This window comes from Pseudonaja textilis, chromosome 2 (assembly GCF_049901715.1).
Source record: "Pseudonaja textilis isolate UNSWEBS1 chromosome 2, rPseTex1.2, whole genome shotgun sequence".
NCBI classification, from domain to species: Eukaryota; Metazoa; Chordata; class Lepidosauria; order Squamata; family Elapidae; genus Pseudonaja; species Pseudonaja textilis.
Genome location: NC_141991.1, coordinates 120,965,582 through 121,542,297, shown reverse-complemented (window position 1 = coordinate 121,542,297; position 576,716 = coordinate 120,965,582). Strand labels below are relative to the sequence as shown.

At 40.9% G+C, this 576,716-nt stretch overlaps 12 protein-coding genes, 1 long non-coding RNA gene, 1 other non-coding gene and 1 pseudogene across 26 annotated transcripts in view; 7 read left to right on the top strand and 8 right to left on the bottom strand.

Moving 5' to 3' along the window:
• LMBR1L (limb development membrane protein 1 like) overlaps window positions 1-23,805 on the top strand; it is a 35,550-nt gene extending 11,745 nt beyond the window's left edge. Inside the window, exons 2-17 of the mRNA XM_026711116.2 lie at window positions 4,258-4,342; window positions 7,213-7,243; window positions 8,275-8,414; window positions 9,252-9,355; window positions 9,792-9,918; window positions 11,447-11,515; window positions 12,489-12,553; window positions 12,951-13,026; window positions 13,874-13,957; window positions 14,988-15,064; window positions 16,423-16,500; window positions 17,477-17,550; window positions 18,005-18,095; window positions 19,724-19,790; window positions 20,603-20,764; window positions 21,705-23,805. Coding sequence (XP_026566901.1) covers window positions 4,258-4,342; window positions 7,213-7,243; window positions 8,275-8,414; window positions 9,252-9,355; window positions 9,792-9,918; window positions 11,447-11,515; window positions 12,489-12,553; window positions 12,951-13,026; window positions 13,874-13,957; window positions 14,988-15,064; window positions 16,423-16,500; window positions 17,477-17,550; window positions 18,005-18,095; window positions 19,724-19,790; window positions 20,603-20,764; window positions 21,705-21,763 — 1,389 coding nt within the window. The 3' untranslated portion in view covers window positions 21,764-23,805. The remainder of the gene's footprint in view (window positions 1-4,257; window positions 4,343-7,212; window positions 7,244-8,274; window positions 8,415-9,251; window positions 9,356-9,791; window positions 9,919-11,446; window positions 11,516-12,488; window positions 12,554-12,950; window positions 13,027-13,873; window positions 13,958-14,987; window positions 15,065-16,422; window positions 16,501-17,476; window positions 17,551-18,004; window positions 18,096-19,723; window positions 19,791-20,602; window positions 20,765-21,704) is intronic.
• Window positions 23,806-25,192: 1,387 nt separating this feature from the next.
• On the top strand, window positions 25,193-50,516 carry DHH (desert hedgehog signaling molecule). Of its 3 annotated transcripts, none has more exons than XM_087925104.1 (5): window positions 25,193-25,866; window positions 41,747-42,008; window positions 42,795-46,434; window positions 47,868-47,921; window positions 49,744-50,516. In XM_087925104.1, the coding sequence occupies exons 1-3, from the start codon at window positions 25,750-25,752 to the stop codon at window positions 43,460-43,462; spliced, it is 1,047 nt and encodes a 348-aa protein (XP_087781230.1). In that variant the 5' UTR covers window positions 25,193-25,749; the 3' UTR covers window positions 43,463-46,434; window positions 47,868-47,921; window positions 49,744-50,516. The 3 variants fall into 3 exon arrangements, with proteins under 3 accessions (XP_087781230.1, XP_087781229.1, XP_026566950.1); XM_087925103.1 differs by lacking the exon at window positions 25,193-25,866 and adding an exon at window positions 25,996-26,887 and having other exon boundaries at window positions 42,819-46,434; XM_026711165.2 differs by lacking the exon at window positions 25,193-25,866 and adding an exon at window positions 25,996-26,887.
• A 2,986-nt stretch (window positions 50,517-53,502) lies between these two features.
• On the top strand, window positions 53,503-72,239 carry RHEBL1 (RHEB like 1). Its single transcript, XM_026711215.2, has 8 exons — window positions 53,503-53,624; window positions 58,244-58,315; window positions 62,186-62,253; window positions 62,833-62,915; window positions 63,957-64,013; window positions 65,703-65,750; window positions 67,485-67,569; window positions 70,683-72,239. Exons 1-8 carry the CDS (start codon window positions 53,573-53,575, stop codon window positions 70,770-70,772), a joined length of 555 nt encoding a protein of 184 aa, XP_026567000.1. The 5' UTR covers window positions 53,503-53,572; the 3' UTR covers window positions 70,773-72,239.
• Window positions 72,240-91,859: 19,620 nt separating this feature from the next.
• Window positions 91,860-205,214, top strand: KMT2D (lysine methyltransferase 2D). Of its 6 annotated transcripts, none has more exons than XM_087925099.1 (54): window positions 91,860-92,721; window positions 117,044-117,108; window positions 118,809-118,953; window positions 119,450-119,667; window positions 120,434-120,543; window positions 125,490-125,652; window positions 125,925-126,090; window positions 126,191-126,305; window positions 128,464-128,612; window positions 130,993-131,159; window positions 132,337-133,250; window positions 133,440-133,553; window positions 135,008-135,118; window positions 136,175-136,279; window positions 137,351-137,532; window positions 138,372-138,536; window positions 139,849-139,958; window positions 141,075-141,122; window positions 141,217-141,456; window positions 142,805-142,951; window positions 143,052-143,168; window positions 144,025-144,161; window positions 145,518-145,701; window positions 146,048-146,128; window positions 149,637-149,681; window positions 150,078-150,239; window positions 150,693-150,780; window positions 150,898-151,133; window positions 153,339-153,412; window positions 154,805-154,855; window positions 155,241-156,971; window positions 157,227-157,403; window positions 160,457-160,605; window positions 161,231-163,398; window positions 164,941-165,064; window positions 166,874-166,964; window positions 167,524-167,587; window positions 169,838-170,070; window positions 170,865-173,939; window positions 175,972-176,115; window positions 178,499-178,663; window positions 181,771-181,927; window positions 185,871-185,952; window positions 186,430-186,605; window positions 188,277-188,404; window positions 188,907-189,033; window positions 189,142-189,266; window positions 190,113-191,256; window positions 193,821-193,957; window positions 195,398-195,528; window positions 196,725-197,010; window positions 198,489-198,562; window positions 198,760-198,868; window positions 202,013-205,214. In XM_087925099.1, exons 2-54 carry the CDS (start codon window positions 117,060-117,062, stop codon window positions 202,103-202,105), a joined length of 15,483 nt encoding a protein of 5,160 aa, XP_087781225.1. In that variant the 5' UTR covers window positions 91,860-92,721; window positions 117,044-117,059; the 3' UTR covers window positions 202,106-205,214. The 6 variants fall into 6 exon arrangements, with proteins under 6 accessions (XP_087781225.1, XP_087781228.1, XP_087781226.1 ...); XM_087925100.1 differs by having other exon boundaries at window positions 91,862-92,721; window positions 128,464-128,525; window positions 149,637-149,753; XM_087925098.1 differs by having other exon boundaries at window positions 91,862-92,721; window positions 149,637-149,753.
• LOC113443194 (small ribosomal subunit protein uS4 pseudogene) lies at window positions 180,484-181,059 on the bottom strand (annotated as a pseudogene).
• Window positions 205,215-211,715: 6,501 nt separating the features above from the next.
• On the bottom strand, window positions 211,716-217,639 carry ORMDL2 (ORMDL sphingolipid biosynthesis regulator 2). The gene is made up of 4 exons (XM_026711252.2): window positions 217,508-217,639; window positions 215,018-215,192; window positions 214,509-214,660; window positions 211,716-213,988 (listed from the first exon to the last, which is right to left on the bottom strand). The coding sequence occupies exons 2-4, from the start codon at window positions 215,189-215,191 to the stop codon at window positions 213,853-213,855; spliced, it is 462 nt and encodes a 153-aa protein (XP_026567037.1). The 5' UTR covers window position 215,192; window positions 217,508-217,639; the 3' UTR covers window positions 211,716-213,852.
• LOC113443204 (U6 spliceosomal RNA) lies at window positions 212,703-212,809 on the bottom strand. The gene has a single exon (XR_003375079.1). It is a non-coding gene; the product is annotated as a U6 spliceosomal RNA (small nuclear RNA).
• A 218-nt stretch (window positions 217,640-217,857) lies between the features above and the next one.
• SARNP (SAP domain containing ribonucleoprotein) lies at window positions 217,858-279,533 on the top strand. 2 transcript variants are annotated; one of them, XM_026711250.2, is made up of 12 exons: window positions 217,858-217,919; window positions 218,845-218,944; window positions 224,231-224,277; window positions 230,199-230,266; window positions 234,944-234,995; window positions 237,698-237,787; window positions 239,418-239,491; window positions 240,501-240,529; window positions 242,731-242,756; window positions 244,877-244,945; window positions 276,870-276,959; window positions 278,486-279,533. In XM_026711250.2, exons 1-12 carry the CDS (start codon window positions 217,884-217,886, stop codon window positions 278,525-278,527), a joined length of 723 nt encoding a protein of 240 aa, XP_026567035.1. In that variant the 5' UTR covers window positions 217,858-217,883; the 3' UTR covers window positions 278,528-279,533. The 2 variants fall into 2 exon arrangements, with proteins under 2 accessions (XP_026567035.1, XP_026567036.1); XM_026711251.2 differs by lacking the exon at window positions 237,698-237,787.
• Window positions 279,534-298,408: 18,875 nt separating this feature from the next.
• Window positions 298,409-324,768, bottom strand: GDF11 (growth differentiation factor 11). Its single transcript, XM_026711214.2, has 3 exons — window positions 324,203-324,768; window positions 300,735-301,108; window positions 298,409-298,929 (listed from the first exon to the last, which is right to left on the bottom strand). Exons 1-3 carry the CDS (start codon window positions 324,591-324,593, stop codon window positions 298,549-298,551), a joined length of 1,146 nt encoding a protein of 381 aa, XP_026566999.1. The 5' UTR covers window positions 324,594-324,768; the 3' UTR covers window positions 298,409-298,548.
• Window positions 324,769-354,312: 29,544 nt separating this feature from the next.
• Window positions 354,313-366,025, bottom strand: DNAJC14 (DnaJ heat shock protein family (Hsp40) member C14). The gene is made up of 6 exons (XM_026711130.2): window positions 364,580-366,025; window positions 363,452-363,558; window positions 361,637-361,756; window positions 360,435-360,595; window positions 358,819-358,915; window positions 354,313-355,650 (listed from the first exon to the last, which is right to left on the bottom strand). The coding sequence occupies exons 1-6, from the start codon at window positions 365,735-365,737 to the stop codon at window positions 355,413-355,415; spliced, it is 1,881 nt and encodes a 626-aa protein (XP_026566915.1). The 5' UTR covers window positions 365,738-366,025; the 3' UTR covers window positions 354,313-355,412.
• A 13,965-nt stretch (window positions 366,026-379,990) lies between these two features.
• On the top strand, window positions 379,991-392,568 carry LOC113443152 (transmembrane protein 198-like). Of its 3 annotated transcripts, none has more exons than XM_026711185.2 (5): window positions 379,991-380,231; window positions 384,668-384,913; window positions 387,057-387,632; window positions 389,641-389,789; window positions 392,188-392,568. In XM_026711185.2, exons 2-5 carry the CDS (start codon window positions 384,727-384,729, stop codon window positions 392,332-392,334), a joined length of 1,059 nt encoding a protein of 352 aa, XP_026566970.1. In that variant the 5' UTR covers window positions 379,991-380,231; window positions 384,668-384,726; the 3' UTR covers window positions 392,335-392,568. The 3 variants fall into 3 exon arrangements, with proteins under 3 accessions (XP_026566970.1, XP_087781221.1, XP_087781222.1); XM_087925095.1 differs by lacking the exon at window positions 379,991-380,231 and adding an exon at window positions 380,584-380,685; XM_087925096.1 differs by lacking the exon at window positions 379,991-380,231 and adding an exon at window positions 381,147-381,238.
• Window positions 392,569-397,831: 5,263 nt separating this feature from the next.
• On the bottom strand, window positions 397,832-415,112 carry MMP19 (matrix metallopeptidase 19). Its single transcript, XM_026711216.2, has 9 exons — window positions 414,763-415,112; window positions 412,281-412,369; window positions 411,868-411,998; window positions 406,518-406,733; window positions 404,511-404,756; window positions 402,075-402,200; window positions 401,171-401,335; window positions 400,584-400,711; window positions 397,832-398,826 (listed from the first exon to the last, which is right to left on the bottom strand). Exons 1-9 carry the CDS (start codon window positions 414,859-414,861, stop codon window positions 398,599-398,601), a joined length of 1,428 nt encoding a protein of 475 aa, XP_026567001.2. The 5' UTR covers window positions 414,862-415,112; the 3' UTR covers window positions 397,832-398,598.
• A 20,905-nt stretch (window positions 415,113-436,017) lies between these two features.
• LOC148127048 (uncharacterized) lies at window positions 436,018-438,278 on the bottom strand. The gene is made up of 3 exons (XR_015741452.1): window positions 436,936-438,278; window positions 436,651-436,820; window positions 436,018-436,227 (listed from the first exon to the last, which is right to left on the bottom strand). It is a non-coding gene; the product is annotated as an uncharacterized LOC148127048 (long non-coding RNA).
• Window positions 438,279-439,329: 1,051 nt separating this feature from the next.
• PYM1 (PYM1 exon junction complex associated factor) lies at window positions 439,330-450,711 on the bottom strand. Of its 3 annotated transcripts, XR_015741880.1 has the most exons (5): window positions 450,600-450,711; window positions 448,040-448,133; window positions 445,297-445,911; window positions 441,977-442,068; window positions 439,330-439,928 (listed from the first exon to the last, which is right to left on the bottom strand). XR_015741880.1 is itself a non-coding variant. In XM_026711212.2 (3 exons), exons 1-3 carry the CDS (start codon window positions 450,709-450,711, stop codon window positions 445,392-445,394), a joined length of 726 nt encoding a protein of 241 aa, XP_026566997.2. In that variant the 3' UTR covers window positions 443,725-445,391. The 3 variants fall into 3 exon arrangements, 1 of the variants encoding a protein (XP_026566997.2); XR_015741879.1 differs by lacking the exon at window positions 439,330-439,928 and having other exon boundaries at window positions 440,212-442,068; XM_026711212.2 differs by lacking the exons at window positions 439,330-439,928; window positions 441,977-442,068 and having other exon boundaries at window positions 443,725-445,911.
• Window positions 450,712-492,632: 41,921 nt separating this feature from the next.
• Window positions 492,633-575,604, top strand: DGKA (diacylglycerol kinase alpha). The gene is made up of 24 exons (XM_026711145.2): window positions 492,633-492,964; window positions 543,083-543,178; window positions 543,869-543,945; window positions 546,451-546,580; window positions 546,771-546,851; window positions 548,057-548,106; window positions 549,008-549,082; window positions 550,294-550,413; window positions 552,072-552,189; window positions 555,640-555,728; window positions 557,152-557,271; window positions 558,088-558,186; window positions 559,958-560,041; window positions 562,549-562,622; window positions 563,384-563,458; window positions 563,567-563,652; window positions 565,996-566,085; window positions 567,999-568,159; window positions 568,783-568,847; window positions 569,231-569,321; window positions 569,754-569,952; window positions 570,209-570,329; window positions 571,073-571,133; window positions 572,684-575,604. The coding sequence occupies exons 2-24, from the start codon at window positions 543,109-543,111 to the stop codon at window positions 572,780-572,782; spliced, it is 2,235 nt and encodes a 744-aa protein (XP_026566930.1). The 5' UTR covers window positions 492,633-492,964; window positions 543,083-543,108; the 3' UTR covers window positions 572,783-575,604.
• The last annotated feature ends 1,112 nt before the right edge of the window (window positions 575,605-576,716 follow it).

The window sequence follows — 576,716 nt, the reverse complement described above, 5'->3', positions numbered from 1 at the left end:
TGGAAATCAAGAGACGGGATAAAAAGGCTAGATTGGAGAAGAAAGGAAGGGAAAAAGGGAAGAGAAGTTACAAAGCTTTGAAATAAGATGTAAAGAAACAGGATTCATTCAGAGATAATAGGTAAAAATATAATTAAAAAAGAGATTCTGCAAAAGTACATAAGACTGCATTGTTGTATTTGATATAATGTTAGAAAATTGTAATATTATATGATTATAAAATGGGATAAAATATTAAAAGGAAGATGTAAAATGCTTAAGACTTAACAATAGAGTTTAACTTGCTATGGATTATTGATTTAATTATATTATAAACTTATTATTCTTTCTTATTTTAAAATATAGTACGTAGCTTTAGAATGTACTAAGCAGAAGCAGAATGAACATTATATATTATTTTAAGTGTTAAATTTAGGGGAAAGATATAAAGACGTCATACTTCAATCAGTGATTACAGGAAAAATTTTGTGTTAATGAGAAAAGATAATAGATAAATGAAACAGAACAGACAAAAGATATAAGCATAATGATTTAAATTGAGATGAAATAAATAAAACAGAATTAAGAGAGTGAAAAGAGGGGAGAAGCTATATAGAAAATGTAGAATGGTAAATAAGATATGAAATGGTATATAAAGTGAGCATGAATTCGAATTTATTTCTGTACAAAAAGATGTAACCTGGCATTAAGCCGCTTTCCAAAAAGAAGTTTTATGTTTTTATGTTTTGTGTTTTGTTTGTGTATGTTTGTTTATTGAAAATTAATAAAAAAATTATAAAAAAAAAAGAAGTAATTAAGTTCTCTTAAAGTGAGTGATTAGACTTGACTTATGACCACAATTGAGCCCAAAATTTCTGTTGCTAAGCCAAATGGTTAATAAATGAGTTTTGCTGCATTTTACGACCTTTCTTGCCACAGTTGTTAAGTGAATCACCGGAGTTGTTGAGGTTGTTAAATGAATCGGGCTTCCCGATTGACCTTGCTTGTCAGAAGGCCGTAAAAGGTGATCACTTGGGGCCTTGCAGTCATCATAAATATGAGTCACTTGCCAAGCATCTGAATTTTGCTCACATGACTACGGTCGTAAGTGTGAAAAGCCACCATAAGTCACTTTTTCCAGTGCCAGTGTAACTTCAAGCAGTCACTAAAACGAACACTTGTAAGTCGAGGTCCTCCCTGTACCCTGTGAGATATATCGGCTCCAGAGCCCGTGGAAGAAATTCTGAAAGGCGCAATAGTTTCATGCTCCCATTGAAGATGACTTCATAAATTGTGATTAAGCAAGCTGTGGGGATGGCATAGTGTGAGAGCCAGCCTATGATTTAGGGATCATAATGCGGATTACAAGGATTAGTGCAGTAATTAGTTAGAAATACCTGGCACGGCCTCCAGCTTTTGGAGTCTGTCTCTTCCGGGGGTTTGAACCCTCCAGGTTTCTTGTCGACTGGCCTATACAGCTTTCATCTTCCTCTCTTAATAAAGCTCCATCTGTGTTTACCTTAGAGCAGCCCATTAAGGGAAACCTTTTAAGAAAGGCTGCCTGCTCTCCTTGGCTAGGGGTACTTTAATCTGGTAATGAAGACATGAAATAAAAAGCTACCCGGGTCATTTGGTTTGGAACTCAGGATGCTCCTTTTCTGTTTGAAGGTTAATTTTGGGGCATCGTAGAGGAGGTGGAAAAAAAACAACCACTTCTTCCTGCCTGACTGCATAACACTCTGCTAGGTCATCTCTCAGGCGGCAACGCCAAAGCACATCATACTACAGGATGCCAGCTGGCTTGGAACAATTTTGTTTTGCTCTCCTGCTTCCCTTTTGGGCGAGAAGAGGCTGTAACCCCACAAGCTGTTTGTTCCTCTTTTCAGACAGAACAGGGCAATGGGAGTGGGATTGATATGAAATTGAAGTCGTGGCTTCCTGCTTTAAAAAGAAACTTCTTGCCTGCCTCTTCCTTGCTTTCTCCCAGCCTTTGTTCTTCCCCTGCTTTCACTGTGGTTTCAGTAAAAAAAATTATTAAGAATTTTGAAAAGAAGGTAAAACAAGAACTAACATAAAGTAAAGAAAGGGGAAAAAATGAAATGAAAAATAGAAGCAGCTTCCAATTTTTTTTTGCAGCAAACATAACTTACAATGGAGTATTTGGCAGTGTCTCAGGCTTGATTGGTTTTTTGCAAACATTTCATTACTCAAACTAACAGTATCATCATCCTCATCATCATGTGTTTACACTGATTATGTTACCTAGTTTGGATAATGAGCTGTCTGCAAAAAAAATCACGCTCAGAGAGTACTAAGGATCTCACAGTTCAACCCATGAGCTACAGATATTCTCTTATAAATATATCTACAATTACAAAATTACCTCTTACTCAAAGCTTTTTATTTTTTTCAGTTTCATACAAAAAGTCTATATGGGTGAACAATAAACTCAGATTATTGCCTTTTCCCTAACCAAGGAAATTAGTTTGGCCTTCTTTACAGCATTCATCGTTTTCAGTATACTTCTGTATTTCTAAAGACTGGAACCTTGTTTCTGATGTAAAACTGAGATGCTACATATTTGTGGTCATCTTTTTTACTGTTGAAATTCCCTGAAGGGGATTGGTTACTTTTTGGTAGCAGTCTCTTTTTTATAACTTCAATTCTTTGATATGGTTAATCAGGGATTGGCAAATACTCTGGAATAGATTCTGTGAGAATTCAGCTCTATTGGCTAGTACGGCGGAGGGATTTTGGAAATCCATCCTATCTGGATAGCACCAGATTGAAAAAGGATAGTGTGTAACTTTTGTCACATTTTAAAATAGGTTTATACTCTAGAGTGTACGGTGGGTTAGGAGCCTGCAACATTTAATCATCTCACAGAAGGTTGCTTTCTTTCTTGAAGAACAAAATTTTGGAACCTAAGAATGCAAAAAGATGAACCTTTAAATTAAACCTGGTATGTTTTCAGGAGCATCACCTGAATGTCCTTGGCAGCCCAGTAAGCCTATCATGTGGCAGATGAAACATCCGGATTTTCTTTTTATATAACTACTACATGTTGGGGCTGGAGAGCAATTTAATGCTCATTCCACAAAAAAATAGCTGGAGGATTATTTTGCAATGTTTCTTTGCCTGGAGAGCTCTGACCCTTCAATTTTCAGATTTAGGCTCGTTTTGTTTACATAGCTTTACTGATGGGACCTTCTTTTCATGCTTTGTTTTGTTGTTTTAACTTCTAAATCCTGTTCTCAGAAATGCACGTATTTGAGAGGGTGTGTTTTCCATTTTATGCGAAGTTACTAGAGGAGGCAATGTGGCTTCAACTGGAAGAATGTCTGACCAGGGGAAATCATCATTTTTCACTCTCAAATCTTTTAATCGGAGGTGTATTTATTTTTTAAAAAATACTGCTGGGCTTCCTTCCCTTGATTATAATATTCTGAATATTGAGAATGAGCTGGCAATGGAATAGCTAAGATATTAAAAAAAAATCAGAAATAGAGCAGTCAGACTAGAAGAAAGGATGAAACTTGTTGATCCACTCTTCTTCCCACTTCACTTTTCCGTTCACTCTTTTCAGTTGTAAGCTTGACTTGAGGGGGATGGGATGACTTCAAAATCTCCTTTAGAAGTCACATTTCTTTCCTCTAATTTCATCTGGGTTCCCTAACATACTTTTAAACAATACCTGGGAAGGGGCGATGATTTAAAAGCTGGAGAGAGCAAAACAAAACAAGGAAATATTAAAGCAGGAAATTGTCAGCCTTTTCCTGCAAATGCAGCCCACGTGCTTACATACCAGATCTAGACTGGATTCAAAGATACATAAAGCAAAGATGGTGGTAGAGATGGCAGCAGTAATGGGATAGGTTTGAAGAGCACCAAAACTGGAAAATCTGGGAAACCACACTTATGACTGAGGGAAACATCAACGTGGGTGACAAGAGAGAATAATTGCAACAGAGAAACCGTTTCAGGAAAGTGTTGAAAACGCCAGTTTTTCTCAACCTGCTGGCTGCTTGTATTTTGAAGTAATTTCATAAGGAAATGTTGATAAAGGAAAATGAGAGAAAAATTGAATACAGTGATGGGAATAGAATGGTTTTGCTAAGCAACTAGGATAGAGAAGATGATCCTACAGTATCCCAAATTATGTTCTATTTGCCCTGGATGAAGTGGGTTGCATATCCTCAAGAATGCAAGTCACTGGGAAGAGATAAGGATGACTCATGACCAACATCTCATAACCAGTTTTTCCTTCTCCTCCCACAGATCTGCACCCTTCTTTTTGGCAGCCTCTACATCCTGTGCTACTTCATCTTAACCTATTTCAAAAGGCACACAGACTTCACTACAGGTAACTGGGAAGGCAGGCAAATCAAGGTCATTTCTCCCCTACCTGAGTGGGTGGATTTCAGTGCCAAGAATTCTCAACAAAGGCCAGATCTACTGGGAGCCGAAAATCATCTGTCCAGGTGGTGTCTAGGCTTGGGAAAGCTGTTCTAGATACATGGTTTCAGAAGGCAGATTTATTTATTTATTTGTTAGATTCCAATTTTGTTAGGTGCCTTTTCTTCAGTTTTTCTCATTTTTCCCAGGAGCAACACCCCTATGATGTGGGCTGGGTTGAGGAAGAGGGATTGGCCCAAAATCACTCAGGGATTTGAAGATAGCCTAGAACCTGAGTCTCCCCTTTGTCCTTCCTAGTCCTGAACCACTATACTACACCACCACTGAAGTTGTGGAAGCCATACAGCAGGGGTCCCCAACCACCGGTCCCCGGAATAATTTCTACCGGGCCGCCGGTTTGCTGGGCGCCGCCATCTTGTTTTGATGAAAAAGTGCTTCCGGTGAGCTTTTCTGGGTAGAAAGCAGCGTTTGGGTGCTGAAAGAATCCTCGCCTTGCCATGCGTGCTGATGCCGGTACCGGGCCGCGGATGATTTTGTGATGCCGGTACCGGGCCATGGCACAAAAAAGGTTGGGGACCACTGCCATACAGGACATGACCTTTTAGAGTTTAGGGGAGAATGAAGCTAGCAGTTTCCCTTGATTTTAAGATTTCCAAAATATGTGTCCTGCTCAATTATCACAAATCAGCGGAGTTCACATTGCACTAAATGCTCTTGTTTAATCCTGGTTTTGCTGAACAATCCGCAATTTAAACTCACCAAGGTTGAAACACTACAGTGGCTGAGTTCACATGTAGTATTACATTATGTCAAAATAAGGCAGATTGCTTCATGCCTTAGTGCACTGTGGGAATCCAGCCTTCTGGTATGCATGTGTTCAAAGTGAACATCTCTGCTGCAACAGCATTTGCATTGGCAAAGGTTTGGCCTTTCCAGGCAAACCTCTCTCAGCTAGATGAATGCCAGAAAATCATTGGCTGGATTATTGCTTCTACAATTCCCAGAAGGAAAAACCAGTCCTAGGTCAGCATAATCATAGCTGTAATTTTGATAGATCCAGGAGGACATCAGATTGAGCGAAGGTTGTACTGTCATAAAGTCTTGGATGCTTCTGTAACAATCCCATTAATAAATTAAGATTCTTCCCTTCCAGCAGAGAAGAACTTATTTGTTTGATTATTAACATCTCTATCAGCCAGTGTGAAACTGGATGATCTTCCATAACTTTTGTCAACTGCTTTGTATGAGCCTCGGAGCATCTATGTCAAACTTGCAACTAAGCCAGTTGATTTTAGCAGGATTGGCAAATGTCCCTTTGCAACCACTTGGGAGTCTATAAATTGTTCACAAAACAATGGAAGAGTGGACTCTGTGGGCTCCCTCTGGTTAGCTCCCTCAGGCTTCAACTCTTGAGTAACTTCTGTGCAGAATGCCTGCAAATGAAGCTTTGAGAGACAATACACCCTTTCTGCTCCAAATGGAAAGATTTCGTCCCCAGAGTTCTCCTGCTTTGTACCAGCGCTGAGGTCTCTGGACCCAGTCCCTGTAGAAGGGCTTTTTGTCTTTTAAATTAAAGTTTGTTTATGCTGCTGCTAGTTTAGTTGCCCTGACAGCAGTTGGCTTAGGGAATATAGCTCTTTTTCCAGCTTAGCAATTTTCCTATTGCTGGGCTTATAGTTTGATGCTGATTGGGCATAAGGGATATGAGGAAACAGTGGGACTTTTAAGATCAAATTGCAGAGAGAGTCTGGTTTTGCTCCTATACCATAACAAAACATTTTTCCTAGATAGATAACTACAGCATAGGGATCCCCACAAAACTTTCCTTGTGCTACTGAAGCCTACACGATTGGGCATCAGATTCATAAGGAAATTTTTTTATATGTGCAGTTCTAACCACCCAGTCTGTTGTCCTATGGCTGGAGAGAGGCATTGTTCACCGCAGTTCCCTAGGGCAGGGATCTCCAACCTTGGCAACTTTAAGCCTGGCAGACTTCAACTCCCAGAATTCCCCAGCCAGCTTTGCCTTAGGGAGCTGTATACAGAACACAACTCCTGGATATTCTACTTTGTATTCTGAATTTCAAGGAAACCACCTTCTCTGAGGAGGGTTGAATTTATCTGCAGAGGATGGAGGAGAAGGAAAAACTATACCATCTCTTTGTGATAGTGAAGACAGAGTACCAGAAACTTCTCTATAAGGGGTTTTTCCCTAACTGAATTGAACAGTAGATTCTGACATCCCTGGTCAACCAGCCTGTTCAGATTGATTGGACGAGTTCTTGTCTTCAGCTGCATATTTTATAATTGATAATACTGGACAAGAAGTAAGTTCTGCTAATCCCAGAGAATTCCTCTCCTAGCCTTCTGTGTTTTCACTGTATTTATGCTGTGTATTACATTTTTCCCTTGCATAAAGTCATGGTTTTGCAATGAGCTAGGGGGACACTTTGTATAAAAGTGAACTGAGGTGGGTTTAAAAGTTGCCTTTGTTTCACTGGGATTCAAGTAGGTCTTATATAAAATGTCCTGTCACCAACATGGAATATAGTAAAGACTAAATGCCATCATTACACTTCCTGTCAGGAATATCCCATGCATTTGGCAATTAAAAGTTTGTCATTGGATGACACAAATTCAGATCTCCACTCCTCCATGGTAGCTGGCGGTAATAGAAGTTTAGAATGATGACTAATCTACCTCACTAGACTGGCAAAGCAAACCATATATATTATTTTGGGTTCTTTGATAGAAAAGTAGCTTTAGGCACGTAGTTTAATAACAGTAATAATACAATTTTTTTTTCTATTCTTTTAGTTGATGAAGATGCTGCGGTCAATCGGATTGCGTAAGTTCCCTCCTTTTTCCTCTTAAGATATTCATAACTTCCCTCTCCCCTGTCTTCTTCCCACTTCTGTGTTTTCCTTTTTAACATTTTATGAATTATTTTTTAAAAATTGAAATGTCCAATAAAAATGCATCCAATTTGGATTTCCCTATCCCACTTTTTGTGTGATTAGGGACACCATTCAAAGGTATTTTCGGAATATGGCCCAGGTAAACAAATATGAGGGGGAATTTTGTATTTCTCTTGGATCCAGGCATTAATGGTAGAGAATGTATTATAGGCAGCCCTGGATACCCCTTCAGGCTTTCAGGAATTCTTGTCCTCTTCAGACATTATTTTTCAGTTGTTTGATAGTAAGATGGGCAGCATATAAATTTAATAAATAAATTAGAAAAGGCATGCTTTTGCATATGTTTATATAAAAGTAAAGCATGCATGTTTTTTCAGATCCACATACATAAGGCATTCATGTGGCATGTTAAGGATACCACAGTATCATACCACCCCGTTAAAGGTTGCATCTAATCCAGAAAGTTAGATTTTAGCTGCCTACCAAGCCTGAAAGGACTTGGGATAAATTAAAATTTGAAAGCCTTATTTATGACTTCAGGCTTCCCTTCATTGGAACTGCTCTAGATTTTGATAAGACTCTTGTGAAAAGAACTGATCCAACAGATGTGTGTGTGAGAAAGAGAGGTGGGGGGGGGAGAGAGACAGATAGACAGACAGGCAGTCAAGCAGACAGACAGAGAGAGAGAGACAGACACACAGAGAGAGAGAGAGAGAGAGACAGAGACTCTTGTCAAACTTTTAGCTTCCTGTGTGAGGTAAACACAGCTTCTCTCTCTTTTCATGCTCAAGTGTCTTATCCTTCTCGTCCTTTGAACATGGAGGCCCAAGAGAGAATGTCTTTCTATTTGGGGAAGAAAATGATAAATATGAGGTATAGGCTCTGGCTTCACTATGGAGCAAGCAGTGTCAGATGGTTGTGGACAAGCATCTTACCCTTTCTTTTGTGCCCTTTTGCTCAGGCTGTGGCTGTGCACCTTCACTCTGGCTGTGTCCCTGGGGGCAGTACTTCTGCTGCCTTTCTCCATCATTGGCAATGAAGTTCTGCTTTCCTTCCCTCAAAATTACTACATCCAGTGGTTGAACGGCTCCCTCATCCATGGTGAGCTCCTTGCAATGCTTCCTCTGTGGGTATCTGTCTCTGTGGGGAGAAGGAAGGAACGTGCCCCTCCCCTTTCTGTGTACTTTCGTAATGGAGAAAACGTGAATAGTAAGAGGGATTAGAACTCTCGGGCGAGTTGTAAAACCAAGTCTCAGCACATGATAGCCCTGAGGTGACTTTGGTTGATCAGAAGGCACCTGAATGGGAGACCAGGGATGGTAAGGTGGACTGGTACATCAGAAAAGCATTTGGGGACATAAGGATGGGAACTCTCTTGTGTAAAACTGCCAGAGAAGGCAGTTTCAATTTAAGGGAGTCTTTCCCTCTTTTTTTTAAAAAAAAAGAAAAGAAAAAAGAAAGCAAAATTAGCACCAACTTTTCTTCTTCAGAGTTCTCTGTGTCTCCCAAATCCTAGCTTCTCTCCTTTGAAAATCCCACAATCACCAACATTTGGGCTGTAGAAGCAAGACCCTGCAGGGTGAATCCTCCCATTGTCTGGAATTGACCCAGTCTGAAAGAAGCCACCTCAGAGCAGGGGCGGCTTAGGGAGAGAACATCACTTTAAACTCTGTACCAAGCCTTTGTGGTCAGTGCATCCTTTCTGCAAAGGTGGATGGGATTTTCAGCTTTGATAGGGCTCTAGGATCTAGCTTGGAGAGGAAATGGGTGTTCCCCACTAGAGTTGGGCCCTTGTGAATCATTCCAGGAGTGGCCCAAATCAAGGAGGCTAGCAGGAGTCCAACAGCAGGAGAGGGAGCAGGGATATATATACCTTTGAGGAGCTGGAGCAGAGGCATAAGGGAATCTCTTTCCTTTTTTTTTTTTTTTTGTTCCTAGGACTCTGGAATCTTGTCTTCCTCTTCTCCAACCTCTCCCTTGTCTTCCTCATGCCCTTTGCCTACTTCTTCACGGAGTCAGAAGGCTTTGCCGGATCAAAGAAGGTACCAGCTGTCTCTTTTTATTTATTTTATTTTATTTAGACACTCACATACACATATGCACACACTTGAATTCCTACACAAAATAAAATTAAAAAAAAACACTTTAAAAAAAGTAGGGTATGAAAAGTGCAAAGCATAAAAGAAAAAAGAAAAATAATAGAATAAAAGTAACTTCCACCTTTCTTCAGTGCAGTTACAAATACAAAAAATAACCTTTTGCTCTAAAATTTAATAGTGTGCAGTATTTCTATATCGTGTACGGTATTTTGAATCGTCAAATTAAAATTTCACTTGATTTCTGTTTCAAGCAAAAAAAAAGTCCAAAAATGGTTTCCACCTGGAAACCAAATAGTGCCAGCTGCCTTTTGAAGACATCTCCTCCTGTTCCCAGTTCTAGAGCGGAAATAACTCTCCCCACTTTTCTCCTTCTGTCCAGGGGATCATGGCTCGGGTGTATGAGACCTTTGTAGTCCTGCTGTTGCTAACCCTGTTGGTGCTGGGAATGGTCTGGGTCGCCTCTGCTATTTTGGACCAGGATGGGGCGAGCAGGGAAAGTCTCTATGGTGAGTTATGGTAGGGGAGGATACACCTCCCACTGCAAGGGGAGATTTGAGCCTCCGGTAGCAGGGAGGGCCCTTGAAGACTGATACCCTTGAATCTACATTGCCAGGCACAGCACTGGTTTCCAAGTTGCCCAAACTTTAGCCAGCAAGCATAAATAATCATCTTCTTATCCCTCATCCTCTCATCAGTGGAGCTGAGTTGTGAAGGAATTGTTTGGTCTGTTTGTCCAATTTTTGTTTGTTAGGCCAGTTTGGTCTAGCAGTTAAGCCTAGGAACCAGGATACGGTGAGTTTTAGCCCTGTCTTAAGCATCAAAAATTGGCTGGGTAGCTTTGGGTCGGTCACTCTCTCTCTCTCTCTCTCTCAGCCCAACCCACTTCACAGGGCTGCTGTTGTGGGGGAAATAGGAAGGAGTATTAGGTATGTTTGCTGGCTTGGGTTATTTATAAACAATGGAGGCAGGATACAAGTCAAATAAAACAAATAAATAAATTAACTGGGTGCTTCCAACCCAAGGTTTTTCATGTAGGCAAAATTCTCCACCACTGAATAAACAAACTTCTAATAGTCTAGCTTCCCTTGGTCATGCCTCATGAAAACCAAGCAGGAAATGAAACACACAACTGAACGGTTGGTCAGCTGCAGATTCAGAAGAACTAGTTCTGCCTAGCAGTGATGTTTGAGATGAGAACAACTCTTCGTATGATTTGTGGTGCATTGGAAATAATTTCTGGAGAGACAAAAGGACCTTCTTCTTTCTTTGCTCAATTCAAAAATGCTTGAGAGCAAGAACCAGTGGTAGTGTAGAGGTTAAGGAGTTTTATTAGAACAAGGGAGAGCCAAGATTCTAGTTCCCCCTCAGCCACAAAAGCTCAGTGGGTGATACTTTGGGTCTGTCATTCTCTCTCAGCTTATTCTACCTCACAGGATTGTTGTGGGGGGAAATGAGGAGGAGGGAATGACCAGAGCCATGGTAGTGCAGTGGTTAAAATGCAGTATCACTGGCTGTTCACTCCATCAGTTCGAATCTCACCAGGCTCAAGATTGACTCTGCCTTCCATCCTTCCAAGGTCAGTAAAATTAGGACCCAGATTGTTGGGGGCAATGTGCTGACTCTATTAAAACCGCTTAGAGGGGGCTGTAAAGCACTCTGAAGCGGTATCTCAATCTAAGTGCTATTGCTATATGCTTCCTTCAGCTCCTGAATAAAATCCATGATATACTGTAGATCTTAGAAGTAATAACTTGGGGTAAAGGTGATCACATGGCTCTTGTTCAATATTTTAATTCCTGCTTTCTGAGAAGTCTCTATTTTGTACGTAGTAGGATCTTCAGCTCAGTCATGGGCAATCTAGAAGCCTTCAGATATGTCTGAATTCAATTCCCAGCTTCCTCTTGTTCTTGGCTCTGATGATTGGGGACTGTTGGGTTTTGAAGTTCAGCAACATCCTTGATATTTCCTAGACCGAGAGGTCCATATTTCTTTCCACCTGGGATGTAACCCGATTGTATTCTTTTTCTCCCATAGATCTCTGGGAATACTACCTTCCCTATCTCTACTCCTGCATCTCCTTGTTTGGTGTCCTTCTGCTCCTGTGTAAGTTTTCCACTGAGTCATGCCTGCTGCTTCAGAGTTTGGAACAGAGAAGGGGTGTTTTTTATCATCTGCTGCAAAGTTCTTTGAATTGTCAATACTGGTAATGGACAATGTCTGTTGTAGATGTGGTCTATTATAGAAGTACAGTAGAACCTCTGGTCGCGAACACTTCCGTTTGCGAACAAATCGGATGACCAAAAGTTTTTACCTCTGCTCATGAATTGGTGCTTGGGTGGCAACCAACCGCAGCGATTTGCCCTTTCGTGGTAATTAGCCCTTCCATGCCACGTCTTTTTTTACGCATATGCACTTCTGGCGACAACCAAACTGGGTGATGACCGAATTCTCAGAACAGATTACGGTCATCACCCGAGGTTCTACTGTATTATGGTTTCCTAGAGGGTTGGTGTTCAACTGGTCAGTTGAGACCCAGCACAGCAACTTTTTCTAGCCTTCTCTGCCTGCATAGGGACTACAACTCCCAGAATTCCTAGTCAGCACAGTCATTACCTGATAGGTCAGAACCCCAACATTCATCCATGTTAGCTCCGAATTCTGAGGGTTGCAATTCTGAAGCATTTGGAAAGCGTTGGGGAATGTTGCTTTGTTGGCTCCCACCATCTAACCTTTTGAAAGAAAAAGTGCCTCACAATAGGAAAATGGTAGATAACAGGAATGTGAAGATAGTAACTTGAACAGCCCGAACCCAATAATCTGTTGCACTGTAGAAAGAGGTGACGGGTTCATTTTTTTTTTTAACCTGCTGGATTCCTTAAAATGGCACCTGTTTTCTCCAGCTGCTCTGTGCTGGACTCTGACATCAAATAATGGTGAAACAGCAAAACAAGCAGATCTGCTTTCCTGACAGAACTTTCCTAGATTGGAGGACAGTGCCACCTTCTGGCAAGAGATGACCATTTGGGGGTTATTTGCCGGGGCTAGTCACAACTGATCTTTCTCCAATTCTTTACAGTGTGTACACCCTTCGGCCTGTCACGGATGTTCACTGTCACAGGGACACTGTTGGTAAAGCCCAGGGTAAGTTAGCTTCAGCCTTTCTAGGGTCAGTTCCCCCAAAATGATTCGCATTACATAACTTGTTTCCCAAAATTGTTTTGATTGGTAGAATGAAATAAATGCCACCATTCTTGCACCTGAAAATCCATTGCCAATTATTTCTTCCTCCTCCCAAGCTGCTTTAAGCAATATACCATTGTTGCTGATGTTAAAACATTTGGCAGATAAAAATCCCTGCCATTATTGCCAAATCCCACAGATCTTTCAGTTAAACTCTTAACCACCCACTCTTCATCTTTGCCTAGTTGATTGGGAAAGAGAAAAGGCATAAGCTGTGGAAATACATTTTTCTGGAATGGTTAAAGCAAACAGCTTTATTCCCAGTAGGGTGTTGAGTGCATGTTTCCTGTCTTTTCAGCTCCTGGAGGACTTAGATGAGCAACTGAGCTGCACAGGATTCGAGGAAGCTGCCATTTCTCGCAAGATCAACTCTGGTAGGTGCCCATTTAAGGCTAGACAGAGCTGAGGCTTGGGAATCCTTATGCTTGGATTTAGCAGACAGCTGAAATGACTGTTCGATTACCTGTTTTCTATCCCATTGCAATCCATTAAGACTTTCAATGGTGTACAGCCCCATAGATCAACTAAATCATTAAGACTTCTACAATAATAAATAGTTCTACATAAAATCCATTCAGAAATGACAGCTAACATACAGCAGTCAGCATTGTGATTGTGTACATGCACCAGTCTACAAGGGATCTCCAGGGGAGCTTCATTTTTAATATGCTTTGAAAGGGCAGGTAATCCTCACTTAATGATAATTGGATCTGGCAACTCTGTTGCTAAGCAATGCAGTTGTAAAGCACAATATCGCATGACCATGACAACTTATGGTGGAAGTTGCAGCAGTCCCAGTTGCTATTGTTAGATAACTCCTGTATGGCTGCAGCATTCTGTAGTCGCATGATTGCTATTTGCAACCTCCTGCTGACTTCCCCATTGCCTTTGCTTGCCAGAGGCTACGTGGAAGGTTGCAAGGTGGTTGATCACATGACTGAAGGATGCCGTTTACTGTTGTAATTGCGAGGGTTTGCCATGCATCCAAATTATGATCATGCGATGGCTGCAATGACGAGGACCCATTGTAAATCCACCACATTCTCCTCCAGTGTAACTTCAAACAGTCACTATATAGTCACTCAACACGGATTGCCTGTATATAGGACTATACCCTGATGCCACGAGAAGTGGGTTGCTGCATGTGGGCATTGAGGCTGATCCAGGTTCTATCTCTTTTCTCTCTCTCTCTCTCTCTCTCTCTCTTTTGCTTTTGTTCAGGGAAAACATCCTGCTGGCTCAACTTTGATGTGGAAATGTTGAGACAACAATACCTAGCCATTCATGCACACAGGATAACACTGGGTAAGAATAAAATGTATGTGGAAAGGAGCTGGCTGTTCCTGCTCTTTTATCCGTGGAGATAACTCTGTTGCCCCTCTGCTGACTCCACATAACCAACATTTCTAAAAGCACGGATTTGCTCTATCAAAATAGTCCTATTTCCTGTCCCTTGTGTTCTGTCTATTATGGCACCAAGCACTACTTTTATTTTATGTTTTAAATTATGGATAAATTGAACATCTATGCAATGCTAGCCTGGGAGCGCTCAGATCAATTCCCCTCCTGCCATACAAATAGACATACTAAGATCTTCCCAGGTGTATTCACCTTCTCTATTATGCATACCTCCCATGCTTTTTCAGAAACCTGCCTTGGGTTTAAGAATTTATGATGGCAGAGAAGCCTTCGCCCTGGATTGCTATCCTAAATCTGCTTATGCTCTATTTAGAGTTAGAGCAGGAAATGGATGCCTTCCAGGTGTTAAGCTACATAACCTTGGTAATCTACAGCCTGTTGGGATCTGTATTAAAATTCTAGAGGGGAACAGATTACTTATCTTCATCTTCTAAACTTGACTCCAACCTAAGAACAAACATCACAAAGATGCTGGGTTATTAGCTTTGGAGAAATACCTGAGAAAAGCAAGACTGAATATCCTGGGATTGAGGCCTATAATTTTGAACAGCGTTTTTGCTTTTGATCACGATAGTTTCTTCTTCCTTTGGGGCCTTTCTTTCAGGCTTCTCTCCCTGGGATCCACATACTGTTTTTTTTTCTTTTAAGTAAGGAGATGCGGATGAATAAAACATGCATGTTAGTATTAGCTCCTTTTCTTTAGTAAGTTTGATTTTATTGGAGAAAAACATCTTATTGGAGGCTGACAGACCTCGCTCTATTGCAGTGAGGTTGTTCTCCATAGGAGAGAAGAAAGCTTGAATGGGGTTATCTTAGAAGTAAGAAGTTCCTCAGGAGGCCATGGAAAATTGTATCCTTCATCCAAGATAACTTCTCTGTGTTGTAAGTGTATGTTTTTCCCTTCCTTTTTTGGCAGAAACCCGCCGCAAAGCTTCCGCTTGGCAAAGGAACCTGGGCTATCCATTGGCTATGGTGTCTCTGCTGTCATTGACGGTAAATTCTGGGGCTGAAATTAATTGTAAATTTCTGTTTTTGTCTATATCAGTCTTTAAATAGCATTTTATAGCTCCAATAGTGTGTGGCCATCCAGATAACACTGGACAGTAATTCCTATTGTTCATCATCTCCATGTTGAAACACAATGTTTGCAAGGCAACCCCTTCCTTGTCCCTCATACAAATCAGCCTCTCCAACTTTTCTGCATTCCAGTTTTTGGGAATTTCAGTTCCCAATTTCCAGCCTTTTGACTTGCCATGTCAATGTCCTGAAGCCAGGAAATTAGTTTGAATATAAGTTTTTTTAAAAGTACTGTATATGTTTAGAACATTATTTACATCTACTCTATATGCCAAAGAACAGTGCATTGTTAAACTGTAAAGTAGCAGTAAGAGATACGTGTATATATTTTTATGTGTTTTAGTTAGCTTAATACAGTGTTTCTCAATCTCAGCAACTTTTAAGATGTGTAGACTTCCGTTCCCAGAATGCCTTCTGGCTGAGGAATTCTTGGAGTTGAAATCCGCAGGCCTTAAAGGTTAAATAAATGAGGTTAAATAACTGCTGTAATAGAACAAGTTATGCAGTATTATAGGTAATTCAGCCCTGAATGGAGTAGCCACTTGGGGGCAGCAAAGAGTTTCTCCAGAGAAAGTTATGGAAGCACTTTAGAATGGCTGACTACCTGTCCTGTTAAGTCCATCACACCAGGGTTTGGGCTTAGTTTGGGTGCAGTGCAGGGTTTTCTAAACTTTTTGCCATCACACCTCACCTCCTTTCATTGAAATCATAATTGCACACCAGAATAAACACAATGAGAGCAATATAAAGGAAACTTTGGGGAAAATGGAGTTATTCTAACAATGTAAACTAAAAGGTTCTTCACATCTTCCCTGAACTCTGCATACCCCTCCCAAAGCAAGGTGTTTGGGAAAACCAGGTTTAGTATAATGTGTGACTTCGGTCATTGTGATCTCTAAGCCATGGTTTATAGATTAAATCCAGCCGGTTATAGGACTTTATACCCCAAAGCCTGGTTATCAAATCATATCTTGGGCAGTAAAAGAACATGAATAGAATTCACTGAGGCAGAAAGACAAATAGTTGGTTATATTATGCTGAGTCTCTGTTAGGCAGCTGATGATATATGTATCCCTAAAAGAGATTCTTTCAGTGTTTATATCTAGGATCAATGTTTTGGCTTAGGAACCGAGTTTCAAAGGTACCTGAAATGTCCCTGCTATTATTTTCAAATGTTGCATGTAGCTCTTTAAGGTGCAAGCTCGGGACACAGCATGGAAACCTCTCTTCTCTTACCTTTCACCTAATACTCATGTTTACATGGTATTTCCTAGGGTATTTCTGTTCTGGTTGTCTGCTTCCATGTTCTGGAGCTGCTGTTGGATGATGCTGCAATGCCTCGAGGAATCCAGGTGAGGGTACAAAAAGCACCTCATCCCTCCTTGGTGCTTTTCTACTTTTCTCATGCCTGGTTTTCATTTGCAGCTTCATGAATGACTCTGTCAGATGTCTTTATTGATCATTCAGACGATACGCGATTGCTTTTAGTTGGGGCAAAATCCCTATTTCAGGAATCCAGCGTCTATCCTCCTTTCCCTAAGGAGAGCTGGTATTATATAAACCACAGATGGGCAATTTTCTCAAGGAGCCACATGAGAAATTAGGATTCTTGTGGAGGGCCAAAGCAATAGGCTGTGAAGGTGCATAGGTATGCACAGACACACATATGTAAATTAAAAAAAAAATAGCAGTTGCCTTCAAAATAAAAGCAACCTGTGCAGGCTGGACAGGGACAGCCAAAGGGCCAGATATGGCCCAGGGACCATACATTGCTCGGATCTGCTCTAAGCTTTTGCCCCAGAAGTGTAGTGGAGAACAACCTTTGTGCTCCAGAAAGTTATATTCTACGATTATACATATTGCATGGAGTAAGCAGGTTTCCTTGAGAGTGAAACTCAGCTGCCTGTGCCTTTTACCTCCTTTCCTTTCTGCGCCTTCTGATTTTTTTTTCCCTAGAGCCCCCCAATCATCCAGAACAGATGCAGGGGGTCTCTTATAGAGAACTCCAAGGAAAGGTGGTCATTGCCTTCCCTTCGTCCAGTTGATAGAAGCTTCTCCTTCCATGGGAGAGGCTACTGGGAGGCAAGCCATATATTCTGTTTCTTCTGATGATGGGAAAATGCAAAGAGCTAAGCAGGCGCTTACGCCCGCCAACCAATTTTAAAACCCAACTTTTATGACATTTTATAGAACATTTATAGAAAGGGAGTCCCCCAGCAAGAATTTGGATTGGGTTGCAGCCCTGAGCTTTTGATAATGCAGAAAAGCATAGATTTTGTAATGTTTCCCTCCCCAAAGTAAAACTGAATTCCTTTTCTCATTCTGCAGGACGCACCACTTGGAAAAGTTTCTTTCTCTGTCTTTGGCTCTTTTGGGGCAGCCATGCAGGTCATTCTGATATTGTATCCTTACTGGAATCGCCTTCATTGCTCTTGGTGCAGTTAATGCCATTCACGTTTTAGCAAGAAAACACTCGTTTTTTATCATCAGTCTGTTGCTGGATCCTCTCATAATTAATAATCTGCTCTAATTTTCTTTCATTCTGTCTCTCTTACTGAAAGCCAGCTACGTAACTACCATACTATACAGAGAGGTTTCTCTTCCATGAGTTGGTCTATTCCCTTTCGGAAGCCATCCAAATGGGCATCTCCCTGAACCCAGCACCATCATTTGCAATGAAATATTTCCTTTTTACTGTCCTGAATTTTCCAGCTTCCATTTTACTGTAAGGTTGCATAATCTGTGTATAATATGAGTATTGTGTTCTTTCTTTTCTCAATGACCCGTAACATAAAATTTAATTGATTTACATCAGCTGAAGATAACTCTGTTCTGTTCTTCCTTAATGTTTCTCAGTTATTTAATGATCTCCTCTGTTGTGGGATTCTATAGCTCCCCATTTTTCATCAAACTGCTGCCTGAGCAACACAACACAGCCATGACTAAGGTAGGTCTTTGTCCTACAACATTTTACTATTACATACTTTCACTGGTGAAACCTCCAAACCATTAGCTGAAATGTTGTTCATGGAATGCTAGAAATACAGCAAAAAGGAACGACCTTTTTAGCAGTTATTATATTTCAATAGGTCAGGAGTGTTAACCTTGGCAACTTTTAACACCTCTGGACTTCAACTTCCAGAATTCCCCAGCCAGCCAGCCATGCTGAAGTTGAAGTCCACATGTCTTTTTTTTTTTTAATTAAGTTTATAATATAAAATGCAAAAATACCAAAGAAAATAATAGGAAAAATAGGAGAGGGAAAAGGGAAGGGAAAAGTGAAGGGAAAAGGGGGGAAAGAAAGAAAAGGGAAATCCACAAGTCTTAAAGTTGCCAAGGTTGGACATCCCTGGAATAGATTGTTCCAGGAACGCTGGTTTACGGAATTGTATTAGCGAGAGAGCTTTGAATTTTGAAGCAAGATGGTGGAGCTTCTCTGGTAGATAATGGCATGTGGAGCAGCAAAGAGACCTAGTTGAGAAATGGGCTGAGTGAATTTTAGCAGAGACAGGCAAGGACTTCTAGTTTGAAAGAGGAACCCTTGTGTTTATTGCCTTATAATGATCTCTGTTCAAAGGCCAGTTATGCATCTGCATTATTTGAAAGACGCAGTTTCCTGACTTTCCATGGATCTGCTAGCTGTGCTTTAAAAATACTGAAATGGGGGTATCAGCCCTCTTTCCCCATCTTCCTAATTCCAAGGGTGAGAAGAGAAACTGGAGACTAATGAGTCTCCCTCCTATAATCTGACCCAGCCTTCAGAAATGTTCCCAAATCCCAGTTTGGGAATATTGTCACAGGATAACAGATATGAGCGGTTTGCCTTCCAGATATTTCTTGCTCCCCCTCCTACCCTTTAAATCTCCAAAGAATTCCAAAATCAGCCCTTGGGAGGAAATTTGCCACCGAGTCTGGCAGCCCAATCTCGTGGGGAACTGGCTGTGGTTTGCTGCAGTCCTGGATTAAGGAACAAATCCCCATGCATCACATGTAGCTATTTGACAAGCCAGATGTTGCTAGTGTTCAGACTGATGGAGAGACTGCCTTTTGGAGCAGAAGTATCATAGGGAGATGCTCTTTGCTAAAGACTTGGTCTCCGGATCTCCTCATGCAAGGTGAAAGATCTGTAAGATGCTGAAGACCCTCAAATTGAGAGATCAGTTGCAGTCTTTTCTGTCCCTTGGAGGGAACAAACTGAACCTGACAAAGAGAATCTATGGGTAAAGGAACAATTAGAGCCAGCTTGGTGTAGTGGTTAATGCACCGGACTAGATAGTGGGAGACGGTGAGTTCTAGTTCCACCTTTGACATGAAACCCGGCTGAGTGACTCTTTCTCAGCCAAAGCCTGGCCTGTCACTCAGCCAAAGCCACCACACAGGATTATTGCAATGGGGAAAATAGGAGGAAGAAGGAATATCGCGTATGTTTGCCACCTTGAGTTATTTATTTGTTAAAAAAAATAATAAAAGTGGGATACGTGAGTCAATAAATTACATATTCTTGATTGAATGATTGAATGTGTGAGATGAAAGCAGCCGGGGCAAGAAGCTACATCATTGTTTTTTTCTTGGCAGATCATTGGGAACTGTGTCTCCCTCTTGGTGTTGAGTTCTGCACTCCCTGTGTTGTCTCGCACGTTGGGTGAGTCTTGTTCTTTCTTATCCATACGGTTATCTATAGCTTCCTGGATCTACATATCAGATTGATCAAGTAAATTTATAGCCTCATTGTAAAAACTGGAGCTATAGTAATTACGAAAAGACCTGCACAGATGAAACCTAAACACTGTGGTAAATTTCCATACAGTATTGGAAAAATCAAAATATACCACCGAAAGGAGAGATAATAAGGAAAATAATGGCGTGTGCAGAATCCGATAGAGTAGACTAACTTTAGAATTGAAAAAGAAGGGGGATACAGAATATTACGATACTTGGAACAAGTTTTATACGTGGCTGCAAAAGAGAAGGGAAGGTCAGAACAAAAACAGCTAGGAGGGTTGGAAGCAAATGTAAATATTGTACCAATAATAGAAATGTTCATGGGTTTGACTACCTCTTTGGTATGTATGGCAAAGTAGTGCCAAAATGGCTGTGCTGTGTTTTGTATTTATAGTTATATATAAACAATAAAAATTACATATCAAAAGGGGGAAAAAGGTGAATATAATTATCCTGATTCTGCTAGTAGATCTTCTGAAAAGATTCAAGAAATGGTAACGCACTAAAATTCTGTTTCCCTGGAAAGCTTTTCAAAAATTTTTGGCGCCAAATAGGATTTTTCTTTTAAAAAAATGAAAGCCAAACTTGTTCCGATGCTCAATTCTGCCCCACATTCGAAGTGTCATGGTAGTAAGGCTGATCCTCCTACAAGAGCCAAGAGTAGGATTGGAAGACGGGTAAATTTCTGGTCCATGATTGTCAGCCTCTTTGCCTCTCTACTCTTTCTTTCAGGGATTACCAGATTTGACTTGCTAGGAGACTTTGGGAGGTTTAACTGGCTGGGAAACTTCTACATTGTTTTCCTCTATAATATGCTCTTTGCCGGACTCACAACTCTTTGCTTGGTGAAGAAGTTCACCTGGACTGTGCAGGCAGAACTCATCAGGGCAGTTGGTAAGTACGTCTGGGTGGTCTTCTGGGAATGGGGGAGACAGCGGGTGGCCTGATCAACCTGGAAAGGAGCACCTTTTGCGTAGCCTAGGGCTGGAAGCCTCCTCTTTTTGGATGGCCACTAGCTTGTCCACACATCACATTGAATCATAATACCCTTTTTTTTTTAAACTTAGTGTCTTATATGAACCCAGTTAATTGTTGTTTATACAGAAAGCTAGGGCTAAGCCAGTTGGGCTTAGTATACGTGTATACATCTGTGCGCGCCAAGGTTTTGAGTTTGGGAAAGGCTTGGAACGTCTGTTAAGTTGGCCTTTCCATTAAGAAGATCTTTCTGCCTTGATTGCATGCTGGCTTGTGTAAGAGTATGTTCATGAACTGGAATAGAGCTAGGTAACAAAGTCAGCCACTGAATAGGCATAGCAACTAAGTCAGCCAATGAGAACTGTTTGGAAACTGAAACAGCCTAGGTGTGGCTCTATATTAAGCTCTGCAGCTCTGAAGCTATGTTAAGCTCTGCGTCTGTCTATTGAAGATGAAACTGCTTCTCTCCTCTGCTGTGTGATTGCTTGCCTGCTGAAGTTGAGTTGCTGTTCTGCTTTGAACCTGTAACATGTCTGCTTCTGTTTGAATTTGCTCCATTCCATTGGAGAAATCTACAACTGGTATTGTAAAATTTACTTAGCATGTTTATAAAGATATTAAACGAAGCATCAGCCATCTGTGTTTACTTATCTGGCACTGAATTTACGCCGCAAAACTCTGAACAGCTTGTTCTGTTCGTTTTGCATGCTAAACCTGTTGGCCACTCTTAAATCACTTTTCGCAAGTGGCTTGCAACAAAGAACAAAATCGTCGTGTCACATTGGCTTTCTTGTTGCCTAAATAGCAAAGGACGAGACTGCAGGCTTGAGGTGTTCAACTACTTTTCTTTTCTCTTTAGGCCTCCACAAGCTGCCTCTGCCTGTGACCCGGTCTTACCAACCGAGCAAGCTCAGCTAAAACAAGAGTTGTGCCTAGATTGAGCTTGGCATGGACTATGGATAAACCTTTCTGACTTTGTGCTCGTGTTCTGAGCCAATCAGTGGAGGGGAAAGAGGTCAGGAACTTCCTTATTCTGATCCTTGTTTTAACTGACATCCTGACAGGACTGCGAGATGAAGAAGCCGCGTCCTTCAGTTGCGTGGCCTCTTCTTCCTGCCTTCCAGAAGCCTGAGGAACGACAGGCTTCAGCACAAGAAAGGCCTTTGGGATTTCGATTAAGGTGCTTTTCTGACAAGAGCAAGAGAATGTGCAGTTTGTTTAAAAAAAAAAAGCAAAACAGCAGCAGAAATAGGTTATGAAGAGAACAAAGGACTGAGACCGATAAATAAAATGAGCTGCTAGACCAATTTTTAGGGGGCAAGATGAAGGTTCAACCTGCTGGAGATAGAGCTTGTGTCCCTCATCACGTTAAGAGATGCTGCCGTTCTCTATTATTGGGGGCTTTCCCCTTCCCTTTTGTTTACATGTGTCTTAAAATTCATACCTACCCTGGCCTCCTTTCTCTCACAAAATCCTGTGGTCCAAAGAGGCCAAGTTCTGAGTGGTTTTTTTTTTTAAACTCGGTTTTGTACCTCACTCAAGTGCAATATAAGTTGGCACTATTGGGCCACATATTCCATTCAGCAGCCAACTTTGTATGTGTGTGAAGGGTGATTGTTTTGAGTTTTGAGTGTGTGTGTGTCATTCAGAATGACTACTGTAGTGCATTATGCTTCACTCTTTCATAGCAATAGGATTCCACATAGGATCCAATCAGTTTTTTCCTTGATGAATTTTTACAGTTTAGCCCAGCCAGGAGGAATCCACTGCCATACCATTATGGGGCAGCCAATCTTCTGAGTCTAAAGCTCAGACTTCAAGAATATTCATGCAGCCTTTCTGTCTCCTTCTCATTCGTGTCAGCTTTCGGGTAGTAAATTCCTCACTGGGTAGACTTCATAATTACTTTGCCTAATTTTCCCACTCAGATTCTAGGAAGGGCACCCCAGAGGCATTGTCCAGTTCTCGTAACAGGGCAATTAGTTCCCATTATTGGTAAATATTGGATGCTTTAGGCATATATGGATATTTATGCAATATGGTAGAGAAAATTATATTTTTCCTCCCCCAACTATTCATAATTGTTTGAGATATTTTTTTTATTAATGTCGTTGGGGCCATGGAATGCCACCCCTGCTCCAGAAGTTTTCAGCTTTCTTTTTTTTTTTTTTTTGCTGTAACTGGCATTCTAGCCTCATGTCTGTATCTACTGTGAATGCTTCCACTGGAAGTCTCTCAGCACTTGAATGTTTTTACCAGATTTCAGCTTTCATTGAAATAACATGAAGCTTAATCCTTCATTTTGTGGCGAAAAACAGTAAGCAGGTTGGCTACAAATGGGAAGACGGCCACCAGATGGGCCAGCATTGAACAGGAGGGTCATTTATCCCCATGTGGGCTTTTTGAATCGCAAGCATGGCTCTTTCCCAGCATCAAAGCTTCTGTTGTAGATAGGTAGGGTTATCAAGCCCCGCAGCTGCCCTGTCTATCGTTGCAGCATATCCCTTTGTGCATAACTCAGAGGATTGAAGATTACATGGTGATGACAGTGAGCCATTTGTCTCCATAGATGATAAAGCTGGAGCTGAAAAAAACTCCCAATGTTTCAGAGTCTGCATTCTCCACAGAGCCACCTTTAACCATGCTCAAAAAGATACTTTCAGATATGAATGTACTGCATTTCCCAGAATTTTCAATCAACATATTCAAAAGCTCTGCAGGCCATGAATTCTAGGACTTGCAGTCCCAATCAGCCAGAGGATGCCCAGTTGAATTAAAGGTGGCCTAAATTTGGATAGGAAAAAAAACTGTGTTAAACTATCTGTTGCAGGAAAATACTATAATGTTAAAGTTCAGCTCAGACAGGACCAACTGTCTTTGTTATGTAGTGAATGTCTGGTCTTATTATATGGGACACCTAGCTGTGTAAGCAATAAATTGTGTTTTTTTTAAAAACAAAACTCTTTCTCTGGATGTTGCCTTTATATTGTGGGAAATTGGAGAAAGATAATATTCTGCTAATAGATAATACAAATAACAGGACTCTGATATGTCTGCTGAACTTGATAAATGAGAAAACCTACTAGGGATGGAGGTCATATTTTGCTCTGGGCTACGGTTTGTTGATTCAACCATTATCAGCTAGGCTTATATATAAATCATGGCTAGGTTTGTACATCACTGTTTCAACCACTCCAGATTTTTACGTGATTTGATATGGATGTGAAAAATTCTGTACTTGGTCGCTCTGCCAATCAAATTAAGTCAAAGCTGTTTTCATTTGAACTATATGATGCAAATCAGGATTGTTCTTGTGTTGCAAAATGGGAGTTTTAATATTTTGGGAGTAGAGGAAACATTTTGTTTTTGAAACAATTATACTCCTGCATCATGCTTGTCCATAATGGGGTGACAACATTTTAGCTAATACGATTTGTCAAATGTGTTTCACAACCTAGTGTTAGGAGCCAGCTCACGGTGGAGATTTATGCAATCAATTTGGTGCAATATATGAATTTAATCATGTCAAAGAAGAAAACTGTCTAGTGGGTTCATGAAAGGACTTGAAAGGACAGGCCCAACCTGGTGGTCCTAAATAGCTGAATTAGAATTACAATTGTTATAATTCCAAGCCAAGCCTTCCAGTACAGATTAACATTTTTTCTAGGCCCCAAATAACACATACACAACCTATCAAATTTGAAGTGAGAAAGATGGGAGAGGAAGTAAGCCTAAGATTTAAAAAAAAAATCTGTTACAAAAATGCTATTTAGGTGGCCCTTCCTTGATAAGCTTTAGGAAGAATGGATTCCTAAGATTCTTTTTGTAATGGAAAGGCAGGAAAAAGGAACCTAAGGTTTAAGCCCGCATTTTGCATGCATGTGTGTTTAAACCTGTATTTACAGGTAGTCCTTGGCCTACAACCATTCATTTAGTGACCAGGGCCATGAGATTGCCATTTGCAACTTTCCTTGATGGCTTCAGACAAAGTCAATGGGCGAAGCCAGATTCGCTTAATAACTGTGTGATTCTCTTCATTCTACGGTAGTTATTCGCTTACTTGTGGCAAAAAAATTGGGTGCAACTCACTTAACAACCATCTTGCTTAGCAGTGGAAATTCTCCCACTTGTCAAAAGTTCAGGACTGCCTATATTCAAGCCCGAGTCCTAAGACTCCCAATAAGCGTAGCAAGTACAGGGGAAATTATTGCAGGCCTCGTGACACGAAGACCCCTTAATTCCATTCAGCTGCATCACCTTAGAAAGGGAAGGAAGCCATCATTTAGGCTCTTGTTATGAATGCCTTGCAGCAGCGCCCTAATTCAAGAAACTGATGGATTGGTGAGGTACCAAAGGTTGACCTTCCTCCTCCTTTCTCAGCAGGGACATAATTGAGGGTGAGGCCTTGGCAATAAAAATCCTTCCTTCCTCTTCCCCCACCTTAAGTCTGGTAGCAGAGGAAAAATAAGTTCTGGAAATGATCCGGCGTTTAGCTTTAATGTGGGCCAACCTACCATGTGAAGCAAAACCCAGGAGAGGAATCCACTTTTAAAATGTTGACACCTGGGGGCCAACTTCAGCCATCATCCAAGAAAGGGGGAAGAGAAGAGATTTCTCCTCTTTGGGGGCCATATCTCTGGGGCTAGGAAAGGTTCAAGTGCCTTGCTCTCTGCTCAGAAGGGGAGGAAAAGGGGCAGCTTCAGGCAGGGATATTCTGCCTTCCGGTTATTTATTTTCTCCTATCCTGGAAGGCAGGAAACAATGCTGAAAGTGCAGCTCTGTTTGATGCCTCTCAGCCTAATGACCTACAGACCGACTTCCTCTGAGGGAAACCAGGGTGTGGGAGGGGCGGGAATCTTCACTCAAAGGGCCCGAGGTGCGTCGACGGGCAGGGTCGTTAAAGAATGCTGGAACCGAGGCGGGGAGAGAGAGAAAAGGACTCCGAAAGTGAAATCTCTCTCCGAAAAGAAGCATTTCCTTCGCCGCGCGCCCCCTCCCCTCTCCTCCCCTCCCCGAGCAAGGTAAGTCGCGGGATCCCCGGCCTGGCCAGTAGAGGGCGCCAAGGATGCAGGCTGGCACGGCGAAGAGGCGACTGTCTAGTTTCCGAGAGTGGGCAGGGAGCGCCGCGGGAATTGCGCGCTAGGTTGGTATCCTTAGGGTGCGCCTCCTTCTCTCCCTCCGGGAATCGGCCCCCTGCCCCTTAAGGGAGAGGCGGCCCCGAGAAGGATGTGGCCGGCACAGCAACTCTTGGGGGCCGGGCTTCAAGGCGGGGCTGGGCAGCAGGAGCAACGTTTCCCCCGCGCCCGTAACCAGAAGGGTGGCATCGCTCGCCTCCGCGCCTGGGGCTCCTGTCGCCCGGTTGCCTGCCATTGGGGAAGGATGGCTTTGGGCAGGGAGAGACGCCAGGGGGCAGGAAGAGCCGGGCTGCTCTCTGGAAAGCGCGGGGAGCTGTGGTGGCGACTTTGAAAGGGCCACTGTGTCTTGGCACGGGGAGGGGCCAGAATCGCGTATGGGGGCCAGGCAGTGGCACTGCGGGGGGAGACGCGGGGCACAGCGAGACCTCCCTGCCAGCAGCGGCCTCCTGAAGGGATGGGAGCGTGGAGGAATCCTCTTGGCTTCCCAGCAGCCTGGTCAGGGTGATGCCCACCTCAGCTGACTGCGCTCCTGGAGACCAGCAGAGACTCACCCGTCTGAGGAGAGGGCCGGCTAGGCTGGCATCTGGCTGAGATGGCTTGGCGCAGGCTTACCCTGGTCAACCTGCTTGGGCTTTGCTTGACCAGCTGCCTCCTGTGCCCTGCTCAGGGCTGTGGCCCAGGCAGGGGGCCGGTGGGACGGAAGCAGTCCAGCCGCAGAAGCCTGGCCCCACTGCAGTACAAGCAGTTTGTGCCCAATGTGGCGGAACAGACCCTGGGAGCCAGTGGCAAAGCCGAGGGCAAAATCAGCCGCCACTCCGAGCGCTTCAAGGTCTTGGTGCCCAACTACAACCCTGACATCATCTTTAAGGATGAAGAGAATACAGGTGCTGACCGGTTGATGACAGAGGTGGGTGCTCCTCGGGGGGCAAGGGTGATGCCCGGCTGCCCAAGGGCCCTGCCAGCTTGGGGTGCCCGGTTCAGCCCTGGCAGGTGTGAGGCAGCAACAAAACAGCCTGTGATTCTGAGCATAGGATGATAGCCTCTTCTTTTAACTCTTGAGTAGCCGGAGCCAGTGCACCCAACAGATCAGAGGATTTAAGGGGTCTGCAGCCTTGGGCCCAAGTGCTTCTCTTTATACACATTAGCCCCTAGGCTTCCTCTCCGCCAGGTTGCTGGTCTTAAATGATAAAACGTTATCACTCCTGGTTTCTTTAGGCTTTGATCTGGGAAATAGCCCCTTGCAGAATGAGTCTAAACCTGCAGGTCTAGACAGAGCCATCTTTGGGAACTATTGCTAATTTCAGGAGGTTTCTTCAGTTCAGAGACGTTCTGAGATGCTGTGGGTTTAATTTTGGGGGATGGTGCTGGTGGTGTCTTGGTCTTTATGGCTGGGGACGGAACAGGATTGGCAAGCAAGGGCCAGTAGCAAATATCTAGGCTAATCCCAGGAGAAATGTGCCTACCAAATTTTATTAGAGCACCTAGCTAATATTTTCCATATCAGAGAAGGAGAAAATACTGCAGGACTCCATCAGCCCCTTCGTACTTCAAAGAGCCTGTTCTTTCTTCTTTTCTCAAGTCTTTAAGAAAGACCACCTTTTTTGCTTTGGTTTTTATACCAAAGCAAGATATGTCGCTACAATGACCAATCTTATGTGTGCACCTATAAAATGCTGGCCCTGGCATTTCTTTTTAAAATTTCTCCTGTGTTCTGCGGTGAAGTTACAATTTCTACTTGGGCCTCAGAGTATCATAGAAACTCAAAGGTACTTCAGTATTTTGATGGGAAATGGCCAAGGGCTTGCTTGGGTAGAAAAATGCTTGCCCTGAAGTAGACCAAACCATTGTCAATTGGATCTCAATTTGTTATTCAAGTGCACATACATTTTTCTGAGGAGTCTTGCATTGTTGCAGTTCTTAATTCCTTGGTTTAATTATTAGTGTGTTTTGTAGTGGCATGCTGTGTTGTCTTGAACATTTTAAATGGAAAAAATGGAAAAACATTTTATATATGGAATTAATCTCTGTGAGGGAAACGATGTTGCTTTAGTATTCTTTAGGGAGAAAAAAACACCCCTTATGAACTCTGCAAAAACAGGAGGAATCTTACAGAAGAGTTACATTTATTATCTTAACCAGCTTTCTTGGATCACAACCCACTTCAGGAAATGTGCAGAAAATAAAGTTGTGCAAGGATTATATGCACACATTGTGTGTTGTGGGGATAGGGAATAAAAAAAAAGGAATTGCTTCAGAACTACCCAAATGCAATTAGCAGTTACATGTGAGCCAAACATTAAGTTAGTTAATGTACATCAAGTGATATGTTAACCTGAAAGTAATAATAATAAAAAAGCTGGTACATTTACAAATAGAAATAATTAGGAATACCTTCAGGACCTCAAAAGCACCAGAAAAAGGAACAAGGCAATAACAAAGGCTCTGTAAACCACTTAGAGAGGTCTGCAAAGCCCTGTGAAGCTTATAAGTCTAAGTGTTATTGAAGTGCTATTGAAAGCCATTCCAAGTCTGAAATGAACATTTCTGAAGATCTGAATGGAGATCACAATCATTGTATAGTAAGATCAATTAACTTGCGATGCAGGTTGAGGAAGGTGATTGGTTTTACCAGCCTCCAAATCTAAGACAAAACACAGATGATAAGGAACTCAAATTTAGCCAAAGGCAGTTGAAGGATCCTTCTTTACTGTAAAGGAAAGGATTGGTAATTTTAATCCTCCTGCAGTAGGTCATTTCTAAACATTTCTAGCAATGAATGGAAGCAAGGAGATCCAACTTGGAACTAAGGTGGAATTTCCTGACAGTGAGAGCAATTAATCTATGGACAGTTTGCCACCCAGAGTTGTAAGTGATCCATTTCTGGAAGTTCAAGATAGTGTGAGGATTCCTGCCTTGGGCAGGGTGTTAGACAAGAAGATCTCTAAGATCCCTTCCAGCCCTATGATTCTATGATTATTTTGGTTTAGAAGTCCTCCATCTCTACCTGGGTCCCCTGATAACGCCCTCATCCTTTCTTGGGGAATATCTTGGGTCATGAGGCTGTTTATGCAATAGAGTCAAATCTCAGTTTTTCCCTTTGCTAAATATGCCTTTTTTAAAAATTTGGTTCTTTTCTTGCTCTTTCTCTCTATTTGGTCTCCGAATGTTCTTCCTGCTCCCTCCTGTGAAATAAGAATGTAACTGGCTTCAAAACCATCTCTCCATTTCTTAATCTAAAAGATTCAGATTCTCAGAAGCTATTATAACAATGGTCATAATGGATTGCTAATTGATGAATAACTTTTATTCTTGGTTACTTCACCACACTGTTGCTGTTCGTCTGATACATGGAACCTTACATTCACTCATGGGCTAGATTTGCATAGCCTGCTAAGAGAAAAATGTGTGGTTAGCTACTTTGTAGCTCAGTAGTTGGAGCCCTGGGGAGGGCAAGGGGGGGAAATCGGTCTCCCCCACTTCAAAGGCATTATTTGAAGTGCCTACAAGGCCAAAACCGATAGTGAAAAATAAGGGCTAATGCTCAGAACCAAAGGCAGATTATCCATTGATGGGTAGGAAGAATCCTGATGTTGGGGGATGCCACTATGCAGAGAAAGAGAAGAATCCATTGGCAAATGAAGTTGGCTGGCTTCTTCCCAGCAGGTCTAATGCCTGGGATCCTTTGATTATAATCTATCCTTTTATGTTGAGCACGGAAGGATTCTGGTCAGTGTTTCCCGTTATCTGTAGTCAAGGCGTGGTTGGAAGTTCATCTCATAGAGATGCCTGCGTGCTATCACAGCAGTATTGGCTTTTGTTTATTGTGGTAAAGCAAATTGTATTCTTGTCTTCGACATATGACTGTTCGTTCAGCAACTGTTCAAAATTACGATGCTGAAAGAAGGGATTTATGACTAGTGCTCAAAGTTATGGCTATTGCAGCGCCCCCACGGCCATGTCATTGTGACCTGGGCTCTTGGCAACCCGCTCACGCTTATGACAGGTTGCCAAGCCCTCCACGCTCAGAGGTGGTATTCAGCAGGTTCTGACCAGTTCTGGAGAACCGGTAGCGGAAATTTTCAGTAGTTTGGAGAACTGGCAAATACCACCTCTGACCTGACCCCGCCCCCATCTATTCTCTGCCTCCCAAGTCCCAGCTGATTGGCTGTGTCTTCTTTTGTTGCCTTGCACAGGAGAATGGAGCTGGAAAGCAGGTTAGTGGGGTGGGGAGGGAATGGAGATTTTGCAGTAACCTTCCCCTGCCACGCCCACCATGCCATGCCCACAGAACCGGTAGTAAATTTTTTTGAATCCCACCACTGATGTGTTTTGCAATCTTCCCTGATAGTTTGCTCAGAAAGTCAACAGGGAAGGTTGCAAGCCACTTTGTTTCTCTACGCAGGGTGCCACCTCCCCACCCTGCCCCATACCAGAGAAAAAAGTATTTCTCTCCGGCCCTGGGAAGGCAGGGCAGCTAGAGAGAAAGGCTAATTTTCTAGCATACAGTGGGGGGAGGGGAGCCAATGCGCTGGGTTGGAAGAAGGCAGCTGTGTGACCCATCACGATGGTTCGGTGCACTGAGAGGAACCGCCTCTTTTCTTTCGGAAGGCAGCTCCTTTGCTCCGTTCATTTAACCACCTGTGCGATCGCTTAGTAGCCACATAGGGGAGGACTGGGACAGCGGTCATTGAGTGAGGCAATCCTGCGAGTGTCTCCCTTAATAATTGTAGCCATTTAATGACTATAATAGGCAGGTTCCATTATGGTCATAAGTCAAGGACCACCTGGACTCTGTATGTCATCAATTTTTAAAAGAAGCCTGTCCCCAGACTTAATATACAAAAGAGAAAAGTTATGGGAGGGAAGAGGAAAAATAGCAAGTTCAGATCTATATTATAATGTTAAAAAAGGAGTTCTTTAATCATGGCCTGGAATATTTGATATAATTCTGGAAGAGGATGGTCCTTCTGGTAGCTGGTCCTTCTCCTTGCTTCCCATCTCATCTCTATCATCTAGTGTGACAAAATGGTTACTGTCTGATGAGGATTGCCCAAAACAGCTTCATGGACCAGGTAGTTCCCCAAGAAAGGTTCAGGCAGGGGACCCAGGAAGAGGTGGAGGACTTCTAACTGAGAAATCATAGAATCACAGGGCTGGAAGGTATCTTGAAGGACTTCTCATCCAACACCTGCCCCAGGCAGGAATTCTTACGTCATCTTGAACTTCCAGAAATGGATCACTTACAACTCTGGGTGGCAAGCTGTCCATAGATTAATTGCTCTCACTGTCAGGAAATTCCACCTTAGTTCTAAGTTGGATCTCTTTCTGAGGAGCTCCTACCTATTGCTAGAAATGTTTAGAAACTGCAGGAGGATTAAAATTATTAATTCTAATAGACAAATTGATTGAGGCTGGGATTTGGGTGGGTGGATGGGAAATTCCCATTTAATCTTAGATACATTGATCTGTTATAATGGAGCATTCTGAAGTGACCTCATTTTTTTCTTTCATTTTTTAAAACTGAGACACAACATTCATCTCCTTCAATATTGTCTTATTAAGACAGTGCTTAGTGCCACCAGAATTGTCAAATAAATAAAATTTGTTTATTTGGTTTATATTCTGCCTCTCTACTCAGAGTAACTAATGCATCTAAATTGTCAAATAGACTCTTTCTTCATATCATGCAACAATGAACGTATAGGATTTGTTGTCAGACAACACAGTGATGGCTAGCAGTTAAGATGCCTTCAAAAGCATTTAGATATGTGAAGGCTATTCTGACAGTGGAAATTAGTTGCGGTATCTGATGTTGAAATGCCATTTGGCTTAGCATGGATGAATCCACCATTGTAATTTCAAAGTCAAACATGATGGGTGAACCACAATATTCCAGCTTGCTTGTCAAATACGGCAACTATGATGATCAATTTGCTTGAAAAGATGCTATGGTACGTGCCCTTGAAATAAGAACAAATATTCAAAAGAACAATAGAAATAGAGGACAGGAGAGCTGAAATGCATTTAACAAATAATGGATAGATGGATCCAAAAGGGTGTGAAAAAAAAATATTGTATTCATCTGGGCAGCAAGAGAGAAAACACTACCAACTGCTATATTTACAGATCTTTAATACCATCTTTGTCACACATTGTTTCATTTGGCAGGAACATTTTCTACATGGATGTAGGCAGGCGTGGGCTTCAAAATTTTTAGCCACAGGTTCTCTGCCTGGTTGTTGGGTGGGTGTGGCCCTGGTGGGTGTGGTCTAGTTGGCCTTCTACATCATGGCGGAAGGGAGGGTGTTTTTGCCCTCCCAGGGCTCCAGCGGCTTTCCTCGAGGCTCTGGGAGTGAGGAAACAGCCTCCCCGGGCTCCCCTGTCTGAAGCCTTCGGATGGTAGAAAACGGTGGTGGTGAGGGAAAGAAGGGCATGGAAGGTGGGGGAGAAAGGCTGTACTTCTCTGGGACAATGACATTTTGCCTTTGGTGGGTAGAAAGCTGAGTTCTTTCCAGTTTCCTGCTGCTGAGTCATAGCATGCCATCTGAAGGCAGGGTGGGTTGGCAGCAGTCATTCAACTCTGAATAGCTAAGGGGGTGTGCAGAGAACAAAGAGAAGAATTACAGGAAGGTTTAATGGCTCCTCTGGGGCATTAGAGGCTGCTTTAAGGGGAGACAGGAAGCTGGGTGATGAAGGCTTAAACACCACCATCATAAATATTCCTTAGAATGACTTCAGGAATGCATTTTGTTCATGCGCAGGAGCTGACTAATAATCTTGCTCCCTTTGCTGTTAAAGTTTTGCAGCTGAAGGGAGGAGTGATTTATCCGTCTTAAATACAGCGGAGAAGGAGGCAAATTGGTGCCAATAACTAGATTGCCTAAAGATACTTCTACGCGCACTAACAAGGCTCCTTGCTCCACCTGACTCCTGCGTGGATATAACTATGTCCATAATTGAGGGTGGTTGGGTATAGATGGGGAGAATGTTTAAATCGATTGGAAATTCACAACTGCAAAGCAAAGCATTAACCTCTGTCATCATCTCCACTTGCAAAAAGGCCTCTGGACTTCAGAGAGACCCCGAGGCAGTTAGTAATGATAGCAAGTGACTGCACCTCATACAGAGGTGGTATTCAGCAGGTTCTGACCAGTTCTGGAGAACCGGCAGCAGAAATTTTCAGTAGTTCGGAGAACCAGCAAATACCACCTCTGACTGGAGATTTTATACTATCCTTCCCCTGCCATGCCCACCAAGCCACGCCCACAGAACCGGTAGTAAATTTTTTGGAATCCCACCACTGACCTCATACCTTGTTCATGCCTGCCACCATCCCTACCCAGAATATGTTTGAGGCAAAAAGCAAACACACTGATGATCAAGAAAGGATTTTGTGGAGATTGGTATCCCCGCTGCCATCAACTCTTTTTTTTAAACAATCCCTGAAAACCTTGTTCCTCCCCCAGGCCTGGGACTTGAGAGGCTGGTGGTGGATCCTTTATGGCAGGGGCGTCAAACTTATGTTGTCATGATGGCATCACATGACATATCGTGACATTCCCCTACTTCGCTAAACCCGATGCGGCCTGGCCAGTGTGTGATGCATCGGGCCTGTGGGCCACAAGTTTGTTTTAAGGGATCTTTATTTGGGTGGTGCTGGGATATTTTTGGGTGTGTTTTGTAGAATCTTTATATTATTCTATTTTTAATTGTTAGGTCGTATGCTACCCAAAACTAGGATGGAGCCAGGTCACCTGGAAACTACAGGCAATTATTCATTTAGTGACTATAACGGCACTGAAAAATGTGACTTATGACCAGTTTTCACATTTACAACCATTGCAGCATTCCTATGGTCACAAGATCAAAATTTGGGTGCTTGACAACTGCCACAAATGTATGACAGTTGCACTGTCATGAGATCATTTGTAACCTTCCCAGCCGGCTTCTGACAAGGTCAATGGGGGAAGCCAGATTCATTTAACTGTATGATTCACTTAACAACTGGAGTGATTCACTTAACAGCAGTGGCAAAAAGGTCATAAAATGGGGGCACAACTGACTTAACAATTGTCTTGCTAAGCAATGGAAATTTTGGGCTCCATTGTCATGTTAAGTTGAGGGTTACCTGTAACTAAAAACCTAACCATAACTACATGCAGTAGTTAATTTTGTGGAATTATGGCAAGTGCATGAAAGTATGTCCTTAGTACGTCCTCAAAATTCCAAATGTGCCCATGTCAAAATTTTGCCTGCTTTGGGGAAAGACAAAGAAGCTAAGAAAAGAATTTCCAGTATATTGAGGTTTGTGATAACAAATGATCTCAGTTGCCATAACTAGAGTCCACTTGGCTCCATCTTCTATTCCCATTTCCTCTTCTTCCTCTTCTTTTTATACATTTCATCCTATATTGCTATCCTTTCATTGCCTTTACCTTCCACCTTAAACCAAGAGCCGTGATTACTCTCAAATTCATTCTATATCAGGCCTAAAGTGCTACATATGTCTGTGCAGAAATAAGTGCAATTGTATTCTATAAGGATGATAAATTCTCTAAAATTGCAGGTTACGTTTTAAGAAAAACAAAAACATGGATCTTAACAGAGACTATATGCCTTTTGTAATAACGTTCGTTGCTTTTTTCCCCTGTTTTAACTTCTTATTTCAGTTTGTAAAAATCTTACCCTTTTTGGGGAGGGGTGTGAGATCTGTCCAATAATTCCTGCTGAACCAAGTTCTCTTTTATCAGCTTTGCTCTTCTGATATGAAAATAACTTCAAGGTTTCTTTGAACTGCTACTTACATGTTTATACAAAGCAAAACAAGCTTCTCTTTCAGTCTAAAAATGTGCAGTGAATTTTCTCGCACTCACATTGCCTTGCCAAGGCAAAAATTTATTAACTGGAGCTTTTTAAATCTTTCCTCTCCTATTCCACCCTATGTTTATTAAGGGACATTCAAGAAAGAAATGCAATTACCTTTGTCAGGAGATGAGGCAGAATCTTTTCAACAGGTTGAGTACAAATTAATTAGTTGAGCATCTTGCCTTCAGAAGTTGTGGATGCTTGAACATTGGAAGTTTTTAAGAAGAGATTGGGCAGTCATTTGTCTCAAATGGTATAGAGTTTCCTGCCTGAGCAGGGGGTTGGACTAGAAGACCTCCAAGGTCCCTTCCAACTCTGTTGTTCTGTATTCTGTAATTTTTTTTCACCAAGTATTCACTGAGACAAAAGCTGTAACAGAAAACTTTTCATTATCTTTGAGGAGTGGTTAAGTGAATTTACTTGACTCTTTTATGGATATTCAATTAAATTTTCCTGAATCTGTATTTTTTTTCTTGCATGTGTATTAAGCTTCTAGTCCTTTTACTTTAAAGGCTGGAGAGTAAAAAAAGCAAATGTAATCCTTCTTCTTGCTATTCTAGCTAGCAAGTGCAAAGGACATTGGGAGCAAGATATAAGGTTTTAAGATGGTTAAAATCAGGGGTCCCCAAACTTGCCAAGTTTAAGACTTGTGGACTTCAGCTCCCTTCAGCCAGCATAGCATAGCTGGTTAGAGAATTCTGGGAGTTGAAGTCCACAAGTTTTAAACTTGCCAAGTTTGGGGACCTCTGGTTAAAATTGACACTAATTTATGATGTTTCCTTAGTTTATTTAAGACTTGCCACCTCGAATCCTTTGGATTGCAGGCAGGGGTGGGATACGACAGGGTTAACTACTGGTTCGGGATTTACGAAGTTCATGATTTATGATGTGCTTCCCTGCACAGCTGCGAGAGCATGCCTGTAAATCGTCATCAGCACGCTGCGTGCAGAGAAGCAGCCTATGAAACAGCCCTCTTTTCCTGCTTTTTGAACTGCAGCTGTGCCTTGTTCGGCAGCTGAAGTTGAAAAATCAGGAAATAAAGATCAGGTAAGAGCCCGGGTGGGCGGTTGGGCAAAAACATCAGGTTCTATGTCTGCTGCTCTTCAGAGCTACCAGTTCTACAGAGGTGGACAGAACCGGTAGAAACCCATCCCTGATTGCAGGCTTAAGAATGAAGGTAAATTCCCCTTTTCAGTATATGAAAACTCCACGAGCAGCTAGATTAAATAACTTAAATTTAGCTACTCATCATAATGCGTGCTCCTTTCAAGAAGAACATTAAAAACAGACCCTTGAGATGTAAAACTGTGTTATACATTCTGAGAGGAAAGAGTGTGATAGCTTTTAGCTATCAAGCAGCTAGAAATATTGCTGCTGGAGTAGATTAGGGGATGATAGACTTCTGTCCTTTCTGTAGAGATTTTTGAACATCTCCCAGTAGCCCTAACCAGTGTGAACTGTGAGGAGTAATGCTGGGAGGTGTAGTTCAGCCACAAGCTTCACAATCTCCTCCTAGCGTAGCCCAAAGGAGTCATTGTAAGAGCCGTCAACCTCCTGCCTCAGTGCGAAGCTTCTAATTCCAGATGGGCAACTTCTAAGTTCCCCATCTTCCAACAGGAGCCCAGGAGCTTCCTACTTCCCTGCCACTCAAAGTCCACTGCAAGAAAGCAGCTGTTCGGTCTGAAGCCTGCTGGGTGCTGAGGGTCCTCCAGTGGGAGTCGCAAGGGGAGGGGAAAGACTGGCACCCAATGAGCTCCATCTATGACACATCCCATGGTGCCCTTTTTCCCCCTGCGTTGACACCAGTCCCGGGCCTGCGGAGTGACTGAAAGAGTCCTTTGTAGCAAAGTTGATGATTTTGCTGTTATTACCCGAGGAGTTTGAATTCTCGTCGAGTTAAGTAATTCTGGGCCTGGAAAACAGCTATTGTGTTCAGGCCCAGGAGCCCATGGGAAGCCTCTTGCATTCCTCTTTAGGCTTCTAGCTTGCTCCTTTCACTATAGACGAGACTGTTTTTTTTTTAATTTTATGAAATGCCTTTTTCTCCCACTCACTTCCTGTTCCCCCACCCTTTCACCACCTCTTTCCTCTTTTCGGCCATTTTATTCAGCCAGGTGTTCCAGTTGCTCATAGCTGGGTCTTAGAGAGCCAGGTAGCTTCATGTCATGACTGGATTGATCTACGTGACAGAATCAGACTTTTTTATTTTGAGTATCTGGGAACGAGGCACAGAGCAATCTCTGGCTTGGGAGGACAGTAGAAGTAGTCCTCAACTTATAACCATTCATTAGTTACTGTTTGAAGTTACGACGGCACTGAAAAAGTGACTTATGACCATTTCATGATGGTTGCAGCATCTCCATGGTCACAAGATCAGAATTCAAATGCTTGGCAACTTGTGTGTGTTTGTGATGGTGGCAATGTCCCGGGGGTCATGTGATCATCTTTTGTGATTTTCAGACAAGCAAAGTCAATAGGGAAGGTTCACTGAACAATTATGTTATTAATTTTACAACTCCAGTGATTCACTTAACAATGGTGGCAAGAAAGGTCATAAAATGGGGCAAACTGTTAAGTGAGTCTTGCTTAGCAACAAACATTTTGGGCTCAATTGTGCCCCTAAGTCAGAGACTACCTATAACTGTTTCTTCCTCTCAGAATTTCTAAGTCCTAAGATGATGTAAATGTTAAAGACAAAATAGGAGGCAGGGGTATTAGGTATATAGTGGTATGTTGGTAGTCCTTATTAATTGGTTCCTGGTGGTGTGATGAGTACCAAAAATGATGAGTACCAAAAATGATGAGTATCAAATAGATTTTTGCTATGAGGAGTAATATAGTGAGTCACAAGGCAGCTGACACTGACAATTTCTAATTGTGTGTTGAGTACCAAGCAAACAATGAGTACTGGGACAAAATTTTTGCATCAAAGTACATTGATTATCAAGTTCAGTAGAATACCAAGGTACCGTAGTATATATAAATGTAAACTAATATAATATTTATTAAAAAATTAAATAAATGTAAATATATACAATGTATTTATTTTCTTTATTACTTCATAAATAACTCAAGGCAGCAAAGGTACCTAATCCTCCTTCCTCCTCCTATTTTCCCCACAACAATAACCCTGTCAGGTGGGTTGGGCTGAGAGAGAGAGAGTGAGTGACTGGGCCAAAATCACCCAGCTGGGTTTCCTGAAGCGGCAAAATGAGAGATTTCATAGGAAACAGGAATCTGTATATAATTTCAGCAGCATAATGCATGTATTTATTTGAAGACACATTTTGTAAATGTTTTCATATGTATATTCATTGTACATAAATGCAGTATTCAGCACTCTGGGTACTTAGGAAAATAAAAGGAATTGTAATAAAAAAAGTGCCATATGTCAAGGAAAGACTTAAGTAACAAATAATTGCATTTGGAATATTTTGTTCCATTAAAACAGTTTAGTAACCTGCATAATTTATTTGAGGTTTGTATGCAGAGTGTATTGAAACAGGTCTCGCAGAATTGAATATATTGAAAAAAGTACCTTAGATATTTGAATTGGTTGCCATTTTCTTCTAAACACTTCTTTATTTGACACATAAATATTCCTAAGTATGGAATATTTTATCTGATGTTTGCAGATTTCCTTTAGATCATCTGTTGGACTATAGGACTTTATTGTTTGTTTGTTTGTTTGTTTATTTATTTAACACAGTGCCCACCTCACTATCAAGTAATTCTGGATGACTTTTGATGCAACCTGTATATTTAAACCATAACTCTTCTCTTTCAAGCCACAGGAGGTGTCTTTTGGGGAAAAGGGATGATGGAACCATGAATATTTGACTGACTCCTTATAAGGATTATGAGATAGACAGTTACTAATGAAGAGATAAGTCTAAAAATTGATGGAAGAAAGTAGAGGCAAGAAAATAGCCTAGGATTCAGGATTCAGGATTCAGTAGGAATAGCTCCTGAAGAAAAGCTGATTTCACCAGGGGGCATTCTTGGGAGCAGGATAAAACCCACTCCCATTTATCGTGAGAGAACATTGAACAGGATGTTATTCAGTCAAGTAATCTTTCATCTGTCTACCCCAATCTCCCTGGTCTAACTTCAGGTTAATTAAAAACCAGGTAATGAATTGGAATGTATTTTTCTCAGGGTGGTTGAGTTGGTGTTTTTTTCCACCTGACTGCTTCAGGAGAGAGATGGCCTAATTTCAAAGAATTAATGGTTAATTGTCAATGGCCAAGATCAAGCCCACCAATCCTCCCACTTTAAAAGTCACCTTTCCCCCTAGTTCTTCATAAACAGACTGTGCAGAAAATGGGGGTGAGAGACAGCATAAGGCTGTTCAAAAATTCCAAGGTTTTTTTCTGAAAAAGTACTTCAAAAGCAGAATATTTACACACACACACAAACACACACACACACACACACACATTCATGCAGGATTGGTTTTTTGCTTTCTCAGACATGCTGCATTTTTAATATTTTATTCTTGCCTTCATGCTTAGCTAATTATTTGCTTTCTTCTTGTCTGATTAACTATGTGATCTTTCTGATCATTTAATTTAACAAACATATGAACTAAATACAAGAAAAAACTATTATAGACTACTAAATACTTTTCTTAATTATCTGGGTTTCCAACTGGAAATGACCTCGGCAGATAGCTCCATTCCAATTCATAAGAAAGACGTGATTAATTATGTTTAAAGGATGTTTTGTTTTATTGGGGGTTTAATGTTCTGTTACATATATTAAATTCAGCCACTGGCAGCTAATAAGAGTGTGAATCTGAGAGCTTCTCGACTTATTCCAAAATTTTGCTGCCCATCAAACAGCAGGGCTGTCAAACTCATAGCCTGCGGACCAGGTGCGTCATGAACTGGCCACGCCCACACTCAGTTTAGTGAAGGGGGAAAAAGTCGCAATACAACACGTGATGCCGCCATGATGAAGCGAGTTTGATACCTCTGATCTACAGCATGATCATACAGTACAATATCAGCAATTTGCTCTGACAGACTTTGAATCTGGAACCATTTTTAGGCCAAATCTAAGTGTCATCACTGTGGTACAGGCCAGAGATGGTATTCAGCAGGTTCTGACCAGTTCTGGAGAACCGCTAGTGGAAATTATGAGTAGTTTGAAGAACTGGCTAATGCCACCTCTGACTGGCCCCGCCCCCATCTATTCTCTGCCTCCCAAGTCCAGTTGATCGGCTGGGTCTTCTTTTGTTGCCCTGCACAGGAGAACAGAGCTGGAAATCAGGTTAGTGGGGTGGGGACGGAATGGGATTTTGCAGTAACCTTTCCCCAGGAGTGGGGAAGGAATGGAGATTTTACAGTATCCTTCCCCTGCTATGCCCACGAAGCCACACCCACGAAGCCATACCACACCCACCAAGCTACACCCACAGAACCAGTAGTAAAAACATTTGAATTCCACCACTGGTACCCTAGCAGGTAAAGGATTGTGGCATTAACTGTTAAGTTGAAGTATCCTACACCAGTATTTTATTTCTATTTCTTTTGTTTTGCCAATTCTTTGCTAACAAGAAATAGATATAGGATACTATATTGCTGTAAGGAAAGCAAAGTCACACAGAGTCACCCTAGGATTGTCCAATTTTCCTGTGCAGATGAAATGAAGGTAAAAGAAATCTCACCAAAGGGAAAGCAGAAAATGTCAGTCCTGTGAGATCCTTGGTCCTCTCTGAGCTTGGTTGTGAAAATGCCAGTAATCCCAGGTAAACGAGACAGGAAACACAACCTAATTCTACTTTATTAGGCCAGTTGAACAGAATGTTGCAAGTCTAAAAGTATAAATCTCCCAACATCACTTTTACCAGCCTGATTCTTCCTAACAATTGACAGATTTGGAAGAACATTTGGGGTTGAGTGATTCAGGCACTCAAAGGATCACTGGAGATATAGGTTAATATGGGGGCAGTGCTACAACTTTCAGGGAGGCCTTGAAGTACATCTTTCAGTATGGACAACACTCCTTGGTGCTTCATCCTGATATGGAGAATAATTCATAAGCACAGTTTTGCATTTAATAAAAGAAGTATAGGTTATATATCACTGGGAGTTGAACGGCCTATACATTTTATTATTATTACATGGGCCATTATGCAGGAGAACTATTCGGTTGTTTAAACTATCACTTGCACCTCCACTTTGCTTCATAGATGTTGGAGGAGAGAGAAGTCCTGCCAGCCTGAAATGTCTTAACAAGTAGTTGATCCTCCTTGTACAGGTAGCCCTTGACTTACAACAGTTCATTTAGTGACTAATCAAAGTCACAACAGCAGTGAAAAAAGTGACTTATAACCATTTTTCACATGACTGTTGCAGCATCCCCATAGTCACATGATCAAAATTTAGACACTTGGCAACTGACTCATATTTATGAAAGTTTGCAATGTCCCGGGTCATGCGATTACCTTTTGCGACCTTCTGACAAGTGTCAATGGGGAAGCCAGATTCACTTAACAACCATGTTACTTACTTAACAGCTGCAGTGATAACTGTTGCAGCAAAGGTCATAAAAATGGGCCAAAACTCATTTAACAACTTCCTCATTTAGTGACGGAAATGTTGGGCTCAATTGAAGTCGTAAGTCGAGGATTACCTATATTATCCATGTGGGTAACATGGATAATGATCACGACCAAGATCTTTCTTTCCAGTCGCTTTGTGGTGCGCTAAGAATTAAAAAGGGGAAAAGTGAACAAGGGACAAAGTTGAACCTCAGAGCTTGAAAATGGCACTGGACTGGAGCTGCTTCAATTGCTGGCGCCTCGGAGCTGCTCCTCCAACTCCCAAGCCTCCTTTGAGCCTCTGTTTCAATGCAGCTTGAATCTTAATGCCGTCTACCTCTTTGCTTCCTGCAGCGTTGCAAAGACCGAGTGAATGCCTTGGCCATTGCCGTCATGAATATGTGGCCGGGCGTAAGACTGCGAGTGACGGAGGGCTGGGATGAAGACGGACACCACCTGCCTGACTCTCTGCACTATGAGGGCCGGGCGCTGGACATCACCACCTCTGACCGTGACAGGGAGAAGTACGGCATATTGGCCCGCTTAGCTGTGGAGGCTGGCTTTGACTGGGTGTACTACGAATCCAAGGCGCACATCCATGTTTCTGTGAAAGCAGGTACAGAGAGAACTTGGCTCCCCAGCTATAAAAAGGGGACGGAGGAACCAGTGAGATTTGCATGAAGCCATTTGAAGAGCAGGATTCCTACGCTCCATTACCTGCCTAGGCAGAGGAGAGGACCAGAGAATAATTTTTATGAAAGGGGGGTGGGGGCAGCAGCATCAGACTTGGCACTTTCCCAAATTAGGCAACATATTAATATTTGCAATGATTCTGTCTTATGTCCTTTGATATAAGATGAGCAGCAATATAAACGTTTTAAATAAATACTGTACGTTGAACTAGGTTGATTCTTCATCCAGGCCATAAATAGAGTTAAATCTGTTTATTTAAGTATCTCACCGCCCCTTTTTATCCCCAAGAATCCCAAAGCCAGACTTAAAATCGGTGTAACATCAGAATAAAGTCAGAGCAAAAATCAGAAGGAAACCATTATTATTCCCATTAAAAGATAAATATTGGCAAGGGAATACCATGATTAAAATACAGTTTTAAAAAGGTTGTTTCCCCTTCGTACATGATACATGACATCCAGGGTAGCAACGACCTTGGCACTTGGAGTCTTCCTTTCTCTTCTACCTACTGTTTGGTTTGAGGCCCAGTGCCTTTCCCACTGCCCATAGACTCCTCCGACCTTGGCATCAACACCTGGCAAGGAAATTAGATGCTCTAGTCTAGGAGGCTCCCAAATGCAGTCAAAGACAGGGAGCTCTCAACCTTGAGCCCAGGAGACCACAACCCAAATGCAGCCCATCTCATTATGTTGCCTGTTAAATTCCCTAGATAACTCCATGGCTATTCGTGCAGGCGGCTGCTTCCCTGGCGATGCGACTGTGACGCTGCGGAGTGGTGAGAAGAGGAGCCTCTCCAAGCTGCGCCACGGAGACTACGTCTTCAGCGTAGATCAGAACGGACAAATGGCGCTTAGCGAGGTTTTGCTCTTCCTCCACCGAGAGCCACACAAGCAGACCCTCTTCGTGGCCATTGAGACGGAAGAACCTGTTCGCCGGCTGCTGCTTACATCCTCTCATCTCATCTTCGTTGCACGGGACCGGGTCAACAGCACAATGGACTTCTCCCCTGTGTTTGCCAGCAGAGTGTGTGTGGGGGACTCCGTATTGACATACCAGGGGGGTGACCTTCCCTTGCATCCTGCCCGAGTCGTCCGGGTTTGGCAGGAAAAGGGCACTGGTGTCTATGCCCCCTTGACCACCCATGGCACAATCCTGGTCAATGGGGTGCTAGCATCCTGCTACGCAGTCCTTGAAAGTCACCACTGGGCTCACTATGCCTTCGCCCCGTTACGCTTTGTCTACGGCATCTTCTCACTACTGTCCCTGAAGGGGGAGTCCAGAAACTGCAGTGCTCAGGAAACAGGCGTGCACTGGTATTCACAGTTTCTGTATCATCTGGCATGGGACTTGCTGGGCCAGGATGTTCTTCACCCCTAAGAGGCTTGCTGGGCCGCTTGTTGGCCAGACAGAGTTAAAACTCATCAAATCTTTAGATAAAGGGAGACCCTTGAGCATTTGCTTGGCTCCATATCTCCTTGCCTTGGCTGGCTAGAGCTGAGGTCCCTTTAAAGTATCAACCTTTGCAACAGAGAAACTAGCCTGTGATCATGTAGGAGTTGGATTGAGGGATTAGGTCAACTGATACCAGTACTCCTGCTGTAGGTTGCATATCACAGGTGCTGGACTTCCTACAGATGTGTCTGGGGAGCTTAAAAATATCTGAGGCCATGCTGTGTTCTCCTAAATTTAGCTCAAAGTCAATAAGCCCACTGTCTTAATTTTTAGCAGGTGGAATGGATTTCCCATAGGTGACTTGATCGTCTGGGCTTATAAAACCAGCATAAGATCAGCTGTGGCTTTTTAAAAAAAATAAATAAATCCCCCTGCAGCTGCCTTAACAGGATAAGTCAGAAAAGAGCGAGGTATACAGTAGAAACAAGTGCTGATCATTTCTAGGTGACCAGAAGATTTTTCACCTTCCTCTAGCTTCAGAAATGTATTGGAGTGTTTCTGTCAAATGCATTCAAGGAAAAATAGCAAACAGGTTGGCTTGACCCTTCAATTTGGGCAGGTGATATGGAAACCTGCAGGGTCTGTCTAACCCAGTGCCAGTGAGGCTTTTCCAAGAAGGCCAAGAAACATGCTGGTGACCATATATGTATTAAGAATGGCTTATAGCAGAATGTAGGTAGCGTCTCTATAGCTTGGCGTCTCTTTCCTTACTGAGTTTCAGTACTGGGTTCAAGAAAGAAGCAAAAGAGGCAGTTCTAATCTTCTGCAGGGCAAGATCTCATAACTACCCAGGCTGGAATGATGATTGAATGGTGGTAGAGGTAGTCCTCAACTTACAACCATACGTTTAGTGGCTCCTTGTGGAATTAAAAGGGCACTGAAAAAAAAGTGTCTTATAACAGTTTTTCACATGACTGTTGCAGTATATCTGTGGTCTTGTGATCAAAATTTAGATGCTTGGCAACTGGCATGTATTTATGATGGTTCTGGTGTCCTGGAGTCACTTTTTGTGATCTCCTGACAAAGTCAATGTGGAACCTAGATTCACTTAACAACCATGTAACTAATTTAACAAGTGCAGTGATTCACTTAACAACTGTAGCAAGAAAGGTTGTAAAATAGAGCAAAATTCACTTAATTCTTTTGCTTAGCTATGGAAGTTTTAGGCTTAATTGTGGTCATACGTCAAGGACTACCTGTATGCTGCGAAGCCATGAGACTTACTGCCTCATCTCTTTCCTGACACTCCTGGATCTTAATCAAGATCGTACCGCATTTCCCTATTTGCCGCTATGAGCAAGGGGTGAACGGGAAATTAGCATTTCCTTATGAAGATTAAAATCCGTGCTACTCCCTTATGACTGCAGTACATTAGTGAGAGTAACATTTAACTGGCACTCCAGAGTTTTTATTTTTATATTTATGTAAGTAGTAAATTAAATGTGGTCTGCCATCTCTTGTCTTGTACTGTAGGAGATATTAATTGGATGTTTTTGACAGGGAAATGAATGGAGGGAGCAAACTGTTATTTCTGCAGGCTGTTTAACGTCTTCCTTTTTTTTTTTTTTTTGCAATATATTTTGTGTGTCTTTAACTAAAGAGAATTACTTTGACTCTGCTGTCTCGATATGTTTCATGAAGGATCTGTTTCAATATCCTGTTTAAGGATTGGGGAGGGGGAAGGTGAAAAATACAATATCTTGTCAATCAGAATTGGCTAGCAATCCCGTTATCTTTTAACTGATTGGGGCAAAACATTCTAGTAGCATTTTACACATGTGTCTATCCCAGAAGTTTGCACTGTTCACCTGGGATATAGAGCAATTTTTTATTTGCCATGCCTGCCCCATTCTTTTGATGTTCTGGCAGGGTAGGAGTTTTAAACTACATAGACATACATAGAGATTTTTCTGTTGTCAAGGGCCTTTTATATGCTCCTTGTTATATATAGATCCATTGCTCTAACAGAGTTAAGCAGTCTTCCATGCACACAGGTTTGTGGGGCAGGGGTGGCTTTGGGCTTTCTGCATCTTGGTCACCCATAGCCTTCCCAGAACAGCACTTGGGCCAGCTAAGTTTTCGATGGCATTTTCTGCATTTCTGCGACTATTGGCTTAGTGCCAGTGTGAGACTTATCTCTGATGCATTCACATATTTGTGGGCTCTACCCTCATTGCTGCTAGTGCAAAAAGTTATAACAGTTAATAGATAACAAATAACAGAACTGGGCATGGTTAGTCTAGTGAAGAGAAGGACCAGGGGAGACATGATAGCGGTCTTTCAATATTTGAGGGGCTGCCACAGAAAGGAAGGGTTCAAGCTATTTTCCAAAGCGCCTGAAGGCCAGACATGGAATAATGAATGGAAGCTGATCCAGGAGAGATTCAACATAGAAATAAGGAGGAACTTTATGACAGTGAGAGCAATCAACCAATGGAACAGCTCATCCTCAGAAGTTGTGGGAGTATCATCACTGGAGACTTTCAAGAGATTGGACTCCCATCTGTCAGAAATGGTGTAGGGTGTCCCGCTTGGACTAGATGACCTACGAGGTCCCTTTCAACTCTGATTATCTGTTATAACTATGAAGCTAACTCAGATTAGGGACGCAAGGAGCGCATCTGGCTAGAAAGATTGCTGGGAGGCCAATGGAATCCGCCAATTAACTCCCAGCCCTGTATCTTCCTGCAGGGCCACAACTTGCTTGCTGGCACAGCTAGTTCACGCCTGGGAGGGCATCCAGTTGCCTCCTGCTGGGATGTTTGACTTCGTGCCACCATTTCATACGCTTCTGATCCTGGTTCGCATTCCTGCTGCTGACATTTGTATAATGAAGGTCAAGAGAGAGCTGGGAGCTGACAGAGGCAACTGTTTACACTGGGGTGTGTGGGCGTGAGGTCTGGCTGATTCTATGTCCTCCCTATGTCTGTCTAGCCCCACTTCCCACTCTTCTTGAATTGCACACTTCACCCCATTGTGGGTTTCTGGCAAGGGAGCAATTGGGTGCCTTCTTAACAGGTGTGGATGGTGACAGACACCAAGTTGCTCAAAGCTTCTGTGGGAATGGGCAGCTATAATATATAACGTAATAATAATAACCTGGGCACTTCAGTAATTTTGGAACCAGGAACAAATTTTCTTCATAGGAAATTTGCATTAAAAAGTGCAATATCCCAGCATGTGTTCTCTTTGGTAAAACAGTGAATGAAAATACATGGTAAATGAGACTGCTAGATTCCCAATGTAAATGCATCGTCATACTTTCTGCACTGCTTTAACAAAATAATAATATCCAGCTTCATTACTTAATTTTAATTGGGATCTCTGCTATTAATCATGCCTGGGAAATTAAAATCAGACCTCGAATTTATATCCTTAGAATGCAAAGCTAATGATTCTCCTCTGTGCCTGGAGGTGGTGGTAGAAGGTGGATATGTTTATGTAGTCCTCACTGATTGGATTAATACATGAAATGAAAAGCTCTCATTTTTACATAAACATTGAGATTGCATAAATAGGCAGATAATATTTTTTGCAAGCGGAGAGGAGGAGGAGGAAAAATTCGAATAAGATATAAAAAATTCTAATAACGGTGATAGCCTACTCTTTTTATCAGATTTTCCCTGCCTGTTTTAAGCAATTCAAAGCTAAATGAATTCCCAGATAGGCAGGTTACTCTGCAGGTAAACTATATGTTACACTAAAACAAAAAGCAAACCTCTGGCAGTGGATATGCCACAACAAGGTTCAAATCCATGTTCGTGCACAGACAGAAAGATGTCAAATGTTTAGTGATGCCAGGAACCCAGAGTCCTGAAAGAAGTCTTAAATGGAGAATATGGCACCCATACCCGTCTGTGTGAGAGAGCAGGAAGATGGCTTTATTAATCCTCTCCCCATTTGCAGCAGAGGGTGGGATGATGTTGGGATGCAGCTGGCTCTATTCCCTTTGTGTTGCCTTGAGAGCTTTAGGAACCGCCTATCCATAGCACGTGAGATTAGAAAGATGGAAATAATGTGGAGGCCTAACAATGGTGCTCCACCTGCTTCTTTAATCTCCTGGGACTGGCTTGCCTGTGCAGTCTGTTCCCCAACTATAGTAATCACCAGACTGGATCAGGGCCCAGTTTTTATAGGAAAATCATTGGCTGATTATAGATCATTTTAGCTAGGTGTTAAATGCAGATGAAGTATAGAGACAGAATTCCCACAAGCAAATATTGACTGTGATGGAAGTGGATTAAAGCTTCAGGACATCCACATTCGCTTTACTTTGTACCTTGTCATGCACCATATTCTTATCAGAAGTGATTTATTTTTGATCTTCTAGATGCACTCTGAAGCAAGGGCTATGTCTCTGTTCACCAGTCAAATCCTAGAGGAGGTGAGGTCCATGATTCATCAAACACAGCAGAGATGGAAAAATCAGCTCCTGGGTATAGCTGAACTACAACTTCTGGAACCAATGGCTGTTCGTTGTAGTGACTGCGGCTGCTGGTAGTTGGAATTCGGGAACTTTGAGGTTTCTCACTCCAGAAAAATAGAGACAGGCATTTGTAACTTCTGTCAAGATGCTGTATTAGTGTAAATACAATAATGGGAAAAAAACCCAAGCTGAAACATTTGAATGAATAAATATTGCAGATTAGTAAAAGTGTCAGGTTAGTAAAACTATGGTCCAGATGTTCTTGAACTGCAATTCCCTTATTCCTGACTGTTGATTATGCAGGCTAGGTCGGGCTGATAAGAACTCCAGCTCCCTAATTTCAGATGGTCTTCATGTAGTTCAAGCCTTAGTATATCTCAAACTTCAGACAGACTTCATGTAATCCAATCCTTGTATATCTCGAACTGAGGACGGTGGGGTGCTGCTTACAGTTAGCTTTTTTTTTAATAGAAGATACTTACAAAAACTAAATGAATTCCAAGTGACATCTCATAAACATCACAGCAGATAAGCTGTAGGCTGCAATTAAGATAAATCATCTCTCATCTATGACACATTCATATGACATGTCTACTTCAGTCTGGCAATACTTGGCATGAATAAGAGATCTGCCAAAAAAAAACCCTGAAGATTGGAGGTACCCAGGCTAGTAGGTACTCTAAAGACTTGCAGGTTTACCCATTTATCCTAGTTAAAAAAAATATAAATAAAATCTATTTCCTGGTCTACTTTCAGGAAATGAAAAAGAGACAATTGGGAGAAAAAAATGTTGCAAAGCATGTTTCTGCCAGATGCAAAGGGGAAGGGCATTATAATTGTGTTCATGGCATACAATTAAATGTCAAATGTACCCACAACATAATTTAAGGGATTGTGCAAACCCAGCCTCCCTTGGTAAATTGGACTGAGTTAACCATGAGTAAAAATATCGAATAAAAGATCTAGAATTACATGCATGGTAAAATATTGATCTAAGAAGGTTAAAGTGCAGAGGTGAAAACCCATAAAAACACGTGTTGAATCTAATACTAAATTATATTAAGCCCCACAGATTTAAATGAAAGAGTAAAGGAGTTCTCTTCTACTCAAATCATCAGGGTCTCCAGGGTCTCTAATATGCTTAACAGGTATTCGATTTAAGTTTAAAGAAGACTTCTCCAATTTAATGTCGGCCAAAAGTACTGGAGTAATACCCTTGAAGGTCTACTGTTTGATTCTTGTCTTCCTGTAATGAGAATTCCAGGAAACTGGGACAATTTTTGATTGTGTGTCTTTTGCTGCCCTCTGGTGCTTTAGCCAAACAGAGCGAATATGCTGTGTTTAATTGGGAGAAACTTGGGACAAGAGAACATTTTGTAGCTCAGGACTGAAGTGTGGAGTCCTTGGGGTTCTCTGAGCTTGGTTGCTTTCTTGCAGACATTTCATTACCCAAATTAGATAACATCATCAGTACTTACGTGTTGATCAGAACACTGATGATGTTATCTAGTTTGGTAATGAAATATCTGCAAGAAAACCTCCGTGCTCAGAGAGCACGAAACCCCCCCAAAGACCTCACAATTGGGGGAAAAACTCATGTTAATTATTGTTGTTTTTTTTAAAAAAATAGAAATTTTATGTTAATATTTGCAAAGGATATTCCCAACATCATGCACAGCAGAATTATAATCCTGACCAAAAATAAAAATGAGGAAAGCTGTTTCTTCAAAGTGAGCCAGCAAACATTGCTCCAGAAGTGGTAATATTGTTTCTTTTCCAGATACCACATCTGCTGTGATTTTCATTGTGGTTCCAATGACACAATTGCTCCTTCTGCCATTTGTTGCCTTGTTTGTTGTTACACAAAACCAGGGCAAGGCCATCCATGAGGGATTTTTCAAGCGGCAAGTGTTTCATGAATGTCTGAGTCAACCTAGCAGTTCAAGAAGTAGCTATTGGCGTGTAGTATGTTTGCTGGCAGCCTCCTCACTCCCCTGACCTTGGGGATTCTTCCCCTCCCTCCAGTATTTTCTTCTCCAGGGCCTTTTGATAATTATTTAATAATTTAATACAATGCTGGGATATTCTTTTTTAGCTTTCCTACTGGCTTTTGTTCTGCTTTATGGTTCTTTCTATCTGGAATATAGAATTGTGTTTTGAATGTATGTGCTGTAATAGATTTGAGTTTAATCATTTTGAATGTTACCGTAACCTACTTTAGACTTCCAAGAGGAAACAATTATACCCGTATTTTGCACTAATATAAATAAATGAAGCTCTTGTGTTAAAAGTTTGAGAAGCCGTGTTCGGCTTGAGTGAAAGAACAGCATCCTAAAGAGTTAAGTTTGGCAGCCACTTTAAAACACTGACTAAACATTCCTGGATTGCAGCTCACTTCATCGGATGCGTTAAGCACAGTATTTCACAGGACAAGAAGTGATACACAGGCGCCTTCCTTGAACCCAACACCCTTCAGAAGGCTGATAGATTATGCAAATTGAAATTCCAGGTATACAAAGAAATCCAGGTTGAATAAAACACCACAGTACTTGATTGGAGCGTTATTTTTCTTTTCATTACTTGGAGGAAACATTGTGACTTTATTTGCTTTAAGGCAGGTATTGCCAAAAAGGATAATTGACTTTTCTTTTTAGCCATGTGGAAAAACCTAGTTAAGGCTCTCTTACAGCCTATCCAAGGGCCCTCTATCTTTATATAGGGCAAATGCAAGCTTTTGCATACCAATGGAAGATAGATACCTTGATAACATTTTAATGGCATCATTTGTATTTTTGCCTGAGGTGCATAAAGATCTTGGTTTCTCACTAAGATAAACTTTAGAGGAACTTCTGTCTCTAATTATTTCTCTAGTTTATTTCCTTTATAGTGTTTTATCTTGTTGTATTTCTGTTTGTTTTGCACTGAGAGCTGCTCAGATTATTCCAGAGTCTGGAAATTGGATTACATAATAAACCAAGATTGGCATGTTTAGCTAGAGGAAGAACCCTGCATCTACATAAGAATAAGTCAAGTGCTCCCAAGTGGACAGAGCAGGACTTTCATTTTGCAAAAGTGGAGTTGGGAAACCACACCCAGGTCCCACCAGATCCAAGATTTGCATGGGCCCAGAGTCTGCTGACCTTTCAGAAAAGTCTTAAAAACCTGGTTGTTCCCTAAGGTTGTAAAGATGGAGTGTTTTGGGGAACCCGGGGTTTGTGTTTTTTGCACTTCCTTGGTGGAATAATTGGTGGGATAATTATTTTTAATATACCATGGTGTCTTTTATTGCACTTTTTAATGCTTTTATATGTAGATTTTTGTTTGTATGCCTATTTACACCCCCCCCCAGAATTATTAGATTCAGATAGAAAAAAAAGAAAAGATCGGGTTAACATGTATACATGTATGTACTTGATAATTGAACACAACCAAAAAGCACATAGATCAACAATTACATCTTTCGTTAGTGTTGCTTCAAATAGTTACATTTAAAAGGGCTGTTCTTCCTAAAATGTTAGTTTCATTTCAAATCTATTCAGTTTCCTACCACTAGGTTTCATAGACTAAAAGGGAACTTTTATACATTAAAAATCTAGGTTCAGAGAAACAAAATAATTAAAAATAGCATTAGGCATGCCATCTTTGAAACAATGTTTTGATGCCTTTCAATTAAGATAACCTAATTAGGAGTTAACATGTTTACTGGATACAAATTTGTTAGTATTTGAATACCTAGCAGGGTAGTACCATTCCTAATATTAAGAAATTACCACCTCAAATTTTACTGAAAGCTTATTCGTTTGGAGAAGTAAAATATAATCTGATTTTTCTACCAATCTTTGTTCCTTTTTTAAGCATGAAGATGTTCTTACTCAGAACAACAAAGAGGAAGATAAGAGGATTTTATAAATATTAACTTGTGACTATAAACTCTTTTACTACTCAAGATATTAAGCAAAATATTTGATGAAAAATTCTAAATTGGTTTCCAGTAACTCAAGTCATCCCTCCTGAATATGTAAATCATCTTAAATTACTATTAACAGCATATGGATTTAAAAGCACCTTTTTTTCAAAACTATCTAAAATTCTTACATTAAGTCTTTTAAAACATGGGGTGAAAATTTGGGGTTGTCTTTGTTCCACATTCATATCTGGTCTCCTTTTACAGTGTTTGCTACTTTAAAATGTTAGGAACAAAAACATTTAATACTATAGGGCTGTGTGTGTACATTTGCCCCTATGGTCACATATAATACACATGCATATGATTAGTCCAGCCTGGCATATTTATTGGGAAGTAAATCATGCTGATCTCCAAGATGAAGGAAAAGGCACCTGTTCAGATAGCCTCGAAGAGATTTGGGGTTGAAACGGGGAAAACACAGAGACATCTAGGTTTATAGAGGGATCACAGCTGAATGGAGGAAAATTAACTTTGCACCAAAATGCGCACAGTGAAATCTTCTAGAGACTGGGAACCATTATTATTATTATTATTTTTGCTACACCAGAATTTTAAAAGATGGCTTGTTGAAGTAGCCATAATGACCTGCTTCCCACATCCTCTCACTATACCAAAAACAAAGAAACCACACCACGGTTTAATGCCTCGTTAAACGCAGCCAATGCTCTCTAACCTAATGAATGGCAGTTTTCCCCCCTGCAAGCGCTGAAGGTTTCGAAGCGGGCTGCGTTCTTAGGATGCTGTCGGGGGAAAAAGAAGCTACAAGCGCTCTTGAAAACAACCGGCAAGCTCGCTAAATGCAGGTCCTCGCATTTTCCCGACTTCTTGTTTTGCGCTGTTCGATAACACGGGAAAAAGGGTGTTGTTGCTTGCTTCGGAACGATCCGTTTTTAAAGGCACGTGAAGAACCGAAGCTCTTCGCTTTTTCAGGCAGCGCTCCACCTCTCCCATCCCCACCTTTAGGATCTCAGCAGTCACTTATTCGGCTTAGATGGGTTTATAGATTCGATCCGCTATTAAAGAGGATCGAAGAGCTGGGGGAGCGGGTCGGCGTGCCAAGCCACAAAAGGAAAGGACAATCGGGGAGAAGCCGAGCACATGGCCGAAAGAAACTCGCTGCGCATTTTTATTCGGGATTTAAATTTCACGTCCGTCCGTTCGGCGCCCACGCCCAAAGCAGGACACGTGCGTGCGGTACCGCAACCCCGAAGCCACGCAAGGCGCCAGCCAAGGCTGAAGTTTTAGCGCAAGAACCTCCCGACGCCTTTTCTTCCGCCCGCCCGAGGAGCAAAACAAGGGCGGGCGGGCGCGCGCGCCCGGAGCCGCGCGCTTACGCTCACTTGGATGTTTGGAACCCACGCGGCTCTCCATTCTAGCCGCTCGCACTTTTCATGAATGGAAGCGAGGCGTCCGCAAGGCGCACGCGCCTCTCTGCCCCGGGCCAATCAGGAGCGGCGGCTCTGAGGCCAGTGTTTTGGTCACGTGGGCGTTTGTAGTTGCGGCGTCCCCCCCGGCTCTAGTCGGGCGGGCTCTTTATCGCTCGGCCCGCCCGCCTTGCGGTACCCACCCTTTCCTCTTCTTCTCCCCCCACGCGCCGGCCGCCCCCCGCGCGCTCGGTTGGCCTTGGAGCCGCTGCTGGGCAATGCCGTTCGTGCGCTACCGAAAGGTCGTGATCCTGGGATACCGCTCGGTCGGTGAGTGGCGCTCCGCCCGGCCGGAGTGGGGGGTGGCGGTGGTGGCGGCGTCCGCTGTTTGTGTGTGTGTGCGTGTGTGTGTTGGGGGAGCACCACGTGGCAAGCAAGAGGTGCCGGGCGGCTGCTCTCCTGCGGGCGGGTTCCCCGAGAGCAGGGCCGGGAGGACGCGGGCGTGGACGGGGAGAGTTGTGTGGAAGTTCGGCGGAGGAAGAAAGTGAGCGCTGTGGAAAAGGGAGCCGGGCTTCGGGCGCACGCCGAAGCGACGGCTGGGAGGAGAGCGGGAGGAAAAAAGGGGGAGGCGAGGGGAAGGGCGGCGGGGTTTGCGCCGTTCCTTGAGCGCAGCAAGTCTGGAGGGGCGACGCGCGCGGCGTCTGGGGCTGGTGGGGGTCGCCAGGCTGGAGCGGGAGTTTGCAGGCGTGGGTGGCTGGGAGGCGGGCGAGCGCCAACAACGCCGGGGAGATTCCCACCTTTGGTTGCCCCGGTTGCTGGGCGGCGGCGCGGCGCGGCGCGAAGAGCAACGAGTTGCGCGTGTGAAGATGCCACCCTCGCACCTGGGGAGTGGATCCAGATGCAGGGACTTTGGAGCGGTCTTATTGTTGTAGGGTTGAGCTGCGAGAGGGTAGTGGTGGTGGTCGTCATCTGGTTGCAAGAGAGAGTAATAAAAAGAGTACTGTCGACCTCGGAGCATCCATATTTTGGCCGCCACAATAGGGCGTGCTCTTTTGATTTCAAATCCGGAGATTTTGAAGCCTCGATCGGATAAACCCTGATTACTTGGCTCTTCTATAAATTGCCCAGAATTAATACCCGTGGAAAGATCCGGTCAAGTAGGCAACAGAGCTCTTTGATGAAATGATACCCTTTGACTTAGGTATAGGTTTGGGTGTATAGGCTATGTGCTCTCTTGCTTTGTGGATTTCCTGTCTCTGAGCTTCCTGGGCTTGAACTTAGTGTATAGATGATTTATATCTCTCTGCTGCCTTCACGCGGTAGTGTGTGGATCAATTGTTTAAAAGGTGGAAATTTGCCTGATGAAAAAGTAGGGGGGAGGTATAAAAGGTTCCTGACAAAGCCACCCACTGGCTGCCCTGCTTTGCATTCTTGGAGAAACTAGATAAAGTCTTTGGGGGGAGGGAGTGGAATTAATTGGGAGGAGGAATGCGATTGAACAATGCACATGCTTGCATCCAGCTTTGCTCTTCTTATTAATGAACAGCTTACTTTTAAACAGTCTCTGGAGATAGATTTTCTGCTCTTTGGGCTAAGGTTTAGTATTAGTAGCACATGAGTAGGCAAAACTTGTAAGTAGTGGGCAGCTATTTCCTGACCTTTACTAGTTTGTCCTCAGGGAGCTATTTGTGCCTACCCAATTCCCAACCCATCTGATCTCCTCTTCCCCTGAAGAGAAATGCAAGGAGTCACCCGGCCTATGTTTTCTATTAATCCATGTGCAGTGGGAGGAAATGAGCAAGAGGGCAAAGGTTATTCACGGGTGTCTGGATTGTGAAATCATTTGTTTCCTTGGATTAAATTTGCAACAGCTTCCCCTCACCCCCCTTTTTAAAGTGATTATGTGAAACACTCATCTGGGTACCTCTGGTAGTATGAAAAGGTGCTTGAAAAGAAAGGAGATTTTTGCTCCTCCTGCCCCGATGGATGCCTAACTTATGGGCCCTGTTGAAAAGTGATGTGTATATTGAGCTGTAATGTATACACTTGGTTGATTAATCAACCATCTGTGCCTTGTTTGAACAGATCAGAATGGGGATTGAGATATATCAGAACTGCTGTTGTGAGTAATTGCAAAAGAAAACACTTCACATTTGGGCTAAGAATTTGAATTACAAACTTATTTAATTATACACTGGCCCTAATCTTTCTGAGTGATGCTGTCATTAGGATTGTTTTTGGTACCTATGTGTATAAGCAGAGATTGATGGAATCTCAGTATACACCAACTATTGTATGCCTATGTCATCTTTCCTACAGGAGCCGCTCCCCCTCCCCCCTCCCCCGCCCTGTGAAATAAGGTCAGTCTGGAAGATAATATCTGGATTAAAATCATTCAATAAAGTTCATACCTGAGAAAATATTTAAAATCTCCATTCTTTTTAACTTATTACTATGCTTTTTTCTTAAATTTTAGGCACCTCATTCATCTTCACTGCAACTGAGAAAAATATAACAGCACAGCATCCTAGCTTGTTATAGAGCAGGGTTGTCAAACTTGTGGCCCACGGGCCAGTTGCATCACTTGCTGCCCACGCCCACGCCCAGTTTAATGAAGTGGGGGAAGTCCCAATAGGTCACATGATGCCACAGTGACAATGCAAGTTTGATACCCCTCCTGTAGAGTGTAAAGCTCTAAAATAATGTACTGCTATCCTAAAAGAAAGCTTATAATATAAATACTAAGTTTGGTATTGATAGTTAGAAACTGAATACCGTGATTTCTTTGTATTTTGTACATGCTCCTCACTCAGATGTACAATCTGAGCCAAGAAGCTTAATATGGTAGAGGAACAGCATGCCAAGAACAGCCTTCTAAATTCAGCTGTTGTGAATCTTCCTAAACAGTTCCTTGGCTAAGTGTGACTAAGCTTTGCAAAATATACTTGCCTTCTCCTGATGGTCTCTTGGTATCTACAGCTGGAAACTGTTGGCTAAATTACAGTGATGGATAGCAAAACTGTGATCAGCTGTTAGGAGTACAGAGAGCTTCTGATTTGATTGGGAAGAGGGGCATTGGAATGAGCGTGAGTAGAAAAGCCTCCACTGTCCTTTCCTGGAAACATTCCCCTTAGTGACTGTCCAAACGGATAGGGCTGCTTTCATGAGTCACAAATAAGTTCACGCTCCTTACGGCTTCTGCAGACCTCTAAATCAAATCTCAAGCATGACAGGTCTTGTACTTGTACACTAGAATGGCACTGAGGAAATAATATTGGGATTTGCTTTCTTCCTCATCCTTAACCATATATATAGCCTGGAGACATGAATTATGTATGTGTGTGTCCTTTGTTGCTAATGTTTTTTTTAAAAATCCTGATTCATGACAGTTCATGAACAGACCTTGGATCTTCACCATTACAACCTTATCTAAGTAGAACATTAATTGTCTGATCTATTTTGTTTGGTGGATTTGCTAGCTGAGGGTAAAGCAAAGTTAAATAGTTTGTTGTTTAATATCAGATCCTAGCTGTGGCCTTATGTGAACTAGGCTATCATGATAAGAGAAACCAGGAGACTGAATCTAGTCCCACTTTAGGTATGAAAGCTGGCTAGGTGACTTGGGCCAACCATATTATCTCAATTCAACCCACCTCCCAGGATTGCTTTGGGGAAAATAGGAGAAGGAAGAAGTATTAGGAATGTTTGTTGCCTTGGGCTACTTATAAAGGAATAAATGCCTGATAAAAAACAATATCATATAGTAAATTCAGCAGTTGTATTTATTAATCTGGGATTTAGATTTAGCATGCTACATAAACCTCATCTACCTGTATTCAACTATGATATGTCCAAAACTAATTTTCCAGAGGGAGAGCAACACAGACTGCTTGGGGATATTCATATATAATACTGGTATGCAGCACAGTATAGTAGGGTACTTATCTATTACCAAGGAGCGATCAGTATTGGAAATGCAGCAAAGTATATGTAAAAAACTGTTTGACATATCCTTCATACTTATTTTGATGTTAAATCTTTGAAAATTGAAATTCCAAACATAATTCATGATATGACAGGATAGCTTAAGTGCTTCCTAAGAGAAATTAAAGGGGAAGATGTTATCAGTAAAAAAGTACACCATTATAGATGGCATGAAATTCCAAGTCACTGTAATATTGAGAGTTTTCCATTGGAAAAAGAAATTCCTTACCTTTGTTGGGTTGATACAATAGAATTATAAGACACAGCTCTATCTTCATTAAGTTTACTGTAATTTTTTTTTTTGCTTGATTGTTGTGAGCCAACAACATTGGCTCAGTCATTGGGATATGGGTAGCATGTTCTCTCTGCACGCTACAGCTTTTGAATTTCATGACTTTCTGGTCCCATTGTTTAAAATCAGAAATATGAAGGAGTGAGGACAGGAATAAACACAATTTTACCTATTAAATGATACAAATTGCCTGCATCTGATAAAATGGGCTCCAAGAGGTTTGAACTGGTGACGGATCTGGAACTGCTGGGATTGATTACCATTCTTTAAGCACAGTATGATTCCTTCTCCCGAGCTTAAGTTACACTACTGGAATACAACACTTGGGACAATTAATCATAGTTCTGCAGCCAAACCTCTGGGTTTTTCTCATTTCTGATACTCTAAATAAATTTAAAGCTTGTGGTTGTTTATATCTAGTAGAGATTTTTTTTAAAAAGCCTGTTCGTGGCAGACCCTCAAATCTGGTATGGAATGTACACAATTTTTTGTTTAATTCTCCCGTTTGGATATGTTAATCTTAATAATTGCAGTTTTATCCTGTTACCCTGAACGGGGCAGTTTTCATTGCTGTGATCAGAGTGAAATGAATGTTTTCTATTGTTTTAAATTATATTCTTCATCACCAATAAATCTCCACAGCAATAATTTTTTTGCCATCTTTCCTCTTCAGGTAAGACATCTCTTGCTCACCAGTTCATTGATGGGGAATTTCTGGAATGCTATGACCCCACTGTGGAAAGCAGTAAGTGTGCTATTGCTGTGCTTTTATTAGAAGTACGTCTCTCCTCTTCCTTACTGGGAAAAAAATATGTTAGGGAGAAGTAGGGCTTCTTCAGTAGTACAGCTGGCTTACATAACCTCGATTCTATGCCAAGGAAAGCTATATTGGCAAGTGTAAAGAAAATACATTCATGTTAGCATTGTGTTTGCTTGAAAGGAAGATGACCCTGATCCCCAAAGGGTTAATAAACAGGGAGAAATACACATATCTTCTGCATGCGCTACTTCCCTTCCACGCCAACCTACAATTGCCATCTCAAATCCAATTCTCAAGATTCCTTCTCCCAGTAAATGTCTCCAGCACACTTACATATGCGTTGGCAGGTGTATATCTGTATCTGCCAGCACCTGTTCTCCATAAATGAAAGCCGGGATTCAAAATAAGTATATGTACAGTGAATTAATAATTAATTTGTTTAATTAATTGTTTATAAAATAAGATGTCCCAATTATAAAGCAGTTTATGGGATCTCCTTCCAGCAGAGGCCATAAATGGAGTAAAACATTCCAATAAGAGAAGGGATATAGTGGTTTGGCAAAGGGAAGGGGAAAATGCATGTGGGTGGTGGAGATGAAAGGAAAACCAGTGGTAGTGGACAAGAGAAAAGAAAAACAAGAGAGGCTCTGTTTATGTCTTACACAAAATTCACAATGGAATCCCTCCCAAGGTTTTATGTTCAAACAAATGTACTACGTATATCCAGCAGAGGTGGGATGCTACCAGTTCGGCTTGGTTCTATAGAACCGGTAGCTCTGAAGAGCTGCAAACACCGAACCAGTTTGGTGGGACGACCTTTTGGTCGTCTCTTTGGCCCACCCCCCCACCCACCTGGACTCTTGGCTGTCCTTTATTTCCTGCTTTTTCAACCTCAGCTGCTTTGCGCGGTGCAGCTGAGGTGGAAAAAGCAGGAAAGAAGAGGATTTTCAAACACTGCGCAGAGCGCTTGTCAGCTGTCTGGGCGTCACAGCTGAGGTTTTGGGGGAACTGCTCTATACCGCATGTATGCGTAGCAGGTGCACACGCGCAAAACTCCTTCTCACCGAACCGGTAGTAACCGGTTGAATCCCACCCCTGATATCCAGACTTTGCAGCACCAGAGTCTGTAGCCACTTAAACCTCTACCCACTCACACCATATCTTCCTTCTATTGCTTGCAGGGAATTTTCCTTCTCTGCCTTGCAATTCACTGGTAATAGTTTACATATTCACAGGATAGAAATTTCTAGAGCTGCAGGTTCTGCAGATGATGAGTTCATGATGTTTTGACCCGGTTAAAGCAAAGAACATGTTTATAACGTTTAAGAATGATGGGAATGCATTTTTTTGTCTTTCCAATCTTTCTTAAGAATACCCAACCATCTCAGAACACCACATAATACTATTATCATATTCCATGACTATTTCTACAATTAGAAATTTTTATTCATACCATTAAAGTAACTTTCCATAACTGGATGCCTTCTAGATGTGTTAGATCCCAGACTTCCAGGTGGCTGGGACTATGGAAGGGAGACTTGAGGAAAACCGTGATGGGATGTGTGAAGGGAGAGCAGCTTTTGTCTAGTCCTTCAGACATTATTTCATTGAGCAGGAATTACTGTGGGCCTGTATCCATTAACTTGGAAGTGAGCAGAGTGAACTTAGTATTCTAGGATAGCTGATGTATGCCCAGGTAGAATGTCCTCAAAAGAGAGATTAAACTAGCTAATCTTTCATGCACATGAAATGGAATCTGTTGGGGACAGTCTGGTACTGATCACCGAGAAATAGGACATGTCCTGCCCTTTTATTCTTCTGCCAAGCCCCTGCATTCTCCCAATGTTTAAATTCTTAAGAGTCCGGCACGTAGGAAAGAAGAACTTTCTCTCTTCCTGCCCGATCAAAACAATTTTGAGCAGAGTCAAACAGAAAATTACTTAACACAGTTCTGAGTGTGAACTAATTTGATTGCTGAGACCAGGAAGGTATGAGGCTGGTTACAAGTATATACGACTCCAGCACAACCACATATATATCAGTATAGAACGTATCTGTCATTTCTCAAATTTTACTAAAATCAGAAAAAAAACTAATTTTTTTGAGGGGCAGGGTGTTAAACCCAGAGTATTTGTTTTCTTTTGATGAACAAAGATTCAGTAGTACCTCTGCACTCATTTCCTGCTTTGCCACAAACCTTTTCCCCTGCACACCAGTCCTTTCCTGTTTTTGTAGGGGGTTGCCCTTCCCGCCCATTTTATTCAAAGAACAAATTTAGGTGGCTGGAAAGCAGGTTTGCTTATAAATCTGTTGTTCTGTTCGCTGAAATAGTTAATTTAGTTTCTGGAGGCTTAAGGATCACAGGTGGAGAGGGGAAGGTTTAACTAATGAAAGCATTTACTGGAGCACAGCTAATTTAGCAATAAATTATTAAAAGAGTCGATGCGTGTGTACATTTGCCCAATTTCTCATAAATTGAATATTATTTATACAAGGGAAGTAGTTTCAGTCTACTTTCATTTCAGTCCCATTAGCTGCCTCTCCGCTGAATAGAGTCCCACATTGTAATTTTGATCCTCTCTTCTTATAAACATACGCTTATGTAGGTTTGCCAACCTGTTGCATTACAGTGGCTTCTCCAAATCCTTGAGTATGTCACTCAAGCCCCCTTAATTTTAATTAAATGGGACACCCTCTGGAGGTACTAGACAATTGCCCCATCATTTCACTTTGCAACCAGAATGTGTGGGCCTTCTTTCTTGCCAATATAAATTCTTACAACTGACACGTTGTCATGTCGGTTTCTGCTGAAGATTTATTGCAATTGCTTTGCCAACTTCGGAAACATCAGCTACAACTAAATGTAGCTGGTTTCTACCATGCTTTGCAAACAATAACTGCAACACAATTGCTTTGGCTTGTGAAGCAGCAAGAGGTATCAGCAAAACACTCTTTTAATTGGTATTTGTTTGTTTGCTTGTTTATTTGCTTGCTTGCTCTCTTTTGAGTGCCTCTGTTGGATGAGAGATTTCCTTCCAATGGCTCTCACTGGAAGAAGGGGATGATAGCTTCCCCCAGCCTGATATTGGTTGTAGAAAACAGAATGAGTGCAAACCTTAGGGAAGGAAAAAGCTGTCAAGCCTACAAGTAGACTTTGACTTATGACCAAATTGGACCTGGAATTTCAATTGTTGAGTGAAGTAGTCATTAAGTGAGACATCCACATGACCATTTCACTCAACTGCGATCACAGCTTTCCCTGTTGGGCGGGAGGAGGTCCTGGTACCCCAACTTGTTCCCTGGCTCATAAGGCCCTGCAAGAGTCATCAAGTCAAGCAAAACTGCTATGAAGCAGGAGAGACTTCTGCCGGTTACAGGCTCATTAGTATATACAAGTTTTCCATGGGCTGGAAGACCTTGACTGGTTACAGTGTGTAAAGGTATGTGCAAAGGTACCACAGACCAGGGGGCCTTGGTTGGCTTCAGGGCACAGCAATGTGTGTAAATTGCTCCACGTATATTTGTTTTCTCTAGCTGTTGATACACACACACACAGATGATGCTAGGCAGAACTCTTCTCCAAAAGCCATCTCACGCTATTTTGCAACTGGGCGTCATTCTTGTAATTATTTGGAAAGCTCTTCCAATTTACACATCTTAAACAAGTGGTCATAAGTCAAGAACTACCTGCAGTTCTAGGCCAAGGCTGGCTCTGGCTGAAGGAAAAAGTGAGAGGTAACAAAATAAAAATGACTCGTGCAGAGAAACTCAGGATGTTGCTGGCTTTTAGGAAGGGATCAGAAAAGCTCAAGTAACATCTGTATCGTCTACTTTCTTCCTTCTCTTCTTTTTAAGCTTACAACAAAATGTTGATGGTGGGAAAAGATGAATTCCACTTGCAGCTTGTGGACACTGCAGGACAGGTAATTTCTTTTTTTCTTCTTTCCATCGTTTCATGTGCAAATGGGAGTGTGGCCTTCCCTGCTCGTCATCTGTCATAAGAGATAAACAGTTTGCATCTTAATGCTGCTTGCTTGGGAGTTGTAGTTGGGCCATCCAACAGTTGGAGTGGTGATGTCTCTTTACGATTCATCAATCTGAACTTCGCTAATGTCCCTTGAGTGTCAAGCAATCACCTCAGAGCTTCAATATCCGCTGACATAAAACTCCGCTTTCACAAACTGCTTATTCAGAAAAGCATATATGCACTCGGCATTAGAAATGATCCATTCCTGAATTAAAATTTCCCCCTAGTTGGTATCTTTCAGCAATCTCACAGAGCAGCAGTGCCCAGCTTTTTTTGCACCAAAGACTGGTTTCATGGAAGACAATGATTCCATGCACTGGGGCGGGGGGAGGAGAGGGGAGTATAGTTTCGGTTTCACTTGCTTACCTGCCATTCACCAATAGCTGCGCAGCCCAATTCCCAACAGAGATTGGAGTACCCCTGTCATAGAGTGATAGAGACTTTTCTTCTTCTGTTTGTTTGTTTTTTTGTCCAGGATGAATACACTATCTTGCCTCACTCATTTATCATTGGCATCCATGGCTACGTGCTGGTCTATTCTGTCACATCCCTCAGAAGGTAAGAAGGCACAGATAGAGCCTGATTACGACACAAGGCAGTTGGACAATGAGGTAATGATGGAAACAAGGGAATTGCCTGAACTCTGTAAGGCAGTGGCCCCCAACCTTTTGAGCACCAGGGACTAGTGCCATGGAGAAAGATTTTTATCTCGACCAAAGGAGGCATGGTTTTGCATGCTACTTGCATATCCTGCAGATGCAGTTTTGCTTGTTGGCGTGGCCCACTTGCTGGCATGTTGCGGCCCAGAATCAATCCATGGACCAAGGGTTGGGGACCCCTGCTGTAAAGGTCTTGAAACAATGAAGTCCATCCCTTAATTTGGGTAGTCCTTGACGTCTAACCATTAGTTTAGTGATTTAGTTCGAAGTTTAGAACAGCACTGAAAAAAGTGACCTAGGAGCGTTTTTCACACTTATGACTGTTGCAGCATCCCCATAGTCAGATGATCAAAATTTGGACTCTTGGCAACTGGCATGTATTTATTATGGTTGCAGTGTCCCACGGTCATATGATTACCCTTTGCAATCTTCTGAAAAACAAACTCAGTGGGGGAAGTTAAATTCATTCAGCAATCGTGTTACTAACTTAACTGCCGTGATTCACTTATCAACTCTGGCAAGAAGCCGTAAAATGGGGCATAACTCATTTAACAATTATCTTGCTTATTAATGGAAATTTTGAGCCCAGTTGTCCTAAGTTGAGGACTACCTGTATTTGCAAGTCCACAGAAATGGGTTTGGGAAAGACATTAAAGGCTTGGAACAATAGCCTTACTAGTCTCTTTAAACCCAGGTTTGTCTAACTGGAATACTGTGTTCATATACCACCCTGTCTTGTTTTTCAGTCATCTTGAAATACTCATTTAGTATTTTTTTAAAATCTTCTAATCAAAAGCATTCAAATACACAAATACTGGGTAATGGCTTCCTATCCATAAGGGGCATTTTAGGGATAATGTTTTCCAATGTTTTCTAGTAATCCTTGGCTCCCACTAAAGATATAAAAAGCTCTTCTGGTCTTCTTTCTTGAATTTCCCAGTTTTCAGGTGGTGAAGTCCCTGCACAGCAAGTTACATGAAAGCAGAGGGAAGACAAGGTAAAGATTAGCATGGCAGGTCAGGAAGGGATGCAGCTGTTCAGGCAAGGTGTGCAAGCATATTACTAGGGAACTCTTGTCTGAAAGGACGGGGTAGGGAAGGGTTCGGTGGCTTGCCATATCTGTGTAAACATCTGGAAATGTTAACTTGTGTACTCCGGATTCTCTCCCAGAAATAGATTCCAGACTGAACAACATTAGTACAATAAGCCACCTCTAAATGATGACACTTTTTAGGTTTATATAACACAAAAGGTTTTGCATAGAATGTAGTGATACCAATAGAGAACTGGATTCCTCTGAGCATGTTCATGTGACATTTCTCTCTCCAGTGTTTTAGAACCTCTGCAAATTGCAGATGCGTGGACTTCAACTCCCAGAATCCCCCAGCCAGCCTGTTAGCTGGGGAACTCTGGGAGCTAAAGTCTGCATGTCTTAAAATGTGCAGAGGTTGTGAAACTTTTACATCAGGGAATAAGCGTAGAACAGTGATGGCGAACCTTTTTGTTGTGGTGTGCCAAAAGCGCGCGTGTGCCGGCACCCACAATGCAATGCTCTCCCCCCTGTGCATGCATGCGCAACCCGCCCCTTACCTGCACCGCGCATGTGTGCACCTCCCAGCTGATTTTGGGACCATTTGAGCCTTTTTCACCCTCCTGACGACTCAAGGGAAGCCTCTGCAGTTTCAGAAGGCCAAAAAATGGGCCCGTTTTGGCACTTCCAGTATTTCCGGAAGTGCCGAAACAGCCCCATTTTTTGGCCTCCAAAGACTGCAGAGGCTTCCCTCGAACCCTCAGGAGGGTGAAAATGGCCTCCCCCAGGCTCCAGAGGCCCTCCAGAGGATGAAAACGGGCACTTCCGGTATTTCCGGAAGGCTCATTTTTCAGCCTCCCAAAGCTGCAGAGGCTTCCCTTGAGCCTCTGGAACAGGCCGAAAATCAGCTGGGAGGTGCACGCATGCGCAGTGCAGGTAAGTTTGGCTGGGGCTCGCGTGTCCACACAAATGGCTCTGCGTGCGTGCCATGGGTTCGCCATCACGGGTGTAGAACATGTAAAATGACAGGTCTATTTTTTAAAAGTAGGTTCATTTTAGATGAAGGCAAGGTACATTGGAAAATGCAAATTGTCCTCAACTTATATTCATTTAGTGACAGTTGGATGTTACAACAAGACTGAAATAAGTGACTTACAATCTGTCCTTGCACAGAATTTGGGCATTTGGCAATCTGCATATATATTTTAAGATGGCTGCAATATCCTGGGTTCATGTGATCCCCATCTGTGACTTTCTCAGCCTGTTTCTGATAAGCATAGGTGGGGGAGGGAGGAGCCAGATTTGCTTAATGACCATGTCATTAATTTAACAATTGAAGTGATTCATTTAATAACTTTGGTAAAAACATCGCAAAATCTGGTGCATCTCAGTTAACAACTGCCTTGGTTAGCAACAGAAATTTTGGGTCCAACTGTGGTAGCAAGTCGAGGACTACCTGTGTTTTCAATTGCAACCCCATGCAACCAAAAATTCAGAACTATCCCAGCTATAGGCAGAATTATTGCATTAAGTTACAAGCAAGTGACCCCCCCCCCCTTTACATATGACTGTGGACGTTGTGAGTGAAGGGGGATGACTTTTCTGTTTAGCATTACAAGAAGCAACTTTTAGAAATGTTCCTTCTTCGTTTGGCAGGATGCCTGTAGTTCTTGTTGGCAATAAAGCTGATCTGTCCTTAGAAAGGTAAGAACTTTCATCTATTGCTTAATAAATGATAGCTGAGGTTTAAGAATAGAGGTATCTTCAATCTCTTTAAAAGATTGGCTGTAATCTGAGTCATTTTTTCTTTCTAAAGGAGTCTGCACTCTAGAATCATAGCAGATAAACTTACTTGGAAGAATTTTGGAAGTTTTGTAGCACGTTTGCAAAAAAATTTACATTGCTCGGGAACATGGGGGTGTAATTTTTGTTACTTATTCTTAAACGGGCTTCCTTCTTCCATTCCCTCACATAAGTTCTAATCTCTCCTGGCATTTTTAAAAGCAAACTTAGAACAAAGGTTGTCACTGCCTTCTCTCAGGATGTGCTTTGATTTCCTTAATAATCCTGAAAATCATTTCTCAAATTTTACATATTTTCTTTCGACTGGCATTCCTGTGCTTTTATGAATAGCACACTGTATGTACCAGTGGCTACATCCTCATTCCTGCCATTCCAAAGGAGAATTTTATCTTAATTGGCCCCTTTTGTAAATAATAATAAAAAACTCTGGTGGATCATGCTTTAGGGATAGGGCTGTGTGTTTCTGAAATGTTTATATCAAATCTTGTATCTAAAGAAAAAAAATAGGTACATTGCTTTTTTTAATTTATTTTATTCACAGAGTTAAGGTAAAATACAAACTTTTTTAAAAAAGAAAAAGAAATTTTACCAAAACAACAAAAATAGACAAAATATTAAACAGGAAAATATGCATTAAAAGAGCAAAAGGCAGAAACACACACATATCTTATCCACTCTAGTAGAATACTGATAAATATATTGCGTAATAGTTCCTCCCATCCCTGGGAAGCAGGCCCCAAATGTATAAACTTCTACATTTATTTACAACCAATTTGACCTGTCATCCATCTACTATGTATAAAAACAAACTGGTTAACAAACTATAAGAACCAACAACAAAGTTAAACTTCAAAGCCTTCTGTTAACAATCTATTATTGTATTTAACTCTCATGGCTTCTTATCTACCATAAGCTAGTGTGGTCATTATCTCTGCATTGTTTTTAACTCAATTCTTATGAATACAAGTTTTTTGAAAATTAGCATTGAGTGAAAGAATAGGATTTGGGTGTTTACAAACCGGCTTATGCTGAGTAGAAAATAGGGTAGGGAAGTCTTACAGTAGTGTTGATCTGTTATGATTTTTATGCTGTGATTCTTTTAAATTAAATTTTAACAAGCAATATCGGATAACTAAAAAGGTAAAGGTAAAAGTTTCCCCTTCCCAGTCAAGTCCGACTCTAGAGGGCAGCGCTCATCTTCGTTTCCTAGTCGAGGGAGCCAGCGTTGTCCAAAGATACTTTAATGGTCACATGGCCAACATGACTGTACACCAAGGAGCACGGATGTTAACATAACTCCAAGGAACATAGAGAAGAAAACAAGCAAGAAAAAGTACAGAAAATACAAAAGAAATTTACTGCAATAAGAATAAAGAGACAGTTATTGTACATGTGAAAACTTCCTATATACTGTATAAAGTATACCAGATTATAAGCTACTGCTGTTGTGGTTATAATGTGCCCGTAAAAGTTATAGAGTTGTCTTTGGTGAGAAGGGTATCATACAAGTTTGATAAATAAATAGAAACACACAGACAGCCTCGAAGTTGACTATAATATGACAGTGTTGGTGAGGTTTTGTTTTGTTTAATTACTCCCTTATTTTCTTTTGTTTAATTACTCCCTCATTTTTAGTCGTCAGGTAAAGACAGATGAAGGCCGGAAACTTGCTGATTCATGGGGTGCTGTGTTTTTGGAATCCTCAGCAAAAGAAAACCAGGTATGACTCTGATTTCACTTAAATTAAAGAGAGGGGGATAAGATCTAAAAGCCATAAAATGCCACTTCAAACGTCCATGTCAATCCATTGTGCTTTCTGCAACAGACTAAGGATTTTTCACAGGTTTAATTTCAAACAGAATGAGTGCATGGGTTGAGTTCCACCTTGAAGAAAAGAGTACCGTGTTTCTCCAACAATACAGCCTCCACCAATAGGAAGGCCCAGCATGATTTCTAGGCATGAGGTGAAATTAAGCCCTACCCCCAAAATTTAGGCCTATTTAATCCATGTGTTTCCCCGCCATTTCTCACATCGTTCGTTAAAACTACATGAGATGAAGAGAAATGGCGGGGAAGGGGGGGAGAAAACTTGCCTTTAGGAGTGCCCTGCATGTACCCCAGGCGAGAATACCACAATCTACTACCGATAGAACATTGGCTGGTAGAAGCTCCCCGAAGGCAGAGTCACCAGCCGCTTCTATCATCTGGTAGAAGTGGCCTCGGGGCGAATGCCCACGTGCACGCCCCTCGCCACAAAGCCCTTTCTGTTGGCCGATGGAAGCTCCCCAAAGGCAGAGTCACCAGCCGCTTCGGGGCGAGGTGTGGCTGCCCGCGGAGCGCTCCTGACAGGAGCGCCCCACGCACGCTCCCCTTGCCACAAAGCTGTTTCTATTAGCCGATGGAAGCTCCCCAAAGGCAAAATCACCAGCCGCTTCTATCAGCTGGTAGAAGCAGCCAGGGGCGAATGCCCACGTGCACTCCCCTTGCCACAAAGCTGTTTCTATTGGACAATGGAAGCTCTCCTAAGGCAGAGGCACCAGCTGCTTCTGTCGGCCGGTAGAAGTGGCCTCAGGGCGAGTGCCCCCCACACACTCCCTTCATCCCGAGACCGCTTCTACCGGCTGACAGAAGCAGCTGGTGACTCTGCCTTCGGGGAGCTTCCATCAGCCGATAGAAGTGGCCTTGTGGAGAGGTGACTGCGCATGGGGCACTCTAGGTTGGGGTGCGTGTGGGGGAGGAAATTAAGTTATCCCCCAAAAGACGTCCTAGCCATTCTTTGGGGGCTCAAAAAAATATAAGACCCGGCCTTATTTTATGAGAAACACGGTAGCTAAGAGTTTTCTTTGTCCCAATGTCTAAATACAAGCAGATAACCTTGTTCTTTTTTTAAATATTTCTTAGTAATTTCACCAATTAAAGGCAAACACAGGCACAAAACTAATGCCCTCTAATGCAGCGGTTGCCAACCAGTGGGCCTGAGCCCACTGGTGGGCCGTGAGAAAATTTTGGTGGGCTGCAGAGAAATCTCACCCCCAGAACACCCCCACAAAGCAATTAATCTAGGCTGCGCAGAAACACAAGGCTGCGCCACCCACATGGCCCGCGAGAACCCTCCCCACCCAGTTACTCCTTACCCAGTAAACTTGCATGCTAAATTGCTATTTTTCCTTTTTCTGACCATCATCTGTTCTGCTGTTCCGGGAGATTTAGATTAGCTAGGAAGCAGGAAATACTTGGATTTCTTGCTTTCTAGCTAGTCTTTAGATTTTCAGCTCAGCACAGCTGAGCCTCCCTTAGGACTAGCAAGCAAATTCAGTGCAGACTCAGGGCAAGCAAATTTGAGAGACTGAGCTAGCCGATGGCAGATAGATCACTGAATGATTCTGTAAGCAACTCAATCTGCCTGCTTTGCCTGATTTTGGGTAAAAGTTGCTCTTTTTTATAAAAAATTCAATATTTACATACATGATGTGTTGTGAATTAATTTTGTGAGTTTGCTTGCAAGCAAATTTTATGTGACAGACTGAGCTAGCCAATGGCAGATAGATAGATCTCTGAATGAATCTGTGATTCTGTGAGCAACTCAATCTGCCTGCCTGCTTTGCCTGATTTTGGGTAAAAGTTGCTCTTTTTATAAAAAATTCAATATTTATATAAATATTTATATTTACATACAAGCCATGCCCATCCAGTCACATGACCACCAAGCCACACCCACAAATTAGGCCACACCCACAAAACCAGTTAGTGGTCCCTGGGATCTAAAATTATGAGTTTGGTGGTTCCTGAGGTCCAAAAGGTTGGCGACCCCTGCTCTAAATGGATAAAAGAGGGAGATTGTTCTCTGTTGTCTCTTCAAAATAGGAGAGAAACTTAGTCTTCCCACCAAAATAGCAGAGCACCAACACAATACCACTCAGTGTGACAAGAGGTCAGTAATGTTATGAGTATTGTGGTTAAGGCACCAGGCTAGACACTGGGAGATGGTGAGTTCTACTCCTGCCTGAGCCATGAAAGTCAGTTGGGTGACTATGGGCCGATCACTCTCTCTCAACCCACCTCACCTCACCTCGTTGTTGTTGTAGTGAAAACAGGAGGAAGGAGTCCCAAAGGTGCTTTTTTCAAGAGGCAGCTGGACTTTCTTGTTTGGACTGGACCACTTCATAAATGCATGGCACAACAGAGGAGAACAAACCCATCAGGACAAGATTCAGCAGTCCATCTACATTTAAAAGACAAAGGCCACTCTTTTGAAGACAGCAAAGTCCACATTTTGGACAGAGAGGACTGTTAGTTTGAAAGAGGGGTCAAAGAGGCCATCTATGTCAAAATCGAACAGCCCCCTCAACAGATGGGAAGGGATACAACATCATCTATCTCCAGTTTACAACGCAGTCCTTTCAACAGTTCCAAGAAGCCTCTACACCTTCACACCCATTTGCATGACTCAAATGACCCCTGAGGACACATATGGCCTCAAAGACTCTTTAAAAGAATGTAAACGACAAGCTGTCTGCAAGGAGTATAAATCCTTCCATTCTCCATCATCCAGTCAGAACTGAAGAAGCTTCCTCGATAAGAAAGGTCTTCAAAGAAAAACAAAGTCCAATTGCTTCTTGAAAAAAGCACCTTTGAGACAACCATGACCTGGATGACTGAGAATCTCCATAGACAGGAGGTGGGAGGTATGTTGGGTACGTTCACCGCCTTGAGTTATTGGTAAAAACAACAAAGACAGGGTACAAATAAATAAAAAGTTCTTTGCTGCTTCTTAAACACAGTTGTAAAACTTTTCTCTTGGAGTGACTCTGGCACCATCTTTCTTCCCTGCAGATGACTCAAGGTATCTTCACAAAGGTCATTGAAGAAATTGATCGTGTGGACAATTCCTATGGTGAACAGCGCAATTGCACCATAATGTGATGCTGCTTTCCCCTACCTGTGATGCTGCTTGGCCAGTGGGCGGGTGGGGGTAAAGCACAGACCCAGGCCAATTTAGGGCAGGTATTGTGGCTACCTAGAGCCCTGATCAGCAGGTCTGAACTAACTTACGGGTAACTCACACACAGATACAATTATACCTCATCACTGGTCCTCCATGGGAGGCGGCCATGTTTTGCACATTAGTTTGCTGGAAGCAATCCATGTATGTATTTCCTGTACATATATGTATGTGTGTGTTTGTGTGTAACGTATTGCCAAATGTTTACAGAAGTGGGAGCCACAATAGGATCTAGTTATGATTTGTTATATAGGGATTCGTGTGTGTGTGTATATATATATATTTATAACAAAAGTTACAATCAGCTCACCTGTTTACAAAAGGAACTGTTCACAACTCAATGTAACAGAGAGGCAGCTGAATGTAACATTTTCCGAGCGGGATCTGCTAAAGGCCAGTAATTTTGTTTGATAGTTTTGTTTTGGTGATAGCTGAGCCTTGGACCCAGATGCGTAAGTTAGTTTTCAGTTGTAGCTCTTGCAACACGTGGCCTTATTTTATTTTTTTTTATCAGGGTGAAATTTTATGACGCAGCCTGGATCCAAAGTTGGGTTTTTCTTTGCTAGAAATCACAGTGTGGCTGAGGTCTTAGCGGTGCTTAGGCAACTTTTCTTTGGTTATATGCAAATAAATATAAATTTCTTTAAGAACAATATTTTTGTGGAGGAGGAGAGAACTTTTCGTTACACTTCAGTGCATTAAACACTGTCATAATTGCATCGAGCCTCTTTGTATAGCAGCTATCTAGTTTGGCTTAGTAGTATGCAGAAGAAAAAAAAAAAGGCAAGACAAAATGGATGTGCCCAAGCTTAACAAACATTTCCATGTCTTGCCTATAATTGTCGCCTCTTTTTGGAGGCTTTTTGAAATGCTGCAAAGGAGTTTGTAAGGCGGTAGCTGTAAAAGGGACTGTAAAAGCTGTAGCAGTGTTTGTCAGACTTGGCAAAATGAAGATGTGTGGATTTCAACTCCCAGAATTCCCCACTGGGGAATTTTGCAGTTGAAACCACACATCTTTAAAAAATGGCCACGTTTGGGAAATGCTGAGTTTACAGGATAGAATTATATTTCATTGTTCTTTGGTGGGGAAAAACTGGGAAGGGAGGTAGCTTTCGTGAATATTTTTCTATAAAATCCTGTGAAATCCTGTGATCATGCTGAGGTGCAGAAGCAAAGCTAAGAAAGAACAATTTGAGCTGAAGCTTACAGCTTTCAACTTCCCATTTGCGTAGCTGCCTTTTTGCCTTGAATTAGGCATGCTAGCTTAATATTGTGACATACATGCACACACGTGTGTGTGTTTGTGTAGATAGATGTATATATAAGAATGAAAAAAATGAAGATTTTTAAGTGGTTTCTTGCTGTCCACAACAGCGGACTCCAACTGTGGCAACTTTAAGCCTGGAGGACTTTAACTCCCAGAATTCCCCAGCCAACTGGCTGGGGAATTCTGGGAGTTGAAGTCCTCCAGGCTTAACGTTGCCATGTTTGGAGACCCCTGGTCTAGGAAATGGCCAGTCTCTCTGTTGATCACATGCTTAATCTGAGCCTAAATAGCATCGCTGTGATTTTCCTTTGGTTGACTTGGTTGGGCACACTCAAGCATTGCATTTAATGCTGGGAATGGGATTCCAGACTAGAGCTGAACACTGAAGGGAATGAGTGTGCCTAAGCTACATGGACTGCAGGGTGAGCCTTTGGAAACAAGCTCTCCAGTGAAGCCCAATAAACTTTAAACTAGAAAAAGTGGGGAGGATTGCTTTGATGTTGTGGAACATAGCATCTTGTCAAAAGCACATCCTTTATTTTCATAGTTCTTCCTGCCAAAAGCTGTCCCTCTGTGCTGAGGGGAACTTGAACCTTGGGCCCAATCTTCCTTTTTGTGCAGTCCCTACAAAGCTATTTTCCAGATGAAATATTTGTTGTTGTTGTTGTGCCAGTGCATGTGTTCATTTCGGTGATGCTATTTTTCAGAAAAGCTTCTCATTTTTAAAGATGTTCCCAGAGTGCTTTTCGCAAGGCCGCTAGGAATGCTTTTATGTATTCAGAATGAAATTGGATGCATAGATAGGGAAAGGGATGGCTATGAGATTTTTGTTGAAAATTCTGGTTTGGGAGGAATAGTCTCCTTGTACATGATCTTCAGTTGTAAAAATTGCTTTTTTGAAATGAGTGCTTTGAGCCAATAGATTTATTGCTCTCAGAATGAATCCACTTGATCCCTGTACTTGGTGGGTGGCCATTTCATAAGGAATTTATTTTGCATTTTATTGGGACTTCCAGGAATTACTGTTTCTGTGTGTTGTTGCTCCATTTCTATAGTGTTGACTATTTCCCCCAGATCTTGTTTTGAACTCTTAAAAACATTCACTCCAGATTTCTTCCCTTCCCATTAGGAATAAATGTGACTATTATTGCTAGCCCTAAAGGGAAATGTGTACAACTTTGTCCAAATCTTTGTCATCTCCTGATTCTTTTTCGACAGACTACAGCCAGGGCTGAAATATCTCACCCATCTTATTCTCTGGATCCTGTAACGTTTCCCCCATTAAACCAGATCGTGATGTTAGTATCTCAACAAACCCCTGTATTGTGTTATACATATTATTGGATAGAAAAGTAGCAGCTTGCAATCTGGCTGTCAGTTCAAATAGGAAGAGAGTTGTGGACTTCCATGCCAAAATATTTCAAATCGCACTGCAATAAACTAAAATAAATTGGCAAATTCTCTTCATGGAACAGATAGAAGGCATTTCTTGGCCAGATTTAGGATTTCTAATTGAAAGTGATCTTTACAAACGAGGCTTCGTTTTCCAGGAGCTGAGTTTTGAATTTAATTGTCCTTGCACCCATGAAGCCTTGCTTTCACATTGTAGGTCAGTTGAGGAGAGGAATGGAAGGTAAGCAATAGGCATGGCGGGAGGAAAAGAAAAGGGTGTTAGCAAATCCACAGTCTGCCATTCAGAACGTTGGCTGGCTTTGCCGGCCAGCAGCTCTCTCTCAAGGATATAGACGCTGAGGGCTTCTTTCCAGCAATATCTCTGGCTTGGAAAGTCTAGTCCAGGGCCCAGGGGAGATGCTTAACATAGTGCAGGCTGCCTCTATACACTCACTTAGTTGTAGAGTGCTTCCATTGCCCGTTTGAAGAGGTGTATGGTACAACTCTGTTACACAAGTTCCATGGTTGCTTGCATTCTTGGAGGAATCCCTGAACGGGGTGAACTTCAGCCTCCTTGTCTGCCCCAGAAACTAGTGTTACAAAGCTGTCTTGCTTTTGAATGCAAGTTCCCTTGGGGCTGTTTTAATGATGAAAATGTGCAGTATGTTTCCTATGAAATAACTGTTAATGCTAGCTGTGAATTACATCATTATCAGCAAACCTGGATACCTTTACACAGTTGGGTAAGTCTGTGTTACATTGGTATCTATACCTCTTTTACTGCCATGAACTGTATACTTGTGATTAACAGGGGTGCATCGTACAAGATTGAATTTGATAAATCCATGTTTAATTTTGACTCTAGTCTGCTTTGTATCAGTGAAAGGCAGCCTTGTAGATGTTCTTATGACTGGTAAGATAGAAGTTGGCTCTTCAAATGGCTGCTGTACTGGGCCAATCGGTTTTACCGTAGGATGTGATTTCACTTTAGCATCTCTTTCTGTAAAGGTGGATCTATATTTTTGTTTTGCAAATCCGTATGAGGCTTAGGCTGCATTGTAAGAAGCATTATGGAAATAAAGATGATGCCAGGGCTCGTGTCTTGCTTTACATCGTGTCAGCTTTCCATTTTACTTGCCCTGCTTTCAGTGTAAATACTCTATTAAAACAAATCAAGATTTTCCTTTAAATGAGATTTCTGTATTGAAATCAAGAACATGGCATCAGACAATAGAACAAGGATTTGAAGGAAATTTCCATGCTTTGCTTTGTTTCTGTAATTAAACTCTTGTTTTCCCTTACGACTTCAGCCTCCTAATTAAGGCTGCCTGTACATTCTGATTTATGTATATAAAAGAAGGAGGCAAGACATTCAAAATGGTTTAAGGTTGCAAGGAATAAATTTGCACATTATACATGTGTAACATGCAAATGTAACCATGTTTAACGATACACCATATGGCTTATGGCGGGGGTGTCAAACTGGATTTCTTCGAGGGTCAGATCAGCATTGTAGTTCTCTGCGGGGCTGGAGGCTGAGGCGGTAGGGCAGGCTGGATAACTCCTGTAGCACCCTGCCAGCCAAATCGGGCCACATGGCCCTTTTTTTGACCTGCAGAGTACTGCAGGAGGCCATGGAGGGCGAAAATGAGGTGTACCCCCCCGCATGCGGCCCGTTTTAGTCGCCAGAGGCACCGCAGGCTGGTCCTTTGGTATTTCCAGGCTGGCCTCACAGGCCGGATTTAAGCACCCTTGAGTTTGAAACCCCTTGCTTATGGGTTTAACAATCCCCACAATTTAACAAGAGACACACTATGGGTTAGCACAATATGTGGGTCTGGTCATTGATGCTACCTGAATTTGTTGGACATTGCAAAGGAGGTTTCCTTTACCATTGTGAGAACTGGAAGCAGCAACTTGGGCTTGATGGTTTCTATGAGTTCCAGCTAAAGGTTTTGTTCTGATATCTCACCGAGCATGGCCTATATAGAGGTATCCAGACTTGGCAACTTTAAGACCTATGGACTTAAATTCCCAGAATTCCTCAGCCAGCCATGCTGGGAGTTGAAATCCACAAGTCTTAAAAGTTGCCAAGATTGGATGTCCCTGACCTATATGATCAATGGCTCCCTGCCTATTTTAGCCATAGCACACTAGGCCTGTGTCTGGTGGAAAACACAAACACACTTCTACCTTTTATCAGCTGTGTTGGGAACTTAGCAATGATCTGTCTTGCTGAGCACCCAAAATTGAAGTGGCTTTGGTTTCCAGGCACTTGCTATGGTACTTGCTATGCTTTTTCCAAGGGTAAAACTAATGTTAATTGTGTCAATTATGTTATTAGCAACACAGGAGCAGTATTGAGCCACTGCCATCCTGGGTTTTGACTTGCTTTGAGGTAGCATTAACAGTCTTAAAGAATTTCCTGGGAACCAGCCTGAATCCCACTTGATTGCTTCCTCTTCTTTTCCCATATCTGACCGAAAGAGCTATGGGAGAGTAGATCACAGCCACCCATTTTTAGGGATGGTGAGGTCCCGCTCTTTCCCTGACATCTACCTTATACATTAGGCTGTGGATGCCGCACTCCGTGCTAAGTCAGGGGATAGCTTGTGCTCTCCCATAAATCAGGACACCAACGCTGATAGCTATTCTTTTGGGTCAAGAGGGGGCAACTGGTAACCCTCCAGATGGCCGAATTATAATTGCCAGCATTCCTCTCCACTGGCCCTGCTGGGAGTTGTACTTTAGCCTCTGGAGGTCCCTCCAGGTCTTGCACTGTTTTGGAATTGGATATTTCTCAAGGTGGTCTACCATCATGCCAGGAACTAGAGCTTAGGGCACCACAGGGATGCAAAATAGAGATAGTTTCATTCTAGATAGCAGCCATAGTAAAATAGGGGGAAGGGGCCTTGGGATGATACAAGACAGAGCAAGGCATGCCACATATCTCTGTGTCACTAAGGGCTTCCTTGTATGGGAGAGTTCATTATCAAACCCATGTTTGTATATGGAAAAATTGCTTCGATCCACTAACTGTACTGGGCCTTTGCTCCTGGAACTGTGATGCTCTTCTGTCATTCTGGCCAGCCTCATTGTTGTCTGCTTAGAATCCACTCTGCATTCCATAATAGAAAAATGTGTTTATTGTACTAATGCTCTGTTTGCAAGGATACGGGACCATCCATTGGCAACAAGCGTACAGCTTTTTAGAGGGCAAGTCCGCAAACTTTATACTTGGAAAAGTACAGCTAAAAAGTACAACTTCTGGGAACAAACATGTTCAGAAAGCCACGAACCCCCGTTATCTGAAACCATTCTTAAAATTTGTCACTGCAGTTGCAAGTGCAGGTGAGTTGCCGAAAATTTGATCATGTGACCCTCAGGGCTCTGCAACTGCCATAACTTTGAGAACAGTCATAAATACCATTTGTTCAGCACGGTCATAACTTTGAAGGGCCGTTAAATGAGGACAACCTGTGTGCTATATGGCACATTTCAAACATTTTTGAAACCATGTAATTTTTGTTTTGGGTTACATACATATATATATAATATATATGTATGTATGTATGTATGTATGTATGTATGTATGTATGCATCCTTAGGCTTGTGTACTGGGTTCTTTTTTAATCTTGGCAGCCGTTTTTTGTTTGAATTTGGTGCTGGCTTTCTGCTTTATTTGAATGGTTTTTTCCTCATCCTGATTGGCTGGGAGTCTAAGTCTGTTTTTATTGGTCTTCAAGTTGCTGTGTTCTTGATTAGTTGGCAACATTGTTTTGTGCATTGGGTTTTTTTAGTGCAACTTGGTTTCTTGTGAATTGCCAATAATTGTTAGGAAGCTAGGTTTTATTTGGGTAGCTGGCTGGGGCGTGTTTGGGCTGGAGGTATTAAGGGGGGTCTGTTTGTGTCCAGGTGCTTGCCTGGATTGTGGTATAGAGATTTTTTTGTTTGTGAGTTCAGGCTTCCAGATAATTGACAGTCCGGTGGTGTCATCTCTTCTATTTTACTATTAGGTCTTTTATCAATTTCTATGGCTTCTCTGATGATTCTGTAGCTGGGGTTTTCTATAATAGCTAGTGTTTTGGTGCCACTGAAGTCGATGCTATGACCTATGGCTTTCATATGTTGGACTAGTGAGGAAGTGTGTTCCAGCTTTTTTATTGCATTCTTGTGTTCTTCAAGGTGGGTACTTATCCTTCTGTTGGTTTGTCCTGCCACATACATAGTTGTATACACAATGTTGCCAACCAATCAAGAACACAGCAACTCGAAGACCAATAAAAACAGATGTAGACTCCCAGCCAATCAAGATGAGGAAAAAAACATTCAAATAAAGCAGAAAGCCAGCACCAAATTCAAACAAAAAACGGCTGCTAAGCCTGACACACAAGATTAAAAAGAACCCAATACACAAGCCTGAGGATGGCAGATGAGATTCTGCTGAAATGTTGCTAAAATAAAAGCACAAATATTAAGACGTGGGAAAATACCCGAAGAAACCTAAGTACCATACATACATACACACACACACACACACACACACACACACACACACACACACATATATATGGCATTCGGCTTTGTTCGGGTATTTTCCCACGTCATTGTAGTTGTGCTTTTAAAGTTGTAGCAAAGTTTCGGCAGAATCTCATCTGCCATCATCAGGCTTCTGTATAGTGTTCGTCTGTGAGTCAGACTTTCACAGCCGTTTCTGTTTTAAATTTGGGGCTAGCCTACTGCTGTGCCAGAATGGTTTTTTCTTCATCCTGATTGATTGGGAGTCTTGGTCTGTGTTTATTGGTTTTGGAATTTGCTGTGTTCTGCTTGATTGGTGTTTCTAATATCTTCTGTCAGTTTTGTGGCGTTTTTTGTCTTGATTGGCTGGCAATATTGTGTTCCTGTATTGGAGGCTTTTAGTGCAGCTTGGCTCTGAGTAAACGGACGGCTATCATTTGTTAGGAAGCTAGGTTTCATCTGGGTGCCTGGTTGGGGCGTGTTTGAGCTGGAGGTACAGGGGGAGTCTGTTTGTGCCCAGGTGTTTGCTTGGTTTGTGGTGTGGAGATTTTTTTGTTTGTGAGTGCAGGCTTCCAAATAATTGACAGTCCGGTGGTGTCATCTCTTCTATTCATGCTTTCAGGTCTTTTTTCATTTTGTGGCTAGGGTTTTGGTGTCATTGAAGTCGATGCTATGACCTGTTGCTTTCATGTGTTGGACTAGTGAGGAAGTGTGTTCCAGCTTTTTTACTGCATTTTTGTGTTCATCTAGGTGGGTACTTATTCTTCTATTGGTCTGTCCAACGTATGTGGCAGGGCATGATACACAGCGGACTTCATATATGCCTTGGTTTTCCAGGTCAATTTTATCTTTGCGGTTTCTTAGGATGGCTGCTATTTTTCTGTCTGTTTTGAAGGCAGTCTTGATGTGATGCCTGTGTAGTATCTTACTGATTTTGTCTGTAGTACCTCTGATGTAGGGCAGGACAGCTGTTCCATAGGTCTGTTCATCTTCTAGGTCTCCATTATGTCTCAGTGTGTTTTTGTGGATCAAGCCAGTGATTTTGCTTTTGTGGAAGCCGTTGGCTGTTAGTACTTTAGTCAGGGTGCATAGTTCAGTCTTTATGTGTGTCTTGTCTGCCAGGCGTTTGGTTCTGGCGATTAGTGTTTTGGCCACAGAGTTTATCTGTGCTGGGTGGTAGTGGGATTGGGCATTGAGGTAGCGGTTGGTGTGTGTTTTCTTCTGGTATATGGTGTGTCCTAGTGTGCCATCTGTTTTTTTGTAGATTAGTACATCTAGGAATGGTAGTTGTTTGTTTGTTTCCGTTTCCATGGTGAATTTGATTTGGGGGTATGTGCTGTTTAGGTGTGTAAGGAAATTGTTTAAGTTTTCTTTTCCATGGGGCCAAATAACAAATGTGTCATCGATGTATCTTAGCCATAGTTTGGGTTTGTGGGTGGCATTTTCGGGTATTTTCCCACGTCATTATAGTTGTGCTTTTAACGTTGTAGCAATGTTTCGGCGGAATCTCATCTGCCATCATCAGGCTTCTGTATAGTGTTTATACATACATACATACATATGTACATACATACATACGTACACATACACACACATTAAATATTGGAACCCACTACTTAACATCAGGTTTGCATTTTATGGTAAACCTACATGTCTACTGTGCAGACGTATAGGTCCTAAAGTACTCCCCGTTTGCCAATAGGCAACCAACTGGCAACCAAGAGAAAAGATTTAAGTAGCTTCTTTTTCTCTCATTGTACAATTTTGACTATTAACATTGACACTAAAATCAAATGGAACAAGAACGTGGAAATTTCCATTACTGGAAAGGTGTCATGAAAAGGAACAGATTGAGCCAAAACCAAATAACATTTGGTTGAATACAGTGTAGAAGCCAAACTTGTTGTGAAGGTTTATAGGTATCCAACAAGGGTACTTTTTTTTGCTTCTACAAGTTTTTGCACTCAAATTATGTTTCTGATAAATTTCACATTGAAATGATTGGTGGTATCTTGCTCCACATCAGTATTTACTACTCTACTGTATTGTTGTATACTGTAAATAAGAAACATGAGAAGATGTGGGTGGTTTTTTTTTTAAAATAATTGTGGATTAAAAGTTACACTTCTGATTTCACAGAAGTAAAACCATATTCCTTTCTCTTGGATTTGTAAGAATGGGCTGTTTTCAGATCGTGACATTCCTCAGTAAAGTTCAATAAATGCTTTCCTGACTATTTGAATAGCTACTACATCTATCTTCAGTAGGGAATTAAATGGAATTAGATATACTTAATGATTTCAAATACATTTCTCAGCAATAATCTCCCAGGGTTTTAGTCCTGCCCATGTTTGGAGTGTAGCCCTTGCCAGACTGCACCAAACCTGATCTGTACTTGACCCAGTGGAAATGGTATATTGTTACCCTGTAATATAGACGTTCCAGAAATAGGTATATGCTTTTTTAACTGGTAATCTGCATCTGAGCCCAAAGATGCTTTTATAAGAAGTGTTGCTGATGGTCAGAAAAATATCACCCTCTCCAGAGGTTTGGACACTCAGCTTCTATTATCTCCAGATATAGGCTATAGGCAAAAGAGACATTTACTCCAAAATATCTGAAGAGCAATAGGTTGCTTGTTTTCTGCACAGAGGAAAAAGAGTTGTACATAGTCTCTAATTACGCACATCACAGTCTATTTATTTTATGGCTTGATTTTTTTTAAACTTCAAATTTATGGTATTCTAATACTAATCAAGTATCAAGTCGATCTAGAAAGCTGCTAATCCTAAACAAAAACTGCAAGAGAATTTGGTCTTTTGGTATCCAATGAAGGATTTCTCCTAGGAAAGAGACAGCTTGTCTTAAAACAGATGTAGGCAGAGGTTTCACATCTGAAAGTTACACAGTGCCCTCTAGCGACCAAGTTCAATTTAGTATCAGTCTTGACATACTGAGCGTCCACCTCTTTTGGGTTTAATAAAGTCCAATCATTTGGGAATGGAAAAAAAAGTGGGTGGGGAAGGGGGAGGCTTGAAGAAGACTGATTTTCTTTTATCCTTACTCTGAAATCTATTCTTAACAAGTTAAGTCTTTTAGCTTTTGACAGACCGGTAGCCTTATTTCAGGCACTTTCAAATCCTGTGGAAATGTGCGTTAGTCTTGAATAAATGACCTTCACTTCAGATATAAATCTAGATCGGCTTCTTTAATCTGGTCCTTTTCAATCTAGTAGATTAAATTTACTGACTGGAAACTGATGAGTTTAAGCAGCACTAGTGATGAAACTGATGAATTTAAGCAATACATCATCGTGATAGTAATAAAATAAGCACAATAGCTTTTCCATATGCCTGCCACGTCTAGACAAATCCAGTGCAAATAATTTCACTACAAAATCAAATACCTTAAATATTCTGGAGACACATGTTTAAAGCTGGGCAATACAATTATAGCAATAGTACTTAGACTTAAAACACCTCTCTATAGTGCTTTACAGCACTCTGAGTGGTTTACAAATGTCAGCATATTGCCCCCAATAATCTGGATCCTCATTTTACTGACCACAGAAGGATGGAAGACAGTCAACCTTGAGCTGGTCAGGATTGAACTCCTGCTTGTGGGCACAGTTAGCCTGCAATACTACATTATAATTACAACACCACCACAACACAATGGATAGAGAATATTAATTCAATAAAAACAAACATGATATTGTAAGGAACTAAGTTAAGGCCGATTTGTTTACTATCCTTAACTTTGCTCACATGTAGATCCAGAATAGTAACAAAATTCTAGGCACTTGAAGCCTTGGAGGTTTCTGCCTCTTATACAGGTAGTCCTTGACTTACGACCACAACTGAGCCAGAATATTACTGAGAAATTTATTAAATGAGTTCTGTCTCATTTTACAACTTTTCTTGCCACATTTGTTAAGCGAATTACTGCAGTTGTTAAATTAGTAACACGGTTGTTAAGTGAATCTGGCTTCCCCTTTGACTTTGCTTATCAGAAGGTTGCAAAGGGTGGTCACATGACCTCAGGACCCAGCAACCGTCATAAATATGAACCAGTTGTCAGGCAGCCAAATGTAAATCACGTAACCATGGGGATGCTGCAATGATTGTAAGTTGAAAAATGGTCATAAGTCACTTTTTCCAGTGCTGTTGTAACTTTGAGCAGATACCTTAATGAACTGTTGTAAGTTGAGGATTACCTGTAGGTTTTTTTCCCCTCCTCATCCCTCCATTGATGTAGATGGAAAAGGGTAAAACCGGTATAGAAAAAAGGGCCTCTCTCCCTCCCTCCCTCTCTCTCACACACACACACAGAGCCCTACAACCAGACAGCCAAAATGTCTGTCTTGTTATAACCAGGGCAACTTTGGACTTTTCTAATCATTTGCTTCTTCAGTGTTAGGTAAGTCATTTATTAGGATGACCTAAGTCGGAAAGGCCATGTGAAAGCAGCAACGTTGAAAGACATGCTCATTTCATTTTCTAGGTAAAGCCTCTGTTTCATCAGATCAACAAATGCAATCAAATTTTCAAGACCCACATTAGGGTACTGTGACAGAGACATGCATACTATAGTTATATGTGGCGGGTAAGCTGTCAAATATAGTTGATTGTTTTCATAGCAAATAGGGAGCAGGAGCAGTTACGGCATTTTTGATATTCTGAACATCTGCACTGTTTAAAAATCTTTTCCCCCCTATTCCTAATTGCTCCCTGAATTAAAAAAAAAAAACAATATCTATACAATTTGGCAATTACTTGCTGCTGTTGCGGGACAGATTTCTGACTAGTTCTGGTTCCAGAATTCAAGTGCCTAAATCAGCCTTGTCCTTTCTGAAAAAGCTCTGGGACAGAGGTGCTTAGTGGTGTTTGGATCCTGAAATAATCCATGTATTAATATTTAAACAGGAGATCTAGGAGAACGGCAGATGTGGGGCTTGCTAATCTTTTTCCACTGAGAGCACCGAGGAAACTCATCCCATTTGCTAATCCTACTGTTTGTTGACCTAATGAGCAGAATAGTTCTATGGATGTCCTTTCAGCAGAAATGTGTTTCCTTTGAACACACTGGCCTTCCTGCTCAACTGCCTTACAGTTAGCAAATTACACCCAGTTGCCCAGGTAAGTTACACCCTCTGGACTCTTAAACCATCAGTTCTCACAATAGGCCTTAGAACTCACCCAGCAAAGAGAAGATTGCAGCTGTGATATTAATGCAAATTGGACTATCTAATTCTAAGAGACAGAAGTAAAATCAAATTCTTGTTCTTATAGAAGCTCTCCTTTTGTAGGAATCAATGTATGGTTAACTACTTTTAGAATACGATGTATTTATTCAAAATACTTCTAAGACAGCTTTAAAGGTAAAATGACTTCCAAACACAGGAAAATGGCAAATAATAAATAGAAAACACCAATAAAACAAATAACTCAGCCAAGAAATACACACAGCATCAACTATTCAGATAAAACAATCAACAAAACCTCCAAAAACAAGTCTAAGATTTTAGTAAAAACTTGGATCGATGGGGTTGTACATTAGAAACCTCTGTGTGTCTGTGTGTGTGTATAAATAAATATTAACTTATATTGCATTTGTTTATAAATACATATGCAAGGTTTCTGTTGTGGAAGTTGCATTAACTACTTCCCTCCCCAATTGCTTATTTTATGGAGCAAGACTGAACCAGAAAACACTAAAACATATACAATAGTTTTTAAAGGTCATATAGTATAAATTACATAGAAGCCACAAAGCTGTGATGAAGGTACTAGCTGCTTTTTATAAACTACAGCTTCAGATAAAACTAAATTGCTATCGCCCTTGACACGCTTAAAATTGGCCGCTTAAAAGGAAAGCAGTGATCTGCTTATCAGGCGGAATTATTGAATTAATTGAAGTTAAACATTTTAATTGACATTGTATATAAAGTGGACATTTTAACAGAACAAGAAATGCTGGTTCAACCTCCATTTTTGAACCCATATAAATCTAATTTTCATACAGAGGTTTGAAACTCTTTCCAGTTATAGCCCTGATGGATAATATATCAATTCAGGCCACAGAAAAAGGCCTATGAGGAGCTTACATCATCTTTAAAAAAAATAGCACGGGTCACCCTAGGAGGAAAGAGCAATTTTATAATAAAGATGGAAGATTCTGTCTCTACCTGTCAATCTTGTGAGGTAGTCCAGATAAGATGCATATTCAGGACAACTATTCTGTCTTTATTGTAAGGCTACATTAAGAGAATCTTACAAGTCTGAAAGTGCCATTCCCTCCCTTCTCTTTCACTCTCCTCCCTTGCAACAGGTGGTTAAGGCTCTATGATGCATATGCAGCCCCACTTTTGATATAGAGAGAATGGCTGCATCATCAGTAGCCATTGGGGTAAGAGGAGGAGTAATGCTTGAGTTGTCAAAAACAAGTCTCAACTATGTTGTTCATATAAAGATTGAAGAGAGACAAGAGAGAAAGATTGCTTGACTTCTTGACAGGTAGCAATAAGTTCTGTCCGGTCCCCATTACTATCACCATTGAGCTTTTATGACACCTGTAGTGTCTTCGTGTAATTGTATAATCAGTGCAAGTAGATGGTGATTTAATTGTTGAGGCTGTTAATTTTGTCATGTTTTTCTCTTGGGATATGGAATCAAATGCCACCTTTAGTTCTAGTAAGGTGATATAAAGGGCTCCGTTTGGGGGATTATCAATGGCAAAGCAAGGATGGGCAGCGAGAGGCCGTTCGCCCCAGGTGCAAGCAGTAAGGGGCTGCATTGTCTGCAACTTAGGGATTACAAAGAGACTATTCTGGAGGGTTGATGGTGGGGATGAAGTTGGGTTACTTTTGGCTGCATGTTGATCAGCTGTTTTAACAGTTGGCACTGTGGCATAGCAACACCAAAGGTGAGGGTGTTAAAAACAATCCCATTCCGGGTGTCAAACATGCTAGGTATGCTACTGTACAGCATTTCTTTGCTAAATGGTGCAGAATTATACACTTATTGTTATTGGGTTATTGTTTAATATGCAAACCTGAACCCGTCCTGCTTAGAAGCTGGGATATTCTCAGAAGGTGGAAAACATTTTTCTTGGGCCTTCAGAATCATATCCTAGTTATCACCGCCCTAAAGAATTTCTGAGATTTGCTGGTGCCTATTTTTAAGATTTGTTGCTTGGGATAGTGTAAGGAAACTCATTACATGTAGATGTGAGCTGCAAAAAATTATCTCCCTCTCCCCAAATAACGTTCATTGCTGCTTCAGTGATCAAGTTATGATATAAACACATACAGGTAGTCCTTGACTTGCAACCACAATTGAGCCCAAAATTTCTGTCGCTAAGCAAGACAATTGTTAAGTGAGTTTGGTCCCATTTTACTACCTTTTTTGCCACAGCTGCTAAGTGAATCATTGCAGTGGTTAAATCAGTAACACAGTTGCTATGTGGATCTGGCTTCCCATGGACTCTGCTTAGATCCCGGGATACTGCAACCGTCATAAATATGAGCCAGTTGCCAAGCATCAGGATTTTGATCATGCAATGGTTGTAAGGGTGAAAAACAGTCATAAGCCACTTCTTTTTTAAATGCTGTTGTATCATTGGTCACTACACGAATGGTTCTAAGTCAAGGACAATACGTATGCTGTAATTCTATATTATGAATCTTGAATAAGCAATCCAGACTGATGCACAACAGACAGCTTTCAGGAACACAATGTTTTTTGTGGACCATGATGTGAGTAGAGCTCAGTCAAGAATCCTGTGGGGTTCTCTTACCAGTTTTAAGTTCTCATAAAATGACTTGTTCAGATATAATTTCTAGATAGTTCTAATTTTTAATATCTCTAAAATACTCAGGGCCATTTTGAGGGAACCTGTTGAGTCGAATGTACATCTAATTGCCTGTGAATATATGGCTTAAATTGTTGCACCTTAATCTGATCCATTAAATCAAGAAGTCAGTCTCACTGAACAGAATAGGACTAAAGTATAAGTAGTCCTTGACGTACAACTAGGCACTCAATGACCATTCGAAGTTATGATGGACCATTGGACCATGAAAAAGATACTTAAAATGAAGATGAAGACTGCATTTTGGGCACTCAAGGCAACCCGCCTGCATTAACAACCATTTGTAGTGCCCTGCAGTCATGAGACTGCAGCTTACAATGCTTTTGCTGAAAACTGGCGTTTTCTTCCTCTTATCTGAAAAAAAAACACCCATATCGAACAATGGGTTTGTTAACAACTATAGCATTCTCTTATTGACTGCCACAAAAAATGTTGCAAAACTGGGTGCAGTCGTGTGATGACCCACTTAACGACTATCACAACTTACGAGTGCAACTGCAGACTCCATTCTGGTTGTAAGTCTGGAATAATAATATTCAGAGAGCCCAACCTCATAATGACAACAGTGCTAATAGGAACAGCCATATAAAATAAAGCAAACATCTTGAGTTCAGCTGATGGACACATTTCTCAATTTTCTCGACAAGAACACACAAGTAAATTGCCATTGCTGTCTTCCATAAAATGCATTTATTTTATTAAGTACTATCCCCAGGCTTCACCCCCACCCCCTGCAAATTCTAAACCCACAGATGCAGATCCCTTGGATCAAAGTTTCTTAATCAAACTCTGAGACTGACTGTGATGGAGCAGTCTGGGCCTGGCACAACCATTTAAGAATTTGAAAGCCAGAGGCTGATCAAACATTAGGTGGTGATCTTTTGGATCACTATGTCTATGTGTGCGTGTGTGGAGGTGCTTCATGGCTAAATATAGCTTAGTTGGATGAGTTCCCATTGTCCTTGGGAGGCCAACTGCCTGCAGTCCAACCAAAGACTCAGCATGGATAGCACCTGTAGTACACAGGATACACTAATCTGCTTGATGAGAGACCAAAATATTAGTGACATGGGAAATGCCATGTCAAGTCCTAGTGGTTGCTGAAGCTTGCCACTGTAGGGAGAGTGACAAGAAACATATTCAGAATCAGTGTAAAGTACCAGTCTGTTGCAGGTATTAAGTTTTTATCAACAACCCAATACTACAGATAACATAAGCAATAATAAAGAATATTAAGCATTGCAAAAACATGTTACAGGTAGCCCTGGACTAATAGTTCATTTAGTGACTGTTTGAAGTTACATCATCACTGAGAAAAGTGACTTATGACTGATTTTCAAACTTATGACCATTGCAACATCCTCAAGGTCATGTGATCAAAATTCGGAAGCTTGGCAGTTGGTTCATATTTATGACAGTTGCAATGTCCCAATCTATCATCCTAACCTCTAAAAGAGTCCTGTCTCATGCTGCAGAAAAACTTTTTTGAAGAATAATTGTTTATTATAGGAGGTGTGGGGTATACATCATTCTTCTTTAGGAGAAAATACACACATATAAAGCAAGTAGCTTCATACTCCTCTCCAAATGAAGTAAAAGTATAAGTATAAATAAAAAAAAGCAGCACTGTGAAATGAAAACTAATACTGTAATCATGAATAATAATTCAGTGGATTTCCAAAAACAGAACCAGCTCAGCTGAGACAAAACAATAAAATCATTTTATCCTATTCAGTCCTCACTTCTGAAAAGCAAAGGTTAATGACTCACGCCCATTTCACCACTTGGTTAGCCTTTTGCACCACTTGGTTAGCCTTTTGCAATGAACCATTCATTCATTCATTCATTCATTTATTCATTCATTACCCATCTCACCAAGGCGACCCCACATGGGATTATTTGTGAAGACCCCCTCAGAAAATGGCTGGTTCAAATTGGTGTAAACTCTTTTACAGATGAATTGTCAATAGAGGCAAATCATATTAATACATGTTGGAAATACCATTACAAAGGAGGAACAACTCATCCTCATGGTGGTGAAGTTAAAACAAAAATCCAGAAAAGTATTGGAAAAAATACATCAAAATATTCTGAAAATTCTCAAAATAAAATTGACATTGAAGTCACAAATATTTTATTAGACATAATTTCAGAAAACATAATAGAGAAACACAGTTGAATAAGACATGTGTAGTTCTTGTACAACTACAAGAACAAATATGGTACAACATTGGAAAAGAGGAACCAGGCCAATGGGAAACTAAAATGTAAAAATACGAGCAATAGCAAAATTAATAGTATCTAGCAGAGTTCCCCAATCTATGTGGCTTTGTGGATTGGGGGGGGGAGGGGATGATTCTGCACAAATAGAGCATGCTTTCCCACGTCTCATGAATGTGGGGATTGAGTGTGCACACATATACTCACCTGTCACTTCCACGGCCCGGTTCTGAAGGGCTCAAGGCCTGGTAGTGGGCCACGGCCTGGGGTTTGGGAGCCCCGGTATACAGGGTATAGCAAAAGTCAAGCTTCATAGAATATTTATTATTGATTACATTAAATGTTTGAATTGTCTGCCATTTTCTTTTAAATCATACTTGTTTGATGCATGAATCAACATTCCTAAGTACAGTACAGCAACATTTTCTCAGGAAAAAAATAATAAAATATATAGAATCTGACTTTCAGTATATCTTGCATATCTATAATATGATAGTATCCTGTGGTCCAATGGCTAAGGCAACCGGCAAGAAACTAGGAGACAGTGAGTTCTGTCCCACCTTAGGCATAACTGCTGGCTGGGTGACTTTAGCTAGTTATTGTCTCTCAGCCCAACTCACCTCACAGAGTTGTGGGGAAATAGGAGGAGGAGGAAGGAATATGAAGTATGCTCACTGCCTAGACCTGTTAATAATAAAGGTGGAATATGAACAAAGAATAGAAATTTAACCAAATTTATGGTTCACCATAAAGAATAATTATCTAGATGCAGTCACTGGTTGGCAAAACAAGAGAATGATTTATTAAAAAGTTGTCCATTGTCTGTCTGTCTATCTATCTTCTATTTATTTAAACCATTTATACAGCAGCCCATCTTTCAACCAATTCTAGGAGGTTTCTAATCAAAAATCATATAAAATCACTTACAACTATAAAACTCAACCAATTAAAACATTAAAAAACAAAATCCTTTATGTGTTTTATTCTACTGTCACTATCTAATGTAGACTTTCTTTTTTCATTGAATTTCACCAATCTAACAATCTTTTTAAAAAGATCCTGGTTCAAAATACAGTAGTCCACTTATTGACTGGCATTAATTGCTATGAGAATATTATACCTAAGAATCCCCTTCCAGCTCTATGATTTCAGTAACATTCACATTCTGTTATTCCAAAAATGTATGCACTGAAATTTATATATATTTTAATGGAAAATCTGTACAGAAAGCTGCTGTAATCCAAAATGAAGATTCCTAAAGCATAAAATTATTTGTGCATATGGTAGTAAGCCTAAGTTTTGCTAGAACTATATAGACATTTTCTTCATGGTTGGAAGTAAACCTTATGTTTTTGTTTCTTTGAAAAATTAAATGTCTTTGATCAAATCTATCATGTAAGATTTTTAAGAACACTAAAGATAGCCAAAGGATTAATCAAACTTTTATTTCCTCCCTTATATTTATATTCCACCTCATGACTGCAAACCGAACCATCACATTAATTTATATAAAACCAATTGATCAGAAACACACACAGCATCCAAAAAACAGAGATTAATCTATAAAATATATTTATGAATGAACCTCAATATATACTTTTTCAATTATGATAAAAGCAAAGCACGAGTTACAATGTTGCCCAACAGGCCTTCAAGCAATTCCTTACTAGAACTTCCTAAAATCACTACCCTGACATTACAAACGCTTCATAATATTTACATTTAAAAATTCCCAGAACCAAAAGGCTGAAGCTAATCCATAGGAGTAGGTTTTGACAATCTGAAAGGGCCTATTTACCAAAATATCTGGCTGCATCCAATTACTTCACAGGGGCCGCATGTGGAAAACAAAGGCATTCTAGTTTTTGATGACCGAATATGAATGCAGGGACGAGAGGGGACACTTTTGAAGGTGTTCTCAGAGACGATATTGGTGTGTAATATTAACATTAGAAGTGTGCAGCATTTTGGAAATAATTAGGAATGGAGGCTTTACAACGAGCAAAGGCCCAATAAGTGTATAAAATCTGCACCTCTTGAAAGCAGCTATGTCTTTTTCTGGGGTTGGGTGACAGCCTGCTGAGAAATAACCTGGCTGCACTAAGAAGCTACAACGAGGAGCTAACATTTAATGTCCGCACACTCTAAAGCGTCCATGCTGAGTCCAATCCACAACACTGCACCGCCTAACTACGTGTGCACACAGCACACACATACCCCATTCTGAAAGAGAACTTTTTTACAGCACGGTGCAAAGAAGAAAAAAAAAAAGCATGTTCTCTCCATGCGGAGATCTCCGATTGAATCGGTCCTGTCGGAAACTGTATAGATAAGAGCCTCGACCAGTCGGGGTCGAACTACCCGACCGAAAAGGGGTGGATTCAATCTAACGCAGCTCCTTACGTTGGGCATCCTCCTCCCAGATCTGAGCAGCCAAGATCCATAGAGATCGACTTGGATCCATTTCCTTGGAAAGGCGCCGGACAAATCGACGGGCAGAAATCGTTCGAAAGACAACTCCCAAGCGCCCCCCCCCCCAAAAAAAAAGCACCAGAGTCCCGGGGAAGAGTTGTATAAGCTACGACCGCTGGAGGGCGCAGCGGGACCTCGCTTGGAGAAGTCCCCGAGGCCGGCGTCTGAGCGAGCGAGCGCCCCCTTTGGGCCTCGGCAAAAAGGCTTTTTCCGTCCAGGGCTCGGGCCAAAGGGTGCCGGCTCTTCCCCTTTTTATTGTTGTGTTCCTCGGGACGTCCTTCGCGTGTGCGAGGAGGAAGCCGCGGCGCTGGCGTCTCCTGCGGGAGGTGCCCCTGTCCCGCTCCTCTCCCGCCAGCTCCCGGCCAGGGCGGAGAAAGGAGGAAGGGACCTCTGAACCCATCCCACGTGCTTTTGTAACCACCCGGCCCGGGCATCGGAGGGTTAAAGCCGGCGAAGTGATCCGCCCAACCGAAGCGTGCGCTGCGGCTCCGTACGGATGCGTTGCTCACTTCCCCCCCGCCCCCCGCGCCATTTCGGCGTCTCCTTCCGCCGAAGCCCGAGCTTCCAACACAAAATAAGTGCTCGGGGTTGCTTCCTTTCGCGAGGCCGTCGCAACCATCTCGCGCCGAAGGCGAGGGGCTGGAATTGGAGCAGGCCTTAAGCTGGTCCCTTCCCGTCCAACGGGGAGAGGAAGCGGAGCGAGAAAGGGGGCCGAAGAGGAGGGACAAGTCCCTAACTCCGGGATTCCACCCTCCCTTTTGCATACAAGGAGGAGGAGGAGGAGGAGGGAGGGGGAGCTTAAGCAAACCCGGAGCTGGCCCAGCAGGACCTACTTTCCTCTCTGAAAATGGCTGCCTCGGTGAACACTTTCTGTTCAATTCCTTAAAGCCCTTCGTTGGGTTGGGGGGCGAGCGGAGGGGGAGATAAAGCTCTGCCACCGATGCTTTTTTGACTCCCGTTCTCTGCTCGAGCTGAGGATTAGAGTGCGAAGGGAGCAGGTGAGAAGTTTAAAACAAAAACAAAAAAACAAAACAAAAAGGGAAGGAGAGAGCGAAACAGGAAAAGAAAGAGAAGAGGCCTGGAACAGAAGCTAGGGAGGAGATTAAAAGGGACGGGGGGGACCAAAAAAAAAAAAAAGAAGGGGAAATTTCCCCCGGCCGATAACACGGAGCAAAGCTTGGGTTGCAGCAGCTTTTTCTTCGCGAGAGAGAGAAAGAGAGAGAGAAGAGGTGGGGGGCGGCGATGAGGGCATTTAGCCTGCTGGGGGAAGGTTCAGGGGTGCAAATGGGGATGGTGATAAGCCGAGGCTCCGGGTTAGTTTGAGGCGGCGGCGGCAGCGGCGGGGGCCACATCGCGAGGGGGAGGCTTTGCAAGGCGGGGCGGGAGGCAAAAGTATGAACGTTCCAGCGGACGGGAAACTCTGAACGTTCGCTTTCCCTCCATTCGCTCCCCCTCCCTCGGAAAGACCTCAGCGTTCCATCCGGAGGGCTCCGGCGTTCCATCCGGCCTCCCAAGCGGTCTGTTTTGGGCGCCTCTCGTTTAGAACACGGGAGTGTGTGTGTGGGGGGGGGAGTGGGAGGTCTAGGAAGGGCGACCGAGGCAGCCCCGAAAGCAGGGATCTATCTCTTCCTCGGATGCGGCTGCTGGAAGATCAAAGGCAACCCCGGAGCTCCCTTTGTGTGCCGTCCTAGGAAGATCTGGCTCGTCGCTCTTTTCTTTTGCCTTATTTTGAAACTCCGAAGTATCGTGGTGGAAGGAAGCCGAAGCACCCTCTGCCTTGTGTAAGGGGGCTGGGCTGCCTGGCTTTTTTTGTTTTCCCCCCCCCGCCCCTCCGGGTGGAGAAAAATCTTCGGATATTTGGATTTCGCATCCTTTCTAACCCTTTTTTTTTAAATGTGTTTGCGGGTTTGTGTGTTGTTTTTTTTCCCCTGAGTGGCTATAAGTAAGCAACCAGCATCTTATTGGGCATCTTTTTTTTTCCTTTTTCTTTTTTCTTTTTGGAAAGGAGGGGACAAATGCAAAGCTTTCCTTTCCCCCCCTTTTCGATTTTTGGGATAATGATTTCTGCTGTATCTTGCCTATGGATTTTGGCGGGTGAGAATTTCTGGATCGTCTTGTAGAAGAGAGAGGTAGGTGAGGGTTTGCATTTTTTTTTTCTAACCCCAGTGTTGATTCCTTTAACTGTATTTGAATATCAATGCTCTTTGTATCTTGAGGCTGTATTTACTTCAGACTTTTCAATCTTTGTTGATTTATGTAACATTTTGCTGCATGAGAAGAAATCTGTTTAGAAAGCGTTCAGGAAGGATGCATGGTAAAAGGCCTTAGAATTAGATCGATCACAAGAAGCAAACTGAAAATATGTCTATGTACCCTTTAAAGCCTAGGCCTCATGTTTCCATTGGCTTATATAAATAAGTGACTGTGTGGTGGATGATGGTGGTGGTGGGAGGTATGGCTTCCTTTACATCCTTACTGAAATAATTGAGTTATATATTTTTCAGCAGGAGGATCTGTTAATTTATTTTCCTGTCCATTGCATATCTGCTGGTATGTTTTGCACAAAGAATTAAGCCAGGGGGGGGGGGGACACACTCTATTTGTGTGTGGGGTCAAAATGGTTGGTCCCATTGTATTATTCTAAAGGCGGGTGGGGAAGAATTAGAAAGCATTCAACACAGAGGTGGAAGTGTTCATTCCTCTCCCATTAATTTACATTTCTGTTTTGTTTGATTGGGGATTTGGATTAAAATGATAGGGTTAGTTTTTAATGTCTAACTGGATGTTTCTTAACTCAGCTGCATCTGTGTGATGGGGTTTGTTTAAATGGAGAGCTTAACTGCCCAAGAGGTTATGGCTGCTTCTGGATGGAGTAGCTCCCTTCTGCCCCTTGGATAGAACTGCCCTCTTAAAAGCAATGCTGTCCAGTTTAACAGAGTGAGCCAGAAGCCTGCTTTTTTCCAAAGCAAAGCAGCCAACTGGAAAGGCCTGCTTTACCCAGCAGTCCTTTAGCGATCAGTGCAGCCTGCATGGGATTATGGAGGACTCCAAAGAGATTTACCAAGAGAAGGTGGGTGGAGAGGAGAATTGCGTTGGCATTTTCTCTCTCCCTAAACCAGCGGACTCCTAGGTGGTTTCGTGCTTGGATATAAGACAGGATGGCGGGTTTTTTACTAGGTCTCTTGAAGTTCAGATTCTTCCCGTAGGTTATTCTAAATGCAGAGTTGCATGAACTGTGTGGACAGCTTGCCTGTTCTGGTTTAATGGGAGGAGGGTTACTGACTTTTGCCCCTCTGGCTGTCAAGGGGGACTTTGTGGGCCACACCTGTTGCATGGATATCAGATCACTCACAGTTGGACCTATGCTGCCTGGATGGAGAACTTTGATTTTTCTTAACAGTGGGTAGAGAGCAGCTGAACAACAACTGGTTTTTGAGAGTTAACAAGAAGGGACAGATTTCACTTGAGACTGCATTGGATGCTTAAAACCCCATTGCATACATAAATAGATTTGGCAATGTTATTACTAGTAGAAATGGCAATAGAGCTTTTCAGCCACCAGTATTTCCAAAGTGTGTATGAAAAAATGCAAAGGAGTTTGTAAGCGTAATATATACCTGTATGTAGGAATGCTTTTTGATTATACAAATGTACTTAGATTGACGCACACCCTTTTTGTATGACAGTATTAGACAAAGGTCTGGTGATGGTGTGAATTTTGTGTTCCGTTGGAAGGAGGTCAGGGTATAGACCTGGTGGGGCAAACTCCTCTCAGTGCTCTGAATCTTCCTTTGATATCAAGGTTTCGTGATATTCAAGCACATTGATTGCAGTGACTGTAGATATCAGATCTTTTCACTGTGACAGTTGTGCCTTGATTACATCCTGATGAGATACTAGTAGCATGTAGTGTGGAGCTGTCTTTGAAAAGTTTTTGGAAATTTCATGGGGTCCAGAGGATGCAACTAGGTTAGAGACTAAGGCTTCCTATACTGAAACAGTTCCATTGAGTATTATTGTTTTGAGGGATAATGTGAGTACTAGTTGTAAACTATGTATCTCTTCATTAAAGACCACAATAATTCCCTCTATACTTGCCCTGCCTTTAAAGTCTTGATAAAAGAACCTCCTTTCTCAGTTCTGGCACCATTTGAGGTGCACATGAGAGGAGTAGAAGGTCTTCACATGGACAGCTTCTAAATTTTGGGAGAAGTTTTCTCTGTTACTCTTTCCAGACTAAGCCAAAACATTTTAAATAGGGAGTCCCAAGACTAAATAGCTAAATCGTTACTTTCTGTTTTATTACAGGCATGTTTTAAAATGCTTTCGTTATTTGACAATGTGATTTGTAGGGTGCTTTCTATGTCACTTGTTAGCTATGTTGAGCACCAATAATTTCTGGAAATATGAATACAAATTAATAGAATGCAATAGTTTAAACTCTGTTGGTCATGAAACCAAGTTTATGAAGATATGGAAACCAGAAAAGAAATGGAAGACACCTTGCTGTCATTCTTCTGCTTTTTTCTAAATCCTCAAAGGAAGCAAAACCCGGATGAAAAAAGCCCAGTTGAAATGTCTCCTGAAGTTTCTTGAACAAAAATATATATTAAAGAAACATTCCATGGAAAATATGAACCTTTGCTTTGGGGATTTTAGCTATATCTGACTCCAGACCATTAAGTATAGTGTATTTTTCTATGTATACATACAATCCAGGGGTTCTGAGATCAGTTATGAACATATAATGTCAGTGAGTTTCTACTATTTATTGAAGTTTGGCCAGGTAGAGTTTTTAAGATGTTTGCTATTAGCAGAATTTGATGCTAATTACTTTATTTCTGCTGTATCTAAAGAGTGCTGCAATCTAAATGTGCATTGGTCCATGAAACTTGTTATGCAAAGTCCCAGCCTGAGGTTGTTGGTTTAAATCTGTAATCGTTTTATTATTGAGAGATCCTATAGAGAAAATTTGCTTTTGAGGAGTTCTTTGTTTTTTCACACTTGATAATTGCATATGCTTATTGCCAAATTTTGCATACCAGTCTCAGCCTATCCTATAAGCTGAGAACTATTCTTTTGGAATGACAGGTTGATACTTTATCTTTTCCACTTAAAAGTTTTGGGAGAGGAATGTTCTGTTAAGTTTTCAACATGACGTAGAATAACATATGTAATTTACACAGTATGGAATGAAGAGAGAAAGCAGTTTGATATAGCCTAATTGAATATAATGACATCAGAAGAATTTTTAGCATTTTATCTACTGACTCTACTTGTATATATTAATAGGAAGAGAGTAGAATTGTTATGTAGGCAGATGTGGGTGCTGGGACCTGTACAGATAGCCCTTGATTTGTGACCACAATTAAGATCAGAAACTGAGATCAGTTTATTTTGTAAGATATTTTTCATGGTGTCATTAAGCAAATAAATTACATGGTTGTTAAGCATATGGAACAGTTGTTAAATAAATTATTGTTCCGAGTGGGTGTTCTTTGCCCGAAATTGGCAAAATGTCGCAAATCAAGGTCATATGATTGTGGGACACCGCAACCAGTTGTAAAGGTAAGACGGTTGCCGGGCACTGAAAATACAGTCATGTGACCTCGGGGTTGATAACATGGTGGTCCGAAATGCTTTATGGGATGTAAAGCACCTGTTCTGAGAGAGTCCTAACTCCAAACAATTGTAAAATGACTGACCAGATCAATCAATCGTAAGTTGACTACCTGTAGTTCAGCATCTGGAGGGCCATAGGTTCTGTATTACTAGGCTAGACATGCAAGTGTAGTTGAAATTTGAAAATCGCTAAATTCTGTGATGCTTTCCACACTTAGTTTGGCAGAAGTAGAGAATTGAAGCCATATATGAATAGAAAAAAACTCTGTTAAAGATCTTCTCCCTGGAATCAAAGTTTCTGTACTGTAATTATAAATTGACAGTGTGAAATTAACCTTACTTGAATATGAAGTAGTAATGTGCTGTATAGGTTGTTAACTTTCTTCAATTTTAGATTCTACCTCTCAGTCCATTGAAATTTCGAAATAATAAAATAACTTTTAAGAAAAACTACAAATTCATATTAAAATAACGTATTGAAGAAGGAATATCTACATCAAGTTAGAGACTACAAGATGGTTGTAAAATGGCTCTGGGAGAGAGAAGGATAGCATGTAGAAAAGGGGCTCTGGGTATTTCCATGGTAGATTTGGGCAAGTTCATGCATGGGCAGAGTTTATTTAAATTTCCCAGGAAGCTTGAAATTTGCACTTTTAGCCTGGCAACCATAGAACTGCATCCTGGAGAACGCAAGGAATTCCATGCAAGTGACTGGGAGAGAAGAGGTTTAATACAGTATGGAAAGAAAACAGCTCCTCTGCCCACAATACAAGTGTTAGATTTCTCTGCCCCAAGTGTCTAGATTATTTTATTACATTTATGTGCCACTCATCACCCTGTCCAGTGATTTTTTTGAATAGCCTTCAAAGGCAGCTCCATGTGCAGATGACTGCATCAATGCAGCCTGGAAAATTTCAATTAATGGATAAGAGCAATTACAATTATGTCTAAATGGATTTATAGCTAGTCGTATTACCAATATTTCTCCTTCTATATTCAGAGTACAAGGAACTTTGTTTTTTATGGTGAGAGCCTTCAATATTTTGCGACATAGTTTGTGTGTTTAAAAAAGAAGTCTCAAATATTCAGTGCTTTAAAGCAACTTCAATATGGTTGGCTCTCTGGGTATGTAATATTTGGAATACAGGTAATCCTCAATTTACAACAGTTTGTCTAGTGGCAGTTCACAGTGAAAAAAGTATCTTATGACTCCTTTTTACACTTACGACCAATACAGCATTCCCTTGGTCATGTGATCAAAAGTCAGCTGCTTGGCAACTGACTCATATTTATAACGGTTGCAGCCTCCCAGGGTTACATGATCACCCTTTGCGACCTTCTGAAAAGCAAAGTCAATGGGGAAGTCAGATTCATTTAACAACACCGTTACTAATTTAACAGCTGCAGTGATTCGCTTAACAACTGTGGCAAAAGGGTCGTGAAATGGGGCAAAACTCACTTAACAAATGTCTCAGCATCACAAATTTTGGGCCCCACTTGTAGTTGTAAGTCGAATATCTGTACAATTTTAATCCTCTTGAATATAGAAGTGGGAGAATCTGGGAATATTATTTCAAAGGGTTCTGGAAGTTGAAGATTAGGAAGTGCTGGATGACTGGATTATAGTTGGTAATCTTTTGTTGAAAATGTCATAAGTGGTGTGCAGTCTAGAAGAAAATGTGTTCATGTATGTGTAAGAGCAGGGTGATGTGAAACAATTTTGACAGGATGGCTTGCTTAGCTTCTAAGAACAGGTATGGTTGATCAGATGGTATTAGATGCAGCGGTATTGTTGTTCTGTAAAAAATTATTAACTCGTTAATATTGTCTTGATTTTTGCCTAACTTTGCTATTGAGTGTTAATGGAGCTTCATTTGAATCCTACTGATGATATTTGAAGTGAGCTTGAGTGAACGGAAAACACGGTGCTTATTTTGTGAAGTCATCCAGCATATAATGTGCCAGTATGAAAACATAACTACCTCATTTAATTCAATAAAGGAGTTAACCAAGGGTCAGTTGTGTGATTGCTTAACAATTGGGGTTGGTTTGGGTAAATCTTGTTCTGTATAAGGCTCGTAAATGGCTCTTCATCACAGTGACATTCTTTTGTTTAATATAATTTTTATTGATTTTAATTACAGTAGTCAGAAGTAATAACTAAAACTAGGTGAGAGAAAAGAATGGAAATAAAGAATAAAGTGTAGGGGAAAAATATTATATACTAGTTCTATACCTGTGCTTCACTACGAAACTATGTGATCGGGCTTAGTTTTTGGGGAGGAAAATAAGGGGTGGGGGAATTGTGCCTCTGCCTACCAGCATCTGTCTACCTACCATTCATCTGGCTAGCATCCTGTCAGTGTGTGCGAGAGTTGAGGGCTTCTTTGGAAACTGAAGCAGTGTTTGCTGTGTGAGCAAGAAGGAGACAGCAAGGAGCCTGGACGTGGCTTAGCTGAACTGTTCTGTACTGAAGCTGGTTGCTGCTGTGAAAGTAAAACTGAAACTCCTTTCCTCTACTTGTGTTTTGCATTTAGAACAGATTTCTTTTCAGGTTGAGAGGGGGAGAACTCCTTAGCATCAGAGGATGTTAATAATAATATATGAAATACTAATGCTCTGATAGTCATTTCGAAAAATCCTTTCTTAGTGAGCACCTAGAAGCCAAGAGGAACATACGTGCCAAATTTCAGATTTGTAGGCTTTACGGGTTCTGGAGATTTTGTGATGATGCGTGAGTGGTATTTTGCTTTTATATAGATAGATATCTTCCAAACTATCACAAGTCCAAAAATACTTAATAACCCTTCGCTCTGTATAAGGTTAATTAGTTATCTCTTTCTCTCATTTCTCATTCCTTATCTTTAAGCAAATCCATAAACATCAACTTTTCAATTTTGCTCGTCAGCAAAAATGTTCATAAAGGGTTGCCAGAACATCGATAAAAATGTCTTGTTTTAACCCTGATCAGATAAATCAACTTTATATTCCTTCCGTTCACTTCTTAAATTTTGACTTTGATTTCTCTTCAATTCTTCATCTGCATAGATTTCTTCAAGGCTCTTTTGTAGATCCTTCAAGAAAAAAGTTTCCAATTCATTCTCTTGGTTTATTATTTGCATTTCTCTTTAAATTGTTAAAACTTCAACCAGTTTCTGTTGCCTATCCAACACAGGTAGTCCCTGATCTATGATCAGTGGAATGGCGCTCGCCTTCAGATGTTATGGCTGCTCCATCACTAGAGGGTTTTAAGAAGAGACTGGACAGCCATTTGTCTGAAATTGTTTAAGGTCTCCTGCTTGAGCAGGGGGGTGGACTACAAGACCTCCAAGGTCCCTTTTAACTCTGTTATTTTCTGTTCTATCAGTTGCCCAGTGACCATTTCAAATTATGATAGGGCCGGATGAATGGTGGTTATGAACTCCTTGGAGTTCCAGCCACTTCAGCACTTGTGGTCCTGTGGCATAGAACTGGTTGCAGTGTCCTGCAGTCATGTGATTGCCATTTGCTACTTTCCCTGCCAGCTTCCCCAGAAAGTCAGTGAGGCAGCTGGCACGGAAGGTTGCAAATTGTTAGGGGAAGTCTTCTCCATCTGCCCACCCACCCTGACCTGCCTCAGGCGTACCCTCTCGCGTACCCTCTCATATCTTTGCACATCTTCCCTGATCCTCACTGTCTCTCACACACAACCCTTTGCCCCCTTGTACACTCTCTCCAACCTTTGTGCCTCTCTCACATCCTCATGCACCCCTTTACACGCTTGGGCCTCCGCCCCATGCCTCTTGCACACTCCCAGGCACCTTCTCTCACCAATGTTGTGTCTCTTGCACAACTTTGCTCTCTCCTCTACCCAGAAGCAACCACTTACATGCCTGCCGGCCTGATACAAGTTCTTTCTGGCTTCTTCACTGATCTTGGTTGTGGGAAGCTGGCAGGAAGTTGCCTCGCCTAACAACTGTGGGATTCACTTAACAATGGCAACCAGGACTGTGGGGATTGCTGTTGCTAAGCGATGCTGCCGCGCTATCCGACCACATCACTCAATGATGGAAATTCCAGTTCCAATTGTTATATAATTGTTGAGGATTTTCTGTAAAATACCTTTTCTTCCAATTGTTATCTCAGCCTGTCATTTATAGTGTTACATTTTGTATTTTATCATACTAGGTAAAATTTGTTCCACATCTGTCATTCCTTCATTAATGTCTTTTAGACATAGTCTATTCATAGAGGTAGACTTCATGACTGGTAGTGTTGATATTATAGATACTAATTTCTGGCTCTGTTCTTCAAAGATCTCCTTTAATATTTCCAATGTTACAATGTTATAATATTTTGTTTTCTGCAAGTCCCAGTATATTAATTGACATCAGGCTTGTTATTTATCTAGCTAATCATCATTTATCTTTTATTATGACTTCCACTTGCCAGGATAACCAAAATAGGTCTGTTTCCCCCCAAAAGTTGTTCATTTTTAAAAATAATTAATTCAAAAATCATTATTTAAACATTTATCTGGTCCCTTTATCTGCTGATAACTTTTGGATCAAAACCTTATTTAATTTTTGCTGTTTATTTCAAGTTCTTTAAATTCTTAAGATTATAATTAATTTTTGTTCAGAGTTGAAGATGGACTCGTCGAATGAAGATTTTTTTCAAACCTGTAGTTATGAAGGTTCCTTAATACCTTTAGAGTAGTTTAGGCAACTTCCAAAAGTGATTAGAAAACGAGCTTTTTGAGCTTTGTGTTGTTTAAAAGATTCTGCCCCAATTGCAAAAAAAGATAGCTAATCCCTTCACCCAAAGGAGTCCATTACCCTATGGTCTGCTTATGAGAAGGAGCCATTAGGAACACATATGGGCGATCTCTTGTCTTCTCCTTATCCAGAGAGGTTAGAAAGAATTATCTACTCAGTGGTTCCTTAGTCTTTTCAGCAGTTGTCAGCTCCACTTTTGCAGAGTCACCTTCAGCTTGCCATACCATAGGGCATGCTAGAGGGTCCATTTGTGAGAGACCTACATTTGATAGGTCCCAGGAGTTGGGCCTTCTGTGCCTTGGGGGCATCTTATGGAACTCTTCTCTCTCCACCCCTCCCAGTTAGGATAGCTGTATCACTCTGAATGTTCAGGAGATCCCTCAGGACCTGCTTATGTCACCAGGCTTGGGGAAACTAATGACATTTTAAGGTGGCTCCTGTATTGTGGGTGACATGTGATTGCTATACTTTTCTTTCCATTTATGATTTGTATGTTTTTGATTATTTTAATAATTTTTAAATTGTTTATAATAATTGCTTTTATATTGTAGTTTTATTTGAGTTTTATACTCTGGCCCAGAGGTGGGCAACTATGGCCCCTTTATGACTTGTGGACTTCAACTCCCAAAATTCCTGAGCTAGCATGGCTTGCTCAGGAATTCTGGGAGTTGAAGTCCATAATTCATAAAAGGGCCATAGTTGCCCACCCCTGCTCTGGCCAGTCATTTCTGGTCAGATGGGTGGCTGTATAAATTTAATAAATAAAATGATACATAAATAAATACCTCTCTCAGAAGTTACCCATCTCAGGGACGTTTTCACCACAGAGATTCTAAAGGAATATCATACCTCACTGCCACGAGATATTTGAAGACCTCATTAAAGTAGTCATTAAAGGCTATTAATCCCAAGAAAGCTACAAACAATTTCTAATGCTCTGGAGCCCCACTAATCTACAGTCAAAAACAAACTTAGAATGGAAAAAAATTGGGGACAACAGTAAATCTTCTCAACAGTGACAACTCTCTGAAAATTACTCAAGTGCATGGCATAGAATTATCATGAAAATCACAACCCCAGACCAACATCCAGGAAATTGCAGGCCTTTCACCTAGTTTGTGAAGGGTTTATGATTCCATCAGCAAAAAAGAACTAGGTAAAAATGGGGTTACAGAATAGGAAAATGCAGATTCCCTGCTTCATTGGGGGAAAAAATATTAATTTTTGTCCCAAGTTTGTCAAAAAGCATCTAGATGAACCTCCAGACTTCTGGAGAAATGTTGTATAGATAGATATGTTCCAAATAGGGCAGGGGTCCCCAACCCACAGTCTGTGGATTAGCCTGGTCTGTGGCATGCCAGTAACCATGCCGCACAAACAAGCAAAGCCCCCTTTATGGAATTCAGGGAGCAGGCAAAACCATGCCCCCTCTGGTCTACAGAAAAACCTTCATGGAACTGGTCCCTGGTGCCCAAAAGATTGGGGGGCACTGATCTAAGGAGGCTATATGAATATTCCTATGCCTGGTGGAAGAAAACACTGCATTCCACAATGAGAATCTCATACTTATTATGACATTTGGAAATGGCTTGGCTTGGCTGCCTTAATTCCTGGATGACTTGCCATCATTGAAGGAAGCAGATTTTCACAGGAGAACATCATGCTACGTTTCCATCAGTGGAAAATGAGGCATAAGTGGGTTATGGAGCAAGACAATTCCAAGCACGTAAACAACTCTTCCTGTAGATGGCGGATGACAAAGTCAACCCCATAGAAAAAATTCTAACAGGATCTCAAATGACTACAGTAGTTCGTGTGAGAAAATTCTCAGATGTTAGTGAGTTGAAGCTCTTTGTCTTGGAGGAAATGGGCTATGTAGTGATGTGAAAGGCTAGTCACCGATTACTGCAGCTAAAAGTAATGAACCAGCCACTGAATTTAACAGGTAGGCTAATTACTTTTTCACAAAGGCAGATTGTACATTGGATGACTTTGTTTATAAAATAAATTCCAGACTTGGTATCATTTGTTCATTCAGGCTCCCTTTATATAGTATAGCTATAAGACTTGTAAAGCATTCACAGAAAACTGTCCAAAAATTCAGATAATCTGAAAAATGATTTTTTTAAAAAAGAACAGCATAGATTGTAAAGTTCCATAACTAACATCTGGTAATGAATGCTATTTAAGTATCTAAAATAGACAATATTGTGATTTACTATAATCACAATTCTGTGACACAGAAATTGTTTTCATAGATTTGATTTGCAATTGTAATGTGACAGAGCTCCAATTATTTTTATTAATTGAGATGCGTGAAAGTTTTACCTTTTGGTTAGAAGAAGGCATCAGTATAGAAAAATAATCACATTTGCTGTTAGTGAGTTGTAATGTTTAGCCAACTATCTGGTTCAAATAACTTACTTAAAAGCTTTAGTTAAAAATGTTAGGTGTGAACAGCCAGATCTACATATAAAGAGTTCAATTAGCTGTTTTATTGTTCAAGCCTATTATACACTCCTGTCTTCTCAGACTGACTATTTGTACCTGGGTAAGACTAGATAAGGTTCAACAGCATTCAAGGAAGTGTCAGAGTGTCCATCTAGGGATTCCAGACTAATTCTGCACTTGACTGCTTCCCCTGGCTCAGCCAGTCTCTCCAACAAAAACTCAATGATCCATCAGGTCATTGTTTCAGAGGTATTTCCTTGCCAGATCCCTCAATACCTTCAGCCATGGCAGAGCTTCTAATGCAGTGGTCACCAGCCGGTGGGCTGCAGACCACTGGTGGTCCGTGAGAAAATTTTGGTGCTCCACAGAGAAATGTCCCTCTCAAAACACCCCGCCCCAAGCAATTAATCCAGGCTGTGCAGGAACACAAGGCTGCGGCAGCCACTTGGCCCACCGACCTAGTGGCCCCCATCCTTCAGCCGAGTGCAAAACTTACCTTGACTAAAGCCACACAAGCTGGAACTGGAAGATAAGACCAATGGTGGGGGAGGGAAATCCCCCCCAGGGTTGCTTGCTGATGGTGGGAAAGTCGGTCCCATATTCCAGAGCTGCAGTAGTCACAGGACTGGCCCTTTGGTCATCCTGGAGCAGCTCCAGGATGACCAAAGGGCCAGTCCTGTGACTACTGCAGCTCTGGAATATGGGACCAGCCTGTGGTGGGGTGGGAAATCTGCTTGCCAGCCATGACTGAGGTAATGGTGCTGTTGCGGCAAGAGGAGGCCATAGTTAAACCACCACATCTCTGTTCCCAGCTGAGGGTAGCAGCCAAATTCCCTGCTCGGTTGGTGTTCTGGGAAGATGTGGCTCAGGGATAAAGGGGCTTCCCTCTGCATGAGCAGGCAAGTCGGCAGGGCACTGCCCGAACTGGTGCCTGGGACTCAAAGGCCCTCTTCCTCCAGCCTTGGGAGGGGTGCCGCTTCCTACCCTGCTCCCCTTCGGGTAAGCCCAGTCGGGCTCCACGTGTTAGGTCTGGCAGCGGACAGGGAAATGCTGCGCCCCCCCCACCTCTTGCAGGCCCTGCTGGCGAAGCACCCCTCTCGTGCACCCGCCACTGCAGTTTGGTACGTGAGGGGAACAGGCTTCATGTGGGGGAGGGAGACATGCTCCACGCCCATTGTGCTGAGCCAAAGGCACTGGTGGGCAGGGGAGCAGCGGCAGACAGCTGGTGAAGTGGTGATGCTGGTGGGTGGACTGCTGCATGCAGGGAGGGAAGCGCCGTGGGAGGTGGCAGCGTCAGAACCCTCCCTGGCTCTTCCGTGAAGCGCCTTGCACCAGCCGAGTTCCCTGCCCCGCTTCCCACCTTGCTTGGAATCCTTGTGGCGGCACATCGGATAGGACGGTGGCAGCAGTGGGGTGGGGGTGGGGGTGGGCTAACGAGGCTTCCCAGAATTCTCCCAGGCTCTTCCAAGCTATCTGCAAAAAAAAACCCTCTCTTTCTCCCTCTCTCCCTTTCTTCCTCCCACTCTCTCTTTCTGGCCATGCAGGAAAGTTCGGCCGAGTGAAAGAGGTCTGCGGGATTTAAAATTATGAGTTTGGTGGTCCCTGTGGTCCAAAAGTTTGGCAACCCTTGTACAAATGTACTGCCTTCACTGGAAAAGTTCTGAAAAATTCAGTGAGATATATTCAAAGATGAATGTGCCTTCAAAATAGCCCATGTTGAGTTGTATAGCCCAAACAAACTTCAGGAGTTGACCACAGGAAATGTGTTAGCACTTTCTATCTGCCATAAAATGTGTTATAATTTTAATGACATCAAATATTTTATAACATTAGCCAGATTTCAATTCCATGAGAGTCATGGCTTCCAAATTTTGGGCGTATTCTGTAAGTTAACCCAATTGTGGAAATGCCTGGTTCAAAAATCGTTACCCTGTAATGCACTGTTTCACCTAGTTGAAGGTTTACATACAGAGTTTTAGTAGTATTTAGATGTCTTTGGGTAGTGGGTCATTTTTATTACCATGATTGCTACAAATGTAAAGAGGAAGTCATATTACAAGGAAATACTTTAAATTTTTCCCCACATATAAGGGGGAATTGCTCTTTAGTTGTGTGAAATGTATCAAAAATAATGGGTGTTTTTCTTAAAATTATTTTAATGCAAATTTTTTGTTTTTGATGAAAAACAAAGATTTATTTAATTTATGTGACCTGGCTGTCGTAGAAAGTGTGGAGAAATGAAGAAGTCATCAGCCTAGAATCGTTATGTTCCTACACACGGTCTAAGTCCAATGCCTCTTGAATTGTATTGACACTTATCTAGCACCAGTTTAATATTGAACTTTGGTTGGCTAGATTCTTTTGTATAGGTTTGAGCAATAAGACTTGGGCTTAGAATAACTTTATTGTCACTTTGAATGTACACTAATCGGCATACATTACAATGAAATTTCGTTGCATACAGCTCTCAAAGGGTCACCACCTCCAATATGCACTACATAAATGTAAATAAATGAATGAATAAACAAATAAATAAAAAATTATGCACTCATATGATACAGAGAAACTGTCTAGTTCGGATTATACATGTACATGGCGAGAAAAACGAATCTTGCGAGTTTATAATAAATCTAAACTGCTACTTAATGTATGGTCCTGATTCTTTGTGCTGACACTGCCTTTATTTTAACAAAGGAAAAAAACAGTCGTGTTCCCCACCCTAGTGCCCTTCAGATGTATCGTCATTTTCTCTAGCCAAATTGGGATTGAAGTGGTGTGACTTCAGTTTGAACCAGAGTGAGCTACAGGTATACCTATGAACTTTATGGAGTCCTTGGTTATGGGGAAATTTATTTTACTTATTTATTATTTTTTCTTTTATACTGCTTCAGTCATCAGGATTCTGGGAAGCACCCCACAGCAGGAACACGTCGTAATGAAACCATAATAATACAATTTGTCATAGTTAATAATTACAAACCAATTAAGTAATTATATTAACTAACATGGCCTCAAACCATAGCGCAGGAGACATATAAATTTAATAAATAATTTTTAAAAAATTATATTGAATTCTTGAACCTGGATTTCAAAAGCAAGCCTGCTAACACTTTGAATTGGACTATCCCATAGAACTAAAAAGAGTGCACTATATCAAACTACATAAGAGTTTTACAAAGAGATCATTATTGACCCCCAAAGTTTGTTGTAATTATTGTGGTACTAGTTAAAGTTGTATTTATGAAATGATTTTCATATAAATATTTGGGAGTCAGTGAACAATCTGAAACTTCATGGTGGGTTTGGTGAACTGAAGAGTGAGGACTTATTGCTGCACACTAGACATGTCAAAAATGCGAGCCACATCCAGCCTGTGATAGGCCCAGACTTGTTCCAGAGACTGGCCTATGCGGCCTCATCCCATCCCACCCTGGCCATGCCTACCCAGTCAGCTGTGACAACCAGCCCCCCCCCCGGCCCCCCCAGGGGCAAACAAAATCCTGATATGACCTGCCATGGGATCGAGTTTGACACTCCTGCACTACACTGTCCACCGAGCGCAGGAGAGCAACAAGCACAGATAGCATCTGGGTTGCTTGTCAGTTTCAACTCATAAAGGAAAGTTCTTTTATGTTTTGTTTTCCCAAATGCTGCCTGCATGTTGCTGAACATTTGCTGAAAGCCTGAAAAGTTCCTGTTCCTTCAAAAAGAAAAGCATTGGGTTTTTTTGTTTTGTTTTTCTTAGTAGGGGGACTGGACTGTGCATTTTCTTGGCAATAATATTTGGTTAGTAACAACATTAAAACATGTAAAAAGAGCTTGTATCTACTTTTTAGGATATGGCCTTCATTTTGCTGCCCAAAACTCAAAAGCGCTCATCAAGTCAGCCAAAGTAGTGCAACCCTAAACTAGCCTAAAATGAGCTTCAGAAATTATTAGTCATCTCCAGGATTCAGGCTGATGGTTGGAGTCATCACACGATATTGATGTTTTAGTGGAAATGCCAGACTTTTTGATGGAGAACCAATTTGGTCTAGTGGTTAAGGCACTGAGGTAAAAAGCTCAGTGAGATTGTGAGTTCAAGTCCCGCCTTAGCCATGAAAGCTAGCTTGGTGACTTTGGCTAGTCACTCACTCTCAGTCTAATGCATCTCACAGGGTGGTGGTTGTGGGAAAAATTGGAAGGAATATTACATATGTTCACTGCCTTGAGTAATTTATAAAAATAAAGGCAGGATACAAATAAATAAACAAAGACTGCATTTAGAACTTTAAGTGTGCAAGTTATATGCTGGGTCACTAAGTTGTGGCTCTCTTCCTATCCCTATCCCATTTGTCAGCAAATATCCTGCTAGATATTGGATAGATTCATGCTGTGCTAAAAGTAGCTACTGAAGCCAGGCCATATCCTGGGTCTACAGTTTTCACTAAAAAGAGAATTAGGCTCCAGCTATCAAAACACTGGCTTTGGGCTAGATGTCTTTGGGCTTTATGTATTTGTCATGAGGTGTTGTGCTGGAAGAAGATTGGAGGAGAGTGTGTTGCTTTGACTTCCTGGAGGGGAAAAATGTGACATACAGTAATGTACGTACGTATGTATGTATGTATTTGATTCTGGCTTAGCATGTTGTGTTAAGTTGGCCAATTGTAATTAAGTCACAAGTTTTATTTAAAATGTACCCTGATCAACACAGCATCAGCATTGTCTGTTTCAGGGTGTTGGGAGTTGTGGGTTCTCATCATTGTGGGCGGACTTCTCGTTGCATACATTTTGGTGCTGCTATGTTGTTTCTGGAATTTTGATTTGGCGATGGTAGTGTAAAGGTTGGTTCTGATAGTCAGAGCCCAAACCATTAATTGTTTTTACGGAATTAGCTCTGTATTTTATACTCCCAACTGAAAATTGTGAACTTTGATTAATGTGTGTAGCTACATTTTCAAAGCAATCAAAGTAGCGTGATAAAACCACTTTACTCCTTATCCCGGAGCTGCAGTCCTTTTCAAAAAAAATTAACACAGACCCAGTAGCATTTGGGTGTAGCTGCAAATAATCAGAGAGAGAGAACTAGTCATTGGACGAGTAGTGACCTTTCCTATGACCTTTGACCCAGGAACAGAATTCAGTTCTGGTTCTCACCTTTTCCTCTGCTCCAATTCAAAAGTGTCCTTGATCCATCTTGAGCATCTTGAACACCTCTTGCCAAAAAAAAAATGACAAATAGTTTTTTTTGTTGCAGTACTCAATGAAGATGTTACTTGATTTATTTAAAGAAGCTCATAGCAGAAGTGAGCAGCAATCTTTTTATTCCAGTGCATGATGGGTGGGGACGGGGTGCAGCTAAAATGAAATGTAGCTAATGTGGTCCCAGTTTTCTTTCCTTCCAAATTCAGGGGAACTTGAATGATTCAGTGCGAGTGGTGATGTTCTATTTAATCACCCTGGGTCTTGTGTTTAGCTTTAAACTGCAGCATTCTTACAAACTGTATCTTTGTCCTCCTCTCCCTTTTCTCTTAAACTTCAGAAAAATAGCATTGCTGGGAAGACCCACTTCAGATTATTAAAGTATGGGATATGACCATTAACTAAAGATAAAACTATGGCATCTTTGGATATAGAGTAATGAATTTTAATATACTTGTCACCTACTATTTTTTCATTGGGAAATTATCATCCAAATAATTTTGGACGATAAGTTTGCATTAATCCAAATTATGCTGATTTGCATGTAGTGCTTATTTGTAGAATGAAATTGTTTACAGTGTTCTTTTTCTATTTCTCGCTAAGGTGTTTACTCTTACCGCAGTTAGTGGTATCTAGCTGAGTTTAGCTGATTTGAAAAAAAATTGAGCGGGGTTAGGCCTGCTTAAAACTTGGATGAAAGAACACCAAGAAATGTTATAGCTGTAGGCTAGGTTGGGAATTCAAAAAACATATTCTGACATAAGACAATAGCAAACAGTTGTCATGTTGTTGCCAGGAAAGTAAAGTAAATGGCTATGTCTATGAAGTTAAGGGACATCAAATTTGACTTAAGGGAGACCTGGCTCAATTCACTGGCTTTGTAAACACTGGTTGTATTGTGTCAGGCCATAATGTTGCTTGTTTGAACTCAGTTTCTCTTTTTAAATGTGACCTTCACCAATATGGCATAGTTATCAAGTTATATTAAAACTTCTGTTTGGCTCAGAGGTTCTATATAATAAACCTATTAACTAATGGGTCTGGATTTGTGAGGGTCTTGTCTTTCAAGCTAATTCTGAAAATAGTGACCTTACAAGATGAGTCTAGATTTGAACTGGCTTAGATATAGGTCAAAGCAATGAATTCTAGATTGATAGCGGTGACCTTTGTTTGCTTCTCACCCTCCTCTTAGTTTGAAAAGGTGCCCAGTTCAATCTTTCCTTCAAAATGGAGTTTCCTTTTGCAAGAGTCGAGGATTCCGCTGCTATGGCGATCGTGCAATTCAGGCCTAACAAAAAGCAAAACCAAACTTTTTCAGTAGGGCAAGAAAGAGGTATGGTGCAATTTGGACAGGAGAAAGGACAGAGAGCGACATACGTGTCTTTTTAGTCATCCTGGCATCAGGAAATAGGCCCGAGATAGCTGATGATTAAAGGAGTATTGGGTTCTCTTGAGCTACAAGGCCTTGCCTGGAACCTAGGCCCTAAAGTAAATGGCTTAGGAAAAGCCTCCTCTCCGTCACCACCCTCCATAAGGTTTTAAGCAGCTGCCTTCTAAGTTACATTTCAGGAGTGGTCCATGTTTGCAGCTACCACTTTGAAAAGTTCACAGGGCACTTAATCTAAACCAATACAAATGGCTTACCCCATACAAGCTTTTGTATGCTTTATTTTATGAAGTCACTATTATTAAGGGAGCATGTGACAAAATCTCTGTATCAATAAGAGGAGGATATCTTCTCAAGAAACTTCAGATTAATTCCCCGTTTGGTTTAATGTCCTTTGAAAAATGAAAAAAGGGGGGGGGGGTTTGAGGAGGCGGGCTAAGCTACTTTTTCTACACGAGGCCTACAGAATCTTGCCTGAACTGAAGTCTAAAGAGCACGGCTGGAAATAAAAATGAGGTGGGAACACAGCTTGGGTGTAACACTTTTGCAAAGTGATCAGAAGTATCTCAAAGGAACCAGTAGTGACTGGCCTCTTAGCTTTCTCCAAGTCCCTCTCCTGTCCTTCTCTCTGCCTGGCTCTGTATATATGCTTTTCCTTGCATGAATTAATTGCCCTCTCTATGCTGTTCATCCCGTTTGGCAGAGCTGTGCACATATCCAAATTTCAAGAGCCCTGTGTGATTTTTAGTGCGCACAGGCACTTTTTTGGCCCCGAGCCCAGGAAAAGTCACATCTGTTTTAAGATGCTACTGACAGATGTTACATGTGCACCCATACAGTCCCCAAGTCCCACTTTCACAGATCACTGCACAGTAGGACACTTGGCATTAGGGTGCTTCTGTGCTTTGCATATTATTTACACCATTTAAACAGCTAGTTTTCTTCCTTTTGTGTGTTTGTGTCTGTCTGTATATGCACGTTTTAGTCGTCTTCACTCCTGGTAACAACATGAAAGAAGTCTCTGCAGTTTTCTTAGTATTTTCAAAAATGGTTTCCTTTTGCTGCCTTCTTGGTGTTGAGAGTAAGTATCTGGCCCATCATCACCCAGCTGGCTTTCTGTCTAAGGTAGGACTAGAACTCCCATTCTTCTGTTTCTAGCCCAGTGCCTTTAACCACTTCACCATATCAACTCTTTAGTTACAATACTACCTTTGAATGTATCTCTAATACAGGGGTCAGGGAACTTTTTTACCTCTTACCCCCCAAAAAATTTATAAACGCAGACGTTACCCCCTTGATTTGAAAGTAAGGAAATCATACATCCAATAACATGGGGTGGTATATAGTGAGTAGTTAGGTGTCCAACATGCCTAGCAAGTTGCATTATATTTTTGCTATCTCACAGAGGATTTTATCATCATCATTATCAATGGCTGGCAGAGTGGTGTGGGCAATGATGTGCTTGCTAGAGACAGCCAAGGCAGAGTTGGGGGGCTTTTTTGTAGGTGGTGCGCAAACCAGGCTTAAGGTCATGTAGTTAGAGCTAGAGTGGGTAGCCATTGCTCATACCTTGACAGGACAGAACGGTGGAGACTTGGCAGACAGAAGATGGACCCACAATAGCAGTGCAGCGGCAGTACAGGAGATGGACTCTCAGTAGCAGTGCAGCGGCAGTACAGGAGATGGACCCTGATGGGGGGTGCAAGACACAGAAATACTCACCTTACCTCGATCCCACGTCGGTCGGCGCGGCTTTTCTTCTTCCTCCCGCTCACCGCATCTGAAGGTGAGCGGAAGGGAGCAGGGCAGCGGGCGGTGTGCACACAGCGCACCAGCCCGCTGCCGGCCCCCTGGAGCGGGTGGAGAGCGGGTGCGCTGACTCCCTCCGCTACCTCCCCGCCCGGCGCCCGCACACAGTTAGGTAAGGCAACCTTACCTATCGCTTCTTCGTCTGACACTCCTCGCAGGCAGACTGAAGATGGCGGCTCTGGATCAGGTGGTACCCGCTCTCTCTACAGCGCTTGCGCCATACACGTAAACGCTGGAGCAGTCCACTGAGAGAGCGGGGGGGGAGCAGAGCAGAGAAGGAGGATGCGGTGACACTGACACACACTGACACTGGCCGTCCGTGCTATAATGGACCGTAATAACTGCTGCTATGCCGATAGTTCCGCCATTGGCCAGCGCAACCTCCTCATTACCCCCAGATTTTCACTTTTACCCCATTTGGGGTAATTTACCCCTGTTCCCTGACCACTGCTCTAATATCTGCTGAGGTCCGTAAGGATCTGATAAAGATGGAAGCCGAGTTGCACTGTTAAGACACCATATTGTATCTTACCGTTTCTTGGATTCTCTATTTTTTATAGTCAAATGGCCAAAGAAAAAGTATAGATGAAGGTGACCCGCGGGGCGTTTGATTTCTAGTCCTTTCTCTAATTACTTTGGCTTAATGAGCTTCACAGATCTTCATTCTGTGGTAGATATCCTGCTAGTACAGCCAGAGGGTTTGGATCAGAGATGGTATTCAGCAGGTTCTGACCAGTTCTGGAGAACCGGTAGTGGACATTTTGAGTAGTTTGGAGAACGGGCAAATACCACCTCTGACTGGCCCCACCCCCACCTATTTTCTGCCTCCTGAGTCCCAGCTGATTGGCTGGGTGTTCTTTTGTTGCCCTGCACAGGAGAACGGAGCTGGAAAGCAGGTTAGTGGGGTGGGAAGGGAATGGGGATTTTACAGTATTCTTCCCCTGCCACGCCCACCAAGCTAGGCCCACAGAACCGATAGTAAATTTTTTTGAATCCGATCACTGGTTGGGATCCCTGCTTTTTCTACAATTTTCATCTCCTGCTCTTTCTCACCCCTGCCTCTTTTAGAGGGAACATCAGCTGAAATATTTTTTGTTGCTCTCTATGTTTTTTAGTTGAGGTCAGTCTGTATAAATGCCAAAGGACCTTCTACAACTTTGCCCACCTCTTCCTGATAATGGAGGGCTTCTTCCTGTCCCCTTAACAAGGCAGTTCTTCCATTGGGAATTATTGTTTTGAAGGAATTGCTGTGAGGCAGGTGTCACTTTCCTGGATTATAGCAATGAATCAGAACTACAGTATTATCTCTTCGCAGGTAGGGATGGAAGCTGTCTTAAACTGGCCAGTTGCTTGTGAATGGTTTTGCCTTGAGGTAATTTTCCTTGGTTGGGATTGCAGAATCTACTTTAGAGGCAATAATTAGAGAAGAACACAGAAGAGTAAAAATGTGGAGTGAAATTCAATAGCCGTGATCATGTTTGGGTACAATGTAATAATAGCTTTTCATTCTCCATAAATCCACTTTAATGTTATGCGCACAAGAGATCTTGGGAATTTTTAAGGCAATAAGGATTATTATTATTATTACTTTTCTTGTCAGAGTACAACATGTGTACAATGAGATTGGCTGAGCTTCCCTTCGTGCACCCCCCTCGTGCACCCTCCCCCCACAACACAACTCACAGTGAGAACAGAAATCCCTAACCCAGTCCCATTAGTTAGCTAGTTGTTTCCTGTTAGCTTTTTGTGTAGATTCTGGGTACCCAACTTGCCTTCCTGGACCATCTGATTTTATATTCCTATTTATTTTAATTAAATGATAAAATAGTATTACTGTAAAGCAACATGTCAGTTTTGATCATCATCTTTATGTAAATGACATAAGCATCTTAAAAAATTCTGTAGAAGCATGATCATCCTCTCCATAAAGTCAAAGACATGTTAAGGTGATAGACAGTTTTGAAAGCTTAGAACAGGGGTAGTCAACCTTTTTATACCTACCGCCCACTTTTGTATCTCTGTTAGTAAAATTTTCTAACTGCCCACTGGTTCCACAGTAATGGGGATTTATAAAGTAGGGGACAAAACCCCTTACCGCCCACCATGAAAGCTGGAATGCCCACTAGTGGGTGGTAGGGACCAGGTTGACTACCACTGGCTTAGAATGATGGAGAATTATAGAATAATGAAGACGAGATCACTGAATTCAACAGAGAGTAATCTCACCAGTTTGTCTTCTGGAAAATGGATGTACTATATATAATTGGCTGTGTTCTCCATGGCAATATTGTAAGAATGCCCATGTATTCCCATCAAAATTCCAGATGTTGCCATTGACTGAAAAATATTGTGAATTATACATTTCCACAACATGTGGATGGAGTAAAGGAATAAACCAGTTTGTTTTAGGATTGTACGCTTTTAATGTCCATTGCCTTACTGATTGCAATCGTAGTTTACTGTTTGGGTGATGGATAAATATAGCATGCATTTTATAGGTTTCCTGGTTTAATCCTAATTTATTTTTGTATCTTGCCCAAACCTGAAATGTTAAAAGAATGGAAACTAAATCAGAAATACTGCTTCTGCCAGAATGAATCTGGTTTGTTGAACAAAGTGTGTCCTGGTTTAAGTTACGATATTAGGATGAGCATAGAAATGGGAAAACCACAACACAAATGACTTTACTTAGGCATGCTGCACGGTTTTTATAGAAGACCTTTAAATGGTTCATTGAACAAACTGATTGCTCTAGTAATAGCAGGATGGTCTCTGAAGGTTACTTTCAGGTAATTTATGTGAACATACCTATCAGGGCAAATGGAACCCATTTCCTCATCCATTTTCTTGTTTGCCATAACAAATAGTATGGTTCTTATTTACTGAAGGGACATTAATTTGAGAGATGCAGACACTGCTTCTTAGTTTATGAGTCAGAATATATTTGGAACTGGCTAGGGATTTCAGGAGTTTTAATCTAACACATGGGATGTTATATGTTTCAGGTGATATTTCTAACTTTTAATATTGTTAGCTTTTTGCCTTTCATTTTTCTTTTTGTGGAAATAGTGTGATCTAAACTTGTTTCACTTGTGTTTAGCATTTGGGAGTTTTAGGGCTGAACATTTTGAGTTTCTGCTTTGGAAAACGTATATGTTTGGATTTATCTCATGCTGTTGTACTAAAAGATGGAGATGTTGTAAGGCAAAGACAAACATAATCTATTAAGATTACTGCAGTACTATATTATTATTAAATATATATTATTTAAAATCCATCTAAGAAGCCTAGTTACAATAAATTACATTCAGAAGCCTTTTAGCTAGGCTATATCTTTCCCACAGGGCCGTTATTACCTACTGCCCTTTGGGAAGATTCTTAGTTTTTTTTTAAAGTATGTTTTAAAAAACAAACAATTGGGGTTTTTTTCTTCATATTTGTTGCCTGTAGCCAATTCTTGGGTGATTGGGGAGTCATAATTTTTAGTAAATAAATAAAAGATTTGCGAGCTTGGGTGAAGATACCACTAGCAGTTTTACATATCTTGTGTTGGTTGCAGCGTAATGTTATTTTCATTTGTACATGACATCTAGTAGCAAGAATATCAAAATAAATATGCTGTGTTATACACAGTGGATGTTTGTGTTAATGCTTATTACAATTACTTACTACAATTACATTTAAGATAACATTTTTAAAAATGGTAAGTATCTCTGCACCGTAAGGATGAAAATATTACTTCTATGAAACTATCATAGCCTTTAGAATTTAACACTAAATTCAAAATAACACAAATACATTTAGTTGCATAAAGAATTTTACTTCTGCCTTGGATATGCTAAACTTTATAGCACCATTCCCTGCTTGGGACACTTTCAGATGTGTGGGCTTCAACTGAAGAATGCCCAGGTTGGACAAGGCTGCTTAATACTAAAATCTGATCGTGTTTTTCTTTCAATATAAATGTTTGAAATTAAGGGTTGCCATAGGTAAGATTTAAGGGATGGGGTTATTTTCTTAACATTTATGTTGATTAGGGTAGAATTACTGTAAAGGTAGTCCTCGACTTACAACCACAATTGAGTCCGAAATTTATGTTGCTAAGTGGGAAATTTGTTAAGTGAGTTTGCCCCATTTTAAAAGTTTTCTTGCCACATTTGTTAAGTGGATCACTGCAGTTGTTAAATTAGTAATGCCGTTGTTAAGTGAATCTGGCTTCCCCATTGACTTTGCTTGTGAGAAGATCACAAAAGTTGATCCCATGACCCCAGGACACTCCAACCATCATAAATATGAACCAGTTGTCAAACATCTGAATGTAAATCACATGACCACGGAGATTCTGTAACAATTATAAGTGTGAAAAATGGTCATAAGTGACTTTTTTCAATGCCGTTGTTTTCGAATGGTCACTAAACTAACTGTTGTAAGCCGAGCACTTTCTGTACTGAGTTTGTCGTCCACCATTTGTATCAACTACAGCTGCTTGGTAGGGCAAGCCTTAATTACTGAAAGGAGAACATTCTCTTGCAGAGTTCTTAATCCTAGGCAACTCTGATCCAATTGTTCTTTGATTCAGAACAGATGTTTACTCCTTTTGAATTATTGGGGTGGGGGGGACAGGACGGGACTCTTGCAAAACTCCCAGAAATCGGTACTGTTTTTGGTAATGTGCACACAGGCATGCTTGGATGTCATTGATCTGGGGTTTTCAATATCAGAGAGGTCAGTAACCTGATCTTTCTTTTTGTTCCCCCAGAGTTATTCTTTTCACATGGCTTATGCTGTCGCCCGGCCTTCCCCAATCCGATACCCTCTAGATGGGCGAGACTGTAACTCCTGAATATGGCAATCAGCATGGCAATGGACAAGGGGGTTGTAGTTCTCACAACTAACCAGATTCCAGATCAAGGAATGCTGCCCTAGTCCCAAGCTCATGCCATTCTTTGTTTTGTATCCTTACTTAATCGTTCAAATAGTAGACTATGGAAAACAAGTGGGCTATAAAAGTGCCTGTGTTAACATAGTCTTATTATATGAATGTTTTTATTATACATATACCTTACTGTAACCAAACAGTTCTCAGCAATCGACACAGTATAAGGAAAAATGATTTGAAGCATCCACTTTGCTCCATTAACACTCTGTTCAATAGCAGCACAAAGTGTGTAGCGTGAATTAGAGCAGTTTCTTAAGGGAACTGGTGAAAGAAAGTGAAATGAGCTGTTTTCTCTTGTTTTCTAGGTCTCTTTGAGACAGGATGGATGATCAGAAACCACCTGGTGAGGACCAATGCTCTGGTACACCAGGTAGGTATGCCCATTTTGGTCTTTTCTCTTGATGAGCAGTTTTAGGCAGATATATTACATCACACAGCATGAAGATGGGTGGATAGTAGTATTTAGAAAACATGCAAGCTGCAGTTATAGAACAAATGACATCCTCCTCCAAATTACACCAACAGTGGCTAGTCAGAATTTTTCTTTGATGCTGGCAAAATGGCAGTAGCATGTATCATACCTAAGGACCGCAGGCTAGTTTAGGGGGTAGGTTAGGGGTTCAGGATTTGCTGTCCGACAGAAATGACTACTTCACTCTGACTAATACCTGAGCTTACTCTGCTGTCACCAACAATTTTGTGCTTAAGAAGAGGGTGCATTTACGTATCTCTTGGACTACAGTTAATCCACTTTCTAGCATAGCCAAATAGTTGGGAGATGACATGGTGAGGGGGCATGTTTTAGCCTGAAGAAGATAAACAACCTGCTTTATACTTCAATACTGAAAAAAGACAGTTGAAAATAATTTATGCTTTACCCTCGTTAAAAAGTAAATTGCAGTGATTAACAGTTACTCTCAAATTATTTGACTGAGGCTGAATAGAATTCAGTTTGTTTTATCTCCAGACCAGTTCGGATGAGTAGGTTCTTAATATGCTTTTGTACAGGGACAGGTCATTTAGGGTATTTACTACCTGTTGTTTTTCCCAAGAAGGGGGATTCAGCTTATCAGAGGTTTGGCATATTTTATTTCTCTTTCCAAAGTAAAATGTCAAAAGGTTTAGATGTTCCAAGTCTGTGAAACTTTGATCTAAGTCACTTTCTCCTCATTTTCAAGCCAAGCTTTGTGCAGATGGCAGGGCTTCCTATCGGCATGCTAAGAGACTGCTTCCTGAGGGTGGTGGGGTGTTAATTGTTTCACTTTGAGAGAGAAATGGGCTTCTGTGAAATAGGACTGAATGGAATAGGAACATGAAGCACAATATATGTTATGTGATTCTTTGATCTAATTTCCCGAGCTAAAAAAAGGAGTTGTTTTGGTTTTTCATCTTGTGACAGGTCTCCCCAGCCTAGTGAGTTCTGGGTATGTTGGGACTGCAACGCCCACAATTTCCTATAAACACAGAAACTGTATGAGGATACTGAGGGCTACAGTCCCAACACTCCCAGAAGCTGTCTGGTTGGGAGAGGTCTTATGTGGGATGGTTCCAGTACTCTGCTGAAATAATTTGTAAAGGTGTATTTTATTCCACATTCATAACTGGGCAAAAATGGTAGTAGCTCATGTCCTCTCCTCATGAAAGGATCACCACAGAATTTTTATTTGCTACATGTGAGCATAGTCTCCATGTAAGTTTGCTTCTTTTTTGCAATTTGGAGAAAAAAAAAAACCAGGCTGCAAAGAACTTCTAGTGTGGTGGAATGCTGTGAAATGTCCTTTTGTTCTTTTTCTAAGATGCCACTCAGTCTGTCGTGCATCTGGTACCTCATCTGTGTAAGTTATATGTTATATACACCCTCCACTTTCAGATACTGGGTTCATAGTTTGGAACTGAGGGAATGCCCATCATTATTTGTCAGGATCCATTGAAATAGATATTGCACTTGCTGATTTGGAGGAAGATCCCCACATGCTTTGACATCCTCAGAGCAAGCAGTGTGGCAGAAATCATGAGGCTTATGCCAAGGTGCCACACACCAGAGTCTTAACAGATGTCCTCTTGCAGCAGCAGCAGCGGCAGCAGCAGATGGAATTGTGTCCTCAGAAGAGCAGGGCAGTGTGGAAGCTGATCCTCTGAAGCCGCCAGAAGAAGGCCTTGTGAGAGAAGCATTGGACACGGTGGATGTTAAAGAGGAATTGCTCCAGACTTGTAGGTGAGAAGTTGTTTGAAACCATGTAGTGTAGTTTTGACTCATTGATTAACTCTGAAACGTAGGAGGTAGGTAGGCCTGGATGAATGCCAGAGGTTCAACCTGACGTTTGTAGGATCTTGCTTGCACCATAGCACTGAATGTGAAGTGGAGTATACATGGTTCTGATAGCAGAGGACATTACTAGTGCAGGGTTGAACTGCGGGGTCCTTGGTGCTCTCCAAGTTTGGTGGGTTTTCTTTTTGCAGACAAAATGAAACACCTGCAAGAAAGCCACCAAGCTCGGAGAGCACCAAGGTTATACAAGGCTGTAACCAGGGATAATAGAAGCCTGGAGTGTTTATGTATTATGGAGAGTTGGTGGATTCCATTGATATTTTGATCTGGATGGCTCCTCTTAAGAAGGCTTGGCGTTTCAGTTGCTTAAGGAACCGGAGAGATTTTCATTCCTTTGCAGTGATGAGAGCTTTTTATTTTCTTCTCTGCTTGCCTCCTTCAGCCTCCCACCCAAACGCTGTGCGTTCTGTAACTGCAGCAAGTGGAGCTTGCACGGACAGCGAGAACTGCTGCGGTTTGATCCTGCACCTGGCTGGACGGCGGACCTTTCTGATTTGCCAGAAGGAAAGCAGCCTGCCTCTACAGAAGCTGGAAATGATGATCTCACCCTGATTGGCTTTGCAGACAGTGTGTCAGCAAGGGAGGTGTTTGAGCCAACAGGTGAGTGGTGGGTGTGGGGAAGCTTCCATGAAGGGAAGCCTGGTTTTTATATTCATTGTGAAGCGGTTCACTTGGAACACACGAGGCTCCTTAGGATCCATTGAAAGCCGCATCCTGTCTTAGGTGTAGACACCCCTGTCTTACTGGGTGCTGTCAGTAAAATGGAATGGCAATTCTTGCAGCTCCTTAACATATATTTTCTCCCTCCTTCCTTCCTTCCTTCCTTCCTTCTTTCCCTCCCTCCTTCTCCTACTTCTTACCTCTGTGTGTGTGTGCGTGTGTGTATCAGTTAAGGTAAATTAGGTAAGGAGAGGGAAGCCTGATGGGCTCAGCTTCCGATTAAATGGAATCCAAGGTCTCCATACTGGACTCGGATGACTTGGAACCATGTCTAAAGAAGCAGAACTTTGCCAGCATATACTCAGTCCCAGGGGTCTTCTTGGCCAGAACCAAGCTTTCAGTCTATTCACAAAAACACTTCTAAATTTCTCCCCTGTCCATTGTTTTGTGGAAGAGGTTTGGGAATAGCAGCTGTTTCTGAATGACTAGGGATTTGAAATGGTAGTTCCTGTATGGAGGTGCAGCAGCAGTCCTTGGAATAATACATTCCTCCTCTTCAATTATATCTCCTTGTTCATTCCAAATTCTCTTACCTTATCAGCTACCTCAAACCGTAGGTCCCTCTCCTTGGCTGAACTTCTTAATATCATAAGGGAAGGTTAACCTTTGCATTTACCTGTTGTTTTATTTGCCTTTCTTCTTCCAGGGCACTTCTGGGCTCATCACTGGTGTGTGGTGTGGTCAGCTGGAGTTGTACGTGCAGAAGGGACGTGGCTGAGCCTTGTGAACAAAGCTGTCATCTCAGGGATTGCACAGGTCTGTCCTGGGGGAGGGAGGGCGGGAGGGAGGGTTCCTTTCTAACGGCTAGTGAACAAGGACAGAGCTTTGCAGGCTCCTTGTTGAAGGGGTTCCACAGGATACAGTGTCATGTACCATCAATACAGGTAATCCTTAACGTATGACCATAATTGGGGCTAGAATAGCTGTTGCAAAGCAATGCAGTCATTATGTGAGTCATGCATGGTTGCTAAGCAAATTGCCATGGTTCTTCAGCAAATTATGTAGATGTGAAGCAAATCTGGCTTCCCCCCATCTACTTGTCAGAAGCCCCCTGGGAAGGTTGCTAATGGTGATCACATGCTATCATAAATACACACCAGTTGCCAGGTGGCCACATTTTGATCTTGTGATTTCAGGGATGCTGTAACAGTCCTAAAGGTGAGGACCAGTTGTACGCTCAGCATCATTGTAACTTTGAAAGGTCATTAAACAAATGCTTATAAATGGAAGAATACCTGTAGTTAAACTCGGAGAAACAAGAAATAAGGATATGCTCCTCTGAAATGCATAATCTAATCCTCAGTCATGTCTTTACACATAGAATAGAATAGAATAACAGTTGGAAGGAACCTTAAAGACCACCCCCTGCTCAGGCAGGAAACCCTATACCAGTGATGGCTGACATTTTCGGTACCAAGTGCCCAAAGCGTGTGCGTGTGCGCGAATCCCCAAAATGCAATGTGTGTGTGTCCGTGTCCCACGTCCCCACGCATGCATATGCGACCCCCCCACATCCCTGCGCATGCGCACGACCTCCATGCATGCGCCCCACTCCCATGCATGTGTGAGAGACCTCCATGTGTGTGCCCCGCCCCTGCACATGCATGCATGACCCCTGTGCGCCCCTGCCCCTGGTGCATGCATGGCAGAGACCCAAAGACCAGCTGGCCAGAAGGAGGCGCATGCACGCATACGCGTTAGAACTGAGCTGGGGCAATGGCTCACGTGCCCAGAGAGGGCTGTGTTTGCCACCTATGGCATGTGTGCCATAAGTTCACCATTATAGCCATATACTAATTCAGGCAAATGATTGTCCAATCTCTTCCTAGAAACTCCCAAATTTTTACATCTTATAGATATATTGGGAATCAGGACTTTAGATGGTTTTTGCATTTGCAAAGGAAGGGATCAAAATCAGAAGGGGTTCCTTTTTTCCTATCACAGGTGGCTTACATTTTATTTAATTAAATTTGTCTTGTCATAATATAACATCCTTCTCTTCAAATGCAAATCCTCTTTAAATTCATCTGAATTTGCCATCATGTCTAAAAAGGAAGACTTGAAAGGAATATACCCATTCTTCATTTAGCACAGGGGTGTCAAACTCAAGGCCCGGAGGCCAGATCCAGCCCGTAGGGTGCTTAGATCTGGCCTGCAGGATTGTCCTGGAAACAGTGAAGGCCCTCCCGAGCTCCGTTTTCAATGGCAGAGCGCTTGGGTCACCGGAGCCACTCCTGACATGAGTGACATAGAGCTGGCCATGCCCCCCCCAGGTCAAACACAACCCTGTTGCAGCCCTCAATGAAATCGAGTTTGACACCCCTGATTTAGCAACTTAGTTTCATTCCAGTGACCAGATCATTAGGCAGAATGGTTGCAAAGTGAACACATAAGACAGAGTGTATGTGCAACAGAGAGAGGCTATGAAGACCATTGGTGGCTACCCTCTCATTCAGATAAAGGTCTGTTGTACAGATTTGCCAGTGTTATTTCTTACTCCAAGTGTGCATTGTGTCAGACACATAAAATTTTGTCATAAATGCCCATCAGTCAAAAAACGATTTTTTTTTATTACTGTTGTACATTTGCAAATGGTCACTAAGATTGGGATAGTTACTAAAGGAGGAGTGAGTACAATATTGGAGTCAGGTGAACAAATCAAGTAGAACTCTCTGCTTGTTCTCTTAACTTTTCAACTCTTCCTGCAAACAATCTTGCCCCTAGCAAATTGTGTCCTTACATGCTTACCCTTTCCAGAATGAAACTGAACTTGGAACCAGATTGTGTTTAATGTATGCAAGTTAACTCGTTATAATAACAACATCCTGGATTTTTTTTTAATGCTTCCAAGCTTTTATCAAAAGAGTGTTATTCTCTTTTGAAGCAAATAAGATGGGAAAATGCCAGATTCTGGGAATTGTTTGCAGAATAATTAGGATGAATGTCCATACTTTTTTTGTTTGTTTGTTTGTTTTGATGCAGCCTAGAAAAAAGTGATCTAGCAGCTTTGGATGATTTCTTAGTACTGTAGATGAATTTTAGATTAATTAACCAATCAGAAGTCAGGCATCTGGTATCTTCCTGGGTTTTGGGTTTTTTAAAAAAAGATAATATCCTTACCATTGGCCATGCAGGAGATATATTAGAATCTTTGCAGCTTGTGTTGAGAATTTTCATGCAATGTCATGTGATGGCATAGGCTTAAGTAGTTGTTAATTTAAAATTTTTGATAGAATGGAGTTGCAGCTGTATCACTTGATGCTAGAAAGGTCTCTTAAAAGTTACAGCAATTTTTCAGCTAACATTTCAACTAGCTAAATTTGGATCATGTAAAGAATTTATAACTTTAATCTGGATTCTGCTACTCCTATATCTTGAGTGAAATTTAATGGATTTTTTTTCATTGAGTTCAAAAGGAAGAGACAAGAACATCCTTCCCGTTTAACTTTAAATATTTGTTTTAAACCTTAGTTGCTCTGTTAGACTCATAATTGCTTAGAATATAAATTAATGTTGTATGGTGGTGTTATTATTATTTATATCTATATTACAAACCTCAATTCCAGCCTTGTTAAATAATTATTAAATTGTTAATATTTAACAAATGTATTTGGGGAAATACATAGTTAACTGGTCCAAGTTGGAATTGATGCAAATTTTGACTCATTTGCATCTCTTTGTTAATTCGATCAGTGATCAGTTTCATTTTCCAATAACTATATTGACTCAGTTTCGACTTGATAACTTACATAGTTATTTGAACCAACAGATAACTATGTAAACTATCAGAATTCTTACTCCACGTGATTTTTTGCTCATATACACAAATAAAATATAAAAAGAAATATCTTTGGATCTTGATAGATGACAGGATCAAAATTTTATCCTTTGAGCAAGATTAGACTCTGGGAATGTATTTCTTAGAATATTATACATTTTGCGTAGAATTCCTATACTCTCTAAAATACTTTTTAAAAATTGATATACTGCTTTATAAATTTAAGGGAAGAATGTTTCAATTTCAGATTAGATAGATAGATAGATTAGATTGATAGATAAGATTGATAAGGTTGATAAAATAGATTGTAGAGTTGTTTATTAAAAAGAAGGGGTTAGGTTTTCCAAATTTTAGAACTGCATCATTCTGCATTTTCCTTAGCTAACCTCAAATTTTGGATGGCTCCCCCTGGTGGAAATTCTCCTTGGGTTCCTCTAGAATATTCATACATTATACCCTTAGTTAATTGGAATGCTCTGAGATGTAAATATAATAGATATAAAATAGTTTCTCTTATTATTATATCAATTTGAAGATTCTGGTACATTATTTATAGAAAATGACCTTTGGCTGCTTTTACTCATCCTAGGTTAGGACTGAATAAGTGAGATCTTGAAATTAATTTTAAAAAAATCTCCCAACCATGCAGAAAATTTAGATTGGGGCTAACATTTTATGTTAATTAGATGAAAATGATGAATTGAATTATCATGATCCAATTCAAGGACAAATCTTATCTGCCCAATATGATTCAGTGGCAATATATTACAACATCTGTTCACATCTCTGTTTGATCTGCAGCATTTTTGGCCTTGTAAATACTCATTCTATTACAAACAGTTATTACATCTAAGACATAATTTTCCTATAATTATTCTTCATAAAATTCTGTTGTAGTGAACCAATTTAGAATAAAGAATTGACATTCCTTTCTTTGCCATGGTAACGGCAAACAATGTTAATACCATTATCCAAAAAGATCTTGGATTATATTTCTTCAACCAACAATAATACTTGAAATTTATTAGATTTCACAGGACTCCAGTGTTTACATAGAAAAAGCTACATAAATCATTATGTTGAAAATGTAGAGAGGTAAAATAGAATAGAATTACAGAGTTGGAAGGAACCTTAGAAAGTCTTCTACTTCAACCCCCTGTTTAGGCAGGAAACCCTACACCACTTCAGACAAATGGTTATCCAATCTCCTCTTAAATATGTTAGATATGTTGTTTAATTCAAATATATGTGCAATATCCTATAATTGTTCAATTTTGGGAGGAAGTTGTTGCAGGTAAAATCATCTTTGAGGCAAGATTTAATGTTCAGACTTTCATATTACTATTGTGTGGAAATTGACATCTGGGCAAATAAAGTGGATTCTCCATGCACTATTTATTCTGTGCTGGAAACTTCACTATGGTCTGCTGAGTTAATGTCATTAGTAACTTATGAATGAACCCTTTGCCAATGTAGATTAGCTATGTATGATAATAATGGAATATGGTTATCATTCATTAAAATGCCCATGTAGCATGCATACTTGTAGATATATGCCCTGTATATTTTGGGTGTTTTGGCCCATCTTTTTTTTAAAATGCCATATTTTTTTTTATTTTTGTCTGTGTGTTTCTTGTTTGTATTTAATTAATAAATGCCAGTGCGAATATTGGTACTGTGTTCCCACCCCCAGTCTTCCCCCAGAGTGTCTTTAGATCACAGTTTATAAACCATGGCCAAAGTGAAATCATAATAGTATTATTCTAAATTATGTTTATACCTCATTCTTCCTTAAACACAATTGCCTGGCCCCAATTATTTCATCACTGGATATGTGACACATTTCTGGCTTGATATGGCTACTTTTCTGTGCAAGAATAGTGCTTTTGTCCTGCTAGCTATAATCTTACCTTGCTCTTTTCAGAAATGCGAACACTGTAAAAGGCAAGGTGCTACTATTCCATGCCACGCAGAAGGGTGCCAGCGCCACTATCACTTCCCCTGTGCCGCGGCTAGTGGCTGCTTCCAATCCATGAAGAGTTTGAAACTTCTGTGTCCAGAGCATCTCGATCAGGCTGTACAGATGGGTAAGTCTTTGCAGGATTGTGCCAAGAGCACTTGCTCTTCTGAGCGTTTAGCCATGGTTTCCTCCTGTGATTGTGACAGGGTCTACCCATTGAATTGTCTAGTGCCAAATCGAAGTCACTTGAATAGATTAGAACAAGAGAAGTCTGGAGTCAATGGGGTGTTTCTGGGTTTAGCTGTAAAGAGAGGGTTAGGATTAACAGGAGAGGAATTGACCTCAGTATCTTTTTTTTGTCTTTAGTGGTTTTCTTTTCTACTTCTTTTCTTTCTCCAGAGGATTCACGCTGCATGGTGTGCGATGCTCCAGGGGAGCTTCGTGATCTGCTCTTCTGCACTAGCTGTGGCTTGCACTATCATGGCACCTGCTTGGAGATCACGGTAACGCCGCGGAAACGCTCGGGCTGGCAGTGTCATGAATGCAAGGTTTGCCAAACCTGCAGGTGCGTGTGAAGGCCCCTGGCACGTGCTGAGTACCTCAGGAAGGACTGAGGAAGAGGACCCATTGATTTGACAGGGATGTGTGATGTCTCTTCCTTTCAGGCTGTCTGGTGAGGACAGCAAGATGCTAGTGTGCGAAGCCTGTGAAAAATGCTACCACACCTACTGCTTGAAACCTGCTATTGAGAGCCTCCCCACAGACTTCTGGAAGTGCAAAGTAAGCTATGTCTCTTTGAGCAGATAAGCAAAATGCGAGGGGACCACGTCTTGATTCTTTCTCTCCTCAATCTTGAATCTCCCAACCTCAGCCAGTCAGACAAAGAAATGTGCGTATTTGCTGATTTTGTTCAGGACAAGTACAGGTAGTCCTCGGCGTATGACCACAATTGAGCCCAAGATTTATGTTGCTAAGTGAGGCATTTGTTAAGTGAGTTTTGCCCCAATTTACAAACTTTCTTGCCCCAGTTTTTAAGTGAATCGTTGCAGTTTTAGTTCATAACATGTTTGTTAAGTGAAGCTGGCTTCCCCATTGACTTTGCTGGTCAGAAGTCACAAAAGATGATCACATGACCCCGGGACACTGCAACCGCTCCTAAATATGAACCCATTGCCAAGCATCCCACCTTTGATCACGTGACCATGGGGATGCTGCAGTGGTCGTAAGTGAAAAAAAGTCATAAGTCACTTTTTTCAATGCCGTTATAACTTTGAACGGACACTAAATGAATTGTTGTAAGTCAAGGATTATCTGTGTTTGATGAGATCAGTGGCAATGCTTCTCATTTTTTTCTGTCCATTGGCTGTCTGGAGGGAATCCCAAAATGTATCAGTGTGTTTGCTGGCTTAAGGATTAGAAACCATGTTCTTACACTGCTATGAATTTCTCCCTTAACTAAATACACTCCATGTAAATTACAGTCCTTAAGCTCCTGTCATGTTTATAGTCATGAACCTGTTCTGGATATGACATTAAACAATAGTTCAGTGTAAACAAGCCATCATTTCCTTCCTGCCTCCTTTTTTTCTGACATGGCTGCAAAAGGTGATTGTAGCATTTGTTTTCCAAGTTTTAAGTAAATAAAGCTCATGATTCCATTCAGAAAGAGAAGGTATTACTTAATATTGGTTAAAAATTATTCAAGGAAGCCAGGAACAAAATGGATTACAGTCCTGGCTCGTACAATGCCCTATTGTTAAAATTAACTGGAGTTATTACAATGATAAACTCTGCTTAGTTTAAAGTGTAAAGCAAATCCTTCTAGTTTCTTTTTCATGATAAGTTTGCAAGGGTATGAGAGATGTAAATGCAAGGCTGGAGCTTTCATGGATTATATTTGGGTGGCTTGGTGAGATGGTGCATATAAATTAATTGATTGATTAATTGATTGATTGATAATGTATATAAAGGAAAACACTGAAGGGATGTTGTATAGGTCGGTTTCACCAGGATTTCAAGTAATACTACTACAGTGACAAAGAGAATCATCTGTAAACATTCAGAAATTCTCTTTTCATAAAAACAAGCTGTGAATGTTACAATTTTCAATGGTCTAAAAGATTGTTCCAGTGACCAGCCTGGTTTGGGTTTAAAAGATTGTCCAGAATCCAGATCATTTCTTAATGTAAGGCAGTATACCATGTTTGGCTGTGATTCCTTACTTTAAGTGTTCTTATCTTCAGCCTGAGCAGAATTGATTTTCCTGTTGAAGTGTTGAAAAATGTTATATAACATTTAAGTTCCTGTCCTTTTACTGTGAGGCATTCTAGAAAACATTTCAAAAGTATATCGGTTTTCAAAGAGTGAGACTACAATTCTTTACATGGTTGGGATCTTGAAATTTGGCAAACCTCAATTTTTTACTGCATTACGTAGATTGAAAACATTTAGATAAATTAATCTCTCTGCTTGTGGGGAGGGAAGCCCATTTCATCGTGATTAGGCTAGGGAAATTGTTTCCTCACATAAGCATACCTGAAGTATTTTAGATTAGAATTCCCAACCTACTGTATATCACTTAACCAGGGATCAATTTACACAAATTCTGCAATGCTTATATAAGAAAAAGTCCCATGTACTATGGCTAGTCTTTCCCATCCAGTCAAATGGAATTGATTGCCCAAGTAAAAGAGATACACCCACACACTCACACACACCCAAGTAGGCCTACGTTTATTTTTTGGTGCTTCAGCGGGGTCTATTTACTTGCACAATCAAAATACACCTTACCCTGTCTTAGTTTATTAGTTACACTGTTACGAAAATCCAATGGAATCAGGCTGTCTGTGAAAGCCGCCCCCCGCTCCACCCAAATAAAAATAAATAAAATAAATGCTCTTTCCCCATTCAGAATGACTGTATTTCTCCTTTCTTCCAGAGCTGCCGTGTTTGTTCTGACTGCGGCTTCCGCCCATCCTCATTGGAGTCCAGCATTCAGTGGTACGAGAACTACTCTCTGTGTGAAGGATGCCGTGAGCAGCGCTGTAGCAAAGCTAACAGTACAGAGGCTGCGCAGCACAGTCCGGAGTGAGTTCCTTCAGCTGAACTCATCCCTCCATCTCTTTGGCTTCAGTTAAATGGGTTGTCTGCAGGGATGGCTTACCTTGTTTCCTGGTGGTGAGGGCGATGGCAGGATATGTTTGCACTGAAATTCGAAACCTCCTATAATAAGCCACAGGGCCATCTGTCCTTGCATTCACCACATTCATGCATCATGTCATATGTGATTGTTTCCTCTTAAGACTTTTCAACTTTTTCAACATCAATTCTGTCCAAGCCGCCTACTCAGCCGTTCACTCTTCCTTCATGTGTTGGCTTTGCAATTTGGTATACTTTCATTCTTTGTATATGAGACAAAACTACAGGTAGTCCTCCAACCTTACAACTACCATTGAGCCCAAAATTTATGTTGTTAAGTGAGACATTAGTTAAGCGAATGTTGTCCTATTTTATGACTTTTCTCGCCACATTTGTTAACCGAATCACTGCAGTTCTTAAATTAGTAACACGGTTAAGTGAATCTGGTTTCTCCATTGACTTTGCTCGTCAGAAGGTCGCAAAAAAAGATCACATGACCTTGGGATACTGCAACCGTCATAAAGGTGAGTCGGTTGTCAAGCATCCAAATGTAAATCACGTGACCATGGGGATGCTGCAACAGTCATCAGTGTGAAAAATGGTCATGCGTCACTTTTTCCCAGTGCCATTGTAAGTTCGAACGGGCATTGAATGAACTGTTGCAAGTTGAGGACTACCTGTATCTTAATTTGATTTTTGTATTTAATCTGTATTCTCTTAACCACCTTATTCTTGACCTTATCTCTTGCCCTGTTTTACTGCCCACTTCATTCCTACTACTGAACATTCAACATACTTTTATGTTTTCATCACTATATATAAGAGAGGAAGCAGGCGCATAACTTTTGCACCCAACCATTTTCAGTTCTTTTGGCAAACATACATTCTTCACAACATACCAAATGATTTCCACTGTGTTCTAGCGGTATTTACACATCATAAGGTACCTCACATCTTTAAGAAACGTTATGTCTGTTTTTGCTTTTCACATTGCATTTTTTAACTTGTAATCATTCGCTCTCTTTTCCCTGTCAAATATACCCACTTTATACATTACATTTTTAGATCCATGCTCACTGTTGCATCATACAGTTTAATATTCATGGCCAGTCATTTTGGGTTTGCAGCTGATGTTGTGGGGACAACTACCTATAAAAAGACAACCTGACATGTGATTCCTTGTATATTTGTCCACAAATATTTCATTAGATATTACCTAAGCTTAACTGATCTGGAAAGAATTGCTATTATTTGTACAGCTGAGAGAGATGTACTTCAATTCTGCCAAGGTTGATTAGGTGTCTGCTATTTGAACATCCTGTAAAGGGATATTTTTTACCCTTCTGTGTAAGCAGTGATGGAACACTGAACCTTCTGATAATGGCTCCTTTGGCCCATATGAAGTTGGGCATCCAGATGCTTCTGGCAGAAGTTATGTTTTGACATGTTTTCAGTTTATAAGTGGTTTTTTCACCTGGATTACTATTAAATTGAGAGAGTATCTCCCCCTGGTGGAAACTTAAAGCTCTTACAAGCTTTTCTTCCCTGGGTTATAGGAGCTCCCATATTGTAACTGAATTTCTTATGCTTTATGAGTACAAAAGACACTGATGATAAAGTTCAGGTTTTCAGACATTTTAGACTGGAGGGCTTTCAGGAGAATGGAACATTTCGCTCTTTTAAGATGAAATGTTAGATTTTACTAGATCAAGGAGAGCAGAAATTCAGTTTCCCCCATTCATATTGACGTAGATTTGTTGGATATTAGAGTTAGAGCAAATCACCAATGCCGTTCGATAAATAATACGGTAATACAAATGGGGAGGGTCTAAATCTCTGCTTTCCTTGACCTCCAAATGCGACTGTTGAGATCATACTTTGGACACATTAGGCAGCTCCCTTGAGAAGTGCATAATGCTGGAAAAGATGGAACAAAAGGGAAGAAGATGGCAACGAATAGCAAAGTGGATGTGCTCCGTTACAGTGATGATGGCTGGACTGGGGTGCACCAGGAAGAATTGAAGGCCCTGGTTCGGGACAGATCAAGCTGGAAAAAGTCTATATGTGGTTGTTAAAAATTGACACTGAGAGAAAATCAGTGTTGAGAGAAAATTTGGCAATAGGTTACAAGGCTGCGTTATAAACAGTCATTATTCTACCACGATATTTACGAAGTAGCCTTAGGCTACCACTCTCCATCCCTCTCAAGCTATAAGACAGAAGTAATTATAAAGGCATGCTTCATAGAATTATATGGAATATTTATAGAGTGAATGCAACTTCTAGCCTCAAACAATTCATTTCAAATGCTTCCTTTTGAACACCTTAGGCATATTCCCCCAGCAAACAGCATCCCCGCAACTGACGAGGTGATTTCCCCTCAACCCGCAGAAGAAGTTGATCTGGCCAGTCAGGGACAAGTAGAAGGTCACATCAGCCCTGTAAGCATGCAACAAGAAGAACCAGTGCCACTGGAGACTGGCCAGCAGCCCCTTGGTGAGTCAACACCTTTCTACTTTTGGAAGTAGGCGATATTGAATCTGAGAAGAGCCATCATATGTTCATGCTTTTTACAGCAGTTGGCTAGGCTGAAACAAATGACATGTGCCAGACTTATACATGAGGTCCAATACAAATCTTACTTGGAAAATAGTTTTTGTTTGTGGCCTTGGTGGCTTCAGGCCCCAAACTGTTGTGTGAGTAGGCTCAGAAATCATGGAACAACTCTAGAGCAAGAAACCTTTGCTGCATTACCCTGAATTCATTTACCCAGGAGTTGTAGGTCAGAAGAAACCTTGAAGTGCAGTTTTGTGAAGAGCTGGACAGGGAATTAGATTTGATCTGTGTGCAGATTCTTTTAAACAAAGTGCGTGTTTCTGTTCCAGATGCAGACAGACCTTTAGAACTGTGCAGTGAGGAGTTGGAGGCCGCTATAGGGCAGGAGCAAATGGAAGTGGAAACAGCATTAGAGCCTGAAAAAGCCCCTCCCCTCCACCCCCTCCCCCAGTACCACCAGGTGAGTTGCTTATCTTAGATACAGCGCTAAATTTTAGAACACAAAAAGCCTGCCCTGCAGTCCAGTATTTTAGAGATGAGGAGGACAGATTTAGTTCCTTGTTTTGATTCTGTTAGTGGGATTCAAGGTGCTGGTTGTCACCTTTAAAGCCGACATGGCTTGGAACCAGGTCACTTGAAAGACCCATCTTTTCCCAGTCCCGTCTACCTGACCTGATAGAATCAGAAGGCAAGGAAAATTGTGGGTCTTGTCTCCTAAGGAGATACATCTGGCGGGACCCAGAAGAAGAGCCTTCTCCATAGTGCTTCCCTCCCTTTGGAACATACCCCTTCAGAGATTAGACTGGCCCCCAATTTGACATTCTTCGACAGGGGTCCTGAAGATCTGGTTCTACTACGGGCCTGGGGGAACCCATAGTGGGATGGAGCCCATCAGATGGCTTATCTGATCGATTGTTGTTGTTGCCAGGGGCGTAGGAGTTATTGTTTTTATTGTTTGCATATTGGGTTTTTTTATTGTTTGTAAGCTGAGAGTGACTCTGGGCGGCCATGTAAAATCTTCTAAATAAATTATATTTCTTCCATGTGTGAGTTTGGCTCCTTTCTCCTCGGGGTTCCTTCTCTTACTCTCATCTTTCTTCCTATAAACATCCCTCAGATCCAGTGTTTTCTGCTCACCCGGAGGATCCCCCGCTTGGTGCCAAAGAGCATCCTGCCTTTGAATTGCTGCCCGCAGAGCCAGATCCCCCAGAAAGTCACCTTCCATCTGCACTCTTGGCCCAGGAAGCAGAGTCCTCTCCGAGGAGTCCTCCTCCGCTTGGTGTGCTCCAAGGCGAATCTTCAGAAACCGTTGAAGAAGAAGGCGAGCCCAGCGAAGAGCCCATGGACACAGAGATGGAAGCCTCGGCCCTTGCCAGCCCTGACAGGAATAGAATCCAGCCCAACCAAGAGGAGGAGGAGGTGGAGGAAGAGGAGGAGGAAGAGGTAGAGGAAGAGGTAGAGGCGACAGCAGAGCCCAAGATAGAACACGAACAGAGATTCTCCCCGCAGCTGAGTGAAGAGGAGGCATTAGATGAAGGGCATGTCACCGTTGAACCAGAACCCAGTGAGATTCACCTCAGCTTTACCAATGAATCCAAGAGCTCTCCTTCCCCCGTAGAGGCGGAATTGCTGGACAGAACGTCCCTTCCAATGGAAGCCTATGGATCTGCCACCCCACTTGAAGGAGGGGCTCTCGGAGAGGAGGAACTAGGGCCAGCATCCCCATCCCCAAGGCCTCACCACCTGGTGAAGTCGGATATTGTGAATGAGATTTCAAACTTGAGTCAGGGGGATGCCAGCGCCAGCAGTTTCCCAGGCTCAGAGCTCCCCTTCGCCTCCCCGTATCACGAAGGCGGAGGCTCGCTTTCCCTAGAGATGGGTGGCTTAACCTCCACAGACGTCAGTCTGCAGAGGGAGGACGGAGCCTCTTTGCCTCTGGGGGAAATGGAGGACTCTCTGCTATTTGATGTGAAAGGCGAATGTGAGAAGGGACGACGGCGTAGCTCCCCAGCCCGCTCTCGTGTCAAGCAGGTAACCAGATGCCTTCAGCCAGCTAATTTTGAATGTTGTTTGCTGTCTCCTTCATACACTATTGAAATCCCCCCTCCCCACCTGCATGTAGGGGGAGTCCTGGAGGAAGGGTGGTGAAATAGAGGATGTCTATAACTCCCCTATATCTCCAGCCATTATTCTCCCTCCCTTTTTTTCTTTTGGTCATAGGGTCGCAGCAGCAGTTTTCCTGGGAGGAGACGGCCTCGGGGAGGGTCTCACACGGGCCGAGGGCGGGGCCGATCACGTTTGAAATCCACCACTTCTTCCATCGAGACACTGGCGGTAGGGGCAGCTTTTAGAAGGCAGGATAATATTTGGGACTGGGATCGGATGGGATGAGTGGGATCCAGTCTAAGAGACCTTACGGTTCCCAGAAGTGGGAGGTTAGCTAACATAGAGAGCAAGTACGACCAAAATTGAGCCCAAGTTTTCTGTTGCTAGAAAGCAACAGAACGTGAGACAGTTGTGAAGTGAGGCTTGCCCCATTTTATGACTTTTCTTGCCATGGTTGTTAAGTGAATCACTTCCGTTGTTAAGTTGGTAACACGGTTGCTAAGTGAATCTGGCTTCCCCCCCATTGATTTCGCTTGTCAGAAGTTCTCAAAAGGTGATTGCATGACCCCAGGGACACTGCAGCTATCATAAATATTGAACCCGTTGCCAAACATCCAAAAATTTGGTCACATGACCATGGGGATGCTGCAACGGTTGCAAGTATGAAAAATGGGCCTAAAGTCACCTTTTTCAGTGCCGCTGTGTCTTCAAACAATCAGGAAATGAAAGGTTGTAAGTCAAAGAGGAGCTGTGAGGGCCTCCATTTTAATTCTTTGTATGGCTCAGACAGAGAGGCAGGTAGCAAAGCATTATCGGTCTGCCTACAGTTGACTGGTCCTGTAGTCCTTCCTGCTGGAGCCAGTGGTCTGAGTTTTCTTGTCTCCCTTATTTTAAATGGGTTTTCTAGGGGATTCCTCCTCGGTTGGACGGTTGTCTTCTAGCTACAATAGGATTTCTCTCCTTTTGGAGCAGTGCATTGTAAGGAGGTGGAGAAGGTCTATGTTGAAATTGCCTTCCTCTTGTGCTCTTTCAAGGGTAGGTTTGGGAACAGGGACATCCTACCAAGGCATCTTTCACTGTTATTGAGAGAGAAGAAGACAGATAGTTTGAGGAGTTGGTCAGCCTCCTCTTCTGTAGTATGGACAGGACTCAGGTGCATCATGAGCAGGCTGAAGCTACCTGTCCCATGTGCCCTCAGCTGGGAATGCTTAGTAAAATAGCAGCGCATAAGTTCTTCCTAAGTTTTGGGTCATTCCTAAGTGCCCCCATTCAAATCCAGGGGGGCAAGACTGCCAAAGGACCAGCTCTGGCAGCAAACACAGCAGAGGGTGAATAAGAGAAAAAGAAAGTCTCTCGCTCTTCAGCAGCCATCTTGGGGAGGAGTCCCAACAGTGCATAAGTTCTGTCAGCTGAAGGCCACCGCAGGTTCTGTCCAGCATGCCTAGGGACACATTCCCGAAATGCAGTGCATTTTGGGAGCAATGTCTTACGTGAATCTTAAGGGATAAAATGGGTACCTCAAACCCCATCTTGATCAGTTCCATTATGGGCAAAAGAAAAAAAACCTGAAAAAAAATGGCCCCCTTCCTGTTCTGGAAGTGGGATGCAGGCCACACTTTTTGCACGCGTGTTCTAAATGCCTTTCAACCCTTACTTTGTGCTTCTGCACTCTCTTCTACAAGCTGGCCGATATTGACAGCTCCCCAAGCAAAGAGGAGGAAGATGACGACGATGACACAATGCAAAACACAGTGGTGCTCTTCTCCAATACAGACAAGTTTGTGCTAATGCAGGTGGGTCAGCTAACTTCAGTTGGTTTCCAATTGAGTTAATTACATCGGTGGAAGGAAAGATTGATGTCTTTCATTTGTACGTGTAGGATGCGTAAGAGGGCTCAAAGAAATGCATTTTTTAAAAATGTAAACCTTATATCAGAGGTGTCAAGCTCGATTTCATTGAGGGCCGCCTCAGAGTTGTGTTTGACCTCGGGTGTGTTTGGGGGAGGGCAGGGGGGCGTGGCCAGCTCAACATCAGTCATGTCGGGGGCACCTGTGGTGGCCCGAGGACTCTGCCAGCAAAAATGGGCCCTCATGAGCTCCCTGTTCAGCTGCGACGGCCTCCTGCAACCCTCTGCCAGCGAAAATGGACCTCAGGAGGGCCGTTTTCGTTGGAAGAGGCACCATAGGTCTGGCCTCCGCTGGTTCCAGGGCTGCCCTGCAGGCCAGATTTAAGCACCCCTCAGGCCGGATCCAGCCCACGGACCTTGAATTTGACATCCCTGCCTTATACTATGCAAAGCTCCAGAACATTCTCTCTGCTTTAAAGAGGAAAGATGCTGCCCTGCAGGATGAGGCTCTGTCTGTTTCATATAAGACATCCTGTAGCTGACTGATAGCACCCAACTGAAGTCAGTATCGTTCTTTTTAAACTTAAGATTGCGCATAGTTCTGATAGCCTTCAAAATCATTGAGACATACTCAGTTTGTCACTTTATAATTGCTTGGGCACGTGTTCCATTTTGAGGCGATCTGCTTTGTTAGGAAACAAGCTTTTGTATTCTAGTGGCAAATGGCAGCTTTCACTTACTACTCTGAAATCAGAGTTATCCAGTTGAGATATGTTATACACTTGGAAATTGTGATTTAATCAGTTAAAAGCCAGGTTGCTATGCAACACCAGCTTTTTACAGCCAACTATCAGTGTGTTTATGGGAAGGGGTGGTAATAACCTACCTACCATAAATAGAGTAGGCAGAATAGCAGAAAAGTAAGGGTAGATATGTAGGAGCTTTCCCTAGGCTTGGAGAAACCTGATTGTTCTCATCGTGATTTTTCTTCTTTCCCGGACAGGACATGTGCGTAGTGTGTGGTAGTTTTGGCCGTGGTGCAGAGGGCCATCTCCTGGCTTGTTCTCAATGTTCTCAGTGTTACCATCCTTATTGTGTAAACAGCAAGGTAAGACCTGATTTTAGCTGCTCTTCTTCCCCAAAATTTAAAAAGCAGCTTCAGATGCTGCCCAACACATCCCTAGTTAGGCAATGCAATTAGATTTGCCAGTCTGTCTAAATATATTGTGGACTACAGTACCCTTCTTCCATAACTGACGTGGCAAACCAAGGATGAGGATTAGAATCCAGCAGTCTGGAGGACATCAGAGGAGGGAAGTTTTGAAAAATAGGATTCCACTTTTGAGGTGTGGTAGTTATCATTTGGTTTCTCGTGGGTTTGGGGATTGGTGTGTTTGGAGAGAATTAATACTGTACAGGAAAGATTGAGTTGGGTAACCAATAGAAGATAATATTTGTAGCTCAGGATTGAACTGTGGGGTCCTTGAGACCCTCTGAGCCTGGTTGTTTTGCTTTCCTTTCCTTTCAGTATCACACTAAGTAACATCATCAGCACCAAGCTCAGAAAGCACTAAGCAATCCCACATTGGGATGGGGATAATTTCTTTTTTTAAAAAAGAAGAAAACTCTGGGCACCTGTCACATATCCTGGCCTGTGGAAGTCCCATTAGATTTGAACTATCTATTGTGTCATTGGAATTGATTAGGAAATAACTTTTTTTAAAGAAAAATCCATTTCTATAGGATAAAATTATCCTGAGTTACCCTATGGTAATATGGGTGGCAAATTAAATTTATAAATAAACATAAATAGGTTTTTTTTTTGCCCTGTTTTCTATTGTCTTGCACAGTTAGCAAGCTTCAAGAGCTTATCTATGCTTATCTATAGTGTAGTGAAGCCTATGGGAGAATAGTCACACAACAAATTTACAAGCCGTGAGTCCCAAACTTCCCATCCCGTTGTTACTGTATTGCACTTTCCCTCACCAACACTCACGGGATGATAGATCATTTGTCTTACAATTAGCAGGCAAGGCTGAGAGCCACCGACACCAAGGATTGCCAGATGTTCTGCAATCCATATGCCTTGGGTCCCAGTAAAGCAACACGGCATGTTCTCAATAACTTCTCTCACGATGACCTCTCCTTTCCCCATGTCTGCCTCTCTTTCTGTGTTAAGATTACAAAGGTGATGTTGCTCAAGGGTTGGCGTTGTGTGGAATGCATTGTGTGCGAGGTGTGTGGCAAAGCATCTGATCCCTCCCGCCTTCTGCTCTGCGATGATTGTGACATCAGCTACCATACATATTGCCTGGATCCACCTCTCAACACTGTGCCCAAGGGCGGCTGGAAATGTAAATGGTGAGAGGCAGATCAAAATTTCTCTAGGGTGCTTCGAAGGGCAGATCACGCTGTATGTTAACCCATCATAGGATTTGTTTGGATTGTTGGCTTAGCACAATCCATGGGTTTCAGCCCTAGTATATGTAAGAACAACGCTTCAGGTTATTTAATGAATCATGCTTTAATAGTATTTCATTAACCCGATAGGCAAATTCATCTGATGCATTTTGCTGCAAATAAAGTGGAAATTAAGTATCATAATCAAACCCTTTTTTCTCCCAATCTTTGCACTTGCATTTGGATGATACACCGAATTCTCAACAAGAATCATTAGGAATTCTGGTTAGGTTAATTGAAAATGTACCTAACTCCCGGTTAAGTATATTTTCAGCTATACATAAAATCAGATGTTTCAAACTGCATAATAAAGTAATATCATATGTATTCCAATAACATGCCTCCAATATTCTAAAAACAGGATATTGCCTGCATGCATTATTTATTTACTAGGGCCATTTTTAAAAAACCATTCTGATATACTTATATAGTTGCACAATTTGTAGTGGCAAAGTATAATGAAAAATCAGATTTCCACAATGGTAATGCCCTCCAGATATTCTGCAATTACAACTCTTAGACATCCCCACTCTCACAATTACGAAATGTACTGACTGGCAATTCCCATCCAATAGAATTGGAAGACATGCACCTATAGAATGCTGAATGTAGAAGAAAAAATTCCTGAGCTCTTTTTGTCACTTTAAAGTATTTCTGGCTTTCTGCTCTTAGAGATGAGGAGGGAAATAAGTTGAATCTTACAGGCAGTAGTAATCGTTTGTCCATCTCTCTCTTATCAGGTGCGTGTGCTGTGTGCAGTGTGGAGCAGTTTCACCTGGCTTCCACTGTGAATGGCAGAGCAATTATACCCACTGTGCCCCCTGTGCTAGTCTTGTCATTTGTCCCATCTGTCACGTGAAGTACGTTGAGGATGACCTCCTAATCCAGTGTCAGCATTGTGAACGGTAAGCCCCAATCCCTTGACCCACCTGGTATTCCCATTTTATTGTGGTATTACATTTATGGAAATACTTTTGGATCCCAGCACCTGTTTTGTTTCCTGGAACATCTTTTTAGGGTAGTTTGTTTATTGCTATACTCGTGGACATTTCAACTTGCAAAAGGATAAAGTTCAAGGATGCTAATGTAGCCTAGAATTTTCTTTATTTCTTTTTCATTTTTCATGACAAATTCTTGCTGGCATTATTACATCGGCGAGTGACACAAGTGAGAGGGGGGGTATTGAAGCCATGAAAATCAGAAGGAAGAGAAATACCCTCTAGAAAGTTCAGTATGTGGCATTTATGTGAGCAAGGTTGATATAAGAGCCATGTTGGTGCAGTGGCTAGAATGAATGCAGTACTGCAGGCTAACTCACTGCTTACTCCAGGAGTTCGATCCTGACAGGCTCAGAGTTAACTCAGCCTTCCACCCTTCCGAGGTTGGTAAAAGGAGGACCCAGATTGTTGGGGGGAACATGCTGACTCTGTAAAACCGCTTAGAGAGGGCTGTAAAAGCACTGTGAGGAGGTATATGTCCAATTGCTGTTGTCCAATAGATAAGATACATTGGAGTTCCATCCTGGCTTAGGGATAATAGGAGCTAAAATCCACCACACCAGAAGAATTGCCAATAAAGGGAAGACAGATCTATAGCTCTTCACTAATATACTAATTATGACCAGTTCCCAAAGTTACAGCCATTACAGGGTCCCATGGTCGTTTGATCATCATTCATCACACTTAATGATTCGGTTCTCCCTGGCTGCCTCTCTTCTCTTGAGGACAACTTCTAATACTAGGGTTTATTTCATGGTATGATGTGTCCTGACATGGCGCCTAATTCTGGATTAATTCTAATCCCTTCGTAGTGTTCCCCTGTCTGGCAGTGGTCAAGGTCATCCTGGGAAAGGTGCAGAACATTTCCTTCACAGGTTTGTCCTTTGAGGACTTAGTGTTCTTCTCGGAGAACAGAGCGAGAACTAACCTGAATAATGAAAGATGTGAGTGGCAGTGTGTGGACTGGCAGCAATGGTCCAAACGTTTTAGCTTCCTCCCTTTTCTCTTAAAATGTACTAGGGTGCTTGAAGTGCATATGTGTGCTTCCCTTTGCCCTTTCCTTTTTACCTTGTACTTTCAAAAAGATAATTGTAGGAACAGTCTAACTGCTATAGAAGGACAAAATTTAAGGCAGGAGCAGCACCTACGTTTGGCATTTAACATCAGCAGCATCCACAAAAACAGGAGTGTGGGTGCTACTGCTCTCTGTCTTTCTCAGGTGGATGCATGCTGTCTGTGACAACCTTTTCAGCGAGGAAGAAGTAGAACAGGCTGCAGATGAGGGGTTTGATTGCAGTTCATGCCAGCCATATGTAGTCAAGCCTGTTGGTGAGTACTGCAACGGGTGTGAACCTTTTGAGCCTTCCTTTTTTCCAAAGGGAAGGCAGCATCTGTCGGACAGAGGACTGGGAGATGAGACTTCTGTAACATCCTTTTTAAAATGCTTGTGTACTGACATTCTGGCAAACCTATACAGATCCTTGCCTTGGCTGTGTTTTTGTTGTTGTTGTTGTACTTTGAAGACTGCCTGGAGGCTGAATCCAGGAATGGTTCCTATAATATAAATAGATATTTTTGAAATATTTGCAAGAAATTAAGAACATTGCTGCTAGAAGCAGCTGCCCGATGTGCTCACAGCTGTCACCATCTCTACCACCAGCTAAGCCCACCATGGACCATTTTGAGAGGATGGTTTATTAAAGTTCTCTCAAACCTGGAGCCATCCTAAGACAGAGACTTTGCTTCTTAGAGTTGGCAGAATGGATCTTATTTCGTGTGCAGTGTAACCCCATCTAGGTGATCGCCGGCTACTGTCCCTTCTGCAAAGTCTTTTTTAAGCCAGATGTTTCAGATGCAGGAGTAAGGACTACTGATGTCCTCTAGATCAGGGGTCTCCAACCTTGCCAACTTTTAAGTTAAAGTTGCCACGGCGGGAGACCCCTGCTCTAGATAACTGGCTTGAAGAGATTGGAGCACAGGAAGGAAAAAAGTAGATCATGGTTACATGATGGCTTCAGCAATATTATTTGGGGAGACCGTTTGCAGGGCGTGCATTGAATAAAAACACAGGTATAATAGGGCTGAAGCTGCAACACTGAAGCTGCTGTAGTCGGAAAGGAATAGAATGTGGTTGGGAGTTACTGATAGAGAATAGCGTGTGGCAGCAGAACAGGGGAGAGGCTGGGTATGAGGTTTGCTCTTAAATTATTTAAAATGGGATGTCTGAGTTTATTACATTTATCTAGGACAGAGGCTATGACCCTTTTATGGACCTTGTGGACTTCAACCCCCAGAATGCATAGCTGGTTGAGGAATTCTGGGAGTTGAAGTCCACAAGTCATAAAAGAGCCATAGTTCCCCACCCCTGCTCTAGAGGGACACAAGTCATATTAATAAATTGACTAACTGCCCCCAGCAATGATTTACCTTTTGCTTTCTTCCAAGTTCCAGTTCCCCCTCCAGAAATTATCCCAGTGAAGATCAAGGAACCAGGTAATTTGCTTCAATTTAAATCCCTTCAATTGCATGTATCTACTTTGCAGTCAGGTAGGTACAAGCAAGCTTTTCTTTTATCCTGTCCGTGCAGAGCCCCAATATTTTCGTTTTGAAGGTGTTTGGTTAACAGAGACAGGCATGGCCGTGCTACGGAACCTGTCTTTGTCACCACTGCACAAGCGTCGGCCGCGCAAAACCACACCGATGACACCAATGATGCCACGGCCAGGCGTTCTTAATGGTGAAGGTGGAATGGATTGCATTGGCTCTCTGGGTGCAGATGAAAAAAAGGACGGGGATGTGGAGGCGGATGAGATCCTGAAAGCTGAAGGTTCGTGTTTGTCCCACTGGTTCCTTGAGAAAGTAGGAGAATAGCCCCATTGTCTCTGTAATATAATACCGATCGAGATTACGTGCCACAGCTTCATACTTGAATTCTTGAAATCAGACCCTGTTAGTCTAGTCATCTGACTCTGCGAGGCAGTAGAAGCTAGGATGCAGTTGGATGGTTGCAAACTAGAAAAACTTGTTTTTCTTTTCTTTTTGTACTATGGAGAAAGATTTTTTTTCCCCAAGCGGTTAATTCTGAGTAGTGAGCTTGGGGCTTGTTATTTCAAGCAGAAGCTGGATAGGCATTTGTCCAGGATGATGCTTTAATTTGGATTCCTGACCCTGAGCAAGGGTTTGGGCTAGATGGCCTACAAGCAGGGGTGTCAAACTCAAGGCCCGCGGGCCTATGGGGTGCTTAGATCTGGCCTGCAGGGCCGCCCTGTAAACAGCAAAGGACGGCCTGCGGAGCCTCTTGCCAGCCCTCCTGGGCTCCGTTTTCGTTGGCAGACAGCTGCAGGACGTCGAGTTGGCCACGCCTACCTTGACTACACCCACCCCAGCCGTGCCCACTCATCCCCCCGAGGTCAAACACAACCCTGATGCGGCCCTCAATGAAATTGAGTTTGACACCCCTGCCCTACAGTTGTATGGCCTCAACTTTAGGACTCTAGGATAAGTTGATTTGTTTCCAAACACCATCTGATTTCTTGATTAAGGATTGTTACAGTTACCGTTTTAATCCTAATGGATTTGTGGTAGAGGGAAAACTGGGACCCCCAACCCTACACCTAACCCCCCCATCCCCAAATTAGCTCTGAGTGCATATGCATACTCCATTACAGTAAAACTTCATTTTGTAGGCTGACATTCAGCAGGCCTCGTGTGTAAGGGACAATTCTGTACCAGGATGTGCAGGTGGCTGGTGCGGTCTGTCACGAGCACGGAAGGGCTGTGGGGAGGGGGAGAGGGGGAAGACTTACCCAAGCAACTTGCAACCTTCCGTGCCTGCTTTTCCACTGACTTTGCTTGAGGGAATCTGACGGGGAAGGTTGCAAATTGCGATCCTGTAACCATAGGTTGCCACAGCGTCATAAGTGCAAGCTGGTTGCCCAGCAGCAAGATCGTGATTATATCACTGGTGGGACTGGGATGGTCTGAACTTTGTGGAAGAGTCCTAACCATCCCTCGTTTAGTGCTGTCATAATGAACACTGACGGAGTGGTCATAAACTGAGGACTACCTGTATGTAAATTATGTGGGTGTTTTGTTTTGTTTTTTTACACAAACTGTATACCTTTCCATATAAATGGGAGACTTTGAATGTGTTTTTGTTTTTGCTCCCATTGCAGTCAGCGTTGAGCACATGGAGTGTGAAATCAAACTGGAAGCCCCGCCTACTCCAGAGAGGGAAGCTGCAGCCGAGGCCGAAGCGGGAAAAGGCCTTCTGGAAGATTCTGAGGAGGTCAAGAAGCGGAAAAGGAAGCCCTATCGCCCGGGTAAGTCCTCCCCCTTTGGCCAAGCACCAAAGAGCCTGTATTCTTCCCACACCGATCCATTTTCTAGCTCTCAGCTTGTTTTTCCTTTGCCGTGGGATAGGTATTGGAGGTTTCATGGTGCGACAGCGGAAATCACACACGCGCTTGAAAAAGGGCTCAGTAGTCTTGGCCGAAGTCTCTCGGGAGCTGACAACTACGGAAGGGCAACCGGAAGAAGGTAAGTGCTACTTACCTGTAGTTGTACTTCTCCCTTGCTTCATCCAAACAGTTTGAATAAATGTGTGAGGGATTTCCTTCTAACCGAGAACAAACTCACCAACATGGCATCCTCCAGTCCTCAGTCATTGGAGGGTGCAAGTCTGGGAAGGCTGTAAAAATTCCCTTCATAGCCACAATCTTCTTTTTTAAAGGAGGAGGATTGCCACTCCTCAGATTCAGGAGAAGGTAATATTTGTAGTTCAGGATTGAATTGTGGAGTCTTTTCTAGCAAGGGCCTTTTAGGACTGATGATGTTACCTAGTTGGGTAATGAAACACCTGCAAGTACAAAGAATGAGGCTTAGAGAGCACCAAGGACCTCATGCCTCAGTTTGCTGGCTGGGTCATATACATCAGTGTTCTTTTTAAAGTTTAAAGTGTTTGCTTTAAATTGCAGTGCATATTCTAACTTACAGACCCGCATTCTCAAATTTGGAATGGGAGGGAGGGAGGGAGGGAGAGAGAGAGAGAGAGAGAGAGAGAGGTCAACACTTAGAAGAAAAATAGATGATGGAATCTAAGGCAGGAGTAGGGACTCTTTGGCCCTCCAGATGTTGTTGGGCTGAATGTTTATCATCTATGAATTTTGGTCTTGATGGATGGGGTTTCTTTCCCCCAGAATTTGCTGCTGGGAGAAAGATTATTAAGGAGCAATAGTCATCAGTGGCCTACGCACGTCCTCTTTTCTCCTTTCCTTTCCTAACTTGCTGCTCACCCCGAAAGTTACTGCAGCAAAGTCAGCAAACGTCCTTAGCATTCCTAGGCTTGGTTGGTTCATATAGGGCCGTGGTACATTCAGTCTTCTCTCTTTATCAGGGGTGCAACCTAACCCAGCTGCTGAAAACCCTGCTGAGACCTTGGCTGAACAGGGAGTGGTTGAAGCTGATGAAAAGAAGAAACGGCGGGGGCGGAAGAAGAGCAAGCTAGAAGACATGTTCCCTGCCTATCTTCAGGTAAGAGTGTTTTAGTGTCGTGCTCCTCAACCTTCCAGCTCTGTTGGGATACAGAATCCCATCATCCAAATGCTTGGTTAGCTGTGAATAATGTGAGTTTTAATCCCATGCACCTGAGAAAAAAAAGAAGCCCAGGAGAGGGCTAGCTTAATGAGAAATAAATGTCTCTGGGCAAAGATTTACCAAGTTTCTTTGAGCCCAGCTCTTGTTTTAGTAGCTGTGAGGAAGGACAGAGAAAAGGGATGTGGATCTCATGGGTAAAGGTGGAAGAAACAATGATGCTGTTGCAAGTAAAGATCTCTGTATGGACTTTTTAAAAAGGAAATCTGTGGGGGTTTGGATAGCTTGGCACATGGCAGGAAAAAAACAGATCCACAGGTGCAGGATAGGCAGTACCTAACTTGACAGTAGTGCCTGGGAAAGGGATCTAGGTGTCTTGGTGGATCACCACTTCTGAAACTGCCCAAAAAGCCAACACAGTCTTGGGCAGCATCCACAGAGGGATAGAATCAAGATCATGTGAAGTGTTAGTATAGTATTGCTCTTTACTGCACTAGTGAAGCCACACTTCGAATACTGTGTCCAGTTCTAATTGTCATGATAGAAAAAAGATGCTGAGGCCTAGAAAGACTGCAGAGAAGATCAACAACTATGATAAGGGGTCTGGAGGCTAAATTTGGTGATTTATGGCTAAGAGAGCTAAGTATGTTTAGCCTATGAAGAGAAGGCTTAGAGGTGACATGGCAGCTGTCTTCTGGTACTTGGGGGCAATCATAGAGATGAGGAGAGAGATGGAGACTTATTCTGCAAAATACCTCAGGTCAGGACAGCAAAGCAATAGATGCAAGCTCATTAAAGAGAGATCCTACCTAGAACTGAGGAGACATTTCCTGACAGTTGAGAATAATTAATCTATGGAACATAGATTAATTGTTCTTAACTGTCTCTTAAGAGTTGTGGGTACTCCATCGCTGGAGGTTTTAAAGAAAAGATTGGATATTATTCATTTATCTGGGATGATATAAGACTCCTGCCCTGGGTAGGGAGTTAAACTAGATTTCCTGGGTCCCTTCCAGCCCTATGATTCTATGTATATTGTTAGCTAAAGCAGGGGTCTCCAAACTTGGCAACTTTAAGACTTGTGGACTTCAACTCCCAGAATTCCAGCTATGCTGGCTGGAGAATTCTGGGAGTTGGTCCACAAGTCTTAAAGTTGCCAAGTTTGGAGACCTCTCTGAGTTAAAGCAATAGCCCCCAGACACTTGGAATGAGGGAATTTCCAGAAATTCATTCATTCATTCATCTGGGCCTTTATCATATTCCCTTCCCCCCTTTTCTTTCAACCTCTTTTGACAGGAAGCATTTTTTGGGAAAGCACTCCTAGACCTGAGCAGACAGGCTTTGTTGGCTGCTGCTGGTGTGGGTGGAGATGGAACTGCCCATCCTCCTGTTGGTCAGGGACCTCCCAGGCCCAAGGTGGATTCCAGCAGGCTCCAAAAAGGGCCAGAGGATGGAAAGGCAGCTCCAGTTCAGCCTAAAGGTAAGTGAAAGGCTGAGGGAAAATGGCGGGATTAGAGAAGGTAGAAATACTGGGATTTGGGGATCAGGCTTTGATTTGGATTCTGAGGGAGGGAAGGAAGGGCAAAATGTTTATGTTCTAAATACATTTGCTTGGGAATTTAGAAGAAAATTTTCATTTGATTTTGAAGAAGCATTGGCCAAATAAAATGTCCTCAGGCTAATAGGTGGAGGCAATTTATGAAGTGAAAATTGTTCTGTGCAGAAATAAGTAGTTGGCCCTCAGAAGCCGGAACCATTTTTTAAGCCAGTATTAGGACATTAGCTGTCTGTTCTAACAGATCAGCTTCTTGTCTTCCCATCTCCAGGGGATGAATGCCTTAGTAGCAGGGAAGCAGCAGCTCCCGAAAGCAACTTGAAAGCAGCTGATGCCAAGACTGAGAATACTGGTGGGTATCAGGATTTTTAAAACTGCATAGGAGGCTTTGGGGTCTAGAGCACCATGCTACGCATCCTTATTGAAATACATAGGTGGAAGGTTATCTCCCCGCTTTGAGTGGGGAATAACACTCCACCTATGTATTTCAATAAGGATGCGCATAGCATGGTGCTCTAGAATATTTGAAGTGATTACTTTTATTGCCTTTAACATATTTTCTGCCTATTAATCTGCACAATTTCTTATAGCTACATACCCAAACGTCTTTCTTTTGGGGAATTGGGAAAGTTATGTGACACGCACAAAAATCAATTCAGAATTAGTAAGCCGAAAAACCGGAAGACATAAGAAAGGAGAAAGAAATAGCTAAAATTGGTTTACTTCTAAACACCATGTCACATATTGTTGCTTGTTCTTTATAAACGTATTAGCTCTCTCTTGTTGTGGAATTCATTAAATCCATCCAACCACAATTTGCTTGTTTTTTCATCAGCTCTGCTATTCAGGATCAGATTACTTTTATTTTGATCTGTTACCTACTTTCCTTTTCAGCTAATTTCACAAAAACATAGCATATCTTTTTTTTCTCTGTATTTCAATTGATCTGTTTTCCTGCTCTTTATTCCTGTTACATTCTAAATTGCAGTCTTTCTTATATTATGGAAATCGGTAGATGGACCTGTATGTATTGATCATTCCCATGCATCGTGACTTCGATCTATTGGAGTTTTCAAATAACATTTTTTAGTAATTCTGAGAACATGGCACCTAGATTACCAATCTTAGTCATACTGGTGCCACATGCAGCATCCCTTGCTAGAGGTTATTATGGGGGTGGTCAGTTAGGACAAATCTAGACCACTGGAATTTTCAAAACCCAGTTTTATCCCTAAGCACAATCAGTCTCTTCTATGGAAGCTAAGTTGTCAAATCTGGAGATTAGTTTGCAATCAAACATTACAGCTTAAAAGCCTGCAGCCCACTAACTATAGAATGTATGGACATGCACTCAAGATGCTTAGGACATAGAATAGTTGCTTATAGTCTTACTTAAATCCAATACCTGTGGTAGTCGTACTTGATTCTTGAAAGTTTGTGCGTACGGTTGTAGCTCCTACAGTTGGTGCTTGTTAGTTGTAGCAGTAGCATTGGCTCTCATTAATGGACAGATAACATAAAATGGATTTCTTTGACATCTAAGGTGAAAGAAGATGGATTTGTTGTTGCTACTGCTGCTGCTCCTTCCTGGCATTTCTGTCCCAAAGTCTTAGGAATCAAATGGCAGGCTCCCAGTTTGTCTGCTAGTGCAATAAGATTTAACTGAAGCTTTTGAGGGTAGCCACAAGGTGGTCACAATGAGGGTCACTTTGTCAAGAAATGCTAAGTGTTCCCTCTTAATGCTTTTAAAAGGATAGATAAAGCCTAACATCTCTGCAGAGCTGAACGATAAAACCTTATTATCCATATAAGCCAACACACTAAAATGCTTAAGAAAGATAAAAACTCTCCCCAACAAGTATCTGAATTATAACGATCAGTACTTGTTTTATTTCCGAGGTATTGTTTTATTTCCGAGGTATTGTTTTATTTCCGAGGCATTCTTAGTGGCTGGTATTCACAATCGCTTGGACCTTAGGGTACCATCAAAACCCTTAAACCTTTTCCCGGTGGCAGTTCAGCATCCAATGTATATTTTTCAGATAATAGTGTTAGTTGGCAGTGCCCAAACATAAAGCATAGGAACTTTATTGTTACATTTTTCACTATCTACAGTAGCGCCCCTCAAACCTTTTGGGCACCAGGGACTGGTTCTGTGGAGAAAAGTTTTTCCATGGGCTTGAGGGGTCTTGGTTTTGTTGCTGCATGCATCCTGCAAATGGGGCTTGGCTTGTTTGCGCGGCCTGGTCGCTGGCATGTTACCAATCGGTGCCAGTCCAAGGACCAGCGGGGTTGGGGTCCCCGATCTACAGTAACTAGAGTGAGCATCAAAGCAGTCCATGGCGGCATATGAAGCAGGCATCAAGATTTACAATTTAAGTCTGGTCAGTGCACAGAACTGTAGTTCAGCTAACTCCCATAACCAGCCTTCTGAGTCAAGGTGGCAAAAAGCATTCCTTGTCATTACAGTCACTGGTCCCTGTTCTTTAACTCAGTCTGTGTCTTGCCTCCACAGCGAAGACATATAGATGCCTTTCAAGTTCCACTGAACAGAATGTTCAGCTGAGGGGAAAAAGAAAAAAAAAAGACATGCAAACACAATACCTGGCGTAGGCCCCAATTTAGGATACCTGACATTTGGTACTCTAGTACCAAAGGTGCTTTTTTCAAGAGGCAACTGGAAAAGAGAAAACTGGTTTTTCTTTGAAGACATCTCTCTTCTCATCGAAGAAGCTTTTTCAGCTCTGACTGAATGGTGGAGAATGGAAGGATTTGTAGACCTTGCTTGGTCATTTGCATTCTTTTAGAGCAGGTGTGTCAAATTCATGTCACGGCAGCGTCATGTGATGTATCCAGACATTTTTTCCCCTTCGCTAAACTGGGCATGGGCATGGCCAGTGTGTGATGCCTTTGGGCCGGGAGTTTGACAGCCCTGTTTTAGAGAGGTTTATCTTGGATGTTTATCTGTGTCATCAGGGTCACCTGAGTAGAGCAAATGGGTGTGGAGCCTTCTTGGAACTGTTGAAAGGATTGTGTTATAGATTGGAGATAGACTGGAGATAGATGAAGTCGTATCCCTCGGTTGATTGAAGGCCATTCAATTTTGACACAGATGGCTTCTTTGATCCCTCTTTCAAACTAGTGGTCCTCTCTGTCCAAAATGTGGGCTTTGCTATCTTCAAACAGAGGGGGAGGGATACGACATCTACTGTATTTCCAGTCTACAACTCAGTCCAAGAAGACTCCACACCCATTTGTTCTACTTGGGTGACCCTGAGGATACAGACAAACCTCCAAGGGGCCTTAACGATGCTCTAAAAGAATGCAAATGACCAGCTGTTAGCAAGGAATATAAATCCTTCCATTCCCCAGCATCCAGTCAGAGCTGAGGAAGCTTCTTGGATGAGAACTGAAACATCTTCAAAGAAAAACCAGAAAGTCCAGCTTTGCCTCTTGAAAAAGCACCTTTGGGACAACCATGACCTGGATGACTGAGAATCTCCATAGATATTTACTGTAGTATTTTTTTTAAATCTAGAGCAATTTTTATTTATTTATTAAATTTACATGCTGCCTATTTCCACATCCAAAGTGACCCTGGCTGGCTTTCTAGATGCCCAGAGTCATTCATTCATTCTTGCTTTCTAAATACCTAGTTATAGGAGATTTGGGCTACGCCTCTTTGACAAACTGACTTTGTTTCCATAAGAATGCAGCCAGCTAGGGGGCTTGACCTTTCATCTTAAGGAGTAAGCCACCCTTCCAAGATACAGAGGTTATACCTCTTCCCCACAGTCTGGCCACTTCGTACTGTAAGTAATGCCGTGTGCTGATTGACATGGTATGCTTGCTCTCTACAGGGACAGAAGAGCAGATGGTGCCCAAGACCTCTCCAGAACCTACAGGTGCCGAGAACCCAGCCACACCCCCGGGGGAGGGGGTGCTCAGCTCCGACCTTGACAAAATCCCCACTGAAGGTCAGGCGGGTCTTTGGACAGACCCTACTGTCCCCATCCCCCTGCCAAGTGTCTGCTCCGTGGAGAGCAGCAGAGAAGGAAAGCTAGGTTTCCCTCCTGGCTTCCCTTCCGACTGCTAGCGAAAGGCTTAAAATCGGTCTTAGGTGCTCTCGTTTCCCATGTTTCTTGTTTTTTGCTCTCCTCATTCCCCATCCATGTCTCACTTCCCTTGTAATTCAGCCTGCTGTTTATTGGAGACTCTCAGATTCCCTGCATTACTGAGCTTGCTCCAAATGAACTTCCCTGCCTTGTGATTTCACTATGACTTTCCCCGCTTTTTAACAGAGTTGCCGAAAATGGAGAGCAAGGATGTTCAGCAGCTCTTCAAAGATGTCCTGGGTTCTACTGAACGAGAGCAGCAGCTTAATTCTGTTGGGGTGGATGCTGAGGCCAGAGGCATGCGTGATCCAAACTGCTCCCAGCTTGCCCAGAGGCCTTTTCTTCAAGGTGAGCTGTGAATACTGAGATGGGGTATTACACATCTTACCTGCTTGCGATATTTTAGGTTTTCTACAGTTAAAAGTGTGCTTGTGTCTGGATTAGATCGTGGCGAAGTCTCTTGTGGCTAGAACTCAGTTAGAAAATGAATGTGCATGAATACTGGTTGATAAATGCTCACCGGGACAGTTAGCCGAATAAATATACTTCCCCCATAATAAAGGCCAAAGCAAAAACAACAACCCAACAACCATTATCTATTCTGTACATAGTACATATTTATGTATTCTTTTACCCTTGCTCCGTTAACTTTTAAAGTTTAATTTTTAAGATTACTTCAGACCTCACCTGCTTAAGCTCACACCTTCTTGCTTTTGGTGATGTTTGCCAGAATATTTGGATGGTGCTTTGTGTGTGAGCTCTTTTTGATTCAATCTCTGCAATGCCTTGACTCATTTATAGGTGGTGGTACATCTCTTGGGCCCCTGCAGCCTGCCATACCCATGGAGACTTACTCTGGAGTTTGCCAGTCCCCGTTCCTTGATAATAAGTAAGTCACCTACGTGTACAGCATGATCTCTGGGTTCAGCCCAGCCCCTTCCTTGACAATACCTCCATTATATCCTCCTGTTAATGTGTTCTCCTGTCTTCCCTCACCGCCGTGTAGGGAGAGGAGTGGCTTCTTCAGCCCTGAGCAGTGTGAACCAGAGAGTCCTTGGGCCAGCAGCTCTGCAGCTTCCACACCAACTACACCCACCACAGAGGGGGAGAGTGATGGACTCTCATATAACCAGCGGAGCCTGCAACGTTGGGAGAAGGACGAGGAATTGGGAGAGCTTTCCACCATCTCACCTGTCCTCTATGCCAACATGAATTTCCCCAGCCTGAAGCAGGATTACCCAGGTTATTTACTTACCTTTCCCTCCTTTCTTCCTTTGTGCTTGAGGTCCTTTTAATGACCTCTCAGTCAGATCTGTGGAGACAGAAACGATAGGCTTCCCTTTTGCTGTGGGCCTGCTACGCAACAGAAGTCAAAGTCAACAGCTCAAGGATCCCAATCATCTTCTTCAAGAAATCAAAGATTGTGTGATTCAAAGAATCCAAGTAATGCTGCTAGGATCAAATAAATCTAAGTGCATTACAACCCGAACCCTGACTTTGGGAGTCCTCTGCTTCCTTTGTTGGTATTATTGTTGTGTATTATCATTGTGTGACCCGCTGTTGCCAAAGGCTAGTAAATTCCATTTAGTTTTGTTATTATGGCACAGGGGTGGGCAACTATGTCCCATTTACAACCTGTGGACTTGAACTCCCAGAATTCCTGACCAGCCACAGCTCTACATTTGTTAGTTTGGATAAGCTGTCCTTAAGCTCTGTGTTCTCCTAGAATAGGGGTGTCAAACACAAGGTCTGCGGGCCAGATCCGGCCCACGGGGTGCTTAGATCTGGCCCGTGGAGCCACCCTCGAAGCAGTAAAGGACCAGCCTGTGGTGTCTCTGCCAGTGAAAATGGAGCTCAGGAGGGTTGTATGTGGCTCTCCCGAGCTCTGTTTTCACTAGTAGAAGTTTGGAGGAGGCCGTCAAAGCAGAAAACATTGCTCAGGAACCCATTTTTGCTGACAGAGCGCTCAGGCCAACGTCAGCACCCCCGACAGTAATGACATCGAGCTGGCCCTGACCACCCTGTCCTAGAATATATATGGAACTATTAATGTTGCCACTCAAGAAATCCTTGATTGAACCAGTTTTATGTGATGATAATACTAGATGAAAAATAAATCTCTGCCCAGTTCACCATATCCCAAATTTGTTTCCAAATGACCCACCTCACTTTCCCAGTTACTGTCTGTATGCTTTCCATTGAGCAGTTCTCTAGGAGATGATCTGTGAGCGACTTTAGAATTAACGATGGTGTTTTGTCTTGGAATATTTTTCATAAATACTGAGGTCTCTGCAATGTGGTTCTTTACGAAAGAGAACGTCCAGACGGGGTTCCATCTTAGTTTTATCCAGGTGATTGAAAAGCCAGTCCTAGGAGTTGTCCGTGGTTACTTGTAGCAATGTGCTCAGAAGAGCTGGTAATGGATATTTTTTTTCAGAAATTGTTGGAGCAGTGAAGGTTGGGAAGAAGCCTTGGACATTGACGGTTGTGCAGAGGGTAGGGAAGGAGGATAGGAAACATGCTGAGAAGATGAAGGAGGGTAGGCCTGTGGGATATGGTGTTCTGGGATATTGGTGGTAGCAGCTGAGGGAGGGCACAAGAATGCTCAATAACGGCAGGCAGACCTGGAGTGGTGGAATGGGCAGCAGCGGGGTGACGTGCAGCAATCTAGACCTACTGGATTTGTTCAGATTTTTTTTCCTGAAGTCTGAAATAACCAAAGTGTTCTGGATTTCAGTTGATGCAAAATCTATTTCCAGTTTCCAGACAAGAGATTTCCCATTTCATGCACAATGCTAGTGCTTCTCATAACCCGTGAAGCAAATTCTACTGTTTGACTCAGAGCTGAAGCCTTGTGTTACCTTTATGATTGCTCCTAAGAGATAGTGGTTCTAAACCCCGATTTGTCTTTTGCATTGTATTTTCTTATGCACTCTCCTCTCGTCTGTTGCTTTCCAGATAGGTTCAGCTTTAATACCATTACGGTAGTTAAAACCCCAACACATCTAGAAGCCACTGATTGAGAAAAATTAGCGTAGTCTAATATCTGCCTGTGGTAGGATACAGAATCTACTGTACTCCAGATGTTGCTGAGTATGGCCAATGATGAGGGATACTAGGCGACGCTGTATCCTGTAATATTCTTGGGTGAACAAAAAAGGGTTGGCTGTTTTTGTTTTCTGAAATGCGTTTAACAAAGCTGTTTAAAAATACATGGGTGGAATAAGCAGAGATCATGGAGGTACTGACTGGGAGACTAGGCAGATGTGTTGCAATAAGAATAGAATTCTGTCGCCAGGTGGAATACAGTGAACCTTTCCCTAAGTAGACTCCTACGCTGGCTTTATGATAAAATGTTTTTGTAGAATCCCTGGACAAAATTAACTGGCCTTGGCATATGAGTGTTTCCATTTCATTTCCATTTTATTGTTGTTGTTCTGCCTCCAGACTGGTCTAGCCGTTGCAAGCAGATCATGAAGCTTTGGCGAAAGGTGCCAGCTCCAGACAAAGCTCCATATTTGGTAAGTGGGCCACGTAAATATGAGTTTGGAATTGGATGTTTTGTGAAGCCTTTTTTTTAAAAAAAAAAACCCTGTTTATTTTTCTTTTATATTAAACAGAATTGATTAGATTTCTTAAGGGGGAGGGTGTGTACGTTCTTGGTATCCTTATATCAGTGCAACAACTCCTATGTTCTTAGCACAACCGCTACAGAATGTTGTAACGTGTGTGGAGTGTTTGTGTTCAGACACCCACTCTTGAATACACTCTTATTTCATTTTCTCCTAATTCTCATCATGCCCCAGACTTTGTTTTGGGGGGATTCCTTCTTTAATGTTTTTTAAAATACTTCTCCAGACTGAATGCGATGCCACCCTTGCTTTTAAGCAGATTGTGCAGAAATCCACATTTGGAAAATGAGATTGCCATTATGAGCCTGTGAGGGGAAAAGAATCATTTGTTCTGAGAGCGTGTTGCACTTCTCTCACAAGTAGAAGTAGCACACTTTGAGTTGCTTTAGGAGTGGGACACGTCAAGTTTCAGGATTTCTCTATGAATAAATGAAGAGAGTGACAGGCAAACTAAAAATCCTGGTGACAGTGTTTCACTCAAGAGTAACCAGAGGGATGCCATTCACATGAAGAATTTGAAACGAAGGGGGGGGGTTCTTCAAACTATAATAATCTAATTTTAGCATTTGGGGACTAGCAAGGATTAAAAGGGACGGGGAAGACAATTACTAACTTAAGAGAGGAGAAAAGAGGGAGGAGAAAGAGCAAAAGACCAAAAGAAAGGCAGAAGTCACAATTCTGTTCCTCCTTCCAATAGGCTGAAACCGCTTAGATAGAGCAGTAAAGCATTGTGAAGCAGTTTATCAGTCTAAGTCCAATTGCTAGAGAAATAAAAGTTTTGAGACAAAATATTTTATCTTTTTCTTTTTGGAAGGGTTTTGAATTGATAGCCATTAGCAATAGCCAATTATTTTATATTACGCGTATAAATATATTATACACAAATATATATTACACTATTATTATTTATTCGATTTGTAGCCTGCCTTTATTATTTTGACAAATAATTCAAGGCAGTGAATATATCCAACACATCTTCCTCCTCCTTTTTTCCCCACAACAACAATTCTGTGAGGTGGGTTAGGCACAGAGAGTATGACAGGCCCAAGGTCACCCAGTCAGCTTTCATGGCTACGGCTGGGTTAGAACTTAACAGTCTTCCTCTTTCTAGCCTTAACCACCAGCCCAAACTGTCTTTCATTGTATTAAAATACTATATATTTTGATGAATTGAAAATAACAAATTATGAAACTTGTTCAAAAGCATTGAGTGACTGGAGAGGGGTTGAATGGGAGGGATTTTGTTTTCCCCCTCTCATCTTATTCTTATTTCTCTGACAGCAAAAGGCCAAAGATAACCGGGCAGCCCATCGCATCAACAAGGTGCAGAAGGTAGGTAAGACAATAGATATGAAAAGGGATTGGTTGAAACTGGGACGGAGAAATTTGGGTGGGGAAACTAGGCCTGATATGCTGTGGTACCCGTATGGAATATGTTATTGCCAAGGTTGTATGTAAATTCTGTCCTGAGAAAAGCTGAAACCTATTTTTCAGTACACATTAACCAAATTTAGAGAGAGAAAGAACAGACCATTGACAGCGCCTGAGGGTTTTTCAAGGGCCACTTAGATACTCTTCTTCTCCCACCTCCCCAGGAATATCTGGCCTCCCGTGTCCCTTAAAACTTTAAACTCTTTGTATTTTGCCTTTGAGTCTGTTCTTCCGGCCTTGACGATGCCTTGTCCCTCTGGGGCACTTTCTTCTCCCTTTTCCACAGCAAGCTGAGAGCCAGATCAGCAAACAAACCAAAGTGGAGGTGCTGCGAAGGCCCGACCGCCCCACGCTTCATCTGCGCATGCCATCTCAGGCAGGGGTGCTGCCTGGAGCCCCTCAGCCGTTGCCACCTCCTTCCTCTGCTGCTTCAGCCTCGGGACAGCCCCTCTATATTAATCATGCTGCAGTTCTGCCAAGTGGGCCGGGTATTGAGTCGCCCAGTGAGCTCTTCCTTAAGCTTCCCTCTTCTGCCACCAGTGCCCAGCCCCCAGTGCAAGTGCCTTTGCACGAGCCCTACGGCATGGCCTCTGCTTGCCCCCCACCAGATCCAGGTTTTCCTTCCCCCTCCTTGGTGGGCCAGAGTCCTACAGTGCCTAGCGGCTTTGTCTCTTCCTCCTCTGCCTCCTCTGGACAATCTCCGCTCCTACCAAACCCTCGTCCGTCCCCGCAAGCTGGAGAGTTGCAGCCCACCCCGCCTGGAACCCCAAGGCATCAGCCCTCCACGCCGGACCCCTTCCTTAAGCCCCGCTGCCCCACTGGATCCTTGGAAAACTTGACGGTGCCTGGAAGTCCTCAGCGAGCTGCGCTTCTGCTTTCCCCCCCACCCTTTGGGGAGCAGCAAAAAAAGGGGTTGGATATCAAGAAGGAAGAGACCGGTCCAGGGATCAACTCTCCTAGTTACAGCTGCAGCTATAGCAACTCCCCTTCCAGTGCTCTCCCCTCCAGTGAAATGAAGGCCCCGGACGTTTTTAAAGCCCCGCTCACCCCACGCCAGTCTCAGGTGGAGCCACAAAGCCCGGGTTTAGGGCATCGCCCCCCAGATTCTCACCCTCTGGCTGCTTCCCCACCCAGCCAGGCTGATCTCTACAGGCAGTCACCTTACCCGGATCCCTATGCCCAGCCCCCACTCACCCCGAGGCCTCAGCCCCAACTCCCAGAGCCCTGCTGTGTTTTGCCTCCCCGGTCCCTGCCTTCGGACCCCTTCTCACGCATACCTGCCAGCCCACAGTCTCAATCAAGCTCCCAGTCCCCCCTCACTCCCCGTCCCCTCTCCACTGAGGCCTTCTGCCAGTCTCCCGTCACTCCTCGCTTTCAGTCCCCTGACCCCTACTCACGGCCCCCCTCCAGGCCCCAGTCCCGGGACCCCTTTGCCCCGCTGCACAAGCCCCCTCGGGCTCAAATTCCAGACGTTGGCTTCAAGCCGATGCCCGTCTCCCATAATACCCTGACAGTTGGGAATTTCTCAGCGGTGCCACCCCCATCTGAGTCCCACCCAAAGACCAGCCAGCAGTCTCAGTTTATTCGTTCCCCTGGTGCAGGTGTCTTTCCCAGTGCTCAGCCGCAGATGCGGTTCACCTTCCCTCCCAATGAGCCAGTCAAGAACTCTCCTTCCCAAGGGGTCAACAGCCATTTTGCTCCTGGCAAACCTCAAAGCACAAGTTATGTTTCTTCACCGGGCTTCCACCAGGTTGGGAGCCCTCTGGGCCCAAGCAAGAACACCCCAGACTCTTATACGATCTCCCCGTTACGACCTCCGTCGGTGCTGCCCCAGCAGCCACCTTCACAGCAAGATGGCGCTTTGTCCTTCCTGCCGCGAGGAGGCATGCCTTCAGGTGACAAGAGGGAGGAGGGGACCATAGGACCCCCCAGCAGGGAGCTGCAAGAACTGACGGCTGGCCAGGAGGGGGCCGCTGGCAGCAACGCTACTCAGACAGAGATGGAAAAACAGCGCCAGGTGAGTCGATTCCATCGGGGCAGGGAAGTTGGATTTCAGCTTAATGGGAACTAGAGCCGATGGGCCGAGGGACAGGAAGGGGCTTAATGGCCTTTTCCCAGTCCAGCTACCTGAATGTGTAGCAATGAGGTAAAGGAGGGCAGTAAAGAATTACGTGTGTCCTGAAGAAGGCAAGAAAGGCAGATTTGCTTAAAGGGCTTCTGAGCACGAGATATTCCTAACTGTCTGTGCCTTGTTCCTTTGGTCCTCTACTAGCGTCAGAGGCTCCGGGAGTTGCTTATCCGTCAGCAGATCCAGAGGAACAACTTGAGGCAAGAAAAAGAGAGCGCAGCAGCTGCGGCCACCGGGGTTCAGTCCTCCTGGAATGCCGAAGGCCCCGGACCAGCCTTTGAGCAGATCAACCGCAGCATGACTCCTTACCCATCGGCACAGGTAGGCCTGGAGCCACAGAGAGAGACCTGGATCCAACGGCACGGTGAACTGTGGAATCTGACTTTCCATACAGCTTTTGATATGTCACCAAAAAGATTCTGTCAGGCATGAAAGATAGGTTCCATGCTTGAAGGGTCAATTAAACCGATTTACTGGTGTTGGTAAGGAATCTTCTCAACGAGTTGTCAGCACCTGGGAAGAGTTAGATAAGGGTCAACAGCACCTAAGAGGGGAATGGGCTTAATTCACTTGTAGCTACGTAGGGGTTCTAGGATGCTCCCCCTTTTCACCCTGCCCTCAGGTTCTGCCCTTCCTTCTCCTACAGATTCCATTCAAAGACCTGAAAGAGATCCTCTTTCTGACATTCTGAACAGTATCAATGTCTAAATCTCCTCTATCTGTTGCATGCATAACCTTGTATGTGCCCTGGTGGGTTAAATGTGTAGTGCTAAATCTACAGTGCTACGTTGTGTTAAATCTAGTGAGATAAACGTTCAAATGAATACAATTGGGTGAGGGTCCTGAATGCACTAAATTTTGTACATTATTTATTTTATTTATTTTTAATTAAATTATTAAGTGTGTATGCCGCCCATCTCCCCTGTAAGGTGACTTTACATTATGGCTTTCCTGAAAGTATTTTACTCTACGTAGAACTCATACTAACAGAAGAGAATTATTTGTAGCTCAGGGTTGAATTGTGGGGTCCTTGGTGCTTTCTAAGCTTGGTTGTTTTCTTGCTGATGTTTCATTACCCAACATGGTAGCATCAACAGTGCTAGATGACTCCCAGAACTCAGACTGTTCTATCAAGCAGTAATAGGGGGGTGGGAGTTGGTTGGTTTTTGTTTTGTTTTGTTTGTTTTCCCAAATTTTGTTCTATTGTACTTCACTAATTTATTTGATTCTTTTTGTTAGTTCTTTTTTTAATAATTTTTTTTATTAATTTTCAATAAAAAAACATACACAAACAAAACACAAAACATGAAAAAATAAAACTTCTTTTTGGAAAGCGGCTTAGTCCTGGGTTACATCTTTTTGTACAGACATAAATTCAAATTCATGCTCACTTTATATACCATTTCATATCTTATTTACCATTCTACATTTTCTATATAGCTTCTCCGCTCTTTTCACTCTCTTAATTCTGTTTTAGTTATTTCATCTCAATTTAAATCATTATGCTTATATCTTTTGCCTGTTCTGTTTCAATTATCTATTATCTTTTCTCATTAACACAAAATTTCTGCTGTAATTACTGATTGAAGCATGACGCCTTTATATCTTTCCCCTAAATTTAACACTTAAAATAATATATAATTTTCATTCAGATTCTGCTTAGTACCTTTTTAAGCTATGTACTATATTTTAAAATAAGAAAGAATAATAAATGTATAATATAATTAAAACAATAACCCATAGCAAATTAAACTCTATCGTTAAGTCTTAAGCATTTTACACATTCCTTTTAATATTTCATCCCATTTTATAATCATAGAATGTTCCAGTTTTCTAACATTATTTCAAATACAAATACAACAATACAGTCTTATGTACTCTTGCAGAATCTCTTTTTTAATTATATTTTTACCCATTACCTCTGAATAAATCCTGTTTCTTTACATCTTATTTCAAACCTTTGTAAGTTTTCTTCCCTTTTTCCCTTCCTTTCTTCTCCAATCTAGCCTTTTTATCCCCCTGTCTCTTGATCTCCACCCTCTTCTGTATTCCTCTTTTCTGTTGCTTTCTGACATTGTATCGATTTTTCACCTTATTTTTCCCTTTTTTGGTTGTTTTTTTAAGTCTTAAATTCTCTATTCTCTTTCCCCGCTTTCCCTTTTCTTCCCCAATTAGAGTTGCTTGTTCATTAAAGATGGTTTCTTCTTCATCCCAATCTTCTTGTTCTTGTAGTTTCTGATAGGTTGAAATCGCAATTTCTAAGAAATGGAAAACAGATCCAGAAGCAGAAACAGATCCATTTTCCCTTCTTGTTCCTCTTCTTTTAGCTTTTTAAATTCCATTTTCAGTTCATCATCAAGTAATGCCATTGTGAAAATTTTTTTTAAACAACCCAAATATTTTTAGTCTTTCAAATAATAATTTCCGAAAGTCCCAAAGACACCAAGCAATCCAAATACACACAGACTGTTTCATTTAGCACTTTCTTCTTTTTCTACTTTCTCTTCCTGGGGTTATAGTTCATTTGCAAAGTTCCAATTAAAATATATCTTTTAGAAGTCTTGTTACAATTTAGCTCTATTCTTATAAATTCCAAGCAGCCTCCTCCAGCAAAATCTTAATATTAATTCTTTTCCTCTCCCACTTATAGCAAAAAAAGTTGTTTTTTCAATGTTCAGAAATCTTTATTGTCCCCTTGGCTTTACTTTAATTACCTGCTGATGCCAAAACGGGTTTTTCCGATTTCTCATTTATCTGCTATCACCGTAAGGAAGGAGAGTGAGAAAAAACAAACTTTCTCTTTTTACTTTCATTCGCCGCTTTTTCCAAATCTTCTTTGGGAGCGATGTATCTCTAATGAAATTTAAATTCCAGGGTATTTAAATGTTACTTGTTATCCTGGTCAGCCAAGAACTTTCACTTCTCAACTTCCTCCTGCGCATTCTTATCCGGATGAAAGCTTCTTTGTGGCGACCATTGCTGACCGCCGCTCCACCGCTTTCGGAAAAGGGAGTTAAGCCAGTTGAGGAGGGGGGTTGCGATTCCCCTGGACCCCTGCTGGATCTCCCCTGTCTTCAGTTACCTCTACGGGGTAACTATAGCCCCCAAATCCGGCTGGATTGGGGGCACTCCAGCGGCGAGCGCAGCAGAAACCGCACACGATCGCGGATTCCTGCACTGCCGAAGCCTTACCAGATTCTTTTTGTTAGTTCCTATTATTTTTGTTCTTATTTTTTGTTTTAAATATGATTTTACATTATGTAAGCTGCCTTGAGTCTCCATGGGCGAATAGGCGGTAATACAAATCAAATAAATAAGTAAGTAAGTAAGTAAATAAATAAATAATTTTGAATGTTGACTCTTCCTTTCCTTAGGACAAGGGATTACTTGGCAGCCTGGGGAGCGCTCCAGGAGGCAACAAGCTGCCCAGTGGTGTGATGGTACAGGCACCCTACATACAGGATGAACGAATGGTCCGGCCATCTCCAGCGGCAACACCCTCTGCCATGGATATTAATGGCAGGTAAGGCTCTAGCTGGTGTTAGAAAAGCCAGTCCAGTCACAACGGCAAGGTAGACTGAAGGAAAAAGGCAAATTATTGATCAGTAGAACTCGCTTTCCAGCCAACAGGAGGTATCTTGCTGTTTGTGACTCACTCCACCCACTTCTAGACACACACACACACACCAAAGCATCCTAGGATCGGGCCACAGAAATTCAGTGATAAAACTGATATCGAGTAGCCAGAAGGAAGCTGTTCATACTATTTATTTATTAAATTTACATTGCCCCCCCCCCCCAATTCTCAGCGACTGCGAGTGGTTTACAAATGGAACAGGAAAATATTTTTTAAAAATGTGGCAAACAAAAAAGGGAAGAGATGGCAGAATAATAAAACTGGATAAAAACAAACGCTGGTCACACAACTGCCACCTGGTAGGGAAAACTGTCCCCTATTTTTGAGGATTTCTTCATATTGGCACATTATATTACTGGGGCGGGGTGAGGTGGGATTACTCATAGTCATCTATTTCACAGATTTGTAAACTTCCCATCTCGCTGTTTGAGTCGACTCCAGAAAGCCTTTTAGAGTGAATGGTAATAGGTTACCTAACCCGTTTTTTTAAAAAAAATGTCTTCTTTTTCAGGCCATCGGTGACAGCAGCTGCCCAGCCCTTTTATCCCCGCAGTGTCTTCCAAACGCCACCTACACAGCAACAGATGTGGCAGCAGCAGCAGCAGCAGCAGCAGCAGCAACAAGCAGCATCCATGCGTCTCCCAATCTCCTCACGTTTCCCCCATCCCCCCACACAAGACCTAAGTCGACAAACTTTGGGAGGCCTGGCTCCACGCCTGCCTGGTCCTGGTGAACCATTTCAGACTTCCTCTGGCCCACTGGGAGCTCAGTTCATTGAGTTGCGGCACAACATCTCCAAGGGAGTGCTAGGAAGTGGAGCTGGCCCTCCCTTCATCCAGCAGAATCTGCAGGCTCGACCCAGATTCTTCCTGCCTGGGAACGACAGCACCAATCAGGCTTTGAAAGCTTCTGTTATGCCAGTGCAGGCCCCTGTCCTGGGAAACCAAGGCCTACAATCACAGAAGATCCCTATTTCATCCTCTCTTCAGGGTTCAGAGATGAGCAATAATCATCACTCTCATGCCAAGGCCATTCCCCAGTTGATTCTGCCTCCGGGCAACATGGAAGTGCGACACATGGCAGCTCGAACACCCTCCTCGTCTGTCCCTAAAGATGTACCCCTCACCTCAACTAACATTGATTCTACCCCAGCCGCTGGCAAGAATCAGCTAAGTCTGGTCAATAGGCCATTAGCTTGCGAGGTCCCAGTGGAACCCGATTTAGATGACGAGTTTGATTCTCACAAGGATCTTGTTGAAGATGATGATGACTTGGCCAACTTAAGCCTTGATCCAGACGTTGCCAAAGGTGATGATGATCTTGACAACCTGGATAACCTGGAAACCAATGACCCGCACCTCGATGATCTATTAAATGGTGATGAGTTTGATTTGCTTGCATATACAGACCCAGAGCTGGATACCGGTGATAAGAAGGATATCTTCAATGAGCATCTGCGGTTGGTGGAATCTGCCAACGAAAAGGCTGAACGTGAGGATCGGCTTAAAAAAGAACCCTCCGTAAGTCCCTACCTCAAGGATGCTCCTTCTGCTGGTATTGGCAAGCCCGATGAACAGAAGGCACCAATGCCCAGGGATGATGTTCCCAAAGTGAAAGAGGGACTTGGTCTTCTCCAGGTTCCCTGTTCATCTTCTGCAAGGGTGTCTCCATCTCCCATCCTTACAACCTTCAAGGCCCAAAGTGACCTGCTGGACAGCAAAATGGCTAGCCTGCCAGCTGATATCAAACCCAAGGTAGAGGAAGGGTGTTTAAAGTCTTCACCCTGCCAGTTTAACACTAGCACCGTAGAGAAACCTCCTGTGAAATCTGAAGGAGCAGAGAAAATGATTGCTACCTTAGGAGTCAACATCAAAACCAACCCGAATCTCATGAGTCCTGGCGGGGTGCAACTTGGCATGACTCAGTTCCACAGCAACAATCACCCTCCCATATCAGATAAGGTCCTCTACAGCACCCAAACCCGTCCATCGCTTATTCCCGTCTCGATGCCCAACAACACTAACTCCATCCTGGAAAAGTTTGAGCTAGATGGAGGACCCTTGAGTCTGAGTAGTAGCCAGCAGCATTCTCCGGCCGACGAACTAGACAAAATGGAAAGCTCCCTGGTGGCCAGCGAGCTGCCTCTCCTGATTGAAGATCTGCTGGAACACGAAAAGAAGGAACTGCAGAAGAAGCAGCAGATGTCTGCCCAAATACCAGGGGGTTCCCAACACCTCCAGCCCCACGCCGTATTGGCCCATCCTGCTCCCCCTTCCCAACCTCACGATGGGCAGCTGGTAAGCCCTCAGCAACAGCTTCAGTTGAGCATTGTGGCCAGACCACAGAGCATGGTGGGCAACCAGCAACTGATGCAGCAGCAGCAGCAGCAGCAGCAACGTCTGGCTGGTCCCCAGCAAAACCAAGGGCTAGCACCACACCTGGCAGTGCCTCAGAACCAATCTCAACTGCTTACCCCTCAGCATGGCATGCAGGCAAATCACAGCCAACAGAACCAACAGCAGCTCTTAGTCCAGAAAAATATGCAAGGAGTCCAGCAGCAGCAGCAGCAGCAGCAGATGATGGGACTTAAACCTCAGCAAATTGTAATGCAGCAGCAGCAGCAGCAACAACAACAACAGCAGCAGCAGCAGCTGGCTAACAGCTTCTTCCCTGATACTGGTATGTGTCAGGTGCAAAAGATCAGGACCACATGCGAAGTTCCGGTTAAACTTTATTACTAATCATGCCTGTATACAAGCATCTACTCAGCTAATGGTTAGCACTAACTCGGCATTAGATGAGGATCAATGAAATTCAAGAGAGTTGGATTTGGTCCATTTGTGGCTATAGAGAGACTCTAGGTCACGGGTGTGTCAAACTCACGTCGTCAGGGCATCATCACGTGATGTATTGGGACTTTATCTCCCTTCACTAAACCGGGCATAGACATGGCCAGTTTGTGACCCATCCGGCCTGCAGACTGGGAGTTTGACAGCCCTGCTTTAGGCTGATTCTTCTTTTGACTCCGCCCGCCCCCCGCCCCCCCCAAAATTCTGCCACTCTTTCTCCTACATGATGGGAACTATTATCAGCTTCTTTATTTCATTTTGTCCAGGATATGCCAAGTTCTTGATTGCCATTATGCAAATCCTGCTTTAATCGCAAGTTAAAATTTGTTATTCTAATTGCAGGGGCTAACAGAAAAGGAAACATTTGGGGAATTGAATCACAGGGCATTTTCAGTGCGGTTTCATCTAAATTCAAATGAAGTCTTCTTAATCTGCTAAGAAAAGCCACATAGTTTAACATGAATCACAACTATCCAAGAGTGCACTATATGTGTGGGTGGGTGCCTGCATTCTATTTTAAATGTGATATGAGCGAATCAGCCTAGATCACACCTGGCCTTTAATTTCATCTTATCACACCGATCTACTGCTGACTTAAATAATTTCAGCCAACTGAAACTGCAGCAGCACATCTGAGGAGTGTATCAAAATTCCATAGATCGTATGTGTAACTATGTGTACAGTGAGGATATATTGACCAGGTGTGATTTATATGCATGAAGGAGAGAAGACGTAGAAACGTGACTTTTACCATGTGATCTTAACTCTAAAAAATTAGTTCTCTCTGAATATGGAGCTGTCATATGGTGAGTTCAATTGAGTGGTGCGGTGACCTAGAGGTGGAGCTCTCGCCTCACAATCAGGAGGCTGTGAGTTCGATCATAGGTACAGGCAGGTATTTTTCTCTCTGGGCACACTGAAAATATACCTGCCGAACAAAACTCCGCACTGACGACAGGAAGAGCATCCAGCCATTAAAACACTCTGCTAGCTCCGTTCAGTTGCCCGGACTCCACCCCTCAAGGGATTATGGGGTCATTAAAAGAAGAAGATCAGTGAGTGAGTTAAATTCACTCCCGTATTAGAAATAATAGTTTGAAGTGGCTGTACATTGGTGATGATGCTTGTTTGAGTTTACTGTATAGTAAACAGTAGAAATCCGGGTGATCACTAAATGGCAGCAGAGAATAAGAGTTGACTATTTCCAGCAAGTGGTGGTTTTTTGGTCAACAAACTCTTCGTTTTAGTGGACTATGTGTTAGATCACAAATGCTTTAATGTTGAGATATCGGCAATGCATAGTCTCCTCACGTGTTGGTCTCTTTTCTCTCGTTTGTACCTCTCACCTCCTGTCACCCATGTGCCTGTAAAGATCTAGATAAATTTGCTACTGAGGACATAATGGATCCCATTGCCAAAGCCAAGATGGTAGCTCTAAAGGGTATCAAGAAGGTCATGGCGCAAGGGAGCATTGGGGTTGCTCCAGGCATGAACAGGTAAGCAGAAAACCAGAGAAGGGGCTACTCCTATCATATGAGGCAGAGTGTCTTTAATTTTCATTTTGATTGTTGAAGAGGTGATCATTATTATTAATATTACATGAATGTTCTGGAAGCAAAGACAGAGGCGTTCTAGCGATGGCTCCTAATGAGATACTTACATTGCAATAATGACAACATAAAAAGGCCATTTGTCCCTTCCTGTCTTTTGAAGGAAGTCCTTGCTTAACAACCAGTTGCTTAGTTGCTAAGCAAAATCGCTTAACGGTGATTAAAGATTCTGGCAGACCCCTCAAAAGCTACTTATGGCCCAATCCCAAAATCACAGCTGTTGCACCACTCCTGTGATGGTTTGTCACTATGACTGGCCATAGAAATGCTGCACCACCGGGTCCCTTCAGGCCTTTCCCCACCATCACTGGGGTCTCCACAGGCTTTTTTCTCCCCAGTTAGGTCCCTGCAGGGTTTGGGCCTCCTCTCACCCACCCTCTGTCACTGATTGCACACTTTGGAAATCTTTGGCGCTCTGGAGCTTTCTGTAACTTGGGTGGCCTCATGGCACATTTCCAGAAGCAGCAACCATTTTCCAAGTGATCAGAATTGAATGCAGCCACTTGGAAAATGGTGGCTGCTTCTGCATCACACCACGCAGCTGCCTGACAAAGCGGTTCCTTCCACTTCTGCACTGCACTGCATGTGCTTCCTCGAAAGCTTTCACCAATCAGGAAGGGCATCAATTGAATAAATAGGTGACTAAACTCACACCTTGTTTGCTTCCTTGGGGCCAAGGGGCTGCACCTGCACCCCAGACATCTCCACAGGTCCTGTTCCAAGGCTAGCATCAGTTGGAAAGGCTAGTGTCAGTTGGAAACAAATATTGTTTCCAAAGCTAGCATCAGATGGAAACAGATATTTTGTTCTCTCTTTTGGTTCGGTTGATGTGCCAACAATTTACCAGTGTTTTTCTAGATTCCCAATAATTTAACTTTATTCTCCTAAAAGCAGTTTAATCTGCTCTGCATAGAAATCAGTTAGCCCTGTTGGCTAACATAAAAGCATTATAAGTTTGTTTGGTTGGGGTTTTTTTTCCATCAAAAACTGAAAAACTTTCTTTAATTCCTGTTGATAATGAAGATTTTTAAATTTCCCTCACCAAGCAACATAAACAATGATCCAGGTCCTTCTGTTCACCTTACATGCATCCCTAATTATCTGAATATTAGTTGGATTACAATTATTTTTTAAAAAAATGATATTTGTTGTCTAATGTAAGTAGGATAATTATTATTACATTATAACAGAAATGTGAAAATTCGTTTTTAAATTGAAGTGTTTCTATGACTGAAGCTTCATCTGATACAACAGCCTTAGAATCTAAAACACAATCTAATAGAAGACAAAATAAAAAAATAATCACAAAAAAATGTGTGGCATGGGAAGTAAATATATAATCCATTGTGGTGAGATAAAGTTTATGACAAATATATACAGAATTAAGTGCATGGAAATAAGCATAAAACATTTTCTAATTCTGATTATAAGTACATTTTGGGTAGGATATTCCATAATAAAATCAAAGGCATAACCGAGATCACCACAAAAAATTATGAAGTTGTGTTGAATTATCTAGCTGCTATCAGTCCCAGACAATGTGGTCATTAGCGAAGGAAGATGGAAATTGCAGTCCAAAAACTTAACAGAGGTCCAAATGTTGCCCATCCAGTCCTAGGCTAACACTAGCAGTATCCGTTGCATTTTTGTGGTATCTTCCAATCACTCTGTGCCCTGCATCCTTCCTCCTTCTAGGCAACAAGTCTCCTTGCTGGCTCAGAGGTTATCTGGAGCTTCATCTTCATCTGAAATGACAAATCACATTTTACCTGTAACTGGAGGGCAGGTGAGCAGTGATTGGCAGGCCATGTGAGATTTTCTATTGGCGGGTTTGAGGGTTGTTGAGGTGATTCAGTTGGTGTCAGGCAATAATCAGACCCACATGTGCAGAGTTCAAGCTAATTACTTTATTTTATCCTGCCTATAATACAGGAATCTTCCCCTAGTCTGACAGCCTTCTCCTAGGAGCTATCACATCAGGCCCCAAGGAAACTTTGCGGGGTGGGTGGGGGAGGTGTTGGTCCTAGCCCTTTTGCAGTTGTACAGTGACTCCAGGCTGACTCCGTGCTTGATCCCTCCTCCCTGCCAGGCTGAATATTTCAACGCAATTGGCAGTAGAGAATAAGGGTTTTGGCTAGAGATGCTAGAGAGAGAATAGTAGGTCGAGATTCATTTTTAGCCATAAAAAATGTATTAGGTTACTTTAAGTTATCTCAAGGAATAAAGTGTAGGAGGGAGAAGGGTTTTCTTTATCCATTTTGAGGTAGTTTGGGCATAAATGAAATGGCTCCTGTAAAATATTTAAAAAAGATAAGACTGCTTGTATAATTTAATATTCCTTGCAGGAGCGCAACAATGATGCAGCACAGACTCGTCCAAACCCTCCAACCTTTGCTCAAGGTGTCATCAGTGAGTAGCTGGGTTCTGCTGGGTAGTGTTTTTCTTTAAAGTCTCTTCTTGCTCATCTTAACAGTCATTTTGGATTGCTTAATTTGGAATAACGATTGCTTTCTGGTTCTGAGTACAATTTCTCTGCTGCATAAATATTTCTGTTCATGAACATGTGGAAGGTTGACACCAAAGGCTAGTAACACAATTCTTACTTATATTGGTTTGTTGTGTTAAAACCAGGCATCCATGTTCTTTCAGCTGTACAAGGAAGGTGTGGGTAGAAATATCTAAGAAGGAACTTTTTCAAGGTCCCATATCAGTTCTCAGTAGAGCCTAAGCTATCTTCTGGGAAATTTACGAGTTTTGAAGTAATGGACCAAATTGGACATACTACATGCTAAAGAGAAAATTATTCAGAGTTTTGCAGTGTTAATCCAGCACCAGAAAAATAAACACCGATGGCTGAGGCTTCATTTAGCTGCTTTATAAACTTATGAAGTAAATTTTTTACAAACCAGTTGTAGATTTCTCCAACATGGAGCAAACTCAACCAGCAGCAAACAGGTTACAAGTTCAGAGCTTCAGCAGCAACTTCAGCAGCTCCGAAATAGACATCAGTTTCAGCAGGCAAGCATTATACACAGCAGAGGAGAGAAGCAGTTTCATTTTCAATAGACAGACTCAGAGCTCAACATAGCTTCAGAGCTTAATATAGAGCCACACCTAGGCTACTCTTAGTTTCAGTTTCCAAACAGTTCTCATTGGCTGACCTAGTTGCTATGCCTATTCATTGACTGACCTTGTTACCATGCTCTATTCCAGTTCATGAATATACTCTGACAAAAATAAGGAATCATTTGGAAGCATATACTTCCTAACCTTCATTTTTATGTACTGCGTCCTCAATTTCTATAAAAACAGACTGTGAATATTTTTTAAAACAGGCTGAAGTCTGCTAAAAAATAATGTGCAACCTTGAAAATGACGGTTGCCATTCAGTCATATTTTCTTTTTTTTTAGTCTACGTGCAATTGGTAGATCCAATAACTTTGTAAAGCACTTACTGGATGCCAGTTGGCTTGCTGAGAAAAGAAAGAGAAATGCCATCTTTAGCTCTATTGAATAAGTAGTCTGTTTTCCAATACAAATAAGCACCGTTAAAGGAAGTTACTGTATATACTCGAGTATAAGCCGAGTTTTTCAGCACATTTTTTGTGCTGAAAAAAAACCCCTCAGCTTATACTCGAGTCAGATCCCCCCCCCCCACACACACACTTATTTTCAGGCGGATAGATTTCGTGTCTGAGCACTCTCACATGATGGTGGGACTTCCCCCCCAAAAAAAACAGTTAAATAAAGAAAAAACAATACATCCTCATGCAAGAACTTTTCTGCTTCCTATTACCCCCATGCTTACAAGTTGCAAAGGAAACACGGAAGCAGGGAAGTGGCTGCCCAGCTCCGGAGCTCCACACCATTTTTTTTTTTTTCAGAGGGAATCTCACTTGAGTATAAGCCGAGGGGGGTTTTTTCAGCACAAAAAATGTGCTGAAAAACTCGACTTATACTCGAGGCAATAAGTTTTCCCAGTTTTTTGTGGCAAAATTAGGTGCCTCGGCTTATATTCGGGTCGACTTATACTCGAGTATATACGGTAATACTTTGTGATGTTTCTGGGGTACCTTAGTTACCCACAGATACACCTGATCAGGAGAATGGCTTTCACCCAAACTAGCCTGTCACATTGCAGTGCAATGTTGAATTCTGGCTTAGTGTAATGTGTGAAATCTGCCACTGTAGCTTGATATCGAGGCTTTATCATTAACCAGGTCATTATGATATTCAAGGAACCACGTTTTAACTAATAACATTAATATTAATAACAAATTAATATGAGGGAGGCAGAAGCAGCAGCAGCAGCACCTGATAAAGCACATTCGTAGCTTTTGTGTTCCTTCTTTCTGATCCTGCGATATTAGTCCCACAACTGTTTGGTCAGTGGCTTTTTCTTTATCCGTGTTCCTTACTGTTCCTTGCACACACCAAAAAAATAAATCCCGAAAATCTGGAGTAGAAGAAAAAAAAAAACCACGAAGATTTTAATATCAAACAAGCAGTTGTACCCATCTTGTGATGCTTCCTGCAGTGCTTGGTCTTGACCTGCTGCAGAGGTTAGCAATTTTTGGTTTTGGTTTTCCTACGCAAGGCATGATTTCTAGGCGTGGCTCTCCAGCTACCCAAATCTTCGTCTTCTGTTTCCATCTCCAGATGAGGCTGATCAGCGTCAGTATGAAGACTGGCTTTTCCACACCCAGCAGCTTCTCCAGATGCAGCTAAAGGTGCTGGAGGAGCAAATCGGGGTGCACCGCAAGTCCCGCAAGGCCCTGTGTGCCAAGCAGCGGACAGCTAAAAAAGCCGGCCGTGAATTCCCGGAGGCTGATGCTGAAAAGCTGAAGCTAGTAACTGAGCAACAGAGCAAGATCCAAAAGCAGCTGGATCAGGTATGTTCCGCTATCAGGGCTGTCTATACACCCCATTCCTGATTTGACCAAGAAAGTGGCCCACGGGCCTATGTCTCTGTGCACACATGTACAACGTTGGCAGGCCCTAGGTTATTTATTCATTTATCATTTAGTTCACCCGGTAGCCCAGAGCTGTATGTGCGGTTTTACCTGTGGCTAAAAGTTCCTAAAAGATAATTGCCACCTATGGAAACAGAACCAAAGTGATGTAAGAATGGGCAAGATGGGCAGCACACAAATTTAATGAATAAAATAACAACTAATAACCTGTAAGAACAAGAGACGTGTTGTTTCCTTTGGAGTGAGAGACACTAATGGAGGAAGAGGAAGAGTTTGAACAAATGAAGATCAGTCGATCAGAATAGAGTTTGGAGGTCTCCTAGTCCAACCCCCTACTTAAGAGGGAGACCTTATACCATTTCAGACAAGTGGTTGTCCTGTCTTGTCTTAAAAGCCTCCAGTGATGGGAGCACACACAACTTCTGAAGGCAAGCCGTTCCGTTGGTTAATTGTTCTCGCTATTAGGAAGTTTCTCCCTCATTCCGGGTTCCAGATTGAGATGTCCCCTGAGAACAAGGAGGGAGGGAATTGCCTAATGAACTGGGGCAAGAGCAGGCGGAGACGGTATATTTTCAGTGGGGAGGTTTGGGTTCAGAATGACGTAAATCTCCCTCCGTGGCACTTCAGAGCAAAGAGAGGCGCCCTCTCCTGGGGAAGAGTAAAAGGAGGTAAGCCACAGAGTTCCTTCTGACGTTCTCTTTCGCACTCAACAGGTCCGGAAACAGCAGAAGGAACACACCAACCTCATGGCTGAGTACCGCAACAAGCAGCAGCAGCACCAGCAACAAACCTCCACGGTCATGGCCCTCAGCCCCTCCCAAAGCCCTCGTCTCATGAATAAGCTTCCCAGCCAGTTGCTTTCTACTCACGGCCTCCAGCAGGGGACACAAGGCCTGCCTGGTCAGGCAGGGGGCCTGCGCCTCCCTCAGGCTGCGCCCATGGCCGTGCAACAGGGCTTACCATTCATGAGCCAGCAGCAGTCCCCGTTGCCGCCACCATCCGGGGCCACTCCCGCCAGCAATTTCTTCCCTGGCAACCGCCTGTTACAGGAGAGGCAGCTGCAGCAGCATAGGCTGCAGCTGGCTCAGAAGCTGCAGCAGCAGAACTTCATGGGGCAAATGACAATGCAGCAGCAGCAGCAGCAGCAAGGCATGATGGGACAGCTGTCTGTGCAACAACAGCAGCAGCAGCAGCAGCTTCAGCTTCAGCAGCAAAGCCTGATGGGACAGGTATCCGTGCAGCAGCAGCAGCAGCAGCAACAACAACAACAAAGCACAATGGGCCAGTCTGGTTTGATGGTTCAGCCGCCGCCGCCACCCCCCACCCCGCAGCCAAATCAGAACCTGCTCCCTAAGCAACAAGGGCTGCTGAACAGTCAGCCAGGAGCTGTGATCCAGCAACTCTCTCCACAGCAACAACAACAGCAGCAGCAACAGCAGCAGCAGCAGCAAGTCATACTAGGGCACTCCATGCTGCAGCAGCATCAGGGTGTGTTAAGCCACCAGGCTGTCCAGAGGCCAATGCTGTTGACTCCGCAGCAACATCGGACCCTGGGTTGTCCTCAGCAGCTGGCCCAGCAGACTCAGGGGATGATGGGGCACCGGCTTCTTTTGTCTCCTCCTCCTCCTCAGCAGCAGCAGCAGCAGCAGCCACCCCCACCGCCACTAACCCCACACCCGGCAGGGCTGCTTGGCCAGCAGAGGTTGCTAGGCCAGCAGCAGCAGCAGCAGCAGCAGAATTCCCTTGCCCAGCACCAGGCCCTCCTCAGCCAGGGGCCAGGCACGCAGCCAGGACTGTTGTCCCAGGCCCCTCCACCAAGTGCCCTTAGCCAAGGGCAGGGCATAGCCCCCGAGCCTATCCAGCACTTTGCGCAGCAGGGGTCTCTGAACCAGCCGCTGCACTCAAGTCAGGGAATGCAGCCTGCCCTGCCAGCACAGCAGCAGCAGCAGCAGCAGCAGCAGGGCTTGGCTGTGAAGGAACAGCAGGGAGGGCCGGAAGGCGCCAGCGTCCTTCCCCAGGAGGGAGCAGTCCTGCAGCAGCAACAGCTTCGGCCCCAGTTAGGAGGCCAGGAGCTGGGAGGGCAGATGAATCCCCCTGACCAGCAAGGGATGCCCAGCCACGGAGGCCCTTTGCAAGAGCAGTCCTCTCAGCTGATGCTCCAGCAGCATGGGGAACCCCAGAAGCAGCCGGCCGATCTGGGCCAAGCACAGCAGCTTCACCTGGACTCTCAGAAGAAGAGCCTGCTGGGCCCTCTGCAGATGCAGATGCAGCAACAGCAGCCCAACAATAACCTGCAGCAGCAGCAGCAGCAAGGCAGCCATCTTCAGCAGCCCCTGCGGACTCACCCGACGATGGATGGTATCTTGCAGCAAGAGGTGTCTCCTCAGCAACCGCCACACCACCACCATCAGCACCGGGAGGCCCCTCAGCCTCCCCACTTGCTCAGCCAACAGATGGAGCAGCAAAGCCAGGGGCAGAACCCCTTGGCTCCACAGCAAAGGATTGTGGGCCAAAACATGGAACCACCTTCCAAAGGCTTACCGGGCCAACTTGCGCAACAACAACAGCAGCAGCAGCAGCAGCAGCAGCGCCTACAAAGCCCAGCTGGACCTTCCAAAACCCCTGGGTTGATAATGTCCTTGCAGCAGCAGCAGCAGCAGCAGCAGCAAAGCATGATGGTTCCACAGTCATCCCCCCAAGGCCAAAACTTCCTGGCCAGCCCTGTAATGGGTCAGATCCGGGCTCAGCTTCAGGGAGTCATCTCTAAAAATCCACAGCTGCGGAACCTCACGCCTCAGCAGCAGCAGCAGCTTCAGGCTCTGCTCATGCAGCGGCATCAGCAGAATTTGCTGCAGCAGAACCAAGCCTTGCGGCAAGGCAGCCCTTACCCGGGGCAGGCCCAGGTGTCATTGGACCAGGGCCGGCCAGCTGCTCCACAGCTTCCCCTCCCCAGCTCCATGGGACAGCAGATCCCAAGGCAGCCGTCCCTCGCTGTATTCCAGTTTCGTTCAGAACAGGGATTTGCTGCCTCCGTTGAGCACCAGAGGGTCCCGGTCAACCAGCAGGTGGCCACCAGTCCTCACCAGCAGGGGGCACCAAGGCTTCCGACTCCTCCGACTCCCTCTGTCCCCTTGAGCGTTGCTGGTGTGGCCCCTCTACCACCGCAGCAGCCCAGCCCTTCAGAGCCAAAGAGACCATCCCCATTGCTTCTGGCTAAAAGCCCTGAACAGCAGCCGGCTCCCGCCCAGAAACACCAGCCAACCACTCCCAGTCCCCTGCTCTCCCCTAACCCAGCGCTTTTCATTCCAAACACAAAGGAAACGGCTCTCGGCCCCGGGAGCCTCAGAAACTCAGTGTCCCCCACCAAAGTGCCCACGGAGCCAGCCGCGGTCAATGGGCAGACGAGGGAATTGGCTTCCTCAGTCATGGGAAAAGCTTTGCCCCAGTCAGGAGACCCTCCCCTTGTTTGTATCAAACAGGAACCCAGGGAAGAGGTAGCCCAGTGTGCACTGATGAGTGGTCCCCAGCCAGTCAAGCGGGAAGCAAACGGGGAGCCTGTCTCGCAAGCAGCCACTGTGGTGGCAGCTGTTGCCGCTGCCGCTGTTGCGGTGCCCACTAACAATAACAGCCTCAGCCGCACTGAAGCCAGCCATCTCTTGCTGCAGAAATTGCTCCGTGCCAAGAACGTCACGCTGGGGACTCAGCGCTCAGGTGATGTCAACGGGCACGTGGATGGCAAATTTGCTGGGACGGAGGGCCGATTGCAGATGGCGCCAGATGTTCGGGAGGTGAGCATAAAGGGAAAGGGAATAGCGGCGGCTGCAGTTCAGCTTTTTGAGCCCACCTACTTTGGAGATATCTCTAGGACTAATGAATAGCCGATTGGAAAACTATACCTGAAAGCCAGTCCCCAATCCTACCCAATGGCAGAGAAGGTTTTTTTGGCTTGTGGAATGGATTTCGCTAAGAATCGATAGAAGCAGCTTAGGAGACCTTTTTGGAGAAGAAATCATTTATAAAAGAAGAGAGAGGCATGGCATAGCCATCCTCAGCTTTTGGCGAGCATTGCTTCTCTGCCTCTGGCTAGTTTGGGCCAAGCTTTTATTATTGAGTGGTCAACAGTCACAGTTGGGGGAGGGATAATGTCACTAAAAGGGGCTGAGTCAGAATGTCCAGAGTACCCCCAAGTCACCCCAAAATAACCCAGAAGGAAGTTTCTCATTTTATTTACTTACTTATTTATACCCGGCCTTTATAGTTTTCACAAAGAATTTCAAAGCGGCAAACAGATCCAACGTATCTTCCTCCTCCCGTTTTCCCCATAGCAACAACTCTGTGAGACGCGTTGGGCTGAGGGGGGGGGGGGGAGTGTGGGATGGCTCAGTAGTATAATTGCTGCAAATTCTAGGTACTCCCATGAGGCTGCAGGTGACCTCCTTTGGCCTCTTTAACAGGCTTCAAATGTCTACAGAGATTCTCAGTCATCCAGGTCCTGGTTGTCCCGGGGGTGTTTTTCCAAAAGGCAACCAGACTTCCAAAACATTTTCCTTCCATTTTCAAGCTTCTTGGACGAGAAGCAAAACGTTTTCAAGGGGGGAAAAAAAAAGTCCAGGTGCCTTTTGGAAAAGCACCTTTGGGACAACATTGCCTTTCATTCAGGTTTTGAAACAACGTATTTCTGCGCCTTATACCGGTAGTCCTTGACTTACAGCAGTTCATTTAGTAACCGTTCAAAGTTACGATGGCACCGAAAGAAGTGACCCACGGCCATTTTTCAGTTATGACCTTTGCAGCATCCCCAGGGGGTCACGTGATCAAAATTCAGACGTTTGGCAACTGGTTCGTATTTACGACGCTTGCGGTGTCCCAGGGTCATGTGATCACCTTTTGCGACCTTCTGACAAGCAGAGTCAAGTGAGGAAGCCAGATTCACTTAACAGTCGGGTTACTCAGTTAACAACTGAGACAAGAAAGGTCGTAACAGAAATTTGGGACTCAATTGTGGTCGTAAATCGAGGACTACCTGTAATGCTAACTGATTTCTGCCCTTCCCCTGCTACAACCATTGGAATGAGGAGTCTAAAAGAGAGACCTACCTCCTTATTCCATTTTTTAAAAAAGTATCTTCCCTGAATCTGGTTGAACGTGCAGGTAAAAGGTAAGGTTAAAGGCTCCCCTTGCACATATGTGCTAGCTCTAGGGGGCGGTGCTCATTTCCATTACAAAGCCGAAGAGCCAGCACTGTCCAAAGACGTCTCCATGGTCATGTGGCCGGCATGACTAAATGCCGAAGGCGCACATGGAACACTGTTACCTTCCCACCAAAGTGGTCCCTATTTTTCTACTTGCATTTTTACATGCTTTCGAACTGCTAGGTTGGCCGAAGCTGGGACAAGTAACGGGAGCTTACTCCGTGATGTGGCGCTAGGGATTCAAACCGCTGAACTGCTGATCTTTCTGATCGACAAGCTCAGCGTCTTAGCCACTGAGCCACTGCGTCCCTTTTTGAATGTGCAGATTCCGTAGTAAATCAGCAAACTGAGATGAGAGGTTTGGAATAGCCACCTGCAAGCCGCTGAACACATGGAGAAGTAACATTTAAAACACGTTCTCTTCATCTGCAGTGTAAAATAGGGCTGCCCATAATTCTGTCCCTCCTGCTCGGTCGTCTTGGTACTTTTTGCTTGTGTCTCACTTAGCCCCTCTAGGGCAGGAGGGTTGAGTGGGTGAGCTTTGATAACTCCATAAAATGACTCCACCGTGAAGCAAGTTTGCTGAGGAGGGACCATTCAAAGTTATGCTTGCCTCTCTCCTCACTAGGATGTCCTCGCAGCAAAGAAACTCCCCCCACCGAAGCCAAAGCGATCCCAAAAAGCTGGGGAGCGACTTGTCAATTCCCGCAAGAAACTGCGCAAGGAGGATGGAGTGAAGTCCAACGAAGCCCTCATGAAACAACTGAAGCAGGTAGAATGCTTTTGGATTTGTCTGGCTGAAAGGCTGAGTCAAAAATAAAGTGTGTGTGTTGTGTGAAAGAGTCCACAACAGTCTTAACTAGATAAATAGGGCTTTTATTTTTCTGATCATGGTCATGTAGTTTTTTTTTCCTGCAAGTATTTGTGTCTTCATTAATATTTGAATACATTGAATATACAACACTGAACATTGGATTTCCCACGTTATTAACCCTGGGAATACATTAATTTGTAAAATTTAGGAATGGTATTGTGCCCTCCCCCCTTTTGGGGAAGGTATTCCACTGCACGGAATGGAGTTATTCTTCTAAACTCATGCACACCTCATATTTTTCCTCACATTTTTAATCCATTTTATGAATCTAGTGAAACATGTCAGTTATTTTCTGTCTTTTCATTTGGGATTGATTTTTGGTTGGTCAGAAAACAAAAATAAGTGGATTGATACAATTGAAGCCATTTTACAAATCATGTTTGTTTTTCATTGCAAACTCATCAATTACACCAACTATCTGAAGCTATTTTCCCTTATTATTTTATTTATTATTTTATTAAAACAAGAAAACAAGGTGGCCTAATGGATCTTGTGTTAGACTGCATGCAGTTTTTTTCAGCATAATGAGGGCTTGTACACACTTGTTCTCTCATGGTTTTAATCTGATTTTAGGAATAATCCCCTACTTTTTGAAATTTAACTTCTGAATGCTGATGATGATACATTACCATTTCATTCAAAGACATTTGATTGAAATAATACATTTAGCAATTCTCACCGAGAATGATCACAGAGGCGGTTTTAATCCATATTTTTACTTATATTATCTCTACTTTAGTCATTACAAAAGATGGGGGACTAATTCAGAAGAGAAAAATATTTTTAAAAAAACTTGTGAGGTATTTACTACACCAAACTAATAAAGAGTCTATTTTTTCTTTCAACAAGCATAATTGCTTGTATTCAGATTATTATTATTTCCTTACCATAACTGATTGCTGCAAAGAAATAATGGCAGTATCTCTTCAACCCAAGTGGCTTCCTTATAAAGGTAGACCTTGCTTTAACGGCTGCCCTTTTAGTGACCATTCAAAGTTATGATGACGCTGAAAAAGTAACTTTACAATCAGCCCTTGCATTTATGACCATTACAACATTCCTGAAGTCACATGCTGTTTGCTTGCTTCATAACCGTCTTCCAATAAGCAGAATCAGTGTAGAAGCCGGCAGTAAAATTTCAAGTCACGGTCATGTGATGTCTCACTTACTAACCTGTGGTGATTCACTTAACCTAATGAGAAGTGACTTAAGTCCATCACCGTCACATGATATTTGCTTAGTCTCTGCATCATTTAGTGACAGAGTTGTGGGTCCCAAATGGGGTCGCTTAAGCAAGGGCTACCTTAGATGGAAACTTTTCTTAAAGAATACTTAGCGTTCAGATGCATTCTGGTTAAATTATGGTAATTTAATTTTTTAAAGCAAATGATTATATGCTTCAACAATATTATAATAACATTAAATGTATATAATGAATGTACACGTATTTATTCTCATGGTATTATTGAATGGATAGGATATATAAGACATATGAAAAAGAAAAGGGCATCTGCAAGATGAGGAATGAAACAGGAAATGGAAGCTTCTATTCTTTCCATTTGTTATTCATTCCTCCCCAGATATTTTACTGCCCTTTTGACTTAAAATAAATCAATACACATTTTTCATTCCTTCCAGATTTTCTTTTCGTATAGATTTCTATAAGTGCGGTCCATAATTTTATATACTTTTTTTGAAGACGAAAAGACATGGTGTTATGTCTCAACCTTATTTTCAGAAGAACGTTCTTCAACAGGGCGCTCTCCTTTTCTGTCTGTTTGTGCAGATACGTACTAGCAAGTGACACAAGTTGTTTTGTTTCCAGATGAGCTATTGGTGCTCATTCATAACCTTGAATCTTCCCTATCTTAATAAAATAGATTTTGTATCCTTTTCTGGGTATATTAGGAGTTCAGAAGCAGCACAAAGAAGTCCTAATTCAACTGCATTAACGCCCGCTGTCTTTGAGAAAAACCTGGGCTGGTTGGGGTTGGTCTAATGTAGCTTCTTCTTCTTGCCTTTAGCAAAGAATCCTACCAGTGTGGGATACAGAGAAATAATATATTTTCAAAAATCATGCAGGAGCTATGTAATCTTCAAGATTTTCCCACTAAAGTAATGGGAGAATAGGCCTAGATAGAAGTTCATGATTAGACCTTTAGGGCCCGTGAACTCATACTCTTCCCTTTCATTTATATCAGAGGATTCCTCTTAATACGCTTCTGCAGGATGTGTCGGTATATGAAGCAGCCTTGGTCTGATTCATTTCTTTTCTCCTCAGGAACTCTCTTTGCTGCCTCTGATGGAACCGGTAATCACAGCCAATTTCAACCTCTTCCCCCCCTTTGGAAGCAGCCCGATCAATGGCAAGAGCCAGTTGAAAGGCACATTTGGCAATGCGGCCTTGGACAGCATTCCAGATTACTACTCCCAGCTGCTCACCAAAGTAAGGCCAGCCCTGTGGCATTTTATTATTTTTTAGCTGACTGAATATAGAAAAAGAAAGAGAGAGAGAGAAAAAGAAAACATTAAATTATAAGAAAGAGGGAGAATAAGCTGGGGGAGGGGGGAGAAGAACACTCATTTCACCCATATATCAATACGTTGCATGTTTCATGGAGACGGGACAAATAAAGCTATATGATAAAATGGATACAGAAGTTCAAAGGAGCAAGAGCAGTGGATCAATGGGAAGTTTCATGGGGTGGGGGAAATCGAAATTTACACCAAGCTATCATCTGAGGGAAAACTGGTGCAACACGTTCTACAGATGGTATATAATTCCACTAACAATTGCTAGGATGGATAAATCCTGTAACAATAAATGTTGGGAATGCCACCACACAGAGGGAAAGTTTTTAGGGTCTAGGACAACACACTGTGGCCAATTCGCCACCACAAAGTTGCCGCCAGACACTTCCACATGTCCATCTAGCTGCGGTGACAACTTTCCGTTGGTGGCCAGAGGAAGGGTTGGGTGGGCAGAATGTGTAGGGCCCAGTGTGTGAGTGAGCAGGTGGCCAGAGCATGTGGGTGTGTGGCAGGCGAGCGGGGGAGGAGAGCGCATGGGATGCAGCGGGCAAGCGAGCAGGAGGACAGGGCGCAAGGTACCGCAAGCAAGTGGGAGGGCAGAATGCACAGGCTGCCACGAGAGGATGGATTGCGTGTGAGAGTCAAACAGGCGAGTGAACGGGTGGGCAGAGCCACTGCACCAGAGTCCAGGTGGAAGAGGCCTGGGGATGGTAGAGGTGACGGCATCGGGGTGGGCGGTGGGGAAGTGGCAGCAGTCGGGGGTGGCAGGGGGGTATGTGTCCATTGTGAAACAACCATTCTGGGAAAGAAGAACCCTCACACTTTCTATCACAATAAATTAGCTTGTTCGATGCCACGGATGCTTTGTTTTCAACTTCTATGTTGGCAAGAAGTCGAGCTGCTGAAAAGACATGTTCTGAGCAATGCCTCCACTGCTACCCATTGGGCCCATTCTCTACACCCGCACACTCTATCCACCCGCTCACTCACCCGCATGTGATCCATCCTCTTACCGCATCCAGTGAGCTCTGCCTACCACTTGCTTGCCTGCCACAGCATCCTGTGATATCTACCCTCCTGCCCGGCTCTTCCTCCGGCTGCCCGTGGTGAGTTGTCTCTGTGGCAAGTTGGCCACATAGAGGTATCCTGTGGCAAGCTGGCAGAGGCGAGTTCGTCATAGTAAGCTGGCTGTGGTGAGCAGGCCGTTGGCAAGTTGTTCCATTCGAACATTTTCCATCTATATGTGGTGGTTGTGTGAAGAAAACCCAAAAGTACTGGAAAGAAGTAAACCAGAACAATCTGAATATAAAATTTAAATTAAACTACAAATATTTTATTAGATATGATCTCAGAGAATATAAATGAAATGTATCATAATGTATTAAGATATATGCTGATAGCAGCAAGAATCAATCTGGAGCAACATTGGAAAAGACTTTACTATCAACATAGGATTGGGAGACTAAAATTGAAGATTATGTGGCAATGGAGAAAAAAAATGACTGTCTTCATTTATAGCAGAAATTAACCAAATTTAAGCAGAAAGAGGTCTCATATACAGCATGGCAAGCTAAGAAACAGTATGAGATTTTTTTTTTAAAAAAGAACTGTTTAAATAATAATAGTAGCAACAAAATAATATCCAAAGTAAAATATACAGATATTTAAGTAGTAATTAATAGCATTTGCCATGTGCTGGCTCAGTAATTTGTTTTAACTATTTAAATTTATTTATTTTTATTTTTTACCCACAAGTACTTTTTACTGGATGATGTAAGATAGGCTCAGTGGCCCACCGATTTATACAGTAGGAAAGCCTTATTCTACGTTTTAATCTTCCTCTTCATCATCTCACCGCCCTGGCCCTTCTTAGCATTATTCCTCTTGACGCGGCCTGGTCGGCCTCCACCATAAGGTGAATGGAGGGAGAAATCAATGTGCTTTTGGGAATCTAGCTGGACAATGAAGGAAGGGATGTTCAACACTTGCTTCCTTACATGGATGTGTCTCTGGCGGATAAGAACACGAGCATGATGGATGGACTTAGCCAGGCCCAGTTTGGAGACGACGCTCCAGGAAATCCTCAATTTTCAGACCCAGGATGTAATCCATTTTCATTTTCCCTTCATCCAGCACCCCAATTTTGACCAAACGGTGCAGCAAGGCATTGCCTTCAAAAAGGCGCCGTTGATCTTTCTCATCTATAGTGAGCAGCTCTTGGGCAGCTTTGCGGATCTTGGCCAAAGTGAACTTCACTCGCCATACCTCACGCTTGTTCCGCAGCCCATATTCACCAATAAGTTTCACCAATAAATATTTAAATTTGTTTATTTATTTGTGTGTGTACACACAGTTAGCAAAACAATCTTTAATCTAAAAATGATTTAAAATAAAATAAAAATACAAACTAAAACTATAAACTAGTTCTGCCTCATAATTATGAACTTTCAAGAGGTGTTTAATCTGCCCTATAACACCAGATTCTTTCTGTTTGTCAATAAAGGAAAATTGGTAGTCCTTCAGATGTGTCACACTGAAGTCACTAGCATCTTTTTTTCATTGGCTACAGTTTTGTTCTTTCCTAAACTTCTAACGTGATCTTGGGAAGATCAAAGAAAAGAAAGGAGTACTGTAGCACTTTTGTTGTGCTATGCTTGAATACATCAGTGCAGAGAAGGCTTGCATGTGTTTCCATTCAGAGGTAAATGTAATACAAATTTAGTAGATTTTTTTTTCAAGGCAGGGATGTAGAGTGGTAGACCAGGCCGCCAGAGAACAGTTGTAGGCAAATCTCCATGACCACAAAATCACTCTTAACACTTCAGTCATGTTCTAAGGAGGTGTTCATATTTTTGCATTACTTATAACACAATTTGGGGGCAGCTCAAACGGTAAAAGGAAGAATGTAAATGCAGCATGTGATGGAGTAGCCTGTCCGATTTGTGCAGCCTTGGAAATGAAGGGGGAAAAAAAGCAGGCAGGGGACTGTGGTGGGTGTTGATTCCTGTGTTCTCTGTCTAGAACAACTTGAGCAACCCTCCAACACCACCTTCCTCACTGCCCCCCACACCCCCACCCTCTGTGCAGCAGAAGCTGGTGAATGGCGTCCTGTCTTCTGAGGAGCTGACCGGGCAGTTCAAAGAGCCAGAGCTACCCCATGAGCCTGGAGGACAGAAGGGTGAGAGCCGTTGCTGAGCATGGATGTTAAGGTTATGGCCTAAAACACTCAGGGAGGCACCTGAATGCTGCAGTGTGGTGGATATTCAGCACGTGTTCTGTTCTGTATCTGGTGGGATAACACTGGAAGCTTCTGATTTTAGTCTTCGTAAGTGGAGGAGACGAGGGAATTAAATAAATCGGTTCAGTAGAAAGCGCTGTGATTCAGAAGGCTTTATCTTAGCAGTGAAATACATTATAAGCAATGCAGCTGATCCAACTTATGACCATCATTGAGGCCAAAATTTCCCTTGCTAAGCAAGACATTAGTTAAATGGCCCATTTTACAAGTTTTCTTGCCACAGTGGTTAAGTGAATCATGACAATTGTTAAGTTAGTAACACGGTTGTTAAGTGAATCTGGCTTCCCCCATTAATTTTGCCTGCCGGAAGATTGCAAAAGGTGATCAGACAGTTCTGGGACATTGGAACTGTCATAAATACATGCCAATTGCCAGGCCTTTGAATTTTGATCACCTGACCATGGGAATGCTGCAATAGTCATAAATATGAAAACCGATCGTAAACAGGGGTGGGATTCTACCAGTTTGCACCTATTCGCTAGAACCGGTTGTTAACATTCTAAGCAGTTCGGAGAACCGGTTGTTAGAAGAAATTACTGGCCTAATCCTGTAAGGAAGGCAGGAAGGAAACATTGTGGTGTTGCTTACAGAAACTGCCTCTCCGTTAACCCTTATTACATTCTTGGCAGGACTAGACTTCCTGTCTCTGGAACATCTCTGGAGTTTTTTCCCCCTCCTTTGCTGGTACTTTGCTTGTGTGGAGTGACCATTCAAAGTTACAATGGCACTGAAAAAAGTGACTTATGACCATTTTTCACACTTATGACTGTTGCAGCATCCCCACAGTCATGAGAGGCCAGACAAGGAGATGCATGCCTCAATGTGAGTGATATTGAGTTGGCCACACCCAGCCAATAACATGACCACCAAACCATGTCCACCCAGTCACATGACCACCAAGCCATGCCCACCACCTAAGCCATGCCTACAGAACCAGTTGTTAAAAAATTTGAATCCCACTCCTGATCGTAAGCCACTTTTTTCAGTGCCCTTGTACCTTGAAATGGTCATTAAATGAATGGTTGTATGTCAAGGACTACCTGTAGAGCAAACATTTAAGGCAAAGGATCACATATAGAGAAGGCAAAGAGGAAGAGCTTTGAGGAGGTCTCTGGAAATTATTTTTTTTGTAAAATTTTTATTTAGGTTTTCACAAGACATAATACAAATAAAATATCTTTTTTTGAGAATAGCATGGTCCCGGGTTATCACTTCTCCATACAGACACAAACTCAATTTCATATTCATCTTTGTGTTCTATTCCATATCTTATTACTATTTTAACATTTTCTCAATAATTTTTCCCTTCCCTTAGTTTTCTCAACCTTGCTTTTAATTATCTCATTCCTTTCTAAATACAATTATATATATCTTTTTCTAAGTTTCAATATGTTTCTAATCATTACATTTATACTTTTGTCTGTCCTGTTTCAATTTCATATTTTCTTTTCTCATTAAACAAAATTTTCCCCTATAGTTACTGATTGGAGTATTACACATTTGTATCTTTTAATTTTTGTCCATTCAACTCTTATTTAAACTTCAATTTATGCCTTTACAATTGTAACATTCAATATAACACATAACTTCCAGTCGAATTCTGCTTGGTACACACTAAGTTCTTAAAGAGAAACGATATATATAAAACAATAATAAATAAAATACTTATTATATTCCAATTCAGCTCTATCATTAATGTTACTTATAATCTTTAACATCTTTAACATTTCTTTTCAATGGGATATCATACTTCCTTAGGAACACTTATAATATTTCCATAATTTTTTCATATTTCTTCCATATTCCTCTTCACTTAAATTTTTATAACTCATTAATAATAATTAAAATGTTCCCATCCTTTCCTAATTTCATTCTCTCATTCTCTTTATTTCATTTATTTATTAACAAACATTCCATTCCATTACAATTAGTATTTTATCTATCATTTTAATCCCACTTGTTGCATATTTTCTAAGTTCATTTCTATTTCTAATATAACAATACTATCTTATGTACCCTTGCAGAATCCGTCTTTCAACTACATTTTCACCCATTATCTCTATGTCGTCTAAATAGGCTTATACCTTTAATCCTTGTACATTTTCCCTGTTTCTCTATTTCCCATTTCTGTCCTTTATAACTTTTTTTCCTTTCCCTCTTCCCCTTCTTCTTCTCTCTCCCCTTTTTGACCCATTGTCTCTCTAATTCTAATTCTCTCTTCTGTAGTCCTCTCTTCTATTTCTTTCTAATGTTGTAATTATTTTTCAAACTATTCTTTTTTTTGGTTGTTTTCTCAGATCTTACATTTTTCATTCTCTTTCTCCCCCTTCCCCCGTCCCCCCCCATAGAATTACTTGGTCATTGAAGATGGCTTCTTCTTTGTCTCACCCTTCTTGTTCTACAGGCATTTCTTGTTGTTTCTCATAGTTCAAGATCTCCATTTCTAAAAATTGAAATATGAAGCCAAAAAAAGCCTCTTCCTTCTTGTGCATCTTCTTTCTGTTTTTTTAAGTTCCTTTTTCAATTCTTCCAAGAGTGGTACCATTTAAAAACTTTTAAACAACCACCTGATTGATTTTAGTCCTTTAGATCCAATAACCCGAAATCCAAAAATCATCAAGTAATCAAAATAATCCAAGCTGTTTCGTCTTGCTTCTTTTTTCCACTTTCTCTTCCTGGGGTTCTATTATCTTGTTACAAAGTTTCAGTTGGAATGTATCTTTTAGGAATCTTGTAAAAGTTTGACTGTTAATTCCTTTTACTTCAGGTGCTCTCCATTTTTCCAGATCATACCCTTTTTTTTTCTTTTTCTCTCCTTTCCTTCTTTTAAAATTTTTTGAAAATCCAGAAGTCTTTATTATCCCTTTGACATTTTATTTTCAGTTTAAATGCCTATTAATGTCAAAGTGGATTTTGTTGGTTTCTTCCTTAAATCTCTTAGTTGTTAATATGGGGAAGGAAAGAAAAAAAAACACCAAATCCTTTCCCTTCCCTCTCTCATTCGCTGCTTCAAAATCTTCTTTGGGATCAATGTTATTCTTTATGGTTCAAATTCCAGGGTACCTTATGTTGTTGCTTTTTCAGTTCCACCTGGTCAGCCAAAACTTTCTCTTTTTATCTTCCTCCTGTACATTCTTTTCCGGTTGAGTTCTTCTTTGAGGTGACCATTTCTGACCACCGCTGCAACCGCCTTCGGGAAAGGGAGCAATGGCCAGCAGCTCTCCTCAACCCTGCTGGCAGTTTCCCCCCTCTTCACCACCTCTACGGGGTGGCATAGCCCTGAAACCAGCCGGCTCGGGGCGTTCCAGCGGCGAGCACAAATCAAAATCACGCATGATTGCAGATTTCGGTCCGTCGCCGAAGAAGCTCAAACCGGAAGTATCTGGAAATGATTTTTGTATGTGTTAAGCTCTGAGAAAAGTGGCAAATAAGGAATATTTATAAATTGCTGTTACAAAACTTTTTATACGCAGTTTATTCCCATCTTCTGGGGATTCTTCACATTTTTATTTTTATTTTATAAGAAATTTTAAAAGGAAATATTAAAAATGATAAAGAGTGGCCAAGAGGAAAATAGGAAATGATTGCAGATTTCTGAAACATAAATGATGATGATGATGATTTAATCTCTGAAAAGGCCTTGTCCTTACTTCCCACTGACCTCTTCTTTGCCAAGAATTGGGGGGAATATATAGAAAGAAAAGTCTTCTGGTGTATATTAGTGCAGAACCACAGGCTGTGAATTCTCATGCTGTAGGCATGGTTAACGGTACTCCTGGAGCATCTGATATTTCATCTTTTCTTTCTTATTCCATGTATGCAGATGCTCCCCCTGTGGAAGTGAAAAGCTTAGATCTGCTTGCAGCTCTGCCTACCCCACCACACAACCAGACTGAGGACGTCAGGTGAGAATAAAAGTCTGATTGAGCAGAAACACAGAAGTCAAACTGAAAAAGAAAAGTTTTGCCATCTGAAATCTTCCCCATCTTGTTTTCCTTCAGATGTGTTGATCATTAATTCACACCATCCCCAACTAGTGTACCAAAGACCATACATCTGAGCGGGGCATGAAATCAAGGGATATTGTTTAGTTTACAGGAAGCAAATGAGATCTAGCGCATAATCTTTTGAAATTGGAAAATATGAAGCTTCCTTTGGGGAGCGTTAGCCTTCTTTGTCTTGGTGTAGTTGGAGTCCATTGCTAACTTACTTCATTTCATCCTATTCCCAAATTTATATCCTGTCCACCTCTTAACTCTGGAAATGGCAAGATAAGTTGGTATTCACCAGCACCTCCATAATGCCCCTAAATCACTTTCACAAAAACCAGGCGGGAGCGGAAGCATCCTAAATTGTATAACCATTCTCCAATATCTCTGCAGGATGGAGAGTGATGAGGAGAGTGATTGCCCTGACTCCATTGTCCCAGCGTCGTCTCCAGAGAGTGTCTTGGGAGAAGAGATACCACGCTTCCCATTGCTGATTGGAGCCAAGTCTGAAGTGGAGGAGTGCCCCATGTCCCCTGTCATCCCCATAATTCCAAAGGGCAGCATCCCAGGTTCGTGAAAAGTAATAACTTGTATGGAAGATAACCCATGAGCTAGAACCGTGGTTCTCAACCTGTGGTCTGCGAACCCCTGGGGGGCGGCGGTGTCACAGGAGGTCTGGGAAGGCTTGAAGAAATGTTATGATTTAACTCTTGAATTAAATCTTGGGGTTCTGTGGCCACAAAAGGTACTTAAAGGGGGTCTGTGGTGAAGACAGAGCTAGAATAATCTTTAATCCTTGTTGCATCTCTGTCTCCCAGTTGAGAAGTAGTCTCTAATACAAACTGTGTCAATCTAAAAAGATTCTAAATGTTATATATCTCAGCAATGACAACAACATACCAATGTCTGTAATGACCATAATAAACTGTTGCATTATACATTATACATATTGTTAAATGTAACAGTAACAATTCCAGTTTGGTATAAACTCTATTTAAGACCTCTCAAAATAGCCAGGTCTTCCATAGGTTGTGAAAGTGGGAGCCACCTGTGGGTGTAGACAATAAGATAATCTAGAGCAGGGGTCCCCAACCTCTCAGGATTCAGATTGGTACCAGTCTGTAGCCCATTGGGAACCGGGCTGCATAAGTGTCAGGTAAGTGTGCAACGCTTCATTTGTGCATGTGCGGGAGTTATGTTGAATGTGCAAAACCATCCCCTATCCCAGGGGTCAGCAACCCTCGGCTCTGGAGCCGCATGTGGCTCTTTCATCCCTCTGCTGAGGCTTCCTGTCCCTGGTTGGTAAAAGGAAAAAGGACACCACGCTAGGAGGAGACTATGGTGGTGGAACTGAACTTCCGGTCAGCAAAAGAAAAAGGACGCCGCACTAGGAGGAGACTCTATGAAGGGGGAACTGGACTTCGGGTCGGCAGAAGAAAAAGGACGCAGTGCTAGGAGGAGACTCTATGATGGGAGAATCGGCTCCAGAATTGAACAGGGAGCTTCTGGTTAGGACCTTTGTGGCTCTTTGAGTGTTTAAGGTTGCTGACTCCTGCCCTACCCACTGCTGCTGCTGCCGCTGGTCCATGGAGCCAGAAAGGTTGGGGACTGCTGTTCTAGAGGAGAGGCACTTCTGTGATCCTTCCCACAATGTCCCATTACAGATGGAGAACTTCAGCAGGCATTCTATGGTTGCTCAGATGGATAGGCAGAATCTATCTGGGAAAAATAGTATGTTAGAAGCCAGGTGGGTAAGGTATAATCAATGTTTTGAATTGCACTTAGAAGCATACTAGCAATCAGTGCAGCCCCTGTAGCAGTAATAGTGTTAAATGATAGGAATACAACAACTCCCTGGGCAGACAGAGCATGGCATCATATGCTAGTTGAGGTTTCTGGATTGTCTTTAAGGGCAGCCCCAAGTAAAGTATAATATATTAAGTGAATGTGGTCAGTTAATGAGGTCTCCTAGATGTTGAGTTCACCTTCTTGCTCATTGCTGTTATCCTCCACTTCATCTCTGGCCTTCTGCTCTGCATAATTTATAATCTCCCAGACTGACACTGTGAGCCCCACCCTCAGGAAAATGCTGGCACTTGTATCGGTTGATCTGTGACTTAAGTCTATTCAGATACACGATTCCAGGTTGAGGGCTGAATTACCGTAACCTTAGATAAGTGGTTTGAATTCCTGGAATACGACCTTGAGCGGCAATTCTCCCTTTGCTTTCCTTCCTTCAGTTTTCCCAGATTCCAAATCCTATGGGACTGTAGAGCCAGTGGGAAAGGAGACGCCCGGCACTTCCTGGGAGAGAGCCAAAGGGAGTGAGGTCTCTGTCATGCTCACCGTGTCTGCAGCTGCTGCCAAGGTATGAAGTGAGCACCGAAAATCATCTTTTGAGCCTTGGGAATTATAGTCCAAGATATTTGAAGGCCATGAGTTGGCAAGAGTTGCTGTATCTTAGGCATGATAAAGTCCTCATGAAGTGACTTATCTGCCTTGTTTGTCTCAGAGCCCTATCAACTATTCCTGAACCATGGTCAATTTTCCACATTTGGTAGAAATGCAAGAAGTCTCTAGTTTTGTTTTGTGCCATAGCCATCGCCTATTCTGACAGCTCCTCCTGAGTCGGAGAACATCTTTTATTGTTGCTACTTTTCTGGGTCTCATTACTAAACAGCTGTCAAGCACTTGGTAGGTGTCCTCCACATCGACAAGAATGTGCTGACATTCTTCTGTCACAAAATGGATACTTTAAACAAAAAATTTATTTGGTGATTAGGCTATGCTAAAGGGCTTGGGGAGGGGAGTGTTTCCATTTCTCAATCTGCCAAAAATGCTTTCCTGACCATTCCCATCGTCTTCTCCAGAACTTGAACGGTGTCATGGTGGCAGTGGCAGAGCTTTTGAGCATGAAGATTCCCAGTTCTTATGAAGTACTGTTTCCAGAGCGAAATGTAACCGGTGAACCCAGGAAAGGTGAAACTGATGCACAAAGTGAGTATTCTAGTCAAGATGGCCTCTTGGCAGTACATCTTTTTCTGTTGTTTTTTTTTCCGGTCTTGTCTTTTATCGGTCCCTGTTTCTCTATCCCAACTTTCTTAGGTAAAGAGAAGCCGGTTGTTTCAAAGGGCCCTGAAGGAGGACCAGAGTGGCTGAAACAGTTTGACGCCATGTTGCCTGGCTACAGTCTCAAGAATGAACTGGACATCTTAACTTTGCTCAAACAGGTAAAGGAGGAGCCAGGAGCTTTTTTAAAAAAAAATTTCCTTTGTTACTGAACTACTTGCAATAAGCTTATTTGGAAGAAAATTGTTCAAGTTTTTGGCGTAATTCTTCTTCCTTTTTCATGTAAGAATAGATTACAGATTATCACCAGAACTTTGTATTTTGTTACTATTTTGTTCAAATTAGAAAAAAAAAGATCTTGAAAGAAGATAATGATACTTTACAATAGAGCCACATCCCCCCCTTTCATCTTTTGCACCCTATTGAGAGAAGATGTTGAATACCTCGAATAGAGCTTGTGATCTTTCACAGACTTCGTTGCTTTCGTTGCTTTTATTTCCTGTCTGAGGACACCCCTGCTCTCCTCTCATGACATTCAGCCAGTTCCCCTAGACAGCCATCTCTCTTAACCAAACTCTGAAGAAGGAAAAAAGGGAATATCAAATTTCTGATAGCCAACTGCCTTTGGTGGTGATGGAATAGTGCTCATATTAAAACCAGATGTTGTGCTGGGAGGATGTCTACTACTATCAAGCAAATTGGCTGGTAGCCTTAGTTGCTTCTTCTTCAAAGAAGTTTGTGATAGAATCTCTAGCTAGAGTGGGAGGAAAAGTGAAAAAAACTATCAAGCTTGGAGTCCTTGCAGGGAAGGAAGGCACAGAGGCCAGACTCCAGGCCACCCCTCCCTTAGAATTCCTGAAGCCTTTATCTGATGGTTCCCAAGGGAGTGTAGTCAGTCTGGCAAGAGTCTTGTCAATGGTCAAGCAGAATAAAGAAGCAACTCTGATCAGCTGATAGAGGTGTTCCGGTTCTTAGTACCTGATAAGCTTCTTGTTTCCCCTCTTTAGGAGACTTCAGTTCCAGAAAAAGCTGCTCAACACTGCTACATCAACAACGTCGCCAATCTGGATGTCCGGCAACTTTTGATGCTTCCTGAAGAACCGTCTCCTCCCCTGTCCCCGTTTGCACCCTCTCCACCAAGCCCGCCCAAGGTTCCCGAGCCGCCGCCTGAGCCCGAAGCACCACCTGCGCCCGTGGCCTCCCCTCCGCCCTCATCTCCTAAAGAAGAAGCTCCTCAGTCTCCCCCTAAAGCCAAGCCTCGCTCCAGGCCCCTGGAAGAGAATGAGGAGAGCAAGCCAAGGCTAAAAAAGTGGAAAGGGGTGCGTTGGAAACGATTACGCTTCCTCATTACCATTCAGAAGGGTGGTACCAAGCGTGACGGGGAGAGGGAGATTGCGGAGTTCATCGAGCGCTTGGCGACCACTCTTCGGCCCGAGAAAGTGCCACATGATTTACGGAAGTGCTGCTTTTGCCACGAGGAAGGAGATGGGGCCACAGATGGGCCAGCCCGCCTCCTTAATCTTGATCTGGACTTGTGGGTGCACCTCAACTGTGCCCTCTGGTCCACGGAGGTTTACGAGACTCAGGGCGGGGCCCTCATTAACGTGGAAGTGGCGCTGCACCGGGGCCTGCTCACCAAATGCTCACTTTGCCAGAAGACCGGTGCCACTAACAGTTGCAACCGTATCCGCTGCCCCAACGTCTATCACTTTGCTTGTGCTATCCGTGCCAAGTGCATGTTCTTCAAGGACAAGACGATGCTGTGCCCCCTGCACAAGCTCAAGGGTCCCTGCGACCAGGAGCTCAGCACCTTCACTGTCTTCCGGCGGGTTTACATCGAGCGGGACGAGGTCAAGCAGATCGCCAGCATCATCCAGCGCGGGGAGCGCCTCCACATGTTCCGAGTGGGAGGCCTGGTCTTCCATGCCATAGGGCAGCTCTTGCCCCACCAGATGGCAGACTTTCACAGCGCCACGGCACTCTACCCTGTGGGCTACGAGGCCACCCGCATCTACTGGAGTTTGCGGACCAACAACCGGCGTTGCTGCTACCGTTGTACCATTTGCGAGAACAACGGCCGGCCCGAGTTTGTGGTTCAAGTGATGGAGCATGGTTTGGAGGATTTGGTCTTCACAGATTCCTCGCCACAGGGTAGAGATCAGTTTGGGCTCCGTTGTCATGAGTGTGCTGGTTGTGAGCTTTTGGAGTAAAGCTAGAATTCTTCCTCTAAGATCCCGAGGGTCTTAATATTGTGCTGGGTTGACGTGCGAAAATCCACTTCCTCTGTGCAGAATTAATTCTTTGAAAAGCACAGCAGCTGAAGGCGTATGTTAAGATCAGTCTGTTTTCTGACCCATTGAGCTTATTTCATATTTGAAAGTAGGAGGAAGTCTTTTGGACCCTGCACAGCTTAGCAGAGACCTCCAAAGATGTCCTCTTGGGTAGCCTGTAAAATTAATAACACTTTAAAATAGTTGCTAAATCGTGCTTGTCAGCCAGTCTTTAAAAGTGGCTTGGAGGTGGGCTGTTTTTCATGTTTTCGGTCTAAAAAGAGCATAGGGAGGAGGAGGGAGGTTAGTTTTTCAAGATCAGGAAGACAAGGGAATAATACATTGGCACATAGAGGTAGTTCAGACTAGAGCAGGGGTGTCAAACTCGCATGCATCACGTGCTGGCCACGCCCACCTCCGATTTAGCGAAGGGGGTGGGGAAAGTCGCAATATATCACATGACAATAATGTGACACCATGAGTTTGACACCCCTGGACTAGAGTGACCATTTCTTTGTAAAGTATCTATGGAAATAACAACCCATGCCATCCTCGTTTCTTTGGCCCAGGCCTGAGGCCTGTGTATACAGACCTTCAGCCTTCTGACAAGGGGATAAGCGCATGGCAAGCTCCCTGAAGGAACTTTTGGTGAGGGTGGCGGCAAGACTGAGGATTTACTGGGGCTGGAACAATACAGGTAGTCCTCAACGTACGACCACAATTGAGCCCAGAATTTCTGTTGCTAAGCAAACCAGCTGCTAAGTGAATTTTGCCCCATTTTACTTTCTTTTTTGCCTCCGTTGTTAAGTGGATCGCTGAAGTTGTGAAGTCAGTAACACGATTGTTAATTGAATCTGGCTTCCCCCACTGGCTTTGCTTGTCAGAACTTCGCAAAAGGAGATCACATGACCCTAAGACACTGCAGTAGTCGTCATAAATACATGCCGGTTGCAGAGTGTCGGAATTTTCATCCCATGACTAGGGGGATGCTACAACAGTTGTAAGGGTGAAATACGGACATAAGTCACGTTTTTTCAGTGGCGTTATAACTTTGAACGGTCACTAAAGGGGTTTTTGTGAGTCGAAGACTACATGTATTTGCTGATATGGGAGCAATCTTTTCCCCAAGCCTAAACAAGCAAACAAACAATCCCCACCCAAATTAAAAGAGAGGTAACTAGTGCTTATGCTTTTTCTTTCTCTCTTTACTCTTTCCTAATTGAGAAGGGAGGTCACTTCCCCACCAGAAGGACACATACTACCAGTTGAGAAGCATAGCTGTATATTCATACATATCAAACCGTTGTTCCCCTTTTAGGGTCGGTTCATTTCCCAGAGAACGGGTTTCCTTAAAAGTAAAACAGCTTTCACTCAATGTTCCAAAATTTTTGGTCTTCTTCATGTCAGTAAACAGTACCTATTCCATTTCTACAGTTAGAAGACACGGTATAAATTATACGAGCATCCAGGTAGTTCTTGTTTAATGACGGCTCACTCGTTCAAAATTACAACCGCACTATATGAACGGTACTAAATGACCAGTCCTCGAAGTTCTGGTTGTCCCAGCATCCCTGTAGTCATGTGATCAAATCTGGATGCCTAGCAACCGACTCCCCCCTTTCAACAGTTGCAACATCCAAGGGTTACATGATCACCATTTGTGACCTTCTATGCCCGCTTCCCATAAGCAAAGTCAACTGGGAAGCTGGAAGGGAAGGTTGCAAGTTGCTCTGGTAAATCGCATGCACTCTCCCTCACCTGGCAACAGCCAACCCACCTATGCTCCTGTTGTGCCTCGTTGGCATCTGCTCACACTCCCCCACCCATCTGCAGCCACTTACCTGCCTGTCAGCCTGCTTGAGAGTCACCTGGCACTCATTTAATGACTTGTCATCCTTGCTCAACAGCAGTCACAGGGAGTGCAGAAATTTCTGTAACTCAGTGATGAAGTCATTGTGCTTTACGGCTGCATCAACTTAGCAATGGAAATTCCAGTCCCAATTTACCATTTTTAACTGAAGGACTACCTGTACTCTTTATATCAGGTGGAGTGTTAATATTGAGGTACAGAAAATAGGTAATAAGTAGAACAAATTGTTTTGGTGGAACAAACGCAGGGTGGATGCCTCTCGGCATGGACATTATAAGACAAGTCTTTTGCCCAATTCTGCCCCTGTTGTCAGTCAGTTTTTAGGGAGCTGGTTGCATGTATCTACTTAGCAGTTATTGAATGCACGTTTGTGCCATCTCTAGGTATTGCATTTTTATGCCTGAATTCCTGAACATTGTCTGAAACTATAGATGATTGTGTATTTGGCCAAGCATTTTGAGATATTTGGAATCTGGTTTCTGATTCTCTCCCTCGGCAAATGTGTACTTCACTGTCTCAGATGAATGAACTTGTCTCGTCTTCAATTCTTCTTCCTTTTTCCTCTCTTGTAACAGCCGTCTGGAACCGCATCATCGAACCGGTGGCTATGATGCGCAAGGAAGCTGACATGCTGCGACTTTTCCCTGAGTATCTAAAGGGAGAAGAGCTCTTTGGCTTGACAGTGCATGCTGTTCTGCGCATCGCGGAGTCCGTATGTACCAAATGCAAGAAATAGGAACCCTGAATCAGGAAGTAAAACTGGTGCCAGCAGCCAAATCTTGACAGGAAATGATCTGATCCTAAGGGGCATCATTCAACTCTTTTATGACAAGCTCAAATCTAACAACTAAATCAGATTGAGGATATATCCTGCCTTCTGTGTGGGCAGACTGATGAATAGGGATGTTCCCATGACTGTCATGGACACTGGGAAATGCCAAGTTAACAACAATCTTGGCATGGATATTGACACACACACACACACACACACACACACACACACACACACAAAGACTACAACTACCACCTCTAGGATTTTCCTGGCCATTTTTCAGGAATGAAGCTGTGAAGTAGAGTAGGTGGTAGATTAGCAGCATCTAAAATTTATCTATGTGACCCATCACTAGATATAGGCCACTCAGATTCTAACCCTAAGAAAAAAGAACTAGCAAGACTGATAGTCTTGGTGGACCATAGTAACTCCTCATTCATAAGTCCTCCAGTCTCTATTGACAGAGAACTTGGTGGCAGAACGGACTAACTTTCTATTACAAGTCTACCAAGACACATGGTCTTATTTAGCAAGCATGCTTGGTATAGTGTAAAGCAGATCATATTAATTTTGAATAAACTATATGTTTCCTTGGCTTAGAGTAACAAACTGAAGATGCCTTAAACTTAAGTCCTATCCTTGTTCCCTTTTTCAGTGGGGCTCACTCAATTAATGTGTCATCTTGGTAATGTTGTATTTGTCACAAAAACTTACACTCTCTGTGAGATGCTCTCATTGCTGTGTATAGGTTGATCCACAGCTCATAAAAATTTTAATAAAAAGCCACAGTCCCAGAAATACAACCTACAGCATGCTTCCCAGTTGATGCTGATAAACTGATTAATGAGACCAGTTCTGGAAGTGAGGCTACTATCATATTGATATCCCCTTGAATGTTATGCTCTGGGAACAGATTTGCTTTAGTGGGCTCATGTGAGGGACTGGCTTACTCTCCATTCATACCGTGTTTTCTCCAGGAGCCCTGGCAAGATTGTTTTTCCATACTGACCACCCTGTGGGATAGATTAAGGTGACAGTGAGTCACAAATAGTTACCGAGTCAGCCACTCTAATTAAGGGTAGACTTGACTCTGGGTCTTCCTATGTCTTACTCAGCACCAGGAGGAAGGACTGTTCATGCAGTAGAAATATTGATGATGTAGTCCATTCAATTGTGTCCGATTCTCAGAGATTCTATGGATCAGCTCACTAGACATTTTCCAGTCTTAGTTGGCTTCCGCTTATTGTTTTATGTTTGGTTTTGATGGTGTCTAGTCACAATGGTGTCTTTTCTTGTTATCACTGACCATTCTGAGCTTTACTGCCTTTTAAGTGAAACTCCCCCCCCCCGCCCCGCCCCCAAATCTTCTTCTCTTCCCAGCTGCCTGGTGTAGAGAGCTGCCAGAATTACCTGTTTCGCTATGGACGTCATCCACTCATGGAGCTGCCACTCATGATCAATCCCACCGGTTGTGCTCGATCAGAACCCAAAATCCTTACACACTACAAACGGTGAGTGAACGGCATTTATGTTGCTCCATCTTCAGTGAAGAACCCGCGTTGAGATATCAAGTTGAGAGAGTAAAATGTATGCAGAAGATTCTGGGACAGAATTCTATTTGATAGGAAAGAGCATAGCCAGCCACTTTTGATTTAAAACAAGAGAGCTTCCTGTGCTGTTTTTGTGGCCCTATTGTAATGGCAAGAGGAGCCACTTGAGAAGCTTTGCAAAGCGAAGAATGAATCCGGTGTTTCTTACCTTTTCTTCCAAATCTGTGGTACAACCGCATCTAACATACCATGTTCGGGTCCAGTCACCACCTTTGAAAAGGGATGTAGTACAGCTATAAAAGAGGACAACCAAAATGTTTAAAGGAAGCAAAGATTTTCTTTATTAAAAAAAAAAAAGCTAAAACGTTGGGTCTGTTCAGGTTAGGAAGAGGTGACATACTGTGTACAAAGCCACGAATGATATATAGGAAAATTACAGGAATATATGTTTCTTTTGTTACAGTCAATATATTAATACCAATAGCCACCCAGTGAAACTTATTAGGAGATTTAGAGTAGGTGAAAGAGGGCAAGTAGTGCAAAATTAAGTTGTGGAATTCATTGGCCCAAGATGTGGTGAGTGACCTCTAACTTAGATCAGGGGTCCCCAATCCCTGGTCTGTGGATGGGCACCAGTCCACAAAATGCCAGAAAACGCTCAGCACAAACAAGCAAAGCCCCATCTGCGGGATGCAGGCAGCATGTGATATCACACCCTCTCCGGTCTGCGGGGAAAAAAATATTTCCATGGAACTGGTTGCTGGTGCCCAAAAGGTTGGGGGCAGTTGACTTGGATGATTTTATAAGGACTGGATAAAGTCATAATGTTTGAAGATTCGTCTTCCAGCTGTGTGACGCAAGGTAAGCAAATTCTAAATGGTTTTGTTAGGGTTAAGGGTTGAGTTGTTCTTTTAAACTATATACCTATTTTACAGTTTATGGTTTAAAGGTCTTTTTTTCCACCTGGAAACAGCAAAGAACTTTATCAATTAATTTCAGCAATTAGGATCCGAAGAAGCTAAGTTCTACATATCCAACACAGTCCCAATGATAGTTGCATCGCAAAATCTCTGTATTTTATCCTAAGTCTTCACTACTTTTACTGATGGGCTTCATATCATTTGTTTTTCTCCCCTCTCCCCCTATGTAATTTGAAGGCCCCACACTCTGAACAGCACCAGCATGTCCAAAGCTTACCAGAGTACATTTACAGGTGAAACAAACACACCCTATAGCAAGCAGTTTGTGCACTCCAAGTCCTCACAGTATCGCCGTCTCAAGACCGAATGGAAGAACAATGTGTACCTGGCCCGATCCCGCATCCAGGGGCTTGGGCTTTATGCTGCCAAGGATCTTGAGAAGCACACAATGGTTATTGAATACATTGGCACCATCATCCGGAACGAGGTTGCTAATAGGCGGGAGAAGATCTATGAGGAGCAGGTAAGGGGTGGAATAAGGACTCTGTACTGGAATATAGTTGTGCTAAGGAAATAGAAACATCCACTTCTAATTACAGGAAGGATGGGTGGCCTTCACTTGGGTAATAGGTCTTTGTAGACAAGTATTTCCTGTGGCAACGTTAAGACATGTGGACTTCAAGTCCCAGAATTCCCAATCCAGCATGGATGACTCAGGAATCCTGGGAGTTGGAAGTCAACACATCTTAAAGTTGCCAAGGTGGGGAAAACCCTGTTATAAAGGGTATTCTAGGCTAACATTTATAGTGAGAAAGTTACTTGGCTTAGTTATTGCTTATGAAGAGTCCTCCATCAGAATCAGATTCTGATTGGATATTTGGTATTTCTAGATCTCTGATTGCCACTGAACTTGGATGATTCTCTCCCTGATTTCTGTTCTGTCCTTTAATTGGGGAAGAATAGTTTACAATGAAGATGTATAAGTCATTATCACATGAGTGGCATCGGTCCATGCCATCAAAACCCTATATCATTCTGTAGATTCATTCTACAAAAAAGGAAGCAGCTGCAATTTTTTGTGCGTGCTATTTCTTCTGAAGCTTTTCTATATTCTTTCATTGCAACATTTGCAATTTTAAGCTAGGCAAAGTTTTGAAGTGGGTGCTAGCAGGCTTTTAGCTTACCCAGATTCTGTTTTGAAAGAACTCGTATTTTGCAGTGCACTGCTTTCTGAAGGTGAAGAAACCAGCTGGTTTCTGTCTGTTTACATTTCCATGTGGTTCTCTACCAAGTGTGTTTGAGTTTTTCCCATATTCATATGGTAAAAGTATACACAGATAGTCCTTGCTCACTGGTCATTCTTTCAGCAACCATTTGAAATTACGATGGTGCTGAAAAAGAACACTTAGAACCAGTCCTTGAAGGTCCAGTTGTCACAGCACCCATGCAATCACATACAGGTAGCCCTTGATTTACGAGCACAATTAAACCCCAATTTTTTTTGCTAACTTGTTAAGTGAATTTTGCCCCATTTTACAACTTTTCTTGCCACAATTGTCAAACGGCCAGTCCCAGGTGCTGCACCTACCTGGGTCTTGCAAACTACCTGGAACTAATTCAACGACCTACAGTCCTCGCTTAGTAATGGCAACGGGGAGTGCCGCTGCTAAGTGATGTAGTCACATGATATTGCAGATTATAACTGTGTTGCAACTGAAATTCTAGTCCCAGTTACCATTTGTAATCAAGAATTACCTGTATACATTGATGTTTCTTCAGCCAGCGGATGAATACATTTCAATCTAAATATTTTGGTGCTGGATGTGGATGAAGTCAGCTGATGTTAAGAGTTTTTCAAAAGAGAGCGATCTCATGCCTGTCCCCTAGCATTTGTACTACCAAAGCAGTTAATCTAAATTCAGCTGAAATTGATGGTAAATCTGCGAAGCATGAAGGAAACGTGAAACTTGCTGTATAATTTCTCTTTTCATGCTTTTCCAGAACCGAGGCATCTACATGTTCCGTATCAATAATGAGCATGTGATTGATGCCACCCTAACAGGAGGCCCTGCCAGGTGAGTGAATTTGAATTTATAAGTATCCGTTTACAAAATTAAAAATTATTAGCTTTGTCGATCCATTTAAAGGCTTCATTGATTTTAAACGGGAATAGTTTCTTTACTCCTCAAGTCCTCATTTGAAATACAGGGAAAGCAAATTAGGTAAAGTTAGGTAAACCCTTGCATGATTTTCCTTCTTCATCCCCTCCAAGGTACATTAATCATTCGTGTGCACCGAATTGTGTGGCTGAGGTTGTGACTTTTGACAAGGAAGACAAGATCATCATCATCTCAAGTCGCCGAATACCTAAAGGAGAGGAGGTGAATATTGCATTATTGTACACACAAAGACAGCCCAAAAATGAACTTGCAGGTAGTCCTTGATCTACGACAGCAACCGATTCAGTCAGCAATCCGTTCCCAGTTATGACAGCATTGAACAAATGGCAATCAAGTCACAAGTACAGCTGGTTGCCAGGCGCCTCACGAACACGTGATTGCAACCTTTCCTGCTGACTTCTTTAGAAGTCAGTGGAGATGCTGGCAGGGAAGTCACGTGTTCCTGGGGCAAGCCTCCCCCTTCTGCCATAGCCCTTCTGCACTCCTGCCACAACAGCTATTAACGCACCCCCAGGCACTCGCCCTGATTTGCGCTGCAACTCTCGTAGGCTGCTGTGAACCCTTTCCCTGACCCCTCATGCAACCCCTCACACCTCTTGGGCATCCCCTTGCATCCTCCCCGACCCAGGTGACATCTCTCACACCTTTGCACACCCTTCCTGACAATCCGACCCAAGCTGCACCCCTCATGCACCCCCTTGCATCCATGCTGTATTTTGCCTCACATCCTTGCACCTTCCCTGCCTATGCAACTCCTCTCAGGCACACCCTTGCACACACTCCCTGGCCCACTCCAACTCTTCCCCTTGTCTCTTGCATACCCTCCCCAACCTATGCGGTGCCTCTTGCACACTCTCCCTCACCTTTCCCTGCACCCCCACACCTCCCCCCACACACCCCTTCGTTCTCTCCCTCACCTGGCAACAACCAGTTACCGGTCAGTGGACTTGGCGCTTATGACTTCCAGCCGACTTCCCCACTGCCTCTGGAAGTTGCCTCATCAAACTATTGTGGGATTCAGTTAACAATGGCAACCAGGACTGCAGGGCTTGCCGTCACTAAGCGATACAGTTATGCTCTACAACTACATCATTTAGTGATGGAAATGCCTCTCTCAATTGCCATTGTAAGTTGAGGACTATCTATATGGTGCACAATTTCTCTTAAAATGTTACAAGGAAAATGCCTGACTGATAATAAAAGGTTAGATTTCATGTTGTAATACACTTTGAGCGTATTTACTTAGAATGTTGTATTTTATCTATTCTTGTTCAACTCAAGCTAGAACATACAGTGATCTCTCACTTATCTATTGACAAAACTGATCTGCTAAGCTTCAACCAATTTTCTACATTATGTTCCCTTACTATTATGCTTTGGAGAAAGTTTTCTGCCTTTCTCCTGTAATGAATCCATTGCTTTAAAATGGTAAGTGCCATATGTATCCTAAATGAAAAAGAGAGTACACATTAAAAAAAAAGTTACAGCTTATTTCATTTTGGTTTTAATGCTACACAAAGGCTTTACTTGGCTTGCCTATTCTGGACAATGGGGCTATGAATATCTCGTTTTTACGTGTTTGCATTTGTTCCTTTCCTTGTCTGTACCAATGCCTGACAGGTGTTTGTATACAGTCATATGAAAAAGAAAATACATCCGTTGAAATATTGGGATTTTTTTTCAACATCTTAGGTATTCCTTGAGTTACGACCATTCGTTCAGCAACTGTTCAAAGTTACGATCACACTGAACAAAACAAACTTAAGCCCAGTCCCTGAAGTTACAGCTGTTGCAGCACCCCAGGGGTCATGTGATCAAAATATGGTTGCTTGCCTGCCTTTACGACTGAGGGATGTTTCAACTCCCCCCGTCCTGCATAGCAGTACTTTGTGGGGGGCTGTTGGGGCTGAAGGAGAAGTCTTGGGTCTTCAGCAGCCTCAGCTGGCCACCCCTGACCCCCCCTGACCCCAGACCTCAGCCCCACTGCCCCCACCCCAAAGGAGGGGCCACCTCAGGCTCTGTGCCACGGCCAGCAGTCATGCTGCAAAGCCAATTCCCCCATTGTCTTCGCTTGGTGGTGGAAGCCAGCTAGGAAGGTTTATACATGGGGAATCACATTGTGATGACCCAGAGTGGGATACAAAATAAACACAGTCATAAAAACAGGTGAAGCCCCTTTTATTCCTTCTCTTTGCTTCAAAGCTCCAAATGACTGGAGACAAAAAACTCACCCGCAAGCATTTACGAAAAGGAGGAAATGCCGTTTAAACTAAAAATGCCTATACATTATAAAGAGTAAAAACAACACAAACCACACTGAAGCAATTAAGGGAACCAGGCAAGATAAGGGCTTGAAGACGTCCACAGATATCGTAACACACACTGAGAAGGACGCCAAACTCAGAGAGGAACGACAGACTAGAGATACTTCCACGCTTTGTTTCCAGCACTGGCCCATACGCATGTCCGTCCTTTTAACCAGTGCTCACAGCTGCAGCCCATGAAGAGGATCAAGGCCCTTTCCTCCCCCGTAGACCATGACATTCACAATCTCTCCCTTATCCTCTCCTCCCTGCATGCCCTAGGATGGAGAGGGGATGGGCCTGGGTCTTCCTCTGACTGCCGATCTGGCCTCTGCCCTTCCCCAGCCTCCTCCACAACCTCCGGAGCCACACTCCCACTCCCTGTTGGCTGTTCCTCCTCTCCCTAGGAATCAGTCTCCACCAGGGGCATGACACACATGACCCTGGGACAGTGTGCCTATCATAAGCACATGCTGGTTGCCAAGGACCTGAATTTTGATCATGCAACTGCAGGGACGCTACGATGGTCGTAAGTGTGACAAACAGCCTTAAGTTTTTTTTTTTCCCCAATGCCGTTGTAACTTTGAACGGTTCAAAGTTAACAACGGCACTGAAAAAAAAAAATGACCCGTGGCCGTTTTTTCACCCTTGCTGACCATAGCAGCATTTCCCGTGGCCACGTGATCAAAATTCATCCACTTGGCAACAGATTCATATTTATTATGCTGGTTGCAGGGTCCCGAGAGTCATGTGGTCCCATTTTACGACCTTCTGACAAGCAAAGTCAATGGGGGAAGCCAGATTCACTTAACAACCGGGTTACTAACTTAACAACTTGTAGCGATTGACCGAACAGCTGTGGCAAGAAAGTTGATCAGATAGAGCATAATTCCCTTTACATACGTTTCGCTTAGCAAGAGAAATGTTGGGCTCAGTTGTGGTCATTAAGTCGAGGGCCACCTGCATTGTAAGTGGTCCCAGAAAAAAAAGGGGGGGCCGAATTAAGCCTGAGTTACCCTGTTCTCGTTTCTTTCTCCTGCAGCTGACGTATGATTACCAGTTTGACTTTGAAGATGATCAGCACAAAATCCCGTGCCATTGTGGAGCCTGGAACTGCAGGAAGTGGATGAATTAGCCCCCAGGGGCTCTTTGACGAGGCAGAGGCCAACCTGATAGCCTGGCACAGGTGGTGCCCTCGGCTGGGCGAGAGAGGCCTTTCCTGCCAACTCTCCCAACCAGCCAGCATGGCCGAGAGTCACCCCAGGAAAGCATGATTGGAACCTGCCATCCCAACATGCTCGTGGGGTAGCCGGGACCCAGATTTAAAAAAAGGGGGCGATGTCAGCCTGCCCGCCCCTGCAAGCCAATACTGTTGGTGGTTTACATCGAGTTGGTTCTTTTGGCAGTTGGGTTCGGTTGCCTCCTCCTTCTTGACAAGGCAAACCGACTTTTCCCCCAACAAAAAGGCAGCCGCCGCTAGCAACTCCACCCGGGGTGGGGAAACGGATAAACTGGAACTCAGGGTTTTCTTTTTAGTATTTTTCTTTTTGCGGGCAAAATGGGGGATCCTTCTACCCCGGTGCACCTGTATATAATGGACTATCTGAACGATACTGCGGTGGGGTGGGGGAGAGAGCCCTGGGGCATATTCTGTCTAGTGGAGCTGGGAAAAGAGGGCTGCAGCACGGCTAGGGAAGAATTGGTAGGGTTCCCCCCCCCGCACCCCCTTTGTGTGTGTGCGCGTGTTGGACGCAAGAAGAATTTAAAAAAGAACCCCTAATCTCTATTGCTTGCTAATCTACCAAGGTAACAAGAGACTTCAAAGAGACTTGTTTTAGCTTGACAATCCACTTTCCAGAGCACCTCCCTCTGGATTTTCTTTACTTTTTGGGTGTTGGATTTAAACTTTGTGTGTGAGTGCGGGTGTACATACGTGTGCTTTTAGGAATCGGTCTGTTTCCGAGAGAAAGCAGGCGCTGCCTTGCAGGAATTGGAAACAGAACGTCCCCTGTCTCTAGCCCTGCCCCCTCCCGAAATCTTCCATGTGCGAGGAGCATCTGCACTTGAACCTACCTCATTTGAAGCGTTAGATTTTGGTGTCTTTTTTCCCCCCCTCTCCCCTCCCTCTCTCTAATGTGAGCCCCTCGCTGTGCCGCCCTTCTTTCTGAGTCCCCCGAACACGGAGAGCCACAGTTGCCCTGTCATCCATGGGAAATGATTTGGAGGGGAGGGGAGAAATGTCTTCTTCTGGACTTTGCCTCTTCTCCTCTTCTCTCTTCCTCCCCCCCGCAACCCCAGGTAGCCCTCAGTCTCCTGGACCTCTTTGGAGGCTGAACCGCAGAGCTCTGGGAATCCCCATCCATCAACAGAAGAGCCGGACGCACTGCAAAACGAGGTGGCTTGACTATGCCAAGGAGGAGAGAGAACTTCAGGTCACCTGAGACCACCCCCAGCAGAGCTGCTTGGTTGGTAGACCCAGGCCCGAGAGATCCTTTTGCCTGTGGGCCAGAAGAGGGAAATGCTCACTGAATTAAGAAGGCCGGGGCGAACTCTTTGACCGTGTCAGGTGGCGGAGAGCTGGTTCACAGTGAGACTCGTCCCCTCCGGTAAAGAAGCAGTCGGTTCCCTCTCTCCTCTTCCCCTGATCAACTTGCTGCTCTGAAGGCTCACCGTGTGGATGCGTGCGAGTGTGGATGTATAATTATGTCTGTGTATATAAACAGAGGAGATTGAGAGATGTGGGCACATTGCAGAGTTTGGGATTATTTATCTATTTATATAAATAAATAAATATATATAAATATATATATAAATATATAAATATATTGTGTATATATTTGAAATAGCATGGGGAGCAGAACACCCTGCCTGCAGGGTTCTTCTGGACTGCTGGGTGGATCTCTGCAGAACCTTCCCCGCCCTCCCCCTCCATTGGGTGGGATGGGAGCTTCGGGAGAGAGAATGAGAGAGAGAGAGAGAGATACACTTGTTTATTTGCAGAATTTTGGGTAGGAAGCATGTAAAGAGCTTGTTTCTATGCTTCCTATGTGTATACATATATATTTTCCTTTTTTAAAAATAAGAAAAAAAAATCAATTTATAACCAGTATCTAAAGAGCCATCTGCCCAGCAGCATCTCCCTCCCCCCTTATAGGGAAATTTCTTATTAACCGAAGGCAAACTATGGGCATTATACAGGTGAGACAGTCAGAAATGCGTTTTCACCATTTAAAATATGTGTTCTCCCTGCTGTTGAACGAAACTTTGGAAGACTGCTGTACCCTTGAACTGAAGTTGACGTGCAAGAGGAGCATAATGTCAGAGGGTCTTGATGGAGAAGGCTCTCTCGACTGACAATGTTATCATTCAGATTGTTTAACGCACAATTACACCACTTCCCTTCTCCGGTTTCTAAACACACACATCCTCCAATACGCCTATAAGAGTGGCATCTAACCGACCACAGTTCACAGATGATCAATCAGACAGTGCAGAGAGAACGTGTGCATAGTCGAAGTCAGAAGAAGGACAAGAGGGGGTTTTTAAAATCAGGGTTAGCATGCAAAAGTGTCTTTAAAAAAAAACAAAAACTTGTGGCAAGATGAGAACCATGTTCTTGAGTGCAAAGCTGCTTCTGCAAAACCAATCTATGACGGTTACAAAACAGTAGGAGGTAATGACAGATTATTAAAGTAATTAAAACTGTATATAAGATGACATTTGTGTAGAGAAGGGGGGAATTTTTATCATTTACAAAACCACTGGACGTTGTTTTAAAATAAAGGTTTGAGTTAAAGCCAGTATACATTTTTTGTCTCTTTGGATTTTGTTTTTGTGTGTCTTTCCATTAATTTGGAAGGAAGGCTGTAAAGATGTAAAAAAAAATAAATTTTAAAGAATTGCTACAAAGGTTTAAAAGCTTGAGAGAGATTTTAAAGATGATAAAATGACTGAATATAATAGATTGTCAAGATTTTTTGGGATGACGGTTAGAGTTTAAGATAATTCTGTAGATTTTAGCTGATGAAGAAAAAGACTATACGATTTTTAATTTTTATATAAACTATAACCTGGTCTTGAAGCTAAAAATTTTTTTAAAGTTCTCTGCCTGTATAACCGCATTTGACGCCTTGTCCCATACATCTGTTTACAGTTGCACATATTATATATATTAAGTTTTAACCCTTTTATGAACCCAAATAATCACTTTTTTAAAAATAAAGTGTGGACTTTGTGAGGAATAATATTTTGTGTTGGGGATTTTGTTACTTTGTGTGTGTGAGTTCTGTATAGAAAAGTTATCTTTCATAATGAAAGAACTGAAAAGAAAATAGACCTATTCCCTAAAAATCATAAATAAAATCAAAAATCAAACCCCATCCTTGCTCCTTCCTTGTTCTGTATTTGGTATAGTTTTAAAATAGATACAATTTGGGTTCAAAGATGAAAAAAATATATTCTCATGATTGCTTTTTTGAGGCTTTGTAAATTTGAGATTTTTTTCCTCAAAAATGCTAAATGACAAGTTTGATTTTCTATGCCTAATATGTGCTGGTGGAAAATAGACTCACATCTGATGTTAAATACAGGTAAGTTATTTTCTTGCTAGTTCTCTTTCAGTCAGGAGAGCACATCAAGAGCAGGCCTGATTTGCCAATAAACATATATTTGGAGCAATATCCGAGTTTGGTGGCCAGTCAGCGGACACTTCCTGTTATTTCCTACTATTTGGTGTAAAAAACAAACCAACCCTGGGATGGCCTAGTTGCCAGTTGAATGAGAGCCATCATGAATGGTTGAATGTTTAATTTTAGTTTAATTTCTCTGCTGGGCTGCCAATGCCTAATCATCTGTAACAATAATCACTGCTCGGTTAATTGACACTGCCCCTATTCCCTCTGTTGAAGCAAGAGTGCACAGAGTGCAGCAAGATTAGTAATACTTAATGCTTAAGGACAGTCAGGAAATTAATTTAAAATAGAAATGTCCTTCAACCTCACCATTATAGGGCCGCTGTTTTTGGTGATCACCTTTGAAATAGTTTTCTGCATTTCTAGCACTATTTTCTTGTACAAAATAGTTTTAGCACCACAAGTACTTTTTGGGTGAGGGAATTTAAGCTAGCTGTGCAAAGAGTTTGTTAGAGCCAGAATAATCAGACATACATGGATTAAGATTTGTGGGCTACTTGGTACTCTCTGAACTTGATTGTTTGCTTGCAGATGTTTAGTTATCCAACTAGGTACGTCTTTGGTGTTAGAAAGGGGAGAGGCTTGCTCTCTGTTTATAAACAGTAGCTTACCCTGTCAGTATTGGTCAGGCAGTGTTTTCTTCTTGGTGGTTCTTTGATTACACTATTGTTTCCTGCTTGATGGTTGTTGCTGCTTGGGTGGGGAAGGGAGCAAGGGATTGCAAGACTGGTTGGCAAACTGTCACAGAATATTGAAAATAAAAACCCCGGGTGCTGTAGCACTGAAGCAGGTAGCTACAAATTTCCCAAATTGATCCCTTGAGAATCTTGGGTTCTGGATTTTGAGCACATTCTGTAAGTTAGCCATTTGAGGTACCTTGCCTCAAAAACCGTTGCTCTGCAATGCACCATTTCACCCAGTTAAAGATCAGGATGAGAGTTTTAGTATATGACAGCAGAGTGACATTTGTCTTCTCGATAGAAGATTTCTGGTTTGAACTCAGTGGATTTTTTTTTTTAATATTCACTAAGCGTGATCTTTTTTCCAGTCCAAGTAGAAGTGCTTCACCTGAATGGGGCTCTTGGATATATCACTAAACCAATGACAGAACTAAGTTAAACACACCACAAATTTACTGAGGATACACTCCTGAATAGAAGTTAACTGCCTGCTGTTGATAGTCAGGATAGACATGGGGGCAGATACTGGTGGTAGTTCCCAAAGATCATTCAGGGGAGTCTGATGATTTATATAGAGGCAACTTTAATGGACAGGTTTCAAGTCTCTTTGACTTAGACCAGTTAAAGGCAACTAGGAGGAGTTACCCAGAGTTACCTGACTACTTAAAGCAGGGATTCCTAATGGTGGTTGGTTTTTTTGCCATCATACCTCCCTTTGTGTAATCTAAATGTACATCTGTATCCTACGGTCAACTTTCAGCAGGGCGAAATGGGATATCATTGGGAAAAACATTTTGAACAAAGGTAGCTCAAATGGGCAAATTTACAGAATGTATCCAAAATCTGGTACCTACAAGTCCTGAGAGTTGAAATTAGGCAAATTTTATAAAACATTTTTGTGACATGAAATTATCGTTAAAATGTATGACATAATGACGCAAAACTTTTCCTGTGCTGTTTGTGCTGTACAGTTCAACACGGGTTATTTTCAAGGCAAGATAACTTCTCTGAATGCATCTCAACTTTTTCCAGGGAAGAGAGTACATTAGCTCTGCCACTGTTGAAGGCATTGAGGAATCTGGTATGACAGCAATCCCCAACTTTTGCAGGTTCTTGGACTGGCAGTAGCAACGGCAGTTTGGGAGTAGGGATGATTTTGAATACGCGTCCGCACAAGTGAAGCTTTGCGTGCTCCCCTGCCACTTGTGTGGCCCGGTTCTCAACAAGCCACAGATGGTACCGGTCCAGACTCCTGTGGTAAGGAAATAGCTGTGAAATGAGGACCCAATAGAGCACAGTGCGTAGCACCTCCCAAAAAATCTGAACACCAAAATAAACATAAATGAACAATGGAAACAATACAACAAAGTTTGGGGAAAGATGGATTTATTGTAACAATGTACAACTAAAGGGTCCCTCACACTCCCCTGGATTCTATGGACACCTCCCCAGTAGAAAGACAATTCATCATTTGGGAAACCCCCACTTAAAGCTATTCATTATAACAATGGTTGTGTCGGAAAGAGACTGGAGTGGCTCTGACTGAAACAGGAAGTGACCAACATCTGGTTTTGTACTTAGCAAAACATCAGAGAATCCCATTGGGACATTGCAGAATGGGAGCACTATAGCTTTGGTATGCTTTAGCGAAGCTGGGCCACAGATTCCTGTAAGAAAACACCTGTCTGATCTTGATGAATATAAATCACCAGGACCTGACTGATTACATCCCAGAGTTCTAAAGGAGCTGACAGATGTCATCTCAGAACCATTGTACCACATGTTTCAAAAATCCTGGAGAACTACGTGAGGATGTGAGCTGATGTGGTTTCCATGTTCAAAAAAGGGGGGGGAAAGCCCCACAAAACTATAAACCAATTAGCCTAACATCCAGTAGTGTTGTGATGACCCGGGGCGTGGCACAAAGGCAACGCAGTCAAATAAGCAAAAAGACTCCCCTTATTATCTCCAACTTTGCACCCAATGTCCAGGTTACCTTTGGCTGGAGAAAATTTTTTCCAGGAACAGCCTTTAACTAGAGAAAATTCAGTCCAAAGCAAGGTACATACAAGCTGTTAACTAAAAATCCAAACAAACCAAGCTGCGGTAATTAACTTGACAGGGCAGGAGAAGGAATTTCAGACTTGAAAGCAGGGCAAAACTCACACAATTGGGAAGATGCCAGGAACATAGATAAGCCACAACAAGACCAGATAAATTCATGATTTGCTCCCAATAGCTTGCTACACGCAGCTTCCCTTTTTAAACACTGTTCCCAGCTGCAGCTAATGAAGGGAATCAGGGCCTTTTCCTCCCCCCATAAGCCACGCAACTCACATTGCTCCCTTCCTGCGTGCCCTAGGATGAAGAGGGGGTGGGCCTGGGTCTTCCTCTGAATTCCCTCTCCCTTGCTCTACCTCTCCCCTGTTCTGCCCAGCTGGACTTTGCCCTTCCTGTTTCTTCCACAGCCAAAATGAAATTCAACATACAGAAAAGTAAAGTCTTAGACTTAGGCAAGAAAAACCAAAAGTACATGTACAGATCAGGTGAAATCTGGCTTAATAGCAGTAACTGAGAGGGATCTTGGGAATCCTAGTAGACAATAAATTAAATGAGCCAGCAGTGTGCAGCAGCAGCCAAAAAAGCCAATGCAATCCTAAATTGCATTAACAGATTGAATCACGATCACGTGAGGTACTAACACCCCTCTATAAAGTCTTATGTTGAGATTGAGGATAATTTTTATAGCAATAACGTGAGGCAGGTGTGGTGAGGGATTCAACAAATTACAAACCATCAACCGACCAATGTCATCCCTGCTGAGGGGATGCTTCATTGGAAGAGAAACTGAATCATTTCTTTGCTTGCTTTGAAGTGGAGACATCAGAGACAGATAAAATACAACCACGAGCCAATTGTAGCCCCCACCTCATTGTGGAGGAACAGGAGGTGAGGAGCATTCTGAGGGCTGTGGACCCTAGAAAGGCTGCCGGTCCTTACGGTATCTCTGGCCGAGTGCTTAAAGACTGTGCTGATCAGTTGGCTGGAGTCTTTAGAAGAATCTTCAATCGGTCTTTATCCCAGTCCACTATTCCATCTTGTTTGAAGGCTTCTATCATTGTTCCGCTGCCAAAGAAGTTCCCCTCAATAACCTCAACGATTACAGACCAGTGTCACTCACTCCTATCATCATGAAGTGCTTTGAAAAAATTGGTCTGTTGGCACTTCATTTCTAGTCTTCCGCATACATTTGATAAAGACCAGTTTACATACAGAAAAAATAAATCTACAGAGGTCGTTATAGCCATCACTCTTCAAACTGCTCTGATTCATCTAGAACAGCCGGGGGGCTATGTGAGAATGCTTTTTGTGGATTTTAGTTCTGTGTTTAACACAATTCTTCCACATAGACTAGTGTCTAAATTTCTGGACCTTGGCCTTTCTAATTCAATCTGCCTTTGGATTATGGATTTCCTATCTGGCTGCTTCACTGTTATATAAATACAACAGTGGTGGGACTTATCTCTGGGGGGATGAGTCTGCCTACTGAGATGCTTTCGTGGTGTGGAGACAATAACTTGGTCCTCAACACCAATAAGACTAAGGAGCTTATAGTGGATTATAGAAGGAACAGATCAGACATCCAGGCCTTGCTTATCAATGGAGACCGAGTGGAGCAAGTGGCCAGTTTTAAGTTTCTGGGTGTTACCCTAAAAGAGGACCTGACCTGGGGTGCTCACATTGCAGCACTGGTCAAAAGGGCCCAGCAGAGATTATACTACCTGAGACTTCTCAGAAAACACCAACTGAATGAGAAACTGCTGGTGACCTTCTGCCTCTGCACCATAGAGAGCATTTTTACTTACTGCACCTCTGTATGGTTTGCCAATTGCACAGTGGCAGATAGGAAAGCACTCCAGAGGGTTAATGTCGTTGCCCAGAGGATCATTGGTTGCCTTCTCCCCTCTTTGGAAGAGCTTTATAGATCCTGTTGCCTTAAGAAAGTTCAAAACATTTTAAAAAATCCATCTCATCCTGGGAACCCTTTTTTTGAACTATTACCATCTGGCAGATGGTACAGAATAATAAAAACAAGGTCAAATAGGCTGAAAAACAGCTTCTATCCCAGGATAGTAGCTCTTTTGAATTCTGTATAGTGCAGTATTGGTGCGGTGTCGTGGGTTTCCAGTTCAATGTGTGAAGGATGTGTGTTTGTGTTTATTTTCATGGTCATGGTCATGATGTGCACTGAAGATGGTATTTGATTTCATTGTACGAGGTGCAATGACAATAAAGTAAACTAAACTAAACTTAGTAAGGCCGCATCTAGAATACTGCATCCAGTTTTGGTCACCACTATAAAAAAGGTGTTGAGACTCTAGAAAGAGTGCAAATAAGAGCAACACAGATGATTAGGGGCCTGCAGGCTAAAACATATGAAGAATGGTTGCAAGAACTGGGCTTGGCTGGTCTAGTTGAGCAGGGGTTAGACTAGATAATCTATAAGGTACCTTCCAACTGTTATTCTGTATTCTGACTCAGAGAATTAATGCCCCTCATGGCTGAATGCATACCGAGATGTCTTGTTTCTCTGATTTGACAAGTTAGCTGAGATTAAAAACAGCAACACAAGGAGTCAAACACATTTTCTCTTTGGGTTTATATAAATAGCTGCTCTTATCAACTCTGAACAGCATACATTCCAACTATTATAAATTGGATTAAAAACATACAGTGCTAATTAGAGTAAAATAGCAATGATTACAATGCTTAAAATAGGACATAGTAAGATATAAACCAGAAATTAATTCAACCATCAAGCAAAAGATCATTTCTGTTGCTGGAGGGAACAGATTGTAACACTCCAGCCTCCAAGGCCTGTATCTTTTGAAAGTGTTCCTAAAATCCAGCTGGAAGGGAGCCATTTGGATATGCGGGCAAATACTGTTCCAAAATGGGGGAGCATCTAAAGAGACGTGTAATTGTTGCATGGGCATACTAAATGGGGAGAAATGTCTCCCCAAGCTCATCAAAATGCAAAATAGCCAATCCAGGAAGACAGAACAGGAACATTCTGCTTTTAAGATGGGCTGAGATGAAACAGGAAAGGGCAGCTTTATTCTGCCTTTTGCCTGCTTTCTCACATGAAGCAACTTTTCCAGAGGTGGCTCAAAGCAAGGCAGGCAGAAGCCTCCACAAAAATTTGGAGTTTTAAACCAGAAAAAAATACAGGGGCTAGTAGATTAGCTTTTATGGCAAATGATTTCAGCAGTGATGCTTTTGCTATGGTTAAGGTTGGTGTTAGGTTTTTATTCTATCTGTTCAGTATGTGTCTAGTCGAAGGAACACCAATTGAGATGATCATTTAAAAGTCATTATTGAATTTAATCCGGAAACTTTTTTATTAGGTATAATAACACAAAAATGCAATAAAACAGATAGATATATTATGTTACATATATTAACAGCTGCAAGGATTTCGTACGGACAACTATGGAAGGAAAAAAGGATTCCATCAGAAGGCATGGTTATTAAAAAAATAATAGATTGTATAGAGATGGACAGGCTAACGATGAAAGTAAAAGACAGAGAAGATTCAATTTATTATAGGGCCTGGGATGCCCGGTATGAGTGGTTTAGAAATAAAAAGAAAATAAAATGGCAATTAGGAAAAAAATGAATATGTAAATATACCATGGAGAAGATTGAGATGTAAGGATAAAAGATATTGATTTATAGTAAGAGTAAGATGTAATGGTAATGGAATAAGTAAATACATATACTGATAAATGTGAGGAAATGCAAAAGACGTCTTGATGTTGATAACAATGTATAAAGTTTTGTTTTATGTTTTTTTTAAAATTTGGAAAATTAATAAAAATTTTATTAAAAGTCATTATTTCCACTTTGGGTTTTCAACCCTGGTACAGTGAACTTCAACTGGCTGGGGAATTCCAGGAGTTGAGGTTCACATGTCTTAAGGCTACCCAGTTTGAGAGAGACCAATTTTCTAGATAACCCTATAAAAGCTGATCTAGTTTGGGAGGGTGCAAACATGCTTTACATGCTAATGTAATAGTAACACATCTAGTTCTTACTTAGACTTGTAACTACCTTGGATGCTTTTTTATTGGCCACTTCCACAGTTAATGGTAAGGAATGAGAGAGAATAAAGTATACAGTCCCTTGTGGATTTCTGAAGCAAATTTTAAACCACCATTTTAATATTTAGCACACACTTTGATCAGAAAAAAAATAGCTATAAAGCATGTTTGCTGATAACTATAAGCTTGTGTTTATTTTTTTACTTTTTAATGTTTATTGTAGTCAAAGAAAGCTGCAGAGAGGCCTGTTCTAGTTGCAAAATATGAAACGCTTCACGAATTTGCGTGTCATCCTTGTGCAGGGGCCATGCTAATCTTCTCTGTATCGTTCTAATTTTAGTATATGTGCTGCCGAAGTGAGCACATGCTTGTGTTTATTTGTTTTTGACTATCTTGCTCTTTTAAAGATGGCTATTTGAAATACCAGTAACCAGAGCACTCATCTTGTACTTCAAACATATTCCTTCGATGTAACATTGGATTGCTTTCATGGATGTGTGAAGAAACCTCATCAGAAATGAGATTCCTGTAGCCTGTAAACTGGTTAGAGATGTCTGCCCTATAAAAATAAGGACTTTTTTTCTAGTACTTTTTAAACAAACTGGGGAACTATGATAGAAACTAACAACAAATAAGGTTCATACACAGATTAAATGCCCATGTTTTTAGCTTTTTATGTTGACAACTTCATGGAGCTGATATAAGCAGGGTTGATAAAAGAACAAAAGCAGTACAGAACACTGACTAAATGTATAATTTAATTTGCATCTGCCAACTTCAATGTTGTGTTACATTGTCCTTTTATAACCAGAAAACCTACTTTAAAGGGGGAGGGAGTAGAGGGGCAGGGCAAAAGGGAGTACTCCATACCTTGCATTCAACCGGAATGAACAAAGTTATGCTAATACGTTCATACCACATGAGTATTTACAAAATATATTATCTGCACAGCTTAGAACCATAAGTATGAGACCTGACACAGCAGGCTAATTCACTTTCCTGAGTGGGAAAACTCTGGAAATTTATAACAGCACAACCACATTTGAAGAAAGACAAGGGATCCCAGTCCCCCACCACTAAGGACAAAAGCAGGAATTTTTTTACACAGGAGAGCTAGAGAACTCACGTTCGCATGGCCACTCAACTATTGTTTCATTCCTCCAGAGAATTCCACCCCTAGTATAGACTAGCCACAAGAAAAAATGGCTTAGATTTCCTTGCCAGAAATACCGAAGAATGCTCCATACAGCTCAGTCATTTGACCAGTGGCAACTCGGCCTGCCTCACCCAGCAAAACCTGGTTCCAGAGAGTCCGAGGTGATGCAACCACAGCTTTGCCCACACTTTCTTGGCAAAAGTTTTCCTTTGGAAGAATAACGTGTCAGCAGTGCCAAGATCCCTTCCACTTCAATACTGGTTGATACCGAAGAGACGGACCCCATGGAACAGGGGTAATTTGGGCAAGAGGACGCTTAGGAGTGAAGTGGTGTTGATTACGAAGTGCACAGGGTCATATTTTGTATAAAAGCTGGTTAAAATGTACCTGAAGGGTAAGAAATATACTCGATTAGTGACAGATGTGCGCTTGAGCCCCTTCAATAGCATTGAAATTCAAGTTGTACATGGCTGATAATCATTATGAGCTAAGGCTCCCAATTTCAAATGACTATGAAGACATTATATAACACATGGTACTAGGAGGCCCAATTCATACACATGCAAAATGTAAGAAATATTAATATTTAAAAGCCCTGGTGGTGCAGAGGTTAGAATGCAGTACTGCAGGCAAATTCTGCCCACAGCCTGGAGTTCGATCCTGACAAGACTCGAAGTTGACTCAGCCTTCCATCCTTCCGAGACTGATAAACTGAGAAGCCAGATTGTTGGGGGCAATATGCTGACATTGCAATCCACTCAGAGGGCTAAAGCACTGTGAAGCGGTATATAAGTCTAAGTGCTATTGCTATTATTGATTAAAAAATAATTAAAGTAATAAAACAATTAAATCAATTATAGCAGCAATTTTAATAGCAAGGCTGACCTGAGCAATACCCAACACTTACAGGATGATTGGGGAAATGCTTAAGAATTTGCGGGAGGATGTCCATTGTGTGCCATAGTCTATCTGCTCCCAATGTGTGAGTAAGCGATCCTTGCCCTGGTCAGGCGTTTCAAAGGGAGTCCCTTTCACTGTATGGAGAAACCAATACATCACCTGGAAGGAGCAAAAAAAAAAAAAAAAAAGAAGTAACAATCTCTTTCTTTCTTTCTTTCTTTCTTTCTTTCTTTCTTTCTTTCTTTCTTTCTTTCTTTCTTTCTTTTTCTCTCTCCCTCCCTCTCTCTCTCCCTTCCTCCCTCGCACTTTTCAGTAAATGTGTAAAATCACCTAGGGCAGGACAATTTTGAAAAAAAAAAATCCTAAATAAATTGTACAGTGAATGAAATCGCAGTGGGATTGTAATATGGGCATTGGCGGTATAGGAAGCTCCCAAGTTTAAAAGCTGTATCTTTGTATCCTAAATGCTTGGAACATGGCCAATAAATTGGTCAGGAATCAAGAGTTTTGACTTACCAGGTTATGGATAACATTAGTTAGAGTCCAGACCACAGGGACACTGAAGAAGGGAATGCTAAGAAAGATGATATGGAGCACAGCCACAGAAATGATGTAAGCTAACCAAATGCCTCGGCTGTTCATCACTCGCGTGTTGGGATTCATCTCACTGTGGGCTACTCCAACATTCATGCTGTTAAGAAAAATACATAGGTGTGTATATGTATAGACACCCAGATACTGGTATTGGTGTGTGAACGCACATCAGAAAACCTAGAACAGGCCCTCTTTAGGCTTGGTAGCTTGGGGTGTGGAAGAACAAACCTGAGCTCTATGGAGTCAAATCAAAATACTGCTCAGAATCACTCAGTTAATCCTTGCACATCCCCTAATTTCCTCATAAAAATGGGGGTAAGGATAGCTATTAAAATACTTGTACACTAGTTGACAGTAATCTTTACAATGCTCTTTTCCCACAAAAAAGGCAAGCATCTAAAATTGAACCAGAACCTTCACATCACCAGATCAGACCATAATAGTGGATATCATCAGGATCATCATACCTTATCCCAGGGGTCTCCAACCATGGCAACTTTATGACTTGTGGACCTCAACTCCCAGAATTCCATGGCTGTCTAGAGAATTCTGGCAACTGAACTCCACAGGTCTTAAAAGTTGCCAAAGTTAAGACACCCCTGCTTTATTCCATGCTGTAAGATGAACTTATCCAGGAGCTTCTTGTAGATGTAAAACAGGAATGGAACACTGTTGGCTAGATCAGTGCCCCCCCATCCTTTTGGGCACCATGGACTGATTCCACAGAGTGTTTTTTCCATGGACTGGAGGGGCATAGTTTTGCATGCTGCCTGCATCTCGTGGATGGGGCTTCACATGTTTGTGTGGCCTGGGTTCTGGCATGATGCAGCCCGGTGCTGCTCCATGGACTCGGGGTTGGGAACCCCGGCCTAGATGTCTCCCCACTATCAACTTCAACTGGAACAAGCCTAGAGGAGGGAGTCACTTGCTTTTATTATCAGAGCCATAACTGCCAGGCATAACAAAGCAAACAGTGACAAAACATCTAACTGTGATGACTTCATTATTGTTTCCCCAGCACAACTGTTTTCTTTTTAAAGATACTGTGGCATTTTTCATTGATTGGATATGAACAGCAGGATTTTTTAATGGACTATTTTAATGGATATAAACAGCTGTGGAAGAAAGAATATAAAGCATTGCCAGATAGCACAAACAGTCTGAGGTTGAGAAACTCCAGAGCTTCTTGCAATGGAACATTCACTAGCACTGATGTTACCTAGTTAGGCTAATGAAACATCTGCAAGAGAACGAACACGCTCAGAGAGCACCAAGGACCTCTCACATTCATGGATCTCAGCCTTCCTCAATCGGAGGTTAGGGCAACACCTTCTGGTCAGCAGGCTCTGTAGTAGCTCCATCTCATCTGAAGGGCTGGAAGTTGGGAAAGGAGAAGATATTCTACACCGCTCAGGTGTCTTGTTATTTTAGAAAGGGCACTGAAAACCTCCTTCACTGTGCAGAAGACCTGGATGTAGAATAAAGTGGAGGGCATTCTCGCTCCCCCTTCAGTCCCCAACCCCTGGTCCGTGTCATGCCAGCAATCCAGGCCACGCAAACAAGCAAAGCTCCATCCGTAAGATGCAAGCAGCATGCAAAACCAAGCCCACTCCAGTCTATGGTGAAATCTCTCTCCATGAAATTGATACCTGGTGCCCAAAAGGGTTTTTGGGGTGGAAGGTGAGGGGGAAGGGCTGATCTATGCCACAGTCTCCTGCTCCACATCTACAAGAGGCTGCTGGATGAGGTCATCCTTACAGCATGGACTAAAGCCGGGGTGTCCAACCTTGGCAACTTCCATTGCCTGAATTCCCCAGGCAGCCATAGAATTCTGGGAGTTGAGGTCCACCAGTCATCAAGTTGTCAGGGTTGGAGACACCCCCAACTCCCCCGGGATAAGGTACGACAGCAATTGCACTTCGACTTAGATACCGCTTGAAGGTGCTTTCCAGCCCCTCTCTCAGCGGTTCCTGGTGGCGATATCGAGCTTTGTATGCCCACTATGGGCTGACTTGGTGGTGTGATGTGAAGGCTCTGGTTCAACTTGAGATGTTTGCCTTTTGTGTGGGAAAAGAACACTGTAAAAGATGAACTGTCAACTAGTGCAGGCGTCCCCAACCGCTCAAACCTCACCCACACTCTTCCGTCCGTGGATCGGCATCGGTCCGCCGCGTGCCAGCAACCGGGCCACGCAAACAAGCGAAGCCCCATCCGTGGGATGCAAGGAGCACGTGAAACCATGCCCCCTCCGAGCCGCGGAGAAACCTCTATCCGCGGAATCGGTCCCCTGTACTCAAAAGGTTGGGGGCGGGAGGAGAGTTTCGCTGCGCCTGAAGGATCCTTTTTCTTCTCTTCTCCCCCGTTCTCTCGTCGTCCCCCCCGGTTCTACTCCGGCCCTCATCAGCTGCCTACCTGCCACCTTCCGCGACGGCTCCCGCCGCTACAACAAGAAGAAAATCCCCGCGGCAGCCTCCTTTTCCACCGTCTGATACGAGGCGGCAGGTTTCTTCCACGTCTCCTGTCTCCACTTCCTCCTCGCCAGTCAGCAGCCGCTCCGGCCGGCCGCTTCTTTCCTGTTGGTGGTTTCCTTTCCGCCCCTCTTTTCACCCTCCATCCGGTTCCTCACCCGCCAACCAATGGCGAGGGCCGACATTCGGAAGGGCAGGGTTCGAGTGAGAGCGCGGCTTCGGATTGGGCCAGGCGTTCGGCGAGGGTTCTCGGGGGCGTCGTGGGGTGGGGGCTGTTATTGTGAGCGGGGAGTTAGATTGTTGAGGGAGGCGAAGCTAAGATGGCGGCGGAGACGGTGGAGCTGCACAAGTTGAAGGTATGGAGGCTGCCTTGGGCGGAGGAGCGCGTCTTTCGTTTGCTCTGGGGAAGCGGCGCTCGGCCTTCTCCTCCCTCTCGACCGTAGGAAGAAGCTGCCTTCCTGTTTGGGTGGGTGGGTTAGCGGGCGGGCTTCTTTGTCAGCCTTTTCGAGAGCGCGGGAAAGAGATGATGGGATTCTCCTCACGTCGGCACGTCTGGAGTCTTGTCTCCCAGCCCGGACTGAATTCTTCTTGGCCGGTGGCCTTTCCCTTCCAGCGTGGTTCTTCTCTTTCCTTTTCAGAGAACAGCGCCCCTGTTTTCAACCTTTGCTTTCGGGAACTGTAAACCGCTTTGCAAGCGTGCTACGTGTTGCTTTTTGTCATCCTTTTCCCCCCTCTTTTTTTTGCGACTTTGCTCCAGGAGGCATTGAACAAGTAACGCTTTTTGGGATACAGTATGGGAAAATCGGAGGTTGCCTACTTGTCGGGCAGCTTGTTAAGCATGAACGTCATTAATGTATCGTTACCACGATCTAATACTTTTAAAATGATGGGTCCTAGTTGAGGTTCTTCATTGAACAGTCTTAATGATTTTTGAAGAAATTCTTCAGTTTTCTTGGTTTCAGACTCACACTGATGCTTTTCTTTCAAGGTCATCTTGATGTAAACATTGGAGAGTCCTCCTTAAACGACAGTGTCTACCTGCAGGAGTGTCAACTCTACAGGTAGACCAGATGAGGAAAACGGCTTCACAGGAAAATTAAAGCTATACTTTATTGAGATAGGCTATAGTAACATAATATTGCCTATTTCTTTGAAGGTCATGTCTTTCACTTGTTAAAAGGAGAATGATTCGGCTTCATTTTAAGAGCTTTGCTTTAATTTTTATATGTCTGTAGGAAATCACATGTTTGATTAAGGTTAAATCTTTTCTACTTTTAACAGCTTGCGGAGTTGAAACAAGAGTGTTTAGCCCGAGGATTGGAGGCAAAAGGAAACAAACAAGATCTCATCAATAGACTCCAGACATATCTAGAGCAGCATGGTAGGTTCCTTGCTATTCTTTGGTAAGATCTTCCTTGGTTGAAGTGTACGGTATGTTAATTTGTAGCATATGTAATCAGATATTCTGTAGAATAGGACAAGAAATGTTAATGTATTTACTTCTAGTGGAGGTATCACAGGCCTACATCCACTCTTAATTCTTTTTTTCTTAACTCCAGAATAGAAGTAATATAGTGTCATGAAGAAAGGCATGATGAGAGAAAGATGATGGTGACAGCTGCATTCTTAAGAATTAAGCTCATTAGAGATTGCTTGCTAGTATGATTAGAGTCTATGACAAATGTTTATTTTTCAGTAGGAAGAAAATTTTCTTTATAGCTTAATCTTGGGGTCTCCAGTCTAGTGCCTTTGACAGATCTCTTCATGTTTAGTTTACTTTACTTTATTGTCATTGCACCTCGTACAATGAAATTAAATACCATCTTCATTGTATATTATGACTGAAAATAAACACAACCACACATCCTTCACATTCTATACATTGAATTGAAACCCCTAATATTGCATTAATATTGCACTATACAGTAGAATTCAATAGAGTTACTGCCCTGGGATAGAAGCTGTTTTTCAGCCTATTTGTCCTTGTTTTTATTATCCTGTACCATCTGCCAGATGGTAATAGTTAAAAAAAGGCTGCCCAGGATGAGATGGATCTTTGAGAATGTTTTGAACTTTCTTAAGGCAGCAGGAGCTATAAAGCTCTTCCAAAGAGGGGAGAGGGCAACCAATTATCTTCTGGGCAATGACAGCCCTCTGGAGCAGCGGTCACCAACCTTTTGGACCTCAGGGATCACTAAACTCATAATTTTAAATCCCGCGGACCACAAATATGAATTTTTACTGACAGTGGCTAGCTGACATTTTTCCAGGGTCTCTGCAGAAAGCAGCAAAAACCCTGGGAAAATCCCCCAAAAAAGTCTGCAGGAAAATTCCCCACCCTGTTTTCCTACTGATTGACCATTCTTTATTTGGGATCGTAGGATATCTTCTCCAGCTCCATTCTCAGGGGGAGGAGAATGGCTTCATGCAAGGAAAGCAGCAGAAGTCTTTCTTTCTCTCCCCAAACTCCGCCAAAAATGAGTCTTCACGAAACTTTTTGCTGCAGCGCAGCCTCTTGGAGCAGGATGCTTTGCAGGGTCCCAAAGACTCATTTCTGGTGGAGTTTGGGAGAGAGAAAGAAAGACTTTTGCTCCTTTCCTTGCGTGCAGCCAAAAGCAGAAGAAGAAAAAAGCGGAAAGAAGCAGCCCAGTGGCCAGGCAAGGCGTGTTGGGTGAGTGGGCAAGTTTCCCCCCTCACTACTTTGTGTTGTTCGCAATGCAAGCGACGCAAGCCTTGTGTTCTTGCAGGCCATGTGGGTGGTGCAGCCTTGTGTTCCTGCATAGCCTGGATTAATTGCTTTGGGGTCACATTTCTCTGCAGACCACCAAAACTTTCTCGCAGACCACCAGTGATCCCCAGCCTTTGGTGACCACTGCTCTGGAGTGCTGTCCTATCTGACACTGTGCAATTGGCAAATCATACAGCGGTGTAGTAAGTTAAGATACCCTCTATGGTACAGTGATAGAAGATCACCAGCAGTTTTTCATTCAGTTGTTTTATGAGAAGCCTCGGCAGAGATTATATTACCTGCGACTTCTCAGAAAACAATATCTGAATGAAAAACTGCTGGTGACCTTCTACCGCTGCACCACAGAGAGTATCTTAACTTACTGCACACTCTGATATCCTCAGAGTTCTATGTTCTACCTGATATTTTTACTAATGTCATTGACTGCACTATCATGGCAGCTTTTTATAATTTGGATAGGTTTTCTAGCTGCTGTAGTGCCCAAGTATTGGTTTAATATTAATGTCTATGGAGATTCTCAGCCATCCATGTAATGGTTATCCCAAAGGTGCTTTTTCAAGTGGCAACTGGGCTTGTTTTTCTTTGAAGACATTTTGCTTCTCATCCAAGAGTTGTTGAGGCCACTTGGAGGCTTATCTGTGCTTCTCTGAAATTTCTTTTAAAATCTGATTTGAAAGTAGGCTCAAAGAGACCATCCGTGTCAAAATTGAACAGCCCTCTCTCAACAGAGAGGGAAGGATACGACATCATCTATCTCCAGTCTATAACATAATCCTTTCAGCAGTTCCAAGAATGTTCCACACCCGTTTGCACTATTTAGGTGACCCTGGCAAAGATAAACCTCCAAGTAGCATCAACTACTCTAAAGAATGCAAGAGAACAGCTGTCTGCAAGGAATATAAATCCTTCCGTCCTAAATTTGACCTTTAAGAATTGGAAACTAAAGGTGAAGTGAAGAAAAATAAATGAACATTTATCCAGGAAAGATAAAAGTGATTTTTTGTGTTTGTGTATGTATGTGTAGGGCAGATAATTTTTGAATTTTTCAAAAGAGAACTGAGCAAGTTAATGTGTATTCTAGTTATTGGCAAAAAAAAAAAGAGGCTGGATTCAGGTATCTGCCCATGGAAAATTTATCTGTGTAATATGTATTCTTAATTGTGGGTAATGGGTAGACCGATCTAGGAAATTACAGCCTGGATAGTTTAACAACTGGTCTAAGAAAATTGATCAAACAAAATTGCCAAGCATATTTAATAATACATGTTCTTGAAGAAAGAAGCAATACGATTGCTGCATGAAAAAAATGGCTTAATTCAAAAGATATGGTGGGCTGACTCTGAATGTGTCATTTAATTGAAACAGTATGTAGATTAATATAAAATCTATATTAATTTAAAATTCTTTATTTGGTAAACGGTATGTATTTTTAAGTAGCATTAATGCAATTCAAAATCATACTACATTTTTCCATTCAGCCAGAACACAGATCAGTAAACCTTTGCAGGTCTGTAAAGCAAAGCAAAGCAAAGCAAAGCAAAGCTGAAGTAAGATCACAAGAACAGTTACTGTTTCTGTTAGTAACTATTTCACTGAACAACTGTTGCCAGTCCCAATTAAAGTCACTAAACGAGGATTACCTGTATCTTTGTTATTACAGATTTATACAACAATAATACTTTATTGACTAGCCATTAGGTCATATTAGAATACAAAATACAAAACACAGATCAGTAATAAGACCATATGTTAGAAAATAGAGTAAAAGACATAAGTAAAAGAAAATGCAAATAATTCCTGTGTCATCCCCCTAATCTCAGAATAGTTAAAATAAACATGGAGGATATACTCATAATATATATACATATATACTCACAATAGTTGTTGAAGAACAAGTTTCCCCATCTTATCACATTGCAACATCATAAAATTAAGGTTTTTGAAAAAATATAACAAATTCTTCAACTGGACAAATCTGAATGCTGAGATCAATCTTGGGGCGACATAAATGTGACTCCAATGTGGCTGCTATCTATTATCATTGAATTTATAGAATTTATTATCTTTTTTGTGGTTGTAAACTAGACACTAACCTCAAAGGAGATATCTAATATTGGATTGATCTTTAGAGGAGAAATCATGGAGGAGCTGAAATTTTATTTTGCCAAGCTGACAAAAAATTCTGGCCAACTCTGACACTGATTTGTCTCCATTAAAATGTTGCCAAATAAAAACAAATATCCCTCCTTTTACGGTCTCCAATGCTGGCATCTGAGATTTAGGAATAATTGTATTTTCTTATAATTTGCATAAAATGTAATTGAATCATTTGTGTTCTAAAAGTAAGCATTAGTAAAACGACTGAATGAAGAACATGCTAGCTAAAAAAACCTTCTATACATGTATTTGTATATTTTAAACAATATACCAAATATGTTTCTGCTGTTATAGATGGGTTGCAAAATAGGTTTGGGTCATGTATAATGGGACTTTTTGATCTAATATATCTAGATTCATATATGACACCAAGGTATAACTTAATATGATTTGGCCTAGTTCCCTTTCTCACAGTAGAAGCCACAGAATATCTAAGCATCAAACCAGTTTTGGCTTGTTCAAACTAAAATTGAAAACTAATCAAATAGACTTGCTCTTAACTAAAAAATATAGGAATGTGGTGGCTCACATGGTTGGGACACAGGGCTGACAATTGGCAGGCTCGTGTTGAAGACCTTGTTGCTGCCCCATGATAGGGTGAGCTCCTGTCACTCGCTCCTGTGGGGAACTGCAAATAGATAGAGGGGTACTACATCAATGGGCAACTTAACAGGGACATGAAAGGAGCCCCCAAACCAGGCATCCCTTGGGCAATGGTGATGTTGCTGGCTAGTCCTTTCAACCCAGAAGCGCCTTGGTACTTCTGACATGAGTGAGCGAGCTAAATTATAGATTACCTTCCCAGATATAAAGAAAATATGCCCTTGAATTCAAGAAGACTATGGATACAATTGTATTGGTTTTTTTGCAACATTGTCATTTGCTGCTGCATTGTTTTGAAATGTTTTTGACTTTCCAATGTAGCCTACAGCCTCAATATTCCCTTCGGTACTGCAGTTTTCATCCAAGCACTATTTAGCTTCCAGGGTCAATCAGATAGGAAAACCATTTATGCACAGATAATTGACATTAAAAAAGCAGACCTTGCATCTGTGGGAAAACTCTAGGATGATGATGATGAATTGACATTAAAAAGATGACTTCTAGCTTTTATTATTTATTTATAACTGCTTTCATTTTAAACTTTCATTTTTAAAAATGTCAAAGCCACTCCATTGCATAATACATGTAAGAAAATGTAGAAGTAGCATGTTGTACAGTCAACACAATAAATCAGCTATCAGTGCAATTGTTGACATGTTAGATGGGAATTGAAAAGGGAGTATTGGCCAAAATACTTTTATTTAATGATAGAAGCCCTAAACTGTACAGGCCTTCCTATGTGTACAGTGTATAAATTAGTATTCCAGTTCAATTTACTACTTCTACTTTGAGGTGTTTTGGATAACTCTAAAAAGACAAATATGTTAAAACTGAAAAAATATATTTTAAGTAGAGACAGAATAGTATTTAAACATCTAGGGCAGACCACGGACTGGTACTGGTCTGTGGTCTATTAGGAACCAGACTGTGCAAGTGACAAGTAAGCAAGTGATGTTCCATCTGCATATGCACAGGATTTAGATTGAGCATGAAATCATTCCCCCTTCCCCTGCCCCAGGTCTGTAGAAAAATTGTGATCCATAAAACCAGTCCCTCATGCTAGAAAGGTTAGGGGCAACAGATCTAGGTTTCAATATGTCTTTGGTTTATAATAAAAATATTTTAATTAATAACTTCATTTTCCCCTGAATTATTTAGCCGAGGAAGAGGCAAATGAAGAAGACGTTTTGGGAGAAGAAACAGAGGTAAATCTATGTCATACTATCATAGCATCAATTCTTTAATCATATAACAGTGGATTGATTTGTGTAGGAATATGCTGTAAATGCTATATAATTTGTGTTAGCAGAATTCCTGTTCAGCAAGAATTTTTAATTTTTAATTTTGTTTCATTAAGGAGATCAATTTGCCTTCCATTTCTTTCATACCTGAAAAGCTTAATTAAGTGTTCTTCATATTATCTTTGAGTGAAGTAAACTTAGCCTGCAAATAACTTAGAAATATTTTTATAACAAGTATTTAGAGGTTCATTGTAAACCTCTGTGTTGTTTCCAGTACTAGTTTTAGATTAGTATTAATTATTTTAAAAATGTCTATGATACTGTCCAATAACAGTTTGGATACATACTATCTATTGGATCTGCTGAGCCCTCGACATTGATTTTGAAAATTTGAATAATATTCCAGATTCCTCTTGGTCATTTGGGTCTGAAAAGGTCAATTTTCATGTTTGTTGCCATGTATTTTGAGAATCAGGAAAGTCTGCAGAGCAGTCTGGCTACCAGCAGGATAGTATCCTCCCCTCAGTGTGACTGCAGGGTGTCATATCAAACTAGATTGTGCCCAGCTCTAATTGGAGGGCATATACCAGTCCAGTATCTGATTTATTTATTTTTAATATAAATGATGCTGTGCTTCAGTGGTTAGATGGCCTAGAGTAGACATTGGTATTCGAACAAAGGTCATTTTAACTTTTATATTTGATTGTATTTACTAATTTAGGTGAAATGTATATTGCTATTAATGTATATTGCTAGGCTGTGTATGATATGTTATACACTAAATAATAATATTTTTAAACGATGCAATTTTATCAGTGTTTTGTTATTTTTATAAATGTGTTAGGAATCATAACAAAATAACAAAGCATTATAATTCATGTAGCCTAGCCATTTCTAGTCTATATGGATTATAATAGGAAAAAAAATCTATTTATGATAATCAGAACAGTACTGTTTATATTGTCATGTTTAGTGTATCTGATTATTTGTCAGTACAATAAAAGATTCCTTTGTGCTCAGAAACAGAATAGTTTATGTACAGGTGAAACTCAAAAAATTAGACTATCGTGCAAAAGTTCATTTATTTCAGTAATGCAACTTAAAATGTGAAACTAATATATGAGATAGACTCATTACATGCAAAGCAAGATAGTTCAAGCCGTGATTTGTCGTAATTGTGATGATTATGGCTTACAGTTACAGTTCATGAAAACCCCAAATCCACAATCTCAGAAAATTAGAATATTACATGCAATCAATAAAACAAGGATTGTACATAGAACAATATCGGACCTCTGAAAGTTATAAGCATGCATATGTACTCAGTACTTGGTTTGGGTCCCTTTTGCAGCAATTACTGCCTCAATGTGGCGTGGCATGGAAGCTATCAGCCTGTGGCACTGCCAGGATGCTTCAATAACGGCCTTCAGCTCTTCTGCATTGTTCGGTCTCATGTCTCTCACCTTTCTCTTGACAATGCCCCATAGATTCTCTATGGGGTTCAGGTCAGGCAAGTGTGCTGGCCAATCAAGCACAGTAATCCCATGGTCATTGAACCAGGTTTTGGTGCTTTTGGCAGTGTGGGCAGGTGCCAAGTCCTGCATCCCCATAAAGCTCATCTGCGGAAGGAAGCATGAAGTGCTCCAAAATCTCCTGGTAGTCAGCTGCGTTGACCCTGGACTTAATGAAGCACAGTGGACCAACACCAGCAGATGACATGGTTCCCCAAATCAACACAGACTGTAAACTTCACACTGGACTTCAAGCATCTTGCAGTGTGTGCCTCTCCATTCTTCCTCCAGACTCTGGGTCCTTGGTTTCCAAATGAGATGCAAAAGTTGCTCTCATCAGAAAAGACGACCACTGAGCAACAGACCAGTTCTTTTTTCTTTAGCCCAGGTAAGATGCTTCTGACATTGTTTGTTGTTCAGGAGCGGCTTGACAAGAGGAATATGACATTTGAAGCCCATGTCCAGGATCCATCTGTGTGTGGTGGCTCTTGATGCACTGACTCCAACCTCAGTCCACTCCTTGTGAAAGTCCCCAACACTTTTGAATGGCCTTTTCCTGACAATCCTCTCCAGGCTGCAGGCATCCCTGCTGCTTGTGTACCTTTTTCTTCCACATTTTTCCCTTCCACATTACTTTCTATTAATGTGCTTTGATACAGCACTTTAGGAACATCCAACTTCTTTTGCAATTACCTTTTGAGGCTTTCCCTCCTTATGGAAGGTGTCAGTGGTGGTTTTCTGCACAACTGTCAGGTCAGCAGTCTTTCCCATGATTGTGATTCCTACTGAACCAGACTGAGAGACCATTTAAAGGCTCAGGGACCCTTTGCAGGTATCATGGCTTAATTAGCTGATTAAAGTGGGACACTTTAAGCCTAGAATATTGAATCTTTTCACAATATTCTAATTTTCTGAGATTATGGATTTGGGGTTTTCATGAGCTGTAAGCCATAATTATCTCAATTATGACACATCACGGCTTGAACTATCTTGCTTTGCATGTAATGCGTCTATCTCATATATTAGTTTCACCTTTTAAGTTGCATTACTGAAATAAATGAACTTTTGCACGATAGTCTAATTTTTTGAGTTTCACTTGTATCTTCAATTACTATAGTGGGGAAAATATGTTTTTTTTCTTCAAATATTTGAAAACACAGTTTAAGCTGTTTCCAGTCTGCTTTGAAAATTGATTTAGGTGTAGCTATTAACTTGCAATTTCCATATTACTAGCTTAAATAAGTTTTGGTTTTATGTAAAATCTTTGTGACAACTATTAGAAAGGGCTCTAAAAGTATTGAGGAATAATGATCAGCTAAAATGGAAGTAACATTTTTTATTTATAAATATTATAGATCTTTGTTATAGATAAGATTCCTAGATTACTTATTTTGCTTGTGCAAAATATAGAAATTTACTTTTTGTTATATATAACCAGACATTTTTAAAAAATCAACTTAAAGTAATCCATAAAAATATAACATGTTTTTAGGGTCTCATTTTCCAAAGTCAGCATCAATCAAAAAACTCTTAGGAAAGAATAAAAGGGAGAAAACATTTTATAACAGGGCTGATTGAACAGAATTGGATCAATCCATCTATCCCCTGCTACTTTTTTTCTATGGCTGGCATAGAAATCAAATGTTGCAATGATTTTTTTTAATAAGCTGGCACATTGCCTGAATTAAATTCTTAAATACCTTTGACTAGCAAGAAATCTGCTAAAGATATAAAAGCATAATTTTCCCAAAAATATCAAAAAGTTATAGAAGTCAAACTTCGTAAATTCACATAAAAGTAGTTATATTGGGGCATGAGTGGAAAAATTAACACTATATTGAACTGTAATTTTATATGGTCATCCCAAGTTTTTAAAAATAATCAGATAAGTTCTGACCTTTATGCTTCATTAGAGCTGTGGTGGCACAGTGATTAGAATGTAATATTGCAGGCTAACTCTGCTCATTACCAAGAGTTACTAGCTCAAGCCTTCTATCCTTCCGAGGTCAGTAAAATGAAGACCCAGATTGTTGAGGGCAATATGCAGATATCATAAACCATCCAGAGAATGCTGTAAGGCACTGTAAAACAGTGCATTCAGAAAGTATTCTGACCCCTTCACTTTTGTCAATTTTGTTATGCTGCAGTCTGATTTTACAGTTGGTGAAATTCACTCTTTTTTTCTGATTAATCTATACTCAGTATGCCATAATGACAAAGTGAAAACAGAAGACTAGAAATGTCTGTAAATGTATTAAAAAGAAAAACTGAAATATCACATTGGCATAAGTATTTAGACCCATTTGAAATTTAGCTCCAGTACCTCCCATTTCTTTTGATTGTTGCTGACATGTTTTCTACATCTTCATTGAAGTCCACCTGTGGTAAATAAAATTGTTTGGACATGATTTGAAAAGACATACACTGCTCTATAGAAGGCCTCACAGTTGGCAATGCATACTGTAGCAGAGCTAAAGACATGGGCTCAAAGGAACTGCCTGCAGAGCTCAGAGACAGGATTATTTCAAGGCACAGACCTGGGGAAGGCTGCAATAAAATTTCTGTTGCACTGAAGTTCCTAAGAGCACAGTGGCCTCTATCATTCTCCAATGGAAGAAATTTGGCACAACCAGGACTCTTCCAAGAGCTGGTCGCTCAATCAAACTGAGCAATTGGGGGAGAAGGGCCTTAAGAAGAGAGGTGACCAAGACTCCAGTGGTCACTGACTGAGATCCAAAGTGTTCCAGAAAAACAGCCATCACTGCAGTCCTCCACTGATCCGCGCTTTATGGCAGAGTGGCTAGATGAAAGCAAAACACATGAAAGCTTGTTTGGAGTTTACAGAAAAGCACCTGAAGGGCTCTCGGACTGTGAGGAACGAGATTCTTTGGTCTGATGAAACCAAGATTGAACTGTAGGGACTCAGTTCGAAACATTATGTCTGGAGGAAACCAGGCACCACATATCTCCTGCCCAATACCATCCCAACAGTGAAGCGTGGTGGCAGAATCATGCTTTGGGGATGTTTTTCAGCAGCAGGGACTGGGAGACTGGTCAGGGTTGAGGGAAAGCTGAATGGTACAAAAGCAAAGTACAAAGATATCCAGCGCTCAGGACCTCAGGCTAAGCTGAAGGATCATTTTCCAGCATGACGCTGATCCTAAGCACATAGCCAAGACAACACAGGAGTGGCTTAGGGACAACTCTGTGAATGTCCTTGAGTGGTCCAACCAGAGCCCTGACTTGAATCTTACTGAACATCTCTCGAGGGACCAGAAAATGTTGTTCACTGACAGTCACCATCCAACCTGACTGAGCTCGAGAGGAGTTACAAGGAAGAATGGCAGAAAATCCCCCAATCCAAATGTGCAAAGCTTGTCGCGTCATACCCAAAAAGACTTGAAGCTGTAATTGCTTCCAAAGGTGCTTCAACAAAGTACTGAGTGAAGGGTCTGAATACTTATGCCAATGTGATATTTCAGTTTTTTCTTTTTAATAAATTTACAGAAAAAAATTCTAAAATTCTGTTTTCACTTTGTCATTATGGCGTATTGAGTGTAGATAAATGAGGAAAAAATTAATTTCAAGAACTGTAGAATCAAGCTGCAGCATAGCAAAATTGACAAGTGAAGGGGGACTGAATGCTTTCTGAATGCACTGTAAGTCTAAATACTATTGCTAGGGCTATTGCATTTTTTCTTGATGACAGTTATTTTTGCTTTGAATGTGACTCGAAAAGCACCAAATTTGGCTCTTCAGTTCAATGAAGAAAATAGTAATAGTATTGTGATTCTATAGCATGAATGTATATATTCTTACATATTTCTTCAAATTATCCCCAGCTTTTCATTGCTGGTGTGTTCTCTCTTATGTTCTCCTACAAGAAAACTATGTATTTTACCTCAAGTTGGAAGCCATTCTGAGTCTTAAATGCAGGAATTATATTTCCAGAAATGGATAATACAGATGTATTTATCTTCCTTAAAGTCTTTCAGAAGAACATTGGTGCAGCTGAATGTCACTCTAGTTAAGAATAATTTTTAGGGCCCTGTCCGCACTCCACTCTCAAATGCTATCCAGTAGACGGAATTACAATACAGATTAAATACTGGGCATGGTGCCCCCAAAAAAAAAAAATAAAAAAAAATCTGTTAAATATTTCCAACCTCAAACTTGCAGGCTTGTCTTTTGACCAGTTGTGGTTGTGGATCGTTTCATAGGTGAAATTCTATGAATGTTTACTTTCACTCATAATTTTCTCATTAATGTTTACTTCAGTAAGGCCTATATGTAAGATTGGGCTGGAACTGTTTGTGCAGCCTATATATTCTGCTTTGTACATTCGCTCTCTAACTTTTAATATTTACATTGCAGGAAGAAGAACAGAAGCCTTTAGACAATCCCATTAAAGAGGAAATGACTACAGAGACCTCTCCTGAAATGTAATTTTACTTCAGAATATATATATTGGCCAAGTATCACTCATTTATGTACATTTTCAGAATTTATTTGCAATTTGTTTATTGCAACTCTCAATAAGCAAGTGGATTATTAATCTGGATTAGGAAGGATTAGTGATGGATTACATTTGAAATAGTGTGACATTTTGGAAATCTCAAGTGTGAGTACAAAGAAGCTAAATATAATTGACCTGAATAAAAAGCCAAATTTAATGAATCTTATTTAAAATAAGTATAGTCCAGAATTCTGTAATTTAACATCCAGTCCTCATGACTCTTTTGTACTTAAAACAGATTTACCTAATATCTAAGTTTGTAACACTGCATGTATTTTACCTTTGATTTTTAAAGAAATTAACATTCTTTTCCGAAGCATTTGGAATTGTGTTCTAGATAAAGGTCATTTATATCAAGTATATAACCAAAGCTGTTACAGTCCATTCTCCTTCCTTGAATGACATTGCCTTATTTTTCTGCATATACACTAAGTTTCCCTTTAGATAAAGATTTCAAATTTAGTTCTATCAAAACAAAGCTATTAGAAGTTACCCCTGTATTAACAAAGACAAAGCAAAGATACACAGTTTAGCTTGCAGTGCCCATTCTCATTGCACATCAAGGAACAGGCAAGTTGTAAAAGCAAATAGGGCCACCTGTGTCAACGACATGCTTTAAAAGCTAAAAGAGAGAGAACCAAATTGCCCATTTGGCCTTACTGCCATTCGTCAGCTGAACATTTGAAGTAAAACACAGGGTACTCCTGTGGCCCAGTCAAGCAAGCAGGCATTCAGATTGTGCTAAAAGAGGTCAAGGAGGGTGAACTTGTAGCTCGTCATGAAATTATCATGTATGACACATACTGAAAATTATGTTTAAGGTAGATAAACAATAGGCTTACTTGTGATTTTGTCATTTACTTGCTTTCCAAGCTTAGATTTTGACAGATAAAATAATTCTTGTAAAATAGTTTGGGTTATCTGAGAAGTTAAATTTTAATCCAGTTGTTTATGGGGCAATTTTGTACTACTCTTCAGACTAAAAGACTTTCAGATACATTAGGGGGAAAATATTTTTTAAATGCATTAAGAATACTAACTAAAACACAAATATGTAACACAAAAGTGATATGTTACAACACTAAAATAAGTATTTTAGTCTATTACACTTTCACACCATTTTTAGGTAAACAAGCTTTATATATATTGAAAGAATCTGCCTGTGTGTTTTACTTAAAAGCAAGGTAATAGTATATTTCCTTTTAAATTGTTACATTTATATAGCTACCTATCTCACTTCCATGTCTATTGGCATTTTACAAAATTAGCAAAACAGGATTTAGACCGTCAAAAATCTAATTCTTTCCAAATATAAATTTGGTAGCCTAGAATCCTACATGGATTTGCTCTTAGGTGTAATATAGCTGCATTTATAGTGCAATGCAATCAAATGCTGCAGTGAAACTGCCATATTCATTTTCTGTAACAGCATCAGATCTGTTATTTCTTGGTGACTGTGATTAAACCATTGTTTGTTCCAAAAAAATGGTTCTAAAACAAAATATGTTTGATTAAATCATAGCTAAACATTTAGTACAGTACCAGCTTGTTGACAGCAGGGGGTGCCATTTCTCTATATCTATTGCAGGTTGCAAACAGTGCTTGCAGGGACAACAAATCCCTGGTTCCTGTTTTGAATTGCTTCCTGTGAAAAAGTCATTAAACCATTACTACCCTTCAGGGCATAAAATAGAAAAACTGTCCAGGAATCTTGAACAAAAGCCATCCATTTATCTAAATGGGAGACCTTAATGAGTCAGGTTATGACCCACTGTTTTATGGGAGCTGTTTGGAGGAGGAGGATGCCGTTTCATTTAGCCTGGGAACTTCCGAACTTTGTGTCTTCCACTTTTGTTTTTTTTTCCAAATCTCAACCTTGTTTTTAGAGCATAAACTTCCAAGCACACCTACTCCATTATATTTTTGTTCAAGCGGTTAACTAGCTTCCATTGAACATTGTTAAAGAAATGTATATTTGATATGGAGATAGACCAAGCTAAAAGTCAGCCATAGCTATTTCATGAACTATAACTCGTTTGTTAATATAGAGTCATAAAAGGATAAAATTCTCAGGAGATGTAACATAGGTATTAGCTCTCTGGCTTGGATTGACTCCTTAGCATAAGTGATCTTTTCCCTTGTTTTGTTTTTGTATGGGTAATTATATGCTAAATGAAATCTCATTTATCTTCATATAGAAGGCATTCAAATATTTTAATATTCAGAAGTTCAAATGACAGTCCAGTTTACATTGACTTGTAGGAGAGAGAGAATGTGAATTTAAATAACTGTGGTTCAGGCAGATGGATTCTCTTATGTCTTTTGTCAGCTGTCTTCTTCACCAGTGTGCTGTTTTCCATGCTTTTGAGTTAAATAACATCTGTTTTCCTCAGAGTTGAAAATAATTTTATTTCTTTCAGTGTGGTCAGATAGCAGAACTAAATTAACTAACATACAAAAGCTATCACCATATAATTAAATGAAGAGTTACAATCAAGCCTCACATTCTTTGCTCATACACTTTGTTAAAGGAAACCTGGAATTCATGTGTTAAGTCAAAGCTTGCTTTTGTTAAAATAATATAGCTGTCTTCAAATTACTTTTTGTGCTAAGTTGCTTTTATTCCCAAGACTCTTATTGCCTTATAGAGTATGTTATTTCTCATGTCCATATCATTCTTTCATCTATCTCTTGGTTAGACATGAAAACTAAGAAAAATTAGTTTAGCATAAAGTCTAATTTTAATAACCTTTTTGAATTAGCATAAGGTTGCCTTCAAAATACGTTTCTACATATATTTTACCCATTTTACTAAATCTTTATCATCCTATGCACAGTGGTTAGAATGCAGTACTGCAAGCTGCTTTTGCTGCCTGCCAGCTGCTTGCAATTTGACAGTTCAAATCTCACCAGGCTCAAGGTTGACTCAGCCTTCCATCCTTCCAAGGTGGGTAAAATGAGAAGCCAGAATTGTTGGGGGCAATATGCTGACTCTAAACCGCCTAGAGAGGGCTGTAAAGCACTATAAATCGGTATATAAGTCTAAGTACTATTGCTATTATAGTAATATTTTAATTTGTAAAGCATAACATGATTGAGGTTGATATTTTTATAAATGATCCTCAAGTAAGGTTTAGGGAACAATTGTTCCAAGATAGAGTTTAAAGGGTTCTGGGGTTTTGCAGAGTAAATTGTTTATAAATAGAAATTTCTTTGAATGTTGTGTACTTACTCAAGATTTATAGGGAAACCTAGTAATGCTTTTGCAGGAATTTAACCACACAGAAGAGGCAACATGTAGAACCATTAAGTTGTAAGTGATGCTTTTAAGTAAATAGAATTCAGGCAAATAAGAACATTAAATGGAGTCCCTATGCTAGTTGATAAAAAGCTGTTGTGTAATAGATATACATCCAGCACCATGGATAGCACCAAGTGAAATTTATTATCTGAAATTCTCCCTTGCTCCAACAATGAGGATGTTGTCTCAGCAACAAGCTAAAGGTAGCCCAATCTATAATGTGGACAGTTCTTCATTCTCTGGAGAAGCCCAGTTAAAAGATCTTCGGCTGTTACTGTAGTTGTAGAATTAAACATTATTTGAGGGTTTATTCTCTGGATTCAGATACTGGTGGCAGGGCAGCTTCTCTGACTGGAAGAGACTTCATTTAAGATTGTCTTTCCTCTGAGAGTACAATTTCATCATTAGATTTTTCTGCAACATCTTGAAAGGGATATTTTTAAGAGCATGATAATGATACAACAGTGCTGCTTTTATAATTGTGGAGTCAAAAAACGGACTATTTTCAAAATATCTATGGTAATCCATAGATCCATATATTCTTATTTCTCAATGTACCAAAGCAGGGACTGGGAATTGTACCAGCTCTAAAATTAGTGGGGGTTTTTCATTTTATTATCAGAGAAAAATTAGGATAAATAGTTGTAGGAAGGTAAGATTACCAACAAAATATCTTTGGTGACAGCTGATTATACTTAGGCTTCAAAAGCTCATGATATATTTGTAACGCCTATGGTAACCTTTCTCAACTTGATATGGTTGAGAATGTTTGGACTTGCAGTTCTTATGTATCTTGCTTGCATCATGTTGGTGAAGTTTTAGCTATGAGAAATACAGTCGCATAGTAATAGTACTTATATACCACTCCACAGTGCTTTACAGCCCTCTCTGAGTGGTTTACAGAGTCAGCATATTGCCCCCAACAGTCTGGGTCCTCATTTTATCAACCTTGGAAGGGTGGAAGGCTGAGTCAGCCTTGAACCAGTCAGAATCAAACTCCTGATGTGTGGACAGTTATCCTGCCATATTGCATTCTAACTACCACACCACAATGCCACATAGCTTGAAGTATGAGCATATTGTGTTCCATAATAGCTGCAAGCAGGAAATAGCCCTGACTTAGTAACAGAACAAACATGGGATTTTACACATTCTAAAGTGAGGGCCTTTCAGTGTCCATGGCTTGCATTGCATCTCAAACCAGTAAGCCCCCATTATTCAGTAATATATTTTTATGTCCACCAAACTGTTTATGAAAGGCAATATCTTGTGTTCTGATCAATCTTTTTTGCTTTTATTTAGAAGTGCAGAAAAAAAAGTGGTGAAAATTACCTCAGAAATTCCTCAAATGGAGGTAAGTTGCCTTCTTGCAGTTTACGGATACAGCATCCAAATATGGGAAATGTTTTCTGCCCAAACCATAATTTTGTCAATCAGCAGAGGTTTAGCTAATATTTTAGAATGTAACAGACTTATGATTTTTAATTTTCTAGCATGTTGCTTATCTTGTATCAGGTTTCCCTGAAAATATGACCTGCCCCGAAAGTAAGTCCTAGCTTGATTTTTTTACATGTGCGCCGGATATAAGCCCTATCCCCAAAATAAGACCTTGCCCATGCCAGGGTGCATGGGGTGGGATGAAGCACATGGGTAAAAATTAAGCTAAGGGGGAATGGGGGTGTGGAGTTGCCCTACTTCCCAGGCCTTGCACACCCCAACGTTTTGCCTTGCAGACCCACTTCTGCAGATGCTTGCCACCACTCGCATGCGTCATCCCTGGGCTCCGTTTCACCGTCTGATCGATCCAGAGCTCTGTTATCGGTTGCAGAGGCCTTTCTTTAAGGCCTCTGACAACAAAACAGAGGTGAGAGAGACACGTGCGAGCGGCTTCAGAAGAAGTGGGCCGGCAGGGGGCTCCTGCTAGGTGGGGCTGTCAGTAATGCTGCTGTGAGATGAGTTAGTAATTAGACATCCCGGCAAATAAGACCTGGTGCCTTTTTTGCTGGTTAAAAGAAAATACAAGACCAGGTCTTATTTTTTGGAAAACACAGCAATATTAAGTTGAAAATAGTTCACATATTGGCTTCCAGTATGAATCATAACTGACTGAAGATGTATCCACCAATGTGAAGAATAAAAGACCTGTGGGTAGACTAGTCCTTCAAATCTCTTGAGAAGGAGAGATTGAAAGATTGCCCATTGGTTCTCTAATTGGTAGCTCCACACAAAGACACCCTAAAACAATGGTCTCCTGTGGGCTTAAGTGCCAAAAGCTAGGAGACATGACCTCTGCTATCAGCAGTGGCAGGGCCTTTCATAAGGACATTAAGCAAACTTAACTCACTTTCTAATCACATTTGGAAATGTTCAGTTTAACCATTTATGGATATTGGAGAGCTTCAAAATGGCAACTTAATTTGAGACCTGGCAACTTTTAAATGGAGACTTGGCAAATTGACAAAAAGCAAAAAAAGCAAGGGGGGGTGATTTAAGAAAGTTTTAAATGGATTAGGAGACCAGAGAAATTTAGTATAATGTATGCATATAAAATGACTGAAATGAATCTAGTTAGGAACCAAGTCTTGATGAAGTTTACAAATGGATACAAAAGGGATCTAAAGCAAAGGTGTCTTCAAACTTGGCAAGTTTAAGACTTGTGGACTTCAACTCCCAGAAATCCTGAGCTAACATGACTAGAGGAGGAATTCTGGGAGTTGAAGACTATAAGTCTTAAAGTTGTCAAGTTTGAAGACCCCTATCTAAAGGATTGGGCAGAAAAGAATTAAAATGGCTAAGCTGACTATAAGATTTCTGTATTTTAAGAGGTTTTTTTAAACATCTACTGAAATATTAATAACCAATATCTCAGAAAGAATATATATTTCAATGAATTAGCTTTCAGAAGATGAGGAGAAAAACTTTTACTGACACAGACATTGTAGAGTTTCAAGGCATGGAAGATTACAACATTGACATTACCAAAGTGGGAATACAAAAGACAAATCAAGGAAAAGGATCTGGACATGGAACAGCTTTGACAAGAAATCCCAGACAGTGTTTTTTTATGGGGTTTGCCAAGTAAGCTGGTAAAAGCTTTGAGAATTCTTAAATGTCAAAGTGATGAAAGATAAAATCCTGTGATGCCACAATAATGATTTAAAAGTCAAGATTGTGCAGAGCAAAAAGAAGGAATATAAAGTTGAACTACTTGTGCAGGGATAAATTATTTGTTTGATATTTCTTATAACTCCTAATGGCCTTTAGTGGACTGGGATTGAAAATTGATTTTGGGGTTGTATATAAGGTAGGCTATGGAGAGAAGCGTTTATTTGAAACTTTAAAAGAGGGTGAATACGCGAGATAAAAGAATCACCATACAACTCACATAACAAGAAACAATGGCTTTCTATTTTCTTTGAATGAGCTTTGTTGTTCTAACATTCTTTTTTGTTTGATGCTGTGCAATCACATTCTTGCTAATTCTTATGTAAACAATCTCACTTTTAATTTTTAAAGAATACATACATTTTCTTTTAAAAGTGCTTTGTGCCTGATTTCAAATAGTCTCTATGCTGATTAAGCTACAGCTTGCTTTGTGTAGATAGGACAGAAAGAACATTAGTCATTTTCTAATCATGCTAAGGCTGCTTTTGTGTCTTTTTATCATCCTTTTGTGATTGGGGTGTATAATATAGTATGCTGCATGCATAGCATTGAAACTTTGATCCAAGAATGAAGTACTCCTGTGTCAGTTTGTTGAAAGAAAATGTTCCTGTTTTTCACAGTAATTGATAAGCTGTTGCTGGCATGCAGATATTTTGTACTATAAAAAGTTGAGTCTTCAAAAGACTCTGTTGATAGAAGTATTGTTGAAGAGAGTGAAACAAGTGCTAGTATAGTGCTTTGAGGGCAATAATTAACTGCCCATACTGATTGATTTTGCTTGTGCAGCAAGTTCTCCTACCTTGATTATGTGGTATATTTAAACCAACAAAAAGTTTTTCTGACTGTTAATTTTTATTTGTTTATTAGTTTTGTATCTCTTCTTTCCCTCAGAAACTCAAGGCAGGGAGTATAGCAGTGAGGGAGGAAACTGTGGTGAACGCTTCTTTATGTAAGGAGGAGATGCTGCAGTCTTTGAAAAAGGTACTGCTGCGCTCCTTACTTTAAGCAGTCAGTCCTGCGTTCTGTCATTTTAAACCATTTCCAACTTACCCCTTTTGGGGTAGAAGTTGATGGGATATCACCTATAAAAGACTTTGGAAGACATAAATTTTCACCTTTTCTGTCCAAGGTGCTGCTTTTAACCTGAGAAGATCTATATGGCTTGGAGCCTGATTATTTTTAGGACTATTTATCTGAAGAGAGATCTACCTATCCAAAGCATCCTGAAAATTCCTACCTCCTGTAATATACCTCCTGGTCAGCAGACCTATTGAGGCCCAGGCTTTCGGCTATTGCTGCTTAGTGCCAGTTTAGTCAATAATAAAGTGCTCTTTATCTGTGATCTTATCAGGAATGACCATGCCAATCTGACATGCATTAGCAAGACCTGGCTGGAAAGGAAAGGAAAGAGGAAAGGAACGGTGGTGGAGGAGGAGGTGATTGCACTGTAGCTCCAGGGGATCCTGAATTATCTGGACCTCTTCCAGTCAGGTTTCAAACCCAGATACAGAATGCAAACAGCATTAGTAGCACCTTTGGATGACCTCTGGCAGGAGCAGGATGGAGGTAATACATCCACCCTGGCTGTCCTTGACCTTTCAGTGGCCTTTGATACCATTGACTAAAGATATCCTTTTTGTTTGACTCCAGGAGGTAGGGGTTGGTGACAAAATTTTACACTGGATCATTTCCCTCCTGGACCAGCCCCAGTCAGTGTTGATAGAGAACAAGAGGTCCAGCCCACAGCCTCTGCTTTGTGGGATACCACAAGATTTGGTATTATCTCCCTTCTTGTTTAACATCTACACGAAGCTTCTAAGTTAAATCACCTTTTGCAATGGGGTGAGGTACCATCGGTATGCAGATGATACCCAGATGTAGATCTCCATTTCAGGTGAAGTAAGCAATGCTATGGACGTCCTTTCTCAGTGCTTGGAGGCTGTGGAGGCCTGGATGGGGGACAACAGGTTTCAATGTAATCCTGGGAAGACAGAGTAGCTATGGGTAGGTGGATCCTCTGCAGTTTGGGGTTTACCATCTTTGGTCTTTGATGTGGTAATATTGATCCATAATCTGGGGGAGTCCTCCTGGATCCACAACTTCTGCTTAAGGAGCAGGTGGCAGTTGTGGCCTTTGCTCAACTTTGGCTTGTGCACCAGTTACTTCCCTTTCTGGATTGATAAGCTCTCCTTTCAGTCAGAATTATATTTTGAAAGGGCAAGCCTCACCCATCCTGGCAAAACTTCCAATTTGCTTCTTGCCTTTTATCCACTAGTGTTGTCTTTCTTGCTGTAAACATGTAGGAGATGAATTGGACCAAGCCTGGAATTTTCTGCAGTCATTCACAATTTAATTACTTTTAGTATCTAAACCCAGATAGGTGTGGCGGTACCATAGTTGAATAAAATTCATCCTTTCAGAAATATATATATAAATAGTACATCCTCTATTACTGCTTCTAATACATCTTGTTTTCCAAAATTAAGAATAGCCAAGACAGCACTAGTAATGAAAGTTTGAAATGTTAAAAAAATGCACTAAATAAGCAACAAAATTAAATGCATTTCTGTGTTGGCTATGTTAGATGGTTGTATTTTATTTTTAATCTTAGAGAATGCAGAAGCGGGCAGAGAGATTCAATGTTCCTGTGAGCTTGGAAAGTAAGAAAGCTGCACGAGCAGCTCGGTAAGTGTATTTCATTATTATTGTTCTTTCCATCTGTTTAGTCATATAAATAAAAGTGTATATTGGGTGCATCTTCTATTACCCTCTTAATTGGGGCAACTTCATCTAAGAACTTCTGGAACTTGAATTGTGGGCAACTATTATATTGAAGGGATGCTTGTGTAATATTGAAACCTCATAAATAACATTTTGCTTTCCAATGAACAACATTTGAAATTATTAGTTCTAAGGAGCCTAAGCCTATAGTGTCTGTTTTTTCTGGGCTCTTAATTCCAGTTACTGATTACTGGCCATGTGATCTGGGAATGATGACAATTTGAGCCAGAGTTTCACATCTAATTAAGAAATGGGTTTATTAATTAAATAAAAATCAAACACGAGATGGGATGTCCAGGACAGTATTACGGAAGATGTCGATGAGACAAACAGGTATTTCTTTTATTGCTTATTCAGTGCAGGAAGCTTTCCAGAAAAATGCCAAATTACTTTAAAATGTTAATTTCTAACAAATGTAAAAGTATTCCTAAATTACTAAAATAATTTTTTGTGAATTCTATGCTTTGATCTGTGCTGTTATCAGTGCCAAAGATGAAAGATTGCAACAAGTTAACATTGAATCAAATATTTAGTATTGAAAGTTTACATTATTCTGTCACTACCTGATAGGATAGCATGCATTACATATCTTAAATGTCCTGGATTTTGAGATGTACAAAGAATTTTAAGGATCCTGTCTTTAAAATAGAATGAAAAAGCAAGATAGGATTCTCTTTTAAGTATACTGTAGGCTGTTCATTCAGTTGGTAGTAGTACAGTATTTTAAATGGTAAAGATGAAACCTGGATTCACTGTTTCTTGCTCTTCTGATCAAGACTAGTTTTATATGCCAGGAAGGGCTTTGCTCTATTTTCAAATTATTCACAGTTCTGCTATTCAGACTAGTCTATTGCCTGTGTGGTTTCAAACTTAGATATTACAGCTGCTAATAGGACTATTTCCTTCTCCATAGGTTTGGTATGCCTACAGTTTCAAATAAAGGTATGTGATTATGCAATTTAAAATATATATTATTATGGTTGGTTGCCAATTAGCCATATGTTTAAACTGGAATTGGCATCGAGTCTTTCCCAAGAACCTGGGATAGGCAGATGTTGTTTGATAGCATTCAAGATATAGTTGCAGGATAGAAGGTGTTCCAAGTAAAGTTGCCTTCTGCAATTGACTGATGGTGATTTTGTCAATGCCAATGGTGTTCAAGTGGTGCTCCAAATTTTTATTATTATGGTTCATTGCACAGTCAGCCAGATGTTCAAATTGGATTTGGCATTTTTATCCACCTATTCAGTCCTTCCCAAGGACCCAGGGTAGGCAGATGTTATTTGCTGGTGTTAAAAGTTTCTTTGCAGGATAAAAGCTGTTCTGAGTATAAAGCTGACTTTTGCAATTGACTGATGGTGATTTTGTCATTATTATGGTTTGTCACAGTCAACCAGATGTTTAGACTGGATTTGGCATTTTTATCTACCCACCCAGTCTTTCCAAAAGACATGGTGTAAAAGGCAAATGTTGTTTGATGGTGTTAAAGGTATCTTCATAGGATGAAAGCTATTCCAAGTAAAGCTGCCTCTTGCTTGACGGTGATTTTGTCTTTGCTGATAGTGTTGATGTGCTCCAGATATTTTGGGATTTCACCCAAGGTATCCATTACAGTTGGTACCATCTTTGCTTTTTTGTGCCTCAATCATTCTTCTATTTGCAGGTCTTTGTATTTTGTAACTTTCTATCATTCTTTTTATTCTATTGTGCTGTCTACAGGTACTGCCACACCCACTATCTGGACTTTTTTGTCTTTCTTATCTACAGTTGTTAAATGGGGGAGGGGGGGTATGTGGCAGGTCCTTGTCTGAATTTTAAAGTCCCAGAACACTTCAGCATCTTCATTTTCTATCACTTTGTCTATTTTGTGGTCTCACCAATTCTTCTTTGCAGGCAAATGTTATTTCTTGCAGATATTCCAGTGCACGCCATTGCTGCTATTTGTAGTTCCAGCATCTTACTTTTGAGAAGAACTAATAAAAAGTATCGCAAAATTGGGATAGTTTCCACATAGTTATTTTAGTGACTACTTCAGATGGATAGTTTGTGGGGCATTGAAAAACTGACAGAGCCAATTTATCTGCCCATACTAATCTAAGATACCTACCTGCCTTGGGAAGGTAGTATATTAACATATTGCAAGTGGCTCTACTTAATTCCTACAGAGATGAAAAGACTTAGTAATTGTAGCTGATCACTCCCTGAATGAAAAAGTACTCTAATTCTTTGCTAAAAGGTATATAGCCACTCTGCATCTAAAAAGTGGATACTTCTCAAGATTTTCAAAAGGTGAGCTTGCTCTCAAAATCATCCCCAGGAATAAAACAAATTTGATTGTTAACAAAAACAGTCCCTAACCCCACCCCATGCTAATGGAAAGGTCTATGGCTTTCTGTGGACTCTTCCTAACTATGGAATAGTTGGCATCATGCCTTTTTAGAAGAGCCGTGTCACTAGATTCCACCTAGTATTAAAGTCACCAGCTCATAATTATTGACTCAGGAAATTGGGAGATTGAATTAGTGAGCCAGATTTTATAAAAAGTCTTAGCCATTATTACACTGAGCATTAAAACCTTTTGCTGGAAAGTACACCTTTTATTGTAGTGGTTAAGGAATCAGGCTAGAAACAGGGCCAAGCGGGGGAATGGAACCATGAGTTCTAGTCTCATCTTTGGCTCAAAGCCTTTCTCTCAGCCCTAGGAAGGAGGCAATGGAAAAGAGTCGCTGAAAACTCCTACCAATAAAATTGCAGGGACTTGCCCAGGCAGTCTCCAATAATTGACTTGATTGAATGGAAGAAAAATTAAAGACATTTAGCAATGTTAATTTTATGAGGATTACTGTAGCTAGTTCCACATGGAGAAAGACAGATCATATTTGTATATGGAATGAATCTGATAATGTTAAGTTGCCCTAAGGAGTGGTTGCCTTTCAAACCTAGGCTGGCTGGTAGGGAAAAGGAAGAGAAACTTGTATGATCTAAGGGGATTGAAGTATTAATATTGAGTTCTAGCAAAACCAGGGTTGAACATTCAATATATCAACATTATTAAATAAAAGTGATAGATTCTGATTTACTTAAGTAAATGAAAGGAGGCACTTTGGATTCAGTAATTTTTTTTTAAAAAAAATTTCTTTCAGGTCTGAACACAGAAAGTAAGACACCAGTAAGTAGCTGCTTTGTTTCCTTATATAGTTGGCATAGTTTTAAATGATACTTCTTTAAAGCAACTTGACATAGACAAGGGGTGTCAAACTCACGTCGTCACAGTGGCATCACATGATGTATTGGGACTTTTCCCCCCTTTGCTAAACCAGGCATGAGTGTGGCCAGCACATGACGCATCCGGCCTGTCGGCCGGGAGTTAGACAGCACTGACATAGATTTTAATATTTATTAACTCAATCTGATAATCAAATCTGTTGGGACTTAATATAACATTGTCCTCAACTGTAGCACTATTTTAGGTGCCTCTGCAACTTTCTGGTTTTGTTTATATGTCTAAAAAGCTGTTGCTCAAATAATTATTTTCTCTCAGTATTCACCTGATTTCACCTGTTTTAAACTATTGTCTTATTAATATCCTCTAAAACCATAATCAAACTATGGACCTTGTCTTGTTTTGTCTTGTCTTAGTTGCAGGATATATATTTTGGCATGTCATACATTTTTTTAACACTTCCTTCTTCATTACCCAAAAGTCTTATTTTTGTATTTTTTCTAAATATCCCTCCTTACCTCCTGATTTTAAACATCTCCTTCCTTCAAAGATCAGTTCTGCAAAGCATTTGTCTTAATCCCTTAGTGTTCCTTTCCAATCAAAATAAATATAAAATGTGTCCATACAGTATTCATCTCTGTTAAACCTTGTCTCCTTTATTGTCAGAATGTAGAATGTAAGTTCCTTGGATAGAAACATTCAGCAAACAAACGTGACTCTTCCCATGTTACATTTTGCTAAAGTTACTTTATAAAATGTCATGTACATGACTATTATCAATACAGCAGAAAAGTATTCAGTGATATCTATGGTCCATTATTATCAGTGGATCATTTGGTTTATACCTTACCTTTCATCCTCAAGGCTAAGTTTAGATTAAGCCCTCTTCTGATTTTTTTTTCCTCAACCTCTGTTGAAATAGTATGGCTGAGAGATAATACTGCTCCAAAGTTAGCAAGTAAGGTGAAAATTGACTTGAAGCTAGGTCTCCCCAGTCCTAACATAATATCTTTAACCATTGTGTCACACTTCCTGGCTAGATGTGAACTAAAGCAAGCATAGAGTTTTACACTGAAAGTAGTCAATTGCTTTAGGTGATCCTTAAAAAAGAAGCAGCACAAATATATTATACCTGTCTTCAAAGGTATCTGCAGGATTTCAGCAGTGAGTAATGTGAAACTTTTGAGTCCTTTCCCCCATCTTGGCAATTTTCCAAGAAGACTACAAGTGTATATATTGCTGCTCACACTCCTAAGAGCCATGGTGGTGCAGTGATTAGAATGCCATACTGCAGGCTACTTCTGCTGACTGGAGGCTGCCACTAGTTTGACAATTCGATTCTTATGGGCTCAAGGTTGACTTAGCCTTCCATCCTCCTGAGATTAGTAAAATGAGGATCCAGATTGTTGGGGGCAATATGCTGACTCTGTAAAACTGCTTAGTGAGGATTGTAAAGCACTGTGAAGCTGTATATAAGTCTAAGTGCTATTGCTAAACCTTGCAGCTACTTCAGAGATCAATCCTAGCAATAATATACTGTCTTTCCATTAGTATTATGCTAATAGAAAAGGATGAACTAACTTAGTAGCAAAAATTTGTTTTAGAGTGAAGGCTTCTTTTTTCTATATATCATTAAGATTAATTGGAGCCTATAATATTGGAATATGTTGAAGATATTTTCATCTGCTTATAGTTTAGTTGTTTCTATGTTAAGGAGCTTGATTGGTAAATACATAAAGAGTGCTAGACAGAGTATTGAGTTGAAAATAGTGGTTTCCACTTTTCCCATCCATGCATTATTGAAAACAAAAATAATTGGTACCGATTGATCTGCTAAAATAATATCTGAAAGTTTTCTCAGAAGTGATTTGCAATAAGCTACTGGTTCTGTGGATGCCATTTTCTTTTAATTCCATAATATGTTCAAAGTTTATTGCAGTTTCAGTACAGAAAGTAATGTTTTATTGTGTTTCAACAAATTTATCCATACTGGTATAATTTCAGCATTTATAATTTTGAAATCTTTAAATTTATATAAATATGCCCGTTTTCTATTGCTTTTCTAGGTAAATATGGACAAATTAAAGGAAAGAGCTCAAAGATTTGGTTTGAATGTTTCCACAATCTCCAGAAAGGTAAGATTTTAGGATAAGCTTTATATATAAAAAATGAGTATTTGAACTTTTAAAAAATGTCAACAATACATAAACTTGACATTTTTCTGATATGTATTCTGCTAGATCCACCAAGTTTCAAATTACAGATTTTAAAGGATTCACATTGATGATAAATAACAATATTCATCATTGATTAAGAATACTTAGCTATTTTAGCATGTATTTTGACTGTCATGTGGGTACATCCTTTCAGATAAGATAACTAAAATATTTTTCTATGGTTTAATCTTTTTCTTAGGAAAGCAAATCTGCAAATCCAGGTTTCTTTTCTCATCAAGGTGATAATCTTATGTGCCTCTTCAAATTAATTCAGAGTTTGAATTAAGTAGAAAAGTTAAGACATCAAGGAGAAGCCTAGGCTAGAAATCTTTTCTTTGTTTTCTAATTTTCCTTGTGGAAGGTTTTTTTATTGTTTTTTTGTTTTATAGAATATTTAGTGATATAAGCCCTTTCTTTATGTTGCCCAAACTTAAGTTTTGCCCCTTATCAAGAATAAACATTGATAAGATTCCTTCTTCCACTAGAAAAGTTCCCAAAATTGAATGTGAAGACTTTGAATTCATAAATATAAATATTGATTTTAATATTAAATATTAATTATTTTATGTTATAAATTTATAAATTTATAAATATTAATATTAAAAATATTTAAACATAAAAATAACAATATATAGAACAACATGTTCTTCAAGAAGTCCAGAAGAAGGTATGGCTGTGATTTAGCTGTGATTTCCCCCTAACCTTTAGCAAATGAACTGTTCCGTCCCTCTTGGGATGCATGGAACGTTTAATGCATTCCATTCTGTAGGAAGGCACTGAACCTGGCACCAGGGAATTCAACCATGTAGAAAATAACTGGAGGTGGAGGCCACTTTCCTTCCCATCCTTTTCTTGGAGGGGGTAGGGGTGAAATTGTGCAAGTGCATTAAAGCTAGAATATGTGGAGAGACAGGTCAGAGTGAGAGGCTGTTCAAATGTCATTAACCTTGTCACCAGGGGTGCACATTTTTCAGGAAAAATATATGCTTTGTCAGTATTTATGGGCAGGTTTCCTCTAAGTACAATCGTGTAGGTGAGACATTATATCAATTCTAAGGTTTCTTTAAGAGCTCCCCACAATTTAATCTTCCTAGAATTCAGTCAAACATAAGCATTGTTTAATTTCTGTTCTTATGTGTGTAGCTATTACATTAGCAAATTACTAACATGGTGAAAATACCAACAAGAGAATGACATGTTTGAGGGTTAAAAAAAATCAATTATGAAATGCATACATTTTTTAAACTATGTTTTATCTTTGTGATTGGCCTTGCATATATCAAGCAATAATTTCAGCCATTAGAACAATGATCAAAGACTTAATTTCTTTGTTCTACTGTTAAGTAGAATCCAGCTGCTTAGAAGTAGATTTCCTTTTTCTGAAGAGCATGCTCATGAATTTTATTGAGGAATATTATTGCTTGCTTCAATTAGCCTCTCATATAGAGTTGCCCACCTGGGTGTTCTTTATAGCTTTTCATCGCAGAATAGCCTGGTTGCATGGATCTTTGCAGATTTTTAATGCCATGCATTGCAGCAAAATCTTTACTGTAAACCAATGTCTCTCAGGAGCCACATTTCATTTCCTATTCAAATTGGTTTTGAAAAAGAAGGGGGGGGAGGAGGGAACATAGCCAAAGGCAATTTTAAACCTGCTGGGACTGGGGGAGTAAACTTAGATTGGAGTGAACCAGCTCTTCACCTAATCTGTAGCTTTGAATTTATTGCTAGTATAGATTCTATTAAGTTAAAAAAAAATCTTCTTCCTAAAAGATAACATTCATCCTCTTACAGTAAATTGTTACCGTTTGGTATAATAGAAGCAGGTGCTTATTTGTGTTTTTGTCAGGACGGAGCCATCAAATAAAATTTTAAAATAAATCAGGAAAGCATTTTTCTTTCCTGAACTAATCATACCGCTTCTCCTCTGTACTCGCATGGGAGGCCTCCTTTTAAAATTTACCCTCTGACCCAAGGCTGCTGTCCCTTGATTTCAGGGAGTTACACTTAAACTGCTCCCTTCCTTCCCTTGTAAATTTCCCCCAGTGTAGCAGCTGCTCTCAATACCACTCAACCCCTTGCTTCCCACTGGACGAGCTGATGGCTTGCAGGCTTCTGTGCTGTAAGAGGGCTACATTGTAACACAAAATCACATTCTCAGAGAGCTTGGTTGTTTTTTGTTGTTGTTTTTTGCATAAAACAACTTTGTAGATCAGTAGTTCCTCACCTTTTTGAAAGAATCGCCCCCTTGAGCCATTGAGGAAGTTATTGGCCCCCTCCCCCAACATAACCTCTCAATCACAACACAGTTGTAACATTTAATATAATACATACAGTCTAATTTATGTAGTATTGGATTATTTGTTCTTCTTGTGGTCTGAAATATTCTCAACAATTTTCTCCAACATTATAATTAAGAAGGATTCATATATCTTTGTTCAGCCTTTCTGAAGGCACAATTTTATTTATTCATTTATTTATTACTACCCATCTCACTATCCAAATCAACCCTGGCCTGCTTTCAATACAGTAAAAACAGAAATATAAAACATTAACATTAACAATATTTAGATAGAACTATGAACCAAGTACACTAATTAAATTCCACCAGCCACATCCAGGGTAAAGTGCCCCCTCATAGCCCCAAGCCAATTGGAAGAGCCAGGATTTGAGGCCCTTTCCGAAGGCCAAGAGGGTGGGGGTGGATCTCACCTCCAGCAGCAAGACGTTCCAAAGTTTGGAGGCGATGAAAGTAAAGGCTGTTCTCTTAGAACCTGCCAACTGAAATTCCTTGACTGATTGGGTCTGCACAGGCCCCTTTTGCAATAGGGAATGGCGTGGACCAATCCTATTGAGATGAGACAGAATCTGGTTCCATGACATGAGGACTTTAAAGATGATTACCAGCACCTTGAATTGGATCAAGAGCAAACCGGCAACCAGTGCAGCTTGTCTAATAACAGTATTTATATGCTCAACCCTAGGGCCTTCTAGAACGGTCTGTCTAGAACTGGTGGCCATGAATTCCTGAGCTATTTTGAAGTGATCCCCAGGGATAGCAGGTTGAAGTCCCCCAGACCTTAAGCCTGGGGAACTCCACCACCAACCCTGGGCTGGCCTCCCAACAGTTCCGCAACACGGAGGCTAATATAGTAGCAACAGTCCTGACTGATCCTGCAAAGCCAGTTTCAGAAACAGTGTCTTACAACTAAAAACATGGAGAACATTGCCCCTGAAGGTTAAGAGGTTTCGGGATGACCACTGCTACCCCCACTCCCTTGCCCTGAGGTCTTTGGCTAGTGAGAGGGGAGCTCTCCCCTCTGGTGTCAGACAGATCTTGGTGATGCACATCAGATTGGTTTGCTTCTTCCCAATAAGGTCACAAATAAGGAGTGCCTAATTATTGACCAACCCAACATTCAGCAGCAGCAGCTGAAGATCCAGGCCTCCGTGGGTTTACTGCCCAGAGTCTAGGCATGAATTCAGAAGGCCAAGAAAACACTACCAATATTAAACATTGGATGCTTCTTCCCCTGTAATAGCCTTCCCTCGGTTTCCCTTCTAAATTTCCCCATGTCCACCACTACTCAGATATGTTGCCCTGCTCTAAACCTCACCACATGGGTCCTCCCTCTCCAAGCTTAGCCTTCCTTCCCTATGAGCCAAGAACTCTGCTATCCCCCCAGCCTTCCACACTCATCCAAACTCTTGGTGGGGGAGGGCTGTCCCTTGATACTTAACTGTCAGCTCTCAGCACCAGCAGAGGTGCCCATTTCCCCCAGCCCCCACCCACAATGCTCTCCTCCCCCAAAGCTGGTCTCCCACCAGTCAGCTGAGAGAGGTCACATATATTCACCCTCTGCCTAATCTCACTTGGAGTGGAAGGTGGGGAAACTTCCAAAACCAGCACACAGCCCTCTTTAAATTGCCACCTAGGGGCTGGTTCCCCAAGTGCCTTGGGGAGCCCATCACTCTCATGCCACCAGAACTCAACTAATTTTTTCAGATAGAAATGCTTAAACTAAGGGAATGATGGTTTTGAAAATAAAAATCATTGTATTCCTTGTACTGTCTCAGCATTTTAATAATTTGTCTACCTGTATTTCAGACTTTGTCCTAAATAGAAATCATCTCTACTTCATTGCTATAGTATTATCTCTGTGATGTTTTGAGCCTATGAAAATAAAGCTTGTTAGTTCACCACCTATTTGCATTATATCAACACAATCTTGGGGTAGCATTAATAGTAAGCAGTAGATGAGCTTTAGCACTCACTTTCAACAAGACTATCTTTAAGTCTTCCTCCTTTACCACCATCACAGCATATCTGAGATCCTTGTTTCATCCACCAGTTTTAATTTCAATTTCTTCTAGTCCAACATTTGTGATGAAAAAAAATCTGAAGGTAATAAAGTAAATTGACAGTTATACTTTGGTGTTCCCCTTTCCCAATTTTGAACCATTTAATAGCTATATGTTTTGGTCTGTGGCTTCTTGGTAATCATACTGTTCTGACTAAGGCTTCCTGAGACAGTAACAATCACACCCTTAGTCCCCAGAAATCCTCTTTTTATTTCAATGGCTGTGAATTATATGCATTCACAACCCATAATGAGTCCCAAACAGTTTGTGATTAGTCCCAGCAGAAGTCTGCCACAGTATTTTCAGGATAAGGCAGATAAGCACCCACCTTTGAAATGCTGCCAACAACTAAATTGCCATTTAGCTGTAGAAGGCCAAACGGAGCACAAAGTCAACATGGAGCTTCAGAGTTTAAATCGATCAGAACAAAGTAAGTTTCTTCCTGCAAAGGTTCATGTCCCTTTGCTCCTCCTTTATGTCTTATGGGAGGGGCCAATCATCTCCAAGCCTTACTCCCTAGTCGCCCCTTTTGTCTTAACTGTTCTTACTTTCTGACAGCTCTGCGCAAGCGCGCACTGGGAACAGGTTCCCCCTGTTCCTCTGCCTCGCTGATGTCAGATTCTGGAGGCTCCAGAGTCAGCACATACTGTACCTCTCAGATGGCCCTGGCTCCATCTCTGTGTCAGATGCAGATCCTTCGTCCAAGCCCTCCCCAGACTCCAGGACCTCTCCGCTGTCCGACTCTGCTGCCAACTCTGCAGGCTGCTGACGGACCACAAGACATACATATTTTTAAGACATTTCAGTGATAAAAGCATTTTGACTTTAGCATTTTCAATTTTGGATACCACATATGCTCCATAAAAATACATTTAAATGTCTTAACATTTTGAATTTTCTACTTGACTTTTCAATATAAAATGTGAATGTTAGTTAATATATCTCTATATCTAGTGTAGTGATTGTCCTGTTACTGTTTTTTCCTCTCCCTACCCCCACTGTTTTGAAATGATGTCATCATGCTCCAAGTTTGGTTACCATGAATTTAGGCCTGTTGATTTTAGAATAATGAGAACTGACAAGATGAATAATAGTGCTGGCAGTCATGGCCATTTCAATACAGGGTTGCTGAAAGCAAGGCCACCACCTCCCCCATGCTGTTAGCTGTTCTGAAAAAAAAGTTTAATGGTCTGCAGCTCTGTGCTGTTGATGTACAGATAGCATGCAGGTCTGAATATCTCATATATCTGTTAAGGTGTATTTTAAGTTAGATTATTGAAAAATACATATATCTTTGCTTTCAGTAATAGGTTCATTTATATTTTATCTTTAGTTTTTAAGGCCATTTGATTTTTAATTATGTCAACTTAATTGAAAATAGCTTTTAGCACTTGAAAATTATACTTTTTATATTTTTATATATAACCTGCTGGAGAAAGCTTAGGCTGTAATAAAGTAGTTCTAAATGGGCAGATCAAAATCCACAAAATCCTCTGCATCTCATTATCTTGTGCTATTTCTCCCTTTCCCTCCACCTTAGAGTTCCTCCTCATTTTTTGCCTATTTCTTTAGTGTGTGTGTGTGTGTGTGTGTGTGTGTGTGTGTGTGTTTGTATTAGCATTAGATCCTACTATGCTCTGTAGCATATTAGGCAACAAGGGTTCCCCAACATTTTCGGTTTTGGGCAACTCCTTCAGCATCTTCCCATGTGGTATTTTGAATCTTTTAAGTCTTCCTTGAACATTCTTCGCCATGTATTTCGAAGGCATTTGATATCTGTGGGGCCATTTCATTGCCATCTTAGGGATTCGATCGTTCTCCATAGGGAAAATATGACCTGTAAGTTGGAGTCTTTTGCATGCAACAATGTTACGTAGTTTCAGGAGAAACTCTTTAGGAGGACTTCTTTGTTAGTAGCATGGTCAAAATAGCAACCCTAGGATTTGGTTAAAGCATTTGTTGCAAGACATCATGTCTTTTGCTAATACCTGCTGACGCCTTCCACTGACACAGTGGCTGTCAGAATCACTATAGGGGTGTGGGTATGTATCCACCCAACTCAAAACATTGTGACCCTGGGCAGCATACAAACACAAATAAAATAAATAAGAAGTACTTACAATTTTTAAAAGTGAATCAATGAAGTGGTAATCAGAGACTAAAATTTGTTATATCCTATAAATAGCAATTCTACTTATCCTGACCCAACTGACCTTGCTTTGATCTAAGTTTCAGGTTGTCTCTACTCCTTACCACATTTCTATAGTGATTCAAAAAATCAACAGTTTTTTTCACACATCAAACATTTTAATATAGTTTTCTGCCTTCATACATACATATTTTTTATATTTATTCTATTAGTTACTTTAATCTATTTTTGTTTCAGCTCAAAACTGTGTGTATAGCACTCCCTTTTTTCCCGTAAAGGATAAACATTATGTTGTCAGAAAATCTAAACATATTAAATATAGATAATTCTTGTTTATCAATCACAATAGGGATCAGCAACTCAGTCATTAAATGGTCACTAAGTGAAATAGCTATTGGGCTTACAAGTTTATTCTACCTATCCTTTAATTCACAAACTTGTGAAGGTCGTAAATGTGAGGATTGGTTGTAAAGTTACTTTTTCATCACTGTCTTAATTGTAAACAGTCACTAAACAAAACAGTCACTAACAAGAAGTAGCTGTAGTCTCTAGTATACTTTTATAATATTGGATCCCAATAAGAAAGCAAATAAAAATTCCAATTGTTTTGAAGAAACTCCAAGTTCCTTTAGCCTGATGTATAAAATTGGATACTTATATTGCTATGCATAATGTATGTGAATGAAGTCAGATTATCACTTCCAAGGGTCATAGCAATAGGGACATCAACCTGAACTGATTAAAGTACCATCATAATTAGTGACGCCACTTGTCCTATCAAATGCAATGTTGGATCCTGGAGTACTTCCCAATTGTCTACATGGATTCAAGAAAAGGCAGGCTTCTTCAGAACAAGATGATGATCGCCATTCAGCGCTACCCTGACATTTTAGAAATACATTACATTGCATCATGCGCTGTCTAATGTTCACTGCAAATGTTTTGGGTTTTCAGACAGCAATATAGCTCATTTGCATTTAAAAGAATATATACATACTGTATTTTTCAGAAACATTTCCTGTAGCCATTAAAGGGCTTTCTGTTTTTGTTTTTAGGAGTTTTTTCCCCCTCATTCCATCTTTAAGTATTCTTCTGTCTTTATTAGAATATTCTTAATTTCCTTTCATGTATGATACTGTAAATTTAAGATCCACTCACAGATCTTTAAATATATCCAAGTCTGGGGATATTTAAGGTCATTTCAGATTATTTTGTTTCCTTGTAAGTACTTCATGGTTGATTTAAAAGTAGGTTTTGGATCATCTTGTTAAAGTATTCAACTTCTTTTCATTTGGTTTGTATATTAAACAGCTAGGGGACCATCACATTTATTTGTTTTTCTTCATGTTTAATGTCGAACCATTCAGTAAGCACTCTATTTTTATCACTCCACTTTCATCAATTATTATATCATATTATTGCAAGCTTCACCTTTGTATTTGCATGAAGCTTTTTAGAGTTCAAGCCTATTCATATTATAATCTGCTTTCCCTAAATCAACAAGCATATAATAGCAATAGCACTTATATACTGCTTCATACTGCTTTACAGCCCTCTCTAAGCAGTTTACAGAGTCAGGTTATTGCCTCTAACAATTTGGATCCTCGTTTTACCAACCTTGAAATGTTGGAAGGGTGAGTCAACCTTGAGCCTGTCAGTATCAAACTCCTGGCAGCGGGCAGAGTTCTTCCTTACATTCAAATTTCCCAGTGATCTGCCGAAAAGCGGAAAGTTTATATGTACATCCAGCATAAACGTGTACTATGCATCCTAAATTTTGCTTATTCTTGCTTCTTTCAACCAGAATTTTGGTGAACTCCAAAATTGAAGCTGTAGTTTCAATAAAACATTTCTCTGTAGTTTAGGTATTGCTTCTTGTTATCTTTCCATTTGCATAGAGAACAAAAATGCATTATTTCAGTTGTCAGGAAAAGATGCAGTCTTCACAAATAGGTTAAACGCGTTACACAATTACTAAACATTAATTTATTGGATATAATGTTTACATTTCAGTTTTACTTTTTGACATATCATTTTCATGCAGATCTCTAATATATTCCTTCCAGTATTCCCTCACTGCAGTTTCATCCCAATTCTTTTTAATGTATTTAGTTTTAATTCCAGTCCTCGACTTACAAAAATTCATTTAATGATTATTCAAGGTTACAGTGGCACTGAAAAAAGCCACATGACCATTTTTCGCACTTATAACTGTTGAAGCATCCCTCGTGGACACTTGATCAGAATTCAGGCTTGGCAACTGACTCATAATAATGATGGTTGCACTGTCCCAGGGATCATGTGATCACCTTTTTGCAACCTTCTGATAAGCAACGTTAATGGGGAAGCCAGATTCACTTAACAAATTGTTACTAATTTAACAACTGCAATGATTCACTTAACAACCGAGGCAAGAAAGGTCGTAAAATAGGGCAAAACTCACTAAGCAAATATCTCACTTAACAGAAATTTTGGTCTCAGTTGTGGCCATATGTCAAGGGCTACCTGTATTTTTTTGTTTAGCTTTTTCTACCTTATTTTATACTTATCAAAATGATTTTGCATTTTCTATTTATCCTTCAATCTTAACTGTTTCTTGTATTTTTCTCACATCCTCACCTTGGGCAGCAATCATTCTCTTATACGCTTTGATTCTTCATCTACAGCCACTTTCAGTTTGGCACTATGCCAAGCACCCTTTCTGCTACTTCCTGTTAACATAGTTCTCCACACTTGTGTCAGTAATAGTTTTTTTTTCATTCTCTTCAAAGCAGCTGTCACATCTTCATTCCTTAATGTCTACTTTCCTTTCATTCTGTTGGAAGAGTTATCTGCATAAGACATCTTTAACAAAACTTGTATTTCCTGTTATTCTATTTTCATTCTTGCTTTTTTCACTTTGTTTCTACATTTTTTTCTTCTAAGATCCAGTGTTGACACTATCACAAAATTACATGTCTGGATTCAAAACTTTTCATTATCCAGCCTATTTTTTTCTTTTTATGACTCATTAACATCCAGACTATTATGTGTGCAAAAATGGACAGACTCTGAAATACCCACCACAGAGTAATGGCTTGTGAAGATGACAAAGCTAGCAGAGATGCTAAAATTAAACTGTTTGATTAGAGAAAGATCAACAGCTACATTTATTAGTGACTGGAAACCACTTATGGACTTCTTGTTGGAAAAAAGTAAAATTAAAATGAACCTGTAATTTATGGATATGAAGTTTCCTTTATTTTATTTCCTACTTTTATTTTCTTTCTTTTTTATTCTTTTCTATGCTTCTTTGTCTTCTTTATTTTCTCATTCTGTTTACTTTGTTAAAAATTATTTAGTAAAAGTTGCCAAAAATGCATTATCCTTATAACTAATCCTCTCCCTTGTTCCTCGTGAAGAAATAGATCAGTCATGGTTTTAATCTTATGTTTATTACTTTGCTGTGTCTTTGTATGAACAGACTTATTCTTGAAACATATATACAGAACAGGCCTTTGAGCAAATAATCATCAGTCAGCATTCTCATTTATCTGACGTTTCCCCCTTATATTCTTTTCATTTCATTCATTTTCACATAATCATTAGAATAGCTTTTTATCATGCGTTAGATCATAATATACAATTATTAATAGCCTATCAATTCCCAATTTCATTCATTCTTCCTTATATACTTCCCCTTTTCTTAGTTTCACAAGCATACAGTTTACTTGATTTCATGACACTTGTTCATTTGTGCTTTTAACAATTTAATAGTTTTTCATATGCTGTGATATATTGATTTGCACCCATAAGTATTGATTTCTGCTGCTTATCATGTCTGTAGTCAAGCAAGTCTTTTTAGTAAGATTATGGGTGGTAGGCTACATTACTAGCCTATCAGCCCTTGTTACATCAATGCTATGTTCAGCATTCTCTACTAACAGTGGCAATAATACCTGCCTGTTTGGACACATTTTGACCAATAGGCGACAAGCAGAGTCAAAGCACACTTCTACTCAAGCATGCTTTCATTCCTGCAGTCTAGCATCCCTAATTTAGAACCACCTTGCAAGCCAGCATGTCAACATAAAATAGTTCATGAATTTGAATAAAAAGTGAGATAAAGTAGATATATAAGGCAGTATTAAATAGTCCCATTCGGAACAAATATAGTCCTGTTGCAAGTACCAGTTTACATGGGAAAAAAAACCTTGTGCTTTTTTCAGTAGGAAATAGGGTAAAGGAAAACTTTAGGGTTGTACACAAAATGTATAAATCTTTTGTTCCAGATTTGAAACAGAACACCTCCATTTTATTTTTATTTTTTGTTTTAAATATGATTTTACATTCTGTAAGCCGCCTTGAGTCGCCATGGGCGAATAGGCGGCAATATAAATCAAATAAATGAATAAATTTGTTGATTATATTCTAGAGAAACAAAACACATATTCAACTATAGAGGCTAATAGGAATTTTTTGAAAAGCCACTTGTTTTCTCATTTTTCATCATAGGGCAACTATAATAGCTTATGCTAAGTACTAACAACTATATAAACTACATGCATTACTCTCTGGCTAAGAGGATGTTTAAAACATTAAGTCTGTAGCAAAGAATAGAAGCAACAATTGGCTGCACATTTTGCAACTGGCCCACTTTGCGTATATCAGCTGAACTGAGTGAGGCAAAGAAACAATAACAATGGATTTACTTTAATAATATGTTCCATAACAAGCTTAATAACCTAAATACATTTTTCCCAATTGTTTGAGTCTTTTTGCAAAACTAAACAATTAGATTTTCCTGTCCATATCCTGAAAGTTCAGTCTCATAGCAAAACTGTATTATATACATATACAGTGCATACTTATGCGTCCTGCCTTAAAGGAACAATGCATACAACATTACATCACAATGCACAAACTAAATCTGATAAAAATGATTGCTAGGTATTGAGAAATTATTTTTTGAAATCCCCATTTACTTTTTAAAATGATACCTAGGTTTGCTATTCATATAGAATGGGGTGTTTATTCTGTGCCACTTACTTTCTGATGCCTGGTTTGCATGTGCTTTCTGACAGACTCTTTGTGACTTATATAAATACAAGGTTCATTCAGATTCACAGAGCTATAATGGTCTGTGAATATAATTGGTATGTTAGTTCTAATTGGCTTAGATGTTATAGTTGTTGGTATATGAATACTTTCCTATATAATTTCTTTCTAAATTGTCATTGAAAATGTAAAAAATACATAATTGTTAATTCTTTAATTATTTTATTTAATATCAAATTGATCCTGGTAAGATACTCGAGAATAACACACACACACACACATACATACACACACACACACACAAATTTTTACTTGAGATAAAACATATCTAATGCTGAAGATAATTTTCAAAGCATTTTTTCCAGATTTTGGAAAGAGTGAAAAATAATGTCTCAAAATAGCATACTCTTCGTAATATCTGTAGCAAGTTTTAATGTTCTGCCTTTACTAAATCTGTAGTATAGGCACTACTAATATTTGTGAGAAGAATTAAATGTAAGAATAGTTAAAACATATTTGTTTCATTGATTTTTGTGCTTTCTAGCTTTCTTTTTCTCATAGATTGAATGTTTGTCATACTTCAGTGTTTAGGATTAAAATTACTATTAATGTTAAGTGTATATCATTGGCTGCACTTACATTACATGATGTTTTAAAAATAACAATAGGAGTGTTCCAGAGGGTCAGCAGGGTTCCTGATCTTTGCTTTCTACACAGTGTCATTTGAAAAGGATTTTGAGTCCACAATCTTAGGGAAAAGTGGAAGGGTTGCTTAAAGCAAAGACAATGGCAAGGGGTACTCTTCGACTTTACTTTGTCCAGTCATCTGGTTCTTCATTTATCCGTGCTGGGAAACAACTCACCTTTTGTCTGTAACACAAATCCATCTTTTTCTTCAACCCACCCCCATCCTTTGCCTTCTATTATAATTCAATCAATGATGTCATTATGTGTGCCATTCTGGGAACTGTTGAACCACATGGCTGCTGGAATTTGGAGGAGCAGCTAAAAGAAAAGAGAGAGCTGTGTGCTCTCTCTCTTGAGCTCTCTCTCTGTCCTCAAGAGATTATTCTGATTTTAACCAGAAAAACAAAAGTCAACCCCAAACTAATCTAAAGTAAAAAGAATAGAGTAGTTGTATATGAGATCAACTTCATTATTTTTCTTTAGAATGAATAAGCCTGTGAAGCCAATTCAACCCACAATCATTTTTCAAGAATTATTAGTGCTTTATCTGGCTTAACAAAAAAAGTCGCTATTGTAATTATTTTTGTATTTTCTTTTATTTCCTTTTATTTTTATAGTTTTGCTTATTTTCTTTGCTTATTACTTTCTGTACATTTTGTTTGATAAAATATTTGTCCAGTATTGCTAGAGAAAAGGTGCTTTGTTTATATAAAACAAGATCTTTAGATTTTGAATTATAACTAGTATTCCTGTGATATTTGGTGAGAATTCCTTCAATGTGTTGGTAACAATCAAGCAATCTCCTCTGTCATGTAACTAAAACTGCTCCAAAGAATTTCCTTGGTTACCTGAACTACAGGGAGGAATGGTGAGGTTGCACTTAGTGATGGCTTTTATTTTAGATTCTTTAAAAAATACTTAATACTTAAAGGTAAGCTACCTGTTGTAAACATATTTTAAAGGAACTAATTCAGAGCCTGTAAAATTATAAGGAATAAAATGCCTTGTAAAATAATACCATCCAGATTTTGATAGGACATGCTTTTAGAAATGAAAATAAGCAAAACTAAAGGAAATTAAGATGGGATAAGCAGAAGCATATAGATGGATTTGATTTTTCCCATTTGTTTACTGTAGATCCGTGATGGTGAACCTGTGGCATGCGTGCCACAAGTGGCACACAGAGCCATTTGTGCAGGCACATGAGCCCCAGTCAAACTTACCTGCACTGTGTGTGTGCGCACCTCCCAGCTGGTTTTCGGCCTGTTTGAGGCCTTTTTCGCCCTCCCAGAGGCTCGAGGAAAGCCTCTGCAGCCTTTGGAGGCCAAAAAATGGGCTGGTTTTGGCACTACTGGTATTTCCGGAAAGACTGCAGAGGCTTCCCTCGAGCCCCCGGGAGGGCGAAAACGGCCTCCCCCGGGCTCCAGAGGCCCTCCGAAGGCTGAAAACAGGCACTTCTGGTATTTCCAGAAGGCCCATTTTTCAGCCTCCCGAGGCTGCAGAGGTTTCCCTTGGGCCCCCAGGAGGGTGAAAAAGGCCTCAAATAGACCGAAAATCAGCTGTGAGATGTGCTCATGCGCAGTGCAGGTAAGGGTGGGTTGTGCACACATGCGCAGGGGGGCAGGGCACATTGTGGGTGCTGGCGCGTGCACGCTTTCGGCACGCCACAACAAAAAGGTTCATTATCATTGCTGTAGATCATTGGAAATCTTGTTCCCTATTTCTGACTTGACATTACTTAATATTGAAAGTTTGAAGTTGAGATGTCAAGTTGCTCTAAAGGTAATCTATATTTGATGTTTTATGTGCATGTGATCATTTCCCATTGTTGCAAATATAGCATCCTGATTAATTCACTACATATTAAAAGAAGAAAAAAATCTCTAAAAAAGATTTATATAGCTGTCCCTTTTACATATCATAATGCTGAAAAGATAAAACTATTAATAAAACAATTTTAAATCATAAAAACAACTTTAAAAAATCCTGATGCCCCTTTAGTGGGAAAAGGCAAGTCTCAGAGGCTTTTTCAGGGACCAGGAGATTAGAGGCCTGCCAGACCTCAGGGGGAAGGATGTTTCAAAGGACAGGAGCTGCTATCATGAAGTCACTCTGCCTAATCCCTTTAAATGGCAACATATTTTATAAATGTTTGCGTATGTTTGCCACTGAATCTTAGAATAATCTCATAGAGTTCCTATGAAGGTATCAAGAGATTCTGAATGAACGAAGAACACCAAAGTTGGGGCTCAGTGAATTTATTTCATAAAGTAATCCAACATGAAGTGTACCAGTTTGAAAAAAGAAAAGAACTTCTAAATGTCTCTGTAAGTCATTGATGACTATTAACCGGGAGAAAATTATAAAGTCATTTCTAAGGTCCTGGGGCTCCCAGACAGAGACATAGTAAACCTTCAAATCACTCCAAGAGTGCTGCCTAAAACATCCAGGAAGTCACAAGGAATCCAGAATAATACCCAGGAATCTGCAGAACTCTGTTACTTTGGCTCAAGTAGTTCATACCTCCACCAGCAGAAAGGCACTTGGTTAGAGTAGGATTTTTGGGAAGGAAAAAGGTAGACACTATTGTTTATGAAACCAGCTGCAGGAGACACTTGTTCCTCTCTTTGCTCCTGATCCTGATTGCTTCCTTGGTGCGTTGAGAACTTCTGGGAGAAAAAGCAGAACTGACATGTGGAATCTTGGTGGAGGAAGACCAGAAAGAAATATTACAAGTAGTCCTTTATTTACAACCTGTTGCTTAGTGACCATTCAGAGTTATGTTGGACCTCACCCCTTCCCAAAAAGTACTTATGATCCAGATTTGAAGTTCAGATGGCTGCTGCTGCCCCTGATTGTCATATGGTCACATTTTGAGAGCTGACAGCCCGCCTTTACTTCCCTTTTCAGCATCCTGTAGTCACATGACTGTGATTTACAGTCCAGCATTTACTTCCAGTTCCAGTTCCTGGGGAAAAAAACCCCCACCCATTGTAGATAATGGGTTATTTTAGCAACTGCAGCATTTGCTTAACGGCCACTGCAAAAAAGAAGTCGTACAATTGGGCATGGTCACATGATGGCCAGCACAAGTTAGGACAGTAATTCTGGGCTCAGTTATTCTAAAAACCAAAGACTACCTGTATCTGAACCCTTTTCAGTTGAGATTCAGACATAGTCATGAGATGGAAATTGCAATGGCTGCACTTGCACTGATTGATCATGTTTGTATATCCCTTCTGGACTTCTTATCTCTTATCTGCCTTTGTATCAAAGGCAGATAAGAGATAACAAGTCCAGAAGGGATGTACAAATATCTAGATTCTGTGATATCTTTCAGGATTGTTTGTTTGGGTTGGGGTCACTATACTCCATTGATTCCAGTCCTTCCTCAGTGGACGGCTCCAGTCAGTGACTGTAGATGCAAGTTGGTGGTTTCTAACAAGTAGAATATCTGAGGTTTGGTTCTCTTTCTCCTTCTTTTAATTCTTTCATGAAACCACTGGGGAGATCATTTATTGTTGCAGGATTCAAAATCATTAATATGCTGAAGATACCCAAATCTTTATATATTTTGTAATTATCTTTGAACATTGCCAAGAGATGCTTGATGGTAGTAATTAGAAATCTAATAAATATTAATGATTATCTTAGTATTCCCAAAAATGTAGATAATTTCTGATTTCTGGAGGAATGTGGACAGAAGACTCTAAAATAAATGTGAAAATAGAATCAAAATAAAGTTTAGTGTTATGGTTAAGGTACTGTAATAGAAACGGGGGGAGCATAAATTCTAGTTCTCAGATATAAAAGCTACCTTAGTGACTTAGGTCAGTCACTCTCTCTTAGACCAATCCACTTTACAATACTTTTTGTTGTAGAAGAAATAGGAATTGGAAGTATTATACATCCACCTCGAGTTGTACAAAATAAAGGTGGATATCAGTCCAATAAAAAATAACGAAATGTTTTGAGCTATATCAGAATAGCTAAACACTGCATTCTACAGTAAGACCTTTATATCAGCTATGAAGCACAAAAGTAGTAGTGTTCCACTGGGGATGATTTGTTATCCATAATGTTACTGAAAAACCATCATTAAGGAAGCACGCAGTTTAGTTTAATTTACTTTATTGTCATTGCACCTCATACAACGAAATCAAACACCATCTTTTGTTTTGTTTCATGGAATTCTGGAGGAGAATATCAAACTATTTGTTCTTAGAATTGCTGAAATGCAGGTGGATCACACAGTGAGATTATGACCCCAAGTATGAAACCAAATCCACAAGAGAATGTTTTGAAATAGCCAAATCCTAGATCTAAAGGCTATTGAAATATTGCAATAGAACCTGAAACAAGCAGTTTATACAATAACATGTTTGGTTGTCATAATAATAGCTAAAAATGATGCAGCCAATTATTAAATCTAGTGGGGGGGGGCTATTGTTCATACTACACATTGCTGATGGATGACTTTGTTTAAGAACTAAAAGGAACAAGCATGTAACATTAGTGTTATATTGTCTTATCTTTTTCTGATCAGTAGAACCTGCATGAAGCTCTGACAAAAGTTTGAGAGCAAAAGTTTATAAAATTTAAGAAATCTGAGGTGTATTTGTTTTGTTTTTTTACTTAGAAGTAAATGCTGCTGTTTCAGTGGACTGATTTTCCAGTTAATAGGACATAATGTTAAATTTGTTGGTTTGGGAAGAATGTATTCCAAAAAGCAAGAAAAGTATGCAGCTAGGATGTTAAATGAGAGTTTGGGAATAATATAACCTTTTTTAAAATTGTTCAGGAGAATATTGGATTGTATTTTATCAGCAGTGTATTGGCATCCAGGACTCTTAAAAGCCAAAATAGGCCTAGCTGGTTTATTTTTTGAAAACTAATTGATTTGCAAGTCTTCTTGAGAAATTAATTTTATTTTTTACAGGTTTTCTATCATATGAGAATATATTTCTTAGATATCATTGGCTGATCTAAGAAAACTAAAAATTGAAAGTTAATATTTCAATAGGAAATTTCCAGGAATTTTAAAAAAACTTGAAAAGGCAAGATGAGGTGGTTCGTATATTATTGCCATGAGGATAATGTGGATGTATTCATGCTATTGCCAGAAGTCAGGCTCAGGGAAGAACATTTTTATTTAGGTTCACTATGCTAGTAAAGATTACATATCAGGTTATAGCCGTGCAAAACTTTGAAGGGATGTTTCTCATATATGAAGCTACAGATCTGGCACACCCTCAAAGGGTTAGGCTTCTCCAAGTGAAATGGCCAGGTTGCTGTGACTTGCTCATTTTCTTGCAAACTAGCTCGAGTGTTTGTTTGGCTTTACCAAATCCTGTGGGATTGCTTGTAGTTGCCCTGAAGATGGCTATCCCTGAACAACTTCAGTGTGCATTGATAGTCTTCAAGCCTGGAAGACTTTGATAAAACGCTCAGGCAAGGTGTGTTGAAGCCAATCAACCTAGGTTGGGTGACATTGCCATGTACACAGAGTTCCCTGTGTACACATATACAGAGTCTGCTGGAGCTGCCTTTGCATATGACATGCATCATCCAGGCTGTAAGGACTCTTCCCCACCCTCCCCCAGCATTGGCCAAAGCATTTTGAGCCCACCAAAATAATTTCATTGAGGTGAATTGGGTGGACTCTCCCCTTTTGTGAATTAAACACATCTACACAGCCTGAATGGCTTTGTTCAAATGAATGTAATTTATTTCTCACTAATCTCTTACAATCTAGTCTCACTGGTTTCTTCTCTTTCTCTCTACTATTTTTTCATGCTTTTTCTAAATTAATAACTTTGTTTTCTTTTGGATTTTTTGGCAATGGAAAAAATCATGAAAACATAAGCTTAAATTTCTCTACCACATTAATGCTAAAAGCATCAAAGTGGGACCAAGAAATTAGGCAGCTCAAAATCAAAATTAGAATAAAGATTGAAAGTTCTAGTTTTATGTTGCATTTTGCACACATCAATTTTTGTGTAATATATTTAGTAGTGAAAGTTAAATGTAACACTTTCATTCTTGTAATAAAGGTAATTTGAAATATTAATCGAGATTTTATAATAGCTTCTTAATTTGTTAATTTCTCAAAAGTAAAAGATTGAAAACGTAAAATAAGAACATAAATGATACACATTTAACTGTACAAAACTAATCAAAGTTCTTTATGGCCATTTTTCTATTCTATTCTATCTCAAAATCAAAGCCTATTTAAAAGGTTATCTGGTATTTTTGTCAACAGCCACCTCAATGACATACTCATTTTTTAAAAAAAATTGTATCAGATATAATTGAAAAAAGACAACCGACTGAGAAGAATAAACAATATGCCACAACAGTTGTCAAACAATGCTTTCTTTACATTATAACTCCTGGCTGCATGATTTTTGATAACTGTGATTTTTATGACAAAACACTATATAGCTAGGACATCTGGAATGAAATAATTCGATAGCACAATTTTACATCTCAGTTGACCAATGCTTCTAATTTATAGGATCATTAACAGGTCCTCCCTCTATTGTCTCAATCAATCAATTCAATGGGATCAAGATAAAAGATGTGATGTGCATTTAAACTGAATCTCAGCATGTATTGACTACATGCAGGAAAGTTCAATTCTACATGTAATTTCTTTTGCTATGTCATGGTATTTTTGTATTGCATGACCCGTGATCCTGAAAAAGAAGACAGGTATTCAAGGAGTTATTGACAGGTGCTGTGCAGCATCCCCCCCACATGCCCCCAAAAAATTTTTCCTATTTGAATTTGAAGTTCTGCTCACCTTCAATATATCAATCCTATGACTATATGACCTGATCCTTTCTCTAATTACATCCTCAAATGTAAGACCAATAGTAATGGATATATACTAGCCCTGCAAAACATGTACAATCCTTATAAACTAACACACTTCACTTATTCATCTTTTCTGCACTGATGATGTTGCTTAGTCTGGTAATGAAATGTTTGCAACCTGCATATCTAAATCAGGCACTTTTTAACAGCAGAACATGGAAGTCGTAAGTATAACATATTTTCAAAAACATGGACTAATATTTGTCATGGTTACCCTGATCTGTACTAATATCTTTGGCAAATTAAATAACTGTGACAAAATTGAGTTCTTACCAAATAGAATATATTTTTAATTTTAAAATATTCCAAATACTATAAAAAGGCTTTGTTGTGCTTTCACCTGCACCTGAGATATATCTCTTTCACTGTTCCACATGGCATTCCTTATATATGTTTCATCCTCTGATGTCTAGGTCAAAGAATGCTTTTCAACTGCAGAATTAAACACTGGGAGTTGCAGGTGTGCTCTTAACACATGGCTGTGACTTTTTTTGTGCCTCACTCCCCTGCTGATCCTGTTTGGAGCAAGCATAAACTTTTATCTGTGAAGGCCTTGGTATTTTGACACAGAGAGCTTTCAGAACTGCTGACTCTCAGAACTTTGCCCTTTTACAAATCCAACACCTCAGACAATTTTGATCTTTTAAGCTTTCTGTTTTTCTTGGCTTATATTTTTGTCCTAAGTAGAGGGAGTTTAGGAAATAAAAGAAGGAATAATGAAGGTAATATTCATAATATTCAACTTCCTGTTTGAATAAATTCTTAATTTATATAACGCAATGATGAAATGTATTTGTGATTTAAGAGATCTGAATATTTTGTTGTACAATTACGTATCAAATTCTTGTACAGCAAACGTAGGTTGTACAATCATTTGTATACTACATAGATATATCTTTGTCCAACAAGCATTCAAAATTCTTAGGTTTAGTGAATAGGGCCGACATAGCAAATAAAGATGCTCTTTCAAATTGAGGTGGAATTGAATATTAATTATAGTGTCTTACCATCTTGAATTATGTAAGCAAATACTTTAATATTTCACATTTTAAAATCAAACTGTGATGTAAACTTGTCAGTTGTCTGCATAGAAACAAAGCCATGAGCTTCCTTAACACGGTTCCTAAATACAGCTTCATTTCCAAATATCTTTGAGTCCCAGAAAAGTTTATTTCAATGTAGATTCTTGTTCAGATACATAGAATTCTTGGTGAAACATACCTTATGAAAGAATAGAAATAACTGTGTAGTATTTTACTTTCTCCTGGTCTTTAAATTAAGAGCTTTGTTTGACTGATCCTAAAAGAGGAAAGGTAGTCACATATGGGCATTTCGTGGAACATAGTAGATATATCATAATAGCTTCTTGATTTTGCCTGTCCCATTGTTCATAGTGTATGTGCAGTGTGTAGTTCTTCATGAATATTTTGCAAAAGTATTCTACAACTAATTTCTGTCACTCCGGTTCCACCTACATATTTACCATTGACTATTGTTCATATAGCTGGTGCACATATACACAAAATAGTGTCCACTAGGGAAAAGAGCAAGAACATATATATATGTTGGGATGAATTTCAAAAAGATGGTGGGTGACAGCTGTGAATCTGAGGATTAGAGTGTTTTGAAGAACAAAACTATCAGTTGCTGTCATTCACCCTCCGGATATGAAATTGGAAGCCAGCTACTCGTGAGTGTTTCATAACCTTTACCTTTTGGAGGTCAAGGCCATGCCATCATTAATCTACCATCGCCTGAAAGCCTGGAGGCTCTGCTTTTCATCCTATCATCCGTCATGCTGCAGTGGAGATAGAGGAGTAGTGGCCAGAAGGGTTCATTTTTATATATATGCCCTCCCATTGGCCTGTAAAATTCAATTCTTAATAATGTCTTGTAGTTTTTTAAAGGGCACTTGAAAAAATTCATGGGCTGGAGCTCTCTCTCTCTCTCTCTCTTTTTTTTTTGCATTACCTATATTGCATATATTTACAGATTACACAACTGATATGTTGAAGTTGATTTTGTACTCTTGATTTGATACCAACTTATTATGGGGAAGAGCAAAATTTATCTCAGTGCTAACTAGAGTTTATTACTAAGAAATTACTAAGAAAGTGAATTTTTAAATCTGAATTTCTAAATCTTAATCTTTTGAATAGAGAGGAAATAATGTTGAGAGAGTAGAAATAATTCTGTATGATTTTACTACTGTATGATTATTTTACTATATACTACCTTGTCATCATAAAGTTGGGCAGCCTTATAAATTTCTATAAGAAATAATTCAGAATAACAAGCTATGCCAAACATTTATAAATTCTTACTGTTTATTTTTATGTTAACATTTAGAATAATACTTACATGGGGAGAGTGAGCTAATTTTACTATTATTTCTTTCAGTAGGCCTAACCTTAATTGAAAGGATGCTTTATCATTTGGATAGCTAAACTGAGAATCTGAATTGTGCAATTTATGACAAATAATTTTCCTAAATAACTATTAAATTTCTGTGTTTGGTAATTCTCTGTGCTGTAAGAACTGGAATTAGAACTCATCAAATTTGCAGGCAATACCAAGCTAGCAGGATTAGCCAACATTCCAGATTCCAGAAGATAGGCTTAAGACAAGGGTCTTCAAACTTGGCAAGTTTAAGACTAGTGGACTTCAACTCTCAGAATTCCTGAGCTAGCAGGACTGGAGGAGGAATTTTGGGAGTTGAAGTCCACAAGTCTTAAAACTGCCAAGTTTAAAGACCCCCTGGCTTAAGATACAGAAGGATCTTGACAGACTTGAACATTGGGCACTATCTAACAAAATGAAATTCAATGATGAAGAAAGTAAGGTTCTACATTTAGGCAAGAAAAACAAAATGCACAGGTAAAGTATATGTGGTACCTTGCTCAATAGTAATAACTGAGGGATCTTGGAGTCCTAGTGGACAATCACTTAAATATGAGCCAGCAGTGTGCTGCAGCTGCCAAAAAAGCCAATGCAGTTCTAGGCTGCATAAACAGAGGGTAGGAATCAAGATCACGTGAAGTATTAATACCACTTTATAATGCCTTGGTAAGGCCATGTTTGAAATACTGCATCCAGTTTTGGTCACCACAATGTAAAAAAAAAAAGATGTTCAAACTCTAGAAAGAGTGCAGAGAAGAGCAACAAACATGATTAGAGGACTGGAGGTTAAAAGGTATAAATAAATGTTGCTGGAACTGGATATGTCTAGTCTGATGAAAAGAAGGACTAGGGGTGACATGAGAGCAGTGTGCCAATATCTCAGGGGCTTCCACAAAGAAGAGGGAGTCAATCTATTCTCCAAAGCACCTGAGGTAGGACAAGAAGCAATGGGTGGAAACTAATCAAGGAGAGAAGCAACGTAGAACCAAGGAGAAATTTCCTGACAGAACAATTAATCAGTGGAATAACTTGCCTCCAGAAGTTGTAAATGGTCCAACACTGGAAGTTTTAAAGAAGAGATTGGATAACCATTTGTCTGAAGTAGTGCAGAGTTTCCTTCCTAAGCAGGGGGTTGGACTAGAAGACCTTCCAACTCTGTTATTCTATTCTATTCTATTTATTCAAGAATATTAATTTCATGTTTATATTGATTAAAACTGACTTTTTTTATGATGCCAAGTCAGTGTTCAAATCAAATCTTTATTATGATTAAGGACCAGTATAGAAGTCAGCATTGATACCTGGTGACTTCCTGGACCAGTTCCTGCAGTATTTTTTCTTGGCAAGATTTTTGAAGTGGTTTACCATTCCTGCTGAGAAAGAATGACTGTCCCAAGGTCACCCAGCCGGCTTTCTCCCTAAGAAAGGCAGGACTAGAACTCCTGGTCTCCCATTTTCCAAGCTAATGTATAACATCAAACACTGCTAGATTAAAAAAAAAACTCTTAAGATTTACATAAATTCTATGGAAGATGAATAATATTGTTACAGTTCCTGAATTCTCAAGGTTGATGAAAGCAACACTTTTATTACCCATCAACGCTAGGATATAGCTTTCCAGTGAGAAAAACACAGAATACAAGTGGGTAGCATCCTTTTTTCATTATATCATATTAACTAAAATAGATTGAGTATTTTAAATACATCACAGAGTCCTTTGAGCAGAAAAGGCACAATGTGAATTTAGCATGACTTGCTGGATTGTTAATGATATAGTATTTACATTCTCAATAACAAGAGAAACAAAAATTTTAAAACTATTATCACAGCATAAGGTGGGCATATATGATTTCTAAACTAAATCCTCAGCATACTAACCTGATCCTCAGATCAGAATTTTAAAAGTTCTTCAACTTTGTGTGTGTGACTGTGTGTGGGGTGGGGGATACACTTAAAGGGAAAAACTGATACTTGGGCCTTAGAAGATCTAAGTCCCTATTTTGCTTGTTAAACCCCACTCTAGAATTGTTGGGGGGGGGTGAAATCAGCCAATGTTGGATTAAAATAAAGTAGGTTCATTAAGACATTCATTCCAACCATATATTCTCCCAAATTATCACAACATTTTAGTTATAGCAATTTCAGGACTTCTTTGAAAGATGCAAATGTGTTGGATGGAGGCCACAACCGATTTGAAGCCAGTACAGGTGACAGAACAAGTCTCATTTGATTACTAGTCTTTGTTAGCTACCAAACTGTATTTAGAATACTGCAAAGTTGTGTATAACTGATGTCTTCTAGCAACTGGGGCCTCCTTTGATTTCATTGATAATGATGCATTTGAGAGCACTCCCCAATATTCTGACTCTTCCTGCTAGATACTATTCATCTAGGCAGTCAATTCACTATCATGTCAGCGTTTCAAGGTAGACAAGATATAAAACAAAGAAGCAGCACAGACTCCAGCAATGTTTATAAAATGAAATACTGTTGTAGAATAAGATAACAGATCTTAAAAGCCATTCAGAAATCTCTAGCCATCATATACCAAATAAAATCAAGATGGAGTTATTTGAAGTTTTTAAAAATCGTGTCCCACCTTTCTCAACTAGTTTGATTTGATTTGAGTAGAATATTGCTCTCTGTTTTTAATCTCTTACTTTGGTGTTGGCTGCTGGGAAGAATACATTGGGTTTTTTTTTTTACCCCTTCTTAAGCTTTTTCATTGCTTCCTTTGAATGATGTATAAATATAGTTTATCCCGATGTGTCTGTTGATGACCAATTTGACTACCAAGTTTCCATAAATTCTGTAGCATTTGGCTTAGTCTAGGATGCTTAATCTAGGATGCTCTAGTATGGTTGACTCTATTCATGTGTTGCAAAATTAAGAATTTCCACCATGTCTTCTGATTGCTAGTTGGTACCTTGTGTGACTTGTTTTTTCTTGGTTAGGTTGTTTAGTTTTCTCTTGATCAGGCCGTCTACTTTCTGTATTAAGTGGGTGTTTACTGTAGGTTTCTTTGTCTTCTTGTAATTCTATGCCGCATTTGTATATATTATATGATCTGTCCACAATAACTGTGATTTGCCTTGTGTCTGCTGAAGGATAATGATGGTTTGGTCCTTCTTTAGGCTTTTGAATAGCCAACACCCAGATGAACAGAATTAACACCAGACAAGCAATCCATAAAATAATACAGTACTCAAATCAAGGAACAAACCAGAGAGTAAACCACACCCCAACCAACTCTGGCAGGGCAAGCTTATTGTATATAAACAGGAAGCAAGCAAACACAGCCACACCAGCACTGATGATGTTATGTAGTCAGGTAATGAAACATACACAAGCAAATAATCAAGCTCAGAAAACATCAAAGGTGCCACAATTACAATCTTATAAAGAAACCAAATTCCAAGTTATGCATAGATAATTCAGGAACTGTTCATTATTTTGGTTGTGTCTGTTCTATAGTTAAGTCAGTTATGTGTATTTTAAGTACTTGCCTTGTAGAACTCAGAGAATAAATTATAATTATCAAAGATCATTTGAAATGTAAACCACCTACAAATAACTTTTGAAATGGAAGGCCTCCCAGGTGGTTAATGATTTATATATTAAAGCAGCAGCCTCCAACCTTTCTGACTTTGGGTGGCGGGGAACAGTAGGAGATGGTTCTGTGGACGCAAATTGAACCATGTGTGCTAACCCACCACTTAATGGCTTGGTTCTGAATGGGTCAGGGTCCAAAAGTTGGCTGTGGCCCAGGATTTGGGGACTTCTGTATTAAAGTACAAAACACAACTTTCCTCTGGATTACTAATTCCCCATCTATCCCCTCGTCCAAATCATTGATGAAGATGTTGAAGAGTACTGGGCCTAAAACAGAGCCTTGGGTTATCCCATTGCATACTTCCCTTCATGTTGATGCATTTCCATTGAGGACTATACATTGAGTCTGGTTGGTCAGCCAGTTACGAATCTATCTGGTGGTGATGCTGTTTAACTCACATTTTTCTCTTTTATCAAGTAGTAGGTTATGGTCTACTTTATCAGATGCCTTACTGAGGTCCAGGTAAATTATATCAACAGCATTACTCTGGCCCACTTTGTCAAAGAATGCAATAAGATTAGTCTGGCATGATCTGTTTTTGACATGTTGGCTTTTGGTTATTACTTTGTTTGCTTCTAGGTGTTCGCTGATTCACTGCTTGATTATCTTTTCAAGAATCTTCCCTGGTATTGAGGTCAGACTGATAGGTCTGTAATTTCCTGGATCTATTTTTTCCCTCTTTTGAAGATGGTAAAATGGTTAGGGAAAATGATTAGGGACGTGCAACATTTCAGTTCTGATTGGGCAGCAGTGCTGCAGAACACATGGGAGCACTAGTGCAAACTTTGGTCTATTATTACCCTACTTCTACTCTTCTAGCACTGATGATGTTGCCTTGTTTGGTAATGAGAGGTCTGCAAGACAACAACCAGAGAGAGAGCAGAGAATACCAAGGACCCCACAGTTATCCTGAGCTATAAATACTCTTCTATAGTTATTAAACAGTTGTGTTTGTTTCCAAGATCATGTAGCAACTCACACACACACACACACACACACACACACACACACACACACACCCCAATAACAACAACAACATCTTGGAGACATGTGGCAACTTTAATGAGTTGGAGGCTGTACTGCATTTGTGTCCCCCTCTGTTCTGAAACTTTTCTTCCCAATTGAATCCAAAACATTTTACAGCTTTCTTATATTAGCCTTCTCTGTCATTCAAAGTGCTTATGTTCTTTTGCAGATTCTTAAATATGCATACAAGGCTGTCTGAGTGTTTTCTTTGTGTTATTAGTACAACTCAGTAATGGGTTTCCTAGTTAATTTACTATTGTTTAAAATATATTTTGATCATACCCTACCTCACCCCCCAAAAACCAACAATATCAGCTCTTCCTGCTGACTTGTATGGTAAACTCTGCAGATTGAGAAGATGAAAAAAAGCAAAATTTGGGCACCAGTACTTGAAATTATGTTGAATAATTTCAGCAGAAGTAATGAAATGGCACTATTTTTCATCCCTCCTCCTGTTGCCTAATGGAATTGCCATTGCTTGTTAAAAATGATGGATGAACCAAAGGCAGTAGGTCTTTCAGCAGAGTTGATGGAATGATTCTGCTTCATCTGTTTTGCTTCTCTGCAGTCATAACCTAATAGCTTACAGAGAGCCAGTTTGGAGTAGTGGCCAGGCAACTAACTGTGAGTTCTAAGCCTCCTTTAGGCATAAAAGCCAACTGGATAATAGGGGTCAATCATTCACCCTCAAGCCAACCCACCTCACAAGGTTGTTCTGTGAAAAATAGGAGACAAGCATTACAGGTAGTCCATTTGTTCAGTGCCTGCTTGAAATTGTGTTAGTGTTGATGAAGGGACTAATGACCCATGCCTGAAATTATGGCTGTTATGGTTTCCCCATAATCATGTGATGATGATTTGGGCTCTTGGCAACAAATGCACACTTACTGGCAAAGTAGGAATTGGTTAGGATTTGAAACCCAAGCTCTAGAAGAAGATGGCAGCTTCTGTGTTGTCCTGATAATGGTCGTAAGGTTCAGAACAGCAGATTCCACTTGGATGCTAGGAAAAACTTTCTAAGGCATGATAATCGTAGCAGAGAAACAAGAGTCATGGAATAAACTATTATCTAGGAAATTGTATAGTTGAAGGAAGAGATCCTTGGCTGCTGAAATCCCATATCTGTCTCACATTTCATTATTAGGTTTCCATCAACTTTCAAGAATACTTACTTTTCCCAGAAAATATTTTTAAATAAAGAGGCTAAAGGTTGATTAATATACTTTATAATGCCAGTTGCCATACATATAATGCAAATGTGCAGCTTTTCTAACACATTGATTTTTTTAAAATAAAATGATGGAATAGCCTGGAGACTCTATGAATGCTAGGCTCTATGCCATATTTCGGGTTTCAGATTCCTATTAGAATAAATAGAATTGTTCTTCAAAGGTTTCTGCATGAACAGTACAAGAAGAAAACATGAATATCACAAGCTTCAAGAAATGTATCTATCATTTCAGAAGAAAGGTCAGCTTCCACCCCCACTTCTCAGGCACAAATAACCACGTGCACATTCAAGCGTGCCCCAGGCCTATGGCAAAGCTTGATAGATGCTGAGATAGAAGTGTTTTGGTAGAGGTAATTTTCCTCAGATGGGTTTCAGCACCCCATGAATCAAAACCTGTCAGTGAGGAGCTAAGGATGGAGTGAAGTTTATTGTAACATGTTTGCATCTGACACTAGTATGTAGGGGGTCAAGTGAGGGAGATCATTAGAACCATGTTGATTTAGTGGGATTGTTACGCACTTTCCCTTCAGGCAGTGAGTGGGGATGGGGTAATTATAAGGAGTCACTAGAAAAATAAATAAAAAGCTCTCTATAGCCCCTTCTGTGCCCCATTATATATGTTCATTCATTTAAAGTTGTGGTTTGGCTATTTTTTTTTCTTAAATGTTCTTTCGGCTTTAGCAATACAGACATGGTTACCATCATTGACCTAAACAATGTGGTTTGGGAAAGATTAATGCTTCAATACTGTATTGAAATATATGTAAATTACATGTTTAGTTTTGATAAGCATTTCCATGACATTATGCATATTTTCCTTGTAGAGTTGGAAATAACAGAAAACTGCGTGTGGGTGGGTTGGTTATACCTGCAGATTAATCTTTGTGGCGGAAATATATTTTATATTCAATATTTTAATGGCAGTACATATACAGTAGCTTTCTAAAATAAATAAAAAAGATGCTATATTTCACTTTTTATATTCATTTACAAGCAAACAGAAGTATGCTATATAAAACATCGCTTAGGAATGCCATTAAATACAGGCAGTGCATTTCCCCCTCCTTTGTTTCCTCTTTTTCCCTTTATTTTAAAGTACCATATGTCTTTGTTAACTTAAGTTATCAAATAGAAGAAGAAAACCCTTTAAGCAGGAAATATTGAAGTTAGATTTGTAGGTAAAGTAACAAGAACTTTGTCTGCATAAAACAGAGCTGCACAACCTGAGACCAAGAGTTGTATGCTTCTTCAACGGGTTCCGCAATTGAGAGATTAATTTTATTAGCCATATTTATTTTTAAAATAGGTTGAAATGTAAATCAAAAGAAACCAAATTTTGGGTTTTTCCTCCCCAATAAACTTACTAGTTTTCAGAATGATCTCCCTGCCCCCACATACCTCCCAACAATCTGTGTTTCCTGACTCAGAAGAAATCCTTTGGGATACATTGTCTAGCATAATGAAACCAAATGTACATCTTTTTGCCTTATCTTAAAATTAAAATAAGCAGTTTCTATTGTTTGGGCGGTTAGTTTTCTTTTAAGTCTAAATATAAAATATTTCATTATAATAGTTTGGCATTCTTAGCCAAACTATTATAGGTCCCAAAATATTCTATGTCATATCTAGAAAGGCTAGCCTAGAGATCTGTCTGCGTGGTCACTAAGCATTGATGCTGACTTGACAGCACATAGTCAAATCAATTAATCTATGAAAGTTAAATATTAAGGGTATGTACACAACAGAAAATACATTTTCCTTTAAACCTGGAACAAATAACTTCACTCTGGAATTTCAGCTAACCCCAGAGTATTTTGATAGTTCCTGGTTTGGGCCAGAACAAAATCTGCAGGGGTTTTGTAGGACAAGTAAGGCAAGACTGGTGTTTCACATATATCTTTCCCATTGTTTTCCACTTGGATTTTTCCTTTCTCTTTTAATTGCTATCAGTATTCTTGAATTCAAACACAACCTATCCAGTTGACTTCCAGCCACTTCCTTTCTCTACCTTCATCTAGCTGTTCCTGTTCCTCTTGATTTCAAGTATGGCACATCTAACCTATATAGATATCACTTTCCAGCAGCTTTATTTCCCTTATTTCCCCTTGGTTGCTATTACTATTGAATTCAAGAGTGGTATATCCAATCTATTTCTCTCCCCACCTTTCCATCTACTACATTTGCCTAGTTCTACTTCAGTACTGCTGCTAGCCTTGCTTACTTCCCATTGTTCCCCAACTCTAAAGCATTTGTGCCTAGAAGATATTTGTTTCAGTTCTGTGCCTGGACCGCATATGCATAATATTTCAATCCAGATTTGGATCTCCCCCTCACTATTTAATAATTTTTCTAAGATTGGAAAATAAAATCTGATGAAGATGTTGATACAGAGTTAGGCAGGAGCCATTCCAAAGATACAAGTGTATAGAAAGAATTTATAACTGTTCATATTCACTGTTGATATAGTCTGAAGCTCATAAGAAACTACTAGATTTTAATTTAAAATTTCAGTTGTTATTATTGCTGTGACTGATTAAGATGTTCTAGTTAACAAAGTTGAGCTTAATTGCTATAGTGTTATTTAAGGAAATGTCAACATAACAAAGACAATGCTGACTCTTGTTCATGATGTAATCAGCACAACTTTGATGACAAAAGTGGCATAATATATCAGTGGTGTGAGTGAGTTTATGAACGAAAAAGTTTGTTTTGCATTTGTATAAATAAAGCCAGTTGTCATTGCTTGGATGATTAAGTTTAATCAGAGAAGTTATTTGCATAGATGAAATATGAAACAAAGCAAGCTTTATATAGTCACCATAATCCTGATACTTCCTCAATGTTTAGTGATTTAGTGAAGACCTGGCTCTGTTGATTAAGGAGCCACTCTGTGAAATAGGCAGTCATATAAGTTTGATCAATAATAAATACATAAAATTGTAATATAACCTAGCCAGTGACAAAGTTCAGATTCCATTTGTCAAGGTCCTTAATGGATCCGGGAAGTTTTGCATTCAAGTGAGATTAATGATCCAGGCAAATAAAATTAAGTATTTTATGTAGTTACATTTCCATTTCCATTTTCATCCTTTTCTTTACTCTGCTTACTTCTGAGCCCCTCTTTACTAAATTATCAAATACGTCAAATAGGGAAGAGAGAAGATTAAAAATACACTGTATGAACTGGTGAGCAGAATTAGAGAAGGAAAGCAAAGTAATTGGACAATCTTGTAGAGCTGAAAATAGCATAAGAGAATTTATATGGCAAATGGATGACATAGAAGCTCTTAAAGGTTAATAAATGGCCTTGATTATTACTGTTAGGCCAAAGCCTCAAGCATGGTTAAAGGTTAAAAGAATAAAAAGCTCCAGGCTTACAGGAAAATCAGCTAAAGAAATCCAAAGAACCCACACCAAGTAGCATTTATTTGCTCACTCAGAGTGGAAAATAATTGAAACAGAATTTATGAAGGCAAGTTAAGTGCCATACAAGTCATCAAATGCAAATGCTTTCATTAATGGTAGCAAATGGATTACATTAAAAATATGACCTGCTCAGAAATAAATTTCAGGTGCACTATTTCTCTCATTTCTCTCATTATTACTTTCATCTGCTAAAAATCATAATGATTAGATTTTGTTCAGTAATTTCTAAAGTTCTGCAAGTTTTATTTGTACTGAAATAAAAAAAAAATACATCCTTTATTTTAGGGAGGGTTTTTTTCTGTAGTTCAAAATATTATAAAAAAAACAATCTTAAAATGCACATTATACTGTCCATTGCTATATATAATTCCTGATCTTTAACGAAGTCCTATAATTCCTTTATCCTGAAAAGAAAATGATACGCTTTTAGCTTAAGTTCTTAATTTTAGAGTAAAGAAAGTCTATATTTTTAAAATTATTAGTTCATAGGTCAAACTATTATCAACTTCTTCAGTTTAATAGGTGAGTAGTTTGGTCCTGCTGTTGCCTGTGGGTTAAAAGAAGGACAATAATATTAGATACGTGTGACATTCATTTCAATTTCTTTTCTTTTTTTCTTTTTTTCTTTTTTTAAAATGCCTTGCTACTGCAAAGAGCTAGGCAAGAGGAATTCAGAAAGATGACATACTGTACCTGTGTCCTACTAGCATTATATTGCACATCATTGTCTGTTTCCAGTAGCAGCTGCCATTTTAATTGATTCCGGATTTAACGTTAAGTTTTTAATTACTAGAAAGACAATCAAAGAAGAAGGAACTTGATTATTCAGCAACTCTGGCTGTTTCTGTGATCAGCTTCTTATAATTATATATTGTCTATATTGAGAATTATGTCTGTTCAATGCATGCAGTAATAGGTAGTTGTGAATATTTTTCTACCAATTCTTTGAGACTCCAGGTAGCAAAATAAGATGATAGGAATTAAAATTATTCTCTTGGCCTACATTCCAATATGTTACTCTCTTTCTATATAGACCGAAGATGATGAAAAACTGAAAAAAAGAAAGGAGAGGTTTGGCATTGTTACAAGTTCAGCTGGAGCAGGAACTACAGAAGACACAGAGGTAACATTTTTTATAACGTCTTGGGCTCTGAGACTTTCTGTAATTGAAATAATGTCAGGCACTCCACAAGATGGCACTGTGTGACTTTTATGCTTTTCTTTGCCCAGTCCCCATAGTCCCATTCAATTGTTGTATACTAGCTTAGATATAAATCATTTTATATTATGTCAGATTTTTTTTCTTTTTTCTCTTTAAAGATATTTTCAGATTGTTGCTCTGTGATAGGTTGGATAATTTTTGAAAAACAATAGTTGGACTTTTCTGTCATTAAATTATACAATAGATATAAAACTTGGAATTAGTTTAGTTTTATCTTGTATGTCTACCCTTCTGAGTTGTCCAGTATCATCCAGTTATCAACATAGTTGATTTCAAATTAGGGGTTGTAGATCCAGACTAATTTTTTAAATCTATTATAGAACTTTAAAAGTCTTTTTAAATGTGGGATGTATGTGTATCATGTGGTATGCATGCAACATTATTTTATTGTCTCTTCTTCCTCTGTTAGAAAAACAGTGCTGTTGCTTTAATCTTTTTGTAACTTCTTGATGACAGGCATCTGCCATTATGTTATCAGACCTATGATTCCGTCCCAATTTGATCTTTCTATTCCAAATATGCAGGGTTGTTGTTGTTTGGGTTCAGCAACTTTGTTTTTAAATTGATTACACTATTAAGATGTAATCTCAACCACAAGTAGTCCTCTTGCTAAAGTCTAATTTCACTTACAGAAGGGAACGATGTTTGGATATTGGATTGGACTGTGAGTGAGGAAGTATGTTTTCATTGGCATCTTCTGTGGGGTGCCTTTTGTTTTCCCTAGATGCAACGCTAGCATTGCTTCACAAAATGAAGTAGCAGCTGTAGAATGATCTGCCTGTTCAGTTGGAGTGAAAGGGGTGGTTGGTCTGAGGGATTCCATGCGTTTCCATTTGGACACTTAGTGAGTGTGCCTGAAACAAAAAGCTCTTTTTGTAGTAGTGTATATACTAAATGCACCTTTTCCTTGGAGATTCTTCATTAGGACTTCTGTTGCCCCCTAAGCTATTTATTGTGGTAAAAATTAAGTTTTATATGCCCCTGGTATATTGACTTAGAGGCATATCTCAAAGATGCATGAATGTATTCAATGCATTTGACTGTGTCCTACTCGCCTTCTCTGTGAATAGAAGAGTGTTAACCCTTTGGCCTTTTACATTTCTCACCTCCTATTGCCTAGAAGGCTTTCTAAGCCTGTAAATTGGTAATTGTTCCAAGTAGAACTTTCTCATATAAGCCAGCAGGATGAAGCAACTAACAGGTCACTGTATCTCATGCTTTATAGCTTAATTTCTGACTGTAGTTGGATGCCCCATTGCAATAGGAGTGCCTCTTGTGAAACCTGATATGAAAGATGCTTTCTTAGAGGTATACTGTTACACTCCTTATAGACTTTCTGCTTTTCTTTATGCTAAAACCCATACTCAGAGTTGCCATTCCCTTTGGTTTTGACTTTTTTTAATTCATCTTTTAATTCCTATTTACAGGCAAAGAAGAGAAAAAGAGCAGAACGTTTTGGCCTTGTCTGACGATCTTCCTCTTAGTATTTACTTGTTCAGGGTGTATGTTTTAAACATTCTTCATCTCTAAGGAAGAATACAGTTTCTCCCTCACACACGTCTTGACTTTGTATTTCAAAGCTAGCTATTGAGTTGTTTGCACCCTACCCCACACTCTTTCAGACCGGAAAAGTACAGAATAAAAGTATTCTGTTTATGTATGTTGTAATCAATTTGGATCTAGTGGTAATTTTTTTTAGCCATTTGTATCCAAAGTACACATTGCTGCTTCTTTTTGGAGTAGAGGCAGCTGTGCAAAGGGATTCCCCAACTAATAAGAATTGTCACCTTCAGCTCCATTTAAACTTAATCAGTAATAAATAAAGTTGTTTGAGCACTCCTTGTATTTTTAGGCATTCATTGCCTAGGTATTTCTAATTTTCTATTAATTTTAGCTAAGAAATATTTTTTCTTTCATTTATAAATTCCAATCATAAAGTCAATCAGTTTCTTCTTCAGTTAGTATTAAGTTTAGATTTTACTAAAAAGTAAAACATTTTCTCCTTGGAGTTATATGTTTACTAAATATTGAAGCTGATGAAGTTATGGAATCTTAAGATGGATCTTGCATTATCCTTCGCTAAAATAGAACTACTTTTTACGTATTGTTCAATTATATTATATGAGTGGCCCACGGAATAGAACAAATTGCATCCCAATGTACAGGTAGTAAAATTGTCATGTTCTTAGCTAGACAGCATCCTGCAGTAATATTTTAGAACTATGCCTCAAAACTTTTAAAATTCGTCATGAATACAGAATTTCCTCCGTTAAAAATAGTATCAAAAAGTTATAAAAAACAATAGGTATAAAACTATTACAAAATATTATATTCATGTTCAGCTTTTTTAAAAACAGCTTTAAATTCGCAGATGATTTTCAAATATAGTGTTCTATGTTTCTCTCTGAACTGAATGTACTTTAAATATCTGACACTTGTTGTTTCAATTTATTAAAGACAACTACTTGGAGAAAACTTCTTGCCTTTTACATTACTACATCCTATTTCCTCATAGACAAATTATTCATAGCAGCTATAGAAATTGAATGCAAGTGTAGGTGAGCAAGAATACATTTTTAGGCGATTTCATCTTTATCTAAATGTATATCAATCTCATTTTTTAACTAAGAATAGACTAAACAAATATTAATTTTTATTGCAGATCTTTATCATCCTTTATAGAAAGAAGTTGTTAGAACATTCTGTATTTTAAAAACAATCTTAATGATTTATCAGAGGTTTTATACTGTTACTGATTGACTTTTGCCTTGAATGGTAATCAGTTTGGTCTCTTTGGGATTTTTTTTACCCTAGTTTTTTTTTAAAAAAAACCATAATTTTCCCCCTATATCTCATAGTTAATTCCTTTTGTCCAAGCACAGATTAAACTATATATATAAAAATAACTTGAAGATTCTTCTTATTCTGAATTCATGCTTCATTTGTATTCTGAAATTAGTCTGTTTGACAGTATGCTTATGTTTTTCATTATTTAAGCCTTCTTTGAGCAACAGTCCAATGATTTATTTGCTATTTAGTATTAGCTAAATGTGTGTTATATATCCTAAAAATGTTGTTTATTTTTTGTGTGTTTTAATTTCATAACATTAAATTTTATTAATTACTTTTTTACAATTGGGTTACTTCCTTTGAAATGTTTTGTAGGTTGTGCTGAAACCAGTACAACATTTCATTTTTGATTTCATAATAAAACTGCTTAAGGAAATACATTCCCCGCTTCTTTGATGCAACAGAATTTGCTTTTTTGTTGTTGTTTATACCTGCTGTCATATATAACAGCTATAAAAGATGCATGTACTTGTTGTGTCTGGTTCTCATTAAGAGAACCCCTGTTTTTGTTGGATCAGAATATCCCCCTAGTTACTATAATTAGTTCCCTACATTTCTGTTTTAAAAAAAAAAACAGGCTTTATAATTGCATAATTGTTCTCCTAATTATGGAGCCGATTTTGTCACCAAATGAGGGAAGTGTGACTCTTAAAGTGTACAGTGGTATGAGGAAGTCAATCTGCATTGAAGGATTGGGTATCTTCTTGATCAAATACAGTAGTTTAAAAGAAATAGATGAGAGCACAGGGAATCATCCTGCTGTATGGATCTTTGGCTCTTTTGCTTTATCTTGTGCCTCTTACCTGACCTTGACTGATCCTAGAACCTAAATATGTTTGGTTCAAAATGAAAGACCGTCTGGGCATTTCAGGGCTGCAGACTAGACTAGAAGTTGAAAAAGTATTGTGGAAGTAGCAGACCATTTCCATGATACTGAGAAGAAAACTGCAAGCATATTGGTGAACCAATTTAGTGCAGTGATTGTGATGCTGGACTAGAAAGCAGAAGACCAGGTGTTCCAGCCCTCCCTTAGGCATAAATACAATAGTGAGTGTGGTTATCAGAATCAAGTTTGATTCAAGGATATCTTCACCTTTATATTCAATAGTGCATAATTATTATAGCATGAACTGTTTTTTCTATTGCTTCTTAAAAAATAAACTCCAAAAGTGCATTTATCTTCCTTAAAAAATTTTCAACTTTGCACATAAAAACTGGAATCCAGAGCAACTGCACTCCCCGCCCCCCCCCTTTTTTTCCTGATCAATTAATTCAAAAGGGGGACTTCTGGTTCTGTTAACAACCATAATGTGCATCAAAATTGCCACTCGAACTATAAATGCTTTAAGAATAGGTTATATTCATTTTACATGTTAATATCTGAGGCAGTTAGATGAAAAGAGCAGTTAAATATTATTGGGAGGACACAACGCATTCTGTAATAATAGTGATCACTGTTCTAGTTTTTCCCACTACCTAGCCACTGGTTTCTTCAAATGGTTTATATTTGGAATATTGCTACTTTAGCTTTAAATGGACTTTAATGAATTTAGTCTTTGTAGTTCATTGATGGATTTTCAGATTAGAAAATATAAATCCTGATTGAGAAATAATCAAATTAAACACTACCTTCCTGCAATACCGGATTACCAGTGGATTTCTTGAATGCTATCAGAATAAATTCTGATAACTCTCTCTACAATTGGGAGATTCATTTATGGTGACATGATCTCCTTTACATACATACATTTCATTTTTACCTAGTAGTTCAGATTTAATTAATACTATTTAATACTATGGAGTCAGAAGAATTTTTGCTTTCCTTTTCTATTACAGGATATTTATTTTTATTTATTTATTAAACGTATTTGCATACAATATAATTTTTGTTCCTTCCCTTCTATCATATCGAAGCAAACGATTATGGATACTCATGATCTCATTTTTTAAAGAAGAGAATAGGGGTCAGTGACAGGGGTATCTGAAAAGATAAATTGCAGACATTGTCAAATCAGAATGCCTTTGCAATTCATGGCAAGTTTCTCTTGGTAAGGATAAATCTACATGGCTAGATTCAGAACGATGTATGGTCAAGTGTTTGTTACGGTTGGGTATTTGTTTTCTTTATTATAAGTAAATTTTCATCTTACCACGACTGCATTTCTGTGTTTAAAATAAAATGTGTTGCTTAATGAAATTACCTATTTTGGCAGTAGTGCTATTATAGTAAACTCCAGTTCTATGTACTCGAAGTCTGTTCTGATTCTGTTAATTATAGTTCATAAAGGAATGATCTTTCAGAGCTCTTTCTTGCCTTCTGTACTACTTCTGCATTGGGGGAAAAATTATTAAAAAATGCTATCTTGTAAAGGGTGAGGATTATTCCATTCTTTAGCAGAAAAAAAGGAGGGGATCAATCTAATCAAACTGTGTTTAAAACACTACCTAATTTATTTTTCCTCTCTAAGCTGGGGGCCGCTCGTGACTAATTTGAGCTGAATAGAGAGATAAAAAAAGCAGTAGGCATACAATGAGCTGCAGAAAGTGTGGGAAAAGTAGGAAAAGAAAGGGATGTCCAAGACTTGCAGTGTGAGAGCTACGGAAGGGTATGTAGCACCCACGTTCAGCATGAAGTCACTTTTCAAAAATAGACACTAGGACTCTAAATGCAATAGGTCCGGACTATAGGTCAGAAAGGAGAATGATTGTAATTTGTCTTTCATAACAAAATACAAACATATGTTCTTCTTAATTGCAATGTTATATCTCTCCCCCCCCCCCCACCTCTTACCAATCCAGCTTTTGGTGGATGGGTTTGAAATGAACAAAAGAGAAAGGCATCTTAGATGCGTGCCAGGAAGGAGTTGGTTAAAAAGAAATATATTTCATTTGCCCCTACCCTTTTGCTGTTTACTGAGTTCTACACAATTTTATTTCTAGAAATAGGCAAAGAAGTGACTTCATACCCAAAATTCCGAACATTTGAAATTCAACTTAGTCCCTTCCCTTCTACCTTGGAAAGAACTAAAAGTTAATTTTATAGGTATATAACATAATATTAAGATCGCATGTAAAAACTACCTTTCCTCTCTTTAGGGGGAGAATATTTTGAAAAGCATGATAGGAAAAACACAACAATGATCAAGAACTATAGTGCAGAATTGTGGCATTAGTGCTAACAGATTTTAGAGAATGCAGCTCATTACACTGCACATTGTCCTAGGGCCATGATGGTGAACCTATGGCACACCAGCCATTGCCCATTGCTCTTTTGGGTGTGCTGGTCTTTGCATGCGTGGGAGTGGCAGAAACTGGACAGCAGCTCCCCGGCACACACGTGCACACTGGCCAGCTAGTCTTTGTGTGTGTATGCACACTGGTCAGATGGTTTTCATGTGCATGTTAGAAACCGGAAGACCAGGCTGGTGTGCATGCATGTGCCGGAGAGCTGGTCTTCCGGTTTCTGGTACATGCATGCATGTTTCGGCACTCGGTGCCTTTTTGGCATGTGATCACTCCTGTTTTGGCACTCGGCACCCTAGGGCAAGGAAGTGAGATTTGCCTTTAAGCCTGCAATGATAAATATGTGTATTGGAGAATGAGTCACATAGGACATAATTTATTTTTCCTGACAATACATACCCAGGATTATGTTGTATGTAACATGTTGATTCCACTGCAGAAGGAACTCAATTTTAACAATATAATTTAATTGGCATACTTGGCGTTCAAACGATTTTTTAGAAAAATATTCACAAGATGATTTCAGGACTGATTTTAACACTGAAACTACATTGGTTACTTTGATCTTGCATAGAGGATTGACAGAAATGTTTGATATTTTTAGGGACATGTATTTCATTTACTCTTAATCAGATTGCATTAAACAGGTATAAGTCTAGGAACATTTTTATTCAGCTGTATCAATGGAAACATGATATAAATATCTGTACAGTATTGTTCTGTGGTCTTGATGTTGTTATTCAAGTTTAAATAACTGTGAACTGTGTACTTGTATAGAGGTTACTTTCAAATATTTTACAATTCCTGCTATTTCAAAAATGTAAGTGCAAATTCATTTACTATAGGCCTGAGGATGTTGACAAGTTACAATTCCTAGTAGTCTATAATATTAGTGGTGACATATTTATGTAAAACATTTATATATAATCACCCATCTTTTGTCAAACTACACAGTTCCCAACCAACAATTAAAACAATGTCAATAATAATATAATACAGATATATATATTGAAACTATAAACATTGAAAAAATAACCCTGCCCTAAGTTAAGCTTCTAACATGAAGTTCTTCATTAAATCCTTTTGTCCGCTTTATCCTATTCCAGCCAGATCTTCAGAGCTTTTTGACCCAGGAAGGCAGAGCCTGCCAAACTTCAAGGGGACAGATGTTCCATAGGGCAGAGACTGCCATGGAAAAGACGTGCTTTCTAGATCCCATAAGATGGCAGTATTTAAAGGAAGAGACTAGGAGCATGCCCACCATAACTGACTTAGTGGGTAGATGTCTTTAGGGAGACATGGTCCCACAGAGTGCTCTGTGCCAGATAGGGCTTTTCACCTTGAAAAGTTGGTAGCTTGCAACTTTTCTCTCATATGCTGTACATATGCTGAGAGTTGCATAGAAAAATCTGTTAAGAATTTTTTTTAGCAGGGTGTGTGGGGAACACCAATTGATGAAGTTATATCTCACCAGTTTTAGTCTGCTGTTATACTGGCTGGTTTCCAAGCAGGATTCAAAACATGGGCCTTTTAATGAAACTTTGGTTTGTTGATGATGTGAAGAAATGTCAGCTTCCATATCAGTGTTTATATTACCATCAGAAACCCTCCTCCACATATCCTTGTCAAAGTAAGGAAATTTTCACCTGGAGTTGGATTTTTTTTCCTCCAAGGAGACTTATGTGCCATGTACTTACTTGCATCTTTTTTCAGCAAAAAATCGTCATCTTCTAGGGTTTTGCTTGTTAAAGTTGTAATTCAGCAGTTCAACTGTTTTTAACTTGGCTGTGTAATATCTGATCACAAAACTTTGCAGGTTTATTAGATGGCTCAGAAATGCCTTAACAAATAAATGAGAATTATAAATAATTAAGTAGATTGTGTCTGGTTTTTACATAAAGCAAATGAGAGTTTTTGTAATAAAATATTGCAAAATTTGATAAACATTGTGATTCACCCAGAATATACTTTTAATATTCATTGGCTTCTGTTGTTCCTTGCCCCAGCTCAAGAAGATGCATGGCCTGGGAAGCTCTGCATGATATGGAATTTGAGTCTTCATTTTTCAACATATGTAAATAACTTTAAATCACCAATAGAGTCCTTTTACCAAGTGTCTTTGTCTGTCAGAAATTTGAACAACAGTTACAGAAATGGGGGCATTCTCCATTTAAAATTCAATCAAACAAGGTCTTCCTCTCCTTAATTCTTGCTTCAGGGCTGGTAAGGGGGCACTTTGGGGCAATTTCCCAACCAAAGTGAAGCTCCTGCAGATCCAAGAAGGATTCTGAGGATTGAACATCAAAACTATTTCTTTGCTCTCCCAAAAAAAGCGCTTATAATTAGGAGGACTCTGTGATCTTCCTATTCCTAGGTGTTTGCTCTCAGGAATATTGCATTAATTATTCCAAGGTATTTAAAATAATTCAGGTTTCAAGTAAAATCTCACTTTGGAGCTAAGAGAAAGTATATGAGATTTTATTACAATTCCCTGAACAATTCTTAAACTTTTGCTGTGTTTACCATATTGTGGTAAAGAATCTTCATAATTGCCATTCATGCATATGATAATATTTGTATTAAAATCTAATGTCACTGAAATTCAGTCACTTTTAGTTTAGTTCCAACATTACTTATTAGTCATGGAAATGTGGCTCCTGACTTGATGGTCAGTGGTTAAATACACAGAAAAACCTGCACAAACCAGATTTAGAAAGATTTTTTCAAGCTACTTTTCTCTAGATGGAAATTCTCTAGATGCAAACACGTTTATATGATTCTTAGCATGCACCTCTGTTTAGGTGAAACTTCCAGACATTGCAATAAGCCAGAACTACAGGAAATTATAACTAAATTATGAAAGATCATCTTGCTGAAATATGGAACTTAGTTGGTCCTGTTTGCTCTTCCCAAAGACAACAGCAATAAACTTAGTTCCCACCCTGGTTTTTTGTACAAACTGGAAACCTGCTTGTTTCTGTGCTAATAAAATAGAGTTATAAGCCACGAATAAATTCACAAATATAGCTTTAGTCACTGCGTCTGGTTTTCTGGTATAGCTGAATGCAACTTCTTTTTTCTCTCGAAGTATTTTCAGTTTTCCCCTTTATTGAGTATTCTGCCTGCCTCCTGAGACTCTTCCTATTAATTATTCTAGAAGGTGTGTTTCATCTAGGTATTTGATTTAATCTAAAAGGTTTTTATAATGCTCGAAAGAGTTTTAACTTGAGTTGTTTTCTTTTGTTTGGGGCTTTGACTGCACTTATCGTACCTTGTGTGCCGTTCTTCCATTTCTTTATTATCTTCATAGTGAAAGCCACTAGGACATCTATAATCATCCCCCTACCCACCCACCACCCTCAGTATTTTCATTAACGTCTAATATCTTGAAGTCTTAAGATTTAACTTTTTTAATTGCTAAACTCTGGATTTCATTCTGTCACCTCTCAGTTTTAATTTTGACTTTGTGCTTTTTTGGTATCTTTCTTACTGAGGTTCTACCTACTTCTGGGGTTTGTTTCAGTTTTCTCTGAACACCTGTTTGTTCTGAATATGCAAAGTTCTGCTCAACAATTCTTGGCTCCTTTGGGAAGAAAGAGTGGCATAAAAATAAAATAATGAATAATAAACCATGTCTGCAGAGTAGCAGTGTTTTACCCTGAAATGTAAATTAAGTGATTTCTTCTTTCTGTTTTTTTTTTCTCATTTACTCACATAATTAATCACTGCTTCAGAATGAATTAAGCCCTGGATCAGATTATTTAGTTAAATTTGAGTATCTCCAGTTTCAAAAAAAGTATTCTGCCGCTGTAGCTGCTTGAATCAAGAAGGTAGTCTATTCTTTGCACCAGTGATCAGATGAAATTCACCCCCTGGACGTGAGTTCTTCAGTAAAAGACTTGTTAAAAAGGGTTGATTGTTGAATGAGAAGAGATTCACAAAGCAAAAAGTAATTAGCTATTCTGGAACACTAGCAATTTTTAAGTTGTGTTTGTTTATTATCCTTTTTATGGTCTGAACTAGTAACTAAAGAAAAACCCATAGATGCTAGTTTGTAGTGTCTAGTTTATGTTACTAAATAAGGGATAGCTGCAGGAAATTTTATTTATTATATTTATATACTACCCATTTCACTATTAAGCGACTCTTAACAAAACAGAAGCAAGGTTGATATAATGTAAATATGGACTTTCAAGAGAAGTAGCTTCTGGGGTCATTAATTCACATTTTTATATTAATGAATCTCTCAATTTGCCATAAGTATGTAACTCAGTTAATAGCCAGATAAATATTCATAAGAGAGGAGAAATGATGCTGTCTTGTCTTATTCCTTCTAATTAAAAGAATGCTATGCTACTTCTGTAACCATGGATAATAAATATATGATAAATGTGTTAGTAAACTATGTGTGAATCATGCAATTAATTACATATGCATGTTTTTCTATTTTGTTATTCAATTTTTTTAAAGATTACAGTAAGAAAAATCTTAGAAAACATTGAGAGAATATGTCTTAAACACCATTTTATGAGAACTGATTTTAAGTGTGTGTGATTATGTATGAGTGTGTGTGTGTGTGTGTGTGTGTGTGTGTGTGATAGCTTTTGACATAATTTTGTAGCTAAGTGCAATGATTTGTCAGTCATCTTTCAACTTCCTCAGATGGATCTGCCCAGGCAATTCATAATAATCTCAACAGATTGCAGCCTTTTTTTATTGAAGCAGTCAAAAGAATTATATAAACGCATAATATCTCATCAGCAAGATATCCTAGGATAGATTATTGAGCTCGAAGAATTGTTACGTGAGTTTTGCCCCATTTTACAATCTTTCTTGCCACAGTTGTTAGGTGAAACACTGTAGTTAAGTTAATAACATGGTTACTAAAGTGAATCTGGCTTCCCTGTTGACTTTTCTTGCCAGAAGGTTGCAAAGGGGGATCTCATGACCCTGGGATACAGCAACCATCATAAATATGAGTCAGTTACCAAGCGTCTTAATTTTGATCATGTGACCATGGGGATGCTGTAACAGTTGTAACTCTGGAAAATAGTCCTGTCACTTTTTTCAGTGCCATTGTAATAGTCATTAAATGAATTGTTATAAGTCAAGGACCAACTGTATAGTATTTCTTGCTGATATTCATTTGTGCATTCACAGTTCCGTTTACCTTAATATGCTACACAGATTCATTTTGTTGAACCTTGTCACTTTGATAACATACACAACCCAGCATTCTCAACATGCCTGTTGCCTTTTTATGAGGGCACCATAAAACAACATTCCATGATCTAGTTTCCTGTAGCACATCTGGCCAATTATAAATCTTAGCTTTTACAATTCGGGACAGCAAAACAAATGAAATAATTTGAGGTGGGCTTGAGAGTCCCTTTCAGGACAATATTGACTTGGTATAATTGGCAACCTTTTTTGCAATATAGGTATCACTCAATATATAATTGCTTTATCAATGCTGTGGTCAGTCCAAAGCATTATATTTTTGCCTGAAAGTTGCAGGGATAGAATAAAAGTAAAAGGAGAAAAAAAATTAGTGGAGCAAACAAGATGGATGGATAGGCTACAGTCTTGAATCATGTCTTTCCATTATGTATATGCCTGTGATTAATTACAAAGAGAGAGAATTAATAGATATACAATAGTGCCCCTGTATTAGCCAAGGTCAGCTGAAACAAATTGAGAGTATTTTGGGAATGATGTGAATTTCTAATCTTTTAAAAGTATATTTTAAGCATTTTTGGTTGTTCACAGTGTTTTCCCATTTTTAATTAATACTAAATACCTTTCAATTTGCATTATATTGATACTTGAGGTGCCTATTTATTATTTCAAGCTGTAAGTATGAGTTTTCTTGCCCTCCTAAATCTTTTTCTTCAGAAGTAGACGAATTCTACAGAAGTAATTGAACTATGGATTAAATTAATAACATCTACTTTTGTGTGTGCTCTGTTACCTCTCTGTACAACTCTGGACTTAATTATTCTTGGGCTCACTTATGAATTTCCCATCTAAATACCTTATTACAATAATTACTTTTTAAGATGGTAAGAAATTAAAATGAGACTAATGTTTTAATGTATATGTTGTGGCCATTTCTGTTTCTAAATATCCATCCATCCATCCTCCCCCCCCCCAAAAAAAAAAACTGCTTAAAAAGAAAAGAATGAAATTACAGTGGGAAAGAATTACATAAAAATAGTCAATTCAGTGGAAAGATTTTGAAATTTTCTTACAACATGATTACAATTTAATCATATGCAACTCAATACCTTTGTTATATTATTTTCACTTCTCAAGAAGTATGATTGGATAGTTTCAGATGGTTTTGAGATTAAGAGCATCCAGTAACAGTAATTTATATTCCAGCACATATTTTTCCTTCCTCGCAACAGAGCTGAGGCCTTAAGTTACACATTGAAATAAACATGCCAATCTTTTCATTAACATTGGAAACTCAAAACCAAGAACATCACGTTATATTCTTCTCAAGATTCCAAACTTGACACATTAAAGGAAGAAAATGTTTTTGCTATATATATTTATTGTACAAAAAAATCTATAAAAGGACAAAGAAATTGGAACAGAAGCAATGATTATGATATACTTAACAGACTAGAGCCAGTTACAGAACAAATTTAGTTTATACAACATTAAAGAGAAATAGCCAAGGCAGTATTTTTTCCTCTAGTTTTTTTTCTAATATGTGTATGAAAGAAGAGTTGTTAAAGTTACCGGTTCTGATTCCATCTTTTCATAAATGAGTGCCATCTCCATTTAATTCCTATGAGAAGAATTAGCATATTCCTGCTCATAAGCCATTTTTTGAACTGAATAATAGTTGGGAACTTTTTCCGGCTAAACCGGAAAATTGTTTTTCTAGTATAACTAACATTTGTCATATTAATTTCATAATGTCATTGTTTTAACTGAAATCAACAGGAATTTTATGCATTTCATAAATGCAATGAAGTCATTTAAGAAATAGATTTTCAACAGTGACAATAAGATGGAATTATGAAAAATGTAACTTAAAAATATCAGCAAGAGGTTAACAAGACTGTGGTGCTTTTTTAAAGTATAAATTGGTATTAAATCACATAATCCTTCTTATGCCTTTAGCGTTCCTTTCATTTGCAAATTCTTTAAAACTTTAAACATATCACTTAAAACTCGCAAGACCGATGAATGAGAAGCCTTCTTCTTTTAATGAGACACATAGGTAAACCAATGTAACTTAAAATTACACCAGAGTTGGTGAAGTCTGCAAAGGGTTTCAGGTGTCCTAAGTACTAGATGTATATTGAAATATTTTTTTTAAAAAAGTATAATTGCAAAGAAGGAAAGGGGTGCATTTTTTTTACTCCTGATTTCCTAATAACTTAGGAGCAGTTAGTTATTGTAAACGTTAGCTTTAGCCCTTTCTTCCAGACTAATGATTTCATAGAGTCTTCTCTCTCATCCATGACAACTCAGCAGAAGCAAAGCCTAGCTGGACATTAACTGACTATTCCTTTAATTATTTAGGGTTTTTAGAAAGATGTAATAGTATGGTTTACCTAAATACAATCTGTGGCGAACTAAAATATATCCTATTAAAGTTGGATTTAGTGGTAAAAAAACACTTGTGTGACTTGGAAGTTAGGTAAAACATATGATTGTTATATTTGCAGAACTACATAGTAAATTTCCTTCCTCAGAAAGGGAGCTACATCGAAATTCATACATACTAGTCCTCGCACACTGTCTTTACAAAAAGAGAAAATACTGACATAAAAGTATCTTTTCAGCTCTAGGGTGTATCATAAAAGGGGAAATCCCTCCTATCCTCTTAAAATTTTTCTTTAACCTTCCATAGTGCAAATGGTACCTTAGCCCAAAGCAGTCTCTCAATACAGAAATTTTTACAGTGAACATTCAACATTTTTAAGTCCAGGCGCTTTGCTTCACTCCTGCAAAGTCTCTGAGGCTTCCATATGTTCTGATGGGACTGCCTATATTACTTCCAAAGTGAACCAGCATCCAGTATGTAGAAAAAGGCAGCAGGTCAGGGTGATGGTGAAGAGGTGTGAATGAATTCACTGATCAAGTACAACAGTCCCTGTTGAATAATGTCCGCCATGGTCCAAAACCATCTTGCGCCTTTTCCCAACAAAACTTACTATATGGCACCATAACATGCTTTTGTAGAACCAGTTTTCCCTTGGAATCTCAGTTCTCCCTAGTTGGCAGCCTCTCCTGTTTAAGACAACCAATAAGCTTCTGCCTAGAAAGGTTAAAATGACAGTTATGTTTTTCTCAGGTGCTGGGCTGGAGTGAAAAGCTCTGAACTCTTTTTTTAATATATTTTTTTTAATATTTAAATTTTATTTTTGATGTTCAAGTGCTGTGTTTGGTCATGTCATCAAAACAAACAAACATAAACACAATCTTAACCAGTGAATGGCCTTTTGGTCATGTGATTAAAATGAACAAAACTTAGCCCATTTTATCATCTTCAGTCTCATTTCTTCAGCTCACACATGCAGGCACATTATGCATCCACTCACACACATACTTATTCTCACACAACCTATGACATTTATGGACACTAATATAAACAAAGTAAATAATAATATACTTGCAGGACTGATATTTACAAGCACACCTCCAGAAATAATTATGCCTGTCTGCCTTTTGTGAGCCAGATTACCCAAAGCAAAATATCCCATTGGAAAAACCTATTAATAGCAGATAAAGTTGGATCTTATCTTTCTAGTTTAGCACCATTGGGCAGTAGAAGAAGCAGGGAATCAAACCACCCAAATCCCAGAAAGAAAGCATCCATAATTCAGGAAAGACTTACCCAGCTATTCAGACTGTTATATTTAATGTGGCCGGTAAATGTTAGTCAGCATTGAATAGAAAATTACGATCTTTCAGATACAGAGTTCTTTTTATACAATAGTATGGGCTGTATCATTGTTGCCTAAGGCTATACACCTAAACACACTTATTGCATGTAAGTGCCACTGAAATAACATGGTTTGTATCTAAGTAAACATTTATAGGATCAATTTGCATGTCTCAAAAGAATCCCAAATGGCTTTGGACCTTTGCGCCAGTAGGGAACTATTACTAAAGAGACAGTAACTAATTGTACTAATAGATGGACAAAAGGGCAAATCATATTTGCTCCACTATGATGTGTATCTGTGTGTGTAAAATTCAAGTAAACTATTCTCTCTTCATCATGATGCACATAAGAGGTTGAAGTGGCTCAAAGCAATGCTACCTATAAGACAAAGCAAAGTCTTTGTTTTCAGTGCTTACAGTATCTTAACGGTCCCCTCTGATTAGGAGAATGTAAAGTTTGGGTATTTAATAAGCTATTTAGAATTATATCAGTCCAAGTAACTAGCTTCAAAAGATGGGCTTAAGAATGTAATTCAGTTCTTTCAGGTATTTTTTTTAATTGTTGTAGCAGAATACATTCATCCTCTTTCCCCTGCACTCCCAACAAAATAGGGCAGAACTTTTTCTTGATTGGACATTGGAAAATAATCATTTGTAAATCCTACTGTTAGAGGTCCAGTTTGATCATCACTATCTCAGTTTTCACAGGGCTGGGGTGTGTATGTATGTGTGTGTGTCTTCTATCCTTGCAACTTAGCAAAGCTACCAACAAGAAATTACAGGTATTAAAAAATAGCCTCTCATGCATTTCTGCTCTCTGTGTTTCTAGCAAGGAAGGACTTGTGTGTACTAAAGAATATGGCATTGTACCATATCTCTTCTTGAAGGAGTTAAGAATCTGATAACTATAGCCACAATTCAGTGCCTTCTCTGAATCAACAAATATTTTATTTTTTTAAATGTATTTATTAAATTGTTTGCCACCCATGTCCCTACGAGATATGGAGAGGTGGTTAAGGAAGGAGCATTTTGTTGGGCTTCTTGCTGAGATGTTCTTTGTCCTGGTGAATGATTGAAGCTAAGGCCTAGTAGATTATGTACACTGAGAGCATTTGCACCAAGACAAATTCCTCGTGTGTCCAATCACACTTGGCCATTAAAGAATTCTATTCTATATTAGATAGTAAGAAAAGTTACTACAATAGGAAGAATTTCTCTTAAGCAAATGTTATAGAGGTAGATTAATGAATTTCCTATCTCAGATAAATTTACATGTTGCTATTCCCATGATTCCATTATTGTTAAATTCCTTGTCTAGCATTTTAGTTTCATTTCCTGAAGAACTCCAGCATTCCTACTAATTTTTAAATGAAACTTCTCATAGCCCTATCCTTTTATTCCGCTTTTAGAGAATAACTTTAAGGCCAATGGTTTTATAGCTGGGTATTATTAATCACAGATCCATTCCTCCTATACGCGTCATATGCTTATTTTCCAACTGTAGAAAGACCTACTTAAATCCATGGTCAGGAAATACTATCTGCACTCTTTCAAACTTCAGCCAGGAAATGTGAAATCTCGAATGTTGTTTTCATGGATTCAAAATGAAAGATTGTATGTGCTATGTGCCCTGTCTGTAAAATATCAAAAGGCACCTTTTGTGAATGACAGTGCTGATAAAATATTAGAGGAAAATTGTTTGACTGAATAAAGTTTTGGAAGTCATTCATTTTTCATTTCTACATCAGATTTTCTAGACTTTTAGAGAGTGTGTTAATATGTGCACAAAAACACAAACATATTTAAAAACAGCAATTTTGGAGTGGGTAGTTGTGAGGAAGTTTTTTGTGTAACATATATTTGCAATCACTGCTAGAAAATTAAGAATATAATTTTTAAGGAAAAAAGTTGTGCATGGAGATATATATGTATGTATGTATGTATGTATGTATGTATATGTATATGTATATATGGATGGATTATTGCTTAGTAAAGAAAAGTAATTTCTGTTCTGTTGTTAATTCTTTACGGAGTACTATAGCTACTTGAATTACAAGCTATGCAACATGTACCTTGTTCCATTCAGAGAGAAAGCAGTACAGTATCTCTTAATATGCCATGTTTATTAAGAAAAGCCCTCTCACATTTTCTCTGAATTACCTGTTTCAATGCCAAGTCCAATAAGAGATGAAAGGTAAACTATGTGTTGCAAAACAAGAAGCTAAAATAAAGAGAATTTTACATGTTCGCAGGTTTGTTAGTTAAGTATGTCTTGCTATTTGTTGATATAAATTCCCAGAGCAATATAACACTTCAGAGGAGGGTGGAAATACCAGTTATTTTCAGATTTTTTTTTCATTCACAAAGATTGAAAAAAATGATAAGACAGGAATTGAAGAATAAATCAGTGATAGTATTCTACATTATTAAATAGCGAACACTCAGAATTCATATTCAGAAAAATACTGAGACAAATAATAAAGATTGCTAGGATCCAATTTTTTTGGACAGATCTCACATTTCAAGATTTATGTACATTTTTCCCTTTGTCTAAAATGTTAAAACTGTCGTATATATGTCATTCACACTGCTTGTAATCCAAATGTGGCAATTTGGCAGCACATTACAAAGGAAACTATTTAATTTGTTTCTCAAGAAGACTCTAAATCTTTGTATGGGCCTGATAAAGGACAAGAATGCAGACTAAACAATGACCAATGCAGGTAACAAATACTGAGATAAAAGATAACCCCCCCACCCCAACCAAACCCTATTAGCCATATTTTTAAAAAGATTCTAAGCTATTGAAAAATTAAGTATTCCAGCTATAAATGCCCTCATAGGCTACTAGTTACAGAACTGTTGTTCTCTGTGTGTTTAAAACTCTCCATTTCTGCGATTAATAAGTTAGGTTAACTTAGCGAGCGTTAAGAAGCTGAGAAGGCATGCTTGATGAGTGCTTTGAAAAAGAGCAAAGCGCTTCAGTCTATAAGTGCTAGAGGAGGAAAAGCAGTACAGCTCAGAAAGGGCCAGGAGAGTTTGTTCTCTGTGCCACCTTGGGTAAGCGACTGTTCCCTTCTTTTAAGATTTAGGATTTAACCCACGAGAAGTGCTAAGATTCTGCTCAACTTGAGCAGTGTTGAACTCCCTATCAATAGAATAGAGGTGGGAGTCTGTTTGGGGGGGGACGACAGAATTTCACCTTATATATCCTCAACCAAAAATCCATCCATGCCTTCTTTGCTGCTTTAGTATTTTGCAACTTTCAAGAGAGAAATCAAAGCTGTATGAGTTTGCCTACAAAAGAACCAAAGTTGTCATCTATATAGAAATCTATCTGAGTGCCGAGATCCTCAACTTAATATACAATAAGTGCTAGAACTAGAAAAATAATCTTTCTTCCTGACAATCTCGGTTGACTCTTCTTCCCCATTTATTAATACCCATCTTATCCAAAACTAGTACTTTTGTGGAAGGGACTTCAGAAAAATTCAAAGGGCATATTTTAGCTGTTTGATTACAATATAACAGCTGTTGTGTTGGCAAGCAAGTTGGTTGGCTCAAAATTGTCTATGCTGAAAATCTTGACTAAATTCTTGGCGCCAGACCTGCCAGACTCCCCTCCGGTCCATCACCTCAGCACTTGGGTTCCAGACCTATGACAGGCATTTCTGAAGGGTTGCATCATACAACACAGCAGCTCCCTAGACAGCCCAAGCCGAAAGTAGAGAAACAAGCCCTAAAGCAGCAGGAACAGTTGAACTCTGGAGAAACAGGGATCCTGACTTCATACTGTCAGGAAAATAGCAAAAGGGAAATCAAGACGCCACAATGGTATGAGCAGTCTAAGTCCCAGTGTTTTTCCAGTTTGATGCCGTAAGACTAAAGGCCTATTTAATTCTCACTTGCCTGTCACATATTTCCTTTTTCAGTTAAAGTAATTACAAAGTCTTCATTCCAATTTCATTGCACAAATATTATGAAAACTGCAACAGCAAAGTCTCACATTAATATAATCCTTACTTTGACCTCACAAATAGAAAGGAATTGGTCTACATTCCAAATGTGACAATGAATTAGGAGAGGGAAAGCTGATTCATTGCAAAGTTGCTTTTCATTGTTTTGCCTAATTTTTTACTTCTACTTAAGAAAAGAAAGTGATCCTTCCAAAAAATACAAAGTCTGTTAGATATGCCATCTCATCTGCCAAAGTGCTTCAGTCTTTGAAAATAATATTTTGGTGGTTCATTCATAATTTGACTACTGATAACCACAATTGGAAAAAATGGATTTTTCCTTTGCCAAACTTGTTAAACTTTTGTTTCTTGCGCAAATAGAGAATCAGCAGGGAGTGACTGGACACAGGTCATTGTCAAACAGCAATCCATTTTGTTTTCTAGTTCACATGCTGGATTACAACCTCTAATAATGGATCACTTATTTGTGGTCCAGGTTGCAACATTCCCAGTTGCCTGAAAAAAACCACCTTTGAATACTTTGACTCCATGATTATCACTAACGTAAATAATAATTAGTGTCTTAATAATGTTTAACCTTTACCTCCCCTTTACCTTTGATTCTGAGAATAATGAGATGTAATTAATCCTAATAGTAGGAAACAGCAAGTGCTAACATCTAGATGCAATTTGTTATCTTGGTCCCATTCAATTGTCTTGCTAGAGATTCTGACAAAAAGTTTCTATCTTGTGTCTGGAATCCTATCAGAGTTATTCAAACTTGAAGATGACGATTACTGTATTCTTGCTATATGGCTAATGCTTTGTCACTTGAAGGATAATCATCTTCTGTCTACTTTCAACAAACTCTTGAAAGCAGAACAGCAACACTTCCGTTAAATTAACTCAATATATGGCATCAACTTCAATAGAATTCTATTTGGAAAGCATTCCCTGTTAATTTAATTCTCTAATGTTACCTGGATTTTGCTGCTTTAGAAAGAATCGGAGGGTATTATTTGGTTAGGTGAAGGAAAGTCATACTACAGCGTCAAAGAAAGCTGGAAATTAAATCTCTATATAAGTGCATTTAAAATTAATTTAAAAAGGATTAAAATGTTAGGAGAGGGGGGGAAGAACAGTACAGAGCAACACATCCTATCATTCAAGGATTTTGATATGTCAATATTAGCCAGTGGAAAAAACGATTGTACATAACCAGAGTAACTGGATGGATCTAGTTGAGTCCTACAAATGATAAAGAAAGATTACTAATTCTATCATATATACATACATATATATGATTTTTTTTTTCCATTGGAATATAAAGCAAAAGCGACACAGAAAAAATATTCTATTGCCAGGAATAAATAAATAAATTTTCTATCTTAACTTCATCCTGCCTGGAAAGATTGTTCTGTAAGTAAAATTCTTTCTCCTCACATGAACCCTTTCTGTGGTACTTTTTTACACTATCTCAAAGGTGGGTTGAGGATGGAAATATGCAATTTAAATTCATTGAATTAGTTTCTCAATTTCCTAAAAAAAAAAAAAAAAAGCAGCTGAAGAATACTGACTTTTGGAGAAAGGTTGCTCAGGTTATATATGAAGACATTGAAAAGGAAAGAGTTGAATGTGAATACAAGGCAGCTAAAATTAACAGTTTATCCTCCATTTAGATAATTCCTCCATAACACCCCCCCCTCCCCATCTATGCCCCCATTTCATTTTTTTTTTCTTGCTATCATGCAGCTCGCAAAAGCATTCCAAATAATTCCAGTTTTCATTTCTTTGGAGCCTCCCGTTTCTTTAGGGATTCAGTCTCTCAAAAGGCAGGCAGGTTCAGCAATCCTCAACTTGTAAAATCATTCCTTCCCTCCCACCCACCTCCCCCAAATCCAGGGTGGCACGTATCCCTCATGCTGGCAGATTTCATTCATCTTCATCATATAAAATATTCATTTTAACACCTGCCCCCCTTTCCCCGTGCTTATTTCTATAACTTCATACAGCATTTTATTCCACATCACAACCTAAGGAAGCTTTCATTCTTGGGTTGAACAGCTTCTCTTTTTTTTCCTGATGGACTTTTCTCTTTATCACCACTTTCGCATCTCAGATCAAGAGAGAAAAGGTTGGGGTGGGGGGAGGGTTGTTGGGAAGAGAGAATACCAGCAAAAGTAAAGCTTGAGAAGTGTTGGGTCAAACAAAGAGTTTGAAGAGTAGAGAAGAATGCTTGTTTCAGATCTGACTCAGGAATGGAAGTATCGATCCAAGACAACTCATCCGCTCTTCATTAATGTGTGATGTCTGTTTTGATTATTGCACAGCTCATGTTGTCACTTCAGAGATTTTCGATACAATTCTGTTTGTTTTTGTTCTTTTCCCACAATTACTTTCTCTTCCAAAGTGTTTTAAAATGCTAATGAATGGATTCATCAATGTCAGGGTGCATCGTTGTCGAAAGCAAGAATCCGGCCGGGGTGGGGGAGGGAAACAGGAAAAAGAATAGAACAGAATAGGCTGGGAGTTTAAGAGCATCCACACCTGTCAACCACCATGCCAGGGATTTTGCCATAGATTATCTGCTGTTTGTCATTGAAATACAGCATGTTGATGGGAGACATCTTGGTGGGTGTACAGCATGGCCCTGCTGAGCCCCGGGGATTGGCTTGCTGCACCAAGTGGGTATGGGGATATTTCTGCATGAACATATATTCACACTGGCCTGAACAATAGTTGGCTTTGTACCGCTTTGGAGCAATTATCCAATCCCAGCCGAAGGCTTCAAAGTCAACAGTCAGGGGGTAACGGCAGCAGCGGGACTCTGTTGAGTGCTCATCACAGTCTAAGCCTAGATTCCTTCGGGACCGTTTGTTGTTCTCCAGTACACGCAGTTCCATGAATGGGTGCTGCAAATGACATACAAAAAGAGAAATCACAGAGATAGGCATTTAAGTAGAATAACTATTGGCTCCGTGATGAGATAACAGTTTCTAGCTGTGGAAAACAGCCTGTGACAAGAGTTTTGATGGGTATCAATCACACACACATCTATGCATAATCCGTCCGCAAGTTTAATCTATGGAACTTTAGCTATCGCTTTGTATCTCTTAAGTGAACTAATGCTATGAATATAGATTTACCTCCGCACACTTACCAAACCCAATACAATCTCTTGACCATCTTTCCAAGGTAGCCCACAGAAGTTGGAGTAATTTATTCAGTTATTTATTCAGTTTATAATAACAGTCCTGAGGTTTGCTCCTTTAAAAAAAAAAACCCCACTCCAGCCTGAGGATGAAATATGCCTTAAGCAAATGTAGGTCTACTATGAAAAAAAATTCCATGAAAAGGTGAAATATTGATCCATCAGTTGCTTCTAGGAAAAAAAGTATTCAGGCTAAAAGATCAGTTTGTACATAATGAACGAATAGTACTTTGAAAGAGAATTTTTTAAAATATATTTTATGTTATATTTTTTATTATATGTGGATTAGTTAAACTGTAAGAATTATTAGGTAATTATAATTAAAGGAGTAGATTCCAAGGAAATAATTCAGAATGAGAGAGATAATAAAAAAACATTCAAATAGGAAAGTTAAGATGAAACTCATATAAGTAATTTGCTAAATGTTTTTTGAAAGAAATAATTTGATGAATTATAAGATTAAATTAAATCATGAAATAATGCATAATACTATACTTTCTGTATAAAAAGAGCTTATTCTAATAAACTACTACTTTAAAACATATCCTGCTAAATTCTGGATTCCTAAGAAGGATATTTCATTGTTAGGTCTCTAATTAACACAAACTGAAATTACTTTCTCATTTTTCTATGTAAATAATATTAAACGGATATAAACTTATCTTAATTCTATATTTGAAAGCAATAATTATTGTGTCTAAATTCATGCCTGTGGCTGTAATAAGAATGTTGCGAGAATACTGATTGTGTTATTATCAAGCTGAATACTGATTGTATTATTATCAAGCAAAAGTCACCATTGTGCAACCAGCACAATGACTTTGCAATGCCATGACTGACATGTAAACAGCTTCTCTGAGTAGTAGCACTGCAGTCCCCAACTGACCATAGAAGTAGCAGGAACTCCGTCCTTAAGTCCTAGCCCTGACAATAGCACAAGCCTACTGCTAAGTTGAAACAGATAAAAGGAAAATACTTCCCATTCTCCAACCAGTGCATTTCACTGCATTTGATTATTACATGATACAATGATAGTATTGATTCTGAAAGGCAGAGCTCCCAAGGGAACACCCCCAACATGTTAAAACTAGGCCAGAGCTATATCATGGTTGTCAGCCCTTCAAGGTAGTCCAGACAGGAAACCATAACCATGAATCCTAACAGTACCTTTATCATAAGGTTACAGTAATGGACTCTTGCAAGTCTGAAATAACTTCTCCCTTCCCTTGCCTTTACTTTCCAAAGAAAGGGAGAGTCCCTTCCGAGACGCTTTCTCCACCCACATCCCACCTTTGGACTCAGATTTTGTTTATCAAATTATTGTCTAGGCTGCAGCTCTTTCTCCTGTGCTCCAAGGTTATTCTCACAGCTCATTGCAATGGCTGGAGAATGTTAACAGATATGAACTCAGCGGGCAATCAAAATATGTCACGGGCCTCTGGCTCCATTTTTAGAGCTAGGATCAAGAAAGAAGAGGATAGATAGCAAGTGTTCTCATTTACCCACCAGGCCTTCAGCACCAGGCCCAAGAGAAGTCACAGCCAGATCATTGCCATTGGGATCAAAAGCGTTGATCTCAATACCCCAGTTGTTCTGAGGCTGCTTGAACCAGTTCTGGAGCACATGCTTGAAATCAATGCTCTGCCAGTGGCCAATGCGTGAATTCAGGTCAATCTTGAGCGAGCGGATACGGATGTGTCGGCTCCCATCCTCTGTCACCGGCTTAAGACGCAGGATCTGTAGATAAACTGTGGATGTGTGTTGAACAGGCCTTAGGTACACCCAGAGCTGTGCCTTTACTACCTTGGTGAACATAATTTTGGGGCTGAAGTTGAAGAAACAACAATGTGGATTGCCTTCGATCTGTACCACTGGGTCCGCTGGCAGAGAAAGACAAAAAGAGAAACAGTGAACAGACCTTCTTCATACCCCCAGTTTCCCACACTCCTAATATGTTTCTGTCAAAGGTGCAATTACTGTAATGCCATTATGATTATCATATAAAGATCAGAGCTATTGCATAATAACTCTTAGCGGATAAATGTTTATTTTATGTAAATAAAAGTCATTAAGAAACCATTTACTGCATATCCAAATCATTTATTCCATATCCATGTTCTAAATGATGTAATATAGAAATAAAGAGGACACTGGTGAATTAGTAACCATTAAATTGGACTAGGTGTTCCATCACTGAAAGATGGAATCAAAAGGGGTAGAGCTAGAAAAATCAAAAATAATTATATTGTGTAGGATAAAATAAAATTGTAAAGATAAAAATTTTAAAAATTACATCTAGAGTTTTAGACATTAAAGTGATTATGCTGACTATTAAATTCACTGGTGAATTCACTGGTGCCAATGTAGTGTGTAATATGTATATACCATGATATAAGATCATACACCAGAGTTATATACATGTTGCACAGAATATCACGTACATATGGAAACGTATGACTAGGTTTTTTTCCTAATTACTTGTATAAGGATTATTCTTATATTATTCATGTTGTCTTGTATTCTTGTATGGACTGCACCAGTAGAGGCTAAACTAATTTCATTGTATACATGATGTACAATGACAATAAAGGCTTTGAACTTTGAACTAAATTCAATGCCCAGATCTGAATTCACAGAAAAGTGAATGGAAATCAAGATCCAAATCCATTTACGTATTATCCGTTCAAAATTAAACTAATTGAGTGTTTGAGTGAAATTTTCCAGATAGCATAGTATCTGGTTTTATAGGTTATCAGATAATTTGGGTGTATGGTATAAATAATGCCTAATCTTATATACGCTATATAAAAATAAAAAAAGCAGGATAGAATATGTAATAGGCAGGAAATAATAATAACAGATCTTTGGGAAGGACACAACAGGTGGATAAAATGCCAAATCTGGTCTAACCACCTGGCTGACTGTGTGACCAACCATAATAATAATAATAACCACTTATTTTCCTTGGTAGATAAGAGTCTGACAACATTGCTGCGTGGATAAAGGGCATGATCCTTGGGAAGGACTCAACAGATTAATAAAAATGCCAAATCCAGTCTGAATATCTGGCTAACTCTGTGATGAACCATAATAATCCCGAAAGAACTGGAGCACCACTTGAACACTATCGGCAAAATTCATCATCAGTCAATTGCAAAAGGTGGCTTTACTCTGAATTGTTTACATCCTGCAATGATACCTCTAACACTACCAAACATCAACATCTGCATATCCCAGGTCTTTGGGGAGGATTCAGTAAGTGGATAAAAAATGCCAAATCCAGTCTCAACATCGGGCTGACTATGCAACGAACAATAATAATCCTAATTTGGACCTAAACACCTTAATTTTACAAAACATACCCTGCTTGGAACTGCCAATAATAATAACCTGCCAATAATAATAATAATAATTTTTAGATCCTTGATTGGGTCTTGAATTATTAGATTTTTACCATCTTTGATGTGAATCTAATTGGAGATTAATCATATCATCATTATCATCTGTGATCAGCCATAACAGCAATAACAGACGGATTACAGAAAATGGGATAATGAAGTAATAAGAATGGTGTATTTGAATACCTGCAAGAAATATTACTTGTCTGAAAGCCAAAATTGATGGGGCCACAAAATAGACAAAGTAATAGAACACCAAGAAATTAAAGTGTCCTTGGATTTCAGAATTCAAACAGTCCATTTGTCACACACAACACCCTACAATTATTGATAAGAAAGACAAAAAAAGTTACCTTAAATGCCATGGAGAAGGGACAATGTAATGGTATGTAAAGCATATGTTTTATTTAGAAGCAAGTCCCCTGAGTTCAATGGGGTATTCTAGGTATATGTGCATAGGCTTGCAATGGTAATTCATAATGAATGCAGTAGCAATGCGTTGGGACAGGAAGCAGGAATAAATGAAGCTATTATCTGATTTCAATATAGAGCTCACCAAAAATGTGCTGGTAGAAGAGCTTTAAAAGAACTAAATATAGCTAGAAGATAGCCAAGCCTCTCTAAAGAATTTTGAGGAGTTTGCCAAAAGGATTTTTTAAAAAAAAAAATCAAGTCAATTAAATCTGTTATTCTCTTTGTAAGCATACACTCCTTTCAACAACCATTGTATTATTCTCCAGAGGGAATCCATCATGAACCCTCAAGATGATAATACAGGTAGACCTTGACTTAACAATTCATTTAGTAACTGTTCAAAAGTTACAACAGCATTGAAAAAAGTGACTTATGACCATTTTTTATACTTGTGATCTTTGCAACATCCCCATGGTCATCTGATCAAAATTTGGATGCTTGCAATGATTCATATTTATGATGGTTGCAATGTCCTAGAATCACCTTTTGCAACCTTTCGACAAGCAAAGTCAATGGGAAAGCCTAATTCACTTAACAAATGTGGCAAGAAAGGTTGTAAAGTGGGCCAAGACTCCCTTAACAAATGCCTCACTTAGCAACATAAATTTCAGGTTCAATTCTGGTCATAAGTTGAGGACTATCTGTATTGTATTGTTTAAATTAGAGAGTTTTAGCTCTTCTCTAATTTTTTGTAGTCGTAATGTTTTATCAAATTATATCACAATAAGCTTTTTATCTTTTTGTTGCTAAAACATGATAAATTGTTATCTTTTCTCAACAATATGAACTCACAGCTGCTGGTACTTTAGCTGGTTCTTGCCCTCATATACACTAAGTTCTTCCCAAGAATCCAGGATGCCATAATCTGTCCACGTAGTGTGTGTGTGTGTGTGTGTGTGTGTGTGTGTGTGTGTGGATCGAAGTGGTGTGGCCTTTTACAACTGACATGGAAATTTCTAAGTGCCATTGAATATCTTTTGGTGAAACACCTACTGTGCTGACTGAGACCACCACAGTTGGTTTATGCCATAATCTTTCAGTTTTAAGATCTTGGTATTTTCTGATCTTTTCCAGGTCTTTGTCTTTTATTCTACTATCCTCTGGTATTGCCACGTCAATTATCCACACTTTCTTCTTTCAAGCCACATCATATCTGCTGTGTTATGAGCCAAGACTTTATCAGTCTGTTGTTGCAGTTCGTCGCAAAGTCGGCCAGTTGTTCAGACGGGATTTGACATTTTTGTCCACCTCTTGAGTTATTATGATTCATCACACAGCCAGATGTGTGTAGACTGGGTTTGACATTTTTATCCACTTACTGAGTCCTTCCCAAGGATCTGGGATAGGCAAATGTTGTTGTTTAATGGTATTAAAGGTATCATCTCCAGGATGTAAGCTGTTCCAAGTTATAATTGACTGATAGGGATTTTGTCAATGCTGATGGTGTTCAAGTGGTGCTCCAGTTGTTTTGGGATTACACCCAAGCTGCTGTTGGTACTATCTTTGTTTGCTTTTTCCACAGTTGTTCTATTTCTATTTGCAAGAATTTGTGATTTTCTCCTATTCTTTCTCTCCTCTTCTGCTGCCTCTATGTACTGCCACATCCACTATTTAGACTTTTTTGTCTTTCTTATCTACAGTTGTTAAGTTTGGTGTGGTACTTGGTTCGAATTCTAAAGTCCCAGAACAATTTACCTTCTTCATTTTCTGTTACTTTGTCTATTTTGTGTCCCCATCAGTTCCTGCTTGCAAACAAGTAGTATTTTTTTGAAAATATTCTAATGTACCATTCTTTCTCCTTTGTCATACTCTTGTTTGTAGACTCTCTGTGCAATCTTCTTGCAGGAACAGACTGATGTAGAGCTCTGAATGCACTATTGCCTCTTGAATAAAGTCAGCTTAACAGCTACACAGCAATGCCGCTTAGCCCTATACATTAGCACAGTGAATAATAGCACTTATAAAAGAAACTGTAACAGACTGAAAAATATTGTGACAAAGGGCACTGGTTCTTCTAAGATAAAATCATAAAATCATATTCAGAACCCAGTTAATTTAATACAGTTGAAATAGTCCATTGCTTAGCCAGTAGAGTAGAAGATAGGTCTTCTTGAAAGGCTGAAGTTAATTCCACTATTCTTCCTGAGATCATAACCCTTTTTTAAGTGCAGCCTGCTTCCACTAAATAAAATATTTGACCATCATTGTGCAGCTTCAGAATGATGTAGAGCCAGATTTTTCTATACCAAAAGCATGAAATAACTCCTTAAATATCTGAGCACATGGCTACTTCTAAACCTAAATGGGTATTTCCTTCCTCATCCCCTGCCCCAGCAGAGAAACCTTTTTCAGCCCCCAACCCATCCCCACCCTCGACAAATAGTTTTAATGCTAGAGATTAAACTGAATTAGCAGTAGACTTTCCCTCTTTGATTAATCTCAAGCTTCTTCTCCTAATCAACATTAAACTTGAATTTGGGAGCAGAATTTCTCCCCATTTTAGCTTCCGTCGTGCAGCTAAAAGAACCAGTGGCACAAATATCCTTGTTGAACAATGATCAAAATTTACGACATCATTCATTACATTGATATTAATTCTGTAATATTAAAATAGTAATATTCTACATATTAATTCTACAATATTAAAATAGTAATATCCAACATACTAATCATAATATTTACTTATCTCTTTTAACATATCTTCTTTATTTTATTTCCCTGTTTCTAACTTCCATTTTTGTTAGCCATTGATAAAATAGATCCCATATCATATATTATTCAAGTTGCTCTTTCTCCCGAATTGCCAATGTTAATCTGTTCATTTCTGCACATTCTAATGTATTGCTAATTACATTCTGGTAGATATCTCTTCACTCATCCAACTTTGTGCAAATACAGTTCTAGCAGTAGTTAATATATGAATATCTAAATACGCATTTTCCTTACTATATTTTTCAGGTAGAATCCCCAATAGAAATATTTCTGATCTTAAATCAATATGCTATTTTATCATTTTTTTCCAACCATATATGTATTTTTGCTCAGTATGTTTTTGTTTTTGGGCAAGTCCACCACATATGATAATATGACCCAGGCAGGGGTGGGCTTCAAATAATTTAACAACCAATTCTCTCCCCGGTTGCTGGGGGGGCATGGCCATGGTGGGCGTGGACTAGTTGGCCCCCTGCACCGCCCTGGGAGTGAAAATGGGCCACGGGGGCTTTCCTCGAGGAAAGATCTCTCTGGAGCATTTCCAGAACTTCCAGGAGGCCCATTTTTTGCCCTCCACATGGGCCCTGCACTTACCTGCGATCCAAAATGGGCCACGGGGGGACTCCTGTGAGGGGAGGGGCAGGGTAGGCGGGGCCAGCCAGGGGTGGAATTTGCCAGTTCGCTGAAATGGCCATAAGATTAAAAACCGATTCACCCGAACCAGTGCAAACTGGTAGCAGCCCACTCCTGGACCCAGGTATGGTGGCACTTCCAGCATTTAGCCGATTTATCTTTAAACATCTTTGCCAACTGAAGATGGAATTATCATATTAAAATTTTTAAAAAAAATAAACAGTAAATAAACTGACTATCATAAACCCAGTGAGAAGGACAACAGATTCCTGGCCTCTCTCCTTTACTGAGAAAATTGATTTAGCTGGGAGAAATATCAAAATGCTGCAAGAGCCAAGGGAGATCATAAGGATTAATAAACTGAAGCAAAAGTCAAAAACAGATGTAGCAGTATTGAGATTAGGAAAAACATTGTTTCCAAAAACATAAAATAGTCTATAAGAAATATTTTTAGAGGCTTAGAGTAAAAAATTGATTTCATCCCAGCTTGGATAGAAATTTCAGATTGAACCTGGATTTTGCTCAATAACTAGCCAGCCAAAAGCTGGGCACTCAGAGGTTAGATGGTTTTCCATAATTAGTATTATGAACTTTGTTACAATGAAGAAGCAAGACAATGGATTGTTTAGAAAACAAGGAGTTAACTTTCTCCTAACAGTCCTCAGTTGGGATTGAAATGTCTGTCTGTCACTAAGTAATGCAGTTGTTAAGTGAATCACATCTAATTTTATGAGCTTTTTGCCATGGCAGTTAAGCAAATCACTGCAGTTGTTAAGCAATTCATGTGGTTGTTAAGCGGATCTGGTTTCCCCCATTGGTTTTGCTTCTTGGAAGTCTCCTGGGAAAATTCCAAATTATCATCATGTGACCCAGGGACACTGCAGCTATCATTAATACATACAAGTTCCCAAATTTTGATCACATGACTGCAGGGACACAACAGTTAAAATTGCAAGGACTGGTTATAAGTCTTTTTTTTTTCCAGCCATTAAATGAATGGTTGTGAGTCAAGGACTAACTGTAACTCTATTCTCTAAAACAGGATTGGTGGCAGCAGGGGGTATGAAAATAGGAAGCCCCCAGCTGCCACCCTCCACCCTAGTTCCTCACTGCCACCCCAATGGGCTCTGTGCTCTGCCCAGCTTCTTGCACGCCCACCTGCCCAGCTCTGCCTCTGGCCACCAGTGGAGAGGTGACCGTGGAGAGGTGCCCTGTGGTGAGTTGGCAGAGGCGACTTGATGATGGCGAGCTGATATCAATGATCCGGCCACGGTGAGCTGGCCAAGGCAAGTCGTCCCATTTCAGGGGGAATTGGTTTCAACTCAAAAGCAAAAAGATTGGGGACAATCAATCTGAAACCCAGAAATTCTGTGTGGTTTGGGATTCTGGCCGAGACGAAATCTGGAGGGAACTTACAAAAGCAGTCAGGACAAGACGGGTATACCTCTCTCTTCTTTGTCCACATGCCTTATACACCGCCAATGCCTTTCTTTTCTTATCTCCTCTTAGTAATGTGCCACTGCCTCTGATGGCCTCTGATGGCCCCGTTGTTCTCTATATTCTCCATTCTGAAATCCTCTGCTTGGAATGCATCATTGTGGGATTGCTTCCATGTCAAATATGCTTATTATAAAGAGCTTTAGATTACTTCAGTCAAAAGAAAATCCAAGCATTTTTTAGTCTAGAAACAGACAGCCCAGTGCTGGCTGTCTCGTGCATGGAACCTTTTGTACATCCTTCAAGGGGAGACCAATAAAATTTTGGAAATGTGCTGTGAAATATCCCTGTATTGTCTGCTGGCAATAAACTATTAACCCTACGGAGGTCTTGGCTGACCTATAGAATCCAGAGGCAGTCCCCCAATGACTGCTGCTAGGCACTCTCTTCTTCCTTCACAAAGCCAGAGCAGTGGAAAACGAACAGTGACAAAGCTGGAGGACGCACTGCAACTTGAACACAAGTAGAAAAAAAAAAAGATGAATCCGATGAACGTAGACTGGATGGCAAAGGAGATAATAACAAGTGTTTCTCTGCCTTTCAGTCTGGCTTGCAGGGCTGATTCCAACTGCAGCCCTATTACCCTTGACAGTGTTTGATGTTATTGGATAAATTCTCTTCCTGCAGCCCTGGAGACTCTTCTCTGTCACAGTACCAGTCTTTTCTGTCAAACCCTATCCAAAATGCGGCGAAGGGAGATCTCTGTTCAACATCTAACTTGTTAAAATGAATTATAGGGCCCCAGCTTCTTATTTATGCTATGGGTTTATATAAACCTCTGGAAAAGGTCATCCAGAGTTATGAAACAAGGTGTCTCTGGCATGCTGCTTGCTACTATACTCTATCGCTCTTGCCCCTTGGCTTCAAGCAACAACAAACGTTTTCTGGGTTCAGCAATGATCTGGATCAAAATGAACCAAATGAAGCTAAATCGAAACAGGATAGAGATGATAGCCATTTTGTATAGGATAAAAGCAGGGGTGGGATTCTACCGGTTCTGTCCTCCTCTGTAGAAGCGGTTGCTCTGAAGAGCAGCAGACAGAGAGCATACATAGAATCAGTTCTGTGTTTTCTGCTCTTTTGGGCCACCCACCCACCCACCCAGGCTCTTACCTGACCTTTATTTCCCGCTTTCTCAACCGCAGCTGCTTTGCACAACACAGCTGCGGTTGAAAAAGCAGGAAAAAGGTGCCTTTTCAACTGCTGCGCACCCGCGCACAGCACTGCTCAGCTGTCCAGGCAGCTGGCTGACAACAATATACACGTGTGCGCAGCAAAACGTAAAATCCCTGGATAAAAGCACCAAGCTAGTATTCAGAAAACCCCAAATTTTTATTCCTGTGAGTAGCTGTTGTAGGAGCCGCAGTACACTGCTTTGCCCGGGGCCCATAGTGCTGTTAAGACAGCCCTGGTGACCATGCTAATTTTAAGTTGACAATATTGCTACAATCATTAAGTAAATCACCCTAGATTGTTATGCATGTTGTCATATTAACTGCAATTTGGTCTTACTGCTGGCTTCTCCATTGACTACTTGTCAGAAGCCGGCTTTGAAACTTGTAAATTGTGATCATGTGATACTATGGCTGTTGTAAGTTTAAGGACTGGTTTTAAAACCACTCTTTCAGTGACGTTGTAAGTTCAGTCACTAAACAGCAGTCATTAACTGAGGGCTACCTGTATCAACACAGGTTTAACTCTTAAAAATCTCTAAAATTAGATGAGAATCCCTGAAAATCAGCTTCAACACAGAATTTGTGTACCATATCACTGAAGAAACTTACCCATATCTGTCTATTAACTCATACCTCATTACATTATGAATCCTATAATTTTACAATGTCTCATATATGTAATTTGGGGGGGAAAAACCCTGATTAATCATTAGTGCTGATTTAGATAAAATTATTTTTATTTAATTATTAAATTTATATGCCACCCATCTCACTATCAACGACTCTACAACAAAGACAACTCTACTGAAAAATGAATCAAGTATAAAGTATATATTAAATAGTCATTGCTTTCCATGCTGTCCTGTCCTTTCTCCAAGACTGCCTGTTCTCAACATTTTAAGGTAGATTTTAAAATAACTGGATGTTATTTGTCGATTTGGAAACAAAAGACAATATTGTAACTACTTGATATAGAGGATATTCTTGGAACAATCTGCTGCATGCTTCTATATATCATCAAATACACAGTTTAATCTTTTTCTCCGTTTGAATGTCTCCTTTAGCATGGTATTGAAATGCATTAAAAGCATGAGAGGCTTCTTCGCATAACTTTAAAAATATTAACAAAACTTTAATTACTGTCACTTCTTGGTCTGTGATCTATTTAGCAGTACAGTAGTCACTTCTCCTTAGGTGGTCTGGATTGTTCTGATTGAACCCAATCTATTGCTAATCCATGTCACATTTTAAATTTCTTCTGCTATATATTTATGTATTGCAGCCATAAATACAGACCACCTATAAAGGCAGTCTTTACTAGACTCTAATGAAGTTCTCTTTACTGGAGAAGCAATTTTCACTATAAATCCAAGCAAACTTTACTAGAGAAGCAGAATAAATAAAACAAACCATGCAAACATTAAAAGCCCTTTTAAGAATAGCGTAATGCATTCTCTGCGAAACAAACTGAGGGAGGAATCCTCTCATCCAAAGCCCAGCCATGATGGTTATCATCACTGCAGAGAGATCCCAAGATAGATGCCTCGTGTATAAGCCAAACTGGGAAAAATCAGAGGAGGAAACCTTGAGGACCAGATGCTCCAGACAGGAGATTCTCCACATTCTCTTGGCATAGCACAAATGACCAGGAAGAATGGAGAATCATTTCTATCAAGGCAGATGCACAGACAAGAAGAACAACTGGGATTGAATCTTCTTGTTATACAAATAGGCTGAGTGTGAGAAGGAGGCACTTCTTCCCTCCCTCCCAATATCAGCTAGCAACACCCAGTGGACAAGCTCCTTACCTTCCTCCTCTATTCACAGACATCTGGGTTACATTCAGTTAGGAGGGCCCCCTTGCCCCTGCCTGGTGCACCCCGCTCAGCTTAATCACCCCCAGCTGCATGTGCCATGAACCGCAAGGCCTGCTAACACACCAAGGTCATGACACCAGCCAGCCGCCTCTCCCGGTACAGCCAGCTAGGAGCAAAGGCCTCTGCTAACGAATGCCCAAGGCAATTTGCTGTGCACAAGTCCCAAATTAATGCTGTGTTCCCCTGAGAATTTCTCCCTGTCAGTTTCTGCCAGATCTTAAAGTGACAGAAAACCTTTCCTCCTTTTCTCTCTCTCTCTCTCTCCCCTGCCTCCATGCTTTAGGCCTAGCTATTTGAAATACACCAGATAGTTAAAAGACATTGCTGTGGCAAGAGGCTTGGAGACTAAAAGTTAGAAGATCCATTGAAGCCTTGAAAATAAACAATTGCTAACTCGTTCCATCTAAGTGCCCTAAACACCTACATGAGGCTCCTTATTTGTTACGTTGAAGTCTCCAAGGAAAAAAAGACTGTGGGCACCATGGAGTAACATCCGTATTGAACATTAACCAGCGCTCTCTTACTGCCAATCATCTATTCTCAATGGTATTGAATTTGTCCCCCATCTCCCCCAGGCGCTGTCCATGGTTCTGGGCCATGCCCCTGGCTATTTCCCCATTTGTTACTAAAAGAGGGAGGGAGAGAATGATAGCATAATGGAGGTCTAGGGTCGTGCTGTCAGCGGGTAATACAAGTTGTAGTTCTGCACATCCAGAATTCATCAGAATGGGGAACGCTGGAATACAGATAACCATTTTGAAACCCTGGAAATGTAGTTCCTGGTGAAAGATATTTTCAGAATGTGAATCTAGGCTTGATTTTTCTTTAACTAGGTCTTTATCACATGGATACCTAGCAACATGAAAACATGGAGGATTTTAATTTACTTCTCCATACATTTTAGGGTGACTCAATGAATTCAGGAGTGAATTTGGCGACCAAATTGTAGACCTGCAAGATTTACGTAGCATGTACTTCATGATTCCTATATTAAGGGAAGCTGGATTGGAAGATGTGTGGTTTTAAAACTGGAAGAAGAAGCACCAATAATCTATACTATGGTCATGACACTAATCTCGATAGCCAAAAATACAAAGTATCTGCAAGTTCTAGTAGATAAAAGTTAGGGGGCACAGTGAGAAAAATGGCACTACAATATAAAGAAGACCAAACTAATGACAACAGGCAGAACAACCAATCTTACAACTAGCAATGAAGGTGGTGGGTAATTTCTGCCTTTTAGGATCAACCATCAACAGCAAAGGAACAAGCAGTCAAGAAATGCCATATGTCACAGACTAGCTCTTGGTAGAGCAGCTATGAAGGCCTTGGAAAATGCTGGGAAAAGTGAAAGGAAAGAGAAGAAGAGGATGACTAGCGGAAGATGGATAGTTAACAATGGCGATGACTGCACCATTGAAAGACCTGAAAGACCAGGTTAGGGATAGATCGTCATGGAGAAAATCTTATCTATGTGGTCGCTACGAGTCAAAAACAATTTGTGGCACATAATGCCATGACTCAACTATACTAAACAGTTCAAAGATTTAGAATCTTAGTCATAGCACTATTTATAAAGAGAATTTAGCTTTTATATATTCCACATAAGAGTCTTAAAATTTCTATGGTACATAGATACAAGCTTCATGAAGTTTCCTTAGAAAGGTTTATCATGGCAGGTGCAACAATAGGAGATATTCAGAGAGTGAAAACCTTTAACCATCTCTACCAGTTGCTGAATGCCTTCTTATACTTCTTACTGCAGAAGCAAATCAACTAGAAATAGAGAGCTGGCTTTGCACCTCTGTCTGAGAAATCCTGTTCTCTTCTGACTTTGCTTAAGGACACCTGAATCTATCCAGCTTTTCTGAGTGTTTAACAGAGAAAGTGAATGTCCACATGTCCCAAAATAAGCAAAAGCAAATATGGTACATTCCAATGTTTTGAAAACTATCTCCTATTAACCCCAGAAAGGATGATAATGTGGGTGCTGTAATCCAAAACATCTAGAGCAGGAGTGTCGAACTCAAGGCCGGCTGGCTGGATCCGGCTCACTGAATGCTTAGACCTGATGCACGGGGCTGCCCTGGAAACAGCAAAGGACCAACCTTTGGTGCCTCTGCTAGCGAAAATGGAGCTTGGGAGGGCTGTGTGTGACCCTTCTGAGCTCCGTTTTCGCTGGCAGAGGGTTGCAGGAGGCCATTGTGGCCAAAAACAGAGCTTACAAGCCTGTTTTTGCTGGCAGAGTGCTCCAGGCACCACAGATGCCCCCAACCCGAGAGACTTCAAGCTGGTCACACCCACCCTGGCCACACCCACCTCGGCCCCTGGAGGTCAATCACAACCCTAATGCGGTCCTCTATGAAATCGAGTTTGACACCCTTGAACTAGAGGGTGCCAAATTGCCTACTCCTGTGCTAATAAATCCACATAAGTGAGAAGCAGCACATATTGGAATATTTGTTTTATATTCTCCATCTACCTGGAGAAGGCCTTCTTAGCAGATCTTAAAGTAAGCAGATTCATTCAGGAAGAGTTAATTATTGGAGGACCAGATTACACCATGCATTTCAGTGAATATGGCTGGACATGTTCCTTTCTATCTTGGCCCTTTTGTTTCCTTTCCAAACATGCACATGCACAATATACTTGGAAGACATATCATACTTGGAGAGAATATTTATATACTAAACTTGGATATAAGTATCTTTGCAAAGAGTTTCCAGTCCATAAATCCTACTTTCCTTATAATTAGTGTTATCAATTCTAGCATTCATCTGCATTCATAAAAAACAATCCCACTTCTTTGCAATAGATAGATGAGACTTTTTTGCTGGACTTTAGATCTAATCATTTTCTATGATTCCATCTTTATAGAATTTAAACCTTTTTGGCAGATATATAGATGGTCAATTATGTATATGTTCCTTTGATTAAAGCTCCAGTGGTAATCTAATATTCTCTCTCTCTCTCTCTCTCTCTCTCTCTCTCTCTCTCTCCTCCCTCCCTCCCTCTCTCCCTCCCTCTCCCTCTCTCTCTCTCCTTCTCTCCCCCTCTCTCTCCATTTGGAACTGTGTGGGAAGCTCTGTTCATAGGCACTCATATTTAATATTTTTTGTCTTCATACGGGCTAAATACATATGTTCTGGATTTCCCAAGAAGATGACAAGATGGCTTCTAGTCCTCGTGATGCCTGCTGTTAAAAACAATCAGATTCTCCCAAATCTATTACCTGGGGAATCAGCATGTAATTTATTACAGAAATAGGCTGTAGTATTTTACACAAAATACTAAACTACAACCCAAATTACATTTTAGCTTTCATATGCTCCATAAGCCAGTCCATCTAGTTATTTTATGGTTCATTGTTGTGCAACTTCAGAAATTAGATTGAGTGAACTTGAATTGACTATGAGTGTGCCATGAAAGCCAAGTGACAGAATATTCGTTGGGCTATAACTAATTTAACATGCTAATTTATCTGTGCCCTCCAGTGTGCTATGCAGTTCTACTAGTCAGTACTCAGGTGGGAGAAGGATAAAATTGTACCAGAGTAAATGTGAGCTTAATTAACCTCCCCTGGTCAGCTGTGTCTATCAAAATCTTTGTTAACCTTTGGGGAGTACCTAATCCTCAACTCATTAATCCTTAAAGCAGGGCTGTCAAACTCCCGGCCCATGGGCTGGATGGCTCATGTGACGCCCACGCCCTGTTTAGCAAAGAGGGGGAAAGTCCCGGTACGTCACTTGACGCTGATGTGATGACATGAGTTTGACACCCCTGCCTTAAAGGAAAGATGTGGTACTATAGATTGGCTAAAGACATAAAGTATCCCATTATGGAATTTACAATCCCCAGCCTCTTATTTTGTAGCCCACAGACTGTTCCCACAAAAGTTCATATGCCACTGAACTTTGGTGATACAATTTTATTTATTGTTTGGCTTCATGGAGACACACTTTGGTGTATTAAACTGAAAATATCTGATCCCATACCCTTCCCCACCTGTAACGTAGCTAGACTTCCAGACGTGGCTATTGTGATTTTTGTGGCATGATAATGGTGATTATGCTCTCCCAGTATAAAAGTGTTGCCCTGCTTATTTTATCAAATTAGTGTTGTTTACAAACAACAGTAATAACAACTTCAATTACTAACTAAGTGCTACTCGTAATATTGCATCGGAGACCCCCTTCACCGCCTCACGTTGAATATGCCAAGTTGTACCCATAGTTAAAGAATAAACTACTCCCTATATGTTTTTCCCAAAGAGATATATTGATGATATCACATACCTTGGCATAATTATTTCCATGCTACGGTTGGAATTACATTTCAGTTAAGGTACTCCATGAAAGCTCTATATGATGCATCTCTTTGGGGGGATGGAATGTACTATATATTTTCACAACGAAAGGGAAAGTATAATTAGCCCCAAATTGCAACTGCAGAGATATATTGGAAATACTATCTGGGCATAAATGGCTGATCATTACTAGGGATATGTTGTACGTACTTTGAAAACATCAGCATGACATTTTACTCCTATCCGTTTTGGAGATATTTCATTGCTTGTTAAAAATTGAAGTCTCATTTTTTCTAACACTTCACCATTCTTTCTATTAATATACTGTAATCAACATTGATAGCCTGATATTTCAGTCTCTTGATTCCTGGCCTCATACTTTTGAACAAAGTGTCAGCCTTGAAATTACCCCAATCCAGAAAACAATAATGCCTGCAAACAACTTGGTTTAAATCTACTCCTTGCAGTCGGAATGCTGGGCTGAGAGTAGCATTTGGTGGATTTCACACTGTCACACACATATACACACACCCTGAAAAAAACCTCCAAGATACTTCATTAACTTCCCTTCTCCACCTCCAGTGCTCAAACGAAAGGTCAGCAGGGGTCATGGCTAGCCAATAAATGGTTTAGAACCCAATTATCCTTTCCCAGTTTCTTGTCTATCAGTGGGAGAAATGTATGCTTTAGATTAAAAGGTGGGTGGTGGGGAGAGAACAGGACAGAAGGACTGAGAAGGGACCCAGAAAGTTTTATGGCCCCATTGCCTATAAAACCTTCTCTTCCTTCTGTTCAGGAACCATAAAAACACTGGCACACACAATTGCTTCGTGAAAGAATGTAAGCAGCAAAAATCATAATTGTCATCCAGAGAAAGGGAGATGAAGAAGAATGTCCAGGATTCCAGGGGATGAAACCTAAGAGTTGAGTGGATGAGCTCCAGCCAATCGGCGAGCCTGGGGCAAAGGGAACTTTTCCACATGGCTAATTAAAATCAGATTGGATTATTCTTGTCAGTGTTTGCATGCTGACTTTTTATTTTTTTTTATTTTTTATTTTTAGTTGGGAGGAGGAGAAGCAAGTTGTTAAGGAGAGAGAGATAGTTGCAGCAAGGAGGGGCAGCAAACGTTTAACACAGAAAAAAGTCTCAGCGTGTCACCGATTTTATGGGCAGTAAAATTTCAAAGCAATCCAAATCTATTAATGCTAGAGAAAGAAATTTCTCAATGAGCTGTAGAATTGGCCAGGAGGGAAGTCCTTTTCCCTATTGCAATTCCTCATACTTGTGCCCCCCCCCCCACCTTTTCACCCAACACCCCTTCCTTCCGCTCGGCCTTCACACACTCCAGACCATACGCTGTCACTCCTCTTTACATGGCTGCTTGCTAAACTGAGCCTTTGGAATCATTGGTTCATCCGAAGGGCATCAGAAGGGAAAGCTAAGCTTAGGATTATGAAATGGGTGCGATTCACACAATGCGGTGAGTATTCCTGATATACATTCTTTCTAGTCTCCTACTGTTGGTACATTTGAGGGAAGAAACAGGCACAATAAGCCTGCAAAATACTATTGTTCAAATTCCATTGTGTTATGTTTTGTTTATTTGTTTGTTAAATGTATCGACCGCCCATCTTACCACAAGGTAACGAATAGTTTTATTTCTAAAGAACAGCTATTCACCTTTTTCAAAATGATGTATTGGTGCAGTGGAAGAATGACATTTACTCATCTTTTATCTTAAACTTCAGATTCTTGGATCCACTAATTTTAAACTCCCATCTCATGACTATTGTCTGTATGATCAGAATAGAGGTCTCTTCTCATCAAATTATTCCATGTACATTAAATAACTTATTTCTAAATCACTGTACATTTTGTTTCTAAAGCTGCTTTACTGTGAATTGCCATTTTTTTCTCCTTCTACAGAGCCAGATTTTTTTTTTTAGCCATGCCAAGTGCTGACTTGATTTCAAGTCCAGCAGTTCAGTGTGAATCACCCCTCCTGAGGACTTTTAATGGCTTTCAGTTCTTTGATTTCCTTAACTTCCTCAGCAGTATTCTGGAGGAAGTTTGACATAACAGCCAAGTCCAATGTGGATAACTGATCCACTATTTTAGATTCATTTGATCAGTATTAGGTCCTTTCTCTTTCTCTCCCCCTCCCTCCCTCCCTCCCTCCCCCTCTCTCTCTCCCCCTCCCTCCCTCTCCCTCTTGAAACTGAAGGTTCAAAGAACTTCAAATTGAGGGTTCAATGAAATGAACATATCTTTTGATTCACAGCTTCCTTCACCCTACTTTTTACTGCTCTCCCTCTGATTAGAACTATTGCTTGTTAGATCTGGCTTTGTTTTCTGTAGAGATTGAAGATCACAATAGGAAATCCAGAAGAAAGAAGATTCACATTTCATTCTGGAAAAACGATCTAACTGCTCAGAAGTCCTTCTGAGCTCCTGCTGGGTTTCTTGTCATGAAAAAGCTGTTGCAAATGAAGCAGGAAAAGATTATATCTCTCTCTAGAGTTGGGTAACTGAGGCATTTATTCAATTTACTAGTACTGAAAAACAAACTCAATTACTTTGAGCCCCAGTTAACAAGTGAGTGATAACTGAAGACTTTGAGTGACATCCAATTTGATGATGCTAACCAGTCCTGAACATTTGTCTCAGTACACAGATAGTCCATTGCAGAGTTTTTACAAGGTGGCACTGTGCCTCCTATGCCACCTGTGCGGGAGGCTTTTGTGCCCAATTCCAGGGCAGTATTTACCTCAGTCATGCAATAGAAGTATGTATTGGAAAAAAGTGTTTGGCACTAAAAAGGGATTCATTGGCATGAAGTATGCTTGTAAAAGAATAAGAGAGTGTAATATAGTGATACTGGTATATATGGGCAGTACTTAGAAATGTATTTTTAAAAAGATGTTCCAAAACATTTTCATCATATGGCTTCTAATTTTCTCAATGAAGTAGCCTAATAATTCCTAATCTCGTGGTATTATTTTTGTTGTTGGAATTAATGAATAGCGAAACAACTTCATGATACAATTTTATGATCTCTAAAGACCAATATAAATAAATATGAAACATAAGGTTAAATGCAGTTTAGATTTCAAACATTTCATTGGCTGTGCTAATATTTGGGGAATTTGACTTGACCAGAAACACATGTTGTTAATAAAAATCTAGCAATTTTTATAACAATTATCTACACTTAATTATCTATAAATTCTTTGGAGAATAAAGATGGGATATGTTGTCCCCTTTAAGCAACTGGTGTTCAAAAAAAGGGTATTGACAGGCTGGATAGATTAGATTAGATTAGATTAGATTAGATTAGATTAGATTAGATTAGATTAGATTAGATTAGATTAGATTAGATGCAAAGAAGCATTCTTTTCTCAGCAAGAGTGATTTAATATCATCTAATCCTGAAAAAGTAAAGTTAGCAGTAATGGTGCTGAAGTGGTGTCAAGTCATATAAGAATTAATATTTTCATGTAAAGAAAATTAATAAAATATAATACTTGCTATAATTTGCTTTATGTAAATTTTAGAATGAGCCAGTAAGTGGTAATATTTAAAGCTATGATTAGATTAAAGTGACTTTTTTTCAACTAAGAATAAGGGATTTGACAAAGTATAAAACATCCAACTGCCTAAGGACTGGATTAGATTCATTTTCTTCAGGATAGATAATATTGCAGACAAGTTCTTTACCCAAAATAATCAAAACCTATTGTCATTAAGCTTGATTGTTAACAGGTAACTCTACTCCACATAAAAGACTTTTATTGTAAACTGCATTGAGGACTTTTTTAAAGTAAGTGGTGTGAAACTAAAAGAAATAAATAAAACATGAGGAGGAGGCAGGAACCATTTTTTCTCTCCCAAGCTCATTGTATCTCTGCAATAAGATGGGGTCTTGTAGACCCCAGCCTTACCCTATAATAACAAATAAATATATCGTAAGAGGCACTTCTCTTATTTTGCTCTTTCCATTGAAGTAGTATGCAGTCATTATCTGTCTTTGATAAGATAGGAATTATATTCCTTAATACAGATACCATTTCTATCCAGCTAGGCTGTTCCAGAAAATAAAAAATTATATTCATTTATAATAGTAACAGTTAAACAGGCTGCTATTCCAATGATACACACTCAAATCCTCATTCAGTTTTGAATTTTAAAATACCATTAAAATGCTTAGATAGAGTAATAATTATGAAAGAAATTGCAAGATTCACTCATATTTTCAACTCTGCCTACTTTCAGTACAATGCAATCGTGCACGCTTTCGTGTAATGCTTTAATTCCAAACAGTAAAATAGACAATTCCCTCAATCAATAATGAAGAACCTACAACTCTAAATTTTGCTGAAAAATTACCTCAGGAATACAAGCCAACTAGGGCCCATAATGAAATATGCTTAAAGATACAGTTCAGCAATATTAGAGGGTTGTGGCATGTGTTCCTCAAACAAGATGAATATGGATAAGGAGTTTTTCAGATATTCCCTTATGTTTGACAGTACCCTTCATCTATCTAACCATTCCAGTTCAGAGTTTATCAATAGATTGATTTTTGCAAATGACCTAAGCACCTGTCTCATAATGACTTCACTGATAATATATTAGCCTGAATATCTGACCCATATTATACTAACAACTCTCCAATTCTCTAATTCTTACCAGTTTTTTTAAAAAATACCGGTAGTTCCTCCAGTTTTCTAATCCTTATAATATTATGCGAATTCTTAAGGAGTATTTATTTGCAAGGTCGTTTTTGCTGTGATATATCAGGTGATACTTTAAAATTCTATCATTATTCTAGAAATCAGAGATCAAGAGTATATTCGTCAATATATTAGGACACATTCAGTGGACTTCATATTCTAACCAAATAACATATGAAAAGAACAAAATTGGAAGGGACCTTGGAGGTCTTCTAGTCCAACCCTCTGCTGAAGCAGGAGACCCTACATCATTCCAGATAAGTGACTGTTCAGTGATGAAGCACCCACCACTTCTGAAGGCAAGCCGTTCCACAGGTTAATTGTTCTCACTGTTGGGAATTTTCTGCTTAGTTCTGGGTTGCTTCTCTCCTTGATTAGTTTCCATCCATTGCTTCTTGTCCTGCCTTCAGGTGCTTTGGAAAATAGGTAGATGTGCACACACACCTGCCTCTTTGTGGCAGCCCCCTTAAAATACATCTCATCTCATTGCAATTACAGAATGACTCCAGTGCCCCTTATTCTCAGCCTTGAGATTTAAGTTATACCCTGTTGTAAATGATAATGAAAGAGACAGTTCCATGTAGTGGTTAAGGCTAGAAACTGGGAGACCATATTCTAATCCCACCATAGACCCAAAGGTCAACCAGTTATGCCATAAGCCCAAAGCCAACTGGTTGACCTTTGAGCCAATCCCTCTCTCTCAGCCCTAGGAAGCAGGCAAAAGCAACCCATTTCCAAAAATCCTTGCCAAGAGAACAGTAGGGATTAGTCCAGGCAGTTGCCTGGAGTCAACCCTGACTTGAAGGCACCCCCCAGGAAAAAAAAAAGATAATGGAGGGATAAGAAGCTTCTATCCTTCAGGTGTTGCTGAATTATAATTGCTAGGATCCCACAACATTAGACTTTCTGGCTACAGCAACAGTATTTGAGAAGTCACAGTTTCCTACCCTATAGGAAAAGACAGTGCCTATAGACAGACAGTGAATGTAAAGAAATTTTCTATCCTATTATTTATTTCTTTAATGTCCAAAATTGATTGTTTGTCTAAGAAATTGTTTGACTCAGAAAAGCTTATATAAGTTATCTTACACAAGTATGAATGGCAAAATGGTAGAACAAGCACTTTAAAGGATGCTGCTTTTGCAATTTGAGGCACCAATAAGGCTAACACATGTAGCTCAAAGGGAAGAGGGTCTGTGCCATGGGTATCAAACTTGCTGCATCGCATTGCCATCGTGACATTTCACATTTTTCCCCTTTGCGGAGCTGCCTGTGCGTGATGCATCTGGCCTGCCACGGGCTACCAGCTTAACACCCCTGGTCTATGTTAACTGCTTTCTGCATGGCAAATAAATGGCTCTCATCTCCACTTAATTTTATAATATGAATATAACATATAGAATAGAATATAATTATAATAGAATATAACATACCATTCTTGTCCAAGCATACTGCTGCTATCCAGCATTCTTTAACTGAATATTGTACCAGCTGTTCTGAATTTTGTAAAACTAGTTGAAGTGCTATAGAAAACTGCAAGAAAAGTTATTTTGAATTGTTCCTCCTTGGTGGCAGTATCTGCATTCCTCTGATGGAAAGCTTCCCTAAAAGTTGGAGCTGCAGAGGTCTCTAGCTGAAGGGAGCATGCCTAAAAAGTGACTAGGAAATGAAGGTGAATGTGTGAATGACACCTAAGTATTCATGGAGGGAAGTTTGCTTGATTTGCAGGCATCAGATGTATGTATGTGAGCTTAGCCCTAGAGAGATTTGTTTGCACAATAGAGTTTCAGTGACTCTTGTCTCATGTTTGAATATAAGGATTATGAACCACAGAGGTTATTCCCTGAAGTCAAAGCTAGCAAAGAAGGCAGAAAAGCTGCAGATTCATAATGCAGAACTGTAATTAGTCAGCATTTGCTCTTCATTTCAGGCTCCAGTACACCTTTTTCCCCTGAAGGATACTGCGAGATTTCACTTGTTTAAAAAGAATGTTCTTGCTGTATTGCACGAAGCCTAAACTGGCACATACACCATATTAACATTATGTGTTTTATTAGATATTGGCTTAGTGTGTTGCAGGAACCAGATTGTCTATCTTACCATGTTTGATAACTCAACCCCTGTGAAAATTGTACACAAATAAACCACACATTGTTCTTTATTTGTAGTGGCCAGCCAAATATATAATTCAAAGTATTTATCCCTAAATATGAAGTTATCATTTACTGGCTGAGCATGCAGAGTTGTGTTAGACTGCTGTCATTGAGCTAGAAGAAAATTAAAAGGGCCTTTATGCTGGAATTGCAGTACCCACTGAGCAAGCTAAAGTCTTGAGGGAGGAATCATTTTGAGATTTATCGTGGTGAGAGAGAGGGGGAGCATACGCATCCTCCTCCCCAGGATAAATCTCAAAATGACCCCTCCCCCCCCCCAAGACATATCTTGTCCATCAGGCAGCAAGAAAAGTGCTCCTACAATCCCCTATCAATTGTACAATTGTACAACTGTCACAGAAATTAGGGGATCGATTTTTTGTCTTTTTTTTCACTCCCGCTACTTGCCATTTATTAAATTGCCCTTTATGCTTTTCAGAGAGCAGAACTCTCAAGGAAACAACCGTAACAGCAGCAGCCCTGCTAGAGGAGCCTGAAACTAACAGGTATCTGGCAATGCCAGTTCCAACCGCTGCAACTCCTGAAAATATACCTCAGTAACTTCAGGGTCCCCATAGGATCAATATTGCATAAGGACTTCCACTCTCAGGCCACTCGCAAGCAAACCAGCCAAGGGAAGGGTGGCAAGAAAGAAAGATTGCATCGCACACAGGCCTGTCGCTCCCCAGCCATTCTTGCTTGCTTGTTTTCTCAAAGCTCTAGGAAACATTTACTTTTAACTGGGCTTTTTTTTTTCACAAACGGAAAAAAATGCCATTCAATGTGAGGTTATAATAAACGGGAGAAGTACAAAGGGCCGTGGATTTTGGCAGACCTGGAAAGAGAACAAGGAGGGAGCCTGATGAGGAGGGAGGCAGCTGGATATTGCAAACGCTCTGCTGGCTGGGCAAACTTCTGAGTGTTTGCAGCTGGCGAAAGGCACTCACAAAAGGGATTATGCCTTAACTTGGCAGGGGGAGAGAAAGGAGCCACCCTCTCCAGCGGGGAGAAATGCTGTTTCCCCTTTCTGTTTGCAAGAGAGCCATGACTGGCAGAGGCCTTTCAGAATCATGACACCTTTCGGCAACTGTGCTCTGGAGCAGAACCTCTCCGTGACCTTTCTTAGGTTTATTTGGTTTGGGCAAGAAGTACTTTTCACACAACACTAATCTACGCACTGACATCCTGCGCCCCCCCCCGTCCCCGTCCCCGTCCCCTCCCCTTCACTCTACCTCCACAGACACACACTTTAAGCTCCAAACCCACAGAACAGTAGGGCCAAAAGCTCTCAACAGGGATGAGTTTGCACAATACGTTCCTGTTGCCAAACTGGAGGCAGCCACTTTCTGCACAAAGCAGAAAGCTTTTCTCTTCTAGCGCATCTGCTGGGTGAAGAACTTTGCACAACTTAGGGGAAAGCATTAGGTTTCTGCAATCTTCTTTCTCTCCCCTAACCTACCCACCCACCCACCCCCAACAACACAGAAAGCCAGGAGGAACATTTTGAGGAACAGAGGCCTTTCATTCAAACTCAACCTTTCCGATCTGACCCCGCCTGGCATTTGCTCTCTAGCACGCGGGGGCGGGTTAAGCATTAAACTAACCTGACAGTGAAATCAGTCCTTCAAAAATACTCAAAGAAAGCCGGCCGAGGCGGAGATGGAGGGCACTTAGTGCGGATGCCTTCTTCACACCTGGTCAGCTCTCGCTCTCGCTCTCTTCCCCCACCACCCGGGAACAACCCAGCCATCTGCAGCAAAGAAGCCCACCCATTCCCTTTGATTTGGAGGTCCCTGGCGACGCCAGCGCTGCTGCTGCTGCTGCTGCTCTGGGAGCGGTTTCTGCCGAGCTGCAATAAACAATAAACCCCAAGACTCGCAGAGGCGAAGCGGCTGGCTGGCCGGCTGCTGGCTCTCCTGCTCCTCCCTCCCCCAAGCCCGCGGCGGCGAAAGTTGCGCTTGGCCGCTGCAGGCAGCCCGGCTCCTGCTTCCTTTAACAAAGAAGCCCCGGCTTACTTTCTTGAGCCATGCTGATGACAGTCTCGGTGGTGGCGTGGTACTCGTCCTCCTCCAGGTAGTCGTCGTGCTGGAAGGAGTCCCCCTGGAAGTCGTGCAAGTCCAGGATCTGCTGCAGCGGCGGGGCTTTGGGCAGCAGCTGGTTCACCACCTCGCGGGTGATGTTGGGCGCCTCTTTGAGCCTCAGCTTGCTGAGGATCTGCGACTTGATGCTCTCCAGCCTCATCTCTTTGCTGTGCTTGCGCCAAAGACACACGGGGCAGCTCTGGTCCTCGGCTTCTGTCACCAAGGGGACGCCCTCCGTGGGCGCCTTCTCGCCGGGCTCGCCCGCGCAGAACTCCAGGGAGAGGACCAGGAAGCCCCAGAAGACGGTCGACATGGGCACCGGCATGTCTGGCGCTTCTCCGCTCGCTCCCCAGCCAAGCAAGCCCCGCTCCTTTCTCTCGCGGAGCACAATCGCTCTGGCTCGGCCTCGGGATGATGGGCTGCAGCTGCTGGGTGCTTGGGGGGTGGTGCCGCCGCCGCCGCCGCCGCCGCCGCTAAGTTCTTTGGGGTTGGAGATGGGGGGGGCGACTTGCTGGTTGGGGGAAGGAGAGGAGGGGGGGGAAGAAAGAAGGACTCTCCTTTTATATCCCAACTGAACTGTGTCGTAAAAAGCCTTGATTGGCTGCGGAGGCAACAAAAGAGCTCTCGGCAAAAGGGCTGTCACCGGCAGGGGAAAGCGAGCGGACTTCTCCGCGCTCTGCTCGGGTCAGGGCGAAGCACTCCGACCGCGCTCGCCTCTCCCGGGTGTCAAACCTTTTAAAGGCTGGCAGCGCTCTTTGAAGCGGGGAGGGGAGGGGGCGCCCAGATGGGGGGGGGAGGAGGGGAGCGTGCGGAGGAGGCATCTGACAGCCCCTTAAAGAAACAAAGTCCCCTTTTTCCTTCCCCCCCACGCCCCACCCCGCGCGCTACCTTCCCGCGGCAGGCGGGAGCGGGGTGGCTTTCGGCCCCGGGCCCCGAGGGGAGGAGGCGCTCGTAACAATACGCGGGGAGGGACGGTTCAGGCACTCGGGCGAAGCGGTGGCCGGGCGAACGGCGAGGAGGGGGTGGGATGGCGAGGGAGAAGCGTCCGCTGCTACCCTCGACCTCGTCCCGCCTCGGGGGCTGCCCCACCTGGCGCTCCCCCGAGCCCCTCCGGGCTTCTGCACTTCTGAGGCGGCCAAGCGCCGCTTTGCCTCAGCGCAGAGTTTGCCTCAGCGTCCCTCCCCTTCTCTCTCTCCTCTCTCTCTCTCTCCTCTCTCTGGGCCATTTGACAGTTTCTAAGTGCCCGTGCCGTCTAATTCCCCGATCGATTCGACCGTTTCTAGCTCGCTCCTTTTCTCTCCGGGTCCTGGTGGCTTTGACAGTCCTGAAGGGCTCCTCCCCGCTCCCGCCCGGGAAGACACGCGCGCCGCAGCGAAGACCGAGCTGAGCCGAGGAGAGAGCGAGGGAGCCCTCGCCCGCCCGCCCGCCTGCCTTTCGCCCGCCTTTCGCCCGAAGCTGGCCTGGCGGGCGGGCTGCTGTCACTCTCCGCTGCTCTCGGGCGGGCAGGAGCTGCGACTACCCCGCTCCCGCGGCCGCCCCTCTCCCCTGCCCAGCACCCGAGCGGTTGGGGAGGGTGCCCGGCGTGGGGGCTCAAACCCGGAGCCCAGCCACGTGCGGCCGTGTTTCTTTTTTTCTTCTTTTTGCCGTCGGAGAGCTGAGGGGCGGCCGGCTCGGGTACCGCTCAGCCGAAGGAGGCGTGCAGGCCAAGCGCAGCACCTTCAGCCCTGGCGCCCGCGGGACTCGTGGCGGGAACCCGAGCGAGCTTGCTCTCGCCCTCTCTCCGCCGGCCCCGGAGCGGAAGCGGGCGAGGGAGCGGGCCAGGTGAGGCGCCAATGGAGCAGCCGGGCGATGGGGCCGAGCAGGGGCAGCCGGAGCCAGAAGAAAGGCGGCTCCTGGATCTGCGATGCTCCGTCCGAGGCAGGAGCGCCGTTTTCAACCTGCCAGCAGAGCTTCGATTTCACTTACGCTAAAGTTCAGTCGAGTGCATGAAGCCCCGCCAAGTAGGATCTCCTCCTGCCTTGCCCAAGTGGCGTCTCTGCTTTGATGGGCTCTGTAAAAAAAAACCCTCAAAATATTTGAATGTGATCCTCGGGAGAAGTATGTTGATTTGTAATTTCTAGGCTCCGAAGTAATATAAATGTAAATTAGTGTGCTCTTTTCCCGCATCGGTATAAAAGGAAGGAGCATAGGACATCTTAGTTTCCTGAAATAGTCAATAGCCTAAGTTTGGGAGAAGTACCCCTACCCCCACTCCAACCTCCCAAATTCTTTGGACCCGAACTCTTTGAAGTCCCAACTGACAGGGACAGTGACCTGGCATTACATAGGTGATCTATCACTCTAAAGAGCACCAAGCTGCTTATCTCGTGTTATTATAGTGCCCACCAGGATCGCTATAAACCTAGGCAAAGGAGCACTGTAAGAAAAACACACGTTTCAAACAGTATTTGTCTTCAGCCATTCGGTGTATGTATGTCATAGGATTATATGATCTTAGAGTACATGTTCATTACTTATTTAATTTAAGAGATCTAAGCAGATTTCTCTCTTCAGAGTAGGATGGTACAGAAGAACAATCCCTTGTGCTGCTGCCTAAAAGTTCAGATCAGTCCACGGCCTGGAGTCTCCAGGTGGGGCTAGAAAAAAAGCCATGATCTGAAACGTTGGCACGCTGCTCCCTCTTGCTGCCATCCCCAACCTTAGCCTGGCATTTCCATCCATTGGGTCCTTTACTTCTTAACATTCCTGAGTAGCAAAAGCACATACAGTAAAAGGACATCCTGAGAAAAGAAAGTCTCATTTATCACACAGAGTTGCTTAGTAAGAAGCCTGGCCCTTTCTCCACACAATGAGTGGGGATGGAGTGGGGAGTAAGGGTAGACACCCTCCTGAAGAAAATATGTACAGTCATGCACCCAGTAAGGTAGACAGACAGACATAACTTCTTTTTCTTGATAACCATCATCATCTTCAAGTCAGAGGATCCATGAGTACGAGCATGTGAGGCTGGTTTTACTTCTGCATTTCTTCATGCCTAATCTTGGCTAAGCCTATCAACTGAGTGGGCTTTATCATCAAGCATAAGGCTCAATATTTCCTTTTTACACATAAAACTTCCCTTTTTACACATAAAACTTTAAGACATGTAAAGAAAACAAACATAGATAAGCCACTATTCAGACACACAGAATTACGACTGTGTAAAAAAAAATGTTCCAGTTCATCAGATAAATATTTCTGGAAAGAAATTTAGAAATGTTCTACTACAAGCTTTTACATATGAAAACAGTATTATTAAAGTGCTTCCTTTAAACAAGCCACCAGTATTTTCCCCTCTTGCTTTCACTGATGTTATGTACTGATGAGCCTTATTAATGTGTGTTCATATTGCTCAGGCATAGGTCAGCTTTGAGAGTTTCATGCTAATTTCAATTTGCCAATGCTGGCTTTTAAGCTTTTGTCATGATCTCTTAGACTAATTTTAATCAGTACTTATAAAACCATATCTTTCAAAGATCCTAGAGCACTGGGGAACTACCAAGAGGACTGAAAAAGAGCTGATATGGTTCTAATCTTCAAAAAAGGAAAAACAATGGATCCAGGAAACTATAGACCAGGGGTCCCCAAACTTGGCAATTTTAAAACTTGTGGACTTCAACTCCCAGAATTCTTGGAGTTGAAGTCCAAAAGTCTTAAAATTTGCCAAGTTTGGAAACCTCTGCTATAGACCAATGTCTGGCATCAATACCTGGCTGGAAGATCCTGGGAAAGATTATCAAGCAACAGATTTGCAAACACCTAGAAGCGAGTGAAATTATAATCAGAAGCCAACGTGGGTTTGTCAAAAATAGATCATGCCAAACAAATTTTATTTCATTCTTTGACAAAGTGACTAAATTAGTGAACCAGCGAAATGCTGTGGCAATTGTATGCTTGGACTTGGTAAGGCCACAGCATACAATTGCCTACTTCTTAGTAATATAGAAAAATGTAGAATAGATAGCCTCAACACCACATGGATACAAAACTGGCTGATAACCACACTCAAGGTGTAGTCCTCAATGGAACTACATCTACAGGGAGGGAAGCATGTAGGGCAGTGGCCCCCAACCTTTTTTGAACCAAGGACCGGTTTCACGATTATTTATTCTTCCACGGACCGGTACCTGAGTAACGCGAGACTCCACCACCATCGGGGCAGCTCTTCGTTCGAAGCTGCCCCCCCACTTTGACGAAACTAAAGCGCGAGCACCCAAACACCGCTTTCCAACTGAAAACCCAGAAGCACTTTCTAACCGAAAACCCGGAAGCAACCGAAAACCCGGAAGCGCCGTCGAAACAAGATGGCGGTGCCCAAGCTTTGCGGCCCAGTAAAAAATGATCCACAGACAGGTACCGGTCCAGGGACCAGTGGTTGGGGACCTCTGATGTAGGGGGTATCTCAGTACTCTTAACATCTTCAAAAATGATTTAGATGAGGGGATAGAAGGGAAATTCATCAAATTTGCAGAGGACATCAAGCTGTGGGGAACACCCAACATTTTAGAACGTGGGTGTCAAACCTGATCACATCACAGACTGGATTGTGATGTATTGTGATGTTTTTTGCCTTTGTGGAGCAGGGGTTGGCATGGCCTTTGCATGACATATCCAGCCTGAATAAGTGTAGGCAAGAAAAACCAAACGCACAGGTATAGAATAGATGATACCTGGCTCAACAGCAGTAACTGGGAGAGGGAGCTAGAATCCTAATGGACAATCAGCAGTGTGCTACAGCTACCAAAAAAGCCAAGGCAGTCCTGGGCTGCATCAACAGAAGGATAACATGAAGACCACATGAAGTATTAGTACTGCTTTATCCTGCACCGGTAAAAACACACTTGGAATACTGTATTCAACTTTGGTTGCCGAAATACAAAAATAGATGTTGAGATTCTAGAAAGAGTGCAGAGAAGAACAACACAGATGTCTCCTGCTTCCTTGCATAAAGACGGAATCAATCAAAGTTTAGTCCAGCCTCCTTTCCACTGCGCATGCCCAGTTTTTGATGAAGGCTGATGATTGACTTGGAGAGTTCTTTGGCGCTCGTTCTTGACCGTTCTGAGCTCGGGACTAACTAAGGGTGGGATTTGGATTCTCCTCCCATACAACTAGAAGATATGTTTCAGGTAAGCCCAACGCTCTTTCTCAGTTGTGTAGGCTAAAACATGTTAAACAGCTGCAGGGATTGGATATGTCTACTCTAGCAAAGAGAAGAATGAGGGTGACATGATGGCAGTCTTCCAACATTTGAGGGGCTGCCATAGAGAGGACGGGGTCAACTGATCATCCAAAAGCACCTGAAGACAGGACAGGAAGTAACAGTTGGAAACTTGCCAAAGAATGAGCCAACCTACACCTAAGGAGAAATTTCCTGGCATTGAGAATAACTAATGAGTAGAACATCTTGCCTCCAGAATTAAGAAGAGATTGGAAAGTCATTTGTACAGAATGTTATAGGGAATGTGTGTCAAACTCAAGGCCTGTGGGCTGGATAAGGCCTGGAGGGTGCTTATATCTGGCCCATGGGGCTGCCCTGAAAACAGCAAAGGACTAGCCCGCAGTGCCTCTGCCAGGGAAAACAGAACTCAGGAGACTCCCAGGTTCCGTTTTCAGCTGCGATGGCCTCCTGCATCCCTCTGCTTGCACAAACAGAACTCGGGGGGCACATACACCCCTCCCTGAGCTCTGTTTGTGCTGGCAGAGGGATGCAGGAGGCTGTCATGGCCAAAAACGGAGTTCGGGAGCCCATTTTTGCTGGCAGAGCTCTTGGGCCACCACAGACACCCCCAACACAAGTGATATCAAGGTGGCCACACCCACCCCAGCCAACCCCAGCCCCCAAGGTCAAACACAACCTTGATGCGGCCCTCAATGAAATCGAGGTACAGGATCTCCTGTTGGAACAGGGGACTAGACTAGAACATCTTCAAGGTCCCTTCCAACTCTATTATTCTGTTGATACTTTTAAGCTATTTTTTCTTTTTAAAAGCTACTTTGGATACTTCATATTATAGAATGGTATGAATCTAAGGCAAACTACATGAAAGTGGACAGCTCATCTAAATTGACTAGATGCATTTGGTGATATAAATGCATTGAAGACCATTAATAGTCCACAAGCATAGTTGGACTGTAGATCATAGTGAATAACTATGTCAATCCTAATGTATTTACATTGTCTTTGGTTTAACAAGCTATGTGTGCCAAACAATGCTGGTTGCAAATCATGGTTAATAATTCTGAACAATATATAAATACAATCAAGTGGTTTATCAGCAAATCATAGTTTAAAACAATGCTGCTGTTATCAGTGATGGTTCTTAGCCTGGGCTAGTTCCTGCTAGTGTTCTTGGCCACATTTTTGAAAGTATTTTCCCATTGCCCTTCTTCCTAGGACTAAGAGTATGACTGGTCCAAAGTCACCCAACTGGTATAAGCAGGACTCCTAGTTTAGCACCTTTATCCACTACAACAAACTGTCTCTCAAAACAGTGTATGGAATCTGTCAATAAATAAATAAATCTGGAATAAACTCTAAGAACGGGGAATAAGATGTCACACAATCTGCTTATACATTGGCTTTCATCCAGTCAAAAGGGAGTGAAGAGCTAGTTCACAGAGTATGACCATCAGTTTATCACTACTGTGAGATGAGGGAAAATTGACCTGCAGTCGTTGATATGAACTTTATCAGGTTAGATAAAAGACTTCAATTGCCTTACGATCCACATATTACACTAAGAGATGCTATATGAGCAGATGACACGTTTGCCCGTATGAACCCTGAAATTCCAGCAACCTGGAATCCAGCAACTTGGAATTAAGGAGAAACTTCCTGACAATAAGGACAATTAACCAGTGGAACAGCTTGCCTTCAGAAATCGTGGGCGCTCCATCACTGGAGGTTTTTAAGAAGAAACTGGACAGTCACTAGTCTGAGATTGTATAGATTCTCCTGCTTGAGCAGAGGGCTGGACTAGAAGACCTCCAAGGTCCTGTCCTATCCTATCCTATCCCAAAATAACACAGAATAACGTTGCTTTGCAATAATGATCAGAAGTAAAGAAATCTTGTACACTGGAAGTGTCTACCTAAGCATTCAAATAGATCTTTGCCAAATAGGTCACATCAACCATTAAGAGCAGGGTTGTCAAATTCAAGGTCTGGGCCCTGGATCCAGCCCGTAGGGTGCTTAGATCTTAGAACAGTGAAGGAGTGACCCACAGTGCCTCTGCTTGTGAAAATGGAGCTTGAGCTCCGTTTTTGCTGGCAGAGGGTTGCAGGAGGCCATTGCAGCTGAAAATGAAGCTTGGGAGACTGTTTTCGCTGGCAGAGCACTTGGGCCATCACAGGCGCCTCTGACATAAGTGACATCGAGCTAGCCACGCCCACCCTGGCCATGCCCCCCCGGCCCCCCCAAAGTCAAACACAATGCTGATGTGGCCCTCAATGAAATTCAGTTTGACACTCCTAATCAAGAGGGTCTACATTACCAGTTTCTCTGTTATTGGGCAGGTCAGAAGTAGATAGCTGGATGACGTTATGTAGGGTTCAGATCCTCTACTTGGAATTGAACCCTTGGACCACTGTACTCTAGATGAGTCTAGAGTACTTTAATTTTTGGAGCTATGCAGATGCTGGTGATGAGCAGTATTGCAAGAAGGAAGATATAGATTCTATCAAATAGTATATACAGTAAAGTCCGCTTAACCTGTCAAAGCAGAGAAATACAGATGTTACATTTTGTATTGTCCTGTATATATGAAGTTTTACCTCACCTACACACACACACACACACACACACACACATGTATATGTATATATATATATCTCCTGTGGTATTTTCAGTTACATTGGCCACCAGGAGGCACCACATTACCGGTTTCATCCATATTAGGAATTGTCAAATGCGGGGGAGCCAGATGTTATTTGGGTTCAAATAGGGGTTATCTCTCTGCAGTGATTTGCTTGCTTGAATCATTTTCTGTTACCCGCAATATGGCTTCCCTTTCTCTAAGACAGCTCTTTGTTGTCTTTGGCCTATCATGAGATTCTGTTTTAAAATTAGACAAATGGCCTTTCCTTCTCATGCTAATTAGATTAGTTTTCCCCATCCTCCCCCAGGTACTTCTTCTTAAGGGGCTGCCATATAATCTTCAGAGTGAGGCAGGATGTAAGCTACTGAAGTTATAAGATGGATAGGTAGGAACTTAGCTACACGGAGAGGAAGTGTAGCTTGTTTGCTGTTTTGCTTTGTTAAATCAAAAGCTAATTATAATAATGTATTATTATATATACACTGATTTTTAAACTGTATTGAAACAGGAACTCCAGCTTCAATCCCAGCTGTGATATTCTTGTTCTCTCTTTCCTCATATATATAAAGTATTCTTTTATCTTTGGCTTGCCCTGTTAAATGGCTAATAGTCTCCTGATCAAAAGATGCAAGAAAATGTTTTTTTTTTCCACACAGTTAAAATGATTGGATTCCCTACCAAAAATCTGTGATGGCAAAAACTTAGCTTCTTGGATCCAAAACCTCCATGTTTGGAAGGAGATGAAAAGTGAGGGGAAAGCTCTATTCCTCCTGTCCCATTATAGGAAGATGTTGGGTTTATAGGCGTCTTTGGCCTAATTAAACCATGCTGTCCTTCTAAAAAATTTGGCTATTAAGAATACTGGGCAGGAGAGTGAAACAGTGTTCGGCTTAGCCAGGAAAGCCAACTGGGTGACTTTGGGCCAAACACTCTCTCTCAGGCCAACCCACAGGGTTGTTGTTGTAGGGAAAATAGGAAGAAGAATTGTGTCAAATACGTTTGCTGCCTTGAGTTACTTTTAAAAATAATAAAGGTAAAATATAAATAAATCAATAAAAATTAAAACCATTTTAAAATAGCAAACCTGTCGATTTTAAAAATTTATTCCATCTTGATTTTTTAATCTTCCATACTTTAGTTAAAGCACAAAAAACATATCAGCAAAAGAAGAAAAGCTAACTGACTTATCATTTACCTCCCTCGTGTTTTTTTTCTGTGTCATATCAGCATTCCCTTCCCAACCAAATGCTCTCCAAATGGTTTGATCTTCTAAAGCCTGTCGGTTCTGAGGAAATGGGCAGGGCCCTTTGCGATTTCAGCTCCACAATTGTGCTCTTGACCCCGGCCCCCCTAGTTGGTTAAAACAACCAGGGAGGGGGCCGTTTAGCAAAAGTCAACATCTTTTTACAGGGCTGGGAGATGTCAGCACCCTTATAAGGGATATCGGCCTGCTCTTTCCTCAAGAGGCCCATGCTGGCTCCACTATTCCTGGACAACTCTCATCCTATATCTAACCTCACCCTTGTAGGGAAGGAAGTGGGAAGGCAGCAGTGACAACAAAGGGCCCTGGCAGAAACTGGGCCTATGGCAGCCAGGTTTCAGGCCTGAACAGGGGACTGGAATCGCATTGGTTACCTTCATGCGTGACCTTTGATGAGACCTCTATGGAATGAGCACCCACATTCCTCTCCTGCTGGGTCTCTCAGCAGCCTTGGATATCTCTGCTTCAGGATCAGCACTGGCTACCGGCAAGTTTTCAGGTGCAATCCCAAGGGCTGGTTATCGAATAGCCTTTAAAGCCCTCTAAAGCTCAACCACATACGCTGGTGAAATTCTGCCTATCCTGTTTGAAGGAACAGAGAATGCCCATTGAAGGTTTCCATCAATCAAGATGCAAGCAGAACTGAAAATAGGCATTGTCTTAGCAGCTCACTTCTCCCAGAGCTGTATGACCCCCAAGTAAAAACCCTCATTCTCGCAACCTTCTGGAACTTTGTGAAAATTAGTCTCAAAGGCTTTGTCATTTGACTCTCTCTCACTCTCTCTTTCTCTCTCTCTCTCTCTTGATTGAAACTTATATATTGATTACTACTGACATATATAAAATTTATATAAAAGAAGAATTAACAAAAGCAGATTAAATCAATATGTTCACTCATAAAAACAGCCTATAAAAGGGAGAACTATTTTATAACAAATTGTGGTAAAAGAAATGAGGGATAAAATGCTTTTATAGATGCAATTTTATGGGAAATCCTCATACTGTCTAGATTTCTGTCTACACTCTTGCCTTCTTAATGTCTCCCTTCCAGGAACTATATAAGGATGTTATTAGCACCGGTTAGATTTTATTTCATTGCAAAGAACACAGACTACTATGGCAGCACAAACGAAAGCTGCCTGGTGAACTTGTGAAATCAAGCTAATCCCAACTTGGGCATTTTGGTAGATGATCATTGCAAGCAGATGAAATGTTTACTAGTAGTACTGGTAATAGATTGTGGCCGCCTGAACTGGAAGTCCAATTCCAAATTTGGGAAATAGTACAAAAATAGTATAAAGCAGGAGGGAATTCCTGGTCTGACATAATCCTGTCAGGCCCTAAAATGTAGCAACCCGCTTTTGAAACCCCTGAGCTCTTAGCCTGAGTGCCAAAATGGTTGTTACAGCACTAATTCATCTTATACTGGGACATCTCACTCTTCAGTCCAGGAATCTGTTCTGTGGCTGTTATTCTTGACTTACTGCTGTAGGAAAGAATTTTGTGAGTTTTAACAAAAAGACGTTGGGGCCATAGGAAAGCTTCTCCTTATCCATCTCCAGAGCTGCTCTATGACAGGAGTGAGCAACCTTTTTTTAGATCGAGAGCCTGCAGACACCCTTCTCCAAACTGGGTTGGATCAGCATAAAAAAAATGATTTCAGGCTCAGAATTGTTTGAAAACCGGGAAGAATTTAATGATGTTTGTCTTCTGTTGTATTAAAATTTCTGTTTGGTAGGAACTGTTGGGAGGGTCTGCATCCAGGGGTTGTGAGGCTGTGAATTGGCTTGGGGCTTCAAACTGTGAGTTTTTAGTACTCCCTGGTAAGGATGGCGAGCATCAGAGAAAGTGCTGCTGCCAAGTGTTTTTCATATGCTATTAGTTTAGGAAAGGAGTATATTGGGAATGAATCGTTATTTTTTAAGGGCAGATAGGTTGGTGCTGGCAGAAAGAGTAGAAGGTGGTGTAAAATTGCCAACTTTGACATGAAAGCAATTAATCTGATGGTTCCAGGCCTATGATGAGAGATTTTATATCACCAAACACTTCTGAATATTAATAACCATATAATGTCCATCCCTGTCTTATAATTTTGTGCTTTTGTTTGATTATTTATTTTACAGGGTAGGTTACCAAATCCACATCCTTTACAGGAGTTTATAATCTCAGCAATAAGAGCTATTAAGAGTAATATAATAAAAATAGTACTAAAGATAATTAAGAACTGAAAACATTTAACTTCTAAAGCACAGAAAAAAAAATACATGTAGTCCTTGACTTACAGCTGGTCAGAGTTACAATGGGCCCTGAAAAAGCTATATCATATATCATATAATAACAGAGTTGGAAGGGACCTTGGAGGTCATGTAGTCCAACCCCCTGCTCGAGCATGAGAGTCCATTCCAAATTTATGACTTGGATTTGAAGTTCTGACAGATGCTCCTCCCACCATAATCATGTGACCGCATTTGGGCACTCAGCAATCAGCCTGGATTTACTAACGTTGGCAACATCACGTTGGCAACATGATCATGATTTACAATGGTTTTGCCAGAAACCGGTGATTACTTTTGATTTCCAGCAAAAAAAAGCCCCAAAGGGAACAATGGGTTTGCTTAATGACTAGTGTTTGCTGAACAACCTCAGCATTCACTTTACAACTGTGGTGTTTGCAAAAAAGTTTGTAGCATCGGGGGGGGTCAGTTATGTGGGGACTGCCTAACAAATATCACTGCGTGATATTTAGTCATAAGTCAAGAACTTCTTGTATAATCTTTTTCCCCTTCCTGAAAAGGAAGCCATGCAACAAGGTGGCAACTACTGTAATTACAAAAGTTGGACCTGGTTCCTTGCTCTTATTTTTCTTCACACCAAAGTTACACTAGTAAAATCACACCACTCTACATATATATTCTACCAAATACAGAAATATTGGAAAGTATTACTGTCAGACACTGTAAGGAAATTAGCATACTAACACGGATTAATATGAGATTTGAGCAGCCCTCTTTCCCACCTTTTCTTTTTAATTAGTGTGTGCTTTCCATTTTTGTTTTAGAAAGACAGTTTGATTTTATTTATCCCCTGTGAGATTGATCTATCTCATCACAAATGAGGAGAGGCTGGTTTTCCTATCGATGTGTCTTAAAACTACAGGAGCAAGGATGGACTATAGGAGACTAACACTTTTTAATCATTCCACTCTTTTACTTGCTCACAAGATGCACAGCTTGTGGGAGCTCAACTTCTCTCACATATTAGGGTAAAGATCCCAGATAAGGGGAAAGACCCTAGAAGACAGACCAAAGGTAGGAGATAGAACTAGCAGGTGTAGACTCCTGAGGTTTCTGAGAGGAGAGGTTGAGATGAGAGGTTGACTTCCAATCTTTCCACTACTGGTCCTGTTGTGTTTCTGCTTTGTGGTACAAATGGGATAGGGGTACTTGGTTTTTTCCCCCTAAATTAAAAAAAAAAATCCCTGTAAAGAACATTGCTATTTTGTGCCTGACCCATAGGTAGAAATCTAGCTTGGGGTGGATAGATGGCAATACCTACCATAATTTTGTCCCCTTCTTTTTCTTAAATTCCTTTAAGCAGAGACATGAAGTAACTTACATAGAAGTTATTTTTAGTTTGCTCGAGACTTGATAGGACAGTTAAGTTAAAGGCAGGAAGCAGAATGTATGCTTTCGAGAAGAAAATCACAGAATAAGAGAGTTGAAAGGGATCTTGGAGGTCTTCTAGTCCAACCCTCTGCTCAAACAGGAGACAGTATATCATTTCAGACAACTGGTGTCCAATCTCTTCTTAAAAACTTCCACTGATTCAGCACCCACAACTTCTGGAGGCAAGCCATTCCACTGATTAATTGTTCTAATTATCAGGAAATTTTTCTTTATTTCTAGTTGGTTCTCTCCTTGATTAGTTTCAATCCGTTGCTTCTTGTTCAGCCTTCAGATGAGGTAGTTGCTTCCCCAGCCAATATTGCCTCACTCATAACTATGAATATTCGTTCTCTTTCTAGCTCTGTATAGTTAGTTATATGTGAACCCTTCCATGATTGTGTATCTCACAGGCACATCTAAAAAACATAGGGTGATCCAGGAGTGGGATTCTACCAGTTCGCACCTATTCACTAGAACCGGTTGTTAACATTTTAAGCAGTTCGGAGAACTGGTTGTTAGAAGAAATTACTGGCCTAATCCTGTAAGGAAGGCAGGAAGGAAACATTCTGGTGTTGCTTTCAGAAACTGCCTCTCCATTAACCCTTATTACATTCTTGGCAGGACTAGACTTCCTGTCTCAGGAACGTCTCTGGAGTTTTTTTCCCCTCCTTTGCTGGTACTTTGCTTGTGTGGAGTGACCATGCAAAGTTACAATGGCACAGAAAAAAGTGTCTTATGACCATTTTTCACACTTACGACTGTTGCAGCATCCCCACAGTCATGAGAGGCCAGGCGAGGAGATGCGTGCCTCGATGTGAGTGACAATGAGTTGGCCACACCCAGCCAATAACATGACCACCAAGCCACGTCCACCCAGTCACATGACCATCAAGCCATGCCCACCACCCAAGCCCTACCCACAGAACTGGTTGTTAAAAAAACTGAATCCCACCCCTGGGGTGATCTCATGCCAGCTTGGAACCCTCCAGTCATCTTTAAAAGAGGGAATCATGTTACATTAGCCCAAACCCTTAACAGGCCGTCCTCAACTTACGACCACAATTGAGCCTAATTTTTTGCTGTTGTGAGAAATTTGTCAAGTAAGTTTTGCCCCATTTTACAACCTTTCTTTCCACAGTTGTTAAGTGAACCCCTGTAGTTAAGTCACGTGGTTGTTAAGTGAATCTGGCTTCCCCATTGACTTTGCTTGACAGAAGGTCACAAAAGGAGATCACGTGACCCCGGGACACGGCAAGCGTCATAAATATGAACCAGTTGCCAAGCACCCGAATTTCGAACATGTGACCCATGGGAGATGCTGCAACGGTCGTGAGGGTGAAAAACGGTCATCAGTCACTTTTTTCAGTGCCGTTGCAACTTTGTATGATCACTAAATGGACTGTTGTAAGTTGAGGACTTCCTATGCTGGATGCAAGTGCTTATAGAAAAAAAAGAACTGATGAGTATAGCACCATAATAAAACAGTAATAAAACAAATTTTAGCAGAGAGTTCAGGTTTGCTAACCGGAAAGGAGAATGCACTTGGTCCCCTGCATGCCATAACTAAGTGTCAGTCAAGGGACAGAGAACAGAGATACTCAGTGATACCAGTCAAAGGAACATGAGAATGAGAGAAAAAATAATATTAGTTAAGCAGTTAAAGAGAACATTTGAATCCTACACAGTGCTGACTCCTGCCACAAAGCTAGATCCTGGAAATGGAGAGCAGTAAAATAATCCCTTGGTATCTGGCTAGAGAAAAATAAACACACACACAGAAGGGGGGAGGGAGAGTGGGAGAGGGAGAAGGAGGGAGGGAGAAGGAAAAGAAAAGAAAGGAAGGAAAGGAGAAAGGAAAGCTAACTTAAACTTTCCAATCTAAACAAGAGTCCTTCTATTAATACACAGACACAAGTGTTCATAAGGAGGCTTCTTGCCCCAGTGAGGATGTAGGAGTGGTGAAGAGATGCCCTGTCTTCCAATTAGTTAGAATATAGGTGATCTTTCAGTTACTGAAGTATCTGTATTCTTTATTTATTTTTATAATGCCTTTATTATTTGTATAAATAACTCAAGGCAGCAAACATAGATCATACTCTTTCATCTTCCTATTTTCCCCACAACAACAGCCGTGTGAGGTTGTTGGGCTGAAAAAGAGTGACTGGCCCAAAGTCACCCACCTGGCTTAGAGAAACTAGAGTTCACAATCTCCTAGTTTCTAGCCTAGAACCTTAACCACTAGACCAAAGTGGAGATGAATTTCAAATGAATGTAATTATGCACATCTTGAACTAAAATGTTATTCAGAGAATAATGTGGTGGCAACAAATAACAGTTCTGTCTCGTTCTGGTATTGGGAACCAATTGGAGCAATGGCTTGAAGGACTTCAATGCTTGAAGGACTGCATCTTCCTCAAAGATAACAAAGACAGACATTCCTATCCAACTCATGATTAGCATGAAATATCCAATGGTGAAGCTGAGAGGCAACATTTATGCATGAAACTCTCCCAAATGTGTACCATTTTGTGCAAATTTCTAATCTAAGATTACAGCTGTATAGGATTCCCCAGGAACAAAGGGCTGGAAACATTTGGCTGGAAATCCGGCAGGGCCTGAGAAGAAGTCAATCTCTAGATAGCACTCCATAAACCGATTTGAGATGAGGCTAAAGCTAAACGCCATTATGGAGGATCAGTCTCAAAAGAAGACTGCATCTCAGTGTCTTTGCTAGCAAAATGTTCTTGAATGTCTCATGACATTCAACCAATTTCCATAAATCATTCATATTGTGCCAAGCTCGTCTCCTGCAAAGACTATGTTTGAGTGAAGGCATTATCATAGAAAGGATCCTATCTTTATAGATGAAATATATGTGTAAATGAATAATATCTCCACAGTATAATATGGAGAAACGCCTTCTCTGCCATTTTCTTTTTTAAAAAATATATTTTTATTAATTTTCTTTTGTTACATCATAAAACATTCCTTTTGAACCCATTCAGATCAGGGTGAGCTTGCATTTGTCTACCAAGGGCCACATCTGCTGGGGTTTATGAAGTTTGCAGTTGATGGAATTTTGGTTGAAATGAAAAGCTACATTCATTCCATCTCAGCCCCTTCCCCTTTTTATGACCCCCTTCTCCCTTTTCCAGGCTTGTGGAAAAGCCTGATAGTTCTTAGCTACTTTAAGGAACTTGAACACATGGAACTCTATGCAAAATGGAGTTTCCCAATTGTTTTAAGGGGCAACCTTATGTCCCACATGCACACAGAGTAGTAAGTCAGGTGTGCCTTTCTAAGGTAAGACCTTTGCTGAAGCTGACTGAAGAAACTTTTGAGTGCCGGAATGATTTGAATCTATGAATGACCTACAATGAGAGAAAGGGGGAGGGAGGGAGAGGGAGGGGGGGGAGGGAGGGAGACAGAGAGAGAGAGAGAGACCTAAGTTTTATATAGTTCTGATGACAAGTTGGCTATCCTTAACATAAGCTGATGATGGCAACCGCATTTCAAAATTTTTGGATAATCTTGTTGTTTATCCACTTATATGAGGTTTAATTAAATCAAGTTAATCACCTATAGAAGTGTTAGTGAATAACTTAGAACTCTGCACCTGTGAAACAGCTTCTCATTTAAAACTTACATGATCATCGTTAACCATCTTGCTTTAACATACTAGAGCTAAGCAGTTCTGATCCAGTTTCAATCACATTCTTAGTATGGCTCAAACAATATCATCTATAAAATATAAAACTTACATAACTGGAGGCATTTTGCTAAAATGATTGGCTGAAGTGTTCCAGGCATTGGTGCATAATGTTATGGTGATATTTAATTGTTGTTTTTGTTCAACTGTTCATAGATAAGCATTGTTATTACTTACCATATCTAGTAAGATAGTCATGGAATAACTGGGAATATGTAACACCTCCATGGGGTGCTTGCCCGAGACCAGAGGACATACAGGAGCATGGGTAAAACTTTGGGGAGGAATCAGAGGATCCCTCCTCCCAAAACAATGCCACCCCTGCCCTGGCCTCCAGAGAGAGCCAGTTCAAGAGAATAACAAGAGCCAAGAAAGTTTCATTGAAGGTTCCAAAGAAGGGATCTATCAATCAAACAGGGAATAGGATCCGGTAGCATTTGAACTATGCACAAGGGTCAAAAGGACACTCATAGCAATGTTCAGGGAACCCCAAGGTATGCACAAGTAGGGAAAAAAAGGGGGATTAAGAAACAATTACTGGGGACCGAGCACATTCCTGGCACACCAAGTGAGAACATAAAGAACTAAAAGACAGTGAGGGCGGAGCTGGCGGAGCTGGCTCTCAGACCTTGGAGGTCTGAGATCGCTGCCGATATCTTTGCTCCTGGATGGTCCAAATGGATCTAAACCATCCTGAAGAGACGGTGAATGTAAAGAGCGCATCCTGTCAATCCCAGGGACACCACAAAGTCCCTGGTAGATCCAGGAGAAGCTCTTCTTGCCAGCGGCAAAGAGGCAGCCATTAAAGCTGCTGAAGTTGGGACAGCTCCAAAACAAAAGAGAACGGAAAGAGAGAGTGTGCCGGATTAGGTGAGAACTTTATTTAAAGATTTGAAAGGACACCCTAAGGAAAAGAAAGAATCTGTAAAAGTTTTGACAGAAGTGATTAAGCGGCGATTTTAAACAGGAATGTCAAAGTAATATTTTTTTTTCTCGTTGCTGGATTTTCTACACACGATCTTATATTTTGAAACTGGACTGGTTTTTTTTCTCTTCTTCATCTATTCTTATTCTCCTTTTTGACTTTATAATATTTTAGGCTAGAGACTCCCTTTTAGTTATTTTTTTTCTTTTTTTAATTAATTCTTATTATATTTTGCTTGGAAAAGGAAGGGGAAAGTGAAAGCAAAAGAAACTTTGTAACACTGCCAACTAGAGGCTTGGAAATATTCTATTTCTCTTTTGACCAGACAAAGCTGAGAAAGAACTGAGACTTCTTTTCAAGGACATTGCCTGTTTGATAAGATAGAGGGAAGAGCATGGGAGAGTATTATTGCAGGTGCTCTTCTGGGTTTCTATCAACAGTTGGAGTCCGGTGTTGAAGCTTATAGGAAAAGAAAAGGTGACAAGTCTCTGGAGAAGAGAGTTATAACAAGAGCTTTGGATAATTAAACAAAGTGCAGTGTGCTCTTTTTATTTTTTCTAGGCTGCACTACCCCTCCTCATCAGTTTACTTTTTGTAATAGCTATTTGGATTTTTGGCTCTTTGGAACTTGTCTTTGTTTTTGTTTTTTCTTGTCTTTAGAAGTTAAATTTCCAAGCTTGCTTTTTATTTTAAAGGAAAAGCTTTAGTATTAATGATTCCCTTCCTTTTCTTTTTAAGGGAGTAGTCTTTTTTCTTTTTTTCTCTCCTTCCCTTGTATTTTTTTCTTTCCATTTACTTTCCATATTGGGTTTTTTTTTTGGGGGGGGTGTTTCTGGCCTTTTTTTTCTCTTATGCATCCTTTTATATTTGAGACCTCTTAATTGGATTAAGGTGTTGAAGAACCTGAAGAATTTTTCCTTTCTTTTTTTAGCTTTTTATTCTTCACTTTTCTGCCTTTTTTAGTATTTTACAACTTTTTCCTTTTTTGTGTGTGTTTATGGTCTTTTCCTTCAATTTTGAATTTTTACTGTTATCTAACCAATTGATTGGATTAAGGTATACAAGAACCTGAAGATTTTTTTTTCTTTTTTATTATTATTACTATTTGGCTTCTCTTTTCCTATTGTTTTTATTTGGAACTGCAATTGGTTATTTCACACTTGGATTAAGGTCTAGAAGAACTTGAAGATTTTGAATTGCTCAAAATGAGTAGGAAATTAACAGCTCCTGGTTCCTCAACTTCTACTTCTTCCTCTCCACCATCTGGAGGACAACGTTCAATACAGACAATGTTAAGGCAAGAAAAAGAACAAGAAAAAGTGACCCTGCAGATGATTACGCAAGGAATTCAAAATAGTCAAACAAGATCAGAGAATATTGAAAAGAGAATAGAGAACATTGAACAAAGAACAGGGAAAACCAATGAAAAAGTGGAGAACATCCAACAAATGATGATGAAGTATGATGAGAGACTCTAAAAAATTGAAGAAGAAGATAAACAAAGAGACAAGAAGATTGGAGACATCGATAACAGATTAACTGTGGTTGAACAGGATAAAAGTGGTATGCTGTGATGGGAGATGGACAGATCAGAATTTTATCTTAGATTCCAAAACATAGAGGAAGAAAAAGGAAAAAATCTAGCTAAGATAATGATAGAAATATTGGCTGAAGCTTTGGAAATAACTGAAGAGAAGATGGTGGATGGAATAGATGAGGTCTATCGAGTCTTCACAAGATATGCAAAGAAAAATGGCTTACCAAGAGAAGTTCACATCAGATTTACAAAGAAAGCCATTAAAACGCAAATATTCCAAGTGGCAAGAGAGAAAACATTGAAATACAAAGATAAGGAGATTGTGGTCTTGAAACAAGTACCCGGAAGAGTGAGAGAGATGAGAAGAGAACACTGATTCTTGACCAAATTGCTACATAAAAAAGAGGTGAATTATAGATGGCTGATTCCAGAAGGTTTAATGTTCACATGGCAAGAACAGAGATATAGAATTGACTCAATTGAGAAAGCTTAATCATTTTACACAGAATTTTTCAGAGGGAAAGAGGAAGAGGCAGAAAAAGAAATTTCACTAATTGAATTCCAAGAGGACTGCCATGACGACTGAAAAAGAAGAAGGTGCAGTAGGTGGAAAGGAGGAAGCCAAAGAACAACGTGAACCAAGATCCACGAGAGCTGTCAAACCTAACTACAAAAATATAACCATGGAAGAGAAAAAATTGATTACAATTAATATAAATGGACTTAATTCAGCCATTAAAAAAAGGAAAACCTTCCATAAATTAGAGAAATTAAAATTTGATATAATCTGCCTACAAGGAGAACATATTAAAAAACAGTATGAACAATTATTGATACAGCCAAACTTAGGGAAAATATTTACTTCCTTGACACAATGTAAGAAAAGAGGAGTGGTTTTATATATTAAAGAGACCATCCCAGTGAAATTGATTTATACTGGTGACAACAGAAGAATACTAATGGTGGAAATAATGGACAATAATATGAAAACACTCCTGATTGCAATCTATGCCCCAAATGACAATCAAGAAGAATTTTATAAAAAATTACACATGAAAATAATTAAACTGGACTATGCTAATATGATGGGAGATTTTAATGGAATTGTAGATAATGAACTGGACTATATAGCACAGAAAACAATAAAGCAAAACAGAAAGACTCTCCCTAAATCTTTTTTTAAAATGGTAGATGAAATAAATGTAAAAGATACATGGAGAGAAAGAAATGCTAAACTAAACAATACACCTTCTACTCAAATAGACATTTATCATGGTCCAGAATAGATATGATATGGATGTCAACAGAATTATTAACATTGTTAATTGTTAATTGAATTGTTAATTCAAGAAATAAATATTGAAACAAGTACTTGGGCAGATCACAATCCAATGACAATTAAATGGAAAGGACAAAGAAGAAGATCTAGATGGACGTTAAATAATACTATTTTAAAGGAAAAAGACTTCACACAGTGGATGGAGAAAGAACTGGCTTTTTTCTTTAGAGAAAACAAAAAAAAAAGATACATCAATCCAGAATGTATGGGATACAATGAAGGCATATGCCAGTGGCTTGATAATAGACTATACAAGGAAAAGAAATACCATAAAAAGATTAGCCTCTAAGGCATTAGAGGATGAGTATAAAGGACTTGAAAAAGAGCTACAGAAAATGCCATAGAAAAACGACATTAAGTTAAAAATGGATATAACCAAACATAAAATGGGTCTAATGGAAAAAGAAGAATTAGCACAGAAAATTAGAAGTGCTAAACAGAACTACTTTGAAGATGCATATAAACCAGGTAGATGGTTAGCATATAAATTGAGAAAGGAGAAAGACTCAAGGAAAATATTGCAATTAATAGATGACCAAGGCCAAGTTTTCTATGGTAGTAAAGAGAAGAAAATCATTCGAGACTTCTATGGGAAACTATATATGCAAGAGAATATTGATGAGGAAAAAGTTAAACAGTACTTACAGAATGCTAATTTACCCCAGATACCTAAAGAGATTGAAACAATGTTAGAAAGCAATATAACGATGATGGAGTTAACTGAAGCACTCAAGAAGCAAAATAAAGGAAAGGCACCAGGCCCAGATGGGCTTCCGGCAGAATTTTACAAAACATTACAAGAATCATTGAATCTTCCATTGCTAGAAGTTATGAATGAAGTTATGTTAAAGAAGAGGATACCTAAATCATGGTCAGAAGCTTATATCACACTTGTTCCAAAAGAGGAAACCGATCCATTACAAATCAAGAACTATAGACCTATTTCCCTACTAAACGCAGATTATAACATTTTTGCTTCAATATTGGCAGAAAGACTTAAAAAATATTTAAATAATTTTATCCATCCTGTTCAAAATGGATTTCTGCCAAAGAGACAAATTAAAGACAATATGAGAGTAATCTTAGACACTTTGGAATACTATGAGGCACATCCTGAAAAACAAATGGCTCTGATATTTCTAGATGCACAGAAGGCATTTGATAATGTGAATTGGTGATTCATGTTATTACTGCTGGAACAGATGGGTTTTGCTAGAAAATTTATTCAAGCGATAGAAGCTATATATCATAAGTAAACGGCAAAGGTAATGATAGAGGGAGAACTGACAGACTATTGATATAAGAAAAGGAACAAGACAAGGGTGCCCACTATCACCTCTGTTGTTTGTGTTAACTTTGGAAGTGCTAAATAGAAATATTAGAGATGAAAAGAATATAAAAGGGATGAAAATTAAAAAGGAAGAATTTAAGTTGCAAGCATTTGCAGATGATCTGGTTTTTATTTTAGAAGACCCTTTAGAAACAGCATCAAAATTGATAGAAAAGATAGAGACATATGGAAAGGTGGCTGGTTTGAAAATAAATAAAGATAAGACAAAGATCTTGACAAATATGCTATCAAGACAAAAAGAAGCACTGGCAGACCTATTGAAAATTCAGGTCACGAATAAGATCAAGTACTTGGGGATAAACTTGACAGCAAGATGCAGTACACTAAAAGAGAATAATTATATCAAACAGCAGATAGCGCTAGATTTGGCGAAATGGGAAAATTTACAACTGTCATTAATAGGGAGAATATCAACAATCAAGATAAATATGTTACCCAGAATTTTATATTTGTTTCAAACAATTCCAATTAGGCTTGGAAAAGACTACTTTGAAGATTTAAATAAAATTGTGTTGAAATATATATGGCAAAGTAAGAAAGCGAGAATAAAGTTAAAACTTTCGCAAGATGCTAGAATAAGAGGAGGATTTGGTTTGCCTAATTGGGAGTTGTATTACCAAGCTACAAATTTGATGTGGGTTAAGGAATGGATAACATTCAGAAATACTAGATTGTTGACATTACAAGGACATGATCTGTTGTTGGGGTGGCATGCTTTTTTATGGTATAAAGCAGTGGCCCCCAACCTTTTTTGTACCACTGCCCGGTACAAAATGTACAAAATGATCCATGGACCGCTACCGGCATCAGCATGCACGACCAAGGCAAGGCGAACTGAGCGACCAGCCAGCCAGCTGTCCCCCACTTCTCCGCGCCACCTTCAATTCCTCCTTTGTACCTTCTCATGGTCGACGGGCTTTTCGGACTCTTTCTTAATCACCTCCTGAGTAATGCGAGACTCCACCGCCATCGGGACGGCTCTTCGTTCAAAGCCGCCTCCCCTCTTCGAAGAAACTAAGGCACGAGGATTCCTTCAGCACCCAAACACCGCTTTCCAACCGACGACCGACAAGCTCACCCGGAAGCACTTTCTCAAGCGCCATCGAAACAAGATGGCGGCGCCCAAGCAAAATAGGCGGCCCAGTACAAAATGATCCACGGACCGGTATCAGTCCGGGGCCCAGTGATTGGGGACCCCTGGTGTAAAGGAACTAAAACACAGGGGTACTTTAGAAGACATTATATATGGGAGTCTCTGTGGTTAAACTGGGAGAAGATTAAAAGATAATGTTATTTGAAAATTCCAGTCTGGCTATCGACTATTGAAGCATTTTCTTATCCTATAATATACAAAAAGAAACAAACAGATATGGTGAAATATTGAATGAAAAGGGTGAACTTAAATCTATACAAAAACTAGTGGAACAAGGTATAATGATGAATTGGTTTTCATATGCGCAAATACATTCAAGGTATGATAAAGATTCTAAAACGGAAGGTTTCTATGATAAACTGACTGACAGATAAGAGTTTGACAGGTACTGATGAAAAGGTGATTAAAAAATTATATGGATATTTATTAGAAATTAAACTAGAAGAAGAGCAACTTAAAGAAAGTATGATTGCTTGGGGGAAGAATTTTGGATATGGGATTGATTTAGAGAAATGGCAAAAATTGTGGTCTCAAAATTATAAAATGACAATGTCAACAGCATATAAAGAAAATTTGTATAAGATGTTTTACAGGTGGCATTTTTCCCCGACAAGAATAGCAAGAATGTTCAAGAATAAATCCAAAAAATGTTGGAAATGTCATCAGACACCTGGCTCATATTACCATATGTGGTGGACTTGTGCGGACACTAAAAAATACTGGACTAAAATCCACACGTGGTTGGAAAAAATGACAAAAAAATATATAGATTTGAAACCAGAGATATTTTTATTGGGAATTTTACCTGAAATATATAGTAAAGACTTGAAATACCTGATTGTAAATGTATTAACAGCAGCTAGGATTGTATTTGCTAAAAACTGGAAAAATGACAAAATACCATCACAGGAGGAAATCATTAAGAAAATATTGGAATGTGCTGAAATGAGTAGATTGACATTTGAAATTAGAGAACAAGATGATAAACAATTTTATAAAATTTGGGATCTATTCTATCAATGGTTAGACAATAAAATATAGTAATGAAATATGTAGACTTTTAGAAAATAATAAATGTATAAAGATGTATTCTTTTCTTATTATATCTACAAAATGATTCTAGGATAGATTTGGGATGATAATATGAACTGTCATAAAACAAATTAAGTAAAATATGATTATTTCATAAAACATGAATGAATAAAAGTATAGTCAAATGATTGATTAATAATGATATTAATGTATTTAATATTTGATTGAAAATATGAGATTATATACAATGTAGTTGTAATTCAAGACTATGAAATGAAAGCACAAAACAATTTGTAAACCAGCCGGCACACTGTATGTATATATATGGAAGATGACTTGATGTTTTTATGTTTTGTTTGTTTATGTTTCTTTTAAAAACCAATAAAAAAATTTTTTTTTAAAAAAAGAAAGAACTAAAAGACAAAAATGAGAAGATGGGAGAAAAAAGGTGAGAATCAAACAGCTTGACAGGGGTGCAGCTGGCTGGTACCCTAAATAGGAGCAAAGTAGAATATTTTATTGTATAATGCTGATTGTATTGTATATTTCCACTCTTTGCTCTCCTGTTCCTTCTTTGCTTTCCATAGGAATAAAGTTTCTCAAGTTAAAAGTGTGTGTAGGCTGACTATCTTTGTTTGCTAAATACTGACCAACATTTCAATTAATCTCACAACCTTTTCTCCTAAAGTTGGAATTCATGGGGAATAATTAATGGGAAACAGAGTGGGCCTTGCACCCTTTCGGATCAGCATCCATAAATGCCTGTTATTTCAGTAACTAAGTAGGAGTGGGGGTGGAATTGCGACTTCTCCTGCTTCAAAAATGCACTAAGGCTTTTGAATGCCAACAATTACAAGAATGTTTTCCTCATTCAAACCTATCTGAAGAGGTACTCCTCTGGTATTGGAACATCTGGCTGTAGGAAAAGTGGGAAATCTACCCTGGAAGCCAAAGGTAATACTGGATTTAGTATGTATATCTATGTGTGTGTGTGCCCGTGCGTGCATGTACATACAATAATCCCATAGTTAATTCCTCCCTTACTTTCATCTTGTAACATCAGATGCAGGAGAGAAAATGGAACATATTCAGATATCTACTTTGCAAACATGATATGATTCTATCACTATATAATTTCTAAAACAGAGTAGTCCAAGGCATGGGTTTGCATTGTTGAGATGAGGAAAGAGTTATCTGGGGAAAAAAGGGAAGTAAGAGGATCAGGGTCACCCTCCATCAAGAGCTCCACTTCCATGCTCCAGATTGGCGTGAGCGGCATGGGAGGGCACAACCTAGGTGAATTTTACGTTTCCTATAGGATTACACAAACTGGCTTTATTAGATTCCCCCAAATGCTTTTTTTTTTAATCAAACTTGTCCCCATCATCTGTTCACTCAAAATAAAAACATGGTTAGGTGGAAGCAGCAAAGGGCTTTTTCTAACTATGCTACTTGACTCTCTTCTGGATGGGCTGCAGAGGAATGCCCTCCATTTCTTGCCTTTGTTGATCTGAAATTACTGTTTTTGTTATATGCTCAGCTCAGGTTAGCTTTAACAGATACCAAACAACTTTACCATTTTCATTATTGTTATTTTTGTCCAATACACTCTCTTCTCAGAGTCCAGCTATACTGATCAAAAATAAAAGCTATGTAGAAAGCCTTAAAAGACTTCGGGCATTATTTGCAATAATAAAATTATAGTTCTGTTACATGTATGTGTTTCTAATATTACAACTATTGGATATAGGCTGAAAACATCTGAATCACCACGTGACGGGAAGACTAATGCTGCTGCAATCTGACTGCTTGCTTGTCTGGATTTTTGCAGCCCAGATCTCGTAGTTTGTCCATTGGCCCTTCAGCTAAAAAGTGTTAAAATGGTACATGTTACAATCACTCACCTGGATATTAGCCATGCCCAAACAACATCCTCAAATGGCTGGGTCTTGTTTTTTCTCCCCCCCATCCCATGGTGCACATTTAGCTTTAAAACAAAGTCCCATCTTGCACCTTCTTTCTCAATCTGGGATCCTCTACCGGAGGATGCTGTGCAGTATCTTAGGTATTCCTAGCATTCTTCTGGACAGAGAGCTTTGATGTTACTGGGATGGGATCTGTTGGAGCCATTTTGCTAGCTTAGGAGTCACAGCCCCGAGTGTTCCTACCACCCCTGGGACCCCTTTGTCCTTTACTTTCCACATCTTCTCCAGTTCTTCTTTCAGGCCCTGGTTTTTCTCCAGCTTCTCATACTCCTTCTTCCTGATGTTGCTGTCACTTGGCACCATTACAACTATCACCACCACTGTCTTCAATTCCTTCTCTACACACACACGCACACAGAGTAAGCTTTTGTTCAGGGTCCTTCTCATCAATAAAAATTCCATTAAAATGTCTTTAAGTATTTTGACTCCACACAAAGGATAGTGTATCCCTAAGTGCAATATGAACAGGTGCTCACAGTCTTTCTAAAGTTTAAGGTTTGAATAAAAAGTAGTCCAAGGATACCTCTGTTCTGAGGTAAATCGAAATGCAAATGTTTAACAGGTGATGCTGCCACTCTATTATTGGCTTTCTGGTATTTTAATTCATTTTTGTGTCACATTAATAAAGGATATTTGTTAGGTTTTGTTGGGAGCATCACACTGAGGCAGAATATTTATTACTTAAAACATGCATAAACTTAACACACGTTCTTAAACATTTGCTTGGACTTACCCATCAGATAACCTGCAGTTTTCTTTTGCCATGCTGTCATAGTTTCAGAGCACCACCTTCTGGAAACGCAGTGGTGTGCACATATCAAAACCATCTACTTACTAAATAAACTGAGAAAATAACTGTGGCACTGAAGCATATTTGTGACAGTTTATATATTTAATTTAAAAAATTCAGAATGGGTTGAATTAGGTTAGGGATAAAGCAAAACAGCTGCTAAATTAAAAAAACATATTTAATTTGTTTCCTAATGCAAGCTAACTTCCAGGAAAAAAAGCAAATTGTTTGCTGCTGGATCCATTCATTCAGGATGTATGCAATTCTAAAAACGAATAGGAGAAAGCAATTGGTGCATACATGACTATTTTTCCTCCCTTCCTTAATTGGAAAGAAAATTGTTTGCCAATCTATACAGAGTTTTGCCCCAGGGAGAAAAATTAGCTAATTGCCCATTCTTACATTGCATTAAGCCACGTGCTGTTCCTGGATGCCAGGCAGGGAGAAAAGAATGGGCACTTTTATTGTATTCTTTCAAAAGAAACTGTTGAATTCCACTCTGCCAAACAAGAGTGAAAAATGGCTACAACCAATTCCTATTGTTAATAGTTCAACAGCAGCTGATAGACTATATACGATCATGTATAAGCTATGAAATATCATTGTCCTCAGTTTTTTGTATCTGCAATTGATAATTAGAAAGCAGACCTCTATATAGGCATGCAATTTTGTGCAACTGCAATTCTAGCATTCTTTAGACTTTTGCAAATGCATAAAATAAATCTTTCAGCATTGCGGTTAAGTCATGGGGACAATGTGTGTGTGTTGTTTTTCCTTCTCCTTGCTTAGCTGTAGTGGTTTTTGTTGGGTCAGGACAGCATCAGGCTGGTGCTAGACCTGCCACTCATACCCTGTGACTCATACTGGTTTCCTCTCTCTGTGTGTATCTCTGTCTGTCTCTCTTTCACATTCTTGATGGAATGCCCTCTTGCCTTTGCTTGTGGATTCTCTGATCCCTATAGAACAATGATGGCAAAACTTTTCAGCACCGAGTGCCCAAACCAGAATGCGCGTGCATGTGTGCATGCCAGAGCACCAGAAACAAAAAGACCAGCTGGCTGGTGTTTTTTGGTTGGGACCATTTTCAGACGGTGTTTTGGACCATTTTCAGGTTGTTTTGGGGGCCATTTTCAAGCTGTTTTCTGGTGCTCTGGCACCTGCGAAGACCAGCTGGCCAGTATGCACATGTGAACCAGAAACCAGAAGAATAGCTGGCAACGGCATGTGTGCCTATAGAGAGGGCTCTGCGTGCCACCTCTGGCACGTGTGCCATAGGTTCGCCATCAGGGCTGTAGAACTAGCAACATGATTGTAAAATCATCACAGTATGATTTCACGGAGCATTAAGTTATTTGATGGCAGTGGGGGAGGGGTTTGCACAATTTTGACTTGTGTGCCAATTGCTTCTGTTCCTGGGCTGAAGGGTCTTGCTCTATCATTCATGCTTTGTCATCTTTTCAACACACTTTATATGGGGCTGCCCTTGAAGGCCACCCAGATGTTAGAATTGATCCAGAATCCAGCAGCTTTGATAATTACTTATGGATGTTCCTCCTTATATCCATGTGGCATCTCTGTGAGATGCACTGGCTTCCAATAGGCCTTTGGGTAAGGTCAATGTGCTGCATATCCATCTTTTAAGGCCCTGCGTGGCATAGGACAGGGTTATTTGCAGGACTGCCTCCTTCCCTAGACTACCTGCCCATCCCACCTGCCCCAGTAGGGAGGGCACACGCCCAGTCCTCTCACTGGGGCAATACCCACCTCATGGGACCTTGGAGGAATGACTTTTTGGTGGCAGCCCCTGTCATTTGAAACTATCTGTCCTCTAATACCCGATTGGTGCTGAGCTGGCAGATCTTTGAAAAACCAGTCTTGAAAAACCAGTCTTAAAAACCAGTAGATAATTGCCCCTTCCTTCCAGGCATTTCCAGGCTTTCTTTCAGCACGAATGGTGTCCCGATTGCTGGGTTGCAGTACAAGTGGTCCTCGACGTTATGACCCCAATTGAGCCCAACGTTTTTGTTTCTAAGTGAAATGTGTGTTCAGTGAGTTTTGCCCCATTTTACAACCTTTCTTGCCATGCTTGTTGAGTGAATCACTGCAGTTGTTAAGTTAGTAACCCGGCTGTTCAGGGAAACTGGCTTCCCCACTGACTTTGCTTGGCAGGTGCTGGCAAAAGGAGATTGCGTGACCCTGGGACACCGCAACCGTCATAAATATGAATCAGTTGCCAAGCATCTGAATATTGATCACGTGACTATGGGGCGCTGCAACGGTTGTGTGAAAAATGGTCATGCAGTGTATGTAATTTTTTTCAGTGCTGTTAAGTTCAAAAAGTCACTTAAATGAGCTGTTGTTAAATCGAGGACTACCTGTATATTTCAACCCGGTTGTCGTCTTATGTTTTGGTTGACTTTCAATGTATTACATTGGCTTCTCTTGGTGGCCAACCTTTTTACAGGCCATCCTGAATTACTTGGTTTGAGTCAGGAACCCATATAGGTGCTGTAAGTAATAGATCCCTCCATCAAGGCCATGAAAGAGCAAAATGAACGGGGAAAGTCAGCCTTAGCCAGGGTCAACAGATGCAACTCCCATCCTTAACGGAGCAAATCGCTCTGAAGAAGGGCAGCTAATGCAAGAGAGTCAGGGGTCCTTGATGCCCTCTGAGCTTGCTTGTTTTCTTGTAGATGTTTCATTCACCCAAACTAGGTAGCATCACCCGTGCTAGTAAGGAGTGCGGTTTGCTGTCAGTTCATATTCTGGTGGCTTGCCCTGTCTGTGTGGGTGGGGGCTTCAACTACAACTTCAGACCATCTATCAAGGAGGCAATATCCCAATCAAGAAACTGCCACACAGCCATCAGTAAACAGCCCAAACAAAGATTCTTTAAGACCGCCCCCAGCCACACAGACAGGCAAGGCACCGGAATATAAACCGACAGCAAATAACAATTCTTTACTAGCACTGACGAGGTTACCTAGTTTGGGTAGTAAAACATCTGCAAGAAAACAAGCATGCTCAGAGAGCGCCAAGGACCCCCCCTCATATTTCAACCCTGGGCTATATTCTCCTTTATTGACAAGAAAGTCAGGTAAGGTCTCACAACTGGGCTGATCTAGCAGGCTTTGTTATGATTTCACGATGCAAAGGAGAAGCAAATCAATATACTGCCCACAGGATCGATCTCTCTAGGCAGAACAGTGAGGAAGTACTTGGGGCAGGGAGGGGATAACCATCGTCTTTGCACCCTAACACCCCCTCAGTGGGGGGTTTCTGGGACTAACTGGGTAGCAGTACAAATACCTAGCTGTTTCCACAGTAAAAGAAAAGAAGCACTAAATTACACCTTGAAAGGTTAAATTCCTCATAGATATGATTGTGTATCAATGTGCAACAGCGCATGGGCTAAGAATGAAACTGTAGGCCAGCCTCTCCAAGGCATTGATACGTATTTATAGAAAGGATAATACACATTGTATTAAATATATGTATATACATACAAATTTGAACTTTTAAAAAAGTAACCTTCTATAAAAGAGGTTGAACAATTGTAGAGCTAGCCACCCATGCTAAAATTGTCGCCTAACATACCCATGTCGTAACTGACGTGACCACAGTCTTCTTAGGCCAGCATAGAGAGACAGCATGTACTTGCTAGGATCCAGGAAGAGCAAACCAAGCACCTTAGAACATCGGGAACACAACAGTCATTTCACCTGCAGAGCCAGGAGCTCTTTAATCGCGTGGTAGTGCAAAACACCTCCTCTCAGTAGTCTTGCAACGGAATTGGGCAACATTCGGGTCTCCGTAAAGAAGAAGCTTACTGGGCATAATCCTGAGCAATAAGTAACTGGGGTGCATCTCAGTCTCCCCTGGTCTTTTACTAAAAGTATTAATCCGGATGAATTCCTTTGCATGGCAAGCAATTAATTAACATGTTACACAAGAAAATTCCAGGCAGGGAGTGGCTCTCCTCTCACCATTTAATCTAGAGGCAGAACACCCAGGATGGGATAAGAAGAGGGTTGCTGAATAGGGCCTCTCTTTTCCTGCCGCTCTGTAAAAGTTATCGCAGGCAAACCACACCTCCCCCCGGGGCCCTGAGCCATCCTCTACCTTTTAATTTTTCTTCAAAGCCTTGGAATGAAACAAAAGAGATTTCCAGGCCCAGCATTTTTTTCTGGACAAGAGTAACAATCAACTAAAAGAACTGGTGGAAGCTGTAGCCCCGCCCGAGAAAGAGCGCTAGACAATTATAAAAGCATATGACTGGATGCTTAAAGGCTCAATATTGTCCACACCTTCTTTTCATTAAGTGCTTTCAGGAAAATATCCAAAGGAGTTCTTTGGTATCACAGGATCCGTATTAACGACTGCACAGGAGAATATTTTGTTCCAGCTAGAAATTACAGGGTTATAATAAATGTGTCCAGAGAAGCCTGGAGGCTTATCTCTTATCAAGAATACTTTTTTTTTTCAATGTCTCAAACAGCCCTTTTGCTGGCAGATTTCCCTCCCGTTCAGTCAGGTCCTTAGCGCTGAAAGGGGCGTCGCACTTTTTTCCGCCGTTTCTGCTTCGAATCGCCCTTCTGGAAGCTACTGTCGACTTTTGAAGAAGAGGCAGGAGGCGTCGACGCATTCCCAGGGGCTGGGGCTTGGGGGGTGCCAAAAAAGTTCCCGTTTGGCATCTGCCCGGGATTCCCTTGGAAGATACGGTTGAAGAAGTCCTGGAGTTCTGCAGCAGAAGCCGGGCTACTGTCTGAAGCAGCTCTTTATTTGGGGGTGGTGGGGGGAAGAAGAACAGATGGAGAGAACAAATACATCATCAGATCCCGAACTGGATTACAGCAAAGATATATGTTCGGCTTTATGCTAAACTACACAGCAGAAGGCAGACTTCAGAATTTGCAACTATTTGTCCTGGGAAGAAAAGGAATCTATTTTCGGAAGCCCTTTCTAAATACTAAGTTGTATTTATTTTATTTAAGAAAATTTTCATGCCGCCCAACTCTCTCTCAGTAACATGGTTTTTCTCATCTTTACAGTTCTACCCCACACAGCGCTATTCCACACTCTTTTTCCAGGGTACTGCTTTAAACCCCAGGAATATAAGCTATATAAACTGAGTTTCACTCTCTTATCAGCTTATTGCTTTAAGCATCAAGGTCGCTCATGCAGAAGTATAAAGAGGCAAGAATGAATCTGGCTTCTGTAGTGAAAATTCTCCTGTTCTGACTCTCTTAAAAAAGGAGGAAAATGAGACCCAAGAAAAAGAAAGTTACAAGCTTTTGTTAGTTTAGAATTAACAATCAATCAGGTGCAAGGCTGCATGTTTGTGCTGAACACAACTACTACTGCAAGGCTAATTGTGGACTATTGATTCAAATATTCCACCTTTATTTTTTTTTATTTTTTTTGTAAATTTTATTTGAGTTTTCACAAAGAGAAAAAAAATACAAATAAAACATCTTTTTTGAAAGCAGCATAATCCGGGGTTACATTTCTTCATACAGACACAAATTCAGGTTCATGCTCATTTTTATATTCTATTCCATATCTTATTACTATTTTACATTTTCTGCATAGCTTCTCTCCTCTTTTAATTTTCTCAATTTTAACTATCTCATCTCAATTCAAATCATTGTATTTATATTTTTTGTCTGTCCCATTTCAATTATCTATTATCTTTTCTCATTAAACGAAATTTCTCCTGTAGTTACTGATTGGAGTATGATGTCTTTATATCTTTTCCCTAAAGTTGTAACATTCAATATAATACATAACTTCCATTCGGATTCTGCTTGGTACATTCTTAAAATACACACTGTATTCTTAAAAAAAGAAAAAATTATAAATGTATATAATTAAAACAATATTCCATCCCAATTTAATTCTATCATTAATATTAATATTCATTAAAGTCTTAACATCTTTAACATTACTTTTCAATTAAATATCTTACTTCTATGGGAACAATTATAAGCTTCTCCTCCACTTCACTTATATTTTATAAAACATTAACTAATTAAAATGTTCCCGTTCCTTCCTAATTCAATTTTCTCATTTATTTTATTTCACTTATTTTATTCACAAACATTTCACTAAATTACACTATTTTATCCCTCATTTTAATCATACGTTGTTTCCAATTTTCTAAAGTTATTTCTATTACTAATATAACAATACAATCTTATGTACCTTTACAGAATCCCTTTTTCAGTTAGATTTTCACCCATTATCTCTGAATAGGTCCTGTTTCTCTATATCTTGCTCCAGTCCTTTGTAACTTCTTTTCCTTTCCTTCTTCCCTCTCTTCTTCTCTCTCTCCCCTTTTTACCCCCTTGTCTCTCTACCTCTATTTCTCTCTTCTGTATTCCCCTTTTCTGTTGCTTTCCAGTATTATACTTATTTTTCAAATTATTTTGCTTTTCTGTGGTTGTTTTTTTAAGTCTTAAATTCTCCATTCTCTTTCTCCCCTTTCCTTTTTCTTCCCCACATAAAATTGCTTGTTCATTAAAGATGAACCCTGCTTCTTTGTCCCAGTCTTCTTGTTTTGCAGTCGTTTCTTGTTGTTTCACATAGTTCCAAATCTCCATTTCTAAGAATTGAAAAACGAAGCCAAAAGAACCCTTCCCTTCTTGTGCATCTTCTTTGTACTTTTTAAGTTCCATTTTCAATTCATCCAGAAGTAGTGCCATTGTATAAATTTTTAAACAACCACCCGATTGATTTTAGTCATTCAAATATAATAACCAAGAATCCAAAGATCACCAAATAATCCAAATACACGCAAGCTGTTTCTTTTTTGCTCTTTTTTTTTCACTTTCTCTTCCTGGGGTTACTATTTAGTTGCAAAGTTTCAGTTAAAATGTATCTTTTAGAAGTCTTGTTGAAGTTTTACTGTAGATTCTTTTTAATTCCAGGCAGTCTCCTCCCTCTTCCAGATCCTGCCCTTATTCTTTTTCTCTCCCTTCCTGCTTATGAAAATTTTTAATGTCCAGAAATCTTTATTATCCCTTTGGCATTTTGTTTTATTTTCAGCTTAATTGCCTATTGATGTCAAAGCGGATTTTTCCGATTTCTTATTTAAGTCTCTTAGTTGTCAGTATAGGGAAGGAGAGAGAAGAAAAAAAAAAGCCAAACCTTTCCCTTTTCACTTTCCTTCACTGCTTCCAACTCTTCTTTGGGAGCGATGTTATGTTTTGTAAGTTTAAATTCCAGGGTACCTTAGTTGTTGCTTTTACAATTTAACCTGGTCAGCCAAAACTTTCACTTCTTATCTTCCTCCTGCACATTCTTTTCCGGTCGAGTTCTCCTTTGTGGTGGCCATTTCTGACCACCGCTACAACCGCCTTCGGGAAAGGGAGTAATGGCCAGCTGAGGAGAGATGCGGCTCTCCTCAACCCTGCTGGCAGTCTCCCCGCTCTTCACCACCTCTACGGGGTGGCTTAGCCCTGAAACCAGCCAGCTCAGGGCACTCCAGCGGCGAGCCCAGACAGAAACCGCGCACGATCGTGGATTTCTGTCTGTCGCCAAAGCCCTTCAAACTGGAAGTCCCCCACCTTTATTATTTAATAAACAATTCAAGGTGGCAAACATATCTAATGTTTCTTCTTCCTCCTATTTTCTCCTTTCCCTATGAGGTGGATTGGGTTGAGAGGGACTGACTGGTCCAAGGTCACCCAGCTAGATTTCATGACTAAGGTGGGACTACAATTCGTGATGTCCCAGTTTCTAGCCTGGTGCCTTGACCACTAGGCCAAGTATGTTGACATGGGCCTGTACAAATGGAAAAAAACCAGCTCAAGCAGATCTCTCCACAAACTGAACAAGAGTCAGCCTACATGAGATACATACTGTAAACTTGTTGAGATTTCAGTTCTCAACAAGAACCAATCATTTCTTAAGAAGAAATCAACAACATAATTCCACACTAACCTCTGACGTCCTCCAGAGCCTCTTGATCCAAAAGAGATGTGATAAGGAACTCGATGCGTATCTGGAGAGATTCCTACTCGCTGGCAGCCAGCCCATTCTGCACATAAGAAGAAAAAAATCAGCTATCAGTTCCTGACCCAGATCTACTACACAAAACAGACAGGAATGTCCTTAAAAATATCATTTTTCTTCCTAGACATTTCTCAGCTTTTGCAGTAGGATGTTTTATCACTCACATAGCACTCTTAAGGGCTAATATTTTAGTTTTGATATTAAAAATAGGATTCCCTTCTTAGAATAAAACATAATGCAATCTCTTCTGTTTTCATAGCATAGGTTTTCTGGGTGTTTAAGTGGGAAAAAGAACAGCATTCTGGCTCAGATCTGAATTCCATCCTCTGTTTCCAAAGGGGCCAATTGGTTAACAGAGAGAAGTTCACAGATAGGACATTGGCCATTGACAGTCTTTATCTTCCATTCATTTGCCTGATCCTCTGAAAGAGACTATTTTCTAAAAGTATTTTCAATGCCAATGCGGGTTCTATCTAAATAACAACTTCTATCTTGGTTATTTCTCAAAAGACTTCAGTTGCATATGTTCTGCTGTTAGTGGGATCAAAATATTTTTGGGTGGACTGGGAAACAGAAAAACAGCTGTAGAATTAAGCTCATAGGGAAACGAAAGCTAGAGTCCTCAGTGTCTCCACTTCACCTCACTTCTCCTGCTAGCTGCTCACTCTCTTTAATGCAATTACTCTCTCCCTACTATCTTCTCTCATCTCCCAGGTAAACACAGTCCTCCCCTTTCTTTCTCCTCAATGATACTCTCCTATTACTTCACTTCTTTGAAGCTTCCATGTTGGTGGCCATCGCTACATCTTTGGAAGCCAAGTTCACTGGTTAAAACTAGTCATGAGTTGAAATATAGCACAATGTACTTTTGAGTGTAATTGCACCATTGATTTGTATGAAGGCACAAAGGTACTACTTGGCTAATTTCCCGATGCCCACAGCATCACATTTGCCTTTTCCATAGCAGCCACATACAGGTTTAATATTTTTATCAAGCTATGCCATTATAACCCAACATCTCTTTCCTGATCAGTAATTCCTCCCCCTGCCCCCTCCAGCTCCCATCTGCCTGAAAGTTTTCATACCAAGGTATTTCTGTTTTTTATTGGGTCAAGATATCCTTCATCAACCTAATCTCTCTCTCCCCTTCCCAGAGAAGCCTCTTGTTAAGGCTTCACTGTGTATGCAGTATATATTTGTATACTGCTTATACAAAAAATGTATACATTTTTTGTATAAGCAGACTTTTCTGTTTGGCTAGGTTTCCTAACAGATGCCATTCTCCTTTCTCATTGCTCTGTAATCCTTTATTGGATCACTATTGCTTGGTACATGGATGTGATTACTGGAAAGAATACAAATATATATGCATACTATTCACAGTCTGCACAAATGTGAAGTTACCCTAACTTACCCTGCTCTCTGAGTATATGTATTCACATACACACAGACAACAGACTACTAGAAAAAATAAGAACAAGAACCGCATTGGATTTCACTTTGTGTTCCCACTTTCCATTGTCATAGAGTGTTAATTCAATTACCTGTGATGTCATAAACCTTCCCATCCATCATGGCAAAGTATGTGATCTTCAATCCCAGCATGCTGGATTCTGCCCAGAAGTCACCTTCCTCAGCTGCATGAAATTTACTACATTCTGCACAGTATCGGCCTTCCAATGGGTCACGATCCATCTCAAATCTCCTGCAGCAAAGAATTTCAGAGGTTAGAAAATACCAAGTATGTTCATTATATTACAGCATCCCGTGGTTTCCAGTGTATGCGTGCACGTGCATGTACACACATGCACTCACGCACATGCATTTAATTTCAGGAGAAATGCAAATAACAGAGTAACAGAGTTGCAAGAGATCTTGGAGGACTTCTAGTCCAACGCCCTAGTTCTCCAAATAATATCTATGCATGGATTATAAAGATTTATAAACACTGAAGCTTTTCTAAACCAAATATTTTAGAAATGGACACAGGACCAGTAGGAAATAAAAATATGGGAATTGAATCCTATGGTCAACAAAATTAGTAAGTAGCTGAGTTATAACTGAACACTTGTTGCATATAACAGTTGGGTACTGATAATCAAGCATTTCCCAATTTTGAACTTGCAGTATATATTCGTCTAGCTATCAAATATATATACTATCATAAATATATTATAGACTTCTGCCCATTAACTTATCCAGCTAGTCCTGTAGTTTTTTTAAAAAAAATAAGCAAAGGAAAGTTTAAGTCTCGAGATATTAGATTTTTGCTTGCAGGGGAATCTTTTATGTGAAGATTTTGGAGAAAACATTCTGGTGTTCTCCAAAGCCTTTAATCACTTGACCATGGGGATACTGCAACAGTTGTAAGTGTGAGAACCAGTTGCAAGTCACTTTTTTAGTGCCATTGTAATTTTGAACTGTCACTCAACAAATGATTGTAACTTGTAAGTCAAGGATTATCCATCTCTCAGTCTTTCAGAGTCTTTGACACCTCAACTAAAAACTAGACTACTGATTTAAGCCAGCTCAGGAAAAAATATTCCACACTACTATCCTTCAAGGGAACAGAAATTTTGGTGTTGTCACTACTCTCAGAAGGAGGCAGGCATGATTGTAGTTTCTCCTGTACACAAATTAAAGAAAAGAATGGAGACTCTGCGAAGTCAGGATCCTGCTGCTTATGTAGCCTGGCTGACATCCTCCTGTTGCACCAGTGAAGAGATAGTGATAGCTGGGCACTTACTTGTGCTTCCCTTGGCACTTGTTACACTTCATTGTGTTCATGACTTCCTTCAGATCATCCTGAAGCTTGGAAAGGAAATCATTCATGGACTTCGTCAGCTCTGTCTCTGCCATGCGCTTTCTGAAAGAAAAAGTGAATTTAAAAGGGAGCATCAGTTACACCAGAGGTGGGCAACTATGGCCCCTTTATGACTTGTGGACTTCAACTCCCAGAATTCCTGAGCAAGCCATGCTAGCTCAGGAATTTGGGGAGTTGAAGTCCACAAGTCATAAAGGGGCCATAGTTGCCCACCTCTGAGTTACACCAAGCTTGACTATGGTTGGAGCAGTGTGCACATGTATTGGAAATCAAAGCCATTTCAGAGCTTTGAAATCAAATCAAAGCTATTTCAGAGCTTTGAAATCAAATCAAAGCCATTTCAGAGAGCACCCAGGTTACACAAACCCTGATTTACATTAGCCTGACCTCAAACAAGGAGTCCCAAAACAAGAGGATTTTTTTTTATGCAGGCATGCACTACACATTTGGATGTGCCCCCAAAGTGACTTATGCAAGAGTTCCTGAACAGAACCCTTGTATGATCTAAAGATGGCCAAGAGTAATTTCTAAATAGTTCTAGGCTGATCTTGGCATAATTATTCCTTGGTCTGGAGACCATCAGGGAGCACCTGGAATAAAAACTAAACTGGAAAATTGGGCGGGGGGGGAACCATTTATAGCAATGGGACACCACTTCTGTACTTGGACCATGAAAACAACATAATGTCTCTATGCTGACAAGTAATCAAGCTTAACTTGAAGGAGACTTCAGCTTATGATTAGCTTCAAGCTGTAGGGGACAAAGGTCCTCTGGCTAGCATTGATTAGAATGATTTTGCTGTTTTAGAAATGGCTTGAAAGGTTGAGAAATGCAGAACAAAAGTTTTAAGTATTTTTTTCCCCCTGTATTCTATTGCACTAAAGAAAGTGGGAAGTCAAACTTTTTTTCTTGGTCTTGGCACTTCTCTTTTTCTCCTTCTTGGCTTTCTAACTTCTGTTTCATGTTGTATTTTTATCTTCAATAAAAAGGTTTTAAAAATCAGCTCCCAAGGAAAGTATTTAAGAAAAGGAAAAAGTCAGACTGATAACTAAAGTAATGTAGTAGTTCTGGGAGTCAGGGCAGAATATTATCTAGTATCTGATCTTTAAATTTGTGGGCTCTCTTATCTCCTGGGTTTTCTTTCCTACAAGGCCTTTAACCAAAGAAGATAATTTGGATGCTATGATTTCTAGTACCTTATTATCATTTCTGTAATATTTTTTACTTCTATGGCTCAGATACTTATTGTTCATACAAGCAAGGGAATGATCAGATTTTTCTAGGGGTGGGATATGGGAAGAGCCATTACCAAAATCTTGTTTTTACATCAAATTGAAATGAGTTCAAATGTAGAAACAAGGACTAGAGAACAGGACAAGCAACTCTTGTCCAATCCTCATGTCCCCTAGTCAATTTTATTGTTGTTCTTGAATAATAATAAAGATAATAAACAGAGCCAAGAGACTCAAGCTCGATTAAATTTCACAGGAAGACTTTCCATTGAAGACAAAAAAACCCTCAGGGAAGTAATGAAAAACATCCAGTACTTTCAATAAGTGTTGCTACCTGACAACACTGATGCTCAAGTTTTTAAATTTATTCTGTCCCCTTAAATTTAGGAATCTCTTTGAAAACTAGCCTCCTCACATTATCCCGGGTCCGCAAATCAAACTTCATATAGCTATATGGTTCTGACTAGGAGTGAAAGAAGCTCAAATAGGTTTCAGCTGACTCACATTTCATATTCTTTCCTCTTCTCTGGATTGCTGACAATATCCCAGGCTGCTCGCAGTACCTTGAATGCCTCCTCTGCCTGAGGGTGCTCATTCTTGTCTGGGTGAACCTGTGTAACACCCCATCCCAAACCCCCAAAGAAGTTAGACACGCCCTTTTAAAAACATCTGAGGCAAATATACGCAATGTATTGCCAATAATCCTTACTGTCATCCTAGAAAGTAAAGCTGGCACTTTCACTCTCATGTGACATACAGGCCACAAAATAAAGCAAGTAGGCTTCATTTACAGATTCCTTGTACAGGGACATTTCTACTCAGAAGTTCAAGTAGAAAGGTTCTTTGTCAATTGAGCTCTTCCCTTGCAACAACCAGCAACAAAAAATGACAGCTTTTCTTTTTTTTGGCAAAAGCAGCTTTTCAGTAGGGAGAGATTAGCAAATTCCAGAAGCAGAGTCTGCAATCCTCCTTGGTGCAGCTCATTTATCCTTCTCTTTCCACATTCCGGGAAAGATGGAGAAAAACAAAAATGGGATTTTCATTCAATACACCTTGAAGATTCAGGGTGGAATTTTACAAGCTAAGAAATGAACTGCAATCCTCAGCATCTCCAGACAGGAAGATAAGTTGAACCAAGTTTCCACACATCCTGTTCCCTTAATAGCCAAGAAGGCAAACAAGGAGAAAAACTATTTGTCAGTTATCTTGATCAACCTTGCTGCTACAGATAATTGTATTTGTGGATTCTTTTACCTGTTGAAATTAACAAGTCTGTGTTCCCTCAAGTAGTATACAGTAAGTCAATATGCAAGTGATAAGTGAAGGTTAATCAATTGTACTATGAAAGACTGCATGATATTCCACATCTCTTCCCCCCACCCTGAAAATGTTGGACTATGTCAACCAGACAAGAGAGTAGTTCTCTCCTACTATTGTCTTTAACCATCCCCACCAATATTCTCAATCTTTGGAGGAGGAAGAGCTGAATTCTTGTCACAATTATTTGCTACGGTAATACAAGGAGGGGTTGGGGGGAAGGAATGCCACCTTTTTTAAACAGAGGCTCTCTCATCAAAAACACACATACTTCCAATCACCAGTCAACCTGTTTGGTTCAAAAGACATGCTCACCAGTACTGCCAAGTGCCGATAGGCTCTCTTCAATTCAACATCGGAAGCTGTTGCATCTAAGCCCAATACCTGAAAAGGATTGAGCTCTTCTTCAGGGGTTTGGGCCATAGCTAGCAAACGTGCCACCTCTTCGCTAGGCTGGAATGGTCCAGATCCACCAGGGGAGTCATTCTGAGCAGTGCTCCCTGACTGGGTGGTCCTTAATCCTTTGGGCATCCAAAGGACAGCATGCCACTTAAGCAGCAGACTTGCCATCCATTTGCAAATCCTGCATTCTCTGACGAGGACCCCAATTTGAGGAAAATCAATAGATGCAAGAAGCCAGGCTCCGTAGCTAGTATGAGTCATTCTACTCAGAATATTGAGTAGGACTGATTTGGAAACCTTCCAGCAGAGTCGTATACTGCCCAGGAGAAGCATAAGCACCAGAAAGAGAATAGCACACAGCATCTTAAGCAGGCGGTAAGTTAGCGACAACCATGAGGCTAGTTGTCGGGTCAATTTTCGACACCCTATCCTTCCACGCTGGATCCAAGCCTGCATTTCAGTTTGAATGGTGTTTAAATCATGCAGGCTGAAGCAGCAGCAAGAGTACAGCATCTTCCCACCAGCTTCCACCCCCTCACCACACCGGAGGGTGACCTGTACAATTACACCGATGAACAGTCTGAAACAGGAAACGCAGAACGAGGCCAGACTTTCCAGGTGCTTCAGCAACTCAGCTTGGACGTGATGATGCCCACCATCACTCCTCTTCCTAGTCTGTCTGTGTTTCCCCCCAGAGGGTAGAAAGTGACCATCTCCTTTGTCTTTAGGAGCAGAGCGTTGTCTTTGTTGCCGGGCAATTTTCCTTCCACCAGGAGCCCGAGTGCAATCAGGGATTTCTTCCTTGATTTTTGTAGCCAGGCCATCTTCAACCTCTGCTTCTTGGCCTAACAGCAGCGTAGACGGGTCCTTCTCCTTGAATCCTGAATGCCAGTGCTGACAACTGAAGCCACATAAGTCATTCCCTTCCTCCGAATAAGCTGCAGAGAGATCCGACATCTCTCTCGGACAGTTACAGGAGCCAGTTTCATTACTGGGACTTTTATAGTCAGTAAAGTGCAAGCTGCCATTCTCGCGATCGCAACTGCCATTCCAAAGCATTTTTGTCTCCATCGCACCTTTCTCCTGACTTAAAACCTCAGCCCTCCGAAGACTCAAGCGCTCTTCTTAGCCAGGAGATGCTTTGCAACAGCAATACTTTTTTGGAGTGAACATTTTGCTTCCTGCATCCTGCATCACAAGGGCTGCAAGGGCTCAGAAGAGTCTTGCCCAAATCAGGAAACTCTAGCTGGGGATTACCCCAAGCTCCAGTCCCAGGCCTGAGGTGTTCCATGGTGTTTTCGTGCTCCGGAATTACTGGGGCTTCGATGAAGGTTAAGTTATAGCCATCTTGTAGCCATCCTGCAAAGACAACCCGAGAGAGTGAAAAACACCTCAAATACAACGGACTACTTGCCCCTGGCTGGAAGGTCGTTTCTTTCTCAGCCCGCCACCCGAGATCCACTTTCAGGGCTGGAAGTGGGGAAAGGAAACAAGTGGAAAGCGGCGGCGGCGGCGGCGAAGAGGGAGGGTGAATGGGGCTCTCCCAACCCAGGGGCGCAAGAGCCACCGGGAAGAAGCCGAGAGGGGAACGTTACCTGCTCCTGTTACCTAGCAACAAAAAGGGGGGTTCCGCCGCCACTCCTCTTCCTCCATCTGACTGCCCCCTCACTCCCTCTCGGGCAAGCCTCCGCTTCCGCCTTCCGTCCGCTTCGCGAAACGCCGCCCTCCACTTTCCACTTCCGGGTCAAGGGAAGTTTCGAAGTTACGCCAATGGCGCGTCACGGCTGGCGGTTCCTGCTCCGAATCCGCTTTTCATTCCGCTCTTTTTCAGCGCCCCCGCCCCCCGCTCCCTCCCACGCGAGCCCCAGTCTTCAGGGGCGCGGTTCTCCTCTCGCGTGCCCGGGTGTCAAGCGCTAGTTGCCGCCCGCAGGTCACGGGGTCTTTTCCTCCTGGAGCTGGCTAGCTTTTGCCTTTAATCCTCCTTGATCAGTGCATGGAGTAGGATAATGGGAGCTGTAGTCCTGGAGGGAATCGGACGCGAGGAGGTTGCAGTGGGAATAAGACTTGTCGGAAAGCCACTTGCGTCGCTTTGATACCGAGCGGGTTGATCAGAGGGGTAACACGCCTTCCCTTTGAACCGAGCTCGATTCGGGCAATTTCGTGATCCCAATAAAGGGGAATATTTCTAGTTCAGGGTTGAATCGTGGGGTCCTTGGTTTTCAAGGCCTTGAGAAAGGCGAGCACTGTTGGTACTAACCTGATCTCAGAGATACGATACTCCAAAAGGTAGGCACCACAGCAGGAAAGACTTTCCTTCTGGACCCTGCCAGCTGACCATCAACCAGTTCTCCTCCTGCCAGATGGATGTGACAGCTGTCCTAATTTAGGACAGCTAGGAACAACCAGGAAGAGATGATCCCATAAATAACTTGGTCCCAAGCTGTGAAAGACTTAAAGGTGGCTACCATTGAATTGCACCTGGAAGCACAGTTGAAGCCAATGTGGAGCAGAGGTGTGCTGAATAAGTAGCACCATTAATATCCCACACCACTGCATTCTATGTGTGTATCTTCAAGGGCAGCCCCATGTCGAATTCATTACAATAATCCAGCCTTGTGCTCAGGAGGGCATGACTTGACTGAGAGCAAGCCATCCTAATCCAGGAATAGGGGCAACTGATGTACAACCAGAATGTTTTCTATTTTATCCATGCTCTAACTATAGCTGCAGAGGAAGCAGAAATCAAGAAAGCTCTATGCAACTTGTCACACCTTGCCAACACAACACCACAACAGATGGTTTTTCTCCATATTTTTTATTTATTTTGACAACAAACTAACAAATACAAACATAAAACATCAAATAAAACCATCTTTCCATTATATACAGTATGTCGGTTGGTACATATCTCTTGTGCACAATATCAACAGTCTATCTCTTCTAGTTTAGATTAAACTTCATATTATATAAATCAGCTATGCATACTATATTATCTCCTTATTAGACTATAATTATACAGTCACGTCATCCTTTTTGAGCAAAACTCAACTTTTACAAAATCTATATATACATTCCATTATAACATATTCAATAATATATATTAAATTGTCTTATCTTTACTATTGTATTTTTTTTTTATAAATTTTTTTATTGTTTTTTAACATACAAAACACAACAACAAAACATAAAAGTATCAGCTTTTATCAGTATTTTTATTGTAATGTATTTTATTTCCCTATTTTCTTATCCAGCCATTGATAAAAAGAATCCCATATTTTATAATATTGTTTATCTTCTTGCTCTCTAATTTCTAATGTCAATTTACTCATTTTTGCACATTCCATTATTTTCTTAATCACTTCCTCTTCGGAATTTTTTCACTTTTCCAATTTTTAGCAAATACAATTCTAGCTGCTGTTAAAACATTTATAATCAAATATGTCAATTCTTTACTGTATCCTTCAGGTAAGATACCCAATAAAAATATCTCTGGTTTCAAGTCTATATGCTGTTTTGTCATTTTTTCCAGTCATGTATGAATTTTAGTCCAGTATCTCTTGGCTTCCGCACATGTCTACCACATGTGATAGTATGATCCAGGTATCTGATGACATTTCCAAAATTTCTCCAATTTATTCTTAAACATCCTTGCTATTCTTGCCAGGGTAAATGCTGCCTGTAAAACATCTTATACAAATTATCTTTATATGCTGTTAACATAGTCATTTTATAGTTTCAAGACCATAATTTCTGCCATTTTTCTAAGTCTATCCCATATCCAAAATTTCCCCCACAAGCATCACAAAAGATGTTATGTTGATTATGGAAGAGAAGGGTATTTAAAGTGAAACTAAAATAAAATCTGGAACAATGGGTAAGTTTGGCTTTGCTGCCCAAATGAAGCTAGACTATTTAACAAAGTTCTGATGAAATTTAGATAGCAAATAGTATCTTTCAACAACCTAAAAGATGGGCAGACAAATGGCCATCACTGGATGGATACCAAAGAAATAAAATTGATTATACCCAAAGGTGCTTTTTCAAGAGGCAACTTGATTTTCTGGTTTTTTGCTTCTCCTGGAGGAGAAGTGAAACATCTTCAAAGAAAAACCAGAAAGTCCAGTTGCATCTTGAAAAAGCACCTTTGGGACAACCATGACTTGGGTGAGTAAGAATCTCCACAGACAAAATTGATTATAACTGCAAGAAAAGAAAGAAGTCCTCTATTCAATTAGCAAAAGTAGATGATGAGTTTCAGATCACTCACAAAATTACATCTTGAAAGGAATAGGTACCCACTGAAATTATCAGATAGATATGATCTGATATTCAGTTATACAGTGAAGATAAAGAAGAACTTCGGACTGAAATTCATGACATTTTGCTTCAAGGGAAGGAGGAAACAGGAAACATATTAAGCATCAATTTTATTTTATTTATTAGATTTTTATCTCTTTATTATTTATAAATAACTCAAGGCAACAAACATACCTTAATGTCTTTTTCTCCTCATATTTTTCCCACAACAATAACCTTGTGAAGTTTGGGCTGAGAGAGTAATTGGTCCAAGGTCATTTAGGTACATTAATGTACCTATTGTATAATTCCTAAATCCAGTACATTCAGAATAACTTCACTGATTTTTCTCAAACTTCTATAGCATTTTTCCTATTGCTAATTGTCACCTTTAATTGATTAATCTTTTGCTGGATCCCAGTGGAGAGACACAATGATAACTGAAGTTTTCTTGAATCATTACTCAGTGGCTGCCTGAGGCTTTGACCTAGTAGGAGATGCCTCACAAGGCAGGTTATTTTCCTATTAAAAGTTGTCTCCTGACTAAGGAACACAAGCATAATTCTCATGAAATATTCAAGCAGCTGGGGACATCCTTTGGATACTTGCCTAGAAGTTTGCCATCAGTTGAAAAGTTTAGGAGCTTCTAATTTGGGTTGGTTTTGAATTAACCCATGTCTTAAAAAGAGAACGCCACTATCATGAAAGGCAAAAGGTTGCTTAGGAGGAAACATCACATTCCAAGCTGCAAATGCTAAAATAAAGGCCTTCAGACCAATTTCCAATTTTCACCAGCAGAGGACAATTCATGCCTTTTAATTCCCCTTCAGTTCATACCCAAGAGAGACAACAGTTGGTAGAGGGCATTATTGCAAAGGAAATTAGCGTGGGCATGTTCTGGCTTGGTATGGTGGCATCTGGAGAATGAGTTGTTTTTCAGGGTCAGTGGTACGTCCTGTAATTTGAGGAAGTGTAAACTCCCTGGGAATGTACAGTCAGAGATTTGGGAGTCCACCAGAGCAAATGAGAAATACAGCTGCTTGTGAGGAATGAGGCATAACATTTTGGACACACATTTTGCCTCCGGCTACTCTACCTGGAAGTTCCTGAGGGAACTTCATTCAATTCTGCCAGACAGGTTTCCTCAATCCCTCATTTTGGATGTAGCTGAATCATGGATACCGGTGGGTTAATCATTACACTGAATATACAATACTCTTCAATATGCACACAATGCACATTATTTAAAGGGTAAGCAATGAATATACAATTCAGTGCTTACCCTTTAAATAATGTGCATATTGAAGAGTATATCAAACAGTTGTTTTAAAATTTTCCACAACTTTGAAAAAACAGGATTTCCTAACTGACCGATAGCCTGCAAATGGATAGCATCAATTTTAGGATAGATTTTCTCAGTTTGGGATATTGCAGATTGTAGACTATAATCCCTATCTCTTCTCATTCAGTATAACTTTTCCAAGGTGGGAATGAGAGAAATTATAATTCAACATGTTTGAAGGCCATCAGGTTGGGGGGACAATGCTTTACTGCACCAGAAATTATAAATGACCCAAAACACCCTTTTTCCTTTTAGTTTCCTGCTGCACTGACAAATGAAGGCAAATATATGTGTCCCAGGATAATATTACAGATCCAATCTGGGTTGCTCACTGAGACCAGAGGTTTAGTCTTCTGAGCCTTTGGACTCATGCTGGAACTCATCCTCAGGGAACTTCTCTCTCGCCAAACACATTCTGGAGGGTGGGCTCCAGCAGAAATCTGAAAGCTTGGAAGACTAAACCTCTGGTCCCGGTGACCACATCAGATTGGTTCCTACTGCACTAATTGGTCTTGACATCTGTTAATGTAGCATTCTCTTTAGACTGCCCTGTCACTATTTTGTGAAATAAAATATACTCAAAGAAAATGTTTGCCACATCTCAGATTAGTTACTTTTATATCACATATGGTTGCGCTTTGTTCACATATGTGCTACTATAAACATTGATAAAGATACTTTTCTTATCATCACAACCATTGTTGAACTGTTCAGTCTTATACATGCTCAGAAGTAAAGCTAGCTGAGTTCAATTGGAACATAATTTCAGTCATTGAGATATTTTTTACAATTTAGATATAATTAAAAAAAAATCCAAAACTGGCCCTTGAGTCTAAGGCAGGTCTCCAAATGCAGCACCACCAACTCTTCATTGTTAATCTTAGAGCTTTTCAACTCACTCCATTGGATGTTCATGGAGCAGGACTAGTCACAGGGACATAGTATACAAGGATGGGGAAAATCCCCCAAGCACTCAGAGGATAGGATAGAGATTTACTACACTGCAGAGCTTACACAGCCATAGCTTAGCCATAAAGACATCACACTATATCTGTCTTTGCCTGGGCTTCTAGTCTATGGCTAAAAGACCCATAATCATAATACATTCAGATAAAACAAACAAACCGATCAAAGCTACCACCTTCTTTTTTTATATATATATATATTTTTTAATAACAAGATAAACATAAGCATACATAACAAGATAAACATAAACATACCACAAAAAACATAAAAATATCCTCCTTCTTCATGAATTTACATACAGTGCATCGATTGGTTTACCACTTTTTTTGTGCATCCATTTCCTAGTCACTAGTATAATTATATTACATAATAGCTCTATCAATCAATAATTGTATAACCTAATATCATCACTAAAAAAAATCATTTATCTATAATTTTGTTAATTCATATTTTAATGAGATAACTATAGTTTACTTAATTTATTTTGCAATAAATCATAAGATCATACCAAATCTATCTTGATAATATTTTATAAAGATAATATCAAGAAAAAAAATTGTTTTATGCTAAATCTGAATATTCTATCATTATGTTTTATTATCTAACCATTGATTAAAAAGATCCCAAACTTCATAAAATTGTTTATCTTCTTGTTCTCTGATTTCAAATGTCAATTTACTCATTTCAGCACAATCCAGTATTTTCTTAATAGTTTCTTCTTCTGATGGAGTTTTCTCACTCTTCCAGTTCTTAGCAAATACATCCTAGCCGCTGTTAATATATTTACAATCAAATACTTCAAATTTTTATTATATATATCAGGTAGGATTCCCAATTAAAAAATCTCTGGTTTCAAGTCTATATGTGTCTTTGTCATTTTTTCCAACCATATGCGAATTTTAGTCCAATATTTTCTAGCGTCCTCACAAGTCCACCACATATGGTAGTATGAGCCAGGTATCTGATGACATTTCCAGCATTTTTCAGATTTGTTCTTAAACATTCTTGCAATTCTTGTCGGGGGAAAATGCCACCTGTAAAACATCTTATACAAGTTTTCTTTATAAGCTGTTGACATTGTCATTTTATAATTTTGAGACCACAATTTTTCCCATTTCTCCAAATCAATCCCATATCCAAAATTCTTCCCCCAAACAATCATCGTTTCTTTAACTTGTTCCTCCTCTAATAAAATTTCCAACAAATAAGTGTATAATTTTTTAATCACTTTTTCATCAGTACCTGTCAAGATCCATCACAAATTAAGAACTATAGACCTATTTCTTTACTGAATGCAGATTACAAAATATTTGCTTCCATCCTGGCAGAAAGGCTCAAAAGATATCTAAATAACTTTATTCATCCTGACCAGAATGGATTTCTGCCAAGGAGACAAATTAGGGATAATATGAGGGTAATTCTGGATACTTTGGAATATTACGAGGCACACCCTGAAAAACAAATGGCTTTGGTATTTTTAGATGCCCAAAAAGCATTTGATAATGTGAATTGGAGATTCGTGTTTTTGTTATTGGAACAGATGGGCTTTGCTAGAAAATGTATTCAAGCAATAGAAGCCATATATGACAAACAAACGGCAAGAGTGATGATAGAGGGAGATTTTACAGATTCTATTAATATAAGAAAAGGCACAAGACAAGGTTGCCCATTATCACCTTTGTTATTTGTATTGACTTTGGAAGTGCTAAATGGAAACATTAGAGAGGATCCAAATATAAAAGGAATGAAAATTAAGAAGGAGGAATTTAAATTGCAAGCCTTTGAGGATGATTTGGTTTTTATTTTGGAAGATCCTCTAGGAACAGCTTTAAAGCTACTGGAAAAGATAGAGATTTATGGTGAGATGGCCGGCTTGAAAATAAACAAAGATAAAACAAAGATCTTGACAAAGAATATGTTATTAAAACAAAGAGATGAACTGTCAGATTTATTGAAAATTCAAGTTACGAATAAGGTTAAATATTTGGGGATATATTTGACGTCAAGATGTACTACATTGAAAGAGAATAACTATATTAAACTTAAACAACAGATAGCATCTGATTTGAAAAAATGGGAAAATCTACAATTGTCATTGATAGGTAGAATTTCAACAATCAAGATGAATATTTTACCCAGAATTTTATATTTATTCCAAACCATACCAATCAGGCTTGGTAAAGATTACTTTGAAGAATTAAATAAAATTGTGTTGAAGTTTATATGGCAAGGTAAGAAAGCCAGAATAAAATTAAAACTTCTGCAAGATGCTAGAATTAGAGGAGGTTTTGGCCTTCCGAATTGGGAGTTGTATTATCAAGCTGCAAATTTAATGTGGGTTAAAGATTGGATAACATTAAGACTAGATTGTTGACACTAGAGGGGCATGATTTATTACTGGGATGGCATGCTTTTCTGTGATATAAGGGAACTAAATCGCAGGGCTATTTTAGAAGGCATTATATAAGGGAGTCTTTATGGCTGAATTGGGAGAAAATTAAGAGAAAATGTTATTTGAAAATCCCAGTCTGGTTATCAACTATTGAAGCTTTTTCTTATCCTATAATATACGAGAAGGAACAAACAGTTAGATATGGGGAAATATTGGATGAAAAGAGTGAACTTAAAACAATGCAAAAACTAGAAGAACAAGGCATAAAGATGAATTGGTTTTCATATGCGCAAATACATTCAAGGTATCTTATAGATTCTAAAGCGGAGGGATTTTATGATAAATTGACTGATCTAAAGCTACCACCTTCTTGTCTAGCCTAGATAGTGTCCACCTCTAAGCTAGAGGCATGGTGACCAACTCTGGATGAAGACATGGAGCAATTTTAATAGAATCTAGACAAAACCCAACTTTTAACCCATGTCCTTAGAATTGTTGTTGCCTATTGGTAGAACATTAAATTTGTTTCAATTTATTGTCTATTCAGAACATTTGCCGTGTTACTGTACAGTGTCCTTAAATTTGATAGAGAATATTGATCATCCTTAAAAAAGACCAAAATATTAACCTGTTATAGCAGCTTGTTGGCAATTTCTACAAACTGTGCACCTGAATGTCACAAGATCATCCAACAAGACACACCCAAGGTTCCAACTTCAAATTAAGTGGAGATAAATAATGACATTCACAAGTTTAATTTTAGGGACTAATCTGTAACTCAATGGAGGGTTCTAAATTGTTACTTGAAGTCAAAACCTGACCTGTTCAAAGGTGAAAAAGCTGTTTAGAGAGACTTTAGAGTAAGAGACAGTTTCTCTTACTACTAAGAGATAAAATATCAGAAGAAAGTCCTGTATTTAATCAATGAAATTAAAATTGGGAGGGCAGAAGACATCATGCTATTCCATTTATTATTTTTGTTCCTGTTGCACTCAAACAAATCTTTGGAAGACAATGGAACACCAAGGGAAGGATAGAGAAGAGACCTTTGAACTTGCCATACCACTTCAGTCCCAGTCTGAGGGAATGCTTGCCCCTACTCACAAAAGGAGAGGACACAACAATGACTAAGTTTCTGAATGAGCAAGAAAGTAATTAAATTTATCCACCTATGGACCCATATCAGACAAATGGAAGGCAAAGTCTGTCTTACAAGAGTAGACCATCAACAACACACTTCACCCCTTCCATCTTCATATATCTCTTTGGTTATGAAGATTGGTCAGATACTTAATACCCTGTTTCTCCAACAATATGGCCTCCCCCAATAGGAAGTCCCAGCATGTTTTATAGGCATGAAATGAAATTAAGCCCCTCCCCCAAAATTAAGGCCTATATTAAAACATGTGAAATGGGAGGAATGGGGGGGGAAGGCTTGCCATTAGGAAGTACTTTTGTTGCACACCCGGATATGGTGCTGCCTGCGTTGACCCTAATATGAAGTGCCCCACCAACACCGAGGTCAACATCCAAGCCGTCGCTGCCTGCCCACTCAAAGATGCAAGGGGGGGGGAATTAAGTCACCCCGAAAAGACAGCCTAGCCATTTTTTTCAGGGCTCAAAAAAAAAAAAAAGACCCAGCCTTATTATATGAGAAACACGGTAGTCCTGAAAGCTATAAATCACATCTTAAGTATCTAGGTGATTGAATGGTGGTGTCAGTTTTCACACACTATACTTTTTCATTATTCTTAAGAAGTACACAAACTGGGACACCATCCTGGATTCTAAATAATGCATTGCTGCATCAATTATTACAAGTTTCAAGGGAAAACTCTGAGATCTTTCCTAAATGTATTCAAACAGAGAATACTCTGATCTTGTTGGACTTACAAAACTATCTTTAGGTCCTATTTGATGTAACACACAGGAAGGTCTTAAGATCCACACACCACGGTGCTCACTACTAGGACAAGGCCCTTTCGTATGGTCTGTCATCACCATCCAGAGAGTTCATAAGAAGCTATTACAACCATCATAGCCTATCTCATATTCCTGAGGATACATATATAGTCCTATTTGAATGACCTCTTTATCTAATGCCCATTGAAAAAGGGAAGGATATATGGATCACAGTGCAGAACCTCAGGTTCCTGGTCAACGAAGAGGAAAGCATCCTTCAACCAGCATACAACATACAACACCTGATTCTGGTCCCAGCAAAATGTTTGATTTTGCTATCAAAGATGTAAAATGAGACCTTCCAACAACTAATCGCGTTAGTTTAATGGACCGACCAATTAGAACTCAGTATTCTTGCCAGTCCCTGGGATCAGATAATTGCCTGAAGGAATTGTATACTATGGTGACACTTGCTTCAGTGGATGCTCTTCCCTTCTGGAACCAAATAGCCCACGATTCCGTCCCAATATATTGTAGTTGAATGGCTCACATTGATCAGACACATAAGGATTGCAATTTCCAAAATTCCTAGCCAGCAAGACTCTTCCTCCATATTGGGCGAGAATTCTGGGAATTGTCCCCCAAAAACTAGAAGATCAAGGCTGAAGAAGCTGTCACAGATAAAATTGAGGTACCATTCACTGATGCTTTAAGCAGGATGACCACCTGAATGAACTCTTTATGGAAACACAAATCTCACATGGTTCTCCTCCTTCTTGTAGAGAGAATTTAGAACCACAATAGTCTATCTGATCAGCTGCGTCAGAAGGGAATAAGAGTGGCAGCAGAGAGCTGATCATGGATGATCCAGCTCCTGTGGGACAAACTCTCCTCCAAGGATCATGTGCCAGTGTTAAAACTCTGAGCCTTGGGTGAGAGTTGCTTCCAACACAAAGCCTTCTCTGTTTCTAAAGCTCATGCTGGAAAGAATCCAATTTGCTTCAGAGGAAGGCAAGGGTAGAGGAGAATTGCAGAAGCTTTTAGCGTTTGGACATTTTAACTCTCTCACAAGGGAGGCTGTGGGAAATGATAAGCCTTGCCTTGGCTGTAGTGGAGCCAGTAATGAGAAGCCCAGAGGTAAAACCAATAAAAGAGCTTCTTAGGAAGTTTGAAATAAAGCAATTTGTGGTTGCTCCTTTTATGGAGCAAAGACTACCAATCCAGACAGAGAGATCTGCAAAAGTAGTGATCTGGCATCAGACCCCCAGAAAGCCCATGGCTAGCTGCCCAAGGCTTCATCCTAGATAAATTTCATTGCACTTCTGTCTGAATTTCCAGAAACAATCTGTAAACATTATTGGGTTGGCACATTGCACTAAGACATCACACTAGTATTCACAAATTATCCTAAGCCATATTTTGCTTGACATTGCTTCACATTTCAACATGTTAATCCAATTTGGTGGATTTGCATAAAAAATAAGCTAGAAACAAATATTTGCAAACTACAAGATGTAGGAACAAGCAAAGACCTTAAATTATGACTTAGCACATCACGTGAATTCAGCCAGTAGAATTGGTTTGGTTTTACCTCTTAGCATGTTGTACGAACACTTCACTCAAGCATTTGATGAGTGGATGGCATATAAATTTTATAAATAAATAAACCCAATCATTGTACTTTATTTAGCAAAGCTTTGGCTAAGTTTTAACAACAGTCTAAGTCAAAATGTGCCGTGCTTGTTAGTGGCTCTACATGACACAAAACCTCTGCCAGTGAAGTGTGTAAACATTGGTGTTACATGGACCCAGCCAACTGTGACTTATTTAGTAATTTGTCAGGCGCAAGTAACCAGGAACAGGAGTTTAGTTCAAAATTCTTCAAGTTTATTCCATGCTATCAATACACAAGAACCTGACCTACTAATGGTTGAGGCAAATTGCTGCTAGATACAGTCAATGGACTTCAAGGTGGACTGGATTTAGGTCTCTTGCAGGAGTGGAAAGATTCCAGAGTGATGACGCATTTGACCCCATCTTCCAGCTCAGCCTGGTCATCTCCTACATAAATAATAGTTAAGCCATTGTTCCCCTTTCCTTCAATTAGCAGAACAGTGTTTCCTTTCGGCACACATTTGGTTTTCATAGCATTCCAAAGACTGCAGAAAAACTTTTACTCGTCTGTGTCGGTCATTGTTCTTTTCCTAAAATCTCTAGCTATGCATTGCTTGTCACAGAAATGTCAATCAAAATTTCCCAAACTTCAGCAATCAATACATAGATAAAGTATTTTGTGTTGGCAAGAATTGAGCGGTGAAATGTGGCCATAAAAGTTAACTCAGAAAAGGGTGAGAAAGTGTCACTGGCAGGACAGCCTGGTTAAGTCTCAGAAGCGGCAGCAACATTATCAACCTGTGTTAGGCATGGAAGGTGAAGATCAGAGCAGGGAATCAACTGTACAAAAGGGAAATGTGGAGACAAAAGGGATGCCTCTCAGCAGGCTTGTGTTGTGAGCAGCTGAGCCAGAATGACCTGTTTCGGCTCTCCTGCAGTGAGAGGAGTTTCCTTGGGCTCAGGGGTGGCTGGGACCACCTGCTCTTGTACTCTCTCTTTATTGTTTAATGGCACGGCTCTTTATTCTGTTAAAGGCCCTATGACATAGAGCACGCATGGGCTTCCCACAATCCCAAGATCATGCTCAGGAGTTAGTTAGTGTCTCGCTTTCTCTACACCTTACCTCTCTGAGTTACTATGGAACTCAGTGGGATAGATTTACTAGAAAGGACCTTGAATATTTTCTTACACTGGTCCAGCAGCCAACTGAACGGCCATCTCTGTTCTATTTGTACGTCCTTGTGAAAAGCCTATGGCGGAATTGGAAAAGGAGTTCTTTTTTGAATCACGTACATGTAGTCCTCGACTTATGACCACAACCAAGTCCAAAATCTCCACTGCTGAGCATGACAGTTGCGAAGCAAGTTTTTGTCCCATTTTATAACCTTTCTTGCCACGGTGGTTAAGTGAATCACTTGGTCATTAAGCGAATCAGGCTCCCCCTCAATTGACTTTGCTTGTCAGAAGCTGACAAATGTTGATCGCATGACCCCGGGACAGTGCAACCGTCATAAATACATGCCAGTTGCCAGGCATCCCAATTTTGATCACATGGCCATGGAGATGCTGCAATGGTTATAAGTGTGAAAATGGTCCCAAGACACTTGTTTCAGTACCACTGTTCAAACAGTCATTAAAGGAATGGTTGTAAGTCAAGGACTACCTATAGTCACTGTGGCCACCTTTGCTTTTGATGAACAGATAAAGGAGACCATTGTTTACCACCTCTGAAAAAGTTCCAGAAAGTTCCAGCTGATGAAGCATGTGTGGGAGGTTCATTTAAAGCAGGGGTCTCCCCACCTCGGCAACTTTAAGCCTGGCGGACTTCAACTCCCAGAATTCCCCAGCCAGCTGGGGTGGGGTGGGGAGACCCCTGATCTAAAGGGGCCCAATATCCCCTTTAAACATCAGGCCATGGGCATTATTGGGGTTCAGCCTCCCAGCAATCCCCGCACCCTCCATCTCCGGCCTTTCCAGGCCTAGCCCACCCCCTTGTCCTGCAGTCGAAGGCTGTCTTTGGCTTGAGGCACCTGCTCCGACAGCTGGCCAGCTCCCCCGGCCGCATTCCTGAAGCCGAGACCGGATGGGGAGCCCGTCGGGCTGAGCGCTCTCCCGTTCGAGGTTCTTCTATACAGGACTCTGGCTGGAGTGCCGAGGGAAGCCCGCAGTTGAGGTGGGCGGCCAAGCATCCTTTTGCGCGCCCCCACACCCCCACCCCAAACTCCATGAAAGCCAGAATGGACGGCGAGCGCCGCGGGGACGGGGACGTGGGTGGGGTGGAAAGTGAACAAGCCCCGCTTTCCCAGCGTTCTTGCAACGGCTCGGTTCGCCGGCACAGCAAGCCTCCCCCTCCTTCGCACGCAAATCTCGCCCGGCTTTTAAATCGCGCCTTTCTTTTTTTGCAAAACAATCGAGCGATTCTCTCCGGCTGGAAGGAACCACCTCGGTCGCCGAGGGGGGTGGTGGTGTGTACCCGGCTGGCTTCGGGGCGCCCTTTCCCCAAGCGATGCTGCTTCCCCGGATCGCTCCCAAGAAGCGGCTCCCCCCGCCCCTCAAGAGCAGAGAAAAGCTGGCCTGGCTCCGGCTCTTTTCCTCCCCAGGAATCAGGAGGAGGCGCCGAACCCCTCGCTCGCTCCGCTCGCCGCGCGCGCGCACACACACACACACACACACACACACACACACACACACACACACACACACACACACACACACACACACACACACACACACACACACACACACAGGCACTTTCCAACCCCCCCGCCAACTTTTCCGCTAGCCCCTCCTTCCCGCCTCCTGAGGTCACTTTTCAGCTGTCGCGGCGAAGACTTCTTTCGCGAGTTTGCCACGGGAGGGGCAGCGGGGCGACTATAAGAGGGGGTGGGGGACATTTTCGACCCTCCGGGGAAGGGCTCGTTGTTTTTTTTGCGGCCGATCTTGGGAGTCTCCGGCAGGGGTGGAGTCTGACCGGGGGTGGGTGGGGGGGAGGAATGTTGCTTTTGCAGAGCGATCGTGGCTGTGCGCGGCGGTGGGAACTTTTCCCCAGACTGGTAAGTCTTAGCGTGGACTTTCCCCTACCTCTCTCCCCACCCCCCGTCCCCCCTCCCCATCCCACCCCAACCTTGTTATACTTGGGTTTCCGTCGATGTGGATGCGAGTTCTGACGGCCGTTGATCAACCCCTAATAGCGGCGATCCCTTCCTCTCTTCGCTGTCCTTGCCAGGGACCCGGGCTTCTCCTTGTTCGGAGGACAGAAGGAGTTCGGGGGAAGGGGTTTTTTTTTTTTTGCATCCTCCTCCCGGGTAACGTGTGTAGGGTGTCTTTTGCAAAGTCGGGCTTGGACACGTGACTGGAGGAAAGAGTGGCGGGGGTGTCTTTACAAGAGGTGGAGGGCTCGGATTTGGAGCCCGCCAGTGGTGGAAGGAGCTTCTCTTGGACTCCGCGGAAAAGCGCTCTTCGAGTTCAACTTTTAAAAGGAACCAAAGGCGTGTTTTTAAACCAACAGTAAGAAACGTTCTCTTACGAATAAATAATCCCGTTTGTAACGTGGCTACGGTAACGGTTGCTTTGTAAAAAAAAAAAAAAAAGCCTCTGCGTTTTGTTCAGCAAAACTTCGCTGCACACCCTAAAAACCAGTTGAGAATTACTAACTATCTAACAATCCTTACTACTAGTTAATCCTTAACTAGCTTACTAACAATCCATCCCTTCCCAGCCTCCCCAGCTGTTTCTTTTCCTCCCTGGCTGCGCCTTAAGGGAGCCGAGTGGCATTTTAAAGGGATGCAGGCACTCTTGATTCCATGCCGTTAAAAGTCAGCGCCTATCTGGGATAGGAGCCGCGGTTGAAGGAAAGGAGACCTCGGCAGATGTTTTTTGTTTACAAGCACATGAAGCCCGCAGCCAAAGTAGGGACAAGCTGCAGGTCGAAACGTGGCACATATGTGTTTCCCAGACCTCCTCCTAAAAGTTCCCCCCAAAGGAGGATGTATGGGTGTGAGACAGTGCCTTCCAGCTCAAAGAAGTGTTAAGTACTGACTTAATTAACTGGGGCTCCTAGGTAAGAATCACAGCTTAATTTCAAATAATCTCATGCTTCCTATACTTTCATACTGTCTTTTTGCTCATTCAATGAACTTTAATCTTTTGCTGTCCTCACATGGATTCTGAGGTGCTTGCTTTCCTGGAAGGAAAAATGTGTGATTTGTGAGGCCAATTGCTTAAAAAGAACCAAACCCTTATTTTATGCCATCTTGCCAGGATTGGGGGTAATCTTGTAGATTTTAGAAATTCTTTCCTTGCATGATTATGGATAGATATTTGTGGAGAAAAAAAAAAGTAATTTTAAGACAGGAATAATCTGCTATGGTTATATATGAAATATGTAAGCTCTAAGACTTCAGAACTAGCCTTAGCTATTTGATTCTCTTGCACAGAAGAAGTTATTCTAAGAACTTCTGTGCAAATGCATTTCTGAGGGAGAGGGTTGTTTTAAAAATTGAAAAATAAATAAAAAATATTTTTTGTTTTTCCTGGATTGACCCCCCCCCCAAAAAAAAAGTCTGATGCCATATTTTACAGAATATTTTTATTTGCAAAAGTGCAGCTGAAGTAGGATTAGGGTACCTTTATATAGCCCCCTCAAAAGTTCCCTGAACTCCTGTGCTGAAGATCCGATGTTTGTCTGCACTGATTGTTTGAGCAGTGACAGAAATGCTAAACATGGATAGTAAATAGTTAAGTAAAAGTGGAGTCAGCTGAAAAAGCTGAGTAGAACTAGAGATGATTCTGCAGGAAAATAAGATAACGTATAAGGGTCCCGTGAGGCTGTAGTATGCTGGATTATGGACATCTTAATTACAGAGTGTCTTAAATTGCCTACATTTCCTTGCCTTCCTCCCCTCTCTAAATAAGACCCATCTGAACAATGGTGGACACCGTCCCCCCCTGAAGCTGGGAAGGGAGCCCAGAAGTTCTGGCTCCCACTTTTACCTTCTGCTCCAATTAACAAAGCTTCCCCTTTTCCTGACAGAGCTGGGAATAGGACTCCAAACTCGTGGCTGATGACCAGATTTCAATAGCCGTTGAATTTAAATGTCCTTATAAACTTCCACGGGGATGAGAGGAGAGATTCCAGTTTGAATGCATAAACGTTGGCTCAGATTTGCTGCGTTCGTTGCCAGATTTGGTTAGAGGGCCGCAGAGTGAGGCGTTTTGTCAATACTAGCTGGGGTGGTGAGATTATTCGTGCTTGCTTCGTGGGGACCATTTAACTCTTGGGCAATGAGAATAAGAAGGGAAGGATTTGGGAATTGGGGGTGAAGACATAAGGCAGTTGGGCCCATCTGAACCCAGGAGGAGCCACACTGGACTAGACCAAATGGCCCCTCTAGCCCAGCACTTTTCTTTGGTGACAGGAGCCATCTCCCATCTTGTGTCTTTCATGCTTTAGGACATAGGGCCTTGGATTCCCAGCCACTTTTTTGCTGCAGGTAGTCCTCAAGATCACAAGTGGGTCCAAAATTACCATTGCTAAGCAAGACAGTTGTTAAGAGAGTTTTGTCCCCACTTTACAAACTTTCTTGCCATAGTTATTAAGTGAATCATTGAGTTGTAAAGTTAGTAACCTGATTGCTAAGTGAATCTGGCTTCCCCATTGACTTTGCTTGTCAGAAGGTCACAAAAGAGGACCAAAAGGCCTCAGGAAACGGCATCCATCATGAATATGAGTCAGTCATATTTATATTCATATGTTCATATGTCAAGCATATGGATTTTGATCATGTGACCACAGGGATACTGCAATGGTTGTAAGTGTGAAAAACAGATGTCACTTTTTTATCACCGTTTTAACTTTGAACAGCACTAAACGAACTGTTGTAAATCAAGGACTAACCATGAGCTGCAGTGCTTGGGAATTCCAGAAACACAAGCATGAATGACTGCTGCATTTGGGCAACACTCTGAAGAAAACTAGATAATTTGTCATTGATTTTGGCTGGAGAATTGACATTTTAGCTAAACCGCATCATAAAAGTTTTGGTGTCATTTTATTTGTTAGTTTAAAATATTTATATAACTGTCTTTCAAATCACTCTAGGCAGCTTCCAGTTCTGGACATTTTGACATTTCTGTTTTTCCTCTGTTGTTTTCAATGTTATCCTCTCATTTAAAAAAACAACAACTAGCTATCAATCCCAAGTGGAACTGAATTAAGGATGTAAAGAAGCCATATTCTTCTCTCTGCCCCAGGTATCCCAGGTTTGTAGGGCTGGTGTCCAATACCCCAGCCAGCGATAGAGAGGTGAAAGCAGCAAAGAAACACAAAATGCAGCTGCCTTGAGTTTAATATGAGCGATGGGATGAACCAGCATTAGGAATAATATCAAGTGCCTCATGCCAAGGCAATTGCTTGTGACTTCATCATATCCATTTCACCTTTTTGACATTTTGTCAGCTAAATGCGGTTCATAGCAAAATCCCTACCGTGGAAATTGCAGACGCATCCAGCATCTTTGCTTCCCCTGAGTACTTCTAGGACTGTCAGAGGCATTGGGTAGAAAGAATGATGTGCACAGTAGTAAATACCTCCCGGGGCAGAGGTCTCCAAACTTGGCAATTTTAAGGCTTGTGGACTTCAACTCCCAGAAAATTCTGGGAGTTGAAGTCCACAAGTCTTAAAAGTTGCCAAGTTTGGGGACCCCTGTCCTAGACCAAAGACCTCACCAAAATTCAGAGAAAGGGTCCACTTCCTGGGATTACTGTCAAATGATGAATGAGATTAAAAAAACACCAGTCTTTAAGGCAAGGGTTGTGGGACACCAGAGGAGAAAGGGAGACAGCGATGGGGCAAGCAGGACAGGGCTTAGGGGCATCTTTGCAGATAAGCCTCAGCTTCACATTCAGATTTTCTTGAATGCTTCACCTGAACAAACTAAAGAAAATTTGGGGCTGGGTTCTCACACCAAGCTAAGTTAATACGGGTACTCCTTGACCTACGACCACAATTAAGCCCCAAGTTTATGTTGCTAAGCAAGGCATTCGTTAAGTGAGTTTTGCTCCATTTTACAACCTCTCTTGCTGCAGTTAAGCAAATCACTGCAGTAAACACGGTGGTTAAGCGAATCTGGCTTCCCCGCTGACATTGCTTCTAGGTCGCAAAAAGCTATCCCATAACCCTGGGATACTGCAACCATTATAAACAGGAGCCAGCTGCCAAGTGTCCAAATTGTAGTTCTGTGACCACAAGGATGCTGCAATGGTCGTGTGAAAAAATGGTCATAAATTAGTTGTTTCACTGCCGTTGTAACTTTGAACAGTCTCTGAATAAATGGTTGTAAGTTGAGGACTACGTTACAAATCAAATTTACAGTGTGGCGTAATATGTCAGCCAGGTCTTGGTCCTAATTGTGCAACTTTGGGAAGAGGGGTTTGGTGGATTTGAGCCCTCTAGGATTCTCTTTCCTCTCTAACCAAATTCTCTCTCTAGGTGGCTTTTCCCATTTGGATGGCTCTGGCAAGCTAAGCATTTTTTCCTGGCTCCTGAGCATGGATCCGACCTTGCTGCTACCGGTTGCTGTTTCTCTTGATCCCCGGGGTTTTAATCAAGGGGCAGCAGAGCCCACTGAGCCCGCCTTGGACCCTTGCAGTCTCCTTTCAGAAAGGCACTATGAAGTGGTGCCCTGTGTGGTTTGTGCCCTCTGCTGCATTTTTGGAGTGGCTTACTGCTGTTTCGGTGAGTAAAGGAGAAGGCGGACATTTTTGTGGGGTAATAAGGATTGCATGATTCAAACACATGCCTTTCTATAGAGCAGGAAGGCAGAAAGTTTGCATGGCACTTCCAAAAGGCAAGATGTACATTTTCCTGTTGACTGAAACTTTTTTTTTTATATGTAGAAGCTCCAGCTTGATGTGTTGTGCTGCTCCAGGTCCAAAACAATTTCAGAATTACAGTTTCTGCAGCATTATACGCATATTCTTGAGATGCACACATTATTACAAGTAATTGGCAAAATATTTTAACTAGCTTATCAGATAGATCTCCCTGTGTTGGGCATCAGATATATAACCACAGCTTAGAAGATGACAAAGCAAAACCTTTGATTCCAGTGTTCATGTATTATCTTTCCAATCACTGAAATTATTCTTCCATGCTCTGCCAGTGAACCTGTGAATCTATGTTAGCAAAGTTGCTGCCTGACACCTGTTGGGACAACAACTCCCAGAATTCCCAGCAAGCATCACCAACAGCTGGGGAAGGAGTCTAAGGTTGTGCTTTCTCCATGATTTCATGCCTTCCTCTCATAAGGAAGGGAAGCTTTAGGCCAGGGATGTCAAAGGGATATCGCCACTTTCTCCTCCTTTGCTAAAATGGTGGTAGGCATAGCCAGTGCATGATACATCCGGTCCATTGGCCGCAAGTTTTGTCACCCCTGCTTTAGGGCCAAAATTTAGTCAGCTGGAGACTGTCTTGCACTTTCTGAAAAGTTTGTTGAATTGATAGTAACAGTGTGGGGTTGCTGGTGCTCTGTGACCTTGGTTGTTTTCTTGCAGTTGTTTTATAACCCAACTAAGTAACATCATCAGTGCTAGAACAAACCCCGTTTCCTTCTAGCACTGATGAGGTTACTTAGTTGGGTCATGAAACATCTGCAAGAAAAAAAAATCAAGCTCTTGAGAGCACCAACGGCCCCACAGTTCAACCCTGAGCTACAAATATTTTCTTCTGTTGGAGTGGAAGACTTGCTTTTCAGTGTGCTTCATATCCACCTTGAAAGGAACAGAAGAAGAGTGGGAACAACTAATTCTTTACCTCTCAGAAAATAAGAGTTGCAGCTAGATACAAGTACGTGGGAATGGATGCAGATTAGTTAATATAGCAAGCCAAAATGAAGCAAGAAAGACACAGAACGGGCTGGGGTAGAATAGATAGTCTTTATTTGGTTTTTCATCAATTTTTGTTACATTTTATAATAAACAAATGAAAATGAAGATAGTGGGGAAATGGAGAAGGGGAAAGGGGAAAAAGAGAAGTATGGGGTAGGGGGAAAAAAAGAACAAAGGGTCCAACTTTTTTCAGTGCAATAGAATAAAAATAATAGGGTTCAGCTTCAACTTTTTACTTTCACATACTTAGTTTACTAGCCATTTCTATAACAACAGATTTTCCTGATCAGCAAATCCCAAAAATCTTTTATTTTTTTCTGTCCCAAGCACCCAAGTTGTGAAGGAGTTTCCAAGGATAGTAGAAACAAAACTAGATGTTTTCTTTGATTAAAGCAGTAAAATTTGACTGCCTCTGCAAGCTCCACCAGTTTTTCCGTCCTTTCTTCCACTGTGAGGATTGGAGGTATTCTCATCTGGAAGAAGAACAAAACCATCTTTCTTTTTAAATTATCCGTTCTGAGTGCTAGTGGTTCATTTGGAGTGCACAGTGAGAGTAAAAGATTATCTTTTATTCTTATTCTCTTGACCCATAGCCCTGAAAAGAATCACTAAAAAAGGCTGTAGTTTTAAAGTCATCAATTACATTTTCCCCTTTTCAACACATGCTTCCATTGAGCTAAATAACCAAGCGCCAGTGAGCACAGTGTCCTCCATATCTTTCAAATAACATCAAGTTCCAAAAATTGCTTTGAAATAATAATGATAGCAAGCAAGCCCACATTACAAATTGCCTGAAACCCTTGTTCTAAATAATTATGACAAAAGGGTTTCTTTGGTCATCTTTCGTACTATTGAGGATTAACTGATCCTTCAGGAGTTTTTGGACATAATGTTTCTTCAGTTGCCCTCTTAACCTGCCCTCCTATTCATAAAAGGGTTTGCCTGCGTTCACTTGCCTTGGTCGTTCTTATTTCTCTCTTTCCTGTCAATAGGGTATCGGTGTTTCAAGGCCATCATGTTTCTCTCCGGCCTCCTCTTCGGCTCCGCTGTGATCTTTCTGCTTTGCTACAAGGAGCGTATCTTGGACACCCAGCTCAGCTTGGAGGTCAGCGCTGGCATTGCCCTGGGCATCGGAGTCTTGTGCGGCTTGGTTACGATGCTGGTGCACTCTGTGGGGTTGTTTCTGACGGGGCTTCTGCTTGGCTTGCTGGTGGCCACCGCTGGGCTGGTAGCCACCGAGCCTTTTTACGAACTGCCCAACGGATGGGTCCCTGCCGGGGCCCTGCTGGGTTTGTCCCTCTTAGGTGCCGTCTTGGCACTGCGCTGGCAGAAGGTCCTCACGGTGGTCTCCACAGCCGTGTTTGGGGCTGCCGTTCTGACTCTCTGCTTGGACTACGCGGTGGAGAACCTGGCTTTGGGCCACCATGTCTACGACCGCCTGCGTCTGGCCCCTTCCTCCCTGCTCTGCTGGTGTGGCTGGGCAGTGCTGGCTACGTGGCCTGCCCTTGCCCTGATGGGCATCCTGCTGCAGTGGAAAGTGACCGCCGAAGGCTTCTCCCACACAGACGGTGAGTGGAAATCCTGCCTCTGCCTGAAGGAGTAGGCCGAGCTGACTATGGAGCTTTTAGGGAGTGACAGGAAGTCTTGCTTCTGTCTTGCTGTTTTTTCCTTCTTTATTTGCTTCCTTCAATACATCCCTCCGCCTTTGTAGGCAGTCCTCGACTTACAACCACAATTGAACCCCAAATTTCGGTTGCTAAGCGAGACATTTGTGAAGTGAGTTTTGCCCCATTTTACGAGCTTCCTTGCCACCGTTGTTAAGTGAATCGCTGCTGTGATTAAATTAATAACACAGTCATTAAGTGAATCTGGCTTCCGCATTGACTTGGCTTGTCAGAGGGTCACAAAAGGAGATCACGTGACCCCAGGAGACTACAGTCGTTTCATAATGAGTCAGTTGCCAAGTGTCTGAATTTTGGCCACGTGACCGATGGAATGCTGCAACGGTCATAAGTGTGAAAAGCAGTCATAAGTCACTTTTTCAATGCTGTTGCAATTTTGAATGGTCACTAAATGAACTGTTGTAAGTCGAGGACTACCTGTACGTTTGTATGTATATATTTTTATATTTTATGTATACATACAGTATATTCATGGCTTATCATAACACACACACAGTACATGCAGCTCTTCGGTCACATTATGCAAACGTGATATGCTATAATGCAGTGGCCCCCAACCTTTTTTGTGCCACGGCCCAGTACTGGCATCACAAAATGATCCGCAGCCCGGTACCAGCATCAGCACGCATGACAAGGCAAGGCGAGCTGAGCGACCGGCCAGCCAGCCGTCCCCCGCTTCTCTCCGCCACCTTCAACTCCTCCTTTGTACCTTTGTCGATGGGCTTCGCTTCAGGATGGTCGCTCGGCTCGCCTTGCCTTGGGTGCTGAAAGAATCCTCGCGCCTTAGTTTCATTCAAAGCCCTCCCCCTTCGATGAAACTAAGGCACGAGGATTCCTTCAGGACCCAAACGCCACTTTCCAACCAGAAAAGCTCACCCGGAAGCACTTTCTCGTCAAACAAGATGGCGGCGCTCAGCAAACTGGCGGCCCGGTAGGAAATGTTCCACGAACCGGTCCCGGTGCTCGGCCCGGTGGTTGGGGACCCCTGCTATAATGGACTCATAGTTTTTTATCTGGCCCTTGCCCATGATATAACAAAACAGAAATAAGTACAGATAGTCTTCAAATTACAACCATTCATTTAGTGACCATTCAAAGTTACAAAGGCACTGAAAAAAAAAAAAGACTTAGGACTATTTTTCATGCTTACAACTGTTGCAACATCCCCATGGACATGTAATCAAAATTCAGATGCTTGGCAACTGGCATGTATTTATGACGGTTGCAGTGTCACCTGATCACCATTAGTAACATTTCCTGATGGCTTCTGATAAGCAAAGTCAATGGGAGCAGCCAGATTCACTTAACAACCACATTATCCACTTAACAACTGCAACGATTCACTGAACTGTGGCAAGAAAGGTGATAAAATGGGACAAAACTCACTTGACCCTTTGAGCTCAATTGTGGTCGTAAGTCAAGGACTACCTGTAAGTGGATGCATAAAGGAAGATTATGTAAAGATTTTGAGGTTACCATTGCAGTATTGTGGGGGGGGGGAGAGAAAGGTGAAATTAATATGTAGCTAATTGGAGGAGGGTGGGGAGATAATTGCTTCTGCCTTTTCTCCTATAAGGAAGCTGAGATTTTTAGAATCTTAAGTATGTATATGGCATTATGTAGCATAATAACAACAGAATGTATTTTTTTAGCCTTTCTGATCTTGAAGGAGATGGAGGAAGGAAGGAGTAGGAGACAAGACAAACTCTCAGTGTTGCATTTTTCCCCTGCCCTATTCCAGAACTTTTTCAGACAGAGGCCATAGTGTCTGAATCAAAGCTTCTCTTTCAAACTATCTTTTTCTCCCAGAATGGGGCTGGGCTAGGCTGGTGCCGTGCGGGATTTTAAGCTAAGTCTCCATCATCCAGTCTCACATCTCTTTTCTATGGCCCAGTGGTCCTGAATCGGCGCCAGAAGCAATTGCAACTCTTAAGGATTCGACAGCGGGAAGCCAAAAAGAGGCAGTGCCAAGCTCCACATGAAGGCTCCTACCGGAACAAGGCCGGTGCCATCAAACGCTGTGCCGGAGACGTTCTCGCACCAGTGAGTAGCTGTGACCAGTGGCTGTTCATCCCCTTCATCGCTGAGCTTCTAGGAAGCCAATCCCACCATCTCAGCCAATGGAGCCCCCCAAGCTTTCTCCAGAATGGCTTTGGGGTGCCACAATGATAGTGATGATCAACTTTTGTGCCTGTTTGGGAATCCCTTTCCTATGAAGAGTTGCTTGGCTCCCTTCTTCATTGCCTTTGCAGCCCCAGAAGATCTACTTTCTCGCCCAGATTTTTATTTCATTTTTTCCATTTGTGCTACAATGTGCCCTCCATATATACAGATTCACATATTCATACTATACATATATGCTTGCATGTATGCATATACACGCACACCTTAGCTTTATGCAGAAGCTGATTTAATTGATAACTGTCTTGCAGCCATGTTTTATTATAGCAGCATAAAATGTATCAAAATCATTTCATATTTTCATTCATTGTATGCTGCTATAATAAGACATGGAGGCTGGCTTTCAAATATTATATAAGACCCTTGGGCAATATTCCTGATTTGAAGAGCAGCAAATCAGCTCTTAAATACTTCGTCAGTCAAGAGGGTTAATGTGCAAGATGGCTATTTAGCACCAAGTGTTTCGCAGGAGGGAAACATTTCTTTTCTTCTTTAACCCAAGGGTCTTTGAATGGGAGGGTCTCTGTTCTCTCCATTCTGGGAAAATTGCCACCCAGGAGCACCAAAGCGTTCTTGGTTATGCCCAGAGGACCTTCTGAACAGATTGACTAAATTCTCTCCTTGCTTGATTGGAAACATATCACCAGTGAAACAAAGTAATATTTGGACTCATAGTGGAACCTTAAGAGTTAGAAGAGCCAAAAGGGCTTTGTCTGCTTAAAACTGCAAAATCTTTATCACTCATTCATGTTTTGGGAGATGTGAGCCCCCTAGACTAACCAGTCTATCAAATTTTGAAATAAATAAACAGGCAGTTTGCTATGAGATAGTCATATTAGAAGCATATTCTGCCACTCATGTCTAATCTCCGTTTAGATCCGCCTGAGATTGATGGTGACTGCCACATAGTCGGCAATGCATTGAAAGAAGGAATTCTGACTTTTCTGTTTTGGATTCAGGACGTGTTGCACTTCCCTGCTTTACTTAGCATCACAGTGTTTTTTGACTATTGAATGTTTGGGACAGATCCCAGGAATCTGATACAAAGAAACCTTGGCCCGGCCCCTCTCAGCCCAAACTCCCTCACAGGGGTGGGAAAAATAGGAGGAGGAAGGAGTATTAAGTACAATATGTTTGCCACCACAAATACTTATAAATTAACAGTGGCAGGATAAAAATCTAATAAATTATAAAGATCGCCCTCGACTTACAACCATTCGTTTAGTGACTGAAGTTACAGCAGCACCGAAAAAAAGTCACAACCTTTGCAGCATCCCTACGACCATGTGATCAACAGGCTTGGCAACTGGTTCATATTTATGACAGTTGCAGTAATGAAGCAAACAAAATGTTAAAAAGTTACGATATTTATGCAGTTACTTACCAACCACATCTAAATTATATTAAAGTAACCAAAATATCTTTACAATCCCCAAGGCATGTCACAACTTTTGAGCACCCCTTAAAATTTGGAAATATGAACATTGAAAAATTTGACACACCCTATAAAATGCAATATCCCGGAGTCATACAATCCCCTTTCGTATCCATCCGACAAGGAAAGTCAAAAGGGAAGCCAAATTCATGTAACAACCATGTTACTAACTTAACAACTGCCGTGATTCACTTAACAACTGTTACAAGAAAGGTTGTAAAATGGAGCAAAATTCACTTTGGGGCACAATTGTCATAAGTCGAGGACTACCTGTAATCACGTCATCCATCCTATTGTTCTGCCTTTGGAGGCCCTTCCTCACATCAAAAGTGGCTAGAGCATGGATCTGCAGCCTGCGGCTTTGGAGCCACATGCAGCTCTTTCGGCCCTCTGCTGTGACTCCCTGTCGGCTGATCCCACCACTGACTGGTCCCACCCCACCCTTCCCCGTCACTCCTTGCCTGGCCTAAGAAGGTAAGGGGGATGGCGGGGGATGGAGACTCGCTCCATATTCCAGGGCAGGAGGTGACTGGGTGGGAGTGAGTGACGTCGAGTTGGCCACGCCCACCTAGTCACACAGGTTTTTAAATTATTGGCTCCCGGTGTTTTTTCCCACTTTTCTGAGGGAAACAGGTCCAAATGGCTCTTTTGAGTGTTTAAGGTTGCAGACCCCTGGGCTAGAGTGAGGTGCTTTTAAAAAATGTGAGCGAGTTCCTAATGCGACACCCCCACACCCCTGCCAGTACCCACTCATTGAAGAGAATACAAGATTCCCATTTCCCTGAGGTAATCTCATAATCTTCATTTTCCGCTTGCTCCCCGAAGAGTTACATCCAGAGTCTGCGGGACCGTCAGCACTTGGGAACCGGTACCTCCTTGAGCAACCTCAGCACAAGTGCTCACACCACGGTGGATCTGGATTATGATTCGGGCTCTACCGTCCCCCTCACCACGCCACAAGGTTGCCTCTGAAGGATGCGTGGGTATATATGTGTGTGCTTGGGATGTTGCTGCGTTGTCTTCCTCCCCTTCTGCTTTTAGCAGAGCCAGAGCACAAGCCGGCCCAGGGTTCTTTAATATGTTTCCTCCTGTCTGCAAACATCTTTGGGTAGCCCGCTATATATATTTTTTTAAAGATTGCTTTTCAAGTGTCCAAACCGGATGGGTCTGTCTCCTTTCCTCTCTTTGGGAAGGGCCACGGATGACTTAAAGAAGGAGAAGAGAAAGGATTTAAGGAACACACATTAATGTATTTCCACTTTATCAACGAAGGCAGTTTTCTTTAGAAGATCTTGACAGCTACCTCCAAATTTTGCCGGAACAAATGGATTAATGTCTGGGATGTCTGTCACCATCTTTGAAGCTGATTTTGTCCCTGTCTCAATGCTAAGCCATAGCTGGATCCTCCTCTGGATTGAGAAGGCAATTTGCTCTACTTGGCAGCAAATCTGAAGCAAGCATCTTTCGGCCTTTGTAGAAACTTAACTCAGGGGTACAATACAACCACATCAAGGTAGCTTACGATGGTTTGTTGCAATAGAAACGCATGGCATACATGTTCTGATTTGCGGTGCTCCTCCTTCAAGATGTTGCCATTTTTTTGTACATATGCTGTACGAGAAATTTATTGTATTTAGTTTATCCTTTCTCTAGTTAAGGTTGTTTGTCTCAAGAAGGGAAAGCTGCTCTTCTATCCTCTCCTTAATCTGAGATCCAGGATGGACCCTTCAAAGCCATAGTCGGACATTCACCCTTGCCATAATTATGGTCACCTGTGGTGCCCAGAATATTCTATAAAGGTCCCCAGCAATTTCAAAGGGTAATACTGCATTTAAAAAAAAAACAAATTAAGTATTCACAAGACGTCAGCTTTCTCACTGAAATCTATTTGACCTTAAGTTATGATTGAAACTATTTGGGTCACTCTTGTTGCACAAGATCGTATGTCAGAAATCACCTCTTGAAGATTGCTAACTCTAGCCAACAGGAAGAGTAGCAACATTTTTACTAGCCCAGTCTTTCCCTATTCCCTCCACAGACGTGACCATGCCATAATGTCTACCTTATTGAATGGAAGGGTAATGGCATGATTGTGTCTGTGGATAGAATGGGCCTTCTGTGGTCCTTCAGCTATTGGATTTTGATCTAAATCGCCATCGAAACATGGTTGTTGTGGTCCATCATCTGGAGAGCCACAGGTTTCTTAATCTCTGTTGTGGTAAAATTTAACCAGCAGGTTATAAAATTTATGGGCGGAGCTTATATTTGCAGAACAGGCTACTTTCATGAGATGTTCACCATTATTAAGTTGGTGATGATGACTAGAAACCAACTGGGATGTAGCAAAGTGATTGCACTTCCTCCACCCTTGTAACCCCCAAAGGAGTGAATGCCAAATAAAACTGAGTGCCTTTTCTAGCATGTATAGAGCCATACACGCTTTGGAATGATTCCAAGTTTAACTTGACAATGGTGCTTTTACAAACATGTACATAAGGATTAAAAATAAAAAAATAAGTCCTAACCCTTGAACTCTTAACTGGGTAAGCTAACTCACCTGATTTTCAAATCCTGATTTTTTTTTTACCCAAATTCACTCTGTGTGCATAGGTTCAAATCTTGTTCAATAAATCTTTTTGTTATTGTGATTGTTTCCTATGAAATGTTTGTTACTGTTTTATAACTGTTCCTGTTTATAAAACTTAACACAAATACACTTGTGTTTCTCAGTTTGTCTTCTTCACATCAGTTCTTGGGGGTGAATTAAGCTCATATTTTGGGGGTTCCCTATGCAGACAAAAAGTTATCACTGTTTCTACCCATCTCTTGTTTTCAGAAGGGAGAAATGTGTTGCTAAAATCTGTTAAGGCTTTGATCATCCTGGTGTCCCCTGGGGCAACTCTCTTATTTAAAAAAAACAATATAAAAAGGGCAGGACAAAGCGGCTACTTCTGCAGAATTAAATAGGAATCTAGCTAAACTTCTGTACTTCATCTGCCTTTCTCCACTAATATTCAAGTGAATGGATGAAAGAAAGTGTTTGCTCTGGAGTTCATCACACCTGCCTTATGTTCTGCATCCCAATTAAAGCAGCATCTGGCTTTGGTCCACGCTGAATCTCAGTACTCCATATGGAGTTCTCTTTGATCCCTCATTCAGCTCCTACTGGCACTGTTATATTAAAAACACATTATTAAGTTTTTTTTTCCGGATAGTTCCCCATTTCCACAGTGCCATGCAGCTTTATCACTGTCATGCACAGAAGCTGTTCCATAGGAAGGTAAATAATTGGACTGTCTTAAACCAATTGACAGGGGAAGCAGAATAGGAAATCAAGGGAATTTGAAAGATGTCATCGTATGGAGGGGTGCTGAATGAAAGTGCCATCTGGGCCCACAAGACTCTTGGGCCTTGGATCCCCCTGATTAGACAGAAGAGCTAGTTTAATTGCAGCACTGTGGGATATTTAAATGGCTGCCTTCTGCTTTCATAAGAGGCCCTCGGGATAAACAACATTTCTCATAATTTGATTTAATTACTCCGAAACTACTCCAGTCTTGACTCCAATCTGAACTGTGAAATGGAACCATGTTCAATTTTACATTGGTGGTTCTAAGTTTCCCAATCCTGAGTTTTACCACCTTCTTGTTTTGGGGAATTGCTGCTAAGAGAACACGTGTATGTGTGCACGTATACAGGTCGTCCTTGACTCACAACAGTTCATTTAATGACCATTCAAAGTTACAATGGCTCTGAAAAATGTGACTTAGGACTGTTTTTCACAGTTACGACCTCAATCATTGGATCAACATTCAGATGCTTGGCAACTGGATCATGTTTACATTGCTGTGTCCCAACCTTTTTGTGACCTTCAGATAATCAAGGTCAATGGGGAAGACAGATTAACTTAACAACTGGGTTACTAACTTATCAATTGCAGTGATTCACTTAACAGCTGGTAAGAAACGGGGCAAAACTCACTTCACAGACATTTTGGGCTCAATTGGGGTCATAAGTCAAGGACTACCTGTACATGTGTACGCAGAAAATCCCGAATGTGAGCAGGAACCAGGAATGCCCATTAGGAAACGGTAGTGAAATAGATTCACCGCTTTATAAAACTAGATTACAAAAACTAAGCAAAAAGTAGTACCCACCAGGCCCAAAACTTCAGGTGATTAGAGATTCGATTTCTCTCCCACTTGCCCAGTGTTCTGCTTTGAAGGCTGCAGGATCTGGTTAACAGCCAGTTCTTTACCCTTGCAGAAGTGTGTGTCTGATCGTGTGTTAAATTTGAAGCAGGCTTGAGGATTCCTTGCTATAGTCCTCATGTCTGTTTGCAATGTGGAGCAGATACACATCTGTAATGTTTTTACATGCATGTCCCTAAGCTCAATGTTTCAGAAACTTTTGGAATGCACCAACGTAAGTGCAAAAAAAGAAAAACTATCCTGCTTAATACAGTTATTAATAAAACTAGGCTTTCTTCCAGATTAGGGCAACCAGTAATTTCAACGTCTATGTGATAGAGATGTGATTGAGCCAATTTAAGTTGATGAAGATTGGTGAAGAATCATTAAATTATGGAGTTGGAAGGATCACACACCCAGTTTGGTACAGTAGTTAAGGTCCTGACTTAGAAACCAGGAGACTGAATTATTTTCCCACCTTAGGCATGAAAGCCGACTGGATGACTTTAGACCAGTCACTCACTCTCAGCCCATGTGCTGGTATCCTCCTCTCCTAATATGGTGCCTTCTCAAATTCCTAGAAAGTAGGAATAGAACTGATGCATTCATTCAGCACAGCTCCTTGACTGGAGTGCCTATCAGGTTTTTTTCTAATCTAAGCCAGCTGGATGAGATGACAGGAAAAATGAAGCAGTAAATGAGATAGACATTTCTGGACTAGGGCCCTTCTGCACAATGTTTGTACCCTTCCTAGATTTAATCATAACAACACAAGAGCACACAATAGATACAAACTCAAGGTTAACCGCACCAAACTCGACTGCAGGAAATACGACTTCAGCAACAGAGTGATCAACGTTTGGAATACTCTACCTGACTCTGTGGTTTCTTCCTCAAACTCCCAAAACTTTAACCTTAGACTGTCTACTATTGACCTCACCCCTTTTCCTAAGAGGTCTGTAGGGGGTGTGCATAAGCGCATCAATCGTGCCTACCGTCCCTGTCCTATTGTTTTTATGTTTTCTTATAAGTATCTATCTCATGTATTCAAAACTATATTTATTCTTATACCTGTATCTTGTAAGTGATCGACAAATCAAATCAAATGTACAAAAAATGTAAATGGGGATTGGCTCTGAAGTTTGTGATCGCCTGCTCATTGTTCCTCAGAAGCTGAAACCCAATTACTTCTTGCTATAATGTAAACATAACTACCTCTGAAACTGCGTTTTCGCTTGAATATGTGGAGATTGGGGATGGGCCATAAAAGGAGAATTGATCCACAGGGTTGTAATGCCTCAGCATTCCTCCTAATCCCCGTGTTTTAGCTGGTCTAGCGGGTCCTCCAAGTGGAATGCTGGCTTGGCAGCTTCTCATCTTCCCCTCAATAGTTAACCAAAATTGCAGAGATAAACCTGAGGAGGTCCTGTCAGTTTTCCCCCATTGGCAGCATGACATGAAAGTGTCAAAGTACCAGACTATCTGGCTTCATTTCTTTTATTTCCCTTTATGTAGGATGCCTTGGCAGGAGGGAGTAGGCAGGATGGAAGTTTGTGGCTGTAGAATCTACAATGTTCTGACTGTTGTTCATTGTTCTTAGTGATTCAAAGCTGGCAGCAGGGCGGTGGTGGTGGTGGTGGTAGAAACAGTGGCATTGTGACCAACATGGTACTAAAGGGGAATTCTGTACTGTGACTTCTTGCGAAATGAGATCAGAACTGTATTACAGAAATTGCAAGCTGACCTTCACTTCCTTCTGAGAAAACCGATAATGAATCCCACCTACTTTCTGGCAGGGTTAGCGTTTCCCTCTGCATGGGTAACAGAAGACTATTGTGAATGTTTTAAGGCAGATTGGCATTGACTGTTGCTCATGCTTGTCCAGCCAATTATCTTCAATGGAGAATTTCAATTGCAATGGATCATGAAAGTGGAATAATGGTCCATGACTATGTTCAGGCCTGTTTGTAGCCGAGCCTCTTTGAGATAAGCTGACCACATTTCCTCCCTCTTCATCTGCAAAGTAAAACGGAGAGGAAAGGATTGTTCATTGTTAAATTTCTGTAACTTTTCCCTCTGTTTTGAAATGTGTGCCTGGGATCTTCTGCTTCTGATACTAAAATAACCATTTTGAACCACACTAGTGCAAAGGAGAAGAAGGGATGGCTTGTGCTGCTCTGCCTTAGGCAGCAAAATGTTTGGCCTGGTTGTACCCACCTAAACAAAACCAGAAAGAAAATTAATTTCCCTGTCAGAAGAAAAAAGCATAAACACATATATAACAATATTCTTTTTTTTTAATTGGGAATCCGGTAGACTTTGCCGAACTGGAAACAACATTCTAGCCCTCAAGTCATCCTGTTGGATATATATGAGATTAAACTGTTACCATGGAATCTGCAGTTTGCCCTAACAATGATGTTTGTGTGTCTGCATGTCTGTATGCATTGCAAGAGATATACTCCCCTACCCCAGGATATTCCCTACATTTTCCTTGTGATTTCAGCTTTAATATTTTTTTTTAAATCTTAGCTGTTCTTCTGATAGAGATACAAATAACTGAACCATCAATATTCTAAAACTTTGCAGCTCTATTTGACTAGACGCAGCCATAGAACAAGGAATGATACATCTAAAATACCCTTAAAGTTCTCTTTTTTTAAAAAAAACCCTCTCATGTTATATTATTATTCTACCGACTGACTTCTTAGGTACAGTCTCCAAGGTCTCCTGAATCCTGAAACTGGGCTAGTCCTTTCTGCAGCTATGTTGCCTCTGAGATCATCTGGATATTTTTTTGACATCCAGCATTTTTTTTTTTAAAAAAGGTAGATATGTCTGCAATGAAGAAGCTCAGCAGAAACGGAGTTTCCACAAAATGAGTGGTTTTCTTTGCTCCTCTGCCCAAGTTGGTCCCATTCGGAAGAATTGTCCATCACCTGTAGGTGTCACTGTGGGGTCTCTTAAAACAACAACAACAGCACATCTCATTGCTCAGAGAAGGGCCTGTCTCTGAAAGTTGCAAGCCAGAGCATTGCTCTAAACATCAGCAGTTCATCCAGCGCTCAGCTGTGCTTAGCGGGTAGCCCCTCTCTACTCGAAGCTGGTCATTGAGTCTCCAGTATCTCTGTCCCTTGAAAAAGTAGACCTTGTCGTTCTCCCAGGTTAGTGCAGCATTCAGATTTGTTGGAGCCCCTGTGAAGAGGGTGGAGATTTTTCTAGGGATATTAACAAAATGGCTCCCCAGTTCACTCCATTGCCAGTACTCTGTATTCTGTGAAAAGAGATTAAGAAGGAATTAATGCCCTTCCTAGCATTCGCAGCTCCTTTGTCCATTTGTCTAGCGTTCCTCAAATGCTTAAGAAAAGAACATAATGGCAACCCAACAAGCCAACTTTCTATCATCATCAATGGCTCTGCCATTATATGTTAAGGATACAGCCTTTCTTTCCTGTCACTAAGCAAAGTCTGTTCAGGGAATTGTGCAGAGGGGACGCTGACATGAACTTGCAGTTTTATAGAAATAATTATATTTTACATATATATTTTCAGCAAACGAGATAGTCGGGCACACAGGAGCATCATGAGGTAAATGCCAGAGGATGCAGGGCACGCAGAAGAAAAAGGTGAGAAAAGAGGGAAACTCCCCCTTCACAACCACAGCAACCAATCACAACATAGATTGCCTCATGCAGGATCAAGTGGGTGCACTCTCCAATCAATCAACCACAATTGTGTGTTTTGGCACACTGCACAACCCTACTGCTTCAGCTACTAATTTAAATATCTTAACAAACCAAATGGCTTCCCTTCTCCATATGGCCTCCTTCCTACAAGGCTTAAATCAGCTGTGCCTTCTCCTCTCATGCCTCTTATTAGTGACATATTCAACCTATCCTCAGTCTCTCAAACCCCATTTTAAGAAAATATGTGTTGTGCTTAGGACAGGTAGCAGTGGTGGGATTCAAAATTTTTACTACGGGTTCTGTGGGCATGGCTTGGTGGGAGTGGCTTGGTGGGCATGGCAGGGGAGGGGTGCTACAAAATCCCATTCCCTCCCCACCCCACTAACCTGCTTTCCAGCTCCGTTCTCCTGTGCAGGGCAACCAAAGAAGACCCAGCCGATCAGCTGGGACTCAATGGGAGGCAGAGAAGAGGTGGGGGCTAGTCAGAGGTGGGATTTGTTGGTTCTCCGAACTGCTCAAAATTTCTGCTACCGGTCCTCCAGAACTGGTCAGAAACTGCTGAATACCACCTCTGAGAGGTAGTTCAGCTGAATGCCAAGGGCTATCTAACCTAAGTACAACATATAGTTTGGAGCCTGCCAAACTATATTTCTTTTTCTGTGGTCGTTAAGCAAACACTGTAGTTATTAGGCAAATGTAGTGGTCATTAAGCAAACCATAGGTGCTGTTTTGCAAGAAAACCTGGAAGTAAGTGCTATTGTTTGGCAAGAACCATCACAAACACAGTCCCATGACCACAGGCCACTGCAAACAGCCGTAAACAGCTATGTTGCCAAGTTCCTGAACTTCAGTCACATGATTATGAGCCCAACTGTTGGAACTTCAAATTCAGGTTACTAAGTGACCGATTGTACATCAAGGATTGTGTATCCCCTGGATTCAGAGAACCTCTGTTTTCCTTCCATAAATACCAGAGAATAAGGAGCATAGGTTGCAAGGATGAACTACAAAAACTATCTGATCCACAAAGAAAGAACCTTCAAAGAAAAAAACAAGAAGCCCAGTTGCTTCCAGAAAAAAAGTTTCTTTGGGACAACCATGACCTATATGCCTGAGAATCTGTACAAACTACTATCTGAACCACAGTGAAGAAAAGAGTTTTTTTTTTTACCAAAACAATGTCACATCCTAGCATATCTAATTCATATCCTAATAATTCAGGCGTGTATCTCTGTCTCATGTATCTCCAAACTTGTATTTTCCATTTTAGGAATCTTTTTGGTTGAAAATGACTTCTAGCTTAATGCTTCCCAGAAGTTTAAAGCCTCATGGTTTGTATTTTTACCTTAAATAAGAATATCTTCTTATTTACTGGCCAATAGAAAGCAGCATCTATCTTGGGGGGGATACGAGTCAGGGGTTTGGGGTAACCGTAATCCAGCTTGAATCCCCGGTAACGCCATACTTTAGTGCCTGGTAACCAAGATGGAATGAATACAGATTAAAAACTATAAAATATAGTTTATAATTAATAGCAACTACAGAATCTCTGGTCAAATCCTTGCTAGCAACGTTATCTTCTAAAATTATCTACCCATTGATGTGCCAATATAACCGCAAGGACAGTTTTGGATCATTTCAACAATGGCTGAGGGAAGCCACTAGTATGAAAATGTCCTATCCTGGAGGCAACTACATTATTTTATACTCACTTTGGAAGCCTTCTGAAGAGAAAAAAAGGCATCATCAGAATGGAGGTGGAACATGCCTTTGGAAAAATCTGTTTTTATTTATTATAAAATGAATGTGCTGCCCATCTTGCCAAGAGGTGACCTTTGAGCAGCTTACAGCAAAGATATATCACTTTCTTTATAAAAAGGGATCAAGTTAGAGCATTTGCTGAAGGGAGAGGGGTCGTCTCAATGCACAGACCTTTGAAGAAGTAAGTGCGCCCCGTACGGGGAGAGTGCACAGCGGCATCCAGCCTCCCAGGCAGACCCTTCCACAATGCTGAGATCTTCAATGGAGGGTTGGTTCCAAAATCGGTCACCATCCACACATAATCACCATGGAAAGCATATGTCTTATCATGTGATCCTAAACAGTAGGAGAGAAGAATTAAAAATCAATAATTGGACTCTAATTGGCTTTTCTTAATTCTGAAAAGACACAGAGCATTATTGTCTTCTTCTTCTTCTTCTTCTTCTTCTTCTTCTTCTTCTTCTTCTTCTTCTTCTTCTTCTTCTTCTTCTTCTTCTTCTTCTTCTTCTCCTTCTCCTTCTCCTTCTCCTTCTCCTTCTCCTCCTCCCTCCTCCCCCTCCTCCTGCTGTTGCAACAGGTAAAGCAGGAAGAGAGATCCAGAGATCCAGGTGCCTTTTTAAGTATTCCTTAAAATCCTGGGTCTTCTTCAGGTCCTGGATTAAGATGGATGAACAGGTCATCCGAGTTATAGACAGATAGCTTTAATCACTTGAACAGCTGCTGTTTCATGGATGGTATCATTCATACGCATATTGTTGTTTCTCAATTCTGTGACCTCATTGAATTCTATGACATCATTCAGAGTGATTTAGAGTAGGATGGCTGCAACACACTTTCAAGATTCCCTTTAGTAATCCACAGCAATTATCTGTCTAACCAGGACATAAATCTGGACTCTGCAGGTCTTCTTCTGTGCCCCCGCCCCCCTGCCCAGCATCTTAATGGGATGGCAGGCTTCCCAAGTTGTGTACTCTTTATCAAGTTTGCTCTGCTGCTGAGTTCAAGCTTGGCTTTTCTTGCAGGTGGTGGAAGAATAAGCTTGGCTCTAGAAACCAGGATGAGAGAGGTGGCTTACCCAACATGATAGCGTCCAGTTCATCTTTGCAGGGATCAGGGACTGTGCTAGGTTTCAGGGTGCCTGCAGGGGCAGTAGAGAGGGCAGGGGTGGTCTCAGGTACAGTTGTTGACAGGTTCTTCTTACCTGTGTAAAAAAATAATTTGAATTGTGAGTCAAGCCTAAAAGAACAGGGAAAATAACTGGGATGAAAAAAAGGGGGGAGGGGGAATTTGTCAATGTGTTTGGCTAACTACTGATCTCTTACTACAAACAGTCTCAACTTGCGAACATTCATTTAGCGACTGTTCGAAGTGATGATGGCATTGAAAAAAGTGACTTATGACCATCCTTCGTGCTTATCACCAGCGCAGTCATAACTCACATCTGTCAATTATCGCACATTTATGACTATCACAGCATGGTCGTGTGATTGCTCTTTGCGACCTTCCCAACCTGCTTTCAATAGGCAAAGTCAATGGGGGTGGGTGGGGGAGGAACCAGATTTGCTCAACAACCGCAGCAAAAAAAAGAAATAAAATCAGGGGGACTCACCTAACAACCACTTTGCTTAGAGACAAAACCCAAATGTCATCCTAAGTTGAGAACTACCGTATTATATTGATTCCAGACTTGCTTTCCCAAACTCAAAGGCTTGTTTAGAAATGCATCAGGAAGAAGTCCAGGCCAATTTTGTCAACAAAATCTTGGCTTCCTCTGCGCATGATTTCAAAACCACTGGATCAGATCCCTTCATGACTGTCATTGTGGGGAACAGATCTCCTTGTTGCTAGGGGATGGACTAACCGGAGGAGACACGAGAACAGCCAAGAGGTCAAGTGGGAGGGTGAGAGGAAAAGGCAAGGAAAAAAGACAGCATCAGAATGCAAGCATAATGGAAAATAAACAGGGAGTTTACCCTCCAGAAGGAACCCTCCTTTTGGAAGACATAAAGTGAAAGCTCGTTATTTGTCAAGTGAGTTATCTCTCTTCCCTCTATAGTCGGCACTTTTTGTTTTACAAAAAACTGGCTTGGACATATTAGATGTAACAGGGGAATAATAAGTCTACAGCTCATATGCTTCCCAGAGTAAATTAACATGAGATTCAATGCAGTTATTTCAACTATTTCTAGATGCTCTTCTTTAAAAATTCATAGTGGTTAAAACCTAAAAGTGGTCTCAAAGTGAAATAATGCACTATCAAACAAACAAACAAACTAGATACACACACACGCACATACTGTATATACTGTGTGTGTGCGTATGTACACACACACACACATCATCTTTTAACCACTTTGCGAGGTGGAATCTGGGCAATTGAATGGAGCAAGCAGAGTGTTTTAATGGTCGAATGCCCTTCCTGTCACCAGTACAGAATTTTGTTCAGCAGATATATTCTCGGTGTACCAGAGTGAGAAATATCTGCCTCTTCCTAGGTGTCATGCCCTTGTTGGAGTCTGACTCTGAGGGGGAGATTGAGGAGCTGACAGGAAGTGGGCGTATGGCTCTGGTGGCTGTGGAAGAAATGAGGGAAGGGCACAGTTTGGCTGGGCATTCAGAGGAAGACCCAGGGTCACCCCCTCTTCATCCTAGGGCACGCAGGGAGGAACGGAAAGGAAGCAATGTGGCTTACGGAGAGAAAAAGGCCTTGATCCCTTTCATTAGTTGCAGCCGGGAGAACAGGATATAAGAAGGGCATTTGCACACAGCACTTTGCTGGAAGCAAAGCATGCATTATCTTTGTCGAGGCTTATCTGGGTTTTGGCATCCTCCCAACTGTGTGTGCTTTGTTATCTTTTGGAAGTCTGCAATTTATTATCCTGGCCTGTAGTGTTAATTACTTCAGCATGGTTTTTTTTTTAAAAAAAATTCTAATTTATCTGTACTTTGGGTTTGGACTGCATTTTTCCCCTTTGTAGGCTGTTTTTGGAAGAATTTGATCAGCCAAGGATAACTGGACATTGGGGGCCAAGATGGAGGTATTAAAGGGACTTTACCCATTTTTGTGACTTTGTTGTTTTTGTGCCATGCCCGGGTCATCACACTAGGATCAAGCTCACAGCCTCCTGATTGTGAGGCAAGAGCTCCACCTCTAGGCCACTGCACCACTACACACACACACACACACACATATACACACACTGCACATAAATCCATTATGTTCATACCCATGATTCAGTCATCCTGCTTTTGTTTCAACTCCTTAAAACTTATCATAAGCCGAGCCAGAAACAACCCAAATTGTCTGTTCCCAGAAGTGTTCCCACCTTCCTTACATAGAAATTCCAGCTGCTGTGGCCACACAATCACAGACAAAGAAAGAGGACAGAGCAGCTGAGCATATTAAGAATGACCAAAGGCCAGGATGACAGTCCTGTCCAATTGCATGCAAACTGGGGCGGAGAAGTTCCCAAGGGACCTGGGGTGTGTTCTGGGCTGCTGAGTTCCATACCATACAGGGCCTGGATGCCTTCGATGTCATCCCGATGCAGGCGAAAGTGGGGCCGATAGCCATCGTAAGAAGGAGCCATGAGTGCAGTTGGGTACCGAGAATGACCCAGGCCCAGCGCGTGGCCAATCTCGTGGGCTGCTATGATGCGGAGGTTAATCCCACGGGAAGTCCCTTCTGTCCAGTACTCATCAGAATCAAAGTGGACTGTTCCCAATTCTGGGATATCTGCATGGGCCAATACATGACCTGAGAGAGAGAAAGGATTGAATGTTACTAATTTGCAATTCTGGCATATCCTTCTGCACCCTTGTTGTAAAGATCTGGCTTATCCTACCAATTCCTCTGCACAACACAGAGCCCCATTACTACTACTACTACTACTACTACTACTCTTCTTCTTCTTCTTCTTCTTCTTCTTCTTCTTCTTCTTCTTCTTCTTCTTCTTCTTCTTCTTCTTCTTCTTCTTCTTCTTCTTCTTCTTCTTCTTCTTCTTCTTCTTCTTCTCCTCCTCCTCCTCCTCCTCCTCCTCCTCCTCCTCCTCCTCCCTCCTCCTCCTCCTCCTCCTCCTCCTCCTCCTCCCTCCTCCAGCACCAGTTTTCCTATGACATTCTGCTGGTTCAAGTAGGAATGCCACCAAATGTGGCAGGAGGGACCTACACATAAAATTTCTTAACCATCATATCTGATGCATTGCCTTCTAAATGGTTTAAGACTGAAATTAGTGTAAGACTTATGATACAGATTTAATGTGAAAATAAGCACATTATAATTGTTTAAAATCTTTATAGAGAAAACAGAAAAGGGCAAGTATCTATTCTTTTTCATAAAAACACAGCATCTTTTAAAGAGTTAGGTTAAAAACTACACAAACAAGTTGAGTAGTATTTTCAAGAAGAATCTATAATTGCTCCAACTTCTTTGCTTATAGGATAAAACAATGATTCTATTATGAGTATTTCTACACTATTGAAGAGGTTCCTTGTAATGTAACAACTTGACTAAGAGTTGCTCAACTTCACGTTACAACCATGAATGTTATTAGGACCATCTTGAGACTTTCACTGTTGCTCTTGTCTCTTCTGCCTCACAAAGTTGTCATAAGAACAAAATGGAGGTAAAGCATGTAAACTCCTGAGGTTTTTTGTTACAAATGTTATTAAAATTATTTTGGTCAAGGCAGTTTTTTTGTGATCTAGAGAAATTTAAATGGAAATCCAGTGCAGAGTTTCTTGTCAGAGTTCCCTCCGGGCAATTTATCAGATTGAGCAAGGTGGAAAAATACATCCTTCTCAAATCTAACACATTATGAGATGACCAGTCGATGAAATTTAGACATTTTGGCCAAATCTCTCAAAGTATCAGCCCTTCAGTTATGTCACATCAAAAAACAAACCATACAAAGATGACTGGAACATCACTTTTCTGTTGGAGGACATAGTCGCAGAAAACTGAAATCCTATTAAGTTTTCTCTGCATATATACTAAGAGAATCAAGAGGGTTATTTAGACATTTTTCTCATATCTCCCAATTATCCAGTACTGGATTGGTGTTCTCCTCTTTAAGGTTCTTCCATTCTTTCAACAATGTTATTGTCATATTCATTATATTCAGGGGGGGACTTTAAAATTGATTGATTTAAAATCAATCCATCTTCATGACCACTAAGGCAGGTACTAATTGTACATTCCATTTATAGCAAAGATGGTACAAACAGTTTCTTACCACCCTACTATAATATTTTCCCTTTTGTTCTGTGAGGTAAACATTTGCAAATACACCCAGTGAGTGCTATAGTTGAGGGGTATTCAAACTTAGACGTCCCCAATCCTAGTCCAATTTCCAATCATACTTGCTTACAATACCCTACTTCTATCAATAAAACAAAATCAGGCTTGCGCTCTGTCATATCCTTGCCAGCTGCTCTACCCCATTTCTGCTAACATTATTCTCATCCAAACTCCAGCCAACTCCGCCTACCCCTTCCCCAGCCCTGCTTGGTTCCATACCGGGTCCATCAAAGGACCGTGAGCAGCTCCAAGGAGAAGCACCATGGAAAGACAGACGGATGTCAGCACGGCCAGTCCGCACCTCCTGGAAAGTGAGCTGGGTCACATCACTCCAGTACTTGAATGCTGCCTGGATTGCAGTGCGTGTGGCAGGAATCCCCAAGTCTTTGCTGTAACTGTAGATCCTGTAAGTTAGATGTTTCTTGTGCCAGCGACCTGTAGAAGGAGGCACAGAACCAGAGGAATCAATAATTGAGCACTGGCTCCCCTACAGAAATAAGGCAGGAGGAAAGTTGGGAGAATCACCGCCTTTGTGTGAATCCTAAAAACAAACACAAAAAGGGGACATCACTACTTTTAAAGTTTGGTTACCAGCTCTCTCTCTCCCTCCCGCTCCCCAATTCTCTCCTGGATGACTGACAATCTCCATAGACACTCCTGCTTTAGGGTATCACTTTGTTATTCTGGTGCAAAAGACCAACACGGAACCTCAAAGAAACTGTTACAATACTTGGAAATATACCCTAATCTAAAGAAATTTATTGGACTGACTTTTTCAGTCAGCATGAGTTAAACTGGCTTCCCAGGCCATTACAACCACAACCACCACCACAAGCTGGTCCTAATTCCTACTTTAGGTCAGAGCTACATGTCCATTCCTTTCATACTAAGCATGGGTGGGGTGAGTAGACTAATTCATTAATCTTGGCTTTGGGCATCTCTTTGCTCAAACATATCAGCTCAAAGCAGATTCAAAGATACTTCCAGGCAAATCCAAAATCAGCCTTTTGAGACAGACCAGACACCGCAGGAATGCCAGAAAAGCAACTTCATTTTTATTTGATACACTAACAAAAATCTTGAAAGCCTGCCCAAACCCTTCGCTGCTCCTTTCTAAAAGGACAAAAGAAAAGTCGAGATAGACTTTTTCTGAATCTCTTTCTCACCTTTCTACTTTCCTGAGGCAGAGGAACTGTTTTTCTTCCCCTTCTTAAATTCTTCTACATTTGGGGATCTTTAAAAGGGAAGACATCCCAATTCTGGAGAGTTTCTCCAGGGCCAATTATCTTTCACTGCAATGTGCAACTGCTTTATATTTGCATGGTGAGTTAATAGTTGGGCCTGGTTAGGATGGAGACTATCAAAAAATTCCTGGGCTATAAGCTAACTGGGTAAATTGAAAGACTTCATGGAAAAAGACAGGGGGAAAAATTGTCTCCGTATTACAGCCAGAAAATTACCTAGACTTCTCCATGAAGTCTCTGCAAACTCAGCATGACCCGCTTTTGATCTTTGTCACTGATGATGTCACTTATTCTGATTAAATAAACTTCTTCAAGAAAAGAACTAAGCTCAGAGAGTTCCAAGGACCCCTCATGTTATCCCTGAGCTACAAATATTCTCCTTCATCGGGTTTTTTTTAATCGGTTTACACGGAAGAAATTCATAGCAAGTGGAAGTCTTACAGTTGAAATGATTGCCTGCTAATTCTCGACTTACAACCATCATTGAGCCCAAAGTTCTGTTGCTGTTGTTGAGACGATTATTAAGGGAGTTTTGTCACATTTTATCACTTTTCTTGTCACTGTTGTTAAGTGAATCACTGCAGTTAAGCTAGTAACATGGTTGTTAAGTGAATCTGGCTTCCCCATTGACTTTGCTTGTGAGAAGGTTGCAAAAGGACACCACAACCATCAAAAATATATGCCTGTTGTCAAGCCTCCAAATTTTGATCACGCGACCATGGGGATGCTGCAATGGTGTTGAAAAATGCTCTTGGGTCACGTTTCAGTGCCACTGTAACTTAGAACAGTCACTAAACATATGGTTGTAAGTCAAGGACTATCTGTATTGAATGCGTTTAATTGGACAAGTTGATGCAGCAAGAACATCCCCAAATATGAAAAATATTAGCCATCCACACTTGCATGTTGTTACATGTACTCCCTTTTTAAAGATTTTTAAGCTTATTTTAAGATTATTATTTTAAGATTATTTCCTGGAACTTTTTCTACAGCAGAATAAATTCTATGATCAGCTCACCACATGCAGGAAGTTAACATCTGACAGTAAACTACTTTGGGATTAGTTTTTTTTTGAACACTGAAAAGCAAGATAAAAGTAATGTAAATGAATGCACATGGCTTACATTGTCAGATTTTGGTTGGCAACATGTCCTTGACTCTAGCACTGATATCTTAATATCAAAGCCTTGTTTGAGCTTAACATAGCAAATCTCAATTTGGGTTAGAAGTAGAAGTTTCAGGACAAGCTACAGAGTGAAGGGTCCTTGGTTCTCTCTGAGTTTGCTTGTTTTCTTGCAGATGTTTCATTACCCTAAGTAACATCATCAGTGCTTCAGAGCGGAGCTACAAAGTAGGTTACAGACTTTCAGTTTGTATTTAACCTCACCATGGAAAAAAAGCTGTGTTAATCTATGGCAAGGGTCTTCAGACTTGGCATGTTTAAGACTTGTGGACTTCAGCTCCCAGAATTCCTGAGCTAACATGACTGGAGGAGGAATTCTGGAAATTGAAGTCCACAAGTCTTAAAGCTGTCAAGTTTGAAGACCCCTCATCTGTGGTAACAGCCCCATATCAGACTGTTTATTTTTTCTTTAAACTTTGGTCTCCGTATCCCATCTCTAAAATGAAAATAATTTTTAAAAATCACAAAATGTCTTTCCCAACTTACAGTAGCTCTGATATTTTTGAACTCGGCTCAAATATTTTTAAGAAAAATGGGAGAAACTATATTCGTAAGAATAGGAATATTCTTTGTTGGCCAAGTGTGGTTTGGCATACAAGGAATTTGTCTCCAGTGCATAAGCATTTAGTGCACATAAAAAGAACAAACTAAGTCATAGATCATAAATCATGAGGTACAATCATAAATCATAAGATACAAACAGCAAGTGATAAATCATAAGATACCAATAGGAGAAGACAGTAGGAAAGATGAGAAGATGTAGCTGCCATCCTAATTGAGAAGGGAAGGCATCATCATGAAAAATGTTGTAATCCATCAATTATAGATTTTACCAGTTTACCAGGTGCCTTTGAGAATAGCTACCTGTTCTTAAGACACTTTCCAGCTCTTTGCTGATGATTATAATGTTCAGAGAACTTACAGAAGCGCCACAAGCCTCTTAATTCTTATTTTCTCCAAACTGAAAAGAACTTCTACATCCACCAGAATCCTCTGGCAAGTGATGGCTTGGGAAAGAGGCTCAGTCTTATCTCCCTTGATAAGATAAGAAATAGTAGCGGTCTCCACATATCTTACCTTATCAGCACCAGGAAGACTTACCAATGAGATAAACCCTTTTTTGAACTGAATTGAAAAATGGAATCATGTCTTGTCAAGGAAAAAAAAGGGGGGGGGGCGTTGATTTAATTCCCTAGCAAACCACATAGGTTCCTACCTTACTCATATAATACTGGTTTGTCCCTGCCAAGCGTGGATATACAGGTAGCCTTTGACTTGCAACCCCAGTTGGGACCAGAATTTTTGTTGTGGAGCAAGACAGTTGTTAAATGAGTCATTTTACAACCTTTTCTGCCACGGCTGTTAAGTGAATCACAACAATTGTGAAGTAAATCAGGTGTTCATTAAGTGAATCTGGCTTCTCTCACTGACTTTGTTTGCCCAAAGCTGGGGGTCATGTGATCCTGCAACTTTTGTAAATATTTGATAGTTCCCAAGTACCCAAACTTTGATTGTGAGACTGTGGGGATGCTGCAATGGTTATAAGCACGAGAAGCAGTTTGTAAGTTATTTTTTCCATCACCATTTTAATTTTGAATGTTTGTAAGTCGAAGACTTCCTGTGGTATGTAGGTACACCTCCTTCATGGGTCTTTTGCAGGCAAGATTACACAGGTAGTCCTTGGCTTACAACAGTTCATTTAGTGACCATTCAAAGTTACAACAGCACTGAAAAAAGTGACTTATGACTATTTTTGACAGTTATGACTTTTGCAGCATCCTCATGGTCACACGATCAAAATTTAAATGCTTGGCAACTGTTTCAGACTTATGACCACTGCAGTGTCCCATTTGATCCCCTTTTGCCACCTTCTGACAAGCCAAGTCAATGGGGAAGCCAGTTCACTTAACAACGGTGTTACTAATTTAACAAACGCAGCGATTCACTTAACAACTGTGACAAGAAAACTCGTAAAATGGTGCAAAACTCACTTAACAAATTTCTCACTTAGGAACATAAAATTTGGGCTCAATGGTGATCGTAATCGAGGCTGACTTGTATACAATATAGAAAGTCATGATCCATTAAAAACACCAATAACAGAAATTTGCCGTGTAGAACAGAACCCTGATTCCAAGACTCTTTTCTACCCTTCCTCTATGCAATTTTTGACGAGCTCCCAAATAACCACCCAGTATTCTCGGTTCACTGAGCCTGCTCTGTCTACGCTGCTCTATCTTTCAGGATTTCTCCCTGTATTACAATTTATATGCCGCTCAGTCCAACAAGACTCAAAGCTGCTAGCAAAAGAAAACCCCAATACCCTTGAATAACAATCATAAGCCAAACAGAAACAAAGCAACAGTGCCCTGAAGAATAGACACACACACACACACAAAAAATCCACAGCAAGAGAGCCGCTTATCACCAATCTATGAGATTCTTTGGAAGGACCACGTTTTGATGACTTTCTGAAAAACCAGCGGGATGGGAGCCAATCTAATCTCGGTAGGAACATCCTTCAAGGAAGAGGGGTAGTAACAAAGGAAGATGTTCCCTCACTTGGGGGTGCCTGGCTCAGTTCCCCCCCCCACCTACTTTAGCAGATCTTGTGACTCCTACAAGGGTGATAATTCCCTTTTGTGTGTGAATGTGCCATTCGGGCTACATAAAAGCATCTAATGGAGCCTCGGTGGCGCAGTGGTTAGGGTGCAGTACTGTAAGCTACTCCCACTGCAGTTTGGCAGATCGAATCCCACCAGGCTCAAGGTTGGTTGACTCAGCCTTCCATCCTTCCGAAGTGAGTAAAATGAGGACCCAAATTGTTGGGGGCAATATGCTAACTCTGTAAACCGCTTTGAGAGGGCTGTAGAACACTGTAAAGCAGCATATAAGTCTAAGTGCTATTGCTATTACTATCTGAAAAAAGGTGTGATTTCTCTATTTATGTGAATCCCAACACTAAAAAGGCTTTCGATTCAAACACAGGGCCCTGAAGCAGAATTCCCAAGGATGAGATCTGTATCTCAGGGCAACTGAGATCCCTTTCTTCCAACTTTTAATAATCCTTCACACTTTCCCTAGATACAGGACTTCTGCGGGAACCACCTGGCCTCCAGGAAGCAATTTGAGGGATGCTCACCCAAGAGGAGATATTTGAGGGTCTTTTCATTGAAGGGGTCATCCATACCACAGCGGGGCTGCCTCATCTGGGAGAGGGTTGCCATGTCCACCTGCCCAGTGGTTGGCAGTCCTGAAGCAAGCTGAAAAGCTCTGTTGAACCAGAAACAGGAGGGAGAAAAGAATACACACAGTGACTGGCATTGTCCAACGCGTGGATCCTGGTTTACTTAAATATCCAAGTTTCTCAGGCTGCAGGACCCTTGCTGCATACCCTCCCCTTCCCTCCCACCCCCGGTTGCCTAAGTTGTGCTGAGCTTGTCTGTGGTTCCCTTGTGGCCCCCCAGATGTGACTGCTGACAGGATAACCCAAAGTCTTTATATGTTTTCCTGAAATATGTTTCTGGTTTAATGTCTCTGGGGTCTTTGTTTTACCTCAAAGCAACCTCAATCTCCTCTTCTGTGAATTTATGGGAGGACTGTTCTAGCGGCTGCTGTAAGTATCCAAACTGCAGCAGGAAATCCTGAAACAAAGAAATAAATTTTAAAGGTAAACTCACCCCCAGCATAACTGGAACACAGACAGTCCTAGCAAACTGAGTGTAGAAATACAGAGCCAAAGGTGCTTTTTCAAAAGGCAAATGGACTTTCCTTGTCTTCCTCTGAAGACGTTTCACTTCTCATCCAAGAAACTTCTTCAGTTCTTCAGTCAGTCAGACAAGGGGGAAAAAAAAGAAAGTCTAGTTGCCTTTTGAAAAAGCACCTCTGGGACAACCATGACCTGGATGACTGAGAATCTCCATAGACAAATACAGAGTCAGTTTGGTGAAGTGGCAAAGGTGCTGACCTAGAAACCGGGAGACTGTGAGTTCTAGTCCCACATTAGGCATGAAAGCCAGCTGGGTGACTTTGGGCCAGTCCCTCTCTCTCAGCCTAAACCACCTCACAGAGTTGTTGTTGTTGTGGGGAAAATAGAAGGAAGGAGTAATATGTATGTTCTTTGCCTTGAGTTACTGATAATAAAGTAATAAAGGTGGGATAAAAAGCTAATAAAGATGACCTTGATGAAGATAGTCAGGAGCCGTTGTCAAGGCAAAAGGGCTAAAGCATCTTTAAAGGCCAGAACAACAAGATAATAGTCAGAAGTAGTTCAAGTGTACACCTCCTTTATAAAGAGAATAATAAACTATAAAGAGGAGGAGGAAGCTGGACACAATCAGGCTTGTAAGATTGTGTTATTATAACCCTTCTCAATTTCTTTTGGAGCAATTTTTGGATCTGGACCACCTAAAGAGGTTGACATTGGGTAACCTCCATGAGGTCCTGTGGTAATTTCTCTCTGTGCTAATCAATGCTAGATTTTGCAGGCCACAGACCTTCCTTTTTCTGCACCTATTTGGATCTCCCTGCTGTCTTCAAGTGAATGGAGATAGCAAAGTAGCACAAATGCTAGGAGTTCTCATGCAGATGCACATTTTAGAGGATAATCCATAATAGCCCCTTTGTTCTTCCAAAGCATTATGTTCTCTTTCACAGATACATTTACACTTGTGTAACCGTTGCTACATTTTATGGCATGCACACATTATTATAAATAGCATACTGCTGCTTGCTGTGATCCCTCCCTGATCGGACCAGATTCTTTTGCTGTGAGCCAAAATTGCAGCCTTGGCTGCACAGTACCACAAAACTCCTCAATCTGCCATTTCAGCTCATCACAAGTGAGTCAGCCATTCATTTTGCCACAAGAACAGAGTCCGTGATAAATTGAGTCAACATGGATTAAACCGGGAAGATGAAATCTGAGATTCATTAAAAGCCAGGAAGATAGACGCAACTCTGAGTCAGAAGTGAAGATAGATACAACTAAAATAAAAGTGAAGACTGGCTGAATTCACTCATTATTCGATGCCAAAACAAATGAACCAGGTAATGGCTTATTACAATACATGAACCCTATCAATGCCATCTTTATCCACCCAGTTTCATATATTAATTTTTGTTCTTGGATCAAGGTCTAGGCAATGATTAGATCAAGGGTCTTCAAACTTGACAGCATTAAGACTTGTGGACTTCAACTCCCAAAATTTCTGAGCGAAGGACGAGTGGAGGAGGAATTCTGGGAGTTGAAGTTCACAAGTCTTAATGCTGTCAAGTTTGAAGACCCCCTGGATTAGATAGATAGATAGATAGATAGATAGATAGATAGATAGATAGATAGATAGATAGATAGATAGATATAGATGAATGGATGGATGGATGGATGGATGGATGGATGGATGGATAGATAGATAGATAGATAGATAGATAGATAGATAGATAGATAGATAGATAGACAGACAGACAGACAGACAGACAGACAGACTGACAGACACAGAGAGATAGAGATATAATAGATAGACAGACAGAGAAAGAAAGAGACAAATACTTGGAAAGCCTTTCCCCAATCTTTCCTGCAGGACCAGGAAGAAACATTTCTGACCAGCCGTGCTGGCACAACATCTACATTGGGTAATTCAATCATGGCTTATTCACTTAATCTTGTTTTCTATAACACAAAGCATGCTGACTTATTGCTAACAACACAAGCAAGATTTGCACACATATACTGTCCCCCATAAGAGTTAGACTTGGCTGTTTTGCCAGAAAATGTTCAACTCCCCGTATTTTGTAAACATTGTAGTTTTAAAAATCTCTGGAATAAAAGCAACTCAATTTGGAAAAAAGATGAACTGAGGATTGAAGTCCGAGCAGAAGGAAGAAAAGCCTGAGCTTTGGAGATACAGGTAAGGTAAGTCAGGCCCGGTCAGGCCAGAGAGTGAGCTCTTCCCACCCTTCTTGTTTCCTCCTGATGGTCCACCATACAGAGGCTTCTGCTCTCCCATCAAAGGGTGGGGGGTCTCTGGGCCCAACCTACCAGAGCTTCTTCCTCTTCCATGCGGTTGAGAGCAGCCCCCTTGGCCAAGATGACCCAGGCGAAGAGCTGGAAGAGCAGAGTCAACGACAGGAGCTTCATGTCTGCTTTCCTCACACACCAAGCCAGAGGCAGCTCCTCAGCACTGCTCCCCAAGAAGGTCCGAAGAGCACTTCAATAACTGCTTCCCACTCTGGATTTCAGGCCCAGCAAATCAGAACCTCGTTCCCCACTGTCTCTCTTCCTCTACAGCCCAGATTTTGTTCTGCCCTCCTTGATCCCTCAATCCATCGGGTATCTTCCCTCCCCTTTCCAAAGTTTATAAATCGGCCAACAGTGGAGTGAGTCACTTCTAACAGAAACATGTTGCAACCACAATAACCTCCCCACTTTTTTTTTTTTTGGCTGAATATTAACTCTTTGCAGAATAAACTTTCTCTTAAAGCGACAGCTCCTTGTGTGGGGATCCTCTTCAAATAGGTTAGCCTGACGACCCTCAGGTTCTATTGTCTGTAGTGTGTGGTTCAGAGGCCTGAATGAGGCCCAGGTTGTTTTCACTCACAAGCCTAAGTAGTTAAAATAAAAGAAAGTCTGGGGGGTGGGGGATTGCTCTAATTGTATGCTTTAATAGTATGGTTTGCAGCTTGTTTTAATCAAATCCAGAAATTCTGTTCAGTTGGAGAAATATAGCAATACCAGAAAGCCTGCCTAGGCATAGCAGGCCAATTCAAGCCTTGCCTTGATTCTTCCTTCCTTCCTCCTGTTATGAATCCCCCCTAAATGAAGAACAAAGCTAATCAACTTTCAGCTGTCTTCTGACCTGGAAAAAGTGCATGTTCTCATAGTGCTAAGAAATATTAGCTTGCCTCAAATATCAAGAGTTACCCAAGTCTTAAGTAGCATTTAATTCAGGGTTAGGCAGTCTTTTGGCAGTCAAAGTGGCCGAATAAGGCCATTCAATACATCAATTAATCTATTAATGATTTGACATTCTGGGGATATTTTTTAACAGTGATGAGCAAAATCTTAAGTTTAGCCTACAGTTCCTGTATGTTTCCCAACTCAAAATGATAGCAAACTGCTGTCAGCTTTACGTTATATGGTCGTGAGGATCTCACACACATAATACAAAACAAACTTCAGTGCTGCCTGTGGTCTTAGGGCCACCTACATACAAACCATGATTGAGCATACGTAAGGAAATAGCAGAAATAGCAGACATAGGGTAACGGTGGCCTCCAGATGTTACTGAACCACAATTCCCTGCATCTTTACTTGGAACATGTAAATTAGGACTGATGGGAGTTGAAGAAGGTGTCTTACTCCACTGATGATTCAATGCTCCAAACTCAAGTTCTTCTATAGACATTGGACAGTGTGCATACATATGTGAGTGTGTGTTTAGAACATAGAATAACATAAACATAGAACAGGGTTGGAAGGGAACTTGGAGGCCTTCCAGTTTAGCTTGAGCTTGAGCAGGAGAACTTATATCATACTAGCAAATAGTTCTCCACTCTCTTATTGAAATCCTTCCCCTGATTAATTGTTCTATATCAGGAAAATTTTCCTTAGTTCCAGGTTGGATCTCTGATAAGTTTCCATCTGTTACTTCTTGTCCTGCCCTCAGGCACCTTGGAGAATAGGTCAACTCCCTTTTCTCCATGACAGTCCCACAAGTACTGGAAAACAGCTATCATGTTACCCATTAATCCTTCTCTTTATTAGACTAGATACACCTAAGTTTCCTCAATCACCCATAGCATGGTTTGGCTTCTTGAACCCTTATCTGTTTCTCTTCTCTAAACTCTTTCTAGGATCTCAGCATTTTTTTTTTTGTGGGACATTATCAAACAATTAAAAGCCATACATACAGATACAATAGGCCTGTCCCTTGGAATTAAATATAATCCATTTATTTCAAAGTAAACCTTGCCAAGAAAACTGCAGGGACTTATCAAGGCAGTCTTTGAGAACTAGACACAACTGAACAGAAGAAAGTAAAACAGCTCTGCAACTAGCATGAGCTGAATATTACTTTCTTTTGATTCCAGGAGTGTGAAAGCAATTGATACAATAATCTGGCTCCCTAAATAATTTGATTCAATCGTGAACAAATGTTTCTTGTAATGCAACTCAATGTCCCTTTCTTATTTCGAAGCAGATTGTCCCTCTCATGTCCCAAAAGGGTATGTTTCTATTTATATTTCACAGCAAAACTTAAAAAAAAAGAAAAAGAAAAGAACAGGCAATAATCCCAGATTCCATTTTTTTTTCCAGTGATTACAAGAAAGAAGAAAAACACTATCCAGGATAAAGCATCAACAGAGGCCTATCTGTTCTTCCCATCCTTCATGCCAAATCACTGACATTTAAATTTATCTTAAGGATTTCATGAGGTTTTTTTCCCCTCTACAAACATACTGTTACAGACATGCATATTTAGGAAGATCTGTGAATCAACTGCCAGGACACCGAATGACCCAAATGAATGTCAAATGGACACATTTCATTGCCGTCAGATAATGTGACTGATCATGAGTCAAAGGATGAATATTTTGCGCAATGATTCAACTACTGCTGTGCAAAGTGTTTGTGGGGCTTGGTTTTCATGATGCAAGCCCATCCTTCATGCAGGTTGACATCCTTCATTCAAGTTGCAAAGCAATATGTGAAACCATTATTTCAGTTCTAGGCAGCCTATCTTCAACTTCTCAAAACTGGGGAAATATCCAATTTGACTGATGATTAATTATGTGCTATCAAGTCACGGTCCATTCTTTTGAGATCACATAGGTTTTCTCCAGGAAAAGGACCCAATCTGGTCCTTCAAGACTCATGACAAAATCCCCGTCACTGCTGTAACCGAATCTTTCTGCTGATTGTCCTCTTCTTCTCTTTCCTTCCACCTTTCCCAGCATTACACTTTTTCCAGAGAGCTGGATCATTGCATAATGTGTCCAGAATAGAATTTGATTCTTGGTCATTTGTATCTCAAGTCAGAACTCTGAATTGGATTGTTCAATGATCTTTTGGTTTATTTTCAGTGAAGATAAAATGTTTTTTTATCATTCTCTTTCTATCTTTCATCTCTCTTCACATTAATATTAAAATAATTTGAACCATGGATATTAGGCATCTATTTTATAAACCATTTATCATTTCCCATCGTAAGGTGGCTTGTCCTCTTAATTCCCTTCACAGAAACCAATTTGACTGGCAAAAGTGTTCCTGTCGTATTTTTGACAGAGTTGCCCATTACATCTAATAGGTGAACTTAGAAGAGACAGGACGTTAAGATGGTGCACAGTACTCTCTGGCCAGTATCGTTATGTCTCAGCACTAGCTTTTGAAGGGGTAGCCTGGACAATTTGAACCAAATAAATAAAAATTCTAATTCGCTATTCATATAGGTTAAACTCTTTTTACAAATTAGCTTCCCATATCCAAGAATTTTCCCCAGTCCCTAACTAATCAAAAGTTATCTGCTGGCACAGCTAGTTAGCCCCCAATGTGTATTTAAGGAAATCTAACTTATCTGGTTTTTTACCTATTGTTACTCTATTCAGAAAATTAATCAAAGGCACTGTTAGCCATTTAGAGTTGCCCTGATAAGAGGGCAATCAGAAGGAAGGGGAAGGGGAGGGAGGGAGGAAAAAAGGAAGGAAGGAAAGAAGGAAGGAAGACAGGCATGGTCTAGGCTGCAGTGCATCTCAGCCTACTTGAACTTTTAGTCAGCTGGCCTCAAGGATTGCTCTCTAAACCATCAAAGTGTATAAATACCTAGTTTGCTCTTAGAACATACCACTAAATATGAGTAATTTGCAACGGAGAGAAGAAAATACTACTTGTTCTCTTGCTGTTTTATTTTGCATGGGCGCTGTTCTCTGGTCTTTGGAAATTTTAAAAGGTGACCTCAAACTACCTTAGACCACACAACTACTGTAGCAGCTTCTGGACACTTGGAATGCAGTTGTTCTTCCCCAAGAAACTGGATGGACTTGGCCCTTTTTTGAGGCTTGTCAGATGGGTAGGAAGTGAAAAGGGGTTGATTCCACTTATTTCATTTGTGCAGCACTTCAGCAAAGAACTTGACTTGCCATCCCAATGACTGGGTGCAATTTTTAAGGGTTCGTGCAAAGCATATTTTGGAAAGGAAACTAGTTGAGATGCATTAATGAAGTAAAGTACACAATTTCCATCCGTGTGCCACATGAACGGATTGAGCAGCCAGTGCTTTGGAAACTGGACAATATAGGCAAATTAGATACACAAATAACTATTATTTGCAATGAAGAATTAGAGCCACCATGTAGGAGTGTAAGACAACTACAAACAATAAATACAGAGGTGCTTGCAATTGTCGCTTGAGAATATATATTACTGCATATCTAATTCTTCCCATCCACCGTGTGGATGGATAGAGACAGAGTGCTGAATTTTACATTTAGCAAGAGCAGTTCCTGTTCTTTAATTAACATTTGGCTTGAACTTCAGAACTGGTCAGAGTTGGCCTTCAGATCAATAGCGGCCAACACTGGTCCAAACCCTTGTGGTCAGTTATATGTGTCACAGCAGACCAAGAACTGTTTGAGAGCCTTCATCCAACACAGGCCAGCAACCATTCCAGAACATGGGGGATGACAGCGATAACACAGTGGACAGACAGCTAAGGAAGCATGAAAGAGCTACCTGCCTCAGGGAAGCAACTCCGATGACGTCAGAGTCAGCGTAACCATCCCGCACCTCTCCCTTTTTACATGCCACTTTATTGTAGGATCAAATATTTTTCAGAATCGCAAATCCTGAGAATGGCATCAAGATACTGTGGCAGATACCTGTGGGAAGAGGGTGGGGCAACCCAGCATGCATCACACTGCCACAGGCTTGCCATTGCCATTACCACACAACATTTACAACAAAAATAGTCCATGGGCCTGGGAAGGATTAAAATCCACAGAAGAGTTTCCAAACAGGCTCCACTACATTCTGAGGTCCATTCGTTTATGTGTTTTCTCTTATCTCAGCAAACCAGTATGTAGAATTTTAATACCAAGCAGCAGATCAATATGTCACCTAGTCTTATTTTCTTTATCTCTTCCCTAATCTTAGCAACCTGTTTCAAATGAACATCTGGCTGTTGAACTAAGGTTGTTCTAATCCCTCCCCCCTTTCTGGAGCCTCTAAAGGTGGCTGAATTCCAACTGCAAAATCTCTCATCAAGGGCCTTGCTGGCAGAAACTGGACACGGCACGTCAGCAATATCTGGAAACTATGTTCCTTACACCCTTCCAAAGACCTGAATAATGGAGAAGCAGATATAACTGTACCGGTGAAGATGCTGTGTATGTGAGTTTCTTATTTGTGCAGGCTTTTCAATTATGCTTTGAAGCTTGAGTAGTAGAGATGGTATTCAGTAGGTTTTGAACAGTTCTGGAAAACCAGTAGCGGAAATTTTGAGTAGTTCAGAGAACCAGCAAATACCACCTCTGACCGGCCCCACCAACCCCATCTATTCTCTGCCTCCCGAGTCCCAGCTGATCGGCTGGGTCTTCTTTGGTTGTTCTGCACAGGAGAAGAGAGCTAGAAAGCAGGTTAGTGGGGTGGGGAGGAAATGGGATTTTGCAGTATCCTTCCCCTGGAGTGGGGTGGGAATGAAGATTTTACAGTATTCATCCCCTGCTATGCTCACCAAGCCACACCCACCAAACTTTGCCATGCCCACAGAACCGATAGCAAAAAAAATTCAATCCCACCACTGTTGAGTAGATATAAAATGAATTAAGAAGGCAAAAGATGGGCTGGACTATGTCACTATTTGATTAATATAGAGTTTTCAAGTTCATGTGCAATAGCTCTGCACCATCAGGAAAGGTAGGTTGATTAGCACGCAGCAGGGCCTGTCGCAGGAAACCTCAACAACTATTTCCAAGTGACTTGGATGAAGAGATGAAAAATATGATTATCACATTTGCAGATGGCACAAAGATGAGAAGTAACCAAGAAGTGAAACATCCGGAAGATCTCAACAAGCTCAAACAACACAATGAATTTCAACAGGTTAAAAATGCAGTTTTTCAAGAGAGTAAGAAAAATGAAAGGCACAAGTACAGGACAGGGGAGACCATTCTGGGCAGCTGAATATGAGGGCAAACAGGGTGATACAGCTGCAGAAACAGCAAATGCAATCCTAAACTGCATCCAAAGTGGAGTGTCCAGACCAAAAGAAGTCATAGGTTCTCTCTATTCTGCATTGGTCCCAATATGCCTGCATTGGTCAGAATGCTAGCTCCAGTTCTGAGCACTGCATTTTAGGAAAAGCACTGATAAGTAGGTGCCTCTGTAGAATAAAGTAACCAAGATGATAAAGCAACTCGAAGAAACTTGAGTGGAAAAAAAATATATGAGGAATGGAGGCATTGGTAGGGGTAGCCAGAGAAGAGAAGAAAGACTTGATGGAAGGCCTCTTACTGGTAGTCCTTGACTTACAATTGAGTGATCGCTCGAAGTTGCAGCATCACTAAAAAAAAGTCACTTATGACCGGGTTTCACACTTATGACCATTGTAGCATCCCCATGGTTATATGATTTACACTCGGATGCTTGACAACTGACTCACATTTATGATGGTTGCAATGTCCTGGGTCATGTTATCACATTTTAGTGACCTTCAAAGTCATAAACAAAGTCAATGGGGAAACCAGATTCACTTAACGCCTGTGTTACTAACTCAACAACTACAATGGTTCACTTAACAAGTATGGCAAGAAAAGTCATAAAATGGGGCAAAACTCACTCAACACATTTCTCTCTTAGCAGTATAAATTGTGGACTCAGTTGTGGTCATAAGCTGAGGACAACCTGTAGTTTCCTAAGTACAAATGATAAGTAAATCTATTCAGTTTTCATTTTTGAAGACAAGACACAATGGGTTTAAATTGGAAGGAAGCAAACTTCAATTGGATATCAGGAAAGCATTCATTTTAATACTAAACTTTTAATTGTCCTCCTTTTCCTTTTCTGTTTTATAATCCCTACACTGCATTGTTTAAAATGAACGTTTGATGTTGTAAGTGGCCCAGAATCATCTTGCGGTCAGGTGAGCAGCAAGCAAATTTAATAAATAAATAGCAAACATTGAAAAAAAATTACAACCTCCCCTGCCCCAAGATAAAGCAAAGAGACTGTTACATTGAACTATTTTTTAAAGTCACCCTGAAAAGTAGTTAATGATACCTCTTTTCCTGGTAGAAAGAGGTATTTAGCAACAGAGCAAATTGCCTGGGAGGCAATGGGTTCTCTGTCACTGGAAATATTGTTAAAGGCAGCCTGGATGGCCATATGCTGAAGAGAGGGTTCCTGGGTTTAGACAGAGGGCTGACCAGATAATTTTCAAGGTCACCTCCTACCCTTACATTCTTTTATTCCGCCCTGTGTAATCTGGATCATAGCAGTGGGACAGAACATTACTGAACAGTGCTGATGCAGGAAATAACAAATTGTGACTTGTGGGAAGTTACGAAAGTAGAAGCTGAAATTTATACCAGAGATTCCTGAGTAATATAGAGAAATTACCACTCTCCTTCTCTCTTTCTCAACCATGTCAAGTCCCCTATCTCTCTCTGAATGATGGGCAGATTTCAAGTCCTCAGTTAGGAATTTGGCCCATTCTGGTTGCAAGGATGAGGTGTTCATACCAAGAATTTCCACATACCTGTGTGACTATGGCTATTCATTGGCAGGGTTCCATTCCTGAAGGTGTCCTAATTTTGCTGGTCTCTCCAAAAATGACATTTTAAGAACTTAATCTGACCTTTCTTGTTCTTTCCAAGTGGACAGGTGCCATTTGGATACGAAAACCACTTTGCCTTAGGTCAGGGGTGGGCAATTTCATTTAAGTCAGGGGCTGCAAAAAGCCTTCCAAAGAGTGATTGAGGAGCTGAAAAAGGTTGGTCACATATTTTGCTCAATTTTGGAGTTGGGAGGGCTAAGCATCAGGATGGGAGCCTTTTATATCAGGGAGATCTTTGGTCTGCTGGGAGTGGAGTAGAGGCAGGAGTGGAGTAGGAATGGATGGAGAGCTCCACCATTTAAACTGTAAAGAATAAAAGACCTAAACAGAGAAAAAACTGCCAATGTTGCTGCTGAAGGTCAATGGTGCAACCACATAATGCTCCAGAGGCAGTCAAAGGGCCACATTAGGCCTAGAGACCACAGGTTGATTGCTCCTGCTTTAAAAAGAGGGACCAACCAGATACAACTCTTCTCCAAGGTTATGCTAGTGTCAGGCAAAAAGGATCAGGATCGCATGTAAATTCCAGTTCAGAAGGTTTATTACTCAAGCCTATACACAAGAATATAGCCAACTAATAGTCAGTACTAAATTGGTGCCAGAGAAGAGTCAATGGAATTTAAGAGGGGCGGGGGCTGGACTTGGAGTATTTGTGAACACATAAAGATTCTAGGCTGAGTCCTCTCTTGACTCTGCCCCCAGCCTAGGTCTTCTTCTTCTGTATTTCTCCTCTGTGTTTGGTCTATGACCAAAATAAAAACATGATTGACTCTTCCCCAGGGTGGGGTAAAAGCCCAATTTGGAAGCATGGGAATATTGCAGTTTGAACAGATATAAAATAAACAGTGATTGGATGGCTCAGCAGGGAGACAGAATTGACAAAGTATCCCAAGCTTTATATTAGTCTGATTTCCTGTACCCCAATTAACTTAAACTTGTGTACCTTTTGTACATAATAGCTTGAAGTGGTTACAGGATGAGGAAGCAAAGTAGAGAGGATTGAAAACAACTGATTCTAATTCCATGTGTGCACCTTGACATTAAAATTGTCTGGTTTTATGTGAAGATTAGCCCTGAGGTTCTCTTGGGGAGATGCTTGCGCACAACCCTGGGAACTTGGCACTTGGAGGGATTTGGATGAGTCAGAATTTCTTCTGCCACCCTGCCTATCAGGCAAAAAACAATTAAAAACATTAGTAGCAACTTTTTCACAGTAGCTTTGCACACTGGAATCATGATCTTTTAATTATTTGGTCACACTTGAATCCTTGCATCAGCTCAACAGTCACGTTCCGTGAGATGGGCAGCCATATAAATATGATTATTAAATAAATAAACCAAATAAAAGCCAAGACTGGGCCAAATTGCAAGCAAAGAGCTGACGCATATCCAATGGCTGACAGGGTAAAGGAAGATGGCTCTATTTTTGCCACTGACTAGAAGTTTAACCTTCCCCTACAAAGGACACACTATTGAATCAAAAATGCTTCCTTTGTGGCTTTCAACCTCTTTCCAAAATGGGTGATGGAGGCAGGAACCCCACATGTTTCTTGGTGGCTGGTAACAAAAGGATGAGGAGGTGCTGCCAGGAACCGTGTGTGGCCCAACCATCCAGAAATACCCCAAGACCATTATGCTAAGCAAAAAAGAAGTGAATCAGAGGTCTGACATGGAAAAGAAAGTACAAAATGTGCTGACTTCATCAAGAAGAAGAAGAAAAAAGAAGAACTATTTATATCCCCGGGCAGTTGGAACTGTCATTTGGATAAATCACCCATCACAATACCACTTCAAGCATTCATGACCGTTTGGCTCCCAGGAGAGAAGTATTTTATTCAAGAAGGCCTCTTTCTTCTATCACTGCTGGATTAGAACATTAATGATGCATAGAATTTTCTGCAGGGAACCAGGGATCTTCTAATTATAGAAATGATGGATTGGAAAGGGCCAATAAGAAACAATGGATCTTATACAATATCAAACCATGTAACTGCAACTCTCCCTCAAATATTAGCCAATAATTTATATATTCATGGATTTATTTACTGCCATAGGCTGGTCAAACTCCAGCTGATTTACAGGTATCAGTAACTACCCCGCCCCCACAGGAAAAAAAAAAGAAAGTAATAAGAATATGTAGTACAATAAGCAGTTCAATTAAACTAATTCTGATGTTTATGTCTTCACAATCAGTCTCTGAAAGAGCTATGTGTAGATCAATTTGAGAAGGCCATTGGTCAGGGGATATCTTTGCCTCAGAAACTGTTCTACAAGAGGAGGAGAGCCCCCATAGATGATAATTATTGTCAACCTCCATCATGGCTTCCTGGGAGGCTTTAGCAGGCATTCTCCTCTGAGGTGTGAAAAAAGCATTATATAAAATACCCGACCATGTTTAGAGCTGCTGGGAACCAGTGTCTTGAATTAGAAGTCACACACATCTGAATAACAGAATCAGAGTTGGAAGGGACTTTGGAAGTCTTCCAGTACAATCTCTCCTGCTCAGGCAGAAAACTATTTCAGACAAATGGTTGCCTTAAAACATAACATAACGTTTGGAATAAATATTAAAACATAACATTTTGAACACAGAATGGGGTGGTATTCAGCAGGTTCTGACCAGTTCTGGAGAACCGATAGCGGAAATTTTGAGTAGTTCAGAGAACTGGCAAATACCACCTCTGAAATGGCCCCGCCCCCATCTATTCTCTACCTCCCGAGTCCCAGCTGATTGGCTGGGTCTTCTTTTGTTGCCCTGCACAGGAGAACGGAGATGGAAAGCAGGTTAGTGGGGTGGGGAGGGAATGGGATTTTGCAGTAATCTACCCCCAGGAGTGGGGTGGGAATGGAGATTTTACAGTATCCTTCCCCTGCCATGCCCACCAACCCACACCACGCCCACCAAGCCATGCCCACAGGTCCCATCCAACTCTGTAATTTTATGAGCCTATGATTCTAAAATTTATGCATTTTCTTTAGAAACAGGAAGTGGGGTTTCATCAGGTTTTTCTTTATTTGAAAGTTTCTAAAAAATAAACACTGATGGATATTGGCTATACCTATGCATAGTTTCTGATTACTGTAATTAGACAGGGATTTGGAAATTGAAAATTAGCTCATGACAAAAACTTGGCACTTAAGGAAAGAGTTCAGATATGCACACTGCAGCAGGGTCAGATCTCCTGTGAGAGAATCAGTTGAAAGTGAGTGTGGGTTTCTTTATCTCTTAAGGAAGCCTCGCATTCACCTCTTCCTCAAGAAGCCATGACTGTCCGAGAAAGAAGGCAGGGCCTCCTCGCTGACGGACTGTAGATCGGTTATCTGAGAGGCCGCCTCTCTCTAGTTACACCTACCTGTCCAGCCATATTGAATAGAGGTAAGCCTCAACTTACAGCCACAACTGAGCCCGAAATTTCTGTTGATAAGTGAGAAATTTGTTAAGTGAATTTTACCCCATTTTATGACTTTTCTTGCCCCATTTGTTCAGTGAATAACTTGCAGTTGTTACATTAGTAACCCGGTCGCTAAGTGAATCTGGCTTCCCCATTGATTTTGCTTGTCGGAAGGTCACAAAAAGTGATCACATGAGGCCGGGACACTGGAACCATCATAAATACAAACCAGTTGTCAAGGGTTTGAATGTAAATCACGTGACCCATGGAGTTACTGCATTGGTTCTAAGTTTGAAAAACAGTCATAAGTCACTTCCCCCGCCCCCCGGTGCTGTTGTAACTTCAAAGGGTCACTAAATGAACTCTTGTAAGTCGAGGACTACCTGGAGTTAAGACGTGCTATGAGTTATGCCATTTAGGGAGATACATGTGACGGGATTTTTCAGTTGTGGTGACTGGACTGTGAAATATTCCCTCACACACACCTGCTCCCCCGGCAACACGACTCTTGACTCTCTCAAGGACCCTCCAGGCCTGCTTGTGCCATCTGGCCTGGGGGACCCTAGGGAACCAATGAACAAATGAGCTGGCTTCATTATTATATTCAGCTATTATTTCTTTTTTTAGCATCGGTTTTATACTTGTAATGCTTCTTAAAAGTAAGAATAATTATCGGTATTTATTAATTATTGTTTTTTAGCTTTGTAGTACAGCACCCGGAGTCACTTGTCTTGTGAGGTGGGTGGCTATCTCAATTGGGGGAAAAATAAACAAACAAAAACAAAATCAATTTGCTTCCAGGACTGATTTCTGTTCACACAAATTGCCCTGATTGGGTTAAGGTTTGGGTTAATAAAACAACATCTAGCATTAAGGGCTGATTAAATCTTGCTGATCTATTCTTCCTCTATTTGCTTTGAAGGAACCATCAGATCCAAACAGTTTTTTCTAGACTCTTTTCCCCAAGAAAACTTCCACAGAAGCTCAAATGAAGGACATATCACCACATTCCCTCTTCCTTTTTTGTTCTCCTTATCTTATCTAAACTTTCTTCCTGCCAAGGGAAGAGTTGCTCTTGTCATTGGCATCAGTGCCTGTCTTTCAAGGAGAGCCTTTGGGCCTTGAACAGCGACGTGACAATGATCTTAAGTGAGTGCCAGGCAGAGAACACAGCTTGCAAGGAGTCTCCAGTTCACAAAGGGGAGCAGCAAAGTACAGATAGTCCTTGACTTACAACAGTTCATTTAGTGACTGTTCAAAGTTGCAACGGGATCATAAAAGGGGACTTGTGACCGTTTTTCACACTTATAACCATTGTAGCATCCCCATGGTCACGTGATTTACATTCAGATGCTTGACAACTGGTTCATATTTTTGATGGTTGCAGTGTCCCAGGGTTGATGTGATCACCTTTTGCAATCTTCTGACAAGCAAAATCAATGGGGAAGCCAGATTAAATTAAAAACTGTGTTACTAACTTAGCAACAACAGTGATTCACTTAACAATTATGGCAAGAAAAGTCACAAAATGGGGCACAACTCACTTAACAAATGTTCCACTTAACATTAGAAATGTTGGGCTCAATTGTGGTTGTAAGTCAAGGACCACCTGAACAGATGATGGGAAAGCCATTGTGTCTTAAGTTTCAGGAGAGCCGAAATATTGTGGGAAATGTATTTTATTGTTATTTATTAAATTCCTGTACTGCCCATCTACCTAAGTGACCCTAGGCTCTTTATAGCATTATAATATAAACAGGTTAATAAAATCATAGGTTAAAAACAGAATTAAGAACAAGTTAAAACTTATAAGTAAAAGTAGAAGTTAAAAAAAATGAAAAAGTTAAAAAGTTAACTAGGCAACGGGATGTCTTCAAGCCATCAGCCACCCCTCCTCGGTCTTCATCATACCCTCAGCCCCCCTCATGATAATTGGCAACTCACCCGGAAAACCATAAGAATGGGGTTCACCTCACCTTTGGGGGTAAGATGTTCCACGGGGGAGGGGCAGCAGCTGAGAAGGCCTTTTTCTTAGATCTTGCCAGTCAAAATTCCTTGACTGACAGGATATGCAGCATGCCCTCCCTGCCTGACCAGGTGAGATAGATCAATGTAATTGCGATAAGACAGCTCCTCAAGTATCCTGGTCCTGTGCCATAAGGACTTTAAAGGGAATGTTGATCTGTTGATCAAATATTGAGCTAAGAGTCCAAGAAGGTCCTAACCATTTGAGAAAAAAGGTACTGTAGTGTAACTTCTCAAGATGGATGTGACCTTGCTAGATTGGGCAGACACATCTTGTTAAGCCACTATTAAACAAATGTGCCACAATGAGCTGAGTTCCCACATTATGCTAAATCATAAAAGATGGTTCATAAAAAACAATGGCTGGCTTCAAAACCTCAGGAAACAGCTTCCAGTTTGCAGGGCTTCGGCGGCAGGCAGGAATCCATGATCGTACACGGTTTCTTCCTGGGCTCGCTGCTGGAGCGCCCTGAGCCAGCTGGCTTCGGGGCTAAGCCACCCCGTAGAGGTGGTGAAGATGGAGGAGATCACCAGCAGGGGCCAGGAAAGCCGCATCTTTCCTCCTCAGCTGGCCAAACTCCCTTTCCCGAAGGTGGTAAGAGCGGCAGTCAGAAATGGCCACCTCAAAGAAACACTCAACCGGAAAAGAAAGTGCAGGAGGAAGCTAAGAAGTGAAAGTTTTGGCTGACCTGGATAAAAAGCAACAACTAAGGTACCCTGGAATTTAAATTTTATAAAAGATAACATCACTCCCAAAGAAGACTCGGAAGCAGCGAATGAAAGGGAAAAGGGAAAGGATTTTTTTCTTCACTCTCCTTCCTCACGTTGACAACGAAGAGAACTGAATAAGAAATTGGAAAAATCCACTTTGGAACCAGTAGGTAATTAAACTGGAAGTATAATTAAATACCAAAGGGACAATAAAGATTTCTGAATATTAAAAAATCCTTTTTTTGCTATAAGTGGGAAGGGAGAGGAAAAGAATAAGGGCAGGATTTGGAAAGAGGAGTCTGCTTGGAATTCAAAAGAATCTAAAGTTAAATCTTAATAAGACTTCTAAAAGATACATTTTAACTGGAATTTTGCAACTAAATAGTAACCCCAGGAAGAAAGTGTTAAAAGAAACAGCTTGTGTGTATTTGGATTGCTTGGTGACTTTGCGATTTCTGGAAATTATATTTGAATGACTAAAAACAATTGGGTGGTTGTTTAAAAAAATTCTACAATGGCATCACTTATGGATGAACTGAAAATGGAATTTAAAAAATATAAAGAAGAGGCACAAGAAGGGAATGGGTTCTTTGGCTCCATTTTTCAGTTCTTAGAAATGGCGATCTGTGTATACAAGAAACAACAAGAAAAGACTGCACAACAAGAAGATTGGGACAAAGAAGAAGCCATCTTTAATGAACAAGTAACTCTATCTGGGGAAGAAAGGGGAAAGGGGGGAAAGAGAATGGAGAATTTAAGACTTAAAAAAACTGCCATAAAAGGGAAAAACAATGTGAAAAGTGGATATAACGTTGGAAAGCAACAGAAAAGGGGAATACAAAAGAGGGAAATGGAGGTGGAGAGACAGGGGGGTAAAAAGGGGAGAGAGAAGAAGAAAGGGAAGAAGGAAGGGAAGAGAAGTTACAAAGGTTTGGAGCAAGATGTAAAGAAACAGGACTTATTCAGAGATAATGGGTGAAAATTTAACTGAAAAGGGGATTCTGTAAAGGTACATAAGATTGTATTGTTATATTTATAATAGAAATAATGTTAGAAAATTGGAAACAATATGATTAAAAAATGGGATAAAATAGTCAGTGTAATTCAGTGAAACTTTTGTAAACAAAATAAATGAAATGAAATAAATGAGAGAATTGAATTAGGAAGGAATGGGAACATTTTAACTACTCAATGTTTTATAAAATATAAGTGAAGTGGTGGGGAAGTAACTATGGAAAGTTTATAAGTGTTCCCATAGAAGTATGATACTTATTTGAAAAGTAATGTGTAAAATGTTTAAGATTTAAATGAATATTAATATTAATGATAGAATTGAATTGGTATGGATTGTTGTTTTAATTATATTATATACTTATAATTTCTTATTTTTAAAAAAATACAGTGTGTACTTTTAGAATGTACCAAGCAGAATCCGAATGGAAGTTATGTATTATATTAAGTGTTATAATTTTAGAGGAAAGATATAAAGGCGTCATACTCCAATCAGGAGAAATTTTGTTTAATGAGAGAAGATAATAGACAGTTGAAACAGGACAGAAAAAGAATATAAATACAATGATTTGAATTGAGATGAAATAAATAAAATAAAATTAAGAAAGTTAAAAGTGGGGAGAAGCTATATAGAAAACGTAGAATGGTAATAAGATATGGAATGGAATATAAAAATGAGCATAAACTTGAATTTGTGTCTGTACGAAGAGATGTAACCCGGGATCATGCTGCTTTCAAAAAAGATGTTTTATGTTTTTCTGTTTTGTTTGTTTATGTTCGTTTTTAAAAATCAGTAAAATTTTCAAAAAAAAAAACTTCAGGAAACTACAACTCAGCACACAATATTATGTTTCAGCTTCAGTTTATAATACCGCCCACCCATCCCCTCAGCAAAATGAAACTTGCATTAGGAATTTGTCATCACAGCAGTGGCTGGAAGATGCTATACATCACAGTGGGCAATCCCTCAAGGTGTGAAGTCAGGCAACCATCTTTTCCTTCAAAATATTCCACTAGGTTTGTATTCTAGCACCAGTTGTTTTCAAAGAGGAAGACTTCATTAAACTAAGGTCTCTTTCCAAAGTGGCTTTTTCCTCTCTAGCATGAGTAGTTGGCTTGATGGATGAGGCAAGGGAAAATAGGAGGAGGAAGGTCTGTTGACTTATTTGTAAAAATGATAAAGGTAGTAAGTAAGTAAGTAACAGATAGTCCTCAATTTATAAGCACAATTGAGACCAAAATTTCTATCACTAAGCAAGAGAATCGTTAGGTGAGTTTTACCCTATTTTATGATCTTTCTTGACACAGTTGAAGTGAATCACTGCAGTTGTTCAGTTAGTAACATGGTTGTTAAACGAATCTGGTTTCCCCATTGACTTTGCTCATTAAAAGGTCACAAAAGGTGATCATGTGATCCCAGGACACTGCAACCATCATAAAATACATGGCAGTTGCCAAATGGCTGAATTCTGATCACGTGACCATGGAGATGTTGCAATGGTTGTAAGTGTAGGGAAAATGGTCATAAGTCACTTTTTCACAGGGCCGTTGTAACTGAGTGGCCACTAAGGGAATGGTTGTAAGTCGAGGACTACCTATAAATTAAAAGCGCTGGTATATATTTGAGAGAGGGAAAGATGACAGACACACCAATCTGGGAAACATTATGTCTGACATATTTATAGCTTAGTGTATGTATATGTAAATATGCTTCTGATGCATAAATGTGGGATGAATGGAAGCACATGCAGAGAGAGATATTTTGTTTTAATTTCATTTCTCCCAGCGTAAACAGATGTACATCTTGGGAGTGAATCACTCAAGGCTAGAGAGGAAATCGCATAACGTTATCAAGGGAAACTTCACATTCCCAGCTAAGATCTTATTTCTCATTCAATCATACTTTCCTTACTTAATAGGAAGGATGTGGGCAATCTAACTGGTACATTTGCCAGAATAGCAGAGAGTTATGGAGCCAAACCTTCCTCCCTAACTATAGATATGCCAAAGACCGAAATGCGCCTGATCACAGAGCCTCCAATCCATGAGCAAACACTTCAGTATTTAATAGCTATAAAGAAGAAAGGAACTAATCCCTCACAGTTGTTGTGTACGCCCAAGATAAAGCAGTTCTGTTGAAATCTCCCCCTTTTCACATTATTTATACTTTCCAGGGACAAGTAGAGGAGAAGGAAAACAAAGAGGTGATACCAGTTCCAAAGGAGGCTAGAGCTACAATCTGTTTACCAGGAGGAACATGGACAAATTTGGCAGATGATGCCCACAAACAGGAATTCCCCAAATTTTGGATCCTGCTGATGTATTTGGAACTCTGCAAAAGTATAGCAATAGCAATAGCACTTAAGACTTATATAGCACTTCATAGTGCTTTACAGCTCTCTCTAAGCGGTTTACAGAATCAGCTTGTTGCCCACAACAATTTGGGTCCTCGTTTTACACACTTCAGAAGGATGGAAGGCTGAGTCAACCTTGAGCCTGGTGAGATTTGAACTGCCAAATTGCAGGCAGCCAGCAGGCAGCAGAAGTAGCTTGTAGTTACTGCATTCTAACCACTGCACCGCTGAAGCTCCTTATGTTAACCTAATCAAAGTCATTGGCTAGGAGATCGGGATACAAATCTATAGCCTGTATCAATCAAGAATCCATTGCTTTTGTTATTAATAAAAGACCAAGTGTTCCTGTGTTATGTATTTTGCTGAAGACCGATAAATGAGATAGACTACCTCAAAAGCCAATCAGGATCAAATTCCTGGCAGTGGAATGCAGAGTTAGTCTGAAATATGGCATTCTATCCTCTGCGCCACCACAGCTCATAAGTAATTCTTATTCCAAGAGATGGGAAGATGTTCATTCAAAAATGGCTGCTCTGGTGATAAACATAGTGTTATTCATCACAGTAGCAAACTAGTAGCAAAGAATCAATCTGGACCTTGCAAACTAGGATCTATCTGAAACTCCGCATACAAAACTATTCATCCATTCCCCATCTGCTCTGTTTTCACCATGATTTCGTGGCACATTTTTTTCCTTATTTCCTCCTTGTCCAGTGGCTTCCACTCCTACTAGCCTTCTTCCTTGAAACAGGAAGTAGTTGGCCTAGCTTAGTCATGCCCAGCTTTGTCTACCATCATGCAAAATCTTGCTATGAAATTAGAAACTTGAGTCATAGCTTAATCAATGACCAAATAAATAATTACGTGTCATAGTAGCTGCATATGAAGGCAGAGATGTAGCAGAGGAGATATGAATGTGTGGTGTGTGTTTATGTGTGCATGTGTTTGTCCATCTGTCTGTCTGTCTGTCTGTCTGTCTGTCTGTCTGTCCGTGTGATTATTACAGGCTTCTGAGATAAACTGAATGGAGTCTCATGTCTAAGGAATTTCCCAACTATGAAAGCCCAGAAAAGCAAAATCAGATCAACTGACACTAACACAATTTCACAATTTCAATCAGGTTACAATGAAAGATTAATTTGGTAAAGTCTTTAGATATGCATATGGTGCCCTCAGATAAAGAGGCAGTGGTTCCACGACACCAACTACTCTTTGAAAGCGTAGTCCCAAAGAAATAAAGCAAGTCATTGTTGGTCTGGAAATAAACTATCTGGCTGTTTGTCCAGCTATTTGCCATCCCTATAACTCCTGTTGGAAGAAATTCATGATCTGATCCAAGCCGTTTTTTTTCAGAGGTGACAGAACAGTTGCTTGAAGCAAAGGTGAAGTTTATTGGAGACAGATAGTCACAACAATTGAAGGTCTCCAGGAAATTCCTGCTTGAAGTGGTTACTTTTATAGAGAAGTCTTCCTATTGTCCCTAGAAAATGCACGAACTCAGCCTGTTTTCTAGGGATTACCGAGAAGCAGACCCAGTCCAGTAGAGAGGAAAGTGTGGTTTGATTCTCTATAGGAGGGGACTCTAACCTTGGTCACTTTAAGCCTGGTGGACTTCAACTCCCAGAATTCCCCAGCCAGCTTTGCAATTCATATGCTTGACAGCTGGCTTATATTTATGATGGTTGTAGTGTCACATGATCACCTTTTGTGATCACCTACTAACAAGCAAAGTCAATGGGGAAGCCAGATTCACCTAACAATTGTGTTACTAATATAATAACTGCAATGATTTACTTAACAACAGTGACAAGAAAGGTTGTAAAAATGGGGCAAAACTCGCTTAACAACTGTCTTGCTTAGCAACAGAAATTTTTCGCTCAATTGTGGTCGTATGTTGAGAACTATCTGTCATTCAGGAAAATAACACACGCACTCCTGACTTTGCTGACACATGTAGCATAGTCATGCCTACTGTGTGTCACTCCCTGCCTATGGAGGTCCTAGCCCAGTTCACCCAAAAGTTGCCTCTTCTGGAACATGCAACTGGAAAACAAAGAAACCATTGTTTTTGTTGTGCAGTCAAAAACTACACAACCCAAAGCCTTTAGTACTGGAACATCTTGTTTGTGAGGAATAGCAGTCAACTCAGAGCAGGCAGAAGAGAACAAATGTCCACATGACAATTCATAATCAGCGACAGAGAAATTTCAGGAACAGTTGAAGCCATGGGTATCTTGAGGAATTACTCACACAAGTAAAGAACTGGTTTGACCAGGCCATGGTTTCCTATCTGTGATTTGTTGGTTTGGCTGAGTTAGCAGAACTTATCGAATTATAAAATCATGAGGTAGAAACCTAGGACACATCTTCCATGAACTCAAAATGAACAAATTCCAAGATGGTTTAACAAACGTTGTGTGAATGCAACCAGCATATTACGCCTATGGGTTTCGGAATATATAATGCAAGCAACAGACTCTATGAATGATGAAAACAGGAATAAAGATCCTCTGCTGGGAGAATTCAAAGTTATTCCTTCTTCATCAACTTTCCCCCAGGACACAAAGAGAGGTTTTTGTCTAGCAGATAAATGGGTTTGTCTGTTAAATATCAAGTGGTCTTGGTCTCTTTACATGTATGTGTATTTCAATATATTCTGGAATAGTTTAATTATAATTCTATAATTATTTGTGGCAGTTGCATTGAGTGCCAAAAATATCTTAACATAAACTGTATAGTAAAGCCCAGGCTGAAATATTATCCTATAATAAGAAGGTGGAAATATAAAGATTTAGGAACAAAGTTGTTTAGCTTAAAGATAACAACCCCCACTTATTCATCTCTGACACAGACAGAGGATTATGGTGGAAAGGGGGTATATTAAAAGCTTCTGTTAACATAACTATTTTTATATTATTTTATTATGATGATAACATTAAACAGACAGATTAGACAGAAATCACAGGATGTAGATTTTATTTCTAGGAAGCTATCCTTTGCAGATGGCTGTCTTCATTTCACTTATCAGAACTTTTGACTTTTGTGCTAAAGCCTAGTCTCCTAAGTGTGTTAAAAATGAAGTAGTGAATTAAAGTCAGGTTACTAGATTTGACCTGAATCTGGACAAAATCTGGACAAGCAATAGATGGCAGCACAAAGACCTTTTTGATATGTTTGCTGCCATCATGGTCGTGTACATTTAGCTAAACCAGTGTTTCTCAAACTTTCTGCAATTCTGGACAACTCAATAAATGTCCAGAAAAATGTGGGGACAACAATCATACAGACACTCTCTACTTAAGTTTTTGGCCATCCCATCTTCTTGATATTTAATGGATATTTAAAACATTTAACAAAACATTCAATCCAAATTATAACCCTACTCAAGGCTAAAAATGAAACACCTCCAAATCCAGGTAGTCCAAATAGCCATAGCCATTCCATCTTGTCATCTTTCTACTGTATACCAAACCTAGTTGCAATTTGTTTACTTTTACTTTGTTTACTGTTGGCAGTTAATGTGTAGTTTGGTGGGTTTGTGTCGGTGAATGTGTGTGGCAAGGGGCTGATGAAGGCTCTGATTTTGACAGCTGGCTGGCAGTGAATGGGAGGGCTGTGATAGTGGACCAGTAGTGACTTCCAAACCACAATTACTGCCCTAAACAAAAGATTCCCACATAGTACCCATAACAATGGCCCCAGCTCATATCACTTGTGATTCTCTGCTCAGTTGTGGCTTCCTACCAGCATCTGATGGATGTGTGTATGTGTAACCCCAGGATCACAGCAAAGCATTAGCCCTCTTGGAAACAGGTCTCTTAGTAGGCATCCTTTCATGCCAGCCATCCCCGCTAGGCTTCATGGATGGCACAGAATGTTGGGATTGTTGCAGTGGTCATGTGAAATACAATCATAAGTCACTTTTTTCAGTGCCCATATAACTTCGAATGATCACTAAATGAATGGTTGCAAATTGAGGCCTACCTGTATAAATGTGTCCCCCCAGCGGCCAGCAGAGCTGGCGGCAGACTCGGACAGTGAGGAGTTTGGGGAGGAACCTGGAGTCTGCGGAAGGCCCTGATGAGTGCTCTGCCATCTGACAGTTATCAACTGCCTTCAGAGTCGGAGATCAGTGGGGCAGAAGAATGGCTGGAGCCTGCTTCCAATGTGCGCATGCACAGACCTGCCAGGAGAAGGGAACAGTTAAGGAACAAAGGTCGACTCGGGAGTAAAGGCACAGGTGGATGGTGAATGGCGCCTCCCATACGGAATAAAGTGGAGCGAAAGGGGAGTGGTGTTTGCAGGAGGCAATTAGTTTGTTTAATTAGTGTGAAGATTTGTTTGTGACTCTCAAAGACTCCTTGCCAAATATTTTCTTGTATAGCATTTGTGCTTGGAAGCTATTGGCCTGGCAGTTCTCCAAGCCTGATAAGGTCTGTGGTTGTAATTCACCCTTGAAAGACTGTTTGCTGGGACTTTGCTAGATGTGAATGATAGGAATTCACATTAGCCTAATAAAAGCGGGTTTTGTCAGTACAAGGTGTCTGCTTCGTGATTTTGTGAAGCCCAGGTCAGAAAAATAAGGATGTATATTTCTCTCTCTTGCCTTTGGGAGTAAGCTGCTCCATTTCTTTTTCTTATCAGATACACCCCAAGTTCTTTTCCTATGACTGTAGTAGTCATCTTTTGGACAGATCAGAACTTTGTTGGCATGAGGAGGAGTTAGTCATGTCCCATTCACCATGAAAATGTCCACCACGTATTCATTTGCCTGTCCTTGCCAGCCACAGAAGTTTTAATTAGTCACAGGCATTGTTGCTTACAAATACTGTTGCTAATACACACACACAGACAAGCTCTGGGAAATCAGAAAGCCCTGCAGATTGCTAACCTTTGTGAATTCGTAGCAGCACATCTGGAATGCGTTAGGCCCTCCAAAAGAACTGAGCTGAACAGAAAGCAGAGGATGTGTCAGCTTTGGGAGGCCCTTTGTGGGAAGGGCTGTTTTACCTCACGGAAAATTCCTTCCCTTTGCAAAGGAGGCAAGCAAAGTTACTAGCCTACAAGAAGTTTGAACCCCTGGCCCACCCTCCCATGCCTTTGTTAGACCCTTGTGGCACCCTGGATGGCCTGAATGGAGGAGGGATGAAAGCTTTTTTTTTTCTTTATCATTTCATTTATTTCTTTACGATTACATTCTTTATCACTTCATCATTTCTTTACAGAGCACTTGGAGGCATTTCTCGATGATGAGCTTATTTTTGAGGGGTCAAGTAGCAGCTTGCTTACTCTGCATTGAGAAGTCACTGACTACCAATGAACAGTATGCACTAATGAATCCTGCATTGCAAAACAGATGTGAAGGATGTTGCATTGGTTCTGCGAGCGCATACATTGTCAAGTAACTTTCAACTCTTCGCGGAAATGTTTAAGCAAATTGGACAATAGCAGCTAAACTCAAAAAGCTGGTAATGACTTTTGAATCTACTAAAATATCTTCAGAGGAGAGGACCAAGAATGGGAATATTTCAGGGTGTTTTTTTTTTAAAAAAACAAATTATGCCCACAAGGCATCATTTTAGAGATTATGAATTTAGATTTCTGATTTTTTCCTTTTCTCCCTACTGGTTCCATCCATCTTCTACGATGTTGCTAATTCACGCCACAGGGAAAATACATACATACCTTCTCTTTCAAAGTTTGCACTGCCCATCAGCTTTATAAGTGACTGTTGTGAAGCAAAACAATCTCTGGGTTCCTTTGAAATGAAGTCACTCTGGAATCTCAAAGAGAGTAAAGCAAAATAATAATGTAGTGAAGGAGCTGAATGCATAAAAGGAATTCCGGAGAATAAAGCAGAGGCTTTCTAAATTGCTACAAGACAACATATAGTTTGTGCTTATATTGTGCACTTACCATGGCTGAATTAATAGTTTTTCTTGTTCAGTTTTCTCCGAGTTCCCATGATGCTTTGAAATACAACCTAATCACACAGACTGGGTTCATGTATTAGGCTGAAATATGTTGGTTAAGAATGCAATAGAGTTAAACTACTGTGTTTCTCCAACAATATGCACCCCCAATAATTTGTTTTCTAGGCATAAAATGAAATTAAGCCCCTCCCCCAAATTTAGGCCTAGTTTAAAACATGCAAAATTGGGGGGGGAAGGCGGGGGGGAACTTGCCATTAGGAGTGCCCTGTGGGCAGTTACACCTCACCATCAGCCGCTCCTAACAGCCAATCATGGTGGAGCACAGAGGGCTCCCTTATCCCTCCCTTACCCGGTCAGCAGACAGGCGGCGTCGGCGTGGATGTCGAGGAGCATTTCAGCCGCTTCTCAGGCCTCTGTAGCTTCCATGGTCCCCACCGGTGCTGGCGCTTCTCTCACCAGCGCCATCTCCAACCACAGCGTCTGAGTCACTCCCGCTTTTCCTCAGTCCCCATAACAACAGGAAAAGAAAAACATTTTGAGGTACCTGAGAGCACCGCGCGCTGCATTTTCGTTTAATCCCCAGTGGCTGGGTGGGCGTGAGAAGAGCCGAGCGAGCATCTCTGCTGTTGCTACCCTTGGTGCTCTAGCCTTGGGCTCTGCAAATTGCAAAAGTCCCAGTGCGCAGCCCATTCCTGCATTCCAAGCGCCCAGGCCGAGCTGCAGCTGTCCCTCTCTCGCCAGCGCCATCTCCAATAACAGCGGCAGCAGCGGCGGGAACCGTGGAAGTTACAGAGGCAGCTCCCCCACCCAAGAAGCAGCTAAAGTGGAATGCAGGAACAGGCTGCGCACCGGGACTTTTGCAAACTTGCAGAGCCCGAGGCTGGAGCACCAAGGGAAGCAGCAGCAGAGACGCTCGCTTGGCTCTTCTCACGCCCACCCAGCCACTCAGGATTAAACCAAAACGCAGCGTGCGGTGCTCCCAGATACCTCAAAATCTTTTTTTTTCCTGTTGTTACGGGACAGGGGAAAGCGGGAGCGACTCAGATGCTGCTGTTGGAGACGGCACTGGTGCGCGGGGATTAATTCACCCCTGAAAAGACATCCTAGCCATTTTTTCGGGGCTCAAAAAAAAAAATAAGGCCCGGCCTTATTTTGCGAGAAACACGGTAGTAGAATGGCTTAAGAACATAACAGCTGGTCTATCATTTCCAAGGTGTATTCTAGACTAACGGCTTATCTGGGATTTCTACAGTATGTTAACTGAGGCATGATTTGTTGAACCCTGGTTTATTAAATAAGCCACATATTGACTTAGCATGTCCAGACAATATACTAAACCAAAATCAAATAAACTGTACAATGTTTTATTATATATTTAAAATCTATGTGGTGTTCATTTGCATGCAACAGATATACAGTATATCTGCAATTGATTCCTCAAACTAAGAAATTGAAAACATGAGACGCGGACAAAAGATGAGAACAATAAACTCCCAGAGTGGTTTAACTACTAGGGCAAGAAAAGTTGTAAAACGGAGCAAAATTCTTCTGATACATGTCTTACTTAGCAATGGAAAACATAGGCTCAATTGTGGTCATAAGTCAAGGATTACCTTTACTAGAGAAAGTGGCAGGTTACAACAATCCTTGATATTTCTGATTGATAGAAATAATGAGGTTCAGAGGAATTAAGCTCCTTGCACAAGGGCAGCTTTCTCTCCAAAGCCATTGTGAGTGGAGTTCGTGGAATCTATTGGTAAGCCTTCTGGCTGGGAATTCTATTGTCAACCCAGGAATTGTCACACCACAGAAAGTCAACAACATCCTTTTGTGTTAGCAACTTGGTATCAGATGAGCCGATTGTATCATAAGAGTGAAGACAGTAACATGGCAAAGCTGGTTGGCTCTTCCTCAAAGAAATGTGTTGAGTTAATCCTTTACGTAGCTGAAACTAAAATAAAATTGACCAACTTAGAATATTGTGTTTGTGTTGTTATACAGCTCTCATCATCTCTATGCAACAGTTATTGAACTACAAGTCTTAATATTAAAACTAAGGAAATAACACAATATATTATTCAGATATGTATTCAACATTCTTACAAATTTCTGTTTTTAGTGTTCACACCCAGTTTTTAGACAAAAAGTAGCAATTGATGATCAAGACTGTTTCATGACTGAACTTAAATTTGATCTCTAGATCTGACCTGCTAACCCCTGAACTATATTGTATTTGACAACAGATTGGGGGCCAAACTTATAGCATTGCTGATTTAGTGCCATATTTATAGACATATGATATGAGCCTTTGAGTACAATATAGTTATGATTGGGGCTCCTTGGTGGTCTCTGAGATTGGTTGTTTTCTTACAGACTTTTCATTACCCAAACTAGGTAACATCATCAGTGCTAACTAGTTTGGGTAATGAAACATCTGCAAGAAAACAAATTCAGAAAGCACCAAGGAGCCCTCATTTTGACCCTGAGCTACAAATATTCTCCTTTATAGTTATAATTGAATTGAAAGTTCAGTAAGCTTGAGGTTAATTATTGCCTCCAATCAAGCATAAGAATGTAATCCTCCGTAGAATCCCTTCTCAGGAACTGCAGTTTTTACTGGGGGGAAATTTCTGACTAACACCAAAAGGGGATTTCCTCTACAAAAACAATGTTGACTATGAATGTTAAAATTGGAATAACAAATATATTAATACATTAAGAAATGGCCCTGGTTTAGGAAGAATTCTTTAAATTGATGGATTTGCTAAATAATCCAATTTAAACACAAATATCCTTGAGCCAATAGTCAACAGCTTTAACAGCCCTAAATTCTGGCTAGATTTACACTTGCACTAACGTATAATTTTTTAAAAAAGCATGACACATTGAATAATATTTGGCTAAATTCACATATTAAGCCAAACATCACTGTATAAGCTACAATAGCTGGGTTTATACATCATATCAAGCTCCACTGTTGTAAAATCTTATTTTTGCTTAAATGTGACTTTGTCTCCGATAGATGCCTATCTGGGAATATAAATGGTAAAGAATCTCTGCCCCAATGAATTTTGCAAATAAATCTCAACACTTTCAAAATAAACTAGAGGTGTATTTGGTCAACAAAGGATCCTGCAAAGAATAATTAGCTAACAGCTTTGTTTTGTGACATTTGGAGGATGCATGTCATCCAACAGTGGAATGGAATGGAATAGAGTTCTTTATTGTCCAAGTGTGACTGAACACACAAGGAATTTGTGTCTGGTGCATATACAAGTGTGTAATAAAAACTATACTATACAGTACTGTGCAATCTACTTTTTTTCTAAACATAAGGCCTACCCCATGTATTAACTGAGTTGAAATTCAGGTGACAATTCTTAACATTATCTTGAAAAAAAAACAGTGTTATTTATCATTTGGTTTAATCTCTGCCTTCCTTGGCATTTATATGATCTTTCTTATTGACTGGAGAGAAAGTCAAACGCTGAAGCAAATAGCAAATGAAAGCAGATGTCAAAATAACCAAATGTTTGCCCTCAGTGGTTGCAGAAAGGACTTTCCCCACTTCACATACTTAAGTTTCGCCCATCATGTAAAAGCAAAATACTTCAGGTTGCAAGACTTGACTTTATTTTTCAACCAGAATCTGTAAGCCTGTCAACTTGTGCTTTTGAGTTACAGCATTTTGACCCGCCCACCCACCTGCCGCAAAGGACTTTTAAGTCAAAAGGAGAGTGAGCTTCTTGAAAGAAAGATTAAAAACCACAAGGGGAACATTCAAAAAAGTTACCCTATGTTTAAAATTACTCGACAAGGAGTACAATTGAAATAAAGGAAAATAGAGTTCATCAGAGACCAAGGAAAAGATATCCTAGAGTTGGAAGAATAATAACTCCTGGAAGTTTTGTCTAGGGACTATAGCTTTCATTAACATGCATTTCACCAAACCAATCAGCCACCTTCCGCTCCTAGTACAAAATAGAGAAAGGTACAAACCTTGTTGGGAGGGAAACAATGGGAGGGGAACAACAGCAGCAGCTGTGTTTTTGATGTACCCCTAAGCTTCTCCAGGTGATCCTTTAATCGTTCTGGTAAAACAAAAGGACAGCTGGGTAAACAGCAGATAAAGGATATTTGGGAACCATGTGGTATTCTCCAATTCGTTTTCACCGCAAATGATGTTCCTGACTATTGGCTACAATTGGAAAGGCGGATGACAGTTGGAACCAATGCTTGCTAGAAGGGGTCCTGTTCCCCAGATCGTCCCTAGTAGTAGAGGCAACGCTATCCTGAGTCCTCATCTGTCTGATGAGTGGCTCCCTGGAAAGCAAAGCTAATTTTTCAAGTGATGCGGTTATTCTTTTTACTCCCAGCCGTGAGCTCAGTGACCCGCATCTAAGGACTACAGAGGAATAGGGGAAAAACAGTCTGAGATGGGGTCTAGGTTAGTAATGTACGAATGCCTTAGCCAGGCATGTTGGTCTAAAAAAAGACCTGCAAATTTGTCATTCAGTATATGGGGTAGTGTGTGTGTGTGTGTGTGTTACCCTGAGGGATGAGTTTTTGCTAGTCCATCTAAAGCAGAGGTATCCAAGCTTTGCAACTTTCAGACCCATGGACTTCAATTCCCAGAATTCCCCAGCCAGCTATGCTGAACGACTGTCTGGGGAACTCTAGGTGTGGAAGTCCACAGGTCTGAAAGTTGCCAAGGTTGGACGCCCCTCATCTAAAGGAATATTAGCGTGTGTGTGAAGTGGTGACAAAATGATACATATGAAGTAGCTGAGCATACAAGATAGCCCTATTAATTTTAGCACCACCTGCTGGACAAAGGTAACAAAACCCTTAATCCAGCATTGGCCAATGTTACTGTCCTTTGTTCTCACACAGCTATAGGAGCAGCTGCTGCTGGGTTTTACCCCTGTTCCTGAACAGAAGGTGCAATCCGACACCAACAACGTTACCTTCCACTAACAAAAGTGATTCAGTGTACACTCTATTTCTTGACGCTGACTTTGAACTGCAACGTTGATTTCATGACTGAAACTTTAGCCTGATTTTTTTTAAAAAAACTCCCTTGCTTCCTTCCCATCTTCTGCCTTTGGTAATTTCACTGTAACCCAGTGGTACCTGGAAAGCTTCAATTTTTGCTCAGAGTCTGGGACGGAGACTGCACTTTGCTCGTGCCCGTGTTAGTTAAGAGACAGAAAGAAAAATCTCAATTTAAACTAGAAGTGTGAAATTAAATTTTGTTTTTTTAAACCGAATACACATCCCAGCTGGGACACATGAAAGATCGACCCTCTGACATCGATGAAAATATTTTAGTGTATTAACATATCTAGATATAATATGATTAAACTGCAAATTTTTTCTCATAGCCAGGAAGACAGCATGTACTGTAGGGTCATCCGCAGCCTCAATCCTTTGTCTCTCTGTGTGTGTATAAAACCACACATTTTAAAAAAAAAATTATTCCAAGTTACTCAATTTCAGCTTTCTACTATGTGAGATGGCGAATATATAAAAATGGCAGTTTAACACAATGGTGTTTGTGAGGTCAACTAGAAAGAGGGAGTATTGTGTGTCACCTTGAGTTGCTGAGTGAAAGGCATGACATCAATCAATACATAAATAAATAACACATTCAGCATCAAAGAACATCCCACAAAAAACTAACAAACAGAAAAATTTTGTCCTGGCCATGTCTATCACACAGCTACCCATATTATACACAACTGCTCTTTTCTTTGCAGACTTTATTATTATCACTCCAAAAGTTACGTGTAGTTTCTGGTCACCTCAGGATTGGTCATTTCCTCCCTTAAAATTTGGTCCTATGTTTTAAGCCAGGGCTGTCAAACTCATGGCCCACGGGCCGGATACGTCATGTGATGGCCATGCTTGGTTTAGTGAAGGGGAAAAGTAAGTCCCAATATGTCACGTGACACCATTGTGACAACGCAAGTTTGACGCCTCTGTTTTATGTTAACCGATTCTCAGAATTGGTCTTAGGCTGTGGTAATTCTTGACCACTGTTCTAATATAGAAATGAAAGAGAAAGGAGAAGAGAGAGGGAGAGAGAGAATTTAGTTATCTTGGTTAAGAAGCCCTTGGACTTTTATTCAAATTGAAGATACCTGTTTATTCTGCCTTTCTCTTCACTTTTCCCCAAGTTTAAATTTCCTGTTATCTGAAAGGGACAAGAACTGTGCTTACTACACCGAGGATGATCACACCATATCCACACATATTTATTATCAATTCTATTTCTAATCCTTACATGAAACACAAGGACCAGATTCACACAAAACATCCAGCTCTTAGTTAACCAAGCACAAATTGTTATGTTCAGGGACTTTATCTGGGATGCAAAAACTCTGGACAATGATTAGAGGGGAACTTTTAGATCAATCTCTTCTACTGCCACTTGGCAGTCAAGCAGATTTGTTGTCCGGATATGACTAAGGAAATAAATTTTGCTACTTAAATTTGACAGTCTAGATCACACAACATAAGACAAGGTCTAGACTCGTGCAACAAGCTGCCATTACAAGTCATTCCATTTTAGTCTCAAGGTGCATGTTTATGCAACCCCAGCCTCGAAGCTGCCTTAGATAAACCAAAGCACTGTGAGATCAGCATTGTTAAGACCGATTGACAGTGGCCACCCAGGGCTTCAAACAGGACTTTCTTCCAATCTGAAGATAATTGGGATCAGACTTCAAAATGTCTGCATATAAAACACATGTTCCATCACTGAACTACTGTCCCTTTTGCCATTTTCACATCTATCACAGACCTCTTTTGACACTGGGCTGCATCCACCAGCCAAAGAAAGGGAAGCCTATAAAAATGCTAATATCATACAGAAGACTTTTTTTTAAAAAAAAGTGCATTGGGGGTAAAACACAGATGTCCTAGAGTTAGAAGTCACTACTGCAATTTTTATTATTGCATCCCTTTTTCAAAATGAAGAGGAAGAGAAGATGGAAGGCTGTGTGATTGTTACAGAGAACATGAAAATGTTGAATATAATATAGTGGCAGCAGGAAAAAAGAGACTGCTCCCCCTGCTCAGACGCCTCTGAAAGCCAGCCCCTCGGTGTGAAACGACATTTCAGCCACCCACCTGGAACAGGAATGGAGGTGGGAAGGGGAGGAAGAAACTAGAAAGAACTAGGTGGCAAAGTTGTTGTCCTTAAAGAAGTCCTAGATAGCTAACACATCAACAGCTGGAAGAAATACTTTTAAAAATTTAGACAGCACCAACATAAAATAAAATAATGATACAAAGGAGAAGGCTGAAGACATCACCATCTTCTGGTCTTTTTGTTGTACAGTTCTGAGAATGTTTCCCCGGGGGACGGTTTGTTCCTATGCACACTAGGTCCGGTTGATATTCCAACCCTTTACAAATCCAGTTCCAGGTCCTCAAGTTCCTCTTCCAAAGCTTTCCGTCGAGCCAGCTTCTCTAACTGCTCTTTGGTCGGTTGCTTGATCTCCCCAGAGTCAATCCTTGCCTGTAGATCCTCCACCTGCCGTAGTTTCTTTTTCAGGTTTTTAATTTTCTTGTTCTTCTCTAAGGTGGCAGTGGCGGAAGCCGATGAGACATCCCTGCTGCCAGCAGGGGCCCTTGGGTTGGCATCAGACACAGCCAGCTTACCATCCCCACAGCTGCTCGGTGTCGCCGACAAGGTTGTTTTCTCTAGAGACTGAATCAGGTCATCGGCATCTCGATCCCCTTTTTCCTGCTGCTGTTTTCTCTTCTCCTTCCGTTTGAGATTCCTCTTGGCGGTCTTAGAGAGCCCTGTCTCTCCACCCTCGGGTCCCTTTGACGTTTGACGGGCCACAGGCGTGTGAACTTCTGGATTCAAGCCTGGAGGTAACTCTGGCTTGCTTTTAAAGAACTTCACATATTTATTCTCATACCTGCATGAAATAAAAGAGAACGTGGTGTAAAGACAGACCATGTTTCCTTTGGAAGTTCAAGGCGGCAAACACGGAAGGTTATCTTCACTTTATCCACACATGGAGCTTCTGTAAAATAGGTTGGACTGAGAGGAGTGACTCTGATAGAAGAGTCCTAGCTAGCACTGATGATGTTACCTAGTTTGATAATGAAATGTCAAGGAAACCACCAAGCTCAGAGAGCACTAAGGAACCCTCCCCAAACTCCCTGGAGGAGTGACTGTTTGAAAACTTTCTTAGAAGTGTTGCAGTGACAAAAAAGTGCTGTCTGGGAATCAAACTGGTCATTATTAAAACATTTGGAGCATACCAAGGTGCAGAAATCTAACTTAAGAGCATACAGGTCATTCTAGAAAGTGTTAACTTTGCATAGCAACCTACAAAATGGAAATACTGTATATTAAATATCAGGGACGTAGCTTAGGTCAGGTGGTCTCAGCAAATTTTCCCAGTCATTTTTCAGAGTAGACTAATGCAGGCAATCTTTATGCTGCTTTATGTCTACTAGATGAACACTGAAATTTGGGACAATCACTTCTGGTCTAAAAAAGACAACGGCTGTGCAACATTCCCATCCAAAGGCAGAAAAGTGCTGAAATGCATGCAGGGGAATGTGCAAAGTACCCATATTGAGCTCCTTGAGTAAAACATTTTGGGATTGTGCTGCAATTGCAAAAGATCACTATCCAAACCTGGGGGAAATAGCAGCTGCGTTAAGGAGTTGCAGATAGGTCCCGCATCAGCATCCCAGATCCTCTGACTTTTTGCCGTAAAATTTGGCTATAGCAGGGGTGTCAAACTCACCGTGTCATGGCAGCGTCATGTGATGTATTGAGACTTTTTCCCCCTTCACTAAACTGGGCATGAGCGTGGCCAGCGCATGATGCATCTGGCCCGCAGGCCGGGAGTTTGACAGCCCTGGGCTATAGCATAGTTGTACAAAATGCCCAAATTTCTTGCTTCCCGCTGCATCACATTCTAGGGAAATGAAAATACTTTAGCCAAGCATTGAATATTTCGGTTTGCTGACTGATCAACGGACATTCTTATTGGACATTCTTTATGCCATTATGAAGAAACCTTCCCAGCCTGGGGGCCCTCCAAGCTATAAAAATCATTATTACTGTTAATAGTCCTGAGATAACTGTTGTGAACTGTCTAGAACTATTCATAATCCTACAGTACTACACAATGCTATATCAGCTTTGTTCTCTGTTCACATTGAAGTCATAGTCCTGCATAGTTCTAAAGACTATGGTCCCTTTATGACCTGTGGACTTCAACTCCCAGAATTCCCGAGTTAGTCTAGCTGGCTCAGGAATTCTGGGAGTTAAAGTCCACAGATCATAAAGGGACTATAATTCCCTGCCCTTTTTCTAAAGGATTCACAAACTGGATCTCACCACTGTGGTCATGAAACTAAACTTTCACAATTGGCCAATAACTTTTAACATAGCACATGTTAGAAAGAAGACTGCAAAAAAACCCCTATTCATCATTCCATTATCAAAAGGAAAAAATATAATGTAGTAATATGTTCAGAAACTTACTGCCCTGGAATAAGAAAATTTCACTTCAGCCATCCCAGCTAAAGAAAAATTTTAAGGGGAAAAGGAAACTGAGATAGAATTATAATTATATACTGTCTTGGACATCTAAATGTTCAAAAAGTCAGTAGGTGCCCCCCCCCAAAAAAAATAAATATATATATATACATTAAATGCTTAGTGAGAATTCCAAGCTTTTTCTATCAAAAGCAGACCAAATTTCTTCTGATCTGAAGCCATATCACTAATGAAAACTGTTTTTTTCAAGAATATCATTCCAAAGACTGAAGATGATGATGGAAGGTGTGTGTGTCCTGGCAATGTTCTGTTTTTTGCTTTCTTGCCCTCCTAGACACAACTAATACAATGGGAGTATAAAGACTATATAAAATAACATTTCCTGCATCAGATAAGGTAGTTTGTGAGCCAGGCAATCATGCTTATGTTAACGCCTTTAAGTTGTTACAAGAGCATTTATTTTGCTTGTGTGGCTACTTCTTTGTACATATCCATAAGAAGAGCAGGATGAGGATCAGACTTACACTGGCACTTCTTCTTGGGGAACATAGCCTTCTTTCACCCGTCTTTGTTTTCTCCAAGTACCATCTGGACGCTGTGTGGATGCGATGTATTTTCCTGAAATATGGGTTGGTTATTTTAGTTTGAGAAGGAAACTGCTATCAATCAATCAATCAACCAATCAGTCATATTTTCTTGGGTGATCATTAGGAATTTCAAGCTTTAAAAAAAAACATTGTGAAAAATTCCTCTGCAAAACAGGAAAAAGATATACATAAACCCAACCAACCATTCAAATTCCACAAGCAGCCTAATTTAACTAATCATAAAAATCTAACCCTGGTTAGATTATTTGGTGTATGACATGTCATACATGAGCTAGCAATATATATTAATATATTACCTGAATTAGTAAAACACAATAAAATATGTTTAAAAGATCTGTGTTCAAATACCAATGTTTGTGGGATTATTTATATGTCTTCCTACGTCTGGGAGTTCAGCAACCCATTTAGTTTTTCAAAATTGTTGGGCAGATGTTGTGCAAGTGCCAGAGGGGGCTTCCTGGACTTGAGTCTTCCCGCTAATAAATGAGGAAGATCGGTGTGCACCAGTAGGATGGAGATGACCTTGGTTAGTGTCTGGAGGTGAGACCACTGGCCAATAAGAAATACCAAGGCTATCTACTAGGCAAAGAAGTGAAAAACAAAAACAAAAAACTTTTAGCAAAAAACAATGGCAAACTACTTTGATACCTTTGGTAATAAAGCTAGATGGGGGTTTCCATGATGTCATGAGGAATTGAGGAACTAACACAAAGGAGACTTTTTACCTTTTTTTATATGAAAGATAAAGATATAAAGAAATGAAAGAAAAATGCCTCTACAGTTCTTCACAAGTAATTATGGATTTTTTTTTTTTACAGGACAACGCTTAATACTTCAAAATATTCCTGTCAGTTGTCAGATGATCCTGTAAGTTAGCACAGGATTGTCATTAAAAAAGAAGATAAAATGACATGTGCAGCATATGATTATATGCAAAATAAATAATGCATAACACGCATGACAAAATTGGCATAAGGAAAACAGAAACATAAAAAAATCACTAATATTTTCAGAGGCAGCAAGGCTACACTGCTTCTTTAAATCAATCGCAGCAATTTACTCAAGAGGCTTGGATTCAAATCTCTAATGCAGATACAAAGCTGACAGGGTGATTTTGGTCAATTTCTCTCTTAATTTAATCCACCTCGTAAAACTATTCTGAAGAGAAAAAAACATGATAAACGAAGTTTTTATATTGAAAAGGTGACATTAAAGACTCTTCTATTATATATGGATTTGACTAAAAAGTCCAGGAGGATTACCCTGAAACTTCAATTGGTCAAGGGAGAAAAAAGTTCAGAAATTTTAACCTCTTCAAAAATTCTGCACAACTGTAAAATTATATTCCAAGACACGTGTTAGGGGGGAAGAAACCAGTAACATCTGCAATCCAAAAATGGATGGAAATTCACTTAAAAAGAGAACACTGAGCTTAAGACCCACATTAGATGTTTGGCATGTAGAAGCTATGCATACAAAATTGTAGATACTCACCTATGTGGGGGGAGAAGCAAAATCGGTGGAAGGACTTCCTTAGAAATTTTACTATTTTATTAGGAATTTATTAAGCCTATTGAAGTTTTTTTAAAAAATAATTGAAATCTTTTAAGCAACAAATGCTTCTTTTATCAGACTTCATTATGAGAAAAGGTGGGGAAGAAACAAAATTAGATTTTACAGCCATATCTGTACCAGGGTCATGTTGTTGGATCCCATCACCGATATCATTTGATTTAGATACCTAAGCCCCCAAAGCTGACGAATTTAATTAGATGCCATTTTCAGATCCCCGATTAGATACCCCTAGTTTGATTTCGATAACCATTTCTCCCACTAAACCTGATTTCTTCGGATATATTGGGCTGCAATCCTCATCTTTTCCACCTAAACTGGTTCGGGATGAGGGGAATTGGTGGCCCACTACTTCGATGGAAGAGCTTCAATAGAAAAGGACACATATATGCATATACAATGACTAAAAAGCTTTATTTAGAGTTAGACGCCCTCGGAGGTAAGAGTCCCAGGGGAATTCCCGAGATACGGCAAAGGCAATCCTCGTAGGGGCTGCCCTCTTGCTGCCACGCACGTGAGAAAGCAAAGAAGAGGGAAACCTTAAGCGCCTCGCACCACCTACACACCGCCCGGGCAGGCTTTCCGCGGGCGCGGAGAGGGCTGCCTTGCTGCAAGGGGCGTGGCGCGAGAAGACGAGCCTGGGAAGGGGCGGGGCCGAGGCGAGGAGAACAGGTAGCCCAGAGAGAAAAGGAGGGACGCCCTCGAGGGGGCGTGGCGTAAGAGCGGGACGGACAAACGGGGATGGAGATGGGGTGGAGCCTCGCTTCGGAAAAGAACCCGGGATGGAGCGGTCGGGCGCGAAGGTGGGGAGGGCGGGTGTCCGAGTTGGAGGAAGTCAGGGGAAGAAAGGGTCTGGCACTTGAAATTACGTCCCTCGCACCCCAACCGCAGCTCCCTCACTCACCGGTTTCATCAGTAACATAGGGTGTCGCCATCTTGGAAACGCGACCCACTTCCGGTCGCATTCCCCCCCTCCCCCGGATATGGCGCGGAGGGGAGGAGAAGACGGCGGCCATTTTGTCCGGGAACGGAACTGCTTTTTTGCTTCACTTTTGGTTTTTTTTTTGCGCTCTTGGTATCAGACGCTTAATAATCTTTGGGTGGGGGATTTCGCCAATAGTTCTGCGTGCAAAAACTAAAATTAAAATTTTTTTGAACCTCGAAGCCAACCTCCTTAACTCCCAAATGTTTCTCTGAGGTTGGTCACTGGAATTAGTTCACTGCAGTTTATCTAGCAAATATTGCACCCCAAAGAAGGATTCCACCTGTTTATAGCACAGCTCTCCTTCCCGATTTTATTTTAAATATACTTTGCTTGATCTTGCAAATTCTGTTCTGCAAGCATTTGGAAGAGACAGCATTTGTTAAAGTTGTTTTATCTTAGGAAGTTACGCCAGTTCTTGTAGTTGAGGTATGCTTCAGTATATTATAGGACTCTAGAAAACTAAATAAATTACAGTATAACGTTAACCATGGATAAGTAATTTGCAAATTTACCCGTGCCTTAGAGTAATACTGGAAAGTGTTAATTTCACAAATACAAATGACATAAAAGAGATGAAGAAGCTGAAGGCTGAAAACCTTGACTTATGTTTATCCCTCAAAACACAGATATCTAAATTCAGAAAGTTAAGACTTAAGCAGGTAAATTTGCTGAATTATAATCAGGATAATATGGTAGCATATGGCATTTTATGTAGCTCAAGTAGTTATACTATGGATATTGATAAAATAGTTGTAATTTGGGAGAGGGTTTTCTCATTCTAAAATTACTCCTATAATAGGTAAACAAGTTATCACACAATTTTTCAGAAAATACTAGTGAGATTTTCTTTCCCACTCTGGAATGAAATAGAATAGAATATTCTTTATTGGTCAAGTGTGATTGGACACACAAAGAATTTGTCTTTGGTGCATAAGCTCTCATTGTATGTTTTAGCAACAAGTGATAAATCATAATCATAAATACAATCATAAGGTACAGCAGTCGGTGATAGTCATGGGATACTAAATAAGCAATCAACATAAATCATAATAGGATACTAAATAGAAATAATCATAAGATACAAAAAGTTATAGTCATAAGAAGCCAAGGAAGTAGGTAATAGGAAAGATTAGAAGATGATAGTAATACAGTCCTCCTAGGTGGTTTGCCATCCCAGGGAATAAGACAGTGTTGTGCGAATTAGTTGTTTAACAGAGTGATAGCATGGGGGAAAACTGTCTTTGTGTCTGGTTGTTTTGGTGTGCAATGTCCTGTAGCATCGTTTTGAGGGAAGACAATTTAGGTCCATGATATAAGGGGTCTAGATATTTTCACAGTCCACTTTCTAGCTCATGTAGTATACAGGTCTTCAATGGAAGGCGGGCTGTTTCAGTTTGATCTTTCTGCAGTGCTAACTATCCGTTGAAGACTGTTTTGTTTGGTTGCTGTGCCAAACCTGACAGTTATAGAGATGCAAATGTTAGACTTAGTAATTTTTCTGTAAACTGTATCAGCAGCTCTGGCCAATTTGAGCTTTCTCAATTGGCACAGGAAGAACATTCTTTACTGTGTTTTTTAATGACATTTCTGATATTAGGTGTCCGTTTTAAGTCTTGAGATATTACAGAACCTAGGAACTTGGAAGGTCTCTGTTGTTGATACTGTGTTGTCTAGTATTGTAAGAGGTGGTAGAATAGGAGGGCTTCTCCTGAAGTCTACTATCATCTCTACAATTTTGAATGTGTTCAGTTGAGGACTGTTCAGTTCAACTTCCTGTCTGTATGTAGATTCATCATCGTCTCTAATGAGACCAATCACTATCATCTGCAACCTTCAGTACTTTAACAGAGGGATCCTTTGATATATAGGCATTGATATAGAGAGAAAATAGTAGTGGAGAGAGCACACAACCCTGTGTGAGAATCCCATAATTCTCACAGTTATCCTGAGACTTTCTTGCCACATTTTTTGAAGAGGTGAAATCTAGCATACAGTGCTTCATCAACAATGTGATTACTGATGTGGGCCCAAAGCTGGGATCTGCCAAGTTGCCTTAACCTGCTGTGGAACAGCCTTCTGGACCTCTGGATTCCTGGGCATTGTCCATGGTTAACTTTGTCTGCCGGAAAATCCAGATACTGGCTTCTGCAGAGGCATCCTCCCATGTAATGCTGACTGGCACCTTCTAGACTGCTTGCCAGGTTTCACATGGGCTTCTTGTGAACATAGGCTTAACACTGTTTTACGGGAATGCTCATCTACCCACAATAACTAAATGTAACTCAAAGAACTGCTGGTTTCTGTTTTGCTGTCTATTCCTGATTCTGATTCCTATTCTTATCCTGATGTTTGCTTAGATTACTGGTATTTGTCCGTTTCTGCCTACAAGAGATTTCATGTACCTGTAATTTTTACCATTTTTATTATTTGGGGGATGTGGGTATTCCATTTTTTCTTAATCCTTTCCAAATCCATGGCCAGTTCCAATTTTGTCCTTGTGGATAGTAGCATTTGGTAGCAGCATTTGCTGCTATCCACAAGGACAACATTGGAATTGCTACTAATACTGCTGTTTCGTTGTTGCACTAATCAAGGATGAAGCATGCTTTTTTACAGATTGCTCCTTCCTGCTTCACATCCTGCCACTACTCCATGACTCGTGAGCCAGATTTCTTTTGAACAAAGGTTTAGCGCAATTTCAGAAGAAACTACTCGTGTTCATAAAAAGCCTAATAGATAACTGATAGATGCCACCAGTTAGTTCAGATGCTTGAGGAGAGGTGGGTAAAACTACCATTCCTGGAAGAACATATAGCTTTCCTTAACTTGTCCTGCATTAAAACAGAACCACTCACAGTTCTCATTATGCCAGAATAGGCACCATAGTTGTACCAGTAAATTTTATGTTAGCCAACATAAAAGCTCAAGGATTAGAAAGCACTTTAATGCAGCCAACTGGTTATTCTTTATGTGCTGATTCTTATATTCCCCACACTGACATAAAGATGCACTCATTACTTGTTTTTTTTTAATGTACTTAGTGTTGTCTTAATGAGACAGCTTAAAGTTATATGCACCTGTTTCAACTTAAAGTAGGTTTTTTCCTCTTCTACCAGGACAAATTTTGCAAATTTTAATAGTGAATTGCTGTAGTTGATTTTAAAAACATTTCTTTAGATTCTGGAGAGAAAAATATAGACGAACTGGAGAGAAGTAGAGATTTCTCAGTGTGCACATGGAAATGGGAAGAGTTTGGTTAGGAGGAAGGAATCTTTTTCCTGAGTTTTGAATGTGTGGAAATAAACTGCATTCTTCTGATCTTCTTTCTGTGTGTCTTTCCCTACCATCAACTCAAAGAGCTACACCCTATCCTTCAGTCATCATCAGTGTGCTCTACTGGCATAAGATTTCCAGTTTTGTCTAAGTTTGGATAAGGTACCAGTCTAGAACACAGGAGATTGCAAGTTCAAATCCCATCTTAGCCATGAAAGCCAGCTGGGTAATTTTGGGCTGGGCACTCTCAGCCCAACCCATCTCACAGAGTGCTCATTCTGGGGGAAAATAGGAGGAGGAGGTATGTTGGATAAGTTTGCTGCCTTGTTTGAAAAATATGTAACAAAAGCAGGAGATAAGTAGGTAAGTAGGTAGGTAGGTAGATAGATAGATAGATAGATAGATAGATAGATAGATAGATAGATAGATAGATAGATAGATAGATACTTTTTCTGCACCTTTTTCTGTCCTTTCTAACCATCAGTAGCTGTCAGGATACTGCTATTCACAGCCTTGCATTAGAATGGAATATCCAGTTTTAAATATTTAATGTTTATGCCTTTTCTATAAATGGGTAAAAGCTGGCTGGTATCAGAAAGAAAACTCTGGTCTCCTATAATGTCTACAAGCACAGAGATCAGCTTCCTCAAGACAGGCAGTTTCAAATTGTTCCACTTCTATAAACCTGTGGATGGGCAGGGTTTTGAAAGAGTCCTATCCCTGCATTCTCCCGAAAGGGCAAAAGCAGAGAGCACAGACATGTCTTTCCAACACCGGCATTTATGCCAGCCTACGGAGGAGGTCAATATAAACAGGGAAGGCTGTTTTGTTTTACCATGGTCTCAGGAGAGCCCCAAATCTTTCAGTTTCAACACTGCAGCAGGCTCAATGAAAACAAAATGAAGCGAAGGCCCTATAGCTGCTGGTGGAGGAGAGCTATTCGGGGAGCCTTTGAAGAGTATTGGGAAGTTTCATCTGGTGCATAACTGGGTGCCGCTGGAGGGGCATATGTTTACACCTCTGCTCCATGAGCTACCTTGATCCCCAGTTTTCTTTCATGTTCAAATCAAGGTGCTGTTTTTGACCTTTAAAGCCCTACATGCCATGGGGCCAGGTTAACTGCGCACCACCTTTTCCCAATTACATCTACTTGACCCTCGTGACCTTCCAAAAGTCCCTTAAACACATTTTCCCCCCAAAAGGCCCACACGCTGGTTGTATCATGTATGACATTCTGATCCTCTCAAGAATCTTGGTGTTTTTTTTTAAAAAAATATCTAATTCTTTAAAGTGTTCTTTGTAATATGTTGTAATTATTGGTTTTATTCTGCATCACCCAGAATCACTCTGGGCAAGATGAAAGGCCATATATATTTGATCAATATTAAAGTAGTGAAAGAAGTTAGAGTCAACATGAGATTTAAACTGATAAACCATCTGCATCCTGTAACTCCCCACAAATGGTACAAAATAATTGCATAAAAAACGCATCAGTGCATCTAGATCAGGGGTGTCAAACTCACATTGTCAGGGGTATCAGGAGTTTTTTCCCTTTGCTAAACTGGGGATGGGCGTGGTCAGCGTAAGATGCATCTGGCCTACAGGCCAGGAGTTTGACAGCCCTGATCTAAATCTGTCTGTCTGTCTGTCTGTCTAATCTATCTAAAATAATGCCAGGAACAAAAACAGTATTGGATAAAAGATTAAAGTTTCCAGATGTGCAATATGGCTTTAGTTCTTAGAAGCTAAGAACAGAAAAAATACCAATCTTCCCCTAAGGAGGTTGTAAAATTGTTGAGATAACATGATAATTATACAAGCATGAGATTATCATACATTTTAACTTCTCTAAGAAGTCAGACACAATAACAAAACAGTGTCTAGTCATTTTCCTAAGAAACAGTCCATCTCACTCCATTTAAGATGGGGGTGGAGGGAGATCGTTGAAAGAACATGTGGTAACTTCTACTGCATAGGCATCCTTTTTGTCTATGCAATCACTTTCTGTATCAATAGCCATATTAGGTAGAAAATCCCAACCTGCTGGATCGGTAGGACAATAAATCTTACTGATTCGAGCTTTGATCACTTTTTTCTCCCTGTTCTGAGTAGCATATATATGACCGACCTTTCCAATAAGCAGAAGCTTTTTAACAGCAGCTGTGAAAAACACTCACAGCAATGCTAAACGTAATAGCTAGAAAGTTGGGAGGAGGAGGTATTCCAATCTAATTCACAAATAAAGCACCAGCAGAAGTAAGGATTGATGCAAAGGACAGAGAACAGCCTCTTGCTAATTTGCCCTATTTCCATGGATGAAGGCAATGCTAAGCTTGAAATGTACTTTCCAGGAGGTGTCACTGCACTTTCTTTCCAGTAGGTGTCACTGCACTGTACTTTCCAGTACTTGAAATGTACTTCCCAGTAGGTGTCACTGCAGCTTGCAAGCAGCTGGGAAAAACTGAAGGAATGGAGGTCTGATTTATTTCTCTGGTTTAGTTGGGTGGTGTGAGAGATCAGTGTCTTCATTGTACGGTATTAATAGTCATGGCCAGCCCATGGTAAACTTTAATCTGGAATTTGCATCTTGCACATATATCTCGTAAATTCTTTCACGTGCAGCTTTTTCCTCTCTCAGGGTGAAGTTAGTTTAGAAGAACAGCTATCAAGGCCGGAGGAAAAATCCTAAATCCATCTTTAGCAGTCCAGATAGTTACTCTCCTGTCCCCCCCTCCCATCCCTCCCCCAAACCTACAAGACAAAGATGAAAAATTGTGTCTTGTTTTTCATACAGTGCAGTTTGCAATTTACATGCACACACTGTGTGTAGCCTTTGGAACAACATCCAGAGAGAACTGGTGGTCCCCTACCCTCCTAGCCTTTTGGAAAGCCTTGAAAATCTGGCTTTTCTCATCAACATAATGTAAGGCTGGAGCCAAAAAGCTCCTTGTGGGTGTGTGGAAATGCGTGGTGGCACCAGGAATTTCTGTATTGTTTTTTTTAAAATGCTTTTAAACTCATTTTTACTTTTGTGAACCATCCAGGATTATTGATGTAATTCCTGTTTTTTGTGGCCATAACAATAACAATAAAGGTGTGGTGTGGTTAGTTACCACACTATTAAATTAACTCCTGTGTTTTGACCTGGCCTATGCAATTCACCTATCAACATTCTACTCTTCATGCTGGTTAATAAATCTGACCACATTTTATCCTAACTGGGAACTGAACATTGGCCTGATTTGGAGCTGCTTCAAAGCCAAAGAAATCTAGCTTGGAGAGCAGGATGTTCCAGGGAAGCAGGCTCCTAACAATGCAGCACCATTTAATCAAGAGATCTGCTCAATCTGAATATAATTGGTACCCTGGAGATAATACTACACAATATTTAATCCTCTTGATCCCTAGAATACTACAAGGGTACCTTGTCATACAACTTTCTGCATGCCTATTGTAAATCAGAATTCCTCAGTCTTTGGAACATTGCAGTCTTTCTCTAAGGGTTTTTTGTGTATTCATTTTACATTTCTTTCTTTCCTTCCTTCCTTCCTTCCTTCCTCCCTCTCTCCGTCCCTCCCTTCCTTTCTTCTTTCCCTCCGTCTCTTCCTCCTTCCCTCCCTCCCCCTCCCATTCTTTTAAATTTCAGGGCCATGCAACTCCTCCACAACTCTGGATTGCTTACAAATAAAATAAAAGATAATCATTTTCATAAAAAGGAACATAATAAACAGCCAACCTTAAGTTAAATAGAATTAAACTAATCATATGGGCTCCATAAAACATTTTAGTCCAAGGTCTGAGAGAACAACCAGGTTTTGAGTAATTTCAAAGATGTCATAAGGATGGAAGCAGCATGAATCTCCAAGGGGATATCATCAAGCAGAAGAAAATATATTCCAAACCTATTAGTTCTTCCATTATGATCTCCATTATGTGAAGTATGGTGAAATTTGTAATGCTTCTATATTTGATAATATATTCCTGTTTTTCTTCCCAAACAATGCCTGTTTTATTCTACTTTTTATCTCAGGGACTCAACTCAAGGCAGTGTATTGCCTTCTCTGCCCAGCAAATCTAGGAGGTGAGCTGGTTTCCCAGTGAGCTTCAAGGAATGGTATTTTTTAACCTGACCAATTATAACTAACAATAAATGTAGTTCTGATCTATTGGGCATTGATTTCCTATTCTGGCCTCCCTTGGACTCACAAAGTTTAGTACAGCATTGTTCTTTCTTCCAGCAATAGCTTTTTAAATATAACAGATTTTTTTAAAAAAAATATGTATAGGTTTTATGCTAATAATATAGCTATATATATAGATATATTGCAGTAGAAGAAAATAATGAAGTTCAGGGAGCATCAAGGATACCACAGTTCAAACCTGAGCTATAAATATTATATCTTTTGCTTCTCCAGATGTCTGCCCACATGGTCACCTTCACATCCTGTTCCACATTTCCTTTTGATACTAATGCAAAGACTGTCTTTGTTCCCCTTTCCAGGACTTATTTCTTGTTCTCTTATATCATCATCGCTCTGATCCAATAATACTGGAACAATACAGGAAGTCCTCGACTTACTACCACAATTGGATTTGGAACTTTCACTGTTAAACTATGTGGTCATTAAGGGAGCCATGCCTCATTTTAAAAACTTTTATGGTATGGCTGTAATCACGCAGTCATTAAGCAAATTCAGGTTCTTCCTTTGACTTTCATAGGAAATTGATGGGAATGTCACAAATGCCAATAATGCAACTCTGGGACACTACAACAAATAGAAATACACGCTGATAGCTAAGTGTCCAAATTTTGAACATGTGATTGTGGAGTTGCTGTGACATTTGTAAGTGCAAGGACTGATCCTCACTTTTTGCAAGCTGTTGTAACTTAAAAGGTTTTTAAATGAATGGTCATAAGTCAAGGATTACCTGTAATTAAGAAGAAAGGGAACAGGTTATTTTCTTCTCATGTCCTCCTGTAAATACCATAGATATTTTGTAATAAGAAAGCACAGAGGTTTCACTTCCATAGTGACCAGAAAATATTCACTGGAAGTGTAGCTTCATTCCATAGTTCCTATGGTGCAACTTTAAAAAAGATAGAAATAGAAAAGTAAACAGAAACTTTGCAATGCTGAAGGCAGGGGATGGGAAAGCAAAGGGAGTATACTTCACACAGCTTGGGCAGAAACTGAAATGGGTGCCCATTGGGAAGGAAGTTATAGATTATCTAAGTATCAAAGAAACTTTAAAGAAGAACTTGGCGAAGTTATGATATAGTCCAAAAGTGAGAAAGGCTTAAACAGGCTTTCAAGTTTCTGTTACATCCTACAATAATAATGTAGCATGCCTTCATCTTTGCAGTGAATGTTTCTTGACCTGGCCTACCTCAAAGGATGACATCAAACAGAAGTTCTCTCTGTCCCTTCTTATACCAATAAAACCAAAGTGATTTTATTCTGAGGTTGTTATTTTTTCACCCTCACACTTGCTTCAGTGTCTGGATTGCGTAATTTCTCCTCTGTGACCCTCCTTGATAGTTCTTTCAGGAATTCTGGGTGTTGAAGTCCACAAGTCATAAAAAGGGCCATAGTGTCCTTAAGGAAAGTCTATTGGCTTAACAGGCTATGATGTCATCCACTCCTGCATTGAAGAAGATGAGTGTGCCTCAATTTGGTAGTGGGGCAAGCGAAAAATGTAAAGCTGCCCTTAGTCTCAGTTGGCTATTATGTTTAATCTATGAGAGTTTTGAGAATGTAAATATAGCTCTGGTTGATGAACTCAGTCAGAAGATATTCCCCATTATGTTCTTTGTTGCCAGAGGAAATAAAGCACTGCACACAACAACATTACACATTGCTTATTCCATTGGGTTTTCTGACTAATTATTAGCTGTACTTGTCTTGATGGCTTAGACTTGTTACCTAATCCAGACAGAAGAATATGATTTATTAGGATATTCTCTAAAATCTGAATAAAATGTTTACACAGGCAGAAGTTTCTTTCATCTATGGATATAAATGATAATGAAAGAATTAATATTATAAGAAACAATTAGGTAGTCTATCCCATTTATCAGTCTTCAGCAAAATATACAACACAGGAATACTTGGTCTTTTATTAATAACGAAATCAATGGATTCTTGATTGACAGAGGCTATAGATTTGTATCCTGATCTCCTAGCCAATGACTTTGATTAGGTTAATATAAGGAGCTGCAGTGGTGCAGTGGTTAGAATGCAGCAACTGCAAGTTACTTCTGCTGCCTGCTGGCTGCCTGCAATTTGGCAGTTCAAATCTCACCAGGCTCAAGGTTGACTCAGCCTTCCATCCTTCTGAAGTGTGTAAAACGAGGACCCAAATTGTTGTGGGCAACAAGCTGATTCTGTAAACCGCTTAGAGAGAGCTGTAAAGCACTATGAAGTGCTATATAAGTCTTAAGTGCTATTGCTATTGCTATACAGGTGGTCCTTGCTTAGGTCTATTTGTTCAGTGACTGATTTTGTTCAAACTTGCAACAGTTGCAGAATTCTCATGGTCACACAAACATGATTGAGATGCTCGGCACCTGGTTCATAATTACAATATTGCAGCATTGTGTGATCACCATTTATCACCTTGACTGCTGGCTTCCTATAAGCAAAGATAATGGAAAAGCCAGCAGAAGGTCACAAATGTCAACCATGCAATGTCATCCTCACTTAAAGAGGCTTAAAAATGGCAACCGGAAGTGCCAAAATTTCCATTGCTAAGTGATGTAACAGAATAACAGAGTTGAAAGGGTCCTTGGAGTCCAACCCACTGCTCAAGCGGGAGACCCTAAACCATTTCAGACAAATGGTTGTCCAATCACTTCTTAAAAACCTCCACTGATGGTGCATGCATAACCTCTGAAGACAATTTGTTCCACTGATTGATTGTTTTCCCTGTCAGGAAATTTCTCCTTAGTTCTAAGTTGCTTCTCTCCTTGATTAGCTTCCATCCATTGCTTCTTGTCCTGCCTTCAGTGGCTTTGGAGAATAAGTTATTCCCCTCTTCTTTGTGACAGCCTCTTAAGTATTGGAAGACTGTTATCATGTCTTTGTTGGACTAGACATATCCAACTCCTACAGCCACTCATCATGTTTTAGCCTCCAGCCCTCTAATCATCTTTGTTCTTCTCTGCACATTTCTAGAGTCTCAGTTTTTTTTGTGTTACGGTAACCAAAACTGATTGCAATGTTACAAGTGTGGTTTACTAAAGCAATATATAGCGGTACTAATACTTCAAATGATCTTGATACTAATCTTCTGTTGATGTAGCCTAGAACTGCTTTTTTTGGTAGCTGTAGCACACTGCTGGTTCATAGCTAAGTGGTCTCCATTAGAACGTCTAGATCCTTCTTCGAGTTTCTGCTGTTGAGCCAGGTGAAACCTATTTTGTACCTGTGCACTTGGCTTTTCTTGGCCCAGTGTAAAATCTTACTTTTCTCACCACTGAATTGCATTTTGTTGGATAAGGTCCAGTGTTAAAGACTGCCTAGATTTTTCTGGATTTTGAACCTATCTTCTAAAGTGTTGGCTATTCCTCCTAGCTTGGTGTTGTCTGCAAATTTGATGACTTACGCTGCTTTTCCCTTATTACTGATTTCATCTTTATAGATTTGAGCTATAGGCTGATATTCTATCTTAATTACATGTCTCTCTTTTCATTTTTTTTATACTTGTCCTTTTCCTCTTTCCGTTTATCAGAGTTCTGTTGCACCATGGTGGTTTCTTCTGGGATATATAATTTTTCTTTTCCAGTGATATTGTGCTAGACTGGGCTTTTATAATCTCATTTTTCAGAGTTTCCTAAGCCTCTTGAAATTTTCCCTTTTTAGATTTTCATCCATAGAATCCTTATCAAACACTCTCTTATAAGTCTCAAAACATTAGTTTTATTCTATTGCTTGTGTCTGAATTATGTTGAATTCTAGTAAGACACAGTCATTCTCCTCCAAAATTCCTGCAATTTCAACTCCTTCTACCATATAATTTCATCTCATAAGTATTCCTCCTATCTCATGTGTAGCCTTAATTCTATCTCATGTGTAGTTATATGATGTTGCACTTTATGATGGAAATTCGCATCCCAGTTACCATTGTTAAGTACTAGTTATAAAACTCTTGGATCTTTCATCATCATCCTAGTAGTAGTAGTAGTAGTAGTAGTTGTTGTTGTTATTGTTTACTTATCATCTCATTCTTAAGTTCCATTTGATCAAGTACAACAATCACTTCTGCTTTATCTGCAAGATTAAAAACACGATTATTATTTTTTGCCTTGTCATATTATCCCAATACCTCTTAAAATAGCTTAAGACCGCTCAATAACCTTCACTGTGATACCAAAACCTTTATCTTCTGGTATCAAATAGATTTAAATCTATATATGAGGTTATATCACATTAGTAGCAATGATAAGATGTTCTAATTACCGCAACATCTTTTAAAACAGAAATCCTTCTAAATAGGATTCTTCAAAAAGTTTTTTTTTTAATTTACCTTGGTGATAGAAGTTTCCTTCAGTTAACAAGTATCCTAATTCCAAGCTTGGGAACTGGGAACCAGGTCTTAAAAGACTTCTAGAACACTTAACAGGGTGAGAGCCATACATAGAGAAAAAATATTGGAAGAAAATAATTAGCTATTGCTGGAGGTTTCATTTTAAGAGAAGCTAAACCTGTGGTTACTGAAATGCAGATTTTGACCCAAATCTGAATAACCTCAAAACAATTATAAATAGAATTATGAAAAGGACCAAAATGGGTGAAAGTCTCTAAAAAAAAGATACTGAAAGAATTGCAAACTTATCGAAGGAAAATAACCTGGAACACTGCAGAACAATTGTGTCCAATCTTAGCAACTTTAAGACCTATAGACTTCAACTCCCAGAATTCCCCAGCCAGCATGGAATTCTGGGAGCTAAGGTCCACAAGTCTTAAAGTTGCTAAAATTGGACATTCCTGCTGTACAAGAATCCAGAATGATTGCACAAAATGTTTAGTGAGGTTATAAAAACAAAGAAACCAAAGGGACACATTAGGAGATGGAATGAGGGAGAGGTTGACAAGGAAGAAAACACAACAATATTCGATGTTGGGGTGAGAATGGTGTTGGAAAGGCTAAGGCTCAGAATGAGCTGGGATTAACCAAGGATGTAAGAAAACAAAAATCTATGCTAAAAATAAAAGGAAAAACCCCTAAATATGTTAGCTAGTCGAGGGTGGAAAATACCAGTGAATAACAGAAAAATCTCTTATTTTGGCTTTTCTGAAAAGGAGCCATTTATTCCACAAGGTGTTTGTGAAGAGCAAGATGAAGGGGTAGGAAACTGAAACTGACAAAAGCACGAATATGATATTGAAATATCCTCTGGGTATCATTTACCTCGAATGACTAAATCTCCAGTGTCAGATGAATGACATCATACTGTAGCTGCAGAAGAAACTGCTGATAATCTGTCTGAATTTACATGTATTATCCTCGAGAAATCCTGAAGATTGAGTGAGCTGCCAAGGAATTAGATGGAGACATAGGCTAACTCTATAGGAAGGAGAATTCAGAGAACTATGGACTAGTTAGTCTGAATTAAATATCTGGGAAGATCCTAAAGAACTTCTTGAAAACTGTATGGTGATTATCAGAAGTCAGCATGAATTTCTCAAGAAATTAACACAAAGCTTGACACAAAGCTTATCTGATTAAACTTACCACTTTTTTTCAAGTTGGTAACATCCTTAGCAGAGTGGAACAATTATATAGGTACTCCTCAACTTACAACAATGTGTTTAGTGACAACAAAACTGAAAAAGTGACTGTTTTTCATACTGATGACTGTTGCAGCAATCCTCCATGACATCCCAGTCATGTGATGAAAACTTGGACGCTTGGCTACCAGTTCTTATTTATGATGGTTGCAGAATTCCAGGGACTTTCATGTCATCACCTTTTGATCAATCTTCTGACAAGCAAAGTCAATGGGGAAGCTAGATTCACTTAACAATCGTGCTTCTAACTTAACAACTGCAGTGATTCACATTAACTGAGACAAGAAAGGTTGTAAAATGGGGCAAAAGTTTCTTAACAATTGTCTCATTTAGCTTTAGAAATGTTGGGGTCAATTATGTTGGGCTCAATTGTTAGGAGGTCAAGGACCACCTATGCTCAAAATATTTCTTTTATCCCAATAAAGTATTTTTTTTAAAAACTATCTGATTATCAGTGTAGTGAGACTGGGCTGGTCATTTTTCCACACTTATGACCATTGCAGCATCCCCATCATCACCTGATTTACAATATATTTGGATACTGGATAACTAGTTAATATTTATGACCGTTGCTGTGTCCCAAGATCAAGTGATCAACTTTTGCAACCTTCTGACAAGCAAAGTCAACGGGGAAGCCAGATTTAGAGAACAGCCATGTTACTAATTTAACAACCGCAGTGATTTACTTAATAAATGTGGTGAGAAAAGTCGTAAAATGGTGCAAAGCTCATTTAACAAATTTCTCACTTACTGACATAAATTCTGGGCTCAGTTGTAGTCTTAAGTTGAGGACTACCTGTATCATGCTGAAACAGTGCTCCTTGGTGATTTTATATTCAGGTAAATGGAGGTTTCTAATGGAGCCCTGTATTTGAAAATCTTTGACACCTTTGTGAGTAATCTGGAGAGCATGGTGGAATGCTTACAGTATGAAATTTGCACATAATGCAAAACTGGGTAGAATAACAACTGATGTAGAATACAGAAATCAAATTCAGAACAATCTTAATAGGTTAAGATTAGCAGAATTAAGTCCAACAAATGCAAAGTTACTTAAAACTAGTAATCAAAACTTGCAGGCATAAAATGGGGCACCCTGGCTTGATAACACTGCTTAAGATCAGGGTAAAATGGCTGCAAGAAAGCCAAGCGCAATTTTAGGCTGTGTTAAATACAAAAAATATTAAGTTGTGTGAAATACTGTATTCTTTCAATTTTGTTTGTCTAATTGTCCCATCCTACTTATCTAATTGTCCCATTCAGTTTGATCTAATGGTTAAAGCCCCAGGCAAGAAACCAAGAGACTGTGTGTGTTCTAGTTCTGTCTTAGGCAGGAAAACCACCTGGATGATTTTGGGCCAGTCACTCTCTCAGCCCAAACCACCTCACAGGGTTGTTGATGTGGGGAAGATAGGAGAAGGGAGGAATATTAGGTATGTCTGCTGCCTTGAGTTGTTTATAAAAATAATAACAAAGGTGGGATATAAATGAATAAGTAAATACATTTTCCCTGATCATCCCATTGATTAAGATGTCCATTTCTGGGCACCATTTTTTAACGAAGAATTCAGACTCAGTGGAACATGTTCAGTAAAAGGCCAAGAGGGTGATCAGAACTAAGTGATATGAAAAAAGACCAAAGGAAAGATCTGGGAAGGTTTAGACTTGTAAAAAGAAGAATGAGAGCGCTCTTCACAACCTGAAAGAAAGTCACAGGGTCTAATTTCTTTTTGCTGGCTGTGTAAAAGCAGAGGCGAGGCAGCCGTATTTAATCTGGGTTCTTACAAGGCACAGCAGATTAGAGTCGATGGCCCCAAAGCCTCCTGCTAACTCACAAGCAGTGAGGAGAAAGTCAGTTTATTTTTGGAATGAGAATTACTTTGCACATTAGAGGCTGGTACATGATGGGCGTGTGACTTTTCTTCCTCACATTGTCACCGTCTTTGTACTCTGTGCTACTTTGGGACAAATGCATATAAATTGAGTGCATTTCCTCCCTTGCGCTTTGGGGTTGTTCTCCATCAGGTCAGAATAAGGCTGGGGGCTGGCAGGAAGAGGAGGAGGAAGAGGTGAAAATGACTTCTGATCAATCTGCCAAACCATGGGGCAGCGCAGGAATGGCCCGTTCCTTCGCACTTATCCTTCTGCCATTTCTGCTTCCTGCACTTAGCAGTTCGTAATTTTCACAGCAGTGAATTCAACTGCCATTCTTTCCTCTTGGGTAGTATCGTCCCCGCATGCTTTTCCTTAGGGCTGGGCAAGGCAGCTCCTGCATGGAGAAGATCAGGCGGAGGCTGCGTTGGTGCTCGCAAAAGCAAGGGCAGGGTGACTCATATGCTTAGCAGGGAACACACGTTGCTGCTTCTCTCGGACCAGCCTGTTGTGAAGCAGGTCTCTTGACTTCCTCTGCGCTTCCCCTTCCACCTGCTTTCAGCGTGGCCTGAATTCAAAGGGCCTGTCAGTTTCCATTCAAGAAGCAACTTTTCTTGCACAACTGTACACGAGGCTTCTTTCAGCTGCCTTTTTTTTTTTAATGATTGCAGTGAACAGTGAACATTTTTCAAAGAGGAGCTCGGTACTTTGCTTAGTTTTCCGGTGAAATGGTTTACTTAATGCCAATTCACCCTACTCCTCAGCCCGCAAAAGAATACCTTATGCCACCGGGCTTGAAATTTTGGACCTAGACAACTTAGAACTACGCCGCCTACAGTCTGACCTAAGCTGAGTACACAACATTGTCTGCTACAACATCCTACCTGTAATGACTAGTTCAACTTCAACCACAGTAACACACGGGCAAACAACAGATACAAACTCAAAGTAAACTGCTCCAAACTCAATTGCAGAAAATACGACTTCAGCAACAGAGTGGTCAATGCCTGGAACTCATTCCCTGACTCTGTTGTTACATCCTCAAACCCCCAAAACTTTAACCTCAAACTGTCTACCGTGGACCTCACTCCGTCCCTAAGAGGTCTGTAAGGGGGTGTGCACAAGCGCACCAGCGTGCCTACCGTCCCTGCCCTACTGTTCCCATTTACTCATACTCAATTATTATGTATTAAATAAATAAATAACTAAATTCATCTGAATGGCAATGGGCATAGATCAGAAATGCCGGACAAAACTGTATGCAGGCTATCGTGCATGATCTTTAATGTGAATGCACTTTGCCCTGTCTGTCTATCCTCGACTTACTACCACAACTGTGCCCCAAATTTCTCTTGCTAAGTGAGTTTCCCCCTGTTTTACGACCATTCTTGCCACAGTTGTTCAGTGAATCACTGCAGTTGTTAAGTTAGTAACATGGTTGTTAAGTGAATCTGGCTTCCCTGTTGACTTTGCTTGTTGGAAGATCACAAAAGGTGATTGCATGATCCCGGGATATCGCAACGGTCATGAATATGAGTCAGTTGCCAAGCATCCGAATTTTGATCATGTGACCATAGGGATGCTGCAACAGTCATAAGTGTGGAAAAACGGTCATAAGTCACTTTTTTGGTGCTGTTGTAACTTTGAACAGTCACTAAAAGAGTGGTTGTAAGTCGAGGACTACCTGTATACTAGGATTGGCCCTGGCTTCCCATTATGTGGAAAACAGCATAAAAACAATCATATATGAAAATATTCTTTGTTGCTTTGAATATGGAAAAAAATACAGCATATGAAGTGACCCATTTTAAAATACTTGAATATTAACACATTTTGGTTCCCTAGAGCTATTTGCATGTAATGAAATAACTTTATTTACAGCAAGGTCTGTACTCTCCATTTGTTTACCTACCTTGTGCCCTTTGAATACTTCATGCAAATAAATCCAAGTTAATTAATTTGCATAATTTTACTTCCCAACTTCAGCTATACTCTGCTTAAGGTTCACTGACATGTTGACTAGTCCATGCCTGATATTAAAATAGATTAAGTCCCTTTAATTTCTATGGACGCCAGAACAACATATCTAGACAGTTGCATTTTGAGACTGCAATCTTTCACTATAAAGCAAAACTTTCCCTTGGCATTAGGTTTTCACAGAGCACCAACTAATTAACCATCTTTTAGACCAGCTTGTTGTGTGAACTGAACTTATGTGTTTGCTTTAAGGAAGTTAGGTCTGTCATTGAACTTGGGGAACTGGGCCATTGGGGTAAACTGTTCAATTAATCATGACTGTATTGTATGAACCCATTTTTTTCATGAACCTGCTATAGGGTATCCAGACTCTGGAGCTGAATTACAGTGTACCGTGGTTGAGCATATAACTGGTAAACCTCTTCAGGCATCTCAAAAGATTGAGCACAGAGAGAGAAAGTATAAGGTGTACAAGCCATTCTGACTCAAAAGGAAAATTTTGTTGTAGAGAAAATGGCAAAGTGGTAAAAAATGTGTGGAGGAGGAAGAAAAGACACATGAGTCAGATAATTTATACATAAGTAGGCAAGTAATGAGGGCCCTAGCTTTTACTCTTTTGAGAAAACCTTGGGGCTCCCAACTGTTAGTTCAAGAAGTATCAAGATTCTGATCACATCTTCAAGTAATTAGCTTATTCTCTGATCCCTTTACATAAACTTGTTCTCCAGAAAGAGTGCTAACTTGACCTCCAAATCTTGGGTTGACATTTCTTTCAGATCTTGTTCTCTACTGTTGTATAGTAGCTAGGATAATAATTGAAAAAGGAATAATTTTTCTGCCACAATTTCTTTATTCGTACACATTGTGCTGCTCTTTGCTACAAGATATATAGATCACAGGCAGTGCATCGTTGTGATTTTCCTCAGAGTTTAACGCCTCTATTAAATAAACTAGTGCAATAAGAAATGCTACCAATGTTTACATTTTTTTCAGCAAGTACCCTTTATATGCCACAAATTATTTTAAATAAGGCATCCTTGAAAACAATTTGGCATTGACAATACTGACATACTCTGTCTACGCTTAACTGAATTGAATAAAGATTAATTTTGTGGAGGGGAAGAGAATTGTGCCATTGGCCACATAGGTTTTAAATATGCATTTCTTCAAATGTGTATCTCTTGAAATTAAGCATGTGAACAGATCTCTGGAGCATCTTATAAGCCTATAGTCTGGTAGTCCTATTGAAAACTATGTGGAAAGCTGCATCAGCCAGCCCAGAGTTGATCTGAAGTTTTTAGGTATGAGTAAACAGGGCTGGCTCTCTGGAACACCCAGTAGTTGCTTGTGGACACTTGGACGCTGTGAATTCTCATGCCTGGCCCAATACCTAGAAGGACTCTTTTAAATGAGGCATCAAAAGTACCGTGTGTTCTAAAGAGCCAGGCCAGCTATTTTCCTGTCACACAGAGGAATGGTGCCTGGCGTGGCTCTCCAGAACACATGCCAGGCACAAATGACTCATTCCGAGAAGGTCTTAGAGGAAGTATTGTGGAAGAACTGGCTGCTGCAGCATAGGTGGTCTCCATAGCTATTTCACTCACAGTGCTTCTCAGTCAAAGTCCATCCGAGCAACACAAAGTAGGACAGGAAGGGGCAGATGAATGGACTGTCCTGGATTGGTACATTAGTGTCTCTTCTCCAACTTTTAGGCAGCAAGTCTTTTTTTTTTTTTTTGTCCTGCCTTTTTGGTCCCTGGGAAGAGCACTGTGCAGAAGGCTAAATGGAATATGAAAACCGCATGTCACAAATGAACATTTTTGTAACCCAAAGAGAAAGAAAAAGCTGGCAGGTAATGGTCCTTTTCATGGGCAATGAATCCTGTACAGCAGTGGTCCCCAACCTTTTTTGTACCATGGACCGGTACAATCCACGGACTGATCCACGGACCGGTACCGGCATCAGCATGCACGACCAAGGCAAGGTCAGCCAAGCGACCAGCCAGCCAGCTTTCCCCCGCTTCTCCCCGCCACCTTCAACTCCTCCTTTGTACCTTCTCGCGGTCGATGGGCTTTTCGGGCTCTTTCTTAATCTCCTCCTGAGTAACGCAAGACTCCACTGCCATCAGGACGGCTCTTCGTTCGAAGCCGCCCCCACCCTTCTTTGACAAAACTAAGGCGTGAGGATTCCTTCAGTACCCAAACGCCGCTTTCCATCCAACCGATGACCGACAAGCTCACCCAGAAGCACTTTCTCAAGCGCCATCGAAACAAGATGGCGGCACCCAAGCAAAATAGGCAGCCCGGCACAAAATGATCCACGGACCGGTACCGGTCCGGGGCCCAGTGGTTGAGGACCCCTGCTGTACAGGACTACAATTATAGTTGTATAACAATAATATTTTGCCAATTCCTTTGCCAATTCCTCAATATTGCTCTTAGAATGCTCCTGCTGGCTGGATACCATCTTCTCCTGGATACCAGGAGAAAAGTCTACATGGATTTGGGAAAGCCCAAGTACTTGGGGCTTGATGTAGTGCAGGAATCTGCAAACTTGGCAACTTTAAGACTTGTGAACTTCAACTACCTGAATTCTCCCAGCATTGTTGGCTGGAGAATTCTGGGAATTGAAGACCACAAGTCTTAAAGTTGCCAAGTTTGCAGATCCCTGGTCTTGGGTGTGGAATGAATCAAGAGATTTTTGTTGTTCCAGGAACCCCTTAATTCAGAAAGCAGGGCTGGTCAGCTGGAGGCAGCACTGATGGGTTTCATCATGCTCCCTGCCCACTGGCCTCATCCATACACCCTCCTTGATGTGTTTTCCTCCCATGCTTGAGATAGAAGGAACATCTGTTGATTGGAGAAATGCTTCCCCCATAACATTCCTTTCTATGCCTCCAGAAACTGGCTGGTAGAGTCATTGCTGTCAAAAGGGGGCAAGGTTAGCTGCTGCTACTCTTACATGTGTAAAGATAGTCTTTTCTCTTTCCAGACCAGGCACATATTCTTTACCTTCTCTCCTTGTTCTGATTGCAGAAACAATACCAAGCCGCCGCCACCACATCCAGGCCTAGCACAAATCTTTACAGTGATGCAGAGGGCTGCAGATGTTTCTACTAATGGGAGTGTGGTGGTGATGGTCTCTAGCAAGGATGGAAGTAAAGAAAGATGCACCAAAGGAAAGAGAAACAGGAAAAGCATGGATTATGTTATATATTTGCATACTCACCTTGGATAGGTCGGTCCGGACGGCGGGAAATTTGAAGAGCCGTCATTGGCCAGGAGCCGTGAGCAGCCCGCTATAAAAGCGGCTGCCGTGGTTTCACTGGCGATCAGTTCTAGAGAGAATAAAGAGAATAAAAGATCAACTGGGTCTCGAGTCTTTGTTCCCACAACGCAACAGATTAGAATAGAACATCAGAGTTGGAAGGGACCTTGGAGGTCTTTTATCTAGTCCAACCCCCTGCTTAGGCAAGAAAACCTATACCATTTCAGACAAATGGTTATCCAATCTCTTCTTAAAAACTTCCAGTGTTGGAGCATTCACAACTTCTGGAGGCAAGTTGTTCCACTGAATAATTGTTCCAGCTGTCAGGAAATTTCTCCATAGTTCTAGGTTGCTTTTCTCCTTGATCAGTTCCCGCCCGTTGTTTCTTGTCCCTCCCTCTGGTGCTTTGGAGAATAGATTGGCCACCTCTTCTTTGTGGCAACCCCTTAGATATTGGAACACTGCTATCATGTCACCCCTAGTCCTTCTTTTCATTAAACTATTAGACATACCCAATTCCAGCAACCATTCTTTATATGTTTTAGCCTCCAGTCCCCTCATCCAGTCCCCTAAGATTAATTCTCTTCCCTGCTTCTCTTTGCTTGGGGGTCTTGTAAGGAGAATAATATGGCAGGCAGGAGAAGAAGGAGGTGAGGAAGTCAAAAGAGACCGGTTGTGCGGAGGTTACTAGTGGAAATAGGGACTTCATGGAAGGCATTCCACATGAGTGGAGCAAAAAAGACAAGAAAACTTTGGTTGTCAGGAGATATTCTGATCCTTCCAGCAGCCAAAGAAGAAATAGCCATAAAGGCCTTGCAGTTGGATGGGAAGGGATGATTCTGGAGTGAATCAATCGAGTCCCAAAAGTCAACCACCTCCATCCTTCTCCTCTTCCTCCCTGCAAGACAGGAATGGTTGCAAAGAAGGAAAAACACCACTGCTGGGTTACTTTGATCTGGCTACAGACTGTCTCAGCACTGAGTTGACCACAAGATGAAGCCACTGCTGTGGAGCTAAGTTATCTGTGAAATAGAAGAGAACCATCATAGAGTTCAGGTGTGGGAGACTTTGGGGAGGAATTCATTGTGGGCAATCCAAGATCAGCTGGAGTGAAGAGAGTTGCCCGGGCAAATTAAAAATACTTTGGAAAGATCAGAGAGTAGAAACTGTGCTGCTTGCAACAGCTCCCTCAGCAAACTATTTGGAAGAAAATAACATTTTATTAGGCTGCCTCATGGTGTCTGAGGCCTGATAGGAATCCATTATTTATAATACCTCTGACTTTTGAATTTTTTCTGACTGTATCTGTAGAGGTAGCAGAGCAAATGTGCTATTTTTACTTGACTTGTTTGCCACAGCTATAACCCTGAGTGAAGGCTAGGAATTTTTAGAGCAGCTTTGAAGAGCCTAAAACGTTGGTGTGGGTACATGTAGAGCCCTAGATCTTTAGGTAGATAATAGCAACCTATTCAGTATCTTTTGTTCTTGTGCTATTTCTGGCTATAGGCTTGGATTTCTGCAGCTCTACTGCTCCCAAGGTGTTTACAAGCTCAAAATGAACAGCTCTGCGGTTTCTTTTTAAATGTTTTTTTTTTTGTCAAGGTGCTAAAGATCAGTAAACAAATGAGATGCTGAAGAATTTTGTTTTAACCAGGAAGTTGTAATAAGCAGCTACATACATACAGTATATTCCAATAAGATTATTTCCTTTTAGGTAAACAATATTACTCAAAGCACCCCAAAAAGTAATACTTGTAAGCTAAATACATTATGAAATAAGAAAAAGGGAAACAAACATAGCTAAATCTAGTTTCTACCAACACCATGCTCATGGGTCTTTGTTGTTCTGTCCTTATAAACCGTCTTTTTCTGTATCCATCAGTTGCTTCATAACTTGCCTTTTGTTCTCAAACTTTTTTATTTTATTTTAATTTGATTTGTCAATCGCTTACAAGATAATAAGTATAAGAATAAACATAGTTACGAATACATGAAATGGATACATTTACGAAAAATAAAAGAAACAACAGGACACTTCTTACCTCTTTCTAAAACTTCTCACCTCTTTTTAAAAATCTCATCAACTCCATCTAACCACAGCACCACAGCTTTCTCAATCTTCCCCTGTCTCGGTCTCTTCCTTCTCAATACAATGATTCAATCCTCATTCATTCTTTCTGTATGACCAAGCCACCCAGAAGTACTTCTTTCCTACTTTAGCAATAGCAATAGCACTTAATACCATTCACAGTGCTTTTACAGCCCTCTCTAAGTGGTTTACAGAGTCCGCATATTGCCCTTAACAGTCTGGGTTCTCATTTTTCCCACTTCAGAAAGATGGAAGGCTGAGTCAACCTTGAGCCTGGTGAGATTCGAACTGCCAAATTGCAGGCTGCCGGCAGTCAGCAGAAGTAGCCTGCAGTGCTGCATTCTAACCACTACGCCACCACAGCTCTTTAATGTTCAGTCCACATTCATTCATTGCCCATTCCTTCTCAAATCTCTCTTATTGTTTTTATAACCTATATTCCCATCAAATGAAACTTACTTTCCCTGATATACAGGTAGTCCTTGACTTACAACCATAATTCAGCCAAAATATAGGTTGCTATGGGAAACATTTGTTAAATGAGTTTTGTCCCATTTTACAACCTTTCTTGCCACAGTTCTTAAGTGAATTGTTAAGTTAGAAAGTGAATCTGGCTTTTCCACTGATTTTGCTTGTCAGAAGGTTACAAAAGCTGATCACATGACTCCAGGACATTACAACCATCATAAATATGAACCAGTTGCAAAGCACCCAAATTTTGATCACATGACCCAGGGAATGTTGCAATGTTCATAAGTGTGAAAACTGGTCATAAGTCACTTTTTTCAGTGCTGTTGTAACTTTGAACGGTCACTAAATGAATTGTTGTAAGTTGAGGACTACCTGTACTTAACTCTCCTTTTCATATAACCAAATGGATAAAAGCCCACAATAACTGCTTTCATTTCTTCTGAGAAATGTTTGTGCCTTGCAAAAAAACAGATTTTTTCCCTAGCCTCTGCTCATCAGCATTTCTCAGTCCAATTCCCATCTTTAGTAAACATTCTACCACAATATACAAATTCATCTTCTTGCTCTTGCTTTTTGCCTTTTATGTATAACTTGCAATCATTCACTCCTTCTTCCCTGCCAAACTTAGATAAAATTGTCAAATGCAGCTCATACCGTTTGCTGCATCCATTAACTGTGAGTTGCCTACCTGCTAACTCTTCCAATCCCACAATGCCATTTAAGCTGGTTTAAATACGGTCACTTGGTGACTTTGCCATAGACCTTTCATTGCTTCTCATTAATGTTTTCATTACTCTAGCTTCCTGCTGTGTTATTTAGCTTTGTTTTTATTGCCGCTTTGTCATTACTGCACCCTGCCTTGCAAAAATTGACCTAAAAATAAAGTACATTGTAGGATTTTTAAAGTAAAATAGTACCATTCCTGATAGCATATTAGCTGTAGGAAATGTTTAAGAGGCTGAGATTGGAAGGTGAGAATTTCTATGTTTCTGCCCTGAGTAGAAGGGGATATTGGAGGGGAGCAAGGGAGATACTTGCTTTATTGGGACCAGTGCCGGGTTTCAAAGTGGTTTACCACCGGTTTGGTGGGCGGGGCTTGGTGGACGCACTTTGCGTGTGCACACTTTGCGCGCATGCAGAAGCTTTCCTACTCACCTCCTGCAATCCCTGTAGCTTCAGCAGCTGACCTGCGGCAATCTGCTGTGCCGTGCAAAGCAGCTGCGCTTCAAACACAGGGAATAAAGGTCAGTATATAGGAGCCTGGGAAGGCAGGTAGGCCCAGCGGCAGCTCATCAGAGAGAACTGGTTCGGTGTCAGCTGATCTTTGGCGCTAATGGTATGCCAGAACCGGGCTGAACTGGTAGAATAGCACCACTGATTGGGACCCAAATCTGCCCCTTAAGTATTTGTGTGTGACATCATGATGCAATTAGGAAAGGGTAAAGTTTGCATTGTGACATCATTGTATACAATGGGCAGCATCATGTGCAATGGTATATGGAAAAGAGCTTAGGAGCTGCAGAGATATTTCCTAGGGAACAGTTAGATAAGAGACAGAAGAGTCCACAGCTGGATAATAGGCAGGGCAAAAAACTCAGAAAGCACTCTCCCTAGTTTCTCAGGCTGTAAAGGAGCCAATGAGAGAATTGTACTTTCAGACTTGCAAGATTCTATATATTAATAATGCAATAAAGTAGAAATAGTTTATCTTGGCCATGTATCCTGGTCCCCTTGGTATGGCTGACATCATGACTTGTGCATGACTCTCTGTGAATGGCTTTTGAGTGCAGAAAAAGTCTAAACTGGATGCATATTATATTAAATTGTCAATGTTCGTGATCTAAACCTATGTGTTTCTGAATCTTAAGTATGGAAAAGTCAAATAAGTGGTTGAGTGCAGTTTTATTCTCTTTATTTACATATTGTACAGTCCTCCAGCAGAGGGGAATTTGCACTAGCTCCAGTGATGCATTTTTGCTTCTAGAACATGTGCTACAATTCAGTAGTTCAGTCAGATTCAGAGAGGCAAACAGGAAGGTATTTCTAATCTTGCTATGTGTAAAAGTTACATGAAAAATTATTTTATTACATTTATTATCTTATATAAGCACATGTATATGATTCAAAAATTCCAGGTTTTTCGCTGCCTCCACAATGCTCAGTGTGCACATAGGTGTCTTAAATTGTAACATCACAGGAAGATTGGAAAATAAAAGTGATATTGTACATAGTCTTAGACCTTTCATGTCAGAGTGGAGAAATACTGCACCATACATATTCTTCAGCTTCAAGACTTCAAACAATTCCAGTTATTAAACAGAGTTAGTTTTTGGAAAATAATCAACAGAGTATTTGTATTGAGTATTGAGGTATTTGTATTGATGAAATCGGTGCAGTCTTATAACCGCATGCTTACTGTAGAACCCAGACTGCAATACAGGTAGTCCTCGACTTACAACCACAATTGAGCCCACACATTTATGTTGTTAAATGAGACATTCCAAAATGAAATTTGATCCATTTTATAATCTTTCCTGCCACATTTGTTAAGTTACTTAACAACTTAATCACTGCAGTTGTTAAATGAGTATTCCAGTTGTTAAGAGAATCTGGCTTCCTCATTGACTTTGCTTGTCAGAAGGTTGATCAAAAGGGAGTCACATGACCCCCGGACACTGCAGTTGTCATAAATATGAGTCAGTTGCCAAGCCTCTGAATTTTGATCATGTGACCCTAGTGATGTTGTGATGGTCGTTAAGTGTGAAAACATGTCACTTTCTTCAGTCCCGTTGAAACTTTGAAGAGTCACTAAACAAACGGTTGTAAGTCGAGGACTACCTGTATTAGTGTTGTTGATATCTACGATAGAAATGCTTCTCAACCCCCTAAGGCTCTGATGGCAAACCTGTGGCAGACATGCCAGAAGTGGCACGCAGAGCCATCTCTGCACATCTCTGAGGAATTCTGGGAGCTGAAGTCCCCAAGTCTTAAAGTGGCCAAGGTTGGAGACCCCTGTTTTAGGCCACCTGGCGGGGTGTGTGTGTGTAAAATGTCAGTGTTATTAGGTATTTATTTATTTTGTGGTTCATGAAATCCTAGAAACAAACGAAGTCTATAAAACTTAGTTGTTGTTTAAAAAAACACACCATATCATAAAAATTCAATTCAATTCACTTGACTGTTGTTCTGGAAGGAAAATGGTGAGGTGATCATGCAGAGAAAGGAGTGGGCGAAGGAACTGACAACTGAAATGATGCTATGAGGGGAAACCTAGCAACAGTCCCTCCTGTGAAGAACTGGGTGTAACCGAATTGGAGTTGTTTTTCCTAACACCAGGATAGTGCGTGAAACTGCAGGCTGGTATTTGTACCTCATTCATTTAAATAGAAGAAGTGCCCCAATTTAGTTTAAGCAAGCATAGGCCATGTGAGGCCTTCTCCACCCGCCCTGACTTTAATACAGTTTGGCTAGCGTTAGCTTCCACACTTGGGAGCCACAGGTTGCTCGTCTCTGCTCTAATGCTTCAAGTTGTGATTCAAGATGTATGGGATTCAAACAGCATTTTGAAGGAAGACTGTAGGAAACAACCTTTAAGACCTGAAAAACAAATACCGGCTTCTAAGGTGGCTGAATGAGGTCAGCTGCTACTTTGAAGATACTTCAAATGCAATCTTCCATAAAGGGCTTCTTATTCTTGAGTATTGTCTGCCTTTCTCAAAGAACCAACAATGGGATGGAGGAACTACATTCAGAATGTGATTTCAGTGCTGTCTTTGGGGTGTTGAAAACACAAACTGTTTTCAGGACCATCTGTGATAAGGTATTGTACTGTTACAACACTTCGATGACAATAAAAACTGGTATAATAGAGTACCAATTGTTAGAAACAAAATAATCCTTGGTAGCATATCAAAATTATTATTTCATGATGTACAGGTAGTCCTCGACTTACAAACACCATTGGGACCAGAATTTCTGTTGTTAAACAAGACAGTTGTTAAGTGAATCAGAGTCGATTCTGCAATCTTTTTTGCTATGGTTATTAAGCAAATCACACAGTCGTTAAGCAAATCCAGCTTCCCCCATTGACTTTGCTTGTCGAAAGATGACTGGGAAGGTTACAAAAGACAATCAATGTGACCCCGAGATGCTGCAACCATTGTAAATTCATACCAATGGCCAAGCCCCTGAATTTTGATCATGTGACAGTCATAAATGTGAGGACTGGTCATGTCACTTTTTTCAGTGCTGTTGTAACTTCGACGGTTGCTAAACAAATTATTGTAAGTTGAAGACTGCCTCTGTAGGCTTCATCCATATGTTGCAAGCGATAGTCAGTTCATGAGACAATACACTTAGTAAGTTTTAACATCCTGCAACAGACATTCTTCTGAGATGACCCTTACATCTGCCTGTGAAAGGAAAATAGAGCTGCTTACATTATTCCTGGGATTCTCCTTCAGAGGCTTCACTCTGCCCAACCCATCTTAAAAACAGATTAATGATTGAAGCTGGAAATTCCAGAGAAAACTTAATGTCACATGGAGGAATTTGGATAGGTGATACGTTGATGAAAGACAAATGATTTATTATTAGTTCAGTTATTCAAATTATGTCCTGTCTTTTGCAGAAGAACTCAGGGCAGCATATGTAGCACTCCCTCCCTCCATTTTCCCTCATAACAACAACCCTGTGAGGTAGATTTGGTTTAGAGCAGGGGTGTCAAACTTGATTTCATTGAGGGTCACATCAGGGCTGTGTTTGACCTTGGGGGTCTGGGGTGGGCGCAGCCAGGGTGGGTGTGGCCAGCTTGATGTCACTTGTGTGGTGGCCCAAGTGCTTCTGCCAGTGAAAACAGACTCCCGAGCTCCATTTTCAGCCACAATAACCTCCTGCAGCCCTCTGTCAGCAAAAACAGACCTGGGGGAGGGGGAGACTGTACGTAGCCCTACTGGGCCCCATTATCTGTTGTATTGATGGCCTCCTGCAGCCCTCTGCCAACAGCCCCCCACCTCCACTTTTGCTGGCAAGAGGCACCATGAGCCGGTGCTTTGCTGTTTCAAGGGTGGCCCCGCAGGCCAGATCTAAACACCCCGTTGGCTGGATCCAGCCCCCGGGCCTTGAGTTTGACACCCCTGGTTTAGAGGAACCAAAGTCACCGAGGGAGCTTTCCTGACTAAAAGTGAACCTGGGTCTTGATGCTCCTAGCCTAGCACTACTCTGGTTTTCATTAAGCAGCAATAACATTATATGGCTATATTTTTATAGGAATTTGATTGTGGATCAATAAGGTCTTGGCAGGGGAGATAAATAGCATCCACAGAACTGCAACCTTAAAATATAACTCAAACAATAAACAATCCAACAGGTACAATGTTTCATTGTTTCTCATTATTTTTAAAGTGATTATTGCCTCGGAATTTACTAGAGAAGTGTCCACTTATATATCGCAGCTCCCTCTCTTTTTGAACCAATTGATCACATAGACAAATTTGACAGCATGTGATGAATGTTCTCACAAAATGATGGTGGGCATGACCATCAAAAATACCAATTTCCCAAATTGATTTGTTTTTTTTTAATCTATTGATATGCTGCCTTCAATAGTATATTTAATTGGATGTTTTCAGAGATTGTATTGGTTTTACTGTTTTCATTGTTTTAATTTAAAAATATTTTTTTTATCTGTAATATACTTTTTGAATTGAAGCCGCCCAAAGTCATTAACTAAGATGAGTGGCTATAGAAATTGAATGAATGAATGAATGAATGAATGAGTGAACAAACTCAATGTGATGAACATATTCCTTCCTCCTTTTATTTCCTCCATAACAACAACTCTGTGAATATGAGTTGGTCTGAGGGAGTGACTGGTCCCAGGTCCCTAGCAGCAGACTTTCATGGCTCTAAGGTGAAACTAGAACTCACTGTCTACTGGTTTCTAGCCTGGTGCTTTTAACCACTAGACCAAACATGGTTTTGCTGTAACCCCTATCATTATTTTCTAAGAACAGTTCTGGAATAAAAGATGGTCTGAAGCCTTCTTGGAAATACAGGTTATGGTTATGGGCACGTGCTTTGTTCTGCGGATATGTAACATCACTGATGTCGTTGACATAGGTCACTGACAGGAAAAAATAGGATTTGGGGCTCATTTTTTTTCTTTGTTTTGGGGGGAAGGGCCAAATTTTATTGGTGTTTTTATTTTTATTAGGGTCTTAACACATCAATTTTACTTGATTTCCTGGCAAAAGCTGGCAGGAAATCCTGGCATTTATTCAACATTTGCCACTCAATTTTGGCTGTGTGATTATTATTATTATTTTTTTGAAACTGTAAGAAAAGAGGCTTTGGAGTCATGAATGACCTAAAAAGCCGCAGATATCTCACTGAAAGAGCAGATATAATAATCTACTAGACCAGTCATACAAGTATTCAATTATATTTAGGGGGAGAAAATATATGCTTACCACTATGTATTGTGGGATCTTGCAATAATCCTGATGGTCTTCTTGGAGGGAGATGGATTACAGATGCAGGTCAGTATAATATTCAGTGAATGTAATCATCCTTGCTTCTCAAATGAGTAATCTGCACACAAGGCATCTGCTCGGCAAATATTGTTTTAATAATCAAAGCCCTTTGCCTGAACATCTCTATTCTTTACAATGCTAATAGTCAATAGGGGCCTTCTATAACTCTAACCAGTGGATCCATCATATCAAACATGAAAGCAGAGGTCTTATTTTCTAACATAGCAACATTTGCTATATTACCAAACCACTTTTTGTACTATTTCTGATCTACTGTATTGCTAAATTCAAGGGCAGGGCAGGAACATATCTGTCTCAATCTTGAATGGATTGCAAAATGTATTTGCAGCTTCTGCTTTTGAAATCTCTGGATTCATTATTTTGTGGTCAATCGTGGTTTTTTTTCTTGGATGTTACTTAGGTGTTTCAGTGTGGGGAAGAATGCATACTGGTTTCACAGTCATGGACACGTGCATGATTGTACATGTTTCTCCACTTCCTATCAAAAGTCTCTTTATTTAAAATAGATTGACAACTCTATTGTTGGCATAAATGGACATCAGTCCTAGCATAGCAACTGCCTCATACAGTGACCATTCTCTGTTACAATGGCATGAAAAAATAACATTGTGACTAATCCTCACATTTACAACCCTTGCAGATCCGTAAAACAAAGGAAAGGTAAAATCAGATGATAAGCACAGTCACAGTTTTCTTTAGAAACTGTTTTGCTTTATGACCAAGTTGCCAGTTCCAGTTGAAGTCATTAAACAAGGATTGCCCACAAGATAAGGTGAAACTTCATGTATGTATGTATGTATGTATGTATGTATGTATGTGTGTGTTTTCTTAAGTTTTCGCGGGTACTTACATGTATGGTATTCAGCTTTGTTCGGCTATTTTCCTACGTCATTATAGTTGTGCTTCTAAAGTTGTAGCAATGTTTCAGCAGAATCTCATCTGCCATCATCAGGCTTCACAGGCGAACACAATACAGAAGCCTGATGATGGCAGATGAGATTCTGCTGAAACATTGCTACAACTTTAGAAGCACAACTACAATGACATGGGAAAATATTCGAACAAAGCTGAATGCCATACATGTAAGTACCTGTGAAAACTTAAGAAAGCACCCACACCCACACCCACATATCTATATAAAACCATCTTATTCATAATCTGACCAAATATGTTTCCAGTTATCATAGTCTGACAAATGTTATGTGTCTGTTCAAAATATATCATCCATTGTTGAGTTCCCAGACTTAGAAAACATAACGTTTGGGAACGTGGGGAGGGGTGTGTATGAAAGGACACCGTGGGATTGCTAATTCCACAGAAGATGGTTCAAGGTTAAAAAGGATCCTGATGAACTTAAACATTAGGTTCTATCCAACACTATGCAGTTCAATGATGAGAAATGTAAGATTCTGCACTTACGTATGAAAAACCAGATGCGCAGGATTTGGGCATCTTAGTAGACCACACTTTAATCATGATCCAGAAATGTGCTGCAGTTGCCAATGCAAACTTTGGCTGCATCAACTGTCAAGATCATGGGAAAGGATAGTTTTCTTTTCAGGTCACATCTGGAATAGGGTGTCCTCTTCTGGGCACCAAAATATAAGGAAGATGCTGAGGAACTGGAAAGGGTGCAGAGAAGAATTTCTTTGCAGTTGTATACCCAGTCTTGAAACTTATTTTAAATAGCTACTAATCATCTGTAGTAGTCTAAGCTGCCATGAAGCACTAGGATCAAACGCTGCTCTTCTTATCTATTCTATCAAGATTGCCCCAGTCTTGAATAAATTCACCAGCACATCAGAGGATGTATACTGCAGGGGGCCAGGCTAGCACAGTAGCTAAAGTGTTGGACTAGGAATGAAGAATCCCAAATGTAAATCTAGGATCAGCTATGAAACATATATCTATGGAGATTCTCAGTCATCCAGGTCATGGTTGTCCCAAAGGTGCTTTTTCAAGAGGTAACTACTTACTTGTTTTTCTTTGAAGATGTTTCACTCCTCATCCAAGTGGCTTCAACAACTCTCTAAAAGAATGCAAATTACCACTTATCCTTTTCACCAGCTGCAGCTCTTTTCGTTTGATGCATAGAATGGCTAGACTGGTATAGCATTTAAATCGGTGTGAGGCATTGGGGAAAGGAAGGAAGACAGGCTGTTTATACAGGTATGGATTATATGCGATACAGGTGGCTATGGGCAGTCCTTGGCTTACCAAAATTGGGACCAGAATTTCGGTTGCTAAGCAAGGTGTTATGTGAGTTGTGCCTCATTTTACAATTTCTTTGCCATGGCTGTTAAGCAAATCACTGCAGTTAAGAGAATAATGAAGTGGGTCCAGTTTCCCGAATTGACCTTGCTTGTTGGAAGCCAGCTGGGGATATCACAAATCATGATCACATGACCTTGGGATGCTGCAACCTAATGATCTAATACATATCTAATACATATCGATTTTAATAATAATAAAATAATAATATTAAAATAATAATTTTAATAATGATCTAAGACATATCGATTTTACAGAAGACATTGTTGAAAAAGCACTGCGCAATCTAAAACCATCTCTATCTATTGGACCGGATGGAATATGTGCCTACTTCTTTAGAAAGCTACCCATTGCCAACCAGTTCCTTGCTAAAACTATGGTCACAAGCCACGGTCATCCCCATCTTCAAAAAGGGAGACCCCAGCCTAGTTGAAAATTACAGATCAATCTCTTTATACTGCGTCACCTGTAAAGTCATGGAATCAATTATTAACCAATCCATCATCCTCCACTTAGAAACAAACAACCTACTCTCTAATAAACAATTTGGTTTTAGGAAAAAACTATCATGTAATCTGCAACTCTTACACTGCAAAAACATATGGACTACACAACTCAATCAGGGCAAAGCAATAGACGCAATCTACATAGACTTCTGTAAAGCCTTTGATTCAGTGGTACACAACAAACTACTCCTAAAACTAAAATCTTATGGTATCTCTGGACACCTGCATTACTGGATAGAAGCATTCCTGTCAAACAGACAACAAATGGTCGAAATTGGGAGCGTCCTATCAAATTCTGTACCTGTCTACAGTGATGTTCTCCAAGGTAGTGTTCTAGGACCAACTCTTTTCATACTCTACATAAATGACCCTTGTGATCATATCAACCATGTTCTCTTTGCTGATGATGTAAAGCTATTCAACACTACAGACAATGCTGCTACCCTTCAAAAAGATCTTGACTATGTATCAGAATGGTCAATCAAATAGCAACTTCAAATCTCAACAAATAAATGCTCTGTCCTACATATTGGCAAAAAAAATATCAGAAAATAAAATACAAGCTGAATAGTCAAGACCTTGTTGATGATCCAAACTCTGTCAAAGATCTTGGAGTACTCATCTCAAATGACCTAAGTGCTAGAGCCCACTGTAACTCCATAGCCAAAAAGGCATTAAGAGTTGTTAATCTAATCTTATGTAGCTTTTTTTCTGGTAATATTACACTAATAACTAGAGCATACAAAACATTTGCTAGACCAATACTCAAATAGAAGCTCATCAGTCTGGAGCCCACATTATGTATCTGATATTAACACAGTTGAGAAAGTCCAGAAATATTTCACAAGAAGAATTCTCCACTCCTCTACTTGTTGCAGAATAACTTATGCCTCCAGACTTGAAATTCTAGACCTAGAAAACTTTCGATCTGATCTAAGTATAGTATATAAAATCATACATTGCAATTACCTTCCTGTCAATGAATACTTCAGCTTCAACCATAACAACACTAGAGCAAACAATAGATACAAACTCAAGGTTAATTGCATCAAACTTGATTGCAGGAAATACGACTTCAGCAACAGAGTGGTCAATGTCTGGAATACTCTACCTGACTCAGTGGTTTTTTCCTCAAGCCCCCAAAACTGTAACCTTACACTGTCTACTGTTGACCTCACCCCTTTCCTAAGAGGTCTGTAGGGGGCATGCATAAGCGCACCAACGTGCCTACTGTCCCTGTTCTATTGTTTCTTTTATATATTTTTTTATTTTATTTTTCTTATATGTATCCATGTATTCATAACTATATTTTTACTTATACCTATTATCTTGTAAGCAATTGACAAATGAAAATAAATAAATAAAATAAAATAAAACCTTTGTAAATGCATGCTGGTTGCCAAGCCCTGAATTTTGATCATGTGACTATAAGGTTGACAAAATCAGAAATGAAGTGATAAGCCGCCTGGGAAAGCCCAGGGAAATCATCAAAACCATAAAAAAGCAAAAATTAGAATATTTTGGACATGTGATGTGACACCCAGAAAAATCTGGCATACTTCACTTAAACCTCCAGGGAAAGATTGAAGACAAATGAGGTCCAGGCAGCAGAAGGGCACTATGGCTTCAAAATCTAAGGGACTGGTTTGAACAAAACTTAACAGCACTTTTTTGTGAGGCTGTTGATAAAAATAGGATCGCCAACATAATTGCCAATGTCCGATGACCTTAAAAAGAAGACCATAAGGGTGCTGTGACAGTTGTAAGTGTGAGGACCTGTTGTAAATTCATTTTTTCAGTGCTGTTGTAACTTTGAATTCCCTCAATGAACGGTTGCAAATCCAAGGACTACCTGTAGTCTCTTATTAATTACCTATTGCAATGTTCTAAGTGTCTGCAATTGCCTAAAATCTTTTGCTATTGGTTAAATTCAGCAATTTCTTGTTCAGCTGTTAGGAAGAAAATTGTGATTCTGCCCCAAAAGGTTATAAGATATTGGTGAGGCTTAAGATGCCACAAGACTGTTTGCTGGTTTGGCTGCAGTTCCCTTTCCCAGCCCCCCCTCAGGATCTTAGATGAAGCAGAGAAGTCAGAGGTAGAGCAGGAAGTTGCTGATAGGCAGGCACTTGTGTCTCTTACCTATAGGCTTGGTTTTCTGTGCACCTAGTACTTTCAAAATTGAAGTAACTGTTCAGTTTTGCTTTATATTATTTTACTCTCTGATAACAGGTGAGGCTCCCTTTAGGAGTGGAGACTCAAAGGGTAACGTTTTCTTGCCATTAAAATGTGGTGCAGGAAGGATTAATTAGCTAATGATAGTAATTGGATGGAGAAATGTAGCTGTTGAGTGGGCTGCAAGTGACTCTGTGTATGTGACTGTTTACAAACCGCAGTATCAACACCTCCCGCCTACAAAACATTTAACAGACAGAGAAAACATCTGCAGCCTTGAAAGGGGAAATTCCACATGCAGGACTTATGACATCATGGGTGGGAGGAAGTTATTCTTCAGGCATCCCCTTATCTGGGTATAGCACCAGTGGATCCTATCACACAAGAAAGAAGAAAACCAAGTTTAGCTATCTTATTTAAAAAATCATCTCCACTGTGGGGGTGGGAAGGGAAAATAAGCAGTCTGACCTCAAAATAAAGCCCAGCTATTTCAGTTATAACTTGAATGTGTTGTCACCAGTCTCATGGAAGCCAATTTTGTCTCTTGAGACTTGTGGGATTACCTCAACAGAGTTAAGAAATATCACAGACTATAAATAACCACTTCAGCGGTCTCTGCAGTGAAGTGGATTGAATTAAACAACAACAAATAACCACTCCAGACCAGCTTGAAGAGTTGTAAGCCAGCTTGGTTTCTCTAGAGAAGGCTCAGGGTTGCAGCCATGCTAGCTAGTCATCTATCAGCTTAGGTATTTAGGAACAATAGTGAAATTATACCTTCTCCTTTCTTCTCTCTGTAAAACAAGACAAGTCTTCATACTAGAAGTTGCCTCCAGATTTGCTTCCAGACGAATCTGTGGAGGTTTTTAAGAAGAGATTGGACAACCAGTTGTTTGAAATACTACAGCATTTCCTAATTGAGCAGAGGGTTAGACTAGAACACCTCCAAGGTCCCTTCCAGTTGTTATTCTGTTACCAGCCATGAGTAGTGAACTCAGGTCCATTAGGAGATGTGGGATATTTAATTTGTATGTGTATGTTCTCCTAGAGTTACCCCTTTGATGGCACAGTTATAGGGATATAACAGTCCTCAACTTACAACCATTAGTTTAGTGATTAATTCAAAGTTTTGGCACAAAAAAAAATTACTTATGACCATTTGTCACACAACCTTTGCTGCATCCCCAGGGACACTGAATCAAAATTTGGATAATTGGCAACTGGCGTGTATTTCTGACTGTTGCAGTGTCCCAGGGTCCTAGGATCACCTTTTGTGACCTTCTCACGAGGCAAGTCAATGGGGAAGCCAGGACCACTTAACTGTTGTGTTACTAATTTAACGATGGCAGTGATTCACTTAATAACTGTGGCAAGAAAAGTTGCAAAATGGGGCAAAACTCACTTAACAGCTGTCTTGCTTAGCAAACAAAAATGTTGGTATCAATTGTAGTCCCAAGTCAAGGATTTCAAAGAACAGATCAGAGCAAAGTATGTCACAGGGTGATTAGCTAGAGTTCCTTCCACCCTGTGCCAAAACAGGATATTAGCTGGCAAAGATTTTAAGATGAAAGTTGGAAAGAACTTTATAATGCAATATAATCTTATAGTCCAATTCTAAGGATATTCTACTCAGAACTAATCCCATCAGTATTCAGAAGGATTTTTTCTTTAATAAACACTATGTGTTTAGGATTTCAACCACAGGAGCAATTTACTGATGGATGGAACCCTCTAGACACTTCCAAGCTGATATGTGTCTATACAGAAAGCAACGTATATGTTGATGTTTGTTCTCATATAAATGTGTATGGGGTTGCAACTTGAGTATTGGCAAAATGGCGCCAACTTTCCATAGTCAGTAAGTTGGTCTAGAAGATGTTGAGGCACCAATTGGCTTAAATTGACAAAGGAAGAAGCTGCTTCCAGTTTTGTACATTGTTGCATCCTAAAGTGCATATTACCGTGGAAACAAAACCAACTCAAGTATACTTTTGTTTCTGATTTGGAAAATACTAAAGAGTTTTCTAAATTTTTGTTGTAAGTCGAGGGCTACCTGTATTGCTGAGGTTTGATTGTGCTGTGCAGTTCAATGTGGGCTATTTTCAAGGCAGCTCCATACCTGAATGTGTCCTAACTTTTCCAGTGAATGCAATACATTATCAGAAGCTCTGTCATAATTGAAGGTATTGAAGAATCTGGTAAGGAAATACCTCTGAAAGGATGAGTCAATGAGTAATGTATTGCCTAGTATTAGTTAATAGTGTTATCACCCATAGAGCCTCCTGTTATGTATTTTTTAATCTAGTGCTGAAAGTTAACTTAAATATATAAAATCCCAACAGCTAAGCGGACTCTGGCCTTCCACCAGGTGCCAGCTAGCACTGCTGAGAAAGACACCTACAATACAGATAGATGCCAAGAATGAGGGCCAACCCCATCTGTTTGTGGCTCACCTCAGGCATGGTTCTTCCCCACCACCCAACCTCTCTTCCTTAGCAGCAGGTAGAGACAAGTACACAAGCAGCTCTGAGCTTAATTTTCTGCCAAGAAGGAAACCATGCGAAGGAAATAAACAAATAGCAGGGATGGGTGTAACTTCTGCCTGAGCCAAAGAATGAGCAGGGTCTGTGGAATGCATTTGCTTTTAGAACCCTACGTAGGCCAGATTGTCACTTCAATTCCAATACGGGCAGTCCTCGACTTACAACCATTTGTTTAGTGATCGTTTGAAGTTACAATGGCACCGAGGAAAAGGGACTTACAATCATTTTTCATACATGCAACTGTTGCAGCATCACCATGGTTACGTGATGAAAATTCAGACACTTGGCAACTGACCCATATTTACGATGGTCGCAGTGTCCTGGGGTCATCTGATCCCCTTTTGTGACCTTCTGGTAAGCAAAGTCAATGGGAAAGCCGAATTCACTTAACAACCATGATACTAACTTAACAACTGCAGTGATTCACAACTGTGACAAGAAAGATGGTAAAATGGGGCAAAACTCACTTAACAACTATCTCAGCAACAGAAATGCTGGGCTCAATTGCGGTCATAAGTCGAGCCTCTAAATGCCCAACTGGTTCTGTTCTGTCCTAATACAAATATCTAAACTCCTAGAAAGATGACCCAGCAGTTTCCATAACCAAATTATAGGCATAATGTATAAGGCTCACAAATTTACATTACCTGCAAGGCAGGAATGATGAGAACTGTAAAATAGAATGTGAGATTTTAGGAAATAAAATTATTTTTTTTCATCCTGTAAGACATAGTTATGTATAGAAAATAATAATCAGTGTAAAATCAGTCTGTAGGTGACAAGACCATTAAAGGCATAGGTATAAAAATTAGATTAGATTAGATTAGATTAGGATGGATAGATAGATAGATAGATAGATAGATAGATAGATAGATAGATAGATAGATAGATAGATAGATGATAGATAGATAATTATTCACCATACGGGTTGGGTACAATCCTAATTTTTCAAGCACAGTTCTTACTTGATGTGTTAGCAATCCAGCTTTGTGTCAGACTAATTTATATAGCTAATCACTGTCAAAGTGGTGTTAAAAATATAACTTTTTTGGAACAAGCTCCTAATTATATACTTGAATTCATCCTAAGAAACTGCTTAGGTTTATGTGCTGTGTTCTTTCAACTATTATTTGTTGTGGAAACCTGCCATTGGGAAGATTCACAACAAACCAGCCAACTCAAAAATGCTCACCTTAGCTCTCTTTAACTGATGCAGTTCAGATATATTGGGACTGCAATTCCCTAGTCACTCCTATGCTGGCCAGAAATTCTCGGGTTAGCAGTTCCAACATGTCTGGAGGGCAACAAAGTACAGGAAATCTGGCTTATAACATGATCTAGATGCACACCCACTAACATCCTTCAGTGCACTTGAAGGAAGTAAGAAAAAAATGAGTTTTTAAAATGATGTGCTATTTAAACTATACCATCCTGAACAGATATGGTGTGTCTTTGCGTGGGTGGTAGATAGATGAATGCTCATAAAACAAACGTGCCACGAAATGTTTAAGCATGAAGGGCTTAGCCTAATATCCCAGCTTGCAAATCTGCCTTCTTTCAGGATACAGCTCCCTTTCACCTAACTTGCTTAAAACAGATAACCAGAGTTGGCTTGTTCTTTTTTCTTCACCAATACTGGCCATTTTGTTTTCAGTGGCTTAATTTTGACTACTATGTAGAGCAGGGGTGTCAAATTCGCGTCATCACGGTGTCATCACGTGACGTATCGGGACTTTTTCCCCCTTCGCTAAACCAGGCAGGGGCGGGGCCAGCATGTGATGCATCCGGCCCTTGGGCCACAAATTTGACACCCCTGGTATAGAGTATTATGGGGTCCCTAACGCCCGGGTCGTGGCCCATTACTGAGCCATGGTCTATTTGAACTGGGCCATGTGAATGGCGGGCCAGTGCATAAGTGCAGATCAACTTGCATGAGCAACAGGCCAGTGTGCATGCACAGGCATGCACAGCTCAACTTATGCAAGTCAACCTGCACATGCATGTGCTTGCCTGCTGGCCCACTGCTTTTGCAAATCGAGCTGCACATGTGCACCGGTGCTGGCCTGTTGATTATGTGTTTCAGTTCCACTCTTCTCCTGCAGCCGGGCTCCCAAGCTGCAAAGGTTGGGGATTATTGTTGTATTTTACAAGTCTGTTTAGGCCAGGCCTGTCAAACTGGCAGCCTGTATGCATCATGTGCAGGCCACGCCCACCTGGATCTGCAAAGGCAAAAAACATCACAGTACATCACATGATATGGTCAGGATACCCATGGTTTAGGCAGAGCATACATAGTTATGCTTTGCCAAGTGACGCAGTGGCTCAGTAGCTAAGACACTGAGCTTGTTGATCAAAAGGTTGGCATCCCTAGTGCTGCATAACAGGGTTAGCTCCTGTTACTTGCCCCAGCTTCTGCCAACCTAGCAGTTCGAAATCATGTAAAAAATGCAAGTAGAAAAATCGGGACCACTTTGGTGGGAAGGTTCTGTGAACCTTTGGTATTTAGTCATGCTGGCTACATGACCACGGAGACGTCTTTGGGCAGCGCTGGCTCTTCAGCTTATAACAGAGATGAGCACTGCCCCTACAGTCGGGAAATGACTAGCATATATGTGCGAGGGGAACCTTTACCTTAATAGTTTGATGTGGAAATGATCTCAGTGAGTTTAATAATAATAGTTGGCTAGTTGTTTTTAATTGCTGGTGAGATTTGGTAAATATTTTCATTTATATATTAAGGACAAGGTATTTTCAACCAGCTTTTGGAAACAGAATAATTTAATTAAGGATATTCAAAATTGATTTTTTTTCTAACAAGCAGGAAACCAATTTGGCTCTAGCAAAATAATTCCCAACTCTACCTTCTAGAGTCTGGTACATTTATTTATTTATTGTTTGTTTGTTTAATTTATACAGGTAGTCCTTGACTTATGACAAGCAGGCCCCAAATTTCCATGCTGTGAGGGAGTTGTTAAGTGCATTTTGCCCCATTTTAAATCTTTCTTGCCACAGTTGTTAGGTGAATGTCTGTAGTTGTTAAGTTGGTTTACATGGTTGTTAAATGATTCTGGCTTCCAGATTGACGTTGGTTGTCAGGTTGCAACAGGGGATCACATGATCCTGGGATGCTGCAACTGCCATAAACACAAGCCAGTTGCCAAGCATCTGAATTTTGATCATGTGATCATGGGCATGCTGCAATGGTCATAAAAATGAAGGCCAGAGAAGGAATAATGGATGAAAACTGAACCAGGAGAGATTCAACCTGGAAATAAGGAGGGATTTTTTGACAGTGAGAACAATCAATCAATGGAACAGAAGTTGCCTCCAGAGGTTGTGGGAGCTTCATCACCAGAGGCTTTCAAGAAGAGATTGGATTCCCATCTGTCAGAAATGGTGTAGGGTCTGCTTGAGTGGGGGGTTGGACTAGATGACCTACAAGGTCACTCCCAACTCTGTTAATCTGTAAATGGTCATAAGTTACTTTTTTCAGTACCGTTGTAACTTCAAATAGTCACTGAACAAATGACTGCAAGTTGAGGAGTACCTATATGCTGCTCGTCTGCCTGTAAGAGAATAACAGAATAAGAAGAGTCGAAAGGGACCTTGGAGATCTTCTAGTCCAACAAACTGCACAAGCAGGATAAATGGCTGTCCAACCCCTTCTTAAAAATATCCAGTGATAGAGCACCCATAACTTCTGTAGGCAACCTGTTCCACTGATTAATTGTTCTCACTGTCAGGAAATCTCTCTTTAATTCTAGGTTGCTTCTCTCCTTGATTAATTTCCATCCATTGCTTCCTGTCCTGCCTTCTGGTGCTTTGGAGAATAGATTGATCCCCTCTTCTTTGTAGCAGCCGATCGAATATTGGAACACTGCTATCCTGTCACCCCTAGTCCTTCTTTTCCCTAGATTAGACCTACGGAATTCCTGCAACTATTTTTGGTATGTTTCGTCTCCAGCTCCCTAATCATCTTTGTTGCTCTTCTCTGCACTCTTTCCAGGGTCTCAACATCTTTTTAATATTGTAGTGACCAAAACAGGATGAAATACTCCAAGTGTAGTCTTACCAAGGCATTATAAAGCGGTGCTAACATTTCAAGTGATCTTGATTCTGTCTCTCTAATAAATAAGGAATCCATTGGCTTTTTTTCACAGCTGCAGCATCCTGTTGGCTCATGGTTAATTGATAGTCCAAAAGGACTCCAAGATTTCTCTCATAGGTACTGCTATTAAGATAGGTTCCACCTATTCTATTCCTGTACATTTGGTTTTTCTTGCCCAAGTATAAAACCTTACTTTTCTCACCATTGCATTTTATTTTGTTAGATAGGGCCCAATGTTCAAGTCTGTCAAGATCAAGATCCTTCTGGGATGTTGGCTATTCCTGCCAGTTTGGTGTTATCTGCAAATTTGATGAGTCCCCCTTCTGTTCCCTCATATAAGTAATTTATGAAGGGCCAAGACAGAACCTTGAGGAAACCCCTGCTTTCTACCCTCCACGTAGATGCGGTTCCATTGAGGACTACAGATTGAGTGCTGTTGGTCAGCTAGTTATGAATCCATCTGGTGGCAATGCTGTCTCTCCCACATTTTTCTAACTTACTAAGAAATAGGTTGTCCTGTACTTTGTCAAATGTTTTACTGAAGTCCAAGTATAGTCACGTTGTCAAAGAATGAAATATGATTTGCCTGGCATGATCTGTTTTGGACAAACCCATGGTTATAACTTTGCTTGCTTCTGGTTATAACTTTGCTTGCTTCTGGATGTTCACAGATTTATTGCTTGACTTCTTTTTTCCAGGATCTTTCCAGGTATTGATGACAGGCTGATTGTTCTATAGTTTCATGAATTCGTTTTTAAAGAGGCAACTCTGACAATTATCTGCAGAAGAAACACCAGTCACATTTTGGGAGAAAAGACTCCAAAGATAACAGTTTGAAAAATCACCAAGTTGAGATGCTACTTTCCTCAGAATGTTACCTGTAATTTCCTCCTCTCTCTTTTGTTCTTGCGATCCCTATGAAAACTTCTCCTTTAAACAACCGACCTGCGTTAAGTGTGGATGGGAAAAGACTGCAAACGAAACGGGGGTGGGAGGGTGGGGAAGACAGCCAGTACTACTCAATCCGCAGGGAGAGCGTCCAGGCATCTCCGCCGTCCCACAAACCTCGCTCTGACTTAAGCTAGAGGCATGCTTGTTTAAAACCCTGGCGCTAATTTCAATTCAAATCCCACCCTTGGGATGGCCCCTTCCTTTCCTTGAAAGTAGCGCCTGCGGTCTCCGGGACCGGCCGCATCTCCACCCTCGAGAGGTGCAAGCTGAAGGTATCTAACTGCAGAGCTGAGGCGAGAGGGAACTCCTTCGTGCTGATGTCAGGCGTGGCGTAGAGGCTGGATCGCCAGAGGGTGTGATTGCGTTTGGCTGAGCTTCAGACAACCCCTCTATCTTCTCCGGCTAACTTCCCGGCGCTGAGGCGGGCTGCGGGAACAAGGTACCGTGCGGACCCTCCCGCTCGCTTTCTCTTTCTCTCCCTCCCTCTCTCTCTCTTTCACCCCCTTCAGTCGCCTTCCTCGCTCGCTCGAGGACGAGGGCTGCGGGAGCGCGCCGAAGGAAAGGCGTCCAACCCGGAGTACTTGTCGGGGGCGGGAAAATAGGGGTCGGGGGAGGGGGCGAAGTTGGAGACGATGCAAAGCGCGGGCGTTTTCGGGACCGGCCGGGGCGCCTTTTGGCGGCAAAAGGGACTTCTTGAGGCAAGGCGTTCGAGCCCCAGATTGCCCTTTGGGCTGTCGCCGAAATAGTTGCGAGGGGCTGGAAGGAAACCTGTGCAAAGGGTGTGGGGAGCTAATTTGCCCTTCCCGCTTCCAACTCTTTTTCGCTCGCTCGCCCGCCGGTCTTTCGGGAGGAGGGAGGGAGCGCGGCGGCGCGCGCGTTTGCGTTTTGTGTGTCTGCGTTTTGTGTTGTGCGTGGTGTATGTGTGTGTGTGTGTGTGTGAGAGAGAGAGAGAGAGACTTCAGAGAGATTGCAATCTAGGAAGGGTTTTTTTTTAAGGAGTTCCTTAAAATATGTATGATAGGCAGGTCCTTGAGGAAGCAAACGGATGGCTTCTTATTTTAGCCGGGAGGGAGAGAGAAAAAGAAAGCGAACTTTGTATGCTTTGAGAGATAGACACGAAGAGAAAAAAAAAAGATGGGTATAGAAACCTTAGGGTACCGTCTCGGGTGATTCACCTCGGACTGCCTTGCAAAAAAATGGCACGCAGTGTTGCCCCAAGAAACGGTGCGAGTGCAAACTTTCTTCGCTTTTCAACCGCCCCTCCCCGCCCTCTTAAGAGGAAGGAAAACTATTTTAATCCAGGCTTGTGGTGGGTTGGCGAGTGCGTCGAGTTGAGTGCTTTTCAACGTGGCCGTTGCCCTGCTGGTGTCAGCGAGTCCTTTGAAGGCTCTGTGGCTTTTATCTGACCTCGGGGAAGGCCTGCTTAGCTTCATTTCCTGTGAGTAAGTGGGCGTTGATTATTTGGATTTATTGAGGATAACATGGCACATAGTGTTGCATGTCTCCGTTTAGTAGCGCAAGTATGGAACATGATTCTGTGTTGAGGATCTGAGCATGCTTGTACTCTTTCCACTTGGCTGTCTCTGCAATGCAGGAGATAATTACCTCCACAATTGGAAGAGGTGCTTGGTATTTTTTCCAACCTAAATAATGGTGAAGTTCCTTCCTAGGGATAAGAAGATAAGTGATGCCCTGCTTGTCCAGATGAATCCCTAGCACATCTTGTGCTGCAATCTGGTCTCACAGTGGCCAACCAGCTGCCCACAGAAGCCCATTAGTCTCCAAGCAGATGGCCTTCAGAGGCAGCCCCATTAAAGTTAATAGCCCTTGATCGCCATGAATTGGTCCAACTGTTTTGAAGGCAGCCAAATCAATTGGTCACCAGCACCAACACATCTTGACTCTGCATACAGTAAGGACCGAGAAAAAAAACCGCCTTTTCTTTTTTTGGTCAGTAGGATTCATGCCATAGTCCACATTACAAATGTGTCAAAGAGTTTTCTTTAGTTTCCTTCCTGAAGACTCTTAAATGAAAATGTGGAAATGTTGTAAGAGACAGCAGTTTTTGAGTAACTACTGTAGCTTGCATTACTCGTCTATAGCCTCTCTGCCAGTCTAAATGATAGACAGCAGTTGAGTTTCAATATACACCTTCTCTCAGGCACCGGGAGAGTCCCTCGACCCCTCCTCACCAGAAAGCTTTAGAAGGAATTTGGGGAATTTGTAACAGAAGGAGCCTTATTCTTTGAGCACTGAGTGAAAAGGCCACAAACTGGTTCAAATGTGTAGGAGCCAATATAATCAAGAGAATCTGAGAACTGACAGTTATGGTCTAACTACCTGTTCAGGTCTATAATCGAGACTTTTACTTGCAACCACAGAGGCAACTGGAGAGAATACCCAGAAGCTAGCAGGTTCCAGCTCTCTGGGGGCCATGGGAAATGGCATCAATTTGATCACCTCAAGGTATTTGTAAAAGAGAGGAAACCTGATGCCAAAGTGAAGGCCAAGTAAACCAGGTTGTATCTTCAAATCATTGGCCAAAAAAACCCACTGTGCGGTAAAGATTTTCTCAGTCCACCCATAAGGCAAGTGGATGTGAGATACTGGAGCTGCAGCCTATCGTGTACGCTCAGTACTTTGTCAAGGCTCAAGCAGAAACAGCCTTTGTTAAACATTTTTTTCCCAGTGAAAAAAAATGGAATTTTGCAATGGTGAAGAATCATTTGTATGCCATGCTGTTTAGGAATGACTGAATAGAATATATACGGAAGAGCCACCAAAAAGGCTCATCAAAAATTAGCTTAGAATGGACTTCTTGATCCTGACATAAGGGATCAGCTGGAGTAGATGAACACAGTTCAAATACAGGCTGAAGGGGGAATGCCAAGTAACTCTGGTAGCAGAGAACAGGCCCACCTACCAAGGATCCCAACATCAGTTAGGTGGCAGAAAATTCTAAGGTTTCAGTAGCATGAGCCTCCTCAGTCATCTTTACCACCTATGTCTGGCAAAGAAAGACAATTTTGTGGTAGACCAATATAGCAAGCTTAATAAGAAAACAGCTGAACAGCTCTCTTGTGCCTTGCACTGGTGATCTGCTAGAGCAACTTTGGACAGCCAGATACATTTGAGTTGGCCAAAGGATATGGACAAAGATATTTGTCAGAAAGTGGTACGAAGAAGACAGCCTACATCGTGCACCACAACTTGTGATGTATACAAGTAACATTTTTCTGCTTGGTCTTTCCTAAATCTGCTTCCTGAGCTGCTCAGGGATTTCAACAAGTTTCTTCTTTTGGTGCCTTCAAATCAGCCTTGATTCCTGGCAACTGCCTGGAGAGATTCCTAGAGTTTTCTTGGCAAGATTTCAGAATGGTAAGATGCCATTATACTCTTTCCTATGAACGAGAAGGCATGACTGGTTCAAGGTCACCCATCTGGCTTTGTGCCTAAGATGGTACTAGAACTCACAGCCTCCCAGTTTCTAGCCAGGTGCCTTAACCACACCGAACTGGCTGTCCCTAAATCACTGTGTCGTGGCATGTTCAAATAATGTGGCCATCTTTTCACCCACCTGAAGGCATAGCTGGAACAACTAGAAATGATTTCCCCACTTATCAGGAATACAAGGTTCATTATGCAGATCAAGATGTTCACAATTGAGACACAAGACAGTTGGATGGGTCATTTTGTTATGTCTCCTTTGATAGGGAAGGAACAGGCTATCTAGGAATGTTCTGCCCCAACAAGATAAAGCAGATGGGACAGTACAGTACGACAAAGGGAAAACATATTTAATTTTACATGTAATAGTGGCAGTAGGAATTATGTTTGCACAACAATGGAAAAATGAAGAGATCCCTACAGATGAAAGTGTTATAAAAAATATTAGAATGTGCTGAGATGGATAGATTAACATTTAAAATAAAAGGAAGAAACAGAATATTTCCTGACATGGGACTTGTTTTATCAATGGTTAACTGAAAGAATCAGAAATTAGAATTTAATAAGATCTAAAAGATAATAAAACTTTTATATTGAAAATTTTGTAAGATGGATAAACTAATTGTATTACCTTTTTGCAATTATTATGTTTGTTATGCTTATGATTTATATTGATTAATATGGTATTTCTACTTAAAATTATTTTTTCCAGGCAACACGCTGTTCAGATTGATATGGAATTTTTAATGTGATATAAAAAGATAATGTATTAATAAAACATATATTTAAAAAAAGAAAAAGCAGATGAGGTTTTTCTTGGGATTACGTAATTACTGTAGGAGTTTATGCCAAGGAAGTTACTCACAGGGCTGCTACACCATAATATGATGGTATAGTCCAGGGGTGCCAAACACACATGGTCACAGTGGCGTCACGGGACATATCGGGACTTTTTCCCCCTTCGCTAAACTGGGCGTGGGCGTGGCCAGTGCATGATGCATCTGGCCCACGGGCCGTGAGTTTGACAGCCCTGGTGTGGACTGAGGAGTACCAGGTTGCAATTGGCTCAGCAGTTGTCTGATGTTATGAGTTCTAGACTTTGCTGTGTTAGCCACTGATGCCTCAGCAAGGAGTAGTGAGACAGAGTTAATGCAGGCAGTGCAAGTGAATCATGCTCTTCATCTGGTAATCTCCAGATGATAAAATGTGAGAGAGGAAATCACATTGGTTTGCATATGAAAAGGAATGCGATGCCATCGTTTGCACCCTTGAGAAGCTAAATGCTCCCCAAATCTATGGGGCCATTGTTTTGAACTCAGAACTGTCCACCTGACATTAAAATGGCTGAAGCAGAGTGGTATTCGGCAGGTTCTGACCAATTCTGTAGAATTGGTAGCAGAAATTTTGAGTAGTTCAGAGAACCGGCAAATCCCACCTCTGACTGGAGATTTTTACAGTATCCTTCCCCTGCCACGCCCACCAAGCCATGCCCACAGAACTGGTAGTAAAAATATTGAATTCCACCACTGGGCTGAAGTATACCCAACACAAAATGTTTGTATATGGAGTCTTTCTCTACAGAAGTGTGATTTCAAGATTAAATATATTCCAGGGAGGATGATCACACTGCTAGATGTGTTGCCCAGGAAATCAATAACTCATAGTGGAATATAGAAGAAAGGTTGACCAAATAATGGAACAATAGCACTTATAAATTATCCCAGTTCATTTTCTCTGTCTAATGTTCTAAGTCAGGGTGTCAAACTTGTCGCCACGTGACGTATCGTGACTTTTTTCCTCTTTGCTAAAATGGGTGGGCGTGGCCAGCACATGACGCATCCGGCCCACAGGCCGTGAGTTTGACATCCCTTTTGTAAGTGTTACCATGATATTCTTTCTCATGAGAACTTTCAGGAGATGTAAGTTGTTGGGGTTTTTTAAACCAGCTTTTTCTCCCTAGACTATTTTTAAAACTAGTGTTTTGAATAACCAGCCTCATTGTCAATACTGCAGCTTCACTGCCAGTCTAACTACCACACTGTATCTGAGTTTGAATAACTACTCCCAAGTATGGAAATTCGAGCAACTCCCCCATCCTCTTCCTTACTTGAACAAGGATTGTTTTTTAAAATGCGAAGAGAGTAAGTACTCTGGGGACATTGACCTAGATGTTTTTGTGCTTGAGCTGGAAAAATGAGTGTAATGTACCAGCTCCTGAACTTTTTAATTTTTTTATTCTTTTATTGTTTTTAAAACAGTGGTAAAAAAGAAATGGGAAAAATGAAAAAAGAAAAGAATATAGATTAAAAAAATATGGGACTCATTTGTACAAAATACAGTAGTTTTTAAAAGGATATATAAATTTATGTGAAATAGACATGTGAATATTAATTGCATTAGATATATAGAATTGTAACTTTTTACTGCTAAAATGATATATTGTAGCTCCTCGGCAGCTCTGATAAATGCTTGCAATTAAGTCAAGCTGCTGGAAGTCCAAAGAAAAAGAAACAGAAATCTTTGCTTCAGGATTCAGGTTGTCTCTTAGATAGCTGCTTTAATTAAAGATCGTGTTAAGTTGTATATTTTCCTTAATTCATTTTAAATTGTGTTCCAGATTTAAATATCTCTTAATTTCTTGGAAGCTAATACATAAAATCTATTTGTCCTAGTCAAAATCTTATGATCTACTAAGAACATTGAACATATTTTTGAAAATTGAGCTTCCAATATCATGTACTATGAATTACATTATTAAAATAAAGTTTATTTTTCTTTATCATATATTAGGTTGGTTTAATTAAATCCCAAAGAAAGTGGAAGGAAGGGCTGAAAACATCAGTTGCAAGCCTTGTCTATGCTACAGGAAAGCTTGTTTCATTACAAAAAATATATATATTGGATTTGGAACAAAGGCAGTAATTTTCCCATGTGATTCACCATTTCTATGTTTTCCTGAAAACAGATTTTTCTGTATTGTGACTTTTAATTGTAAGTACCAGATTTGTTTTGTCTAGGCATAGACTAGATGCGGAGTTAAAAGTGAATTTTCATGTGCTTATGAGGGCTATTATCAACATCTAATTGAATAGTTAGGTTGGTAACTAGATAGATCATGTCTCGGAAATGGCCTTGAATAATTATTGTATATTTTTAAGCTAATGTGCATCAAGTGAAAATTAAATTACAAAGTACTTTGGATAGTGAATATTTCTAAGAGTTAGAAACAAAATCATTAATATAAATCTATTGGTATAGCAGCTAAAATTTTTAAGCCAGAAGTGATCAAATTCAGGCATTATTACTTAGCATTAAAATCTATCAAGTCTGCCATAAAAAGGAACCAAGCTGTAATTCTTAGCGTCCTGGAGCGAATTGTAGTGGTTCTAGAACAAAGCTTTTGATTTCTTATTGGACTCACTTATTCTGTATTTTACATGAACCTGCCAAACATTATTCTGATAATTCAGAAATTCTTGAAATATTATGAGGTGGTAAAGCCAGAAAAATAGCTGTGTTATTGTATGTTTGCAAAACAGTATAGCAGTGGTTTGAAGAAGGTTGTTGTAAATAATCTCACAAGGTTTAAGTATATTGCCTGATCTTGCAGAAGTGGTTCTTGAATGCTTCTTTTTAAGATGTAGCTGCTCAGGATAGAGCCTGTAAACTAGTTTCTTTATTCTTCTTCTATTCCACCCAAAACTTCATACTTACAAGTCTGGAGAACTGCACATCTAGGATGTGTTTGTTTTGGGGGAAGGGTTGTATTTATTTTTTCAATATGTGTATAAGCATGTGTTAACTATTTTGTAAATACGATACATTTGGTTGAGGTTGGGTGTGGTGGAAAGGAGATAAAGGCTCAGAGTTATAAAAATGTAGGTCTAACACAAGGGTGTCAGACTGGATTTCTATGTGGGCTGGATCAGCATTGTAGTTCTCTATGGGCTGGCCAGGGGGGGAGGGGGCAGATGGCCTAGACGGCCTCCTGAAGCACTTTGCTGGCCAAAACAGGCTGTGCAGGGGCCGTGCCCCCTGCCCCCCATTTTGGTCAGCAAAGTGCTTCAGAAGGCCGTCTAGGCCTAAACGGGCCCTGCAGGGACCATGTCCCCCTTTTTTGGTTGTTAGAGGCACTGCGGGCCGGTCCTTTGCTATTTCCAGTCCTGGAATTTCCATGAGCCAGATTTAAACACTCCATGGGCCAGATCTGGCCCACGAGCCTGGAGTTTGACACCTCTGGTCTAACACATCCGTGTTCACCAAGAATAATGTCCAGTTTCTTATCAAGTGTTCCTGCAGTGTTATAGCAATAGCACTTAGACTTATATACCGCTTCATGGTGCTTCACAGCCCTATCTAAGCCGGGGTCCCCAACTGCCAGGCCATGGCCCACTACCAGGCCATGAGCCGTTTTGAACCAGGCCCCAGAAGTGGGTGGTATGCATGTGCATCCCCACTTGTATAAGCAGCGGGCGAGTGCAAATGCATGCACTCTAGTTGTGCAAGCAGCAGGCGTGCTTGCCCACCACTTATGCAAATGGAGCTGCACACATGCTTGCTGACTGCTTACACAGAACCGTCCTCCACCCCCGGCTGATCTTCAAAGCCAGCAAGGTAAGTAAGCAGTTTACAGAATCAGCATATTTCCCCCAACAGTCTGAGCCTGATTTTACCGAACTTGGAAGGATGGGAGTCTGGGCCAATCTTGAGCCGGTGTGAATTCTGCTGGCAGTCAGCACAATTAGCCTGCAATACTGCATTGTAACCACCATGCCACCACAATTTTTCAAAGTGTGCAAGATGATACCTTTAATTGAACTATCAGACAGTATTTCACAAGGCAATTTCATGCATATCTATTGAAGAAATAGTTTTTGTGGAATTCATGAGTGTAATTATAATTTCAACCAAAGCTCTTGGTTTTGTTTTGTTTTTAATTTTGTAATATATAGCTTGGCATATTTGTAATTGTTTAAATGTTTCCTAAAATTGGAGAACTTCTTTGCATAGATGGAAAAAATTAGGGAACAGTTCCCTTGAATAGAAAGACTCGGCATTCAGGACAAAATCTAAAGAATGGGTTCTGTATATGCCTCCTGACCCAGAGAGGAGGTTCTTTGTATGGGCAGAGATTGAACTTGCTAAGCATAAATATTTTTTGTATTCAAACAAGCAAACAGCAGATGGCCTGGAGACATGGTTTATTACACAGGAGCATCGTTAGTGATTAGTTCCAGGGTTCCATAAAAAATTAAATCAGGCTGCAAAACAACTAAAACCAAGAGTTTTGATTTGAACTGGCAGATAAGGATTGAAATAGCCAGTGAAAGGAGTTTACAAAGCAAAGCTGCCTTGATTCCAGAACTCAATTACATTCCAATGGTGAGATTTATTTCAGAGGCAGCAAACCCACCACATAGTTGCATTACACCAACTCCACAGGCAACTGGTACAAACTGTGATGACGTGAAAATGATAAAATGTGCATTACTATGTCACAACACATGCCCTGGCCTTTTATATCTGAATTCCTGGTAGTGGGTACACATACATAGATTATGGTGGTTTGTGTTGCATTATTATGCACATTTCATTTTTTGTGAACACTTGTGATCAACTCTATCCAGAATTCAGAATAACGGAGAAGGGACCTTGGAGGCCTTGGAAGCATTACCAACTTCCAAGTGAACTTTTAATCTGAAGGACTTCTTGCTGCAATGCATAAACCCCATCTATTTATTTTCTATTTTATTTAATTTTTATTAATTTGATAATAATATTATAATCAAATAATGGATTTGGTGATGCTGCTCTCCCACAGATTTAAATATGGTTTAGTGGCATCTTTGACTTTTGCATTGAAGGACCTGCGCTCATAGACATCATAATTTCCTGGCCTTCTGAGTTAGGTCCAAGTTCTGGGCATTTGCCAGTTTCTTATTCTTTCCCAGGAACATCCTTATTCCCCTTTATGACAGAGTCTGTGACATCTAATGTTAAATGTATGGTTTGGATTTCAGTTCCCATCAGTGTGACCACATATGGTTGCTATAGTCTAGAACTCTGAAGAATATCAGGTTGTTTATTGATCTAAAAATGTGAATTAATTATTCACTTAACAATACATTGATCCAAAGGCCTACTTTTTTTTCATGTCTAAGGTTGTTCTTGCTTTTGACTGATGTGACCTTACAATCCAAAATTTGGATGGAGCTGAACAAAAATGATTTGAATCAAATATGATTTAAATAAATGTTCCCAATGTATTTCTTCAGGCTCATTAAAAATTACAGGTTGGTAACACTGGGAGGGATTCTGGGGTTGCTATGCTGTTACCACTAGTTATATGTTTCTGCATCAATTCTTTCCGAGCTCCTCTTTTGATTTGGAATTGTTCTCCTTTGTTCTCCTATGTTTTGGGAACTATTCTGTGGGTACTATTAACAGCACTTTGCATCTTAAAGTTTTTCTACTTAACTGGTGGGTAAAATTATTTTAACAATAAAATGACGCCATAGCATCAATGTGCAAAGCACACATTGATGGTGCCGCTGTCCACCTTCCAAAGTTCCCTTGTCTTTAACCAACTTCTATTTGTATGTGTAGCCTGCTTTTATCATTTGTTGTTCAGCATGTTGAAAGGATAAATGATGAAGAATTTCTTAACATTGCCACATGGGCAGTGGGAACCTTTAATTACTTACAACTATTTATAGATAATTCATTATAAATGTGAAGAGAAACCATCTGAGAGCAAATCGATAAAGCCTCTCCCCCCAGTATCTGTTAGTGATGAATAGCCTATAAGCTGTTCCAATATTCCATCTGCCAACATTAAAAATAAATAAAAACTGGCTGGACAAACAAGAAGGAGACTTCCAAATGTTGCTGGAATAGGGAGGAGACATGCTTTTGATTTCTTATTGTAGCGTTTCATGACTTTATTGGGTAGTTTGTTTTGCCTGTTGTGACTTTTGTCTGATGAACTGATATCCTACGATGAAGGGCAGATTAAAAATACTTTTAATAATAGATCAATATTATGAGAGGATCTGAGCCATGGAGGGATGACATGCTTCGTAATACAGCACTATATTTAGTGCTTGTGCACAGCCATCATTTTATTCTACTTTCTGCTAATTAGAAGAACACCAATGCCAGTCACAGGTTCTTTTGCAGGAACAAGCAACAACAATCCTTTCATCTATCAAAAGATCATGTCTTAAGCTCACTTCAAACCTACAGGGGAGCTAAAATTCAAGAAAGGTGGCGTGCATTCTTCCTTCCTCCATAATTTAATATGGGGTGGTAGGGAAAATTAACAGATTTACCCCAGAGGAAACAAGAAACAGAAGAATGAGAAGGGAATTGTGGCCGTTGTAATTGCAGAGTAGTAAAAGAGTTTGGTTTTAGGTGAAAATAGCTAGCAATGTTGGAAAAAGTGTCTTAAGTCAGTGACAGGCATGCATAGCTGATAACATTCTGTGGCAAACATCTCAAACATGGTGATTAGTCAATCATGTAATTTGCAGGTGAGCTGGAACTGCAGTCAAAAACATCTCTGCAAGATGGGAAAGGCTGCACTGTTGAGTTGCAGTTTGATTTACAGGGGATTAGCAATAACCGTATTTTGCCATATCAATGCAGCGTTAAAAGAGTACGTATGTCCCCAAATTCATTTTAAATCAAACAGTTAAATTGGATGTGGTGAAGTCTATGTACAATATTTTTAGAATGATTCCTTGTAAATATGCCTGTTTGCAAACATTTTTAATTAATTGCTGGGCTTTTTAAATAAACAATACTAAGAATCCCAATACAGTGTGAAAAATAGAGTTTATTTTTATTGCCTATCTTCAGTATTAAACTAATATTTTGTGTTTTTCTGGTTATATCTTTAAAAAATTATTGGCAGATTTTTGAAATTCTAATTGGAATCCAGTGGATCATTGACAGCACATCTTGTACCTCAAGTTCTACATTATCCATCTGTGCCCCAGATTGGATTCCATTGGAGTCCAAGTGTTTTGATTTTTTTAAATTTGTATTTTCCATTTACTTTAGTTGTATTGATTTATTTACTGTTAAGCAATTAATATTCCTTTTGATTCAACAGCCACCTCATCCAGGAAGGTTGGCAAAAAAACCTGATGTTATACTGATCTATATGTTCAGTTGCTTACTCAGACTAGACTGGGGAGCTGCTTATTTTTTGTCATTTAGTTCCATTTGCGAGAGAGAAAAAGCAGTAAGAAATGTTAACCTACCCTGTTCCACACCAATGATCCATGTTCTGTATTTTTTATTTAAAAATTATCCTTTGAAAGTGACAGAGAAATAAGCAGATATTTTGCAGATGTCAGTATGTGTGTCAATTCAGTCTGACATGAAATAGAAACACATCTCAGAATCACCTTTACTAGGTGACTATGTTATTTAAAAATATCCATAGGAGATGAAACCCTAGAGATCTCGTCATTATTTTGCCTATTGATTTGATTTCTGAAAGCTGCAATAGTAGAGATAATTACATGTATCAAAGTCCATATTTACCTATGAAATAGGAAACTGTTCTTGGACAAAGATCAGTGAATGTTACAATTTCAAATGCAATTATTTTTAATTTAGGTATATAAAAGAACTTCCCATTCAGAAATTAACTCAAAAACCAATTTGGTACTAATCTGCCAAAGACAATAGTATCATTAAATCAGGAGTGGATATATCAAGACCTGTAAATAATATGGACATTACTGCACATAAAAAGGCTTTGCAATCCAGTATTCTGGGGATAATTCTATATTTGGATTGTGAAAGTACTACAAGCAGCAGCTTGTGTTTTGTATTCTGATGAAAAATGGAATGTATTGAATAGAACAGGACTTGACAACTCATAGATAGGAGATATATGTGTTTCTAAAGACCTAAAATATTTGGATTTGTTTTTGGATATTCTTTCTGTAGTATTTTAGGAAGACTTAACTCTAATATAAAGAAAGGTGGAGAGAAAGAGAAGAGAACATTCAGCAGCAAGGTGGATGGCTCAGTTGCAGTGGGTGCATCAATGAAACACCTGAATAACCAGGTTAGAAACGGATCAGTGAAAATCTCTATAGTTGCCCAGAATCAAGACTGAAGCACTTAGTAGCTTCAGTAACACTTAGTTAAATAAGCATAAGCATATATTTTGAAAAGCTGACTATGGAAAAAAAAACCCTAGCTTTCCAGTTTTTCCATTCCTAAATATTATGGTTTTCTTTATTGAACAAGTCCTAGAAACTTTTATGTCCCAGGGTTACCCTTGGATAGGTAGTCTGCTGTGCCAGAATGAGAGAGAGCTCTCCAAAGCACCTTGAGGGCAGCACAAGAAGCAATGGATAAAAACTAATCAAGGAGAGAAGCAACTTAGAATAAGGGGAAATTTCCTGACAGTTAGAACAATTAATCAATGGAACAACTTGTCTCCAGAAGCCGTGAATGCTCCAACACTGGAAATTTTAAAGAAGATGTTGGATAACCATTTGTTTGAAGTGGTGTAGGGTTTCCTGCCTAGGTAGGTGGTTGGCCTAGAAGACCTCCAAGATCCCTTCCAACTCTGTTATTCTATTCTGTTCTATGTGGCTTCCTCTGATTTGGAAGCTTAATTCATTAAAACTGAAGAGATGGGAGAGTCTATTGGTCATGGCTGGGAATAGAGAATCAGCCATAGGGATATTTTGTTCAAGCTGCTTTCCATGCAGCTAGCATGAGGCCCTGGCTTTCTGCCATGTCAGAGACAAAGGTGGTTGTAAGAAATATCAATAGAAGATTGTTTTCTTTGTGCAAGCAAACATCTGTTCTCTCTTTCAAATTGTGCAAAGTCCATACAGGGATCTAATAAGCTCAGGTGTGTTTGTTTTGGAATGACAATTCTTTCGTAAGGTGTGCTTATTTCCTGAGTGATGGACATTGAAGTCAAAGGAAGAAAGGAATTGCTCTTTAACAGCTGCTTGTAATTTGTCAGACTTTGAACTTTCCTGATGGATGAAGGTGCAACTTGTTATATTTCATACCTGCATTTCTCAATGTGAGACGCATTGACTGGACTCTGTGTGTGTGTGTGTGTGTGTGTGTGTGTGACGGGGGAGTGTGAGAGAGAAATTGTGGACTGAGATATAAGAAGAGGAAGAAGGGAACAGTCGTTGCCTGACCTTGTTTTAAGACCCAAGCTCTGAAAATACGTGTGTGTGTGGCGGGGGGAGTGTGAGAGAGAAATTGTAGACTGAGATTTAAGAAGAGGAAGAAGGGAACAGTTGTTGCCTGACCTTGTTTTAAGACCCAAGCTCTAAAATACGTGAATCAGGGAAGTAGGAACAATATGACAAGAACAAAGAGAAGAAATCCTGTGTGTATTTTAGATATAAGGTAGAATGCATTGGAGGTTATGGACATAGAAAGAAGGGAACATAATGGATTTGGGAACATGTCCTCTCAGAAACAGGCTTTTCTCTTCTTCCTTTCTTTTTCTAAGACTGTGCAGTGTTTGGGATTTATTTCGGAAAAGATAGTTTGGGGTATGTGGGAATGGAAATATGGCACCTTCATTACACTCTGTTTTTTCCCCCCAGGATCATGCGGCTGCTGCAGGGAGGTAGATACACATGTGCTCAGAAGGAATTTTTAGGAGCCGTATCTAAAGCACTGCACAGTTCTAGTGGTTTCTGCATAATCAGTGGAAAATTCCCCCCTGCCCAATAATCAAAGTTTGTAAACTAAAAGAAAAACATATTTAAAAAAACAAAGTCCACAATTGCTTGAGAAGATCTGGGAAGCTTTGAGAATAAAAATAAATACACTTAAGATGTCAGTTGAGGTGACACATATTGGAGGTGGAAGAAAATGGAATTGGTTATCCAACACAGTTCATTGAGAGAATCTTCTGGAGGTGGTAATTAAAGAGATGATTTGTGTGTATGTGTGTGTGAGAGAGAGAGAGAGTGGGGAGAGCCATGTGCTACAAGGATAAAAAAAAAAAATCCCTCCCAGCTCTGCGTTATATATAGTCCTTTCAGTAAGCAAAATAAAGACGTTAGAATTTCCCTTTTATTGCTACTCTCCCCCAGATTGTTGAATAACAATAAAACAATAAAACCTAAATCCTCATGCTGTATAATAGAAGGGGGAAGACAGGTGGTGGGGAGAGAATAGAATACAGAATATAGAATATCAGAGTTGGAAGGGACCTTGGAGGTTTTCTAGTCCAACTCCCTGCTTAGGCAGGAAGCCCTGTTCCATTTCAGACAAATGGTTGTCCAATCTCCTCTTAAAAACTTCTCGTGTTGGTGCACCCACAACTTCTGGAAGCAAGTTGTTCCACTGATAAATTGTTATAGTTGTCAGAAAATTTCCCCTCCGTTCTAGGTTTTTTGCAATAAGATTTGTCTGTCATGATCCGTTTTTGATTCTGAGATCATAGCTGCCAGTTCCTTCAGAACTTAGGGGTGTCATCCATCTGGTCCTGATGACTTGAACTCCCATCTTGGAATTAAGATGCAGTACAAGGTTTGTCTTCTACCACCATCCCAAGAGTTGACAAGAGAACCTGAAGTATTGCTGATCATATTTTTTATTTCCAGCTTTACCTGCATCAGGCAGGTTACTGTAATATTTTCCATAAAACAGTTAAATGAGAATGGGCTAAAGAGGGACAAGATTAAGATATGCCTATCTAAAGTGTCTCCAGGCGTTATTAATATACAGTAGCAGGACTCCATCTTGTTCATTATGTCTGCCCATCTTATCAGGTGAAGCAAAAGAGGTATGCCCTGTCAAAGAGTTACACCTGACAGGATTCATGAGACAGATCTTTTCTTCTGTGGTGCCCACCCTGTGGAACATCATCTCACCAAGCTAAAATTGGCCCCATCCTTGGTAGCCTTCCAGAAGTCCTACAAATATAGTTATGTCAACAGGCTTGGGGGTCTTAATGATGATTTAATGGGATGGCTACATTGTTAACACCAAATATTTTTTCTTCTAGTGTTTTTAAAAATAATATTGATGTTCTTATTGTGGAATGTTCAAAGTGTTTATTTTTTATTATTTCCTTAATTGTACACTGCCCAGAGTTTCACTTGTCAGGCAGACAGCTTTATAAATGTGAGGAATAAATAAAATAAGAGAACAGGATTGGGGATCAGATGAGGAACAAATAACAAAAACTATGTGGGGCTCCTTTCATGCAAGATGGGAAATAAAATCGTGATTTCATCCATCCATGCCATATTTTAATCTGCCTCTCCATCCAAAGCAGTAAATTGTCAGTTATGAATGCAGAACTTGTTTGAGGAACAACAGGCAACATTCTAAGCACAAAATCCCATTGTCTACCTGGTGGCATTCCTGCCAAGTCCTGGGACTATACTGTGAAGTTGAAACAGGCCTCAGTTCAAGACTTGACGAAGACCTGATGAAATGGTGAAAGAAAGCTTGACAAAGGAAAACAACTGAAAAGAAAGAGACGGATTTTCTTCTTTTTTCTTGCTTGAGTTACCTGTCACAGAACCTGTTATTTGGCTGAGTGAGGCCACTGGGCGGGTCCAAAGTGGCATGGAATGGTTTGAACCCTTTCTGATTTTATAAGGTACCAGCCAGAACAGTGCTTTTTTAAAATGAAGCTAGTTAAAAGGACAGACCAGAAGGCATTTTGAGCAACTAAATTGCAAAGGAAGGAATAAAACCTAGGATCTCTCTTCAATTTTCCTTTTCCAATGTCACACCCGCCATTTCAGAGTTAGAAACAATTATCTTTGCTTGTAGGGGGGGGCAGACTAATTCTTAGTTTGCTTTCAGAAGTAAAGGTAAGATGGTTTCTCATCTCAGTTTCTATAGGGAAGTTATCTGGACCAGCATTTGAGTCTTCCTTAATCTGATGATGGGAGATGATTCCCCAAACTTGAATCAGAAACCAGTTTAGGAGAGCTCAGGTTAGGTTCCACATAGTAGGGCTTTATTACTATTATCCTTCTCATCTTTCCTGCTATCTATTCATTTAGCATCTTATGACTCTAACTTTGTTGTTTGTACCTTACGATTTATGTTAATTGTTTTTATTTGGTATACTATTATGATTTAAGTTGATTGCTTTTTTAGTATCCTATGACTATCCCTGTTGTATCATGATTTGTGATTATTGTATTTTATGATTATGATCATGATTTATGTTGCTTGCATGTGAGCTTATGCACACTGAGAGCTTATGCACTAGAGACAAATTCCTTGTGTGTCCAATCACACTCGGCTAATTGTTCTGCTCCGTTCCGCTCCGTTTCGCTCCGTTTCACTCCGTTCCATTCTCAAACCAGCTGGTGGGCAAACCAATCTCTGCCTTCCAGTGAAGGAGAATATCTGGAGACTTCATGGGGTCAGTTAGGTGGCCACCCTTGGTACTTCCATCAGCTCTCTTTATTCACCGTCTTCCAGTATTACTGAGTAACCTTGGTGCTAATGTTTACTGCAGACATTTAGTCCAGTCAGGATGGAAGTAACACATTTTGCTTCTTCCTCTCTTCACATTCATTGCGATATCAGCCACTACAACCATCAGTATCTCTTATCTTGATTCACTTTAAGGTGCTGGACCTGACTCACGGAAGTCAAGGTGAGCATGGTCCTTTGTTGCTTATAGGAAAGAATTGACTGGGAGCCAAATTCAAGCATAGTATTATAATCATCAATGTGGACAGAGCATTTTTGATTGGTCAGAGATGCTTCAAAATGCATGAAAATGTGACGGCTACTTCTGTCTGCAGTTCACTAAAGCATCCATATCTGTTTTCATGGTTGTACTGCTGTAGTAGAAGCCTCCCACAGCAACCCAATCATCTCTGGAAAATATACAGTTGCTTTATTGAGTTGCATATGAGTTCTGAGATTGTGCTTCTGTGCATTGTGATGAACCTCTTCCTGGTTGATTCTGAAATATGTCCCAGCTTGTAAAAGAGAGACTGATCAGTATCAATTGCATTGTGCACTAAGAACACCTGACTGTGCTGGTCTGGAAGGGGCCGTATAATACACAGAAGTGTTATAAGCTTTCTTGGCATTTCCATCAAGAAAGGAGGATGTTAAATCAATTGCAGGCCAAGTTCCCAGCTGGTGGAATTCCGCTTACCTGCTGTTCAAGCAGCAGTTTCAGAAATTCATAGCCGTGTGTGACATGACAAGCATGCAACTGTGTAGCTCCTTACTAATGAGAAAACAGACTCATGGCTGAAGGAGTTTCTCTGCTTGAGTCATTTTCTTTGTGACAGACCTGTTAACACAAGAGACATTCCCTAATATATGATCCGTAGTCATGCAGCAGCTAAAACCATCCAGGTGGTGGAAGGAGCCCTCAGTCAAGAATACCACATCAGAGGAGCAGGTTAGACATCCAAGAGATGTTCTATTCCTAGCAACTGCTAAAGTTCTAGAATAGCATTCTTCTTGGCAGGCCTGAGCATGTCAAACTCATCTTGGGATAGCATGAGCTAGAGCAGTGTTTCTCAAACTTGGCAGCTTTAAGTTGTTTGACTTCAATTTCCAGCATACTAGCTGGGAATTCTGGGAATTGGAAGTCCACACAGCTGCCAACTTTGAGAAATAGTGGAAGGAGAGGCATCTACTCATCTAGGCTTCCATCCAGCCACCTCTCTTCCATGTCTTCTCACATGCAATGATTTAGTCTGTTTGTGCTGCTTTTTCATTCAGGGATAAATGGAAGAAACTGAAAATACTGCCTGTCCTGAGTTGATAGTTGATTATAGGTAGAGTTTTGCATCTTACTTGAGCTATAATAGACTGCTTTTGCTGTCAGAACTTGGGAAAATAATTGTGGAAGTGTGTGGTATTTTAATAATTTTGTCATTTTCATGCCACTTAATTACCTGAATAGTCCAGTCCTCTTTTGTGCTACCCAAGTGGGATGTTGAAAATAGTCAAGGACATTCAAAATTTACAATTCTGGAATAGATTGTTCTGGTTTCTGTTCAGAAAAATGCTCCATTTTTCTGATCTGACTACGAAGTAGACATCTTATTATAGAAGATTTACTTCTGGAAAAGTACTGAGCTATCCCCAAATAGCTAGACTTGCAAATTCCAAAGGGAAGAAAAATACCAGAACTTTCTCAAGGCTAACAAACCATTCAATCCTTCAATAATAAATTTTGTACATGAGCAGAAACATTTTTAAAAACACTGTATCACAGAAGTTGATGGAATGTTCAGATCAGGGGGTGCTAACCGACTGATAATTGAGAATGTATGAGAATTCGATGTTTGTCCTAGTGTTTGATCTTTTGCCTCAGTATAAGAACAGAGAGCTCTCTGTTTTATCAGTTATTTCTATGTGTATTTGCGTATGTTGGTTGTAATTAGTATATTTTGCCATTTTTTCTGCAAGTTGGCTGGTTAGTAACAGCCACCAGACCGTTCTTTCTCAGTGTAGAAAATAGTATTTTTAATGCATTTGTCAGTAATGCAAGCAGTCTTGAACACCGGTTGCCATTGAGGGGATTGGTTGAGCATCAATGCACAAATTAACCATGGAATTGTAGGAAAATAAATTGACATTAAGTACTAAGGAGGAAAATGCTACTTACTGTGGCTCCTTTTGTGTTAGTCATTTTACTGTCTTTTGACGGCAGTTTATAGGCAATATAAACTCAATATGCAGCTTATTTTTTTTCCTGACAATTTCTGAGAAGTAATATAAGCGCACATTACTGCAATGTACTATTAGGCTGTTTTGATGTGAACATAGGAGGGTGCTGTTTGAAATGTGTGGGGGCAGAAATATTACAGGCTGGAGGTGGTACCCATTATCTGGAAAGTGAGCCAATTGCTTACTTAGGGAGTATATTTCCTGTCTGCCTTGGACTAAAAATGTACTGTAGATCTGAAGTAGTTTTAAAAAATAAACATACCAATAAATTATAAAAATGCCTTAACCTAAGATTAAGAGCAATACATATATAAAGCTTCATCTCTTACTATTCCATAGCTTTCTGAAAAAAAGAAAGATATTTGCTATACTTTAGAAGGCAATTAAAAATTGGATTTTGCAGATATCTGGAGGGATTCAGCCTTTAGAGGGTTCCTAATTCTTTGAGCTACTAATATTGTTATTGAAGCTCTTAGCACATGAATCTGAGTAGAAAACAATGTACAGGTTTCTATAGCTGGTCTATAGAATCCAAACTGAACCAGCCAAAAAAGTAATTAAATTATGACAATGTTGGAGGACTGAAGAAAAAATAATAATTTTAGATTCTCTTTTCTCCTGTTTGTCATTTTCTTGCTTTTGTCGAGTTATGCATTTTTACGGCCCACACAATCCCACAAGTGTTAATCAGTTTCAAAGCCTTGAAGTGTGACAGAACAAATTCTATAGCCAGGCATCCTCAGGGACTGCGGTATATGTTAGCTTGCCTTGCAGACATAGGGATAAGAGCAACACTGAAGGGGAAGATGAGATAAACATTGAGATTGGTCTACTTCTGTTAATTGAACTGTTGGGGAAGGGATTCCAGTATCCCCCAAATGTTTTTTTCCTGCTTTTTTAGGCAGCCACCTAAGTGACCTATTAAAATGTATAATTTTTTTCAGCATTATTGGGCAATCTTTGTGACTTAATTTGAAGTTCATGGAATCCTTGAAGACAGAAAGAAAACATAATTTAAAAAAATCTACATGGGTTGTTTTGAAAGAAATGCATTTATTGGTGGTTTTCAAAAGAAAATGGTGAAAGGGAAGGAGAGGGGGAGAAAATTGACAATTCAGCTTTGCAGTTGTTGAAGTCTAGTCCCAGTCCCAGTAGAAGATTGTTATAACTAAACAATAATTGTACCTCTTCCTATTAACTGGACAGAAAGTGGACCTGCAAGTTGGTGTTTGAATGCGGGTTGTAATCACGGGTGGGATTCAATTTTTTTAACAGCCGGTTCTGTGGGCCTGGCTTAGTTGATGGGCATGGCTAACTCAATATCATTCACATCAAGGCACGCATCTCCTCACCTGGCCTCTCATGACTGTGGGGATGCTGCAACAGTCATAAGTGTGAAAAATGGTCATAAGTCACTTTTTTCAGTGCCATTGTAACTTTGAATGGTCACTCCACACAAGCAAAGTACTAGCAAAAGAGGGGAAAAAAACTCCAGAGAAGTTCCTGAGACAGGAAGTCTAGTCCTGCCAAGAATGTAATAAGGGTTAACGGAGAGGCAGTTTCTGTAAGCAACACCAGAATGTTACCTTCCTGCCTTCCGTACAGGATTAGGCCAGTAATTTCTTCTAACATACGGTTCTCCGAACTGCTTAGAATGTTAACAACCGATTCTAGCGAATAGGTGCGAACCTGTAGAATCCCACCCCTGGTTGTAATGTAACAAATTCATGGACTTAACACAGATTGGATGATAATTCTTCACTGTCAGTCATGTTGCTTAGAGTTGGTGGGAACCACATCTCAACATCTGGAAGACCACATGTTGCTCATCTCTGCGTTAAATGACTGCTAGCATTGTTATAAAATCGTTATCTATGTTTGTATAATACAATGACCACACAAATGCTTTAGTTCTAAAGGCTGATTCTTAGTTCTGGGTGTGTGCCACAATGTTGGATCCATGATGCCTGGATGGATCTTCTTTGGTTACATGGGGTTGAAGAAAGGACTTGTCTTTCCCTATGCCAGTTAAAGACAGTTTAAACAAGGTTTTATACAATTTTGGGAGGCCTGAGGTTGGCAAAGATGGGAAGAGGTTGCAGAGTGGGAGGGTGATGTCCTAGTACTGTAAAACCAGGTTTTTGCTTTTAGCTGAGGTGGGGGGAATTTCATAGTAGTGGCTCTTCATGTTACCTGTTAAACTTATTTTAGCACTTATACCAGGATTTTCCAACCTTGGCCATTTCCAGGTTTGTGGATTTCAACTCCCAAAATTCCACAGTCAGTATGGCCATTGCTGAGACTTCTGAGAGTTGGTCCACTCCTATTCAATTTGCTAAGATTAGGAAGCACTGACTTATAAATTACAGGTTCTGGGTATTTCCATCCTCAAAATGGTGGAAAACTGGCACCAGGCTTTATTAATTATTACAAGAGGAGGCACCTGTCACTCTCTGTCAGCTTAATTCACCTCACAGGGTTGTTTTTGTGGGGGAAATAGAAAGGAAAGAGTGTTGGATATGGCTTGCATTATTTGAATTATCTGTAAAGGTGATATAATTGGGATACAATAATAATTCATGGAACAATGTGATGGAGGGTTAAAACTCTTTTTTTCCCTCCAAGTAGTTACTAAATAAATAATTAAAAATTGGAAACTTTTTCCAGATATTTAAAATTGTGCCTTAGCAAAAAACCTAAACATTTAATCCACCTTTAGCAGTAAATATTCTTAAGTCATGGCAAATAAGCATTTCTTCCCTTTTCCTATTGTTGGATGCTTACCCATTAAGGGGAGAAGATAATTGACTTCTGGCTTAGTTTATCTGCCACGTTTTACCATTTTCATATAGCCCAGGCTAGAAAAGTGGAGAGCGAGTGCTTTGTTCCAAACTTTTGTGAGTGATCCTGTTGTAGCAGGAGAAACCCAGCATGAGAACAGAAACAGAAAAAATCTGGCTTCTACTCTTGCCTAAATACGATATTTTGTTATCCCTTGGATTACATTCCAATTTCATGTACATAATTAGGTTGACATTTCAATGTTTCTTGCTAAGTAACATCACCATATATAATCACACCTCTATTTGTTTATGTATATAAATATACTGTGGGAAATTATGTGTTCATATTGCCCACATACCCATGAACATCAAACTTTGGAAAATTATAAAGAGCAGTATGTGCTGGAAATATCTAGCCTAACCCAAGAATCTTATGAAGACATTTTCTTTAAAAAAATAAAAATAAAAGCACACCTAGCCTCTTCTTGGGGTTGCTTAATTGTTGCTGATAGAAGAACACTCTGTGCATCAACTAAAATAAATATAAGAGAAAGGTAGTCTAGCTACCATATGGCATAATTAGTAATTTCATTCTATAATCTACCAACACTGCATCCTGTACAGATAGATACTTCTTGAATGTGGGGTCTTTTTTCCTATATGTTTTAGGCTCAAAATGAAACCTATAATTTATGGTTGGTGGGCCAACCCACTAGAGTTTTACTTTTAGGTATACATCTCTCCAACCCATCTGCCTTACAGACCATGTAATGCATATGTATCTTCTTTCTTTATGCCTAGACTGGCTAGGGTGGTGTGTGGCCTGCTGTCTACTCACAGAGCTGCGTTATAATGGCTGCATTTGATGATCTCATTGCCCTTTCCGATCACTTTCTGATCATATTCCTTGCATTTGGGCAGATAGTCCTCTGACCTTCTGATCGGGAAACTTTCCGAGCAGATTCCAGAGGTTTCTTCCCTGCAATCTGACTCCAGACTAAGAGAGTGAGACATTGATCTGTGGCTTCTTTCTTTCTAGCATCTGGTTTGCATTGTGAACTCCGCCGCCCCTCGAGCCAAGGGCATCTGCTGAAAATCTAAAATTAACAGTGTATGTTGATCTAGTTAGCTGGGCTTGGCGACTGCAGCCTTCTGGGCTGGCTCCAGAGCTGACTCAGTTCTACTCGAGGCATTCTTCTCAGATATTTGTGAAAGTGTGATTAGGCTCACATCTAGGGTAGCAATGCTCCCTTGAGTCTCATTTTTGTAGTTCTAATAGAGGAGTGTGTTTCTCCAACTGTTTGCTGCTAGCTGCTTGGCTTTACTTTTAAGGCCGGGATCAGCTCTTTCAGCATTCATAGTTGGGCAGGAAGAATAGGGCTCTTCCTTTTATGCTACTCCTTTGGCACATGCCTCAACGTATTATGAGATGGACCACGGAATTTACTATGTAAAACAGCATTCCTGTGGCATCCCACAATTGAACTCTAGGATAAGGGGGAGACCATGTTACTCATTTATTCTGGCATGGCAAAACAAGAACAGATTTAGGGCACATACTAGATGAAGTGAACAGTAATTCCCCCAAATCTTGTAGAACTTGGTCAAAACGAAAGTTTCTTCTGTGATCTCAGATATGAGACTTATGAAGAAAAGGAAGGCAAAGTGACTTCAGAGATGCCCTAGGCCAGGATTGTCAAACTGGATTTCTTCGGATCAGCATTGTAGTTCTCGTCTGTGGGCCAGTGGAGGGGTGGGGTGGGGTGAGCAGATGGGGGCGACTGCATGTGGCTCCCCTGCACCTCGTTTTCACCCTCCATGGCCTCCTGTAGCACTCTGCAGGCCAAAAACGAGCCACGTGGCCCGTTTTGGGGTGTTTTTCATCTGTTTTGGGCCCATTTTTCAGCCCCATTTCAACCCAGTTTTCGGCTCAATTTCAGCCAACAGAGAGCTGCAGGAGGCCAAGAAGGATGAAAATGAGGTGCGGGTGGGGGGATGCACATGGCCTGTTTTAGTTGCCAGAGGCACCTCAGGTCAGTCCCTTGATATTTCTAGGCTGGCCCCCATGGGCTGGATTTAAGTACCTCATGGGCTGGATTTACATACCCCGTGGGCTGGATAGGGCCAGCATGCTTCGAGTTTCCACCCCTGCCCTAGGCCTAAGTTCAACAGTACTAGCATTTGCTTTAAACCTGTTCTTTTTTTTTTGTAATAAAAGTTTTATTTAAGTTTTCACAAAACATACAAATACAAATAAAATATCTTTTTTTGAGAACAGCGTGGCTTATCATTTCTACATACAGACATGAACTCAATACATATTTATCTTATACATTCTAATCCATATCTTATAACTATTTTCACAATTTTTTCAATAGCTTTTCCCTTTCTTTACTTCCTATAGCCTTATTTTAAATTATCTCATTCCTTTCTTAATTCAATTACATATCTTTTTCTAATTTTTAAATTTTTTCTAATGTTTTTATACTTTTGTCTGTCCTGTTTACAATTTCATATTATCTTTTCTCTTAAAACAATTTTTCCCCTGTAATTACTAGACTGGAGTGAAACACCTTTGTATCTTTTTTTCAAATCTTATTTAAAAATTTAAGTTACATCCTTACAGTTATAACATTCATTTTCTAACCTCTATTTTATAACACATACCTATTTTCAATCGAATTCTGCTTGGTACATTCCCTTAAAATACACACTACATTCTTAAATGAAAAAAGTATATATGTATATATATGTGTGTATATATGTATAACAATAGTAAATTGAATAATTATTCTATTCAAGTACAGCTCTGACATTAATATTAATAACCATCTTTTACATTTCTATTTCTTTTAACAAACATTACCTAGTAATATCAGTTGTCCACTTTAATCATGTATATTTCATATTTTATTTATTACTGTCTTTAAATAAAAAACCAAATAATAGTTATTAACAGTAGTCAATAAAGTTATTATTATTATTATTCAAATTCACCTTATCAACTGATAAAAATCTTCCATGTTTCTTTTCAGTTTTTTTTAAACATTCTTTTTAAATCATTGAGAGCCTTATTCTCTTTACAAACAAATATTCCACTACACATCAATAGAATTTTTTTCTATCACTTTAATCATCTAACATATTATATAACAATGCTATCCCATGCACCTTTGCAGAATCCTCTCAAGTTAAATTTTAACCATTGTCTCTGTGTCTTTTAAATAGGTTTATACCTTTAATTCTTGTACGTTTTTCCTGTACCTCTATATCTTGTTTCTGTCTTTTGTAGCTTCTTTTCCTTTCCCTGTTCCCTCTCTTCTTCTCCCTCCCCTTTTTATTCCCTTTTCTATCTGATTGTTGTTTGCATAAATCCTGTTACTGCCCTTTAGGCCTTCTGCTATAGAAAATAATAATTGCAGTTCAGGTTTCAACTGTGGAGAACTTTGCGCTCTCTGCTTGGATGTTTTCTTGCAGACATTTCATTACCCAACAAGGTAATAGCATCAATGAAGATGTTATCTATTTGGGTAATGAAATATCTGCAGAAAAACATCCAAGCTCAGAGAGCACCAAGGACATAAAATACTTCATCATCACTGCTTCTGCCCTTATATTATTTATTAAAAACATCTATATGTAATGTTTCCAATAATATTGAGGTATTTTGACAGCAATCATAAAACAAATAAATCAGATAATGTAAGATAGATACCACAACAATACATTGGGGGAAAATGCCTCTGCCATTCATATAGAGAAGATCTGAATGAAAAGGTGAGACTTATGTTCCCCAGCCGCCAAAGCAACCAATCTTTTCTGCTTTCTTTTCTGCCGATAGAAAAATAGCAAGCAAAGTCAGGTCATCAGATATTTGAAGATTGAAGGGGAATATCCCTGTTGACTCAGATGTTTATGACATTCATAACATAATGAAATCATGCATTTATTTGTCTGATAAATATACACCATCCCTGTATGAATGAAAATGGAATTTACTTTGCTAGTCTGTACTTATTTTTTTTTTATCATTGGGACTCTCTTCCCCACCCCTTCCTCCCCCTCCAATCACAACATTGGCTAGGTCCTTAGTCCGCTCCCTTAGAGGAACTAAGATCTGTGGGATTTAAGTAGCTGGGAATTTGTATTTACAGAACCAAGTTGAAAAGAATCCAAGTGGCTTGATTTGAATAATTTTGAATTACTGACCATTATGCACATTATATGTTGTGGGGGGTTAAGGTACAAAAGAATATGTACTACTTTAAGATAAATCCACTAATAGGAAGACTATTAAACTAATTGCACAAACTGAAAGATGGAATAGATGATACACAATAAACTCTGGTATTACAGGTATCTGTCTATTCATTAGTTTAGCAACTGTTCAAAGTTGGAAAGGAACAACTTGTAACACCTGGCTCAACACAGCTGGCTCGCCCATCGACTTGCTGCAGCTGACTTGCCCTGACCAACACAACATAGGAGAACTCTATGTAGCTAGTTCGCCATAGGACAATTCCAGTGTAGGATAACTCAGTGCAAAATAACTGTACTGTTTCTTCAACATTATTTTAATTCTTGTCATTCACATTTCATTTTGTCCCTCCTTTAGCCTCCTTTCTTTAATGATTCTATTCTACCATTTCTTTGTTATTTCTTTGATAATATTGGAGAAATGGTGGAATAGAATCATCAAAGAAAGTATGCTAATGGAGGGACAAAATGAGATGTGAATGACAAAAATTAAAATCATGTTCAAGAAACAGTGGCAGATAACAATACAGTTTTCTCACATTGAATTATTCTGCATTGAAATGTCCCACAGCAAGTTGTCCCATGTTGAGTTGGCCTAGATCTGTTCAAAGCAACAATAGCACTGAAATAAGTGACTTACAACTGGTACTCACACATCTGATCTTCGCAGCATCCCCAGGGTCATGTGATCAAAATTTGGGTGCTTAGCAACTAGCATGTATTTATGATGGTTGCAGCATCCTGTGGTCAGATGATCACTATTTGCAACCTTTCCAGTCTGTTTTGGACAAGCAAAGTCAGTTGAGGAAGCCAGATCCACTTAAGACTTCATGATTCACTTACAACTATGGCAAAAAGGGTTGCAAAATTTAGTACAACTTACTTAACTGCCCTGCTTAGCAAGGAAAGTTCTGGTTACAATTGTGGTTGTAAGTCGAGGACTATCTGTAGATGAGAAGCAAGTTCCTGATTATTTTAAAATGTGACAGGATTTTCCTCCTGCAAAAGTTACATTATTTTCCACTTACTTTTCTATTATTGAATTCTCTATTAAGGGTAAGACTTGAATGCTGAAAATTAGGCATCTCGATGCCATTTTATCCAGGTGTTCAGAGTATGAGTCCTTATTAAAATACCCTTCATTGAGCAACTGAATTCCACTGAGCTTATTCATTCTGAGTAATTGGCATCGTTTTATTTAAGAAGGCCTTTCTCATTTGCCAAAATCCTCCCTAGTTAGGAGGCAGTGTAATAGGAAGGGGTGTGTGTGTGTGTGTGTGTGTCTGTCAAAATAAGTTACTTTCATCTGTTAAATTCCCTCTGATATCCCTGCATCACAAGACATACATCTCTGGGGCACTCGGAAACCTAAAAGTGCAGCCACTGGCTCCAAAATTTACTTGCTTCGATTTTGTTTTAAATGTTACCAAATCCTGTTCTGGGATTTGGCCAGTCAAGGGTTTTTAAATGGAGAATGGTAGCTTAATTAAATAATCGTAATAGGGAAGAAAATAAATGACCACCTGCTGAGAATAATTTTATATTCTAATTTACAGAGGTTATTACTTCCACTGCAAAAAACATAAAAATGTACATGCAATTTGACATTGTTCCAAATAATATTATATTATTTGACAAATTGTTGAGTGGCATACAGGAAAGCAGATTTCTTTTCAAATCCTCCAAACAGTAAAAGGAGAAGCTTTGTTGACTGTGCAAGACTAAAAAAATTAGATCCGTAATTTGAGTTTTGCTGCATTGAAAGAAATGAAAGGAGAAAAGGAATCATTTTTACTTGGTGCTTTCACAAACTATTTCTAAACATTAAATTACACCAAAAGGGCAAGTCCATATTTCTGAATGTACAAAAATGTTCAGTTGCTTAATATTTTGCAAAAAGGCAAAGCAATGACATTTCAACTCTAAAACCAACTTCTTCTCAAGATAAGGAATAATCAGAGGTGCTTTAGGGACTGAGTAAAATGTCTATCTACAGTGGGAAAACTATACCAATGAAGACAATTTATTTGCATGCCTCTCTTGATTTATTTTCCCAGACCTTCCATTCTGAGAGAAACTGCTTCATATTCCCCCTGAAAAGCAGCTGCAACATACTGTCCTTCCATGCTTCATCCCATCTCAACTCAGACGTGCACTATAGAATGCAAATAGATTACAAGTTTTTTTAGAGAACCATATATTTTATATTTGTTTATTTATATCCAGCCTTCATTATTTTTATAAAGTTGGCAAATATGCATAATATTTCTTCCTTCTCCTATTTTGCCCACAACAACAACTCTGTAAGGTGAATTGGGCTGAGAATGAGTGACTGGCCCAAAGTCACTCAGTCAACTTTCATGGTTAAGACAGGATTAGAACTCCCAGTTTCCCAGTTTCTAGGCCAACACCTTAAACACTACATCAAACTAAAATATTTGAGATTATATTTATCTATCCTCTCTCTCTCCCCCTTTCCCTCCCTCCCTCCCTCCTCTGTCTATCTCTCTGTCTCTCTGTAATGCCCACCTCACTCTCAGATAATTGATTTAAATAATACACAAACACACGGGATTCCACATATATAGCGGACCTATATATGATAAACATTAGTGGAGCTAAATTAGATAAATAAATTTATCGATACTGCAAACAAGAATAAGAAAAATACATCAGAAGCAAAACATTATCTAGTGAGATAATCCGTTTTTTGGATGATAAGAACATATAAAAAGTTTTTAAAAGATTAGAGGGGAGGTTAAACAAAAAGAGAGGATATATTTGGCAAGTAAAGGTGTGCAGATGTTTTAATGTCAAAATGTTCCAGTCCTGTTTGTTCTGATCTCACCAGAAGTCTTCTGACATCAAAATGGCTATTCCAAATTCTCCAGAAGTAATCTGACCTTAAAACAGGATGCTCTGACTGCCAAGTAGAGGTTAGAATGGCCTGTTTCAAAGTTGGACCATTTCCAATAAGCTTGTAAGGTTGGAACAGTCTATCTGACTTTGAAACAAAATGTTTAGATATTGGAACACTTTGACCCTGCAATATACTCTGCTTACAAAGGTGATACAAATAATCTGACCAACTGTAGACCTCCATTAAACTTTTAAGTGTAATTCCTTATGTGTATGGCACCTATGGATAAAACTGAATACCTGGGCTATTGAGGAGAACAGGATTCCAAGGGGTTAGATCAACAATTAATCACTCCTGATGTTAACAATTACTTACTGACATATGCATGGCATAGCTATGTTCTAAATTTATATGATGAGCGTGTTGGTTTTTGAGCAGCATTTGACCTGATTTGAAGAAATAGGTTAGTGGTAATTGTTATATATGATCAAATTTTGCCAAAGAGTGGAGTCAGCTAATATTGGCTCATTGGCCCAGCTGCTGGCGGGAAAAACAAAGTCCCGTCACTGGCTGAAGCTTTGGACAGAGCCGGCTATAAAAGCCGGTGCCTGCCACGGTTGAGCAGCTTTTTCAAACTGATTTAAAATAAAGACTGCTTACCAGTCCTGCTGTGTCCTGCCTCTCCTTTCCCATGTGGACCCATCTAACACTGGCGATGAAGGTGGGATCCTGAACTGCGGAGAGAACAAAGGACACCTCATGGGTTTCGGACGCCATTTCTACCGGGCTGCGCCACCAAGAACAATCGCAACCACCAGATGACATGGCACAGTGCACAACCAGCCTGGCCCACTGCCTGATGGCCATCCCCTACGATCCCGCTAAGGAGAAATGGCCTGCACCTGGAGGTCAATGGACTCCAAGCAGCCCCTGATGCGCAGAAAAGGGCACTCTTTCTAACATACTGCAACATAGAAATCTATGAAATGGCCAATGCTCTGGTCACGAATGATCTACAGACCGTGTCTGGGGACGAACTCCAGCATGACCTCTGGAGTCACTATGGCCCGTTTCTGTCCTATCTGGCCAGCCACTACGACTTTTACATGCGGAGCCAGAGAGAAGGAGAGATGATCAACTCGGTCATGGCAGATCTATGGAGAATCGCAAAGAACTACAGATCCCCAGACATTGAGAGGATGATCTGGGACCGGATCATCCTAGGAGAAAAGGATCCTGCACTACAAAAGAAACTCCTGGCCCGCGAGGATGTCTCCTTCCAAGAAGCCATCGACGAGGCCAGAGCTGCCGAATCGTCCGACAACTCGGCGGCATGGATCCAAGGGATTGGGAAAGTCCACACAACCGGGACCGATTGCCTGCCATGGCCCAGCAAGTCTGCCTCCGAGACCAGTGATGACGATGGCGGTGGAGACATATATAAGCTCGGTTCGGTAAGCCAGGTGGGAAAATGGGAACCCGAGAGTGCAGCGGCTGCAGTGGAAACCACCACCGATCACCATATGCCAGAGATGTGAGCGTAGAGGTGACATTGCGGTGGTATGTCATGCAACACAACTGACGAGCAAGCAAGGCCGACGAGCTACGTTGCCTGAGAAACAACATGGCCACCAAAAGGGGGGGCAGAAGAACCCTGGCGGGAGATTCAAAAAGAGGGAAGAGGCGAGGGAAGAAGAAGCCCATTTCATGTTCTTGGGCTATGCGCAGACCAGAATGAGATGTAACAATGCCTTTGAAGCAAACAAAATAATGGCCACGGTCGGAATCGAGGGCAAGCCTTGCCATATGGAAGCGGACTCAGGGTCCTACATATCAATGATATCATGGAACACCCTTAAAAAACTCATACCTAAGCAACGACACAACCAATTGGAACCACAAGCCATTATTTTGAGAGACTACCAGGGCCGCCACATACTGGTCCTGGGAAAAAAGACTGCATATGTGAAGTATGGCACCTTCAGCGGAAGACTTCCACTCATGATAGTAGACTGGAGCCTACCCAGTCTGCTCAGCAGAGAATGGTTCCCACCACTCCAAATAAGTGTTGTCAGCATCCACACAACAGAGACCTCCCCCCCAGACCGACGGAAGACATCGCGGAGTTGGAATGGGAGTTCAGCGACGTTTTTGAGAACAAACTGGCAAGTACACGAGGACCCCTATATCATTTAATTTAGATGCCAACATTGCACTGGTCCATCTCAAGCCGCGGCGAGTCCCGTTCGCCCTCCGACCAAAAGTCAACAAATTAATAACCCAAGGGGCCCTAGAACCGGTGGACCATGCTAAATGGGAAACTCCAATTGTGATCCCAGTTAAACCAGACGGGTCGATAAGAATCTGTGCTGACTATAAAACAACCCTGAATAAAGCTTGTCAACAAAACGCCTACCCAGTGCCCGTAGTCCAGCACCTTCTACACTCCCTGGGCCAGGGGACTGTATTAGCTAAATTGGACTTGGCCCAGGCCACTGCCCAGGTCATCAGCAACTGCCCATTGACGAGGCTACTGCTGAGGCGCAAACCATCGTCATTCATAGGGGGGCATTCAAGTGCAAGAGACTCCAATTCGTTGTAAGCATAGCCCCAGGCCTGTTCCAGAGTATCAGGGAATGGTTGCTGCACAACATCCCCGGAGTCATACCATACTTCGACAATGTAATCGTCTCAGCCACCAGCAGGGACCAATTGATGGAGTGGCTAAGGGCGGTCCTGGGAACATTCCAAGAGGCAGGATTGAAATTAAAGAGAAACAAATGCCACATAGCACTTCCGTAAGTAGAATTTTTGGGGTTCCTAATTGACGTCGCTGGCATTAGACCCACAAACAGGAAGCTTAAAGCTACATGGGAAGCCCCTACACCACAAAACAAAGCGGAGCTGCAAGCATTCCTAGGGTTGCTGAACTTTTACAATGTGTTTCTGTCACAGAAAGTGACCATCGTGGAACCACTCTACAGGCTGCTCGATAAGACGGTGAGCTGGACTTGGGGACAGCGCGAGGCCAAAGCATTCAAAAAATAAAAAGCATTTTAACATCGGACAGCGCTCTCATCCAATACAGCGAGATGCTACCACTAACACTAACCTGCAACACCTCCCCCTATGGCATCGGAGCGGTCCTCAGTCACAAACTACCCAAAGGGACTGAAGCCCCCATCACTTATTTTTCAAAGGCATTATCAAAAATGCAAAGAAATTACAGCTAGATCGACAAGGAAGCACTTGCCGCAGTCGCAGAGGTAAAGTGCTTCCATGAGTATCTGTACAGCAGGCAGTTCGACCTCATCATCAATCATAAACCCTTACTGGGCATCCTCGCCGGCGACAAACCCACACCAAACATCCTGTCACCCAGGATGTTGAGATGGACAGTATTCTTGGTGGCATATAGCTACACTTTAACCTGCTAGCCAGGGAAAGACATTGCCCATGCCGACACACTCAGCCGTTGCCCCCTCCCAGACACAGCCGAAGACTCAGCACCATCCACGACAGTTCTGCTAATAAAGAACATACGGTCCAGAATGATGATGTCCTAAGAGATTGCGAGGCTCACTTCTTGTGACAAAACTATGGTGCGGATTTCAAACTGGGTGTGGAGGCGATGGCCTGAAGCAACACAGGGGGAGAAATACAAACTATACCAAAATAGGCAAGCTGAGCTGTCAGTACTAAAGGGTTGTCTACTGTGGGGGGGACCAGGTAGTTATCCCCACCCCCATTAAGATATAAGATATTAAAAATGCTTCATGTATGGTGGCCGGGGATGGACAAGAAGATAGAAACCTGGGTCGCCACTTACACTCCCTGCCAAGAATCCAGGCCAGCACCCCTGGCTGTGAGACCCAGAAAATGGGAGACACCTACAACACCATGGGCCAGAATACATGCTGAGCCCTGCCAGGGACAGACATTTCTTATAGTCATCGACATATTCCAAGTGGCTGGAAATAATTTTAATGAAATCCACCACATCAGAGGCAACAATAAAAGTACTCAGGTGCCTATTCGCCACCTATGGGCTACCAGACATCCTTGTCTCAGACAATGGGCCACAGTTCACCTCAAAACCGTTCGAGGTCTTCCTAGCTGAACTGGAGATCAGACACACGCTATCAACACCTGCTCAGCCGGCCACGAATGGCCAAGCAGAGATAATGGTTCAATCCACTAAGGAAATGCTCCAGAGAATGGGCCAAGGGGACTGGCAGGAGAGGATTGACAGAACGCTCCTTGCCCAGCACATTACACCCCACACTACAACACATTGCAGCCTAGAAGAACTGTTAATGGGTCATAGGCTGCTGACTGTACTAGACCGGGTCCATCCCAACTACAGCACAGAAACACCCCTGGACTTCACAGGGAAATGCAGACAATTCACCATAGGGGACCCAATTACACGGGGGGACCAACGTGGGTGCCAGCTAGGTTAATCGAAAGCACAGGGTCCCGGTCCTACAGAGTAGAGACAGAGGAAGGGAAGCTATGGGAGCGATACATTGGTCAGCTACAAGGCCGGGTCCCAAACATGGACAACCAGCCAAACACCCAACACGCAATAACTGAACAACACAGATCACAAACACCAACCCTGCAGACACAAATCCTCAAACAACAACGGCAGAGACACTTATCTTGTGAAGAGGGACTCCCGCGGTGTCCTGAGGCCTCAGGCTTGATGGTCCCTGCCACGCCAGTAACAAGTTTTGAAACGGTTCCACTGGTGGGGACCAGAGTGGCAGCAGACCTGTCCGCTCAGGCTGCCACCCCAGGAACAAGTGAGATGCGTAGGTCCAGTCTCACCCACCGAAGCCCCACCTACTTACGTGATTACGTACAGTAGGCGAGTGCCGATTGGAGGAACACTAGAAGGGGAGAGGTGTTATATATGACCAAATATGGCCAAAGAGTGGAGTCGGCTAATAGACTCCACCCATTGGCCCAGCCGCTGAAGGGAAAAACGAAGTCCTATCAGTGGCTGAAGCTTTGGATAGCGGTTGAGTGGCTTTTTCGAACTGATTTAAAATAAAGACTGCTTACCAGTCCTGCTATGTCCTGCCTCTCATTTCCCGTGCAGACCCATCTAACAGTAATTGTAACTCCTTGAGAGATAGGCACCTCCCATTTCCTATATGTTTTATGAGAAAATGAGTTTACAAATGATGTGCAGTTTCCAGGAGACCTTTCTAACTACATTGTTTTTTTGGAGGGTGGTGAAGTAAGATTTTATATTAGCTCCACATATATTTTTAAATATATACTCTACATAAATTTAACGTAGTAAGCTGCCCATGGTCACTTCAAAGTGAAATGGGCAGCAAACAAATGTAATAAATTAATAAACTCACTAGTAAAAATATGGATATTCATGCCCCTAAATTAGCAGAAAGAAAAATTCCAGGCTTTTTCATTTGTGGCTGATGCAGTAATGCTTTCATAAACAAGTTAGCATGAAAAAGAAATAAAAACTCTTGCCAAACTTAACATTTTATCATAAATTATGAAAAAAAATCAAAACTTTTAATGCTTCCCAACATCAAACAAAGGCACAAATGGAGAATTAATAACCATACAAGTTATTCAGGGTAAGTACCATATCTAGCGGTTACTTTTCCAGAGCAATAGGAAATGAAAGGCTCAAATTACACATGCTGCTTTGAAGGCACAGAGGAGTGCCACAGCCATTCTAAGATTTTAGAGAAAACAAGGTGAGAAATTTGTTTTGGCAGTGATTAAACCATTTCAGGCCAAAAGATTAGTGCAAAGGATGTATGCAATGCAGCTGGGTCCATCCTCATATTTTACAACCTATCAACAGATTCAATTAGCTTTCTTTAGGGCCACAGTAGTGTAGAAAGTTAGCACCCACCTCACAGAAGAATGAAATATTTTGGGAAATATTACAAAGACAGAATATTATATTTCCCTAAATGCAAAATGGAGAAACATGTTTTTTAGAGGCGGAAAGCAGCCCCCACCTTTTCTTAACAGCCCACAGCAGATGTCAGCACTTAAGAGATAAAGAGCTTATTGAAAGAAGACAAGTATCTAGATAATTCTATTCATAAGCAAATATCCCCACCCAAGAGCCAAAATAAGACGAAAACCATTAAGGAATTGCACCACCCCCAGAGCAGTCTAGACTACAACCAAAGTTGGGAGCTCAGACAAACACCCACCTGTAGGATTTGCATTTCCCCTTTTGCCTAGAGAGCCAGCTATGACCTCTACATAACAGTGGTGGGATTCAAATAGTTTTACCACCAATTTGGTGGTCGTGCTTTGCCTAACGCGCACAGCTTTCCCCACACCAGCTGAGACCTGCAGCGCCAATCAGCTGAGAGGATAAAGAAGAGAAAAGCGCATGGGCAGGAGGGAGGGCTGATCCTGTGCTTTTCTCTTCTTTTTCCTCTCAGCTGATTGTTGCTGGTCCAAACTGGTAGCATACCACCACTGCTATATAACCCCTATATGATCCCATAGCAAATCTGACAACAGCCAATAGAATACATGTTCTTGCACAGGAACAGGCAGCTCAAGTGCAAAGCCCAAAGAAGATATAAAATCCCTTCACTCTCAACTCAATTTTGTCAGCTGCACCAGAACCATGTGCTTGGTGGTTCTGTTTATCATTAAACCTTCTTTCCAATCACCCTCCATGTTTCTAATATCTTTCTCCCAGCTTGGAACTGAACCAGAAAGATATTTCTTTCCACAATAGGTAGCCCAAGGTGAATAATGGGATCCTAGGCTGGAAGCAGGTTTGCCAATGTTGGTCTAGAATACTAACTTGGATTAAAGATAACTTTAAACCCCAATGGACAATTCCTGCTGTTGTGGATAAATATAGACAACTGGCAATTAGTTTGCGCACAAAAGCCCATTACCTCTGGCTTCTCACCTGTATCACTAAGCCAACCGGGATATGAAGATACCATGAGAATGGTTAAAGAAAGGATGGCTGATGTGGAGCACCAGAAGAAACTGGCCCATACTTCTGTTGCTCATTAGGTGGATGGTACTGATGATGGCCTGGCCAATTATTTCCAAAAATCTTACTATTTTTGTTTTTTAATAGAAACACAGATGGGCCTTTTCAAGGGCCCTCATTCATGTTTTCCGCTCTGCTATCTTGGAAGGCAGATATAAGAGGATTTCATGAATAAAAAAACTCTGTTGGTGTAGAAAGAGAATACATGGCCCACATTCTTTCTATGAGCAAACTAGATAGCTAAGGGTAACTCTCACTTATTTAAAGCTTGAAAGGGCAGTGCACACAATTTTATCTGTTGCTGAAGGATGCAACCCTAAAAAATTCTGCTCTAAAGCCATATGAAAGCATACCTGCCTTATGGAAAAAAAATACATACGGCTTTGCAAAGCAAAATTTCATATTTTATCCCACTTTTATATTGTGTGCCATAAAAAAATTACTCCCTTTTTTACTGTCCTATGCATCCAGTAACATTTTACCATGTAGCAAATAAAGTAAATTATATAGGTAACAGATTTGGTAGATTTAATAAACTAGATTAATTAAATTAACAGGCTTTATCTATTTATATAAAAGCGAAATACCACTCATGCATCATCACAAAATCCCCAGAAGCGTAAAGCCTACAAACTTGAAATTTGGCACATATGTTCCTCTTGGCTTCTAGGTGCTCACTAAGAAAGGATTTTTCAAAATGACCATCAGAGCATTAGTATTTTGCATATTATTATTAACACGCTCTGATGCTAAGCAGTTCTACTCCCACTCCACACCTGAAAAATCTGTTCCAAATGCAAAACACAAGCAGAGGAATTTCAGTTTTAGTTTCACAGCACCAAGCAGCTTTAGTACAGAAAAGTTGAGCTAAGCCCAGGCTCCTTGCTATCTCCTTCTTGCTCACACAGCAAAAATACTGTTTCAGTTTCCAAACAGCCCTCAACTCTCACACACTGAGAGGATATAGCCAAATCAATACCAATGGATGCTGGTAGGCATTCCTTATTTTCCTCCCTCAAAACTAAGCCTGATCACATATTTTCGTAGCGAAGCACGGGTGTCGAGCTAGTAGTTTATAATTTGTTATGCTATTTTAGAATTACCCATTTTATACATGCAAGGGTATTTTGATTTTTTTCCCCCTTTTGAAGTAGTCACGGACCTTAATAAAAGTTGTTATGTTCTGAAAAGTTTTGAAAGTAAAGATAAAGATTAACTCAAGTTGAGCTTGCCTTCGGGTGTCTGTATGGCCACATAAGTGCGGTTTTCTTGGCAATTGGACAGAACAGAAGTGGTTGTCAGGTTCCCCTTTTGAGATCCTTTTCCAGGCTAGCACATTGCTCTAATATTTCCCCATAAGGCTCCCATCCAATACTAGCCAGGCCCAGACTCTGCTTAGCTTCTGAGCTGAAACAAACACGGTTGGGGTTTTCCACTACTTCAGGTGCACGTGGTACAAGATACTTCTCAACTTGCAACCATTCATTTAGCGACCAGTGTTACAACAGCACTGAAAAAAAGTGACTTGCAACCAAATCCTTGCATTTAACATCCATTGCAGCATTCCCATGGTCACATGATCAAAATTTGAGCATTTGGCAACCAGCATGGATTTACAATGGTTGCAGCATCCCGAGGTCATGCAACTGTCGTTTAAGACCTTCCTAGCTGGCTTTTGGCGAGCAAAGTTAATGGGGGAAGCTGGAGCCTCTTAATGACAGCATGATTCACTTGGTAATTGCAGTGATTCACTTAAAAACTGTAGCATAAAATTGGGCACAACTGACAATTGCTTTGCTTAGCAGTGGAAATTCTGGTCCTAACTGTGATAGTAAGTTGAGTTCTATCTGTATTGTATGAATGCTTTCAATAAATAAGTGAATACTTGAACTGATATTTTCAGGAAAGGATCTGAAGAACAAAGGCAAACTGTTAACAAAACATAAAGGTTGAAGGTGGTGCAATATATACCTTTCTATTAAACCTTCCTTCTGAAAGTAATCTTTTGTTGTCTGTAATCATAGTACGGTAGGTGGAGGGATTTCTCCCCCTTCTTTTTGTATTTTCCTCCCTCTTAGCAGCACCTAGCTGTTCTGGATCATTCAAAGAAGACACATCTGATTCAGTTAAGCTGCTAGCAAACAATTATGAATCTGAAGTGTTGAATCCCTCTCCATTAGTCGATGCTATAATGCTGCAAGACTGAAATATATTTTTCTTGAGCATAGAAGAGACAATTGCTCAAGGAATTGTTACAAAAGGGATTCTGGTAAAACATTGCTGGATGAGTTGGGCTGGGAAAAATATAAAAGCCTTGTGAATGACTATTGTATATTACAGTGTCAAGATAAAAGCGCTTGTGTTGATTGACTCCAGAAAAAGCACCTGGGTGTAATGACTGTTACTTTGATGAAAGCGTCAATTCATGATGTTGTGAAAATATATTGCACCGATTCTATGTTTGGAATCATCCAGAAAAGAAAATCACATAGTAAACATCGTAATATTTTTATATAGCTTCATAGTCATATCATTAAATGTCGTACCTTATGATTCTCGACTCTGGACGAATGTATCTTTTCTTTTATGTATACTGAGAGTATTTACACTAAGACAAATTCCTTGTGTGTCCAATCACACTTGGCCAATAAAGTATTCTATTCTATTCTATTCTATTCTATTCTATTCATAGTCCCATCATATTTGGAAAGCTGCATTTGAGACACAAAACCTGAAAAGCAACATTATGGAATTGGATAAAATAATCCCTCAAAAGGCAACCAGCATGACTCAGGATCTGGAGTATCCATTCTGTAAGAAAAGGTTATCTGGTGCTTTTTATCTTAGAAAAGCAATGGACAGGTGTTCTAGAACAGGCGTCCCCAACCCCCAGGTCACAGCCCACTACCGTGCTTGCACAAGTCAACCTGTGTGCATATGTGCTGGCCCACCATTCTCAAAAGGGCTGTGTGCTCATATGCATGCTGGGCAACCAAGCCACAAAGTTTGGGGCCTGCAGTTCTAGAATTCTGAATCATATGATAAAGTTAAATGGAAAATTCAAGAAAAATAAAAGGAAGTGTCTCCTTAGAATTACCTGACCAAAGTTGTGGTGCATTGGAGGATATAATAAGTGAGACTAAGGGCAGGGGAAACCCTCCTTCAGTCTCATCCTTTTCATTCAATGGAATGAATTATGCTTGTAAAAGCTCCAGATGACACACACACACACACACACACACACACACACACGGCTTTGGCTAGTAAAAGAGGACACCATTATTGGTGGGTCAGTGAGGCCACATACAAGTGAAGCTCTGCTTCTGGGGCCTGACATATTTCCCTTTGGAAAAGTAAAAGATGGTGAACACAGAATGCAAGTGGCTGTGGCAGGTGACATTCAAGGTGTCATGGTTTAGATTAAGATGACTGACTGATGGATTCCTATTCCTGTCATAGTACACAGTTCAGATATGTTCTTTCCTTTGACGGGATATAATGATAGCTGTGAAATTGAATAGCTTTAAAAGGAATCACACAGGTTTTTGAGGGATCAGGTCAGATGTCAAAGTTGCATCCAGTAATAATACCAATTGTCCTTTCAATATCAATTTTATTGATTGATTTATATTGCTGCACATCTCAGCAAGTAACTCTGGATGGTGAACAATCTTAAAATAGTCCTTGACTTAAGAATGGCTGCTTAGTGACCATTTATGACATACACACCCCATTTCAAAAGGTATTACAACCCCCCATGGTCACCTGATCACATTTTGGGTACTTGGCAACCAACCCACATTTACACCAGTTTGCAGCATTCCGAGGCTACATGACTGTAATTTTTTGCATTTTTTGCCAAAAATCATTGTTTACTTCCAGTTTTCAGCAAAAACACCTCGTAGAAAGCCATGGATTTGTTTAACGGCCATAGCGGTTACTTGATGACTATAGCATTTGCTTAATGACTGCTGCAAAAAATATATATATAAAAATGGGTCCAGTGGCATGGTAAGTCACTTTATGACTATCGCCACTTACAACCAGGGAGGCTCCATTATGGCTGTAAGTTGAGGACTAAAACTGTAAAACTAAATTTCCACCACACATACCAAAAATTAAAATTGCACAATTGCTGAATGGGGTTTGTTGCCTACATCTTTCCTGTAAATATCTGCCTGGCCCTTTTGAGAATAGAACGTTGGGCAAAGCCCGGTTCACCAGGACTTTTCTTACATGCAGAATGTTTTCAGTGTCAGAGTATTTCTGAGGTGGGGATGATTAGTTGATGAACTGCCAGCTGGGAAACAGGGACTGATCACAATGCTTTGATTTGCTGTTTATGGCATTAAGTCCTTGGGACTGCTATTCATACAGTTCCCCCTTCCTGGGGTCTGCCTAGTTCACAAATTAGATGCTTTATCCTATTTACTGTCTTGCAGAGCCAACATTCTCCCGTGTTTGATCTTTCTGTTTTTCTAAAGGTTGTGTACATATAGTATAGATGAGTTTATAAAATAGCCTATCTTGGTAGCCTTGCTAGATACATGGAAGACTGGGCCTCAGATTCACGGGAATTAAGTCTTTGAGGGATTCAGCATTGGCATGGCTTCATAGTTTAGCACTCACAGAGAGACCAAAGGGAGTTAAGAGGAGCATTTCTAACTCAATTATCTCAATGGATCTCTCTACCCTTAAAAAGCATGAAATTATGGCTGAAGCCACTTAGTTTCTGCTCCCAGAATGCACCGGCGGCCCCGCATGGAGCTGTACTGTATTGTTTTAGCAGTGAGAGCCATGTTCTTGTTTCCAGCAACAAGACCGCTGTTATTCAGTGGCTTCAATAACCTTGGGCAATGTTATTCTGGTTGCCAGGGAAACATTTCCTTTGTTGGAGCCCATGAACTATTGGGTGTAATTTATGGATTTATTTACGTTCTGGTCCTGACAAGAAGGTTACAGTTGGTAAGAAAACAGGACTTGCGGCCTGCAATGCTAAAAATTAAAACTCCTAGGCCAGGCCCCTGTACCTTGAGATTTATTTCCTTTCAGTCCCAGTGGTCAGCCTCTTTTGCAAGTTTTAAAAAATTCAAGCTCCAGAGTCTTACTTGTTTAAAGTCAACACCTAAACTCTTTTGGTCCAAACAACAAACAAAATCACAGATACGTTTTCCTTAATTGACAGGCCACATGTTGACTGGTTTGACATTTCTTGAAACAAATATTTTTATGTTCTGCTCTTTATTTCCCTTTTTTGTCAAAGAGCAGAAAAAATTGGCAGGATGTGATGAGACACATGGGAATACTTAGAACTGACGTAGACTGGGTGGGTGGGTGGTGGGGAGCGAATCTTTTTTATCTGTCCTGCTCTGCGTTCCCCCCGCCCCCCGCAAATTCAAACCAGCCTCCAGAAGCGTGACCAAGACTGTGGGTGATAGAATTGGCTTGGGTTGGTATAATTTGTCACCAACGTCTGGTCCTGGATCTGCCTCTGGCATATTGTGCATCCTAATCTCTCTTGTGCTCCTCAAACGCTCAGAATTCTGTTTTGCAAATCAAAGCTTTTTTAAAAAATGCAATATTTATGATGCACAACATTCGGATGCATATGTTAAAGAAAATGTTCAGAAACAATCTCTGTTTTTAGGAGAGTTTTTGATTTAAAAATGACTAAGGGTTGTGTGTGTGTGTGTGTGTGTGTGTGTGTGTGTGTGTGTGCATCTAAACGTACCCTTGCACATGTAGCCAGGAAAACACACACAAAGACATACACATATACATGTTGTGTGTGTGTGGGGGGGGGAACCAGAGCATGAGGGAAGAAAGTGATGGAAAATCGTCAGAGGTTTACCCTATAAATAGTAGGCTCTCAATCTTGAATCTGTAGCTATAAAAATAGTTTAAGAGTTTCCTTAACCGTCATGATTTTATTTCCCAAGTCACCCTTAATATCCTTCCATCTGCTCTGCAAAAAAGCCAATTTTGTAAAATGAGCCCTGTCCTTGGGATTGTGGAGTGGTCAAAGCAGTTGGCCATGCCTGATGGTACTGTCTATTTTATATGGATCTAAACAGCAGAACAATTTTTGTGCCCTCTACCATTCTGCCATAGCAAACTTTCCAGATTACCCAGATGGATTTCTGCTCATTCTTTTGCTTGGAGATCAGACAGTTTGCTGCTACAGTCAGTGTCTCTCACCCGCAGCGATTTGCTGGCTGGGGAATTCTGGGAGCTGAGGTCCACGCCTCTTAAAGTTGAGTTTAAGGCCAATTTTATCACCCACAGTCTTGGTCATGCTTCTGGAGGCTGGTTTAAATTTTAGGAAGGGACAGGGGGAAACGCAAAGCAGGACAGATACAAATGATTTGTTCCCCACCACTCACCCAGCAAAAATTTGATACTTGGCACTTAATAGCAATAGCTATTAATTAATTAACCAAACTGAACATCCATTTCTTTGGGCTTATAGGCTGTTTTACATGCCTTTAACTGTAATAAAGAATTCATTGATAAAAGGGATATGAATGAAAGAATTGTGGTTTCGACCCTTGATAAAGATTCTGGGTTAAGGCAGAACAGTTGCCCGATTCAAGTTTTGTCTGGAAGCATCTTTTTATTGGTTTGCTTGTTTGAGGGGAACTAGCCAGTTTATTCTTCCACGGGTGGCAAACTCGCCGTGTCACATTGCCGTCACGTGACATTTCACGATGCTTTTCTCATCCGCAGAGCTGGGGTGGGCATGGCCTTTTGGAGCCTGCATTTGTTGGGCTTTGGGGGCTAGCTATCTGGACTGTTTGGAAGTCAGACTTCTATAATAAAACTATAGCTCTTCTGTGCTCTTTCCTATGAAGGAAATTGAATGTCAACATCTGCCTTAAGTATTTAACCTTTTTGGCAAAGAGTTAGGATTACAGAGAGGGTGAAGGATCACAGGTTGGTGCTAAAGTTAGCAGGCCCAGTGTGGGACAGGGTTGCTTGCTTTGGTTTTTCTTTTCTTTGGCCTCCCTATATTGATCATAGAGTCATAGGGCTGGAAAGGACCTTAGAGGTCTTCTAGCTCAACCCTCCGCCCCAGGGAGGAATCCTTATACCATTCTGGATAAATGGTTGTCCAATCTTTTCTTGAAAACATCCAGCAATGGAGCACCCATAACTCCAGGAGGCAAGTGATACCATTGATTAATTGTTTGTATTGCCAGAAAATCTCTCCTTATTTCCATGTTGGATCTCCCTCTGATGAGCTTCCACCCATTGCTTCTTGTCCTCCCCTATATGCTATGGAGAGCAAACAGAGGCTATCTTCCCTGTGACTGCCTTTCAAGTATTGGAAGACTTCTATCGCCCTCACCTTAAGCCTTCCCTAGTTCCCTTAGCTGTTCATCATAAGATTTAGCTTCCAGTCCCCTTATCATCTTTGTTGCTCTTCTCTGCACTCATTCTAGGGCCTGAGCAACAAGAACATGAACATCAAGAACATGGTGTGTGACTAAAAAAAACGACAAGCAAACGGGGATGTGGGAGAAAAATGAGGAAAACGTGAAGAAAAAATGAACATCTGCAGTGCTAGGGTTAAAAAGGAGGGACGGGGGAAATCCGTGTGGGCCATAAAATGCTATTATGACTGGAGAGGCCCCCTCCTTTTCCATTCCCTTAAATGCCGCTAGTTGCAATTAGTCCTATTAGCACTAATGGGTTTGAGCACAGGGCCCTCTTCTGCACACCCACTGGAGAACATGGAGCACTTCTTGTTCCTTTTTATCTCAGCAAAATAAGACCAGGATATGTCAGAGCAACAAATTAATGATTCTTCTGGGAGGTTCCTGACTGAAGGATGATAAATAGCAGCTGGATCAAACCTGGGAGTGAAATGGAAAAATCTGACCTAACAAGGTGCTGGCTCCACATTTGAAGGGAGGCATATTGTGGTAGCTATAATTTTGACTCTCATGTTTAGGGCTCATTTTAGATTCCACATGTTCTTTCTTACCTTGGATTCCAGAAATACTTTTTTATATATTTTGGAAATATTGTAGCTCAATGTTACAAGACTTGCTGTGTATATAAGGTATATAAAGCAAAATATCTAGAAGTATAGATTTGCAGGGTATCTCATAAGTCTTGTGCACATAATTTTTTTTCATATCTTTTTATTCATGTTTACTCCATTGAGGATCATGAACATATCTAATATTCCTTCCTCTTCCTATTTTCTCCATGCTAACAATCCTGTGTGATGATTTGGGCTGGGTTAAGAGAGAATGAAAGGTCCAAATTTACCCAGTTGGTTTTCATGCCTTAAATAAGGGGTGTTTACCACTAGACATCTGCTATTAGAAAGACAGGCAGACTAGACAGACTGACTCTCTCTCTCTCTCTCTCTCTCCAGTTACAAGACAACATAGCAAGTTGTGAGGGGCAAAATACTTTGGGAAACCTTAGGAAACCAGCTTTATTTCCTCCTCACATTGAAACATCCATTTCTGCAAGAACCTTTACAGCTTGTCCTTGACTTACAACCAAAGATTCACTTAACAATTGGTTGTAAAATGGGCAAAGCTCAACAACTGTCTTGCTTAGTAATAGATATTTTGGGCTTAATTACGCTTATAAGTCGAGAATTACCTATACTTTCCCATTGAGCAGATTGAATGTTCACAGAGCCCCTTGCCTCCCCACTTATGTTTTACACATATAGTGTACTTGGCCAACAATTAGCTGCAGTGAACTGCTTAGTGCTATCTCATCATGGTTAAAAGTGCCATCTGGGGTCATAGATGGTGCATTTTTTACTGTTTATTATTACTACCACAAATTTGAATGAGATTCTTTAATTTACGTAGTTAAAATGACATAATTGTTGATGGTCTTTGAATATAGCATGCTCCATTTATTTCCTTGTTTTTCTAAGTATCTAAGTGAAATGGTCCAAACAGTTTCTTTAATTTTATAAAGGGCATGGCAGAACAGGAAACAACTTTAAAAGGACTAATTTGGGTCTTAGGAGAGACAGCTGGAAAAAGTTACAATGACTGGAAACCCAAGAAGAAAGAAGAAGAAAGGAGGAAGGAGGAAGGAAGAAGAGGAGGAGGAGGAGGAGGAGGAGGAGGAGGAGGAAGAAGAAGAAGAAGAAGAAGAAGAAGAAGAAGAAGAAGAAGAAGAAGAAGAAGAAGAAGAAGAAGAAGAAGAAGAAGAAGAAGAAGAAGAAGAAACAACAACAACACTGATGGCACTTTGGGGGCACTTTGAGGTGTGAAAACCAGGCCTTGTTTGGGTGTGGTTCATGAGGATGGTAAGGCCCTCAGGAGAGAGAGAAACTAATGGATTCCTGGGCGCTGTGGGGAATTATCCAGAAGCTGCAGTAAATGATAATGCTGAAACCTTTATTGACCTATGGAATAGGGAAACAGAATGCAGGTAGTCTTCGACTTATGGCCACAACTGAGCCCAAAATCTCTGTTGCTAAGCAAGACAGTTGTTAAGTGAGTTTTGCCCCATTTCACGACCTTGCTTGCCACAGTTGTTGAGTGAATCACTGCAGGTGTTACGTTAGTAACACGGTTAAGTGAATCTGGCTTCCCGCATTGACTTTGCTTGCCAGAAGGGCTCAAAAGTTGATCACAAGATCCCAGGACCCTGCAACCATCATAACGATGAGTCAGCTGTCAAACAACTGAATTTTGATCACGTGACCATAGGGGTGCCGCAGCAATCATAAGTATGAAAAATGGTCATCAGTCGCTTTTTTCAGTACCATTGCAACTTTGAACGGTCACTAAATGAACTGTTGTAAGTCGAGGACTACCTCTAGGCAACTGAAACAATCCTTCCCTTCAGAGACGAGGATCCTGGACCTCCCCTCGTTTTTATTTTATTTATTTATTTCATTCTTATCCCACCTTTATTGTTGGTTATAAATAAATCAAGGCAGCGAACATACCTAATACTCCTTCCACCTCCTGTTTTCTCCACAACAGCAACCCTGTGAGGTAGGCTGGGCTGAGAGAGAGAGAGAGGGACTGGCCCAAAGTCACCCAGCTGTTTTTTCATGCTTAAGGCGGGACTAGAACTCATGGTCTCCTGGTTCCTTAACCACTAGACCAAACTGGCTCTCCAGTTACGCTGGAGAGAGCCCTAGGGGAATAAAACAGGCCAGGGGTCACTTTAAGCACAAGTGGTAAAATACTGAATGAAGCCAACTGGATATAACTTCAGTACCTATAACTGAGGTCTCCAAACTTGGCAACTTTAAAACTTGTAGACTTCAATTTGTGGAGTTGAAGTCCACAAGTCTTAAAGTTGCCGTGTTTGGGGACCCCTGCAGCCTCTATTCTATTGCATCCTCAACTACAGGTTGTCCTCGACATACAACCGCAATGGAGCCTGCCCATTACGGTTGTACATCTTGATTGTCATAAAATGGCCAGGTCACGTGACCAATCACATTTTAGAGAGTTTTTTTTAATTGCAGTTGTCAAGTGAACACTGTAGTCATTAAGCAAACACTGCACTTGTGTGAAACCACTGTTTGCTTTGGCTGCAGTTTTGCTGAAAGCCTGAGGTGCTAGGTTTCCTCAAAACTGCTGCAAAATATGGCCACATTGCCAAGTGCGGTCACATGCCTAGAGGCTGACCATGAAAACTTCAAATCTGGGTTGTTAGTCCCTTTTTCAGGTAGGTTGTAACTTTGAATGGTTGCTAAGCAACCAGTCGTAAGTCAAGGACTACCTGTATCCATTCAGTAGGATTCTTTAGGGCGGCGAAAGATTTATTGTCATCCGCTCTAAAGAGCCCAATGTTGCAGCTCTCAAAGAATTGATGTGACTGATTTTGTGAAGCATTTTTGTGCCAATAAAGGATGCTTTTAATGCAGGTCGTGGTGTGCAGCATGCCATTTGGTCTAATTGTGTGGAATCGCTTTTAGTTTATGAAGCCTCAGATGGTGAATGAGATAGTTTTAATTCTCTGGTTTACCACATGCTTTTTAACTCCTGTTGATCTTGACTTACTCAGACTAGGTGAGGGAAGTTGGCTAAGTGGATCCAGAAAGTGGTGAATGCATTATTTTGGGAGGAAGTGGTACCTCCAGCATTAAAAGAAGCAATAGTTTGTCCAGTCTAGAAGAAGCTCTCTCTAAATTCAAAGGATTCGATCAAATATTGCCTTACTAGCTCGATACCCGTGCTTCGCTATGAAACTGTGGTCAGGCTTAGTTTTTTGGAAGGAAAAGAAAATTCTGCCCCTGCCTACCAACATCCACCTGTATTCATCTGGCTAGCACCCTGTTGGTGTGTGAGAGAGTTGAAGGCTGTTTGGAAACTGAAAGCGGTATTTGCTGTGTGAGCAAGAAGAAGACAGCAAGGAGCCTGGGCGTGTCTTAGCTCAACTGTTCTGTACTAAAACTGCTTGGTGCTGTGAAATTGAAACTGAAACTCCTCTGCTTGTGTTTTGCATTTGGAAGAGATTTCTTTTCAGGTGGGGAGTGGGAGTAGATTGTAAATATTGATTATAACTTTTGTTCATTTGTGTAAGTGGCTTCCACCCAATTGCCAGTATTCTTAAATTTAAACTGCTGTCTTGATCTTTTACAACCCAGCTTGGGAAATTATCAGCCTGATGCATGTGAAAATAGCAAAGGTGTATGACTCCTTTGACTTTGCTTGATGTTACAGCTTTCGATACCATTGGCACCATCTCTCTATGGATTGTCTTCATAAGTTATGGACTCAGGTCTGTCTCCATACGTTGCTTCTAAATTCAAGGGCAACCTCAGAGAGTGGTATGGTGACCGTGCATCTGGGCCCTGGGCTGATGATACCTATGGGAGCTCCAAAATATCTTTCCCCTTTGAATCTGAATATTTTAAATAGCCCTATGGCTGTTTCTTACCCCACTGGAATCCTAAGGGAGTTCCTATTGTCAACTTTAGATTATATATCTACAGTGACCTTTCCGAATGGTCTACCAATGTTCTTGCATTTATCACTACAATTATTGTAGGACACTCTGTGTGGGACTTCCCTTGTGCAATGGAGACTGGAAATGAGAAGAACGCAATGACCAAGTTGTTGAGCTGAGTACTTAAATTCACGTCGTCACATCACATGACATATCGCGACTTTTCCCCCCTTCACTAAACCAGGGCACGGCCAGCGCATGATGCACCCGGCCTGCGGGCCGTGAGTTTGACACCCAGGTTTAAAGAATGCAAATTATGCAAGTGCTGAAATGCTGGCTCTCAGGTTAGTTGGTGAGCCAAATTTCATATGTTGTTTAGCGCATCTAAAAATGCTCTAAGAATCTTTACCGTTCAAAAACCTATGGATTGCTGACATTGTTGAGGAGCTCCTACTGCATCTACCTAGATCAGGATGGGCAAACTATGGCAATTTTACGAGCTGTGCCCAACCTAGATATAGAGGTTGTCATTATGAAATAAAATTCATGAGTGCCTATGATATTTCAGGGTGATTTCTTCACCCAGGCTGATGTTTTCATGTTTTTATGTAATGGGATGGGATGAATGCTTTTTGTTTCTGGTTCCTTCATTCTTTCTTTTCTCATTTTACTGTAGATCATGTGTACGTGTATAAAATATATACAGGTAGTCCTTGACTTACAACTACTTGTTTAGCAACCATTTGAAATTATGACAGCACTGAAAAAAATGACTTACAACCAGTCCTCACAATTGCAACCATTGCAGCATCCCTGTGGTTGCATGATCAAAATTTGGGTGCTTGGCAACCAGGTTTGCGATCTTCCCAGCCAACTTCTCACAAGCAAAGTCAATGGCAGAAGCAGGATTTGCTTAATGTATATGTGACTCACTCAATAACTACAGCATAACAAGTTGTGAAATTGTGCATTACTCATTTAAAAACTACCTTGCTAAGCCATGTCAGTCCCAATTGTGGTTGTACGGTGTGGAAAGAAAGAGAGAGAAATGGAGGCACAGATGTTAACCTTCACTTTTGATATGAGATCTGTGGAACTCACTGGTAAGGAATTCAGTGGCTAACAACAGTTTTAACGTATTTTAAAGAGACAGGATCCAGAAACGTTCTTGTTAGTAAGGATGGCTCTGGAATCTCTGGCTCTGCTTTGTGGCGTACTGACCTCTCAAGTTAACCCATCAATAAAAATTTAAAACTAAAAGGATTTTTAAAAGACCAGGATGAGCATTTTACAGATAGTCCTCAACTTACAACCACAGTTGATCCCCAATTTTCCATCAGTTGTTAAGTGAGTTTTGTCCCATGTTACAACTTTTCTTGCAACAATTGCTTAGTGAATCATTATAGTTGTTGTGTTTGTTAAGTGAATTGGACTTGCCCATTGTCTTTGCTTGTCGGAAGGTCACAAAAGGGGATCACATGACACTGTGAAAGTCATAAATACGAGTCAGATGCCAAGTGTCCGAATTTTTGATCACCTGACCAAAATTGATGACCACACGGATTCTGCAACCGTCAAAAGTCATAAGTCACTTTTTCCAGTGACCTTGTAACTTTGGATAGTCATTCAATGAATGGTTGCGAGTTCAGGACTACCGCACTTGGGATGGAGAAGTGAGACTGTTACAGGTGTCTATGGGCATCAGGTTGGGGATTACTCCGTTGATAGAAGTTTTCTCCTTCAAGTGAGCTGCCAAAACATGCCCCCTCCAACAGTTCCTGCAAATCTCCCTTGCGCTCAGTGCCAGGATTGTATCTCTGTAAAATGTGTGGCATTTCCGCCAATAACACTCAAAACCTCCATTAAATTTTAATGGGCTCAAACTTGGCACCTTCTGCAGCAGACTCGTATAAATTGCTAAATTGATCCCACCATCTCCCATACTGCTTTTCCTTCCACCTTCGACTTGGATGATCTCGTTGACTACCTATTGCCTCGCCTCTGGATCCCTCCATCTTTCCAAGCCCTGCGGGGAGGGGGGTGTCTCTGAAAAAAAATGGGCTTGCCCTGGGGCAAAAGGTGCAGCGATTGCTCTGCCGGCTGCTCGCCCACCTATGCAAGTAATTGTGGACTGTCCCTTTAACAGGTTGAATGCGTGAGCTTGTCCAGTTTAGAAAGCTGCCGTGCAACATGTTTCCTCCTTTGGCCGATGCCCCACCGCCACCGGCTTCTTTTTGCTTGGCTTGGCTTCAGTCGGGATCCCACCTGCCTCAGGAGCAAAGCCTTTGGCATCTCTGCGTTTCTCCAGGAGTTAAATCCGCTGGGCGGTACATCTCTCTTTCTCAGCTTGTGCAACTGGAATCTTGCCTCTCCAGGGGCTGCCTGTGCCATGGCCAAATTCCCGGTTGCTACTCCGGAAGCCAATTGTGCCAGGGAAGAATGTGCTGGCTCAGCATATCAGTCCGGAGAATGTGAGGAGACTAGCGAGGGAGGGAGGGAGGAAGGGACGGAGAGAGAATGAGAGAGAGAGAGAGAGAGAGAGAGATTCTCTGCCCGTTTCATCTTCGTCCCCTGCTGTCTAACGACATCTCCTGACTCTTCTGTTTGCAGACATAAATTGGAGCAAGAGCAGCATCATGTCTGACGGCAAGGAGTGGGCCACCCTCAGCCCGGAGGAGTTCACCCAGCTGCAGAAGTACATTGACTGTGAGTCCTTTTCTTTCTCCCTTTGTACCAATAGGCTTCTCTTAGCCCCTGAGAGGGATAGAGGCATGGACGGGCAGGACCTGTTAAAGCTAGAACTTCCTCTTTAAAATCAGAGGTCATACCAACTCCTTAGAACTTCAATCTGGTTTACTTGAGCATCGAGAAAGGAAAAGCAGCTATTTCTATGCCGGTCCCAAGAAAGCTCATAGGATCATTCTTTTGTGCTACCCCATGTCTATCTGTTCCCTACCTCCCCTCCCACCCACCCCAAACTCACTAGTATTAGCTTGATATCTCATGTAGTTTGCACAAAGCACAGTTGAGTGTCCAACGACAAATATCACGGAAAGGATAGTCTCGGTTTTTGAGGAATCTGCCAAACAAGATAATCTTTAACTTTGGCTTATCTTGAATTTAAATTCTTAGGCGATCCGTTCTACAAGTTAGATACTCATAGTTTAGCACCCCAGGTTAAGAATTTTTTAAAAATTTGCATCAGCTAGATTGGATGCCTCATTGCAACCCTCTGATTCTTACATCACTTTGAAACTTAGGACAGAATTCAGAGAGTTCTAATTGTTGGCCAATGCAAATGTCGTGCCTGACACATTTCCTGGTTATAGCATGAACTGAATCAGGATTCCTACACCTTTTCCCCCTTGTCAGTCTTCACTGTTCCTTGCTCCACAGATAGCAGCAAGAAAGTGCAGGATGTGCTGAAGGAATTTTATGGAGAGGGTACATTGTCTCAGCATCGGCAAGGGGATGTGAGTATCTCCCTCTTCCTTTCCTGCAAACATCTCCATCTTTTGCCTTGCTAGGTTACATATTTGCCTTGAGTGTTTACCAGCAAGGTGACTCTGCAAATCAATACAACATCTTTCGAAACTTATGTACCACTTTGGGTTCTTCTGCCTTTCACACATACATTCTGGGGTTGCATGATGCTTAGCTGCATTGTGGGACGTCCTGGAGGGCAGTAAAAATGTTGTCTAAATTCTAAAACTCAGCAGTTTGACCCAGTGTGTGTTAAGATTTAGTTTCAAAGAGGCCTGATCTTATATGCAACTAAAACAGTCCTCTATCAGTTCACTCTGCCGTGTCGTGACCACACTTTGAAAAGGTTAATGATCTCCCCCAGTGTCGGTGATCAAGATGATGTCCTAGAGAGCCCCATGAAAATGGAACAGCATTTAGAGAGATGGTTTATCTGTGTAGCTGTTTTGGCTTCAACTAGTCTTTGGTCAAACCGGGGTTGTGTATGAGAACAAGGCGCAGAAACAAGTTAGGTAGAATGTGGCTCTCTAGAGCCTATCCAGGGGAGCACAATCTCCAAAATAATCAACCATGCCTATCTCCCTCCCGGAGGAAAATGAAAATTTGCAGGAAGAGAAATGATCATATCCCAACCTCCTCTGTAGCATTTGGGAGTGGGGGTGCTATAACATGGTTGCTGCCTGACCCAGCTATTCCAGATGGTCTGCTGATGGCATATGGAAGTGACATACTAACTGGATCGTCTGTGCTACGCAGACAGAGCCATAGAATTACAGCGAGGGCTTTGTAGTCCAAGCCCCAATTCCAAGCAGGAAATCCAGTGCTGGAGCCCAAAGACATCAGTCAGATTCTGATTGAGGATTTCCAGCAGACAAGAGCCCCCTTCCCAAGTAATTGATTCATTTGTCAATGTAAATCTAAACCTCTAAAGATTATGACACTTTGTCATCTAGATCCGGTTCTACCTCTTGCAGAAGCAGAGAACGACCCTTTACCCACTCTTGAGGGATAACTCTTATCAAAGGGGCTTTCATATCCCCTTTTTGGCCACCTCTTCACCAGCTATAAATAATCATCTCCTTTCATCTTTCTTCCTTATTTTCTACACTCCCAAGTGTCTTGGTTGCCATCCTCTGAGCCAATTTCATTGTGTCTGTATCAGCGGTAGGCAACATGGTGACTTTCAAATATTTTGGATTCAGCTCTAGCCTGCATGACCAACAGCAAGTTGTTGTAGACCAGAACATTTGGAAAGCACTGCATTGTCTAGCTCCTGTCCTACATCCTTTCAAAATGTTTCTTGCCCAGAACTGAAAGCATAACTCCAAGTACAGTCTGAAGCATGATTATGATGTTATAGTTCATCACACAGTCAGCCAGTTGTTGAACTGGGTTTGGTGTTTTTATCCATCTGCCGAGTCTTCCCAAAGGTCTGGGTTAGGCAGATGTTGATGTTTGACGGCATTAGAGGTATCGTTGCAGGACGTATGTTGCAGGACATAAGCTGGTCTGAATAAAGCTGCCTTTTGCAATTGACTGATGTTGAATTTGTCAATGCCGAAAGAGTTCAAGTGGTGCTCAAGTTGTTTTGGGATTACACCCAAGTATTTTGCTGCAGCTTGATTGCGCTTCTGGCTCTTCTTCGTTAATTAAATTTATTTTTTCTACTATTCATCTTGATGTGCTGTTTCTCTCTCTCTCTCTCACACACACACACACACCAGGATGTGGCCTTGGTGTTTGGCTTTCCATTCTGCCAATTATTTGAGGATTTATTCTTGCCTTCTGAAATGTTGGTGAATCCTCCAACTCTTACGCTATTCTCAGATCTGACATTTCTCCCATTCCTCCGTCTAAACTGAACACATTCAAAAGTACAAAAGTCAGTCGTGGGGCAGCCTCCCCAGGTCCTCCTTCCAGCCTTTGTGTGTGATTCTCGCGATCTCATCTGCAACGAAGTAGTTTTTTTTAACCAAAATATCAAATATGGGATTGTGACAACCCCCTCCCCCAAATCCTTTTTGCCAGTTTTACCAATTGATTTTGGTATCTTTTAAACGCCATCCTTCTGTTCGCATAGGACACTTAAGGTGACATATATCCCAAAACTGACTCCAGCTTCCCTTCCTATATTCTGACATTCAACAGCTCCACTAGGGCTTATCCTAAACCTGCCCTTCCCACCCACATCACTCCACATGTTCTTCTTGTTTGAAGTATATGCAATGATTTCTTTCTGGGTCCATTAATCACAATTTCATTAGTTCCAGTAGCAACCAAACAATAGGGAACAGCCATCCTGTTTCCCATTAAAATGAGAAATAACATTTTTACCATTCCCTGCATACAGTAATATATCTAGCACTGAAGTGACACATTATTAGCTGAGTCAAAGCTCCGCTTTTTGGCACCATCAATAGGGAATGTCAGTAGCTATGATTCCTGGCATTCTTCTCCTTGCCTTTGGCTTATTTCTCTGATAATGCTGTTCTCAGTTAATAGACTTTGAAGGCTTTAAGCTCTTCCTGAAAACTTACTTGGAAGCAGAGGAGATCGCGGATGCACTTTGCTGTCACCTCTTCATGTCATTCCAGACCACGGCAGGACAAACCACAAAAGAGCCAGGTATGTTGTCTTGGCAAGCTGCCTCACGTAAAATATTGACCTTTCTCTGAGAGTTTGAGGAAGAGTGTGGGTTTGCATCATTCTGCCCCCTCCATCCAATTTTTAGTAAGGATCATTTTGATGAGGGTTGGGTTAGGCAGTCATTCCGAGGACGAAGGATTACTTAACCCAGTGTTTCTCTGCTTTTCAGCCAGTGGTTTTGTTTGCGTCAATGACGTCTCTTGTTACTTCTCACTGCTAGAAGGTGGGAGGCCCGAAGACAAACTGGAATGTGAGTACTGCAAAGGATCAAGAGAGCAGACTAGTCTCAATTCAGAGCTAGATTTTTCATGCAGGCACATTTTGACTGGGAAAATCTGATTTTGGTAATTCTTCCAGACAGAGAACCAACTTGCTGTTATTAAGATATCTCCTTCCTTCCTTCCTTCCTTCCTTCATGCCTCCCTCCTCCCTCCCTCCCTCCCTTCCTCTCTCCCACATACATAAATATAATTTTCACCTCTCAAGAGTCATCTTCCAAATATATTATCATAGGTATATATAATTTAGATTAATTTTTACTTACTCTGCTATGAAAGACAATTTAACTGGCTGGATATGCAGAAGTTCTCTAGCACAGGGGTCCCCAACCACCGGGCCGCGGACTAGTACCAGTCCGTGGAACATTTCCTACCGGGCCGCTGGTTTGCTGGGCGCCGCCATCTTGTTTGACGAGAAAGTGCTTCCAGGTGAGCTTTTCCGGTTGGAAAGCGGCGTTTGGGTCCTGAAGGAATCCTCGCACCTTAGTTTCATTGAAGGGGGGGCTTCGAACAAAACTAAGGCGTGAGGATTCTTTCAGCACCCAAGGCAAGGCAACCCGAGCGACCCTCCCGAAGCCGTCCTGAAGCGAAGCCCATCAACAAAGGTACAAAGGAGGAGTTGAAGGTGGCGGGGAGAAGCGGGGGACGGCTGGCTGGCCAGTCGCGGCTCACCTTGCCTTGTCATGCGTGCTGATATCGGTACCGGGCCACGGATCATTTTGTGATGCCGGTACCGGGCCGTGGCACAAAAAAGGTTGGGGGCCACTGCTCTAGCAGGTTCTGGGTTCTCATGTTCACCTCCCATTTGTGTAGGATAATTATAATTCTTCAGCTGGCATCGATCTTAAGCTCATACAGTTTTATCAACACAAGAATGCCTCTGATATTTTAAATTTGTAGAAGCCTTTTGAAATCTTTTCTGAAAAATAATGTTTTAAAACATTTGGGGATTTATGCTGGGTTTCTGCCAAAGAAATTGATCTTGCTCTCAATCTGAAGAAGCCCACTTTAGTAATATGCTTTGCCTCCCTCAAGTAAGATCGAATGAAAAGCCTTGATGAAACAGTACTCTTGAGAGAAGAGGCCCTGGAGCAAGAGGATGAAGGCAGAGACACGTGTATTTGTTGATCCCTCGTCTAGAAGCTTCTATTTTTAATTTCCATTTTTCCTCCCACAGTCACCTTCAAGCTTTATGACAAAGATGGAAATGGTCTTCTTGACAATTCAGTAAGTAACATGAGGCTGTTAGAAGATAATAAGAGTTTTGGAACTGAGTCCCCCTGTTCTTTTTTCCTCCACTTCAGACAGAAGAATTGGTTTATCCAAACAACACACAGACACATACACAAAAGCTGTATTCAGCATTTTGTGGTAGAGAAGGCCCAAATATGTTGATGCTAAATCTTTTCATACAAATCTTTATAAAGTAATGAATCCCATTGTAATATAACTGACAGCCTCCCGTGCTCGTATATATCAGTCTGATTTTTGTTGGTTCCAGTTGGTTTAGCACCAAAAAGTACCATTTCTTTTTGTTCAGGGACCACACAGGGCTTTTGAGCAGTGTGCAGCAAACTTGCTCCTAGGGCTGTGGTGAGGCCACAACAAAAATTAAATTTGGTTTGATTTAATGTAAGTATAAATGTAATCACCCTTAAATCAAGTTAATTAAATGCAGCTGGAAGAATGCAGCTCTTAGATGTTTTTGAAATGAGGTTTCCCTTTCTTTCATATTATAAATGATATTTTGGTGAAAGCTTTGAAGGTACTCTGGAGACCACATCCTATGGAGAAGAAATTTGCTCTCTTCTAATTAAACAGCTGAATGTCCCATCACTGCATCTCCTGGAAAACCAAAATAATCTTATTTTCAACAGGCTAGGTCAGATATATTGCTTTTGTCTGAATCATTTTTGGGGTCTACACTTACCCCTCAAGTCAATCTTCATCAACAGTCTTCCTTTTGATATATTTGACTACAGTGCCAAGGATGCCCCTTGTTAGGAATTCTGGGAACCCCTGGTCTAACACAATAAGAGGTGCCAGACTGGCAAATGCATACATGCTGGCCCTTTCATATAAACTACTGTGGTTTAATTCTGGTCCTAAACTGTGCTCTTCTCTCTAGGAGGTAGATCGCATCATCACGCAGATGATGCGCGTAGCTGAATATCTGGACTGGGATGTCACTGAGCTTAAGCCAGTAAGTGCAGAATTCCTTCACTTGCTTCATCTACCCCTTCCCCATCTGCTTACAACATATAATCACCATGATGGGCTCTGTTGGCTCCAGAATGAAGGTGTCTATGTTGGGCTCTAGAACCGGGTGCAGTAAAACATAGTCTGGATTCCCAGGGGGGGAGAGGCTGCATTTCAGAGGTATAAAGAGACAGCAAGATTTAGATAGATTGGTTGGGAGGAAGAGGGTCAAGTTAGTTCCTCTCTAGGAGTTCTCAAGATACACCTTTAACAATGCAAGTAGTTGCTTTAGTTTGGCAACATTTCTGTGTATAGGTGTGGAACACTGAAGAAAACTCAGCATGTCTTTCTTAATTTTTGGAGCCTGACACCAGGGTTGCTATTAACAACATTTTTTGCTATAACACCAAAAGGGAAAGAGCTCATATTGTCTGCATTAAGGAGGAAAGATTAGGAGACAATTGGAAGGGGAAGGAACCTACAGCTAAATGAGATAAAGCCGGATGTAACTTTTGTTTATAGAAACAGTATTTAGTTTAATGGGATTTACTTAATAGAATTGTGATGTTCTTTTCTGTTTCTATTAAGACATGAAAGAGGTTTAGAGTTTTCTGGATTTGTGGGGAGGGTTGTTGTTTTTGTCAGGTTTTTTTTTTTTTCAAGAAATGGAGTGCTTAGGGAAAAAAGCTCTTATTCCATGTTTCTGCTCAATGGTTGTTGCAATTCAGACATGTGTACAGAAGGATGGGGGACACTGGATCGGTATGAGGGACCGTTATACTTTTTGTTTACGTATTTATCACATTTCTATATCCCCAATTATTGTCTGAATTATTTATGGTGAAGGGCAGGTTGTCCTAAATCTGGAGGCACATGATTAGTTCTATTTTAGATACAGTATTATCTTAACTTGGGGTTTCTTTTCACCTTGTTTAAGAGAGCTGTGGGTTTTTTTTTTTTAAGATTTGCATAAATAAAGACCTGGGAATGAGGAACCAATTCAGTGCTGTGCATGAGGAAAGAGTGGCCCCTGATTTATGTTGCAGATAATTGTAGCTCGTTGGGTGCCTCTTTGACAAAGAAAGACAATCTGTCTTGCAATGCTCCTCCTAAAATGAGGGCTGTGCATCTGTCTGGGGCAAATGGACTGGAACAATCACTGAAATGGCTCCCTCCTAATGCTCTCCTTTTTGGATCTCCCCTTCCCCCACTCAGATCCTGCAGGAGATGATGCGTGAAATTGATTATGACAGCAGCGGTACTGTGTCTCTCTCTGAATGGCTCCGTGGCGGTGCCACCACTGTCCCCCTCCTGGTGCTACTTGGGCTGGAGACGGTAAGTGCAGGGGACCAAGGCCTTGTTTTGCCTCGGTTCTTCTAACTTAACCATTGAATGTGGCTTTTGATTTTCTTTGTCCAGCATGTTGATTTCTTTGCCTTTCCTGCCCATCATGACAGTAGAGTAGGAGTCCTGGCCTGGCTGGAAAACTCTCACCTCTAGGTGCCTTCTAATAATCCTGCTCCTGTCTCCCATTCTGTTCTGTCACAGGATGAATCAAGTTAAACTTTAAAAAAAAAATAGTTCAAAATCACCCAGAGAACTGAGTCATAAGCAGCACTTTTACTTAAGATGTCTATCCTCTTGTTTTCCTTTTTCTACAGACAACAAACAAGGAATTAACCATTTCTCCATGTGCCTGGGGGGTGTTCTGGCATGCCACTGTTCTGCTATGTCAGCCTAGCCCTAAGTGGGTAGGAGCCATGGAGTTAAAGCCCTTAGAGGAATGTTGTCGGTAGTTCAGGGCTGTTTGCAATTTTGCTGCTCTCTCCAGCTCCATTGGGGACTGCAGCAGAATGAATGCATGTGAGGCCGACTGGGGACTGAAGGGGACATTCAACACCATCCTGAAATGGCCATAAAACCTGCAGCTGAATGCCGGATTTCACTTCTGACATAATGAATGGTGAAACAAACCGATTTTACAGCTTTGGCTGTGGGTTGGCTTAAAGGGGAAAACGTTACTCAAACAGCTAAGGTGGACTTAAGGCCACCTCGCTCTTGGGCTAGGAACAAGAGGATGGCAGGACAGGACGCAGCAGGAAAAAATGGTCTGAGCAGGTGTGTTCCATGGCCAGGTGCAAGGTTAAAAGGGGTCCTTATTTTCCCCGGCAGCACAGCTGTGTGGTCGCAGAGTGACCTTGGTTGAAAGCTTCTCCACAGCAATCTAATTGCTCTTTGAGGAGGCACGAAGAGAGGTTTCTCTTTTCTGGGATGCTTGAATACAATGGGCATTTCTTCCGCTCCCCCCAATTCAATTGTGTCTGATTCTTGGAGGGTGCCTGGGCCAGCCCACTGTAACTGCATAGCCAAAGAGGCGTTAAGAGTTGTTAACCTAATCCTACGTAGCTTTTTCTCTGGTAATATCCCACTACTAACTACAGCATACAAAACATTTGCTAGACCAATACTCGAATACAGCTCATCAGTCTGGAACCCCCATTACGTATCTGATATTAGCACAGTTGGGAAAGTCCAGAAATATTTCACAAGAAGAATTCTCCACTCCTCTACTCATTGCAGAATACCTTATGCCACCAGACTCGAAACTCTAGACCTAGAAAACCTAGAACTACGCCGCCTGGTTTGCCACTGCTTGCTTCATAGGGCTGAGAGAAAATGACTGGCCCAAGGTCACCCAGCTGGCTTTACACCTCAGGGTAGAACTAGAACTCCCAGTCTCCACCTCAGTGCCTTAACTACTACACCAGACTGGCTATGTAATGGGCATTTAGGCTCAAGCCATTCCATGCATGTTCCAAAAGCAATATTGCTTTTGTGCTCAGGAAAAACAACAACTTTTAGCTCAAATCTTTTCTCTACCTTTATCTTCTGTTCCCACTCAGGGAGCCTCCATACCTCCCCTTCCCTTTGGCTCCCAAACCAGTCACCCTCTAAGCCTCTTCCTTAATTGCCAACTTTCTCCATTGCTTCAGACGATGAAGGATGACGGGCAGCACCTGTGGCGCCTGAAGCACTTTAACCGCCCTGTTTACTGCAACGTGTGTGAGACGCTGCTCTTGGGGCTACGCAAGCAGGGGCTGCGCTGTACTTGTGAGTGTGTTGCTCTGTCCTGGGGTTGTGTGGGAACAGGGGAGGTGGCCTTCCTCCTTTTCTTCCTGGGGGCTCCAGCCCTTTAAGGGAGCTGAGACTGATTTGATGGTGGAAGCAGAAGGAGGAGGTTTCCTCCAGCTGCTGCTTTAGCAGACCTCCTCATAGATCAAATGAGAAGCTGCAGTGTTCCAGGTGACCTCACTGACCCATCTCAGCCTAGATTTGTGAGTCCTGGCTGGTCATGGCTCTGACTGAATTGGCCTCAGTAGTCATCCCAGCCCTATCTAAAGACGCCTAGAAAAAAATGGAATCTCCAGTGGGCAAGGCAGCTGTTACGTCATAAAGTTTGATCCTCTTTGGGAATTACTGTCATCCCGTGGCTCTTTATTTATAAGGCCGACCTTTGTTATTTTGATAATTCAAAGGCAGCAAACACCCCTGATACAGGTAGTCCTCGACTTACAATTGAGCCCCCCCAATTTCTGTTGTTAAGAGAGACATTTGTTAAGTGAGTTTTGCCCCATTTTAGGACCTACCTTGCTTCGGTTGTTAAGTGAATCACTGCAGTTGCTAAGTTAGTAACATAGACATTAACTGAATCTGGCTTCCCTATTGACTTTGCTTGTCAGAAGGTCGCAAAAGGTGAACACGTGACCTGGGGACACAGCAATGGTCATAAACATGAACCAGTTGCCAAGCATCTGAATTTTGGTCACATGACCATGGCGATGCTGCAAAGGTGGTAACTGTGAAAAACGGTTGTAAGATGCACTTTTAGTGCCATTGTAACTTTAAACGGTCACTAAATGAACTGTTGTAAGTCACGGACTACCTGTACTCCTTCCTTCTCCTGTTTTCCACACCACAACCACCCTTGAGGTGCTGAGAACAACTGGCCCAAAGTCAGCCAACTAGCTTTCATGCCTGAAGTGGGACTAGAACTCACAAACTCCTGGTTTCTAGCTTGGCGCCTTAACCACTACACTTTTTTTCACTCTTCTTCCAGCAGACAAATACAATAGGATGGTCTCATGTTGTTCAACATATTGTTCTTTTTTATTACCCTTTCTTTTACACTGTAAAAGAAAGCAGAAACGTCCCTTGGAATCTGGTTCACAAGACTGCATAGGCTGGTGAGATGTGGTAAAAATTAGTGGTTAAAGTCAAGCTCAGTTTCCAGGGATTGTGTGGATTGACGGCTGCAGCTCTCTCAATAGCAACAAAAAGGCTATTTTCTGTTGCCAGTTTGGGGGATTTGTTTTTTTCATTTCCTAATCTAGCTTCCAATCCTGATATCCCGTGATGGGCTCCCCATCTACATTTAATCCCCTCTTCTCAATGTGGCTGGCTTCTCAGCTAGGCAATGTCAGCCCCATGCTGCCACCTGCTGTAACACATTAACATTGCCCATCACTAATTACGTTGACAAACATATTTATGGAGCAGTGCATGCGGCACAGCATCCCTAATGGCAGTAACTTAATTTATGCAGAAGCAGTATTTGTATATTCTTAGTTTAAAACAGATGCAGAAGAATTTTGTTATGAATTCCATTTGGATAAATTGGAGGATTTTCCTTCCCTTGTTAAACAAGCATCTGTTTTAAAAAAAAAAATTTTTAGACACATTGCACATATGTGTACATGTGTGCATTCTGTGCTCACAGCAGTGCAGGGCTGTTTGTTCAGGACTATTTTTTCCTGAGAACTTGGAGTATTTGTGTGATTTGGCCATCTAGAAGTTTAAAAGTAGCTTTCTCTGCCTCTGAACAATCTGGCAATTTTTTCCCCTTTGGGTGTTTATAAAATACTCAGTGAGAGAAAGAAAAATGCCATCTCAGAAATCCTCCTTAGCATTCCAAATTCAAAACAATTGCAGCTTGGTTATTTAGAAAAGGTGGAAATCTTTCAACAACAGTCTGCTTAGCGGAAGGTCTAAGAATCAAGGCTGATCTTCAACAAGAAAAAAAAAACTATTTAATTCTCATGTTCTCTTTTCCAAAAGTTCTCTTTTCTTTTTAACTGTATTCTCATCCCAAAGGTCCTTTTTTTTTTTTCAGGAGGCAACTACACTTTCCTGTTTTTCTTTTCTTTTGAAGACATTTCACTTCTCATCCAAGAAGCTTCTTCAGCTCTGACTGGATATGGGGAATGGAAGAGTCAGAGCTGAAGAAGCTTCTTGGATGAGAAGCGAAATGTCTTCAAAAGAAAAAACAAGAGAGACCTGTTACCTCCTGGGGAAAAAAAGCATCTTTGGGATAAACATGACTTGGACGACCGAGGATCTCTGTCTCATCACACACTAAACTGGATCATTAAACAGGTTGCTATCATGCAAATATTTAAATCAGCAGTGAGGTTAGAGAGAGGCTTGCTTTTATCCTACAAAAGCTAATCTTCTGTGGTCAGCCAAGTCATGTGAACATAGAAGAGAGGTTTAATAGCAGGTTAACCCTCTTTTCTGGGCAAACTTCCAAAATGTTCCTGGGGAAAAGCAAGAATTCTTGAGAAATTTTTCCTCTGGTTCTTTACAGTCTTGTCTGGAGATAAACTTGACAGAAAGAGATTCAGGGTGTGTCAACCTCTTCCAATTTTTCCTGTGATGGTGCCGATCCTGAATGGATCGCTCCCCACAGATATTTTCCAATTTGATTTTTTGCCTAGCTGGATTTCTTTTTTTTTAATGGCTGCTGGTCATTTGACCAGGCCTTCCCTGCTTATCTACTGCTGGCTCGTGGGCAGGGGTGGGAACTGGTTCTGTGGGCGTGGCTAGGTAGGTTTGACTAGGTAGGCGTGGCTTCTTCTTTTTTTTTTTTTTGCAGCACCCTCTGCCCTGTTTTTTTGTCTCCTGGGCCCCAGGGAAGCCACCTGGGGAAGAATTTTTGCTCTCAGAAGGCTTCCCTGGCCCCCCCTGTGCTCCATTTTTTGCCTTCCTGGCTCTCAGGGAAGCCTCCTGGACAAAGCAGTAAGACAGCGAGGGGGATCCCGGAACAGCTGATAATCAGAACAGCTGTTCGTTGGGAGGGGGGGGAAAAGAAATACCTTAAGGAGTGACTGGGCAGGGGAAAACGCAGTCAGTGATGTCGCGCATGCAATAAGGACTGATTGGGAGGGGAGGGGCCAGCCAGGGGCATGATTTGTCAGTTCTCCGAACTGCGCAGAATCATAACAACTGGTTCTATAGAACCGTTCCAAACTGGTAGGATCCTTTATCCAGGATAGCAATGGAGTAGTTCAGCTGTTTCACATGGATCTCTATGTTTGAAAAAAAAAACGGTTAAAAAAATATACGGGTGAGGAAGCTATGGGGAAAGAGGGGAGGAAAGGAGATGTTACACTAAGCCCATAGGATCACATTTTAGGCAGAGAAGCTGCTTGGAGGATAACGGGGCTTCTTTACTTTCTACCACCATAGCATCTCATTGAATCCATCTTCCTTTCCCCTCCACAGTCTGTAAGTATATCGTGCATGAGCGCTGTGCTCGGAAGGCTCCTCTCAGCTGTATCAGCACCTATGCTAAGAACCGCCGTGACACCAATGTAAGTAACCCACCAAGGATGAGTTCTGCACCCATCAGCCAGACTTCTGTATTTCTGCCTTCCTTATCCAGGATTTCTGCTTTCTCTGTTTCTATTGGCTCCTCCATCTTCCCAACCTGTCCATTCTTCTAAGAAGTCTATGTGTTTCTAGTCCTCAACATGTGAGATCGAAATAGCCTTATTCTGTTTGTTTTTATTTTGACTCCTTTCCTTTCCTTTGCTATGGTATGAGTGTCATAACCGCCTCTAGAAGTCTTTTGGAGGAATGAATGTATTTCCCAGCTGTAGGTCTCTCAGCACGCAACACAAACTGGAAAATAGTACATTCATTCCTCCAGGAGACAGGGAAAAAGCAGATGGCAACCACAAAGGACAATGTTTTTAAAAAGACAAAATTGCCTAAATTAATATTTCATTTAAAAAATATGTTTCTGGTAGTGGCTAATTAGGTATCTTATTTATTTGTTTGTTTATTTGTTTATCAAATGTATTAGCCCTCTATCCTACCATAGGGTACCTCCAAGGTATTTCCAGAAGTGTGTAACAGATAAGAAACCTTTATGTATTTTTGCTACTATTTTTCAAATTATAGGTAATCCTCAACTTATGACTGTAATTGGGACCAGAAATCCAGTTGTAAGTCATTATAATCATAATGTGATGGGAAGTAATTTCCCAGTCTTTCCCCTAGTAGTCATTAAACAAACACTGCTGTTGTTAAGTGCACCCATTCATTTAAATGAATGTTTTGCCAGAAACCTGCAAAAAAAAAATGCCAGAAACTGGCAAAATCCAGTGTGAATTGTGACTATGTAATTGCATAATGCTGCAGTATAGCTTACCTGCTCAATGTGTGGTCACATGACCATGGAGCGGGACAGGGCAACCATACACAACAGCTGGAGGAGCCTTATTATAGGCTGTAAAGCACTCATTCCATGGCTGTTGTTTCTTCAAATTGTAATAAAATAACCCATCATAAGTCAAGGACTACCTGTAGCAATGATTTAGCAAATAAAGTAGCAAATAAAGAGGGCAGAGGAACCATGTGTGGCTTCTAGTTGCCCACCTGTGCTGTTGTCTAATCCTGAAGACTTTAAGTGAGTGATCGAAACTTCAATTTGTGCTTTGTTTGGAGAACTTACAGTATTCTTACTCTTAACTAAATTGCCTGTGAATGAAAATGAGAATGTCAAAAAGAGAATGTTAATGAGAATATCAGGAAGATCCTAGGAGTTCCCATCCCTTCCTTTGTCCTCACTTCAGTTTCTTAGACCTCCCTTTTGAAGAGTGTCAAGTAGGAAGAACTTGTAACTTGGAGGCTAAAGTTCTGCTGTTCTCTCTTTCTTTCTTTCTTTCTCTCTCTCTCTCCCTCCCTCCCTGGATTCCTCACTTATTATTATTCCTCACTTCCCTCCTGTAGGTGCAAGCACACGTTTGGGTAAGAGGAGGCTGTGATGGCAGTAAGTGTGACAAGTGTCAAAAGAAGATCAAGAGTTTCCAGAGCCTCACAGGCATGCACTGTGTCTGGTGCCATCAGAAGGCAAGCTGCTTGATTTAAAAGGGGATTCTGGCGTCAGAAATCAGGAGGGGCTTTTCATTAGATGGCTCTTATTCTGTAGGTAGTTCATACGCAAGAAAAATTCATTTGTCCAGCGGGAAAATTTGGGGAAATACTAAATGGAAAAGAGGATTTAAATGAGGGTTTCAAAAGAGCAGAAACCATAACTATATCTACTCTTTGCCTATTCATAGATTAGGCTGTCCAACATTTGTGGTGACCCAATGGAAATTTTGCCACAGCTAGATAATTTTTATGCAGTCTGAAAATATGTTTCACCGTTTTAGAGATATTGTCTACACAAACGTATTTTGAAGATTGTTGGGATTCTCCAGTTTATTTCTCAGGTTATAGACTCACTTTATTTTGAATACTGACTCTTTCATGGATAGAGTTAGATATGGGGTTAGAAGAGCCGAGGCATAAATGAGGCTGTTCATTGTTTTACAAGCTGCCTTTACAAGACATCATTTTTGCAAAAGCATTGAATTTGTTTTCATATCAGCATACCTAGTTTTCATATATGGCGTAAATCTAGGCATCTTCCAAGACATTGCAATCATTTCTTCCAAAATTAGAATTTATACACAAACCAATTTTTAAAATCAACTCAAAGTAGTGGGGTTTTTTTTCTCTTGCTTTGTGATACAGAAAGCAAAATTATAAGTGTTGAACCCAGACTGATGTTCCCTGGGAGAGGGAAGACAAAATGGATCCTGAGATTTTGGAGGGTGTCTCTGCCTGTTTTCAGTGCCTTCTTCATGGCATTGAGAAACACTCTGTGTCTTGATTTTTTAGATTCATGATGAGTGCCTGTCTCTCATGCCTTCCACCTGTGACTGCGGGACTCTCAGAGACCATATCCTGCCACCTTCAGCAATATACCCTGTTGTACTGGTGAGAGCAAGTAGTTTTTTGAGACAGTTGTTATAATTAGCAATCCTGTTGTAGAAACTTAAAGGCAGTTTTTAACGAGTTTATATTACATGAAATCAATGTGTGAGGGTTCCTGGGCGCTCTCTACACTTGGTTGTTCAGTACTGATGATATTACATAGTGTGAATAATGAAACTTTGGCAAGAAAACAACAACACTCAGAGGGCACCAAAAACCCCTCATTTCAAACCTGAATTACAAATATTATCCTTTATTGAGATCAGTGTTTCCCAATCTGAGCCATTTTCAGATATGTGGACGTCAACTCCCAGAATTCCCTAGCCAGTCACACATCTGAAAGTAGCCAAGATTGGGAAACACTGATATACAATAGATCAACTATTCCCACAAGGGATTGTACAGAGATGTTACACTATAACATCGGTCACTCAACAGCTTGACTGATAAAAGGTTGACTGTTTCTCATCCAGCACAGAGGAGAGAGGGGAAAAGTAGACAAGCATGCTTGTTCAGGTTACAGATCTTTTTGTGTTGTTTTGCATGTGCTTGGACTGTAGCAGAGATATTTAAAGCATGTCTTTAAAACACACACACACACACACACACACACACACACACACACACACAAAAGGAAAGCAAACATTGCCAATTCTTGGGAGGAAAGAAAAATCCTTAGTTGGGCAGTGTCTTTATTAAGAGCAGCCCAAATGCCAGGAAAACTTGGAATGCAAACTCCTGAGTTCTCCAAAACTGTTCTTCAAAAGGGTACATAAAGCAGCTGATGGAAAAGAAAAAAAAACTAAAAAAGAAAAGAAAAACAGGGCTTGCAGTGAGTCATTTATGATGTTGATGCACTGCAAGAGATATTTTGGTCTATTTCCTCTTTTGGGTGGAATGGCCCAAAGCTATTTTTAAACTGTTTTAGTTTCATTCCTTTGGGTGGTAGTGCACCCTCCTGTATGTGTCGCCCTCATGAAGAATGTAGGTTTCGTTGAGATTCAAATTGCCTTTATCAGATGCCACTTACAGCGTCGTTGAATCTACAAGAGGAGAATCAGAGGGAGGGGGCCATAGCTCAGCAATAGGGCATTCAGAAAACTCACTGTTTACCACCTTGTGTTCCTTGAGAAGGTCTACAACATTGCTGTAGACCGGGGAGTGTACAGCCTTGGCAACTTTAAGAGCTGTGGACTTCAACTCCCAGAATTCCCCAGCCAGCACCCCTGCTGTAACCTGAGCCATATTTTGACTTTGAATAAAGCACCTTCCGATATTCCTCCAAGCAATCTGCAATAGAAGCACACTCACCTTGTTTCTGACGTACACTCACACTTGTTTTCTGTTTTGAGAAGTTGTATAAAATGCTTGTTTTGCGGGGGAGGGATTGCCAATCGTGGAATTTCCCCCCACCCCTCCATTTTCAGAACAGGCTGTTGAGTAGATGAGCTGAGCTGACTTTGCATCAGTGAAGGTCTAACCCCAAGCTGCTCCTTTCAGCCTTTTCCAAACTATAGTGATAGGATAGTGGGGAATCCTTCCATTCCCCACCATCCAGTCAGAGCTGAAGAAGCTTCTTAGATGTGAAGCGAAACATCTTCAAAGAAAAACAAGAAAGTCCAGTTGCCGCTTGAAAAAGCCCCTTTGGGACATCAAGAGAGGAGATGTTTTTTATAGGCCATACCTGTGCTGTTCCGACCCCAAAAATTTTCTCCCAGCTCTGGATCTTCTGATTTGTCCGATCTCCCGCTCTTCTTTCTCCGGTGTGTCACAGGAGCGGCAGAACAGCCAAAAAAACGGGACCCCTTCAGATGAACCAGCTCAGCCATTCACTACTCCCGAGGGACAGGCCTTGCGGGTAAGTCTGAGGTAAAGTGGACAGAGCTGGTTGCCAGCACATGATCCCTCATTAGAGCACTTAGCTCTCTGAGCACTCCCTGCTGTCTAGGGTTGAGGTGAGAATGCTTCCAGTTCTTCTGTGTGTATTTTTTTTAAAAAAGTACTTTCATGCTAAAATGATTGTTATTAGTACTTGTTAGAAACCAGGGTGAGCAGAAGCAATTGGCACATTTCCAACGTTGTTGTTTAGTTTGGTCATCAATCAGGTGCTGCGGTCTGTGAATTTAGCCAGAGAAAGACCTGCAGGGAAAGTATCTTTTGCCTGTAACTCATAGCTGGGGCTTCAGTTGCCAATAACAGAATCTCTAAACTTGGCCACTTTATGGCTTGTGGACTTCAACTCCCAGAATTCCCCAGCCAGCAGGTCTGGCTGAAGGATTATGGGAATTGAAGTCCACAGTGCTTAAAGATGCTAAGTTTGGAGACTCCTGACCAAGAAGAGCAGGTCTTGTGGAGGCCATAATCCGAGTCAGGTGGTCTGCTATATCTGGCCCAGTAGACACAGGCAGAGCCAAGAGTCAGAGGAACAGGGCATGGTTTCCAACGGGAAGAGAGAGGCTGGGAGATGCTCTTAGTGACCTGGGGTTCAAGGCCTTGCCTAAGTGGAGAAACTGATGCCCTTTCCTCTCTAGGAGACATGTCAATTTCCACTGTGTGGCTCTCCCTTAGCATACTTGAAGGCTCGGCACCTTCTGAATTGGCAGTATGGGTGCCCATAGAGGGGAACTGGGAGGCAAATGATAAAAGCAGGGTTATGGGCCACATTGCAAGCCCCATTCTTTTGTACATGTGTTGCGACATCACACGCAGACAACATGGGCAGAGCTGTTTCACAATGCTGAAAGTATCAGATCCTGCAGGTGCCTCTGAACAGCAGTCACCTGTGCTGAATCTAAATTGCTACATAGATAGTCCTCAACTTACAGCCGCTTGTTTAGTGACCTTTCAAAGTTACAATGGCACCAAAAACACTGAATATGGTCCTTGCATTTAAAACCATCTCACCATCCCGACAGTCACACAGTCAACATTTGAATGCTTGGCAACCAGCACTGTATTTATGATGGTTTGAGGTATCCTGGGGTCCTAAGGTGGCCCTATGCGACCTTCTCATCTAATTTCTGACAAGCAAAGTTGACGGAGGATGTTGGATTCACTTAACTGCAATGGTTGACTTAATCGTAGCCAAAAAAAAAGGTTGTAAAATTGGGCACCGCTCACTTAACAACTACCTTACTGGTCCCAATATTGGTCATGGGTCGAGAATGACTTGTACCCAGATGACTGATTGCTTGCAAGGGTAGGCTGCTAGGGGTTCACCCGTACCTGTACCTAATGTTATGGCCAATTTGGTGAACCGCCAAATCCTACCCCTGGCTGGCCCCGCCCACCCCACTCTTCCCAGGAGTCTCCACGTGGCCCATTTTGGATGCAAGGTATGTGCGGGGGCCACACGGAGGCTTGGGGAGGGCAAAAAATGAGGCCGTTTTCACCCTCCCAGAGGCTGAAGGAAAGCCTCTGGAGCCTGAGGAAGGTGAAAATGCCCCCCCACCCCATGGTGCAGGAGGCTGACTAGGCCACACCCACCATGGCCACGCCCACCCAGCAACGGGGCAGAGAACCGGTTGCTAAAATTTTTGAAGCTCACCCTTGACAGCTTGTTGTGTCTCAGCTACAGGACAGGGGTCTGTCAGGTTCTCCTCTTCAGCCTTGGAATCAGAGGAGGGTAAAAAAGGGATGTTCAATTCATCGAATTCAAATGTGACAAACTGTGCAGGTCCTGATATTGCTCCAGTACTCCTAGCTACCTTGGCCGAGAATGAAAAATGCTGGGAGTTGTGATTCAGCAACACATCTACAGAAAAAGGGCCAGAGGGAAGGGTGAATGGAAGTCCCTCCCTCCCATCCAGCTGTCTGTCAATCCCTGCTCTCTCCTGCCTTTCCATTTGGAAAGGAAGCCTATTTTAGAACATTCCAGGCCTCTTCTGAAAAATACTCTGTCATGATTCAGAAGCAGGAAAAGTAGCCACTCAGCCAGAGCCAGCTGCTTCTCACTGCAATGAAAGGTTTGTCAGATCAGAAATTGCAAACCCAAGGCTATTTCTGGTAGGTGCATCTAGGGATTAATGTGCCTAGATATTTGCATGATTGATTTTACTTTAGCCATTAAAGGAGACACACATATTTATGTTTAAAGCTGATTTACTATGTTCATAGCAATAAGGAGAATTGCTATGTGCAGCTTGTTACCCATAGACCCCTCTGGGAATAAAGCTTACAATAAATCCATGTAGCTGCATGATTAGACTTGATGTCATTTCTGACTACCCAGCCCAATTTACCCCTGTTTTTTCTATCTCTGTATGTGCTGTGCTGTACCCCAACCTGCATCCTGTTGTCACAATGCAGGGCAATCAGATTTGGCCATTTACCAAGGCTATTTGTGTTTCTAACCCCTTTCCACAGATCATCCCTTTGCCTGACACACACCCCTTGCTTGTCTTTGTCAACCCTAAGAGTGGTGGAAAACAAGGAGAGAGGTGAGAACGGAGTAGGGTTGGAAGTGCAAATGTGGGAATAGGGCAGGCGCGGCCTCTTAGGATAAATTAAGCCAACTTTGCTTTTGAATTCAAGCAAACCAAGTTGTTTTCATAACATTTTTTTTTCTTTTTCCCCCAAATATTTCTCTTTGGCGTAATATTAATCCTGAACTGCCTATATAATGCCATGAGTCCAGTATCGGTAATGGAACCTCAAAATTAAATTTTAAAAACACACATTATACATTTCTAAAAGTGTGGAGTAATGATTAAGGCACCAGGCTAGAAACCGGGAGACTGTGAGTTCTAGTCCCACCTTAGTCGTGAAGCCTGTTGGGTGACTTAAGGCCAGTCATTCTCATCCTGAGGAAGAAGAAAAGCCATGGTAATGGCTTCTGAAATCTTGCCAAGAAAACTGCAGGCAGTTGCCAGAAATTAACATTAACATTATATTTGCCTGAAAATTTGCAGGTTTTCTGCAGAGAGGTTGCTGAAAATTTACCAAACATGGGACATATTTAATTTTAATATGTTTTTTTTAAAATGTTGGCCTCTATTGCTGAAAAGGTGGCCAGTTCTGGTGTAGATTTGATTTTTCCTTCGTGTTTGGGAAGGTCCTCAAGGGACCTAGAATTGATGCGATCTACAGGTCCCTGCATTCCTGTTTGATGGGATGCAATATTTATTTCTCTGTCAAAATGGATTTCTAGTTCAGATTTCAGTGCAGTAGGGATTTTTGACTGGTTATGTCTTGTTGATAGAGTGCTGCGGAAATTTCAATATCTCCTGAACCCACGACAAGTTTATAACTTATTAAAGGGAGGTCCTGGACCCGGGTAAGTTAATGTGAACTTTTGCACACCAATTTGATTTTCCTGTTTATCTATATTTCGCACGTTTTGCAGGATCAGTAGCTAATTTTTGTGTGTGTGTTTTTGTCCCAGCCTCAATTTTTTCCGAGATATACCAAATTTCCGTATCCTAGTTTGTGGTGGTGATGGCACCGTGGGATGGATCTTGGATGCCATTGGTAAGTATTGTTTATATAGTTTCATTAAATATTTTTTAAAAGGGAATTAAAAACTAATACCAAATAATAGAAATAGGGGGGGAAAGAAAAGAAGAAGAAATCAAAGAAAAAGCTAAAAGTGCAAGAAAGGAAAAAGAAAAAAAGAAAGAATAAGATACAAAGAGGTAGCTGCCAATATTTTTTATAGCAGTTTTAAGAACAATTATAAATTTATCTCTCACTTTATGGTTACAACATAGCTCTGTTCTTTCTATAATCTATTCTGTCTAATCATCAAAACCACAAATCATAAACTCATTTTTTTCTTTTTCATGCAAAAAAAGTATGTAAAGAGTTTTTATACTATCTTTTCTCTGTTCAAAGAAATCAAATTAAGCATCTCTCTGCATGTTTTATTATAATCGATTATGACTTCATTGTGAATAATACCAAATCTTTCCATTTAGGGCATACAATAATCTCACTGCGTGTATAAAACAAAGTTTCATGACTTTTTTCCCAACTTTTTATCCATCCCAAAAGTAAAACCTCTGGTTTCAACTGTATATTAATCTTTAAAAGTCCTCTAAGTCAGCGATCGCCAACCAGTGGGCCGTGAGAAAATTTTGGTGGCCCGCAGAGAAATCTCGCCCTCAGAGCACCCCCACAAAGCAATTAATTCAGGCTGCGCAGAAACACCAAGCTGCTGCGTTGCCCACATGGCTCGTGGGAACCCTCCCTGCCCACTCACTCCTTACCTGGTAAACTTGCCTGCTAAATTGCTATTTTTCCTTTTTCCGATCATCATCTGTTCTGCTGTGCCGGGAGATTTAGATTAGCTAGGAAGCAGGAAATGGTTGGATTTCTTGCTTTCTAGCTACTCTTTAGATCTTCAGCTCAGCACAGCCAAACCTCCCTTACAACTGAAGGTTTGCTTGCAAGAAAATTCAGTGCAGTCTCACAACAAGCAAATTTGAGAGACAGAGCTAGCCGATGGCAGATAGATAGATCACTGAATGATTCTGTGAGCAACTCAATTAGCCTGCTTTACCTGATTTTGGTAAAAGTTGCTCTTTTTTAATAAAAAATTCAATATTTACATACATGGTGTGTTGTGAGTTAATTTTATGAGTTTGCTTGCAAGCAAATTTATGTGACAGACTGAGCTAACCAATGGCAGATAGATAGATCTCTGAATGAATCTGTGATTCTGTGAGCAACTCAATCTGCCTGCCTGCTTTGCCTGATTTTGGGTAAAAGTTGCTCTTTTTTAATTAAAAAAATCAATATTTAAATCAATATTTATAATATTTACATACAAGCCATGCCCAGCCAGTCACATGGCCACCAAACCACACCCACAAATTGGGCCATGCCAACAGAACCGGTTAGTGGTTCCTGGGATCTAAAATTATGAGTTTGGTGGTCCCTGAAGTCCAAAAGGTTGGTGACCCCTGATCTAAGTAGCACATGTATTTGAATCCAGAATTTTTTAGCTTTTTTATACATCCACCATCTTCTTGTTCACATTTCCAAAACAAACTTGAAGGGCCTTTATATATTATAGACAATTTCTCTGATGACATATACCTATAGTGTGTTATTTTATAAAAATTCTCATTAAAATAATTATAATGTTAATTTCAATTCTTTCAACCATATATTTTCTCATTGTTTCATCTGTATATTATAACCAAAAAAATTAACCCACTTTATTATACATTCTTTCATTTTTTACTTCCATTTCATATTTCAATAAAATATGTTCATTATTCATATACATTTCTATTTCAAACTGTGCTTTGTCTATATTAACTCTATATTAATAAATAAGAGAACCCTCCCTGACACCTATATTCCCTCTGTTACCAATTCTTTTCTTGATTTTATTTTACATTCCCTTTGACAACATTTTATTATCTTGTGTAAAGTTAACCATTTATGTTTGCCTACTATTTCTTGTGCATAAAACACTTCTTGTGCTGAGAGACACAAAGGTATTTTCAGGCACAACCTGCCTTTGTATCTATTCCCATATTCTTAATACAATAATAGCATATCTAATATAATGGTTTTAAAAATCCACATTAATCTTGGCTTTATTATATTAATATTTACATTATATTATATTAATATTTGAAAAACATGGCTATGGTTTCTTGGTTGCTGAGGATCATTAAAACAATATTTTTGCACCAAAACCCAAAGGCCCATTAAAAGTACCATTAACAGGCTTATAATTCCTACTAACTGGTTGTCAACTAACTTCCCTAACTTTTCATTCATGGCATTATATAGAAAAAGACCTATTGCCAAATTCTAACAAATTATGCACAGATTATTTTCACATTACTTCCTCCTCAGATAAAGCCAACCTACCAAGTCGGCCGCCAGTGGCTGTCTTGCCTCTAGGAACTGGCAATGATCTGGCCCGCTGTCTTCGTTGGGGTGGAGGTGAGTTAACCGTTTCCAGCAAGCCCAGCAGCGCTTCTTTCTGCTACACCTATGAAGCCCAAAGCTTGAGCATTCATTTTGATCTTGTGAAGAGCATCTGTCATATATCTCTTCTAAGATCAGATTATGACCAGCGAGCTTACTGAAAATCAGCATGGGAAGGAACTTGAGAGAAAGTTAAACAAACTCATAAGCTTGGTCTGGAGTTATAGATTCTGGGTGTGATCTGTTGTGATTTCAGGAGATTCCAAAACTTGGCACCTGAATCCATCCCCATTTCTGGGATATCCTAGACCATACCATATTCATCCAAGGAATGGAAATGATTGGTTCAAGCTGAGACCTTTTTGTTTTTTACTAACAAGAGTTCTGCATATATAAAGATTGCAACAATTAAGGAAAGAAATGCGGTAGTGAAACTAATCAGCCTCTGGCCCAGTGAATTTCAGAGAAGCAGTGAATTGATAATTTAAAACATAGTTTGGAGTCTTGAGAGGGTGATTAGATTGAAACTTAATCAAAACATTCTAAACTCTAGTAGGGAGTGAAAATTATTTGTCCTGGGGAAAAAGAGAATAGAGAGAAGTTTAGGATTTTTTTCACTTGGCTTGCTTTTATGAATTGGAGTATTGACTAAAGTGGAACTAAGTAATGAAAGAAAGACCCTACTTTATATTGGGGAGAGAAGTTGCCTTAAGGCCATTGTTGACTCGTGGCATCTGCCTTGATTAGTCCCTGGAGTTTTCTTGGCAAGATTTCAGAAGTGGTTTGATGTTGCCTCCTTACAGCTGAGAGTGACTAGCTCAAATTCATTGCTTCATTAAGTTGGTTTCTTTTTACCTCTGTTGTGGATACTTGTAATTACATTCATCTTTCTGTTCCTACTGTATATTCTGTAACTTTAATTTGTAATGAAATAATTAAAATTAAGGAAAACATTTAATGGTTTGTAGTGCCTGCAATTTGGCAGTTCAGATCCCACCAGGCTCAAGGTTGACTAAGCCTTCCATCTTTCTGAGGTAGATAGAATGAGGACCCAGATTATTGGGGGCAATGAGTTGACCCTGTAAAACCACTTAGAGAGAGCTGTAAAGCACTGTAAAGCAATATATAAGTCTTAGTGCTATTGCTATTGCTAGTTGGGAAAAAGGTGAAGTCAAAATTGAAATAAACCCCATTTAGAATAAACTTCAATAAAACAATTAGACTCCCCTTATATTCTACCTTGAACCTCAACTTATAGAGTTTGAATTCATATAATCATAGTTGAACATATGACTCCAAGGATTAATAACACACCAGTTATTATAAGATATAGCCAATAAGAGGGATAAAGTCCAGCTGGGGCACTCTTATTTCAGATCTTTACTCAGTCGTATAATTTCTGCATTCTTTTCATGGTCACTGCCTTTCTTGGCAGGAGTAAATTATCAAAAGGACAGCTACCCATGTGAAATGAATCAACTTCTGACAAAATTAGCTCGGTATCACAACTGTTCTCCATTCTGGCTTCGGTTATTCCACACTAGCAATTTATAGCCTCTTCTAGAGTTATCCAACTATTTTTGTGCCAAAAATAATAGTAAAGCAGGCAGACTTTATGTCAATTCACTGATGGATAGGTGATGCAGTGGAAATTTTTAAGGTGCTAGTATGAAAAAAAACCCTTAGTTTTTTCCTTAAATCACAGTACCAATATGAACAATAGCATATAAATTAGTATTAATATATAAGCAAGAAAAAAAGCTTGAACTGCCTGGATGCATTCATTCATAGCTGAAAATTGCCTGGTCAAAATGAGAAGAGGTCAGATGATAAAGATTTTAGAGTTAAGGATCTAACCCTTTCCTAAATAGTGTGATCGTAAATCAGTGACCCTTAATTCTCCCAACTAATGCTCTGCTCTTTCCCAGGTTATGATGGTGAGAATCTGGTAAAGATACTGAAAGATATTGAAGCAAGTAGCATCATACAGATGGATCGCTGGTCAGTGCAGGTGATGCCAGATAACCCAGATGAGAAAGGCGACCCTGTGCCCTATGAGATCATCAATAACTATTTCTCCATTGGCGTAGTAAGTAGGAACAGATGGAAACACAAGAGAAGGGTCATCCTTTGCTCAAGAAGGCAAAGAGGGGGTATTTATTCTCTACATATACTGAGAGAAAGAGTAGCAATGATGCTGGGACTGTTGTAACCTTGATGTTGCCCCTGAGGATAGTAGGTCCAGAAAGAAAATGGCCATCATAAACAGCCACAGTAATGAAAAGAAAGGAGGAGGCAAGATTTAGTAACAGGGAGATGGATGTGGTGGAATCTTCAGTTAGACTCGAGGGAGGTGTTAAGAGTGGGCCAAGCTTAGAGTCCTTACCCTGCAGGAAGTGGCACAGGCCTGACTTTCCCCAGAATTACTGAAACCTTATCAGACCGTGCCCAAGGGAACGAAGTCTGTCTGGCAAGATTCTTATAACATAGGTGACCAGCAATAAAGCTTCTGTTTGAAACTATTCATCATTGGTTGTGGTAACTTGTGCCCGACAGTGGTAGTTTTGGAATGACCAAGAGTTGGTGCTCATGGGTTTAAGAAATGGAAGGGGAGAGTTAATCCCATGGTTATCTCTGTCCTGAGATATCTCTCATCTCCACAAAGCACTTCTTCAGCCCTGACTTTCTCTTTTTCACTTTCCTTTTCTTCAGGATGCTTCAATTGCCCACCGATTTCATGTCATGAGAGAGAAATACCCAGAGAAATTTAACAGCAGGTTAGTTCAGTTGTGAAAGTGGGTAGAGGGGTTCCCGGTGCTGCTATCGCGTCCCTTTTCAAGACTGCTTTGGCAATTCTGAAATCTCAAAGTCTTCCTATGAAACTTGATCTAGTACTTTTGTGTTCAACTCTGCCTCTAGAAATGTTCCTACTCCCTTTGACACCCTGATTTGATTTTCCTGGGAATATATAAGGACAGCTAGTCACACAGAGAGGATGGCTCTGCACTGGGCAGTGGAAAGTGAATACCTGCCATGGGGGGTGGGGCTCCTGGTTGGCAAGTCCTGCCGGTGGATGTGCTTGCCTGGGGAAGAAGGGGGGCTCAACCACACACCCTCTTTTCATTGCTCCTTTTCTGCTACTCTATTCTTTTCCGAATAGGATGAAGAACAAGCTCTGGTATTTTGAATTTGCCACATCGGAGACTATCTTTGCCACATGCAAAAAGCTCAAGGAGTGTTTGTCAATAGAGGTGAGCATTTCCTTTGTGGTCTTGAGGTGATCGCTGTTCTGGGTTGGGAAAATAGTTCACTCCTGTAGCCAGCATGCAATTCTTTGCAGCAGCGTCTAACGCAGAGTCGTGCTTTAGGTCCAAAATGATTTTGTTTTGGCCTGGCACGTTATGTTTCCCATGAACACGTGCAAAGTGTTTTTCTTTCTTTGACACTGATTAATTGCATTTTTGGCACTAGGACTTCTACCTCAGGCAAAATAGTCAATAAGAAGCTTGAGTTCTCGAACTCCTTGTTCCTAGCGCTGCCATTCCTGCAAATTTACCCAGCCGTGCAGGAATGGGTTTAGAATTTGGATTCTATAGTGCTGTTCAAATTATTGCATTTCTTTTTTTAAAAAAAACCAATTATCGTCTTGCTCACCTTCTTTTTTTCATGTATGTCTCTACCAGTGCTGTGGGCAATCCCTGGACCTCAGTGGAGCCCTCTCTGGAATAGCTGTCCTCAATATCCCTAGCATGCATGGGGGTTCCAACCTCTGGGGTGAGACCAAAAGACCTTTGGGGGAGGCAGCGGCACGAAGCACAGCCGGAGGAGCAGCACAGCCTCAAGTCATCACTGAAACTGAGATCCTGAAGAACTGTGTGCAAGGTGAGCCAGGAGAGTGGGTGGATGGTACAAAGCTTGGAGCCTTGTAGATTGGACATTAGTACTGGTAGTAGGTACAACAGCGAAAGGCAGGCATGGCTTGAGAGGGTGAATGAAGAATGATTTCTAAGAGGACAAGCTAGATTAATACTCTGCTGCCCTTTCTGAAACATTGCCGTGAGGACTTTCTCGGGGAGCTTGAGATGATGGGGTGACTTTTCTTCCCTCTGGTTTTTCCCCCCTCCAATTCCTTATCCAGATCTGAGTGATCGACGGATGGAGGTGGTGGGCCTGGAGGGTGTGTTTGAAATGGGACAGATCTACACAGGTTTGAAGAATGCAGGCACGCGGCTGGCTAAGTGCTCTGAGATCACCCTGAGGTAGGTGGGCCATCAAGTCAATGGGTGTATTGTCTCCTCTTGTAGTTTCTGTTTGGAATTCTGGCAGCCTTTCCCCCAATTTTCCCAAAGGGGCATGTATGTGGTACATGTAAAATAATAAGGATGCCCCTGTGAACCTTTAGAGTAAATGCCTGTTAATGGCAATTGACACCCTTCTTAGTTGGGCTGAGTCGAATCAATATCCTTATATAGAATGACTCAGTGAGTGTTCTTAGGCAGCCATTATCCCTGAGCCTCATCCCACCTCCAAATCTGCCATATGAGACTAAGAATATTGACCATAAAGATTGCTGCTGGGGAATGCCCAACCAGGCTGGTGGAGGAGGGCTCAAGTGGGGAATCATTGAATCATTGTGCAGTTACAAGAGATCTAGGGTTGAGCTCCTGCCCAGTCCATAGGACTTAATTTATTTATTCCCAAGTGAAGGCAAGCAGTTTGGGAAGATTCCTGTATTACAGACAGAATACAATGAAGTAGTTAGTGAACTCTACACACGTGGATCTGGTTTTTTTCACCTGAGAATTGCTGTGTTAATATGTGATACGAAGGTGTGATGGTCCTGGCTGCAATATAGACAGATAAAGACAGGAAATCAATACTAAGGTGCCCCATATTTACTGTCATCTTCAGTATTTGTTCTTTAGATAAATGCATGAGAACCTCTATAAAATCTGAATATTCATCATGTCAACTTCCTGTTTTTCTCATGTCCTTTTTGCAGAACCTTCAAGCATCTCCCCATGCAAATCGATGGAGAGCCATGGATGCAAGCACCATGCACAGTAAGCACCACCCCTCCTAAGGTCACATTCTATGTTTTGTAGCATTGGGTATGAAGTCCTGTTTTGGTGAAGCCATAGAACTCCTTATTACAGAAGGCTTGCTATTCAGCTCAAGTGCACAGCTGGTGCATTCTGGTAAAATCTGAAACTTGCAATGCGTGAGCCGCTGGAATATGAAAATTGCTAGGAACAGTTAATGAGAGGGCTTCATTACTTTAAGCTAATCCACCAAGGCAGACATTTCCTGAAAATACATGTAAGCTACACTGTTTCAAATCAAAAGGGATTTCAAGATGTCCATCATCAATGAGTACCAATTAAAAGCTATCAAAAACAGATGAGTTTTTAAAACAGTCTTGAAAGCAGCTATGGATAGGGCCAGTTGCCTTCTGTGAGGAAATTTTATAAAAGAGGGCCACTGAGAAATGTTCGTTCTATCTCTTGATCAATAAGAAGGTTGTAAAAGGGATCTTAAAAGTTAACCCAGTTCATGTTATGTGAAGGCAAACCTCAAGCTTCAAATGTTCATTGGCTGATCTTAGTGTAGCCAATAGAACATTTTTACCACCAGCCACTTTCTTACAACAGTGGTCAGGGAGCATCTGGACAATGAAGAATAAATGATTATTTCCAACAGTAATCTTTATCAGCATGCAGTATAATTGATGCAGTGGAATATGATTAAAGCATTTCCCCTTTATCAGGATTTTTGCATGGAGCAAGAGAAAGTGACTGCATAATATATTTAATCAGATAATTTTAAGTGCTGTTGTATTATGCAAATTCAATAGCCTGAGCCTTTCTTGACTAGGAACATCCATCACCACCAAGGTCTCTGACTTAATTGTAGAGTTACTTATTCCCCAATGGCCTAAATATCACACATTCTTGGAATAGAGAATTAGCCCTCTCTCTGCCTGAGCCTACCATTTTGGTTAGTTTTTTTTTTTTAAGTTTTCAGTTTAAAAAAACTAGAGAGTAGATCCAACTCCAACTGGGTCATTGCAGATTTTATAGGATTTTTTTTCCCTCAGATTTCCCAGAAATAAATACCCAGGAAGTGACAGCCACCATAAAAACTGGAAGGTTGTTTTCAAATTGCCACTCCTAGCTAATTGAAACAAGCCACCTTACTAATTAAATACTTGCCCAAGACTAGCAGCAGATCCTGTGGGGACTAGTCTGGTGGGTAGGTTCCTGTCCACTGAAAAGACCAAAGTATCACTTCAAACAGGCTGGCTACTGTTAAATTGTCCTTGAAATCACCTGGACTTAAATTAGGGCCTTAAAGATCAACTAGCTGGTTTGGAAGCTCTATCTCGATGGATTGATGTCATGCCATCAAGTCAATGTTGACTTGTAATGACTGCAAAGACACCTATCTGTGTCTTTAGTTTGGTGAAGAGGAGATGCAATCGGGTAGTGGTTGGTCTGCTCTAATCATCCAAAACGGGCTGTGATATGGGGTGTGCGGATGGGCAAGTAGAGGAAAGGCCTGAGTCCTACTCTAAAGCGTTGACACCATCTTGCTCTGTCTGTCTTTCTTTCAGATCCGAATAACTCACAAGAACCAAGCTCCAATGCTCATCGCACCGCCTCCCCGTTCCTCCAGCTTTTTTGGCCTGAAAAAGGGACCCCAGGAGACCTAAGTGGGGCTTCTGTTCCTTTCTGGGAGCAGCTGCCTCCATCGAAATGCAACTTTGGGTCCTCGGGTGGGCTATCCCGCTGCTTTGTGCCATAAGGAGAGCCCTCTTCCATCACCACCCTCCATAGCAAATTAAAAGAAGCCGAATTTCTGTGTAGTACATGGCACGGTGAGATCCGAATTCTTAGCTTTTGCAACATACATTGGTCTTGCCAATTTCCTAGTCCGAAGCAGGAGAACTCGGGCTCTCTGCCCCGTTAGGTTTTGCAGCACCTTGTGATTTGGTGATGCCCTCAGGTTTCCTGCCTTTGCTCGTCTCCCTTTTAATGTGTGGATGCCAAATTCTTCCTTTTTTCCCCCACTAAAAAGCCTTGGTAGATTGCTACCTCTTGTCATTCAAATTCTGCTCTTTGTAGATTTTGCTTTTTGCACTTGCTGTAACTACTGAAAGACAATGGTGGCACCAGCTGTTCTTTCCTTCCCCCTCCACTTCCTTTCCTCTCCTCTTTTTTTTTAATTTATTATGATTCCATGCCGAGTCCTTCTCTGTACAGTTTTCTCAGAAGAGCTTCAATGTGGTAATAAAGGGCTGGGCTTGGATATGTTTTTCCACTGTAGTCAGTTTTCTTGTCTGTAAGCAGAAATTAACAGTTAGATGGTGCGCTTCCCTGTTGCTAAAACGTTGTCTGCCTTTTGGTCAGAGCTCGTAGAAAATGAAACAAGGCATGTTATCAGATTTCTGGCTCACAAAATATAGTGAAATGGAATCTCACCATTGGGTCATTTTACCTGCTATTCTGGGAGCACAATCTCAGTCAGGCATCGTTATATGAGCATTAAATACTAGGGCAGGAACAGCCCTTCAGAAGTCATGAACTTCAACACGCAATCAACACAGCCAGTGTTGAATGATGTGTACAACAACATCTGGAGAGCCACAGGATTCTCCCACACACACACCCCAAGTTCTGTGCAAACTGGCTTTGTAACTGCTTGCAACCGTGCAATAGGATATATGCACAGAAGCATGAAACATCCATGCAATGCGGTGCAGTTGTACAGAGGATGAAAAATTGAAGACCAGCACATTTGCTGGTATATCTGTTCACGGTGAAAGCCTTAATTGGATTTGTAAAGCTGTCGGTATGGATTTGCTGCTTTTCCCGCTTTCCTTCACTATACTATGTGCAAGAAGGTAATGTAAGATTACACAGGAATAATAACAAGGCAAAAGCAAGCATTATAATTTTTCACAGTTGCAGGTTTGAGGTTTGATTTAGTCATCCCAAATTCTGTCTGTCAAGGATTGGGATAGCTTTTAGTACCAAGTGTGTGGAAAAACTTGTTCATTAAGATTAAGGGGCACTGGACAGTAGTCAAGAATGTTTTTCAATTATCAATTTATAAAAGTCAGAAGGCTGCTTTTTATTTTGGTATAATGTATTGCTTATTCATTTGCACTAGGATTGTGCTCTCTTTTGGAACATATCGTGAAAAATCAATAGAAGATTCCTAGCATTCTTCTCCAGATGAAATTTCTAGGCATACAGCACTACAGCTGTGTAAAGACCCAACATACTGCAAGACACCCATAAAAAGAAGAATATGATGCAACAGAAAAAGAATGGAAGAGCTTAATCCCCTCCGTCTGCTAATTTTTGCTCACCTTTTGCTAATTTTATCCCCGTAATGCCGCAGGTCTATCTTTTGGAAGGACAAGCTTTAGGGGCCAGCTGTTGATAGCTAAGAACAGAGCATTTCTTTTTCATGAATTAGAGGAGGCTGGGTTCACCTTATTCTAAGACATCAGTGTGGTTTGTTTGTAACTGTCTGCAGCCATTCTGCTTTGTAAACACTGGTTTATAGCTTAGTGTGAACCCAGTCACACTATTGGTTCAGTGAACAAATCGTAGCTGGGTGATGTATGAACCATTCTGTCCTTCACAATTTCTTCAGTAAAACTTCCACTGCTGAAGAGCTGTGCAATAAGGAAGAAAGACTGTGGCTTGTTAGATCTGGTTGTAATGTTTTTGGCCTAGGATGGGAGATTGGATTTTAGATAGTATCTTGGGAGATGCCACACCTTCCCTAAGAGGAAGATCAGAATGCCAAAAACAATGGACACATATTTTTTTAAAATAAGGCCTTTCCATACTTTCATTTTTAGCACAATAAAAGTGCAGTTTTCCATTTATTCACACAGAGAAAGAATCTGGCAGTGCCGTTTTTTGTTTAGTGATTCATAGAACAAAACAATGGCGTTGATGTCTGTATTTCAGGGCCATGTGGGAAAAGCCATTTTAAACCACAGATGAGTGTCACAAAGGTACAATAGGCTGATATCTATGGTTTCCAAGATTCTGGAAACCACTGTGCCTGTTTTCATGATCTGCAAACAAACCCTGTGTTTGTGCTCTTGCATGTTCCCAAGTGCCTCTTCCCACTTGAATCAGAAGCCCTGCACAGCCCCAACCTGGTTAGAATGTCAGAATGTAACTGCGGAAACCTGGTTCACATCCCATTCAGTCAGGAGCTACACCGAGAGTTCTGAGATTAACATGGAAATAAGAGGCAGATGGTTCAAGGGCTTCCAGAGAAAAAGCACAAGGTAGTTCATTTCTGATAATTAGGAAACTTAATATGTTATTTCAGTGTGTTTTAAAACAACATCAAGCAAAGCTCTCAACATAGCAGCATGAACTGGGAAAATGAAGGGAACATGGAAACAAAAACATTGGAAAATAAAATACATCAGACAGAGAATTTACAGAGAGTTTTTTGGACTTAAAGATGCCTCTGTGTTGTTACGAAATAAGGAAAGAATCTGAGCTCTTGCATCCTCTATTCAAATTATAATACGGTATGACATGGGAAGTGCTTGAAGGAGAACAAAAGATCTGTCTCCAACACTGTAGGAGGAACACAACAGTTGGTGGCACCAGCGTGGTCTCCATTCGATGCATTTAGTCTTACACAAACTTTATTCAGTCTTGGTGATAGTAATAGAATAACAGAGTTGGAAGGGATCTTGGAGGTCTAGTAGTCCAACCTTTGCTCAGGCAGAAAACCTTATACCATTTCAGACAAAGGGTTGTCCAATCTCTTCTTAAAAACCATTGGGTGTTGGAGCACCCAAAAGTTCTGGAGGGAAGTCATTCCACTGATTAATTGGAAATTTCTCCTTAGTTCTAGGTTGCTTCTCTCCTTGATTAGTTTCCACCTGTTGCTTTTTGTCCTGCCTTCAGGTGGTTTGGAGAATAGGTTGACCCCCTTCTTTGTGGCATTAGATATATTAGAAGACCCTTAGTCCTTCTTTTCATTAAACTAGACATACCCAATTCCAGCAACCATTATGTTTTTGTTGTGGTTTGCTGGCAGCCGGTGCAGATGGCAGAAGTATTGGACACTATGGACGAAAGAGAACCAATCAGGGAGTCTGGAGAGGACTTGGACGAGGGTCCTGCATCTGATGCAGGAATGGGGCCAGGACCATCTGAGAGTGGAGTGCTGCCTTCGGACCCTTCAGAGTCTTGCAGCAGCAAAGCAGAGGACTCAGGAGTAAGGCTGAGAGGTGATTGCCCCTCCCATCAGGGATAAAAGTCAGCCCTCTGTGATGTGCTCTTTGCAGGAAGCAAAGAAGTTCATTAGATTCTGATTCCTCGTTGAAGCCTTGCGAACTCTGATTTGTCTTTGCTGGAACTTCTGTCAGTATATATTCTAATTAAGTGGACTTCTGTTTCTTGGCAGCCTTCTACAACCCTGAAAGACGTGAGTTTATTTCAGAGAATTGTGTCTAATGAGTCTTGGCTGGGAATGCAAAAAATTCCCAGTGTCACATTTAAAAAGGTTTGATTTTACACCCAGTTTGTGTTTCCTTAATTTGGTTGAAGCCTGGGTCAGAACAGTTTTAGCCTCCAGCCTCTAATCATTTTTGTTGC

Coding starts and splice junctions, on each gene's coding strand:
- DHH (XM_026711165.2), top strand. CDS start 26,573: ATGGCTTGGCGCAGGCTTACCCTGGTCAACCTGCTTGGGCTTTGCTTG. Junction 26,888..41,746: donor CTGACCGGTTGATGACAGAG/GTGGGTGCTCCT, acceptor TGCTTCCTGCAG/CGTTGCAAAGACCGAGTGAA. Junction 42,009..42,794: donor CCATGTTTCTGTGAAAGCAG/GTACAGAGAGAA, acceptor TAAATTCCCTAG/ATAACTCCATGGCTATTCGT.
- RHEBL1 (XM_026711215.2), top strand. CDS start 53,573: ATGCCGTTCGTGCGCTACCGAAAGGTCGTGATCCTGGGATACCGCTCG. Junction 53,625..58,243: donor CCTGGGATACCGCTCGGTCG/GTGAGTGGCGCT, acceptor TTTCCTCTTCAG/GTAAGACATCTCTTGCTCAC. Junction 67,570..70,682: donor CCTCAGCAAAAGAAAACCAG/GTATGACTCTGA, acceptor TCTTCCCTGCAG/ATGACTCAAGGTATCTTCAC.
- KMT2D (XM_087925098.1), top strand. CDS start 117,060: ATGGATGATCAGAAACCACCTGGTGAGGACCAATGCTCTGGTACACCA. Junction 136,280..137,350: donor CTTATTGTGTAAACAGCAAG/GTAAGACCTGAT, acceptor TTCTGTGTTAAG/ATTACAAAGGTGATGTTGCT. Junction 149,754..150,077: donor TGACAAAATCCCCACTGAAG/GTCAGGCGGGTC, acceptor GCTTTTTAACAG/AGTTGCCGAAAATGGAGAGC.
- ORMDL2 (XM_026711252.2), bottom strand. CDS start 215,191: ATGAATGTTGGAGTAGCCCACAGTGAGATGAATCCCAACACGCGAGTG. Junction 214,661..215,017: donor CTAATGTTATCCATAACCTG/GTAAGTCAAAAC, acceptor TGCTCCTTCCAG/GTGATGTATTGGTTTCTCCA. Junction 213,989..214,508: donor AGCATTTCCCCAATCATCCT/GTAAGTGTTGGG, acceptor CTTACCCTTCAG/GTACATTTTAACCAGCTTTT.
- SARNP (XM_026711250.2), top strand. CDS start 217,884: ATGGCGGCGGAGACGGTGGAGCTGCACAAGTTGAAG. Junction 239,492..240,500: donor AAAGCTGCACGAGCAGCTCG/GTAAGTGTATTT, acceptor CCTTCTCCATAG/GTTTGGTATGCCTACAGTTT. Junction 244,946..276,869: donor TTTCCACAATCTCCAGAAAG/GTAAGATTTTAG, acceptor CTTTCTATATAG/ACCGAAGATGATGAAAAACT.
- GDF11 (XM_026711214.2), bottom strand. CDS start 324,593: ATGCCGGTGCCCATGTCGACCGTCTTCTGGGGCTTCCTGGTCCTCTCC. Junction 301,109..324,202: donor CATCAGCATGGCTCAAGAAA/GTAAGCCGGGGC, acceptor TTTCTCTGCCAG/CGGACCCAGTGGTACAGATC. Junction 298,930..300,734: donor GGCCTGGTGCTGAAGGCCTG/GTGGGTAAATGA, acceptor TGTCATTTGCAG/CACCCATTCATGGAACTGCG.
- DNAJC14 (XM_026711130.2), bottom strand. CDS start 365,737: ATGGAGACAAAAATGCTTTGGAATGGCAGTTGCGATCGCGAGAATGGC. Junction 358,916..360,434: donor GAAGGTTTATGACATCACAG/GTAATTGAATTA, acceptor TCTTATGTGCAG/AATGGGCTGGCTGCCAGCGA. Junction 355,651..358,818: donor GGCTCTGGAGGACGTCAGAG/GTTAGTGTGGAA, acceptor CCCCAAATAAAG/AGCTGCTTCAGACAGTAGCC.
- LOC113443152 (XM_026711185.2), top strand. CDS start 384,727: ATGGATCCGACCTTGCTGCTACCGGTTGCTGTTTCTCTTGATCCCCGG. Junction 384,914..387,056: donor AGTGGCTTACTGCTGTTTCG/GTGAGTAAAGGA, acceptor TCCTGTCAATAG/GGTATCGGTGTTTCAAGGCC. Junction 389,790..392,187: donor CCGGAGACGTTCTCGCACCA/GTGAGTAGCTGT, acceptor TGCTCCCCGAAG/AGTTACATCCAGAGTCTGCG.
- MMP19 (XM_026711216.2), bottom strand. CDS start 414,861: ATGAAGCTCCTGTCGTTGACTCTGCTCTTCCAGCTCTTCGCCTGGGTC. Junction 401,336..402,074: donor ACTGGACGCTATCATGTTGG/GTAAGCCACCTC, acceptor CCTACTGTTTAG/GATCACATGATAAGACATAT. Junction 398,827..400,583: donor AGAAGATATTCTTATTTAAG/GTAAAAATACAA, acceptor CTCTTTTCACAG/AATACAGAGTACTGGCAATG.
- PYM1 (XM_026711212.2), bottom strand. CDS start 450,711: ATGGCCGCCGTCTTCTCCTCCCCTCCGCGCCATATCCGGGGGAGGGGG. Junction 448,134..450,599: donor CTATGTTACTGATGAAACCG/GTGAGTGAGGGA, acceptor CCCATATTTCAG/GAAAATACATCGCATCCACA. Junction 445,912..448,039: donor CCCCAAGAAGAAGTGCCAGT/GTAAGTCTGATC, acceptor TATTTCATGCAG/GTATGAGAATAAATATGTGA.
- DGKA (XM_026711145.2), top strand. CDS start 543,109: ATGTCTGACGGCAAGGAGTGGGCCACCCTCAGCCCGGAGGAGTTCACC. Junction 563,653..565,995: donor ATGGATCTTGGATGCCATTG/GTAAGTATTGTT, acceptor CTTCCTCCTCAG/ATAAAGCCAACCTACCAAGT. Junction 569,322..569,753: donor AGGAGTGTTTGTCAATAGAG/GTGAGCATTTCC, acceptor TGTCTCTACCAG/TGCTGTGGGCAATCCCTGGA.